At 43.1% G+C, this 556,831-nt stretch overlaps 3 protein-coding genes and 3 long non-coding RNA genes across 21 annotated transcripts; 1 reads left to right on the forward strand and 5 right to left on the reverse strand.

Moving 5' to 3' along the window:
• Positions 1-98,296: 98,296 nt before the first annotated feature.
• Positions 98,297-100,738, reverse strand: LOC128339798 (uncharacterized). Its single transcript, XR_008313218.1, has 3 exons — positions 100,514-100,738; positions 98,931-99,027; positions 98,297-98,719 (listed from the first exon to the last, which is right to left on the reverse strand). It is a non-coding gene; the product is annotated as an uncharacterized LOC128339798 (long non-coding RNA).
• A 1,069-nt stretch (positions 100,739-101,807) lies between these two features.
• LOC128339797 (uncharacterized) lies at positions 101,808-105,842 on the reverse strand. 2 transcript variants are annotated; one of them, XR_008313217.1, is made up of 3 exons: positions 105,728-105,842; positions 103,092-103,196; positions 101,808-101,984 (listed from the first exon to the last, which is right to left on the reverse strand). It is a non-coding gene; the product is annotated as an uncharacterized LOC128339797 (long non-coding RNA). The 2 variants fall into 2 exon arrangements; XR_008313216.1 differs by lacking the exon at positions 105,728-105,842 and adding an exon at positions 105,450-105,676.
• A 56,431-nt stretch (positions 105,843-162,273) lies between these two features.
• GRB14 (growth factor receptor bound protein 14) lies at positions 162,274-235,373 on the reverse strand. Of its 5 annotated transcripts, XM_053263186.1 has the most exons (14): positions 235,201-235,373; positions 231,426-231,555; positions 209,694-209,850; positions 189,827-189,948; positions 189,131-189,205; positions 182,985-183,122; positions 180,922-181,032; positions 180,617-180,712; positions 175,079-175,156; positions 172,646-172,762; positions 172,495-172,564; positions 172,312-172,399; positions 166,065-166,158; positions 162,274-162,731 (listed from the first exon to the last, which is right to left on the reverse strand). In XM_053263186.1, exons 1-14 carry the CDS (start codon positions 235,371-235,373, stop codon positions 162,585-162,587), a joined length of 1,596 nt encoding a protein of 531 aa, XP_053119161.1. In that variant the 3' UTR covers positions 162,274-162,584. The 5 variants fall into 5 exon arrangements, with proteins under 5 accessions (XP_053119161.1, XP_053119179.1, XP_053119189.1 ...); XM_053263204.1 differs by lacking the exon at positions 182,985-183,122; XM_053263214.1 differs by lacking the exons at positions 231,426-231,555; positions 235,201-235,373 and adding an exon at positions 214,829-215,041.
• LOC128330404 (uncharacterized) lies at positions 235,332-259,033 on the forward strand. The gene is made up of 3 exons (XR_008310072.1): positions 235,332-235,559; positions 236,086-236,216; positions 258,532-259,033. It is a non-coding gene; the product is annotated as an uncharacterized LOC128330404 (long non-coding RNA).
• Positions 255,341-416,153, reverse strand: COBLL1 (cordon-bleu WH2 repeat protein like 1). Of its 8 annotated transcripts, none has more exons than XM_053263119.1 (15): positions 416,007-416,153; positions 320,102-320,287; positions 298,666-298,867; positions 297,591-297,819; positions 290,697-290,735; positions 288,834-288,919; positions 287,417-287,650; positions 280,161-280,311; positions 279,667-279,741; positions 272,662-272,820; positions 271,319-271,559; positions 270,102-270,181; positions 268,095-269,671; positions 267,576-267,755; positions 255,341-257,749 (listed from the first exon to the last, which is right to left on the reverse strand). In XM_053263119.1, exons 2-15 carry the CDS (start codon positions 320,191-320,193, stop codon positions 257,660-257,662), a joined length of 3,435 nt encoding a protein of 1,144 aa, XP_053119094.1. In that variant the 5' UTR covers positions 320,194-320,287; positions 416,007-416,153; the 3' UTR covers positions 255,341-257,659. The 8 variants fall into 8 exon arrangements, with proteins under 8 accessions (XP_053119094.1, XP_053119144.1, XP_053119086.1 ...); XM_053263169.1 differs by having other exon boundaries at positions 320,102-320,210; positions 416,007-416,152; XM_053263111.1 differs by lacking the exon at positions 416,007-416,153 and adding an exon at positions 415,275-415,712.
• Positions 416,154-480,949: 64,796 nt separating this feature from the next.
• Positions 480,950-521,833, reverse strand: SLC38A11 (solute carrier family 38 member 11). 4 transcript variants are annotated; one of them, XR_008315321.1, is made up of 13 exons: positions 521,529-521,831; positions 514,238-514,358; positions 509,374-509,448; positions 506,887-507,021; positions 506,313-506,378; positions 504,253-504,359; positions 500,540-500,619; positions 489,546-489,616; positions 486,588-486,749; positions 484,793-484,905; positions 484,145-484,276; positions 483,926-484,039; positions 481,795-481,907 (listed from the first exon to the last, which is right to left on the reverse strand). XR_008315321.1 is itself a non-coding variant. In XM_053291349.1 (12 exons), exons 1-12 carry the CDS (start codon positions 521,571-521,573, stop codon positions 481,641-481,643), a joined length of 1,374 nt encoding a protein of 457 aa, XP_053147324.1. In that variant the 5' UTR covers positions 521,574-521,830; the 3' UTR covers positions 480,950-481,640. The 4 variants fall into 4 exon arrangements, 3 of the variants coding, with proteins under 3 accessions (XP_053147324.1, XP_053147335.1, XP_053147339.1); XM_053291349.1 differs by lacking the exon at positions 483,926-484,039 and having other exon boundaries at positions 480,950-481,907; positions 521,529-521,830; XM_053291360.1 differs by lacking the exons at positions 483,926-484,039; positions 484,145-484,276 and having other exon boundaries at positions 480,950-481,907; positions 521,529-521,833.
• Between the last annotated feature and the right edge of the window lie 34,998 nt (positions 521,834-556,831).

The raw sequence follows: 556,831 nt of genomic DNA on the forward strand, positions 1-556,831 counted from the left end.
GGCTGAGATACTGAGTGATACAATGCCCCCTATCTGGACCCCCCTTCCCCAAGTTCTGCATCCCCTCCCTATCATCCCTAGAACCCCAGGTGCAGCACCAAAAATGGTCCAGACAGAGCACCCATTTGGCCGCCCAAGGCCTCTGCTCCCACCGCCCTACTTGGGAAGAGGAAATGGCAAATGCAAGCACTTCCTCTGGATCTGGAGGACCCAACTTAGATTCAGGGAGGGGCAGGGAGGCCAGCTACTAAAACAAGCAGTCAATGGCACACAGCCAGGGGCATAGAGAGCACTTGGGTAGTCCTGCTGGTGGCTCCACATCCGCTGTCATAGACTTGCCGAAGGCTCTCCCGCCCCATGACTGTTAAATATGCACACAAAGTGTGTGCACATTCCAAGCCCTGCCCCGGCAAGGGGTGGCGCCACTGCCCAGGAGAGGGTCTCTTTGGATCCTCTCCCATCTTCCTCCAATCGGTGTCTCAGTGAAACGCTGGCTGATGAGGGGAGGGGCGTGCCTCGTGCTTCCAGCCAATGAGCACTACTTTTGCTGGCTGGGTACAGGAAGAGGCAAGGGGGTGCCTTGGTGGCCTGCACAGACCCTGGCAGCTGGGGGACGGTCATCCTCTCTTGCTCAATGGTACCTATGGCCCTGGGGACAGATGTCCCTAAGCGAGGGAGCCTTTCTGGCTGGCTGACAGCTTGCTCTTTGCTTCCCCGCCCCCGACAGCTCTCTAAAGGAGGCGGGGGGGGAGTGGCTCATCTTCACATTTTTCATCCCATGGCCCACTCCAACCTTACTAGGCCCCAGCCTCCAGATCCCTTCCTACCAACTGCGAACAAAAATGGCTCTGAGAGGCAGCTCTTCTGGTTCTGGCCCTGCCCTCAGGACTGAGCCCCATGCTCTGGTCTCCTACATCTCAGGGTAGGGGAAACAGGCAGCAATTTCCTAAGACAGGCTATAAGTATGAGCAATGGGGGGGAAATAAGACAGCAAAGATGTTATTACTACTTAGATATAGAAGTTGCCAGGCAAAAACTGAATTCTTCCTTATCAGGCTGAAGAACAGCATGGCACATTTCTGGCTTTAATTGGTTTTTACCCAGTTTAAGCTCAGGAAAAAACCCCAATCTGTTTGTTTGTGTCTTCAGTTCCTATGGTTCCTCAAAGCAGGTGGGGCGGGGGGGCGGATAAAAAACCTAAACAGAATTACACTGAAACATGTAAACAAATAATAAAAAATGCAACCAGCAGCATTATCTTAGCAGCAACCTAAACTAGATTCCACACTTGGAGGTTAAAAACCTGCCTAAGAATCGGCCTAAAAACACAAGCCATACTCTATGATCTGGCAACTCTCAAGCAGTAATGAATTTCATAATTGCACGGTCATAATAGAAATTGCTCTATTAATTATCAAAGACAACCTAGGCTCCAGTGGAGATGGTGCCCACAGCAGAAATTTATTATTGGGCCTCAGGGAGTTGAGGATCACATATAGGAGAAATTTATCCTTCATGTCTCCCAGATCCAGATCATATAGGGCTTTAAAAATAAGAACCAGCACCTTGAAATTACAATAGTTGGTGGGGTGGGGGCATTGCCATTGGAACTCTTGCTAGACCTAGGTATGTTCATCCCCATCATTTCACTGAATTCCAGCTTTTTAAAAATGTCCAACGGGGGATACCCAGCTTAAGAGGCAACCACATCATAGTTTGTGGAGCCAACACATGCTTTAACGTCGGGGTGGGGCTTACCAAATGCAGCCACACTGCGTATTCTAGCTCGTTAACATTTTTAAAGAGCTATTTCCTATGCAAGCAGCAATGCTCAGAAGTGCTGCCTGTCTGCTGGTGGCCATTTTGCTTTCTATAGTGTGCCAGGGAAGGAAACAAAGCCGTGATATTGCGGCCTTCAGATAAGTGGCACTTTTAAGTGCTGCTGCCACTGCTTGCAGAGGAGGCAAGTTGTTGAAGTTTAAAAGCAAGAATGCACCACTCTGCACTGTTAGGCAAGGCCGCTGTCCCACCCTCAAAACCGACAGATTTTCATGTGTCCCTCCCCCCATGACAAAAGTGTAAAACAAAAATGCTGCCATTGTTGCCACCAATAATATAGCGGCAAAAACAGCAGGAAGCTGTGGTGTAGCAAGGTCAGAAGGGACCTGTGTTCAATAAATTAACCTTGCCCCCACACATATATTTTTTTAAGGTGTTGAAAAACAATACATTTTATTTTGGGGCAGCAGAAGCCTACCCCCAACACCCTTCACTCATACCAATGCTTGTTGCTGCTGCTGCCTGCCCACCCTCTGCCTCCCTCCTCTTAAACACTCAAATTCATAGTTCAAAGGTAGATGCTTTATGAAAGGTCATGCTAATGTTCCATGTGCCCGCTGCAGAATCCAGAGAAAAGAGTTGTGGTAAGCAAGGACAAGACTAGTGTTGAAGCAGGAATGTTTTGCTTTATTTATTTTCTTTATTTTTATTTAACCTATTTCTATACCCACCAAACTCTGGGTGGTTTACAACTGAAAGGTTAAGAAATTCATTAAAAAAGAATAAACGACAGAAAAACTGAAACATTAATTAAAACAAAATAAATGATAACAGCAAAGATTGACCTACTGCAATAATTTTAAAATTTTAAAATATTTTAAAAACAATTTTAAAACTACCAAAACACTATTTAATTAAAAGCCTGGGTGAACAGATGCATCTTTAAAGACTTTTTTAAAATTGTCAGAGATCGCGAGGCTCTTATTTCAGCAGAGAGCGCATTCCAAAGCTTCAGGGCAGCAGCGGAGAAGGCCCGTCCCCGAGTGGCCACCAGACGATCTGGTGGCAAATGCAGACGGACCTCTCCTGATTATCTCAATGGGCAGTGGGGTTCATAACGAAAAAGATATTATCTTAAATACCCAGGGCCCAAGCCGTTTAGGGCTTTATAGGTTATAACCAGCACCTTGTATTTTGCCCAGAAACCTATCGGCAGCCAATGTAACTCTTTCAATACAGGACTAATATGGTCTCTCTGAGATGACCTGGAGACCAACTTGGCTGCCGCATTCTGGACCAACTGTAGTTTCTGGACTACATACAAGGGCAGCCCCACGTAGAGCACATTAACTATTAACAGTTTAATAAGACAAATAATATTTACAGAGAGTCAAGTGCAATCTGTCTTTACTGCTCATGCTGCCAGCTGTTTGTTAGCTCCACCTCTATTCCAGGGCTGGAGTAAAAGTAAAGTACCATTCAAAAGCTGGCCTGGATCAATGAATAGATTAACCAAAAACACCACAAACTACCACCCCCACTCCATAAAAGACCAGTCCCATCAAAATACTAACAAAACCCGGAACACAAATTTCCAGAACACAAAATTCGGAACACAAAATTCAGAACACAAACTATGCACATAAAACAAGAACACAGATCAAAGTTAGTCCACAGATTCATGACCATCTACTGCTATGTACTATAGTTCTGCAAATAGCTTGGAGCTTGGCAATTGAGCCTTTGCGGATAATGTGAATGGCACTGTTCAGGATCACATGGAGCTGTAGACACCAGTGGATTGGGATTGCTGGATGGGATGGCATTGTCACTGGGTATGGAGTTGTCATCTGAGCTTGAAGCCTGATGTGTGTTCTGCACTGGTTTGAAGTGAGATATATTTCTTGTGACTGTGAATTAAACTGCTCTGGTGTGTTGGCTATGCACCCCTGACTGATTTCTGAGCTTGTGTGGGGATCTAGAGTGAGCAGCTCATTACATAATGTATTTGTGCAAAGCTTTGGTCTTGGAAATTACTGAAAGAGAGTTGAAGCCAAATATAATTAGGTTTATTTAGGGTTTTAGGGATACAGGGGAAAAATCTTGATTAATAAGCAACACAATGTTAACTAATAAGACTAACCACACTAATAATATCAATAATACTAAATTGAAGCTCACGAAGAGGCACTTTAGCTTGAGATCCGGATTAAAATCCATTCAAATCTGATCAGAGAAACGGCCTTAGAGAACAGCTTTAGACTTTAAAGAGAGCAAGGAGGGAGTAGATGTGTTTGGAGCAGAGGTTTGTTAGTATACCTGGATCCTTTCTGATGGTGTGTCGGACACTTGTTGCTCAGCTGGTGCTGATGGACTTCTCTCTCCAGGGACAAGCAGGAACCCTCTGCTGTTGCAATCTTGAGAACTTTCTGGAGTGTCCTCATGATTCTCAACTTCTCCACTGGCCAGCACAGAGTGATTTTTCAATGTTTGAAGCCTAGATAGCCTGAGCAAACGGACCTCTGAAAAGGCAGTCCATTGTCACTTTTGAGAACAGCTGAGATGCCATAGGATGAGAAAATCTTATCCAATTTGGGGATTACAGTATTAGCTGAAGTGCTGGTAAATATTTCCACCTCTGGAAAATGGCTATAATCATCAATGATAACCAACAGATGCCCGCCATTGGAGAGATCATAAAAATCAACACTGAGATCACAAAAATCCACCCAAGGTGAGGAAGGAAGAGGAAAAACTTGCAGTGGAGCTGAGTGGCTCTGAGGAACCACAGACTGTCACAGAGAGCAAGATTGCACATGGTTTTCAGCAAGGGCATCAATTCCAGGAAACCATACTTTCTCTCTTAATGATGCTTTGGTTTTCACCAGATCTTGGTGACCTTTATGAGCCAAATCAATGGCGCAGTTCCATAGAGCCTGTGGACTAATCCGTCGAGTGCCCTGAAAGAAGAGATCATTGTCTGTGACAGCAAATTCATTGGGCACATTGGCAAAGGATCGAATGGTGACTTGTGCCTCAGAAGTCAAATGTGCTAAAGCATTCAAAAGTGTTTTCCATTGACCACTGAGAATGGTCTTAATTACAATCTAGAGGCAAGAGTCATCATGTGTAGCAGTCTCTATCTCCTGCAAAGAGAGAGCCTTGGAAACTGCGTGGGAGAGAAGAAAGTTGACATGTGCCTCTGCCATGGTTATAGCATCGTGATCAGAAGCTGGGCTGGAGATAGGCTGTCTGGGAAAGTAATCAGCTCTATTATCTTTACCTGAGAGATAGATGACCCTATAGTTATATCCCTGCAATTTAAGTATCCAGTGTTCAATACACACTGGAGGTTGAAAGGATGGATTGTTGGACATAGGTTCCAGAGGCTAGTGATCAGTAATGGCTGTGAAAGGACAGCCATAAAACATATATGCAAAAATGAGAACATGCCCAGGCAATTACAAATGCTCCCCGCTCTGTAATTCTGTGGGTGAAAGAGCTTTGTTAGCATGTGCTACAGTAGAAATGTGGCCGTGCTGGTCTTGTGTGAGGACAGCACCCAGGCCAACAGGGCTAGCATCCACTAAAAATTCAGTCTGTTTGTTGGGGTCAAAGTATGATGACATCACTTGCAAGGGAATTCTTGAGCTCTGTGAAAGCAGTTTGATGTTTGGCCAACCATTCCCATGGTTGATCTTTTTTTGTAAGGTCAAGAGGCTGGAATATTGAGGTAAAACATGGGATGCATTGGCCACAATAATTTGCAAGGCCCAAAAGGCTATGAACTTCAGTGGGATTGGTGGGTACAGTAGCATTGTATATTGCCATTAGTTGGGGGTGGGGGGGAGGCAGCAGAGATACCATCCCTGGAAAAGATATAGCAAAAAAAAAACACCCCAACTTCCAAGGTGGGTTTTTTGAATTTGCATTTGCTCTGGTTAAGAGTCAGATTCTCCGCTTGCAGAGGCCATAAGACTGCAGTAAGATAAGAGTCATGCTCCTCTTCTGTGGTGCCAAACACCAAAATATAATCACTGACACTGAGCACACCTGGGAGTCCAGCTAGCACTTCACGAATTGTATTCTAAAACATTTCTGCAGCAGAAGAAATGCCATAACTGAGGCATTTGTGGCAGCGAAGGCCCACATGAGTTGAAAATGTCGCGACATATCTGGAGTCAGGGTGGAGTTCAAGTTGATGGTAACCAGCAGTAAGATCAAGCTTGGAGAACAATTTGCTTCCATCAAGATTAGCAGTGATGTCATCCACAGTGGGAGTAATGTGTCTCTCCCACTTGATGGCACGAATGGGGAAGCGCATGTCCACACATATCCTGATTTTGCCCTGCTGTTTAGGTTTGGGGGCAATCACTATGGGGGAGACCATGAGGTAGGGCCATCCATGTCCTCAATCATATCAAGTTCCTCCAAGCGTCTCAACTCTTCTTCAACCAGTTTCCTAATATGGAAAGGAATATGTCTGTGTGGCAGGGCAACTGGTTGAACTGTTTCATCAATGTGAAGTTTTACTTGCTTCCTTTTCAACTTTCCAACGCCTTGAAACTTGTGCTCATACTGGTAGAGGTTTAAAGGAAGTGGATCAGGGAGTATAGTCCAAAGCATTGTGATGAGTCCCTAGGTTTTGGCCGTGTCATAGGTGATCAAGGTGTCACCACTAGGTGCAAAATACATGGGATATATGTGTCCTGGAAGGTAAAATGTGCCTGGAACATGCCACACAGAGGCAGCAGAGTTGGAGTGGCATAGGGGTACACTTTCATGGTTGAGTGCACCAGCAGTGGTTTCTGAGGAAGTGCATCATAGTCACACTTGCCCATCACATTTATAATTGCACCTGCATCAATCAAAACATGAACTCTGTGTCCCTCTATGAAAACACAGTGATGAGGCAGATCCTTATGGTCAGAAGTAGTTGGGGCTGGAGAACACACAGTACAGATGTATGAGTTATCTTTCTCATGCAAGGAAGATTAGCCTGAAGAACATTTGCCTGCCCATGACCCTCCTGGAGAGGACATGAGGTAATCTGTGAGGACCTGCAGACTTTTGCATAGTGGTACCTTCCCCCCACAGGAATGGCAAATTGTGCCACTGGCAGGCAAACACCCTTGTGGGAATAAGATTCATCACAGTTGTAACAAACTCATTTGGCCATTTGCTCAGACACAAAGTGCATGGTTGAAAATTGATGGGTAGCTTGAGAAAGTGTTGGCTGCTTGCAACTAGGGTGTCTCTGAAGCTTTTGTACAGTTTCCATTTGTGGGGCATGGCTGCCTTGCTCCATCATTTGGGCATATTGTTTAGACACTTCATTTGCTCGAGCAGCGTCCAAAATTTTGGTGAGAGTCATTCTTCATAGAGATAACATACTATGTAACACAAGACTTTTGTAGTCGCCTGTTGTTGAGTGCAGCAGCCATCTTATCTACTGCATAGTCTTGTAGCTCTGCCTGAAGAAGTGGTGTGGCACCCATTTGGCACAGCATACTTTCCCAACAGTGACTGGTTCCTATTCCAGTTTTATGAGCTTCTGCCTTGTTATCAATATGCTTCCTGCTTTCCCTGAATTTGCTGTTCATGACTCCAACTCTACATTGGGACGTAGATGGGACCACTAGATTGAAAGAAAGGAAAAATCTATCCCTTGGGATAAAAGAAAATGACCCCACCACCAAGCGGGCGATGCTGCTAATGGGTCCTTTTCAGACAAAATCTCCTGTATTTGGGCTAACTTGGACTCCACTATTTCTGCAAAGTATGAAGGGGGTGTCCAGCAATCTCTTTTGCAGTATTATATTGGATCAGTTTCAATCTGTGACTCCTGAGGATGTGAACAGACTGCTTGGGGCAGTGCAGCCTCTGGATCCTTGGATGACATTTACAGGGGAATCAACAGGGGGAGTGCAACTCTGGTGGTTCTTTTGGATCTCCCAGTGGCATTTGATACCATCAACCATGGTATCCTTCTGGATCACTCAGGGGAGCTGGGGACAGGGAGCACTGCTTTGCAGTAGTACCGCTCCTATCTCTCAGGTAGATTCCAGATGATGGAGCTTGGTGACAGTTGCTCCTCAAAACAGGAACTCTTATATGGAGTCCCTCAGGGTTCCAGTCTGTCACCAATGCTTTTTAATATCTACATGAAACCACTGGGAGAGATCATCAGGAGATTTGGTTCAGGGTGTTATCAGTATGCTGATGACACCCAAATCTATTTCTCTTTGTCATCATCACCATCAGGAAAGTGATGCCTACAGGCAATAATGAGAGATAACAAATTGAAACTGAATCCAAGCAAGACAGAGGTGATCATTGTAGGGGTTCAGAATCTGAGGGATGAGTTAGACCTCCCTGTGCTAGATGGGGTTACGCTCCCCTGGAAGGAACAGGTATGCAGCTTGGGAGTATTCTTGGATCCAGGCCTCACTCTGGTATCTCAGGAGGAGGCTATGGCCGGGAGTGCTTTCCATCAGCTTTGACTGATTCGACAGCAATACCCATTCCTTGAAGAGAACGACCTCAAACAGTGATACATCTGCTGGTAACCGCCAGGCCTGATTATTGCAATGCGCTCTCCGTGGGGCTGCCTTTGTACATAGTTTGGAAACTTCAGTTAGTTCAAATGTGGCAGCCAGATTGGTCTCTGGGGTGACCCAGAGAGACCATATTATTCCTGTTTTTAAAACAGTTGCACTGGCTGCCCATATGTTTCCAGGCAAAATATAAAGTGCTAATTTAAAGCCCTGAATGGCTTAAGTCCAGGTTACCTAAGAGAGCACCTTCTTCTGTATGATCCCCACCACACATTAAGGTCATATGGGGAGGTCCGCCTCCAGTTACCACTGGTACATCTGGTGGTGACTCAGAGGCAGGCTTTCTCTGCAGCTGCTCCTGGGCTGTGAAATATGCTCCCAGCCAAAATCCATAGCATGAGTTCATTGTTGGTCTTCAAGAGAACCCTTAAAACCTATCTGTTTGGCCTGGCCTTCCAGAGTTTTTAAACTGTTTTAACTGTTAATGGTTTTAAACTGTTTTTAAGATTAGTTTGAATTGATTGTTTTTTAAATGACCGATTTGCAGGTTTTGTTTTTGTTATTGTGCACTGCCCAGAGCCGTTTGGATGGGGCAGGATATAAATGTAATAAATAAATAAATTTTAAAAATTGCCGGCAGTGAGGTTCACCACATCTCTACTAAACATACCACCCAGCACAAAATAGCTTGCCAACACAAGCAATCCTACTAAAGCATTTCAGCATTATGCTGAAACACAACATGGACCCATAGTCAGGGTCCCAGCATGGGGAGAAAAACATACATTTTACCAGGGCCTGGATGAAATAAATGTGGGTTAAATTGTTGATCATTTTTGGGGCTATTTATGCAGTCTTATTTACCTGTATCTATATGGGGTGTCTAGATCTTGAAAGACCGTGTGCAAGTTGCTGGAGCCAATCAGAAGCAGTGTTACAACAGAGTGCACTATAGAGCAGACCCAGGTCCTCCTCTACAACAAAGAAAGAGATTATACAGGACATGCTAGCACTAGTTATAAATGCAAATCAGTTATCCAAAAACTCAAGAAACCTTTTAAAAAATTTATTTAAAATATTTCTATACCGCCCAAAACTTGCTGACTGTCAAAATGGCTCAGGTAGCATGTATGTTAAACAGGGCCTTCTCAGTGGTTACTCCCAGACTGAACCGCCCTCCTGGGGATGTCCGTTCATTGACTTCCCTCAGGAATCAAGTATAGACAATTTTGTTTGCTCCCACTTTCTCCCAGGTTTCTTTCCACTTTCTTCCAGGTCAGGCTGTCTTTTGTACTGCTGCTGACTATGCTTGGTTGCATTTATTTGGTTTTTATTATCATGGTTTGTTGATTTAATGATTGTTTGTGGCTTTTTAATACACAAAACAAGTATATAAATATAACTATAATTAAAAGGAGGGATGTATATAAATACAAATATACACACAAAAAACTTGTACCGTGCCCTGAGATATTATGCTTGGGATACCATGGATTTTCCATGTCCACATGCAGCCTAGGTTGATGTTCATGGAATGAAAATAAACCCAATGTGGTCATGCACACTGGCCCATTTTTAACCAGCTCCAAACATTCAGGTTATCAAATACAGCTGCCATCTGATAAAATCACTCTTCATTTCTTATCCTTTCCCTTTATTTCTGTGTGCTCTTAGAGTCTGATATTGCTGCTAACGTACCTGAAGCCAGGTATGCTATACACGAATCCATATGGAGAATTCAGCTTGTTGCACATACACAACCAGATTCGAAAAGATCCTTCTTTTTTCAAGTTGCTTCTTGAGCATCCCCATCCTCCTGTTGCTAAAGGCATAATGTACTTCTTTTATAATGATTTAGAAAAACCCTTCCTGTTCATTGCTGGGTCCTCAGAAGAGAGGTATCAGAACAATACTCTCCTCCCTCTGCCTTGATGTTCACGCATGCTTTATCCTACCCCCTTCATGACAATGACACCAACATAAAAAGCAAGCAAGAAAGAAGCAATAGCAGCAGCAAGCATGCTGAAAAATTTAACAATGGTATAGAGATTGTTAAGACTGACAAACTGAAGAGAGCTTTCTGCAGGCAATACACAAACCCCTCAATTGGTTACTGATGTTAAGATGCAGCTGATCAGAAGAGGGGAAAATATGTGGGTTCTTTAAAACCAATGATTTTAAAAAGACAAAAAGAAAAGACCATTCTGAAGCTGCTAATTCTTAGATTAACTTTCTTCCCACTCCTGTCATTTATCCATGAAATAATATTACTGGAGTCTTTGTTCCCTCATTCTTTCTGTTGTCACGGACTGAATAATTGTTTCAAGATATAGAACTGATATCTGGTTCTATGCTTTATACAATTTTCTGCATTTGGGGCTTGGTCACAGAAGACGCCTCTTTCCCTTGCACTGTAAGATGCTGAGGCTGGGAAAAGAGCACTACAGCATTCAGCCAATCAAATTATAGAACAATGAGAAGGTCAAGTATCATCCCATATTGGCGTCCTCCATAGAATCTATTGAAGGAGGCATTTTAAAAGGTAGAAATTTAACCCCTACCTATAGTATTGTCCTCCAGTCCTTGTTATTCAAATAAATAGAGAGGATGTCCCAATAAGCTAAAGTAAGCATGAGAGGATAACACTCCAAGGGATAACACAATTAAAGGTACTGCTTGCCCCCTTATTCTGCTTTCCACAGTGCATGTGCACGCGCACACACAATGTTGCCAGGATGAAGAGCACTGATATGTCTTTTTTAATTGGAAGAAATGAACTACAGATTCAATCCCACTAGGGGTTTCTAAAGTAAATGGGGCTTTTCTTTCTTTAGGTTGACTTTAGCAGTTCTCAAACTGGCAAGATGTTTAGAACAGGAAGGAATGTAGCCTAACCAAGGAAAAAATAGAGATTCCTTCATGATGGATTCATGTTATGGTTTTTTTTAAAAAATCAAGGGGAAAAGAGCATAGGATGCATCTGAACAATACAGGATTTCATTCAAAATCTAGGTATCTATACATCCATGCCTTGCAAATATGCTAAAATGGTGCAAATAAAGATGACAAACATGCATATCTATCTATCTAGAGTTTTGATTATACTGAGCAGCCAAAATTAAACTTGTTTTAGAACTTTGATTATGTAACACACTGAGTTTTGCAAATGCAAGAGTGCACTTGTGCATAGTACATAGATATCATGGCCCAAAGGTTAAGCAAAATTAGAAGGGTGGAGCCAATCTGCCCAGGCTGCTGCAGGCTCTCAGTAAACCCACCCGCCGATAGTCAAGCAATGTGTTTTCAATCTAGGGCACAGGAGGGTTATTCAAAGTATTTGTACTCTTGTGCAAACACCCCAAACCTCTGGGACTTTCCTGCAAGCCTGTAGCACTGCGGGTGAACACTCCTAATGCTGCACAAGATGTGGGCCAGTGCCCAATATCCTGACTATCAAGCCGCTTGCTTAACAACAACAAAAAGTTGCACTAGGACAAGAAGTTTGCATACTTGCGCTAAAACCCAAAGATTTGCAGAATTGTGCTAGAGCACTCTTGTGCAAAAGTGCCCTTTGAAGCACATGAGGTGTGTGCCACAGGTTGTGCAACTGTTGCACAAGCACAGGCACTCTCGCAGTTGTGCAGTACGAGTCTGGAACACAAACTCCGGACTTAGCGCAAGTAGCCAGTGCAACAGCTTTGAGCTAGCCCTGCATCCTTCCACAAGTGCTTCATTATCCCTGCTAACTTGGCAAAAAAGCACCTTTTAACGTGGGTGATTTTCTTTATTTAGCGGCGGGGAGTAACTGACCCTATCCACCCCCAGCACAGTATCTCCAGTGACTGTTTCCGGATATCTATCTTTTTAGATTGTGAGCCCTTTGGGGACAGGGATCCATCTTATTTATTTGTTATTTCTCTGTGTAACCACCCTGAGCCATTTTTGGAAGGGCAGTATAGAAATCAGAAGAAGAAGAAGAAGAAGAAGAAGAAGAAGAAGAAGAAGAAGAAGAAGAAGCCAGTAAGTTTAGTCCGAAGCTTTGTATAAGCATTATGGACTAGTTTTGCTTGGGCTTTTGGAAAATATGGAGCAATAATAATATTACTTCTATTGTGCTGTGCTGTGCTGAAAGTGCTTCTATACAATATCTCAAAAATTCTTATTGCAGTCCTTTATGGTGGGTCAGCAGCATTATCATCCCCATATTGCAGCCGGTGGGACTGAGGCTATGAAACAGAGAGTTGCCTAATAGCAGAGCGACCCGTTATACTCGGCTCTGTGGCACTTTCTTCAGGGTTATATACAATGCAACCAGTGGGCCTGCAGTTTGAAGCAGAATACTGGCACAGAAGGGGAGAGGCTTCTTGACCCTTTCCCTTTGTGCAAGTTTCCCCCACTGCCAAGCTGCTTTTACCACCACTGGGAAAATACATGAGTAGCTGCATTTTTTCTCTCTGCAAGGATAAAAGCTTGGTTGCGGCCATTTTGAGCAGAAAAACTGCATGAAGATAAAGTGTTAAGAAGCCCTTCTCCACCCATGCCAGTTTTCTGCTTCAAATTACAGCCTCGGCTTTCATTTCAGCACCTCCATGCAGTTTTTCTTCTAAAATTGCCACACACACACACACACACACACACACACACACAGAGCCCAGCTACTTTTACCCTTGCAAAGGGAGGGGGTATAGCTCCCCATATTATTTTCCCCATGAGGGTAAAGGCAGCTGGGGTAGCACAATTTTCAGTGGGGAAATGGTACAAAGGGAAAGCAACTCCCCTCACCTCAGCAGCAGTCTTCCATTTCAAACAGCAATCTCAGCAGTTGCATTGTACAGGAAAAAGGAGCTGGGGGGTGGGACACATAGGAAAATAGGAAGCTGCTTTCTACTGAGTCAGACTCTTGGTCAATCTAGTTCAATATTGTCTACACTGGCTGGCAGCGGCTTCTCCAAGGTTGCAGGCAGGAGTCTTACCTAGCCTTACCTGGTGATGCCAGCAATTGAACCTAGGACCGTCTACATGCAAAGCAGGGGCATTATCACTCCGCTATGGCCCCATTCCCAAAAAGAAGTCTTCTTGGGTCAAGACACTTCCTCTTGTGTATGACGTAGAGAATAATAGAATAACATTACAGTAACCGAACTCTACCATAAGGCCATCTGTTGAGTTCATCACTGAAGCAAACTTTAAATAGTGTGTATCTGATCACTGCCTGTTTTAACAAATGAGCACACCTTCCACATCTCACTTAGCAGCATAATCATATTCTCAACCTTGAATCTTTCAAAACAGTGCAGTGGCTTGGCTTGGAGTGGTATTAATTCCATAAATTTTAGAATGAAGGTGGGAATCAGTAGGAGTAAAGCAAATATTTTACAGCTAGTAGGTAAGGCCCATTGTTGACCAGGCAAAGTCATTTTGCAAAGATCACACTGCTAGGAACATTCAAGAAATGAAATCCAAGAGGCACTCTAATATCACGGGGGCAGCATTTACAGAAATCACAGTACTGGAGTCCTTGACCTAACCCCCCAAATAGGGTTGGTTTCCTTAGCTAAACAATATACCTTTCCCCCAGCATATTCCAATGGATTCAGCTAATTTCTGTGGCAGGATTGTGTATGCAAAGAAGTATGACTTTATTTCACACCAACCAACTCTTCAAAATATTTAACAGACATGATGTCTGACATCCTGAGGAAATTAAACTGAAACTAAAAGGACAAGTTAGGCACTGGCTATGGGACTACTTTGTGTAACTTTCTTCAGTATGTCAGCCAGTGTGTGTGTGTGTGTGTGTGTGTGTTTAATATAGATGAGGAGGAGGATCTGGATATGGGAATCTGTCTGAAAAAGTGAAAACATTGGCTGATCAGGGACAGATGCATATAAAGAGAGAAGAATAAAATGGGACATGAAAACCCAGTTCTCGTTCATTTGCTTTAAGCTTCATCCTTCTCTTTATTCCACCCTCACAATGAAGAGAAAAATGGGTTTTCAATGACAAAAGATTCAGGCAGAGAGCTCAAGAGGAGAAAGGAGAAAGCTAACATGTTTTCATAGTGACAGCAAGACACCCATCTCATTAACATTAATAGGATATACACATCCGCATAAAAGGCGAACAGACTCACGCCGCTCCTGGCCCTTGACCAAAATGGAACTGGTCAGCAGGATTTTCAGTTCATTAGGTATATGAATGAAGGTATGCACTTCACTTCAAGAAAGATTCCAGCAATGAGACAGTGCATTCATTTTTACTACCACTTCACCAAATATGTATTGCCCGGGGTGAGTACAAAGTATGGCTAGTGTTTCATGCCATCCATTTTTAGAAGGAAGTGTTAATCGGGTGGTTTTCAGCCAGTTTGAACATGTAGGAGGAAAATTAGCTTGCTTCGATTAGAAATCATGAGTCATGTTGAGAGAATACAAAACTGATGATGTCACATTAATTTGGTATAGCCTATTGACTATTCTAATTCTATTCCAAAAGCTTAGAAGCAAAGTCTTTGAAGTATATATCTACAAATATCTAAGACCTTGTCAGCCTATCTGCAGCTAAAGAGCATGAAACAAAAAGGTACAATATAGCCACGAGGAGCAGTCCAAGTGCTCACACTCTGATGTTCCATAGCTGTGGAGCTATCTCAGAGAGGCACTCGTACAAGTTCTTCTGACTTGTCGCTCCAATTGGGTTCGTGCATGTTAGAATAAAGAAGCCATTCCTTCAGGGCTGTTCCAATCTCTCACAGCACAACGCAACGACAAGATCATCATTTGGGTATACAGACCCCAAGCCATGCTAAGCCTTCACAGGTCAATCCAGCACTCTAGATTGTGTTGGAAGCTGGCAGACAACCTGATGAACTAGTGTAATATATATGCTGTTGCCCTGGGTGTCTGCTTCTGCCTGACAGAAGACTGTGGTACTCTGCATACACTACAGTTGTTACAGAGTGGTGTGCATAAGATTGACATCCCATTCTTAACCAAAAAAAAAAACCCAGCGAAGTTGGGGGTGGGGTGGGAGTTGTTGGAGATGCAGCTCCTGATGGCATCGACTCTTAGCACCAGCAACCCTACTGACCACTAGGGGGCATTAGGGGTAGAGACAGCCAGTAAGGGCATTCCCTCTCTGACCATGCTTTCTCTACTCTGATTCCCCTTTGTTAGACTGAGAGGTCATTCACACAGTTTTAAAAAACTGTATTCTACCCAGGTTTGGGAGCTGTGTATGCTCCCAATGTTTGTTTGTGTGGAAGCAAAGTAGGAGGAAAACCTATGCAGAAGTGATTGTGTGGAAGCAAGGGAGGAGGAAAACCTGGGTTTCATTCCCTCACAAGAGAGAGGGACTTCCATCTTCTCCCCTTCCCCCACTTCCTGTATGTAAATGAGGCATGATAGGTCTTGATCTATCTCTGATGGATTTCCTAAATAAACTACTTTATTTGGAACTTTAACGCCATGTCTCCAGACAATATTGATTAGCAGTGCTCTCCTTACCTGTGCACTTCCGCTGTTGCTGGGGCAAGCAAGGAAATCTCCCCTCAAACCATTTTGCATGATGGGGGTTAACTCTCAAACCATTTTGCATGATGGGGGTTAACTCCTTCCCTGTGCTTTTGTCCTGCTGAAAATCATTCCCCAAGAGCAGCTTGGGGTGGGCAGGAGGAATATCCACGGGGGGGGGGGGGATTTCAGCAGGAAAAGTGAACTGGAGAAAGGGTTCAACCGTCCTCCCCCTTCTGCCACAATCCCAGTCCGGATCGGGGAGGAGGGGCACACTTTTTCTTAAGGAAGTGATGCTGCCAATATTAAGCACACTCTTCCACAATGGCTGCAATAAGCGCAGAACACGCCTCTAAACAATGCATTCTAGGTAATGTGTGTTTTGGCTCCAAGGTTCTCTGCATTATCATTTGAGTTCTGCACAGTTCAATGAAACTATCAACATCGTTCCCAGCACCAGCCATACTGAAGTGTCATTTGGAAATTAGCCTTTTAAAAAAAACAAGCAAGCAAGCAAAGCACACCCAGGAATAAGAGAGGATTTAAAATCTGGATGGGGGACAACAAGCAAATAAGCCACCTACAAGAAACAATAGAGTGTGAACTGAATTGCTAACCTGCCCAGTGGGAACACTGCCAGGTGGGGCAGGGCAGGGTTTGCATCCCGGCCCTGTGCAAGCAGGACAGATGTGTGTCTGCCCTCTCCATGTGATAGGGGAGGCCATGTGGCCAGCACTGGCCAACAGGGAGCGAGAGCCATGCTTTGAATGTGCAGCTTGGGCTCCCTCCTCCCCTCAGTGCTCACCAAAGAAAAGACGGCTTGGATTGGTGGTCATGTCATTCACAACCATCAGTGGCAGTTTCGTCAAAAGAAAGGGGTTGGCAATGTAGAACCTCTGTGAATGGAACTAGTTCTCCTAGTTTCACAGTGACCCATGAAAGTTTCAATGGGACATCCATCAGAACCAAAGGGCTAATATTAAAGAACATACACACATGCATCTGCAACGTGGTCATACACATGCAGAACTCATTTTACATTTCAAGAGGGAGACTAGCTTCTGGGCGAAATAATGCTTGATTCATAATACATTTTAGGATTACGAGCTGGACCAATGTGTATTCTGAACCAGATATTTAGGAACTTGGGTGACATCTCTAGTGAAAAATATTAGCTCCAACATATGCCATACCTCTTCTAAAGAGACCAAGCGTATATCTCTCTCTATATATGTATATAGTGCTTTATGATGGTTGAAGATATGGCTTACCCGTCGGATGAGTGAACATGAAGCCAAGGGAAATGGCTACTTTCTATTTAAGAACAATAATTCTCCTCCCTGATGTAACATCAGTACTGTAATAGAAAAGAAAAACTTTATTATGCCATACAATCTTGCTTTAATATTTTAGAATTAGTTTGCAGCTATTGTTATGATGAATGCCTTATAGAGAAAGGCTTGATATAGTCCAAGTGGGAATAAGAGCCTCAGCTACGCAATATTAAACACACACCATGGGAATTTTAAGCAACTCTAAGGGTCTCTTCATGTGACGGCCACTGGCATACTCAAACGGGTGTTGCTTTATTAATAATTAACTTTTGAAAAATTAAATTTGAGGTAATGTGTTTAATTGAGATACTGTTTTAATGTGCTGAACATGAGTTAATGTGTGGGTGTTCTGTTGTTTTATGGCTTGCCATTGGCTTTAGTGTGGTTTTATTGGTATTTTGCAATCCACTTTGGATACATTAAATGGGGAGACAGGCTAAACATTAAACTAAATTATTTACCTCCTGCACAAACAGTGCCCCACCATCAAAGATAATGTCAGAAGTCAGGAAAGTTTCAGAAACACTAGCCACCAATTCCTCAGTCTTCAAAGGAGGCCATTCATATAAATTCAGTAAGGACAGTCATGTGTGAATCTAATACTACCCTGACCTCAGTCCACCTTCAAAAGCAACTCAGCAATCTTAAACAGTAAAATTCGAACAAAAAAGAGACACCTCTGCTGCTGCCAAACAGATAGATAGCCTATGCCTGAACTCAATTTACAAAACAGGGACATCACTGTATGTTAGCCACTTTAATAGATTCAAGTTTATTTTCAGAATATACATCTACCATCAGCAGACTAGGGAGTGGAAGCAGAACTGAATAATGCTGACTGAGAAAAGTGAGCAGAGAGATGAACATAAAAGAAGCCAATTAACCCTTTCTGAAGACTTTTTTTAAAATCGCAAATTTAAATCACAGCTCTTCCCCCAAAAGAAAATGATCAAAACTAGACAAGGTGTAATGCTCGTAACTCTACCATTCTGACCATTCAAAATTGTGTTGGACCTGGGCATGCACAATATTTCGTGGCAAGCTGTCTGTGCTTTTGAGACAGTCACCCTTAAGTCTAATCCCATTATACAGGATGAAACAATGCAGGTTGCATGCAGGAGTCAGCCCTACACAAGTAGCGTCAAGAAAAATAGAAAGTACCTTAGATGTCTGGCCTTAAAAGTGTTACTAGAACAGTAACAAGCTGCAACCAATCTATGAATCTAGAAATGGCAGTAAATAGGATTGCTTTCAGTTTATGAGCTGGTAAGCCTCTTTCGGAGAGTAGCTCATGGTGACTGACAGTTAAAGCAGTACTTGTGCTACATGCCAAGTGGCATGAGGCCATGAAGACGGATGGCACCAGAAGCTGGTGATGGGGAGGAACCCTGCAACAAAAGCTCACCTGATGTAGGCACCTAGGAGGGAAGACAAGCAAAAGGTAGGAGAAATTCCACGGCAGATGCAGCTCTGGAAAGGAGTATCTGAAAGCTATTTTAAATACTACATTTTTTGTCCAGACTCTAGAGAATTGCCCAAACTGTGCAAACGTTTGAGACAACTGCCCACAGTTTAAAAACAATAAATTTTCCTGCTAAACAATACGAATATAGGCATATCATGAAAGGTGTTGTGGTGGCCAGAGCACAAAGAGCTGCATAAAACTATACAATGCAATTATACTAGCCCAGTGGATTTTACCTCTGTTGACTTCTATACCCTCGCACAAAGAGCCTTTGAAACACAGCACAAAACAAACAGCAAGGTGCCAGGGGTATTGAACCAGAGACCCTAGTGGCAGAACTCAGAGCCCATCTTGCTGCACCATTGAGGCAGCTCTTTGGCAGAGCGAACTATTGGCCTGACCTTTGCTGTGCCACAGTGCCACCCTGATAATGGCCAGAGAGAGTATTGCAGCTCTTCTGCCCAAACAAGTCATGTGATTTGGGCTGCCATTGGGAGCTTGGCTGGCCTTATATAACTGTTGTTTCAGGTTTGGTTCCTCTACTGACTTGTTGCTAGAGTGTTTATACAGACCAGAGTTGCCAGAACCTAAGGGGTATACTCGTGGGTCAAATGGGCCATAAGCCAGAATTTGGCTTTTTAAAAGCCAAATCTGGCCACCTAGATACAGACTGCCTTTCCTCCACTTTGACTACTGTCTTTCATAACCTGGCCATCTGCAGAACCTTGACTCCTGGCTCCACTGGCTCCTGGCTCCACTGATTTCAGTTTACAGCTCTAGACCAGAATTTACCTTGACCACGTACTTGCCTCTGGCTCCTCTGACCTTACTTTCTGCTTGACCTTGATGACACATCTGGCTCCTCCATCTCAACACTTGTAGGCCTGATTCCACAAGGTCCCTCCCAACACAAGTAGCTTACCATTCAGTGCAAGGAAAGGGGTGCTGTTTGGGGAAAAACAAGTATAAGTGTCCCTTGGGTTCACACAACTACTTCCACATGTATTATGTACATTTCCATCCCATGCTTCTTCCAGTGAGCTCAGACGACAGCCCTGTGAGGTAGGTGAATCTGAGAGGTCGTGACTGGCCCAAAGTCACCCAGTGAGTTTCATGGATGAGTCAGTTGAGCCGGGGTCTCCCCATTCCTGGTCTGAGACTCTAACTGCTATACCACACTTTGTCTCAGTGAACGTTTCATGGCTGTCTAATACACACACATACACACACCCCACTTCACCACCTTAATTTTCCCCATTTGTACCATTTCTCAATTTCTATGTATTACTGAAAATGACTTAATACTTAATTTTAAATGAGTATCTATGGAAAAACTTAAAAGGTAACCACCTGTGAAATGTCAGGGTATTCTCAGGATATCTACATGAGCCCTTTTCTGAAGCCTTTGCCAAAAACATGTATTTCAATGTGCTTGAGCATGCCTGAATCTGTGCTGGACTGTGGCTCAGGCGGATTATTTGAGCAACAGGCACATCATGGGCTAATCCCCTATCATAAGGATGTCCAAACTAGGGCAGTGCTGAATTTCTTGCAGCTAAAAGTGGCATTTGGGGGAGGGTGGCATCTCCCCAAAAAGAGCAGTGGCCCCTCCCTCAGCCAGAGAGGGAGGGTCAGTTCAGGCTTCGCATGCTCTGCAAAGTATCAGTTGGCTTGAAGGGGCTGCAGCATTTATTTTAAGGAAAGCACTTATACAGAGCCTGATCTGACCCACCTGCTCTCTTCCCATCAGTGGGGGGTCGAGCATGGTCTACATACTCTTGCTTTCTCTCATCTATCTATCTATCTATCTATCTATCTATCTATCTATCTATCTATCTATCTATCTGCATAGCACTAAGGCTATGCGTGGCACGCTGGAGGTGCCTAGAGCACAGAGCCATGCAGGTGTTGAGCCCAGACAGAGGTGGTGGTGACTCCACTGCTGCTGCGGCTGCTGCTACTGCTGCTGCTCCAGACAGCAGCGGCAGCACTGAAGTTCCAGTTGGGAGGCACTCCGGACCTGTGAGGAGGAGGGAGGAAGAGCAGGAGCAGAGGAATCTGGGGCTCAGATGAGGGTGGGGAGGTCTATGGGGTGAGGGGGCTGTGGTGGGGGGGAGGAGAGCAATACAGTACTAGCATGCAGATGCTCTGTGCTTGTCGAGCTAGTTCAGGATTAAAGTGGTTTAATTGACAACCAATTTGAGAGAAGTAAAATGCAGAGCCCTTGGCAAGGATTGGGCTGCGCCTAGTGCTGCAGATTAGGCCTGCATTTTCAATGTTGGTCAGTGCTGGACTTGCCAAAATGCAAGGGGTCTTGCCTTTTACCTGGACTTGCCTTTTTCTTTTTTCTTTTTTTCTTTTTTCTTTTTGCAAGAAGCGAAGTGCTTAGCACAGCCCACATCCAAATCCTTGAGTTCCTCACATTGAGCTCTTGCTGGGACATTTACTACTGCAAAGCGAAATGGCATGTTTCTCCTTTGGCACATTGGCCAAATCCAATCCCAAGTCCATCACAATTCTGTTGGCTCAGTATTTTGACCATCCAGCCATTGCTACTGAGAATCCTATGCTTCGGGTTCCATTCCCTGCAGTTAGTCAATATTAGTGCTGGGAATCACATGCACGTGCACAATTTTCTTCCCCCAACTTACTCCATGGCTCCTTTACATCTCCCCTTGTTGCTTCACATGCAGGCCATGGGACTAGGTGGATCAGAATGAGGCTGCACTCATTCACATCAGGAATTCCCAAGGCTGTGAATTGATTGTGTGCACAAGAATGTACTCCATCATTCTCCATGTAGACTCTTCTAGGATATACTTCTTTGCGCAAGCTCTGTTCATTCCAGGCCCTGACTAGGGAAGAAGAATCCTAGGTAGCTCCCCCAAGAAGTGAGGGCAGCAGCAATCTGGGAGGATGGGAACTCAGCACCAATGCCCACTGAGTCATCCCCACTCCAGCCCATCTTTCAACAGCATTTGAACTAGTTCTGAGCAAACAATGCTCCCATGAGCATTGTTCCATTCAACTTCCAATGTATACAAGGTTGTTACAGCAGTGTAACTTTGCTGCTGCTCTCTGTAGTTTTGTAGCACAATGGTTACATGCGATGCTGCCCCGATAATAGAAGCAGGAAGGATTTTCCAGTTATCAGGCATCAGCTGAAAGAAGATCTTGAAGAGAGCCGCAGCATGAATAGCTGGTAGGGCTTTTCATGTACTACTCCCTGAGCATGTACTGTCTCCGTCTCATGGCATTTGGTTAGAAAGCAGCAGGGTTCTAAATCAGCCACACTGAGAGTATAAACTTATTTCTTCGGTTTGGGCATAGATGTCAAAATAGAAGCAGTCCTCTAGGATAAGGCAGATCATTTCAGTGGCACATGTCCCAGCTAATTCTGATCTCTCAAATACTACCTGCATTTATGAGGCATTATCTGTAGAAATCTAACCTCTCAAGGACGTCTACACAGGGAAACAGATGGCTTGCAGCAGCATGTTTAATCCCAAATCAAATAACAGATTCAGCACTTTAGAATGACTGCTTATATAGACACTTTTGTCAGACCATGTGGCTTATAGCTGTCCGTCTTATGCAACAGGGCCCAAGCAAGTGCGCTGATGTGCTGGCTTAGATCAAATTTAAGATTTCACATTTTCAAAAGCATTTGGCCTCATCAGGTGACTCATAGATATCCATTTAAAGCCACATGCTTACCAGTGTGGATGCTTCATGTATCTTCCAGCTCACTGAGTATTTTGGGCTTATCCCTTCTGAAACAATATTCAACTGGCAGCTAATACTATCCACTTAGAGTGACACAGTTAGAAGGGACCTTGAAGGTCATCTAGTTCATCCAGGCCATCCAGTGTGGTGTAGTGGTTAAGAGTGCCGGACTGGGACTGGGGACACCCAAGTTCAAATCCCAGTTCAGCCATGAAACTCACTGGATAACTCTGAGCCAGTCACTTACCTCCCAGCCTAACCTCACAGGATTGTTGTAAGAATAAACATAACCATGTACACCACTTTGTGCTCCCTGGAGGAAAAGGCAGAATATAAAGATAACATTGATCTCTCTCTCTCTCTCTCTCTCTCTCTCTCTCTCTCTCACACACACACACACACACACACACACACACACACACACCACCTAGTACAGGATATCCACAGCTAAAGCATCCATGATTGCTTCTCTTTCCATCTCAAACATGATGCATTTTCATTACTTTTGTAATCCTGAAACCACCCCCCACTAAAGTAGGTCAGAATCATTTCCACATTTCAGAGGACAATGGAGCTGAGAGAAAGAGAAATCTGAGACTTGGGTCTACCAGTCTGGCACTGCCAACAATCTAGCTCTAAGGTACTGGTGAAGCTGGAACGGATAGAGTATAGCAGGGGTAGGTAACCTTGGCTCTCCAGCCATTGCTAAACTACAACTCCCATCATTCCTAGCTGTAGGTTATCATGGCTAGGAATGATGGGAGTTGTAGTTCAGCAACAGCTGGAGAGTCAAGGTTGTCTACACCCGTAGTATAGAATACTACTAAATCATGTTTATGTTACTTAAATAACACATCTGTTAAGGCCACATACTTAACATATGTAATTTCCTAGCATTTTGGAGCACAAGTGAATGTGGTAAGTGCTTAACATAACATATTAAACTGAAAGGTTTTTATCTAAAATTATAACAGTGTGGCAACAGTTACGGTAGAATATACAATATAAAAAATATCGTATAATATACAGTACAATTGTTCTGTAATAGTGATTCTTGGATAGGAGAGCTACAAGCTTCTGTGAAGGAGCATGCATTGGCATCTGGACCTCAGAATGCCACACAAGGGAATGCTGCCAGACCTGTGCCAAATTTTCCTTGCCAGGGCCACAAATGCCTCTTCCATAACATCGGGGGACAGGAAGAAAGGCACTTCCACTGGTTCTATCCAAATGCGATGGTTGGTGTCCAGTCCGGTGCCAGTACAGGCTATTTGTCTCTTTATACCCCCAACACAAAGCCCTTACTGCATCACACCGTGAGCTACCGAGGTCAACATGGAATGCTTTCCTATTGTATGTGGTATGCATGCAGCTGATTATTGGCAAAAGGCAATTCAAGCAGAAATGAGTTCCAGCATAGCTAGGAAAGAAGATAATTTTTGCCAGGATCAGGAAAATTAACCCCCAAGCAGAAACGTACTGAAGCAGTGTGCTTATGAAACAAAGATGACACCAAGAAATAAGAAATCTGGATGCGTTTGAAGAGCTTATGGGTTTTCCTCCTAGTGCTATTGAAACGAAGCCCTTGTCTCAAGTACTTTTCACATACCAGAGGGGCAAATTCCACAAAGCCTGCACTAATGTTATGAATTTTCCTTCCAAGTGAAATGCTCTTCAGTAAGTAAACATGAGTATTCAATTGTGCTGTGTCTGAAGACAATGGGAAAGCCTCCATTTCAGAATATATTGATAAGTAAATCATTTCAAAAGCACTGCATAATGCTGAAAAGCGCTGAAGAGTTGAATTTCCCCAACCAGAGAACAGCCCTGCCCCATTGTGGTGTTCCATTCTCGGCTTCTCATTTAGCTATTGTGTTTGACAGTACAAACAAAGATGGGTATATTATGGTGTCATATAATACTGCAGGTACTTGAATGGAACATTTGAGAACCGTCCATAATTGTACAAGCTATTGCTATGTTGAGAAATCTGGTCCAAATTCCATTTGGAACATTTCTGATTGTTTCCTCTTACAAGATCATTTGAATAACTCAGTAGTCCCTGAAATTGTTAATGGGCAGGGATTAACACAATTTTCACATTTTTGAACACAATGGCTTATTTTAGCTCTGCAAAAATGACCACTGGGTGGGTAGATGAAGAAGAATATGGACAATATCCTGAGGGTATTCCCATGATCAGGCAAAATTGGGCTAGGGGAGCCTAGCCCGATTTCGCCTAATCGCGGTAACCACCAGGCGAGCCCAGTGGCCTCCAGCCGGTTAATCCACCAAACCACCCCTCCCCTTAAACTGGGTTTTTAAAATTGTGAATAGCCGCAGCGTGGCTCTGCACCATGGCTACTCATGAGGAAACCCCTGACCAGGAGTCTCAAAAGCAGCCTCCTGGCTCGGAGGGTCTCTCCAGCATGCCCTGCGTACTCGCGCAGGGCATGCTGGATCTTCTGGAGGCTGCATGGACCCCAAACTCCCCATCCCCTTCCAGCTGCATGACTGAGCGGGCAGTCATGTGGGCGGCCGCTGCAGCTGCCCAGAGCAGACTGTCTGCTCGTCTGTGGGGAGAGTGGGCTAAGCCCGCTCTCCCCACAACCCCCCTAGAGGTTCTTCTCACGGATCGTGAGAAGAGCCTCCCTGACTAATGCTGCGCCCACACCAAACAAAGAAAGCATGTGTACAGTGCTATCATCTTCGCGTATGAAGTGCAGGTGCTTGCATACGGGTCAGTTTTCACCAATGCCCCCTTCCCCTGGAAGCACTCTGTGCAATCCAGAAATGGGTTCCCTGAAGGCTGCACAACCTCAGACATCCACTTCCAAGTTGCATGGTTCTGATTATGAAGTTGCATGGTTCTGATTATGATGTGTTTCCAGGATCAGAGGGAACCAGGGATTGCCCCCCTCCCTCCAATACACTGACATGGGTGGTACACATGCTTCCTTTGCTTGCGTGGGCACAGCGTTCGTCAGGATGGTGTTCTATACCGTCATCCCTTGCCAACCACGGTTTTACGAATTGTAGTTTTGACTGAGTATGTGCAAAAAGGAAATTGTAACAGGTCTTGCCAACCATCCGCGACCTGAGTATCCGCAGTTGGTGAGGTTTTTCTAGTGATTGGGTGAGGGGGGGGTTCAGCAATTTGGGGGAGTTCAAAGGTTCGATCTGCTCATTTATCTTGCTGACCTTGCTGTCCCTTGCCAGTTTAAAATGGCTTGGAGTGATTGGGGGGGTTTCAAAAAATTTCCAGAGGTTCCATCTGCTCATTCTTCTTGATGACTCTCAGTGATATTAATGATTTTTAATGATTTTTTTAGCATTTTGTATTTTTCCTTTATTTTAAGGTCTTTTTGTGGTCATGGTCCCCTTAACCCTGTTTCCCATAGACTTTAAAGCCCTGCCAACCGCAAATTTGCCAATGGTGAGGTTTTTCCAGAACGGAAGCCTAGCAGTTGGCGAGGGATCACTGTATTTCTAGAATAATTAGTGGTGTTGAGAGAACATGATTCACTCATCCAAAAATAACACTCAGGATCCCCCAGTTAAATTACAGATGGTGACTGACATCCCAACTAACAAAGTACACCCATAGAGGGGGACATTTTGGACATGACTGAAGCCCACGCGCAAATCCACCAGCCCCTCTGTATGCATGTTGTTGCACAAGTAAGGGAAACATTGCCTCTCTGGCTGCATTCTGGAGGGCCAGCAACATATTTCTGATCTTACAGACCACTTCTGGAGTGCAGGGTGTACTCTGAAATATAAGGACATTGGCTCAACAGCGTGCACACAGGGGGACTGGGGAAGTGACACAAGGGTGCTCAGCACAGCCTTGCAGTCCCTTAAAGTACCAGCCCTCATAAACCCATTATCTGGTTCCAGATATGGGACTGTGGCAGACTTTGTTCCTTGTACTGCTCAGGACCCCTCCAACCTGAGTGCCTGGTCCAGCTCTCAACCCCCACCAATTCTCAGAGCCTCAAATGAAGCCAGAAGCTGAGTCTCACCTATCAATCAATCAATCAGTCAATCAATCATCTTTATTACGGTCCAAGACCAGCATAAGATAGCATGGTGCAGTAATTATGAGGAGTGCATACATTAGGATAGGACAGATTATGAAGCAATAAAACCATATTACATTAAAATTACTACATTAACATTACTACAATAACCTGAGCCCATTTTTTTGGTTGAGATGATTCGCCTGCATTTTTCTTAATGACAGCGAAAGCAATGGTTTCTACTTTAAACTTCCCTGGGGGGGTGTTGTGTTTTGCAGGGTGGACATGAGGTGATGAAGGCATTCACTCAAAAAGACAAGTTCATTCTAAAAATCAGCAAAGATTTGGGTCAGATTCGGCAGGCTTGGGTTAAGCGTTCTGCTGTTTGATCCCTTGGCAACTCGTCATGCTGTTCTCCCGCAATGCTGCCAAACTAAAAAAAAGCTCTCTCACCTCCTCCTCTGCAAGGATTGGTTGGAGTAAAAACCCAGAACCAGCCGGTGGGAAGCCAAGGGGTGATTTAGAAGGCTGGCGGGGGCAGGGGGAACCTCTGAAGACACACACACACACACACACCCGCCGCCTCCAGGAACTCCCCCGAGGGGAGTAAAAGGTAAATAAAAAATATTTTTTTAAAAAAAACAACGAATTTTAAGATTGCAAAACCCCTGAACTGAACCAAACTGGGTGGGCGGTACCGCGCCAGCCGGTTTCGTGCACATCCCTACTCTCCAGGTGAGAGAATGAAACCTGAGTCAATAGGGTTGCTGGTGCCAAATTGATGCCATCAGGGTTGCATCTCCAACAACTTCAGCGTGGAACCCCTGATCTCCTCCTTTAAGATCCATTCTCTTGGCACCTTTCTCAAAATATCAGACTCTAAGGAAGGGATACAGCTGCTCTTTCTTTGTCTCCCTTTTCCTCCCTCCTTGTACTATACTTTCCCCTTTCTTTTTTGCTCGCTAGGCATGAGCTTCTCTGTATTGTGTGTATCTCCAAAAATATCATCTAAATGTTTTCTGTGATTTGCTGGGATGGAGGAAGTGTTGGTTGTGTTTTGGTTGTGTTGAGATGATGGCCTGTTGACGTATTGTGTTATGTTTGCTGATATGCATGGTGGTGAATTTGGGACACCCATTCAAGGCCTATATTTCAGCTGCCCTCCCTTTTGGCCAAGAAAGAATGCCCATATGAACCCCAGATTTCCAGCTCAATTTTAAAAAGAGATGAAAACTTAGCATTCTTTTTGAATTGTCCTGTTTCAGCCATTGCTTATTATTTATTACATTTATATACTGCCCCATCCAAACGGCTCTGGGTGGTGCAGAGAAGCAAAAACAAAACCTGCAAATCAGTCATTTTAAAAACAATCAATACAAAACCATTGTAAAAACACTTTAAAACCATTAACAATTAAAACATGTAAAACAGTTTTAAAACCCTGAAAGGCCAGGCCAAACAGGTAGGTTTTAAGGGCTCTCTTGAAGGCCAACAATGAACTCAAGCTATGGATTTCTGCCAGGAGTGCATTCCACAGCCCAGGGTCAGCTACAGAGAAGTCCTGCTTCTGAGTCACCACTGGATGTACCAGTGGTAACTGGAGGCAGACCTCCTCAAATGACCTTAATGTTCAGTGGAGATCATGAGGAAGAAGGTGACCCAGACCTAAGCCTTCCAGGGCTTTAAAGGTAATAATCAGCACTTCGTATTATGCCCAGAAACATATCATCAGCCAGTGCAACTGTTTTAATACAGACATGATATGGTCTCTCTGGGTCACCCCAGAGACCAAACTGGCTGCCGCATTTGAACTAACTGAAGTTTCTGAACTATGTACAAAGGCAGCCCCACAGAGAGAGCATTGCAATAGTCAAGCCTGGAGGTTACCAGCTGAGGTACCACTGTTTGAGGTCATTCTCTTCAAGGAATGGACACAGCTGTCAAATCAGCCAAAGCTGGTGGAAAGCACTCCTGGCCATTAGGGATGTTCATGAATCGATTTTTTTGTTTTGATTTGTACCTGAATCAAAACACCCCCGGTTTGTTTTGGGTCCAAATCTGACCCCCCGAATCACCCCAGATTCGATTTGTACCCAATTTTTCCAAATCTAAATAGATTTAGATTTTTAAAAAGGGTCCGGGGGCCAAAAGAGTGGGGGGTAGTGCACAATGGGTGGAAGCTACCACCCAAATTTCAAAGAAATTGGGCAAAGGGGTGATTTTAAAAGAATTTTTGAAGTTTACATGTCTATAAGATTTTTCCCATAGGGAATAATGGGGATTTCAACAACCTTATAGCTCCACATCAGAGGCACCAGGTGGCCAAGAGAAGGGTGTGTTGAGTGGTAGTTCCCAATGGGTGCAAAGAAGCTACCACCCAGATTTCAAAGGAATTGGGTAAAGGGCTGTATTTTAAAGGAGTTGGCATGTCTTTGGGGCAGATTTGGGGCAGAAAGGGGGGTTGGGGGCAGAAGAGTGGGTCAGACGGTAGTGCCCCAATGGGTGCCTGCTACCATCCAGATTTCAAAGGAATTGGTGAAAGGGGTGATTTTTAAAGAATTTGTGAAGTTTAAGCTTTCCCCCCATAGGGAATAATGGGGATTTCTGCAGCCTCATAACTCCACTTGGGGGGCACTGGGGTGCCCCAGAGTGAATGGTGGTGTAGTGCACATAGGGTACCAACTACCCCCATATCCACAAGCCCATTGGGGCAGGGTTTTGTTGTTTCTGAGGTGTTCTGAGACTAGATTCTCTGGTAGCAAATGAGAGTGGATTCATTTTCAATGACAAACAATGAATCCTAACCATCTACTAGTAATAGCTAATGGGGATCACTCCCACACAGAACCCCTGTTTAAACTTCTTCTAAACTAAACCACACACAACTTTCTAAATTCAATTGCAACCCAAAACCTACCTCCAAACAGGAAGAAAACCCCAAGAATACACAATTCCAGTGTGTGTGTTGGCGATTCACGAGGAGGTGTGAGCGGGAAGTCCATATTTGTTTAATGTGTTGTCAATGATTATTGTTAAAATTAATAAAAATTTAATTTTAAAAAAATTCCTCTGTGTGTGTGTGTGTGTGTGTGTGTGTGTGTGTGTGTGTGTAAATGGGTACACTCACTCAGTCTAGGGCTTCACCCACGTTGTGTGTCCAGTTGTCCAATTCTGTGGTCTTTTCTCTGAGTCTACTCTTTCTTCTTCAATCTTCTTTTCCTTCAGTCTTCAGATGGGGCTGGGGCTGGGGCAAAAGCCTGGAAAATCTGGGGGAAAGGGGGTGGCTGCCCAGGTAGCCACAGGGGCTGGGGCTGGCCGCAGGGACTGGGGCTGGTGGCTGGCACAGACACAGCAGGCACAGGCAGGCAGTGATTCTCTCAGCAGCAGGAAGGGGGTGAAAAAAGAATTCTCTTCTTATCAGGAACAAAAACGCAATGCAGCAGATAATTTATTCCCAGGCTGGCATGCAGCAGCCAGCAAGGGCAGGCAGGCTGGGTGGCAAGGCAAGCTGGGCTCAGGCTGGCAAGGCAGAAGGCAATAGGCAAGGAAAGGCAAAGAAAAGCGCTCTCTCTCGCTCGCTCGCTCTTCTCCTATGAGGCAGAAAGGCAGAATAGTGGCTGTTGCCTCTTTAAATCTCATTGAAAATCCCTCCTTGAACTCCCCCCCACACACCCTTGCCCCTTCTTCAACCCTTCCCCTGGTCAATGTGGGGTCAGGCAGGAGTGGCAAGAGCCAAAAGAGCCAATCTGGAACCAGGAGGGAATCATCAGCAGATCAGCCCATGCTCTCATTCACCAATCTGAAGCTTGGAAGGGCGGGAAATTCAAATAGACGTCAAACACAAAATGGAGACTACATGGAGATTGCCACAAAATGGAGGTCAGAAAAAACAAAACATTCGGCTCCAAAATTCGGACAATTTGTTTTGGTGCTGAATCTTTCTAGACTTGCAGAAGGACGATTTGTTTTGTGTACAAATTGCCCGAAACAGGCAGATTCAGGTACAGATCATTCTATACCCAAAACGTTTCACAAATCCCTACTGGCCATAGGCTCCACCTAAGATACCATGGTGAGGCCTGGATACAAGAGTACTCCCAAGCTGCATACCTGTTCCTCCTGGGGGAGTGTAACCCCATCCAGCACATGAAGATCTAACACATCCCTCATTCTGAACCCCTATTCTGAACCCCAATTCTGAACCCCTACAATGAGTACCTCCGTCTTGCTTGGATTCAGTTTCAATTTGTTATCCCTCACTCATCTCATTACTGCCCCTAGGCAGGCATTTAGGGAATGAATGTCATTTCCTGGTGGTGATTATGACAAAGAGAAATTGATTTGGGTGTCGTCAGCATACTGATAACACCCTACACAAAATCTCTTGATGACCTCATCCAGCAGTTTCATGTAGATATTAAAAAGCATTTTTAGACAGAATGGAGCCCTGAGGGACTCCATATAAGAGCTCCTGTTTTGAGGAGCAACTGTCACCAAACTCCACCATCTGGAATCTACCCAAGAGATAGGAGCGGAACCACTGCAAAGCAATGCCCCCTATCCCTACCCCCCACCCCCAGGCAATCCCGTAGGGTACCATGGTCGATGGTATCGAACACCACTGAGAGATCTAGAAGAACCAACAGAGTCACACTCCCTCTGTCAATTCCCCAGTAAAGATCATCCATCAGGCTGACCAAGGCTGTCTCTGTTGGAGATAGAGTTCCAGTGCATCGACCTTTTGCACTGACTAGCCCGATGACCACTAGGGGCAATGGGAGTAGAGATAGTGAGTAAGGGTCTCCCTAGCTGTTCCTATCTGTCTCTACTCTATGACTCCTGATATGACTCATCAGACATTTCCTGTGGTGAGTCAGAATCCCTTTCTTTCCTCTTGGAGAGCAGATGGAAACATATCTCTCTCTCTCTACATATTCATTATGTAACCTATACATAAGAGTAGGTCTTTCCTATTCAAAGTGTACTTCACCAATAAATCTACTTAGTATTTAAATTCTACAAGAATCTCCATGTGTCTTCCATAAACAGCTGCAACACCTAAACTCTGCATTCTACCCTGTAACTGGAGTGGGTAGCTTCTTTAGTGCTCTGCCAATTAATCACAAAACCCATCATGGATAAATTCACCCTCCAACAGTCTCAACCCGATAGCCAGCAATAAAGCCAGTATGAAATGGGTCTAGATAATCAGTTTCCTCCAAAACTGTCTTTGGTTGGCCATCACTCTCTCAATCACCTTGCCCAACCATTGGAGATTGGCCTATAACTATCCAGGAGCCAGGGAAGGCTTCTCAAAAAGTGGTCTAGCCATTGCCTCCTTCAAACAAAGAGGCACCCTACCCTCCCTCAGTGATGCATTTATGATATTAACGAGGCCACCTCCAACAATCTCTCTGCTATATAGAAGCAGCCAAGTCGGGCAAGGATCCAGAGAACAAGTGGTAGGCTGCACTGCTCCAAGCAGCTTGTCCACATCTTCAGGAATCACAGATCGGAACTGATCCAATATAATAATGCAAGCGGGATTGCTGGACACCCCCTTCGTAGACTTTGCAGAAATAGTGGAATCCATGTCAGCCCAAATACAGGAAATTTTATCTGCAAAGAACCCATTAAAAGCGTCACAGCAGAACAAGGTTTCCAGAGGCTGATAAAAAATAGAAGGAGCAGAAATTAAACTCCTCACAACCCAGGACAGCTCTGCTGAACATGAACACACAGACACAATGCGTGCAGACCAAAATTGTTTTTTTGGTGCACACACCACATGGGTCCTATGCTGTATCCTGTAAAATGGGTCCTATGCTGTATCCTGTAAAAGTCAAGCTGAATTCTCCTTCACTTGCATTCCAGTTGCCTACCCTGCTGCTTCAGCTCCCACAATTCCTCTGTATACCAAAGGGCCATTTTTGAAGCAAGTCAGAAGGCACACTTAGGAGCAATCGTGTCTGCCGCCCAGAGTTCCCTATTCCAGGTTCCCACCAGGGCATCGACAGAATCACTGACAGCACCAACATCAAAACCTTCCAAGGCTATTTGAATCTTACTGGTTCCAGCAGTCTTTTGGGGAGGACCATCCTAATAGCTCCACAGGTTGTGGCTGTGAAGCCAACCATAACCAGGTAGTGGTCCGTCCATGACAATGGGGAACCCACTGGATCCCCCACCCATGCAACACCCCCCGATCCAAACAAAAGACCAAACTGAGTGTGTGGCCAGCAACAGGAGTTAGTTCAGAAACCAACTGGGATAGGCCCATAGTTGCCATGGCCACTATGAACTCCTGAGCTGCACCAGACAAGCCAGCCCCAAAGTAGATATCCAATTCCCCCCAACACCAAAAGTCTGGGAGACTCCAACATCAACTCCGCGACCAGCTCCGTCAGCTCAGTTAGGAAGTCAGTTGGGCAGCAGAGTGGACGGTACAACAACAGAATCCCCAGTCTATCCCCAGCCTCAAAAATACACACTCAATATAAGTCAGCTGTCTCACAGGGACCCTGGTAAGGGAGATGGTATTCTTATAGACCACAGCCACTCTACCCCTCCGCCCATTTCCCCATGCCTGCTCCATAACATAGTAGCCTGGTGGGAGAAGCTGGGCCCAAACTGGACCACTTGCCTTCCCCAACCAGGTCTCAGTTATACATGCCAGGTCAGCTCCTTCATCCATGATCAAGTCACGGATGATTTCAGTCTTATTCTGAAGTGACCAGGCATTACAGAGGAACAAGGCTAGACTGTGTGAGTAGCACCTCAAGGCCTGAGAGCTGTCAGGGCATCTGGAAGTGACAACAGTAACGAAATTACTGATTTCCCTTCCCTTGTAATGGCCAGGTGCTCTGCCAGCACCAATTCTTCTATTCCCCACCACTACAGTAATAGCCGCCCCAGAACCACTGGATGTACCCCCAACACCATCCCACTCAAGAGAGCCCAAACACATACCTGCAAGAAGGCTGGTCCTCCAATAAACATAGAGGACCAGCAAACTCTAGCCCAAACACCAGCCTCACCCTAATATAACCTCCTCCCATACCTCAGGCCCAGCCCGGAGGCCTGGAACCAAAGGCTGTCCCCCATTGGTGGCCAGATTGGGTGGCCGCCTACAGGCGGTCCACTGGCTATGCCATTGGCCACACTGACAGCTGTGCCTCTAGTGTGCCCCTTCTTTTTATGCCTCCAAGAACTCAGCAGCTCCTCCTCTCCCGAGTAGCTCCTGAGCCACTGACAGGTAGAAAGTGTTATTAAAAACTAAAAGAGTTGAAAAGAGGGAATGAGCATACCCTACTTGAAGATTAGCACTTTTGACCCCAGTTTATAAAGTAATGTAATCTGGCATTTCCCAACCACTGGAGACAAGGGGAGGGAAACAAGCCCTTAGACTAGGTCAGTAGTTATAATACTCAAGCACTAACACACTTTGATATTATGATTGCATCTGATCATTTATTGCTTTTAAATATATCTAGATATAGATATAGATATATACACACACACACATTCTGCAAGCTAAAGTGCAGAAAACGTTAATTTTCAGTCATAGGCTGAATGCTCATTCCTATTATTGTTTCACTAGATTGAATGTTAGAGTTCTCTCTCTCAAAACAGACAAACTCTAAAAGTTTCACTTGTCGTAACCACCTTGCAACAAGTCTTCTTTTCCATGGCTTTTCTTTACCCTAAAAGCCCCCACTGAGTTTAATTATACCAGAGAACAAGAGCCTTGGGGCTTTACACCTACAAAGGACTAAATACATCCATTCATATTTGCAAAGCACTTAAAGGGGCAATTCTCACAATCAACAAAAATCAGGCTAGCAGAGACTAGCCCGATTTTTGTTGACCGTAAGAACCACCGGGCTCGCAGCCGAGCCCGGTGGTTCTTGAGTGGGTAACCCGCTCGAGAACCCCTGCTAAAAAGCAGGTTTGCAGAGCAAGCGCTCCAGCAAACCCGCTTTTTAGGATTGTGAGTAGCCCCCTGGTCGGGAGGCGAAAAGCTGCCTCCCGGCTCTGGGGGTCTCCCCAGTATGCCCTGTGTGCTCGCACAGGGCATACTGGGGCTTGTGGGGCCACGCAGCCCCCGCTCTCCCCACCCCCCGCCGGCTCCGTCACGGAGCCGGCAATCGTGTGGGCGGCCGATCCAGCCTCCCAGGTCTCCCTACCCACTTGTGAGCGGGGAGAGCAGGCTTAGCCCGCTCTTCCCGCTCACTGCCCCAAACCGGGTTTCACTGATTGTGAGACCCGGTCCAAAGTCTGTTATATCAGTCAATACGGGGCCATCAGACTGAACACCACGCATTACAATTGTGGTGCCTGTGCAACACTTCTGGTGTGGAAGCCACAATCCACACTGTGGACTGGCTTCAACAGCAGCCTCTAAGCCGGACTGAGAAATATTATCTGTAAACAATCTTGTAAACATGTTTCCTCTGGATGGGAAGGTGGAACATTCATGAGCCCACACATCTGTTTTTGAATACTTCTGAGGGGGGATGCTGTGCAGACACAAAGGTGGCAAGAGTGGACTTGTGAAGCCATCGACACTCATAAGGCAAACATACCAACTGGATATCCTTTTTCTCAAGGAAATGTATAACCTCAATTCATTTGACCCAGAACCTTCCACCTTTGCCTGAGGGTAAAGACCAAGAACTGAGATACCAGCTTCCACTTTGTTCCCATGATTTGCTATGATCTGAATGAAGCCTTTGTGTGTAATAGAACTTTGATTCTAACTATCTTTTCTCTCCTATTTTTCCTCTGGGACCATTCGCACAGGAAGTTGCCTTATACCAAGTCAGACCATTGGTCCACCTAGTGCAGTATTGACTGGCAGTATTGAGTGACTAGCAGCAGCTCTCCAAGGTTTCAGGCAAGTCTCTTTCCCAGCCCTACCTGGAGCTGTCCCAGACAGCAGGCTTTACTGCAGGTTTCCCGGGAAGCTTTACTGTGAGTTCAAAGTTGCTCAAAAAAACCAATGCAAAAAGTGATTTTTTTTACCCCAGATATAGATCGGGCTAGCCTCTAACAAACAATAGAAAACCTGAATTGTGTGTGAAGTGCTTCCTGATAGCTCGCAGGGACTTTGGGGTAAATTTGGCTGATGTGTGAAAGCACACCTCCATTCCAGAGAAGATGCAAACTAAAAGCCGGATGTGAAAAACTTCCTGGAGATGCCAGGGATTGAACCTGGGGCCTTCTATAAGCAAAGTAGATGCTCTACCGCTGAACGAAATTAGCAACTTCTGGGATGAATAAAGTAGGGAAAATGTCCCAAGGAGGATGCCTGGCCATGTTGATTATGCTTCTTACTATAACAAGACTGTGTGGCTGTGTGATAAGTGAAGCCCTGAAACTCTCTGATATCTTGATGTGTTTCATAAGGTGGGTAATATTGCAGGGGGAAATGTAGGAATATTTAAACTACATGGATTTCTTTCAGGTTGAAACTATTTGTTTATCCCGTTTTCCTACTCCCCTGTAATTATTGGCCTAGCGCACAGACTTCAGATGCTGTGCCTTTAGAAACAACTCTTCAACTGAAAGCAAAATAAAAACAGATCCAACGAGTAAATGCACCTTGGCAGAAAATTGTTGAGTGGATTTAACTTACAACAACAAACAATAAATAATATAGTCTCTCTGAACACTAGAGAAGCATATGTGTTCCCTCCATTGATTTTATCACTTCATCACACACAACAAATCTGAGTCAACATGAGTGGCAAGTCTCTAAGGTAAAAAACGTACAAGTCAAGGCCATGAAAGAAGATCACATGCTTAGGAATTTGTCTATTGTAACCATAATGAGGTGGCCTATTGTCTCCAAGGAGACAATTCAAGATACACAATGTGCCCAGTAAGAAGTTAGTGAAAGTCTCGTTCCCGCCCCCACTCCACCCCCCACCCCCCATCTCTTATAGTAAAACATAAGTTGAAGAAAACGTAGGCCTTTTAAAGAGACAGGCAGAAAAATGCTCAGGGATACCAAATACTAGCATAAGCTGTTTCGGATTAGTGGATGCCAGGCTCCTGGGTTCTTAATAGTTATGCAGAAGAAGGAATTTCAATATCTTTTCTCACCCACGAATAATAATAAAATTCCCTTCGCTTTACAGCTGTTAATGTACAGGAGCCAGTGTGGTGGAGTAGCTAGAGTGCTGGACTAGGCCTGGGAGATCCAAGCTCAAATCTCTGTTTAGCCATGAAGCTCACTGGGTGACTCTGGTCCAATCACGTATGGCTTTGGACCTCACAGGTTTGTTGTAAGTTAACCTACCTCACAGGTTCGTTGTAAGGATAAACAGAACCATGTACACTGGGCTCCTTGGAGGAAGTGTATGTGTTTTTACATATAAATGTCAAAAATAATTTTCAAAAGTTAATATTTTCATCTGGTCACCCTATATCTTTTTCAGAACTGTGCAATTATACACCCCAAAACACTTGCACAAGAGTAAGTATGCCCATCTTATAGCCCACCAAGCCAAATGTAACCTATCAGTCATGCATGGGCATGATCTGAAAGCACATAACGAATCAACCTGCTCATCTTGCTGAAGATGAGCAGGTCTGGATCCAGACAGTGCCTGGGTGGGAAATACCCAGGGAGTCCAACATATGCTGCCTCATGGAGAAGAGGCAGGATTTAAATGAAATACATGCATCAAAGCCTTCTCTGAAGTCCCAGGCAGGAACAAGGATGTTTATTGGCCATCTGGTGGGACACCATGAACAGCTGCTGGGCTGCGTTTTGCTCAGCAAGTCACAAGTTGCACAGCCCTGCCTTGAACTCTTCTCCCTCTAAGTTGCTTAAGGATGAAAGAAGCAAAAAAGGGGGGCATCTCTCAGGAAATCTGTAATTCCCCTCTTCATTTCTTGATGAAGGAAACACTCATTAATGAAACTATTTCTAAGAAGTCTTGAGTATGCTGGAGGACATTCATTCATCCGACAAATTTATATCCCATCCAAAATTTACATCTCTGAGCACAACAAAATACAAAGTACAACAAAATAATAAAAAAACCCAATAATTTAAAATTTAAACAATTTAAACAAACAAAATTTAAACAAACAAAATTTAAACAAAAAAAAATTTTTTTAACAAAAATTTAAACTATCAAAACAGTGAGGCTATTCCCATGATCAATGGAGCTCAGCCTGCTTTCCAGTGATCGTGGGAATCACGGCTCGCGGGTGAGCCCAGTGCTACCAAGGCAGCTAACCTGCCTAAAACACCCTTCCCATAAATGAGGTTAACAGAGTGAGCACCTCGTTTCCCTGCTTGTGTGCCACAGCAACACATGAGTAGACCCCCAACCGGGAAGCTACAAGCATCCTCCCAGTATCAGGGGTCCCCTCATCCTGGGACTTCTGGGGGCTGCATGGCCCCCAATCACTGCAGCCCCTACGGCTCCGTGATGGAGCCAGCAGTTGTGTGGGCGGCTGATCCGGCTGCCCAGGGCTAAACATTTGATCATCTGCGGGGAGATCAGGCTAAAACCACTCTCCCCACAGACCCACCAGAAGCTCTTCTCACTGATCTTGAGAAGAGCTTCAGTATATAATTAAAAGCCTGGTTGAACAAATCTATCTTGACTTTTTCAATGTTATCAGAGGTGGGGAGGCTCTTATTTTGGCAGGGAGCACATTCCAGAGCCTTGGGGCAGCAATAGAGAAGGCCCATCCCTGAGTAACCTCCAGACGTGCCTTTGGCAACTGCAGACGAACTTCCTCTGACGATCTCAATGGGTGGTGGGGTTAAGAGCAAAGAAGATGTTCTCTTAAATACCCAGGGCCTAAGCTACTTAGGACTTTATAAAGTCCTACTTAGGACTTTATTTTCACCCACAGATTCACCCACAGATTTATTTGTATTCCAATCCATAGACAGAAAGAGCGACTGACTGTCTTAAGCAGAATGTAGCAAACTTCAGTGCCTTTGCAAGTGAGCTGGTTTCATGGCTTTCTTTATCCTTTTCCCACCCCAGTAAAATTAAACATCAGGCCAAATTTTCCTCTCAATTACACTTCTGTAATGGCATTTTAGTAGCCAATGTTTTATTCCCACATAAATTCTCTTTCATCTGCAATGCATTTGAGGAGAGCAGCAAAGACAAGAGCTAACTAGTTGATTTCAGATTTACATTCTCTAAATACAAGGGCATATGGTCTGACTTGGAGATGCATATCAAGTGCTCACCTTGCCAGGCACAGTTCATGAAAAGAAGTGTAAAATAGCACATAAGTGGCTTCAACACAGTCATTTAACATCTGCTCCAGTCATGTTAATTCAGGCTGGACACCACACAGTAGTACATATTGAAAGAATCAGAAAAATCACAAGCCTTTTAATAGAAACGTACTGAATTTTCACCCACAGATTCAGGGCAAAAAGGTGAGTTCCAGGGTGTGCGTAAAAGGTTTAACCTCCGGCCCCAATATGCTTACCCTTTTTTTATTTGTTGTTCATGGCCTGTTTGCAGCTGTTTCTTTCCCTAATCTGTAGAGCTGACACCAAGATTTTAGACTACAGAGGCTTCTTGAGGTGAACTCAGCCAATGAAATGATATAATATCAGCAGACAGTCAAATCTGGTGACATTTTGGAGATCACAATTCAAAGGAAGCATTACCTTCATTCAGTATGTTTCCTAACAATACCATGTAGCAAATCAGATTACACTACCGTATGATCCCCATCGCTCATTGAGGTCATCTGGAGAGGTTCGTCTCCAGTTACTACCGGTACATCTGGTGGCGACTCTGAACTGGGCCTTTTCTGTAGCTGCTCCTGGTCTATAGAATACGCTCTCGGCAGATATCCACAGTTTAGGCTTGCTGTAGGCCTTTAAGAGAGCCCTAAAAACTGCAGGTTGCTTACCTGTAACTGGAGTTCTTCTTGTGGTCATCTGTCCAGTCACACAGATTGGCTTCCACGCAGCGCGAGAAGCATCCAGAAAGTCCTCACAAGCTAATAAACCTTCTTTCTTCATGCTTGCATAGGCAACCAGGCCCCGCCCCCTATATCATGTGACCCTCCACCTCCTCCTCAGTTCTTTAGCCAGCCAAATCAAGCTCTGCAGTGGGGCAGGCTGGGCAGGTGTGTGACTGGACAGATGACCACAAGAAGGACTCCAGTTACAGGTAAGCAACCTGCAGTTCTTCTAAGTGGTCTCTGTCCATCACACAGATGGGAGCATAGCAAGCTGCAATATTGGAGGAGGGGCAGAGCCCATGACCTTGTGATTGTTCCAGAGTATGCTGTTCTGCACGAGGAAAAGACTGAGGGAACATAGATGAAAGAAACACAACTTTATTGAACCTCAGCACAAATATGTTGCAAAACAAGGGAAATGTAGAAGAACATAAGCAGTTAATCAAATACGGCTTGCAAAACTGATTTACCAAAAGAGGCATCCTTGCTAGCTCTCACATCCAATGCATAATGCTTTCCGAAGGATGAAGGTGATGCCCAGGTAGCCACCTGACAGATGGATTCTATAGGGAGGCCTCTATCAAACACGGTGAACGTAGCTACCGCCCTGGTAGAATGAACATGTAGCGAACTCAGTGGAGTCCGTCCAGCCACCTGATAAGCCAATTTAATGGCACTCACAATCCACAAAGAGATAGATTGTGAGGAAGCCCTTTGTCCCTTATGGGGCTCTTCGTACATTACAAACAAGGATGGAGAGGTCCTGAAAGGCCTAGTCCTATCCACATAATAGGCCAGAGCTCTCCTGACATACAGTGAATGCCATTTGCGTTCTAAGTCGTTGGATGGGTTAGGAAAGAACATGGGCAAAGAAATTGTTTGAGATCTATGGAAGGAGGACACAACCTTGGGAAGAAATGATACATCAACTCTAAACACGACCTTCTCCTTTTGGAACAATAGGAAGGGGAGATCACATCATAATGCCTGAAGTTCCCCCACCCTCCTGGTTGAAGTAATGGTGACAAGGAAGACTGTCTTAAGAGTTAAAAGTCTTAGGTCACAGTTAGCCATAGGTTCAAATGGTTTACCCATGAGTGCCCTAAGCACACATTGCAAGTCTGCAAAATGTTTCCATTTTGCTGCATACGACTTCATTGTAGACGGTTTCCTGCAAGCCTCAAACACTTCTGTCAATTCCCGTGGCCAGATGGTCGGATTCTCCAGGCTGTCAGGTGCAATGTTCGGAAGTCTGCCTGGAGAATCCGACCTCCTTGCATTGTCAACAGCGATGGAAGGAAAGGAAGTCGTATGGACAGGCCCCCCGAGAAGTCTTGGAGACGTGGGAACCATGGACGACATGGCCACCAAGGGGCTATCAGAATGTAGTCTGCTGAGTCGAGATCCAGTTTCTGAAGAACTCATGGAAGAAGAGGAATCAGAGGAAACAGATACAGAAATTTCCCAGACCAAGTGGTCATGAAGGCGTCTCCTTGCGACTCCATTCCCACTCCCGCTCTAGAGTAAAAGTGTCGACATTGCCTGTTGTCCTCGCTTGCAAACAGGTTGACATCGGGGAACCCGCAGCATCTGAAGATGGTATGTAAGGCATCTGGGTCCAAACTCCATTCGTGATATGCCTGTGTGGCTTAAGGAGTCTGCCAGGGAATTGTCTAAACCCTTGACATGAATCTCCATTCATGTCAAGGACCATGCGATGGCCTAAGGCCCAATGCCAGAGGTCAAGTGACAGTGCTAGTAAGGACCGAGATCTGGTCCCCCCTTGTCTGTTTATATAGGCCTTGGTGGTGGTATTGTCTGTAACTATTTGCACATGACGGCCTTTCACTTCTGGGAGGAAACCCTTTAAGGCCTTGAATGTGGCCAGAAACTCCAGATAGTTGATATGGTGGAGGAACTCCTCCTTGGACCAGTGGCCGTTCAAGCGAAGATCTCGCAGATGCGCAACCCAACCATTTTCTGAGACATCTGTCGTCACTTGGACCTGCGAAGGAGGTCTTTGGAATGGTGTCAACTGCCTCAGGTTCCGAATATTCATCCACCACCTCAAAGAACTGTATCTGAGCTGGGGCCCACAATACCTTGGAATTGTGGTCTCTCGCCGGGCGGAACACATTGAGGAACCAGCATTGTAGTGGACGCATATGTAGTCTGGCTGTCTGTAACGTGGCTGTTGTGGAGGCCATGAGGCCTAACATTCTTTGCACATCCCTTGCCAGGTGACGACTTCAACCATATATGTGCCATGCAAACTGACATATATGGAGGATACGATCGTCTGGTAGATACGCTGTTGCCGATACGGAGTCCAACATGACGCCCAGGAACCTGATGCAGCATGTGGGTTGCATCTGCGATTTTTTGTAATTTATCGTCAAACCCAATTATTCTAGTAGACCCACAGTCATGTCGAGGTCCTTCAGCTGGCAGTCTGGAGACTTTGCCACCAGCAACCAATCATCGAGATACGGAAATATGTGCACTCCCATCTCTTGCAAATGTCCTACAATGACTACCATGCACTTTGTAAACACCCTTGGTGCCGAGGAGAGCCCGAAAGGCATGGCTCTGAACTGGTAAATGTCTTCGTTGACCTGGAAGAGGAGGTACTTTTGGTGTTGTGGACGAATGGAGATGTGATAGTACACGTCTGCTAGGTCCAGGGATACAAACCACATCCCTTCCATCAATAAAGTCATGATATCTGAAATCGTGAGCATTCTGAAGCGGTGGTACTAGACATAAGTGTTCAGGAGACGGAGATCCAAAATAAGTCTCAATCCTCCGTCCCGTTTTGGGATAGTAAAGTACCGGGAGAAGAGACTGTCTCATCGGTGGAATGGGACTCTCTCTATCGCCCCTTTGAGGAGAAGAGTGTTGATCTCCTCTTGAAGTACGGGACTTGAAGGTGTGGGCCTTATGCCTGAATCTGGAGTATGTTGTACGAACTGTATGGCGTAACCTACACTGATTATGGTCAAGACCCAAGGGTCCAACGTTATGTCCTCCCATTGACTCAGGTAAGGCCTTAGCCTTGTACCGAACCACTGGTAGTCACGCTCGTTTCTGGGAGGCCATGTGTTTGGACATCTGGTATGGCTGTTTGGCATTGTGGTACTGTCTCTTTCTATATTGCTGGTTAGACTGCGCATATCGTTGTTGGCAAAAGGAATGGTTGAAACCCTGGGGCATAACAGGACGGGACTGATAAGGTCATTGTTGACGAAAGTACCTATTATACTTGGGTGCCGACGAAGCCAAAGGGAAGCTCATAGATTTCATTGTCTTCCGTAGCTTTTGAAGGCACATACCAGGATAGAGGATCTCCCATTTGATGGTTTGACCTTATTTGGGGTGGAAACAGATGAGACAATGGAGCGTACTCCATTGTCTCATCTGTTTCCGCCCCAAATAAGGTCAAACCATCGAATGGGAGATCCTCTATCCTGGTATGTGCCTCTGTATGTAAGCCGGATGATCTAAGCCAAGCATGGTGACGCAAGGAAACTGACATGGCCAGGGATCTTGCCGCAGAGTCTGTGGTATGCTTGGAAGTATGCAGGAGTTGCTTGCTAAGCTTGCAGCCTTCCTTTTGTAAAGACAGGAGAACCTCCTGTTGTGTCGGTTGAAGGGCTCCCAGATGTTCCGTTATTTTCTCCCATAGGAGAAGGTTATACCTGGACATGCAGGCTTGATAGTTTGCAATTTTCATCTGCATCACCGAGGTGCAGTACATCCTCTTCCCAATAGAGTTCAATCGGCGGCCTTCCCTGTCCACAGGAGTAGACAGGAGCTTATTCTTTGATCATGTCTGTGCCACTTCCACTACAATTGAGTTTAATGCCAGATGTTTATGCAGGAATGCTGTGTCGTCGGTGCGTATCCTGTACAGGTTCTCAACCTTCCTTGAAACCGCCTGGACAGACGATGGTTTTTCCCAAAAACTCTGTACTATGTCCAAGAGAGCTGGATTCATAGGGATTGCTGTAACCTGAGATGAGCCCTCTTCTAGGACATCAAACAATGGGTTTGTGGATGGCTTAGTCACATCCTGAAGTTGTATCCCTAAAGCACCAGCTATTCTTGACATATAGGCTGGGAAGGACTTGCTGTCCCCAGATGGAGATAATGGTTCAATCCCATCCCCTGGAGGGTCACGCCTAGGGGCTGTAGCATCTTCTACCAAGAAGGAAGTGCCAGAGTCAGGATCAGAATCGCACGAAGAGTCAGAGGACTCCAAGATCTTTTCAGGTGGGATGGAGCAAACTGGTTCTAATGATGTTTGGACAACCTGGCACGGAGGTTGAGCGCTCGATACCCCGTGTTCCTCACCTCTGTCCATGACTAGTGCACTAGGTGCTGCACTCCTATGATGCGTACGGGCCACTGGTGTGAGTCCAAGCTGGTCACTGTTCACGGAACGGCGGTCCATTTGAGAGTGCACCTGTGAGGCGCTAAGATTTGCCCCATCAGAAGAAAGGTAGCGGTGCCTCTTACAGGATGGGGAGCCCATTTTAAAGTGCAGGATCTCCCTTTCTCCATACCGATAGGGTGAGGCAGAACCCGAACGATGACCATCATTGGGGGTTCTAGAACGCTCCCAATAACTTCACTTCTGATAGCATCTAGCCCTATATGCGTCCCAGTACCGCTCTAAATACTCCCTATCCTCAGGATCACTTTCCTCAGTGTCAACATAATCATAGGTAGGATAGTATCCAATGGAGTGGTGCGGAGAGTAAGCGCATGCTCTAGGCACATACGGATTGGGACCACTGCCGTGTATGCCAATTCCCAGCACTCAGAGCCCAACACTGAGATTTCCTCTGTAAGATCAGGAGCGTTATTGACAGGAGCACTCCGTTCCTGTCTGGGAAGTCACCCTCTAGGGCGGTCCGTGAAAAGAGGCTCCGCTGCCTGCCTTACCAAAGGCACTCTGGCCGGGGAGAGGGAAGAGATTCTCTGCGGCTCTGCAGCTAGGTGCCACTCCGTTCCTGGATGGTCCCGACCCGGTTTGATATGTTTTTCTTCTTCTTTTGCTTAGCCGGTTCTGTAGGAGGCGCTGTGGTCTTCGGAGCGGTATCGTTCTTCACCTGCGTGGCTGCCGGAATCGCTGATACCCGGTCTTTTGAAGGCAGTGACAGTTTTTTCTTCGATGTTGGAAGAGCCCCAGCCCTATCCTTCTTCTTTTTATGCTTTTTAGGGGCAGCGCGAGCACCAGCCAATCCTGCGGAGGCCGCTAATGTAGCTGGAACTGCCCCGATAGCCCTAGTTACCTCAGCGGCTTGTTGTACTGCTGCTCCTGAAACCAGCATAATGGAGGCAGAGGGAGTCCCCGAAGGAGTCCCAGGCCCTCCGGGCGGTAACACGAGCCCTTCACATTCCCATTCAGCTTGACCAAGCCCTGAACCACTGTCAGAGCACTCCATCGGTGCCACTGATAAAGCCTGTTTCCACAGATGTAAGTGTAAGCGAGATGCCCTGTTTCTCTTCACCTATCTAGAGAATTTTTGACAGTGTGCACAGGACACAGTAATGTGGGTCTGCCCCAGACAGAGTAAACATAAACTATGTCCGTCAGATGAGGGGAAGGCAGTATTACATTTCTGACAGCACTTGAAGGCTAACACACCAGCTCTACAGTGTGTTAATAACGGAGTTTGTTCCTCAGAGAAGAGGAAGAAAATAGAAGTAATACTAAACACGAACAAAATAAACATGCAAAATGTTGAAAAAAGCAGGGGAAATATAGTAAAGAAGTAGAAAGAAAGATTAAAAATAAAATTATAAATTCTGGCAGAATAAACACCCTGTGAGGTATCCTAAGATGTTTCTGCTTAGGCGGACAAAAAAGAACTGAGGAGGAGGTGGAGGGTCACATGACCAAGGTGTATAGGGGGTGGGGCCTGGCTGCCTATGCGAGCATGAAGAAAGAAAGAAGGTTTATTAGCTTGTGAGGATTTCCAGATTCTTCCTGCGCTGTGTAGAAGCCCATGTGTGTGATGGACAGAGACCACTTAGAAGAACCTATTTGTTTGGCCTGGCCTTCCAAGGCTTGTAAAGAATTGTTGTTTTTTAAAAGTATTTTAATTGGTTTTAAATTATTTTAATCGTTTTTGAATTGTTTTAATATTGTTTTTAGCACTGTGTTTGAATTGTGGGTTTTATGTCTTTTTAAAAAGTTGTTGTACACCGCCCAGAGCCTCTGGATGGGGCAGTTTAGAAATGTAATAAATAAATAAATAAATAAATAAATAAAAACAAAACATAACGATGCCATTAAGCCAAATCAGAGTGAGGGTAATACTTTTTGCACCACCTTTAAAGCCCTAAATGGCTTAGGTCCGGGTTACCTGAGATAGGACCTTGCCCCATATGTCCTGACTCAGACCTTAAAATATTCTTCAGAGCCCCTGTTCCTAGTACCCTGCCAAACGAGCTTGGGTGGGCTGGCTACTGGGGAGAGGGTCTTTTCAGTGGTTGCCTCCCAAGTGGTTTAGCCTCCCCAGTGTGGTTTGCCTGGCACAATTACTTTGTACTTTTAGACGCCAGGATCTTTCTGTTTACTCGGGCTTTTTAAAATTGATTTTTAAAATTGATTTCAAAAAAACAAGTTTTTAAATTGTTTTGTATTGTATTTTTAGTGTGTTCTGATTTGATGTGTTTTATGTATTTTCATTAGATGTTTTAATGTTGTGTTGTGGGCTGCCCAGAAAACAATTTGTTATGGGGCAGCTAACAAATGAAGTTGTTTATTAATTATATTATTATTACTTATCATTATCATTGTTGTTATTACTACTACTACTACAGAACAAAAGAATGGATACCCCAGTAATTTACTAGTTCTGTTCCTGATGTCAATATTGTAGTTCTATTGGTGCAGACAACTATTTTGGACTTTCTGAATTATTTTTGCTTTAATTTCCATTGGGGGGAAATTGTCAGCAGCTTGCACGTGCTGCTCAGAGGAAAAAAACCCAGATGTGGTTAGATGCACGACATCTTGCAGAGCTTTGTGTACAACGCCTACAATAAATTAAACAGCATTGAAACCAACAAGCTCTCCACCTCACTTCTGCAGCTAATTGTGACTTTATAGAGGGCGATAGATAAATGCGACAAATAAATAAATAAATCTCCAGAAACTCCTATACTGTAGAAGTGAAAATGAAAAGGGGTTTGAACCTCCTATTTGGTTTCAGTTCTATATGGGAGGATTTTACCCATCTCAAGCATGTTGGTGTCACCTCTGCAGGGGAGACTGAATAATTCTCCAGATTCAAGCACCATGTTGTGCATTATCTGCTCCTCACCCTGAAGGCACCCTACACAGCCCTTCACAGGACAGGTGAGACTGGCATGGGTTTCGAAATGCATGTCAGTTTCTCCTCTGCAGGGAAGGGACAATTTTTCACTTGCTGCTTGGTGAAGAGGAAATCTGTCCATTTCGGTACTATTCTTTGCAGCTTTTCAATGAGGACTAGATCATGCATAATTAGTAATAAACTATCAAAGACCAGTGTGTTGTTGGTGTGCAAACTATTGTGCAAGCAAAGGGCAGGGGGACTAACAGCTTTTTCACCATGTGAGAGCGAACACATATCCATGTGCAAAAGTTATTTGGAAGCTCTGAATGAATGAATCGCTTTATTACGATCATTGATCAGTTGGAAGTTCTGCAGATATTCGAGACACACCAAAAAATGTCAAGGATATCCAGCACTATGGGGTGGGAACCACATTAAAAACCCCACAGAGACAAAGGGACATGTTCTGCTACAAAAACCACCATTTCGGCTCTGCTATACATTTTAATGAGCAAACCGAATGCCATGTGGCTGCTCAACACACCCATGACCCGGTGGCATTACAGCCCCAACATTAGAAATGGCTTGTTTTCTGGAGGACAAAATCAATGCAATATTGCTAGGGATGGTAAAGAGAAAATAAATATAGATCTGAATAAAGGAATCAGAAGTTAAACCCTTGAAATTTCACTCAGATTGCCTGGGTGTTCCAAGTCTGTGCTTGGTTAAAACCTCTTTGCCATGCCTGATTATCTGGGAGTTAAGGTCAGCGCTGAGCTATAGGAAGCTGTGTACACTGGAGGTTGAAGAGTGAGTCCCAGCAAGGCTGGGTCCAGAATTGCCTGGTGCCCTGGGATTAGCTCCACGCAAGGGCCTCCCTGAAAGCAGAGGCAGTTGCATACTGGGCCTGAGCCAAGAAGTCAGTCCGAAGTAGGATATATGCAAACAAAAGGATGGGCAAATGGACAGAGGAGTTGGCAAGCTGGGGAGAGAGCAAGAAGATGTAGAATGAACAAGCAGGCTGTTCAGACAGGCAATTTGGAGCCAGAGTGATCTGGCTGTTGCTCAGTCAAGAGCTGAAGCATTTATAGACAGGCCAGGGTGAGCCAAAAAGCTACCTAAGGGTGGAGTTATCCTGGGACGTCAGAACTATATCTGGACATCTTAAAGTATGGTGTGTGGGTGTGTTTCAAAAAATCAAATTCAGCTCAGCATATTCGGATGTGTAAAATCTAGACCAAGGCTGCACAATTTCCTCCCTCCAGCCGATGTTGGACTACAACTCCCATCATCCCTATTGGCCACTGTCGCTGGGGGTGATGGAAACTGTCTTTCAAAAACAGCTCGAGGGCTGAATTTGTGAGGCCTTGAGCTAGATCAATCAAAAGGAAGGAAGACAGAGGCTCTTCTTTTCCTTAAATGGCAATAATTCCAGATATAAGTTGATCAATTATTGGCGGACTTCCACAATAATCAAATCACACAACATAAGCTGCCTAGTGCAGTCTTAATTGTGGAAACAGGCTATACACTTACAACATATATGAAATAAATAATAAATATCGTGAAGAGAAATGCAAGTTCTTGGTAGAGGGGGAAACATTTAGCAAACCGTGTTTATTCAGTTTGGCTCCACACAGCCTAAGTGGTTAAACAAATGTGCATACTTTCCATACACAGAGAGAGAAGTGGGATCATTTGGTTTTAGTAAGTGTTGCTCATTTGCTTCACCCTTAGCAGTAACAGTGCAATAAACAAATGAGCCCTTCGGTCTGCAAAGATGTGTTTGCAATAGTCTGGTAGACGGATGACATCGTTACTGTATGGCACTGCTATGCTCCAAAAAGGTTCTTGCCCCTTTTAATATCTATTTTATTACTGAAGTACTTTATGGTTTCTGTTCTCTTATTTTTCTCTCCAACCTCTCTGTCGTAGGCTTAACTGTGTACAATCTGCTTTATACCTAATTGCTGATATTCTCAATTCTCCGAGGACTTCACAATAATTATTATTCACATTTTACCCAAGAAAATTGTGGGCTGCTCAGTTTTGCCTGCACTCAAGGGGAATCCCATAGTTGCTCATGATAGCTGAGTGCTTCATGTCACCAAATGAACAGCCTGGTAAAATGGATACCTAAATGAGCTGGCATAGTTCACTGAGTGGAGTGCTGATCTGAAGTGGGAGAGAGGGCCTCAAATACCTGCTTGGTCATAAATGCCTAGTCAATGGCATTACAAAAGTTAATATTTAGTAATTTATTTATTACCTTTTTATCCTGCCTTTCTTCCATGATAAGGAAGCCTATATAGACTTCTCAGATGGCCTCCTATCAATGCACAATCCAGATCAAGACTTGTTTAGCTTTCACAAGGCTGCTGCATGTTGTGCCTTCAAACGAACCATAGCCATGGGGCTGGTTTTGCAGTCTATGGGGCCAAATGGTGTCTAGTGGAGTCTCTTCAGATAACATCCTGCTATGGGCTACAGAGGGGGTCACATCACAGGGTATACCATTCTGATAGACAACACAGAAGACAGGTTCTAGAAACTGACAATGGGTTAGAGTGCAGTAGCTATTCTATCGTGCAAAGAGAGATGAAGCAAGGTTCCTGGGATAGGTACACTGGGGGGGCATATAGGGACTCTGAAATGGTCACACACTGCTAGTCACATATGCCCAGCAATATTCCATACAAGTCTAGGTGGCATCCCAAGCCAGCTCAGACCACCAGCTATTTATTATGCCCCACCAGGTAATTGATAATCTTCCTGTTTTTGTAGTTCCAGGCAGGCATCCAAAAAAAGAGAAAGAAAGTGATGAGACCCTTGGGTATCACCATATATAATTTATATGTTGCATCCAGCTTACTTAGTGGGTCACAGGCACCCCCAGAAATGATCACTTTATAACTGGATTCTTCCACTTAGAAGTGATCATCTGACATTCAAATTTAGATTTATGTTTACATTTTTTAAAATATTATATATCATGATCAACTTAGTAGTCTCTCAGTCATCTCAGTGTCATGATGGTTTAAACAGGTCCCCGAAGCAATATGACAAAAGTGAACTGTATAGTCTTCCCAGCTGACAGCAAGAGATCTTGAAAATTTCTTGCAAATTGAAAGTCAACATCCAGTTTTTTTGATGGTCCTATTATTTGTCCCCTTTGAGCATTCCAACCACTTCCACAGGAAAGTACTGTACTTATTTTTCATCCCAGTCCCAGAGCTACAATGAACAAAAGCATGCATGATCTTTTTATATCATCACTGAGTAGTTTATCATTTCACGATTCCTCAATTTGCAGTTGAGATTCTCCTGTTCAATCATCCAATTACAGAACAGAAACTCTGTGAATCTGCTTCCATTAACAAATCCTCACTATGAATAATCAATAGACAATAGCTGCAGTGTAGTTATAAAACCCACTAGCAAAAAATATTATCTATCCAAGTGATGCCATTAAATTGATCACCTATATCCTGTCTTAATAAATATCCTTTCCCTGTTAAGCACTTTTATACATTTTTAGAGCTTTTTAATTGCACTGTTGTTCATCCCAGCGATTATCACGGTGCACAGGTGTTTTATAAATACAAATCATCATTAAAGCTCTTATATTTTACAGCCCAATCCTTAAAAGCAGTCTGCCAGTGTAAGCCCCATTCCATTCAACCACATATGTGTGAGCAGAATGCTTTGCCATTCAAGCTGTAAGTTATTTTTCCCCAGGGGCCCTCTCTCTTAGAAACACAGTCTTGGTATAACTGATTTTCCAATTTTCACATTACAAAGTAATGGGAAGCAAAATGAGAGCTTTCATTTTGCTTCCCCATAAATGTGGACCTACACAGTTTCAAAATTGACCGTAAGCAGGTACTCCTGTAATTAAGTTTCCATTGTAATCTCTCATTTCTTTTTCTTGTCCATATCCAGTCATCTGTATGTTCGAAAATGCTGCTGGGTTCCCTCCACCCCCACCCACCGAGGACTGGGGCAGGCAGGTTGGTGCAACTAGTAAGTCCCAAGCTAAAGACAAACCTTTTGCTGTTGTGTCATGTATTCCAGGTCACCATAGGCATCAATGGGCTGGCTCTCACAATCCTAATCAGGGGAGGAGGAGTGCCCAGCCAGGTAGGAGAGCCGAGTGCACTCCTGATTGGTTGTTGTATGAACCCAAAGATCAAGGTTGGAGGCGGGGAGAGTGATCATGAGGGAAGCAGGAGCTGGGTAGGATGACTTTTCATCCACCCTTAGTCAAATGCTGGGGGCAGAATGTGGGTCGGCAGCATCCACAACAACACTCAGCTCCAGCCCCAGCCTCCCACACAATCACTCTTCCCTCCGCCTACCTCAAACCTGGAGTTCACATGACTGCCGATTGGGAGTGTGCACAGCCCTCCTAGCCTGGCTGGGCACTCCACCTACCCGATCAGGATCATGAGTACCTGCCTAATACTTTTAAGGACTGGTGGTCTGTAGTCAAGCAAGCAAGAGAGCAAGCAAGCAAGGAAGCAAGCAGAGATGGGTAGTCCAAGAGCAGCACAGTCTGTGCCTGAGAAATGATATATACATATTTGTAAAGGAATATATTATATCATGTATTTACATTGCTTAAATTAGAAAGCCAGGCAGAGTCAGCAGCTTTATCGGACCCAGTGAAACGGTTGGCCTCTTGTGCCACCTGATCGCTGCAGGATGGAGCACTGCAATACTCCATCTGGCCCACTGCAGTGGTGGCACAGCAGAGGCAGGCCAGCACCTCCCACTTCTAGCAAGCTGCCATGGCAGGGTGGGGTGGGGTGCCTGCATCCTGCTGCTAAGGTCCACGGCTGGGGACCCCCTCGTGCTTTACAGGTGACCTTTTTGCTCTTTGCCTAGGGGCACAAAAACAGGGAGGTTGTCAAGAACTTGACAAGCCACAATACATGGCTGGCGAACAGCATTCTGGCTGGCAGGTCTGACCACAAACTGTGCACATCTGGACTGGGAGAAGTATTATTCTAGATCACCATTTCCCTCCCAAAATGTATGTAATGTGTTCACGCCCAAGGGCAGTTGAAGTACCTTGGCTGACTGGCAGGCAGGCAGCAGCAGAAGGCTAGTAACAGTGAGGGGGGGTGGGGTGGCATGCCCCAATTACATATTTTCCAGACTGAAAGAAGGTAGAGGATCTGAGAGGGGGCCATATCACTCAGATTCGCTTTCTAATGTCACAAGACTACCCAAACCAGGAGGTTTATGAGCTGTTATATAAATACCTCAACTGAAACTGCCTTTAATTTCCTCCCCTGACCTGCAGGCCTTATGGTACAAGGAACAGAAAGCCAGTTGCTGTCTGAGCCCTGCAGCACTTGACAATATATGCAGTGAGCCCTTTCTCACAACCAGCCTTAAAAAGCTTACCTTAAAACGCTTACCTCCCTGGCAGATAATCGAGGGCTCATTCCTGGGTGGGCAAGTTGCCTGCCCAGACGATTGCTGGCTACTGCCGTCAGCATAGAAGTTTGGTGGCTGGGATTCATCTTCCCAGCCCCCAAAACTCCTATAATGCACTACACAAGAGCTTGGTGCATTATAGGGATCCTCCCGGAACTGGCCAGGAGGCTACTTGAGTGCAGGTGCCGCGCAGAGCCTCACAGCATTGACACACAAGCCATTTGCCTGGGTTAAGGGTGCCCTTGTGCCCCAAATCCAGGTTAAGCGGCAGTTCACACACACCGGCAAAACTGAGCGGGGCTTCCTTAGCCCGGTTTTGCGTGCGTATATGAATAGCCCCAATATGTCCCAAACTGGAAGGTTCTGAGCCAGGTTAGCAATTTGGATGGCAAAGAAATTAATAGGCAGCGCAACACTAATGTAGGGGGAGATGTAATATCTGCCAGCTTTCGTGTTAGATTAAAAAATCCCTGCTATACTAGTTGTGGAGCAAATGTAGACCCTAACCTGTTATGAGAACCAATGTGGGCCAACAGACAGAGAGACATGGATCCAGAAGACCTGGGGTCACCACACCTCTCACGACTATAGACCTGACTGCCAATCCCTGGAGGGGAGAAGGGCGAGCTGCACTGTATTTTGAAGGAAGCGCAACTATGAAATTTCCTGAAGAAATCTTATTTCTTTAAGGCTTCAATTAAATGTTTTGCACTGGGCTGATATTATTTGTTACTATTCCCTTTTGTCTGGAGAGGGGAAAAATATTCAACTAATGTTTCCTACCTGTCAAAACATATAGCTCTGAAACATGCTTTTCTGACAACAAGCATGGCTGAGAAGCTGCAAACAGCCCCGTGTGCTTGGAAAAGATGCATGCTGAGCATCACAAATAAAAGTGGGAGGGGGGGGCGAATAAAGGTTATGCAGAAAGACAAAAGCGGGTTACGTGCTAGAAAGATTTCAGAACAAAGAACAGAATAAAGTACAAATCACATAAACGTATGATCCAAGACGAGCAGAAGCAGTAAGGATTAAACATCTACGATCCAGACGAAGCAGCAAAAACCTAAGGAGTTTGGTTTCATTTCCAACATTGTTTATTATAGTGACAAGTTAGTGCCACTTACTAACTTGCAGAGAAGGATCTCTCTGGTCAAGACCAGAAGTTAGTGGAATGCTTCCAAGAGGTTTGCACAGAAAGGAAATCAGGCCTGAGTCCCTTTTCAAGAAACAGATCACTTTCAAATTATATATACAGAAACCTCAAATTCCTACAAACCTCTACTCACTATCAACCGTTGCCTCCTTCCCCTGACTCTCATGGGATTGCCAGATGTCCTTCCAATAATAACAGCTACAAAAATCATGTATAGTTCCTGCCCCCAAAAGTTACAATCTACATTTAGCGTACTGGAGGGCACACATAATTTGAGTCTAGGATTGGCAAACCAAGCCATTCCCCGACTCCAAAACAACAACAACAAAACAAACAAACAAAAACCACCAGGTTACATTTGGGCAGGTTTTTATTTTAAAGAGTACAGAAATGAAAATATTGTGAACATAGAAACATAATAAAATATAGGGGGGGATATTTTAAAATACAGGGGGTATTTTCTTATTGTGTACTGTCAGAAAAGGTCTTAATGTGTGTTGTTTCAATAATTCTTTTTCCCCATTTCTCTTTGCTAAAGTAGCTTACTGACAGTAATAAAGAGAGTCCAAGTGTCAGCTTGAGTCTGCCAAGAAAATGAACATTTACAGAAACCATTTTCCTCCACATTTGTGTGTGTGTGTTTGTGTGTGTGTGTGTGAGAGAGAGAGAGAGAGAATATGACTCTCTCTATATATATGACTATACACACACACTATACACACACACACTATATATATATATGACTAACACGTGTGTGTGTGTGTGTGTGTGTGTGTGTGTGTGTGTGTGTGTGTAAACAAACCCTTACTGATTTCCCTACTTAGTGTCTGTTTCTCTCCCCTTTTCTCTCTTGTGCTTTCTGGGATATCTTTATAGGATCTCTCTCTCTAATTTTATTGAGACTGCTCTGCTGAAGTATGGCACTATAGTTCAGTAACTATAGGAAAGTCAACCCGAAAGAGTCAGCTTGAAACTACCACAAACTGTTTTCACTTCTTACGTTAACATTTCATCTCAAAGGGCCCTTTTCTCTTTCTGTGACTTGCAAGGCCTCTCTTTGTCTCTATTGTGCTTACTGCTCTGAGGTGTCTCATTGACTGCAGTGAAGTGGACTCGAGTGTGCCAACTGGAGGCTGGCAAACTTTTTTTTAAAAATGGTTGAACTTAATGGTGACACCTTCAGGAGCTCTCATTAGGCAGACATCTTTCCCTTTCACTTCCCTATTAAGAGAATCTCCCCTTGATAACAACCAGAATCGAATTCATTTAAAATTCAGTGACAAAGCCTAAACAGCTTAGTCCCTGGGTATTTAAGAGAACGTCTTCTTCACCATGAGCCCCACCACTCATTAAGATCATCTGGAGAGGTTCTTCTGCAGTTGCCGCCAGCTTGTCTGATGGCTACTCGGATACGGGCCTTCTCCATTGCTGCTCCTGGGCTTTAGAATGTGCTCCCTGTTGAAATAAGAGTCTTGGGCAACTTTTTAAAAGGCCCTGAAAACATATTTATTCACCCAGGCTTTTAATTAGATTTATAATTTTAATACTTTTAATGTTGGGTTTTTACTGACTTTAATGTTTAAATGATTACAATTGTTTAATTGATTTTAATTTCTAAATGATTTTAATTGTAAAGTGCCCAGAGATGCAAATTTTGGTCAGTATAGAAATATGTTAAATAAAATAAATACAAATTAAAGTCTTGAAGCCTTTTGGGTGGTCTCCTGTCACATCCACTTCTCCTAAGTCTTGGGTTCTCCGCCTCAGAAGCTGTTAGTGATGTTTTTTTCTGGTACAGAGGATTATCCACCGCTTTCATCAGCCTTCTCTGTGAAGCCAAAACTGAGGCAAGATAAAATTACTCTCCAGTTCCTCTCTTGAGATTAGACTCCCTTCCCTTTTGTCTCACAGTATGCATAGTATACATTTGTAAGCTTTCTTTCACTAATCTGTTCATTCTTTCCACTAACCTCAAGAAAATAGTCTTGTGTTTTACCCCTTGGCTATGCAAATATTGCTCCATTTTAAATGAGGTAAGCTATGTCCCACTGTCAGTCATTAGTTCTTTAGGAAGACCTTCTCTTGCAAAAACTGTAGCCGTGAACTGCATTTTGTAGTAATGCTGCCAGCAAATGAAACTTCTGGCCACCTGGAATAGTAACCCACCATCACTATAACTGTTTTGTGGGTTGGTTATCAAAAGGTCCCATTATAAAACCATAAATCTGGTGATCCATTTGGCTATGCTTGGGGTTGCTCCACTTGATCCCCGAGTAGTAAAGAAAGCAGATAGGGGTCTATGGTCTGACTCTAAAGTGAATTTTTTTGCCCCACAAGTAAGTCTTGAAGTGCCTCACTGCCCAGAAACTTGCGAGAGCTTCATTTTAAGTGACAGAATACATCTTCTCTGAAGCAGTAAGCACTCTGGAAACAAAGGCAACTGTCCCATTTTTGCTGGTTGAAGGCAGCACCCAAACCATATTCCGAAGCATCAGTGACCACAGTAGTGTGCCTGTCGGTGTCAAAAGAAGTGAGAGCAGGACTTCCAGCAACGACCAGTTTGATATTCTGAAAACTAGCCTTGCAGGGTGCATCTGAGTTAAATGCTACATTCTTTTAAAACGAAGACACAATGGAGCAACCTTTGAGACAAACTGTCTAAAGAAATTAGAGTAATACAGGAGGACCTCGATATTCTGTTCTCAGCTAATAATTTGAATTGAAACAGCCCAATTCAATTCAAAACAAATTGGCCCCAAACAGGCTGATTCGATTTGAATCAATTCAACCTATTTTGGTGCCTTTTTGGCCAAGTCAGAGCACCTGAATGGTTTAAAAAAGGTGCCAAAATGTCCCTAAACTGGCATTGAATAGATTCAAACATCTCTAATATCCAGAGAAGCCTACACTTCTATAGAGGGGGCATCTAGGATGTGATAAAGGCCCAAGAGTCACATTTCTTAAAACTGTTACTCCTCTGCCCTCCACTGCAACTATCCTCAGCAACTTCTCCTCCCGCCCCCAACTGCGTTTTGATTATCTAAAGAACAATGTGAAGTGCAGACCCATAGTGATTGGCAATTACAGAAGACATGTCAAACTAATAACAGCAAACACAGATTTCAGAACATAACAGCATCAGAAGACAAACAGAAACATTAGATCTAGTGAGGAAAAAAGACCTGCAGGAGGCTGGCTCTATAAGGTTGATAGGTTGAACTAGAAGCAAAAGAGAGCCCAGAGAAGACTGAAGAACAGAGATGGAGATCTGATTGAGAGGTGCATTGGGTGTCTTGTTGTTTGAGGAAGGGAAAATGTCAAGGAGTTCCAGTTCTCTGAAGGAGCTGAAGACTAAATGGGAAAGAAAAAAAAAACAAGCCAGTCTCTGAGAATGGTGGCACTCAAATTACTTGGGTACCATTGACCTTTTAATATTCAGGATACTCAAAAGTTCCACCTTCACAAACTCTTGAAGAAAACCTTTTAAAAAGGCAAAGCCAGAACCAAAATGCTTCAGTGGGGAAAGGTAGATCTAACTGTTCTGCCTTCACAAAGATGCAGTAAGTATGAGCTGTATGCTATTCCATTTGTCATGCTGGTCCAGAGAATGAGAAAGTTTGGGTGCCATTGTGTCTGAGGAACAAGAGGAGCACATGGCTTTAAGACTGCAGCAGCATTGTCTGAGGCTGCATACAAGAAATGACAGGCTAATAATAAGAGAGCGCCCTTGAAAATGCAACACTGAAGAGTTAAGCTTTATAGAATAATGTTATCATGTAGGTTGTATCCCGTCAGATTTTGGAGTCAATGTTGTTATCATGTTTTGTTTAGCTTGTGTTGTGCTTATGTGTATTGTAACTTATTACTCCTTTTATATTTTCATAATAAAAAGTTAATTAAAAATGCAACACTGGACTCTTCACTGTGCTTTAAAAACACAGTATGGATATTCTGCAGGATTGGATTCCCTTCTAAGTAGAGAATTGGACTGTTCTGGACTATTGGATTCTGTTCCATGATCCTAATTTTAACTGCTGTTGTTAACCACTTTGGGCATATTAATGGAAAGGCGGCTGGACATCAACCATTTTAAACAAACACCTATGTTCTTTCTCAGGTTGCTTCTCCGTGAGGTATTTCTGCCATCAAAAAAAGATCCAGCCTCAGTTCCTCAATGTCCACAGAAACAAGATTATAATAATCACCAGGTCTTCATGCAGATGTTTTGCACTCCAATCAGCACCGCATAGTCCAACTGCATAGTGAGTTAGCAGCATATTGTGGAAATGTTATTAATGTACATGCAGAGTTGTATAGGTATATGGTGTCAAGTGAAGCATAAACATTTCAGGTGGGCCTGCAACACTGTGGGGATTGTTGTAGATGCCTGCTGCAACACAAGCAGTTCACAATCGCCTGCAATACCCTGAGCAGCATGTCAGCCACTGAGGGCAAGGCTCCCTTCTCTTGTCGGGCTCCACCTGAGCTGGCCTGAGAGCCTTAACCTCCTCCACCACCTTGCACTCAATGGGATTACTGCCTGCCTGTATCAGAGAATTATTGCTCTAGATATAGATATAGATATAGATATAGATATAGATCTAGATATAGATATAGATGATATAGATTGAGCAGGCACATAAACAAGCAATACCAAGGGAAGTTTACTTACAAAAGCAACATCTGTACAGCATCCCAAATGCTGAGACTGCTCTCTTTCTGGCAAATCCAAAATCTGTTGTTTGCATATCCTCTTCCAGACTCAGATGAGCCAAACCAGTTTCAAACCCCATCAGCCAGAAGAGAGCACACTACAGCCAGGGTGCTTTCCAGATTAGACCCTGCAACGGGGTCACAATGTATCTCTGAAGTGTGCTTCCACACTTCCTGTGTTGTGACACCGCAGTCCCTACACTGACAGCAGGGTGCGGTTCATATTTCCAATGCCTTGTTTCAAATTTAATTGCTGCGATCTAGTGCTATAATGTTGTGTATTCACCGTAAAAACGTTGCTATTTTTTCAGGTTGTTAGTTTTTGTGAGACTGCTCCCCCTGCTGGGTGCTTTGCTATTTATGTTTTGAATGCGATTTGCCTGAGCGGAAGCATTTTGCCGCTGTTGAGTGGCTAATCTGGAAAGTGCTCAGCTTTCTAGGGATTGTCCAGGACCCAAAGATGTTGCATGATTTGCCTATTAATTAGTGTCAATTGTTCTCATAGATTAACTAGTTATGTTCCTGCACTGAGCAGGGGGTTGGACTAGAAGATCTCCAAGGTCCCATCTGCCTCTATGGTTCTGTGTCAAAGCCTAGAGACTAACACAACAGCATGGATCACAGCCTATAAACTACCAGCTTTCAGTGGCCAATGTTCAAATAGAGAGATATCTCCCTTTATAGTTCTGGAATAGAGAATAGACATTTCATAATATTTACAGGAACTTATTCTACCCTAACAAGTAGTTCTAGTCTCGTAGCCATACCAGGATTGTTCAGAAGTTCATAAAGTTTCTTGAAAAAGAACAGAAAGCCTATAAACTTCTGCTGCAATTCACAAAAACTTTCTATGAGATTGGAAACGTATTCATGTTGAAAATATTGAGTCACTAAGCCTTCAGACTGCATTCCAAAAGTCTACCAGAAACATTTCAATCAAGAGTGCGAGTGTGTGACAGCCAAGCCATTTGGGCTAAAAAGCACTGTGCAGAATTATGTTGGTGAATCTAGTGCCCTCTAAATGACCTCATATTATAGCCACAGTATTAAGTCATGAAGAAACCTGTAAGTAAGATGAATATTTTTTTCTTAAAAAAAAAAAAGTAGAAAAGGAAAACCTCCCGACTTCCCAGTAAGAATGCTAAATTACCCCATCTCCCAATGGAATGGTTCACTTTCATTTCCAAGTTGCAGTAAGCCTATTGACCCCCTCGGTGTTATCCTTTTCACTGCTCATGCAGTACTTTCTTTAATCTCTCGGATCAAAGATTGGTCAATAAAAATCATCCCTGCTTTTGTGGGGAGCAAACAAACTACACTTGGTCTTATGATAATTGTAAATCTACACTCAAATCTTTGAGAAAGAAAATGCTCTGTGTGCAAGTGGAAATGTACTCTTATGTAAAAGCAAATATTCCAGAAGTACTTGTTCTGAATCTTAGCAAATCTTATCTCATGCCCTATTTTTTTTTATTTTTTAATTTTTTAAGATCTGTACTAAATGTCCACAGCTTTATATTACTAGGGGGCTACATTACTCTAATTTACAGCATGTAGGCTGTGGATCTGTGCACAAGCCCATGGTATCCTTTAGGTTTTCAAATACCAAGTAAAGTCTTTGTACTAAGGTGGAAATGTAATCTGTACTGATTTGTAGGTCTGCTCTGTAACTGTAACAGTTGGGGAAGGACTGGGTCTATTTCTTTCCCTTTCCCTACAAACTACCATAAATGCCAACTGCATGCATGCTGGAATTGCATGCATATGTCTTAGGACTGCAAGGAGAAACTATATCCCATAATTTCTTCAGTAAAGTAGAAGTACTAATTACACAAACATGGGTCACTAAAAAAGGTCAATGGGCTGGGTAATCTATTAATAATGGCACCTGCATTCATCAAAAAGATACTATTTTAGGATGCCAGTGACAGCTTTGGGAGAGATATTGAGGTTAATAGGCCAATATAGTGAAGTGTCTGGTTGCAAGCGTAACAGAAATACATCTGAAATTACTGGATTGAACATAAAAGATGAGCAGATGAAAGAAGTGAAAACTTTCTATAATAAACTTTGACAAATGTGTGATAACTTGGCGTATGACTAGCCACCTGCCTGGAGAATACAGACGGACAAGAAAATGAGGTAATGCATGAAGCCTGTCGCCAAATCATTAGGCTTCAGCACACGAAGCCTGCCCCCATCAGTCCCCACTCCCCACTCCTTTTTTGGCACAGATCACCTGCATAGGGTTGCCAGGTCACAGTCCTACAGTGAGTACATAGACTTCCCTAGCAAAGCTTTCTGGCCCACAGTCCCCAACCCTCCAAATCTCCTTCGCGTGTCCCTTCCTTTCTACCAGTAGTACACTGCTTCTCCCATCTCTATAGCCTATGTATGTCTTTGTGCCAGTTCTACCTTCTTCCCAGCTCCTCCTCTATTTATCCGATGTGTTTATTGTATTTTTCCACTCTTTTTGGACAAAAATAAACCTAGATATTTCCTTCAACCCTGTAAAATCCATTGAATTAGAAATGGTAGTGCAGAAGGATCAGGCAATAGATCGACACACTTGCAATTTATCTGACTGCACTGGCCACTTCCGGCCTGACATTGACTGGGGTGGCAAGAGGGTACACTGCCACCAGTGTTCCCTCTAACAGGGATCCCCAGGTGTTGTTGACTACAGCTCCCATAATCTCCAAGCAAAAGCCATTGCAGCTGGGGATTCTGGGAGCTGTAGTCAACAACATCTGGGTATCCCTGTTAGAGGGAACACTGGCTGTCACCCCACGCCAGGAATTCTGAGCACAGCGCTGGCCGGGGAAACGTGGTGGGGGTAAGAGCATCCGATTCCTCCCTGCTCCTTAAAGGTAACACACACACCTCCCCCGCCAAACCAGCCTGACCAGTTTGGAGGTCCAGAAAAAGACCTCTCTGGACCAGTTTGTGCACATCCCTATGTTACAGCACATTATTCTGGTCTTCTTTGACCTACACTGGCTCCCAGTTGGTTGCAAGACCCAATTCAAAGTCCTAAAAGGTTTGGGTCTGGGGTACCAGAAGGACCACCTTACTCCATTTATTTACTTACTTATTTATCTTATCATATTTATATGCCACCTGATTTGTGTATCTAGGCAGTGTACACAATTTAAAACACATCTGAGCAAGGAGTAGCAATACTTAACCAACTACTGCACCCTTATGACTTCCAGCTTTGTCTCAAGACAGGAAGGTTGCAAGAAAGGCTCATCCTTCACAACAATCTTCTGTTTATTTTTGTATCAGTCCCGTGCTCACATCCTGTTCAATAAGAAATACCAGTCTTAATGGTCCTTTCAACCTGTAGTCATGCAGCTTATCTCCTGAGTTTTCCATTCAACTGACTCTGCATAAGACCCTCCTGCTGAGCAGGACCGTCAAATTTTCTTTGCATCCAAATCTTTCTCTAGGAGCTGCCACAGCATTTGTAAGAATCTATCCAAAGATTTATTCTTTGAAAGAAAACCAACAAAGTAACCATTGGTGTTTTACAATGGTGTTATACAGTACTTCTTATTGTGGAAAGAACCACTGACGAATTCCAGTTCCACAGACAAAACTGAGAAAAAGGAAGATTTTACCCCACTTTGGGAATTACTGCAGTTGATTCTAGGTGGCAGAAGGATAATTTTGTCAGAAAGGCCCCTTCTGCTCAACTTTGGATGTAAGCTGCTGATGTAAGTTACGTCATCCAGACTGAATTATAGGAGAGCATTTCAACTTCCCTAACTGAATCTAAAATGTGCATGAACAACTAATAGGTTTAGAAAGATTTCAGAGCAGGCACTGGAAGAAATGAAATATATACGTACAAGAATCCTTGTGTTGGCCCTAGATGGGATTCAGAGGCACTGCATGCAGTTTTTCCCCTTGCATGAAGGATCATAAGAATGACCCTTATTATTGATTGCATTGTCTTGTCACTTCTGCCTTTCCACCAAGAAGGCTGAGGTGCAAAATTCTTCCCTTCCCCCTCTTCATTTTATTCTCACAAGAAGTGGGTGTCACGGTCTCTCCACGGCTGTTTTACCTCTCCCTCTCACCTCCCCCAGGCAGGGCCTCAGAGTTTTTGAGGGGAGAGGGTTTGGTTCACCCGAGCCCTCCAGGCTCCTTGGGGTCACTGTGGCAGTCTGTCTCTGGAGGTCTCCACCACTCACCCTCCCACTGCCCCTCATCACTGGCCGAGCCTCTCTTAAATCCCTCCTGACAACTGATGCATCCCATGTTCCCACTAATTGGACCTCCACCCTGCCATATCAGGCTGCTCTCACCCATATCCCCCTCAGCTGTGCCTCTGTCTGCTGCTGCCTCCTCCCTCCCTCACCCCTGCCCTTCTCCTGCCCCCTCTAGCCCAGCTCCCTGATCTCGTAGCGTCTCAGCTGGCTGCTCTTCGGGCTGCCCTGCCTGGCCACCCACTCCGCCTGGGGCCTCTCTGGCCTTGGCTGCTGAATGAACCCTGTAAGGCCGGCAAGGGCCCCTGCCGGACAGTGGGTTAGGCTGAGGGAGAGTGACTGGCCCAGTGAGTTAGGGCTGCATGGGAATCTGCACCCAGATCTCTCCAACTCTGCTCCAGCATTCTAACCACTGCATCATGTCGGCCCCCTATCTGGGCCTACAGTCAGGCTGCCTATCTAAACATATTATCTCAAGGGGGGAAATGTTCCTCTCTCAGTCCAATGGAGTGGAAGGATAGCAGCTCTCATTGGGATATTAAAATATAGCACTATCTCAGGAATGGAACTGAGGGGTCCATAATATTTTCCTGCCCCATGACAGGAAAAAAATGTGGCTGGAATCTTCTGAATAACTCTCCACCCACTGTTGGAGTGTTCTGACTAGAAATCCAGATTCTAGACACATGAGTTGCAGACACACATGATGTGGCAGACTGGATAGATTAAATACCATGTAGCTTCACTACTTTCCTATATATACACATACTGTAGTCACCCAGTCAGTTCCTCTGTGTCTTTTCTCCCCATTGAGTGCAGAATGACAATGCTAACAATGTAGTGTGGATATATAGTGAGAGGACATTGCTGATGACAGCCTTTATGGATTTCTGGATGATAGAATTCTAGGAAATATCAATCTTAATGGTGTATTCTTCTCAACCTCCTCCCATTTCCAGAATTTAGTTTTATGATTGTTTAGAAGAGAAGCGGTTGTGGTTGGAGATGGCCTATCTAGAGGAAAAATATGAGAGGATGGTGCATATTGGTAGGCCAGCCAGGGGTATTTGGTTGAAGAATGCCACTTTTGTGGGGGAGAAAAATATGCTTTGGGGCTTGAAGATGTGGTTTGGGGGGTTAGGTGGGAAAAGATCGATAAAATGAGGGGGCTCCTCAAATGCTTAAGTGGGGGGTCTGCCCCTTTGAGGCTGACCATGCTTGCTTAAGCTCTCAAAAGATATAATGGTGCTGCAGATATAGATATAGATTATTGGGGGATGTACAAACACACCTCATTTCTGCTAAAGCACTCAAGACATTTTATAGCTCAAAATAATGGCTTAAAATCTACATCATCATTTTGTACAATGATACAAAAAGAAAAGGGAAATGGAGATGGAGAGGAAAATATTAAGCCATTTTAGGGACCAACTCTTGCATACGTCTATAGCATGACATGATATAATGGCCAGGTAGACTGGTCACTGCAGAAGGCTGTTCTGGAAGAGGAGATACAAATGGTGGTTGATTCCAGCCAATAAAATGAATCTTCTTGTCTTATTTCTCCCTTTGATGTAGCCAGGCAGAACAGCTGCCTGTTCTGTCTCTATTCATAGAGACAGATTCTGAGAGAGGAGGAGCCAAAGGTTGTTAGCCTCAACCAAGCCAAAGGAGGGGACCTTGCCATTTCACCCTTTCCCTCAGATACAGCTAGGACATTTTCAAATAAAAGAAATAGATAGTTCCATAGCCTGGACACTCCCCAACTTACTTATTTTCTATCCACTCTCCCTGTTCCTTGTGTCATGTACAAAATTAAATTGCAAGCTTGTGAAGGCCAGAGGCCATACGTCCCCATTTCTACCGAAAGACATCTAGCACACTTGTTGGACGTAAAAATAATAACTAAGAGAAGGATGCGACATCTGCTCCCTCCTCATAAATAAGGAAGTATGATTATTTTCCTTGCACATTTATACAGCAAGGTTAATAGGCATTTTGCTGGCATACTTATTTAAAAACAGGCTTCGGTTTCCAATGCCAGGTCAAGCACATCAAGATGCAAAGGTGGTGGGAATTTCTGCACTCTGTGAGCAACACCTCTAGATTAAGGAGCTGGTCACACAGGCTGCATATTAAGTTTTGCCATGGAGGATCAAGGGAAGCGGAGATGTGGTCATCAAGTGTATTGCACTATGTTATTCAGCTGCTTTTGCACAGCCATGTATTTTAGAGAAAGTGAAAGATTAATTCTCAAGTTCTTCTTCTGTATCAGCCAGTGGTCAACATGCACCAGCCTGCTGGACTGCTATCTTCACAAAATAAAGTTGTTCAGCATTCATAGTATGCATGAAATAACAGAGTCAAGTTTGCTATTTTTTCATAAATGTTATCAACAGTCAAAGCTTTGCCCCACACCACCCCCAGAAAATTCTTTTGCATAGGCTTCATTTAAATGAACAGAACCTGCACACTAATATGATAGTGTTCTTGTGACATTTCCATATATTTCGATGGGGTTTGTATAATCCCCACCATTATTACCAGTATTATTATCTTGTGGTGTGAATTAACCAGCAGCATAGGGAGACTGGCGGCAGCCGATGTGCAGCTGTCACGGCCCCCTGGCCCCGCCCCCACATCTGGCATCAGACACAGGGGCATGGATAGCCATGCCCCCGCATCTGATGTCAGACATGGGGGATATGGTCTCCCTCCCATATGGGGCTGTGCGGCCCCGTTTGGAAGGGAGATCAGCCTGCACTGCGTTGGGCAGCATGGGCCAGAGTGACTCTACCTGCCTTAAAGGCAGGGAGAGCCGTTCCGGACGCGCTGCCAATGCAGCGTGGGCCGATCTCGCTCATAAACGGGACCATGCGGCCCCATTTGGGAGGGTAATCAATCAGCCTGCCTGCATTGGCAGCAAGACCAGGAGTGGCTCTCCTTGCCTTAAGGCAGGGAGAGTCCCTCCAGCCACACTGCTAACACAGCGCGGGCTGATTTGGGCTCCAAACGGGGCCACATGGACCCTTTTGGAACTGAAATAATGCCCCCCGCGTCTGATGTCAGATACGGGGGGCATGTCTGAGGCCATGCTCGCAGCCCCTGAATGGTGGCGGCGTGGGTTCTTTCAACCCATTCTCCCAACGGTGGCTCCACCCCTGGGATTAACAATAAAGGCTCCCTGAATTTGGCAACTAAAGGGTGTTGTGATCTCTCCAGCCCTTTCTTAATTGGGAGTGGAGCATGCTCAGAGGGTCCTTAGAATCTTCTGGAGGTTCCAGCCCCAGCATGAAGAACTGAGAGGTGGGAAAGGAGATTCTGGAATCCCTTTGTTTGATGAACTTGCTTCCTTATTGCAGTTCCCCTTCAATCAAGTTTTGCATCAGTTTGAGACTCTGGAAAAGCCACATCAGCTTGCCACACATCTGCTTCCTTTGTTTTATCTGCACACGCACAAGACCTCTTGTAGAAGTGGTATGAACTGTGCAAACGTGCTATTGGGACAATTTTCTTAAAAGAAAGAGACTGGGAGTTTGTGTTTGGTTTGGTTTTATTTATCAAGCCACATGCTACTTTGTGGAAGAGCAGCTATCATAGAAGAGCCTTGTGAGATCATTGTATGTATGTTTTATAATATGTACCATTTTGGAAACAGGTATTTTGTATGTGCTTAAATTCATTTGTACAAAGGAACTTTAAATGTTTATAAATACTTGAGTTTGGTATTAGAATTTTTCTTTCTTGCAATCAATAGAGACTTGAACCAAAAAAACCCCCATTTGTTGAGTAAGAAGAGGGGTTACATTTGGACCCCTTTAAAAATACTTCTTACCAACACCATCTTGATCTCACAACAGATAAGATGAGATAAGATAAGATAAGATAAGATAAGATAAGATAAGATAAATCTTTATTTCGGTCATTGACCAGAAAACAAATAAGAACTATTCAAGGAAATACAATCTATATTGCTATAAAAGTTACTATATTAACTATTAGGTAAATTTAAAATGATAATAATAATAATAATAAAAGAATAAACTAAAATATCTGACCAGCCATGTTACATGAATTTGCATGCAGAAAAGTTGCTAATAATTAACTATTTGATAACCTCTAACCAAATTTTACTAGCAATAAAACAATATTTAGCAACATTATACGACCTGACTTCATTCCGATCCGCTAAAAGCATAGTCAAGTAAAATTTCTCAGTAGAGCCTGGATAAGAATTAGTTTCAGGAGAAATAAGCTTGTGTCCGATATTGCAATAGAATTGACAATACAAGAGAATGTGTGCTGTAGTTTCAATCTCCCCAGAACCACAAGGTCAAACACATTCTTCAAATGGGGTTCCATGATATCTTCCCTCTATCACTGCCGTATACAAGGCATTACAGAGGGCCAGTGTTAAGACTCTGCGATACTTCGCAACTGTTATCTGTGTCATGTAATTCGCGGGAGTATCTCACAACTGTGCACTGAGAACCCGAGGCCAACAATTGACAAAGACCAACACAGATTTGAGAGTTTGACTTATCAGGTCTCATACAGAACTCAGAAAACATTCCTGAGTTCCTCTTCTCATAGTCCCTTTTGCCTTGTATATAAAGCCTTGCAGGATTTTCCTGCAAGAAACTGAATTATCACAAACACTACAAATTAGTGATGGGCAACCCTACTACCCCAACCCCCACTCCACTCCCTAGGTCTCTTGGAATTGCATCAGAAGAAGCCAAACTATTTCACCTTCAAACAGAGCATGCCTTGGCTTATTATGATTAGATTCGGTTACATTCCCAGGTCCTGTTGGTTTCTCAGATGTTGAGAGCACTACACTGTCCAATGCTCCTGGCTCATGTATTGCTGCCATGAGCAGCACCAAATGCCAGGCACTAGAGAATGGAGTGGAGGGAAAGAAACCTCCCCCTTTACTCGATTCTCCCATCAGCGGTGGAAAATCAGTGGGTGGAAAGCAGGTGGACAGGAAGGAAGTTGGGACTTGCAGGTGAGTATGTGTGAGGGAGGAGTTCACTTCTCTGTATTGGATTAAAGTTCAAGCTGAAGAAAGATGGAGCGAGGGCTGTGATACTTCATATTTGGGACATTACTGGTCAACAGGGTTCATATTCCAAACCCAGGAACAGGAACTTTGGGTGACATCTCTCTAACTACATCTGCCCTTGGGAGTCAGATACAAAGGAGGAAAGGGTGCTTGTATCTCTAACAGAACAAGAAATTCTGGCAGGTGCAGCCTGTTGCGCAAGAATAAGAGGCAAGTTACACGTTCTAGACAACTGTTAGATGCCCTGGCTTCCATTGTATCTGCCTCTATGTTTCACAGATTCCTCTAATCTAAATAAGCTACTATCCTGAACGAAGTCCACATTCCCCAATATGTGTCAACATGGGGGTGAGTAACATGTCAATTTATAACTCTGGTGTGGGGGAAAAGAAACTAAAAAATGAGTCCACCTTCTGTTCTGATACACCAGAGTTAAACAGGCAGTGTCTGTGAGCCAAGAAAGAATCCTTGTTCAAAATATGTTTTTCCTATTAGTAATCATGATGGTGTCATGGCATAAACAGGGGAATTAACAAAAGGTAGCAATGGTGCAAGCTCTAGTAGTAGGATCAGGGCAAAGACAAGAGGCTGAGAAAATTCTAAAAGACAGCAAAAGTGAACAAAAAAGGAAGGAGTCCAATCCAATCCAACTAAAAGTCAGACAGAACAGCTGATACTTGTAGTGATAGCAGGAAATAATTTATACCAGCAGGAAAGCAATGACACGTCTTTTATTTCTTTTCATCTATACAATATATTCATCAGGAAGATCAAAGCAGCAGCACAGTCCTATGCATGTTTACTCAGAACTAAGCTCTACTGTGTTCAGTGGAGCTTAGTCTCTAGTAATTGGCCAACTTACCCCACAATATTCTGTCTGCCTTGTCACAGAACGTGTGCACAGTTGTGCATGAGCGCTCTTTCTCAAACATGGGGTGTTGCGCGAACACAGTTGTGCAAGAGCGCTTTTGCGCAATTGCATGCATGTTTCATTAGAAGATACATGGAACATTATGCAGTATGTCAGCCAGTATATTTAAGTTTGCAGGCTAATTTTTTTTTTTAATAAATGCCAATATAAAGATAAGTGTATGGTATACATTACGAAGTTTGGTGGCAATCCTGTGCACAATTAAGTACTTTAAATCCCACTGAAATGAAGGGGATTGCAGCCTTTGTCAGTTTATAATGTATCCGTGGTATATTTTACACACACACACACTCATAAATGCTGCATATATTGAACATAGCTCTTATCCTCCAACAGCTTAAAATGTTTCAGCACTGAATTTTATAAACAACAGCAAACCACTTAAAGCATTATAGAGTGCTGCCTGTTCTTTTTTCAAACAAAGCATTTGTATGGGAAAATAATATGAATACTTCAGATCTGAAACAATGTGCACCTTCTTAAAATTGTTTCTAATGTTAGAGGAATATATTAATAAAATCCATAAACCATTAGTACCATTATGGCTGCTTTGTTCTGAATTACACACAGACCTTTTATGTTTATTCCTCACTGAAAATGCATAAAAAATTGAAATTCTCTCTAATTGCACTCTCTGAAGATAGCTGGTAAAATCATTTCTAGCAGCTATAAATCAATTGCAGTATTTAAATGACCTGCCAGGTGCATCTTCTGGGTATCAGACTAATTAAGGGAATGTATTAATTGCAACTATTCATCAACACCACCAATGTTGTTAGGTAACCCTTACAATGAATCTTTTCACCATATTATCCAGCAATAAAACTGCAGTTTGGCCAAGAGGTGGGAGTAGGGAAAAAATGAATTTTAAAGAAGTAAATACACACAACAGCTTGTTCGTAATTTTTGATTGGAGCTTACTTTCCTTAATGCAATAGAATATGACCAAATACTGTTTATGGTTTACAGACATAAATAAAGCAAGTATATACAATAATTTTGCTTGCAACTAAAGAATTCACAGTTTACTAGTAGATACATAATAATAAGCGGATAAAATGAGGTCTTTGGTTTTGTTGGGAGTTTTTTTCTTTGAAGAAAAAGCTGGGCAATTGCTTTATTATATTATTTTAGCTTTGCATTCTGCCCCCCACCCCAGTTACGGATGAATAATGATAAACAGCAAGAGGAAGATTTCAAGGACATTTATGCACATATGATGATGATGATGATGATTTGATTTCTATACCACCCTTCTAAAAATTGCTCAGGGCAGTTTACATAGAGAAATAAATAAATAAATAAATACGTAGATGAAATACACAGAGAAATAATAAATAAATAAATACGTAGATGAGATCAGTGATCCCAATGAATCAGACCAACTGTAGTTGACTTCAGGAAAGTCTTAATATGATAATCTGACTTCCAAGATGGACAGAACCAATTGGTTCAAACACATGTTCTTTCTTGGAAGCCAGCTGTCCTGGAAGTAATCCTTATCAACTGAGAAGAAATAGTTGATGAAGTGAAAGTAGCAGGAACTGGAGAGAAAGTGACCACATCATGTTGGAATTGATTATATCAAGGGGATGGAAAACTGAGGGAAGTTGGGCATCTACTAAGGATTTCAGGAAAGCTGATTGATTGATTGATTAAGTGTCATCAAGTCGGTATCGACTCTTAGTGACCACATAGATTTATTTACATTTATATTCCACTCTTCCTTCAAGGAGCCCAGAGCAGTGTACTACATACTTAAATTTCTCCTCAGAACATCTAACCTGTGAAGTAGGTTAGGGTGAGAGAGACGTGACTGGCCCAGAGTCAACCAGCAAGTATCATGGCTGAATGGAGATTTGAACTCGGATCTCCCCAGTCATAGTCCAGCACTCTAACCACGACACCATGCTGGAGATTCTTTCCAGGATGATCTGTCTTCAACTTGGCCTTTAAGGTCTCTCAGTGGTGCATTCATTGCTGTTGTAATCAAGTCCATCCACCTTGCTGCTGGTCGTCCTCTTCTTCTCTTGCCTTCAACATTTCCCAGCATTATGGACTTCTCAAGGGAGCTGGCTCTTCACATAATATATCTAAAGTATGATAGTTTGAGCCTGGTCATTTGTGCTTGAGTGAAAATTCTGGATTGATTTGTTCTATGATCCATTTGTTTGTTTTCTTGGCTGTCCATGATATCCTCAAAAGTCTTCTCCATCACCAAAGTTCAAAAGCGTCAATGCTTTTTCTATCTTCCTTCTTCAAGGTCCAGCTTTCGCATCCATAGAGTGTCATTGAAAAACCATCATCTGAACGATTCTAATCTTTGTAGGTATAGACATCTAAATATCCTTTCCAAGGCCTTCATTGCAACCCTACCAAGTGCTAGTCTGTGGCGTATTTCTTGACTGCTGGATCCTTTATTGTTGATGGTTGAGTCTAAAAGGCAAAAGCTAACCTCCACTTCACTGTCTTCATTGTCAATTCTGAGGCTGGTTGCTATACCAGTTGTCATTAGTTTAGTATTCTTTACATTTAGTAGTAGTCCCATTTTTTCACTGTGCTCCTTGACTTTCATTACTAGAGCTTGCAGATCATCCACATTCTCAGCTATCAGAGTGGTGTCATCAGTGTAGTGCAGGTTATTGATGTTTCTTCCTCCAAATTTAAAACCATGCTCATCTTCTTCCAATCCAGCTTCTCTCAGTATATGTTCAGAATATAAATTGAATAAAGAAGGAGAAAGTATACAGTCTTGTCTTACTCCTTTGCCGATCTGCAACCAGTCTGTTTCACCATGTTCCGTCTGGACTGTGGCTTCCTGTTCTGTGTATAGGTTTCTCATGAGAACAATGAGATCTTCTGGGACATCCATTTTCCTAAGGATCTTCCACAACTTGACATGGTTGACACAATCGAAGGTTTTTCTGCAGTCAATAAAGCACATATTGACTTCTTTTTGGTATTCTTTGGCTTTCTCAATTATCCAGCGTGAATCAGCAACGATGGGTCTTGTTCATCGGCCTTATCTGAAACCAACTTGAACATCCAGCATTTCTCTTTCCATGTAGGATTCTAATCTGCATTGGATGATCCTAAGCATTATTTTGCTAGCATGTGAAATTAAGGATATTGTGCGGGTGTTTGCACAGGAAAGCTAATCTCTCTCTCTCTCTCTGGGTATGCCATATATATATGGCATACCCATCACTAATTCCATGCATGACAGCTCTTGTGAGAGTTTGCAAGTGAGCTGCTGGTAGGGGGAGGAAAGTGGTGGCGCTGGTGAACAGGCTTGCAGGCGAGGCAGAAAAAATGACATGGGGAAGAAGGCAGCGGCAGGCGGGCAGGGGAAGAAAGCAGTGGCAGGCCAGCAAGGAAGAAAATTGTGGCGGCTGTGAGCGAGGAAAGAAAACAGCAGCAGCAGTAGGCAGGTGGGTGGCAGGGTGGGGGAGAATTAGAGGCACAGATGCTCTGCACCCGGCCCAGCTAGTACAGTATTAATGAGCTCTGAGAAAAATTAGGTATCATCCCATAGGAAGATGTTCTAATGGAGAAAAGAATCCAGAGAAGATGGGGAATTCTGAAACATGAGATACTGAAAGCAGAGTTGCAAACGATTCTAATGAGAAGAAAAAATTGGAGTCATCTACAGAAACTAGGGTAGCTGCATATAATTCTCTGAAAAGCAAAGAAGCATAAAGGGCATGTACAGAAGGTGAAGGCTTCTAACCAAGGAACAGTATAAGGGAGATGCCTGATCCTGCAGAGATGGGGTCAGGAAAGCTAAAGTTCAGAATGACTGTGTAAGGGATGCCAAAAACCAAAATGTGGCTTTCAGATTCATCACTGGACAAGAAGAAGGTTAAGGAAGTGGTTTGTTGCTATAAAGAAGATAGTTAAATGGGAATAAGCAATAGAGAGAAAGTAGAGTTGTTTAGCTCCTATTTTGCATCCATCTTCTCCGGCAGGTGAAATGTGGCCCAGCCTAGCAACAGCTGCAGTAACGAAGAAAGGAAGGCACTGTGACTCAAAGGCAAGAAGATAAGAAAACACATAGATAACTGTTTTGAATGTATTTAAGTCTCCAAGACCAGATGAATTGCATCCCAGGGTACTGAAGGAACTTGCAGGTGTCTGTAATCTTTGAAAACTCCTGAAGAAGAGGTGAGGTGCCAGAGGGCTGGAGATATACAACTCTTATCCTTGTCTTCAAAAAGAGGGAAAGGGAGGATCTAGCAAACTACAGAACAGTGAGCTTGTTGTTGATACCTGACAAGATCTCTGAACAGATTATTAAGCAGTCATTCTGTGAGCACTTCAGTGAGTGATTAGTAGGAGTCAAGACAAGTTTGTTAAGAACAAGTAATGCCAAACAAATTTTATTTCTTTTTCTTCTTTTTTTTTAGAGTTCAGAAAACATGGTAATACCATGGACATAATGTATTGGTTTTAGTAGAGCATTTGACAAAGTCTCCCATGATATCCTTCTTGACAAATTGGTAAAATACAGGATAGATGATTGTAGAGTCACAGCAGGTTGATTCACAACTGATTGAACCATACTCAATGAGTGCTCATTAATGGTTCCATGTCATCCTGGAGGTAGGCATCAAGTACAGTGCCACAAAGTTCTCTACTGGGACCTGTGGTGCTCCATATTTTTTTAATATAAATGGCTTGATGAAGGAGTAGAGGGGATGCTTATCAAATTTGCAGATGATACAGAGCTGAGGGAATAACTAAAAGACAGAATCAAGATTGCTTTGCATCTTGACACTGGCCCCAAACCAAGAAGAAGACGTTCAATTGAGATGCATGCAAAGTTGTACATTTAATAAAATAATAAGGTAAAATAATAAACAAGTATAGAATGGGAGAAACCTTGGCTGGGAGCAGAATATGTGAAAAGGAGCTTGGTGTCCTAGTAGACCACAAGTTGAACGTGAGCCAGCAACACTGCCTGGAGTTGCCTGACATGTGCAGCAGAGTAGCAGCCTTGACAGGACAGAAATGCCCGCATTGGATTGTGCAGCATGTTGGTCATTGTGTCCAATTCTGAACCCCGCATTTTAACATTTTAAGAAAAACTTTGAGAAAGGGGAACAGGTTCAGGAAAGAGCAACAAAGATGGTGGGGGATCTGGAAATAAAGTCCTGTGAGGAATGACTGAAGGAGCTGGGCATGTTTAGCCTGGAGAAAAGACGATTAAGGAGAGACAGCCATTTTCATATAACTGAAGGAGGAGCAGACTTGTACTCTGCTGTTCCTGAGGGCAGGACTACAACTAACAAGGAAGCAAATTTAGACTAAAGATTAGAAAGAGCTGTTCACCAGTAGAATGTCTGCCTTGCCTCTGTTAGAGATGCTATACCACTTCCCTGTACTGAGCTGGGGCTTGAACCTCCAAGTTCCGTTCCAACTCTAAAAATCTATGATTCTGTAGTTTTGGGCAAAGGTTGGGGGTTTTTTATGAAGAAGTTTTCAAAATCTCTTGACAGCCTTCCAGGATTCATTTTGGATTCTGGGGATGGACCCTGGAAGCTCCAGTGAAATCTGTGGAACCATAACAGAGCCACAAAAGATTCTGGTAAGCCCCAAGTCCATGAAAGCATGGTTATACCATGGTCGGAATGTCAAGTCTAACACTAAAAGTTTCATCTGTAGCAAAAGTAGCATCTTGAAATATTATTATGCCCATGATCTGACACCCACAAGGAACCAGGTACATCACATAGTGCTGGCTCACATGGTTAGATTGCCCTACTTGACAGCTTCTACATTAGTGTGAACTGAGCCATACATGTAGCCAGCCAGAAGCTGTCTCCACAAACCCAGTTGCAGTTGCTCCAGCTCCACAATTACTGATATTACCCAAGGTTGCAATTCCTGCATTTGGAATATGAACTTTGGTGACTCAAATGGAACACGACTTTGGTGTATTGCCTTCAATACAATGTGATCATTACAACTGCTGAGATCCTTTCTGGCCTGGATATTAATCTCAGCTGGGGGAGAACTCTCTCTCCTTTACCCACCCACCCACCTGGCAGCTGTGGTTGTAGCTGGAGGGATTCTCTCTTTCTGTTCTCCTTCTCCACCTCATCTGGTCTCTCTTCCCCCTCTCTGATACCTGGCACCAGCTCTTTTATGGCACCATCTCTGGCACCAAGTATCTTGGGAAATGCAGTTTTCCAGGAAGTCCAGCAATATAGCAGTGTTCATTACAAGCACTGGGTTGTAAGGAGAGCATAAGCTCCCTCCCTCCTGTGCTGAAGGAGCAGCAACCACAATGTAAGGGAACTTGGGAACTTGCAGGGGAGATTATTTGAGGACTTGGGGGAACAATTGTGAGCAAATGTCCATCTCTCAGTGGGGAGGGGTTTTCCTGAGAGTTCTCCAATGTCCCTCATAATTGGTGGCTCCAATCTGAACTGATTCTGGGGGTGTTGCCCCATCAGCAGCCATGATTATGAGAACAATTGCAACTAGATCCATGTAAAAGCTGGTTTACACTATGTTCCTCCCACACAACCATGGGCAGCTTGTGTTACAATTAATTATACAAGAAACAGACTGGCCCATTATGGCATGCTACAGTCATGAACATGACATAAAAGCATTTCATCTGATTGATGATCTCATTAGTGTAGACTGGACAATCTAACTATGGCCTTTAGTGCAAGACCCCTCATGAATCTCAGAGGCTCTCCACTCACACTGGCCTCAGAATTGGAGCCATCACTGAAAAGGTCCTGCTCCTAATAGAGACTGAACTAGCAAATGGGGTGGAGGGAACTATTCCCCTACTGACCGTCACAAGATTTTGCCATTGCTTATATCAGAAGCAGTATTGTGAAAGATAACCATCAGAGAAAACCTGTTGAGGTCTGGGCCAAGCAACATGATTTCCTAGCATTGCTGGACTGGTTTTTGATTTAATTTATGGAATCCCTGGTACCCTGTATGTTGTTATATGCAAATGAGAACTGAAACATATTCACATATTCTCTCTCTCTCTCTCTCTCTCTCACACACACACACACACACACACACACACAAACACACACAATGCTTTCTGATATTACAAGGAAATACTTGATCTTTTTATTCCTTTTTGTTCCATTGCAAGTGTTTACTGGTAGATATATTACTGGTCTGTAGCAAGGCATGTCCACAACTATTCATTTCCTAATAAAACCAGTGGAATAAATACTAAAAGAAAATAAAAACAAGCGAGAATGGGCACATTTCTATTTGCTGAAGTACTTATGTGTCAGTATTCATAAACGGTGTTTCTTTATCACCAGTCATGCTTGATGGAGCATATGCAGAGAGTGGGGGGAGCAACAATATATGGTAGACTTCAAAAGAAATATATGTATTTTACCAGATGCAGAAAAAAAATGCCCAGTATGCTAACTGAATGGTAGATATTGCAAAGGCTCACATGTAATTCTAAAAAGCAGGACATATATATTTGAAAGCCGACAAGAAAAACAGGAAGTGCAGATGTTAATGGGAATCCGTATTGTACAGTAAACATAAAGGTACTGAGAATCGCATTATCTTCACAATCACACCACAGAAGTCAATTCATTCAAAAGCTACTACTACTATACAGAGTTTGATTCCTTCCCCTCAATAGATCTCAAATGCTCTCACAGGAGGGGAGTGAGTAGAAGAGAGCTCATTCATGCTGACCTCCTTGCTTCATCTCACCCTCCTCTCCTTCTCTTTCCAGTTACTTATAGGCACCTATCACCTTTGTATCCATGCACTAAGCACAGCTGTATTTAATTATGCCTCCCCCACTGCCATCCACAAGACAATAGCCACCATAGTCTCCTAGCTACTCTCTGCCCCAATGGAACTGAAAGGAAATTCTGAATCTCCACATAATGCCAGATCTTTCTATTGCCTAGTGGGCAAGACTGGAATTAGACACCTTATAATTCATACCATTGTGAATGGCTCATGAGTTACACTGTAAGGACTTAAAAAGCACCCAGCTGAATCAGAGAAAAGGTCCCACCAGTTCAGCATTGTGTTTCCCACAGTGGTCAGTGTCACTGTGGCCAAGTCTCTGGGGAGGCCATAGATAATAGTCCTCCCCCACTGTTTGTTTATTTATCTGTTGTTAGATTTATTTACCACCATTTACCATTTAAAAATTATCCCAAGGCAGTTTACAAAAGTTAATGCAATAAAATTCAATAAAATAGCATTAAAATATTAAAATAAATTAAAGCCATAAAAACACCAAAAGCAACAGCCTCCCAGTAACTGACATACATAGATTGATTGATTGATTGATTTACATTTATATCCCACTCTTCCTCAAGGAGTACAGTGTGATGTACATAGTTATGTTTATCTCCACAACAACCCTGCAAGGTATGTTAGACTGAGAGATAAGTGACTAGCTCAGAGTCACCTAGTGAGTCACCCAGTTATATGCCTGGATGGGGATTTCAACTTGAGTCTCCCCAGTCCTAGTCCAGCATTCTAACCACTACACCACACTGGCTGTCTCCATGCTGCCGTTGAATATGAGGGTTCCACAGAGAACTGAATAAGGATTGAATACTCCTCCATGGATTTGTCTACTTGGATTTGTCTACTAAAGGCAACTGAACTAGTGGACATCACCACGTCCCATGGAAGCAAATCCCATTGTGCTGTGTGAAATCCCCCTCCCTTTCTGCCCTGAATCTCCTGCCAATCAATTTCAGCGAATGATCTCAAGTTCTAGCATTATAATGCTATGTCCATATTCTCAGCTAACCAGGTACTGTTGTGGTCCAGTGGACAGACGGCTAGGAGTGAACCTTCGACAAATTTGTTCAAATTTGAATTCACTCACAAAGCTACTGGATGGCCTTGGGATCACAGTGCTAATTAGATGTTATAGGAGAACATGCAAGCAAACCCTGCCCACACATCAGCCTGTTCATTAGCCCTGCCCCCTTCAGCTGTACCTCCAAACAGCATGTGCCCAAGGAAATAAATGTACTTGGGGAGAGATTTTCCCAGCGATATGGAACACTGGGGTGTCAGAGTTCTTTATCGCATGGAGAATCTCTCCCCATTTGTCTCCTCAGATGAACACTGTACTTGAGTACAAGAGGGGGCAGGGCTAACAAGCAGGTTGGTGTGGGGGCAGGGCTTGCAGGTGTGCTCTCACACAACATTTGGTTAGGGCTCGTTTCATTTTTCCATATGTAAATGGGAAATAATGGTGATAAACAGAATAATGTGCTGGGAAGGCAAGAGGGATAAGACAATTGTACCATCCATTCACAATGTTGGCAAGTATAAACTAAACACTTACACTGGCGGGGCCTATTTCATAGGTCTTTCCCATCAAACTGGCACCCTTCCAGAAGAGAGTGTACTTGTCATCTGGGAAAGACCTACAATTGACTCCTCCTCCCATTATTAGAATATTTGCCCAAATAACAAGTAGTTCTGGTAAGAACTAATCTGCCTACTTTCCTTTCACCATCCCTACAACTGGACTAAATCTGGTCCAAATTGGTTAGGCACTTCACAAGTAGGGATGTGCGGACCGATCCAGTTAGGTTTGGGGGTTCAAGGATTCAGTCCGGAGGTTCCCCCTGCCCCCGTTCCGTCCAGACCAGAACCGAACCTCCAGAAAAGTCTGTGGATTTTTTAAACCTGTAGCCACTTCGGGGGGCTTCCTGTAGGCCGTGGGGGGGGGGAGGTCTGCAAAGGTTCCGCCTCCCCCGCTGGCCTCTGAAATCACCGCTGCGGCCAGGTAAAAGGCCCCTCTTTGCCTATTCTACTTCCCTTTTTTTATCATTTCTCCTAAAACCCAAACTACCTGTTTCTCTCATCAGTCTTGAGTGAACTTAATTTGGAAACTCAAGCCAAATTGCCTCCTTGTGAGCTATAACATAGTCTGTTGTAACTTAGTGGTTTTGCTAGTTAAATATTGTTGCCCATTAGCCATTATTTTCTCTTCCTGTACTCCCAAAAAACCATTCAACAAAGCTCATTAAAAAAAACAAAAAACCTTTAACCTCTCTATTCAGTTCTTTCTGTGACTGAAGCTTTGAACAAATTTATTCTGTAGGTGGGACTGCTCCATTTCAAGCTAGCTATTCCTCCCCACCACCACAAGCCTGGAACATAGCTCAGGGTCCCCGCCAATTCACTGGGAGCAGTTCTATTAACACTATGCGTCCCTACAGCTGTAGCAAATTTGGTTCAAATCAGTTAGGCGGTCTACAAATTAATAATAATAATAATAATTATTATTATTATTATTATTACTATTACTATTATTATTATTAATTCAATTTCTATACCGCCCTTCCAAAAATGGCTCAGGGTGGTTTACACAGAGAAATAATAAATAAATACTAGCTGACCCTGCACAGAGCATCTCTGCACTCTTTGGGGCCGGCGGTTACCTCTTCCCCCCCTTCTGCCCCAGTCTCCACTTCCGAGCCCAGCCGCCTCTCCTCCCCAGCGCCACTTCTGTCCCCCTTTCTTTCCCCCCTCCTGGGCCTTGCCTCCGCGGCTGGGCCAGGCCCACCACCTCTGGCCTTCACAGCAGGGCCACCACCGCAGCAACCAATCCTCCTGGGTGTACCTCAGCCAATCAGGCGCGTCTGCCACCCAGCCAATCAGCTGGCCACTGGGGCACACATTCCAAGCCACACCCAGGAGAATTATATGTATAGAAGATTGATCTCTATCCCCAAAGGGCTCACAATCTAAAAAGAAAGAGAAGATAGACACCAGCAACAGTCACTGGAGGTACTGTGCTGGGGGCGGATAGGGCCAGTTACTCTCCCTCTGCTCAATAAAGAGAATCACCACATTAAAAAGATGCCTCTTTGCCAAGTTAGCAGGGGTTAGCCAAATTGCACCTCAAATGTTCATACGATGACATCATCACAAACTACACCTGTGAGATGTCCCAGTGCATCACTCACTACAGCTGTACCAAATTTTGTTCAAATCGGTTAGGCAGTCCTCAGGTTAGTCCACTTGTGCCCCAAACGTTCATGTGTCTGCCTGTCATGCAGACACGTAACTATAGGGGGGCAGGCAGGGCACATGCCCTGGGCGCCACTTTGGTGGGTCACGTGGGGGGCGCCAAAAAGTGCCATGCCCCCCGATCCCCCCCTGGATCGCATGGCGGTGGCGGGCAGCGGCGGATTGTGTGCCCCATGGCTTGTGGCGGCGTGGAAGTGAGCGCGGCGGTGGCGGGTGACGGTGGATCGTGCGGTGGTGGCCGGCGGCAGCGGGAGTGAGCGCGGCGGCGGATCACCGAGTGCAGAGTGATGCCAAGGCCTGCCGTCTGGACCGGCGTCGCTTCCCAACTGCACAGGCGTGCCTGCGCAGTTCATAGAATGAACTGCGCAGGCGCACCTCGCAGTTGGGAAGCGACGCCGGGCCAGACGGCAGGCCTCGGCATCACTCTGCACCCGGCGATCCGCCGCCGCCCGCCACCACCGCGCTCACTCCCACGCTGCCACAAGCCATGGGGCACATGATCCGCCACCGCCCGCCACCGCCGCGCTCACTCCGGCCAGGGCGCAGGTATTTGGGGGGCGGGGGTGCAATTTCAGGGGCAGAGCTTGCCCTGGGCACCGTTTTCCATAGTTATGCCTCTGCTCTCATGAGCAGCATCTCTTCCTGTTTATCCTCCCCCTTCCTACTGACTATCCATCCAATGGGGAAGCCAGAGGGGAGATTCTGCTTCAGTGGCAGGTTGCAGAGCCATCTGACGCAGCAGCATGGGTAGGTGCAGCTTGTTTTCTTCATGTGGTAGTGGCAATGAGAATTTAGCAGTTCGCTAAATAACTTTACTCAGCAGTTAGCTAACTCACTTTACTCAATTAGCCCCTACCCTTGCTAACTGAGTAAAATGGTACCTTTTAAAGTGGTGAAGCTCTTCCATTTATCATGGGGAGAGCAATTGGCCTTATCCAACCCCAGCAAAGCAGTCCTTCAATGGCTGGTGCTTGCATTTCTTTTTAGTTTGTGAGCCCTTTGGGGACAGGGGAGCATCTTATTTATTTTTCTTTGAACACCACTGTGAAATCTTCTGTTGAAAAGCCTTATATAATTTTTTTATTTAGTCAGAGAGAACATCATGCGAGTGGGAGACCATGCCTGCATCAATGCACTAGCATACAAAGAGGCTGGCTCTGTAGTTAGCTGGGTGCCCTGCCTTGAGTCAAGAGGTGAGGTTTCTGGCCTGCTCTGGGGAGAGGAAGCTGGGTGACCCGTGGGGGAGGAGGACAGAGGACTGTGTGTGTGGTACACCTAACCAGGAGATGAATTTACAGTTAAGAAGCAGAGTTCTCAAGGCCTAGACTCTTTCACCTAGACAGCAGACTAAGCAAACACACAGCTCACCTGGTCATCAGCTTCACAGTGGTGAGCTGTATTTATTCTCAAATTATCCAATTTTTATCAAAATATGCATATATAATACCAATAAACATTTACAAATGTTATGCAAAGTGGAGATTGTGTGTGTCTGTGAGAAGCGTCCTATTTCCACTTTTTTGGTGATGAATATTGACTTTTTTCACCATCTGGCCCTAGCAACCCAACACATAACATTCCACAAGGTGAAGTGAAAATGTATCAGTGAAAATGTAAGGGGGAAATTGATGTATTTTACTGGAACGTTTTAAAGATATCCAGTAGCTTTATAAATTTGGTACATGCATAGTTACCTGTGAGTAAATTCAACTGAAATCAGTGGATTTCCTTACCAAGTAAATGTGTTTGGAATCAAGAGGTTTATCTGCTACATACGCACCAATGCTTAATATTTACCTCAGCACATATTCCAGGCTTCCAATTAATGCAATGCTTATAAGAGTTACCCTGTATACTTTTGGTATTATAGCTTATATTTATAGGGAAAGACCTCTTTCTTCAAGAATATAATGGTAGACTCCTTGGCCCATAGTTTTAAAATGGCTGTTAAGTGGTCATGGAGTAGAATACTTAACTGTTGTGTATATATTTAGTCATTCTTATTGCTATTTATTATTTGTATTGCGGGCTCAGTGCTCCTCATCAAGGGTCAGGGCTCAATTGTCTAGAGGTTAGCAGTAACAAATAACTGAAAAGACAGCAAGGCGGTCCCCTATTCTAGAAAGGTTATAGCCACATCCTTAGCAGCACTCTATGTATTCCTAAAATGCAAACTTCAGCAAAAAGGAGGAGAGAAATCTTTAAAGAAAAATCTCTAAAGGGATTAAAACCATATGCCAGGTACAAATCCACAATCCTGATCTTCTCCCATTCTTAAGGCCCCTTCAAACTGTAGCCTCCTTTTGGATCGTGTCCTCTAAGAAATTAATTGATGTGGGTGATTTCTTCTTTTTTTCCAAGTGGGTACTCCCCCCCTCCCACTCTCTTTTTTAAGCTTCTGGTATGGGTGACAGACTCAGTTATACATAGTTCATTCTTGTTTTGTTTTGCACAGGCAAACTGTTTCTTTCTGTAACATGGCTTTAAAAATATGCCTGCAACCTTCTCCATTCTTCTAGCTTTGGTTATTATGACTAACAGAAATAGTGTCATGGTCTGCAACAATTTTCATTGCCATTTTAGTTGAGATTCAGTTCCACATTATAAGCCATTTTTAAAAAACCCTCCGACCATCCTCATTACCAACTTTTGTCTTATGTGGATTGGTTTTATCCATCTGTTTGTACTATATTACAATGGATATTCTCACTGATGTTTTGGTATCTAAACCGCAGAAATAAAAGTTCACAAAGTAAGATATTGTTCTTGTCTTCCCCTCTCTTCACCTACTGCTTTATGATCTTCCTTTTGTCCTCGATCCTTCCTTTATCCTTTTCACCTTCTCTTTCTAACTTTCACACTGTCCTCTTGATCCATCAGAAACAGCCAAGCCATCTGATACGTATGCCTGAAAGTAATTTTGGACAGAATCAAAATGCCCCAGAATCCTTAGTAATCCTTCTCAGATCCCTATACTGAGCTCTGGTTAGGCCCTTATATATTCAACAAACAGCCTTTCAGTCAACCAGAGTGGAAATTGAAAACCTTTTGCAGTAACACTGGAGAGATGACAAGTCATGAAACAAAACCAGTCCACTTGAAAGCGGGCTGGAGGGAGGAGGGGAGTCTGTGCAGAATTAAAGTTGGGATGTCACAGAGAAGCAATTGAAAAGAAGGGATTCTTACCGAAGACAAAAATTCATTCTACACAGGTTTGATGCTTGTAGCCTTGTATACATTATGCAACAATTACTTCAACTGTGCTATATTACCCAGAATACCTTAAATTTTAAAACTGCACTCTAGTAATGGGATTTGTGCAATCATTTTTCACCAGCTGGGGAAGGAAGAGTAAAAAGTAAAGTGATAGCAACAGAAGTGAAACCAACAAAGCACTACTACAAGTCTGGAGGGTATGACTGAGTCTGAGAAGGAATGAGATTTTATCTATATATATAATTCTCCTGGGTGTGCCGTGGAATGTGCGTCCCAGCGCCCAGCTGATTGGCTGGGTGGTGGACAGGCCTGATTGGCTAAGGCGCACCCAGGAGGATTGGTCGCCACGGCAGCGGCAGACCTGGCCACAGAGGCCAGAGGCAGTGGTGGGCGCAGCCCAGCTGCGGAGGCAAGGCCCAGGAGCGGGGGGGAGAAAGGGGGGCAGAAGTGGTTGTGGGGAGGAGAGGCGGCTGGGCCTGGAAGTGGAGACTGGGACAGAAGGTGGGGGGAGGTAACCGCTGGCCCCAAAGAGCGCACAGATGCTCTGCGTGGAGTCAGCTAGTTATTAAAAATATTTATAAACCACTTTTTAGCCAAAGAGCTGTTCACTAAGCAGTTTACTTAGCAAAAGGAATGGCTCCTTGTCCCTTGTCCCAAAGGGACTCACAACCTAAGAAGAAGCATCCGCACCAGCCACTGGGAAGGGCGCTGTACTGTGATGAATAGAAACAGTTGCTCTCCCTCTGCTAAATACAAGAAAGCCACCACACTAACAAATGCCTCAGTCCAGCTGAGCTAGCAGATATCATAGAGCTGTAGGACAGAGAAAGAGCACAGAACTGTAAGAATGTGGAAGGCTGATCAGCCAATGGTACTGTAATAGTTGGCATTATTTGTAAAAAGCAAAGCATAATGTTGATTACAGGTAGACCTCATTATCCACGTGGGTTTCATTCCCATAGATTACCACAGATAATGAAATCATGGTTAGAGAGTCATTGAAGTCTATGGGATCGCAGGGGTTAGGTTCCCAGACTTCAAAAAATTGCTGAAAATTACATTAAAATGTGAAATGGGCCAAATAAAGTGCCCTCCCGTGTTCCACGGTAGGGGTGTGCACAGAAGCGATATGCCCAGTTTGGTTCAAGTCTGAACTGGACTCAAACTGGACCAGACATGCTCAGTTTTGTGTACACCCACCCAGTTCAGTTCAAGTTCAGGGGTTCTACTTTAAAAGATTTTTAAAAAAACTGAAACTCACCACCTTCAGGGGTGCTTTTGCAGCCAGGGAGGTTCTCCAGAGGTTCCCACTCCCCGTGCCTGCCTCCCCTGGTGTGATTTACAGCCTGGTTCGGGCAGTTTTTGGCCGATTCCGGGCCTCTGTGTAGTTGTGGTGGCCATATTGGAGGCCACCGCATGTGTGCAAAGGGCCTCTATGTGGCAGGTGACCTGCCCATGCAGAGGCCCATTTCTCATGCGTGGCAGCCTCAAAAATGGCCACCGAAACTACACAGAGGCCTGGAACAAGCTGGAAACCGCCTAAACTGGGCCATAAATGACACCAAGGGAGGCCAGTGGTTGGGAGGGGGAACCTCTGGAGACACACACACACCCCCATGGCAATGGCAGTGCCCCCAGAGGCAGTGAGTTTCAGTTTTGTTTTGCTTTTTACATTTAAGTAGAACCCCCAAAATGACCAGGAGTGTTCAGCTTGAGGTCAAGCTGAACAGGAGCAGGTTCAGTTCAAGGCTGGCTTGACGATGAACCCCCGAACTGGGCATTTTCAATGTCGAGCCGGTTTGAATTGGAACTTGTTTGCACACCCCTACTCCATGGATCTCTTGGCATCCAGCAAAGCCCTCAAAAAGTACCAAATGGGGGAGGGTGGGTCGTTGTTTTTCATGGCCACCAGAAATGACTTCCACGGTCATTTTTGGCCTTCTAGGAACCATGGATAAGTGGGTCTTAACCCTTGCGTATCTGTGGATAATGAGGTAGGGTGCCTTTTTGTGGACCACAGATACACAAAACCGCAATTAGCAGAACCACGTATAGGAGGTCCATGTGTATACAGTGTAGAAAAGAAGTATATACATTTTATATAAATAAAGAGAAATAAAGCTACATGAGCATAAAAGACTGTCTTTTAGCTAGCTAATGTATCTTGTCTTCCGTTGAAATAAAACCCAAGTATTTGTACCTGCATTGGTCATATTCCTTCCCAGTGGCCCTTGGATCTGTCTCTCTTCCTTCCCCCTGTCTCCCCCACACTTCCTTTCTAATGTCTCCCTCACTGTCAAAATGCTGACTGCAAGCACCTCAGGGCAGGAACCTGCAAGTTTTGCTGTGGTTGCAACATGTAATCAATTAATTGATTCGATTAATGAATACAACACACTTGTGATCAACGAAACAAGTTCATCCAATTAATTGTGCTGCAGGTATTTTATTTTTTTAAAATTATTTTTAAGTACTGCAGAAGGCAAGCCACATCTTAAAATAGACATTTCCTTTTCTCTCACACACGGACTAAAACTCACCCAACCCATCAATTAAGCTCTCTTCAATGGGGCCCTAATTTATGCTTCTCTATTTTCTGAATACTCAAATTTTCCCTGTTCATTCTTTTGTTTTCTGAGGGGTGGGGTTAAAGTCAATTCTGTTATCTTCTGTTTCCACTTTTGCATATATTGGGCAACATCCAGACTACTTAATCAGGCTACATATACCACTGAAACCAATGAGACAAGTTAGTCATGACTACTGTTGCTAGCACTGCTTTTCTGCTGGTTCCCAGAAGCCTCTCTGCTTATGTTTGAGACTGCAGGCATATGTGTCTCACTTTTGATATGCTCAGGAGCCCCACAGCATCGTGAGCCCTCCATTTGTTGGCATATTGGGGAACAGTCACTTAGAAGGCAGTGGGACAGTTACCCCCTGATTTAGCAGCTGCAAAAGGGCCAAATTGAAAGGGAACTAGCCTTCCGCCTTGCCCATGCTGGGACATCTAAGCAGACTCACAAAATTAAATCTGCACAATTGACCCTCCTTAGATTGACCATCCCTCCATAGATGCCTCAAATGAGCTTAAAGCCAATTACCTCTGCGGGGAGGTCAGATAAGGCTCCACGAATGCACATTCCCTCCTCATCAAAAGAAGGCTAGAGTGGGCGATAGGAACTCACAGATGCAGCCATTAAAACTCTGATTAGTTTACTAGGTATTTCCAACTGAAAAAGAGTTCCTGTGTTTGCATGTTCAATCACCCCATTTGCATGAACCTCTTCATGCATTGTGTTGTAGCACAGCGCAACAGACAAAACGGGGATCTTTTGAGATTCCCCGGAACTGCCCTAGTCCAGAAAGGAGGACAATTGGAATGTCCCCTCAGGAAATTTTTGGGGTTTTATCAGCCCCTGCGATCTTGAGCCAGTGTGTTCCTTTTGGTCTCCAGTGCCCCTCACTGGGTTTCCACATTTTGGAGTCACCCGTTACTTGCTATACCACTTGGCTGTGTTTTGCTTTGTGGGCCAGCATTGCTTCCAGGCCCTAGATCGGCTCCCTTGCTGGACCTGATCTGCACAGCCCTCCTTGCCACCACCTGGAGCTGGCTTCACAAGAACAGACACCCTTTGGATCTATCCCTGCTACCTACCTACCTTGATTCTTTGCTGCTGCTTGCTGCCCCCCAGTCCGTCCCTGAGGAAAGAGGTCCTTTAGTTGCTCCCAAGCCACGAGGATCTATCCCAGGCCTGCTCAATTTTGCCCCCCCCAGCTGTTTTTGGACTACAGCTATCATAATCCCCAGCCATAGTGGTCAATAGCCAGGGATTATGGGAGTTGTAGGCCAACCACTGCAGGAGGGCTGAAAGTTGAGCAGCTACTGAAGGAAGAAACGAGGTTGTATAACTGCTGCTCCCTCTATCCCTATCTCTTCTCTCTTGAATCAAAGAGCCTGTTTCTCTGAGCCTCATTTCTCAGGCCAGCCTAGAAGTTACTTTAATTAGGACATTAATCTAAATTTCCTTTTAACAGTTGTATGGCTAATCTTGTAACCTATTTTTTGTAATAACATTACCTTAAATGACTCTCTTACTCCATTGTACTCCATACCCTCAAATAAAACCTTCCCTGTTTTTGAACCTCTCTCTCTTTCTGTTTCTCTCCCAGACATTTTCCTGTAACCAACACTTTACACTGAATTTATTCTGATGTGGAACTGCTCCACTCTGAGCTAATTTCCCCAGACAAAGCCCGGATGCAGTTTTAGGGTGTTTGCCAATCACCCCGGGGAAGTTCCATTAACACTACTCAAGTCCCATTCACTTCAATGGGACTTAGCAATGGCATGATGACACTAGTTTTGTCTGGATGTTGCTCATTGTTTCAAATACATTTTGGGCAGGCATGATGACACAAGTTTCAAGGCCACTATTGGCTACTGACACATCATAAACGGCACTTAAAATATAGGGGAAGGGCAGTTGCAAATATGCTATTAATCCCACACAGCGAAGTTGCTATTTAACTCAGACTGAGTATTCAGCTAATTGTACAAAAATAAACTCCAGATCAGTATGGAGTGAATTCCCCATGTCAAGAATGTAAAGGTGACCATTTTGCAAAGTATCCATCTGTGCTGCACGTGCAACTATGAAAAATAATTTCTCAAGGCATCTATGACATTACTTGGATTAGAAGCTTTGTTCAAAGTAATTCCACATTTTTTTCTTCTCACATTTTATATCCTTTTAAACACTCTTTGTTTATTGATTTAGAAACCACTGAAGAGTAGAATCTTTGTCAGCTCACACAAGCAGTGAGCTTTTGCCAAATCTACTGTGAAATAGATACGCGTTATCAGATTTAGTTCAACCTTTTAATAGAATGCAATCCTAAAACATATTGTGGCAGCAAACTAATGTATACTCACTGCCTGCTGAACCAGCACAAAGTGAGAAGGTACAGCTTTATACCAGCATTGCTAGGATATTATTCTGGTAGTTCAGGCAAATACAGTGGTGCAAATATTTAGGATATTACACATACACATATTACACAGTTACACATACATTCCAGTGAAAGCAGGCAACTTACAGGCAACTAAAATGATACAGGATTGTAGTATAATGTCCAACAGGACGCTAAAGACATCAAAAGCTACAACAAGTGCACAGAACGTGCCTCTTCACTCCAAACGACTGCTCCATCACTACCACTTCTTTAAAGTGCACAGAAGGGCTCATTGTAACAAGCTGTAAGTGTTTGTGTATAAGTACCGGATTCAATTGTGAAATTATTCAAGGTCAGCTTTAAAAAAAAAATCTAATTGCCATAAAAGTTTATTACCATCACCACATATTGTTTAGGGACATTTTAATTATACTTTTATTCATTTTTATTTCAAAACAGTAGGAAAAAAATATCACTACAGAAAAGGGCACACTCTTTCACAATAGCGGCCAACATCCAGACGAAGTTCAAAGCTAAGGCTTCACTGTCGCGCGAGTGAAGAAAGGAGCAATGTTCAGCTACCTCCGCTTCCCTCTGAAGCCCACTGTGCATCAAAATAATATGTCGTGCAACTCTCAGGGACATCTTTTCAAGATATACAAGTGCATCCTGTTGTACCAATATAGCTCTAGCCTGGAACGCAAGCTCTCAACTTAGCCAAACTAGCTAGTGCAACATCCCTGCATTAGTGCAATATGTTAGCACTAGTGTAGCATTAGTCTGGGATGGCAGCCAGTGGCTGTACACAGTCCCACAGAGAAGTCTTTTCCAACCCTGCTACCAGAGACCCTATCTGAGATGCCAGGGATTTCTGCATGCAAAGCACGTGCTCCACCACTGAGATATGGCTATTCGCCAATGAATTTTTACCTATCTCCTTAAAACAAGGTGCGTCTATATATTGTTATTCCTGTATTGCAGATGGAGAAGCTGAGAAATAATGCCTTATCCTAGGTGCATGCATGGCTGAGGTGCAATCTGGACTGGAGTCTTCAGGGCTCACATTCATTTTCACCAGCTCTCATGTTATCCTAATTCTGTTTAATCTACACATGAATTTAATCTACACATGAATAATCTACTCATAAATCAGGTTCTGTACCGGAAGACTGGAAAGTAGCAAATGTAGCACCGGTTTTCAAACAGGGATCCCGGGGCGATCCGGGAAATTACAGGCCGGTTAGCTTAACATCCATTCCAGGCAAATGGATGGAAAGCATTCTCAAGGATAGAATTGTAAAGCACATAGAATAACAGGCCCTGCTGGGAGAGAACCAGCATGGCTTCTGCAAAGATAAATCTTGCCTCTCAAGCCTTTTGAAGTTCTTTGAGAGTGTCAACAAGTGTGTGGACAGGGCCGGTGCTAGGGTTTTTTGCGCCCTAGGCGAGATCACCTTCTGGCGCCGCCCCCCCCCCCCCGGCCAATCATATTTCAAACACAGATGTATTATAGGAAGAATGAAAAGCACAGAATTTGAAATCCCACCCCCCCCCCCCCGCTAGCGCTCATCAGGGCAGCAGCGTTGCCCCCTTTACCGGATGTAACTGGAAGTACTCGACACGCCTGTGTGCGTTGCACATGCACCCAACGCGCACAGATATGTTGAGTACCTCCAGTTCCATCTGATAAAGGGGGCAACAGGGCGGCACGAAGGCAGCCCAACGGACTTTTAGGAAATCGAGCGCGGGGAGGGGAGAGAAGTGCACCCTCCCCTGCCCTTAAAGTTACCCCAGGCCAGTTCCATGCACCTCCCTAATGTGGGGCCCATGGAGCAGACTTGCAGGAGCTAGGCAGCCAGGGGAGCCAATGGGATGAGAGGCAGTAGGGATGGGGGGGGACCCTTCTGGGCAGTCTCTCCCCGCAGTGAGCCAGCTGGCTGGGTCCAGGGGGGCTGGGGGGAGGTGGTGGTGTCTTGCCATGGAGCTGGTGGCCCTTTGGCTACTGCCGGCCACCAGGCACTGCCAGGCTCTCCCGGGGCTGTGGCTGCTGGTTTCTGCAGCCCTCTTGCCTGATGTCTCTGTGCCACCCACAACCCTAACCCTACCCCCCCCACCAGAGAGGGAGCAGCGGAAGCCCGCTGAGTGTGCGGGGTGGGGGGGGCAGCCTTCTTGCAGGCGGCGGCAGCAGCGGCCTCAGCCTCCTCCTTGCAGGCCTCTCCTCCGCGGCCGACCAAGCAGGCGCTGCTTTCCGCCCTCCAGCCGCTTGTGCCGGCGGCGTTGCCGTGCGCCCCGCGAGCTCCTCAGCGGGCAACTGCCAGGCTGCTGCTGGGCGGGCGCCACCACCGAGGCCCTCGACTCAGCCGCGGCAGGCTTCCCGTGCTGAGAGTCACTCAGCAGAGCCGGCCCACTGCTGACGGCGGCTCCGGGGCGCCCAATGGCTGGTCGGGTCTCCGGGGTGAGGGCAGTCGCCCTCCTCCTCCTCCTCCTGCAGCCGCAACTGGCAGGCTGGGCAAAGCAGGGCGCGGGGGCAGGCTGGGGAGCCCCGCCACGCCAGAGGCGCGGCTGGCTGGCTTGCCGGGGTTGCGGGGTGCCCAGCAGCAGCAGTAGCAGCAGCAGGCCGCTGCCCGGCAGGTGCCCCCGCTGGCTGGCCTTCGGTGGGAGCCTCCGCGCGGGGGGCTCCCTCTGGAGCGGAAGGCTAAGGCGGTCCTCGCAAGGCCTGGACTGCTCCGTCCATCAGGCGCAGCGCGGCCAGAGAGAGCGAGCTGAGTCCCACCCCGCCCCCGGAGGAGGCGGCGGCGCCTGCTTGCTGCTGCCTCGGGGGCTGGTCGGGGCCTGCTGCTGCTGCCTGCCTGGCCCCAGCTGCGCGCGGCGGGGGGAGCCCTGGGAGGGGGGCGGCAGCAGCCCCGGGTTGGGTCCCCTGCCTCGCCCCGCCGCCAGACAAAGGCAGACCGCTTGGGTGGGGGGGGGGCAGGCTGGCCAGCACAGCACCCCCTCCATTTTGGCGCCCTAGGCAACTGCCTAGTTCGCCTCAATGGACGCGCCGGCCCTGTGTGTGGATAAGGGTGATCCAGTTGACATAGTATACCTGGAATTTCAAAAGCTTTCAACAAAATTCCTCATCAAAGACTCCCGAGGAAACTTAGCTGTCATGGAATAAAGGGACAAGTACATGTGTGGATTGCTAACTGGTTGAAAGACAGGAAACACAGGGTAGGTATAAATGGAGAGTTTTCACAAGTTTTCACAGGGACCGGTGCTTTTTAATTTATTCATAAATGATCTAGAAGCAGGGGTAAGCAGCGAGATGGCCAAATTTACAGATGATACCAAACTCTTTTGGCTAGTGAAATCCAAAACAGATTGTGAGGAGCTCCAAAAGGATCGCTCCAACTGGGTGAGTGGGTGACAAAATGGCAAATGTGGTTCAGTGTTGGCAAGTGTAGAGTGATGCACATTGGGATGAAAAACCCCAACTTCAAGTATATGTTGATGGGATCTGAGCTGTCGGTGACTGACCAGGAGAGGGATCCTGGGGTCGTGGTGGAGAGCTCATTGAAAGTGTCGACCCAATGTGAGGCAGCTGTGGAAAAGGCCAATTCCATGATAGGGATAATTAGGGAGGGGACTGAAAATAAAACTGCTAATATTAATTACCACCCTGAGCCATTTTTGGAAGGGTGGTATAAAAATCGAATGAATGAATGAATATTAAAATGCCCTTATACAAAACTATGGTGTGGCCACACCTGGAGTACAGAGTACAATTCTGGTAACCACATCTAAAAAAGGACATTGTAGAACTGGAAAAGATGCAGAAGAGGACAGCTAAGATGATCAGGGGCCTAGAGCACCTTTCTTATGAGGCTAGGCTACAATAACTGGGGCTATTTGGATTAGAAAAAAGACAACTGTGGGGAGACATGATAGTGGCCTATAAAATCATGCATGGTGTGGAGAAAGTGGATAGAGAGAAATGCTTCTCCCTCTCACACAACACTAGAACCAGGGGTCATCCCATGAAATTGATTGCCAAGATATTTAGGACCAGCAAACTGAAGCATTTTTTCACACAACACAATAAACTTGTGGAATTCTCTGCCACAAGATGTGGTGACAGCCAACAATCTGGATGGCTTTAAGAGAAGTTTGGATAACTTCATGGAGGTATATCAATGGCTACTAGTTGGAGGGCTATAGGCCACCTCTAGCCTCAAAGTCAGGGTGCCTCTGAGTACCAGTTGCAGGGGAGTAACGGCAGGAGAGAGGGCATGCCCTCAACTTCGACCTGTAAGCTTCCAGCGGCCACTGTGTGAAACAGGTTGCTGCACTAGATGAGCCTTGGGCCTGATCCAGCAGGGCTGTTCTTATGTTCTTATTTACAGTATAACATGACCATGAAGCATACACAAATTCAGCTAAATACATATTTTGATGCCTCACAAATGTAAGAGATCAGCCAGTTTTTAACATGTTATTTTGAGATGCAGTTCCCTGAATGTATCTGAGTATAAGTGTCTAACACTAAGCCCAGACTTCAGTTGTCTATTTACTTAATAATCTCCTAAGTGCTCTTGCTCACTGCAAAGTAGAATAGTCCCAAGAATTTGTAGAATTGTGCCCAAGAATTTCACATGTTCCCCATTACTGGTGACTCAATAATTATGATGGAATTGGGAATGAAATGATGTTTTTTTGTTTGCATGATTATATCACCCTAAACATTCTACTCTCATGCTTCACAGTGATATGAATGAGACCATTTTCTTAGTCTTATATCTGTCCTGCTAATTTCCCCTGGATTCATTATTATTATTATTTTGGTCTGGTATCTTTGACCCCTCTTTTGCTTCTCTCATCATCTGTCTCTCTCTTTCTTCTTTTAATTAGGCCACTTCCCCCCCACCACCACCCTTTCCTTCTTCCTCCAGGCATACGTGCTACGCCTGTCCCTGCTCTCACCTCCTTTCCACATTATCTCTTTCTGAGCACAATACCAATGCAATTTTTCCCCTTTCTGAATTGTGAAAGTCTTTCTTTTCTTTATCCCTGCCCAGACGTCCTACCCCCTACCTCAGCTTTTCCTTTCTCCTCTATTACAAGGTTTGGTCTCTGTTATATTTCAAGCCCTTAAAGTTCACACGGCTTTGGGTTTGGGGTGGCATGTGGCGGGGTGGGGGGAGAGAGAGAGAGACTGAGAGAAGATGAAGATAAAGGAGAAGAAACTGCAGCCATCATAAAACAACACGGATTTGTCCGAATCTAGAGCGGTATCTTCTGAGCCCCTTTGTGTTGATAAAGGTATAGTTATTCTAACTGCCAAGAAATAATAGCCATACAGGTAGTAGCAGTAATAGTATTGCACTGATGTCAATGGAGCTGTAATTATTTGCCAAACTGACTTTTCCAAGCAGCTCAACGCAATTTGCTACATTTCCTTTTGTACACACAAGGTATTTGGAGGGAGGAGTCACGGCTCAATAGTAAAGCATATGCTTTGCAAGCACAAAATCCCAGGTTTAATACCAGTATCTCCAGGCAGGCCTAGGAAATATCCCTGCCTGAAATTCAGAAGAGCCACTGCTACTCAGGGTGGACAATACTGAACTAGAAGAACCAATGGTCTCACTCAGCAGAAGTCTGCTTCAGTTGTTTGTATGTTAAATTCCAAGATGTTAGTTTGGAAACATTACATGTGCTGATCTCAAAATTTTCATGCTCAGGTAGTCTTACTTATCCCAACATCCTCCTTCCCAAACTTCCCAAAAGCGACCCCCACCCCCAATCCGGACCACCCAGGTCCAGACCAGTCCGGGCCAATCCCTACCTAATAGAATGCCCATGCTTCATGCAACTGCAAGGATGCAGTAAAAGCCCATACACTGTTATGAATTATAAGCACAAATGCATAAGAGTGCAAGAGGGCTAATATTCTGGAACTCTCTCAAGCATTCCAGAAGTGCTATGTAGAAGCAGAAACACTGCTTCTACAAAATGCTTCCAGAGTGCGGGAGAATGCTCCAAAATATTAGTGCTCTTGCACTCGATGTGCAATCGTGGTCATAATTCATCATAAGTTGTCATAAGGTAGACAACTAGAGAGCAAATGGAGGACTCAAATTCAATAAGACACAGCATAGAGCTCATTTGAAGGCCTATGCTGTAACAATATGTGCAACAAGGAAGCAATTTTATTCTGCACTTATTGTGTTTGCAAGTTCTCATCCATCAGAGTGGTTCCGGATTGTTAGGGGTTTAACTCAAGCCCCTTCCAAATCTGTTTCCGGAAACAATGTCTCACTGTGACGCATTCAATGAGTTCTTTGCAGATAAAATTTCTCACATCCAGGCTGATCTGGACTCCAATATTTCTGCAGGGCCAGTTAGGGAGGTATCCAGCAATCCCTCTTGCTAGATTAGACTGGATCAATTTCAGTTTGTGACTCCTGAGGATGTGGACAAGCTGCTTGGAGCGATACGGCCTACCACCTGTTCTTTGCATCCTTGCTCAACATGACTGATTTCATCTTGCAGGGAGATTGCTGGAGCTGGCCTAGTAGATATCACTAAGGAAGTGGTGGTTAGACCCCTTCTTAAGAAGCTAACTCTGGATCCCCTGGTGATGAATAATTTTGGGCCAGTCTCCAGACTCCCATGGTTGGGTAAGAAGATTGAGAGGGTGGTGGCTAACCAGCTCCAAGCGGTCTTGGAGGAAACTGGAATAATAATAAATAAATTATCTAGACCAATTTCGAACTGGCTTTCGGACAGGCTATGGGATTGAGACAGCCTTGGTCGACCTAATAGATAACCTTCACCAGGGAACGGACATAGGGAGTTCTGCTGGTTCTTCTGGATCTCTCAGAGGCTTTCAATACCATTGACCATGCCAGCCACAAACTCTACAAAATTGTAACAAAGCACATGATTCATGGACTTTGCAGCATGATAAATCCATACACACCTTGCATGAAGGACGGAACATGCTCCAAAAACTATCCCAAGGACCTCTGGAACAGCACAGAGGAGAGGGAGAATGGATACGCTCTCTACAGAAGGCGGACAAGAGCCCCAGTCAGGGTCAGAAAATATGATGTCGATAATTGCTGGGTTGTCTCATATAATTCCTGGATCTTAAGAAAATAAAACACACATATCAATGTAGAAGTATGTGCCTCTGTCAAGAGCATCAAGTACCTCTACAAATATGTGTACAAAGGGCATTATGCCACATCAATCAAGCTACAACAGGAAACTCAAACTGGTGTGCTCGATCATGACAAAATTACAACATTTCTGGACGGAAGATATGTTAGTGCCCCAGAGGCAATGTGGTGAATCAGTGAGTTCACCATGAAGAGAAGTTGCACACCAATTTTGAAGAGCACCTGTCACCAAGTGCTCCCGTCCGAAATCTACCCAAGACATAGTAGTGGAACCACTGTAAAACAGTGCCTCCTATCCCCAGATCCCTCAGGTGACCCTTGCATTGCTTTTCCTATTTCTGTCCAAGTTGGGTTGCAAGTGAAGGTGACAAACAAGTCTGGACATCCAAATCTTCTGACTATGGCCATGGCATCTTGATAGTTTTGCTGCATATACCAAGGGCTGCCTTCGAAGGTTGATGGAAATATTATCATCTTCCCTGTTTTCAGGTGTTCATTTTTGGTGCAAGCTTCCAGTGCATCTAAGAGTCCATGCTATTGCTCTACGCATAAATCTCTCTGATTAAGTGGCAAGTAGTTCTATCGTGATCCTTCATTTCTGACATAAGCATCAACAATGTATTGCTAGAGCAATTTGCCACTGCTGTGTAGGAGGAGACTGAAACTTCTATGCAGAGAGAGCCGATATGCAAAGTACTGCAGCTGTGTGACTTGCACTCGCTTAGCTGAGCATCTCTCTTCTACATGTCCCGTTCCAATATGCCATCCACATTAGCCGTGTGGGAAAAGCAAAGGGTACACCATTGGGTCAGTATTGCGATTCATCAGTGAAATGGTTCGGCAAGTCTCTCCAAATGGGTAAATGCATATATCTTGGTTACCTGGTGGTTCACCATCCTCACCCACAAATATTGCTGCCACATCAGTTCTGGAACTCGGTGTGTTATATCTTCTTGAGTCTAAATTTAGATCTTCCATGAAAACTATTGGCACTTTAGCAGTTGGAGTAGTTTCAGTTAGTCTATGCATTTGTTGATATGGCTTTACAAATGGATTGATGTTTCTTAACATGGCATCTAATCTTTCCATTACAGTTCTTAAGCAGCCTTCATTGTTTTGCATGTGTTGTTTTGTTGCTTCTCTAGAATCGAATATATACAGTTGTCCATACCCTGCCTTGTTTTGTTCATTTGGGTACAGTGGAGAAACTTTATGGTATATTTGTCCATGAATACTGAAGCAGTAGGGTCCTCTGCCTGGAAGTGTGTTGATTTCAGCTCCCATTGAAGCAAAAGCCCAAGCAGCATTGTATTCTTTGATATGCTGTCAGTAATTTTTGCCTCTGGTGACTGTGTGAGTAGCAGTTCTTTGAGTAAGTCTGGGCCTCCTGTGGAATCTTTGAGTGCAACTTTTCCATCATGACAGCATTTGGTGTATTTTCTTGCGCAGTTGAGTTCATCTAACCAATACAGTGCACCACAGTAATGGCAACTTTCAGTCAGAGTTCCACAGTTATGTTCTTCAATGTTACCTTCTTTATAGAAATTTGTGGTGTTGGTTTGATGGTCTAGTAATCTACATCGTTTCGTTTGCCTTTCTCTGCTTAGTCGTCGTTCTCTGGATTCCAAACTCTCATCTGCCCGTTTCCTTTTTTGTGTTTGATTTTAGCATTGTCTTTTCTGTTCGTTGTGTGAATTTTCTTTGTTAGCCTCTTTGTCGCAGTCTGCTTGATGATGTTTAGAGCTTCTTTGATTTGCTTCCTCCCCAGCTTGCTTATCTGGTTTTGCTTTTTTCTACGCATTGTAATCAGCGTTTTGTGTTGTTTTAGAAGGCAACTCTTTTTCTGTTTTCTGTCTTTTGTTGTTATCTGCTCTTCGATTTCTGTCACGTAGATTTCTTTCAGTTTTCCTCCATTCTGCTTCTTCTGCAGATTCATTTTCTCGCTCTAGTCTTCTTTTGGTATTATAGGTGATTTTATGTTTTTGGGGGCATGTCTGTAACATGCTGTAGTTGTGTTGTTTTAGAAGGCAATTCTCTTTCTGTCCTCTGTCTGTTATTGCTCTTATCTGCTCTTTGCTTTCTGCCATGTAGATTTCTTTCAGTTTTTCTCCTTTCTGCTTCTTCTGCAAATTCATTTTCTCGTTCTTATTTGTTTGTTTGTTTGTTTTTTGCATCGTAGGCAATGTAGTATGTTCTTTTTGCCCTCTCCTTCAAATGCTGTTGATCTTGCCTGACCTACATTTGGTTGTCCAGGGGAAGAGTAAAGTTATGGTTATTCTGAGTAGAGTCTCTCTGTGGCCTTTGTCTAGGTTGCCCCTAGACACAGGCCGAAATCAATTCTGCACTACCAATCGCTCTCTGCAGTGGTTCCCTCTGTGTGTGTGTGTGTGTGTGTGTGTGTGTGTGTAGCAACTTATAGGGAGCAAGCCGCCAAAAACCCAACACGCAGCCAGAGGAGGACTGACAAAGACTTGTGTGTGCATTTTGCGGCTCCCCCCCCGCCCCGCCTCCTTTTTTTCCTTTGGCGGGAAGTCTTGCAGCTGTTCGCCCTCACAGTCCCAAGTAATTTTTTTTGGCGGGGGGGGGGAGTCTGGCAGCTGTTGGCCCTCACAGACCCAAGGTTTTTTTAATTTTTATTTTGGTGGGCAGACTGGCTGCTGTTGGCTCTCACAGTCCCAAAGCTTTTGTTTTGGTTTGGTTTGGTTTGGTTTGGTTTGGTTTGGTTTGGGTTTTTTTGGAGGGGGGAGTCTGGCAGCTGTTGGCCCTCTCAGTCCCAAGGGTTCTCCCCCTTTTTTTATGGGAAGTCTGGCACTCCCAAGCTTTGTCCCCCCGCCGCCCCTCACTGTTTCCTCCCCCCACCTGTTCTCATCCCTTGTTTTGTTTGCTATACCAAGGCCTGCTTTGTTCTCTCACTGAGCACATCCAACTGTCCATCAATCTCCATCTCTCCTGCGGCAGGTACAGTGGGCGGCCAACCGCAGAATAACAGCCGCCTCCTGTCTCGCGCCTTGCCGCCCTCGTCCGGCCAACTGCCTCCTGTGTCACGTAGCCCTTCGCAAAGTGGCCAACTGCTGCCCTCATTTGTCTCACGCCATGCCTCCCTTGCGCAGCCCTTCCCAAAGTGGCCAAACTGTTGCCTTACTGCTTGCCCACTTTCTTCTCCACTTGCCGTGGAACACCTTGGCACTTGCCTGCTTTCCTTTCCGCTTGCCGCCGAACTTCCTCAAGTGGCCCACCACCAGCCGCCCGCTTCCCACAGCGGCCAGCCGCCTTGCTGCCAAACTTCCCCAAGTGGCCCACTGCCAACTGCTCACTTCCTGAAGGGGCCATCTGCCTTGCTGCTGAACTTCCCCAAGCGGCCCAGCACCAGCCACCCACTTCCCAAAGTGGTCAGCCACTCTCGCGAGTGATGCTGACTGGTGCCCAGCCAATCTGACACCTGCGACGCCCAGCCAATCCGCTGAGTGCTGGGACACATCCCCACGCATCCAAGACAGGCACATCTATGGGTAATAATTATATAGATATGACATGACATAACATAACATAACTCAAGGTTCTGGTTTTGACCTTTAAAGCCCTTAACGGTTTGGGCCCGGGATACCTGAGGGACTGCCTGCTCCCGAGGGTTGCTGCCCACTTGATGAGGTCATCTGAGGGGGCTCTGATTAATCTAATTTTAAAAAACATAATTAGATCTGTTTTTATATTTTAGCATATTTTAATTGTGTAATTTTTATAGTCTTGTTTTAACTTTTTCTATGTGAACCACCTTGTGATTATTTTGATGAAAGGTAGTATATACATTTAGCAATAAACAAAATAAATAATATAATATAATATAATATAATATAAAAATTCAGAATGCAGTGGAGCCGTGTATGGGCTCTCTCACTGTGTCTTCACAGCCTCTTGGAGCATGGGCACTTCGTTATTTAGAATTTCAGCCACATTGAGTATAACATCTCAACCATATCATCATCCAAGCCCAAATCCAGGACACAGAGAGGACTTTCCAATGGCAACATGTTGGCCTTCCTCCACACATATCAGGTTCATTTCTTTCTGGATAACTGCCAAAGTTTGAGAAAGCATTGCAATGTGTAGCCAGTGCCAGGGATCAGCAAGGTGGGTGCCAGGACCCTGAAACAAACAGTAGGCCTACTGAGAAGGTTGGAGGAAACTGAACAAACTTTCATGTCACAGGCCAAACCAGATGAGACAACAGCATTTCCATATGTTACAGACACAGAGCTGCCCAAATCATATAAAAAGAGGGGGTTGGCTCCAGTTTTTAAAGCAAAAGAGATGAATGGCTGAGGAGTGCAGAACCCTCCACCCATTCTCAGCTTACCTCCCAACAGTCTAGATCTTCAGATTCTTTTCTCCCAGCTGAGCCTCTGATATGAGAAGTGACTTCAACGAAAAGAAAAATACATGGAGAGAGGAGTCTGGTAATGGAGAAAAGTGTTGACTCTAAAGCCTAGTTAATACCAGAGGAAAGCAGAAAACCTCTGGTGCCTCAGGGATAAACTAGATGCAACAGTGACAGTTCAGTGTGAGATGCCGCAATCACTTTAGAAAGCTGTGGATAAGGGATCTGGTGTGAAAAGCAAAAGGAGTGTGTAGGTGAGGGAAGCTGAAGCCCCTCCCCTCCTGTGGCTTGAAGGTAGGCAGTACAGTTTTGTCTTTGAACAAAAAGAATTGGCACCATTGTTTCTAGTTTAACTCCAAGACACCTCAGATCTCTGTTTTTTTCATAAGTCTCCGAGACAAGCTACACATTAAATAAATGCATAAGTTGACATAGTGAACTTGTTCTTTCCAAATTAAATAAGATCCTCAGGAGCAGGACCATGGCATAGGGAATAGGGATGTGCAAACTGATTTGCCCACAAACTGATTTGGGTCAAATTGGGGATGATTCAACTATTCAATTGAATGAAAACGAATCACCCTGAAAACAAAGAACCAGATTCAGGGTAGAACAGAATCACCCCCAATTCAGGCGGCATCTTGAGGCCCATTTTGGCTTAACATTCCGAAACAACTCTGCTGGATGAGCACTTGCAGACGCAAGACATGCAAAATAAAATCACTTCCTTGCTGCATGTATTGCCACAGCATAGGCCTTCAACTGGGCTCTATGCTGTGTCTTATCAAATTCAAGATGAGTCCTCCTCCATTTGCACTCCAGGCCCCAAATGGTGCTTCTTTCTGGGGAGAGCTGGTCTACCAGTTGGGATCATTGGATAGACCAGCTCTCTGAGGAGGGCTGGTATGCCAAGTCTGGAGCAGAGGGTGGGTCTACCTGCCTATCCCAATTGGTAGACCAGCTGTCCTGGATTTCCAGGGATAGCTGGTCCCTTGGAAAACCAGGAAGTGATGATTTTAAAAAATTACTAGCTGAACCCGCACAGAGCATCTATGTGCTAGTACTTGTTTGCTCCCCTCACCCCCTACCATAGTCCCCTCACCCCAGAGACCTCCCCACCCTCTCTCTCTCTTCTCCCCTCTTTGTTTCTTTCTCTCCCTTCTTTATTTCTCTCTCTCTCTCTCTTTTCCTTCCCCCCCTGGTCTGGTGTGCTCTTGGGCTGCCTTTGCTTTCCTGTCCAGCTCCCAGTTCCCAGCCCACCCTTTTCTGTATGCTAGTTGCTCCCCTCACCTGCCCCTGCCACAGCCCCCTCACCCCAGAGACCTCCTCTCTCTCTCTCTCTCTCTCTCTCTCTCCTCTTCTCTTCTCTCCTCTTCTCCCCTCTTCCTTTCTTCCTCTTCCTTCTTTATTTCTCTCTCCCCGCTGGTCTGGTGTTCCCCATTGTCAGCAGCCCAGCATGCAAAGAGACCACCTTTGCTTTCCTGTCTGGCTCCCTGCCCACCCTTTGCTTTACACTAGTTGTTCTCCTCACCCCACCCAACCCCCTGCCACAGCCCCCTTACCGCAGAGACCTCTCTATCCTCCAGCATGGTGGTAGTAGCAGCTTTCACTCACTCCCTCAGCTCCAGCACCGGTCTCTGATGCCCTTCTGAGGATGACGGCAAGCTGGGGCTTCGGTCCGGCCTGCATGGATGGCCCTCAGTGCACTTTCCCACCCCGGCCATCCTCCTCACGAGGAGACTCAATGGGGTGACAGAGGCTGGCGGTTAGAGCCAACCTGGGCTACTGCTGCCCCTGGACCCTCCCCCTCCCCCTCCTGCTGCCCTCCTGCTCCTCCTCGGCAGCCGCTGCCCCTCCATCTGCCATTGAGCCCTTCATGCCTTCTCTCTCACGCTGTTGTCAGAACTCTTGCAAGATGTGCCACGTATCTCCCGAAATGTGCTATGTATGGCTCAGGCTTTTATATATGGATAAATATCCTCTCCTTGCTCTTTACATTTCAACACAATTTTTAAAAGGTTCTATTTTATGCTATCACTTTAAGATAAATACTGCTGCGATTAAAGGGGGGAAAGCATTTGCACCAGCACTTTGTTCTGAAAAAGTCCTGCAGAAATTTCACAACGCTAGTGATATTTAATTGTAACATAAAAATTAAACACCATGTACTTGATATAAAATCAGGATTGTATGTAAATTAAGTAAGTTTCAACTCATGTCTTCTTACTCACATCTGTTGGCAGTTTAAATAGTTTTAGTGTCATTAATTGTTATAAAAGTGCAAGATTTGCTGTATGCTTGCCACTTAGGACCAAAGGCACAAAAGTCTAATTGAACTAAGTAATTAGTAATTTGTCATTTCCTATTGTCAGCAATTACTTTCTATTGGAAATCCGCACTGAAAATTCTAATTTGAAGTGAGGTTTGCATTTTATTGCTGTCCATCCAAATTAGTTTTAAATTGACAGCTACATTTTCATTAAAAATGTAAAGATATTAAATATACCTGCAGAGACTGAAGCACAAAGTCTGCCACATGAGTTCTTCAAATTATATTGTTGGAGGTTTAGTTGTGCCATTTCTGATTATTAGAAACAGTATTGGCAATAGCTATTGATATGCAGAGCTTTTAGTTTGACCAAACTTTAGCACAGGCCTGATTAGCAGTTACAAGATAGTAGGCCTCTTGTCCTCAAGAATGAACTTATAGATGTTTGTGAGTCAAAAGCTGTCTAAGTGGAGAAGTAACTTAGGCTGATGCTAAAAATGTTAGGAGGGTTTCGACATGGAGGCAGTAAAACAAGTAGCCACAGCTTCCAGTACATTGAAGTAGTACGTACATTCTTTGGGGCCTGGTCATGAACAATATGTGAGCAAGGATCCAATCAGAAAGCAATAAACTACTACTATCATTAAAGGGTATAAAATAATATATTTGATTGTACAGTGTTCTCTGATTTATCCAGAAGTCCAGGTACCTTCAGCCAGCTGAATATCCCAGTTTTGTGCCTACTACCCTGATGGTGGTGAGTTCTGAAATAAAACCATGCAAAGGTAAGATACTCATCTTTCTTGCTGGGTTCTGAAAAAGCATTGCTTGTCAGTAGCACTCCTGGTGACAATTAGAAAATTTTGCCTAGATTGAATCTGTTCTTCTGATTTCTAGTGTTTCACTTTGGGCATTGGCCACTGCTCAGGTGAACTATCTGATCTAATTTTGATTAAAGCACTCTTACAATATGCTTGGCAGTGAATGAGTTAAAAGTGAAATCCAAAATAACTTCTTTTTATTCCAGCTGCACAGAAGTAATAGTAAGCAGCATAAGTGAGACACTATTTTTGCCTGCCTTACCAATGAATAGTTCCATGAAAATTCCAATGATGGTACTATTCATGTAAGAACAAGCATCTCCTCATCATGAATCACAACGCTTCCTTCCACCCCACCAACCCCCAACCCAGTTTTTAAGGAACTCTGGGATATCTGGGAGTCCCACTTGCTTTTCCCAATTCTCTATTTTGTATGAATCAGTTGTTAGGATTATTGTGCTAGAGAAGAAGGGAACAGCACGGATTTAGATAGCTGGCCTTAGCAGCTTTTCCCCGTGAGGATTTTATGCATAGGCACAAGAGTAATTTTTGATGGGTTGTTTTCTGGACTCCATTAAAACTATCATTGCTCACCATTGTGAAACAATACCAGTATAACATGATACCTGTGGTGGCATGAATGTGCTTTAGGATGCTATAATACGTGAGAAGGCAACAATTTAGAAACGTGTTGTGCCAAACAAACACAAATCCTTTCCAGCAAGCTTAAAATCAGTTTCCTCCATGCAGAGATATTTTCCTTGCCTTCTGCCAAATATGAGGTGCGTACCTAACGCCTAAATGTTCAAAACTTAATGGTAGCATCCATTTTATTTTGATGTACAAATTATGCCATTCATATAAAGGCACTTACTGCAATATAGAACTATATACAGTCATAACTTCATAACAACCTTTATGAAGCTTCACCATCCTCAAAGCAGATATTGTGGAATCTCTCTTTTGATGTAAATGGAAATAGAAATATGTTGTGATAAATAATTTAGCACTAGAGTGACATAATTATTTAAACAAATTTCAGGGTATCACCTCTTTCTGCTCCTTCTTCAAAACAACTGTTCCCATTTGTAGCAATGAATGTTCTTTAAATGATGTTCAGTATGTGTATGGGGGTCTGAGAGGAAGGCACAAAATCTAAAAAAAAATTTAAAAGAAGAGTTTGTTGAGTAGTTAACATACAGCTTGATCCTATCTATGTTTATTTGGAAGTAAGTCCCACCGAGTTCAATTGGACTTTAAAATAAGTGTGCTTAGGATTGCAGTCTTCATATATGAAACACAACTATCTTTGAACTGTCCACATGAATATTTACTACTACTGTACTACAAATATTTGGGGTTGATCACCTCATCAAAAGCATGAAATAATCATATTCATGGATCTTTTCTCTCAGAAAAGAAAGTCTAATTGCTCCCACATACCCACAACAGAGGCATCATGCAAAGCAAACAGTTAAATGGAAGCCAAAGTTAAATATATAACTGGAATATTCTTGCTGAATTCAAACAAAAGGCAGCAGCTGTAGTCTAGCAGATCTGTTAGTAGAAGTTGAAAGTGTCGACTCAATGTGCGGCAGCTGTGAAAAAGGCAAATTCCATGCTAGGGATCATTAGAAAGGGGATTGAAAATAAAATGGCTAACATTATAATACCCTTATACAAAACTATGGTGCGACCACACTTGGAGTACTGCGTACAATTCTGGTCACCACATCTTAAAAAGGACATTGTTGAACTGGAGAAGGTACAGAAGAGGGCAACCAAGATTATCAGGGGCCTAGAGCACCTTTCTTATGAGGCAAGACTACAACACCTGGGGCTTTTTAGTTTAGAAAAAAGACGATTGCGGGGAGACATGATAGAGGTCTATAAAATCATGCATGGTGTGGAGAAAGTGGAGAGAGAGAGATTCTTTTCCCTCTCACACAACACTAGAACCAGGGGTCACTCCATGAAATTGATTGCCAGGAGGTCTAGGACCAACAAACAGAAGTACTTTTTCACACAATGCGTGTTCCACTTGTGGAACTCTATGCCACAGGACGTGGTGACAGCCAACAACCTGGATGGCTTTAAGAGGGGTCTGGATGACTTCATGGAGGAGAGGTCAATCAATGGCTACTAGTCGGAGGGCTGTGGGCCATCTCCAGCATCAAGGGCCTCTGAGTACCAGTTGCAGGGGAGTAATGGCAGGAGAGAGGGCACGCCCTCAACTCCTGCTGTAGGCTTCCAGTGGCATCTGGTGGGCCACTGTGCGAAACAGGATGCTGGACTATATGGGCCTTGGGCCTGATCCAGCAGGGCTGTTCTTACGTAAGTGTTGCAAAACAAAAGAAGAAACATTACTGGGAAGGGACACGGTCTTGGAGAATGTTCACCATTACATGACATTGCAGGAAAATAACTTTGAACTGGAAAGGTCTAGCAATGCCAGTAGTGAACGATCTCAATTATTAACCCACAAAATGAGGGATAAGAAAACAATGTAAATGCATAATTGTGTTCCTGATGGCTCAATAATTACTCACTATGGCATGGGATCTTAATTGCTGCAATATGATATATTAATGTGTTTTTGTTCTTAATTTAGGTGAAATTAGGATTAACTTCAGTTTAGACCATTTTTCTTCAGTTCAAACAGATCACTTCAAATTGAAGATTGTACATTGAAAGCATGTACATTTCCCACGGAAACCTATTTCACTAAGCATGATGTATCTCAGCTCACTCTATTAAGTGGATATTAATTAACACTACTTTACAATAAAATTCCTATGAAGTAACACATATTATATATAGACATTAAAACCCAAAGAGCTCAGCAAAGAGTTCCCTGTGATTAATGTTGTGACAAAGGAAAGTGAAGAATCATAATGATTTATCACTAATTAGTGACAGATGTTGTCTACAATTCTTTAAACAGATGAAATGGCCTCGATGCTATATCTCTAGCAAAAAAGACATCATGTGGTCGTGGTAAAAGCGTGGGAATCGGTGATGTTCCCATCAGGCAGTGTTTGGTGGATTCAACAATCCAAAAGGAAAGGAGTCAACTGGACTCCATTTGTTGATGTGGCTGCTAATGCTTTCTTCACATCACAATCAGTTTTACTTCTTACTGTATTAATAGGAGGCTGATTATAATTAGATGTTTGATATATACTAAAATCTTCCAATAGAGAGATGGTTGTCAAGATTTGGAGGGGAGGGGGGAAGAGACATGGCTCACATCTGGCAGTTAATTCCAAACAATAGAAATGCAGAGTGTATTTAAAAATCTCTATTCTCCCATTTATGCAATTGTGCTTAATTGCCAATAAGGCACTGAGCAAAACAGAGAATTAAATTAAAAGTTCAATAAACACAGATCAATATTCTTGTAAATACCAAGTCTATAAAATGATCTCCTCCTTAAATGTAGTTATACTGCAGGTGCTGTGCCATATCATCTCTGTTTGAATTTAGTTGATTGTTTTCCAGTCAAGCTCAATTCCTCTCTAATAAAAGCATGCTGGAAATCCAGGCACGATGCCAGCAAAGATTACCAGCCAGCCTCTCTTATTCCTCAACTATTGCCGTCTTCTGCCTCAGCATTAGCTCACAATCAGCTGAATAAAGAAGTCATCTTCCGTCCAACATGTAAATAAATCATCAGCTCCACTTACTTTACCACTGGCTGTTTGTCATTCAGGAAAATAATGGTTAATCAATGGTTAATCAATGAAGATGTGTAACGTATTAGTTTGCAGTCCTTCATCATCCTATTTTCTTCAATTGCCTGGGGGTTTGTGTTCAGTACTTACAGAATCGATTACAATTGGGAGTGATCATTCAGCTCATGTTGAGAGCTGTCAGCTGTGCTTTCTCTGTAAGGAGTTTTTACCCTTCTGTTTAAAATAAGATGGTAATACTTAGCTGCATCTGACAAGTGCTAGGAACCTATAGTTGAAACGGTGGGTGAGTGGGACACCCATGACATATATTAAGGAACTAATTGTAACGCTACATGGCACTTGGCAAAACAAAAACTTTTCCTGACTTCACAATAATCATAAGCATTACTGGCTTGCTGTAGAAAATTAAAAGAAAATAGCTGTCTGCTTGAGTCTGATCATGCCTGCAGGGAAGGTCTCAGGAAGGGAAGTGACAATCATGCCTTTGTGTATAACCAAAGTGGGGGGAACAGATAATTCTTCCATTTTTTAATGAACTGGCACTGTATTCTCTATTCATTACGTTTGGGTAGGTCTGACAAATTTTCTGCCAGTCTCAACAGAAAAGTTAAATCTAAACGCTTTAAAAACCATCTTTTTATGCCTAACACAGAGATTCGCAACAACTGAAAACCAGTTCATTGGGTAATATGCCCAGTTTTATTTATTTTTAAGGAAGTATAAACTCGGTGTTGCCAACATAAGGCTAAGACAAGCTTGGCGGGGTTCCCTTAAGCCCCTACGGAAGTTTTAATCAATGAATGGAGTTATTTGCTTTAATTATTGTTTTTATCATTTCCTTTGCAAATCTGTGCCACTGATAGTCATTGGGTGAGATGATGGAGACTAATAATCATTAATGTCTTTCATTATATATTTACAGCTCAACAGTATTGATTAAAAGTAAGTGTAGTATATAATAGTGTCATTCGTGGGAGTTTTAGCTCCAACAGTACCCTCTTGTGGCAGAACGTCTACAGACACATTCTGGTTTGAACACTATTGCCATGCAGAACTGCAAGCTCCCTTTAGAGCTACTTCTATGAAACTTTCGAAAAGCGAAAATATGATTCATGGTCAAACTGGAAGTAATAATGAAAGATCTGTCTAAACCTGGGACTGCCCTAATCACCTTTAGAGCAAAAGGACACATGGGGGAGATGAGCTGGACCTTCCTGCCCTTGTTGCCACCTCCCATCAGCCTCTTCCCCCACCCCAAAAGCACTTTTTGTCCCAACCAAGATCTCTTTTGGTTCTGGGTCTCAGCTAAATAGAACAAAGGCACATAAATATGTCCCTCTCCCTCTTCCCCGCCTGTGTGTGTGTGTAATTTTATTATTATTATTATTTAAGAGAGGAAGTGATGATATACTCCAGTACATTTGGAAGAATTCCTTAGACGTATATGCATCGCAGTGGTTGTCTCGTGCGGAAACTGGCACACTCTGGCACTGCAATTAGAGCTCTTAGCTCTCTCTCCTCTTCCTTCTCTTTTTTAATCATTTTGTTGATATTGGGATTATTTATTTGTGTATTAGATGTGGGCTTAAATTGGATGTATGAGTTGAGTGAACAGTTGTAATATGCTGGGAGAGTGAGGATAAATTGAAGCATTATGTGTTTATTATTGTTGTTGTTGCTGCAGTTTCTTCATACATTGTATTATTCTGAATGCTAAATTATGGAAATGGTGTGTGTAATAAATAACTGGTAACAAAGAGGGAGGGGGGGAAACAGCACTTGGGGAGCTGACCACCTGCAGAGAGGTAAATTGTGGGCAATGGGAGGATTTTAGCACCCAGGCATCCCTTTTGCTCTTAAAAATGGACCCTCCATCCCCAAATGTAAACAGGTGGTATATTAAGTGTCCGTGTGGAAGTGCTCCAGTTGCACTCTCTCAAGGGGCCCTTATTTTGCCCTTATCAAGGGGCAACTCTCCTCTCATTCACAGAAGGAGGTTAAGGCCCTGGTGCACTTAGGATACAACTCTACGTGGCTAGGACAGAGTTGGGTTTAAGCAAGGGGCGTAGCTATAATTGAGTGAAAGGGTTCAAAGAACACGGGCCCCCAGCTCCTGAGGGCCCTCCAGTTCCATCCCTCCCTATTTTCTTCATTGTCTCCCTCACTCTGGGGGACCGCCCGAGAGAGGGATGAACACGGGCCCCCTCTCCCCTAGCTACGCCCCTGTTTAAGCATCAAGTCTAACCTAAGAGTTCTTTGTTAGCATAAAATCTGCTGACAAGGTCCAGTGTAATCCTGCATCACTTGTGAGCCACCAAGCTGAACGCAAAACACCAGTCACCATAGCAGCTTTCTTAGGTGCTCAATAGGGGCTATATCTGTAAGCCACTGAGAGTTTTAATGAAGAACATAAATCCATCAGGTAGGGAGGGAAATAAATAGATAAAATAGACTTTCTGGTTTTTCAGCCCACCTGGGTCTCCAAGAAATGGGAGGAGTCAGGGATGTCAAGCACCTTGCAGACTGCTACACATCATTGGTAAGGCTTTCAGCTTGACAAGTTACACAAGCCTGGTCAAATGTAAAGTGGAAGTGATCTAAGTGAGACCTCCACTCATAGGCTGGATGCAGAAATGTGGCTGTGAGAATGTAATTGAACTGGATTGGTGAGGAGAAAACTGTGTTCCTGGTCACTATGAGATTATGTTTGTTAATCTTAGATTGCATCCAGTCTAAGAACCATGATCAAAGTGACACCTCCCCCCAAAAAAGTCTTTTTACGTGCAAAAAGACTACATCAGATTTATGCAATAATTCAGTTTAAAATTATATGGGTATTTTAGGTGAATATATATTGGAGAAAGGCTCTGCAAATGACAGAAGCTGTCTAAAAAAAAAAAATCTTCAGGCATTAGAGAATACAAATCAGAGATTTTTAAAGGTTTCCCAAGACACCAAAAGTAATGATATGCCTTTATTATTGTCACTTTGCTTTCTGTTTTAATCAAAATGGAGCTGAAGATGTTGCTCCTGATTTACAACAAATATGATAGGAAAGTAGTAGTAAGTTTATTGTGGTCACAGACCAGATTAACAATTAATAACAATTAATAGCATTAATAAGAAAATTCAAGAAATTTCAGAAAATTTACAAAATCACAAACTGTTCAAATTACTAATACATTCTTTACGGTGCTTCGATGCCATGAAACAGAACTTTGCTACATTAGCTGAAATTACAGGTTTATCATTGGTCAGCATAATTTCCAAATTAAAATTGGTCTGTGTGACCAGGATAAATGGCTAAAATAGGAGCAATAAATTTGGTGCGAGCGTCCTTATAAAATTGGCAATAAAGAATAACATGGGTGATAGACTCTATATCCCCTGAGTCACAGGGACAACAGCACTGATCATAAGGAAGTCGTTTGAATTTACCATCAAGTACTGCCGAAGGGAGAACATTCAATCGTGCAAGGGTCAAAAACCTTCTAAATTTTGGTACCAAGATCTGATCTAAATATTCAGACAGTTTATAGTTAAAAGTTTGAGAACCTAAGTATATTCCCTTGGGTAGCCGTGCAGACTCCTCCTGCAAATCTGTATCTCGGAGCCGTTGCTTCACAAAGCACAGCGCCTGCTCTGATCCTCGCCCAATAAGAGCTTCTTGAGACGTGCCCAAGTGATGCAATTTTAATTTCAGAGCTGATTTCCATTTGGAAATGAAACTGATGACAGGAAATAATTTGTATTTTTTTATTCATATCAAATGGTTCATTTTCCAAAACTCTCATTTCCCTATTTTGTTTAAGGTACAGGAAATGGTCACATTAAAAGAGTAGATTATCTGAAGGCAAGGGAATGGATATACATAGACTACAGGGATGAAGAAGGTCGGAAATGTCATTGTACAATTTTCAAATACAGGACAGAGACATATGTGACATAACGTAACAGCCACATTTTGCCCTAGCACAAAAGATGTAAATGAAAGCGGCCGGCAAACAAACAGATGAAGGATGCATAGAAAGTGCATGCACTGACCTTCAATCAGTCTATCATCTCCACTGCAGCTACTTCAGTGGTCAATTCAGTGTACTGTCCTGTGCCTCGTTCCACACGAGAAAAGCAGAGCAGTAGTTTAAAGGCACTATGGTACAAGGATCGGTAGCTTTCAGAGCACTATGTGTGTGGTTTAAAAAGTGGACATAACAATAAAACTCAAGATGGTAACAACATGGAATCATTGGTTCAAATGCAGACAAGGACTGCTCGGCTAAAATAATAGAAGCAAATGTCCTCATTGAAAAAATTCTCAGGAAGGATCATGTAGAGTGTGACTGTCAGTGACCCATCACATTTGTTGGATTCCAGTTCTGATGCTAATTGCTTATCAAATCGACTCAATTCAGTTCAGTTTGTTCAAAATGAACAACAGGAGCCAGGAAGGAATGCAAATGAATTATCAATAGGTTTAGGTTTTGTAACCCATGTATGACTCATTTGGCAGGCTTACCCTTCCCAGCGGCACTGGAGCGCCTCTCAGTGGTTGCCTCCTAGCACTGCCATTTTAGGGGGGACATGGTGGCTTCCATTGGGAATCACCATTTTTTGGTGGCAGCAGGCATTTTTTCCCACAGTGCCCCAGACCAACACAACATGCAGGGCATTGTGGGTAATGGGAGACAAGTGCCAAGAAGAGCTCTGCTGGCATTGCTACAGACAGCAGCAAGTGAAACAGTAAAAGTGGGGAAGAGGAAAGAAACAGAAATGAAGGGAAAGAATGAAAATGGGTGGAACTAGTTACAAAACCAATATGAGTACAACATAGCAATAACTAAATGAATGAGGTCATAATAACAAAAATGGATGGAGTAACAAAAGGGGGGGGCAGGGAACAGAACATGAAAGATACGATTCTCTTCTTTCCAGAACAGCTTAAAGCTTTGTCTCACCAAATGCTCATTACAACAATGTCAGTCATTCATTTCTTGGTGACATTGTTGCTCATGAATTCAGAACACTTCACAGGAAAGGTGCTTAGAGGACCTTAAATAATGTAACCATCTCTCATTTCTCTTATTTTCCTTTAAAATGCCTGGATAGACATAAACATCAGTCTGTGAAACAATAGTTTAGTTTTCTGAGCTAAGCCCTACCTCTGGATGGCATGTATATGGAGACACCAGTGAAAACGGGTTGATCGCTCAAACAGAGAGGATGGAGAAGCAGAGAAACTGCTCTACCATGGTCTGCTTAATGCTGACATGATGCTTAATGAAAAAGACAGTAACACCGTTTGCAAGCCTCTCTCAAACCCTGGTTTCACATACTCAATCTCAACCAATCATATATAACATTTAACCGTAATAATGGGGAGGGGAGTTGTAGTCAAGCATCCGGTCTGCATTATTTTTTACATTTCTATACCACCCAATGGGGTGGGGGGGACCTCGAGGTAGTTTAGAACTGAAAGTCAATTAAAACAATTAAGAGCAAACACCAGAAATCTGGGGTGTTGTTTTTGTTTGCTTTTTAAAAAATGTGTTTTTAAGGCCTTCTTGGAGGCTGCCAGAGATAGCAATGTAGGAAGCTGCTGTACCCTGAGTCAGACCATTGGTCTATCTAGCTCAGTATTGTCTACACAGACTGGCAGTGTCTTCTCCAAAGCTGATGTTAGGACATTGCAATGGGTGATTCTATATATATATGTAAGCATCAGTAAAGACTTTAGTGTCAGAAAGTGTTGCATCATTGATGGATAGGGGTCTGACAGGCAGGGGTCTTTCTCAGCCCTATCTTGGAGAAGCCAGAGAGGGAACTTGGAACCTTCTGCTCTTCCCAGAGCAGCTCCATCCCCTGAGGGGAATATCTTACAATGCTCACATGTGGTCTCCCATTCAAATGCAATCATGGCAGACCCTGCTTAGCTAGGGGGACAAGTCATGCTTGCTACCACAAGACCAGCTCTCCTCTCTAGGGAGAGGAGAGATGTTAAACCTCATATTTCTGCAGGGGTCACATTCCAAAGCTCAGAATGGTTGCAGAGAAGGGCCGACCCTGAGTCACTGCTAGACAAGCCAGTGGCAACTGTAGGCAGACCTCCCCAGACCAAATTACTTCCTTTGGAGAATCTAGGAGAGCAAGACCTCTTCCAACACCTTCTGTTCCCTATCATTTGATGTTTGCTGTCAGATCTAAACATCTATCTATCTATCTATCTACCTACCTACCTATCTATCTATCTATCTACAACTTCTCAACAGCAAAACTCAAAGCAGTTTACACAGAGAAAAGGAATAAGATGGTTCCTGGTCTCAAAGGGCTCAACGATCCACACTATATTAAGTTAGGCAAAGGGTGGTTTCAAAGGTTCTGTCTATCTGGATCAATCTGGTGACATTCTGTATAGTTTTACTTCCTCCACCCCACCCCCCAACTGCTGCTTTTTGATGCCCCTGCCATGGTTACAGCCCCCTACAATATTGCCGTACAACACCAGCACAGGAACATAAAAGGGACATAGGTCACAGCCTTCTACCAACTCAGATAATTGGTCCATCTAACTCAGTATCGCCTGCCCTACACTGAATGGCAGTAGCTCTCCAAGGTTTCAGGCAAGAGTCTCTCCCAGCCCTGCATGGAAATGCCAGGAAATGAACCTGGGACCTTCTGCTTGCAGATGCACTTCCTCTGAGCTATGGCTCCATCCCCTGAGGGGGATATCTGACAGTGCTCACACATCCCAATGCAAACCAAGGCAGGCCCTGCTTAGCAAAGAGGACAATTCATGCCTGCTGCCACAAGACCGGCATTCGTCCCCGCAGAGCAGCATACATAATATTTATTTATTTATTTATTTATTTATTCATTTGTTTGTTTATTTATTTATTTATTTATTTGAATTTCTATACCGCCCTTTGAAAAATGGCTCTGTGTAATAATGTATTATTACACAGAGAAATAATAAATAAATAAGATGGATCCCTGTCCCCAAAGGGCTCACAATCTAAAATGAAACATCAGACAGACACCAGCAACAGTCACTGGAGGGATGCTGTGCTGGGGATGGATAGGGTGGTTTACACAGAGAAATGATAGACAGACAGACAGACAGACAGACAGATAGATAGATAGATAGATAGATAGATAGATAGATAGATAGATAGATAGATAGATCCTTATTCCCAAAGGGCTCACAATCTGAAAAAAAATCAGATAGACACCAGCAACAGTCATTGGAGGTACTGTGCTGGGAGTGGAGAGGGCCAGTTACTTTCCCCCTGCTAAATAAAGAGACTCACCACATTAAAAGGTGCCTCTTTGACAAGTTAGCAGGGGTTCCAGGTTAGCAGGGGTTGGTGGCAATAAATAAGCAAATAAGTGGCAATAAATAAGCAAAGGGTAGTGGGTGCATGGAGATTTAGGCCGCCTTACCAGCTGAAAGCTGCTCTAGATGGTTATTACAAATTCATTTGTTCACATGAAGTTTCTAAGTTTTGTTCCTTTGAAATCAAAGTTTTATTGTCAAAACATCTAATGAATCCCCATGAATAACAAAATCTAAGTTATAATTCAATTTATAAAGACAACTGACAAAACAGAAGTAAAGGGAACGATGATACATGTTTATTGACACAAATGATGTTAAATATCATATTTATATCATCAGCAAAACAATGACAAATGAAAGACTCAGCAAAGGTTATGGCTTGACAAAGTAACATTTTTTAAAATGTGGACACCAATCAAATTGATAAAAGCATCAATGATGCAACACTTTCTGACACTAAAGTCTTTACTGATGCTTACATATATATAGAATCGCCCATTGCAATGGCCTAACGTCAGCTTTTGTCCATAAACTCTTTCATAAAACAGAAACAGGAAAAATGATTTAAAGCAGCTCAATTTGTCTGTTTACCTTAATCTTTAACTATTCCCATATGTCTTGGCTACATGATGTATGACTTCTTATAAAGCAATTTTTCAAAGATATACAAGGCAGAAAAAAGTCAGGCTACTAACCTTTTATCCACTGAACTTTTCTAGACAACTGGCAAAACAATACTTTTTCAAGCTTCCAGAAAAGCTAAGGGGTTATTTTTCTCACTCTTGTCCCTTTTAGGAAATGTTTGCACACAATCCACATTGTTCTCTTTAACCAATCAACATCCCAGGAAGATGCTGGATTGCATCCCCAGTGCTCATTATCACTAGTTTAATCAGCCTCTTATTTTCAGATTCAAAATATACGATTGCATCGCACTGCATTTTCCTGCCAAATGTGCACGAAAGTCCTACTATCAGTTGTAACATGAGGTAGAAGGTGATATATTAATAATAGTCTTAAGATTGCATATATAGGGCTGTAACAAAGTCATAGTCAATATCAACTCAGCAGGCTTAAATGGAGAACACTACAAACCACCGGTTAACTTTAAAATAAAAATCAGATCTTTCACAGCTTTCTGACATGACACAATAAGAATTGACAATTTAGAATAGGAAGCAAATGCTGCGCTATGCATTCAAGGAGGGACAAACCACACAGGAACTTCTGAGAGCTAAAATGAATTTTTCCATTCAGTTCCAAATGTTCCAGTTTGTTCAATGCTCTTCTACTTGCAGCTCAGTTACAGAAGATCAGAGCAATAGGCCTATCTGTCTATTCTCTAAGGCATACCTGTCGCTAATCCCATGTGTGGCAGCTCTCTTGAGAGTTTGCAAGCGAGTTGCTGGCAGGGGAAGACACAGCGGTGCCAGTAGACAGGCTTTGTGGGTGAGGCGGAAAACAAAATGGTGGCAGGGGAGGAGAAAATGCAACATCAAAGAAAATGGTGGCAGTGGGCGGGAAAGGAAACGGCGGCAGCGGGTGGGCAGCAAAAGAAAACGGTGGCGGCGAGGGAGGGGGGGAACTAGAGGCACAGATGCTCTGAGCCTGGCCCAGCTAGTTAAAAGAATTTCATTTGCCCTTTCATCACTTTGCCCTTTCATCACTTAGTTCAATTAAAACCAAACATATTTGCATATTACCCAAACTGCATAATAAAGGTGCCTTTCTTTGAAACAATGCTTAGAAACCTGCCTGAAACCTTGGAGAGTCACTGCCAGTCACTGTATACAATACTGAGCTAAACAAACCAATGGTCTGACTAGGTACAAGGCAATTTCCAACCCTGTACAATAAGTACCTCTGTCTTATCTGGAATCAGTCTCAGTTTGTTTTCTCTCATCCAGCCCATCACCGTCTCCAGGCAGGCATTTAGGGAGGTTATTCCTTCTCCTGATGATGCTGACATGAAGAAAAAGATTTGGATGTCATCAGCGTACTGGTAACACCCTGCACCAAATCTCCTTGTGATCTCTCCCAGCGGTTTCATGTCGATGTTGAACAACATCGGAGACAATACGGGGCCCTGAGGGACACCATACCAAAGTTCAGATTTTGAAGAACAATAGTCCCCAAGTGACGCCATCTGGAATCTGCCTGAGAGGTAGGTGTGGAGCCACTGCAAAGCAGTGGTCAGGTTGGCCAGAACCTCAGGGGTATACTTGTGAGTCAAATGGGCCGTAGCCCAAAATTTGGCTTTTAAAAAGCCAAATCTGGCAACAGAGCCTCCCACCCCCATACTCCTCAGATGTTCCAGGATACTCTGGTCGATAGTATCAAAAGCCGCTAAGAGGTTCAAAAGGACCAACAGAGTCACACTTCCTCTGTCAAGTCCCAATTGGAGATCACCCATCAGGCCGACCAAGGCAGTCTCCACCCCATAGCCCACCTAGAAACCAGTCTGAAATGGTTCTAGTTAATCAGTTTTATTCAAGACTGCCTGGAGTTGGAAGGCCACCATCATCTCAATTACCTTGCCCAACCACGGAAGGATGGAGACAGGCTTATAGTTGCTTAACTCTGAGGGATCCAACGCAGGCTTCTTCAAAAGGGGTCTAATAATTGCCTCCTTAAGGTGAAGAGGCATCCTGCCCTCCCACAGAGAAGCATTTATGATCTCTACTAGGGCTTCTACAACAACCCCCCAGCCGGATAGTATAAGACATTTTGGGCAAGGGTGAAGAGAACAGGTGGTAGGCTGCACTGTTCCAAGCAGCTTGTCCACATCCTCATGAGACACAAACTTGAATTGATCCAGCCTAACCACATAAGAGGAGTCACTGGACACCTCCCATTCAGACACTGCAGTAATCATGGGGTCTAAATCCAAGTTGGTCTGAATACGAGATATTTTATCCACAAAAAATTAATTAAACACATCACAATGGGTAATAGATGCTTCCAAGTTCTGATTCAAGGAAGGAGGGGCACTTAGTAGCCCTCTCACAACCCTGAACTCTGCTGGATGTGAACCTGCGGACACAATGCGGGCTGAAAAGAATTGCTTCTTCACCACCCATATTGCCAGAGCATAGATCTTCAAACGTGCTCTATGTTGTAATCTGTCAAATTCAAGTTGAGTCTTCCTCCACTTGCTCTCCAATCATCTACCTTGCCACTTCAGCCCTCACAGTTCTTCCATATACCAAGGGACCAGTTTTGAAGCAGGTCGGAGAGGATGCTTAGGAGTGAGCATGTATACTGCCCTGGTGAGTTTGCTGTTCCAATTCTCCACCAGGACATCAACAGGATCACTTGCAGAGCCAAGTCTTCTTGTTGGAACCCTACTGGATCCAATAACCTTCTCAGGTGGACCATTCTAATGGGTCCCTCGCCCCTACAAAGGGGTGAGGTGTGACTGTGAGTCCAACCTTAACCAGATGGTGGTCTGTCCATGACAATGGGGAAATCACAGGAGTGATTTCCTGTGCATGGAACACCATCCTCAAGGGTGTACCATCCGTTAGGCGCGGGGATACAGTTGTCTCCTGGCCTGCTGCCTCAAAGGGCCCCCCCAGAGGCCAGTCACACACGCTGATTGCAGCTGGCCACACAATGGCCGGGGGCCTGCTCAGTGTGGTGAGGACGCCGATGGTGGGGGGCATTCCCTTGCCTTCAAGGCAAGAGCTGAGCAGCTGCACCTGCATGCCCTCTTCCAGTTGGGGTGAGTCAGCAGCCACCTGCCTGCCTCGTGTGCCTGTGACTGAGCAGCAAGGAGGTGTGCAAGAAGCTTGGCAGCCCAGCCCGGTGGCATTGCAATTTGCAAACAAACAAACAAACTTGAACGAAGGACCTGAGGAGGAGACAAGGAGGAGAGAAGCTCCAGAGCAAGCAGGGTATTGACTGCTGCTGCAGCAGGCCATTACCTCCTCGTCTCCACACTTCCCACTTGAGCTACTCTTCCGTTCCCTTCCTGCGTGAGTCTGAGTTGTTAGTAACTATTAGCAAGCAGCTCCGAAGTTGCAAGACTCCTCTCCAGTGCAGGTGGGGGCCAGGGGCGGAATATGAAGAACCAATGTGTGGGCTTGCACAGCTCAAGCCTTTGAAATCAGGCTTCCCTCTCCTCTTTCTTGCTGCCCCTCCCAGACCTGTAGCTGCAGGTGGGCATGATGAACCATAATAGACCCCCCCCCAAAAAAATTCTCCTTGACAACTCAGCCCTGGCTGATCTATTCTCACAGTGCTTCTTCTTGGCTGAAAAGAAATGCCTTCTGGATCATGTTACAGCCTTCCACTCAGGCAGCAGAAGAATGCATTAACATTTGCATGCTAATTGTTTGTCAGTTAGAGAGCAACAGGGGGTCAGGCTGGCAGGGAAGTTCCTTGCTGTCCCAAAGTGAAGACAAGACAACTCTTTCTGTTTGTTTTAAAATATCATTTAAATTTTATAACAATTACTTTTCAGCTCTTTTCAGTTGCTGAACATTTTGAAAGCAAATTTTTTTTGCTTTCAAAATCTATTCATTGATTGATCAAAATGCTGCATCCTTTAGTTACTGAGAAAATGGGAGCTTTTTTGGTTGGTGAGTGCTGGCATCCGTTGTCTCATTTTGCATTTGTAAGGTGGGGGAATACCTTACAAATGCAAAATGCAAAATGCAAAATACATGCTCTGCCTTGAGTGGACATTTAAGGCAGAGCTGAAAGATTCCTGAAAAAAGGAGTCTTGGCGATTGAAATCCCAATCCTGCACAGTGTGCTTGCACTCAGAAATAAATCATATTGAATGGGCATAGTTGTAACCAAGGAAGCTTAAAAGCAGAACCAGTTTTAAGTTCAGCTTTGTTGTATTAGTAACTTGTAACTTTAGTAACTTGTAACTGTAGCAGGGATAGTTAGAGACATGGGGCCAGAAGAAGGAGAGGAACTGTTGGAGATGAACTTCCAGTGCATCGACCTTTTGCACCAACTGTCCTAATGACCACTAGGGGCATTGGGAGTAGAGACAGTGAGTTAGGGTCTCCCTATCTGTCCCTGCTCTATGACCCCTGAACTGACTCTGCAGCACTTTCTGTGCTGAGTCACAATCCTTCCTTTCTTCCTAAAGAGCAGATGGAAACATCTCTCTCTCTCTCCTTTCCTATCCATTATGTAGTCCTTTAGATTAGAGATAGGTCTTTCCTATCTAAGTGTATTTAACCAATAAATATTTAGTGTTTAGTCATTCAAGGATCTCCATGTGTTTTCTCTAAATAGCTGCAATATCCAAACCATCCTCTGCTGTAACTGGAGTGCGTGCTCATTCCTTAGTGCTCTGCTGTTTTAACTATTGTGGGTAAAAATCAACAACCTCTAACAGGAACACAGCGAGGGGCCCATTTTAAAATCTCATCTCTGGGCCCACTCCAACCTTGGTACGCCCCTGACCACCCTGATCAGAGTGAAAGTCCAGATCAAGTGTGTGACCAGCAATGTTCGCTGGTCCCGAAACCCTTTGGGATAAGTCCATAGTTGTCATGGACTCCTGCACTGCCCAGGACAGATTGGTCCCAAAGTAGACATTGAAGTCCCCAGGCACCGCAAGCCTGGGAGACTCCAATGCCAAACCCAAGACCAAGTCCATCAGCTCCATTAGAGATTTCATTGGGCAGCGGGGCGATTGGTACACCAGCAGAAGTCCCAGTCTATCCCTGATCCCCAAACTTAAGTACACACATTCAATATGGTCAGACACTTCAACAGGGATCCTGGTCAGTGAGGAATTATTCTTATAGACCAGGGATTCTCAACGTTGGGTCCCCAGATGTTATTGGACTTCAACTCCCATAATCCCCAACCAAAGGCCACTGGAGCTGGGGATTATGGGAGCTGAAGTCCAATAACATCTGGGGACCCAACATTGAGAATCCCTGTTATAGACCACAGCCACTCCACCTCCCTGCCCACGTCCCCACACCTGCTCTTCTCCTGAAGGGAGAAGCTGGGACCAGACTGGGCCACCAGCCTCCCTCAACCAAGTCTCTGTAATACATACCAGGTCTGCCCTTTTATCACGGATGGTTTCTGACTTATTCTGGACAGACCTGGTGTTACAGAGGAGCAAGGTGAGGGTCTGTGGGAGGTTGGCACTGCTCCCCAAAGTCAAGGAGCTGGCAGGATAGCTGGAAGGGGAAACGGATAATAGATTTCTGACTTCCCTTCTCCAGTAATGACTCGCTGACCTACCAACTTTACTTTTTATAATATTATCATAATTTCATATTATGCCAGTGCTTCATCAACTGCACTGGCTCATAGTCTGTTTCTGAGCCCAATTCAAAGGGCTTGTTTTTACCTTTAAAGCCCTAAATGGCTTGGTAAATGGTTACCTGAAAGAGCGCCTTGCCCCATATGTCCCAACTTGAACCTTAAGATCTTCTTCAGAGGCCCTCCTCTGGGTGCCCCTGACAAATCGAGTGAGGCCATTGGCTACCAGGGTTGCACCCCATTTATAGAATAGCATCCCCAGTGAGGTTCACCGGGCTTTATCATTTTGTTCTTTTAGATGCCAGGTTAAAAAACCTTTTTGTTCACCCAGGCATTTTAAATTCTGATTTTCAGATTTGATCTGATTTTTAACTAATTTGAAAATGAGTTTTTAAGATGATTCGTATTGTATCTTGAATTTTCTTTTCACCTTTTTTGTCTGTTGTGATTGAATGTGTTATGTGTTTTATTGTATGCTTTAATCCTGCATTGTGAGCTGCCCAGAGAACAATTTGTTATGGGGTGGATAACAAACAAAGTGTATTAATTATTATTTTCTTCTTTATATATAATTCTCTTAAATTCCTAGAACTAAAATGGCTGTTTTAAAAACTTCAAGTAAGCTTGAGAAACTGACTGTGGATCATGTATACAACACAGGGTCAATGCTGTATTGAATTTCTAGACCATTTTCAGACTACCTTCTGGCAATGGAAGCATTTTGACCACTGACACTCCCTATGGGTATATCTGACTATCCTGGTACAATGCTCCATTCCCCATTATTGAATCTACAACAAACTGCTGTAGGTTATTCATTGATTGAGTGTTTAAGTGTATTCTTTGGGAGTAAATGGAAAGTGAATTCTGTAGACAGCCACATAAAATAAAATTCTAAAAAATCAGCAGAATTCCTCACTGGCGAGATGTGCATTGGAGGCCAACGTGATTATTTTTGTACTTGTTCCACTTTCCTGCATCACTTTCTATGTACAAGATTTTTTTAAATTATTATTTTTTTGCTCTTCTATTCACAGGAGATGACTACTGTACTTGAATCTTACCAAAATAAAATTAAGCCATCACCAAGATGACTACATAAGGCTGAGGTATATATTTTTGCTAACATCTTTATCTAAATCAATTATAATAGGCAGCATCCTTGTTAAATAACCAATATACAAGCAGGCTGGTGGAGGCCCTAAAGTGTTTCTAATGGAGGCCAGAGGAAGGTTTCGAAATTGTGCATTTTGGCAACACATAAATTGTTCCATTTCACATCTAAAGGGGGAACCATCCATGAAAGAGATCTCAGGCCAGCTTTGTTCGCAACAATAGTGTGATGTTGTGAATGTGTATTTTGTTTGTTATTGGCTGGTTTTAAATTTATTGTGAGATGCCTTAAGATCCTTTGTTCTAGAAAGCAGAACAAAATGCTTTAACTTTAAGGGTGCATTTACTATTATTATAGGAAAGCTGCAAACAAAAGGGATCCTAAATATTATATAGGATGCATTAATGTGTTTGCATTTTTTTTAAAAGCCCTGCTTTTGCCATGCATAAGCAAAAATCATGGCATCAGCAAAAGTGCTTTCTTATTTTATCGGAGACTGCTGGAATTTAACAAAAGCCTCATTGTTTAAGACATGAGCATGAGAAAAATGAAAAATTAGTGAGCAATGTTGTTGGTTCCATAAATATTTCATAAAAGGAATGATGACTGTGTAACACACAATGCCTGACATCCTGACTAATGAAGCATGCGTGTAAGGAAAGCCCCACCCCCCACCCGCAGCTCCCCCAGTCTCCCTGAGCTTCACTGCACCATAGCCTTTAGAGTCTTGAGCACTCCCCATGCTCCAGAAGGGGACCTGCAAGATTGGAAACACTTTGCTGAGGGTCAGCAACATGTTTCTAATCTTGCAGAACCCACCCAGAGCACAAGGAGCACTGGACTCTAAGGGCTCTTGTGTAACCGCGCATGTGCAGAGGCACTGGAAGAGTTGCATGAGGGCATTTAAAGAGTCTCTGCAGTCCCTTCTTACTCACATGTGTAAGTCAGGATGTCAGCCAATTATAATAAGTGCAGTGGCTCAGCAACTGAACTTGGTACAGCTGCCTCCAGCATTCCTCTTTATCAGCTCCATATGACTTACAGCCTGTTTACAAATGGCAATTTTCTCTATATACTTAAATGAACAAGGAGGATCAGAGAGAGAAAGGGACAGAGAGGACTCTCAGTGCTGCCAAATTCAAGATGGTGGCTTCTATGTAAGTAAAATAGCAGCTGCAAAAATTTAAGGGGGCTGATACCCACCTTGCCCAAATAAAGGAATCACCCCTGACTAATTACATTGTGTTCTCAGGTTGCAAAGAATTACTTTGGCTCACACAAGAGATGAGCATTAGTTCAATAGCATTTTGATTTTTTAGCCTACTTTCCAGAGGCTTATGAGATCACTCGGCATTCAGTGTTTCCATGTGTGTGTGTGTCTCCCATCAACTTCGCAACGCCTGGACCAATGTGAATCAAATCGAGTACAATTGTAGGGACTCATAGGGACACCTCAATGGCATAGTTTGTGATGATATCATCCACCCTGATTCAAGATGGGGGACACATAAACTTGTGAGGTGCAAGTGGGCTAAATTGTTAACCACCTAACCAATTTGAACCAAATCTGCTAGAGCTGTAGAGACACACGGGGATGGCCCAATGGCATAGTTTGTGATGATGTCATTCACCCCAATTCAAGGTGGCTGACATGTGAACATTTGAGGTGCAAGTGTGCTAACTTGTATGGACTGTCTAACCGTTTTGAACCAAATTAGGTGCAGTCGTAGTGAGTGACACACTGGGATACCTCAATGGTGAAGTTTGTGATTATATCATCTATCCCAATTGAAGATGGCAGACTGTAAACATTTGAGGCACAAGTGGACTAACTTGTGAACCACCTAACCGATTTGAACCAAATTTGCTACATATTTAGGGGCACATGCCCCAATGGTGTAGTTTGTGATGATGTCACTCACCCCAATTCAAGATGGCAGATGCATAAACATTTGAAGCGCAAGTGGACTAACTTGTGAACCACCTAATCAATTTGAACCAAATTTGCTTCAGCTTTAGGACACATAGGGATGCCAAAATGGCATAGTTTAACCTACCTACCTCACAGGGTTGTTGTGAGGACAAACATGACCATGTACCCTGCTCTGGGCTCCTTGGAGGAAGAGCGGGATATAAATGTGAAAAATAAAATAATAAATAATAATAATAGTTTGTGATGATGTCATTCACCCCGATTCAAAATGGCACACACGTGAACATTTGATTCAAAGTCTAAGTAAACTCATGGACTGTCTAACCTATTTGAACCAAACAATGTTCAGATGTAGTGAGTGATATACAGGGACACCTCAATGGCATAGTTTGTGATGATGTCATCCACCTCAATTCAAGATGGTGGAGCATAAACATTTGAGGCACAAGTGGGCTAAATTGTGAACCACCTAACCAATTTGAACCAAATTTGCTACAGCTGTATGGACACATAGGGATGCCCCAATGGTGTAGTTTGTGATTATGGCATCCACCCCGATCCAAGATGGCAGACATGTGAACCTTTGAGGTGCAAGTGCACTAACTTGAAGACTGTCTAACCAATTTGAACCAAATTTGGTGCAGTTGTAGTGAGTGACACACAGGGACACTTCAATGGTGTAGTTTGTTATGATTTATTTATTTATTTATTTATTTGATTTGATTTGATTTGATTTGATTTGATTTGATTTGATTTGTATACCGCCCTTCCAAAATGGCTCAGGTCGGTTTACAATTAAAACACACCACTAAAACAGTAAAGAGCTAAAACAAATTAACAAACAATTTTAAAACATTTTAACACAACAATTAAACAATTACAATAATTAAAAACCCCAAAATCGGGTTTTGAATTTTAAAATAAACCAGAAATTAAAACCTCCACAATTTAGGAAGCTGAGAAAGCTTAGGTGAAAAGAAGGGTTTTCAGGTGTTTTTTGAAAATTGCCAGAGATGGGGAGGATTGTATCTGAGCAGGGAGCGCATTCCACAATCTCAGGGCAGCGACCAAGACGGCCCGTCTCTGCGTAGCCACCAAATCAGTTGGTGGTAAGTGGAGACGGACCTCCTCAGATGACCTCAATGGGCGATGGGGCTCAAAACGAAGAAGACGCTCTTTAGGTACCCAGGGCCTAAGTTATAACTAGCACTTTGTATTTTGTCCAGAAACCTATTGGCAGCCAGTGTAACTGCATCAGTAAAGGAGTAACATGGTCTCTCCGAGATGACCCACAGACCAACCTGGCTGCCGTGTTCTGAACCAACTGAAGTTTTCAGACTACGTACAAAGGCAGCCCCACGTAGAGCGCTTTACAGAAGTCCAGTCTGGAGGTTACCAACAAATGTACCACTGTTTTGAGGTCATTGATCTCGAGAAACGGACGCAGCTGGCGTATCAGCCGGAGCTGATAGAAAGCACCCCTGGCCACCGCCTCAACCTGAGAAACCAGGGAGAGGTGTGAATCCAGAAGTACTCCCAGACTGAGAACCTGTTCCTTTTGGGGAAGTATAAACATCTAGAACAGGCAGATCAAAATTGTCTCTAGAATTCTGACCCCGCACAGTAAGTACTTCCATCTTATCTGGATTCAGCTTCAGTTTATTCTCCCTCATCCAGTCCATTACTGCTTCCAGACAGGCATTTAGGGAGGATATGCCAGCTTCTGAAGAAGTTGACATGGAGAAGTAGATCTGGGTGTCATCAGCATACTGGTAACACCCATCTCCAAATCCCATGATGATCTCTCCCAGCGGTTTCATGTAGATGTTAAAAAGCACTGGAGAAAGTACGGAGCCTTGAGAGACACCATACTTAAGATCAGATTATGAAGAGCAACAGTCTCTAATCAACACCATCTGGAATCTATCCAAGAGGTAGGAGCGGAACCACTGTAAAACAGTGCCTCCCACCTCCAACCCCCTCAGACGTTCCAGAAGGATACTATGGTCAATAGTATTGATAGCCACCGAGAGATCCAAAAGGACCACGCTTTCTCTGTCAATTGCCAGTTGGAGATCATCCATCAAGCCGACCAAGGCAGTCTCCACCCCGTAGCCTGCCTGAACACCAGTTTGAAATGGTTCTAGAAACCAGTTTCCTCCAAGACCACCTGGAGCTGAGAGGCCACCTCCCTCTCAATTACCTTGCCCAGCCATGGGAGGTTGGAAACAGGCCTATAATTGCTCAACTCTGAGGGATCTAATGCAGGCTTCTTTAGAAGAGGTCTAATGATTGCCTCCTTAAGACAAGGAGGCATCCTGCCCTCCCTCAGAGAAGCATTTATGATATCCACCAGGCTGTCTACAACAACCTCCCTGCTAGATTGAACAAGCCATGTTGGACAAGGGTCAAGAGAACAAGCGGTAGGCCTCACCGATCCAAGCAGCTTGTCCACATCCTCAGGAGTCACAAACTGAAACCAATCCAGTCAAATCACATAAGAGGAGTTGTTGGGCACCTCCAGCTCAGACATCAAATTAATTGTGGAGTCTCCATCTAGGTCGGCCCGAATCCAAGAGACTTGATCTGCGAAAAACTCTTTAAATAAATCACAGCAGGTAACTGATGACTCCAAATTCTGGTTCAAGGGAGCGGGGGCATATACTAATCATCTCACAACCCTGAACAACTCTGCTGGATGTGAATTCGCAGAGGCAATACGGGCAAAAAAGAACCACCTCTTTGCCGCACGTATTGCCCGAGCATAGATCTTTAGATGTGCTCTATGTTGCAATCTGTCAGATTCGAGTCGAGTCTTCCTCCACTTGCGCTCCAGTCACCTACCTTGCCGTTTCAGCCCCCGTAGATCTTCTGTATACCAAGGGGCCAATTTTGAAGCGGGTCGGAGAGGACGCTTGGGAGCAATCATGTCTACTGCCCTGGAGAGCAAGTTGTTCCAATTCTCAACCAGGGTATCAACAGGATCACCAGCAAAGCCAACATTAAATCCCTCCAAGGTTTCTTGGAATCTTAGTGTATCCAATTACCTCTTCGGGCAGACCATTCTAATGGGCCCCTCGCCCCTGCGAAGGTGGGAAGTGGTTGTAAGTCCAACCTTAACCAGATGGTGGTCCGTCCATGACAATGGGGAAATCACAGGAGTCCCCACCCATGGAACACCACCCTGAACAGAGTAAAATACCAAATCAAGCATGTGACCTGCAATATGCGTCGGTCCAGAGACCACTTGGGATAGGCCCATTGTTGTCTTGGCCGCTATGAACTCCTGAGTTGCCCTGGACAGATTGGTCCCAAAATGAACATTGAAGTCCCCCAGCACCAAGAGTCTGGGCGACTCCAACGCAAGTTCTGCAACCAAGTCCGTGAGTTCAGTAAGGGATTCCGCTGGGCAGCAGGGTGATCAGCACACCAAAAGAAGTCCCAATCTATCCCTGGTCCCCAAAATCATGAAGTTTCCCTACCCCTCAGTTACAACACTTTCCCCACCCTGCAATCTAACACGTCACTTAGAAGCAGAAACCCCAGGCCTGATTGGTTGGTAGGCTGGCCAAAGAAGAGCACAGACCCAACTCCAGTTCACACGTGTGCACACACACACACTTTCTCACTCCACTGCTCGAATTAGCAACAACATTTCTCTCCAGTCTCTGGCCTGCAACAGCAAAAATCAAGTTTTAAAAGCAGTGGAGTTCCTTCATTCCACTGCTGGCATTTGCAGCATTCCATCTCCAGTCATCTGCTTGGAGGACCAGTACAGGTAGCAGAAGCAAACCTTGTAGAGGCAGACCTGCTGCCAGCAGTGTCTTCTCCTTCTCCTTCTCCTTCTTCTTCTTCCTCCTAGAAGACATGAAAAGTGGAGGTGTTGCTTTCCAATGATGACTCCACAGCTGTGATGGTAGGTGTAGCTACCTTTTCAAAGTAGCTGGTGGAGGTCCTTTGCTTCCCCTCACTTTGCGGAGTCCAGTAGGTGTCCTTATAGGTCTGCAAAACAGCCTCCAGCTGCCTTTGCAACTTGATGCTGCACTCCATCAGGGGATCAATTTCAAAGACTTTGTTGGCCAAGGCAGTTCTCAGCTGCAGAATCTCAGACAGCCTCTTTGTGGTGAAGCAGGACTTGGGGAACATCTCTTCCTCTTTCACCAATCCTTCTTCACTTTCAGGAACTACCTGGATGCTGTCTTCCAATTATTCCTCTGTCCACTCCTGCTAATGGGATTGGAGGAGTTCCTCCACCTCATGTGGCTCGATGACTTCCAGGCTTCCTCAATGGTGTGCACAAGGTTGGTGATCCTCTCCACTTCATCAGCAGCTGGGGAAACGGCTGCAGCAGATGAAGAGGTGACTGCCCCAGGCCACAACTTCTTCCACAGTGTGATCCATGTGTGGGATTTGATCTCTGCAAGGGATGCCGTGATATTCTCAGTTTAGCTCCTCCAGCAATAGTGACTGACAGAGATGGATCAGCTTTCATGAGATCCAGCATCGGCAAGTATAATACAACTTGAAAGTCGCAGTCAGGCCTTGGTCCATTGGTTGCATCAAGGAGGTGGTGTTGGGCTGCAGGAAGGCAAGCTCCAGGTTTGGGTTACAAACTGCAGGGTCTCAGGATGGCCAGGGGTATTGTCAAGCCCCAGGAGGACTCTGAAGGCCAGGTTATTAAAGGCCAGATATCTCTGCACCTGGTGCAGAAATCAGTTATTCACCTAGTCAGAGAAGCCGCTGCAGTCACCCATGCTCTCCTTTTGGCTCTCCAGAAGATGGGAAGCTGGCTTTTATTCTTCCCTTTCAGGGCACGAGGATTCTGTGCTCAGTATGGGAGCATGGGCTTGACCACACAGTTCCCTGCAGAATTTCCACATACCAGCAGACTGAGGTGGTCCTTGGCTTCCTTGAAACCCGGAGCAGTTCTTTCTTCTTTCCTGAGGAAGGAGCAGGATAGTATCTGCTTCCAGAACAGGCCTGTTTCATCCAGCTTTGAAGACCCTCCAGACTCAATCAGCTGCTAGAACTCTGCTGGAAATCTTTGTGCCGCCTCGTGGTCCGTTGATGCTACTTCCACTGCCAGCTTGACATTGTGGAGGCTGTAGTGGTGATTGAATCTTTCAAACCAGCCCTTGCTTGCCTGGAAACCATGCTCAGCATGTTTCTGCCACTTGACTGTCTTCCACTACAAACCGCCTGTAGAGCTGCAGTGCTTTTTCACAAATGACTGGTTCGCTCAGCAGTGGCACGTTCTTCTGGTCTTGGTTCTTTATCCACAAACGGAGAGCCTTTTCTATCCATTCCATGTGGGGATCACGTGGACGGAACACCACCCTAAGACACTGACATACCGGACACCACACTTGCATGGATACTGGCTTAGCTTTTCTTGAGGGAGCAGACAGTGGTCTCGCTGATACTATAATGTCCCCACGAGCCAACATTTCCACCAGCTCCACTTTCTCACTCAAGGGCAACAATTTGCGAGACCTTTTGCCCACTGGCAGAGGAAGCCAGCTGGTGGCTCGTGTTCCTCCCACTGGTGGCCCCGCCACCATGCCCCCTGCATCTGATATCAGATGCAGGGGGTGTGGCTTCACTCCCAAATGGGGCCTTACAGCCCCGTTTGAGAGCAAGCGCTGCATTCACAGTATGGCAAGGAGAGCATTGCAGGCCACACTGTGAATGTGACGCTGGCCGGAATATGCTCCCAAATGGGGCCGTGCAGCCCCATTTGGGAGTGAAGCCATGCCCCCGCATTTGACAACAGACTCAGGGGGCGTGGCTGGGGCACAAGGTGAAGCCCCTGATTGGCAGCGGCCTGGGTTCTTTGAACTCGTCCACTCAATGGTGGCCCTGCCCCGGCTTTTGCCACTCTCCTCAGCAGAGCTCTCCACTGTGTGCTTGCTCATTTTGGATGTGGAGGAAGGAAAAATTGTACTAAGCTGTACAGTAAAGTAATTTTGCATGACCACCACCCCACCCCACAAAATTGATACAGTACTGTGAATGAGAATTAAAATCAATTGTGAATGGATATTTAAAATCAATTTTAATGGATACAGTACATAAAATCCATTTTAATGGATACAGTACTGTACAGCACCATACTACTTGAAATCAATTTTAATGGATACAGTACTTGAAATCAATCATCAATGGATATGGTACAGTATTTGAAATCAATTTTTTATCAGTATTTAAAGGCAATTTTGATGGCTACTTAGTCAATTGAATACTATACTGTAATTAATTATCAATATTAAAATTGAATTTTTAATTTGATTTTTTAAATTAAAAAACAATACCTCATCAAAATTAAAATTAAGTTTATTAAAGTGATAATCAGCATCTTACCAGGGCTGCACAATGCTGCAAGAGGCTCCTCCCAAAAGATCCACAGGAACGGCTCTAGAACAGCTCCCAAAGGCTCTCACAGGCTTCCAAAGCCTCCACAGAAATAGCGTCAAAAAGCCCCCAAAAGCTCTACAGCAATGGCTCCTAAAGATTCCCCAAGGACACCAAAGGCTACACAAGGCTGCCAAATGCTCTTAAGCAGAGATGTATCTAGGGAAAATAACGCCTAGGGCAAACACTGAAATTGCGCCCCCTGTCCAAACATCTGACACCCATCTTTCAGATAACTTTACCATAATATCAGCTGAAAAATACAAGTCAGGCTCCTTAATCTTTTAATATTCCAAAAACTATTTTAGCAGTGGACTTAGCCAGACCAAAAAATGCTGGAAAACTACACATTTCAGTATGCTGGGGCTCATGAAATACCCGAATACTATGTGGAGGTGTACGTGGAAAACTAAACAGAAGTGCCTGTCTAATTCTCTACTATGTATTGTAGCATCACCATTACATAAGTTTTAAAAATAAATGGAGAATTTGACTTCTCCCAGATACTCTGTAAATAATTAAAGGATATGCAGAGTAAACTGAGTCACTGCTTGGAATATATTCTAGTCTTTCAGAAAGACAGTTAAAATGAGAGAAAGAGAGCAAGAAACTCCCAGTGGGCCTTACTATTAAGGATTTCACACTGATTCAAAGACAAATTCACCATTAATAGCCATATTAGCAAGACATCACATTTAACTCACTTATCACAAGAAGCAAAGTAAGAGCAAATGAATACAATCCTAGCTCATAAGCATCAGCTCAGTATTCACAAGCCCTGGTTCTCTGTACATAGTGCCAATCTGAATATGTGTACAGTGACTTATATTATATATTATTATTTTTTTACCTGTAGCCCCTTCAGGGGGCTTCCTAAAGACTGGGGGGTTTGCAAAGGTTCCTCCCTCCCCCCACACTGGCCTCTAGGGCCTCACAGGGACCATTTGAGCATGTGCAGTGGCCATTTTAAAAAATCTTTTTTAAAAAAATGGCCACTGAAAACAAAATGGCCACCGCGCATGCTCAAATGGCCTCTGCAAGGCCTGGCATGACCTAGGGCCTCACAGAGGCCATTTGAGCATGCACGGTGGCCATTTTGTTTTTGGCAGCCATTTTTTTAAAAAAATTAATTTTACAAAATGGCGCTCCCCCTTCAAGTGGCACCCAGGGCACGTGCCCTGCCTGCCCTACCCCTAGATACGCCCCTGCTCTTAAGAATGTCTTTTAGAAGCAGAAAAAAATCAAGAAACACAGACCAAAGCACTCCTCTGTCCTTCTCTCACAACCCACAAGCACATGCAGGATGAGCATGACCATATAAGGATGAAACAGCTCACCAAAAACCACAGATATGTGAAACCATCGTACCGCTGATAATGAGGCTGGGTCTATGTTTCCCGACCACGGATAACAAGGGCCACCGGTACATCTAAAACATTGCTGTTAGTATCCAAAGTCACTAGAGTCCTCATCCTAGACAGAGGTGTGGATACTATTGCACTTTTTCAATGTGTAGAGTGGGGTGATTTAGCTTCAAGAGGCGAAACTGTGGTGAAGGGAGTACTTGTGTACTCCTGTGTACTTTAAGATACTTGCATGAACAAATCTATTCTCCCAGTAATCTGACAAGCCTCCAGGAAGGAACTGTTAGGGTTTATTGAGTAAATAATGCAGGCTTTAGAAACAATTTACAAATCTCAATACACCTGGTGCAGTTCACAAACACTCCAGTCAAGTGGGCATATAAGACTAATAGTTAACAGCCAAAGGAATTTATAGAGTGAATTAAAGCCATTTTCAAACTCATTTATCCCCAAGGTTGTTGCTTCATCTAAGCAGGCTCAATGAATGTTAACAGGCATCTAGAGAAGAAATCACACCAATTGTTTACTTTTTGTTTAAGGTCATAGCAGGAAAAAAGACTAGCCAAAAAACAGAGGCTCAACCAGGAATGAATAGGAATTGGAGCTCCAAACCTGAATCAAAATTCACGGGACCCAATTTTATGAATTTGTGTTTTTCAAAGCCAGAAATGGATGAGTGTCAAACTTTTACAGTGCTGCCATTCATCCCACTTTTGTTATAGGGGTAGGCCAGAGTGTTCTAGCCTTGTGGCAAATGTGGGATTCTTGCCTCCCACCGTTGATTAGCATTGGCACTGGAAATTTATACGCCTGCTGTCTTCGCCGCACACCTGCACCTTCCATGCCTGCAGCCGTTGGGGAAGAGAGGTGATGCAGAAAGGCCACCTGGTCACTGCCTTCAGAGAAACCATGTAACCTCCTTAGTAACAGTGAGTAGCAGGGAGGAGAAAATGCAGCCCTTGTCCACAAGTCAAAGGATGAACTCAAGACACAAGAATGTCAACATCTCCTGAAAGACACCTTGACAGGAGAGAGCCCTGATGTGGAAAAAGATGTTCCACAGGAAGGAGGTTACAGAGTCATCCCTATTGTGAATGGTCCTTTTGATAAAGAATAAGTTTGACACCCTCAATACTTTGCTACTACAAAACCTAACAGTCTGATTCTTTCTCTTGATCTGTCTATAGGGGCTGTCCAGTTCTGTTCTTTTGGCACCTAATCTGTAGCAGTGGGGTGTTCTTTCATCAGCATCTGCGTGTGTCATTTAACACATGCTGGTGAATCAGGTATGAGTTTGACCTTTTGCTTCAGGTGAGAAAATGATGACCAGCAAAAGGAACAGCTCTGGCTTCTAGTCCCAGAGCCAAAGAATGAGGTCCCCTCTGTGCTAGTTCAGAGTGCCTAACACAGCTGTGTTACAACTAGGGTTGCTATCTGACCAGACATTCAACAGGTGCAACTTTTCAGCTGTAAGAGAGTGAGCACAGGTGGTGCATCCATCACTATATGGTAGATAAAGTGGCATCTAGTACATGTGTGCCTGTCATGCGGCTGTTAAAAATCTGGGGCCCTCTGGGCCCTTCAAGGAACAGCAGCCCCTTCTCCTTACAACGTACAAGGACCTAGCGGTTTTGAGAGAACATGAAGAAAAATGAAGGAAGAGGCCACTGTCAGATAGAAGGAATGAAGGGAGTGGCTACTGTCACAGTTAAGGTGCCAAAGCCTATGTGATTGAGCCTTTCCCCCAATTTACCTCAGAGACATGAGTTAAACAATTCAAGTGTAATATGGTTGCCCTTTATTTTCAAGATATTTATCTTTCACTGGGGAGAGAGGGGCAGATTTGATAAGCCTGACAGAAATTCTTCTCAGTTTTTTCTAGGGCAAAAGACATAAAGAGCAGGAAACAGGCACTATTCACCCCTGCCCCCATCTCTTCTCCATACAATGCCCCCCACCATTTTTTTTAAGGCAGAGAAAAATCAAATAAAAATATTTCCCCTTTATATTGGTATGCCATATAAGAGGGTGAGTGTGCGGGTGGGGAAAATTTTTTTGAGTTATAAAACCAGCTCTAATTCTATCCTTATGATCTTCATTTTCCTCATCTCCACTCCACAAGTCACACACAAACTCAGTCAGTCTTCCCACGGGAAACAACAGAGAGGTTGAGCTGTGCTGATGTCATAATCACCTCAGCAAACAGGAGAACATTTTTGCTGTGTCAGGGAAATGTGAATCCTTAAACAGGTGTTTGTTTGTTTTTAAACAAACTACTTCATGTGAGATGAAATTTTGGAGGGTGTAATTTACCCATGATGGGTTTTATGATTAATTAATTAGCAGAGCACTAAAGAAGCTACCCACTCCAGTTACAGAGTAGAATGCAGAGTTTAGTTGTTGCAGCTATTTATAGAAGACACATGGAGATTCTTGTAGAATCTAAATACTAAGTAGATTTATTGGTGAAGTACACTTTGGATAGGAAAGACCTAATCCTATCTGTAGGCTACATAATGAATAAGTAGGGGAAGAGAGATGTCTCAATCTGCTCTCTAAGAGGAAAGGAAAGGGTTCTGACTCATCACAGGACATGCCTGAGGAGTCAAGGCAGGCGTCACAGGGTAGAGGTAAAGCAGGGGCAGGTAAGGAGACCCTCACTAGCTACCTCTACTCCCAATGCCCCTAGTGGTCATTAGGATAGTTGGTGCAAAAGGTCAATGCACTGGAACTCCATCTCCAACATGAAAAGAATTGCAACACTACCTAAAGGTGAGCTACATAATGGAGTAATACCACTAAAAATCCTATATGAGGTTTAGAAGACATCCCCATTAATGGATGTACCAACCCTAGTTAAGGGGCCAGTGCTATACTTCCACGGTGCAGCCAAGGATGGGATAGGGCTATGACACAAAGCACTCTTCCAGACACTCTAATCTAAAGAAACTCTATTTAGAATGGGCAACTAAATAGAGGCAGAACTCTTAGGAAGAGTCGTGGATCTATAGCAGGTGGATGGAATGGAGGGAAGATATAGCAACACAGAGATACAGATCAAAATCTGCTTCATATTTGTGAGAGTCTCACTAAAATATTCATTTCCTGCCTTCCTAAAACTTGGTTCCACAACCTTGGATTTAAATACATAGCCCTTCACATTAAATGGAAAATAGCATTGATCAGGAATCACATATTAATGGCTGAATGTGCCAAGCTCAGCAAATATATAATTAGTGCAGGTTTTCTCACAGGTTACAGACCAGGAGCCAACCAATACAAATTAACGCACTATACATGCAGTGGAATTAATGGTAGAATTGTGAGGTGGTAGAATGGACCAAAAGAAAAATGCTGGATGTTCAAGCTGGTTTCAGAAAAGGCCGAGGAACAAGAGACACCATTGCCGATTCACGATGGATAATTGAGAAAGCCAAAGAATACCAGAAAGAAGTCACAATATGTGCTTCATTGACTACAGAAAAGCCTTTGATTACATCAACCATGTCAAGGTGTGGAACATCCTTAGGAAAATGAGCATCCCAGAACATCTCATTGTTCTCATGAGAAACCTATACACAGTACAGGAAGCCATAGTCCAGACGGAACATGGTGAAACGGACTGGTTCCAGATCGGCAAAGGAGTAAGACAAGGTTGTATACTTTCTACTTCTTTTTTCAGTTTATATTCTGAACATATACTGAGAGAAGCTGGATTGGAAGAAGATGAGCATGGTTTTAAATTTGGAGGAAGAAACATCAATAACCTGCACTACACTGATGACACCACTCTGATAGCTGAGAATGTGGATGATCTGCAAGCTCTAGTAATGAAAGTCAAGGAGCACAGTGAAAAAATGGGACTACGACTAAATATAAAGACTACTAAACTAAGGACAACGGGTACAGCAACCAGCCTCAGAATTGACAATGAAGACAATGAAGTGGTGGATAGCTTCTGCCTTTTAGGATCGACTGTCAACACAGTAAAGGATCCAGCAGTCAAGAAATACTCTGCAGACTTGCACTTGGTAGGGTTGCAATGAAGGCCTTGGAAAGGATATTTAGATGCCGTGACATGTCTACACCTACAAAGATTAGAATAGTTTGGACAATGGTTTTCCCCGTGATACTCTGTGGATGCGAAAGCTGGACTTTGAAGAAGCAAGACAGAAAAAGCATTCACGCTTTTGAACTTTGGTGCTGGAGAAGACTTTTGAGGATATCATGGACAGCCAAGAAAACAAACAAATAGATCATAGAACAAATCAATCCAGAATTTTCACTTGAGGCACAAATGACCAGGCTCTAACTATCATACTTCAGACACATTATGAGAAGATCCAGCTCCCTTGAGAAGTCCATAATGCTGGGAAAAGTTGAAGGAGAGAGAAGAGAAGAGGACGACCAGCAGCAAGGTGGATGGACTTCATTATGACAACAATGAATGCACCACTTAGAGACCTTAAAGGCCAAGTTGAAGACAGCTCATCCTGCAGAGAATCTATCTATGTGTCAACAGTGACTTGATGGCACTTAATCAATCAATCAATCAATCAATCAATCAAAAGAATGGACCATACTACTTCAGACTCTAAGTTGAGATGTTCCCATTTTTTAAAGTCCCTCCAAGGTAAAAATGAATTCAGTTTGGATGACACTTCATGCTATCACCTCATGATGCTACCTCCTCTTCTGTTACCTGTAGATCAGGCAGGCCTAAAGATAAAGTATGGCCAACATTATTATGTGAAAATACAATCTTTTTTGGTGGGGCATTGATTGTGTATTATGTCTCTATCCAAAAACATCTTCAGTATCTTCTCCCAAGTATTCTGTGTCATGTTATGAAAACTAAAAATTCTGACTTGACCATGGAATTCCAAACCAAATAATTACTGACTATAAATGCACAACAAAGAGTCTCCCTAGCATGTGAGAACGTGACCAGTTCAGATTTAATATGGAGGCACAATTAAATCCTGGGTTTGCATAACATCCCCAAACCTCCAGAGCATATGCTTTTTCTTCCCCTTTGCATACAAGGCTCAGAACAATTCTACTTCTGATTCTGGTTAAGAAGAAGCCAGGATAGCTTATTACATCCAAACCGAGCAAACCCAGCTTATTCTGATCAGAGTTTTGACTCTCTGGTTTGAGATTGCATTCCAGGGTTTGGATGTAATAAGCAATCAGGTTTGTTCTTAACCAGAGTTGGAAGTAAAATTCTTCTGAGCCTCTCACATGCAAAGGAAAGCAGGGGAAGTGCATGCTCTAGCAGTTTGGGGAGATTATGCAAAGCTAGAATTTAATCCTGGCTCCATGTTATGTCTGAACCAGCCCTCTGATCTGGTTTAGAATCAGTTCCCACTCGTAAAAGCTGTGTCAATAGGCCCATTCACACATTCTGTTCAACACTTGTACAAGTGTACAGTGTACACAGGTACAGTCATTCACATGATGCTGAACGCAGGTACCGATGTACACTTCCTATCTGTACCATGCATTTGAAGGGCCTGTATCCAGGTTACTTTTAAAATAAGCACAGGTTCAGTCATTCACACAAACATGTGTACAAGTGTACAGACATCTGTATACTCATACAGCATAATGTCTGAATTAGGCTAATATTACACTTATTACATCTTTTCTCCTTGGAAAACATTTCCATATCGGGGAACAGCATGAAACTCAAGTAAAGATCATCCCTTGCAGCAATCACACAGGTGCCTGTTTCATGGTATCTACCTGTGATATCTACATGTCTTGTTATATAGGGCATAAAGGGCTTTCTTTGTTGAAAAGGATAACACTTAAAGCAAGACTCAGATCATTCTTATCTTATCCAGCACTGGGATTGTACTGGAAAAGGAAACAAAATAATACTCCCTTGGCAATTTGGATTCATTATGCGACTCTCAAATCTCAGGCCCACTGTATGACTATTATGATTTCTGAAGGAATTTGCTTCCTCGCAGGTATTTATGCCTATATACTCAAACCATACCATAAAGGACACACAAGTATTTGGCTGGATTTCAATTTCTTCCAGGGTCAGCACTGCAACAATTCATTGTCTGTGACTATGGAACTTACAACATTTGCACCCCCAATCTTATGCATGCTTACTTAGAAGTAGGTCCCACTATGTTTAATAGAACTTGCTCCCAACTATGCATGCACAGGGTTGCAACCTTAATTTCTTATCCTCCATTCAATGCCCTCCCCCCTCCCCTATTTATAGTTTTCAGGAAAAAAGAATTTCACCAAATCAAACTGGATGGTAAAATGTCATGAATAACTTCACCATCACCAGAATGTTGTCAGTACTCAAAAAGCAAGATTCCCTATCTGGGTTCAAAAAGGGTACTTTTTGAGCATATTAATAAAAAGTATTTGCTAGAAAGGGGGTGTTAGAAGATGGATGGGTAAAACGACCCCATTCTTCTCCATCTGTTTCAGCCCTCTCAATGGCAGGTCAGATGATGGGATGATTTGGACAACAGTCTATATTGGGGGCTTCAATTTTAAAATGCTTTTAAAAGAATGCTTTTAAAATGCTTTTAAAAGCACTTCATTTTAAAAATGCTTTTGATTATTTTGTGTTCCTCCGCAAGATCTTACAGAACGAATTGAGGTGTTACTTTAACTGTAGCCTCCTTTCAAGAATTAAAGATTGGAAGCATGCTTCTTGCGACCATTGTGTGATATAGCACTACTTGCTAAACATTAGGACCTCCAGAAGTGTTTTAAGAAGCCACTGCTGAATGGTGCCTAGATTTCCAGAACATTTGGTTTGAAAGAACTCTTCTGGTGATGTCTTGCTAAACCGTCATGGCCTCCAGTCTGAGAACATGTGAAGACCCGTGACAAATACATTCTGTTAAAAGCAGCCATTCAAACGATACCCACTGAAGTAAAACTCTGATAACTGTTAACTCTTAATGTTTAAGATTAATGCAGGAGGAAATTGCTTTGCCCAGCCATGCCTAGTTTTATTAGGTATGGCATCTATTTTTTCAGATTAAACATGAAGCTCTAAACTCTGACCAAAAAAATCACCCATCTTCAACACAGGAAAAGTCTGCTTCAGATGGCAGGCACACAACACACCTTCCCTGCATCCCACTCTGAGGGCTGAACCAAAAAGAAATCTTATTTCTTATCTTCATGTCATACTGTCATTTTATGTGCCAAGTAGAGAAAGCCACTGGTCACATAGTTCCAGAACAGTATTCCCATATATACGTTTTCAGGTGATTTGAAGGACTTTTCAGCCCATAATACAGACTATTGCCACTTTAAATGGGAAAGGAATATGGACTGTGTTTGAGTGTGGTGTATGCATGTGAGACAGCAGTGGCTTAGACAGTGGGGGAGGGGGAGGGAGAGGGAGAGAACTAGAAAGTGTGAGGTCTGCATCCCATCTTTCTTCCAAACTACAAACCAAGGTGAATTGGGTTCCCGAGGGCAGTTTTCCATCCAGATACTGACCAGTTCCACGTCTGCTTAGTTCCACAAGGTGGCTGTGTCATGCTCCTTCAGACCTTGTCCTGGGACCTAAAGTGGGGGGGAGGTACAATCACTCCTCCACATCAGATGTGCCACAGATCTCACCAGGATTTAGAACTCTCAACCAACCTTTTTTAAAAAATCTGACCAATAAAATTGTGTTATGCAGGTACACATAGGAAGCTGCCATATACTGAGTCAGACCACTGGTCCATCCAGCTCAGTATTGTCTTCACAGACTGGCAGTGGCTTCTCCAAGGTTGCAGGCAGGAATCTCTCTCAGCCCTATCTTGGAGGTGCCAGGGAGGGAACTGGGAACCTTCTGCTCTTCCCAGAGCAGCTCCATCCCCTGAAGGGAATATCTTACAGTGCTCACACATCAAGTCTCCCATCCATATGCAGCCAGGGCAGACCTTGCTTGGCTAAAGGGACAAGTCATGCTTGCTGCCACAAGACCAGCTCTCCTCTTTTAATATGGGTGAAAGACCCAATAAACACCAACACTGCCAGGCTTTGGCCTTGGCTCTTCTCATGACTGTTAGGTGCTGTTCAGTTTCTGTTCTCAGCCCACTGCATTCCCATCACTTTTACCCACCATCTGTTAAGTTCTGTCCTGGATCTGCCTCTCCTCATCCCTGGCCACACCCAGGGTGGCAGTATGCTTGAAATGAAAAGTAGGCAACCCTACCAGAGATTTTATTTATTTATTTTGTATATTTGTATACAAAATTTGCCTCATACTCACATCCCTGAGTAGCTTACAAGAAATGTAACATAAAAATTAAAACAATTTAAAAACAGTAGCAATACACTCCCACTTCTAGCAAAAAATCTAGCCAATAGTCCTATCTAGAAGTAAGAAGGGAGAAATCCTAGTAAATCAGTACATGAGATCATATTAAAAATGCTTGCCTGTCATGCCTTTTGTACAGAAGACTGCAAGATAATTTCCAGGAGCCTCAGTGAACGTTCCTTAATGGGCCAGGAGAGGTTTCTCAATGGGAGCTACTGGATAGGAGATATAGAGCAGTGTGTCTTCACACAACTCCCCCAGTCCCACTGCGCATGCGCTGCTGTAATGTACTTTGCACTCTACAAGGGCTCTGCAAGTTTGGAAACCACATTGCTGAATTGTCCATAAGTTCTTGTCCACAGTTGCTGACTTACAGAGCTTCAAAGTTCTAATCATTCACACTTGTGTGCATAAGTATACTAAGCACAATCTTTTAGTGACCAGAATGAATATTTATGTCACTAAAAAAATTGTAATTAATACATTCATGCACGCACATTGAGATAGAATAGGGACAGTCTTGAAACTTCTCTTCCCTTCAAACTCTTAAAAGAAAAATGTTCCAAAAATCTAGCAGGGCTAACCCATAGTTTCCTTTATAGTCTATTTTGGGGTAATTCATTCTCTAATATTTTTTCCCTTGCCTGAGGTCAGACCTAAGAAAAAGGATGTGAAAGATGTGAAATAGAAGTGAAGTTTGCTGGCCTATAAAACACACACACACATACGGACACCAACAGATTCCAGAAAAATATTACTGGACTGAAGCGGTAAATCCTCCAGGGAAATCTTGTTTTTTCAAAGGATTATTATCAACAATATTTTATTATCTCAGAATGGCTGCATGGTTAAGACATTCACAAGCACAGACATTAACCCTTTGGTTAAGGCTAACCATAGCCCTCTTCAGATATTAAACAAGTTGTTCTGGTAAGAACTCATCTGCCTATTTTCACTATCCCTACAACTGGACTAAACCTGGCCCAGATCGGTTAGGCAGTTCACAAGTTAGCCCACTTGTGCCTCAGACATTAATGTATCTTGAATTGGGGTGGATGACATAATCACAAACTATGTGTTTGATGTGTCCCTACAAATGTACCAAATCTGATCCAAATTGGTTCCCACCTCAAACATTCATGTGTCCGCCACCTTGACAAACTGAGTGACACGCTCAGAAGTCCCAGCTGCCAGCTGTCTACAATCACAGCATTTGTCTGAAGTCATTGGAAGGCAGGGGAATAGCAAGGTTGGAGGCAGCCCAGAGGGGCAAGATTTGACGATGCCCCCCACCTGCCACCTCTGCTGTCTGCCTGCCTTCACCACCACCACCTACCTTCACAGCCCCACCACCACCACTACCTGCGTTCGTGGCTTCCACCTTCCTGCCTTCACCACGGAGCCAAAGGTTGGCCATGCTGGTGTGGCCTGATGATGTCAACACATTGGCTCAGTCAGGCAGGGCTCCTGCAAGAAAATGCCTGCCTGAAAGCACACACCTGTTCTTGCTGGCATCAGAACACCAGCATGGCTGTTGGAGAGAGCAACTGACCCCAGCGCCCAGTGGAGGCCTTGTGGTCCCCAGGCACCCACACTCCCATCACCATTATGGCTACACCCTGTTGGAAGGCATAAAGATATTCTTTCTGTGAGTGGAAACCTTCTGGAAATCATCTCTTCACACAGCCTACCTCTCTGTAGACAAAGGCTGTGAGCATGTTCAGCATGGGGATGAGGCTTCTCATCACATCACATCAGCACCAGGGCACGGCTCTTGGGACTCTGCACTCACGTACAGCACCACCCCTTTTCTATCATCTGAAGAGGCCTCATGATGATTTCCCTTAATCCAGGAAATATATTCACTGGCAAATTGATTAGGAATAGTTGGGGTGGGGTGCAGAATTTGCTCCAGTAAGTGGAGGGAGATACATTCTTATGGCTTGCTCTCCAGGACCAGATTTAAAGGGAGGAGGCCCAAATGACTACCTGGGATGCTGGGCTTAGTGGGTGGCAAACAGTTTGGTTATGCCTACTCTTAAAACGCTTTCACAACAGTAGAGGAAACAAACTGGGTTTGATTCGCGTATATAGGGCATGAATCAATACAGATTTGTAGATACACATACACGCGCATTTATCATTGTATATGACAGAGATAAATCATTCATGCAGATCGTGCATCAAAGTTGTGAAAAGGGGTACAAATGTTATAAAAACAAGCTATTCAGAGACGGAACAAATGCAGGGGATGCCAAAGACTGCTGGGCCTGCAGGTCCTTATTTGTTGATCATGGTAGTAGGGAGCCAGCATGTACTGCCCTGAATGAACTTTTCAAAAGTCATCTGAAATATTTAAAACTACTGCCCACAAAATGCCAATTCCAAATATCTTTTGTTCTAGTTTCTTCAGGATAGAGTTATACACAAGGGAAGTTTCCAAAAGGAAATTCTAATTCTGATACATTTCCACTGTGAAATGGTTTCAGTAAAAAAAAAAAAAAAACAACTAAAAAAACCCACTGAGTTTATCCACCTTGGGAAAGCCTGGGATGAAAAACCACAATTTCCCTCAAAGAATCATTGAATTGGAGGGTGCCATGTAGTCCACCCCCCTGCTGGATGTAGGAAATCCAGAGCTAAGGCATCCCCAACAGATGGGTGTCTAGCATCTACTTTTAAGACTCTAGCAAGGGAAAGCCCACCCATCCCCAGGTAACTGTTGACCTGCTGTTAAGAAGGTTCTCCTAATGTCCAGCTGAAATCTTCCCTCCTTCACTTAAACTTGCTTGATCTAGTCCTTGCCCTCTTCTATCCGGCAGCCCTTCTGATATTAGAAGAGTGCTGTCATGTCTCCTTACCCTCAGAGGTACTCTTACCCGGGGCCAAAGTCCAGGGCCTCTACAGCCCCTGCCCCTCACAACAAAGAATACCAATTGGTTACCATCATGTTTTCTCCTCTGAAGCTCAATATTCAGTGAGTGTAGCAATAAGCAGTGGCCATGGCAATACATAGTTATGCCCCCTCGAGTTACTTCTACTGATTGTAGTGGGGGATTTAAGCATGCAAACTGGCACTGGATTGAGGCCAATACAACATTTGAGCATGGGCATCAAAGGGTCTCTTTTCTAGCTGAAACTGCAGAGGAATTTTAGGTAGGCAGAATGTAATTACTAAAGCTTGGAATTTGGCCAGGTCACTGGTGTTAACTTCCCTACTCTAGCAAAAACTGCCATGAAGACATTAATGACCACAAATGGCCAGGACCTTGATTTGCATCTCATTGGGAAGACCTTAAGTGCGCCACACTGCTCTGCACCCAAAAAAAGAAAGAAAATTTCAAGTCGGCTAATGGGGCAATTCTTCTAGTTAAACTTAGGGTCAAGGAAGACTTAAGAGCCAACACAAAAATGATCTATAAGCCAGTCAGGAAAGACACAAGAGTAGCCCTCCAGCTGAGGTCAGAAGCCTCAAGCACAGGCCATTCTCCTTCTGGAGAGGCTCTGAGAAATTAGTAAGTTAAAACCTAATTAAAATAAACTTGCAGACAATCGCTTTTGGTGCCATTCACCAAAGATCACTTCTTTCTCCGAAATTAAGATACACCAGTTCCAGGAACCTAAACTATTTTTCATTCCCAGATTCCGAGGGCAAGCACACGGCATGAGAGAATGTGCCAAAAATGTGTCAGTGGTACATATGCTGATGAGAAAAGAAGGGGGAAGACAGATGATAGCATTTCTTGATAATTTATTTTAATACTCAGATCCACTCGCAGCAGGAAGGCAAAGGCAAAGAAGGGATTGCCCGTTGCTTTCTTCTTCGACAGCTACAAGGATGTTTAACTGAGCACAACTCATCAGCCCAGTGACTAGTCAGCCTATGGACAATAAAAAGATCTGGCTGGCTAACAAAGGTCAGTATAGGACATGAAGAGGATTTTACCATGGAAAAAGAGGATTTCAGAGTCACAACAAAGCTACTTCTCTGGACTGTGTCTATGTCAGAATTATTAATATATCCCATTGTTAACATGCTATTGTGATTTCTGCTCCTTACAAAGGAGTGTTGTGTGTTTCAACCCCCTAGATTACAACATACTACTTTAAAGTAATGTAAGAATAACAAGGAAGAATTAAATAAATGTATTGCTTGCATGGCAGCCACAGTTGAAATCTCTAATGTGACTTTCAAAGTACCTTGAAGATATCACACACTTGTTACTAGAACCTATTTAAACTGTATTTATAATTTTCAAAGCATTTCTCCCAGCTCCCTTTGTTCATTGGCTGGCTGTCCCTCAGGTCACTATGCCCTTTCTTCATAAAATACAGTAGCCCTATTTAGGTGTTATTCTTCAACTTGTGGATGCTGTATCCAAGTACGGTGTACATAAGAGCATGCTGCAAGCCCCACCCCTACACTGACATGTTCTTTAAACCTTTTAAAAGGCAAAATTCTCCATGTAATGTGGAATGCTGGGGCACCCCAGCATTGTAAGCATAGGAAGAATCTCTCCACAAGCACAGTGTTTGTCTTTTCAAATGTTGCAGACATGGAGAATGGGGTTGGTTGTGGGTTTTTAGCATGCGTCCCAGTGGGGACAAAAAAACCAATTACAGTCTTGATTAGACTCGCGTGTCCCAAACGGAACCTTTTGTCATTTTGCTTGTTTTGAGTGAGCCAATCTTCAGTTTTTGCCCCAGGACCCACTCCTATCTTGTCGCTGGTTTCTAGAGTCCAGACAGCCTCATCAGCCCTTTACCTTACTCCCACTTCCTCAGTCCAATTGGCCTCACTTCAACCTTGTATACATCGATTTGAACGCACAAATTAGTTAGTATTCCTGATTACCCATCGTAGAGCAATGTGATTAAAATAAGAGTCTGATCAGCAACTTGTTTTTAACAGGAGCCATATGGGGAGTTAAAGGCTGGCAGGCTAGCAAGACTGGATCTGCCTCCTGAATTCTTCCCATGAAAGCCAAAACGCAAAGGGCTCTCAAACCCTTACCTCCCCAATGTGAACAGTAAGCAAAGCCTTATTCAGACATGACATTGTACTTGCGTAGAGGTGTCTGTACACATGTACATGTTTCTGAGAGAATGACTGCACGTGCGTTCGTTTTAAAAAGCAAACCTGGGTACAGGCCCTCTCAGATTTATGGTACATACAGGAAGTGTACTGATGTACCTGCTCCCTAACCTGTAAAGAAATGTACATATATACAGAGCTGTACATGCATACACAGTGCACAGATGGTATGGTTAGCTGGTTTTAAATTTTTATTTTAATTATTTGGTTTTTATTTATTGTAGCTGCCTAGATCTACTGAGATGGCGAGGTATATATGTTTTTATTTATTTATTTATATCTATGTAAACCACTTTGGGAACTTTGGTTGAAAAGCAGTATATAAATATTTTTTCACCTTCATATTCGTATTACATAAAAATAAAGAAATTGAACATAACATGTGAATAGGACTAGCGGCTATAGCCCTACTCGCATGTTATGTTAAATGCACTGCTACCTGTGCACAGTGTACACAAATACAATTATTCATGATATGTTCAATGCACTTACATCAGTGCGTACGTGCATGTACTATCTGTACCTGCATTTGAGAAGGTCTGTACCCAGGTTCACTTTTAAAATGAATGTATGAACAGTTGTCATAGAAATGTTTATAGTATGTCTACTGACACACATACAATACAATGTCAGAATCAGGCTTTTAAAGCAGAATCTTGAGGCCTATTCACAGGAACATTTTTCTCAAGCAGCAGTGGCAAATTAAAAGAAAATCACACACATTTGCGAAATCAATCAAACTGAACATCTACTATGAATATTCATTTCCACTGTAATTAATATATAAGGCAGTTTAAAAGATATAAATGACAGCAGTTTCTACATTTTCACCAAGACATGATTAAAGTCTTATTTTATTTATTTATTCTACAGGTAAGACTGCACCACCTCATTTGCGCATGATCAGCCACTGCAAATAGTACTCATGCAATCTGTACTTCTGGGTTCTTTGTGGGAAAGTTGAAGCCATCTATTTGCATTTATTGATTGATTTGCAATTGCACATTCAATGGATTCAGTGGCTACAGCTATGTTACACTGGTGTTTTCTGCGGTTAAATATGTCTAGTATGGATGGCAGATAGGCAGCTCTAACTTGGTACAGCATAGACTAAGTGAGAGCAGACAAGGCTTTGGGGAATAGAGGCTCTTGGGAATAGTGACTTGTAGACAGCTTGGGGAGACTGAGCTAGCCGGCTTGTATTACATCAACAGAAGAAGGGTGTTTTTTTAATCAAACCCCCTGAATTCCCAGAAATTTTTTTCTGAGGGACAGGAGAGGAACAAGAGAGACTGCTTTGTGGGAAAAGAAACATGAGATAAATTAAAAGCAAGCCTGATCACTCAAAAAGCAAGAGTTTAAAAATAGTGCCCGATGATCAGATTTGTAGTATTGGTTGGAAAGGAATGCAGGGAGAAGTAAGCCCTAATGCCCCAAGAGCTATTTCAGATAAGGCCAAGAGCTACCAGTAGCTCCCAAGCTAGCAAATGCCCACCCCTAGATTAAGTGAGACTGAGGTACAGATCAGAACATCCCTGATTTGAATCTCACCTTTTAGAGCAATGGTCTTCACTATTTTTTAAGTGGGGGCCATCACTGCTGAGTTGCCCAGGGCAGCCCTGCCTTTTGGAGGGTGATACTTAAAATGAAGTCTGGGGGATAGCCAATAGGATCTGGGCAGTATCCAGTTCAGCAAATGAAATGTGTTACTAGGAAAGTGCTAGCCCTCCCGATCAAAGCGCTGTCAGGGACTGGGAGTTGCAGAGGAAATCAGGGGCACATCAAAGAGAAACAGAGCTGTAATAATGGGTGACTGCAATTAATCACACATAAAGGTAAAAGGTAAGTGTGCAATCAAGTCGATTTCAAGTCCTGGCGCCCACAGAGCCCTGTGGTTTTCTTTAGTAGAATGCAGGCGGGATTTACCATTGCCTCCTCCTGCGGAGTATGAGATGATGCCTTTCAGCGTCTTCCAATATTGCTGATGCCTATTTTTGGGAAACATACCAGCAGGGATTCAAACTGGCAACCTTCTGCTTGTTGATCAATCATTTCCCTTCTATGCCACTTAAGGTACAGACTGGGTAAATCCACATTTAAGTAATGACAAAGAAGCCAAATTTCCAGATATGTTGGACTGTGCCCTAAAATAGTTGGTCATGAAACCAACCAGAGAGAAGGCAACCTTGGACTTAATCCTGACTGGTGCACAGGACCTGATGCAAGATGTCAATGTCATGGAACATTTAGGGAACAGTGACCATTGTATGATCAAATTAGGCATATATGAGAGGAGAGAATTGCCAAGCAAGTCTAACACAGACACTTTGCACTTCAGAAGAGGTAACTTCTCTAAAATGAGGAGTTTGGTTTAAAGAAAACTGAAAATGAAAATCAAGAGAGTCACTTTCCTCCAGAATGCATGGAGATTATTTAAAACCACAATAACAGAAGCCCAATTAGAATGTATACCAAAGGAAAAAAAGGTACCACTACGTCCAGGAGGATGCCAGCATGGCTAACAAGTAAAGTCAAGGAAGCTATAAAGGGGAAGGAGGATTCCCTTAGAAATTGGAAGGCCTGCCCGAATGAACAGAAAGGAGCACAAACTCTGGTAAAAGAAATGCAAGAGAAAATAAGTGAGGTGAAAAGAGAGTTTAAGCAATATTTAGCTAAAAGTATCAAGGGGGATAACAAAAGCTTCTTTAAATACATCAGAAGCAGAAAACTTGCCAGGGAGGTAGTACGTCTGTTAGATGATGAGGGAGTGAAAGAGATTATTAAGGAGGATATGGAGATTGCAGAGAAGCTAAACAAGTTCTCTGCATCTGTCTTCACGACAGAGCATACTGAGCTTATACCTGAACAGAGCTTCTCAGGGACAGAGGCTAATGAACTAAGTCAAATAGGGGTGACAAGAGCGGATATTCTAAACTGCCTGGAAAAATGAAAAACTAACAGATTGCCAGGGCCAGATGGCATCCACCTGAGTACTTAAAAAACTCAAATGTGAAATTGCCGACCTCCTTGCAAAAATATGTCTACCCCTACGATCAGGCTCTGTACCAGAGGATTGGAAAGTAGCCAATATAATAACAATTTTCAAAAAGAGATCCAGATGGGGTCTGGGAAATTACAGGCCGGTTAGCCTAACAACTGCGCCGGGCAAATTGATGGAAAGCATTCTCAAAGATAAAATTGTTAAACGTATAGGAAAACAACCCCTGCTGAAGAGGAACCAGCATGGCTTCTTCAAAGGTAAATCTTGAGGGTGCCCTTTGTAGAATCCAGAGGAGAGAGTTGTGGTATGCAAAGACAGGGCAGTGGAGTTGAATCAGGAATATTAATGGATTAATGAGATTGATATTATTTACCAAGAGGCAAGTGCAGTCTGCTTTCGGTGCTTTTGTTGCTGGCTATTTGTCCAGGACTGGAATAAAAGTAACTAAAGCACCATTCAAAAGCTGGCCTGGATCAAGGAATGGATTAACCCCAAACACCACACCCTTACCGCGCAAGCAGCAGTGCATCAACTCTCTGGTGAAAATCTGGGTGTTCACACTGCCTGGAACAGTAAGGGTTTCTTCAGCCGTAGCACCGCACAAACCAGTGGGAAGTGGAGCAGAGGCAGGAAGAAGGTGAGGGGGAGCTGGGTGCATAAGTCCCTTACTACTGCTGCCCAAGCAAGATGGAGGCAGATGTACAGCCAGGGGGTAAGGGCCAGGAGAGGAGAAGGAAGGTGAGTGGCAAGCCACTGACATCTATGTGGGCCACCACTGGCCTGTGGGCCAGGCAATGAAGGACACTGTTTTATTTTTATTTATTTATTTTACATTTATATCCCACTCTTCCTCCAAGGAGCTCAGAGCAGTGTACATGGTTATTTTTATCCTCACAACAAGCCTGTGAGGTAGGTTAGACAACCAACTTTCAACCTGTTTTAGAGCTTGACTCTCACCTCTTTGAGATGAGATTGGGCAAGCTACTTGTTCTTAGTCTCAATCAGCTCCCTACCTCCCTCTCTGCCACATAAGGAAAACAATACTGCTGTACCACAAAAGGTTATTGTAAGGATTATGAGATAATGCATATGAACTGCTGTAGAAAAAAATTATATTACTTGGCAATTAGACTGAATTTTAGAATATTATAGATAAGTTAGTACTAAGAATCTTTTCCTCAAATTTAAGTTGTTTAAAGAGACTCTTTCAGATAAAATATTTGAGTTAAGGGGGCTCAGAAAAGGTGTATGTGAACATAGAAAGCAACCAATTACAATATGTATGTGTTGTAGACACATACTACCTGGAAAAATGACATTAAACTCATGTTTATATGGCAAGAAATATAACACTTGATATGGCTTTCGTGACAGAATGGAGTAAAATTTCAACCATTCTTTAACTATAATCATCTCTATGTATATGACTCAGATATGTAATATGTTTTAGATATGTGGTTCTGTTCTTTGGCTACAGTCATATAAAATGCTAATATATTTGTCATAATTTTATTATGCAATCAGTTTTTTGGCCTTATTTCCCTCCCCCTGCTCCACATTTTCCGCCGGGCAGGTATCAACATTTCCTTACATCATTTATCTCCATCATCTATCTCACAAAAACACTTCAAGATAGGTCACCATTTCTGTTTTACAGATTATATAATATTCTTTTTGCCAGGTGTTGAGCATGATAAAAGGAAAAAATAGGCACCATTTCCTGAGAAAGAAATGCCAAGAGCCATTCCTCTAAATCCCAATCACTCACAATGGTATCTATGTATATATGTTTTTCAAAGTCAGACCAAATTTAGCTTGCCACCTGTGATATCAATAGGATTTGAACCCAAGGCTTCGAAGGTGAAAAGTGGGACTGCAAAGTTCCCCCTCACCCTGTGCTTCATAGTGTTGATCATATTTTAATACTAATTAGTTGCTTGTTTGATTATTCAGTCAAAATATGCTAGACTGAAGCAAATTATATTCCTAGCACATATTTCACATACCGGATCAAGTCTTGCAAGGGGTTTCTTTTATTATTTATAAGATCATGTGATGCCTTCCTGCTAAAAATGAGAGTCTGCATGGGCGGCGGGGGGAGGTAAAAGAAATGCAGAGAAATGAAACAATCAGATATTCCCTAATGATATTTAAAAATAGGGGAAAAATTGCTACTGCTACATACAGCATGCTCGATCTTTTGAGATTTAATGGCTCTCTTGTGGTTTAATGGAGAATTACTTTCAGTAATTGATTATTAAAATTTAAAATTGCTAACCATCTTCATTATTAGACGAGTGAACATGTTATCCTTGTAATTAAAAAAAGCTTGAGATTCACTTTCATCCTGTTGACAGACTAGGCAGACGGGCTCAGCACTCCAGTGTGATGGTTTCAGGCTGGCTTCTTGTTTGACAAAAATAACCAGCACATTATTTTATGATAAAAATGCAGAACATCCACAGAGACTGAGCAGAAAAGAATGGACAAAGATAAAATAAGAACAGACATGACAAGGCCTTAGAAGCTAATTAAAGTTTTCAGGCCCAAATATTGTGTGCACTCATCTACACAATTAGAGTGTGCACACTATTTTTTTAATATAATAAAATGGATTGTGTGTCAGAAGCCTTCCCACGCAGGACAGAACTACGCATCCATATTGTCCTATTAACCATATTTTGTTCCTCTTGATTTTTTGTGAAAGGGAACATATTTTAAATATCTACCCACAGTTCTTCAGAGCTTTCCCCCAGCTATAGAGAAGTTAAATCCCTAGCAGGGGAGAATGGAGGTTCTGTGAATTTTGACTTATTAGAACTTGTGCTCTCAGCAAACACACTTGTACCATAAAAGTAAACTTTGATATCTGAGTAGGACATAGCCATGGTAGGGCTGCAGAAGCAGTTACGGTTCAAGACCACATGTAATCAGGCTTAAAGATATATTCCAGGATCAAAACATCATTTCTTTATGGAAAGAGTTAAGGTGCTTACAATACAAATTCACCCATGCATCAAAAGGCAAGGAAACGTGGCGATTCTCTTTAATTTAGCAGAGGGAGAGTAACTGGCCCTATCCACCCCCAGCACAGTTCCTCCAGTGACTGTTGCTGGTGTCTATCTTATGTTTCTTTTTAGATTGTGAGCCCTTTGGGGACAGGGAGCCATCTTATCATTTATTATTTCTCTGTGTAAACCACTCTGAGCCATTTTTTTGAAGTAGTAATAGAAATAGGTATAGAAATTGAAAGAAAGAAAGAAAGAAAGAAAGAAAGAAAGAAAGAAAGAAAGAAAGAAAGAAAGAAAGAAAGAAAGAAAGAAAAAGAATTGTAAGTTAGATGCCTGTAGGCCAGTTCAGATGAACACCTTCAACCCATAACAATTGTTCCCTGGATTGCTCACATACAAAGAGGGGGGGGGGGACCATACAATTGAAAGCACATTAAAAACAAAATGCTACAATAAAATACAAAGGGATTTTTTATTTTTTTTTAAAGATTTAAACTGGGTTTTGCAGCACATGCAGAGGGGCAATTCGAGGGGACATGTGAGTAACCAAGAGAACCAGCGGTTGTGGGTGGAGGGAGTAGGTAGGCTCTTTGCCTCCCCCCCCCATATGATAGGTGTGTGAACAACCTTTATGTGTGAATAATTGTGCTTGTGTACACTGTATACTTATTGTATGGGTGTTGAACATAATGTCTGAAAAGGGCTTATTAGGTTTCCCTGCCACAAACATGCTCTACACTCTGACTCATGGTGTTTATTTCCAACTTCTTGCACCCACACTTTTCTTTCTTTCTGCCCCAGACTTCTAACTCTACAGGCAACACTGAAGCTTGAAGGTGCATTATGTCAATCTTTAATATGCATTTAAGTGTTAAAACTCCTATTGCTGACCGCTGATCTCTTGCATAGCTTACTTTGAGATTCAGAGCATAACCCTATGCTCAGAGGTGTATCTAGGGAAAATAGCGCCTAGGGCAAGCGCTGAAATTGCGCCCCCTGTCCAAGCATCTGACACCCATCTTTCAGATAACTTTACCATAATATCAGCTCAAAAATACAAGTCAAGCTCATTATTCTTTTAATATTTCAAAAACTATTTAGCAGTGGATGTAGCTAGACCAAAAAATGCTGGGAAACTACAAATTTCAGTATGTTGGGGCTCATGAAATACCCAAATACTATGTGGAAGTATACTTGGAAAACTAAACTGAAGTGCCTGTCTAATTCTCTACTCTGCATTGTAGCATCACTATTACATAAGTTTAAAAAATCAATGGAGAATTGGACTTTTCCCAGATACTCTGAAAATAATTAAAGGATATGCAGAGTAAACTGTGTCACCACTTGGAATATATTCTAGTATTTTAGAAAGACAGTTAAAATGAGAGAAAGAGAGCAAGAAACTCCCAGTGGGCCTTATACTAAGGATTTCACACTGATTCAAAGACAAACTCACCATTGCCCCTCCCCCCACTGGCCTTTTAATTCACTGCCACAGCCCGTCCCGGGCTGATTTTCAGGCCTGTTTGGGCCTGCAAAGATCAGCTTGGTGGCCATTTTTTGAAGCTGCAATGCATGCTCAAATGGCCTCTGTGAGGCCTGGCAAGGCCTAGTGCCTCACAGGGACCATTTGAGCACATGCAGTGGCCATTTAATTTTTTTTAATGGCCTCAGAAAACAAAATGGCCACTGCACATGCTCAAATGGCCTCTGCGAGGCCTGGCATTGCCTAGGGCCTCTTAGAAGCCATCTGAGCATGCATGGTGGCCATTTTGTTTTTGGCAGCCATTTTTTAAATTTTAAGAAATGGCGCCCCCCTTCAAGTGGTGCCCGGGGCACGTGCCCTGCCTGCCCCACCCTAGATACGCCCCTGCCTATGCTTATATAATATGTTTTGGTTATGAAAAAGATCAGCAAGATCAACCATTCATCCAACCCTTAAAACATTTGTTAGAAACCACTTTCTTCCTCCTAGGGTGAAACAACCAGCAGTGTGGTGGACTGAAGTCCAGCACCACTGAAAGCCCACTACTAAGGCCCACCTCCATGCAGGCACACTTAAACTGTGTCTCCCAACTCTCATAGATACAATGATCATCTGCAGAGACAAACACTGAACTTACTGCTGATGGTGATGGGGAGCTGCCCTGTGACCGAGAACACAGAAAATATGTACTGAATCGGTGAGGGGGGGGGGGTCGTGGTTTAAAAGTGCATCAGTACAAGGGGCGTAGCTTGCAGGGATGCTTCTGCTGGTTTTATCACTTCGTTCTGAACAGGATGCTGATCTCCTGGCTGTCTCTCAGTGTCTGGGGAAACCCACCCTTAAATGTTACCACCCCTGAATGCAGAAGCTGCCAAGCTATTCCAGCCTGCCCCCAAATGCCATAATTTACTATCTTAATTAACGGCAAGCATCTGCAACATCAGTTTGTTAATGGCAACTTGTCAAAATCAACAGCCGTCACTTGGCTGTGAGATTCCTCTGTCCACTTAAGGACGAGACTTGCTTCAGGACTGAGCCAAATTGTAGCAAATGACTTTAACTTGACAAAAAGTTCCCACCTTTTTCTTCCTCAACTCTTCTTTAGCAAAACATGGGTTTGCCCCCCTTTTCTCGCCAGAGTCTGGTAATGTTATTTGCTAAATCTTTTTGTGTCAGCATGGATAGAAGCTCTCTCAGTACAATGGAAATGGCAGATTGTGAATAATTAACATCAGGCATCAAGGCATTGACATGTCATTCACTGGTAACACCATGGGACGGAATGCCAATAATACTTTCTAAATATGCCATAGAGGGAATTCCCAGATCCTTAACGGCCTGTGCCTTAATACATAATGTATAAGGAAGCATCCACCTTCCTAGGCAGCAACTGTGCCCAGATGAGAGAAGGTAACTGCATTAGCTTTAAAATATTGAGGACATTGTCTCCAAGAAACAAAACAACAACACTTTGTGGCTTAAAAAAAAAAGTGGATTAGAATTTTTAGAATAAACCTTATCCTTTTGCTGAATATGATGTTTATGTTATACATGAAAAAGCAATCCTTTTAGACTGCTTAGACATTAAATATAAAAAGTTCACATCCTGCAACACGCGAAGATAGAAACATAGGAAGTTGCCATATACTGAGTGAGACAATAGGTCCATCTTGCTCAGTATTGTCTACACAGACTGGCAGCAGCTTCTCCAAGGTTGCATGCAGGAGTCTCTCTCAGCCCTATTTTGGAGTTGCCAGGGAGAGAACCTGGAGCCTAGATGGTCTTCCCAGAGCGGCTCCATCCCCTCAGGGGAATATCTTACAGTACTCACACATCAAGCCTCCCATTCATATGCAACCAGGGTGGACCCTGCTTAGCTAAGGGGAGAAGTCATGCTTGCTACCACAAGACCAGCTCTCCAACAGCCATTTTAATAAAACACAAAATGAGTCACAGTTCCAATTCAGCAAAGGCAATCTACACACAGAAACCGATTTCTGTGCCTGGATTGCCCTCTCTGTAAATGCAAGAGATGACTGCAAGCAGCTAATCCTCTGCATTGATCCTCCTATTTAGTCTTGTATTCAATCAGTGGAGCTTGAGATACTGAAATTATGGAGCACCACCAAAGTAATATTGTGGTAATACTATGCCAAAGTGTGCACATGACCAGACCAAAGTATTTTGATGCCCAACATCAAAAAGCCAAATGGTACTTCCCCCACCCCACCACTGCATCACAAAATTGTTAGCCGCCCAGAGATGTAAGTTTGAGTCCGGTATAAATTTGATAAATAAAATAAAATAAAATAAAATAAAATAAAATATACAGTAATTAATTACTTTATTAATAATCCATTAAATCTCTTACAATTTACCAGCATTTTATGGCACCTCATATGTCACTTTAAGCAACTTTTTGCTCAGATTTCACAAGATGAGGAAGAGAAAATGTTTGAAATGGGAACATTCAGACACTAAGATAATTGACGTTCAATGGTTGTGAATAGTATTTGGTTTCCCACTAACAAACAGGTAGCATACCAGTTGCTATAAGCAGATACTTATCATTTGGGTATGACGGAATCACAATATCCATATATTATTTTTCAGGTTATGATAAATTCACTCTTTAATTAATGTGCAGTAATTGCATTAAAAAGGTCTAAAAGCTCAAGATCTTATGCTTGGCTCATGATACAGCACTGGATGGACTTACAAGAAATCTTTTCCCTTCTTTGCTTCTGACTTCTGACCAAACCCTACACACTTAACACCATCTATCCAGTGATGGATGGAATTGCTTTCTGTGACTCGGTTTATTTGCCATCCATAACGGATGACAATATTAACCTCTGTTGTCAGTGCCTAATACGTATAACGAGTTTTTAAAAGTGGGGATGGATATATTCTGGGATATGCTTTTAAAAAAAAAACAAACCAAAGAAAATTAGAGATGTAGTATATTTTTATCAGAAAAATATTTTATTATTTTATTTATTATATTTTATTATTAGAAAAATTTAGATTTAGTCATTTTACTAGTTGCTTGCTTTCAAGTGAAATGTCTTTTTATTATCTCCTTTTGAGATTGCTAGGATATTCTGTAAATCAGTCACTAGCACACAGATGTCTTCAAGTGTTAACTTTTGTTTTCACTGAATGAATGTACATTTCAGATGAGACCCTTTCATATCAAGAACATTTGGCCACTGAGAAAGGGAAACAAGGCAACACCCAGACTAGTTAATCATGAATAAGCACCATTTAAATAAGTGAGATTAGTTAGTCATAGTCAGCTTACTGCAAGTCCCATTAATTTCAATGGGACTTAGTCTGAATATTGCCCATAGACTCCTGTATAACTCCCTGTCCAATTTGCTTTCTGCAGGTTAAATATATTTCCTTGTTTAAGAACTCCATCAGAATGTACTAAAAATGATGGATTTCTGGAATATTATGAGACAAGTGGATGCCAGAGTTAGGATCTCAATGCTTGGTGGGAGAATTCGTTAATAGGCTAACAATAACAAAATAAGTCATTTTGAACAGCTCATTTTAAAGAAGGAAATAAGAAACCAGCCCGAAAGTTAAACTTGCAACAATTAGTTGTATACTACATCCTAAGTTTTATTGTTTTCCTTTCCAGTTTCTGAAAAGTGGGGGTGGGCGGGACTGTGATCCTATACCGCTGCTGCCCCATATAGGTGTTTCCCATAGTCGGAGAACATACCAGTGGAGATTCGAACTGGCACCCTCTGGCTTGCTAGTCAATTCATTTTCCCACTGTAGTCATGTACAAATTCAATTAGCAGCAAATCATTGTGCTGATGTTTGTGAAGCAACTCTAATGCCATCTGCTTCATTTTAAATGTTAAACCATGCCAGGAAATAAACCCTAATTTGGTGAGATATTCCTGGTATGGCGACCTAAACATTATGGACACAAGTGACTAAATACACAAAGATGCACTTCCTGGTGGCAGCTCCTCCACCCTGGTAATGTGTGAAGCAGGCATCCATCGCTGCTTAATTCAGGAAGCGTGCTCAGATATAAAACAAAATACTTTTTGCACCACTAATCATTTATATAGCCACCCATTTGTGTGTGTGCGCATGGGGAAAAGGGAGTTTCTGCATGCATGGCAATTTCTTCTGCTCCGTTCCCAACATGTATGAAATGTGAGCATTCTTTAGCAGGACGGATAATCAAAAAGAGCCACTGGGGATCAGAACTAATAACATTATCTAATGCCACCCGATATTTATTGAACAAATCTCTTTTGCATGTCTGCCATTTCCCCTGGTACCACTTCATTTCTGTTTTGCTTTCCCTTTAGCAGCTCAAGACCATTCAAAATGAAAAGTTGTTTTATGCCTTCTACAGTCTATTTCAGTCATATAATAAAAATACACATCTTTCTAAGCATCATCAGAGAATAGGTAGCAGAGATGTGTAGAAGACTCAAGAGCTATAGTAAATGAGCTAGATTATGGAAAATGTTCTTTTTTAGCTGTTTCTGTTGCCACTAAAACTGCAATTGTCAATGCACTGTATATCACTGCTTTTTGTTATTTATAAGGTGTTGCAATGTGACAAACTAATGCTATCCATCAGGATCCAATGTGAGATGCATCTGGCAGAAGGAAGTGGAGTGGATGGGATGATATTTCTGTTGTTTATTCAAAGTGGCAGTTTGAAGACTTTATAAGAAAAATGTTTAAAACTTGTTTATTCAATTTTTAAAGTACATGGATTAATTCACTGAGCAATATGGGGGGAGGGGAGGTCCACTTTCAAAATTCTAGAAGTCTGTGGACTCCAAACAACATATTTCTGCTCTTCTGCATTTGTTTATTTTCATTTTCATGTTTCTATTTAGATTTTTATCCTGCCTTTCCACTCAAATGAAAGTTCAAGGCAGCGTCCTTAAAATATGAAATATATACATCAAAGCACAAAATAAAAATTTAAAAAATTTAACACACAATTCTAAACAGCAGCATAAAAACCAAAACAGAAAATAAACCAAACTCAAACCACTAACTGAAGGTCTGGCAAAATCACCAGGTCTTCAACAAGCACCAGAAAACAAGTAGACTAGGAGCCCAACAGTTGTTCCAAGGCAGGGAGTTCCACAGAGAATGTCCTTCCATGCATCATCACAACAGACCCTCTGAAGATGTAGGGTCATGCAGAAAGCCCTCACAGGCTGATTTTAATGAGCAAGCAGATTCATAAGGGGGTAATAGACCAAGTACTGTAGCTCAGTGGTAGAGCATCTGTGTTGCATGCAGAAGGTCCCAGGTCCAAACCCTGGCAGCATCTCAAGGTAAGACTGGGAGAGACTCCTGCCGCTGCCAGCTTGTGTAGACAACACTGACCTAGATGGACCAAAAACCTGACTCAGTATAAGGCAGCTTCCTATGTTCTTCCTGGCAGCCAGGCACAGGAAGCAAAGAGGCAGTGGCGGGGTGGCGGGGCAGAGGGCTTGAACAAGTCTGGGCCCTGGGCCAGCTAGTTCTGCCCCTCCTGCCACCTCCCTCCTTTAAGCTCAGCCCAGTAGTGGCCAGTGAGGGCAGTGCCAGGGGAAGGTGAGAAGCACCTTTAAAAATAATTAAAAAAAAAAAAAAAAAAGCTTACCAGTGTTAAGGCACCACCTGCAAGCTGCCTCCAACATCAGCTCTCTGCCCAGGATCCTGTGCGGGGCAGTGGCATGGCCTTAGCCTGTGCACGTGTGTGGAGGCTCTGCACATGCACACAGGCCAGAGCCATGCTGCCACTCTGCAGAGATGCCAGGCAGGGCACCACCACCCCAAACAGGATCCCAGGCAGGGTGCTGCCCTAACATTGGTAAGCACCCATTAATTTGTTTTTAAAGGCACCTCTTGCCCTCGCCAGGCACCCCGCCCCCGTGCGCTGCCCTCACTGCCCACTACTGGCTCAGCCACTGCTGCAGAGCCACAAGGCAGACAGAGAGGCCTCCATTCAAGCCCCACCCACTGACTGTCAGGTGGGTGGGGAAGCAGCAGCGGCAGCCTACCTGCCAGTAGGGAAAGAGCCTCTTAATGGCCAGCCAGGCTGCTGGAGGAGGCGTTTATGGCATCTCTGGCCCACTGCCTTAAAAAGCTCAGGAGGACTTCAGGCAGCTGTGGAGGACACTTTGTAATGGAGGGCCTGAAGACAATCAAACCAGGCTGAGACCTTCAGTGCTCCAAGGCTTTGCTCCTGCACTTCCCACACACTCCTAAAAGTTTTGATAGGATCAGTTAGGGGGCAGGAGACAGGCTGCTTTCCTGTATCATAATTAATCGTGGCAGCGTCTTCTGTGGCTTGAATTTTAAATGCCCTCCCCCCCCTTTAATTCCCCTGGAGCCCTGGGAAGGGCACAGGTGCATCTCCAAATTGCCTATGGCTGCAGCCTTAGGAAATACAGTTCTCAGGAACAGTCTTCTTCAGAAGGCTGAAGAATTTAACCTGAAGCGAAAACAGGACTTTCTCAGTTGGGCCATATCAAATTGGGGATCCCCTCAAACACACCCAAGTGGTCCCTGAACTAAAGTGGGTCTGCTTCGCACAGCCCTACAAAATGCCATTTTGCCTTTTTCTGTCTCACATACTATAATGTCTTCTTTTCTACTGGGTTTCAATGAGTAGGATGTAAAGTCAATTTCCAATGGTCAATTTCCTATTTAGTGCAATGCCAGTCGTCTGTGCCAAGATAAAACAGGGTGTGATCAGTCTTTGACTTGGATAGCTACTGCATTCCCTTAGAAGTTGAATATGACCTAATAGGAATATACCCATGCCTTGATATAGGTTTCATTGTTGTGGACATATGCAGGCTGCGAGGTGTGAGAGAAACTGGAATCAGAATTTAATACATAAGAAAATTGAAATGCCTTCAGACAACAGCATAACTAATGCCAGGCAATGTACTGAGTTTAGAAATAGAATCCACTCTTCATCCTTTCTCAGTGTTCATTCATTCAGAATACATTACAAAAGAAATGGATGTCTCTTATAGGCCTTTGCCACAATGGCATTTTCTTCTGAGAAGCCTGTTTAAAAGAGCACCCCCTCCATTAAGAATGCAAAGAAAAAGTTCAACTAGCTGGGGTGAAGCACAGGAGCCACTCTCAGACTTCCATATCCCACCATCATGAGAGTCCAATCCACCCTTCTTTTGAGACGGGTAGATCACATATCCAGGGCAAACGTGCACAGGAATATTCTCTCTCTCTCTCTCTCTCTCTCTCTCACACACACACACACACACCCCACTTGTAATATTCTAGAACACGACAGAATAAGATATACAACAACAACTCCCCCCTGTATCCCACCAAGTCCCACCCCACCCCACATGCTCCAGAGAAACTGTATGACTGAGCCTTGAATCAGTAGTTATTTTCATTACACTTCATGTTCTAGAACACGTGTCAATTTAGGGAATTATGTAGACTGTGAGAATGAAATCAGAAATGTGTTTTAAGAGAACTTCTCTGGCAATTTGGCTAAAACAATCAACAGCATCCCTTTTTCAAAATCCTTATAAACTGTAAGATCTTTTCATATGCTGTAAGGCAGACAGCAAATTCAGCATAGAACCAAATGCATGGCTGAACCTACAGGAAAACACAGTAAAGGAACCATTTGGATGATAGGTCCCTAATTCAAAGTGCAGGTGGCTGAAGGTCCTTTTCAAAATCATTCCCTTGCTCCCTAACCTACTCAGCAAGTAGTCTCCTGGACTCTTGTCTTGTGGTGTCCCTTAAAAAAAAAATGACTTGCCCCATCCCCTTTCAATTGGGTTTAGATCCCCTGAAACGTTTTAGGAATTGTGGGATTTGTGCTTGTTTTAAGGGATGCAGCTATGGCTGCATCCCTTAAACTACAAATCCCACAATCCTCTGCACCTTTGGGCAACCTAAAACTAATTCAAAGATTTGAAAAAGGTTAGACACACAACCCGCAAGACAAGTGGTGAGGAGGCTGCTTGCTGAATGCCACCAACAGGGTATGAGTAGACTTGCAAAAGAATAGTCTCCTGCATTATTTAGGACAGAATATTTTGGATAATTATTCTAACCCATTCTAGTAAATGTGTTGGAGAATATTCATTTACAAGTCTAGTAAAAAGCAAAGAGGATGGTGTGAAGCCTGTTTCCTGGCCACCACCCAGGCCCAGATAAGGAGGGGAAGGAAGAGGGGGCAGGGGAAAGGGAGCTACTGTCAGGCCCAACAGGAATGCCGGGACTCTGATAGAGTTCCACACTGATGGTGTTACACCTGTGGCAGGTAAGAGTAGAAAAAAGTACAGACCACCAGGGCAATATCATTTGCATTACAGCATTTTTAAGAGCAGTTACTTGTTCTAATGAGTCTTATTTAAGATTGCTATCCCCCATTTTTTGGGTAGAATATTACAATAATATAAATATAACACTCAACGTTCTACATACTGTTATGTATGCAAGTGGGTGTCTCTCTCTCTCAAATCTGTATTTCTAGAAAATGGTCCTAGCAGTCTTCCAAACTGGAAAAACATAGCAGAACAATTAGTATTAAAGTTATAATAGGGAAAGCTTCAATTTTCCCCAACTCATCTATGAAGCATTTGGTTAAGCTATGAAAAAAAAATTTTTTTTAAAACAAAATTATGTAATTAACTAACTTTTGGGCCACCAAACGTGAATGAGCTCTTTCAATGCTTAGGATCCCTGCCTCCATAGCATTCCCTTTAATGTCCTGCCCCTCCTCTCTCTGCTTTTATAAAGACTTTCAGGGTTTTTTTTAAAATTAATTATACAAATCATTAGTATTAAAAAGGTAATATAATGGTTCCAAGAACAAGCTTCAGAGTATCTGCATATTTAATCATCTGTGTTAATAAATATTTAATCATTCATTGAATTCAGGTTCTGTCTTGAAGCTTAACTTGATAACAAACCTTGCAACTGGTAGAACTAATTGGTACAGAACAATTGAATAATTTATAAGAATAAAAAGCACTGGGTTTTCAGAAGGTGTGCAGAGACCGTAAGCCACAGCTGTTTCTGGGAGCGAACAGGAAAACAATGGCTCCTTCTCGAAGTTTTGCAGCACACTGCTGCCCTCTGGAGGCCAACATGCACTATTGTTCACATGTCTTAAAAGAGGGCTGTAAGGCCGCTACAAAGTCAGATCCATTAAGTTTTAAATATTCATGCATTTCATTAAAGCTATCATAATTGGTCTACCGTACACATTGATTATGCATAGACCATCAAGTGTTTAACCTCTGAAAGCTTGCGTGCGTATTTAAATATATCTGTTATGTCCTGTCTTGGTGACTTCAGAGAAATCTTTAGCAACATGAAGTTGAATTAGGAAGAAAAAAATTATATTGCAGCACTGAAAGAAAAAGATAGCTTTTCTGGAAAGCTGAAGAAATAAACACAATTTTTAACAGCATCTTTAGAAAATATATATAAATTATTCTTTTCCTTGTCCATTCTAAAAATATGGAATTGGGAAACATTTGGAATGATTAAAATGACAAGAGCAAGTATTCTATGGAATTCTTCAATGACTGGCTGTTCATCTGTAACCTCCTGGTTTTTTTATACACATTTAACTCTCAAAACATACATTCTGAAAAAAGAATAAGATACATTTATTATTACAGTGCGGAAGTACAAACAAACAGCATAAGCAATTGTATTTGCTCTTTAAGTATTTTAGTTTGAAGCACATGTAATATTTTAGAATCAAATGCCCCAGACCCCAATACTCATTGTGTTTTAAAATGAGACTAGATTTTGAAGAATACACTTCATGAAACAGAACTAAATGAAATCTAGGTATGTGAATCACCACTTCTGTGAATGTAGGCTTTATTTGTGTGTTTATCTGAAGGTGACAATGGCCGATATCCAAATTAAGAGTTTCATGCATGAAAGGGACGGGTGATCTCCAGCGAACTCCTTCCCCTCTGCAGCCGCTTGTGCCTCCTGAAAATATCTCCCTGAGGGACACTGGACCTGCAGGAACATATTTTGGGGAGGCACAGGCAGCTGCATAGGGAGGATGGGGATTGCAAAAAAAAAAAAAAAAAGAGTCCTTTCCTCCCTACCTGCATGGAAGTGACCTGCACACACACACGCACCTCTTAGCCTGGATGTAGGCCGGTGTCTTAGAGTGTTTGGGGAATTGATGTCTGACTGGTCTTCCTCAATTCTCTTCCCAGCAGAGATTCATGTGAATGCTGTGGAATTTATTTATTTTTAGCCATCACACTCTTGCATAATGCTAGAAAGTGGTGCCTATAATGGCAAACCTGCCAGGTCAGACCTTATTTCCTACTCATGAGAAAGTAATGTCCTACCGCAGCAGATCCCAACTGCTGGTACTCCAGAGGTTGTTGAACTACAACTCCCATCATCCCCAGCTACAATATATTGTGGCTGGGGATGATGGGAGTTGTTGTTCAGCAACATCTGGAATATTGCAGGTTGTGAACCACTGTCCTACACTAACTAGCATCTTAACAATGCTGTACATTTACCTACCACAATGATGGGGACAAGCATTAGAGTTGTTTCTCCCTTCAGGTTAAGATGTGCTTATTTAGGATGCCATCAGCAACAGGGAAACAAACATTTTTACATTTAAGTATGTGTTTTTGCAGTGGTCTTACATTGCTTTTTACTGCTGTCACCTGTTTGCACTGCTGTGACTTAACTTTAGCAACAATTCTTTCATGGTAATCTAAAAGACTGAAGGTGGAAAGAAACCATTAAAGTTGTTCTCTTCTGAATATATTTGTATGTTATAGTAAGTAAATGCACAACATTATCAAGATACTAGTTAGAATTATATTCTCTCTCTCAAGTTTATTGCATGTAACTACTGGTTATTACCAGAATACCATACAGGCACATACAAATTCTGTGTACTACATATAGAAGTCCTATTTGCATATATTTGCTCAGGATATGGAGGGGAGGAAAAGAAACAGGAAACAAGTGCAATAAGTACCATTATATGAATTATATTAATATTACTTCATCATGTTCAAAAGGATTCAGTTTGTAAGCCCTAACACAGTGTTCAAGAATACAGTGCAAAATATATTTGTTTCATATTTACCTACTGTTCAGTCTGAGTGCCCCATCACCACATTTTTGTTTCTACAGCAGCTTAACTGTGAAATAAGAATTTGTCTTTAAAATGAAGAGACACCTTGAAAAGTATAAAGGAAAATTGTGGAAAAGACATTTATTGGCATTTGAAAAATACTCCCTAAGAATGCAGCATGACATAATTACATGATTTCAGCTTGAGATTCATTTTTGGGAAGATCACTGTTAGTTACTTAATTCTAAAAACACAAAAAGTATTGGATTGTGCTTTTCTATGGCAAATACAAACTCTTATTTGCAAGCTGAAATTTACATTCAGAGGCTTTTCTTTTCAAACTCGCTTCATTTATGACACTGTTCTGTAAAATGACACATTCTGCCTTTATTTTCTACTAGCTTTTGGAGAAATGCCACTGTTTTCGTTAAAGTGCAATTCGGGCGCAATAATGTTTTAACTTGCAAGGTAGGATGCCTTTATTGAGCTGGTAGAACTCCACTAGTTGAATGAGATCAGAAAATCTGGTGTGACCATCATCCAGAGTATAAAACAGCTTGGCTTCCTCTTCCAACTACAAAAAGAGAAAAGCAACATTACAATCGCGTCAACAATGTTATTAATTTGTTTATTTGAATGTGGAACTCCCGTGTCTGAGCCAGGGCTGAATCAAAAAAGTCCCCATAATATTTGCAGATTGTATAGATGGTGCGCTCACTTTTGTTGAAACTTGAGAGAAGGCAATGAGTTGGGTAAAGTTTACCCTTTGTGCAGAGATGAGGGGAAGGATTCCATCTCCTTTGCAAGTGCCTGTGCCTCCTGAAAGCAAGAAATCCAAGGCACTCGCTTCCCCTTCATAAGCAAACCACGCTGCTCCTGTCTTGAAAACAAATGTTTCTTTTTAAGGTTTAACTGGCTAGCAGTCAATATAGGGAACTGAGTTTAGAAGGGGGTTAGGTTAAAGGAATGCCCACAAAACACACTGGGGCAAAAGGAGGGTGATTATGGAGGTGTGAAATGCTCCCTTCCCTCCTTCCAATATTATCACACAACTCTAATAGACCTTGTTGTGTCTGCAGCCATGATGTGACTTCTGCAATGTTTGCAGCAGGGATGCTCTGCCCCTCTGCTTCTCCACAACATTTTGTCTCAGTGCAAAGGAACTTCCAATGCTGAGCTGCAAGGCACAGGAAAAGGGAGGGCATGTGCTCACATTGCCTGTGCATTCAGGGGAAACAAGTCCCTCAGATTTTCTGTTTGGGTCACATCTGAAACAGGGGTTCTTTTGTATCTGTACCCACAGATGGACAGTTCACAACACGTGGATGCCGAACTGCAGGAGGAAACACAGTGTGTAGATGACAGGGGCACTTTCCAGAGTGCACGCTGCTCAGCAGTAAAATGCTTTGACTTTGCAGGATCATTTTGAAAACGTAAATAGCTTGTGCAACCCTCCCACAACAGAAAAATACAGCTTTTTTTTTTTTTTTAGCGATGCACACACAACAGTGTAGGACTAAAACGCAAGGGTAAAATCCAAAAGAAGGCATCGGAAATGTCAACGGCACCTTGTTGACAGCGCAGGGGCTGCGATGTCAAAACACAGGTAATTCGGAAACACACTTAATGGACATGTAGTGACACTGTTGTAGCATGTAATCTGGAAAGCGTCCTGCACTGTCTCCACACAGAAGTGCGAGAGTCCACTGAATCCAGGGTTGCCATATTCTGGCTTTTCAAATCTGGCTGCCTAATTTGCATATTATGTAAATTGGTTTGAAAATAATTTGGGGGGCAGAATAGTGGCTGCACGTTTTGCTCCACAATTCCGTTTCTATAAGGGTTAGAGCTTCGCTTAAAAAAAGACAGACAGACAGAAGGCTGAAATCAGGGTGAATCTGGGTGGGCTAAACAATCTGGGTGAGATGCTTACAATCCGGGTGAAGCCCGGAATTTCAGGGGGCATGGCAACTCTAGCTGAATCTCCTGCATTTTACCCCTCCATCTGGAAAAGTGCAATGTAAGCTAAGTGGCGCTTTCAAGAGGCAGAGCCAGCAGGCACAGCAGCGGCTGCTCTTTGAACTGCCACTCTCCTAATCCTACTTGCTGAGTTGGTAAGTGAGAGGGGGCGAGCAATCATGAACTCTTCATGCAAAGGGCCCGCCCCCTCCTCCTCGCTTGCCTGTGCTCTTTCTCCCCAAGCAGGAGAGCTCCGCCCCCCGCCCCCCACAGCACACAGACAGTAAGAGGAGGAAATACGTCGCACACTGCAGGAACAGCGACTGCTGCCTCTCTCGCTTGTTCACCTTCTCTCTCAAGGTAGAATGGCAGAGCGTTTGAAGAAGGAGTTGGTTGAAAGAATCTGAGAAATGGCGTGAGTATGTTAAGGAGAGCGATGCTCCCAGTTTAGATCTAAAAGAAGCCATGATGCTTGGTAAAGAGCTGACTGTGGAGGTAGAAAGAGTGACCGCTCATCTTAAAGAGACAGCAGTACTTAGAAACTTGCTTGCAAATGAAAATAGTGCTTTTAAGGAACACTTTACTGAGTTTAAAGAGTTGGATAAGGATTTAGAGACTCGATGCAGTAACCTGCAAGAGTACATCGTTCAGCTGGAAAAGGGGGAAAATTGCAAGAAAGCATGCTGTGGATTTCCTTTTTCTTTTTTTTTAAATGCCTTGCACATGAGCCCCCATGCCACCACGAGTTCCAGGCCAAAATAGCTGCCCTTCGGCTTCTGTTCGCAATTGACCAAGCAGAACCTTTGAGAGGGCAGGGGAACAGAGTGAACAAGCTGCCAGGAGCAGCCAGTGCCTTTGCTTACTTTCCTTTCCTGTTCAATGGGAAGAGCAGTGGGGAGGAGTGGGCTGGCTACAGGGCTCCACAGATGCACAGCTAAGAGGGAGAGCACTAGTGAGCAAGCCAGGAGGGCGAGGCATTGCTCCTTGGACAAGTAGTCATTTTTGCCCAATCCCCCCTTACTATCACCCGCTGGGTCTCAGAGTGCTGATGACAGAATCCCATGGAGTACACACTTCCCTGCTGCAGTACACCCAGAGAGAGATGGCAGAAACAACAGCAAGAACAAAAGTGGGCAGGCAGAAGCAACAGCTGACACACTCTCACTCCCCATGGCAGCACCATGGAGCCGAATCTCCCCCATATCGATCGATCGATCTTTATACCGCCTGATATGTACATTGCTAGGCAGTGTACACATTTTAACAGACAATATAAAAGAGTGAAAACAGTTTAAAAGTTGCAAAACACAATAAAAGCAGTCTGATAAAAACAAATGAAGCAGTTTAAAATATAGAAGTTAGTATAAATATATGTCACCCCAGAGAGAGATAGAAATCATACATCTATACTCTACCACCTCTATTACTTTGCTCACCCTTTCTCGGCAGCATAGTAGAAAGGATTGGGCTCACCAGTGAAACTAGGACGACGACAACCATGGAAGGCATGCTGACAAGAGAACCCCATAACTTGGATCTCTGAGAGTTTGTCTGCACCTGGCATATTTTTAATTCAAAACTCAGTCATTGAACAGTGTGTATTTTTAGCTGCCTACAAAATGGGGACCTTTTTCCTTATCTGTCTGAAATGTGGCAAATGCAATCCCTTAGAGGTACTAGAATGCTGGAAAATGTCATGCCATTTGTGTGGAACACACAAAGGTTAGAGGCAGCAGAAGAGCAGCTGGGTCTCCCTCTGAAGGGAATCAGAAACAAAATTGAATGGGAGTAATGAAAACAATTGAAAAATTATAATAATATACGATTAACAATGTTAACAGAAAGGGAATACAATACAAATACAATTTTAATAAATGAAGTTGTTCATAACAAGAAATAATGGGATGATTAAATTAAATTAAATTAAATCTTTCACCATTATACTTACTGGCACAATTTGGAAGTGCTTTATTTTTAATCCATCACTCAATGACAGTACAAAGCTTTTGGGATTACTTTGGCTATCCCGTACCAAAAAAACCCTAAAGGGGGAAGGAAAAAGAGATATCAAGCACTTTCAAAGTGTGGTAATGCTTGAGATACTAGCAAGCTTTCCAATGAACACTGAAACTGATTTTTAAAAACCCTACAATATTTGTGCATCCCAAAGTGACCAAATCTATCTAGCAAATATATTGCTCCAATTGTTAAGTCCCAGGCCATGCTTTGAAAGCACAAGTCTTACGGAAGCCAAGGAGGTTGGGGTCAGTATCTGGGAACCTTGTGTATTCTGCTTTGAGCTTGATCATACAAGGAAGGCAAGGGATAAATGTAATAAATAAATAAAAAGTCTAAGCTGCTCTATCCTCAGGACGACCTTAAAGAACAATAACACACAAAATAAACTGCTAACATAGCTTCTTTCTATTTAAAAGCCTTAGGACGTATGCCACACATCCCGTGGTATGTGGCCCATCTCACAAGAGTTGTGCAGAGGAGAGAGAAGGCACAGAGCAGGGCTGAGCGACGGACGGAGGAGCAGCTGCTGAGCAGGGAGGGCCGAGGAGGCGGTGGTGCTGCGGCAAAAAGGAAGAAGAGGAGACATTGAGCAGCGGCCTCCGCCACCCTGCCGAGTCTCCTCATGAGGATGACAGCCGGGGCGGGAGAGTGTGACAAGGGCCATCCGTGCAGGTCAGAAGGGAAGCCCTGGCTCAGCCATTCTGCTCGTGAGGCAAATCAGCAGGGCAATGGGAGGCTGGCCCTCGGTGCGCTTCCCCACCCAAATTGGCCACCCTCCTTGTGAGGAGCCTGAACAGTAGGAGCCGACCTAAGCTGTCGCGATGCCTAGGAAGGGGAGGCTGAGGGGTGTGGGGCGGCGGGGAGGGCAAGAGTGAATTATGGGGGGAGTGGGGAAGGGTTTGCCACCTCCGCTGACATCCCGGATGGCATGGGGAAGCAGGGCAGGAAGCCAGATTGTCCAGGGAGAGCAAGAGCGTGCGGTGGGGGGAGAGGGAGCAAGGTTTCGCCACCTCTGCTGCCATCCCTGATTAAGGAGGATGGATTAAGGAGTGGGGAGCGGGAGGCAGGGCAGGGAGCCGGATTGTCCGGGGAGAGGTGAGAAATGGAGAACTAGGGTGCAGATGTTCCATGCAGGACCAGCTAGTTGTTGTTTTTTTAAGACAGAAGGTAATTTAAAAATATAGAGTTAAAAATAATATTTTTCCCTTGTCCTCGAACCGTGAAAGCAGTTCTAGCTGAACTCTGATAAGAAAAAGGGCAGGGGCACAACTAGGGATGTGCACAAATCGATTTTTTTTATTTGATTTGTGCCCCAAACAAATCACTCCTGATTTGTTTTGTGTCCAAATCTACCCCCGCAAATCACCCCAGATTCTATTTGTATTTGTTTTTATTCGGTTTGGATCAATTTGGACCACTTAACAAGGTCCTAGGGTCACCAAATGTTGGTGGTAGGTAGGTCCCCATGGGTGCCACCTACCACCCAAATTTCAAGGCAGTGGGACACTGGGTTGATTTTTAATGAATTGTTTTAGTTTTTACTGATTTTGAACATTTCCGCCATAGGAAATAATGGGGATTCGACATCGCCATATCCTAACCCTAACATGGATCTCCAGCTTTCTTTCTTTCTTTTTTTAAAGCTAAGCGCTAGCCCTTGTAGAAGCAGAGTTATGGAGCGAAATGTGCAGTCATTATTTTTCAAGTGTTCAGATTCTTTGGTGTATAACAACTTTTCCTCATAATGAATCCCTATGAGGATTCATTGCACACCTTCATTTCTTCTGTTCATTTTGACTGTCACTGGACAGTGCCAACTTCACCCCACCCACCACCTGCAAGGCAGTGGGGTACTCATTCTAATTTTTAGGAATATTGAAATGTTTAGATTCTTTGGTGTCTCAATAACTTTTCCTGATAATGAATCCCTAAGAGGATTCATTATACACCTTCGTTTCTTTTGTTCATTTTGACTATCACTGGACAGTTCCAACTGTCAACTGCCATGTGTCAGCTACATCCCCACACACACACTGGGGTACTCAATTTATTTTTTAGGTATTTTTGAAGTGTTTAGATTCTTTGGTGTCTTCATTACACACCTTCATTTCTTCTGTTCATTTTGACCCCACTGCTTTGCAGGTGGGGGTGGGGAATTAGTGGCATCCCATGTTCCAACTACCCCCCAATCCACTGGGTAACTCAGTTTATATTTTAGGAATTTTTGAGGTGTTTAGACTCTTTGGTGTATAATGAATCCTCATAGGTATTCATTATGAGGAAAGGTTATTAGACACCAAATAGCCTAAAGACTTGGGGGGGGGGGACCTAAAACATAAACTGAGTAGTACTCCACTGCCTTGCGGGTGGGAGCGAGGTGTAGTTGGCACATGGCAGTTGACAGTTGGCACTGTCACGGGAGGGGAGCTGGTCTTGTGGTAGCAAGCATGACTTGTCCCCTTAGCTAAGCAGGGTCCTCCCTGGTTACAAATGAATGGGAGACTAGAAGTGTGAGCACTGTAAGATATTCCCCTCAGGGGATAGAGCTGCTCTGAGAAGAGCATCAGAAGGTTCCAAGTTCCCTCCCTGCCATCTCCAAGATAGGGCTGAGAGAGATTCCTGCCTGCAACCTTGGATAAGCCGCTGCCAGTCTGTGAAGACAATATTGAGTCAGAATGACCAATTGTCTGACTCAGTATATGGCAGCTTCCTATGTTCCACTGCCCAAAAGACAGTCAAAATGAATAGAAGAAATAAAGGTGTGTAATGAATCCTCATAGGGATTTATTGAGGGGAAGTTATTACACACCAAAGAATCCATACACTTGAAAATTCGTGACCACACATTCTGTTCCATAACTCCACTTCTACAAGGGCTAGAGCTTAGTTTGTTTTAAAAAATGAAAGCTGGGAATCCGGGGAAATTAATAGGAGGGATCTGAATCTCAAATTGATTCGAATCAAATCAGGCATGATTGTATTTGGATCTGAATCCAGCCAATGGACCACAGGGGTGATTTGTTTTGTCTCCAAACCACCTGAATCAGCTAGATTTGGGTACAAATAGATTTGTACCCGAATCAATTTGCACATCCCTAGCCACAACGAACATTTGTGTGCGCCCTTTGGAGGGGAGATAGCAGAGGGTCCCTCATCATGAATGTATATGTCCTTGTGATGGGGCGGTGGGGAGTGGAATCTGTAGGGCATGTCTTTCAGAATCTGTAGGGCACATCCTTTTTATTGTGCTATGCACTCAGGCTTTATTTTGTAGCCATTCTACAAAATATTCTAAGCAGGACAGAGGAGTTTTCTCTTTTCTATGATCAGAGCTCAAATTACAGAGAAAGCGGTCACGTTTTGTGCCTGTTGCAGACTGGGTTAAGTAGGCTTTTTTAATGGTTGTAATATCTTCTTATTATCACTATTATTACTACTACTACTACCACCATCATCATGTAGTATATGCGATCTGAACAGTCTTATCTTGTTCCCATTGTGTAGGCCTATGATACTAATTTGTGCATGCTACTTTTTATGTGCTGGTCTATGATCATAATAAACTCCCTATTCTTCTGTGTGCCCTTATTCTTTTATTGAGAATATGTATATACTGCTTTTCAACTCAGGATTCACAAAGTGGATTGCATAGCAAAAGGAATGAGAAAATGGTCCCCTGTCCCCAAGGGGCTCACAATCGAAAAAGAGATAGAAGGGGGGCATAAGCAACAGCCCCCTGGAAGGACACTTGTGCTGGGCTAAACAAGGACACAAATAGGAGATCTATCGCTTTGAAAAGTGCCGCTGACTTTTCAATGTAGTCCTACTAATCAGACACTGCTCTACAACCAAAATATGTTTAAGTCAAGTCTAAACATGTTCTTCCTCAATGTGATATTGTTCCTGTATTAGAGACTTAGAACTATTTGCAGGAGTTCCTTGCCAAGATGCAGAGAATGAAACCAATTCCTTGAGCACACAGAGACTTTAGACTTTTCTCAAACAGTCCCCCTCTGCTCCCCACACTCCGTGACAAACTGTGCTCGAAAATCAGTGGAAGCTGGGTGAGTATATGATAAAAATTGAACTTTTATCAAACTGCTAAAAGTTAAAAACTGCTGCAGGCAGGCAGAGTTAGACAGTGGCAAAGACTGAGAAAGATGCAGCAAAATGTGAATGGCTTGGGGTTGTTTTCTAGCTGAATGGTCTATTTTCCGTGTGTTTGGTCTGGGTCTCAATATTGGGTTTGGGGGAAGTATTACTTTGGAGAATGGGATGGGAAATTAAGTCTCTTGGCACTTGTATTTAAGAACTAAAAAATCAGCTGCCTCCATTGCTACTGAAGTTGATCTGCAGCAAAGATTAAGGCATTCGCAATCTCTCTTTACATCTCTCTATTCTACCACACCATCTAGTGGTTTAAGAATTCAACTTGAGCCCAAGTTTCTCTGACTGTCAAACCAAGGGCAGAACTGAATGTAATCTCTGCAAATGTGCAGTCTCAAACCATGTTTGCAAGGATAATGAGAATGTGTGGGTGGATGAAACTTAGGTAAAATGGAGGATGAGTGGACAAGAAGGCCACAAAACACCTCCCACATATACCAATTCTCCCCTGAAATGTGCCCCAAAGGAGGTTTTCCTCTTCTCAAACCTAAAATTTCTTGTTTGCCCCAAACCAGAGCCAAACCACTAAACACAAAAAGTGGTAACTGATTTGAAATAAGTCACTGACATACTGAGCAGAAATACTCAGTGTAGTCCCACTGACATTATAATGACACGTTAGGAATTGCTTAACTTGTCCTTTTAATTTCAAAGGGACTACACTGAATAATTTTCCTCAGTAGTCAACCAGTGTTCAGTCACTCAACTTGCAATTCTATGATTGTTTTATTTTCACATTTTGTTTGTAATTTTAAATTAAGAACTTCTTTACGATGAGAGAGAAAAATCAGTTACCACTGTATTCATTTTACAGAACTGCATTACAAGTAAGCATTTATGTATGTTTGTCTTCCTGTAATTATGAAGACGTAACCTTTCATAATTGAGTCAGTGTAAGTTGGCATTTTAGTTAATATTTGTAACAATCTACATCAAATTGTTAGTGAGCATCAGCTGTTCTCAGTGTGTTCAAACTTTGTAAATTGCAATAAGTCTATCATTTTTAAACATTCATTTTCCTCTATTTTAAGATTATATGTGTCTTTAAATTCTTGGCAGCTGAAGGTCTGCAGACTGTTAACAACAAATGTACTATTTAATTTACTATTCATTTGTATATCGATGACCGTCAACCAGAACTGAACGCAAATTTGAAATGGTTCACCTTCCTGGTTAGGTGAAATTGGGCAGGTACCTTTCCCCCAAAATATTTGTGTAGTGAATCCAGAAAGTTAGCAATATGGACGACGAACTCCATGCTAGTGGCATGCTTACAGTTACCAAAATTAGAGCTATCAAGATGTGCCTTTAAGGCATCCACCATTGTTCCATCTTCCCATTAGGTCAGATTTCACTCACTCAGAAGCCCTATTCAGTCATTATGGTGTGTGTGCATATGGATGGCAGTATAGGAGGACCTTGATGATCATGGGTCCAGCACTTGCAGTTTTGCGTATCCACGGTCAGGTAATAGGCACCATGACCCAGCAGCCTTTTTAAGTTGAGCATACATTGGGAACCATTTTATGGCTCTCTTTTTTTAAAAGCCCCCAAACCCATGGTTTTCAGCACATTTTTTTCTCTTGGGGGCATTGCTTGAACACAGGGAACCTGCGGAACACAGTAGGGTACTACTTGGCATTTTTTCATTGTTTTTAGCCCATTTACCTGCCCTTTGGAATTTAACCCCCGCAATTCCCATTGTCCCAATGCCTCGGTATTCTCAGTTCCAGTATCCGCAGCACTAGCCGAGAATGGATCCCCCACGAATATCAAGGGTTTCCTGTACACATAGTCTTCTGTGAACAATTACATGTGTGCACTTCCAAAGTGAACCTGGATACAGGTCCCATCAAATGCAGGGTACAGATAAGAACTGTACTCCTGTACATGCACTGAATAACAGTATCTGCATACACTATTGCATATATGTTGAACATAATGTGTGAATAAAGCTTGAGTGGCTAAGCATTCACCCACCCAAGGAAAACTGTAAGGAAAGACCTTACCCATCTACCAGTCCTTGTCGCAAAATGAGTTGGTGAGCCTCTTCTCTAGAGATCTTATGATGAAACCATGGCTGTGAACTGTGTATGGCTAGAAATACCATGAACAGATGAAGAATCTTATTTATACGATTTCAGTATAAGGCAATACCATTAGAGTCCTCAAGATGTCCATTTGGTACTAACCTATATTTGATGGGACATTTTGCAAAGTGTTGGGACTACCATGTGTACCAAGTCGTAAACAGCCTTTTTTCTGTATGGGAAGAATAAAACATCTAAATATTTCGGGTGAGAAAAACAATTTAGAAATGTTTTTTAAAACAGTATTTCATACCCGCCATGCTAATCCTTCTTCAACTGCAACTGAAAGGGCTTCTGTGGGGTTTTCAATAACTCTGGATTTATGTCCTGTGAAGTCCATGGCCACTAGAGAATTTTCTGAAATGCTTCTCTGCAAAAAGAAAAATTATGTTTCAATCTAAAGAAATAACTTCACAATATATTCTTGCTCTTCCCTTTAAACAGAGCATTCTCTTCCCACTTTGAGCAATAATAATCTTTGGATCTATTGATTATTATTTTTCTTTTCAAGTAACCTATTTAACACACACTGGCTTATACTTTTTTATTATTATTAGAATAACTGCATCCTAAGAGAAAATTTCCAGTTATCAATATTATATATCTATAAACACACACACACACACACACACACACACTCCATTTACAAAAGGCTTTATCATTTGCCATTAGAGAACACAGTAATTCTGCTTGGACATCTAGGAGGAAAGAACTTATAGTAATTAATATGAAAATGATAAATATGTTTCTGAGAGCAGTTAGAAGACTGACAAAGGATTGAAGAAGAATGTTTGACAAAAGCACCTAAATGATGAGGCCAAATGAGGTGGTCATCTCAAGCACAGATTTAGGAGCCATTGTGTGGCAGCAAAATGTGCTCCTCGCTCCCCATGGCAGTCTCAGCCACATGACCCACCCCCCCCCCCGCCCAATTGCCGCCCATCATCACTGAGGCTTGGTCAGATCTATGCCAAAGGTGGGTGGGTGTGGGTGAGAGAATGTGGCTTCCAGCCAGCAATGTTCTCCATTCATAAGCGTGCCCCCCCCAACTCTGATGAGAATGAATGCTATTTTATCATCATCATCATCATCATCTATTCACACAGTCAGACAGGTGTTATTGACTTGTTTGTTTTATTCAGACATCGAGTCCTTCCCAAGGACCTGGGATGGCTGAATTTTATTGTCAGTGTTGTTGCTGTTTTTATAGATATCGTCGCAGAATATAGGCTGTTCCCAGTAAAGCTGCTTTTTGTAATTGGCTGATGGTGATTTCTGTGGCCCCTATGGTGTTGAGGTGCTCTTCAAGGTCTTTTGGTACTGCACCCAGGGCGCCAATTACCACTGGGATTATTTTGGTCTGTTTCTGCCACAGCCTTTCAATTTCAATTTGTAGATCTTTGTATCTGGTGATTTTTTCTATTTCTTTTTCTTCTATTCTGCTATCCCCTGGTATTGCTATGTCAATTATTTTAACTTGTTTTTCTTTCTTCTCGACTACAGTTATATCTGGTGTATTGTGTGGCAGATGTTTGTCTGTTTGTAGTCGGAAGTCCCATAATATTTTTGCATCTTCATTTTCTTCAACTTTTTCAATTTGATGGTCCCACCAATTCTTGGCTACAGGTAGCTTGTATTTTTTGCAGATGTTCCAGTGTACCATCCCTGCTACCTTGTCATGCCTTTGTTTGTAGTCAGTCTGTGCAATCTTTTTACAACAGCTGATTAGGTGGTCCACTGTTTCATCTGCTTCTTTACAAAGGCGGCATTTGCTGTTTGTTGTTGATTTTTCTACTTTTGCTCTTGTTGCATTTCTTCTTAATGCCTGTTCTTGTGCAGCCAGTATTAAACCCTCTGTTTCTTTCTTCAACTTGCCATTCTTAAGCCATTGCCAGGTCTTGGTGATGTCTGATTTTCCACTTATATTGTGCAAATATTGACCATGCAGTGGCTTATTTTCCCATTTTTCTGCTCGGTTCTTGACTTGTTCTTTCTTGTAGGCCTGCTTTCTTTCATTGGTGTTGAATAGTTTCTCATTATTGACCATTTTAAGTGCATCTTCTTCACTGTCCTTGATATATTCTTCAAGGCCTCTTTTCTCCTCCTCTTCTGTTTGATGAACTTGCAGCATTCTTCTTCCACCTGAGCTGCGAGGGAGGTATAGCCTATCTACATCACTGCGGGGGTGCAGAGCATGATTGATGGTCATGATTTTCCTGGTCTTACGATCTAGTGTCTCTAGCTCTGCCTGGGTCCAGTCTATTATTCCTGCAGTGTATCTGATAACAGGTATAGCCCAGGTGTTTATGGCTTGTATGGTGTTCCCACCATTGAGTTTGGACTTTAGGATTTTTCTAACTCTCCTGATGTATTCATTTCCAATTTTTCTTTTAACTTCAGAGTGTGTGTGTGCAATGTTATCAGCCTGGAGAATGCCCAAGTATTTGTAATGCTTTTTCTCTTCCAGGTTTTTGATGTTGCTTCCATTGGGCAGTTCTATTCATTCTGTTTTTGTTATTTTCCCTCTGTTTATTATTAATGCAGCACACTTGTCTAGTCCAAACTCCCAATACTTATTCAAGTGTACAAAGCCAAGTGTCATACAGAGACTTATTACAGAGCTTTTATACAGCAGGGGAGGTTTTGTATGCCAAGTTTATTTTAAAGGCACTTAAGAAGTACCTACCACAGGGGTGATAAGCGAACTGAAGTCACCTCTTCCTTGAGATGGTTGCATATAATTCTGGTACAGCTGCATTCCATACTGCAAAGATAGAAAGAAGCCTTACTATCTTATGGATTCAAGAAGCACAACCTGAAAGCATTCAGGGGTGGATCTGAGCCACCACAAAGTGGGGACATTCCATGACACAAGGGGGTCCGTCCACTATAACTTCTTTTCCCTAGCACAGGCAAGCTACAGCTCATGGTATCGGCTAACTGCAGCCAGAATTGCAACTATTCAACTTCTATCAGTTAGTAATCATAATACAGAAGGACCTTGTTAATCATGGGTCCAACACTCGCAGTTTCATGTATCCGTGGTTGGGTGATAGACACACAACCTTGGTATATGTGGGGTGTGTGAAAAAAGGGTTAAATCCACATATGCACGTGTCGGAGGTGGATGGAAATGACTTCAAAGGTCATTTCCGGCTGCCATTTTGAGTTTGGCAGAGATTGGGAGCCATTGGCAGAGATTGGGAGCCACACACACCAAAAACCCAGCAATTTTCAGCCAATTTCCCACCCTTGGGGGACATTGTTGCACTGCTGGGGACCTATGGAGCAAGATCGGCCAATTCCCCCCATGTTTCTAGGGCCATTCCCCCCCACTTTTAAAAAAAATTTCCCCAAACTCTAGGAACCTAACCTGTGGATTTCCATTGCCCCAATTATTCAGTATTCACAGTTTCTGTATCCATAGTAGTACCGTGTTTCCCCGAAAGGTAAGACCTACCCCGAAAGTAAGACCTAGCAGTAATTACCGCTGTACCGCTAATATAAGCCCTCCCCCGAAAATAAGACCTACCACTAATCCACCGTTTTTTAGGGGTGTGCACGGAACCGCGGAGCTGCGGTCCGGCACTGGGGTGGGGGTTCCATTAAGGGCAGGGGGGCTTTACTTACCTCTCCCACCGCTTTCCACCTTTGGTGCCGTATTTAGTGTAGAAATCCGGCGGCAGGATACTTCCTTGCCACCCGCTTCAGTATTCAAATGACTCCTCCGTGGTTAACATTCGGGTGGCAGGATACCTCCCTGCCACCCCCTTCTGCCCCCTTCAAGCCCGCTCCGCTTGCTCTTTAGAAATGGGCGGCAGGACACCTCCCTGCCGCCCCTTTCCTTGTTGGGCTGCAAAAGTCTTTAAGAAGCCTTTTGTGCGAGCACGCGTAAAAGGCTTCTTAAAGACTTTTGCAGCCCAACAAGGAAAGGGGCGGCAGGGAGGCGTTGTAGTTTGTAGAACATGAATACCGTACATGTTGATTTGATTGTTGAACAGGCGTTAACATACCAGTAGTTTGTACCGTATAATTGTTGAACAGGAATAAACGTACTTTACTTTTTTGAACTTCAATAAAAATAAGACCTACCCGAAAATAAGCCCTAGTGCATTTTTTGGTCCCAAAATTAATATAAGACACTGTCTTATTTTCAGGGAAACACGGTAGCAGAGAACGGAATCCCTGCAAATACCAAGGTTCTCCTATACCTTTTATTCCAAGTTGACATCATAATATCCACATTACACTGATGCAATCATTCAGTTGTTGTTTTTTAAAAACTCATATGCTTGTAACATGGATCACTTTGTTAGGCCTTCCCTCTCCATTCTCTTCATTGCCACACATTGCTGAAGGCTCATTTCCTGTACACTCCACTCCTTTTTTCTGCAATAGCCTGCCCTGCATTGATTTAGAAACCAGCAGAAGTCCTATCTGCATGTTAAATTCAACATTTGTATACTGTGTAGAGTGTATGCACATGCCGATCTGTATGCATGATGCTCAATGCATATATAGTAGTACACTTCCTATTAGAGATGTGCATGAAATGGATTTTATGTTTTGTTTAAAGTTCAAAACAAAAATGCAGGTGGCCAAAATGTTTCATTGAAACTGTGGTCAAACTGGTTGTTTCGATGGAACAAACCTTGAAACATTTCAAGTGTTTCAGTTATAGGGAACAAAGGAGAAATGCTAAACACCCCATGGTTTCCCATGGGTAGCTCCTAGGGACACCAAAGTGGGTTTTGTGGTAGGGCATGATGGATGCTACCTACCACCCAACCCACAAAAGAAATGGGCAAACAGGCTATTTTAAATGAATTTTTAACCTTTCTCCAAAAAACCCCATTGGATTTTGGATCTCAGATCTTGTCAATCTGAGATCCAGCAAAACCAGATAGTTATAGCAGCAATAGCACAGCATATCATACTTCTTGTTGAGAAAACCATGAAATCAAACGTTCCTTCCATCCTGCCTGCCACAGAGAGACAGAGAAGTCATGGCCTGGGCAGCTCAGCTCTGAGCTCAGGTATATGAAGACTCTGAACAGCATGAAAGGACCAGCCAATGGGGGCACAGTTGCCCATGTCAACACTCAATTTGTATGATAACAAGCCAACCAAGAAGCAAGGAGATCGCAAGCCAATGCCAGCAAAACCAATCAGCACGGGGAAAACAGGCCATCCATGTCTTAATCATTTCATGGACTCCACAGACGAATCAGCTATTTTGTTTGCATTGCATTCAAGTTTTTTCAAAGTACAGTCGTCCCTCACCTATCGCGGTTTCCCCACTCACAAATTTGACTATCCGTGACTGGGAAATTGTGACCGCCCTCACCAGCTGCGACCTGAGTATCCGCAGCTTGGCAATTTTTTTTAAAGGGGGGGGGAGTTGGTTTTTTCTATTTTATAACTGTTTTATACTGTCTTTTTGCAACCACGATTCGCCTAACCCCTGTTTCCTATTGCTTTTGATGCCTTGTCTACCACAAATTTGCCAACCGTGAGGGTTTCCAGGAATGGAACCCTCGCAGTTGGTGAGGGACAACTGTGCTGGAAAGTATCATGCCTCCAGCACAGGGATTCCAAATGCAGCAATAGTAAGCCTCTCTCTTTAGACAAAACACAACTGAAACACATTTCTAGCCCAGTACCTAAGACAAAAATAAAGACTACCTGCCTGCCTAAGATTTGCTCTCATCCTTTGAGAAGCAGATTATAGGGAAAGAAGCAGAGCCACGTAGTTCCACAGCAAGATTCAATGTATCTGGAAGGATGCCCCTAAGGAGGCATAAAGTTTGCCAATAACGACAACTAGTGTGTTTTTCCACTGACTTCCAAACACCGACATCATCAAGAAATACACCAGAAAGGATTCAAGTGACGCTCAAGCCTTTGCTGCCACCAACTGTAAATGCACTTTGAAAACCGCAGCTCTATTGTTGCTCCAAAAACTATTTTAGATACGTGCTTACATATTACTCGCTTCTGTGGAAAAGCGAAATAGAAATGTAGGAATACCCAATCTGTGGTTCCTTCTCCTTTGGAAGACATATGAACACATAACTAGGAAGCTACTTTACATGGAGTCTAACCATTGGTCCATTTAGCCTATTATCTGTCTACAGTACACGGACTAGCACTGGCTCTCCAGCATTCCAGAGTGGGGTCGTTCCGAGATCCACTTGGAGATGCTGCCAGGGACTGGAACTGGAACCTTCTGCATGCAAAAACAGGTAGTCTTATCACTGAGCTACAGCCCCTCCCCAAAGGAAATGGATCTGAAGACAAGGGCTAGCACTCCTTTGCTCAAGGAGTTACACAAAGGCTATGTCATGGATCAAGCCAAACTGTTCATCTAGGCCAGGGGTTCCCAAACTGTGGTACTCCAGATGTTGCTGAACTACAACTCCCATCATCCCCGGGTTCAATTTATTGTGGCTGGGGATGATGGGAGTTGTAGTTCAGCAGCATCTCTACCAACAGTGGCCAGTCGCATGATCCTTGGATCTCTTCTTGGCTTATTGTAGATGTAGTTTTGGTTTGCCAAAGCTCGGACCCAAAGTTTTTTGGACAGTTATTTGTATTCTAAGGCTGCAGTCCCAAGCACACTTACATGAAAGTACATCCTGCTCATCAACACAACAGCACTTATTTCCAAGCAGACCTGCATCCGACTGCAACACATTTGAGGATCTGCATATAAACATGTACAGCTTGGGTCGGATCCAGAGATGTAAGCAGAACTCCACTCCTGTGACAGGGCTTTGGCACCTCCCTCCTCCTACTGTAGCTTCTTAACAACCTCTGGAAAGCTGCTCCTGAGGAGCAGGGGACCTTCCATATTGATACAGGATGCGGCAGGAGGGGGAACCAGCAGGCCATCTTGTGTGAGTGGCACACAAAGCGTCTTCTGGATCCCAGCCACTGTCCTTCTAGCAATGGCTAGATCTAGAAAACAGTGCACATGGGCGGAGGCGTACTTACATCACAACCTCTAAGTCATTCTGAATCAGATGCACTGCACACAATCTGGAAACAGCAGCTGGCATCCAAAACTAGTGTTGTGCTAGCATGAGAGAAGTTGTGCACATTTAAGAAGTGGAGGTGTGCAAACTTGTGGTACTCTGCAATGCAATGTTGCTAAGCCACTAGTGGAAGGCCTTCTCTGTGACATTTAGAAGGCTGTGCAACCAGTGGTGCAGTGCGCTGTGCAAACTGTGAACATCTTCTACTTCTGCAAGAACTATTCTGGTAGGGCCTCTCTTTGTGTGCCCTGCTTGCACTAGTGCAGGCCTGACTAACCTAAGAACTGGGGACTAGATCCAGCTCGCAGGGACTTTTTTGCTGGCCCACAGATAGGAATGCCCTGCAGCAGGAGGAGCCGTGAAGAGCTCTTGGCTTGTCCGGTTGACAAGCGGCAATGGCTCGATGAAGTTGGCCACATGAGACCAGATGTCTCCAGCTCCTGGGCCAAAGACCACCGACACCATCCCTCTTTCCCCTTACCTTCCCCTGCCGCCGCCCCCCTCCCCCCGACTCCAACCCTCTGATCCTCCACCTTCATTAGTATTTTTAATCATTTTAATGTAATGATTTAATGTGCTGAAAATTGACCTCGCCCCCCCCCACACCACTTCATGGCTAGTTTGGGCCCACTAGGGCATTTGAGTTACGCACCCCTGCACTAGGTCTTTGGCAATGGGGCCATAGCTCAGCAGCAGAGCCTCTGCTTTGCACGTAGAAGGCCCCAGGTTCAATCCCTGGCATCTCCAGGTAGGCTTGGGCAAGACTGCCAGTCAAGGTAGACAAGACTGAGCTAGATGGCTCAATGGTCTGACTTGGTATAAGGCAGCTTCCTCTGTTCCTTTCTGTTAGGACAACACTAGTCTGGATGTCAGTCAGCGACAGTGGAAACAGGAGTTCTTCATGCATCATTCTCCCACATCATGTGCACACAGTCACTTTTCAATTTCAAAGCTACTCTCTAAGCCCTTTTAAATATTAATCTCTGTAGGACTCCGAGTGGTTAATTTCTCAGACCATTTCATTCCAATTCTACAGGAAACAAAGCAACAGTGTGCTTTGCAAGAGGCTGCAAAGACTTCTTTTTACCCACGGGCTAGCAAGCATGCCGACGAATTTTGTACACAGTGAGAAAGTAACTGCAGATATAATTGGCGAAGACAATTAACAGGAGAGAGAAGACATTTACCTTAAGCAAGCGGATGGCTGTCACCCAGCAGGTCCTACTTTGTTCACTGTCTGCATAAAGCCGTTTCACGTCTCTGGCTCCTCCTGCTCTGTTAGGCTAGAAGGCCACAGCATAGTGTTTAACATTAAGTCATATCTTGAAGGCAAAACCTGTTGAAATAAAGGCCACTAATTCTCCTATTTCACAAAACAAATGCTGGATTTCTTTCTTTCTTTCCTTTTCTTTTTTTAAACCTTAACAAAAGCTAGTTAACCCCTGCCCCACTCAAAAAACTTTTATTCTCTGTCAACATGATAAGTATTTACCTTAAAGCAGAACCCATAGGTGACTGGTACTCCAGATATCTTTTTGCCCATCAAAGACATATATATGTCACTACTGCTGAATTCACTGAAAAGCTGCAGGTGCCTCGGCTCCTAAAAGGAAGAGCAATATCAAACAATTACACACATCTTTTTAAATGGTTAAGCCAAAGAGGGAAATGACCACTCATTTCATAATGTAAAATGGACAGAGAAGCCCATATCCAGTATCTGAATCAGGAAAAAAATGATGCCTCCAACTGTGGGGTGGCAACTTACAGCAACCAATAGCTTCGGAAGTGGGAAGGCTTTCATGGACACTATCAACATATGTCCACGCTGAGGAGGGATAGGGAACATTCCCTAAAGCAAGAGAGCGTCAGAGCCTTGCACAATAGACATTTCAGATACTAGTCGCTATATTAGCCCTCTTCACATGCTCAGGCTGATCGTTCATGTGCTGAATGGACATGCTAAGGCGGGGAAGGGGTGGGAAAACCATACCTATGTTCCATTGCTGCAATGTATAATGCATATTCTTGTACCTAGGCAGGCACCTCCATACGTGACAACTGCATGAAAAGGTGCCCACACACATTGCAACATGCTGACAAATGGGCACACAGCAGGGGAACTCCCTGCTGTACACCCATTTATCCTCCCTCCCCATATACATGTTTATTCAGTGCACTCAAAATGTTGGGGATTTGAGAATGAAGAGGGCTCACGAGGCAGAAAAAGTGAACTCCGTAGCAACCCTGATCATGCCAGGAGTGTAGGCTGTGGACAGAGTTAAAGCCGGCAGTGTCAGCATCCCAGATACCACTGTTTATTGGCAAGGCCAAAGTAAAAAAACAACAACAATAAACATCTTTGGTTCGGGGGGGGGACCCAAATCTGAGTCAAATGTAGTATTTATTATTTATCAAGTACCTAAAAGAATGAGGGACTAAATAGAGATATGGTGGTAATGACTATAGTGCACTGCTCTTCAACTGTTTCCAGGTAACAGATATCCTTCACGACATATAATCAACCTATCTTGTAGAATTCTCTGCTCCAAGATGTGGTGACAGCCAACAGCCTGGATGGCTTTAAGAGAGGTTTAGATCAATTCATGGAGGACAGGTCTATCAATGGCTACTAGTCTGAGGGCTATAGACCACCTCCAGCCTCAGAGGCAAGATGCCTCTAATTACCAGTTGCAGAGGAGCAACAACAGGAGAGAGGGCATGACCTCAGCTCCTGCCTGTGGGCTTCCCAGAGGCATCTGAGTGAAGCAGGATGCTGCTAGATGGGCCTTGGGCCTGATCTAGCAGGCTTTGCTTATGTTCTTTGAGAGGACACCACACAAGGCTGTTAGTTTGCCAGGTGTTGGCATGGGATTTCTGCAGAACTAGCACTGCCAGTCCAAAGGCTTTTGAGTATGGAAACTTGGGGCTCCCACATTCATACCATCTGGCTCAGGAACGGTCTACTGCCACTTGCAGTATTTTCCCATGGTCTCACAGAGGCCTTTCCAAATCCTGCTAGTGGAGGTCATATCTTGGAGATTCCAACTTGGAATCCCTCTTGCTTCCAAAATGTTACTGCTGAGCTACAGACTCTCTCTACTCAAAACAGAACTGATTTCAATGAAAGGAGGGCAGATGTATCTTTTGTATGCCACTCTATTTATTTAGAAATTAATAAATTTGCAAATAAATAAATGGGTAAATCTGGGCACCTCTTTAGTCCTTAATCACAAGTGCTCGCTTCTAAGGGATGCCATGTTTCAAGAGCTGTAATGTTATTGTATTTAAAAAGATATAGTAAAGAAACTCAAATTACAAGTTAAAAGATAAGAAATTCTAGCTCCTTCCATGTCTGCACCATAAGATTTGGCTCATGTCTCATCTTATTTTCTTTTTCTGCAACACAAATCTTGGAGAGGGCAGACCGGGGAGGAAAATTGTTTTTGATTTTAATCACTACAGACTCGAGAACACAAAACTATCCCTACTGCAGATGAAATATAATGTGTGCTGATCTCTACCTACTGTTTGCTTTGTATTTGCCAATCTTACCTTTGACATCCCCTTTGTGGAAAAATACAGACCAGACCTTCGCAACAAAAAGTACATCTTTTTCCAAGGTTTTTTCCCATGCTCTTTAGCATGCAAGTAGCTGTGGATTTCAGGATATGTTCTGGAACTTAAAAACATCTGAAAGAGGGGGGAAACACATTTGAAACTCACAGGTATGGATCCTTATCTTAGCAGCTTCTTATGCAAACACATACAGGACCTCTGGCAGAGTTTTAGACTGGGCTGATAGGTTAGAAGTGTGATCTTGGCAAAGCCTGTGACAATTAAACAGTTAATTTGACTGAAGCAGAACTCCATATTGAGCTTAAAACGGACAGCTCTTTCTGGAAGGACCTTCTCACCTGTACATTCTCACAACACTTAGCATGCCACTAGTGCTAAGTATATGTTTAAATAAGACTATTCTTTCTGCAACAGACTTGCATTAAATCTATTCCTTGTTTGTCATGCATTCCCTACCTCAGGAGCTAAAGTGCTACAGTCTAGATTTTTGGGTGGGGATAGGGCTCCATATGTCCTCTTCTATATTAATTGCTTTTTATACTGTACAGCAGGCCTGCTCAACTTAGGCACCCCAGCTGTATTTGGACAACTCCCATAATACTGGGAATTTTGAGTGTAGATTCTCTGGTAGCATTTGAGAATAGATTCATGGTTTGTCATTGAAAATCTCATATGCTACCAGAGAATCTATTATTATTATTATTATTAATAATAATAATAATAATAATAATAATAATAATCTACACTCAGAACACCTCAGAAACAACAAAACCCAGCACCTCATGGGTTAGCAACCCATGGGGGTGGTTGGTACCCTATGTGCACTGCACCACCACTCGCTCTGGGCCACCCCGGTGCCCCCCAAGTGGAGTTCTGGGGCTGCTGAAACTTCCATTATTCCCTATGGGGGAAAAATCTTAAAGTTGCGTAAACTTCAACAAATCACAAATAATCAGCCCTTTGCCCAATTCCTTTGGAATCTGGGTGGTGGCAGACTGGCAGGCACCCATTGGGGCACTACCACCCAACCCACTCTTCTGCCCCTGAATCCATTCCCAGGCTGTTATGCAGTAGCCCTAGCAGGCTGGGCTTAGGCTGGCAACAAGGCAGGCATAGGCAACGGCATGGCATCATGGCAACTTGAGGAATGCAATGCTGCAAACTAGTTCTCTCTCTCTTCAATGAGGCAGAAAGGCAGATTGGCGACTACTAACTTGCTGAATGAATTGAAAACCCCTCCTTGAACTCCCCCTCCCACCCTTGTCCCTTCTTCAACCCTTCCCCTGGCCAATGTGGGGTCAGTAAAGAGTAGTAAGAGGCTAAAGAGCCAATGGGGAACAAGGAGGGAATCATCAGCAGATCAGCCCATGCTTTAGGTCACCGATTGGAAAGCTGCAAGGGCAGGAAATTCAAAGAGATGTCTCTTTTTGGGAAGAGAAAAGTGAAGTTGCCAAAAGGTCTAATCTGTGCTCAAAGGACTATGACGACTCCCTTATTACTATAACTCAGACTGAGCAATCTTTTGCTTCTGTGAGTAATCTAACCTCCTCTCAAAGAGATCTAGAGAGCTGTAATAAGATGTTTAACAATAATAAAGCTGGAAGCCTGACCAATTTGGACATTTCAGTAGAAATAAGGGAGGACCATCCACACTCCCCGACATCTGCATTAACCAAAGAAAAGGATGCCAAGCCCCAGATTCAGAAGCCCAAGGACACCTATACTCAGACTCCTTGTATAGCAATTCCTCAGGATCCTCTTAAAAGTCTATTTAAATGGTCGTTTTGGACAGATCCTCATTTTGACAAGATGGATGCTTTATTATCACCTCTTCAGCTTGTGGACTCATCAATTTCTGAGGTCTTGGAAGCTTACCCTTCGCCTATACCTACATACAATATGCCAGAGAACAAGTCATTGGAACTTCTGCAGTCCCAGATAGATCAATCCTTTCAGGGAAGTTCTGTGTTATTTCAAACAACTGCAGGGCTGGATTTGATAGATCATTGCAGTGATGACAATCTTATGTCTGACGTGCTGGATTTGGGATGGCTGGCCCCTCAGGTCAATTTTATCAATTGACAATTACCTGGTAATAATCACCAGCTGCAAAAATTATCACTGCTTTCATGGAATGCAAGGTGGTCTGCGAAAAAAAATTATTTCTTCTTTTGATATAATATTTCTTCAGGAGACCTGGATGATAGCTGAATTTCAAATTGCCAATTATTGTTCTTTTATGACATCAGCTGTCTCTAGTCCTAAAGGTGGTAGTCCAATAGGGGGTCTTGGGTTATTTGTCTCTTCTTTTTTGGAGGCGCAGGTTGAGAAATTGCCTTTCTCACACAGATGGGTTGTGGCTGTGTTGATAACCAATAAGAATTTCCAATTACTCTGTGTTGATTTGTATTTGCTCCCTCATTATCTTTATGTGGAAACTGAACAACAATGGGAGGAAGTGGAAGCCTATATTTTGCAGTTGATTTCAGTTTATCCAACCGCTTCTTTGATAATCGGAGGGGACTGTAATGCGAGATTGGGGCCAGATGATGCTTCATTGTATGAAAAGTGCTCTTTATGGCCTCCCTCACGAAATACAAACTCTTGTCTCCCCGTACGTCTCTCTAGACCCAACTGGAAATTTTTCAGGGTTATGTTTTGTTCAGATGGCCCATAATTTAGATCTGATCATCCTGAATGGAGCTGCTCCTGGGGATTGCCCGGGCCAATTTACTTTCTGTTTGGGTGTTAAATTCTCTACTATTGACTATTTTGTGGTTACTTGTGACCTAGTTATGAAGATAGAGGATTTCAGGGTTATAGCTAGACCTGAAAGTGACCATTACCCACTTACTCTGATTTGCAAATTTACAGACCACTGTCTTGGAACTTCTAGCTCTTATTAAGTTATTCTGCTTGCTCTGGGCTGTTCGGAGTAAAATGGAATAGACAGTCTGAGCAAGCTGTTTGTGGATGGCTTAATTCTAAGGCTGGAATAGAGACACGTGCTAGAATTTTGTGTAATCAAGGTGTTCCTTCGATTCTCCCTGCCTATGCTTGTACAATGCTTGAAAATTTTTTTGACTAGAACATGTCATGTCTATTCTTCTCGCAGACCTAGACATCCAAAAAAATGGTTTGATCAGGATAGTATAGTAGCAAAAAGGGATCTGGTCTCTTTTTCTGTTCAGTTTAAAAATAATCTGACCCTGCTATTGAAATTGGAACCAGCTAAGAAAAAGAAAGCCTATAAGGCGCTCTTGAGGAGCAAGAAAAAAGCTGCCATGCAGGAAAATTGGCTATTGCTCCTTAATACAGTTAAGAATAAGGACTCGGTGGGGTTTTGGAGGCTAATTTCTGCCTCTGCCAATTCTTCCAGCGATAACAGGGATTCTTTAATCCCAGCAGGAATTTGGGAGTCTCACTTTGCGTGTCTATATACTGATCAGAGTGCGCATTTTTGCTTGGATCTACCTTTAGGAGATTTGCCTCAGTGGCCTGCTGTATCTCCTCAAGAGATCAAGCAACTGATTTCCCAACTTAAAGGCGAGAAAGCCCCCAGAAATGACTTTATCCTTCCTGATTTCCTGAAGGACCATGTTGATTGGTGGGCTCTTATGCTGGCTGCTTTATTCACTTATATCACTCAGACGGCCCACATCCCAGAAGACTGGGGTATGGCTATTGTTGTTTCAATTTTCAAGAAAGGGAAAAGAAAAGATCCATCTAACTACAGACCAATAAGTCTCTTAAATATAATAAGCAAATTATATGCAAAACATCTATGCATAAAATTATGTTCCTGGCTGGACCAGGAAGGCTTATTAGAAGATGAACAAGCCAAATTTAGACAGGGCAGATCAGTTATAGATCACTGCTTAATCCTGCAAAATCTTATTGAAAAGTACATTTCCTTGGGTAAACGATAGCTTTTTGCTGCATTTGTTGACTTCCGTTCAGCCTTTGATTCTATTTCTAAAAATTTATTGTAGGCAAAATTGGCTAATACATCAATTGAGGCTTTTACTGTTACTTTATAAATTACACAATTACTCTTCTATCTGTGTCCATTTGAACTCTACTGGTCACTTATCTAAAGTAATCCCAACTACAAAAGGTATGAGACAAGGGTGTATACTTTAACCTTTTTTGTTTAATTTTTATGTAAATGATTTAATTACACATTTACAGAAATTGGATACTTTTGCCCCTATATTAGCAAACAGAAGGCTGCCACTATTGATGTATGCTGACGATGCAGTGATAGATCAGGCCTTACGAGAGCTCTGGGGGCTCTGGTAACACATTGTCAGGAGGAACATCTGGTCATCAGTTATTCCAGAATGAAAATAGTTTGCTTTAACAATAAAGCTATGAGTTTTAGATGGACTGTTGGGGCACATCAAGTTGAGCAAGTAAAGCAAATCAAATATCTTGGTGTGATATTTCAATATAACAACAGGCAATATGCTCATTCTAGAATGGTTTCTGATTGGGCTCAACGAAGCGTGGTAGCTATTCTGAGATGTCACCATGCGCAGGGCGGAGGATATATCCCTGCTGCCATTTAATTGTTCCTCGCTAAAACTGTACCACAACTTTTGTATGGAGTTCAATTGGGCCCCTTTGATAGCTTTATGCCCCTAGAGTGGGTTCAGTTGGGCTTTCTAAGAAAGCTTTTTGGTACACCTAATGCACCCCTAATGTGGTGCTATGACAGGAGGCTGGGTTGTGGAGGATTGAGACCAGGGCATGGTTGCAGATTATTTTCTACTGGCTGAAGCTTCTCCTCTGGCCAGTGGGACTTGTGCCTGGGTTTCTTTCGGCTACTCCCCGGCCTATTTTGCTGGTGATGATTACAGATAAACTTTTCCATATTGGCCTGGACCCTGAATTTTTATTAGAAACTGACCTAGCGAATGCCAAAAAATTAATTTGTCAACATCTAAATGATATGGAGCTCCAGAACGAGCTGGCTTGTCTGCTGGCATTCTACAGTCAGTTTAAGGCCAGGGTGGGTTTTTTTCCAGCTTCATATTTGTCCACCATAATTGTCAGAAAGGTCTGCTGGGCTTTTTCAAGAACACGCTTTAATGCCTTTCCTTCAGCTATATTAACGGGGAGATTTCAACATCTACCCCTGGAGGCTTGCTTGTGGTTCTGGCAAACCTGAATCAATCACTCATATTTTATTACGCTGTAGATTCTACAGTAATATCAGATGTCATTTGATTCTGTCGCTTCTTTCTATGTTTTAACATCAATCGGATGATTTGCTGGTGAAATTTTTACTTGAAGATAATGCACTCTGCATCTCTCATGTTGTAACAAAATTTTGTTACATCGCAATTAGAATTCATAGTTCATTGACTGATGCTAAAGTTAATGACTGAGTTAATGTTGAATGCTGGAATAATGTTTATTGTTTGTGTTGTTGTTTTGTTTTGGCCATTGGCCATAAATTAAGTATCTATCAAAGAGATGCCAAACACAAAATGGAGACTGACTCAGAGATTGCCACAAAATGGAGGTCCGAAACAAAATGTTTTGTAGCTGAAACAGGGACGTTTTGTTTTGTAGACAAAACTTTCAGAATTGGAAAATGGGTGTTTTGTTTTGTCTACAAAACACCTGAAATGGGCTGTTTGGGGTACCAAACGTTTTGTATGCAAAAAGTTTCACACATCCCTACCTTCAGTGTCCAACACCGAGCCACTATTGTGAGGGCAGCCATATTGTGAACTGGGGGTGGAAAAATCAAACTGGGGGACAAACTGGGGATTGGTCTTCACTGGGTATTAATCAGCTCTCACTAGTACAGATCTAGTCTTGAAGATTAAAATTTTTTGCCACTGACAGAACAGAATCATCAGTCCCATTTATACAGCAAGTCATTAAGCAATGGTCAGATTTCCCAGGCAGTGCTCTAATCAACAGGAACATCAAAATTCTCACCCGAGTCACAAGGTCAGAGCCTCTGGGATACTGTAACACTTTCAAACATTTTTCAAGCTATGTGGATGGAATAATATCAACTTTAGCCAAAGAAAAACTTCTGTATTTATAAACAGAAGGGCATTTTAAAGAGGATGAGTTATCTCTTTTCACCATGAACACACTACCTGAAGTATCTGCGTATGGCTTAGTGCTCCATTAATCTCATTTGAGAAGGAAACCAGATGTCCTGGGAAAAAATTCTGTTAAAAGAAAAACCACAAAAGTAATAGTATATACAAATATTACAGCTGCTATGGTCAGATACAGACTATATTTAGCCAAACTGCCTGGCTTTGGATTTCTTTTGTGTAAAAGAGTGTCCTTTGACATTAAGCCTATCAGCAGCCATTCTGCTTCAAAAATGTGCCTTATAGCATCTGTAATGACACCAGACAGTAGCCACTAACAATTTGCCCAAAACATTTAGAACTATGATTAGCCTATTCCCCACTGATATGCCAGATGAAGGATATCTGCAATCTTTTCCTATTGGAAGAGAAAGAATACGCAAGTCATTTAATTTTCTGTCATTTCCAGAGTACTATGTAGTTGGGGTTCACTTTGTGAGATTTAAGGCTGCCACATATCCATAGTCTTTGAGCCATGCTCAAGCAGTGGCAAGTAGGTGGGACAGCAGGGGGAAACTGAGCAAATGGAAAGGGCTTGCAAGAATATTTGCAAGGCTGCTAGACTTCGTTGGAGAATGGTAAAGTTGATAATTATTGGCATGCAGTCTAAATGTCATAATTTGAGTCTCTACTCTGAATTAAGGAAGGGGTCGGCTAATCATTTAATCAAGTTAATGTACAATCACAACTTACCACAGGATTTTTGAAGAACTCATATTTGGCATAATTTTTTCTAAAATAAAGTCTATTGTCTTCTTCAATCCCCCATTTTGACTGAACTTCAATCACCATTTCATGATCTTCTATGATTCTCTCTGGAAAGAAAGAAAGAAAGATCAAGGAGCTTCCTTAACTGCATTTTCTGTGGTAGAAATACAAGAATTTCCAAGTCGCACAATAGTCATTGGAAGGCCACTTTCAGATGAGGTGACAGGCCAAGGGCCCAGTCCTCAAAGTGTCCAGCAGCTAAGTCCTGTTGCCCTACCTGCATTTCCTCTTTTTGCATCTAGCTGAGCAACTGGGAAATGAGCAACACGGTTTGGCAAGGGGAAAGAGATCTTATTTATTTCAAAAAATTATCTCTCTCCTTTCTTTTGAAAAATTCAAAGTGGCTTACATAAACTTTAAATGCAACAAGGAGAAACAAACGTCTAACAGAATTACAAAACTTTGAGAGAAGGAGCAGGGAAAAAAATCACACAAACTCCAGAAATGCAGCAGGAAAAGACGCTAGTCACTAAAACACCTCCAGAGAGGGGTCCAGCCAGTCCTCTCAAGGTACGGAGGTCCATAGGGTGGTGGCAGCCAAAGAAGGCCCTCACTTGCACAGCCACCCAGCACACCTTTTGTGCTATTGGATGTGTGAATTGCTTAAAGACCACATGCGGTTGGTTGCCATTTGTCTCTTCTCCTAGCAGGTTTTCACTCCAGTCCGGCTGGAAATAGTTCTGGATCAATGGTCATACTGTGCATTATGCGTGTGGTAGAACATAATATCTGCACTGTTACACAAGCACAGAAATTAGAGAGTTGCACAACAGTGTAGCCATTATAAATAATGGCTGGCTACACTGTCATGCAACTCCATTTGCACAATTTTTGTGCTTGCACAACAGTGCTCTTGCACAGCTACACAAATATTATGGTCCACTGCTTGTGTAACACTACACATTATGTCAGCCATTGTCCACATTAGATTTTATTTACCCCAGATACTTTATCTAGATGATGTCTTTCCACAGGTTTATCTCCCCCTATTTGTGTAGGGAGGTACATATAGTATACTGAAAATGTACAAAGCCCTGTGGATAGATCAGGTGCAGCGTTCCCTCTAAGGCATGCGCGCACTCAAGGTTTTTTTTTTAAGTCCACTCAGTAAGTTTTAGATCTCGCTCAGGTTGAATCAGGAATGCCCCACTCTGAATGCATGTTGGCACACAGCGCCTTGATAACACCACCCAGAACAAAACTCATTCCGCACACAGATTAAAAACCATTAGAAAGAACACTGATCAGGTGCCTTAAAATTGGGGACGCATGGTGTTCTAAAGTCATTCTTGATGTATTTCTGGATCACTGCTGACAAAACACATATGGGCACATACAATTAGACAAACACACCATCAAAGGAAAAATAAGTGAAGGAAAATTCAGAACTTGAACAATAAAGAGGCTTCCCTATGGATACATCAGCACAATAACTCCATTGAGTTTAACTGAACTATTCTAACTCAATTAAAGCTGTCAGGTACTCTATGGATAATATTTATCTAACTGCGATAAACCTATTACCCCCTCTTCCTCACTGGGAAAGCCATGCAAATCCTTCTGTAACAACAAGGTCTAAAGAGAAAATACACTAAATCTGTGAATAAGATAAGAAGATATGTTTTGTTTTGTGTTTTTAAAAGGTGTAACCCATACCCATCCTATTCTTGTTCAATAAATTCACTTAAACAGAACTCAGACCAGGTCAACAGAGATCACATTGCTCCAAAAGATAGCTTTAATTTTCATGGCAGTGGAGAGACTGAAAAACCACACTGAAAACTGAACCATGTCTGAAAATGTGCTTCTTTTGCTAACTTTAAAGAAAGCTTTCAAACTGGTTTGACATTTAAGCATGGTTACATGGGTGGCACTGTGACATTTATGAAAATGCTACCTTTTGGAGGTTTGGAAGGTGGAGAAAGTATGTTTTTAAAGAACGTTTCATGGTCATCTCCAACAGAAAATGTTAACTCTTTCACTGATTGCAACACATTATTTATTTATTAATAATGTAACATCTTACAATCAGAAGTTTTCCCCACCAATACTGTCTATTAACATAATGTTAAGCAAATTTTCACCTCCTGTGAAAAGCACAATGCTACATCTAATTTATGAAACTATGACAGCATTCATCCAATACATCAAAATGCTTTGCAGCTACCTGAAAAAACTGCCAGACTAAGGAAGAGTGGCAGATCATCATAAAGGACTCACAGAGCAGACTCTGTGCCAGCCCTGTAAAACTTATGACCCACCAAGTCAAACACAGCCATGTACAGGTAGCCCACCAGGGACTCATTAAAACTCTGGTGTTTGCACCCTGCCTGGGATGCAAAACAGGAAGAGTTTCAAGAACCCACCAGGTCACAATACATGGCTGATGGGCTGCATTCAGCTTGGTAGTTATGGTTGTGCAACCTGCTCTATACCATCCATTCCTAAGAGAATATTTAATACGCTCGTGTGTCAAATGTGATATAAGCTAGTTTGGCTTCCAGAACAATCTGTTGATCCAGGCTTCTTTTGAAAGTCTCCAGGAAACTAAGTATGGTATTCTTCAGATGCTCTATTGTTGCAGTTAGGCCTATTCCCTCCTTCTGCCTCCTCAAATCTAATACGTATATACATTTAAATCCTATTCTGCTCTAACTTGAATCCATTGCTTTCTAGTCATATCTCAGCGGTTCTGCCGAAACAAATTTAAAATGGGTTTTAAAAAGGGAAATGTGCAGGCCTCCTGAAGAAAAGTTTGAAGATTAGAGATGAAAGTAAATGGCATTTCGATTACTGGGACATAACACATTAAGATTAAGTGTTGTTAGGATGACAGTATTGTATTGTTTCCTGGGGAAACCAATAAAGAGTCATATACTTCTTCTGAGTCAAGAAGGAGTGGCTAGATCTTAATGAAGCACAGAGTGGGTGGGGGGGGGAGGAGAGTGTTACAAGAGATTTGGCTTGCAATGTGCTGGTTTAGTTTCATATTTGGAGCGAAGACTCCCTGATCAGTTCAGTAGCTATAAATCATAATGGACTCGTTCTTGTGTCCTAATCACCATTGACACACTTCTGTATTTGCACCGCCTGCCTGGAATTCAACTGAAATGGTCCCATGAGTGTAAATACAACTGTTGCAAGGGAATGTATCAGCAACCCCCACCCTGACCTAAAGCAAGCTGGAGCTTTTCTCTTTTCCTTTCCTTTTCCCCGTCTTCTAAAATTTCACTAGCAAATCTTAGTAACATTCAGAGATCTAGAAAAGCCTGTTGCTAGCTTCCTCAGCTCTCCTCTTGGGAGGGTGGTTTAAAAAATAATAATGATATTTTAACTGAAATTACTCATTGGATAATTTCAAACCTATCCTGGCTGAAATGTGTCTTTAAAACAGAAATACTTGTTTTTAATTTTTAAGAAATCTGACATTCTTGCCTTCTATTTATGAGCCAACCTAACAGGTACAGCTTAGAAACCAGGCAAGTCCAAAATATTTAAGTAGCTGCACCTCTCTCTATAGTCCTTAATTATACCAAGTTTTTTTGTTTGCTGTTGGCTGGTTTTTTTTTTTTTTTTAAAAACTTTGGTGATTGATAGTAGTATTGAAAGGAGAGATCTTCAGCATAAATTCTCTCTCAGGTCTGTGATCTATATGGCTTAATTTTTCAAAACTGATAAAGTAAATGTTGCATAGAATTGCAGCTGGGGTTGATAGAAAACAATGATATTTTTTAAAAAATCCAAATTTTTAAAATTAAATTGGATTTCCCCCCTAAACCTATTTATTTATTTATTTATTTATTTGTAGGTAGGTAGGTAGGTAGATAGATAGATAGATAGATAGATAGATAGATAGATAGAACATAGGTCAAAGATATCATGAACATGAGTATTAATCATAACTCCTAATTATATTCTGTGAACTTGTTGGTCCATTCACACATTATGTTCAACAATTGTACAATGAGTGTATGCACAGGTACAAATCTGTGCACACGTACAGTCATTCAAATGTTACACAGGTACAGCATTATACTTCCTATCTGTACCATGCACTTGAAGGGCCTGTATCCCGGTTTGAATTTTAAAATGAACCCAGGTACAGTAATTCACACCAACTTGTGTACACCTCCACAGAATAGTGTCTGAATCGGGATATAGAAGGCCAAGGGATGACTAGAGGATCTGGGGAGGTTGGAATAGATCTGGGCAAGCAAAATGAACATGGAGGAAAGCTTTTCCAAGTGTATCCTCCATTTTAGAAGGGGAAACACCTATCAGGGTTGCACGCTTAAAAGAGACCTCACTTGGGAATATTTTAATGAAGTTTCTGTACATGTGGGTAAGTCAGACATGTGTGCAAAAATGCAAACAGTGCAACAAAGAAATGCAAGATCTGGTTGCCCAAATGAAACAGCATTATGATCTTTGAATATGTACTAAGTTTATATTAGACAACAAGAATTTACTTTTACTAGAAAATCGTGGGTTAAATTGAGATTTAAATCATTAAAATTAAGTTCTGTGAAGTGGTTTAAATCGTAGCAGCCCAGATTGAAACCATTCTATACAGTTTATAAGTCAAAGCCTTAATGAACCCGTGGGGGGGGGGGGCTTACTCCCAGGTAACCTTTGTATGCTTAGGTTTTCAACCAAAGGATATATATCCCAGAAATGTTTATATTGTGAGACAGCGAGAGAAAAGTCTTGCTTTAAAAAAGTGTGCATGTGCGTATTTGTATTTGTATTTGCCAGAGTTTGTGTTGCTTTTCTGTTCTCTTCATTTGGGCAGGCCTTCCAATTTCTGAAAGAAGTCTTCTTCCCTTCTAAAGCTTCCTTGACTTTATTTGTTAGCCATGCTGGCAAAGTGGTGGGGACTTGTTCAGAGGCCCTGGGTGGTGAATTTTGTTCGTAGAGGGATCACTTGACCCCGTTTCAGCCAATAAAGTTACACAAAATGGCCGCCCGAGCATTATCACGCCTGTGCACACGGACCTTTCCGGGGTCTGAAACCTGTTCCCATTGGTCCAGGGTGGCTAGGCGTGTTTGTAGAGGGGTCACATGCCCACCTTCAGGACATGTCTGGACATATTCTGGGGGGTAGGAGTGGAAGGTGGGGGCCAAACTTCCGGGTTGAGAGCGTACCCCTACTTCTGACCCTTTCCGGCCACGTGGGGGTCTACTCTGACCATTTCCGCTTACGTATTTCCACTTATGCATATCCGGTGACATCAGCGCATTTTGACAGCTGCACGCCCTGCCCCCCTGTGATGTCACTATGATGTCATCCTCTAGCCACGTGCATTTGTTTGTAAACAAAAGCACATGGCTTTTGACAGCAGGTATGTCTCTATACTACTGACAAACCATGAATGCACTCTCATCTGCTAACTTTAAAGACACATAATCTTCAAAATCACTTTAAAATCAGCCCTTTGCCCAATTCCTTTCAAATAATTCTAATAGCTTCCTTGCCCCCCTTGGGCACTACCACCCACCACACTCTGCTCTAGGACACCGCTTCCCCCCAACATGAAGCTATACATTTGCTGCAGTCCTCATTATTCCCTATGAGGAATTCAAAAATACTTTAAAAATTCACCAATAATTGGAGTGTCCGATTGCCTTAGGGTTTTGTGGGTGGCAGGCACCCCTGGGTTCCTACCACCCACCCCACTTTTGTGCCCCTAGGTGCTCCACAATAGGGGATAATGGGCTGGTTCTGGTCCCATTATACTCTATGAGAAAATTAAAAATATTTCAAATATTCATAAAAAACCGTAGGAGTGTCTGATTGGTTTGGGTGGCTGTTGGCTCCACAAAAGGGAATAATGAGCTGGTTCAAGTTCCATTATACTCTATGAGAAAAAAATAAAAATAAAATTCAAAAATTCATTGAAAATTGTACGAATGTCCAATTGCTTTGAGGTTTGGGTGGTAGGTACCATGGGTGCCAACCACCACCCCACCCACTTGGAGGTTCAAACCAGTTCAAATTCGAACTGAACCAGGGGGAGGTTCGAGCAAAACCAAAACCGAACCTCCCCCTCCTGGTTCGAATTCGAACCGAACTGGGCAAACCGGTTTTGTGCACATCCCTAGAGACAACCACAGAGACTAAATGCCTAATCTCTTTAAGATTACCAATTCTGGCAGCTGCAGGAGTTACTGGTTGGATATACTGATGATATCCAACCAAGCAGCATACCACAGAACTCTAAATCGACTACTATTACTTATATAGCGCATTTCAACATAAGTTTCCAAGTGGTTTACATAGAAATAAATAAATAAGAGGATTTGATTGATTACTAAAGCAACACTGAGAATGCCACAAGGGAACCTGAATATACCATAGTCATGGTGTACATGACGTGGACTCCTGAAGTGGAAAACAAGATACCCAAGCATGCCTCCTCCCAGTGTTCTCTCTAATTTTTCTCATCTGTGTGCGGAATGAGTTTTGTTTTGAGTGGCAGGATCAAGGCAGTGTGTGTGCATCTGCATTCAGAGTGGGGCCTTCCCGATTCGACCTGAGTGGGATCTAAAATTAACTGAGCGGACATCAAAAACTGCGTGAGTGCATGCACAAGCGCACGCCTTAGAGGGAACACTGCCTCCTGCATCTGTTATGCCTTACAAATGGACAGAAAAAAACAGTGAATAGATCAGAAACCATAAGGTAAATGCAACATCTGAAGCAGCTCCTAATCAGGCTACTTACACCCCTTCTGCATCCAAAGCAGGGGCTGTCCTATTTGCAGGAAATAGCTCAAAGGGCTGTCACTCCAAAGAGGCAATTTGGCTTTCCTGTTCCCAGGCACACGGTTCAGAACATCCGTTGGTCCAGGACCAGTGCAACTGACTTTCAATTTGTGATGATGGACAAGAGCCATGGAACAGAACAGTAGCCCGACTATGAAAAAGCAGCTGAAGAATCAAAAGTGGGAGGCATGGCCAAACTCTTGGGGCCAGTATGACAGTGACTGGCTGACACCCTAACTACCAAAGCACACACATAAAAGAGGGATTGCAGAGTCACCACTGGGGCTCCAACACAAGTCCCTCTACATATGTCCTGTTGGGTAAGCGGGCAAAACAACCCTGCTCTGCCTGTGCTCCAGAAGCCATCTGAAAGAGAGGAAGCTTGTTGATGAAGTTCAGCAATATATTTCCTCTCTTCCAGATTATTAACAGAGCACATGCAGAGCAGGGTCATTTAGCTTGCAAAACAGCACCATAGAGGGGCCGGGGGAGTTGTGCAAAAACCGCAATTTCAACGGGTGAAATGTGCATTTCAGTAGTTGGGACGTCAGCCACTGTAGAGTCAAGCTTACCAGTTTTGCTTTATACTGTTAAGGACCAGTCAAACAGGGCACTCGGAAAACATGAGTGACTTATATGCTGCACTTGGGTTTAATACCCGTAACTGAGAAGCAACAGTGACATCCAGTGGACACTGCAAAGTCCCACACATCTGTGCTAAAAGGAGCCTTAATCTCTCTGTTTAAGTCACCATTCACCTATGCAATGAAATGTATTCATACAACCTGAACACCTTTAGCATCTGCTGTACCATGCAAACCTAAATGGGCAGGTTTAAAGAGAGTCTCAGCGATGCTCCTTCGCTTTAGATAATGTGAATCATTTTTATGTAGCTATCTACGTAAACCACTTTGAGAACTTCTGTAGATAAGCCATATATAAAGATTTGTAGTACATAAGAACAGCCCTGCTGGATCAAGCTCAAGGCCCATCTAGTCCAGCATCCTGTTTCACACAGTGGCCCACCAGATGCTGCTGGAAGCCCACAGGGAGGAGCTGAGGGCATGCCCGCTCTCCTGCTGTTGCTCCCCTGGAACTGGTATTCGGAGGCATCCTGCCCCTGAGGCAGTTATAGCAGTAGTAACAACTCCACACACTGCCCTAGCATATTTAATGCAAAATTCAGAATATATTGGTATTCCTGCCTTAGGCATCCTCCAGGAACCTCAATGCTACTGTTGCAACCAGAGCTGCAAGGACAAAACACTCCACACAAGGTGTTCAGCAGGGCACAGAGCATTCCCCCTTCTTGCCTGCAACATGGCAAAATAGTACAAACAACACAATTTACAATGTTCCCCATAAACAGAAGGTGGAAATAAGTATGTTGATTGTTGCCTTCCCTATCTAGATAGTGATTGGTGGGAAACAGTGGAGTTCTCAGGGATATGGCAAGATTGGCAGTCAATGCTGTTATATTGCTTTTGATTATACCATGATTCTTGTGCTGTTGACTTTACTGCTAGGGAAGCACAGGATTCCAAATAGGGCATATGGGCATTAGCCTTTGCATAGCGGCAGCTGGCGTACTGGGACCATAGGATTAGCATGCCCATTTCACTTAGTGCTTTGGAGGCTACAATTACATTAGAGAGAGAAACGAATCATTTCAAATAATTTTTAAAACTCATCCAATTTGAGTACTTGAACTGTTGGATTTGGAACATGCAATATGGTATCTGATTATCTGGTATCTTCCCACCCTCCCCTGCAAAAATGTAACCCACCTGAAACAGATTACCCTGATTTCCATTTCCATTTTAGAATCCAATTTATATTGTTCTGAATTTGAGTTCAGATTCCATCATTCAGTCTAGAAAAACATTTCCTGTAACTAGAGAATAAACCAAGCTATGCTGCAATCCTGAAATAGATGCCCTGGAAAACTTACAAAAGGGGATTTTTATTTATTTAATTTTTTGGCAAGGAAAAAAAAAAGGATACACAATACGAATAAGTTGCGAAGGCTGATGCTGGCTACATTACAGCTGTCCAGATTAGTGTGTTAATAGCAGCTGGTACTATATTACAAAGCCCCTGCCCAGAGACAAGAGTGATGTTCTAATAATTAACATGGTGTGTAAACACTTTACACACACATTCATTATAAAAGCTGACATGTCCTTATTTTTGTAAATAAAAAGCACCATATTCAATTTACTATGATTCATAGGTTCGGACCTTTATTCATGAGCCATTTGAACAGCTGTCGGGTGCTGGAAAAGAGTTTGCAACCATTATACTGACATGAATTATTTATTCTCTGAATTAGTAAAGCAAATTACATTTTTTCACTATTTCCTACTGGAAAAAACCTTGTTCATTGATTGAATGAGAGTGTGAAAGCAATGACAGGTGATTATCCACCCCACCATCCAACTATGGGAAATTAATGCACAGATGCAATATTTTGCATTTGGGTATTGTCCCTACTAACTGAGCAAAGAGGCACCTTTTAAAGTGGTGATATACTTATATTTAGTAGGGAAACAGCAATTGGCCCTATCCAACTCGAGCACAGCATGCCTCCAGTGGCTGTTGCTGGTACCCGCCTTATGTTTCTTTTTAGACTGTGAACCCTCTTAGGACTGGGAACTATCTCATTTATTTATTATTCTATGTAAACCACTTTGGAAGCTTTTGTTGAAAAGTTAAACGCACCATATTGATATTTATTAATTTTGTATTGTTGCTGTGTAAAGACCCTACTAGAGAGAGATTCTTCATGGAACTGTTTAGACGTCTCGACAACATTACTTCCTTGCTATATTGATAAATGTGCTACTTAGAGGGCAGCTTTGCATGTGGTAGCAGCTGGGAAAATTAGACACAACTATGTCAAATCTATGGCTATACTGTGTCACTTAGGACAGAGCTATCACATTAAATATGATGCAATGTCTTTTGGCCTACATTCTTATTTGTATTAGATATCTTGGATTTGTTGTACCAAACCGATCTTGGAACTTTGTCTTATTAATCTAAAAAGAAAGATGCTTTGACTATTGAAAAATGTATTTAGGAGTATTCTTATGTTACCAAGTTGCACAGTCCAGGTTCTCAGGCAGAGCTTGCTTCAGTTACTGCCCCAAACACAAGTTGTTCTAGTAAGAACTAATCTGCCTACTTTCCTTTCACTATCTCTACAACTGGACTAAATCCAGTTCAAATCAAGGTCCACAAGTTAAGAGCTCATGCACCTCAAATGTTCATGTGTCCACCATCTTTGATTGGGATGGATGACATCATCACAAGCTATACCATTGGGGAATCCCTATGTGTCCCTACAACTGTACCTAATTTGGTTCAAATCGGTTAGGTGGTTCATGGGTTAGCCCACTTGTGCCTCAGAAGTTTACATGACCACCACCTTGAGTCAGGGTGGATGACATCTACAACTGGACTAAATTTGGTTCAAATCATGCCTCAGTGTTCATGCATCAGCCATCTTGGATTTGGATGGATGACATCATTACAAACTACATCACTGACGTGTCCCTGTGTATTACTCACTACAACTGTATCTCATTTTGTTCAAATTGGTTAGACAATTTGGTTCAAATCAATTAGGTTGTTCACAAGTTAGCCCACTTGCGCCTCAAAAGTTTATGCATCCACCATCTTGAATTGGGGTGGATGACATCACAAACTATGCTGTTGAAGTCTCACTATGTGTCCCTACAACTATATCAAATTTGGTTCATATTGGTCCAGGCATTGCAAAGTTGAGGAGGTGGGACACACACACACAAAATGCCAGGTGATCTCATAAGCCTACTGGAAAGTAGGCTATACAAATAAAAAATAATAATAATAAGGCGGCCTAAATTCATATAGCTAGTATCACCAGTGAAAAAGAAACTGATCAAGTAGAGAGAGACACGTTAAGTACTGTATCTCTTTAGGCAATATATAGCACCATTTTTAATTCAAACAATTAACATGTCTTTATCAGAACCTCTAGTTGTAATTCTCACTACTTTGATTTGTTACTTGCAATCCCTCAATATTCCTTTATCACACTACAACAGCTGCCTAAATGACAACAAATTTTATTCATTTACAGGTGAAACTCGGAAAATTAGAATATCGTGCAAAAGTCCATTAATTTCAGTAATGCAAATTAAAAGGTGAAACTGATATATGAGACAGACGCATTACATGCAAAACGAGAAAGTATACAGTGTACTGTGCTTGATTGGCCAGCAAACTCGCCTGACCTGACCCCATAGAGAATCTATGGGGCATTGCCAAGAGAAGGATGAGAGACATGAGACCAAACAATGCAGAAGAGCTGAAGGCCGCTAATGAAGCATCCTGGTCTTCCATAATACCTCATCAGTGCCACAGGCTGATAGCATCCATGCCACGCCGCATTGAGGCAGTAATTGCTGCAAAAGGGGCCCAAACCAAGTACTGAATACATATGCATGCTTATACTTTTCAGAGGTCCGATATTGTTCTATTCTACAATCCTTGTCTTCTTGGTTCCATGTAATATTCTAATTTTCTGGGATTGTGGATTTGGGGTTTTCATGAGCTGTACACCATGATCATCACAATTATAACAAATTAAGGCTTGACTTATCTTGCTTTGCATGTAATGCGTCTGTCTCATATATCAGTTTCACCTTTTAATTTGCATTACTGAAATTAATGGACTTTTGCACGATATTCTAATTTTCTGAATTTCACCTGTATATACACAGACATAGAGAGAAAGTTGTTCTTGTTTAGGTAGCTGCTATAGCATGATAAAAGTAATGGTAAGGATGATAGTCTAATCACGTCATAAACACCATCAGTACTCAGAGATCCTTAGCTCTTCCTCAGTAGCATGTTGAGTACCACCCGACCTGAGGGGCTCATCATCCGGCACTACATCGACTATCATTCCATTTTGTCTATCCATGTGGTTTTCTTGGTAAGGTACCGATGGTGTTTCTGATGCAGTTAGACTAAAGCTTTTGGACATCTAGCAGCTGATGTTGCCGTGTGGGAAGAGAAAATCTGAAGCTGCAAAGACAGAATTACAGTGGGAATGTGGAATATAAGAAGCATGAATATGGGAAAGCTTAACACAGTGAAAGATACATATTGATGTCTTTGGGCATCAGTGAATTAAAATGGACTGGAATGGGACACTTTCAGTCATAAAACCATACCGTTTACTACTCAGGACATGAAAACCGAAGAAGGAACAGTGTTGCTTTCATAGTCAGGAAGGATATAGCAATTATAGTACTTAGGTACAATGCGGTCAGTGACCAACTAATATCAATTAGATTTCATGGACAACCCTTTAACATGACAGTTCTTCAAGTCTATGCCCCAATGACTGATGCAGAAGAAGAGGAAGTTGATGAATTTTATGCTCATGTTCAGTCTGAAATTGACAGAATACGCAAGCTAGATGTGATTCTGGTGGATGGAGACTGGAATGCCAAAGTTGGAAAAGGTAAGGAGAAAAACACAGTCAGCCTATATAGCCTAGGAAACAGAAATGAAGCAAGAGAACAACTTATCAGTTTCTGCCAAACCAATGATCTCTTCACTGCTAACACATTCTTCAAACAACTAAAGCGGTGCATGCCTATATACATGGACATCACCAGATGGAGTACATAGAAATCAAATTAATTACATTATTGATGCAACAAGGTAGAAGAACTCAGTTATAACAGCAAAGACATGACCAGGGGCCAATTGTGGAACAGATCACGATCTGCTCATGTGCAAGTTCCAAGTCAAGCTAAAGCGTAGAAACAAAGCTATCCAGCTTCCACGATATGATCTTGAGAATGTACCCACCATTTTCAAGTAGAATCATCAGGAACCGCTTTGAAGTTTTGAACCTCATTGAAAGGAAACCAGAGAAACTGTGGAAAGAAATCAAAGAAGTTGTTAAGGACAAATGTGAAAAGAGACTGCCAAAGACTAAGAAACAGAAGAAAGCAAAATGGATGTCAAAACAGATGGTGGAAACTGCCAAAACGAGGAGAGAAACCAAAGTCAAGAAAGATAAAGACCTCAGGAAGGAACTCAATAGGAAATTTCAGAAAGCTGTTAGAAGAGACAAGGAGCAGAACTACAACGACATCTGTAAAGACCTTGAGGATGGAAATAGACAAGGAAAAACAAGGCAAATTTTCCAAAAGATCTCTGAACTCAGAAGGAGGTTCCAACCTGGAATTGATATGTTAAGGGATGCCAAAGGACAGATAGTAACTGATTCAGAGAAGATCAAACAGAGATGGACGTAGTATACTGAAAATCTGTACAGCAGGGACATCAACATCCAAGATACTCTAGAAGATATTCTCTACTTGCAAGAGCCTCTAGTACGGGAAGATGAAGTTAGATCAGCATTACCAAGTCAGAAGGCTACAGGAATTGATGGAATAGCTAAAGAAATATGGCAGGCAACAGAAGAAGAATCAGTCCAGGCTCTAACCGAACTATGCCAGCAAATTTTGGAGAATACCACAGTAGCCAAGAGATTGGAAGAGGTCTGTCTACATACCCATACCAAAGAAAGGAGACTGAACAGATTGTGCAAACCATTGCACAATATCCTTAATTTCACATGCTAGCAAAATAATGCTCAGGATCATCCAACACAGAGCCCTACGTGTAAGGGAAATGCTGGATGTTCAAACTGGTTTCAGAAAAGCCCAAGAAACAAGAGACATTGCTGATGCACGCTGGATAACTGCGAAAGCCAAAGAATACCAGAAAGAAGTCAATATGTGCTTCATTGACTACTGAAAAGCCTTTGATTGTGTCGACCATGTCAAATTGTGGACTATCCTTAGGAAAATGGGTGTCCCAGAACACCTCATTGTTCTCATGAGAAACCTATACACAGGATAGGACGCCACAATCCAGATGGAACATGGTGAAATAGACTGGTTCCAGATTGGCAAAGGAGTAAAGCAAGGCTGTAAACTTATTTATTCCATTTATATGCTGAACATATACTGAGAGAAGCTGGATTGAAAGAAGATGAGTGTGGCTTTAAAGTTGGAGGAAGAAACATCAATAACCTGCGCTACGCTGATGACACCACTCTGATAGCTGAGAATGTGGATGATCTGCAGGCTCCAGTAATGAAAGTCAAGGAGCACGGTGAAAAAATGGGACTACAACTAAAGGTAAGGAAGACTAAACTAATGACAATGGGTACAGTAACCAGCCTCAGAATTGATAATGAGGAAGTGGATTGAAGTGGTGGATAGCTTCTGCCTTTTAGGATCAACCACCAACAGTAAAGGATCCAGCAGTCAAGAAATACGCCACAGACTAGCACTTGGTAGGGCTTGGAAATGAAGGCCTTGGAAAAGGCTTGGAAATGAAGGCCCATCCGGACAATGGTTTCCCCCGTGACACTATGGATGCGAAAGCTGGACTTTGAAGAAGCAAGACAGAAAAAGCATTGACGCTTTTGAACTTTGGTGCTGGAGAAGACTTTTGAGGGTACCATGGATAGCCAGGAAAACAAACAAATGGATCATAGAACAAATCAATCCAGAATTTTCACTCAAGGCACAGATGACCAGGCTCTAACTATCACACTTTGGGCACATTATGTGAAGATCCAGATCCCTTGAGAAGTCCATAATGCTGGGAAAAGTTGAAGGAAAGAGAAGAAGAGGAGGACCAGCAACAAGGTGGATGGACTCAATCACTACAGCAATGAATGCACCACTGAGAGATCTTAAAGGCCAAGTTGAAGATCATCTTGGAGAGAATCTATCTATGTGGTCGCTAAGAGTTGACACTGTCTTGACAATACTTAATCAATCAGGGGATTTTATATATATATATCAATTATATATGAAGCATGTGGGTGGTTGTGCCAGGACAGGTTCAGATGGTAGTTGATTTCATGCAAGGAAAAGGCACCAAAAGATGTCTTAGGCTTGATTCGGGGGGCGGGGGTGGGTGGGCTTAGCAAAGTGTCATCCTGTGAGGTCCTCTTATGTGGGTCGGGTCCTCTGTGTTTCAGTGGATCTATTTTTTTTCTTTCTTCAGAGCTCCTCTTGGCAGGCAGCATTTCCCCCACACATATCATGCCCCCAACGCAGCATTGTTTCATGGGCACTGTGGGAAATGCTGGTTCCCCACTGGTAGTGCTATGAGTTGCCTGAGAATGATGCTATATTAGTGGACCGTGTGTGTGTGTGTGTGTGCGTGCGTGAGAGAGAGAGAGAGAGAGAGAGAGAGAGAGAGAGAGAGAGAGAGAGAGAGAGCGCAAAATGGTGGCTACCAGTTTAATTGCAGCCAGGTCCAATCCTCCTTCAGGGAACCCAAGCTGTCTGAGGGGGTGCTGCCTACTGATGCTACGTCCAGCCTGGTCTACACTTGTAGTAGAATGAGGTGGTAGCATGCTAAGAACTGCACCTCTTCCGAGTGCACATGAGAGAAATCACATTTTTTATTGTTCCCTTATCTTAAAGACCCGCCATGCAAATGAGAAAATCAGCACTGCAGGCAAAGAGCTTGACTAGGTCCTCTCTCCCTGATGTATCAGCTTGCTCTTTGGAGGGAGAGAGAGAAAGAGGAGGAGCATTCATAAGTGGTGTTTCTCATTTTCAGTACAAAGTGGTACGATCCATTCTATCATCTTATTCTGCGGCTGGAGTAGAATCAAACCTTGGCCAGCTTCACATCATGGATGAAAAAGACCCCCATCTCCCCCAGTCTGCAAAATATGACTGGGGTCCTGCCTGGGCCCCTTATGCAACAGCTATTGTTATTCTCTTATCTGGCACTGCAAGGCACTGGAGTTCTTCGCACAGCAGGCTTTACTGCAAACTCGAAATTGTTCCAAAGAACAGATGCAAAAAGTGGATGTTTTTTACCCCGCAGTGTATAGCAGTGAAAAACCCAAAGTGTGTGTGAAGTGCTCCCCAATAGCTCGCAGGGACTTCAGGGAGAATCTGCCTGATATGGCAACCCAGAGAGATCATATTCTGCCTGTTTTGAAACTGTTGCACTGGCTGCCGATATGTTTCTGGGCAAAATACCAAGTGAGGGTTATTACCTTTAAAGCCCTGAACAGCTTAGGACCAAGTTACCTTAGAGAGTGCTTTCTTCTGCATGATCCCCACTGCACATTAAGGTCAGCTGAGGAGGTCCGTCTCCAATTACCATCAGTATGTCTGGTGGCGACTCAGAGGTGGGCCTTCTCTGCAGCTGCTCCTGGGATGTGGAATGCACTCCCAGCAGAAATCCATAATATGAATTCATTACTGGCCTTCAGGAGAGCCCTTTGGCCTGGTCTTCCAGGGATTTTAAACTCTTTTGAATGTTTTAAAATGTTCATTGTTTTGTGGTGTTTTATAGTTTCTATGGATTTTTATGGATTTTAAATTGTTTTGTTTTAATGTAAACCGCCCTGAGCCATTTTTGGAAGGGCGGTATAGAAATCACATCAAATCAAATCAAATCAAATCAATCAATAAAAATATGTGAACGCACACCCTCCATTCCGGAGGAGATGCGAGCTAAAGGGCATTAAAAAGCCCTGTGTGAAAAACACCACTGAAAATGTATGCAACCAATGAAAGCACCAATAGCTAACATTAGAGATTTGAGACATACCATGTGACTAACTCTGCACTTATCACATTGTGCATAAATGACTATACTGTTGATAATAAACAGCAGTTCCCATATGCCCAGACAAGCGTTACTGAGGTAGCACAAGTGTTAAAATTTCCCCATCTTTCATGCTTACACCCAGCATCAGAACTTTACAGCTCAAATGCAAGTATCATTTCGTCGATCGAGGCTTCTAGAAGTTCAACAGCTGTAGCTCTGGATCCGCTATTGTGTTAGTGGACTTTAAATCAAATCTCAGCAGGATAATTTATGGCCTTGTGAGAGGATGTTGACAAGTCTCCTTCAGCAGAACAAAATGTAATTTAGAAGACAGACATCTACTATCCACACAGAAATATGCAGCAGGATAACACTTCTGGCAGAGCAGCACAGTCAACAATGCCCTTGCAGAAATATTTTGGCTAGCGGTGCTGGGGCTGACACAAGAGTCAAGGTAAGTGAAGCAGCAAATAAATTAAAAGGTTCTTATACACACTTTATAAGTACTTCCAAGCAGATACTTCAGGCATTGCTTTTCAAAATAGGATCCTAGTTGCTATTGTTCTTAGACCAACTCTTTGTTTTGAATTGAAGTTTTAGTTTAAATTTGATTTCATTTTTGTGTGTTTGCCATCTTGCTTTTTGGGGATTAAAATGCTCTAGTCTCTGGAAACTTTGTATGGAGTGATATCCTGCAGTCTACTGTGAAAAGGAAGAAGACAGGATCACACTGAAAGGGCCACTTGGCTATATAGAGCGAGTCACAAATCATGTTGCCATACTGGTGCAGCAAGCAAGGACAGTGAAAATGCAGTCTGCAAGGCCTTGTACAAGTCAGAGGTGAAAAGAAGTCAGGGGGCATGGCAATAGTATGGCAGCAGAAGGGATACAATAATCCAGGCTGCATTGGGCCCCTAGTCCCTGCTCTCCAGCTTACAAGGTGGTGGTGAGTAGACAGCGAAAGCTTACCCTCTGAGGACTGGGGGGGGCGGGGGGGGAGGACTGTTGCCATTTCCCATCAGCAGAATGCCCTCCTCCTCCCACCCACCCCCAAGTTTGGGGGATGCTCCTGTTGGCTGATAGGCATTGCATGCCCAGCTCACAGTCAAGGCGGCTGTGGCAAAAGGCTGTTGGCGGACACCACAAAAATACTGACTGGACATGGGGCCTGTGCCTGATCTGTGCGTAGCCTGGCCTGCTCATGGCATTGGCCCTGCATTAATCACAATCCTAGCATTTCACGTGAACAGGACTAGAATCCTTCTTGCATCCATTCAGCACTTCCACAACAAAAAACACCCTCAAGCACTAATTAAAAAACACAGGTGGAAAATGCCACATGCCACAGTCCAAATAGCCCTCACAAAGCAAAACTCGAACCTCTCTGTATTCTAAGGTCATCTCCACCATCCAAGGCCGCGTGAGTGGGGACTGGGGAGAAGGCTCTCTCAGTTGTGGAGCACTGCCTTCGGAATACCATCTCCAGAGAGGCTCACCTGGCATCTACTCTTGTCTCTGTGCCAGGCAAAGGGCTCTTTATTTACCGAGGCCTTTTAACCTCCATTGATACTGGTTTTATGCTGCCAATAGTTTCTTGAAAGCGTCTTTTCTTTAAGACATTTTACTCATCTTTTTAATGGTTTTGCTTTATTGTTTTTTATTTGTTATTGCCCTGGAAATACAGCGGTGATGAAATGTGCATGACAACATTTCACAAAAACTTCAAAACAACCTCTTTAATGCGCAAAAAGCCGCACCTTACAAACCTACAAAAATGTAAGCAAAGAGAACGTTTGGGTTTAAAACACTATCATCAGTGCTCTTTTCAGCATCCCAGCTGGTAAAGGCCCTGGAAATGCTAATTATGAAAGAGTAGGCTATGGTGGGAGCAGTCTGAGAAGAAAAGGGCGGGGGGGGGGGAGACTACAACAAACAAGAAGCACACTCCACAAAAGCCACATACAGACACCAAAGTGCTGGCTACTACCTTTTCCTTACTGCTACATACTAGCTTGCACAAATCTTGGAAGCCAGATTTCACTCGTTCAAAGCTAGTACAGCAGCAGCCCTTCACAGGCACTAACAAGACAGGTCGTTAGGCCAATTCACTACACATCCGCCCAGCCCAATTTCTACTTTGGGAAATTTCCACGAGATAAAGCTGTGCAGCAGCTGATCTTAATTTCATACTTTGATGTTTTAAGGGGCAACTGTTCTGCCCATGTGAGCACCTGGGCAAATCTATCTTTATTCTGGCTCAGATGCTGGTGCAGGCTGCAATGCTATCACTCTGATATCCATCACAACTTTATTCCTGGCCTGAGAAGTTTTGGCTAGGCCTTTATCGAGGGCGCTTGGTCCAATGTGTCTTAAAAGTTGGAAGAGGCCACAGACACACACGTTGCTCCTTGGAATTGAAATACGTTATGGCAATACTTCAGAGGCATTTGGGGTTTCCCCTCCTTTACCACCTGGTTTGGTCCCTCTCCATTTTTCATTTCTTTCAACATGGTTGCAATACTATAATTGCATTCCATTGACTTGGAAGACATTTTAAAAAGCAGTTCCAGATGAGCACAGCATGGAACAAACTTTACAGCAGGAGTGGCCAACCTGAGACTCTCAGCTGCAATGTACGGAGGCTGGAGGTGATAGGAATTGTAGTCCACCACAGCTGGAGAGCCTCAGGTTGGCTACCCAAGCTTTACCCCATGTATAGGCTCTAAACTTACAGCAATACACACATCAGATAGAGAACGTGCAGATCAACCATTTTCCGGGTAAACCAAATGCCATCCTCTCAAATTCCCATGACTGTAGTAAAGGACACAGCACTAAATTAGCCAATGGCACCAAGTGGTATCCTGGGGTGGACATACCAGAAAGAAAGTGATGGGCAAACGGGTCCCTCTGGAATGTCTTGCATTTGTGAATCATAGATAACAAAACTGAAAAACTGAGTGCCCCTGTTTGCTCCCCCAGCTTCAACTTTATAAAATCAGCCCTATGGATCTTAGCATAGGTGTATTTGTGAGTCACATGGGTGAGAGCTGAAGTTGTTGCTAGGACTGGGACTCCACAAGGATAAGAACAGACTGGGGTCAATAACCTAATGTGAGAATGGCAACCCAGAGCCTCTGGATGGGGCAGTTTATAAATGTAATAAACAAACAAACAAACAAACCAATCAATAAACAAACCCAATCATTGCCTCTTGTCACTGAATACGGCTTACTCCCAGCCCAAATCAGCATGGATAGGATTGCTTTGTCCCCCTGACCCCAAATACAGCACACAACATACATTAATTTCTGACACGTCTGCCCCACCCCCCACCCCACCTGATGCAAGGAATACTTACCTAAACCTAAACAACCAAGATGTTCAAACAGAGTCCAGCTGTGGTCATCTACATAATGGTTCTTCAGTATTAGCAACTGACATAGATCTCTGGCTGTTATATCACTTGGTACTTCCAAAGTTCTTCTAGTTTCATCCTCACTGTACACTTTAATTACCTGTAAAAAGTCAAAGAAAATGATTGGATGCATACATACATTTAAAATGTCAGAATTCTGGTTTTATTAGCAGGCAGCATGTATTCAAATTTTGGGTTCAGGCCGCGGCGGGGGGGGGGAATGAACTTCTATTATATTAATTATCCTGGGTGTGCCAAGGAATGTGCACCCCGGCTCCCAGCTGATTGGCTGGGCATTGGCACACCCAGGAGACCAGAGGAGGCAGCAGGCATGGCCAGGGAGGCAAGCAACAGGCGGACCCGGCCACGGAGAAAAGTGGCAGTGGCGGTGGGCCCGTCCGCAGAGGCGGCAATAGGCCCGCCAGCGGAGAAGGCACTTGGCCCGGCAGCGGGCCGGAGGCGGAGGCAAGCGGCAGGCCCGGCTACAGAGGCAGGCAGTGGAGGCGGCACCCGACGTTGCCGCTTTCCTCCGCAGCCAGGGGAGGGAGGGCAGAACAGCCGGCTCCAAAGAGCACACAGATGCTCTGTGTGGGTCGGCTAGTTCATCTATAATATGAATTGCTCTGATTATCATATTCAATAAAATGAAATCAGATTTGATAGATGTCTACATAGGACAATGCAAGCATGATTAACTGTAAAATTAGTTAGGATTAGTTATGAAAGCCAATACAATTTCATATCTTCGTGTGTCCTTCCACCCTGCAACTAGAAACCAGATTCTTAAGGAGTGTAACCCCATCCAGAACTGGGTTAATACTACCTCCTGGTTTTTCATTTTCAATACTGCCTTCAAAAAATTACTATATACTACAAAAGACCTATAAGCAGCTTCTTGTGTGAAGTGTGCATACACTCTCTCTTTAACACACAAGGTTGTGTGCAATTTCTATGCTATATACTTTAATAGGCATCCACCAGGGAAGTAAATGCTTATCAAGTAAAGATTTGCTGCTCGCAGAAATAACTGTTCAGCAGGCCTCTCAATACACTCCTAGACACGATAGCAGTATGAAGGCCATGTTCTAACTAAGTGGAAGCTTAATCTAGTTAAGCGAAGGCTAAGTGAGGACAACTAAGATTTCTTCCTATTTTTTCATAGGGAGAAATCTGTTCCCTTCAAATCCAGGGATTTCTGCCAAGAAAAGAAGATTATGAGCACTGCAAGTTACTAGTCCTGCCAATTGCCTTGGTTACTATATGAAGAGTATTAAGACATTTAGAAGAAATGGGTATGGTGTGAAAGAAATGAAGAACTGAAGAGTCAGAGATCTTGTTCGGTTAAACCTCATCAAGCCATAGAGGGTAGTACACACTGAATAAACACATTAAAATATTGCTGTTTGAGGGCACATGAATTTTTTTACTGATTGTGCCAACTCCAATACACGATAATTCAATGTCCCATAATAATCATCACATAAAGCCCTGTGAAGGTCACTAAAAGTGTTGCCTTGACAATGTGGGGGAACAAAAATCAAAATAAATACATGCTGTTCTGTCTTTGGATAAGAGTAAGATTAGAAAAGGAGAGGGTAGAAACAGGCACTGTCAAATTACACAAAATAAAGTGCAACCATGCATGTGAATGTATGAAGGCCTAACCAGAGCGAAGTAGAGGGAACCAAGAAGAAAGGCAAACGATTTTAGGGCATTTTCATGTTGCTATCTAAAATTACTTTTAGGCATATGGATCAATTGGCTTTGCATATACACAGTGCAAAACAATTTCAATAACTGCAATTAAGTGAAAGTGTGACTTTTGCAGATTTTCCACACAAGTCACAAAATTCTGTCCATCATGAAGAGATTACAGTTTTGATCAGATGTCTTGACACATCTGAACAGGACCAGAATGTCTTAAGGATAGACAGTATTTTGTGGGATGAGAACACGCCACAGAAAGCTAAGAGCTTATTCTTCCTCTTCACTCCTCCGGCACACATGAAGGGGAGAAGTATAAAGCTTCCATTCACTGATTGTAAGAGACCACAATTTTCTGTTTCATAAGAATATGGGACACCATGTTTTGTACTACAAACCAGAGGGCTGGTTCAGATGATACATCTGAACTGGCCTGGTCCACCATGCAGTTAAGAACATGCACAAGCATGTCCTGCTGCCCCTTCCTATATGCCTGTTTCTCAGGATTTTGTCTTTATTTTAAAAAATTCAAGCTGATAACTTTTGGTTTAGATCCAGTATGAGTTCGCTGTTCTTGAATGTACTCAGCAGGAAAAGTGGTACATGACAAAGGTATTATCAGTGCCCACTACACATTCAAATAGGAAAGGGTCATTAGTTTAGTCTTCTTTACCTTTAATTGTAGTCCCATTTTTTCACTGCCTCCATCTTGCCCAATGTCTTATTTGAGAGAGCTGTGCAGCATAGATGGGCTACAAGGCTGAGAAGGGAACCAAAAAGTGGTTCAAAATAACCATACTACTTGGCTTGAACTTCAAACGTTGTCTCTTCCATGAACTCACCAAGTAGAATAGTTGCCAATTTTGCTTATATATTTATAAATGAATTTCCATTCTGACAAAAGACCCAAGGCAGCTAACATCCATAATTAAAACAAATTTTCACATAATTTTTCGTAATCAAGTGAAAAACAGACAGGAACACAGCAGGTAAACGTTACCAACAGTGGGTAGCCAGGCATGCGGTAATCAAACTTTTGAAGCAATCCCTGTAGTTGTGCCTTTAACAGTGGCCTAATCTGCGGCAAGCGGAAAGTGATGTTTATCTCCATGCCACAAAAATCTTCACCTGCTGATTTCGGCAGATCATGCTGCTACAGGGCTGTTGTAAAGATTACCAAGATAAAAGTACACAACCTGCTCAGAACCTTCTAAAGCACACACGCACGCACACGCGCACACACACACCTCTCTAACTATTTCTAAGACTGAAAGAGATAACATAATATGAAGAAGCATATATAATACACTTTTTACAACAGACCCCATATCTATATTGTTCTACTTGCTCTTTTTTAAGGCTTAAAGCCAATTTAGCACTTGCTTGAGCAAAATGCCCTTCTGTTCATGCATGCAGGGTTTCAGATTTCTGCCTCTTTGCGGTCTGCAACCATAGACCTCCACGGTGTATCAAATGCCGTTCTGCAGGTGCCCCAACCCTCCTAAGTGGCTTTATGGGAGGTCCAGGGGGGCTGTAGCAGGAAGGAAGGATGGGAAAGCTCCATTTCGGGAGCAGAATGCCTCTCATATTTGGGGGGTCCAAGTCAAAGACAACAGAATGAGCAGAGGACAAAATACAACCACCACTACATGTTTCCCTGAATATGACCATTCTTATTTTTTAAAATCCCTATGAAGAGTTATGAAATGTCACATTTTAAAATAGTATAAATGCATTTAGTTGAGCCACAAAAAGCATTAATCACACTACGGTGCAACCGATTTCACCAAGAAAAGCCATTTATGCACCACACTGATATTTCACTAACAATTTCTCATTTCAAGCCGTCAGGCATAGTACAGCAATCCTGGGAACAATAGGACAAGGATTTGAATAATTATCCCGAGGAAAAGTCTGATTAAAATATATCACATAACCTTATTCAAGAGATCTTGTTGATGAAAACTGACTGCTACTGTACAAATAACTTTATTCTTCAGATCTTATAAACATTCATGATTCAACAATCATGATATCTTATCCGTAAAGGTAGGATAAGAGTTTAAGATAGGAAGCTGTCTTATACAGAGTCAGACCTCTGATCCAGCAGCAGCTAAATTAGTACAGCATTGTCTACACTGCCTAGCAGCGGCACTTCAAGGTTTCAGGAATCTTTCCCAGTCCTAACCTGGAGATGCCAGGAATTGAACCTGAAATGTCCTGCAGATGCTCTACCATGAGCTACAGGTGCAGGTGTCAACTTGTGGCTGACACCATTTGCCCAAGCAGAAATCCTTGTCTTTAAAAGCTGTGTGGCAGGCATTCATTCATCGGGTATAGCTTTTCTAGGAATAGAGATGCTGTAGTGAAAAAAGCCATCTCTCTTGAATGTATGCCTGTTTTAGCAAGCTGCTAAAAACCCAGAGCTTATGGCAGGGGGGAAAGTGCAAACCTCACACAGATTACAATGTGAAATCACCCAATTTTAGCTTCATACTTGGAGACATACTATGCACACAATAAAACACCCTGTTTAATATTTTTAGCTGGTTTGTTTCTGCTCAAGCTAAGAAAAATAAGATACAGACACCATATTTTTATTATTATTTAATAAAGTAGTATAGCAATACAACGATGTGTTGGAATAGCTCATACTTCTTGTGATGGCCTTTGGATAAAAACAACAACAAAATTCATCAAATGTACAAGCAGAAAAATCAGAACTGGCTTACACAGACTCAAGCAAGAGTCAAGCTTTAAAACTCTATTACTTATTTTTATTGGGGACAATTGTTAACACAAACAAGTTAATCCAAGTTCTCAGTGCAGTTGACAGCATTAAATGAAATACCATTCCATCTAATTTAAGAGTCTCTCTCTCTCTCTCTCTCTCTCTCTCTCTCTCTCTCACACACACACACACACACACACACACAATATTTCATCATTTTATGGAAAAGGGTTTGCCACAAGCAGTCTATCATCCTGTTCCAGATCCAGTTTTTCAAAACTCCACTTGCTTATAATGATCACCTGGAACTTGTAAACTATGCCATTTACAGTGACCATCTATCTGCATATTTGAAATCATAGGAGTGGATTCAGGCACTACATTTTGTACTTGCGTACAGATATCCAGTCAAAAATATTGTGATTTGTAATGTGTGAAGAGTGCACGTGTGTAAGTCACCAGGAAGGACTGAAGCCCCCTCTTCTGAATGCTTTAAAGGAAAAATGCAAGGGGGTTCCTTTCACAAGTAATGCCATGTTGATATTTTTTAATTCAGTTACCAGCACTCCCCCCAAATGTAGCTGCCCTAAATGAGCACCCTTTTGCTCCATCTCCCCTACCCACCCACCCCAAAGCCACCTACCCGTTTCTGCAGTACTACTGGAGTAATCACCGGCAGGGTCACCCTCCTTCCATACAAGCTCATTTCTGTTCTTCACAGAAATTAGCTCAAAAACTCTGTCCAAGGCACTTGCAAACGAAAGATAACTCCTTGGAGGATTCGTTTGCATATATCCACAACTTTGTGAGAACTAGTGCAAAGAGATGACTAAGAAAGCAATAAAAGGCACACTGTTTATGTGAATCCAGTCCTTCAGAAAGCCAATTAAGGATGCCTCCAGACAGAACTAGCCAATGACAGGCCAATCAGAAGACATGGAGTGAACTCCTCCTTTGCCCTTGGAAACAGATTTAGATACTTCTGTTTATTATATTTAAAGAACAAGATTAAACAAGCATTTAAATCATTCAAAATTCTCTCTCCAGTAGTACTTTCCTCTATGAACGCGAAAGTTGCATCTTCCCTCCCTCCCCACCCCCACCTTTGAGACAAAACAAGTATTTTAGCTTGCAATGTAAAATATGCACACCTTGCATTTTAACTAACATACAGTTCCGAGAAACACCGTGGATTAGAACTGGTGACTGAAGCAAGACCATGAAGCCTCAAAGTCTATCTTTTGATCAAGCCAGACCCCTCAAAGGAAGACTTTCACAACTTGCTAAACTGGCACCTGGAAGCTTTTCACACAGGGCTTTTGAAGCCCTTTAACTCACATCTCCTCCAGAATGGAGGGAGTGCATTCACATATCGGCTAGATTTACCCTGAAGTCCCTGTGAATTATCAGGGAGTTCACACACAATTTGGGTTTTTCACTGCACATTAAAGAGTGCAGCCCGATTTAAATCTGGGGTTAAAAAATCCACTATTTGCAGCGGTTTTGGGGAATTACTTCAAGTTTGCAGTAAAGCCTCCCCATAAACTCCCGGTAAAACCTGCTGTGCATAGAAGTCCTGGGTGGTTCAGTGGAGCTAGTTATCGTCCTGTGTATCAATTGCCATATTGCTTTCTGTGCTTTTTACTACTTTTTCAGGTCACAAAAAGTAGCCCCAGGAATCTCTTTCTTCCCATTTAGGACCAATCCAAGCTAATTTCTCAACATGTAAAAGAAGATTGAGTTGAGTTGCATCATTAGCTTTCTATTGCTAGGGCTAAAAAGTAATAAGATGACCACCTACCGTACACTTCATGAAAACACACAATTATATGTTTAGTGAATACAGTATTACTTCCTTGAATAGCTTTCTTAGCACAAATGTTTAGTAGTCCATGGCAAAATAGCGATCTTGTTGTCTTGAAATCGCTGGAAGAAAGCCCATGACATGAACAGACAAGAGGGAAAACTTGACTTCAGGTCACATTAGTTAGCAATATTAAAGAATTAAATTCTAATCAGTTACAGAGAAATGGTACTACGTATAATAAATCTTACTTCAGGAGCACTAACATGTTGGGGCATGCCTGGCTAATGTTATGCCGTTTATCCCTTTTTTGTGGTAAAATCATTTGTAGAATTAGGTCCTTAGGTTTTCTAGCGGACCAGACAAAAGCATTAACCTGTGGGTCATGCTGTGATCAGTTAGTCCTTGAATTGCAACATAGCCTTAATTCCCTACCTTTTTGCTTCTGCCACCAAGAAAGGGGCAAGTTGAGATGCTCTCCCCAATGAAACTCAGTTCAGTTTTCTCCTAACACATCAGTCAACAGTAGGTTGCACAAATTCCACAGCAGAAGAAATTCAGTGCAAGTTGACAAGCACACAAGCGGTGGGAGCTTGTGGTGCTTGAGGACCTCAACTTTCTGCACTATTTATCACCACAAGCACACAGCGCTTATATCCTCTAGTTAACGGCTTTATCCCATCACAGTTAAATGTTTATGAACGTTCCATGACATCACATCCTACGACTGCCAATGACCTACGGAGAGAAGGGGGGGGGTCTCATTCAATAAATTGAAGCTAGAGCCCTGGAACTAGATCTCCAGGCTTCTGTGACATCACATCAGTTCAGCCAACAGCTAGTACAGATAATATCATAGGGATAATATCTCTAGCTTTTGCAAGGTCCAGGGCAAGCATAGTTTGCAGGGAGAGCCCCATGATGAATCAATATTGAGTCTCTGTGGCTATGCTACAGTATGGCTCCACCCCTCAGGAGTGGGGCACTGGGTGACTGCCCTTCTAGCGCCTCCTCCAGATAGCTTTGCACTACATACAGTATTTACCTTAAGACTTGTTCCTCAATACATTATTTATTTAAAAAAATGTAACCCACATACATGGTGCTTTACAGGAAAAATAAGAGAGCAGGTCCCCACTCTGAAGATCTTACAACCTAGAAATAAGGGAAGCAACAGAAAGAGAGGGAAAGAGAGGTAGGGTAAACAGGGCAATTTTTTCAGTTACACATACCTTGGTTAGTTACAGAATTGTGTGGGGACTAGCAGGGTGCGTCAGAAGCCGCACGGAGAAAGGTGAGTTCTGAGGAGGGATGTAAAGGGAAAAAAGAGACCTGACTAGGGTGTTCTGGGAGGTGGTTCCAGGGGGTGAGGGTGGGGGGTAGGCAAGATCATTCAAGGGAAAAGGAGACCTTCAGATAGCACAGAGTAGTGGAAATGGATGAGCAAAGGCTACATGTTGGAATGAATCAGGGAGATGATGAGAGCAAAGCCATGGATGCCTTTGAGCTGAGAAGCTTGTGCCAGCGCTCAGATTCCTGGCAAATTAGCATAACTATGATTCCATTTACCAGCAAATCTACATGCTTTATGCTTTAATCTGATGCTTCATTCAGACATTTAGAACCATAGCAACATCTACACTGTCACTGGAAGGGGATGAAGGAGTCAAAAAGAAAATATACATGTAAACTGCAAATGATAGAATGTAGACACTCCAATTATAGGGACTTCTCAACTCCTTTCACAAGTAGCATCCATTCGGATCAGGAAAACAGATCTGCGTTTCGTTATGCAGAGGGATTTGCTTTCCGCCACTGAGCATAGTCTCTGCACAACCACATTGGTTTTGCACTGGAGCATTTGCAAGGATCAGAGCAATTATGATGATGATTAAAAAAGATTTTTTTTAAAAAAAGGACAGACACTTTTTTCTGCAGTTTAAAAACCTATTCCCCTTGATAGCGAAAGAAGAAGGTGGGGAAATTGATTGCAAGTCCAGCAAAAGTCACAAAGGGGTCAAGCATTTGCTCCTTGTCCAGTTACCTTTAAATCACAGGCTTCTAATAAAGCCATAAAACCAGATACAATACAGGAATCGTCAGCTTGATGCCAAAGTCAGGGGATGCTTAGCTCTAACCTTGGCTTGTATTACCACTGTCAAGCAGCTGCAAACAATATAACAACTTCAGCATTAGAGTAAGCGCTCATTTGCTTTATCATCTTTGCTTATCTTGAGGCTTAGTACAGAATCTTTAGCTATTTTGATTTGGAAATTTCCAAAATACAGCTTCTGCTCTGCTGCAACCAGATCATTCCCTTCCCCTACAACAGAGATTCAATACATTTTATATTCACCTCAGCAAATTTTTATCCCAGTGCTAACCATGTTTATGCAGAAATAGATCTGATTGATTTCAAAGGAATGCACTTCTGAATAATTTTGCCTGGATTATATCATCTCCCAGCACCTGAGCTAGGTGAACTGGCACCTGAACTGGGACCCTGCCCTCAGCGACCCCACCCCCACCCCACCCTGGTGTGCTCCTATTTTCATCTGGTGCTGGAGAGTTAGCAGTGTGGGTTTTGCTACTCCAAACGGCTGCTTCACAGCAGGGGTATAGCAAGGCTGAAGTAGACAAAAAGTGCAGAGCTCTTGACCCCACCCCACACCTCCCTACCTCATTCTTCAGAGAGATGCCTCTCCCCCATTCAAACACATGTCAGGGTTCTGTGTTTGGGCAGGAACCCTAAGGATGATTCCAACCTCATGTTAATTGTTGCAGGTACAGCCTCAGAATACGAGTGCTCTGGCAACTTCCCTGGTCTGGCGCCTGTTAACTCCACAGGCCACCAAGAACTTACGTCACCCTGTTTGGGCTTCTCCCCTCTGCTTGGGGCTGCCTTCTCTTGGTCAGCCCTCAATGCTCTGGCCCTCATCACAGGCCGGGCCATTGTTATATAGCTACAAAATCTCGCAGCTGTTCTCACAAGATCACCGATTCCCGTCTGAAATCTCACAAGAGTTCACTGCGATATCTCATGGGGTGCAAATCGTGTTGCGTGAGATTTCGTCATTGTCAGGTGATGCTAGGTCACCCGACCAAGGGAGCCAGTCAGTCTTGTCAGGGCCCGACAGGGTGCTGCAACCTGTTGGAGCTAGGACCCTGGCAGCACCAGCTCTCAGCTGCAATGTCTCATAGTGTCCGGGGGGGGGCACGTTAGGGTTATGGATAAAAGTGTTGGACTCCTCCCCTCTTTGTTCTTCCAGTGTTAGTCTCCATTTTGTCTCTCAAGAGATGGATGTTTGTTTTGGTCTCTCTCTTCCGCTATGAGCTACAGCTGAAATTAAGCTGCAAGCCTTTTCACATTTGTTTGTAAACTTCTTTTAAATAAATCCTTGTAGTTCTTCAATACTAAAGAACTGTCTCAAGACCTTTTGCTTTGCTGCTTTCTCACCCAACTGGTTTTGCCCACGGTCAGGGACACGGTGATTGGCCCCAGAGGAGGCGGCGATGGTCTGGCACCAGCCTCGAGAGGCACAGAGCAAGCAGCAGCGATGACAGGATCCTGATACCCTGATTCACAGCAAGGACAGCCCTGATGTCAATACCAAACCACTGATACAAATGGTCTGGCAGCATCCTTCTAGAAAAAACATGTCAGGATTAAACAATCACAGATACTGAGAAAGAGACACTGGGCAACATCCAGACTAGTTAAGTCATGACTAAACATCACTTAAAGTAAGAAATGAGCAACTTAGTCCAGATGTTGCTCACCATACTTAACAATTTGGAAGAAAAGGGGAATCTTTTAGTCAGATTAGCAGAAATTAAACCAAAAGGTTGAAGATTAAAATTAATAAATAATCAATTAATAGAGAGATTAAAGTTAATAAAAAGTTGTTCTGGTAAGAACTAATCTGCCTACTTTCCGTTCACTATGATCTTAACTGATAATTACCATCTTTACAAAATTAGCCCACTTGTACCTTAACTGTTCACGTGTCCGCCATCTTGAATCAGGGTAGATTACATCATTACAAACTGTATGCCTGAGCTGTTCCTTCACCTGTAGCAAATTTAGTCCAAAACATTTAGGCAGTTCACGTTAGCCCATGTTCACATGTCCGCCATCTTGAATTAGGCTAGATGACATCATCACAAACTATGCCTTTGAAGTGTTCCCACTTGCGCTGTCACTGTTCACTCATTCGCCATCTTGTACTGGGGTGGATAACATCATCACAAACTATGCTGTCCCTACAGCTATAGCAAATTTGGTCCAAGTCGGTTAGGCGGTCCACAAGTTAGTCCAGTTGCACATCAAATGTTTAAGTGTCCGGCATTTTGAACCGGGATGGATATCATCATTACAAACTATACCACCGAGGTAACCCTGTGTGTCATTCATTACAACTGTAGCAAATTTGGTTCATATCAGTTAGGCGGTTCACAAGTTAGCCCACTTGCACCTCAAATGTTTACGCATCTGCCATTTTGAATTGGGGTGGATGACATCATCACAAACTACGCCATTGAGGTGTCCCTAAAACTGTATCTAATTTAGATCTTATTGGTCCAGGCACTGTGAAGTTGATGGGGGGCACCATTTCCTCTAACAGGGATTCCCAGATATTGTTGACTACAACTCCCATCATCCCCAGCTGCAGTGGCCTTTGACTGGAAATTCTGGGAGTTGTAGTCAACATCCGGGAATCCCTGTTAGAGGGAACACTGGCCAGATACACACACAGGCACACACACAGAAACAGGTGTACCCATACATTTACTTTCCTTATAGAAAGTAGGCTAAAAAAGTCTAAACTATATTATGATAATATTTTCTGAATGACAGAAATAAAACTTCAGAATATTTTTGAGATTTCCCAGCACAGATTGCAGCAATATTCACAAAGAAGCCTATAGATAAAAATACCATCAATATTACCAAATTGTTTGCTCTTATTCATACTGTTCAGACTCATTGCTGCTGTAGGAAATAGGCCCTATCTTACATGCCAACTGTTCCAATATAAATATAGACAAATGTAGCTCTTTGGGAAAACCACCATAATAACTGAAAACCTTCATTTCTTTTTAAAGACTCCAAGGGGCTCGTTGCCCTTCTGTGGAGAAGCCTTTCATGGTGCGGGGTGGCGGGGGGGGGGGATTGCTATAATCTGTAGAAAAAGGAAGCCTGCTTTGGCCTTACTTTGTGAGGCTTTGGGCCTAATTTAGCTGAAGTTTCTCAACCCTTGGAATTTTGGTCCTGGAATCCCATAAAACTTGGAATGAGTGATGGGAACAGGGGCTTCAGGCAGACAGCTCATCCTACTAACATGAGCAGAACAGAGCTTCAGCTGGCTGACCTTTTTATAGGAGCTGGGAAGGTATCAACAATAGGAATGGTTGCCTATTCGGCTTGTAAGTTTCTGGCCACCTCTGGGATATTCTTTCTCCTCCATGAGGCTTGTATGTTTTAGTCATATTTAGTTCCATTTGGCTTTTGCCAGTTTACTCTCTTCCATCACCACTTTGACAGAGGGATCAACGTATGTAACAATCAGCCAGTAACAGCATCCCCTTTCCCCTAAAGAGTGAACCGGAAGTGGACCCTATCACAACTGACAGGCTGGTGGCCTCCAGTGATCAGCCAATCAGCACCAGGTGGGTGGGACCTAGAGGGCCATAAGGCAGGAAGAGAGGGGTTTCTTTGCTCAGAAGCAGCTAGGCTGGAAGTGAGAGAGGATGGGCAGAAGGTTTAGTGAGGAGCAATGGAGTTTTGCTGCCTCATGGTCAAAAGCTAGCCTGGAGAATTCTCTCATGGAAGGACATCTGCAGATCCTTGGGAGACAGGATTGCAGGAAGCTTGACTCTCATCAGGTTTGGGGTGAGTTCACGGGAGGGCGAGAGGAAGCGTGGGCTTTTAGCTTCTGGAAGATTAGCCTAGGGAACAGTTTGTTAGTCAGTTTGCGTTATACTTTATTTTATTTTTGTGTGGTCTGTATATCTTTGCAACTGGTCTAGGACTGTGTGCTTGTAACGTAACTAAGCCAAGAAAGCAATAGCCTGTGCCCATCCAGCCAGCTAGGGCATTGAAAGAGTCTCCGTAAACTTTAAAGGTGCTTCTATATTTTCTTACAAACTTTATTCTTTGCAACTGGGTAATCACAATTTTTAAAGTGTGCCACTCCAATATCAACTGGAGTGCTTTTTGGAAGGAACATTGTAATCTACTGAGTAGTTTTACCTGTAAGTAACTAAAAGCTGAGAAAGCCTCAGACTGAAACTGTCTGTAGTATTTTGAATAAAGTTCAGTTTTCTTTTTGTTTTTTACACATTTTAACCAGCCTCTTTGAGTGGATTTTTAACTCAGGAAAGGAGTTTACTCTGGTGCAAACATGCCTCAATTTGATCGTTCAGCTACCAAGGTTTCTCACCACGTGTAAGATTGCACGTGGAAGGTTTTTGTACTTCTCCAATAGTAAGGGAAGGAGAGTCTCCCTGGAATAGCACCCAAGTCCAGGGGTGTGTGTTAAACTGTGTTAATAATTAGGTGGCGGCGGCAGCGAATAAGCTATTAAGTACAGGAAAATTTAAAGGAACAGTCCTTGTGGGTGAAAGCACAGAGAGGGGATGATTTGGCATTTTTCTTCCCCTCACATGGGCTGGCTCTAAGACAAAGGCTGGGTTAAATGTGCTTCAACATCCTTTAGGAGAGGAGAGCTGGTCTTGTGGCAGCAAGCATGACTTGTCCCCATAGCTAAGCAGGGTCTGCCCTGGTTGCATATGAATGGGAGACTTGATGTATGAGCACTGCAAGATATTCCCCTCAGGGGATGAAGCCGCTCTGGGAAGAGCAGAAGGTTTCAAGTTCCCTCCCTGGCTTCTCCAAGATAGGGCTGAGAGAGATTCCAGCCTGCAACCTTGGAGAAGCTGCCAGTCTGTGAAGACAATACTGAGCTAGACAGACCAATGGTCTGACTCAATATATGGCAGTTTCCTATGTTCCTAACATGGCTGTTGAAAATGCCACGGAGGAGGGTGGTGCACAGGAGGTCCAACTTGGCCAAGACGAGGGACAGCAGGACAATCACAAGGCTGGAGCAGGTCAAGAGTGGGGCTGCTGTCTAGTGTTGTTAAGGTACAGTAGAGCCAACCAAGCTTTAGCTAACCTACTTCACATCTTACAATTCATCAACTGTGGCTCAGGCTTGAGCTTAGTAGTACCAAGGGGGCACAGTGAAGCTGCTAGTGTCCCTGAGCAGCAATTTGGGAAGGGTTATTGACCCCACCACACTAGTCTTTGCTGATGAAGGTACGCCATGTACCTTCAATAAAGTTGTGGCCTGTTTTAATCCCAGCTAATGGTGACTGTCTCTCTTTTCCTCCCTCCCACCTGCAAGTTCCAGGAAGGTTGCTGTTGCAAGCAAATGCTATAAAGCAACACAAAAAAGCAGAGATGTGTGTGCCAAATTAGCCATAAGACAACACACACTTTTCAGGGTTCTCCCACAATATTTAAATATTTGCAACTAGAGAGAGGATAAGCTTTTAAACGCTCTCCTCCTGGCAACACTTGCTAAAATTTCTGCATCCTCATTAAACCAAATTTCAATTTTGACTGCAACATCACACATTCAAGCATATTTTATATAATCCACACATAGGTATCATCATCACTAGCTCATACGTAATTTATATACAATGCACACTTATTTACATTACTGAATTAGGATGCCTAAACATACAAAATCCTACTGAAACTATTTCCTAGCATGCAGCAACATTACTATCCATCTCGCCTTGGAGATAATGCTAATGCTAAGCATTAACAAAACTCAAGCCAATATAGCAAAGCACAACTCAGCTAAACATCACAAATTACATTCCCATTACAAAGGGCCAAAAGCAGGGATTAAATGGGATGAACATGATGTTACTGGGGAGGATATCTTTTCTCTTTTCTTCACTCTTTTCTTTGTACAATGGTCTCTTTATGCAGTAGGATGAAAAAGCTCTTTGGCTCAGTATTTCCCAATCCAGGAGCTTCACAAGCACTGAAACGATAAACTCATCTCTGAAGGCCAATATTGTGTTTTGGAGCGCATGTAGTGGGGCAATTCAGATGGACACCCCCCTCACACAATTCAAGGATGCCCCAAGAGCATGTCAGGACAATCTGCAGTGACATCAGAACAGATGCACTCTTGGGGCAGCCTCAGCCTTATCGCATCAGTGTTCATCAGACTGAATCAACTCATATTTATTTATCATATTTATATACCTCCCGATATATACATCTCTAAGCATATTGTTATGGCCTTGCTCACCAATTATTGTGAATAAAGATTTTTGCCTGCAAGCAACGCCTGTTCAGAGTCATGAATCTGACAAAAGAATATCAAGGTATCTTAATGGTGTGCCCACCCAGTGTCATATGCTCTCTCAAAGACTACCAGTCCCAGAATTGCTTAGTCCCGTCAGCATTTCCTATGCAAACGAAGGAGGAGCCAGTATGGTATGGCTTTCAATGGAAAAAGGAGAGGGACAAATACCATAATAAACCCGGGTTTGCGGTCTCAGGGACAGCAGGAGTTGGTGTTAATAGGGTTACAGGCTACTAAACATACATCAGTAAGTGGGTAAGGTCTCTGATCTCCAGAGTGCACAGAAGAACAGACACTAAATCTCAAAAATAGGGAATGGTGTTGAATGCGCATTTGTCTTTTGTGCATAATATACATATATGCCACACTACTATGTCTGGCTTCAAATAATTGAATTTAAAAGAAGCTGAAGGATACAAATAAATCCTCCAATTTTTCAAAACAAGCAAAACCTTTAGTGGGGAGGCGAGGGTCTATGTTACAAGTTTGTAGTGGCCTACAAAAGTGATGCTTGGATATCGCCTAGCATCTACCCACTGAAATTCAAAAAGCAGAATTCTATTAACATTCCAGAGAATCTGAAATCTTCCAGATAAGTCTTCTATGTTGCCCTCTGTGCAAGTTTCAGTACCTATGGTATTAGCAGTTCACCATCCCTTGCAGTTCTGTTACATGCAAATTAAAAAGTATTGGGAAAGTATTGAAATAGCTTCAGCTAGGGAAGAAATATGCTGCCACATGTATATATAACCACTACGCCAGCATATATATACACCAGCATACTGTATATATACACCAGCAAATAAATATAAATATATATAACCACCGGCTCCAGACAGTCTTGGAGGAAATCGATTATCTAGACCCATTTCAGACTGGCTTTCGGGCGGACTATGGGGTGGAGACTGCTTTGGTTGGCCTAATGGATGATCTCCAATTGGGAATTGACAGAGGGAGTGTAACTTTGTTGGTCTGTTTGGATCTCTCGGCAGTTTTCGATACTATCAACCATACTATCCTTCTGGAGCATCTGAGAGAGTTGTGAGTGGGAGGCACTGTTTTGCAGTGGTTCCACTCCTACCTCTCAGGCAGGTTCCAGATGGTGTTCCTTGGAGACTGCTGTTCTTCAAAATCTGAACTTTCTTATGCTGTCCCTTAGGGCTCCATACTGTCTCCAATGTTGTTTAACATCTACATGAAACCGATGGAAGAGATCATCAGGAGATTTAATGCAGGGTGCTATCAGTATGCTGATGACACCCAAATCTATTTCTCCATGTCAACATCATTGGGAGAGGGCATAACCTCCCTAAATGCCTGCCTGGAGGCAGCAATGGGCTGGATGAGGGATAACAAACAGAGGCTGAATCCAGGTAAGAGAGAGATACTCATTGTGTGGGTCAAAACTTGGGAGAGGAGTTTGAGCTGCCTGTTCTGGATGGGGTCACACTTCCCCAGAACAGGTACTCAGTCTGAGGGTGCTTCTGGATCGAAGCCTCTCTCTGATGTCCCAGGTTGATGCAGCTGCCATAAGTGCCTTCTATCAGCTTCAGCTGATACACCAGCTGCGTCTGTTTCTTGAGATAAATGACCTCAGAACAGTGGTACATCTGCTGGTAACCTCCAGACTGGATTACTGCAATGTGCTCTATGTGGGGCTGCCCTTGTATGTAGTCCGGAAACTGGAGTTGGTCCAGAATGCGGCAGCCAGGTTGGTCTCCTGGTCATCTCAGAGAGACCACGTTACTCCTGTTTTGAAAGAGCTACACTGGTTGTTGATATTTTCTGGGCAAAATACAAGATGCTGGATATAATCTATAAAGCCTGAGACGGCTCGGGCCCTGGTTGTTTAAGAGAACTTTTTCTTCATCATGAACCCTACCCCCCATTGAGATCATCAGGAGAGGTCCGTCTGCAGTTGCCACCATCTCGTCTGGTGGCTACTCAGGGGTAGGCCTTCTCCACTGCTGCCCCGAAGCTTTGGAACACGCTCCCTAGTGAAATAAGAGCCTACCCATCTCTTGACAACTTTTAAAAAAATCTTTAGACACGCGTCTGTTCACCCAGGCTTTTAATTAAATCTATTTTAAAAATAATTTTAACATTGTTTTAAAATATTATTTTGAAATTTTGCATTGTTGTAATGTTTTAACTTTTTCTGTTATTCTATATCAACATTTAATTATTTAGTTCCTGGCCTTCCTCCAAGGATCCCAAGGTGGCATACTCCATTCCTTTCCACACCCACACCTTTATTCCCTCAAAACTCTGTGAGGTAGTCTGAGAGAGTAACTGGCCCAAGGTAATCCAATACGCTTCGTGAATGAAGGGGAATTTTAATTCAGGTCTCCCTGGTCAAAGTAAAAGATCTTAGTAGAGGAGTTTTCAACCTCAGGTTTCCAGATGATACTGGATTAACAGACCCATCCCGGGCCATGTGGCTGGAGATGATAGGAGTTGTAGTCCAACAACATCTGAGAACCGCTGCCCTTGTAGCCACTATGATACACTGGCATGAGTTCTTTCAGTAAAGTTTAGGAACATAGGAAGCTGCCATATACTGAGTCAGACCATTGGTCCATCTCACTCAGTATTGTCTACACAGTCTGGCAGTGGCTTCTCCAAGGATGCAGGCAGTTTCTATCACGTAGTTACATTCCACCCTTCAGTCAGTAAAAAACTATGCCGAAGTTCACTTAACGGTTGTCCTAAAATAAATTGCGGAGTTTATTTGGTCTAACATGACCAAGTTATCTACATGTTCCGAACATCTACAGTGAGATAAACATACAGCGAGAACATTTTCAAGGAATAAACAGTTCCTTCATTTTAACTATCCTTGAGTTTTGTTATGGCACTTCTCATCATTTTCCAGGAAGCCCCCAGCTAATTTACCTTGAACTTTTATGACAAGGAAGTCATTTCTAGCTCATCTTTGGCCAAAACAAGAGTAGTAGTTGTTGTTGTTTATTCAATTTCTATACCGCCCTTCCAAAAATGGCTCAGGGTGGATTACATAGAGAAATAATAAATAACTAAGATGGATCTCTGTACCCAAAGGGCTCACAATCTAAATGACACATAAGATAGACACCAGCAACAGTCCCTGGAGATACTGTGCTGGGGAATGGATAGGGCCAGTTACTCTCCCCTGCTAAAGAGAATCACCACGTTAAAAGGTGCCTCTTTGCCAAGTTAGCAGGGGTTATCACTCCACAGCATATTTCACCTCCACATAACCACTGATCTGTTTTGGGTTTTTTGTGCTCAAACAATAAAATGTGTCCAAAAGAAATGATAATTTACCCCTGGGGGTAAAGTAGGTACTGACTACTTGTAGATGCCCAAGACTGAACCAGGGACCTTCTAATTGTAAAGCTTGAGCTCTACCACTGAGCAAGAGCACCTTTCCAACCCTCATTATGTTTGCCTATGCCAAATGCTAAACAATTAAGGATATCACTTTACGAAAGTAATAACAGTTTAGAAAGGGATATTAGCCCTATTCAGATGTTAAGTTCAATGCACATACAATGTGTGTGTGTTCAGTGTATACATGTACAGATCTGTATGCACAGTTATGTTCAATGCATGCACAGCTGTAAACTGGGTAGTTTTTTAAGTTCAGTCTGAATTCGGACCGGACCACAGGTCCGCAAACTGGTTCGGTCGAACCAAGTGGCTGACCCAGTCCCTTCGACTGAGACAGCCCGAACAGGTTCAGTGGTGGAAGGGCTATGCTTGTAATGGGGGATCCAGTGACCGTGCAAGCAAAAGGGGATCCCTGAAAAGGCTTCTAAAGGGCAGTCAGGGGTGGGGTGGGAAGGGGAAAGAGCATCTTTAAAAGTAGATGTAAAGGGCTTACCAGTCTGGGGGTGGCCACGGTAGCAGTACCACTGCTCCTTGAAGACCTTCCTGGCCCAGACCCAAGGCACACACGGCACTCCCCCCAACAATTTTCTATTGATACTAGAAGACATGAACTCTTCTCAGACATTATTCAATCTGGGCACAATGTATCCAGGTGAAAGAAATGCACCAGCTAACCATGGCCCCCAGCACCAGTGCAGTTTGTAACCAATCCCTGCCCCCCACTCTCCTCGAGTTCTATTTATTTATTTATTACATTTTCTATGCCGCACTTCCTCCAAGGAGCCCAGAGGGGTATACTACATACTTAAGTTTCTCTTTCACAGCAACCCTGTGAAGTAGGTTAGGCTGAGAGAGAAGTGACTGGCCCAGAGTCACCCAGCTAGTATCATGGCTGAATGGAAATTTGAACTCGGGTCTCCCCGGTCCTAGTCCAGCACTCTAACCACTACACCACATTGGCTCCTTCTACACTTCTCTGCAGAAGAAAACACTGTACCTAGAGATTATTTCTTTCCATGGACAATTTATTTCCATGATTTGCAATGTTGGCTGCTAGCATTCCAAATCTCAGGAAGAAACTCTCCCTGGATATATCGTCCTCGGCAGATAAATGCTGGACACACAGGCTGCCATCTTGTCTAAATGACTCAACGGAAGTCCTCTTGAAATTTAGTCGGCCTTTAGAATAACTCCTGAGTGGTACTGTTGAGTAACTTAGTCTGGATGTCAGCTGCTGAAAGCAGGGGCACAGCAATGGAGTGTGCCAACTCAGGGGGGCATTTGCTCTAGAACTGGGTGGACTGTACCCGGTTTGTTTGTTTGTTTATTTAGTCAGATTTATATGTCGCCCTACTCCCATAGGACTCAGGGAGGCTTACAAGCAAACATACACAACAACAACAACAGTTTGAGGAAATGGAGCTTGGCCGGCCCCAATTCTTAATACAATTATATTTCAGGAAATTAAACCATGCAGCAGAAAGGATCTGGCATGATTTTTAATGAGATTTCTCCCATAATAGCAAATGCTAAGACTAGCATCTTTTTTTCTTTTGCAATTTCAAACATTGTCTATTCTCTTGAAGATACTGTGGGAAGGCTCTTTAGATTACATCACAAGGACATATGCATTATCTGTTTGCGGTTACAGCTTGAACTAATAAATCTGACATGCTGGCAATCAAGAAAAGACCTAAGAATGAGAAATCATTCTGTTTGCAACAACATCAGTATATATTGGCCGGGGTGGGGGTGGGGACGGGACATACGAGGGTCACAGCTGGGTCAGAGAGAATTATTTACCAACAGAGGCCTAGTTCAGAGTACAGCCTCAGCCAAGTTTTAGGTAATAGAAACTAGCAGCAGGTATTATGCAGACCTCCCCTCCATGCATAATTTCCCTTCTAACCATCTTCACCATTAGATGCGATCACTGCCATCCTGAACTGAAATTACATTGGGTACAATCACACACCCCCAAAGTGTGTGGCTGGGCTTCATTAAGCTTCTCAAAGACAAATTTAAGAATGTACCCAGGTTCATCATCACATGGGCTGGCTATGGTCATGTCCAACACTGAACCTGAGTGGTGGAGGGGATACATGCGTGTGGAGGCAGGGAAATGATGTGTGCAGGGCAACAGCCTATTCCTGATCCCTGGAATCATACTGGACTGATATGTTAAGTGCTTCATGGAATACCCAAGTGAAACAAGTCCTGATCAGATGTTGTATGTGGACACAGGTACCTGTACACATGACATGTTTTGGTGTGAACACATTCATTATAAAAGTATTGTACCTCAAATGCAGTGTAGAGATAAAGAGTGTACTACTATGTGTGTGTTGAATGTAATGTGTGAGTAACTGTAGATGCTTACACTGTACACATATTCCATCAACACTGAACACAGTGTGCAAATAGGGATATGGTCTCTGCCTAGAGCATGCACAATATGTAAGGCCAATTCGCACAACGATTTCCTCAACACGAGATCATTTTTTGGAAGTCACCTTGTGGTGGAGGCTCACATTGGAATCGATTCTTGTGAATGGGTTCACCACGAGAGGAGAGCTGGTCTTGTGGAAGCAAGCATGAATTGTCCTCTTGGCTAAGCAGGGTTCACCTTGGTTTGCCTTTGAATGGAAAACTACATGTGAGTACAGTAAGATATTCCCCTTAGGGGATGGGGCCGCTCTGGGAAGAACATCACATGTGCGAATAACTGTACGTGCATACAGAACTGAATGTACACACACAGAGATTGTATGTGCAGAACATAATGCATGAATAGGGTTTTTCTCTCTCCCTCTGCTGTGGTGTACCCATGGACAAGTGTCATTCCGCATGGGTATCTAACCCAAAGATAGATGATGCATCCATCACCTTTTGGAGGAAACAGCTGTGTGAATCAGCTCTAAGTTGGATGGGCTGGGGCAAAAGAGCTGGATAAGAAGTGAGGATGGGGAAGGAGAAGGTTATACCTACAACTGATAGAGGAAAGACAAGGTGGTTCAAGGAAAGCTATACTGAAGACATGTACGGTGAGTATTTAGGGGGAAAGAGGAAGACTGTTCCAGGCCTGGGATGCCCCAAGGAGTGGGAGATTTGCATGGGAGCAGGAAAAGAATACAAGGACGACGGATATTTATATACTGCTTTTCAACCAAAGTTCCCAAAGCGGTTTACATAGATATAAATGGCTCCCTGTCCCTAAAGGGCTCACAGCCTAAAAAAGAAACACAAGATGAACACCAGCAACAGCCACTGGAGGGATGCTGTGCTGGGGATGGAAGTCTGATATCTAATTAAATAAAGTTTACGTTAAATGTGAACTTTGATTTAATAGACTGTTAGAACAGATAAATAAAACAATCTTATATTATTATGGTGTTTTATATTATCACAACCCAGGGCCACGCCATAAAAATATATTACTACTACTACAAATACATTCTAACAGAATATTAATTGATTATGACGACTAAAACTTCCAAATGTATGCTGCACAAACAAAGAAATGACTTTGAGCACTGAAATATTAAAAAAAAATCACTCCAAATTTTGAAAGTGTCATTTTCATACAGTGGAGGATTTGCCCCTCTAGAGATTTAAGAAAAAAGCATCCTTTTCTTTCATAGTTTTCCTGTCAGAACTGGGGAAAGGCTTACCTGTTTGATCCTGGGATTCACCTTGGGTAACAGGCTGGCTGACAAAACCGATGTAAACTGAGAGCAGCAAAGCTCAGGGAAGGGATTTGGTATGGGGACCTCCAGCATGCCAAGTTCCATCTTTAGTCTCCTACATTGAAAGAAGATAATGTGTAATATGAAGATAAGCATATTTGTGGAAAAAAATATGAAGTGTTGAGAGATTCAGAGATTTTGTTAGGCATACTGAAAAAAGGAGTTCCATTGTGCCTGATTAACAGTTCTGTGTTCCTTAAAAGCTTTCATAGCCACTTACAGAACTTGATTCAATAAAAGATCTCCCATGCTCAAAAAAAAACCACCTTTCTATAAAAACAAACAATAGTTTATGTTAGGAAAACAAGATTAGATTATTTACCACAATGTTTGTGGCCCTCAGTTACAGAGAAAGACTACCATCTTCAATCAGTCAAGAACCTTTACAGTCAAAATTTTACAGGTGGGACCCTAACTCTAAGCACATGTACACGGAGCTATTTCCCAATGAATCCTTTGGTTTTGGTAGGATGTATTTTCAATCAAATGTGCTTGAAGTCACAACCTTCCTCCTGACGAGGAAGAAATGCCACACATTTAAAAGTTACACAGAAATCAATGGACCTTGCTTCCAGAAAAATGGCTTACTGGATCACAGCCATGATACTTGACCCCATGAATTTTGCTCTAAAGTAAGCCCCACAGTGCTCAATTGGACTTGCTCCGAAATAAGTGTATGTTTTAAAAAGGCAAGATTTAGATTTTTATCCCACCTTGCTTGCAAAGAGCTCAGGCTGATGTACATGCCCTCCCCATTTTAACCTCACAACACCCCTGTAAGATAGGCTCGGCTGAGAGAGACTGGCCGGCCCACGGTCATCCAGTAACTTTCATGGCTGAGTGGGGATTTGGACCTGATTCTGGGCACACTTACTTGAGAGTAAATCATTTCAATTCAGCAGGATTTCCCTCCAGGATGATATGAACAGAAGCCAGGGCTAGGGATCTGCACGGAACCGGTGGCGGGGAGGGGGGGTTGGCTCCAAAGCAGGGGAGCATTCCTTTAAGGGCGAGGGAGGGTGCCCTTACCCCTCCCGCCGCGTTTCCCCCACCGGTGCTCAATTTTAAAAGTCTCCATTGGGGCAGCAGTGTACCTCCCTATAGCCCTGTGTCCTCTTCGGCTGGAAGTAACAGAAAGTACCCAGCGTGTGCACACACGTCATGCTTGCTCCATGGGGGAAACGTGGCGGGAGGCATAAGGGCACCCTCCCCCGCCCTTAAAGGTATGCCCCCCACCCCCCATACGAACTGGCCAAACAGCCGGTTGTTTGAAAAGGTTGGGAGGCCCTTAAAAGGGCCTCCAATCAGGTTCGTGCACATCTCTAGCCAGAGCTGGCCCTAATATTCATTCAAATGAGGCAGCTCATTTATAGAGGAAGACTTCATGAAAAGCAGATGTTGGCACCATCTAGACTGCCTGTTTCTTAGATTTCTTTCTAAGATGTCATAGGCCAGGCTTGATAGGAATGCGCTGCATATCTAAACAAGCACTTTGGGTAGTCTCAGATGCAAACATTTAAGCTCTTTTTTCTACACACTAGACCTTTTATTTGCTAGCTCCTACACTGAGAACGTTTATGGACCATAAGGGAAGTTCCATAAGAGCAACAGAAATGGTTTACATTCCCTGAAACACTAGATTATAGAGAATAGTCCTATAAGGAGATATTCAAAGTTTAGCAGAAATATGGGCCCAGTACAGGGGTGCAGACAGAGGGAAGACCTAAGGAGCAGCTCCTCACTTAATTTTTTGAGGGCAGGAGGAAACACACTCTTGAGGGGAGAGAAAAATATGTTTGGGGGATTGATCCAGCTTCTTAGATTTGGCAGGGGGCACTTAGGGGAAAATCTGCACCCCTAGCCCAATAAGAGGTCTGGGAGCATCTGAAAAATCTAAGTACTGTAGTACATAATCAGCTGCCACCAAGAACCTTATATAAAGGCAGTCCTATGCATACGTATTTAGCAGTAAGCCTAGCCACCTAAAGGTGTAGCAGGAAAGTAACTTGCCTAGGGAGCAAGAGGCTGCTGGTTCAAATCCCCACAGGTATGTTTCCCAGACTATGGGAAACACCTATATTAGGTAGCAGCGATATAGGAAGATGCTGAAAGGCATCACCTCATACATGGGTGATGGCAATGGTAAACCCCTCCTGTATTCTACCAAAGAAAACCACAGGGCTCTGTGGTCCCCTAGAGTCGACACTGACTCAAAGGCACAACTTTACCCATTGATTTCAGTGGATTTTCCTTCCAAATATACATGCATAGACTTGCATTGCTAGCATAAGTAGTTAAGGGTTAAAAAAATTGGGAGAAATATACCGCAGTATCCATAATTCATCTGACACTTTACAAGAATACACGTGTAAAGACATCCTGAAGCAAGTTTTTTTAAAAAAACGTAGTACAGTACTAAGTTAATAATGTGCACATGTTCTGGTAGAAATGTGTTTCTGGATAAGCCTGCTACTTTAAACTGCCAAAATATGTGTCCAAATATGAGCCAGTCTCCTAAGTAACGATAAGGTGAACACAAGACAGACAATGATGCTTCAGTTCTCCTGAAGACTTATCATTTATAACCCCTGCCTATTGTTCCTTTTCAGAAAGTGCTTTTGTTACCGACATGATGGTAAATTGAACACCCACATCACAGTGTCACAAGTTAATAGTCTTTATTCCCCAGGCAAGCCTCAATGACAACGCTTCCCCAACCCACATGTGTGTAAAATGTGGTTGGAATAAAAGAATGCATATTATTGTTTTAAAAGTTATTGAAAAAAAATAACTTTTAAAATCCTACAATGTGACAGTCTGAAACCCCCTCCATTCTACAGAATATCTTCAACCTATTTTTACTTTCAAAGACAGATTTGCATGAATATTGATATATCTCACAGGCCTCTAAAATGTTCTGCAACTTATGCTGACTTAAAAAAAAATTGAGTCCTGCTTTGCACTATCTCCTCTCAGTCGCACCAGAGTCCTTTGAAGTTACTTTTCTCTAGTTTGAAATATGCAGGCAGTAAATGAAACACACTGGACATGCACAATAACACAGAGCTGGGCAACAGAGAGACCATCTCTGTCAACCCACTAAGAACCCATGGTTTAATCCCCTCTGAAACCTTGGCTTTAAGGAGCTCAAGGGAGGGAGGAAGCTCACTATATATTTAGTAAGTATTTATCCCGTCCTTCCTCCATCCAGCTCAGGGAAATGTGAGAAGTGGTGGAGGAGAGCCATGCACAACATTCCTGTGAGGTAGGTTAGGCTGAGAGATGCTGACTGGCCCTGGCTACCTCTGGAGCATCATAACATTTTATCATTCTATGCCTGAATGGGGTTCTGAACCCAGACCTCCCTGGTCCCAGTCCAGCACTCTAACAGCTACACCGCACTGGCTTCAATAAAGTTTTCCCTGCAAAGAGAGACGCATCCCAATAACTCCCCTGCTTGCGCCGACCACTGACGTTTTTCGTCCCCCGTGCCTCTGCGAAGTTTACAAACAGAATATGAACGGCAACAGCGCTTTATCCGAAGCAGGATCCATCTCCGAGAGGTATCGTGCCTCTGAACATGGAGGTTTCATCTAGCTAGCGCGGCTAACAGCCATCATTCACCCTGCAGCATATTATTAAGCCTAGGGAAAGCAACCTTCTTGACCTTCTCCTCCCAGCCCCAACCGGCCAGACTTACCGCTCTTCCCTGAGCGGAACCGAGACGAGCGGAGCCCTGGGGGACATCCAGGAGGAGAAGGCGATCATCTCCCCCATGCTGCTCGCTCCGCCGCGCCTCTGGGCGAGTGCTCGGCGCTCTGCTGCAACTCTCCTCCCCGCACTGCTCTGCAAGCCTGGCAGGGGAGCAGCCATCACGGCGGCGGGCTCCCCTCCGCGTCTAAAGGAGCATCTTCCGCGAGCAGCAGCCGGTCACGCGCCCGGTGAGAAAGTCAGGGGCTTGTAGGCAGATGCAGCCGGCGGACACACCTTCCTGCGCCCGGCCAGCCCCGCGCGCGGCGCTCAGAGGGAAAGGGCGGAGCAGCAGGGGAAAGCATCAAGGTAACTCCAGGCATTTTCTCCAGAAGAAGGCAGGCAGGCAGCAGGCAGGCTTCGATTGGTTTCCCTTCGATTAGCAAGCATGCACACCCTACACATTTGGTGTTTCTTCCGACTTTCTTTTTTAATTTTTTTTTTGGCATGTGTTTGTTTAAACGCTTAATATGCATTGCTGCCTTCCTTTTGAACAAACATTGGTCTCCCGAGATTGCTTATGGATACTATTTCAAACATAGATAGATAGATATGCAGAGGTTCACCTCGCTAATTCTGGAGCATGAACCTAAAGGCCTTTGGAGGCCTTCTCCCCGGCGGCACCACCCGCCTCCACTGCAAGTTAGGCACTATCCCCCAAGCAGACACACACGCGGGTTCTTAAGGGCACAAACAGCAACTGAACTCACAAGAACGTAAGAACACAAAGCAGGTACATTTATGCAAGTATGCATTAGCAGAAACGTTTCAACATACAACCTAACATATTCTCATCCACATCTTTGTTTCCCCACTCCTGCCTCTGTCTCTAAAGCAGCAGCCATGCTCGGCCGCCTGGCGCAAGATACAGACATGCCCAGCACCACACCACCTGGGACAGACTGAAGAGGATTGGGGGGGCCTCAGGATGTGTGGGGGCCCTGGATGTCTGCCCTGCGGTTCTGGGTAAGAGCACCTCTTTGTGTATGTGAGTACCCAGAATGTTGGGGGCAATATGCTAAATCATTGTAAACCGCTTAGAGAGCTCTGGCTATAGAGCGGTATATAAATGTAAGTGCTATTGCTATTGCTATTGCTATGTATATAAGTCACGCCTGTTAAAACAGCATGAGAGAATAAAACCAATACATTTTGCAGTGGCAATTACCAAATTTAAAAGATACTAATACTCTGGTTTCTCTTCAGATCATATAAAAGATATTAAAAGCCCAAACCACCCCAGAAGTTGCGTTCTACTGAATCAGGCCATTGGTCCAATCTGGTTTAATATTGTCTACTCTTAACTGGTAGCAGCTCTTTACGGTTTCAGGCAGGAAGTCTTTTCACAGTTGTACCTGGAGATGCCAGGGGTTGAACCTAAGGGCTTTTACAAACAAAAAAGTTGCACTGCCACTTACAGCCCCGTGCCCTGTACAAGAAAAGTGCACGCAAGACAGCAAGAATGGAGCCTGGTAAATGTTCCTTTTGAAGAGCATTCTAAAAACTAGGGGCCACCACAGAGAAGGCCCTGGTTGCTTCCGCTCTAGCTTATTTTTCTAGCATTGCCATCCTTCCTTCACTCACTTTTTATGGAACATCCAAACAACAAGTGGGAACACCTAGAGAGAAGGGCACCCAGAGAAGGGCCTCTTTTGACTATTGTAATAAACAAGCAGATGCATATTTGAGTAAAGCCCTATTCAGATTTTCCAGAACACACACAAACACCAAACCAGGCCTGAACACATCTACTGTGCTGAAAGCAAGTGGGAAGGCCTGCCTCAGTCACTCCCTCCCTCCACCATGCTGCTCACAGTTACAGCATTTGTCTTTATTTAAGAGAGTGTCCTTCTTCATGAATGCCCCTGCCTATTAAGATCATCAGGGGAGGTCCAGTTGCAGTTGCCACCAACTCATTGGTTGCGGCCACCCAAAACCAGGCCATCTCTAGGGCTGCCCCTAGGCTCTGGAACACAATCCCAAATGAAATCAGAATCTCCTTTTTTTAAATGACATTTGAAAACACCCCTGTTTTATCAGGCTTTTAGTGCATGATGTTTTAAAGCTTTATTTATTTAAAGTTCCATTTTATATTATTTTTGTGGTTTAGCTGCTTTAGACCATAAACCACCTTCAGATTTTTTATAGGAGTTATAAATGTGTTAAATATATAAAATAAAAATTAAAAAAACGCCATAACCGTGATGGTGGGTACTTCCATTATGGCAGCCTGGGGCAATCCAGGTTGGCAATAATGGAAGGTTCATCCACATAGGACCAAGTGATCCTCCTATGTAACGGGAGTAATAAAGGTAAAGTGTGCCGTCAAGTTGATTTTGACTCCTGGTGACCACAGAGCTCTGTGGTTGTCTTTGGTAGAATACAGAAGGGCTTTACCATTGCCTCCTCCCACGCAGTATGAGATTATGCCTTTCAGCATCTTCCTATATCGCTGCTGCCTGATATACATAGTCTGGGAAACATAACAGCAGGGATTCGAATCTGCAAACTTCTGCTTGTTAGTCAAGCATTAGGCTTGAACCTGAAATGTTTCAGATGCCGTTATAGAGGCCTCTGCAACATTTCAGCTCCGGGGCCATTTCAGTGCTGACGGAGGGCAGTCCTTTAAGGGCAGGGGAGGGTGCACTTACCCCTCCCGCCACTTTCCCCCCTCCAGCACTCTGTTTGTACTAAAATCCATGGGGCGGCAGAATACCTCCCTGCTGCCCCTCCCCCCTTTCGTCGGCCAAAGTTGCCAAAAGTACCAGCCGCACATGCGCCCATCGCATGCATGCGCCTGCCCATCTGCCGTGCACGCGCATGCATGTGATGGGCTCACGCGCAGCCGGTAGTTCCGGCGACTTTTGGCAACGAAAGGGGGAAGGGGCGGCAGGGAGGTCCGCTGCCGCCCCATGGATTTCGGTACAAACGGAGCGCTGGTGGGGGAAAGTGACGGGAGGGGTAAGTGCACCCTCCCCCGCCCTTAAGGAGTCACCCCCGCCGCTGCCGAGAAACATGGCTGAGCCGTTTCAGGCTCAAGCCTATCAAGTATTTCCCCCGAGTGCCACTTAAGGGGACACAGAGTAATAGCACAAGTGAAATACTCCCATTGGGGTTAGTGAAGAGCCGCAGACTGCAGCTCCTCCCCCTTTCCAACCACATCAGAGTTCAGGATTTGGGTTAGCTTAGTAGGCGGCAGTCATGGCCCAGATTCAGGACTGTGCCAGGCAATACAGTAATGCATGGTTCATTTCCCCCCCGATTGGTGGATAAGATGTGCCAGCTCATTGCCACTTGAAATGAATGCACCAAGGCCCCTACCCTGCCCCTGCTTGCTGGCTCCATCCCTTAGGCCACAGCCCAGCCCTCCTTTCCTCACCAGCCCTACCCCCTGGGCTGGAGTTGGCATGGATGCTGCCCCACTCCCTGCCCCACTGGCCCTGAGGCTGCCCTACTTCTTCTTCTTCTTCTTCTTCTTAGCATTTATATCCCGCTCTTCCTCCAAGGAGCCCAGAGCAGTGCACTACATACTTAAGTTTCTCCTCACAACAACCCTGTGAAGTAGGTTAGGCTAAGAGAGAAGTGACTGGCCCAGAGTCACCCAGCTAGTTTCATGGCTGAATGGGGATTTGAACTCGGGTCTCCCTGGTCCTAGTCTGGCACTCTAACCACTACACCACGCTGGCTCATAGTTGTGAGTTCTTCCCACTCACTCACCTGCTGGCCTGTGCCCTTGCATCCAGCAGCAGCTTCACCCGCTGGCCTCTCCTTCCTGCCGCAGCTGCAAAGAGGACATCCTTGGTGCTGGAGAGACAGCACAAGAGGGGGCAGGGTGCTGCGAGTGGGGGCAGCGTGCCCACACTTGCCACCCCATGGAGTAGTCACCTCCTGAGGCCATCGCCTCGTGTGGTCTAGTGGGAGAGCCACCATCTGTGGGTAAGTAATAGACTGCTGAAGTTGAATTGGTATCGAAGTGTTGCCACTCTGCCTGTACAGTACCCAGATTGGAGGGCAGGGGAATTGCTCAGATTATGGGGGAATAGGGTGGACTTCTTAATGAAACCCACTTTTAACCTTCTAGAAACAATAGCTACAGGGACCAGAAGAAAACGTAAGGGAGCTGGTCCCTACCTCCACCTCCTTTTAGGCCCTGATATTAGCTGGCTTGCTGCTACGACGTTTCTTGATAATCCATGAAAAACAATTGCATATTTAAGAGCTGCTGTGCCAGATTGTACATGTTTCCACAGAAACTATAGCAATTCATAGAGAGCGACTGAAACCCTGTTTCCCCTTCCTGACCCAGTATAGCAGGGTGGTGGAGGTGGTGGTGACCAGTTCATAATGGTACAAATGAACTTGAATGCCCAGGACTCGTTACTGGTTTCTGAAGCAGAAGCAGCAAAAATAGAAAGTTCTTTTAAAAGGGAGCTTGTGGGGGGGGGGAGTGTAGGCAGATGATTATTCCCAGCAAAAAAGGAAGGCTTTAATGTGAAGCTATCAGTGGCCTTTGTTTGAAGAGGAGCAGTCTGCATGTGGTTGAGAAGCTGCTAAAAACAGAACAATCAAGAGACCAAAGGATTCCTCCCTAAGGCTTCCCCTTTCATGACAGCGCTTGCTTCAGAATGCTGCATGATGGGCCCGGAGTGCAATTTCCTTTGTGTCACCTACTCAGATTGCCTTTCTACTTTTCTGTCATGCAGATTTGTATGTATCCAGCTGTTACTTGCCACTTTTTAAAGGGAATTCCAAAGAAGACTAGAAATCATTTTTAAATGTTCTAGTTTTGTAGGCATACTTTGTGAGTTTTGCAGAGTTTTATTGTAACAACAAAACTTGTACTATACTCATCAGCTCCATGGTGGAAAGGATGGCACCATTTTCATGGTTTGGAGTGTCTGATTCACAGCTTGACTCTGACTCCGGTAACCCCCAATGGCAAAAGTAGGGACAGTGGCTGACATATAGACTATATTACTCATGAGTAAAGTTGTGCCGTCGAGTTGGTGTTGACTCCTGGCGCCCACAGAGCCCTGTGGTTTTCCTTGGTAGAATACAGGAGGGGTTTACCATTGCCTTGTCCCACACAGTATGAAATGATGCCTTTCAGCATCTTCCTATATCACTACTGCCCGATATAGGTGTTTTCCCATAGTCTGGGAAACATACCAGCAGGGATTCGAACCAGCAAGCTCTTGCTCCCTAGGCAAGTTACTTCCCCATTGTGCCATTAACAAGTTAGTTATGACTATGACTGACATTAATCTCAGTGGGATTACTCATGAATAATTTAATCTGGATGTTAACCAGTGGTTTACCAGGGACAGATTCCTGAAAATAGGGACAATTGGAGCCTTTGCCTTTTTATATAGAGGAACATTCAAAAATATGATCACCCTCCCACCCACTCACACTTTCTTCTGTCAGAAGTGGTACGGAATCCCACATAGCCCCACACATTTCAGTCTTCCACTTAATTATGCTTCATGTGTTAATTGATTCTCCATAGACAATATTAAACATTTTAATCAACCACTGTCTCTAGGGAGCAAAAATCTATACAGGTGCTCTCCCTCTGACAAACATACATAGTGGAGATCCACATTTGAGAATAGGTTTCTCCAAATACACTCAAGAATTGGCATAAACCTCAGAAAATCCCCATCTAGTCTCCCTCCACTACCCACCCAGGTTAGAGGTAAATCGGGAGCTTAGCCTTCTCATGTTCATTTTCTTGCAAGGTCAGGCCTTCCCCTATATGCTTTCTGCACTCTGTGCAGCAGCCACTGATTTAAGCCACCTGATTTACCTGAAATGCAGCTGCATTGCATTAATGTATTCTGCCTGTCTTCTCCTTTTCTAATTTGTCCGTTTCTCTGATTTGATGTTCCCTGTGTCAATTAATTCCGCACCCATCTCAGAAACCATCCCCCACATAGTGTTGCCGTGTTAAGCAGCTAGGGTAATACCAAGGAGCCTAGGAATCACGTCTTTTAAAACTCTATGGTTACTGCATTCATTTCAGTGAACACTATTGAATGTATTGCTTTTCTGCAAGCAAGTTTAGTATGTTGAATTTCCCATGTTAACGATTTGGTTAGCTAGCATTACAGTTAGGTACCTATTCTATTGATTCCCCAAATGAGAATGTATATTTTGATTGTGATTCAATAAATGTTCAGTATTTTGCATTAGAAGCTTGGTGCCTCCCATTTGTAGCATCCTGACATCTATGCCCAGGTTAACCCTCACTGCAAAGACCCGACAGTGTACATGTGTTGTGCCCTATGTGTCATAACTACATATAAACACATACACACGAAAGGACTTTCAGTTTGCAAGCTCATGAATGTCTTACCTATCTGTGACTCTAGGCTTTCTCTAGCTCTTTAAGGTCTCTTTCCCTATGCTTTCCAATGGGACAATTTCCCCACATTTTCCAGGATAATAATGTGGGGTTTTTTTTGTTTGTTTGTTTTTAGATTTTGGATTTTTATTTTATTTTTATGGTCTGGGCAAGGTCTGGAACCTGTCTGCGAAAATGGCATGTTTCTGTCTTTTGTGGTTTGGTCTGGGAGTTTCATGTCAGTCAGTTTGTGAGTCAGTGAGGGCTTGCAGTTTGCAAACATATTAATATCTTATTTCTCTGTGTCTCCAGTCTTTTCCTAGCACTGTGAGGTCTGATTCCCCATGCTTTTCAATGGGAGAGTTTTCCTGCATTTTCCAGGAAAGTAATGAATTTTTCCAGAGTTTTGGATTTTTAGTAATCTGGGTGAAGTCTACCAACCTGCAAAAATGAGACATTTCTATCTTTTGTGGTGTGGTCTGGGTGTTTCATGTCAGTAAGTGAGTGAGTTGGTCAAGTGAGGCTAAAGCAAACTATATTTATATATGTACTAGTATCTTTCAGCCCGTTAAAATAACGGGTGCTAGTAGCCTCTTCCCCGCACCTTCCGCCCCAGTATCCAGGGCCGCCACCGCCTCAGTGGCCGTTCCTGGACCCCCGCCACCACCGGCCTCACCTTTCCGGGCTGGTCCGGCCGCTTCCGCCTGTGGCTTCTGCGGCCGGGCCCGCCGCTGCCTTTGTCCCCCCTCCCCAGTCTCCAGCCGGGCCGTCTCCGGCCAGGCCGCTGCTGGCCTCCGCAGCCGGGCCGGACCCTTCACCATCGGCCTCCGTGCCGCCTCCGCTCTGCCACCGGTCTCCCCGGCTGGGCCTGGGCCCCCCGCCACCGCCCGCCTCCCCTTTCCAGCTTCTTCCGCTGCCTTCTTCCCTTCACCCAGCGGCGGCGGCGCCTCGCTCGGCTTCCCCCACGCCGCCTCCTAGCGGCCGCGGCCATGGCTCCACCGCTGCCTCGCCCAGCTTCTTCCGCTGCCTCCTCCCTTGCCTCACCCGGCTTCCCCCGCCGCCTCCCCCGTCCATCAGTGGCGGCCGCAGCGGCGGCTCTGCCGTCGCCTAGGCCGGCTTATTCCGCTGCCTCCTCACCCCGTCTGGCGGCGACAGCGCCGTCGCCGTCTCTCCCCTCCCCACCTCTGCCCTCCCCGTGGCTGGGCCGGACCTGCCCCCGCCGCCTCTGCCCTCCCCGCCGCCGGCCTGGGGCATGGCCACCAACATGGCTGCCTGGTGCCTGCGGCCATGTCTCCCTCGGCTGTGTCTATCTTTTGTGATTTGGTCCAGGAATTTCATGTCAGTGAGTTAGTGAGGCCAAAGAAACTGTATACTGTCTGTGTGTGTGTATGTAGTATTTGAGTTGGCTTAAGTGTTAAGCTCATTGTTCATTGCTAAGCTAGAAGGGTGTAGAATCTTCACCGTTTGTTACACTATTTCCATTTTTAATTTGTTTATTTATTATGCAAATAATTTAAAAAACTGGATAAATCCAAGCAGAAGCTGGAATTGTCAATAAGTACACTTCTTCCCAACAGTCCAGTTCTGAACTTTTGGGATATGCACGGTGTTTCTTTCTTCCCTTTGTCAAAAACTAAATTTTATAGAATGAAGTTATAAATGTGCTGATATTGTCATGTAAATCTGTGCAAAAGGCAAATACCATTCTGCATTAAACAACAAAACCTACCCTGACAACTCAGCCTAAAAAGCAATTATTTAAAGCTAGAACAGACACAAAAGCCACCATTGCTAGTATATGCCTTGTCTTTTACCAGCAGAGATTTGCTGTACTACTTGTTACTTTGTGATAAATTTGAGAGCATGATAAGCTAGTCAATATGTAAAATTGGCTAATTGTTGAACAGTACAGATGGCCTTATTATGGTAAAAGTAATTAAGCAACGTATGGCGCACACGTATCTAAATGTCTCGTTTTAGAAAGTGGAAAGCAACCTGACCATACAGTTCCAGGGGCTGTTCCCAAAGATTTCAAAACATTAGAGCGCTGTGTTTGGCATACCACCATAACCATACATGGTCAAATTTTGTACATTTCTTTGCCACCAATGGCTGTCATGATGGGAAAGCAGTAGTTCCCAAATTCAGCCACCCTTCCAGGAAGAACCCTGGATAATAAACCTCCCTGTAAATGCAGCCACTGACATAAGTTGAATCTGCTGGTTATTTCAGTCTTGAAAAATATCTGAAAGCAGCCCGTCTGGAAGATAAATTACAATGGAGGATATAAATACATAACCTTTATATCCATGTGACCTCTCCTATTTGGCAAACAACTTGGTAGAGAGCAAACAGCTGAGATTTCTTATTTCATGCGTTCATGTGTGTGTCACGCTCCTGCTTATAAGAACGAACACTTGAAAGCTATTTGTGCCAAGTTACTTAGCTGTTGAAAAAAAGGCATGTCCTGGAAAGAACTGGCGAGAGGTGAAAGAAGTGTAGAGAAGTGTGTGTTAGTCAAGCAGAAGGTGACATGGGTCTAGGACGGGGTGGCAAAGAAAGCCAAGGCAACCGCTGACATCCAAGCTTGTAAATGCCCACTTGTCTAGTCACCTAGGGTGAGTAAGAATCACATCCAGGTAACCAGACAGGGGCTTTTTGTAAAGTGGTCATCATCAACAACTTCATTCCATCTCAGACCAGCAAACCAAACCAAATACATGACAGTACAATACAATACAGCCATAAATTCCAGCTTTGTAACCTTCTCTCTTAACGACAGTAGATACAATTGTCTTGTTTAGTTCTATTAGCAATAGCAATAGCAATAGCACTGACATTTATATACCGCTCTATAGCCGGAGCTCTCTAAGCGGTTTACAGTGATTTAGCATATTGCCCCCCAACATTCTGGGTACTCATTTTACTGACCTCGGAAGGATGGAAGGCTGAGTCAACCTTGAGCCCCTTGGTCAGGATCGAACTTGTAACCTTCTGGTTACAGGGCGGCAGTTTTACCACTGTGCCACCAGGGGCTGTTAGCTACCACACAGAACTTTGCCACATAATGGAGCTATTCTCACGATCAGTGGAAAGTGGGCAAAGGGTGCCTGCTCGTGGCTAAGCCCGGTCTCCCTGCTAACCCTCCCCAGGCTCTTCTCACTGATCATGAGAAGAGCCTCAATGAGTAACATCAGAAACCTGGTCTGAAATCAAGTAAATATAGAAATCATCTGAACGGCCTGGAAAGTTACATAAATGTGGAGCAATAAGTGAAATTCAAAAATCATTATGAAATATGCAGTATAATAAAACATGAGAGATTGACTTGACCATTCCATCGCCACATGGGCATAAACACTCTGCATAAGGAACCTTTTTAAACCTATCCTCCAAAACTACAGACGGAAACACATTAAAGCGTGCCAATGGAAACGTTCTATATTTATGAACTGTAAGCAAACTAAGATATCTTGCAGATGTAATATTAGACAAATAATTCTCATAAATAATTTTATTAGAGATGCAGCTTAGGTCTCCTTGCAGTGCACTATCCAAAATCCTATGCTTGAGGGTAGGGATGTGTGAACCAGCTAAAGGTTGAGCTGGTTCTCCATCGAACTGGCCTTATTTGGTTTGCCCTCGAGCTGAAACCCCCACCCCATAGCCAGCTCGGGGGCCTGTTCGGGGATTCTAAACCTTTTTTAAAAATTGCCCAGGGAGCATGCATGGCGGCCTCCAAAATGGCCATCACCACTGGGAAAAGAGCTGGAACAGCCCGAAAATTGGGCAAATGGGGGAGGCTGGAGAGAGGAGAGGGAGACTGAGATCCCCCCACAGCTGTGCCAGCACTCCCGAGTCTGCCAGACCCACAGCAGTGCGGCAGTGAATTAAAAAAATGTTTTTAAGTTTAGAACCCCGAACCTGCTCGAATTCAAGCTGGGCTGCGTGGTGGTGGTGGGGGAGTATTCAGTGCCACAAAACCAAACATGCCCAAACTGGGCAAACCGGTTTTGTATACACCCCTACTTGAGGACTTTCTTGGCCTGATCGTAACTCCCCTCAAATATCCATGTGGAAATCCATATCTGTGTAAGGTCCTTTCAATTTGAGCTCTCCAGCTAGACAGGAAACCATCTGCCATAACCAAAGGGATCAATCCCTTTGAGGGGTGGGGGAGATCTACTTAGCCAGAAGTTACACATCAACAGCCAGGCGCTAGTTTTCACCTAGTTTGGTACTAGAGGGGAGAGAGAACAGGAGAGACAGAGTGAGTGCTGGTAGTGCTACACAGTAGGCTTGTGCCCTAAACGTTTCGGAGGCCTTTATGGAGGCCTCCGAAACGTTTCGGTTCCGGGGGCCATTTCGGTGCTTCAGTACCGGCGGGGGTAGTCCTTTAAGGGCGGGGGAGGGTGCACTCACCCCTCCCACCGCATATCCCCCGCCGGTGCTCCGTCACTTTCAAGCCCCTCGGGGCGGCAGTGTTCCTCCCTGCCACCCCGTTTTCGTCATCAGCCGGAAGTGGCCGGAAGAAGTAACCGTGCGTGCGCCTGTTGTGGGCGTGCACGCACCCGTCTGCCATGCGGGTGCGTGCGCGCGACGGGCGCACGCGCGGTTACTTCTTCCGGCTGATGACGAAAACGGGGCGGCAGGGAGGAACACTGCCGCCCCGAGGGGCTTGAAAGTGACGGAGCGCCGGTGGGGGATATGCGGCGGGAGGGGTGAGTACACCCTCCCCCGCCCTTAAAGGACTACCCCCGCCAGTGCCGAAAGAACTTCGTGCACATCCCTACTACACAGCAGTGGCGACAGGGAGAAGCTAGTGGACTAAGCTGTCACTACTGGATGCATGCGGCCCAGCACCTCGCTGGCCTACAACAGCCTTGCCTGGGAAAGTGAAGCCAGCATTGGGGTTGAGGAGGCAGAGTGCAGGCCAGTTCTTTGCCATTCCTCTTAAGTGGCAAAAGACAACAAGCTGGCACTGTCTATCACTCAAACGGAGCATGTGAAAACAAGTCTGGACCAGTTACCCCTATAATAGGGATTCCCAGATATTTTTGGGCCACCTATTGGCACAGTGGGGAAGTAACTTGCCTAGGGAGCAAGAGGTTACCGGTTCGAATCCCCATTGGTATGTTTCCCAGACTATGGGAAACACCCATATCGGGCAACAGCGATATAGGAAGATGCTGAAAGGCATTGTCTCGTACTGTGCGGGAGGAGGCAATGGTAAACTGTATTCTACCAAAGACAACCACAGGGCTCTGTGGGCACCAGGAGTCAACACTGACTTGACCACACAACTTTACCTTTAATTTAGAAATTGTTGACTACAACTCCCAACATCCCCAGCCAAAGGCCATTGCAGGCATGATGGGAGTGGTAGTCAACAATATCTGGGAATCCCTGCTATATGGGACACTGGTCAAGATCCCACTTCACGTCTCCAACGTTCCTGTGTACCCCACAGAGCTTTCGTGCAAGGAGCTCAGAAAGGTATACATGGTTCTTCCTGCCCCATTCTATGCTGCAAGGCAGGTTATGCTGATAGGTTGGCTTGGCTGACCCGAGTTCACCCAGTGAGCATTGTGGTTGAGTGAGGATTTGAACCTGGGTCTCCCTTCAGTTCTAAACTGATACCCCAACCCAAGTGGAGGCAACCTTGCCTCTCCAGCTGTTGTTGAACTACAACTCCTATAACCCCTAGCCAAAATATGTGGCTGGAGATGATGGGAGTTGTAGTTCAACAGCTGGAGAGCCAAGGCTGCCCATCTCTGCTCTAACCACTACTGTCTCCTGACTCTCAATGCACTAATTAGCAGCTTATGCCCTCAAAATGTGTCTTTCTGCCTTACTTAATGCTGGCAGTAGTTGTATCTGAAGAGGACAAGGCGTGTTGGTGGCACTTTGAAGGTTAACTGCAGCACAAGCTTTTGCAAACAAGTCTGACTTCATGAGCATCATGACAACTGGAGAGTCACAAAAGCTACCAGCCAATATTTGTTTCCAGCCAATGTTCTGGGATATTATACAATATGTTTTCATTTATGCTTTGTACATTATGTTTGTCTCCTGTGGTCAGCAGCATTTAATTGATGGATAAAGCAATTAGATAAGATGCATATAATTAGAAACTGTAAATCATTGGGGGAACTTCACACTTCAAAGTGATTAAGCATCCTTTGAATGTGCTGTCATTGTTTAGTCTTTAATTCAGTGTGAGATTCATATGCGAAAAGAAGATCCAAATTTAGGTCCTAAGAACTCTAGGAGTGTTTCTTCCTGCTGAGCTGCTTTCCCTGATTATGTCAAAAAGAAGTAGAATTCTGTGCTTTTGTTGTTGTTGCATTTTAGTTCAAACAGAGAGAATTTTTAAAAAGCCATTCTCAGCATCTTACACATCCAGCAAGAGTGTATATTTATAACATTCTTCTACTGACATTCGGTGCCTACCAGCTTGGGCCCTGACAACCTCAGGGAATGCCTTCTATCTGAGTTTATAACATTGTGCATGGTGCAGAAAAAGTGGATAGGGAGAAGTTCTTCTTCCTCTCTCTCAACACTAGAAGCAGGGATTATCTGATGAGACTGATTGTCAGGAAATTTAGGCCTGACAAAAGGAAGCAATATTTCACTCAGTGCATCTTTAATCTATGGAATTATCAGTAGGAATGTGCGAAACGATTTGGGTACAAAACTATTTGTACCCGAATCTGGCCAATTCGGGTGATTTGTAGACAAGTGGAGAGTGGTCTCATTTCCTACCAGAGAATCTACTCTCAGAACACCTCAGAAATAACAAAACCCAGTGCCCCATGGGCTTGGGGTTGGTTGGCACCCCATGTGGACTACACCACCACTCTCACTGGGCCACTCTGGTACCCCCTGAGTGGAGTTATGGGGCTGCTGAAATCCCCATTATTCATTATGGGGGGAAAGTTTAAAGATGCACAAAATCCAGAAATTCTTTAAAAATCACCCCTTTCACCAATTTATTTGAAATCTGGATGGTAACAGGCACCCATTAGGGCACTACCACCTGACCCGCTCTTCTGCACGTGAAACCCCTTTTCTGCCCCAAAGACATGCCAACTTCAAAAATTCTTTAAAAATCACCCCTTTGCCCAATTCCTTTGAAATCTGGGTGGTAGCTTCCTTGCACCCATTGGGCACTACCACCCACCACAACCCACTCAAGGCCACCCTGCCCCTCCCCCGGAGTTATAATTAAGGCTGCTGAAATCCCCATTATTCCCTATGGGAAAAACTTAAAGACGCATACACTTCAGAAATCATTTAAAGACGCATACACTTCAGAAATCATTTAAAAACCAGCCCTTTGCCCAATTTCTTTGAAATCTGGGTGGTAGCTTCCTTGCACCCATTGGGCACAACCACCCACCACAACCCGTTCTGGGCCACCCTGGTGTCCTCCACATGGAGCTAGAAGGCCGCTGAAATCCCCATTATTCCCTATGGGAAAAAGCTTAAAGATGTGCCAACTTCAAAAATTCTTTAAAAATCACCTTTGTCCAATTTCTTTGAAATTTGGGTGGTAGCTTCCACCCACTGGGAACTACTACCCACGCCACTCTTTTGTCCCCAGGACCCCTTTTTTAACCCCAAATCGATTGGATTTGGAAAATACAGGTACAAATCTGATTTGGGGGGGGGGAGTTGAACCCAAAACAAATCAGGGGTGAGTCAATTGGAGTACAAATCAAAACAAAAAAATCAATTTGTGCACATCCCTAATTATCAGCCAATGGATGTGGTGTTGTCGACCAGCTCGGATGGCTTTAAGTGGGATTTAGATACATTCATTGAGGATCAGTCTATCGGTGGCTATCAGCCATCTCCAGCAGGTAGCAATGGTAGGAAAGGGGCATGCTTTTATCTCCTGGTTGTGGGCTTCGCAGAAGCTCTGGCGGGCCACTGTGTGGAACAGGATACTGGACTAGATAGGCCTTAGGCCTGATCCAGCAAGGCTTTTCTTTGTTCTTATGTTCCATATAAATGAAGGTGCTGCTCATTGCTAGAACACATCCTTTGCATGCTGAAGGTTGCAGGTTCAGTCCCTGGCATCTCTAGGTAGATCTTAGAAATACCGTCTGTATTCTTGAAGAGCTGCTGCTACTCAGTGTTGACAAAACTGGCTTAGATGGATCAATAATTTGACAGCTGCCTATGAACCATGTGAGCACACCCGCCTCACCATTTCCCTATAAGATCCACAGTGCCTCTTTTTGAGAACAGAGATTGGTTTCTCCCAAGAGCAAGGCACTTTGTGTTGTGGCTCTCACTTAAAAGGTTTTGTTGTAGTTGCTGCTGCTTTTGTCCTACCCTTTGGGGCTCTTTTCAGAAACATGTATAGTAAACACCTTTTTCTTTTCTTTTTTTTTAACCCTTCTAGGCCTTCAGGAACAAACTGAACATATTTATGTTTAGATTGGCATACTGGCTTTTACCAATTGGTCCCAAAGCAGTGCACATTTAAAAAAAAATCAAATATTTATCATCAAAACATTAAGCAATGCACGGCAAACAAGCAAGCCAGTAAAACTGATCCAAAGCCCAGCCTCTGAGACATTCTCTTACTGTCCAAAGACCTGCAAGTTTTTAAATACCTGCAGAAGGCGGAGAGGGGGGAGGTAGTGAACCTCCCCAGGAAGAGCTTTCCACATTCTAGGGTCAGTCACCGAGAAGGCCCCTCTCTCACTTGCATGACAACTAAGCTTCAGCTGGGCTGCCTTAGGAGGGTGGGGAGGTTCCCTTGAAAGTAGGTGGTCCTTTTGCTATGTAGGACCCAAGTCATTTGGGGATTGAAAAGGCAACCAGCAGCAGCTGAAATTGGTCCTCGAAACCAATCAGCAATCAGTGCAGTTCTTTCCCAAGTGGGATGATGTTCACTATGGACAGCTCCATTAATCTGGCTGCCACATTCTGCACTTGCTGAAGTTTCCAAATAGGCTCTGTGGCAGTCCCGCCTAAAGTGCCTTGCAGTGGTCCAAGTAGAAGGATGAAGGCTGCTGCTTTTGCTCAAAAAATGGTTTTCAGCAATCTCACACTGTTCCCCCCCCCTCCAAATGTTTTTTGTGAAGCTGCATGCTGACAACGCTTTTTAATTTAAGAAGCACTATATAGAAGGCTGAGCTAAAGTTTTAACCTGAGAATATTTAGCTTGAATTGAGAGAGTGAAAGGGGGAGTCAAAGCTGTCTCCGCCTTACTTTGTTTGTTGCAGTTACCTGTTTCATGGGGCAGACACTATTTCCCCCCTCAGAAGCCACCATGAATGATACCATGTGATGATGTAGAGTGTGTTGGGATAGGCAACAGCTGCAGCTATACACTTAATGTGTATAGTTTGCATGTAATCTGCTATGAAACCAGAGGGGGCACTGTAGCTTCCTCAGTACTGGTTGGGCTAGCTAGGCGTTCCTGTCTGTTTGTTCCTGTTCCTGGGTCAGCAAATTAATCTGTACTGACCTCTAAGCGTTTGTCCCACAAGTAAAGTGGTTTTAAACCTTGCACTGGTGTTTGTTCTGAAAACCACACAGACAGCTCACATTCTGCAACAATGTGGCACGCTGATGGGTGTTTCTGGGGAACAATGGTGCTCTCCACCTCAGGTCTATTGCTGGGAGCTGTTATCCCCTGCCCCGCCCCGCCCATCAGCTTCATCACGTAATGTTATTCTCGGGGGCTTTGGGATAAATAAGACAACTGCCATAATGTGCACTATTAGCAGTGAGGCTTTATCCACACCCCAGTTTTCACCCCTGACTCCAAATACCCCTAAGTTCCCCATGTTGCTACCTGTGAATGCAGTGGCAAAATTGGGAGACATATTGTATTAGCACTGATACTGGAAATCAGCCTGAGGCTATTAACCAGTAGCATTGCGCAGATCTTACTTTAAGCAATTAAGTGCATTGTTTATGCAATTTAAAGGATACCTAGCCATACAGTTTTCCAGTTCATTAGTGCCTACATTATTATTATTTTTTAAGCAAAGTAAGAAACTACAGGACATTAGATTTTCTTTCTCCAGTCAAAAGTTAACTCCACAGGAATCACATTGCAAAAGGTCAAACTATGCCTCACCAAAGAAAAGTGAACTATAATCATATGAGGGATTGGGTTTTGTTTTTTTGTTTTTTGGTCAGAATACAAGTAAAGTTCCATTACTTGAAAGACACATTACTTACCCTTTAGAGCACAGTGGGACTTACTTTTGAGTAAATGTGCATATGATTATGCCGAAAAGCTGCAATTCTATGTACACTTACTGGAAAGTAAGCCTGACTGGGACTTGCTCTGTGGGGTCAAGTAGCACATGATAGAATTGAATTGGGCTCTATAAGTATGCAGGGTTACTACAACTCATGCTGAGAGTTCACCTCCAGCCTGAAACCTCACTTTCATTTTATTAGGGAGGGAATCCTTAAACAAAATCCCAAACTAAAAAAACCCGTAATTGAGTTACCTGGTTAAAGTATTTTGCATATATTTTCCTAATTTTGTTTTGAAAATATGTCTTAGCCTTCTCTTAAGAAAAGGTATACAAGAACATTACACTTGTTGCAATTACAAACCCTTTTCTAGTTGTGATGTTTTAACTACACTGTTCTCTTCTTCATAAGTTAATCACACAAATGTATTTATAGCAGGTAATAAATGCTATACATCTCTCTCTCTCTCTCTCTCTCTCTCTATATATATATATATTTCTCCTGGGTGTACCCAGGAAAAATGCGTCCCGGCAGCCCAGCTGATTGGCTGGGCTGCGGGGGCACCTGATTGGTCCTGGCGCACACCCAGGAGAATTATGCAAGGCGGCGGCGGCCATGGCCGGGGAACCAGGTGGGCCCGGCCGTGGAGGCGAGGCGGTGGGCCCGGCGGCGGCACTCTGGGGCTGGCCGCTGCGGCCCAGTGATGGTGGTGTGGCGGGGGCGGCCCAGCCCGGCAGCATGGGTGGTGGTGGTGGCCGGCCCGGCCGCGGCGGGACTCAGCCAGAGACTGGGGCAGGTGTGGTGGGGGGAGAGGTAGCTGGCCCCAAAGAGCACAGAGATGCTCTGTGTGGGGGTCGGCTAGTTTACTTATATGTAAACTAGCTGATCCAGCACAGAGCATCTGCACTCCTAGTTCTCCCTGTCTCTCCCTGCCCATCTTCATTTCGTCTTCAGCCCCAGTCCGTTCTCCTCCTCCCAGTCCGCTTTCTCTCACCACCCTCCAGTGGCACTTTTTGCTTTCCCTCACCACCCACTGGCCGGCCAGCCGGTCTGGCCGCTGTTTTCCTTCACCACCTGCTGGCGAGTCTGGCCACCATTCCCCCATCCCCACTGCTATCCAGCAGCTGCTAGCGAATTCTCACAAGAGCTGCCACACATGGGAATAGCGAAGGTATGCTAGAGAGAGAGAGAGAGAGAGATTATAGACTGACTCCTTTTGACTTCACTAAACAAACCTAGTTCTTTTCACCTCTACTCACAGGGCCAGTTACACTCTCTCTCGTTTCTTCTTGTTCTTACTTCAGTTTATCATTGTTGACTGCAGGTAGCCAAAACTGGATACAGGTGGCCTTTGTTATCTGCAGTCCCAGCCCTGCTATTTTTGTGTGTGGAAAATCGGCAGGATTGGGGGTTTGGCAGGGGGGTGGTATTGCTGGAAACCTGGAGAGCATAGCACCGTATTGTTATTGCTCTTATTTCTGCCTTTTAAAGAAAACTTCTCTAGGAAACTAACCCACCCATGATCATTCACACACTCAAAAGCATTGTTCTACTTAGGTTTGGGAGCTGTGTGGGCTCACAATTTTTGGTTGTGTGGAAGCACGTTTAGAGGAAAGCCTGAGTAGAAGTGATTGTGTGAAAGCAAGGTAGAAGAAAAATCTAGGCAGCTTTCTCTCCTACGTACCTTGCTTCCACCCAGTCAGTTCTACCCAGGTTTTCCTCTAAACTTGCTTCCACATAACCAAAAATTGCAAGCACACAAAGCTCCCAAACCTGGGTAGAACACAATGAGACCATTCACACACACATACAAAAGTGGGCTAAGAGAGCCCAGCCCAGTTTTGCACACACATTGAACCGCTAGGATCAGGCCCGATGCAACCCTGCCTAAACAGCCACCCTTTAAAATGAGGTTAAGGGAGCAAGTACTCCCTTAACTTCATTTTTTAGGTTGTTTGACAGCCATGGCTGTTTCGTGAGCTGCTCATGGGAGGCACAGAGAATGGGAGATTTTCTCCATGCCCTTGCAGATCCACACTCAGCAAATGAAGAAGCACTTTTTTTTTTAAAAGGCTGGATAATTCCCACCAACCTTCTGCAGTTGCTCAGATCTGTCAGTAGCAGGAGAGTGATACTGGACTTACATAACTAAGTGACAGACTGCTTCCTGTTGTTAACGCTTCTAGGAGTGGCTACCCCATGGCTCCTGGTCATCTGAATTTATACCATGACCTAGTTTACATGCATCTTTACTGGCATGGTGGTTTCTGCCTCCACCAGTCTGGGTATACAGTGGTCCCTCTACTTACGAAATTAATCCGTTCCGAATGCACATTTGTAAGTCAAAAAGTTCGTAAGTCGAAAAGCGGTTTCCCATAGGAATGCATTGGGAACGGATTAATGCGTTCCGGAGCCTAGAAAAAAGACCCAGACCCCCAGTAAGGCTTGCAAACTGCACAGGAACGTTTCTTTTCAAGAATAAACAGGCAGTAAACAGGCAGGCAAGTCAAGGAAACCGCATGTAAAATTCGTAAGTTGAGGAAACCCCATCTAAAAATTTGTAAGTCGAAAAAACCGCATCTAAAACCGGATCTAAAACTGCCGTTTGTAACTCGAAAAATACTTATGTCGAGTAGTTCGTAAGTCGAGGGACCACTGTATATAGATTTATACCCATGTAGTTCACCTTTCTGAAATGCTTATATAGGAACATAGGAAGCTGCCATATACCCAGATGGACCATTGGTCCATCTAGCTCAGTATTGTCTATCCAGACTGTCAGCTGCTTCTCCAAGGTTGCATAAAGGCGTCTCAACCTAGCTGGCCAGATTTGGCTTTAAAAAAGCCAAATTCTGGCTTACGGCCCATTTGACCCACGAGTACCCTTAGGTTCTGGCAACTCTGGCCTCTCAACCCTATCTTGGAGATGCCAGGGAGGGAACTTGGAATCTTCTGCATGCAAACATGCAGGTGCTCTTCCCAGTTCAGTCCCATCCCCTAAGGGGAATTATCTTACTGTGCTCAAATGTAGTCCCATTCAAATAGAAACCAGGACAGACCCTGCTTAGCAAAGAGGATAATTCATGCTTGCTACCACAAGACCAGCTCTCCTCCCTGGAAATGATGAACCTCCCTAGGGGCTGAGTACTGTTGGATGATGAGTGAGCATGGCTGGCAGCCTAATTACATGGGCAGAAATCTTTACATATAACCCAGACTACTGTGAGAACCACCACAGAAGGAGCTGCAGTTATGCTGATTAAGGAACCTAGAAAAAGGGGACGGAAGAGTTTGAATGCATTCTTTCTATCCAAAAGTGCACTCCCATACACGAAACAATGTATCTTGATGCAAGTTACTACAAAGAATATTTGGGAAATCCCATTGCTAAAATTTATCCTTTTAGAGAAGACAAAGATGACAAAAGTCTTAGCGGTTATTTGAATCAGTCTTTTAAAAATGGACTAGAGTGTTTCAAAACTGTGTAGTTCAACATAATTAAGAATAAAACTAAATACCATTACTTTTATTTAACAAAACCAAACACAAATTATTTTAGAACATGACAAATATTCCAGTATTTGCAGCATATATCTACATTTGTTACTTGATCAGAGCTAGGATCACAAATAGATTTTGTCTTAAAAATGCAACAGTAGCTTGACAGGGAAAGATAATGCAGAGAAGAAGCGCCACATCTATTACGGAGGATGTTGCTGTCTGTGCATTGCTGCTCAACCTTATGTCTATTTCAGTAGCAATTTTTAAATTCTATAGCTGTAGAATTGCATATACTGATAAAACTACTTCATTGACATGGTGGGTATTTTCAAGTGTTATTAAAACTCATTTTATTACGTAGATATCGTCACCACTTCTTTTCCTAGTTACAGAAAGTGGAGATATTTTTCAGTCCCCTACTTCTAATTTCCTGAAACTCAAAAGGTATTTTAAAAAGTCATCTGACACATAAAATCAGCTATTGCTTTTCCAAGGGCAGGCCTATATTGAATTGTGCATTCAGCTTCTTTCACTCCAGCTACTTCCAGCCTAGTTCAAATAAATTTTGGCTGCTTTATGCCAATGCAGTTTTGAGGAGTGTTCTCCAGCTGAACTGATCCACGGCCCTTCTTCATATTCTAGAATTTATATCAGCTTCCAAATAAGGTTCTAGAGTCTTCACTGCAGCTCAAAGCTACATTAACTATTGCTGTGTCAGCTAATGCTGATTCCCACATGCTTAAGCACACACAGTGACCCAGTTAAGATACAATCCAAAATCATGGTTCAGCGTTACATGAAGCCTAGGTTTTATTAGGCCCCTGGGGGATGGGTTCACATGCTGCCCTTTCTCCTCTTCTTATCCCTGCATGCTTGTGAAGGAGAAAGAACACTTTTGCTTTCACGAACACATTGTAGCTTCTCATTACACATGAACTCAGGAAACTGGTTTGTTCACCAACCAGAACAAGCTAGGATATCAAACCATGGTTAAATAATCTAGCTATACTTAACAAATCATGCTTTCACAAGTTTAGATAATGGAAAGCTTCATTTGTTCTTCAAGTGAAACAAAATATTTCACTCCCCTCAGGTCTGTGTGAGAGAGGGAGAAACATGTGAACCTGAAGCTCCCTTAAGCTTGGTTTATGATGTAGAATCAGAACATGGTTTAGATTATGTCTGAACTAGACCTGTGTGTCCCTGTCCTAGCTTGCAAACCCTTTTCCTCAGCAGCTTGGCTGCCATCAAAGTTACAGTAGGATACTGCAAGTCAGCACTTTGAGCAAATTAAGGCAGCATGAGACACCAAGACCCATGTTAAACTCTGGATGAGACTGTAATGAGCACTAAATTCACACACCCATTTTCTAGGCTTATTTTTCAGGTTGTATGAATTTGTCCTCTGCTTTTTGTCTGGAGCAGATGTTTCCATAGCACTATTGATAGGCTAGTCAGATTTTTCTGTATTGCTCATCAGAGGAGTGCTGACCTAGCTGCTGCTTTTGGAAAACGGCTGTTATGTCACAGTGCTGCTATTGCAATGGTAAGGCACTTTTGTGGTGTACATCGAGGCTGCTTATGTCACATACAATGCTCATCAACTAAAGGAAGTCGCAAATAGTGTTCATAAACTAATTGCTGAATTACTTTTTTATTCCTTGCTTCGCTGATAGAAAATACTTAACAGCAAGCAATGCTAATCCCAAATGGGCACGATCCCACCAAAATTGAGCAAATTAAGTTCCATCTATTTCAATGACAGTAAGTTATCAATGGACTTAGAAGTACATAACTCTGGCTGGATCATGCCCTATGTTTTTAGTAAAATAAAACGTTTCCAATTGCAGTGCTACACCATGCTCTGCTAGCTACAGTAATTAGTTTCCAACATAACAATCAAGGCAACAAGTGCAGACTACATTTAGACATACATTTGTGATCATAATTATCAGAGTTATAAACATTAAGAACTTCATACATCAGCATTATACAGCATGTTGCTACAGATCATTCGTTATGGATAGAGTGGAAATCAACATGTCCAATTATCATGGCAGCAAAAAATGAAACTCTTCTGCACCATGTTTTAAGTTCTGAAGCAGCATTTTCAGCTTTAAAGAAAAAGGCAAAAACATATTGCTATAAATTATATATTCTAAGAAACTCTTTCCTAGCCATTGAGGCTCCGTGTGAAGTTTCTATACTTCACTGGACAATATATACCAACACAACCCTGCATTTACACATATTCTTCAGCAATATGCAATTAACTATGAAGTTCATCTGTGCGGTGGAGATTAAAGTGCAAAGTATTTGGTATGAAGTCCTAGTGATTGTTGTATCTCGCTTCTACAGACACTGAGGAACTGAGACTGGATCTTCCATTGATAGCGACAGTATTTGATGGAGGGCCAACCTAGAAGAGAAAAAACATGTAGAAAGGGTCATTGCTCAGACTAAAAGCCACCCACCAGGCTTACAACAGTTCTACAAGTTCTCACTAATCAACATTGGTTGGAAATTATACATATTAGATACCTATCACAACTACTGAAGAAATGTATATTTTTATGTTTCATCCATCTCTACATTTAGACATGACCTACACCTACACATGAGGTGACTTAAATTAAAAGCACATTACCACAAGTGTCAAACTGCTGAAAATACGATTATCACTTGCATACATCCATAGGTTTTTTATTGTCTTGTCCAATTTTCACATTGCTCAGGAAGCATGGTACATCAGAAATGAAGAAGGCTCCATTGCTGTACCACAAAGTAAACACATACTTCTTTCTTGAGATACCATGGCAGCCACTAGATAACTGCTTTCCTTTGGGTCAGTTCCATATTGCTTAAATCATAATGTGCTGAACTACATAGGCTGGTACTGAAAATGTTCATCTTCCCACACTAACATCAGAAGTTGGATTGAGATAATAGGTATGGGAAGCAAAATGTGTTTGTTCAGTGTGACCCCACATAATTCAGAGTTTCATATACTTGATGATATAACACAGAACAAATGGGTGTTGTTGTTGAGTAGTAGTAGTATTCATAGTATGTTTTCTAATAATTACCATGCCTCCTCAGTAGCATGAAAAATTTGGTCTTAGAAAAATAATTCCAAAGAGGACCACCTCTGAAGAACCATACACCAACACTGTTGTCAGATTGCTTTTTTTTTTTTTTAAGGAACCATCTCCTGGAGCCAACAGACAGATCTGCTGCCATTTTGGAAATATAAATACAAAGTGGGCTAAGAAGTACAGATGTGACAAGACCTTTAGATCTTTTCCCACAAAGCCATATTCCACACTAACCTGTTTCATTCTAAGCATCCCTTTACATGGTCCTCTCTTATACTCCTGTTTGCAGAGTTTTCAAAATCCGTACAGTGCTGATTGCTGTAATGATGTCAACACACACACACACCCCTTGCCAGTCTGCTTAATCAGACTGGTCAAACATATGTACAGCAGCATAAAACCACATTAATCAATCTGTAAAACTGGATATATTGCGAGCAGGGGTGTTGTTCAGGAAGGGATCCCATGTTTCAAACCACCTGTAGTTATTCCTCAGGAGAATATCTAGTCAAATCAGCTACAAACTGAACAACAAACTGTTACGGTAGTTAATACTGTATACATTGGATATGCATTTTATAAGTTTAATCAGAGACAGGGAGGGAGGGAGGGAGAGAGAGATTGGTCATATGGTGGAAATATTCTGAAGAATCAAGTAGTTTCACAGCCCAGCCTCATTTGACCCATTGGTTAGCAATTACTGCAGGCTTTATTCAGCAGGAATAAAATTGCAGCACAAAAGGCCACAGAGTTTGGCTCTGTACCCTAGCAAGTTATTAAAGTGGGGGGGGGATCCTTGGCTGGGTGTAGTAGAAATTTTTGCCTTGCTTCTTTAATGCTTGGCAGGTGCTGAAAGCACCTGACAGACCTTTTACCCAATTTAATAGCACAATGCATTAGCCCAACTTTGCCATTTAAAATAGGGAGTTAAATGTCTTTTCAGTTGAATACAGACATGAAGGTGGTAACTTCTTGTCTGCTGGGATTAGTATTTAATTCTCTCCCTGGGAATGTGTCTTGTTTTAAAAGTTAGAGCAACATTTTAAAAACATTGCCTGACTTCATCTTCACCACAGGCTTAAAAATAAAATTTGATATCACACTTCTCACTCCAGCTTCATTTTCTCATATTTGTTAGTGAATAAGCACAGTCATCATCGTTACTGTGGTAATAGTTGTATATAGTTCAGGGCCACTAGGTGGCACTGTTTGGGGAAAGGGGAAAGGTTTAGAAGGGGAAACCCAAAGCTAGTTTCTGTTTCAGCTCACTGTGGTATCCAGGCTCTTTGTTATCACTGCATGGTGTCAGAATGGGGAAGAACTGTTTGCAAGATACTGCAAACTTCATTAAGGAAACAGGAGACATAGAATTTGTAGGGCAGCCAGCTACTAGAGATGTGAACGGAACCGCAGAGCTGCGGTCCGGCACTGGGGTAGAGGTTCTTTTAAGGGTGGGGGAGGGTGTACTTACCCCTCCCACCACTTTCCCCCTTCTGGCGCGCCTTTTTCATTAGCAATTGGGGCAGCAGGATAACTCCCTGCCGCCCCTTCCCCCTCTCAGCTGCAAAAGGCTTCAGGAAAGCCTTTTGCGCGTGCGCATGTTGCACACGCACGAGACATACACCCTCCCCCCCACCATTAAAGGAACCCCTACCCAAGTTCGCTCGAACCACCCATGCTTGGACCAGTCTGGAAGCCTGTAGAATGGCCTCTGGACCGGTCCGTGCACATCACTACCAGCTACTCCTGTTTATGCATAGCAAAGCTCCAGCCACCTGAGAACAGAGGCCTATAGCTGAGTGCAATCTAGCTTCAGCTACTCTGTGCTGCAGTCAACACCCTGCTTCTAAGCAACCTCCCCACCCCCACTTGAAGAATTTGATTTTAAGTACCCCAAAGTCTGGCCTCTTTGGATAAATAGATTTCAGAGGTTTGCCCCAACCTCTGACCTGGATAAACCGCCTGAAGCGAAACAAGTGAATACCATTTTGTATACGATGGGCCCAGCTGCAGAGGACAATCTTTTCTAGGGGACTCAGAGATGCCCAGACGAAACAATTCAATACAGTAAAAGGGGAACTGAACAATCACTTCTTACCCCATCGTAATATTATTTTTGAATGGGACCACTTTCATTCACACTAGCAAGAGCCTGGGGAATCTGTATCTGATTTTATCACAGCAAAGTATGTCCTGATCCAACATTGTGGATATGGAGCAATATGTGAACAACTCGTCAGGGACAGGTAGGCCCTAGAGACAGCTACCTGTCAGACACATGAAAGAATGCCCAGATCTCACCTCAGAGACACCCAAAGCTAAGGCCATCCAGACTTCCTGCATAAAAGACCAACACAGTCTCCTCCAGAATGATTTCAAACAGTTGAAGCCACAGGGGGTAGAAGAAAGTCACACCAGATGCCACATGCAAATAACAAACCCAAATGCCAGCAAATAAGTTCCCAGACGCCAGCTAGGACTGGACTTGAAGGATATCTGCAAGCCAGAGACACAAAAGACTGCCCATGGCGTGGCAAGTCACCCCACCGGAGAAGAGTGTGTCCTGCTCACAATACACTATACAGGAACTGTAGAAAAATTGAGCATTATGCTGCAGTATGCCACTCCAAATCTATGCTTGCAACAGTATCACAAGAAGAGGACTTGAGTGATCTGGAAACAGACTTCCTAAGCTCCATTTACAGAGACACTTTGAACCACCATAGTTACTAAAGGAGGCCTCCAAGTAGAGTTATACGTGGCAGATATAACAGTGATTCCCATCTCAATATATAGGAAGTTGCAGGCACCAACAATTCAAGAATCCCCCCAAGATACTGAAAGGACCAGAACAGTTTCTGCTAGATGTAAAAGGGAAATTTTACACTACCCTCAAGCATGTAGAGAAATTATATCCCAAGATATATATGTAGTGGATGGCCTCCGCATGCCTCTCCTGCTATCCAGCAGTCAAGGCTGTACTTCTGCTGAAGAGGGTAGAGGTTACAACTGATCCAGCTACAGTCATCAAGAGAAGATTCCCTAAAATGTTCCAGGGCCTGTGCAAACCGAAGGGCGATGATAAGATTGAACTTAAACACAATGCAAAGCCATTTGCCTTAGCAACACCACGCAGAGTTTCTCTGCCCTTATTACCCAGAGTAAAGGATGTACTGGAATGCATACAAGTGATGTGTATCCTTTCAAGAGTAGGCATCCCATTTGACTGGTGTGCAGGCATGGTGGGTGGTACCAAAACCAAATGGGCAAGAATAGATCTGTGTTGATCTTACTAGACTCAACAAAAGTGTCTGCCAAAAACAGCAAGTCCTCCCTTGTGTATAACACACCTTAGGACAACTTGGTGATGCAACGTTTTTCTCCAAACTGGATGCCCAGTCAGGATTTTGGCAGATTCCATTGGTTCCCAAATCTGCTTTAACAACTACATTTATCACACTATTTGTATGCATTTGCTTTAATTGATTGCCATTTGGCATTTCTTCAGCACCTGAGCACTTCTAGAAACGGATGTCCCATCTCCTGGAAAGCCTTGAAGCTGTCCTGTGCCAGATGGATTATATCCTCGTTTGTGGATCCACACAAAGACAACATGATCAACATGCCCTGAAATGGCTGAAGATATCTGGAATGGGGTCCTATGCCAGATGGATGATAAATGTGAGTTTTCAAAAACAGAAATCAAGTTCCTGGGCCAGATTATTGATAGCACAGGGGTCTGGCCAGATCCAGAAAAAGTCGTGCAACTGCCTAGATGTCTGAACCTCAAAAACATCAGTGACATCTGCAGGTTTTTGGGTATTGTCACTCATCTGGGTAAATTTCTCCCTCACTTAGCAGAGAAATCAAAACCACTAAGAGATCTCTTAACCCCCAAGAATCATAGTATTGGGGTGAGGAACAAAGAATAGCTTTTGAAGAAATAAATAATGCCCTCCCCCATGCACACCCCCACTTTTGGACTTCTATAATCCAAACAAAGACATCAGTGGCTTAGCTGATACCTTCTCTTACAGCTTAGGGGGAGTCCTCCTCCAGAAACAGTCTCCAACTTGCTGGCAACCTATAGGTTTCCACAACAAGATCACTCACACCCACCAAACAGCGATATGCTCAAATAGAAAAAGAGGTCCTGAGCATTACATGGGCTTGTGAGCAATTTAATGACTACCTGTTAGGACTAACCTTTCAAGTAGAAACTGACCATAAACCCCTTCTTACATTGCTGGGGTGCTAAATCCTGAACAAGCTAAAACTGAGGATCCAATGCTTCCACATGTGACTCATGAGATTTCATTTTACAATCTCCCATGTACCGGGAAAGAACATCATGGCAGTATATACCCTCTCCAGGACTCCACTTCTTGATATGTTACCAGAGGAGCACGCCCAAGAGCAACTTTCAACTGTGGAGTTTGTTGTCTCTGTCCTAAAATCTCTGCCTGTAACAGATAGACCCCTGCATGAGTTGAAACTCAAGCAAGAGACAGATGATGTTTTCCGCCATGTCATCATCCGCTGCCAAGAAGGCTGGCCAGAAAAAGCTAAATCAGATACCTCCCTGCACCCATATTGGGCAGTCTCTGGAGATCTCACAGTAAACCAGGACCTGTTATTGAAAGACTCCAGACTGGTAATCCCCGACTTCTTGCATCATCACATCTTGCACAAACCTTATGAGGGACATCAAGGAATCACAAAATGTAGAACATGAGCCAAAATGTGTGGTGGCCAGGGCTGAGAATGCAGCTTCAGATATGGGTTGAAAACTGTGATGTCTGTGCCAGCATGCAAACCAATCTGCCAGCATCACTTATGCCTTCTGTCCTCCCAAGTCGACCTTGGCAAAAGGTTGGAACTGACCTTTTTTTACCTTGTTTACAGCTCTTATCTTGTTCTGATAGACTACTTTTCTAAATTTATTGAAGTTGCTCAGCTACCCAGCACTACTTCTCAAGTGGTCATCAGTAAAATGAAGCCCATTTCCCCCGTTTTGGAATGCCTGAGCAGGTCATTTCTGATAATGCACTTCAATTTTCGTCAGACCTTTTCCAACCATTTGCAACAGATTATAGATTCCAACATATCACCTCCAGCCCTCTTGTTTCCTCAGAGCAATGGCAAAGCTGAAAGGGCAGCTCAGTCAGTAAAACACCTATTTTCTGAGCTCCTGGCCCCTACCTTACCTTGCTGGTATATCAATCAGTGTCCTTGACTAATGGTTTCAGTCCTGTGGAGCTGCTTATGGGCCGGAAACTTCATTCCACAGTCCCCACTTTTGCTTCTCAGCTAACTCCAAGATGGCCCGATTTTCACAACCTCCAGGAACAAGATGAACAAGATTCCCCAAAAGAGCCCATGACAAATGCCACAAAGCTAAATGCCTGCCAACACTGAACCCAGGGGGTTTAGTATGGGTGAACAGCTCCCACGAAAAAGGGATAGTACAAGGAAATGCAAAGACACCTCAATCCTATCTGGTTGCAGTTCCAACTGGTATTATTCATCGCAACAGAGCACACCTTGTCATGGCAAGAGATTCAACAGTGTCTCCAGAAGATATCACTGAAGCACAATCTGCAGAACATACCCCTGGCTGATGCTTCAGTCCCTTCCACTGTGAGGAGGTTTCTAAACAAGAAGAGACAACCTCCAGGTTTTCTAAGAGACTGGAAGCCCACAGCATACTCCGGCTTAGTGGCTAACTGTCAATCGGGCAGAATAATCCGACAGGAAGCCAAGGTTTCAGGTAGTCTACCCTATTCTCACAGGACTTTACAGTATTTTGTATTTTCATTTAAAGGGAAGGGGGGAGTAGTTTGGGGATGTTATCCCATCTTCTTAGAAAGGGGTATATGCTAAAATAGTTGTGGCACTAGGGGGCACTGTGTGGGGAGAGGTTTGGAAATGGAAATAAAGGTTAGTTTCAAAGTTTAGCATGGTGTCCAGATTCGTTGTTATCTCCACAGTTACATAAAAACCAGCTGTCTTAAATTGAACAGAACTAAAGAAGATCTAAAATATAAAACACAGTGGAACTGTGGAATGTCAGCTTTGGGGTCCTTTTGCACATCTCTGTCTGAACTGTGATTAGTGTCCAAGATGAATTGTTTAATTGGTTTTATTCTGTTTTTATCGTTTTGATTTTAACTGCTAACTTGTTTTAATTGTTTTTATCTTGTTGTAAACTGCCCTGAGCCATTTTGGAAGGGCGGTATATATGAATGAATAAATGCATGCATACATACATACAGTACTGCTTGCCTTATTTGGAGTTGAGTCTAAACAGTCTGTCTAGTTTCATTTTCACTTTTGTTACTCATAACAAACAACCTCTATTTTGGTACACTTTTGAGTGATCCCTCAGATTTCATCTATTGTCCTGGAAACTAGAAGCACAGATGGAGAGCTGGTCTTGTGACTTGTCCCCTTAGCTAAGCAGGGTCTGCCCTGGTTGCATATGAAAGGGAGACTAGAAGTGTGAGCACTGGAAGATATTCCCTTCAGGGGATGGAGCCGCTCTGGGAAGAGCAGAAGGTTTCAAGTTCCCTCCCTGGCTTCTCCAAGATAGGGCTGAGAAAGAGTCCTGCCTGCAACCTTGGAGAAGCCACTGCCAGTCTGTGAAGACAATACTGAGCTAGATAGACCAATGGTCTGACTCAGTATATGGCAGCTTCCTATGTTCCTATGCACAATACTCCAGACCTTATGCAGCCCAGAGTTATTGGTTCACTTGCCACAGCACAGGGAAGCTTCTGAGGAACAAAGAGACTATGCAGCCCCTAGGCTTGTCTGAGAAAGGTCTGAACCCAACTGAGCTAAATTTTAGGAAAATTCCATTTATAAGCTCTTGTCCAGCTTATGTGACTCATCATAGGCTGGCCATGACCAGTAACATGGGCTAGGGAAGGCTTATATAAAGGGACTCTGCATACACTTTAACTGAGTTGGGTTAGGGGCCTCCTCAGGATTGGTCAGACAAGCTCGGGGCCTGCAAAATTCCCTGGAGACGTCATAAAGGTAAGCTTTGGGGTCCTTTTGCACATCTCTCTCTGAACTGTGATTAGTGTCCAAGACGAATGAAATTACAGAAAAAAGCTTATGTCTTTTAGATCTTGTCACAGACCATAATAAAGGATCAACTTACATCTTTTTATGCAATTTGCTGAGCTGTTTAATGAAAGGTTTCACCTCATCAAACATGCAAGAGAAAGCAACAAGAACAAGAAGAAAGCAATACTTCTCAATTTTTTTTTTTTTGCTTCCATGCAGCTAACCCACAAATCACTTACTCAGTGACTGTCCTCTCTCTCTCTCCCTCCCTCTCCCACCCACACCATTGCAACCAACTAAAGCATCCCCATTTTTCTCCTTCCTGCTACCATCTGGGAAGCACCACTGACTTGAAGGACTCAGAATGTGGAGCCTGCAGAGCTGAGAGGGAGCCACAATATCCGCATCTTATCAATCAGTTGGTTTTCAAGGAGGACACTTGGTTGACCAACAGGACAGGATGGTGGGGAGAACAGGAAATGACACATCACTAGCAGGGATGAAGGGGGCAGGTTAGCCGAGACCAGAATGGTTTAGGAAAGGACTTATCTAAAGCAGTGGATATTGGGGAAAGAACTTGGGGAGAAAGAGAAAAAGATTAATATATTGAAGGCAAAGGTAATGGTATCTGGTATATGTAACAGCTTAGCAGAAAGCATTGAGGCAGAATGAAGAGGCAAAGTGTGCACAGCAGAGGAAGAGAAAGTAAGACAAGAAGAAAGAATACACTTGTATTTAGAGACACACAGTTTTGGCTGGAGAGCTTTAAAAGTACAGATGGCCCTCGTTATTCGCGGGGGTTCCATTCTCACCTATAGGTGCAAATACAGAAACCATGAATAAAGAAACCTTACCCCTAATCTAGGGGTTACGTTCCTACACACATACACACACACGGCTAAAAATCGGGGATGGGGGAGCATAAATAAGAGGGAAAGTATTCTACCCTGTTCTCCAGGTCTCTTGCTCTCCAGCAATCCCCACCCTCAAGCCCCCAATTTTAGCAAAAAAAATCATGGGAATTTTTTTTTTTTAAGAGAGCAACAAAATAGCTCCGCACTGCCTCCAGACCAGAAAGGACACTGGAAATCATTTCCAGTGGCCCCCAAACTGTGGATAGGCAAAAAATCACCTATTTTTGTACCTGCTGACATGGAAACCAGGTCTCTATGACCTCACTGCAGATACACAAAACCACAGTTGCCAGAACTGCGGATGATGACCGCCACCTGTACTGCTCATTACCAAGTTCTAGTCGCAGACAATTCAGGACATGATAATATTAACACGAGGATGTACTGTGGGAAGATTCAAACGCTCACCTTCATGCCATAAATTCAATGATGCATCTCTGAACAAAACAGTTGTGGACATCCTGACTAATGTTGGATGAGCTTGTTGCACTAATTCTGGAGCTTGCATTCAAAACTAGTGTTGGGCTCGCTTGTTTGTGCTTGAGCAACATGGTGAACAACCTGTGCCATGCCTCATATTTACAGCTCTTACCTTTTGTGCAAGAACACAATTCCAAGAATCTCTATGATTTAGCATAGCTACACAATCATCTTGCACGTGCACAACCTGCTGCGCAAGTGCAGCATTGGTCAGGATGTCAGTCACTCTTAAAATGCTCTATTCATCATATGTTTATCTCCTCTTACCAAAAAAAAAAAAGTATCAAAAACAAAAGAGTATCAGCAAAGAAATTTCAAATATGGAGACAGGTAAAATAAGGATACTGCCCCAATTCCATAGGAAATTGAGCTCTACCACTTTTTCATAAGCTCTGTTAACTCAGGATTCTAAAACCTTAGGTTAATGTGCCCTAACTCCACACATGCATTCCATACTAAATATAAACATAAGAGATGTGGTGTTTGCACTCTTTCCTCCAGTCAAATCAAGGACAGTACAGTTTACTTCCCATTCACTAACCTCCTATTGGCACAATTTAAAAATCACACTTGCACAAGACTCCCTCATCATGTTTAATGCCAATGCTGACTGCTATGGTGATTTTGAAATAAGTACTGTAAATCCATTGTTATTGATTTAATGAGAAAAAACCCTCCTCACCCTTCTCAACTTGGCAGCAGCTTCCCCGGAGCGGATTGCAGCCAGCAAGCTCTGATGGATCTGTTCTGGGTCAGGGCGTTGGAGTGCTACAGCAGTGCCTCTCTCACAGACAGCAGTTGTTGGGTGGCCAGATAAAGAGGGCACCTGCCTGTTTTGCTCAATGCTTGAATAATTGTTTTTCTGTCAAAGGGGGAACAAAACACACAGAAAATTGCCCCAAGTGAGGTCATGGTGCTACACCAGCATGCCATGCAGACATTTAGCAAGCAATCCATCTTATTTATTTATTATTTCTCTGTGTGAACTGCCCTAAGCCGTTTTTGGAAGGGCAGTATAGAAATCGAATGAATGAATGAATGAATGAATGAATGAATGAATGAATGAATAAAATAACTTGTGCATTTCTATTTCATTTTGCAAGTAATCTGGACTACATGACTTATCCAACAACAGCAATATCTAAAACAGAGTTGTTAAGCGAGACACTTTTTATTTCAAAAATTATATTCTAAGTCTTACCTTGTCTGCCATGCTCTGTTGTGGCCCTCCTGTTGGGCTCTGTAAAGGAGCATGGTTCTTTACCTCTGTGCTGGACACCGAGGAGGAAAGGTCAAGAGAGGACTGCTCTTTTAGCGGCCTGCTTGTAGTGGGACATGTTTTACTAAATGACTGTGACCTCCTAACTGCTGATGATACAGCAAGAGCAAAAGGTGAGGGCCTGGAACTTGAATATGGTTGTGGCACAACAAAAGTCCTCAGAATTTTCAGATTTAATGGAGGAGGCTGGGAGGGGGGTGAATTCAGAGGTTTAGGCATTTTTACAGGAGGAGAAGTGGAGACCTCTGCTTTTTTCTCACTGTCACCATTTTCAGTATTTTCCTCTACCAACTGGGAAGGAACACTAATTGTTCTTGGAAATGGAAAAGAAGTCTGATCTGGTGATGCCAGCTTTTTCTCCATCGCTACACTCTTTGCTTCATTTTGAGTAGGGCTATTAACGGAACCACTTCTTGCAATTGCTGAAGTTACATAATGACCAGAAGCCCTCCTTTGCATCTGCAAATAAAAATTGCTTGGCTTGGCTGTAGGGCTTAAGATGCTTGGTTTTTCTGGCACTGCAGGAGGTGAACAACTTTTGTTTTCTGTGCTTAGCACCAGTGGAGTTATTAAGTGGTCTGGATTAGAGTTGGAATGTTTTGCTTCCACTTTCTTGCCTTTGGCATTATTAAGAGAAATGGTGGAACTGGAAGCAGCACTGTGTGTTTTCTGTGCGGGATCATTCCCTGGAAACAAAACTTCATGCCTAAAAGCAGGCCCTGTTTGACTGGGGCTATTAAGAATTTCTGTTTGTGTACTAAATTCCTGCAAATTCTTATTGTGTGGAGATGTATGCAAACAGGTTGTTTCCTGATCCTCCACGGCATCAGATTCCCAATTCTTCAATGTTTCCAAAGATTTTGGAGGCACTATTTTATAGGTAGTCATTCCAACTTTGGGTATGTAGTCTCTTGTAATCTCATTGGAAGGTTTAGGCTTAGGCTTTGAATCTTGTCGATAAAGTGGGTAACCTTTGGTAGGAGGGCTAACAGGACTTCTGACAACTCTCTGTGCCAGAACATGGTTCTCTTTTTCACATGTATTATTCTGGTTGTCACTGAGATACCCTCTGTCATGTGCTGCTTGTTGCCCTTGATGGTCGAACTCTGTCATGGTTCCTACGCTCTCATGTACCCTGTTAAGGAACTCAGAAGGTCGATTCTCCAAAGCTGAGTTGTGCATGTGAACTGAACCCTTGGGGCTTTCCAGCTTGCACTCCTGAGTATTTCTACTCTTACTTAATGCAGTCTCATCAGTTAGAGTTGCCTGAATGGCAACATCCTGAGTCTTTACTGGCTCCAAGTTGGACTGATCCCATTTCTGATCACTCTCCCCTAGATGTGCTTCAAGCTGGTGCTGCTGACTTAGACAAATGTCAACATGATAGATTTTGCAGTTTGATGGTCTTTCTCCTTCAAGTGTGTTACTTTCTCTCCTTTTTGCTGCATCTATTTTTCTTTCTTCTGTCATTGGCAGAAAATCTTTTGCATCACTGTGATCTTAAAAAACATAATTTTGAAATCAAAATTAAGACCAGTCCTTTTTTTTTTTTTAAAGTGGCTTGAATCACAAATCATCTCTCATTTTTATTAAAAACCACTTTTAGCATTAAATAGAACTGAATTTTTCCTTGGAGCATTGCCACTCAGTGCACTTGGTGTATAGCTTTTGCAGTCTATATAATAAGACAGAATCATGAATGGTTCTTTAAATATTTAAAATACATAAATGGTCTCAGGGTTCTCTGTGTCGAGAATGTACAGCCATGAGACCTCATAGATTGTGGGCACTCACATGGACTCCCTTAGGTAAGCCATTCACACAATATGTACTTAGACATCAGAAACATTTCAGGCATTGTCCAGTGACTAAGAAGATAGGTTACTTGAGTAATGCACTGCAGTTTACTCTAAAGGAAAGGAAACTCACCATTGTTAGTGTCTGGCTGAAATGCTTCAGGTGGCTTGCCATCAAGTGCAACTTTCGCACTTTCCTGACTCTGTTGAGCTCTGCAAAACAAAAACTATGGCTGATATTTTCATTAACACAATGTGTGTGTGTGCCAAACACCAGCACACATGTAGTGCTAGCCACTGTACTTCTGAAGCATGGGCACTCTTGCACAAGAATACAAATGTTCTGGATTCTCCCAGTGCTCCAGAAACACTATGTTGCAGCAGAAACATGTCCCTGACCCTCAAGCAGATGTTTCTGCTGTTATAATAGAGAGCTTCTGGAGCCCTAAAGTATTTGCACTCTTGCACAAGAGCACCCACACTTTGGAAGCGGGGGCTAGCTTGTGGGGCTAGTACTGCATGCACACTAATGTTTGGAGCACACACACATTAGTTCAGAGGCTAGCCAGTACTGTCAGTGAGAGAAAGGCCAAGCTCCTTCCAAAAAAAGATGGGCAAACATAATGCAAGCCATACCCCAAAACTAGAACAAGAGATAGTTAAATCTGTTTTAAGAACTCAAAAAGAAACATGGCTCTGAAACAGTACACACACTGAACACAGGGCTTTGTTCCTAAGAGCACTGATGCATTCTATTTGGGCAGTTCCTCCCCTGCTAACTGGGAAAAGGGGCACTTTTGAAAGAAGTGTTTCTCTACATATTTAGCAAGTGCAACTGGCCCTATCTAACCCCAGCACAGTATCCCTCCAGCAACTGTTGCTGGATTCTACTTTGAGTTTCTTTTTAGATTGTCAGCCTTTTGAAGACAGGGAACCATCTTATTCTCACTCTCTTTTTTTAATGTAAACTGCTTTGAGATCTTTTGGATTGAAAAGCAGTATATAAATAGTAGAGTAGCAGTAGGCGGCTCTTCACTTTTCAAACAGCAATCTGTCAGAAATGCTGTAGCAATTTCCTCACTAGGCAGGGGTTGGGCGAAAAGACCTCCAAGAAGGTCCCTTTCAACTTTAATGATCAATGCTCTCAACCCTTTCTGGGACATTAATACACAGAGATGCCACTGCAGCAGCTAAGACAAGACAACACAGGGTCAGTCTGTTCTTCTCCTTCCAACCATTACTACAGTAAACAGAATGATGTGATCAGGAAGAATAAGTTTCTGGGTTCTCTTTCACATTTCAGGTTCTCTGGTTCCTGCCACCCCTAAAATTAAAATTTAACATACTTACTTGTTGACTGCAGTCATACTTTCTGCTTTCCCTTCACTGAAGTCTTTCACATTATGTTCAGCACCAATGCTGGGACCTGAAGCCAATGAAACAGGCTCTCTTCTTCCATTCTCAAGTGGATCATCAGGAGCACTGAAGGAGGTAGAAACCTCTTGCATCTTGAGAGAGGCATCTTCACTTTCTTCATGCATCTCTTCCTTTTCATCTATCTCCTCAAGGCTGTATTCAGAACCTCTGTCAGCTGCAGTCCCAAGCACAAGATGCAGCATTAAGAGAGAACATGAAAGCATGTTCCAAAAGAGCAAAGGATATCAATTATTTTATTGATGAGTTCAAGGGGCAAATCCCTTAATCCTATAGGCTTGAAATTCTGATGTGAATATGTCAGTATAGATCAGCTCGCCAGAATGCAAAACAAGGTGACAGGGTTGTTCTTATGGGGTAAAAGCATGGGGGTCTCCATGAGGTTCATGAACAGTGGAAGACATCTTGGCAACAACAATTGGAAACACCTGTACCAATGTTCTAATTAAATTAAATTAATGTTCTAATTTAATTCTACAAGAATTCATCAATAGTTCTCATTGTATTTTTGCTTTCTATAACATTTCACATTTATAATTACTTAGTGAAGTAATTAGATAATTTTTATATTATCTCTCTAGCTGCATGACTATAATTTGGGGGAAAGACAGCTTCTCCCCCCAAATCTTTCTGTGGGATCTTTGCTCCCTAATAAATCATTACAATACAAGCTCAGCATAAAATGACATACTCAATTTAAGATCAGATTATTACCACATACACACACACACCCCAATGTAATCTTTGAAAACTCTATAGTGAAATTAGACATTAAATTGAATGGAACTTTATAATCTCAGTCCATTCTCATAACCATATATGGCCACAACACCTGGGAGCTGGGCAAAGAAACACCTTTTAAATGGTGGTTCTTTTCTATTTAGTAGTCAGCAATCGTCCCTATGCAGTCCAGCATAGTGGTCCTACTAGCTGTTTCTGGTGTTGCCGTGTGTGTATTTAGATTGTGAGCCCCTTTAGGAGGGGCTCTGTAAACCCATGAGAACTTTTTTTGTTGTTTAAAGTCATATATAACCAACATTACATGGCATGTGAAACACAACAGAATGAAAAAACTAGCTTCTCCTAAAGACATTATATATTGCTATATCCTTCCAAATACACACACACACACACACACACACACACACACACACACACACAGAGATATGTTTATTGCCCCAAATTAGTGATATAATGACAGCTTAGGCCATGTAATTGAGGCAAATTAATCCTAAATACAAGCTATAACAACCACCTACATTTAAGAGACACTTCAGATTCATCTGGAGTAGAAGTATTAGCCAAAAGATTAGTTTCATCCAAGACTTGCTGGATATTGTTTGGATCATGATTGGTTGACCCAAAGCAGCAGGAGGCACATGATGGCACTGTGGTGTCCGTTAGATCAACTACATTGCCTAAGAAGCAGGTTAGGAAACAATACAATGAATTAACTTACATTAATCCGAAAACAAAATGAGAGAGAGAGAGAGAGAGAGAGAGAGAGAGAGAGAGAGCGCACAAGCAGCAATGGCGTAGCAAGTTAATTATGCTTAAAGGAGACTGTATTTTTGTTACATCAAGTTAGTAGTGCTGCAAGGTTTAGTCATTTAATTGATTTTAAAACTTCTGATTACAAAGGTGTCTCTATTAATTTGGAAGACATTATTTTTCACAGCAAATCAATTATTTTTAATACAAGCCCTTACAAAACCACATGTGGCTGGCACGATCTCTGAAGAGGCATTCCTTTTTCCCACACACAGGAGGAAACATCATGTTGCTTACCTGTAACTGAGGTTCTTCTGGTGGTCATTTGTCCATCCACACTATTGGGACTTCGTGCCTACATGAAGGCACAATCAGGAACTTTCCAAACTTTCTTTCTCCCTTATATTTTTGACAGTAGCTCTGCCCCCTCTCTTCCCTAGAATTACGAGTCCACTCCTCTACTCCTCAGTTTAGGAGTCTGCTGTAGCCAGTAGCTCTGCAGAGTGAGTGTGTGTGTGTGTGTGTGTGTGTGTGTGTGTGTGTGTGTGTGAGAGAGAGAGAGAGAGAGAGAGAGAGAGAGAGAGAGAGAGAGCACCAGAAGAACCCCAGTTAAAGGCAAGCAACCTGATGTTCTTCTGAGTGGTCTCTGTCCCTCACACTACTGGGTACATCGCAAGCTGAATCATCATCAGAGGAGGGTAACAGAGCATCTGGTGCAACAGAAAAGGAGGCAGAGCTTCAGCAAAAAATGGATTACTACACTGCACATCTGAAGTCTGTGTCTCTTTTCGCTTTTACATCTAGAGTGTAGTGTCTAATAAATGAAATGGGCAAGGCCCACATGGCAGCTTTGCAGATAGATTCTAGGGATATACCCCTGTCCAAGCTAGATGAAATGGCCAAGGCCCTGATGGAATGTGCTTTTATCATAGGAGATGGTTTATGCCCCACTAGTAGGGGTATGCACAAAACTGGTTTGCCCAGTCCGGTTCGAGTCCCACAAACAGACCCCCTTGGTTCAGCTCAAATTTGAGCCAGTTCAAGGGTTCTACAGTTTTTTAAAAACACGTTTTTTTAAACAACTCACCACCTCTGGTGGGGGTCATCTCTGGCAGTTACCCCTCCACCCACCGACCTCCCTTGGGCCATTTTGCCCCATTTCCGGGGCGTTCCGGCCCTTTCTGATGTGGTGGCCATTTTGGAGGCTGCTGCGCATGCGCCCTGGCCATTTGCATCATCCAGCCACACAAATGGCCAGGTTGTATGCATGGTGGCCTCCACAATGGCCGCCACCATGTCAGAAAGGGCCAGAATGGCCCGGAAATGGGCCCAAATGGCCTGTGGGGGAGGTCAGCAGTGGGAGAAGGAACTGCTGGAGACCCCGTGGCCACAGCAGCACCCCCTGAAGGCAGTGAGTTGTTTAAAAATTGTTTTAACTGTAGAACCCCGAAACCAGCACGGGGTTCAGGGTTAGGCTCGACCTTGAGCTGAAACAAGCCTGGACCATTTCGATGTGTGATTTCGATGTGTGACTTGATGTGTGAGCACTGCAAGATATTCCCCTCAGGGGATGAAGCCACTCTGGGAACAGCAGAAGGTTTCAAGTTCCCTCCCTGACTTCTCCAAGATAGGGCTGAGAGAGATTCCTGCCTGCAACCTTGGAGAAGCCGCTGCCAGTCTGTGAAGACAATACTGAGCTAGATAGACCAATGGTCTGACTCAGTATATGGCAGTTTCCTATGATGGTGAACCAGCTCGGGATCGAGCCAGTTCACACATCCTTACCAACTAGTTGATATCCTAGTTGTATTATATGGACAATCCAACTGGATATTGATTGTGAAGAGGCCTGGTGACCCCCACATGGTTGTCCATATGTTACAAATAAGGAGGTGGGGTCTCTGAAGAAGGCAGTCTTAGTCACACAGAAAGCAAAGGCTTGATGAACATCGAGGGTATGCCAACAACCTTCTTCAGATGTGAGATTTGGAAAAGAAGACCTGTTAAGGAAATGTTCTGGGATCTGTGGAAGGTGGAGACTACCTTTGGGGGGAAATGAAATATCTGTCCTAATTGTCACCTCCTCTGGTTGAAAGAGCAGGTACCAAGGGTCATATCTCAAAGCTCTCTGCAAACAGAAGTTATGGCTACTATTAACACTGTCTGGAGAGTTAATAAACGTATATCACAAGTAGTCGTAGGTTCAAAAGGTTTGCACATTAGGCATGACAAAACCAGAGGCAAATCCCATGGAGACGACATTGATCGAGTGTCAGGATGCAAGTAGGCCAGGCCCTTTAAAAACTAACTTCACGGATGTGAAAGATAGATAGGGATTTTGGAGTTGTCAATGTGCCGCAATCACTGCGAGATGCATGCTAATGGAGGACATGGAAAGACCGGTCTTTTTCAAGTGATACAGTATCAATGGTAGCTGATTTCTGATCCTGTACATGCTGACCGTGCATATGAGCAAAATCTCTTCCATTCTGCATCATAGAAAGAGATTGCTGAAGGCTTTTGAGATGCTGACAAAATTGTTAAGAGTTCAAGTGTACAGAGAGGTGAATTGTCCATACTTTTAGTCATAGCTGTGAGACATCTTGGTGCAGGACCTCGCCCTGCTGCTGAGACAGAAGTGTTGGAAGGCATGGTAAGTGAACAAGCCTCTGTGAAAGTCTCAGAAGATGCGGAAACCAGCAACGTCATGGCCACCATGGTGTTATGAGAATGCAATGAGCCTTGTCTCTTTCTATCTTTTGCAGGATACATGGGAGGACTGGTATAGGAGGGAACAGCTAAGTATAATATTTGCTCCAGCTGACAGTAGGGAACCCTGTCTGAGGTCTGCTCAAGTGCAGAACTTCAGGCATTGATTATTTTCCCAGCTCAAAAGAGGTCAATCGGCAGTTGATCCCACATTCTGAATGCACTCTGTCTGAATGTTCCCACCTGCTAGCAGGTGTGAAGCCCCAATAGTGTGAAGGACAGAGACCTCTCAGAAGAACGCCTCTTTTCCAAAGTAGACCTGCTATGAGATGTCCGTACATAATCTAAGAATGCTTTCCCCCATCACACACTTGTTTTAATTATAGGCAAGTTCATGCAGATTTAATTGCTAAATCAATTAAAACTCACAGAATCAATCCACTAATTATGCAATCCTATGCACATTCACTCAGAAGCAAATCCCACTGAGTTTGATGCACCTTGCCCTCTGGTAAGTATGTGTAGGATTGGAGCCTAATATTTCTTCATTTGGGTAATAATCCTCACTTTGTGTTGGACTGTACATATTTGAGGATTGGAGACATTGTAGTAGACAGAGATTGGCACTTTTAACTTGGGCATGGTGGCTGGGAAAATGAAGAGAAAAGAACGTTCCTTCATTCCCCACTGAAAAGGGAGAGTATTAAGTAAAAGCCCAACTGGCTGGGATGCAAAGGCTAACTGTGACTGTAGAGGGAGCTACATGCAAAGCTGTTCCAATTTACTTCTGTTAATGTTTCCAAGGAGAGGCTTCCCTCAACATACAGCTTTTGCTTCAGCAATCCTCAGAGTCCCCTGCCCCCTCCGCCTTTCAGTGTGTAAACCCCCACTAGTCCTTGTAATTCGTTTATATGACACACAGCTATCCGCACCAATTGACTCTCTACCTGGGACTGCAAAAGGAATGTGAGCAAATGTTTAGCAATTTATCTCCTATAAGCACTAGAAGAGATCCCTTCTCCAAATGCAAGAAGTCCAATGCCAAGCAGAGCCAAACACAAAGTTAAAAGTATATACAAATTCTTGATATGTGTATGGTTGGGCAGGAAGGAAATGGAAAGGAGGCAAAAGGCAGCAGAAATGAGGGAAGGGAGACAAGGAGAGAAGCAGAGGAAAGAAGAACATACCAGGCAAAAGGGGAACATATGGAGACAAGGGGAAAGGGAACTGAATGAAGCAAATGAATGAAAGGGGAGGAAGCTATAGTGAGCATTACCATTATGTTTAAGTATAGGAAGAGGGCTAAGTATACAGGTGAAACTCGAAAAATTAGAATATTGTGCAAAAGTCCATTAATTTCAGTAATGCAAATTAAAAGGTGAAACTGATATATGAGATAGACGCATTACATGCAAAGCGAGATAAGTCAAGCCTTAATTTGTTATAATTGTGATGATCATGGCGTACAGCTCATGAGAACCCCAAATCCACAATCCCAGAAAATTAGAATATTACATGAAACCAATAAAACAAGGATTGTAAATAGAACAATATCGGACCTCTGAAAAGTTTAAGCATGCATATGTATTCAGTACTTGGTTTGGGCCCCTTTTGCAGCAATTACTGCCTCAATGCGGCGTGGCATGGATGCTATCAGCCTGTGGCACTGCTGAGGTGTTATGGAAGACCAGGATGCTTCAATAGCGGCCGTCAGCTTTTCTGCATTGTTTGGTCTCATGTCTCTCATCCTTCTCTTTGCAGTGCCCCATAGATTCTCTATGGGGTTCAGGTCAGGCGAGTTTGCTGGCCAATCAAGCACAGTAATCCCATGGTCATTGAACCAGGTTTTGGTACTTTTGGCAGTGTGGGCAGGTGCCAAGTCCTGCTGGAAAATGAAGTCAGCATCCCCATACAGCTCATCTGTGGAAGGAAGCATGAAGTGCTCCAAAATCTCCTGATAGACGGCCGCGTTGACCCTGGACTTAATGAAGCACAGTGGACCAACACCAGCAGATGACATGGCTCCCCAAATCAACACAGACTGTGGAAACTTCACACTGGACTTCAAGCATCTTGCATTGTGTGCCTCTCCATTCTTCCTCCAGACTCTGGGTCCTTGGTTTCCAAATGAGATGCAAAAGTTACTCTCATCAGAAAAGAGGACTTTGGACCACTGAGCAACAGACCAGTTCTTTTTTTCTTGAGCCCAGGTAAGACGCTTCTGACATTGTTTGTTGTTCAGGAGCAGCTTGACAAGAGGAATACGACATTTGAAGCCCATGTCCAGGATCCGTCTGTGTGTGGTGGCTCTTGATGCACTAACTCCAGCCTCAGTCCACTCCTTGTGAAAGTCCCCAACACTTTTGAATGGCCTTTTCCTAACAATCCTCTCCAGGCTGCGGTCATCCCTGCTGCTTGTGCACCTTTTTCTTCCACACTTTTCCCTTCCACATAACTTTCTATTAATGTGCTTTGATACAGCACTTTGGGAACATCCAACTTCTTTTGCAATTACCTTTTGAGGCTTTCCCTCCTTATGGAGGATGTCAATGATGGTTTTCTGCACAACTGTCAAGTCAGCAGTCTTTCCCATGATTGTGATTCCTAATGAACCAGACTGAGAGACCATTTAAAGGCTCAGGAACCCTTTGCAGGTGTTATGGATTGATTAGCTGATTGGAGTGGGACACCTGGAGCCTAGACTGTTGAACCTTTTCACAATATTCTAATTTTCTGGGATTGTGGATTTGGGGTTCTCATGAGCTGTACGCCATGATCATCACAATTATAACAAATTAAGGCTTGACTTATCTCGCTTCGCATGTAATTTATCTATCTCATATATCAGTTTCACCTTTTAATTTGCATTACTGAAATTAATGAACTTTTGCACGATACTCTAATTTTTTGAATTTCACCTGTATGGATGCTACTCTCCTGTGGGAAACAGGGTGCTAGATGAGATAGCCCTTGGGCCAGAGTCGCCAAGCTCTTCTTATGTTCTTGTTCTAGCCATTATTCCTTATATAGTAATTTTAATTTACAAGGTGCTTTGCAATTTTCATTGTGTTTGTGCTTAAAGAATTCTGTGAAGCAAGCCTTGATTATTCTGCTTTTACAGGTGGCTAACTGAACAGAACACTGTAGCTCCAAGTTGAAGGCAGAACTTGAACCTAGAGCTTCCAGTTTCAAGCACAAGTATCTATACTCAGATGGGGCTGAGGCCTACATTTCTCTCCTTGGGAATTTCAAATGTGGGCAGGTATGGAGAATCATACACCAGTATGCCTAACAGTAGAAAAAAGAATGAGGCTAAAGGGACATTCCAACTCCAACGCTTAGAAAATAATGCTAAAATTGCCAAGGTTTGCAAACCGTTTTGTACTCTTGCTACTTGGATGGTAATTTGTTAATAAGTACTATGGGTTACATCCAGATGAGTCTTGCAGTAGCACAATATCTTGCAAATGCTGCACGACTTCTTGCACAAGCCCATATATACACAAAACCCTCTATGTGCAAATGGGGAACTCCTTGTACAGCATGCATTTGGGTGGTTCTTCTTCTGCTAGAGAAAGCACAACTTCGTGGAGCACCAGAATTGAAGAAGTCCTTCAATAAGTGCTTTTGTGAAAGATAACAGTTATTGGTATCCTTACTTCCAAATCACCTTAAAGTAGACTACCGACTTATAAGAATAAAGCAGTTACCTGCATCTACTTAGATCTGTAGATCTCACACCAGCCTAAAAGGTGTGCTAGACAGAGTCCTACATTTTGACTTCACAACTTAAAATGCTCAACAAAAACAAGTCTTTCCCAAAGTAAGCCTTTCTTACACTCAGTTGACAAGACTAGATTATATAATGTATATGTTTGCAACATATAAATCCATAGCCATTTAAACAAAAACAAAAAAAACCATTTGAGATTGATTTAGAATGGTGGGAAATGGTACAAAAGCCAGGGGCGGGGGGTGGGGGGGGACTTCAGAACCTGAGAGGCAGAAATTTAATTTTGTGACAATGGTGGCAGATAGAATTGAAACACGATATTAAAAAATACCTGTTGGAGACAGTACTTCTGAGTGTCTTCCTTTCACAGTGCCTTCTTTATGAATTGATTCTGCTGACTCTGATTCTGAAATATTGACAGAGTAATATTAACAGGAAATGTTTTCCTTCAATTCCACAATATTTCCAAGTCAAACGATCTTCATAAACATGAGCTAATACCTTTTCTTTTTCTTTTTTATTTTAGAGTTTTTACATTTCCTCTCTGAACACATTCTTGAATGAATCTCTTTTAAAATGTACATTTTTACTTAAAAGTCATTATTTCCCAACAGGGCAAATTGCCTCAAAATTAAAGGAGTAAACTCTAAATTAAAGGAGTAAACTCTTTTTAGAATGTGAGCTCTTTGGGGACAGGGATCCAGCTTATTTATTTATTCTTTCTCTATATAAACCACCCTGAGCCATTTTTGGAAGGGTGCTATAGAAATCAAATCAAATAAATAAATAAAATATTTATAACCTAACAATATTTATAGCCATTACCTGTCTCAATACTGTTGTCACTTTGGCCTTGAAGTTTTCTAGGAGGTGGTGACGGTGCTTTGCGCTTTGCCCGCCTCAAAGAAGAATTGACTGAAGATGTGCCACGGAGCTGAAGTGAACCTGTTCTCACTATTCCTACTTCTGAAAATCCCTGGGAAAGAGGAAAGGTGAGAAGAAAAAGAATACGAACACTCAAGAACACAGCAAAGATATTAATATTTTACCTGAGAAGAAAAAAGATTATAGACAATTATAGGTTTTTAATACAAAAAACAGCAGTAACTGCATAACAAACATTTTGAAGAGGTTATGAAAAATCATAACTGATGCATTTTCTACTTGGATAGGCAAAGTTCTACTTCATATTACAACATATGCTTTAGAATATAAAGGTGGGCCTCGTAATATGCAGTACTGCTATCCGTGGTTCTGTGTATCCGCGTTTCGAAAATAGGCACCCGACCTTGGCATACATGGGTACAGAAAGGGTTAATATCCAAGTATTCACAGTTCCTAGGTGGCTGGACCTCCGAGGTCTTTTCCAGCCACCATTTTGTTTAAAGGAGCCATTCTGTGGTTCCGTGATTGGGGAAGGGGGGAGACTTTCCATGGAAAATTGGCCAATTTGACATTGAGGGAGGAGCCTTGCTGGACAGATGGAGACCAGAGGAGCATAGTATAGTACGTCTGTTCCATTATTTTCACCATTTCGGGGACCTTCCCCCCAGCCATGCAGGAACCTATCGCCGATACCCATTGCCGCAATGCCTTGTTATCGACGGTTTCATTACCCACGGAAATCTGTGCGAATGAAACCGCCATGGAAAACTGTTACACCTGTAATACCATATTCTTTAAACCTATGGTGTTTCATTTAGAAAGAGCGCATTAAAAACATAATTTTATGTGTTAAGCATGCAAGTATATATAATTTTATTAAATGAAGCCATACAGAAATGTTTTTCTCTCTCTCTCCCCAACATAAACACTTTAATGTAGTTAGAAAGCTACATATGTAGTTCATTATCTTGATGGTGTCATAACCAGACTGCTCCTGATGTGTAAAAAAACCAAATTCATAGTATTTTAGTGCCTTTTTCATGACATTTTACTGGAAGTTAAATTTGGGGAGCAGACTTATTGCAGCAGTTACTGTTCCATTACTACAAGAAAAGAAAATATATAGATGCGCAGCAATCAGAATTCTGAATGGTAATGTACTATTCATCATAATTGTATTTTTTTGGACGAAAAAACCTACCCACATTTTCTTCAACAAAATAACACTTCAAATATTGTAGACAGCTTCATAAAACTGAGAGAACCTAAATGCAAATCATGTCTCTTTGTTTAATAGCAAAGTCAACTGCAGAAGTGGCTAGAATATCCAGATACTAGAGGTAGTAAAATTCTAGTTGTCATTCTGATTGTTTTATTTATCAAATTTGTATGCCGCCCCAAATTTTCATCTCTGATCTGGTTACACAACAAACTGCTATGTTACAAAATATCAAATGTTAAAGTTGAATGAAATATTACCAATATCGTTAGTGCTGCCCCAAGATATGTTGCGGTTTGTGGCGAAGTACCAAATGCTGCCCTTTTCCTTTCTCTTTTTCCCTATTAGAATCTCACATTTTCCACCCTCCTCTCTATTAAATCACGCTCCCTTCCTTTACACCTCCCTAGGCAGGGGCGTAGCAAGGTTGGAGTGAGCCCAGAGACAAGATTTTAAAATGCCCCCCCACACACACTGAAGCTCAGCTCAGGAAGTAAAGAAATCATCCTAAATTATTTTTTTAAAGGTTTTGTAAATTGTGGACGATGCAAGTCATTTAATGTTACTAGAGAAAGACATGCTGTTCTGGTAGCTCCAGGTCTTAACACTCACATCAATTTTGGAGAATGAATACAACTGAAGGAAGCCCGGGCGGGTGCGCGCCTGGGGAAGTCAGTCATGTGACTTGCCTCTGGGGGGCCCCCAAGGCAGTGGGCCCCCAGACAACTGTCTCCCCTTGCCCTATTATAGTTACGCCCGTCCCTAGGGGAGCAACTGTGAAGTTAAGGATTTTAATTTGGTTCTCTCTGTATACACATGTAAAAACTTGCAAGTTCATTTACAAGTCAGTAAGCAAGCAAGTGTGACAATTGTCCCCAAATCTGCTGCCTGAAGCAATCTGTTTTGTTACAGGCCCCAAGGATCATATGTGGGAAAGAATAATTCTCAATCTCCAGTGTCATGCAACAAGTGTTCTTATACATCTAATATCTAGTTATTGTCCTCACAAACAGCGGAGAGAATGGTAAATCTCCTTTAAATAACAATCTCCATATTGTCTCCGACGTTGTTTAACATCTACATGAAACCGCTTGGAGAGATCATCAGGAGATTTGGTGCAGGGTGTTAGTATGCTGATGACACCCAAATCTATTTCTCCATGTCAACATCATCGGGAGAAGGTATAAACTCTCAAAATGCCTGCCTGGAGGCAGTAATGGGCTGGATGAGGGATAACAAGCTGAGACTGAATCCAGATAAGACAGAGGCACTTATTGTGCGGGGTCGGAACTCGGGAGATGATTTTGATCAGCCTGTTCTGGACAGGGTCACACTTCTCCAGAAAGAACAGGTGCGCAGTCTGGGAGTGCTTCTGGATCCGAGCCTCTCCCTGGTGTCCAAGGTTGAGGCAGTGGCCAGAGGTGCCTTTTATCAGCTGCGGCTGATACGCCAGGTGCATCCATTTCTTGAGATGAACTACCTCAGAACAGTGGTACATATGCTGGTAACCTCCAGACTGGATTACTGTAATGCACTCTATGTGGGGCTGCCTTTGTATGTAGTCCATAAACTGCAGTTAGTCCAGAATGCGGCAGCCAGATTGGTCTCTGGGTCATCTCGGAGAGACCATATCACTCCTATCTTGAAAGATCTACACTGGCTGCCGGTAAGTTTCTGGGCAGAGTACAAGGTTTTGGTTATAACCTATAAAGCCCTAAACAGCTTGGGGCCTGGGTATTTAAGAGAACGTCTTCTTCACTATGAACCACACCACCCATTGAGATCATCTGGAGAGGTTCGTCTGCAGTTGCCACCGGCTCGTCTGGTGGCTACTCGGGACGGGCCTTCAAAATTGCTGCCCCGGGGCTTTGAAACACACTTCCTGCTGAAATAAGAGCCTCCCCATCTCTTACTACTTTTAAAAGGGCAGTCAAGACGCATTTGTTTACCCAGGCTTTTAATTAGATACTGTTTTAATTGTATTTTAATAGTTTTAACTTTTTAATTTTAATTGTTGAAATGTTTTAATCTTTTATTGGCTGTTTTTATTGTTTGTAAACCACCCAGAGAACTCGCGTTTTGGGCGGTATAGAAATGCATTAAACAAACAAACAAGCAAACAAACAAAAAATCTTTCACACACAAAAACTGGCATGTCAGTCAGAAGACAACGAAGCTGTCCTCTCTGATATCTAGAGTTTATCACTATATGTAGGAATTTTTATTTTGCATGGAAGATTTTTCAGTCTGAATTTTTTCAAGTCCAGACATCATTGCCTCTTCATTTGCTGTTGGGGAGAACTAGGACTGCATTCCACCTGTGGAGCATGTTTTCTGTTTTGCAACTTTAATTCTGGAGCCTACCAGCAACTGATTACTCCTATATTGACTATATTGCCAAGTAGATCCATCACATTTTAGGTTAAATATCTGTTGATAGAAATTCCCAGGGTGACCTTAGGAGTGACTAATTTTTTTGTCAGTTGCTATAAGAATTAGGAAGCAATTTGTCAACTGATGTAGATGGATGAATTGTTGTTGCGTTGTGGTAGGGGTACCTTGGTTTATTTTATGATCTGCATATATGTAATTAAACTGTTGACACTGTGTTTATATATCTCACACTGTACTTATGGTTGTTTGTCTTTTATTCTGGGCTATAGACCACAACAAATCTATTGTACAGTACTGTTAGTGTGAAGACAACACTTTACCTCAGTCAAAATGTGAACAATTCTCAATATCATTAAGCAATTTTACTTTTACTTGCTGCTTCTGCTTAGTCGAATAGGGATGAGAGAACAACCAAAGCAGGTAACTGAAGTCTTGTAATTAAAACAGAGAAATAATTTAGCAAGTAAACAATTAATGTTTTGTTTTTTTAAGCTGGCTCCTCTTGCTGTTGTCCGATATTACTACTTTGGCATGGATAATTGCCTTGTTTTATCAAAACTGAGCAAGTCACTCATTTGGGACAATGAGATTTCAGTTTAATCTACTATAAAGGCAATGCAGCAACAGAGGGGTTTTTTGTTTGTCTTTTTCATTTTTTCCTAAGGCTCTAGCACTAGATTATTATGAGGCACTGCAAAGACAGAACACACTGTCAAAGCTTTTAGAAGCAACTGAATTCCAAACTATGTTAGAATTGTTTATATTCAAAGAAAAAGGAAAGCATTTGAAGATGTTCCAGCCTCAGTAGTAGTAGTAGCTGTTTTTATCATACCTAATGAATTCTAAGATGGCAGTTTTGACTGAAATCAGCTTTCATCTCTAATAAAGTCTGGAAGTGAACAAATACCCAGGTTCATATAAATGTACTTAAGAATGGATTAATTGTGGTTCTTTCCTGCCCTAGGGTGAGCCTGGTTTCCTCTCAATGCCTCTGATAGGTGTAAATACTTTGATTATAGTTTATTTAAAAAGTGGGATATAAGTACAGTAAATAATACTACGTGCATAATAATAAACTAACAACAACAAACTTAGCAGCAATGCTGCTGTTGATTCTGTCATCATTCTCACCACTCTCCCCTTCTTTGAGTAGGTGGTCCACCTTTATTTTTAATGCTTAATTTGTACATTTAAGCAATCAATAGTTTATTCAGCACCTGAGTTTAGAAGAAAATCAGTTTTTAAAATGCTGCAAAACTGCTCTGGGAATGGAGAGATGATGCTTTGTGATGTCACAAGTACCAGCCAATCAGTGTTGCTCACAGACAGCTTCACAGACAGAACTTGTTTTCCCTGAACTTGATCCTAAAGAGGATAAAGTTTGTCTGACGAATATGTGATGCACTTCCAGAGCACAGCAATGCCTCTCCTTTTCAAATCTATGTTTGTACTCATACCTATTGACAACTATTTATGTATACTATTGATAACAGACTAGAGAACAGGAAGGACAGCAAGAAGGTTTTTTTAAAAAATGAAATCATAAGCTTAAATTTTAAAAATCCCCTCATCTCCCTTAATGCACCAAAATATGGGGAGATTTTTAAAAGGCAAAAGAGTGCTATTTCCAGATGGTTTTAGTCTCCCAAAACACCAAGGCCAAAATTCAACCGAGTGAGGCACTCATACAAATGGTTTTGGGTGCCTTTAACTCTATTTTGGACTGGGGCCCAAATCTGCAAGCCTCTTCATATTTATTAACTGAAAATGGAGAAGAGCCTTGAATTTTCTTTTTGGTCACTCTGAGATGGCCAATAACATTTCCTGAAATGCGGATCTTCTCATGCAGAAACAAAATCCCAAACCTCTGTTAAACAGCACACTCTGGTGGTAACGATTTATTGAAAAAGAAAAAGAAACTGCTATGTTATGCTTGATGTAAGTAAAAAGAGTATTCGCTGATGGGCCTTACATCCAATTCATCTCTTGGGCCTGGTTCTTTCTCTTCTCCCCCCCCCCCACTCCATTTAGTTCTGTACTTCATCTTTCTAGCATGCTCATAGCCTAGTGTATTAGCAAATATGCCTTTCATTCCAGATTCAAAGTGATGTCTGAAACACAAATATGCAGTGCTCCAATTTACACTGACACATTTAGCTTTGAACTTTAATTGGAATTCACAACTGACAATCTGTGCTTTACCAAGATATTACCCACTGCATTAATTTTCCCCAAAACTGTGCTGGAATAAGTTCAGCACATATTGGGATTTATAGATAGATATGACCTGGCAGTCTGCTTCATAACTTCATTAAAATGCATTATTACACAAGCAGGCCATTTTATTAAGATAAAAATGTTAGTTTTAACAATCCACGCTCTTCCAGTAAGCAAAATTTAATTCTCAAGGCTCTCACTTGTTCCTAAAACCACAAAGGTTTGAACTCTTTAAGAGACCTTTTCTCAGTAACTTATTTAACAGCATTTTTAAAAAAAAATAAAGGGCTACGAAAGGCAATTTGGAAGCGACACAAAATGCCAAATCCTTCTCTAATTCCTGGACATATTAATGAAAATCATAATGTTTCTATATTTAATGCAAGTATAAAGGCTATCAGCCAATACAGAAAGGTGGGTTCTAATTCCATTTTTTTGTATTAACTTGTTTTAGAAGTAGCATTTTTTTTAAACACCAGAAGAGCATGCACTCTTGAAAGCACTGACGTTAAACATGCTTCAGATTATCTTAACAGCACAAGACTTCTCAGGATTTAACATTAACAGACAATATCTGACTTTCAGCTAAAGTTGTATATTAATTTCTAAAGTCAAAGCTAAAATAATTGGCCAACCATAAAATGGAGCAAAAATCATACATACTATGTCTTATTCTTCTTTAAGCAAAGTTATTAGAAGTTCTCATCTGTTTCAATTGAACCCATTTCCAAGGAAGCTTGATTGAGATCACCATCTCAAGCCAAATTTACACATTACCAATGCAGCAGCAACTGCTTTTCCATGATTCTTCATGTATTGTTGTAAACTGCCCGGAGACTTGCGTTTTGGGCGGGATACAAATATGTTAAATAAAAATGAATGTTCTGTTGACAGAGAACTGATGGGGGGGGGGGCCTCCATATCATGTCTAACTCCAATGCCAGCAGAGCACATTCATCAGGATTGCTGACCCTGGCATATCAAATGCCCAAGTGATCTGGATAGCCCATGTCATCAGTGTTCGTAGACATTCCCAATAGAACATGGTATCTGATCATAGAGCCACCTAACAGCACAGCAGGGAAGCAACCTGCCTAGAGAGCAGGAGGCTGTTGGTTTGAATGCCTGCTGGTATGTTTCTCAGAATATGGGAAACTCCTGTACCGGGCAGCAGAGATATAGGAAGGTGCTGAAAGGCATCATCTCATACTGATTTTGAAGCCACAAGCATGCCAAATGCATATTGGTCAAAAATGGTCTAGACACTGAAGTTTCTCACTGATCCGTTTCACCACTATCCAGAAATTACTCTAATATTTTTCTCACAGTAAAACATTAGGTGAAGGAGGAGATGTTGATAACCAACCTTATTAGTTTCATCCACACTGCTGGATTTCACAACACAAGGTCGGTCCTGGGTTTGCGCAAGATCTTGGGGCACACTTTGAGAAGCAGGCATCGGAGGCAGGGGTGCTCGTCGCTTCTTTGGCATTTCAGATGGCAGGGTATTAGAGTCATATTGTTTGGAAACGGTGTTTGATCTTATGACAAAGGCTGGCCTTGGCTTGCTTATTAATGGAGTTGCAGGAGCACTGGCAGTCTTATGAGGAAGGAAAAAAACCACACAAAAAAGAAAAAACCCACAAGCAATCAGAACAGATTTTAGCAAAGAAGAAACCTCTTTACACCAGAGGTTCTCAAGCTTTATTATAGGATCTCATCCATTCTCACCACTAGCAGCTTAGAAGTTGCTTTCCAAGCAATCCTAGATCATCACAGTGCCTGGATATAGCAGGGCTGCACAACTTCAGCCATCCAGCTGTTTTTGGACTGTAACTCCCGTCACCTCCAGCCACAATAGTAAGAGATTATGGAAGTTGTAGTCCAACACCTGCAGGAGGGGCGAAGTTCTGCAGCACTGGAATAGAAGAACCATTTGGGCAGAGGTCTATCAGTGCATCTTTCCCACTCAAACATCAGCTAGCCAGGAGAATACAGGTTCCTTTATTGAGACATTTATTGCAACTGTATGGTATCTCAGCTTGGGCAAATAGCTACTATACTCCTGGTGGCAACTGTGTAAGGTCACAGTGAGCCTTGGTAAATTAAGAAAAACAAAAATCACAAACCTCCATACCCATTTAAAAAACCCAAAGATAATGAGCTTAGTGCTCATTCATCTCAGATCTGGAGTAAGCAGATCAAAAAGACGAAAGGTCTTTGTAAGCCAACAGTGTCCTTAATCTCAAGAGGTATCTCATGGAAGCAAAATGCTCACGAGAAACACTAAGTCCTCACTAAGGATCACACACCTGTCGTCATGGCAAAAAACTGGAAAAAGTCATAAGGTAAAGATAAGTTGGCACTCCATTCTTCTGACTAGTGCAGTTGACCAATACAGCAGGGATATTGTTAGATTGCCTCCCTTAACAACTGCAGGAAACCTCTGCTAACATAAACATTTTGTTTCTATACAGTGCAGTTCCAAATACAGGCTGACATCCTGTCTAATGAAGCACTTCATGCATGAGGCTTCTGCCTTCTATACTAGGACATGGCTTGCTCACGTGGGGGTGCATTTTAAGCTAATCTACCCTACCCCCAGAAGCACTCCCTACATGCGATGTTGGTCCCCAAGGGTCACACAGCCCTCAGGAGTGCATCTGTGTGTCACAGGGAATGCTTCTGAGGACAGTGGAGATTGGAAGGAATCCTACTCCCCACACAACCAGAGGAGCACTGCACTTTGTTTTTCAGTATGTCAGCAGCTATGGGTTACTTACTTGCTCTCGTTTCTTCTTGTTTCGTTGAAAAAAGCTGAGGAAGCCTTTATTTTCTTTCTCCAAATTTTGCGAGTTTTGAGAAGAGTCTAAAAATAAAATAAATCCTTGGTGTTACAATTTCTAGATTATTTCTTTTCCGCTTCTTCATTTCCATTACAAAATAATCCTTCAAAAATACTATGCAACTCTTTTCACAAATTTTATATTATATTATTTTTTTAATTTATTTTTTATTTATTTACAGTCAGACAGGTGTTATTGACTGGTTTGTTTTATCCAGACATCGAGTCCTTCCCAAGGACCTGGGATGGCTGAATTTTATCAATAATACTGTTGGTTATTATAGATATCGTCGCAAAATATAGGCTGTTCCCAGTAAAGCTGCTTTTTGTAATTGGCTGATGGTGATTTCTGTGGCCCCTATGGTGTTGAGGTGCTCTTCAAGGCCTTTGGGGACTGCACCCAGGGCGCCAATTACCGCTGGGATTATTTTGGTCTTTTTCTGCCACATCATCATTATTATTATTATTATTATTATTATTATTATTAATTCAATTTCTATACCGCCCTTCCAAAAATGGCTCAGGGCAGTTTTTACAGAGAAATAATAAATAAATAAGATGGATCCTTGTCCCCAAAGGGCTCACATTCTAAAAAGAAACACAAGATAGACACCAGCAACAGTCACTGGAGGAACTGTGCTGGGGGTGGACAGGGCCAGTTAATCTTCCCCTGCTAAATAAAGAGAATCACTACAGTAAAAGGTACCTCTTTGCTCAGTTAGCAGGGGATATATGAAAAAAATTGCTAATACTACTGTGTTCTCCTCTTTCAAGGGGCTTTTGTCTGATTGGGGGGCATTCCCCCTCCCCACCTCATCCCACTCCAGTCCCAAGGCTCCTCCCAGCCTTCAAGAGTTGCTTTTCAGGAGGCTGCTGCAAGCGAGGAGGAGACAGGAAAGCTTGCTTCCTTCTGCACACAGTTGCTGGAATACAGCCCATTGGCTGAGATCCAGATAATAACGCAACCTTCTTGCATGTGTGCATATTTTTCATTGCACTAGCACAGCATTAGTCTGGAAAAACCATTGATGAAGATGATGATAAACAGGAAAAATTACTTTCTAGTCTCAAATATGGTACTGGGCAAATTTCTATCAGTGTAATTTTTTGCACAGTTACCTCTTAACAAGTGGAGTAACATCCAGATTAAGTCAGTCATAACTAAGTCTCACTGCAATTAATGGGTGTTAAATTAGCCATGGACTAACTTGTCTCATCGGATTTCAGTGGTGCTTAGTCATGACTAACTATTCTGGATGGTATGATTTATTTTGAAAACATATATAGGGTTGGGGTGTATATCTTTCCAAAAGCCTTCCAGCTCATCACATACTTGATACTCTGATCTGAACTATCCAAATGATCGGAGTCACACTGAGATTTTGCAGACACACTGAAGTGTACATAAAACAATCTGATTCTACCGTCCTTATCATTAGTACCATGGTACAAGGGGAATAACTGACAAACAGTTTAGCAACATTAAGACAACATTAACTTGCATGACCTTGACTGTTCAGGCTCTAACTCCTCTTAGGTATTTTTCTCCACTCTCTGATGCTACACGCAGGAGCTCCTCTAAAATGGGAGCATTAATGTATCATATATATATATATATATATATATATATATATATATATATATATATATCCATAATCTACTTTTTGGATGATAATTTAGGCAAATGCCATAACATATTAAAAGACACTTGTTTGATTTGACTTCAATACACAATTCCAGTGCATGGCAATGCTCCATTCACTGCTGCTTATATTCATTATCCAAGATCATCACAACTCACCTTGTAAAGAAGACAAATTGAATTCAGCAGTTGGTGTGGCTAGAGAAAGAGAAACTGAAAATTAATTATAAGAACAATGCTTCCTGAATAAATTCTTAATCCAAGTTTCAGCAGAGAAGCTGCAGGCTGTACTGGCCAGTTTTCAAGAGTATAAAGTTACACTTTCTATCACATTTCATGCAAAATAAAAGAACACATTAAACAAACGGCAGTCAACTGGTGGACTGTGGAACAGATATGGCCAAAACGAAAATAGGGGGGGAAAGGGGGGGGATGATGCAGCACCCAAAACAAAACATAGAAGGGAGGAAAGGAAACCCAAAGGTGCTGAGCAAGTTGATACTGTATTTATTTCAAGCCTGACACATTTCGAGCATTGCTGTTTTTCAGAGGCAAATGTACTGCATCTTTGTTCATTTATTAGAAAGTATATCACACAATAGTTTTAGAGATTTTACTATTATATGATAGCACAATAGTACTAGTAACATGTGAACAACGAAGAGCAATGCTCAAAACATGTCAGGCCTAAAATAAAGACAATATCAATTTGCTTAGCACCTTTGAAAGCTTTCTTCCCTCCTTTTTGTGTCTGGAACAGATATGGCCCGAGAAGTATCTTTACCTGGCCCCTGGAAATGATGAAAACCAGGATTCTAAAAATTCTACCACCACCACCCCTTTGCAGTGGCTGGCATTCCATGAAGCACTACAACAAAGGAAGAGGCCTTGAGCGGGTTCAAAGAGTTTGGAAATCATCATCATCATCATCATCATCATTAATTCAATTTCTATACCGCCCTTCCAAAAATGGCTCAGGGCGGTTTACACAGAGAAATAACAAATAAATAAAATGGATCCCTGTCCCCAAAGGGCTCACGATCTAAAAAGAAACATAAGATAGACACCAGCAACAGTCACTGGAGGTACTGTGCTGGGGGTGGAGAGGGCCTTAGCTGCTCTTCTTCCGCAACCCAGTAGCACGGCAGGGCGGGGAGCAATTTTGCTGCTTTCCCATCCCTCCTATTCACCCACAGGAATATGTCACCGAGGGTCATGCAGCCCACAGAGAAATATTCCTGAAAATGAATAGTCCTTTACGAGGGAGGAGAGAGCAGCAAAAATCACTCCAATAATACTGGGCTTTGGAAGGAAGAAGAAGCACAGTTATTTTCTAACCTCTGTGCATCCCCTCATGGCTTCTTCTGTTGCTGTAGCACTGTGGGGAGTGTCAGTCAGTGTCTTAAGGGCTGCCTGGATTTTGTTGCCCATTCATGAGCTGCATAAAAGAAGTAATTACTGAGTAACAATTGTGTTTACTTAGAATAAAATCTCACATATTCAATATATATTTGAGCATGGTATCAGATCTAACATGCTCTATGGAAATAAATACACGTCATATCTCAGATCTGGTTTTTTAAAAAGGGCAACAGTCCAATTCATCAGATTTGTTTATTGCAGGCCAATTGTGAATGCAACTCACTACTGTTATGGACTAAAAATAACACTAAAAATGATATAATACACTATGAACATAGCCAAGTAATATGAACAGAAAATAGGCTGTAACTAACTGCTAATTTATTCCAGTTGTTTAAGAGTCAGTTAACATAAGCTCTATTTTTTTAGATAGTTTTGCCCTATCTGAAATTATCCAATATACCAGTCTAGCACTCATGGCGTCAAGTCGATTTCGACTCCTGGCACCCACAAAGTACTATGGTTTTCTTTGGTAGAATACAAGAGGGGTTTACCATTGCCTCCTCCCACGCAGTATGAGATGATGCCTTTCAGCATCTTCCTATATTGCTGCTGCCCAATATAGGTGTTTCCCACAGCCCGGAAAACATACCAGTGGGGATTCGAACCAGCAACCTTCTTGTTAGTCAAGCATTTCCCCACTGCGCCACTTAAGGTGATTCTAGCACTCATATCATGACCAAAATAACTTTGAAGACAAACTTACTAAGGTAACTTAGTGCTTAACTGTGGGAGCTGTTTATGGTTTTTAAACTAATTTCTTATGAATGACTGTATTTTGTTTTATAGTGTTTTAGTATTGTTGTATTGAATATGTTATTTCTATTTCTGCTGGCCAATGGCTGTAATAAAATTGATGATGTACTAAGGTAAATTAAATGCCTTTCTTGTCCCCAGCAGTAAATAAAAATGGATGCTTACCATTCAATTAATAGCTTATATTTATTTCTTATTTTACATTTTATATCCAGCTCTTCCTCCAAGGAGCCCAGAGCAGTGTACTACATACTTAAGTTTCTTCTCACAACAACCCTGTAAAGTAGGTTAGGCTGAGAGAGAAGTGACTGGCCCAGAGTCACCCAGCAAGTATCATGGGTGAATGGGGATTTGAACTCGGGTCTCCCCAGTCCTAGTCCAGCATTCTAATCACTACACCATGCTGGCTCTTTGATATGATGGAAAGCATATCCACAGTAACAGCTGAATTCCTGTAAGAATGCTCCAAGGGGCCCACACATTTCTGCCTGAAGCAAGCTAGTAATATTCGCCGGGAGAGAGTGGTGGTGGGGATGTGGTATTGGGAGGTATGTAAAGCAGAGTGGAATCTGCCCAGATTCTGCAATGTGGTCTTGGCAAAAAGGAAAAGCCTAACAGCAATGAAGAGCCTACTCATCTGCAGGTTATTTATAAAGTCACTATACACTCTTAAACCTGAAAATAGCAACATCCCTATTAATACCAACAGAGAATTCTTTCCAGTGGCTGTTGTTGGAGTATCCTTTGTGATTCCCCACCCCCCAGCCAAGACTGTGAGTCCCTTTGAGACAGGGAATAATCTTCTCATTTCTTTTGCTTTATGAACCCCTGTAAGAACTTTTTATTGAAAAGTGATATATCAATATGCTAAACAAACCTTATTTATAAAAGTTCCTGCTTCAATTACTGTCAACAGTAAGGTGTTCCGGGAAACACATTTCCCCCCTTGAAATAGGGGATTTTCGACATGCTCGTTGAATCAATGGATTTATACCTGCAGGATACAACTTGTAATATTCCTGAAAATCTAAGCTTCAACCTGGGAAACTGATATTATTCAAAATGCTTGGTATACCACTGATTTGGATTTGAACTTAAAAATTATTCACCTTTCACTCTCCATTTAATTAATGGAGGTTTTGAACATTATATTGTGATATAAAAACCAACTGATCTTGGTTTATTCTGACCAAGATGCTTAAAATAAACTGAGATCTGAACCCAAGGTTTGGGGTGGGGTTCAGCTCCCACTCTACTTCAAGTGCTTGGGTAGAATAAACCAAGATTGGTTAGTGCAGACCTCTTTGGTTATGAGGTTTGTTCTTAATCACAATTGGACGCGACATTCTTCCCAAGTGCAGGCAGGGGAGAGAAAGTTTAAGGCTGAGAGATCTCAATTCTGTACATTTAACCTTGGTTCCGCATGATACCTGAACCTGCCCAATAGCTAAAGTCCATCAACAAACTGGGAAGTGAAACCACAGTTTGAAATTAATTTGTAAAATATTATTAAATGATACATTTGCAACAAGCAAACCTTCCTCTCCAGCCTTTGTTTGTACACTGACAAGTGGGTTTTCACTGTGTTTTTCCTTGCACATACCATTAGGGGCTGGATTTAGCCTGGCAAACTAACCCATGGCTTCACCGAACATTTGGGATCTTAACTAGGGGTAAAGTGACAAACTAGGATAGGAGTTAACCATGATTAAGCATTATACCTGCAGTAAGCCAACAGTTAGGACAGGACTTCAACTTCAGCCCTCCTGAAAATGTTGGCCTACAATTCCCATAGTCCCTGACTACTGGCTACTGTGGCTGTGGATTTAGGGAGTTGTAGTAAAAAAAAAAAAAAACAACCTGTGGGGCCAGAGTTGAGCAGGCCTCAAAGAGAAAGATCAACCTTGATAGTCCTAGTCCAACCCCCACCCCCGTCCCACCCACCCACCCCACCCTTCTCTTAGTAGAGTTTTTCTTTATACCCCATCAAGTCATCCAGTGACCACTTAAGTTAGTTTACAAAAGAATTGTAATACAGTCTAGGGATGTGCAAAACCAGTCCACGGTCCAACGGTTTGGTCCGGGGGTTCATGATTGAACAGACACACGCCCCCCCCGGTTCCGTACCGTCCAGTCCAGCAGGTCCGCGAACATTTTTTAAAAAAATTAAATTAAAAGTAACTACCTGTAGCCCTTTTGGGGGGCTTGCTGTAGCTGTGGGGGTAGGGTATCCGTGAGGGTTCCCTCTCCCCCCGCCAGCCTCCCTCATCACCACCGCAGCTGGGTAAATGTAGTCTTTTTGGCCCTTTTGGGCCTCCCTAAAGGTGAGCGGTGATCATTTTGGCTGCTGCCAAGCATGCGCAAATGCCCTCTGCGAGGCCTCCTTTATGGAGGTGAGCCAAAATGGCCAAAAAGTGATGGCCTTTACAGACAAAATGGCTACTGCTCGCCTTTATGGAGGCCCAAAAGGGCCAAAAAGATGACGTTTACCCAGCCGCGGTAGTGATGAGGGAGGCTGGTGGGGAGAGAGTGAACCCTCGTGAACCCGCCCCCCCTCCCGGCTGCAGCAAGCCCCCCGAAGGGGCTACAGGTAGTTACTTTTTTAAAAAAAAAATTTTAATTAAAGTTCGCGGACCGGACGGGGGTGGGGTTTCGATGGGGGCCGGACCAAACTGGCCCGGTTCCGTTCCAGACTGGTTCGGCCTCAAACCGAACTGGGCCAGACGGTTCCATGCACACACCTAATAAAGTCAAGCCAGACACAATATCAAAGATGAACTGTTAAAATAAAAATCAATTCACAAAATGTGACTCCAAATCACTTTTTAAAATAACCATAACACAGCAACAAAAATAACCCTGGCTTAGTTTTTTGTCTTCTTGTTTTAAGTCAGCAATCAGTCTTACCCACCAAATGCCTGTCGAAATAAAAAACATTTCTACTAATCTGCAGAAGGTGAAGTGGTGCTTTCAGTCCAGAAAACTGCATGAAGAAAAAATGTTAAAAAGGCCTCTCGCAAGTATTGCTGCCCCAATCCAATTTGTTCTTCCTGAAGCTGCTTTTAAGATATTTTAAACAAATAATTACAAAATTTCCTATCCTTATAATATACCAAAATAAATAATAAAAAACTACATCTCTCACAAAATTTGACAATACTACACCAAAAAGGGGGAGTGATAAATCAAGCCTGATATGATTATGAAATGTATTATTCAAGAACATCCCAGAGATTAGCTCTCAGCAAATGCATGTATTCATTTTTTCACAGATCAAATTTTCTATAATAAACTTGTAGTGGATTAAAGCCTTTATCTCAGAGCAACCTCACATGACGGAAAGAAATGCTGAAGTATCCCTGCTGAGCTGCCTGGCTAAGCTTCTCCAAAAACTATTCTGTATTATTGGAAGATTCAAAATTCTTCCTCTACCTCCCCTCTTTACTGACAGAGCTTGAACCTCCATGGGCTTGGGGTGGAATCCCAGGGGAAACTCTCTTTATTTTGCTATCTGATAAGTACAAAAAAAACCCTTCCATGTGCAAGCCTACACGTGGTGAGAAAACCGATAGCTGCTGAACATTTGAGGATGTGTTTGACCAGAGAAAATCCCCCTTGGCCCCCACTTTTCATGAGTTAAAAACAAACTCGACAAGGCTTGTAAAAAGAAAAGAACTAAAAAAACCACCAGTTTTATTCAATTACTACAGACTGCTTCCATCTGAGGCTTTCTCAGCTTTTAGAAACAGTTAAGAATACTTAGTAGAGTTACAAAAATAGGTTGCCTTAATGCATGCTTAAATGTTTATAGGGTCTTTTGCAATGCCCTAGGTAGGATGGGTGTAGGACAGTGTTTCTTATTTTAATTACAGGTAAACAATAATTGACGAGAAACAGGAATATGCAAATGCACACATAGAAAGATATATAAGTTTCTAACACAAAGTCTGACTAAGCAAACTTTTCCCTTATTAATCATCCCAAAGCCAAAGCCCAGGCTTCTTTTCCTTGAACTCACCAAATGCCGGATGAGAATTCAAACTTCCTGACCTCCTAATCTTTCAAGGACCTGCAGAGTCATTCTCCTGCAGCCAAACTCAATGGCCACATGTCCTCCTGAGCACCTCCAGCTTAGCTTCTTCTCTAACAAAGAACTCCCTTCTTCCTGGCAACAGCTCTCTAGGTCCCACCCACCTGGTGTGCTGATTGGCTGAGCCCTGGAGTTCACCAGCTTGTATGTTAAAACAGGATTCACTCCCAGTTAGCTCTTTAGAGAGAGGGGAGGCTGGTCACTACAACCAGAGGCGTAACTAGGGAAAATGGCGCCCGGGGCAAGCACTGAAATCACGCCCCCCGCGCGCCCCCCCCCCCACGCCACAACATACTACATTATACTTAGGTTTTTCCTCACAAGCGCCCGCCGCCAAGCCAGGCCACTGACTGGCCACCAGGCGCCAGCAAAGCAATTGGGGGGGGCGCGGGCGGCGCGGAAGGGACCGCTCGTGGGGGATGGGCTGCCTACGCGCTCCCTTGACTGCTGCAGCGCTGCTGCACTGAGCAGGAAACATTTGTATTAACAAAAAAAATTTAAAAAATTAAAAAAAATTGTCATGTCGGCGCCCCCCATGTGACCAGAAAAGATGGCGCCCGGGGCACGTGCCCCCCCTGCCCCCCCTATAGTTACGCCTCTGACTACAACACTGCTTTTCAGTTTTTATAAAAGCATTGGAAGATCTGATCATAGATCTCCTACACCACAACTGTTCTGGCCCTTAAAATGAAGATGCAAAGTCAAAGCTACACTGCATTACCAAATATATTTACAGAATATATGTGACTAACAACTTTAATGAATGACAAATGCATAAGTCTTACCTTTGCTGACATTCATGGCATATAATTCTCTGAGTCCAAGTTCATTAAGTGATTTGGTCCAGTCAAGAACCTCTTGAGACTGATAACTCTTCAGTAACAGAGTTTGTAAGGGATCAAAGTCACATTTGCTACAGATAGTGTGTATGAGCTCTTCAAGTGGTGCATGTGGGCTAACTCGGACAATAGTCTTCTGTGTCTTCTTGTAATTTATTACGACTCTCACAGTTTGCTGAAACAATAGCAAATGCATCCATTGACTAAATATTCAAAGTCCGAGCTTTCAGTGAAAAAGAGGTTCATCCCACTAAACCTGTGGCTAAACAGACTATTACAGCAAATACCTTCAGAATTCTAATTTATATTTCGAGCCAAGCTGAATGTTATCCATGGAACTTACAGCTCAGATTGGGTTGCTGAAATGCCCCCATTTCACTACATGCAAATGAAGGCAGTGAAATCCATTACAGCCCTTTTTATATGCTATACTCTTACACCTCCTTGCAGTACAGCACAATGATTTGGCTGACATCACCTAGAGGTTAGGTGAAGTTACCTACTTGGTGACACGGTAAGAGTTATGAACATGGACCTCCATTGTAGACAAATACTCTTTCCTGAAGATCAGCAACTGTGGACAGAATCTAGTTCATGGAACAGTACTGTTGTGCCCTAAGCCATCAACACTTCCTCTATTCTTTCAGAGAGTGGAATGGGCAGAGACTCGAATGTAAGAGCAAGGAAGTTTTGCTCCTGCCTAAGCACTCGTCCTTGGAGCAGCTTACAGTAGCTAGGAGCCTATAGAAGGAACAGCTATTCTTTTTTCCCCTGGCAATAAAAGGTCAAAGCAAGCAATTATGACACATAGCGACCTGTCTACACAGCAATCTGTTAGGTCACAAGATATGTTATGCCCAAGATGGATTCTATGACAAAAATAACACTATTTCCAACAAATTTCAATTCCATAAACAAATTTTAAAATTGTTACCTGCAGAGTCTTGATGTAGACATAATTAAAACAAACAAGGTTTGATTCATATTCAGAATAGAGAGAGAAGTGGTAAAATTATCTCACCTCTGGGATGGTAGGAGTTGGCTTCTTCTTATCCATCTGTTTTGGCTTTAAAATCACTTTGTCTACTTCAAGCATTCCAATAGGTGTGTTTGGTTTAAATTTGATCTGTTTTTTCTCTGCTGATATCACATCTATAGCGTAGCTTGCAGGATTTAAACGGTATTGTGCACAAAGGTATACCAGTAAGTCCATCATTGGTTTGCTGAAATACAACATTGTCACACAGTCATTAAGCAAGACTTGTGTTTGTAGCTCTTCAGACTGTGGAGGAAAGTTTTCAGGACATTGGTGCCTTGTTGCTATATAGGCTTGTAGAAACATGTATGTCATAAAATGCAATTGCAACATCAGTATGGTCAGACAAAGCACCATTGAGAGTTTTCTGTCTTTAACAAAACACTTCCTGTTTGCATATTCAGCCCATTTTATTTCTATTAGTATTTCAAAAACCTTCAGTTTACAATGAGAATTAAGCTGCTTTACATTTTCACTCGTACTCCCAAAATAATGGAAACTGCAAGATAAAGTGCCTAACGCCTGTGCCATATAAGCTGTAAAGACTTTGTACAGTCTGGTATAAGATCATGGCTTTAGAAGTGAGGCTTCATGCACTCACACTCTGCCTTGGTCTTTTAGCTGGACATTGTGCTCGGGAGGGATGCATCCAGGCAGACGTTCAACAGGTGCACTTTCCCTAATCACTTCCTAGAGAGGCCCCTGCTGAATTTCTGCCTGATTATTTATTTATTACATTTTTATACTGCCCAAAATGTACGTCTCTGAGCGGTGAATAAATGCATCTTCAATGCCTTTTTAAAAGTTGCCAGAGATGGGGAGGCTTTTCTCTCAACAGGTAGCACATTCCAAAGTCCAGGGGCTGCAACAGAGAAGGCCCGTTCCCGGGTAGCCGCCAGATGAGTTGGAGGCACCTGCAGACAAACCACTCCAGATGATCTTAACAGGCGGTGGGGCTCATGGTGAAGAAGACATTCTCTTAAATATCCAGGGCCTAAGCTGTTTAGGGCTTTATAGGTTATAACCAGCACTTTGTATTTTGCCTGGAAACATATTGGCAGCCAGTAAAGTTATTTCAACATAGGAGTAATATGGTCTCTCCTAGATGACCCAGAGACCAACCTGGCTGCCACATTCTGAACCAACTGCAGTTTCCGGACTACGTACAAAGGCAGCCCCACATACAGCACATTACAGTAATTCAGCCTAGAGCTTGCCAGCATACGTACTACCATTTTGAGTTAGTTCATCTCAAGAAATTGACACAGCAGGTGTATGAGCCAAAGCCGATAAAAAGCATCTTTGGCCACTGCCTCAACCTAGGATACCAGGGAGAGGTTCAGATCCAGAAGCAGCCCCAGACTGCGTACCTGTTCCTTCGGGGGAGTGTGACCCCATCCAGAACTGGCAGATCAAAATCATCTCCCGAGTTCCGAACCCACACACTAAGTACCTCTGTCTTATCTGGATTCAGTCTCAATTTGTTATCCCTCATCCAGCCCATTACTGCCTCCAGGCAGGCATTTTAGGGAGGTTATGCCTTCTCCTGATGATGTTGACATGGAGAAATATACTGATAACACATACTGATAACACCCTGCACCAAATCTCCTGATTATCTCTCCCAGTGGTTTCATGTAGATGTTAAACAACATTGGAGACAATACAGAGACCTGAGGGACACCATACAAAAGTTCAGATTTTAAAGAACAACAGTCTTCAAGAGACACCATCTGGAATCTGCTCATGAGGTAGGAACGGAACCACTACAAAGCAGTGCCTCCCACCCCCAGTCCCCTTAGACGTTCAAGAAGGATACTATGGTCAATATTATCGAAAGCCGCCGAGAGATCCAAAAGGACCAACAGTCACACTCCCGCTGTCAATTCCCAATTGGAGATCATCCATCAGGCCGACCAAGGCAGTCTCCACCCCATAGCGCACCCAAAAGCCAGTTTGAAATGGGTCTAGATCAGGCCTGCTCAACTTCGGCCCTTCTGCAGATGCTGGCCTACAACTCCCATAATCCCTGGCTATTGGCTACAGTGGCTGGGAATTATGGGAGTTGTAGTCCAAAAACAGCTGGGGGGCCTAAGTTGAGCAGGCCTGGTCTAGATGATCAGTTTCCTCCAAGACCGCCTGGAGCTGGGAGGCCACCATCTTCTCAATCACCTTGCCCAGCAATGAAAGATTGGAGACAGGCCTGTAATTGCTTAACTCTGAGGGATCCAAGGTAGGCTTCTTCAGAAGTGGTCTAATGATTTGTCTCCTTAGGACAAGGAGGCATCCTGCCCTCCCTCAAAGGAGCATTTATGATCTCTAACAAACCCCTACAACAGCTTCCTTGCCAGATTTTATAAATCATGTTGGGCAAGGATCAAGAGGGCAGGTGGTAGGCCGCACCATTCCAAGCAACTTGTTTACATCCTCAGGGGTCACAAACTGAAATTGATCCAGGGTCATCACATAAGGGGAGCTGCTGGACAACTCGACACCAGATTCCGTAACAATTGTGGAGTTGAATCTAAGTATGCCCGAATACGAGAGATTTTGTCCACACACAAAAGCTCATTTAAAAGGTCACAGTGAGTAACAGTTGGTTCCAAGTACTGATTCAAGGGAGAAGGGGTACACATTAGCCCCTTCACGACCCTGAAGTCCTCTGCTGGACGTGAACGTGTGGACGTGATAGGGAGGAAAAGAATCGCTTCTTTGCTGCACGTATCGCCTGCGCATAGATCTTCAAATGCTCTCTATGTAATAATCTGTCCGATTTGAGTCACATCTTCCTTCATTTGCACTCTAGTCATCTGCCTCACCGCTTCAGCCCCTGTAGTTCTTCTATATACCAAGGGGCCAATTGCAAAGTGGGTTAGAGAAGATGCTTAGGAGCGATTGTATCGACTGCCCTGATGAGCTGATTATTCCAATTCTCCGCCACAGTGTCGACAGGGTCACCAGCAGAGCTAACACTAAATCCATCCAAGGCTTCCTGGAATCCTATAGGATCCAGTAATCTTCTCGGGTGGAGCATCCTAATGAGCACTCCACCCCTGCAGAAGTGGGACGTGGTTGTGAGTCCAACCTTAACCAGATGGTGGTCCATCCATGATAATGGGGAAATCACCAGAGTCGCCACCCATGGAACACCACCCTGTTCAGAGTGAAAGACCAGATCAAGCGTGTGACCAGCAATATGCATTGGTCCTGAGACCACTTGAGATAGGCCCATAGTTGTCATTTCTGCTCAAGGCAAAGTGTGGGCCTCTTAAACCCAACTTTGAGGATCAATTGTAAAACAAGGGTCCCAGGAGGATATACAAAAGGCACTTTTCTAGCATGCAGTCTAGAGGCTGAAACTATGCAAATGGACTACAAAATTATTTAAATAGCACTTCCTCAGTCCAAAAAAAATGTTGCCAACCTTTTAAACCCCTGTTCAAAAGAGAAAAACTTTAAACTGCTCTACATAAGCCATTTCCCAATGTATCTTCAGCAAATCTGCAGGGGAGGTGTCTCTTGTTGCCTACTGAATGTGTGCCGATGGCAAATGGATTAGAGGAATGGTTTTGATTCTATAAGCAATAGAATTTTTAGGGCTTATAATGGTGAACATTGAAAATTGAAAATACTTTCATTTCATTTCAGAACATTGAAAATACTTTCCAGCTTAACTATACTGCTGCTATTGTGCCAGTATAATTAATCCCAGCTGGAGGATTAGTGATGAGCAGCCTCTCTGAATTGCTCCAATACAGGTTTCTATTCCCACAGGAAGGGGATACTGTATTCTTTCCAGTCTTTATTTTCTTTATTTGTGAAACAGCACTACTTCTCCATTAAAAAAAAACACTATTAAAATAATGAGAGAGAAATCAGTAATTAAAGCCTCCCCATTGCAGGAAAAGAAAATCGGGGCAGGTTGGAGTGGCTGTTCATCACTAGTTCCTCAGCAGGGATGAACTGGAAACAACAAAACAGATTGAACCTGCAAGCAATAAACTTTTAATTGAAAGAGACCTTTGTTGAATGAGTTTTATTTGTAAGTAAATTTATTAATAAATAAATTTTAATAAATGAGATTTATTTGTAAGTAGGAGGATCTTGGCCATGGGGAGAGACACTGCTGTATTAAAGTGCTATGTAGAACCTCCATTTTAATTCCACTTCCAGCTAAGTGAGAAAAAGCAAGACTTCAACAGCACCAAAAAGTATGAAAGTAGCCTGAACTTCCTCCCTCCACTCTCAATCCCTCCCATTTTCTAGCCATTCTGGTACTTTGGAGGCTGATACAGGTTGTCGGAACTTTGTAGCTTTAAATATTGACCATACCAACAACTTACAACATGGCATGCCAACAGACAGCCTTTTTTCTTCATCTTTCAAACAAAGTGAGAGATAAATTCAGGAGTGACCAAAAAAAAAAATGGCTACAATGAACTCAAAGAAAAATGAATCTAGTAACAGACGTATTTGCCAGGAGAAATTTCAGATCTCTGCCTTTTCCACTGTCATTCAAACCATTCTAACAATAGCCAACATTGTGTCCAGCAAAATGCCAGCGTTACAGACCCACTTGGCTCCACTTGCACATGTGTAAGGCAGCCCTGGGGTGGCGCAACAACTTAAACCACTGTCTACATAGTTGCACAGTGTTACTTCCATTGGAAACAAATCAAGTAGAGCTGTGCAACTGCATGGATCCTTTTTAGTAAGTCGTTTTGATACTGCCATGTTACACAACATCACTGGAGCTGCCTTACAAATGCACAGCAGCCCCTGTGGGTCCATCACACCACATTCCTCTGTGTAAAATGTCAGCCTATGAAATTAGTTCCAAGCACACAAAGCAATTTACAAGAGGGCTCAAGACATTCTTGTCACCAGCTCATCATGGCACCTGACGCAGGGGTTGCAGCCCCCTCCACTTCCCTCTCTTCCTAGGGCTCATTCTGCCCATTGACTTGCTGTGCTGTGGCAACAACCAGCTTCTGCTGTCTTGTCTCCTCCCTGATGCTTGCTGTGCTAGAGACCTGGCAGATGCTCTGTCCTCCAGCACAGGACTTGTCTCCTCCAGTTTCCCTTTGAGAAGGAGAGGAAAGGCCAGAAGCCAGTGACTGCTGGTGAAGCAAGAGCAGCAAGTGGACAAGCAGGAAAGAGTAGCCTTGCTAAGCTGCCAAGAGGTCTCCCACCATTGCCATCGCCTATAGGCTGGCCAGTGTTACCTCTTCACAAAGCAGGTGCTGAGAGAGCAGTGCTGCTTCTCCCCTTTCCCTTGCCTGGGATCAGAACAGAGCAGCCTGCTTCTCTTCGGCACTGACCTCCTTCACTGCCTCTTCAGGAGTTGGGAGAAAGAGGAAATAACTCTGCTAAGAGTCATTAACAGGGACTTTAACTCTCTTAAGGAGTTAAAAGAGAGGCCACTCCTCCAGCTGCCCCTCTGTAGGTTACCCCTCCCCTTTACTTGTAAAGAGGAATCTTCACCGGATTCCTCTAACTTTAACTCTCAAGATTATTCCTGCAACTTTCAGAGGAAAAGACAGATGAAATCCTAGTTATTAAGTTTAAAGAGCGTCCTTTCCCACCACCACTCCTTGCGGTCACAGCAAACTGCTAATTTTCTGTAGGAGTTAAATGTGATCTAGCTTTGCCTTGGTGGACATGGATGCTTTTAATATGCATTGACTATGACAAGGATTATGACGATGAAGTTACCGTCAGTGTAGCTTCATCTCAAGTCTGATTTTCATGTTCAGTTTATATGGCTGGGCATATGACATTGCCTTATACTTAATTAGACTATTGATCCATCTAGTTTTGTCTACATATGCTCCGACAACTGCTCTCTAGGGATTCAGACAGACAATCTTTCTTTCCCAGCCCAATGAACTCCTGAAACTTTGAGGAATGAGTCTGGCTCTTAAATTTTGGGGCTGGCTCCTAGATCCACAGAAAATTTGTCAAGAACTGATATACAGTAACTCAGAGCTTGACAAATCCCAATTGCCAGGGAGCCATGGTGCCTATAAATATCATTGCGATACCTAGACTAGGATATTCAGAGCAGAGTTAATAAAATCTTTATATTTCCCAGGCAGTCCTGTTTCTGTTCTGTTACTTGTAAAGTGGTTAAAGAGAAATCCATCTCCTCTCCTCCTCTACAATGCCTGTCACTAAGTTTGGTAATTTTTGGACTGGCTCCTAGATCTAAACAAAAGTTGCCGAGGCCTTCAATAATTAATAACAATTTGACATAAAAAATTAGCCACATTATAGCCATAGTTGCAAATTATTGCAAACCGTTTTTTAAAATCAGGGAATTCCATAATGTTTTAAAGCATTCAGAATAAATGGATGGTGTAGTCCACCAAGCACCACTGCTATGCAAACTCCATTCAAGTTAGATGTTTTAATTCTTCTAATTACTTGAATTATTCCAGTTGTAGAAAGATGTCAGGGTAGTCGTTCATTAAAAATAACATATTTTTATGTTGCTTTTAATCATTCATAAACTGACTAACCAGCTGAAATCACATTTTGGCTATATAACACCTATAGTTAAATTATTCTCAAATGTCAGGACTAAGTCTGTTTTAAAATTATATACCAATTCAGAGGAAGCCAAAACAGGCAGCCAAATCACAGAATCCATAAGTATACATAAATTACTCTGGCTAAAGAACTACATTTGCAAGATGATACTTAACAGTAATTTTTAACAGCTGCTGCCTCCTAAACATTGTTTGTTCATAGCAATTTGCCTCAGAACATATAATAAAACTAACACGTCATCTTGTTTTGCTTATGCTCGCATTAACCAGACTGTTGTTCTATTTATTTGCAAGCATAAGTCCCAACCTGTTTAAATTAAGCAGTTAGACACACACAATTTTAAATTCTGGGTAGCATCCAGACAACATTCATTAGGTGTGTGCATGAACCATTTGATGCTGAACCAGTTCGCCTCCAAATGGTCCAGTTTTGTGGCTTGACTGTAAACCAAACTGGGGGTGGGGGTGGTTTGGTCTGTCATTCAACATAAACAAGCTCAGTTTGGCATTGAAGGAAACTAGGCAGGATGTTGAGAAAAGTAATGTAAAGTTACTTCATCTAGACCCATTTCAAACTGGCTCTAGAGCTGGCTACAGGGTTGAGGCAGCCTTGGTCAGGCTGATGGATGACCTTTACTGGGGAATCAACAGAGGGAGTGTGACTCTGCTGGTTCTTTTGGATCTCTCAGCAGCGTTCGATACCATGAAATATGGTATCCTTCTGGATCGCCTGGGGAAGTTGGAGGCACTGGTTTGCAGTGGTTCTGCTCCTACCTCTTGGGTAGATTCCAGATGATAGAGCTTGGTGACAGCTGCTCCTCAAAACGGGAGCTGTTATATGGAGTCCCTCAGGGCTCCATTCTGTCACCAATGCTTTTTAATATCTACATGAAACTGCTATGTGAGGTCATCAGGAGATTTGGTGCTGGGTGTTAACAGTATGCTGATGACACCCAAATCTACATCTCCTTTTCATCTTCATCATCAGGAAATGGCATCTATTCCCTAAATGCCAGCCTATAGGCAGTAATGGGCTGGATGAGGGATAACAAATTGAAGCTGAAACCAAGCAAGACGGAGGTGCTCATTTGTAGGGGCTCAGAAGCTGAGGGATGAGTTAGATCTTCCTGCACTGAATGGGGTTGCACTGCCTTGGAAGGAGCAGGTACACAGCTTGGGAGTACTACTGGACTCAGGCCTCACCCTGGTATGTCAGGAGGAGGCTGTGGCCAGGAGTGCTTTCTATCAGCTTTGGCTGATTCAACAGCTGTGGCCATTCCTTGAAGAACATGACCATAAAACAGTGGTGCACCAGCTGGAAACCTCCCGGCTTGACTACTGCAATGTGCTCTACGTGGGGCTGCCTTTGTACGTAGTTCAGAAACTTCAGTAAGTTCAAAATGTGGCAGCCAGACTGGTCTCCAGGGCAACTCGGAGAGAACATATTATGCCCATTTTGAAACAGCTGCACTGGATGCTGATATGTTTCCAGGCAAAATACAAAGTGCTAGTCATTACCTTTAAAGCCCTGAACAGCTTAGGTCCAAGTTATCTTAGAGAGCCCCTTCTTCAGTACAATCCCCACCACACATTAATGTCATCTGAGGAGGTCCATCTTCAGTTGCCACCAACACATCTGGTGGCAACTCAGAGGCGGGCCTTCTCTGTAGCTGCTCCTGGGCTGTGGAATGCACTCCCGGCAGAAATCCGTAATCTGAGTTCATTATTGGCCTTCTGGAGTGCCTTTAAGACCTATCTGTTTGGCCTGACCTTCCAGGGTTTTTCAGCTGTAAAGGTTTGGCCTGGTTTTCCAGGGTTTTAAAAACTGTTTTAATTGTTTTAATAATGGTTTTATGTTGTTTTTACAGTTAATTGATTTTAACAGTTAATTGATTTTAGTGTTGTTTGTAATGTAAACCACCCTGAGCCATTTTTGGAAGGGCGGTATAGAAATCAAATCAACAAATAAGTAATAATAAATAAATAAGTGCTGCTAGCACCACAGCTTGCATGCCCACCGCCCCACCCCTGGTGCTACCCAAGCATGCAGCAATCCATGTTTACCAAGCCGCCCATGCTGTGGGGCCACAACCGTGCTGCTGGCGCATGGGTAGCTTTGTAAACATGGATCACCATATGTTTGGGCAGTGCTGGAGCAGCACAAGCTGTGGGACTGACAGCCACAGTGGCCGGTTAGCACTTTATATTACTTTTCTTGCTGCCTCCCGGCTGCTCCTTTGTAGATCTCCCCACCCCTGTACTTGTGAAGGAAAATCTTCACCGGATTTTCCTTCACAAGTATAGCCAAACCAGTTCAGTCAAATGGAGTGGACTGGCCAGTCGGTTCAACCCTATCAGTTCAGGGGCACATGGTTTGGTTCACATTCTGTTCTAATTAAAACCAAACCGTGAGTTCTGGTTCGTGCACACCCTTAACATTAGTTATGACTAAGCACAACTGAAATCAATGAAACTAGTCAGTAATAACTACCTTAAGTCCAACTAACTTCAATGGGACTTAGCCATGACTAACTTTGCCTGGAACCTATTCTCTGTTTCAGAAATATTTCAGAGTGTATGCAAGAGTCACTCGCACTTCCTCTTACCAAGCCCCAAAATGCCCATTCTACCCACAGATTCCAGTATGCTGCGAGATGTTTCTTAGTCCTTTCAAGTAGTCTCCAAAGTAAAATTATATTTCTTTCAATATTTGTAAGATACTATGCTGAACAATTGCATACACAATAGAAATCAAGCTTCTTTTCATTTTTTCTTGAAACTCTCCAGATCTGAAACATACTTATTTATTTTATTATTCATTTAAAATATTTATACCCTGCCCCTCCAGTACACTACTGCTCGGGGTGGCTCACAACAATAAAATAGTAATAAAAACCACAATCAGTATCGAGTTCAAATTAAAAGTTATTTTAAAAGCTACAAACTGAAAATTATAAAATCTAAAAACTAAAGAACCTACCAGACATAACCAAAGATGGAGCATTTAAAAGCCTCCTTAAAATGGTGTGTCCTTAGTTGTAACATACATTACTAGACTGCAAGGCATCTATGATATGGAAGTTGTTCAGTGTTCATTTCTTTCAGTGGCACAGGACTTAAGAGCTCTCATTGCATATGCACCTCAAGAATATTAAGAAAAATAGATCTGTGGCCATATCGTGTGTGTGCATGTGCACACACACGTATATATAAAATGACTACCGCCAGCATGAAGAGGCCCAGAACAGCTACACAGGGACTAAAATGGCCCAAACTGGGCTGACTGGAGTCTGGGGAGTATGGCGGGGGAGGGGGAAATGCCGGAGAACCCCCCTCCCGTGGCAGCAGCAGCACCCCCTGGAGTTGTTTTAAAAATATGGAGTATTATTATTTTGTTAGAACCCCCAGACCAGTCGGGGTGATTTGGCTCGAGTTCGAGCTGAACCGAGTCTAGTTTGGCTCAAGGGCGAGGGGTGCGAGCCCTCAAGCAGACAAAGTTCAAACTCAAGCCAGTTTGCACATCCCTACTGCCCTGTCCCACTCAGGATGTCATAGTAGTTTACCACAAGCTTCTGTTTCACAGAACAGTTCCTGTTTCCAATAAGGCTATAAATCAAATTAATGTGATTTCATTTAAACTATGCATTTTGCGGATTGTATTTTATTCATTCATTCATTCTATTCCTAATGAATGAGAAAAGTCACTTCTTAAAGCCACTTCCTAAAGTGGCTCAGGGCAGTTAACATCAAAATCAAATACACATAACACAATTTAAAAGACATTTAAACCAGATTAAAATTAAAACTAGTTATCATTAAAAGCCAGGCTAAAAAAATTATCTTTAAGACTCTCTTGATGGCCTCCAAGGAAGATAATCCTCATGTACACGGGGAGCATGTTCCACAACCCAGGGCCGATCCCAAGTCACCACCAAATAAACCGAAGATCGACCCGAAGATAGATCGTCCTGATTATCTCAATGAGCTGTGGGGATTTGTAGAGCAAGGTGCTCTCACTTCTTTCTAACTAGGACCTAAGCCATCCAGGGCTTTAAAGAGGAGGTACTTTTAACCAGCACTTTGCCCGGAAACATATCGGCAGCTAGTGCAACAGTTTAAGAACACGCATACTATGGTCTCTCCAGGATACGCGAGAGACCAATCTTGCTGCCGCATTTTGGACTAACTGAAGTTTCCAGACTACATAAGAAGGCAGCACTACATAGAGTGCATTGCAGTAATCCAACCTGGAGGTTACCAGCTGGTGTATCACTGTTTTCAGGTCATTCTCCTCAAGGAACAGGCAGAATTATAGAATCAGTCATAGCTGGTAAAAAGTGCTCCTGGCCACCACCTAAGCCTGAGGCACCAAATGAGACCCGGGTCCAAGAGCACTCCCAAGTTACGAACCTGTTCTTTCTGGGGAAGTGTAACCTCTTTCTGGGGGAGTATATTCCGTCTTGCAGATTATGACCCCCAACAAGGAGCACTTCCATCTTTCTTGGATTCAGCTTCAGTTTATTATCTCTCATCCAGCCCGTTACTGCCTGTAGGCAGACATTTAAGGGGCTCACACCATTTCCTGATATTGATGACAAGGAGAAATAGATTTGGGTGTCATCAGCATATTTATAATACCCAGCACCAAATCACCTCACCCAGCAGTTTCATGCAGATGTTAAAAAGCATTGGTGACAGAAGCACAAAGTCCTCCAAAAGAGCAAAGATAACCCTCATTGCATTTGAATGGGAGATCACATGTAAGCACTGTAAGATATTCCCCTTAGAGAATGGGGCCACTCTAGGAAGAGCACCTGCATGCAGAAGGTTCCATGTTCCCTCTCTGGCATCTCCAAGATAGGGCTGAGAGAAACTCCTGCCTGCAAACTTGGAGAACCCGCTGCCAGTCTGTGTAGACAATACTGAGCTAGATGGACCAGTGGTCTGACTCAGTATATGGCAGCTCCCTATGTTCCGAAATAGGGAGTTTATCTCTACTTCAATTGCCACAACACTATCACAATGCATACTTTCAAAAAGGTAGGAGGTACTTTAAAAGATACTTTTGTAGAAATCAGTGATCAGAGTGATTCTGTTATTAGAGTCTTTTTCTTAGTTTTTTTGTTTTGTTCTTTATTGTTTTGTATTGATATTTGGTTTTTATTTTGTTTGTTTATCCAAAAGGGGCGACTTTGGAGAAATGGGATGTCCATTTATACATTATCTATATCTTGTGGTATATAAATCAAATAAATAAATTAAGCTGAGAGAGAGAAATATTACATTATGCTGAAACGCATAATTATTTTTATCAGTGATGTTTCTTATCTTGACTTATGCACGTCCTGTCTGAAAAATTAATTAAAAAATGGAACATTATATGAAATCTAATCTAGCTCATTATTAAAAGCAACCTGCAGAAACTACTTTCCTAAACAAATAATTCAGTCAAATACTTCTAGCCATCTTTATTCCCTCTGCCACAAAAATACTAACAGCTGATACCTCAAAGCAAAGTATCAGCAGGATAGGCCTTAAACTTAGATTCATATGCTTCATTTGTTCTGTATCAACAATTTGGGATGAAATTTTAGCCACACTGCAGACAATGGGTTGGATCCCAGCCTTTGTCAAGGCAACACTCTATCATCAGACATTCCTTCCAGAGTCAGCGTGGTGTAGTGGTTAGAGTGCTGGACTAGGACCGGGGAGACCCGAGTTCAAATCCCCATTCAGCCATGAAACTAGCTGGGTGACTCTGGGCCAGTCACTTCTCTCTCAGCCTAACCTACTTCACAGGGTTGTTGTGAAAGAGAAACTTAAGTATGTAGTACACCACTCTGGGCTCCTTGGAGGAATAGCGGGATATAAATGTAATAATAATAATAATAATAATAATAATAATAATAAGAAGAAGAAGAAGAAGAAGAAGAAGAAGAAGTAGTGGTGGTGGTGGTGGTGGTGGAGGGGACAAGTGTGCTGCATTGATAATGAACAGAGGAAAAATAAGAAAAACAGAAGGAATACAACTGCCCAATGGAAGCAACATCAAGAACCTGGAAGAGAAAGAACAGTACAAATACTTGGGCATTCTCCAGGCTGATAACATCGCACACACTGAAGTTAAAAGAAAAATTGGAAGTGAATACATCTGGAGAGTTAGAAAAATCCTAAAGTCCAAACTCAATGGCAGGAACACCATAAAAGCCATAAACACCTGGGCTATACCTGTTATCAGATACACTGCAGGAATAATAGACTGGACCCAGGCAGAGCTAGAGACGCTAGATTGTAAGACCAGGAAAATTATGACCATCAATCATGCTCTGCACCCCCGCAGTGATGTAGATAGGCTATACATCCCTCGCGGCTCAGGTGGAAGAGGAATGCTGCAAGTCCATCAAACAGCAGAGTAGGAGAAAAGAGGCCTTGAAGAATATATAAAGGACAGTGAAGAAGATGCACTTCAAATGGTCAATAACGAGAAACTATTCAACACCAATGAAACAAAGCAGGCCTACAAGAGAGAACAAGTCAAGAACTGAGCAGGAAAATGGAAAAATAAGCCACTGCATGGTCAATATTTGCACAATATAACTGGAAAATCAGACATCACCAAGACCTGGCAATGGCTTATGAATGGCAACTTGAAGAAAGAAACAGAGGGTTTAATATTGGCTGCACAAGAACAGGCACTAAGAACAAATGCAATTAGAGCAAAAGTCGAGAAGTCAACAACAAACAGCAAGTGCCGTCTTTGTAAAGAAGCAGCTGAAACCGTGGACCACCTAATCAGCTGTTGTAAAAAGATCACACAGACTGACTACAAACAAAGGCAGGACAAGGTAGCAGGGATGATACACTGGAACATCTGCAAAAAATACAAGCCACCTGTAGCCAAAAATTGGTGGGACCATACAATTGAAAAAGTTGAAGAAAATGAAGACGTAAAAATATCGGACTTCCGACTACAAACAGACAAACATCTGCCACATGACACACCAGATATAACTGTAGTCAAGTCAGTCAGTCTTTATTGTTACAGTCACTGACCAGAACCAGAAATCAGCAAATAAAAATAAAAATTAGTTAAGATGCAATGTATCAATAACAATAAAATAGATATTATAAATTAAATTAAAACAATAAAATTCCCTTATTAATCATCCGCCGACGAGTATTAATGGCAGCAGCACAGTATCTAGCAACTCTAGATGTAACAGCAGACTCCGCGTCGGAGAGCAACAAAGAGCAATAATATTGATCCTGTTGACCTGGAAATTTACATAATAGAGGTGTGATAAAAAGTTCACAAATATCCTTATAAAACAAGCAAAATAGTAAAACGTGTTCAGTGGTTTCAACCTGATCCAGCCCACAAGGGCAAAGCCTCTCTGAAAATGGAACTCCTTTATAGCGACCTTCAAGTACTGCTGAAGGTAAACTGTGACAGCGAGCTAAAGTAAAAGCTTTTCTATACCTCGGGATTTCTAGCCTAATGAAATAACTCATTGCAGAAACTATAGATCTACGCTCCTCTGCAATATAAAAGTTAAGACACCTTACTGAGATCATTTTGCCGCTCAGAATCTAAAACTCGCTGTCTAATCAGCGACTTCGCATGGTCATAACCCACAGTGGACAAGATTGTAGCAGAGAGGCCGAGTGTAGCTATTTTAGCCTCAATATTCTGAGACCATCTAGATCGATGGTCATCTTGTGAAATTAAAGGGGCTAGGCCAACTGGCTGGTAAATTAATCTAAGCCAATAGCATAATATGGTAATCCAAACATTTGCTTCAACCTTAATCAGGCCTGCCTCCAGACGGATGACAGTATTGGAAGCAGATCTTGGAACACAAAGTGCAGTTCTCAAAAAATTTGACTGCACACGTTCTAGGGTCTCCATATTTGGAAAAAGGCCCAGCTGTGCACCATAAAGCAGTTGGGCCAATGGCTTGGCTTTAAACAATTTGAGAGCCGCCGGTAAGTAAGAGCCACCCTTTAATCGCAAATATTGTAAAACAGCAAGCGAGCTTTTCTGAGTTTCAGAGGCTACGTAGTTCCCATGAGCTTTTCTGGCACCCCCAGCATGGAAAACTATTCCCAAATATTTTAAAAAATTCACTTGCTCAATTGGGTGTCCCTCGATCCTCCAAGCACGGATCTTAGGCTAGCAATATAGCAATACCAGGGGATAGCAGAATAGAAGAAAAAGAAATAGAAAAAATCACCAAATACAAAGATCTACGAATTGAAATGGAAAGGCTGTGGCAGAAGAAGACCAAAATAATCCCAGTGGTAATTGGCGCCCTGGGTGCAGTCCCAAAAGACCTTGAAGAGCACCTCAACACCATAGGGGCCACAGAAATCACCATCAGCCAATTACAAAAAGCAGCTTTACTGGGAACAGCCTATATTCTACGACGATATCTATAACAACAACAACATTGACAATAAAATTCAACCATCCCAGGTCCTTGGAAAGGACTCGATGTCTGGATAAAACAAACCAGTCAATAACACCTGTCTGACTGTGTAAATAAATAAATAATAGACAAGTGGAGGGGATCCTTGTATGAGTGCAGCTCTCTTTCTGTACATGAAAGGAGCTTTCAATTATGGAGCACTCCTCTGCCATACATTTCAAATCCAATCCATAGTGTTTAACCACATTCAGTACTAACAATGGTTTATGATTTAACCCTAGTTAAAAATCTTAAATGTACAGTGAAATGATGGCTTATTGAACTCTGCTACTGGAGAGCATTGATTTATTTATCAAATTTCTACACTGCCCCAAACTTTCATCTCTGGGTGGTTAACAACAACATAAAACAAGTTAAAAACCATACACAAAACTTAAAACAATTTAAACAATTTTAAAGTCAAACACAGATCAAAACCTAAAGATTTAAAAAGCTGAAAAAGCTTGGGTGAAGAGGTGGGTTTTCAAATGCTTTTTAAAAACTGTCAGAGATTGGGAGGATCGTATTTCAGTAGGTAGCGCATTCCACAATCTCAGGGCAGCAACCGAGAAGGTCCATCCCCTTGCGGCCACCAATCGAGCTGGCAGCAACTGGAGATGGACCTCTCCAGATGACCCCAATGGGCGGTGGGGCTCATAATGAAGAAAACGTTCTCTTAAATACCCAGGGCCCGAGCCATTTAGGGCTTTATCCATTATAACCAGCACTTTGTATTTTGCCCGGAAACCTATTGGCAGCCAGTGTAGCTCTATCAGCAAAAGGAGAAATATGGTATCTCCAAGATGACCCAGAGACCAACCTGGCCGCTGCATTCTGTACCAACTGGAGTTTCCAAACTACTTACATGTGGAATACCAATGAGACCTGCCTTTTGCTTTGCAAGCAAAGAGGCTGGAGCTTCAGGAACAACACTGTCCTAGCCATGGTTGTAACACTTAACAGCGGCTAAGGCAAACCATGGGAACAAAACCAGTTTAAATCACAATTTTATATTCTTGTTTGTAGCTAATACTTAATCATAGGTTAAGTATTCATACCAAATAGTAAAGCACTATCTCCACAGGACCTTAGGGAGGGAGCAGTTTTCAGAAGCATGAGACTGGTGCAGATACTCTTATGGAAAACACGTTCCTAACTAGCTCATATTGATCGTGTGCCACAGGAAACACAGAACTTCTTATTTTTATTATTATTATTATTATATTTATATCCCGCTCTTCCTCCAAGGAGCCCAGAGCGGTGTACTACATACTTGAGTTACTCCTCACAAGTAGGCTAGGCTGAGAGAGAAGTGACTGGCCCAGAGTCACTCAGCTAGTACCATGGCTGAATGGGGATTTGAACTTGGGTCTCCCCAGTCCTAGTCCAGCACTCTAACCACTACACCACGTGAAGCTGTCCTAGATCAAAAAAGACCATTGATCTGGTTAGCTCAGTACCGACTACACTGATTGGCAGCAGCTCTCCAAGTTTTAAGACAGGGGTCTTCCCCAATCTGTATGAACTCCTGAAAGCTGAAAAATGAGTCTGGCTCCTGCTGGAGATACGAGTGATTGAACTTGGCACCTTCTACATGCAAAGCAGATGGTCTTCCACTTAGCTACAGCCCCATCCGTAGTCACATGAAAATTAATCTCTCTCTATATATATTTCAGTATTTTTTATTTCCCACAAATATAATACATGATAAAACATACCTAGAGGCAGTGTTCCCTGTAAGAGGGATTCCCAGATGTTGTTGATTACAATTCCCATAATCCCCAGCCAAAGGTCATTACAGCTGGGAATGCTGGGAGTTGTAGACCACAACTTCTGAGAAACCCTCTTACAGGGAACACTGCCTAGAGGGCATATTAAAATGCTTCTACTATACATTGTAGTCTTTTTGTCTAAGTATCTCCATTCAATCTGTTCAGATAAAATCCAAACCATTCATGGTATCTGTTCCAATCAAGGTAAAGCTTTATTCCAAATAGTGCATACGTGCAAACTGGTAGCACTGCTGTCACAAAACACTTTTGCACAGAGCTTTCTGAACAACTAAACTAGATAAAAGTGGTAGAATGTCTCAACAATTGTAAAAACAACATTCCTACTTAGTTTAATCTTCTGTACAGAAGCTTACACTGTAGCTCTTAAGTTCCTCTGGGTCAACTCCGATAATGAATAACAGAGATTATGATGAAATAAGTTTTCCACCCCTAATTGGAGTCACTTACACAACTTCTCCCTGAATTATAAAAGGGCCTTGTTGAATTCAAGACTCAACAAAAAGTTTGACTGAGGACTATCATAAAAGCCAAATATTGCTTTTAAAATTACATCCCATATTTATCTCCCCAGGCCTACTTCTCCTGGTCAACTGCGGTGTCTGGTAGCTGCCTAGCAGGTCTCTTCAGTACATTCCTGAAGGTAGAGGGAGAGGGGGTTATGGTTCATTTGACATTGCACAGCAAGGCTGTTAATTGGTCTTCCTGAAATACATGTACAAGTAAGCCTTATTTTTTGACACTGGTATACAGAATAAATCATTATAAAATGATTTACCTACTAAAATAGCTTCTCAACAAATTTAAAGCAAGCAGACATCCCATTCAGTAGTTCATAGAATGACTGCTGCTTACTTGGTTAAAATTTAGGACACACTTCTAATTCTTGGTGGCTAAAAAAAATGGGTGGGGACCACCCTGATGCAACTGAAGACTAGCAAAATATACATATGGCGTCTTTGTATCTACTAGACAAACTGTAAAACAGCACAGTAGTACTTAAACCATTGCAAACCCCACATCACTTCTTAGAAGTCTTACTATGTTGAAGTTAGATTACGTGTATTCAGGAGCCACTTTATTTTAAAATGTTACCGTCTATGGTACTACTGAATCAATGTTTAAAATTCACTCAACCAAAAAGTCTAACACTGCAAAAAGACCAAAACCAATCACAGATTAATTCAATTTTTTAAAAAATAGAATTCATATTATTTTCTTCCCACTGCTTGACTGAATTTTCATTTTAATTACAAGTAGAATAGTCTAAAGTGAAAACCTGAAAATATCAAAACTACTAATAAACAAACGTTGAACTCTGGAGAAGATCTTTGGTTTCAGCACTTGTTCCAGAGTAAGAAATCTGTAGCCTGTATCCAGAGAGATCACCCTGATGCAAGAAAGCAAGGTAAAATGACGCAGTCCTACCCAGCTCCTATCTTCCACACAGTCACATATCCCTCCTCTCACCTAGTTGTTTGTTCCCACACAACTAAAAATTGGGAGCGTGCAGGGCTCCCAAACCTGGGTAAGACACTGGTCCTACCCAGTTTTCATTTGTGTGAACAGTCGCACTAAGTTATGACCTACACAATGCAAGGCAGGGCTGGGTGAGAGGGCTAGAAACCATCTCTCAGCTATGAAAAGGGCAATGGCCTTTCAGGCCTGAACAAATGTCCCCACATATTAGTCATACACTGCTTAGATATGAAAGCAGCAATGAGCAACCCCATCTATGATTCAAGGGCTCAGTAAGGCATGGAGTGTGTCTTTTTCTCCCCGCAAAAGAAAGCAGGGTATGAAAGCAAATTTCAGGATACATTATGGACCATAAGACAGTATTACTCAGCAGGAGACCAAGACCACAAAGCTTCAATGGCTTCAAATAGAGTTTGAGCATTTGGTAATCTAATAAATATGAGGATGAATTCTCAAGCCAGATCTTGTCCTCAAAGATGGACAATACTGTAGTTAATTTACAAACCTTAATGACAATGGCAAGAAAGTTTCTGAAGGCTTTTATAAGATTTCTTATCCTAGAAGAATTTCTTTCAACACACACTACATTCATAGACTGCATTATATTTTAAAATTATTTCACAGATTAAATGAAGTTTCATCCACAGGTCAAAACATGGGTTAATAGCAGCTTCTTTTCAAAAAGCTTTGTTCAGTATGTTCTTATTTAATCAGCCACATAAATCACTATTAAGTGTTATGCCTTAGCTTAGCTCAGCATCTAGAATGGGACTAGTCCTGCCACACTGTGGCTGTATAGCCTTTTTGCAAACTGGTTTGGAAATTCCCAAGTAGTTCATTTAAGTCACATACAATATGATGTACAGTATAGGAATAGTCTCACTCATTACAAAAATGGACTAAACACTCAGACTAATAATCGATAAAAGTAAATTGCGAGACTTACTCTTACTCACTCATTCTATCAAATATATTTCTAAGTTAAATTAATGTATATTCCAAGGTGTACTCCTTTAATGAAGGCCTGTTCAGCTTTTCATTCTATACGATAGATAGATAGACAGATAGATAGACAGACAAGACAGAAGGTATCATGAAGACATACAATAAAGGATGCTAATGTCACTCTGCATCATTATTTTTCAAAGTAAACCTTTAAAATATGAAAAAAGAACATTTTGAAAAAAGTTATCAAAACATACAAGCAAACAGGTCACAATGCTTGAAACTTATTTATTCGCTTAAATTGCTTTTTAAACCTCAACCCACACCTTGAGTTCAGAAAGCAGTTAGGAAATCTGGCACAATTCAATTTCAAAAACAGGAAATATAATTTGGAGGGTCCTGGAAGGGACACTCCCTGAAAGGAAGCTCTTGGGGGCGGGCGGGGATGCAGCCGAGTCAAAACATTATTTATAATTTCATATTTGCTTCAATGGAAAAGTGCTTCTATTCCAGAATGCTTTGGACTGCCTCCTTAACAATGTGGAGGATAAGGAGGAAAAGGAGGGATATCTGCTTTTGTTCAAGTCCTGGACAAGAAAGGGTGCAAAATCTCCCAAAGGTTTATTTTTAAGGCCCCAGAGAACTGAGCAGTCCTTGAACACCTTGCGCAGGGAAGCTCCCATCAAAGCTCCAGTCCTCGACCAGATTGAGATCAAGTTTTGGCAGACTCCCTCTGAAAGTCATCTCTCAATAATGAATTGGTCTTTGTAACAAGGATAGATACTTTTACAATTGACTCATATATGAGAGCAGCTACTTTCAATTATATAGACGATTTGGAAGGTTACATGCCTATATCATAACTGGAGACATATTTGTTATTTTTGTTGTCAAATCCTCATTGTATTTCATTAGCCATACCTCCCAGCCCACGTGACTGGTAATGTCCACAAGCCCAACTCCAACCTCAGTCCTGCCTATCATCATACTGGAAGGCGGGCTTACAAAGAGTATTTAAAAAGGGACTCTACCTACGCTTTAGCTCAGTCTGGCCAGGGAACTGCTTGGAGTTTTATCAGACAAGCTTAGCTCACTTGCTCCAACATTTGAATTTTACTTGAGCTGTGTGATGTGGCTTATCTCAAGGATTGCTCAGCCCACCCAAAGAGAGAGTGCAAGGCGCTGAGAGGGACGGTTGCATGCCGAGCCGAGCCGAGACTAGTGAGGAGGAGGGAAAGCATTGGAAAGCCAAGCAAAACCTGCAGCGGGGCCCCAGTGCTTGATCTCTCTTAAGCTCCAGCCTGGAGCCTCCAGGTGAGTGGGGCAGGGGGTGCAGCTGGGCCATGGGAGCTGCACTGCCACCAGGTGTGAGTAAGGGGTATTGTGTCCACTGACCCCACTCCCTTGCCAAGGGGTGGGGGTGGGGCTAGGAAGTACCCAGGAGGAGAGCTCCAGAGTGGTAATGGTGGGGGTAGTGGAATAGCAGCAAACTGCCCCGCCCCCTTGCATCTGATATCAGATACAGTGGGTGTGGCTTGGGGCACATGCGATGGAAAAACAAGGGGGCCCCTGTCTGCACTTTGTCTCCCAGCCGGCTGTAAGCTCGCTATGCCACTGATTTAAGAACAACTTTTGGAGAATTTTGTACAAATCTGTTGGAGTTATCAGAGTCCAGAAGTTGGACAAAAAACCAGCGGTCTGGTTTTCATATGTTAATGTGCCTGTTTTTAACCTGAGCTGATATTCCTTTGCATGAGTTCTAACACTTAGAACTCATGTAAAGAAATCACAGCTCAAACAAAAAAACAGCCACAGTCAGATTAACATATGAAGTTACATTGAGTCAGACCACTGGTTCAACCAATCACAGGATTGTCTACATTGACTGGCAGCAGCTCTTCAGTGTTTCAGAAGGTTCTTTCCCAGCCCTGTCTAGAGATACCAGGGATTAGACCCAAAACCTTCTGCATAGGAACCATGTATTCTGTCACTGAGCTAGGGCCACTCACAAATGCATGCACAAGTGCAGAACATCTGGATCACAGCCTTTATACATTTGGATTTCCAACACATCACTGACAATTAATCAAAATCCCCAATTTGGCAGTCCTCTTTGGCAGTCCAGGCTAGAATTAGTACTGAAGCACAAGTGCAAACCTGAACAATCTAGTATCTTTCTTCAACATACCTGCCATTAACAGTAGTAGACTTGATTACATCACCTGGGAGAATCACCGACAACTCAATGTCTCTGTCAATTATATTCTCTTCTTGATCCATGGTAAACTTTGTTAGTTCTGAATCATCGAAAGAAGAAAATTCAGTGATCTTTGTCCCAGACGGAGGACAAGGAGCTTTTGGCTTGGCTTTTCGTCTGAAAGAGAACAAGAATTGCAAAATTTAAAAATACGTAAAATGTAAATGGACAGAACAGTCCTGGCAAGAGAAGAAAGTATGCAAAAGGCTGATACTTAAGGCTCTACAGAAGCCTCATAAGATCTCTGAGCTAGCCTGTTGTGCATGTGTTATCCTGAGAGAGGAGAGCTGGTCTTGTGGTAGCAAGCATGACTTGTCCCCTTAGCTAAGCAGGGTCTGCCCTGGTTGCATATGAATGGGAGACTTGATGTGTGAGCACTGCAAGATATTCCCCTCAGGGGATGAAGCCGCTCTGGGAAGAGTAGAAGGTTCCAAGTTCCCTCCCTGGCTTCTCCAAGATAGGGCTGAGAGAGATTCCAGCCTGCAACCTTGGAGAAGCTGCTGCCAGTCTGTGAAGACAATACTGAGCTAGATAGACCAATGGTCTGACTCAGTATATGGCAGTTTCCTACGTTCCTGCAAAGCACAACTTAGGGAAGCTCTTGAGTAAAAAGCCATGCAATCCTGAGCTTGTCTGACAAAATTTAGCAAGACTCCCTGACCAGACTGAGCTAATAGTACAGAGGTCAAGTAATTCAAGGACTATTATGCAAACCACCCCAAGGGAAACGTTTTCTGAGCGACACTGAAATTTTTTCACTGTTAATCACATTAGCTTTTTTCCTTGCTAAACACAATTGCCTTTCCTTACCATAATACAATTTAACATTGTCTAAATAGAGTTTATCAAATTGCCCAAAACCTTATTTATTGTATTTGGGAGTTTACATCTGAATTTACTGAGTTGTCGTAGATGTAACAGATACTGGGTTTTTGTTGTTGTTTTACAGGTCAGATATTGAATAATAGTATAAGAATAAGTCGATATGTTGGCGATGTATAAGTAACATCTACAGGTAACGTAAGATCTCTCTTGCTTTTAAATATGTGCTTTTTACAAACTTTAAACAATGGCAAAATGACACCACCATACACATTTTCTTGTCAGAGCGGTAAACTACAGCAGTAAGCCTCAAAACTATTGAAATCTTATATCTATTTCTGAAAGAGCTGGAAACATTATGATTGTCACTAATGTACAACTGGAGCAACTGCAGGTGAGTGGGAGATACTTGCAGACTCTGGGTGACCCGCAGATATGGCAGCATTCAAAAAAAAATCTAAAGAAAAAACCTAAGGGGGCAAAACAACCACCACCCCACACTTCCCATGTAAGTAAATGGGACAGAACATTCATGGGCTCAAAGTGCAGTTGACAGACAAGCAGGTGAATGAGGAGCAGGGAAGGAGGACTTGAACAAAAGAAGTGGGGAGCTTCTCACTTGGAAGAATACGCCCTCAAAACAGTAACAACCCTTTCTGCTTCTGATGGGAAAGTGTGTATAAAACTCTTATTTTTCACCAGCCATTTCACAGTTTTGTGTTTCTGAGGGGGAAAGGGTTTGAAAAGGAGTTCGGACTGAGCAGCCCCTGCCCGGAATAAAACATCCACAAAATAGAGAAAAACAAAATCTGCATATGAAGTAAAACCCAAGTTACAGCAGGGATTCCTGTCTTTGCAGGCACAGGCTCAGATAACACATACACAACAGGAATATGCTATAATTTCTAAACTCCAGTAGCTATCAAGGGCTCACTACTACTTCTTGCTTTCTTGAAACGCTACCGTTTCAGAAAGGTATCATCAACATTCTCTGCTTGATGTGGCAGTCAGTGGTAGACTCCAATTACAATGTTGTCTTATTTTCTTCTCCATTTATTTTTACCCTGATACTCTCCCACTGCCCTACAAAAGTGCTCAGTGTTCGAGAAGCAGCTTACCAATGGAGGAGAGCCTGCTGCAAGCTTAAAAAAAAAAAACCCACTAAAAGATGGCTCTGTCTTTGTGGGCAGTGGCTACTGTAATGCTTCAGCTTCCCAGAGGCTGCCAGATAACACTTTTGCTCACCAGATGTTTCCTGTAGCGCTATGCAGTCATGACAGTCCAACAGGCTTGTCAGACCTGATATGCCCACTGTCATATGAGTTCCACAACGTGTTCCGCAACAATAGGATGGACCACTGACAGTCGGAACGCCAACAAAATTCCCTCCTAGCATTGTCGAACTGTCAAAGTTCTGACGTGCTTGCTGGACCCACCACTGCCCTAACCAGCAAAATGCTGAAACACTACAGCCGAATAAAACACTGCTGCTGCTGCCTGCAGACAGTGTCATTTTTAAGTACAAAAGAGCGGTGGGGTTACTGCTATTCACAATGAAGTGCTTCTGGAAACCACAAAATGTTAGTTGCTTTTGTGTTGGTCCCCTGCAAAAGTGATAAACCTCCCCCATTTTCAATGGTTGAGAAAGTGACAGTCAAAAATAGAGATGGAGTCTCAGCCCAACATTAGTCTTATTGGCTGCATTGTCCTAGGTTTACATTTGCTGAAACATAGAGGAGTTGCATCATACATTATCAAGCAACATCAATGAAATTGTTATGTGACAACAGATTGACTGTGCAGACCAATGTGTTTCTGTTTATAGAAAACACTGCACACTATGGAGGAGAGATAAATGAACACCTGGATCTGGAAATATTACCAGTCCTCCATTGAAAAGGACTGCATCTGATACAATGTGAGGTGTGATGTTTGTGTCTAATCTGTGATGGCTACATCACATACCCAAGTTACCAAATGATGACTTTAATGAAGTTATCAGTTTACAGAGGAGTAGCTGTGTTCATCTGTTGGGGCAAAAAGGACAAAGGGTTGGGGTACTTTTGTAGATTTATTTTAGCATATTTATTTAAAATATTTCTATACCGCCCAAAACCTACGTCTCTGGGTGGTTTACAATTGTACAGAGAATTCTCTTGATTAGAGAATTCAGCTTTCATTTAAGAACACTCAGTGGATACCTGAGCTGAAGGTTTTTGACAGCAGGGGAACACATATTAAAAACAGCTGGGAAATTCCTATCTATCTCAGTCTTGTCCACCCTGACTGGCAGCAGCTTCTCCAAGATCACAGGCCAGAGTTTCTCCCAGCCCCACCTGGAGCTGTCGCTGCCAGGAAGTGAACCCGGGACCCCCCGCATGCAAAGCAGATGCTCTGCCACCAAATATGTCCCCAGGATGCCGGAGGGCAGATGGACCGTGGCTGGCCCTTACAGAGGAAAGAGGGCAATGGTTGCCAGGTTGCATATGCTTTCATGGACTAGAGCCATCTTCATCAGATGCAAGTTGATGCTGCAGCCATCCAATGACAGCCATGTGCTTGTGAACTGTTCCTTATCCAACAAAAATCTTTTCACCTTCAGAAGTCCACATATGGAATCGAGGTCCATGAAATGTTAGGACAGTTGTATGAAACAATGCTCAACTTGAGCCTTGTCCCTTTTATTTTGAAACAAATCTCTTATCCTGAGGAGAATAGACTATTACAGTATTAAAATGAGTATGCCAATATTCACTAAAAATACACATCAGAAATGGAGAGGAAAAGCTTCACCTTCAGATATAGTCAGTATGAATAACCATGTTTATGGACAGCGATTAGTAACAAAACTGACCACACAAAATAGCGCCTGGTTATTTTAAATGCCTGTGCATCGACCTAAAACAATTTACTTTTCATGCAACCTCAAACACTTAGCACAAAACACACACAGGTTAAGCAAACAGGTAAGAACAAACAAATTTAAAAAAATCTTCCCTGAAAACACAAATATGAAGCAATTTAGCCCTGAAATCAAACAGCATGATTTACTTAACAGGAATGACCACGTAACTACTGAATTGTGAGAGACTGCCATGAGTTGTATCCTAAGGGGAAAAGTCATGACTAATTTAATTAAACCCCATTCAGTTCAATGAGACTTCATCATTACTTTCTCTGGATGCAACCCCATGTGTCAAATCTGTTTTGAAAAGTATAGAAAGGTTTAAAATGCTAACTCTTCATGCAGAGTAAACAACTCCTGAATTCCCTGTAAAAATCCAGTTTTCATGATACGTTTCGAACTCCATGGATTGTGATAAAACGTGATGATAATACATCTATGGGAAGAGAGTAGGTTCCTCCCTGGCATCTTCAGATAGGGCTGAGAGAGACTCCTGCCTGTAACCTTGGAGAAGCCGCTGCCAGTCTGTGTAGACCACCCTGCTCAACTTTGGCCCCCACAGCTGTTTTTGGACTACAACTCCCATAATCCCCAGCCAAAGTGGCCAATAGCTAGGGATTATGGGAGCTGTAGGCCAACATCTGCAGGAGGGCAGAAGTTGAGCAGGCCTGCTGTAGACAATACTGAGCTGGATGAATCAATGGCCTGACTCCTTATAAGGCAGATTCCTAAGTTCCTGTTTGCATGATAATGTGACTACTGCTGGATCACAACAAAGATTGATATAATTCTTCCTCATTTAAAAAAAAGTTCATTTAAACTTGTGTCTGAAGACAAATTATTAGGAACATAGGAAGCTGGCTGCCATATACTGAGTCAGACTATAGGTCCATCTAGCTCAGTATTGTCTACACAGACTGGCAGCAGCTTCTCCAAGGTTGTAGGCAGGAATCTCTCTCAGCCCTATCTTGTATGCTTTGTTAGTTTGTTGGTTCAATAAAAAAATCTTGTCCTAAAAAAAATATATTTTCCTATCTTGGAGATGCCAGGGAGGGAACCTGGAACCTTCTGCTCTTCCCAGAGAGGCTCCAACCCCTAAGGGGAATATCTTACAGTACTCACACATCAAGTCTCCCATTCATAAGCAACCCAGGCAGACCCTGCTTAACTAAGGGGACTAGTCATGCTTCCTACCACAAGACCAATGCTATTGTTTGCATTTACAAGATGACACTCACAGGTATCACACAAAACATATTTTAAAAGGTTAAATAAATGATTGTTTGATAGTAGGATTATATTCAAATACAGCCAAATTAAAATATTTAGCACTAGTAGATGAGGGACCATAGTTGACAGAGAGAAGTCATTTTGTGTAGATTACACTTATAGGAGAGTTCAAGAAATTAAATACATGTAATAGAATTTTTTATTAATGACATGCAAAAGAGAGAACAGTTTCAAATTTGTAGGGTTTCAACTTCAAACATTATTCATTTTATGAATTACTGACATAAATGGTAAATTTCAATCATCGTAAATTTGAATCTGAGAAACAGCTTCTGCTTCTCTTGGGCATGATGTCTTGGAATTATTGAATTATTATTGAGTGTTAAAAATCTGTTGAGAACTCCCACTCCCCCCTCCCCACACACACAATATCTTGCCTGCAGGACAAACCAGGTGTCGCACCAAATGGACTCCCCAGTTAGATCAAACTATGAAGGAGCTAATGGCCGAGGAAACCCTACAGAGTTACCAGCTAGACCTAACACCAGCAGATCCCTCACGTGACCCCCTGGAGACTTACAAAACCCTAGTCCATGTGCTACAAAAGCATCTGAGCCATAAGGCCGATCCCCCTGCAAAGCTTCCTGTACACCCATCAAAAACATGGTTTGACAAGGACTGTGTTGACGCCAGGAAAGCTCTTGTTTCTGCCTACTTGTATCCACAAATCCAGTACGGGAATCAACCCTGCAATAGCCCTCCCATGCCTCCTCAGCCTTAAGAAGCAATATAAACACCTACTGATACTCAACAGAGAGGCAATGAAGGCCACTTTGTCATGGCTCATTCTGGCGAGCAGAGCAAAGGACTCAGCTCTATTCTGGCGCATCATGACCAAGCATGTTGGCAATGCCTCGACCCAGTTATTCACCCATATCCCATCAAAGATCTGAGAAATGCACTTTAAGAAGTTGTACGACGACCCCACTGCATAAGGTGGCTCCCCTCTACCAGATGTGGAGGACTTGCCCAGGTGACCACCGGTCCCTACGGCCGAAATCGAGTCTCTCATCTCCCTAACCAGAGCGGGGAAAGGCCCCGGGGAAGATCTCATCCACCCAGAGCTTTTAAAGAATAATACATTTATTTATTTACATTTTATACCCTGCTCTTCCTCCAAAGAGGCCAGAGCAGTGTACTACGTACTTAAGTTCCTCCTCATAACAACCCTGTGAAGTAGGTTAGGCTGAGAGAGAAGTGACTGGCCCAGAGTCACCCAGCAAGAATCATGGCTGAATGGGGATTTGAACTCGGGTCTCCCTGGTCCTAGTCCAGTACTCTAACCATTACACCAAGCTAAAGAGTAGTGGACTCCAGTCTTGGCCTCACTTTTCACCTAAATTGACACCCAAAAAGGGGAGAAAGGATGACCCCGCCAACTACAGGCCCGTCAGCTTGCTCAACACCAACAGCAAGCTTTATGTTAGACATCTGCATGAAAAACTTAAGGACTGGCTAGACCAAGAAAATCTGATTGCAGAGGAACAAGCCGGCTTCAGAGAGGATAGATCCACGACTGATCAATGCCTGGTACTTCAGCACTGCATTGAAAAATATTCTTCTAACAACTCTGCCTCTCTTTACGCTGCCTTTATTGATCTCAAGGCTGCCTTCAATTCCATCTCCGGAGTCAAACTATGGGAGAAGTTGGAAGCCTCCTTGATCAACCTACGCCTACTTTACCTGATCCATACCCTTCATGCAGATACAACCCTCAAGGTAAGGTGCAACCCACAAGGGCACCTCACAAACCCTGTCCTGACACAGAAGGGAGTTAAACAAGGATGCATCCTGGCCCTGCTCCTTTTCAACTTTTTCATCAATGACATGGTGAGACATCCTAGTAGCCCAGACCTCCCCACCCCCACCAAAGCTGGTGGATAAGAGTATCTCTTCCCTGTTCTATTCCAACAATGCCACAATTCTATCTAGGACACCGATAGGCCTCAGAAGAGGGGTGGCGGTCCTAGCTCACTACTGCATACTCAATCAACTAGAAATCAATGATAAAAAAACCCAAAGTTATGAACTTCATCAGGAGACCCAAGACTCGCCCCTGGAGTATAAATGGCCACAAGATCGAGCAGGTTACCTGTTTCATATATCTGGGAGTGGTCCTGCAAACCTCCTGCTCAAGAAAGGCCCACTGAAAACTTGTTTCCCTCATTGCACAGAGGACTTCCCCTACCATACTAAAATTCCTACGGACCAGAAGTGGACAATACATACCAGCTGCGCTAAATTATTTGAGGCCAAGAGGCTGGCGCAACCTATCTATGGGGCCCACTCTGGGGGGCCCCTCTAAGCTTGACCCTTTGGAGCAGGTGTGATCAAATTTCTAAGAGCGGCCCTTCAAATCCCTCGTTGAGTCTTCAATACCTCCCTATGCTTGGAAACGGGCATGATTAAGGTTAAGGCCAGAGTGTGGCTGTCCATTCTTAACCTCTGGCTTAAGCTATCACTCAAAACTCAGGGTTTGGCCCCTCTGGCCCCTTACAGGACAGTTTTCAATCTTCTTGAAAAGGGCCGTGTGGTCTAAACTGCCACTCCTGGGCTTTTCTTCCCCTCTCCTACTTGCTATGGGCCATGATCAGGCAAAAACAGCCATCAAACAGAGGATAATGGACATTGAGCACCAGCCTGAAGTAGGTAAGGTTCCAGCCTTCCTAACCCCAGAAAGCCTCAGATACTTTGCCTCCCCCACCGCGTACCTGTCACAGCTAGAAACCCCAAGCCACAGAATAATTTTTTCCCTCCCCTCCACTGTACTGGAAGGCAAATACAGAATGATCCCAATGGCAGAAAGGCTTTGCTCCAGTAACCCTGGAGAGGTAGAAACCATAGAACAAGTACTTCTCCTTTGCCCCTTTTATAGAGATGTTCAGGCCAAGCTTATTTCTCCACTGCTTTGCAAGTACCCTGGCCGTCCAAACCATACCTATACCCAGTTGCTGCTTTCAGATAAAGTCCCAGCCTTCACATTTAATACCACCCAGTTCTGTGTGGCAGCGTGTAAGATCCGTGGGACCATGATGACCAGGCCTTTCCCTCGCATCAGCAATGTATAGTTTTGAACTACGATCTATGCCACTATTTTCTAGCGCTCCTATCATATATACTCTGTTCTAGTCACCGCTTCTTCATTATATATATGAGAATTTTAATAATCTCATAGCTCCCTGCAAGGGTAGCATAATATTTAAGTATCATAATATAATAGCTTTTAATATTAGAGTAATAATTCTAAAGTAGCATAGTTTTATAGTTCTATGTGTAGTGTCTTATTATGATTTATAATACTGTATCAGAGCTTAGTAGTAGTTTTATTTACAATTTTAGAGTAGCTTTTTTTAGTAATTAGGGCTTACAATATTAATATTTTCTAGTAATTTTATAGAATATTTATAGTACTTATCATGCAGCAATTATAGTTAATAGTAATTTTAATGTAACATGATTTCATAATTTTTCTTATGACCATACTGTTTCATAATTGCTTTTAGTCATGCTCTAATGTACTATCTTATGCTGGCCTTGGACTATAATAAAGATGATTGATTGATTGACTGTCGAGAACCATAACACTTTAAATATGATTATTATATTCAGAATTTCTTCTTTAAAATGAAAACAAAATTATTCAAACCTTTCCCCAAGCATATTCTGGTGTAAAACATAGTGCATTCAGCTAAGTGAAGTGGCATGTCTGTTCATGCAAAATTTGGTATCCATAGGTAGTCAGGAAGTATGATATTTAAAATTTCTTCTTAAAAATACATAGTCATACTTCAAAATATAATAGATGTGGTCTATAAAAACAAGTTATTACGCACACGTGTGTGTGTGCATGCGCGCACACACACACACACACAATTTTTTCACTTGATCAAAGCTTTCAATTGCCCGGAACTGTGGACACAATTATTGTCTGAAGTGCATTTTGAATTATCCTGGTATGTTGATCATAAGCAATATGCAGGTTCATACAATACTGTCTCCCCCGCTTGATTTGCCAACTATAGTCTACTGTCTGAATGGGGCAAACTATGATTTTGACAACATCCAAACTGGAAAAACTATGATGATGTGCTAGGTGATGGTGGACCTAAAGATGATAGGCTAGGTGCATGTAGAGCAGAGGCCTGTATATTCCCTTTATTGATGAATGGCAGCCATTAACATGTAATGCAGAAAATAAAGAGCAGACTCAATACCATCACTGGGGTAAGGGCTAAATATGTCTAAAATGCGGGTCAGATTTTATTTTCTCTCAGCTGCATTCCAGATTGCAGTCCACAGAAGTCAATGGGAGCCATCAAGAACTGACCCAACTCTTAACTGCACAGCACTCATCCTTACTGCCAGATGGCCCAGCTTCTCCCAACAGGGACCCATTTTGGGATACAGAGCACTCCAGTCCCCTTATGCCAAGCTTGACACCTGGCTGACACTGGCAGAACCAACAACAGAAGTAATTAAGTTCCTACTGAACTCAATTCCTATCAACCAGCATATCCAACAAAATGGTACAGAGCTCTACAAAGGAATAAAAATGCAGGAGCGGGGTGGTGGTGTGGTTTAAAAGTGACTTCCATGGTTGCAGTGCAGGCCTCCACAAAGGAAGTTGCTGCATGCTGCTACAATTTTCAAGTTAACAGAAGAAAAGGAAAAGCAAGTATTATTACTTGGGGATGCAGCTATTTTGCTGTACAAACAGAGCAACAACATCTAGGTTCTTAATGAAACTGGATGGTGGGAGAATGGACACAAAAATAAGGCGGGGTGGGGGAGAATACAATAAGTGAGTGTGATTGTGTGTGCATATGTATGTTGACACTTTTCATCTGTATTGTCATCCCCAACTTAGAAGCTGATCCTGTCGTCCGAACTGTGTCTTGCCTAAACTACATAATTGACATGTAACACAAGGATCATCTTGATTACACTAAAGCAATTCAGTGGCACTCTAAAAGGAAAGCTTTCAAACTACAGGACGCTGAGTTATGTGAAACTGCAAAGTCCATATTTAGAACTGCCATGTTCAAAGCGTGTGGGAAAGTGAGTGAACAGCACATGGAAAATTAAGCACACAATCCACAACATTCTGAGCTTTTTCCAACTCCAGTCAGTGTTTTACCTTAAAAATAATATGCCATTTTATTAAAACAATGAGTCATTTATTGCTTTCATAATTGTTCAGTGCAATCTATGTCCTGAATTGTCACGACAGATCATGGGTATTATAATCTCACAGCTACAGCAAGAATTCCATTAGCAAGGGATACCTAAGAGTAGCCCCACTGGATCAGATCCATTTGGTCCAGCATCCTGCTTCCCACAGTAGTAGGCAGCCAGATACTGGGGAAGAACCATAGCTCAGTGCAATAATAGCACATGCTTTGCATACAGAATTTCCCAGGTTCAGTCCCCAGCACTTCCAGTTAACACTTGGAAAGACCCCTGTCTGACACCCTGGAGAGCCACTGCCAGTCAGAATAGAAAATACTGGCTAAGATGGACCAAGATACAGTATATGGCAGTTTTATACAAGATACAGTTTTATATGTTCATGCAGGATAAGCCTGAAAGCAATGGCCCTCCCTTATTATTGCCCCTTCGCAACAGTGCCTCTAAACAAGGAGAATCTATTGAATGGTAACAGCTAATACCCACTGATAGATTTGTCCTCCATCAATTTGTCCCCTCCTGCTGCTTTCCTCCCGCCAGCGCACACGTCTGATGTACACATGCACGCAACGCACAGACATGACATGCACACGTGCAGTCAGGCACTCTGAAGCCTTTTGGCGAGGAACGGGGAAGGGGCGGCAGGGAGGTGCCCCGCCGCCCCAAATGCTTTACAAAACAGGTGTGCCGGTGGAGGGAAAGCGGTGGGAGGGATAAGTACACCCTCCCCGGCCCTTAAAGGTCCACCACCCCCCGGCACCAAACCGCCCACATGTCCCGACCGATCCAGAGGCCTTTAGAATGACCTCCAGACTGGTCCATAAACATCCCTAGCAGAAGTGAGAGAAAGGACAATTTGGCCCAGCCACCACCTAGAGCAGTGTTTCTCAACCACCGGTCCATGGACCAGTGCTGGTCCGTGAAGCACTGGGTACTGGGCCGTGAGGCATCACTAATAAATATCACACACCCCCGCCCAAAAAACCCCCCCAATTTTGGGCTGGCGGGGGCCACCACCGGGAGCTCTCTGAAGCTCATTTCCAGGCAGCCCTCGCTGCTGGATAATGTTCATTCTGAGGAAGCCCAGCAGCGAGGGCTGCCTGCCTAGAAATGAGCTCTGGAGCGCTCGCCTGGGCTCCATGAACCCTGGGCCCTGCCCCCTTTGTGCATGACATCACTGGGGATAGGGGTGGCAGTGAGGGGGGAGACCCCATTACTAACTGCTGGTCTGTGAAACTGCGCATGAAGACTGTACCGGTCCATGAGTCCAAAATTATTGAGTAACACCGGCCTAGAGGACCAATGGCTATAGGAAATATGTGCGCCTTCTCTTCTAGAGGGTGCTGCATCACCTATAACCTATAAAGCCCTAAACAGCTTAGGTCTAAGGTATTTAAAAGAATGCCTTCTTCATTATGAGCCCTGCTGCCTACTAGATGAGCCCAGAGATCATCTGGGGAGGCCCATCTGCAGTTGCCACCACCTCATCTGGTGACTACTCAGGGACAGGCCTTCTCCATTGTTGCCCTAAGGCTTTAGAATGCACTCCCTGTTGAAATTAGAGTCTCCCCATCTCTAATAACTTTTAAGAAGGTTGTTAAGACATTTGTTCATCCAAGCTTTTAATTAAACTTATAACACTGTGTTAAGTTTTAAATTATTTTAATATTTTAATTTGTGTTTGATCGTAAACCAACCAGAAACATGTGTTTTGGGAAGAATATAAATATGTTAAATAAAATAAAACATAAATTACAACTCCCAGCTGCTTTAAGTAAAGCTGCCAAATAGCAATAACTATTTTGAGGGCATTCATGGAATATTGTGGTGGGGGGAAGGGTTTCCCCATGTCTTTGCTCCTTTTCCAGAAACTTCTAAAAATGAAAACAGTGTAAACAGTCCAAACCCTTAGAGATAACACACAACTACAGGATTATTCCTAGGCAGGTCAATGAGTCTGCAGTACCTCAAGAGTCCTTTATTCTTCAGACCTAGAATGCAATAGTTATTTAACTGTACCAAATTCTCTAAACATGTGAAATAATCTTTGCATAATATAACTGTGACAACCATGAAAAATTTCCTGGTCAAGGGTGAACATGCAGTGAAACCACTGAAAGTGTGATAGGCAATGGCCACCAAATTCTCATAGCATACGTATGAGCACAGGGGGTTATGCCCATTCCCTCCTTTCACTGCTGCCCCCTGAACCCACTGAAATGTGGGGGTCCCTGAGAACAGCGAGAACACATGGGGCTGGCATGAGGGAAAATCCGCAGGTATCAGGCAGAGGCACCTTCTGCCAGCAGATCCCTTAAAGGAGCACCCTGGCACTGGGCAAAATGCAGTACTACACAGCAAGAATGATCGTCTCCACATGGTGCCAGGGGACCGTGCAGAATAGTCCACTTCAGCAGAGTTTTGGGCAATATACAAATATGTTAGATAGATAGATAGATAGATAGATAGATAGATAGATAGATAGATAGATAGATAGATAGATAGATTTTCAGAGCGATCAATGGCTGCAGTGGGGAGGAGGAACAGGAAAGACCCCCTGCAAAAACATTGTTAGGCTCATGCAGACTGGGAAACAATCCAGCATACTTTAAGCAACTACAACAAAAGATTTAAATTCTGATTCAGCGAACCAAATTTCTGCAATATAGCAGTGTAATGGACAGTATCTGGAAAAAGCTCCAATGTAAGACATATCTTCTAGTGGTCCGAGAATAAGGTTGCAGTACTTTGTACACCCACTTAACATTACCCCTTTCCTCACTATTCTCTGCACCATGTCTTTATACCCTACATACAAACTCCACACTATTTCCTCACTGACATCCCAGTGATGGCCATGGCACTCTATAATCCAGGATAATGCTTTAAGATTTCTGAGTGAGTGAGTGACTGAGTGCACGTACATTTACACGTACACACGCACCCGGTTAGAAAATCTTAAGATTTCTTTCATTTAGATCTTTTGCAGAGGCATGGAAATACACACTTTATTGTTCAAAGAACCGGTGTAATTGGCAATACACTAACTGACCAAAGATAATACAAAATGGATCAAAATATTAATTATCCTGATGATGAATGAAACACTCTACCAAGTGGGTTGTTTCCTCAGCACGTTTCCATGACTATAAACATTTCTATGACTCCTTCCCTTTATGTTCTGTAAATTATTTTCTTTGTATCAGTTTGTTCTATATTCCCTCTGGTTCTATAAAGTTCTGCAGGGGTTAAAAGGTTGCAAACTCTTATTGACAGCTAGGTCTGAGATTTTAAAAAAAGAAGAAGTTGTGCTGCTGCTAGGGATGTGCACGGAAACGGCTGGCCCAGTACAGTTCAAGTCTGGACCAGAATCGAACCTGATCAGACCAGTTTGGACCAGCACCCCTTAGAATACCCCCGCGGTTCAGTCCAGGGTCAGTTCGCGACTAAAAAAAAATGTAACTTTAACCTTTAGCCCCTTAGGGGGGCTTCCTCTAGGGCACGGGAGGGGAGGTCCTGTGAAGGTTTCCCCTTCCCCCCAATGGCCTCGGTCATCACCTCCGCAGCCTGTTTTGTCTGATTTGTAAGCCCGTTCAGGCTTCCGTATTTTGGTGCGGCGGCCATTTTGTCCACCAACACGCATGCGCAAATGGCCTCTGTGAGGCCTGGCATGGCCCAAGGCCTCACAGAGGCCATTTGCACATGTACAGCAGCCATTTTAATTTTTTTTTTTTTTTGCTTTAAATTTTTATTGATTTTAACAATGTCTTGAACATCTTATTACATCTAATTAAACAAAAATTGACTTCCAGCTCACCAATCAGCGCGAATCACTAACTATACAATTAACCCCAGCCAATCTTCTTTTGAGGGCAGTTCATTGTCCTTCCATTTCTATGCATATACTATTCTGGCCTCCATGGCTGCATACATGAAGAATGTTAAATTGCTTGTGGAAAACTCTCCTTGCGTTATTCCCAACAGGAAGGATTCTGGGCTCTTGGGAAATGTCATTTTAAAAAAAAAATTTAACTCATTATATATCATGTCCCAAAAGGCCTTTGCCTTCCTACAAGACCACCACATGTGAAAAAAAGTTCCTTCACAATGTCCACATTTCCAACATTTGTTTGAAACATTTTTATACATTATCGCCAATTTTTTAGGCGTCAAATACCACCTGTACATCATCTTATAATAATTTTCTTTTAGAGTGTAACATGCAGTGAACTTTAAATCAGTTTTCCATAATTTTTCCCAGGCTGCCATATCTATATTATGACCCACATCTTGAGCCCATTTTATCATAGTCGTTTTAGCCACTTCATCTCTTGTCTCTTCCAAAAGCAACAGCCTATACATCTTAGACACTAATTTTTCATCATTTTCACATAGCTCCTTCTCAAATCTTGACATTTGATCCTCAAATCCAAATTTGAGATCCTTCTTAAAAACTTCATTTAACTGATGGTACTGAAACCAATTACTAACCAGATTTTGTACTTCAATTAAATTTTTTAACTTACATCCCTTTTCTTGAAAACACAACAGATCCCTATAGGTACCCCATTGTGGTTGCATATTTATCTCTTTACGTACTAAAGCTTCAATCGGGGATAACCATAACGGAGTTTTAGGTTCCAGCCATTTTTTATATTTTACCCACACCCTATTACATAGTGATTCAGAAAATCTTTATGTATTTTACTTTTGTCATACCACAAATATGAATGCCATCCGAACCTTCTATCAAATCCTTCCAAATCAAGTATTCTAGGATTTCTTAATGTTATCCATTCTTTTAACCACATCAAACAGACAGCATCAAAATACAACCTTAAGTCTGGCAGGGTAAGACCACCTCTTTCTTTAGCATCTGTTAAATTTTTAAAGTTAATTCTTGGTCTTTTACCCTGCCAAACAAATGCAGCCATTTTAAATTAAAAAATGGCCACTGTGCACAAATGGCCTCTGCGAGGCCCTGTGCCCCCGCAGCCTAGAGAAAGCCCCCCAAAGGGGCTAAAGGTTAAAAAAGACCCTTTAAATTTTTAAAAAATCATGAACTCCCCAAACCATTGGGCGAATTTCGTCCAAGGTCTGACCAAACCGGGGGGGGGGGAGAGTTGCTCAGTTCTACCCTGGAACTATCGAACCGAACCGGTTCGATGTAGAACCGAACCCCCCTAGAACTGTTGCTGGGTTTTGGAGAGAATGTACCACTGCTGCTGGGTTTTGGAGAGAATGTATCAATATGATCTGAATGGTTGTTTTGGGCAGAGAGGAGGTTCTGGATCCCTGAAGGAAGAATCACCCTGATTGGCTTGAGTATACCTTGGGTGGAGAGGGCAGGGGGGAGAAATGAATAAGACAACAGAGCTGGAGAGGAGAAAGGAGGCAGAAGACTGCTGTGATGGTTGAGAGGTTGGAAGACTGAGCAGATTTCGGACTGAAGCTGCTGAGAACATGGCTGTGAGGGAGCTGGGCCTACTGGAACCTGGTAGGCCTTAGTTTAGAAGGCTAGCAAGCATGATTGTTTTCTAGTTTTAAATTGTACTCTTGCCTAATGGAATTTTTTTGTTTCTTCCTCTACTTTTTTTCTTGGATTTTTGAAAAATGTATTACAGTAGACTTATTCTTGTTTTTTCACTATTTTACCATTGTCTCTGTCTTGTGGTTTTGTTCTCACCTTATGCCCTATTGATATACCACACTACTGAGTTTGGTATTTTTGAGACAGAGGTTTCAGTGGCTAGAAGTGAGTGGAACTAGTCAAAAAAGATAGAAATCCTAAACTGGTGGCAGCGGCTGTTTAAACTGAGGGCCAGCTTAAGCCAAGCCCTAACAAATATCCTTTGGCCCTATGATGTGTCAAGCGTTATTCCAATCCTAAAAATGGCCCATAAGGTCTATCTGCTAAGAGGTGATACAAGTTCTTTGATTTCCAGCCAGAGAAAAGAAATACTTCCCCCTAATCCTGAAGGGTGTATACATATTCCCCTTAAAACAGCCTTTGTGCCTCTGAAAGGAAGAGCAATTGGTCCCATCATACAAGAATAAATCACCCAACTGGGCACATAACCATGACAATTACGCAAAGAGTTTGATGGAATCTTGGAAAACATTTTTGCATCTCCAAGTCGCTCCCTGTTTTCCTCTAAGTAGTTGGCACTGACCCCCTTTTTAGATCTGATAATCTGACCTTTGGACAGCAGCAGTCCTAGGAACAGAAACCCTTCTCAGCTATCTCCAAGTTCAAATGACATTTTCTTACTTTAAAAGGCCAAAAAGTATACTTTGAGCAGCAGGTTAAAGCCAAATTGGTTACAGATATGCATGCTTTTAGCCAGAGTTGTTATGGCATCAGGAATTTATCTAAGGAAAGTGTCTCAGACCCTAGCACAACTCGAAAAATCACTGTGAGAGCCTTTGTTTTATTATTTCATTGCTGAAGTGAATTCTTAACAATGAGCCTCTAGTTGCAACATCTTGATAATTTAGTTAAAATGATTTCTGTTTTAGAGAACACCCAAACTTACTTCTTAAATGCTCTAGGAATTCAGATCTAACATATCATGTAATTTGTCACCTGACGAAGAAGAAGACCTCTAGAATTCATTCTTATCATTCAATATCTATGAATCCCAAGAGAAGAATGGAAAAATTGGGGAGAAGACCTCATAGTAGATTCATAATAACCTAACAGCTGTTATTCTGTATTAATGCACTGATTACTTTCAGGCCTTCGATGAATGTACGCACAAAAGGCTGATTACAAATGGATGGGCATGTCAAACTACAGTAAGTTTAAGGAATTACCATCTAGGCAGTTTTTCACCAAGTTACCTGGAAGCAACGTTATCCTATAGCTTTATATGAAGCTGGCTGAAAAAATGTGTTTAATCCTGGACCTTAGCCAGAGGCCACTGTTAAAATACTGTCTTTAGTGCTGGTATGACGAAAGGCAGACAGGAGGCAAGCCAGAGACAGACAACTTTTTCCATTGTGCTGACTGTTTACCGGTGTGAAAAAGACCCCCAGCATAAGACTGCATGTTGCTGTGCTTGCTCTCTTGGGCTATATATTTTTAGCAACAGTACTAACTGTGGCTGACTGGTTTCCAACTGCTCACAGCTGTATGAGCTTTGCCAGAGGGGATTGGCTGGCTGGAATCCTTCCCTCCTCCTTTCTTTAGAGAGGTTGCTGTCAAAGACACAACCAGTAGGCGGCCATTAAAAAGTGGGCCTTGGGGCAGATTATGCTATGAGGGTCCACTGCACTGTTCCCTCTAAGGCATGCGCACATGCACGTGCTCACAAGTTTTTGCAAGTGTCTAAAGTGGTTTACACACACACACACACACAAATAAATAAATATAAGTAAGTAAGTAAGTAAGTAAGTAAGTAAGACAACTGTGGGTCTATCCCAAGTGGTCTTGGGACTTTTAGTCTTTTGCTCTAATCAAAGTTGTGATTTCTCCATTATCATGAACGGACCACTCCCTGGTTAAGGTATGATTTGCAGCCACAACCCACCTCTGCAGGGGTGGAATCAAACAGGATTCCAATAAGTTTTGGAGGGTTTTAAGGTTCGTTCTGCTGGTGATTCTGTCGATGCCCTGGTGAAGCTTTGGAACAACATATTCACTAGGGCAGTAGACAATTGCTCCTAAGCATCCTCTCCATCCTGCTTCAAAACTGGCCCCATGGTATACAGAAGAACTATGGGAGCTGAAGCAACAAGCTAGGCAACAAGCTAGACAACAAGAGTGCAAGTGGAGAAAGAGTCAACTCATATCCAACAGCAAGAAGTAAAACTGGTTTGTTACCAGGAGAGAGAAAGAACTCAACTGGGGCAGCACTGAGAAACTTCCTTTCGATTTTAAATCCTTAAATGAGTTTGATAGATTTTGTTTTGTTGGATCAGCTGCACCATCCAAATAAGTGTAGATGGATTTATTTATTTTTGAGAAAAATGTTCAGGCTGACATGCACCCTTTTGTTCCACTCTCAGGGAGAAGAAAAAGGGAAACTTCATGCATACATTTATGTTTTACAAAGATTTTGGGATAATGATTTAATAAGCATTGGTTGAAGTAGATTACATGCCATTGTATGGGAAGTGTTACAGTGAGACAACAACCTTGGCCCCTTCACAGGAGCCAGTCAGTGGAGGACACTAAAAAGATTAACTGAAGTGGCATGTCGGAGACAAGAAATCTCAAAGACAGACTTGAACACTCTCACAAAGAATGCATCCAAGTGGCTGGAAATTTAAGGATTGTGCATGCTGTTTCAGCTTCTCTGATGCTTGCAGGGCAGACATTGTGACAGTTAGGGGTGTGCATGGAACTGGCAGGGCAGTTCTATTCAAATTTGAGCCAAATTGCTGGTTCTACACGCCAGTTCATTAGAACCAGCAGTGGTTTGGTTTGAGTTGTTGAACTGGTTTGGCCCAGTTTGATTGCCTTGCTTGAAAAGGGGAATCCGGTAAAGATTCCCCTTTAGAAGCACAGGGGGCTTGCTGATGTAAAAATGGGTTTGGGGCAGGTGGGCGAAAAGGTACCTTGCTGGTTCTCTCATAGCGGCGGCTCCCTGGTGGTGTGGTTACATAAAATGGTAAAACATTAAAATTTGCCTGGTGACGTAAATGGCCTCCATCCATGCGTGGAGGCCAGAACTGGGCTAGCCACCAGCCTGTAGAATGGGGGGCACCAGCAGGGCCGAGAGGGATAGGCGCTGCAGAGCTACCGCCGCAAGATCCGGTGAGGTACATTCTTACCAACCCCTCAAACCCATAGCCCTACATGGCGCAGAGCGGAAATGCTTGACTAACAAGCAGAAGGTTGCCGGTTCAAATTCCCACTGATACTATATTGGGCAGCAGTGATATAGGAAGATGCTGAAAGGCATCATCTCATACTGTGCAGGAGATGTCAATGGTAAACCCCTCCTATATTCTACCAAAGAAAACCACAGGGCTCTGTGGTCGCCAGGAGTCGAAATCGACTCGATGGCACATTTGAGCTTTACTATAGGGAAGGTTCTTGAACACAAGGATCAACTGAAGCAAAGATTGAACAGCAGGGAGCTATGAAAAGAAAACTGGCTAATTTTACATCTGAAATTTAATACCAGATCCTCGATCAAGAGACAGTGGGCATTATCCACTTTGAATGTCCCCACTGAAGTTAGTGAGAGTTGCACAATGGTTGCCAGTTTCTCTTTTTACATAGAGGGTTCCAGTAAATTACGCAGTCTAGGGGTGCTTCTGGATCCAAGCCTCTCCTTGGGCTCCCAGGTTGAGGTGGTGGCCAGAAGTGCCTTCTATCAGCTTTGGCTGATACACCAGCTGCATCCGTTTCTTGAGAGGAATAACCCCAAAACTGTGGTACATCTGCTGGTAACCTCCAGACTGGATTACTGTAATGTGCTGTATGTGGGGCTGCTCTTGTATGTAGTCCGGAAACTACAGTTGGTTCAGAATGCTGCAGCCAGGTTGGTCTCTGGGTCAACTCAGAGAGACCATGTTACTCCTGTATTGAAGGAGCTACACTGGCTGCCGACGTGTTTCCAGGCAAAATACAAGGTGTTGGTTATAACCTATAAAGCCCTAACCAGCTTGGGCCCTGGGTATTTAATAAAAAGTCTTCTTCGTCATGAACCCCACCGCCCACTGAGATCATCTGGAGAGGTCCGTCTGCATTTGCCACTGGCTCATATGGTGGCCACTCAGGGACAAGCCTTATCCGCTGCTGCCCCGAGGCTTTGGAATGTGCTCCCTAGTGAAATAAGAGCCTCCCCATCTCTGATAGTTTTTTAAAAGTCTTTAAAGACGCATCTGTTCACCCAGGCTTTTAATTAATATTGTTTTAATGGTTTTAATGCTGTTTTAAAGTATTGTTTTAAAAATTTTAAATTGTTGTAATGTTTTAAACTTTTGGGGGTTTTTTTAAACTAATGTTTTACTTTGTTTTTATTTTGTTGTAAACTGCCCAGACACGCAAGTTTTGGGTGGTATAAAAATATGTTAAATAAAAAAATAGACAGATAAAGGGCATGTCAGGCCTTAGGAAGAAAAGAGATCTTCCAGAATGTTTAAATAATATAAGAACTCAGATCCTGGAATTCATTTTGGCCTTTTTAAACCCAGGTCTCAGAATGCTGCACACATAAAGTCCCAGAGATAGAGGGATGCTGTTTTTTATTTTACAAGACTGATGCAGATCAACACACACAAAAACCTGCCCAGGGGAAAGAACGTTCTCGAGAATGCTGTTAACTAGTAGTAAAGCTGCAAAAGTACACACTGTACACCTATTCCACCACAAAGGACTATGCACAGCAGCAGAACTACGGGAGTGTGGTATGTTTAGCATAAAAGCAACAGACCAAATGTGGCTTCCCAGAATCGTCTCTGCACTGTGCAGGTGTGGGAAATCTAGTTTATTTCCTTAGGCTGGCTAAGAAGGGAAACTTTAAAACATACACAGCTGTGGGAATTACTACTACCAAGGAAAATATGCAGCTTTTGATTTTATATGTAGCTTGCCTATCAGACAAACTATCACTACCTAATTCAGGTAGCATAACTAGATTAGCTAAATGTTTTATGCTATATATTCAGCGTACCTCCACTACAACCCTTAAAACGCCCCTTCTTAAGGTTGTGGTTTTCAAACAACATTTAACAGAAGTTAATCTCCAGATCAATAATGGCAGGCTGAGGCCCACAGGAGGGCCTCTACTTTGGTGTGCTGCCACGCCCTTCTGTTAGAGGTGTGCACGGAACCGCAGAGCTGCGGTCTGGCACTGTGTGGGGGGTTCCTTTAAGGGCGGGGGAGGGTTTACTTACCCCTTCCGCCGCTTTCCCCCCTCCAGCGCGCATATTCTATGTAGTAATTGGGGCGGCAGGATACCTCCCTGCCGCCCCTTCTCCCACTTGAGTGCAAAAGGCTGCACGGAGCCTTTTGAGCACGCGCACATCACGCGCGCGCTTCACGTCTCCCTGACGTGCACGCACGTGTGGCCACACACACACACACACACACGCACGGGAGACGTGAAACTCTCACGCGACGTGTGCGTGCGCAAAAGGCTCCGTGCAGCCTTTTGCACTCAAGTGGGAGAATGGGCAGCAGGGAGGCATCCTGCCGCCCCAATTACTACATAGAATACGCGCGCTGGAGGGGGGGAAGCGGTGGGAGGGGTAAGTAAACCCTCCCCCGCCCTTAAAGGAACCCCCCACCCGAACCGGCCAGGTCCGGACCGGTCCGGACCAGTCCTGAGGCCTTTAGAATGGCCTCCAGTCCGGTCCGGGCCCATCCCTACCTTCCGTCAGTCGTTCTAGAAGGCAGGTTGAGGAAGATCCCACTTGCAGAGAGACTATGTCCTTGAGGCACAGGGCAGGTTGAAACCACAGCACATAGTCTCCTCTTCTGCCCCTTCTATAGAGATAGCCATGCCAACCTCATCTCACCAGTACTCCACAGACTTCCTGGTCACTCTAGTAATTTTTATACCTTCCTGCTGCTCTCAGATGAAGACCCCGTCATCGCGCACAACACTGCAAAGTTATGTGCTGCAGCGTGCAGAATTTACAAGACCCTGACAGCTTCCACCTAGAGGGACTGCAGGCTAAGCTTACATAAATCCACTCCACCTCTGCTCTCACATAAGTTATTGTAACCTCCTTTTAGTTGCTTACTTTTAATCTCTTCTATGTACTTTTAAACACCCATAATTATTTTTAACTATTTTTAAAGTACTTTTATATGTTGAACCCTTCTAGCCTACTGCTTACTAGGCTCTAGACTTTTCTCTCATAGATATATTTCAAATTTTTAAATTTACATCCACCTCACCACCACCCTACGTTTATATAGCTCCATAACAGTAGTTTTATATTGTATTTCCTACCCCTTGCCTGTATCTTATGTCTTTCCCCCCATCTTTTTAAAATTGTTCTTATGTTGGTCTAAGACTGAAATAAAGATTGATTGATTGATTGATTGGGCAAGCAATTTTTCTCAAAGGTCAGCTTGCTCACCACTATAATTTTGAATACTTTCCCCCACTTTTCAGCAACAAAAAGTTCGCAAAGTGGTTTACACAACAAAAGGAATGAGAAGTCGGTCCCAAAGGAACTCGCAAACTAAAAGCAAGCAAAGTGAGACACAAACAACAGCCACAGGGAGGGATGAATAGGGAGAGTTATTCTCCCCCGCTAAACGTAAGAGAGCTGCCTTTTAAAAAGCTGTCCCTCTGCCCAGTTAGCAGGGGTCATCATTACCAATATTCTCATGTGATGTGCAGCTGTAGGGAAGAACTGTCTCTCTTCTAGGCTGTACTCTAAATTGGGTGAGTCCCAAAAGGCTTGGGCAGTACCCCACAAGAACATGGTGCAGAATCCTTTCTATTGTGCTCTATTCCATGACATTGTTCAGGGTTCCAAGGCAGAAGCATCAATGTGCAGAGCATTCCCTGAAGAATGTTTAGAAAATACTCCCTAAGCATATTGACTAACATCCTGATTAATAAAGCGTACATGTTAGGAGAGTATGCTGGATATTCCAGGAGCTCTCAGACATGTATCCCCAGTCCTCTTGTGCTGCTAGGCAAGGGAGCTAATAACTTCTGAGTGCTTAAAGTGTTCTGCAAGTCCTCTGGAAGTTCTGGACAGCAACATATTTTCAATCTTACAAAGTATTTCCAGAGTGCAAACAATGCTTGGAACTACTAGCTCCCTTGAGCAACAGTGCACATGCCAGCGAACTGAAGGAGTTGTTCCACACATGTCCCTTCAGACTCTCCTAACCCGTGTGCTTTGTTTGTCAAGATTTCAGTCAATGTCCCACATAGACTTGGAACATTTTATATGCTCTGTGCACTTCCACTGTGGTTTTATTATAGTGTATACTATTTTAAATGTTTTTTTAAAGAGCTTCCTATATTGTAACCCTGGGAAGAGTTTATAAAGGCATCTCATATGTGATAATTGCATTGTTTCTGTGGTGATGGTAATGCAAGTTTAATTTTCCTTTAAAAAGAATTAGAATAGCTGCACAGAGATATACACCTCTGGTGTATGCTGTTAAGCATGCAAGTACTCACAAAATCTGAAAAGTAAACCAAGTGAACATTGAATGTGTTAACATGCTATTGGGTGCAAAATTAGTGGGAAGTTGAGAAGACATCTATTAGTGGTGGTGAAGGGATTGCATATACAGGTGAAACTCGGAAAATTAGAATATCGTGCAAAAGTCCATTAATTTCAGTAATGCATATTAAAAGGTGAAACTGATATATGAGACAGACGCATTACATGCAAAGCGAGATAAGTCAAGCCTTAATTGGTTATAATTGTGATGATCATGGCGTACAGCTCATGAAAACCCCAAATCCACAATCTCAGAAAATTAGAATATTACATGGAACCAAGAAGACAAGGATTGAAGAATAGAACAATATTGGACCTCTGAAAAGTATACAGTGTACTGTGCTTGATTGGCCAGCAAACTCGCCTGACCTGACCCCATAGAGAATCTATGGGGCATTGCCAAGAGAAGGATGAGAGACATGAGACCAAACAATGCAGAATTGCTGAAGGCCACTAATGAAGCATCCTGGTCTTCCATAATACCTCATCAGTGCCACAGGCTGATAGCATCCATGCCACGCCACATTGAGGCAGTAATTGCTGCAAAAGGGGCCCAAACCAAGTACTGAATACATATGCATGCTTATACTTTTCAGAGGTCCGATATTGTTCTATTCTTCAATCCTTGTCTTACTGGTTCCATGTAATATTCTAATTTTCTGAGATTGTGGATTTGGGGTTTTCATGAGCTGTATGCCATGATCATCACAATTATAACAAATTAAGGCTTGACTTATCTCGCTTTGCATGTAATGCGTCTGTCTCATATATCAGTTTCACCTTTTAATTTGCATTACTGAAATTAATGGACTTTTGCACGATATTCTAATTTTCCGAGTTTCACCTGTATAATCAGACTTTTTAAGATAGACACATTTTTATTTCAGTAATATATCCCAGCTAGTACTCATGCAGCTAAATATCTAAACTGATTAAATTAACATTATTAGTTGGCATCAGATAGTAGACCAGCTCGTGTAATTTGGGGTTTATTTGTTATGCTGAGATATTATACTACTACTGTAAGCACTGTTGATTCTTATTTGTATTTCTGGTCTTTGACTGTAAATAAACTTGACTTGACATTATTTATTTCATTATTAAATCAACATTATTTGTTCAAGAGTTTGGAGACTCTTGAAGGGTTCTGTATGGGTCAAAGTGTCTCTGAGGATCAGCGCCATATTTCCAACCTTGCAGTGTATACTGTAGGCATGTGCAGACCATGTGTACAGTATATGTATGAACAATTATTCACATTTTATGTTCAATACACATTCAGTAGTATACTTCCTATCTGACTGCACCCTATATTTGATGGGGTCAGAATCCAGGTTCATGTTTAAAAATGTACACATGGCAGTCATTCACTCAGGAATGTACCGACACCAGAACACACATACAACATACTGTCTGCATAGGGCCAGTGTTTCCTCTCATCCTACTTTAAGACAGTGTGTTGTATATAACAAAGAGTGAACCAGAAGCTTATGTTGTGCTTTGATGGCCACAGATTTTGACAGGAGCTTGATCAACCTTTTCCTGCACTGTATTTTATGTGCTCTACCCTGTTGCACAAAAGAAAAGGTAATCATAGCAAGTGATGTGAACCAGTATGCAAGTCAGACACAAGATTTAGCACTTCTATACTAAAGTTAAGGAATGCCACTGTTGCCATGGAGAGGTCCAATGAAATTCTGGCACTGGTTCCATAAGTGTCCATAAATTCAAGGGCAAACATGTTGGCCTTGGCCCTCCTTATACATTACAGATGTGACATGTCAGCCAGTTTTCCACCCTGAACTAGGTTTGCCAATCTTCTAGTATTGAAGCTTTAACTGTCAAGGGAGAGAAAACTTGTTGTAGAAGGATAGCTCTCTGACAGAAAATTCCAGGCTACAATGGAATATGATCTTTGGTGTTTAAGACAAGGCAGTAACCCATATACCACTGACAAACAGGAAGGTATTCCTCCTCCACTTACGGTGACTGGAGAAGCAAATGTTCCTTATGGAGGAGACTTGGCCCAACTGCTATTTCCTCACTTTACTTACTTCTCAATGAGGTAGTTGCCTATGTCTGGTCTGCACTGCTTCAGACTGCAGGTGAGGTTCACACGATTGAATGCTCCTTCATTTAAAAAAAAATTAAAAAAATCCTTGGATAATGATGATTTTAAAAATACACGTCTGGGAGGCTGCTAGCCTGGAACCCTCTTCTCCGATATTCTAACTTTCTAAGTGCAGTGATATAGATATATAGATATGGGCATTCAGTTATGCAAGTTTCTACATGCAGTCTGAACTATAGAGCCCAGACACAGGTTTACCCTGTCCAGGAGAACTAGGCTGTGGACAGGATTTAGGATTTGGTTTGAGCAACTGATATAATAGTTCTGAAATGAAATTCTCAAAGGTTGTCTCCTGCCTCTTAGCAGTAAAGAGTTGCCCTATATACTATGCAAGGACTAACACATGTTGCTTAATCAAGAAAGAAAAATGTAACAAACAAGTTACATTGCTGAGTTGCCATGTTTGTACTTCGGATTCTACAGTGCTATGATGTTATTGGTATGGAAACATATACCAAGAACCACCCATTCACTGGCATATGTTATTACTCTACTTGACTGCCGTTATAAATTGGGTTAAAGATTTTGTCCATTCCATTGGCTATCGGGTATCCAAGAAGAAACATCCATATTTCTTATGAAGTCAAGAGGTTCTCAAAGAACTGTAGTTTCAAATAAGTAACATGCCAGAAAATATAAAAATACTGGGATTTTTTTTGCTAATGAATTCACATTTATAAAATAAAGCTATTTTAATACATTTATCAGAAGCAAAATATTCCCACCCAACCCCAGCAGTAATAATTTTGCAGAGGCTAGAGAGAATACAGAACAGAGGGAAAGAAACATCCGAAGTTATTAGAAAAAGAAATCTGTGAACAACAATCAAATTTATAATAGGCAAAAGGAAAAACACAACAAAATACACAACAAAATACAATGCATGTGGAAATACCTTTCATTGTGTTCAGTGGGGCTTAGGTACATAGGTTTGCAGTCTTGATATGACAAATCTACACAAAATTCAGGTAATATTTTTCTGTTCTAAAATCCCCTAACTGGGCAAAAATGCACTTTTTTACGTGGTGATTCTCTTTATTTGGCAGCGGGAGAGTCATTGGCCCTATCCACTCCCAGCACAGTACCTCCAGAGACTGTTGCTGGTATCTATCTTATGTTTCTTTTTAGACTGGGAGCATTTTAGGGACGGGATCCATTTTATTTATGCATTTATTATTTTTCTATGTAAACTGCTTTGGAAACTTTTATTGAAAAGCGGTATATAAATATTATTTGGTGTTCTAATTACTGGTTTCAGAAAGGTAGTATCAGAAAGATACTGTGTAAAAACCTTCTCAAATCTCTAAAGTTTACCATTTTACTTGTTATGGTTTTATGATTTGGAAAATTAGGAACTAATATACATCAAAAAACTAAACAGTCAATGAAACTAACAGACAAGTACACAAACGCAAACCACCTTAGATTTCCCCTTTTTATGCCCCTAGCTGCAAGCTCCATATAAGCCAATCTAACTAGTCTTACCTTAGGTATTTTCTGAGAGCAGACACTTCACCAGCAGCAGTTCTAATATATGGCTCTAAATTCTGCTTCAAGCATGGAATACAAAGATCACTTTTACTCTTCTGTTAATACACGAAGGGGGTGGGAGAAAGAACACAGTTCAAAGTCCTATTTAAACTAAACTCTACAAGCCGCTTTCCAAACCTGTAGCTGCCCTTATCCCAATCATTTTCCTCTTTGTTGCTACGCTTGTGGACTACTCCATGAAAATGCCTGGAAAAGAGACACACAGTCGTTTCCCAAATTCTATTTTGCTTCTCTGTGGAGATAAAGAAATGTTTCCCCTTTAACAGCAAGCCAAGTATATAAGCTGTCAGCATTTATTTCCTGTCTCTGATTAGGCACTACCATACCACTCCCACTCCTTGCTGAATTCCTGTTGTAAGAGGCAGGCAAAGAGAAACCAACACCATCAGAGGCAGAAAGCCATGCAGGTGTAAGAAGCCTATCCCAGTAAGAGAGGAGACCCTTCCAGCCGATTCTAAAATTTAAATCAAGACAAGAGAGATCGTTAATAAACTGGATTTTACAATGTCAAAAAGATAAGATCCCACTATAATTTTTAGTTTATTATCCTGGTAAAACTACCATGTCGCATGCCACACAAAAAATCCTGCCAGGGCCAAATATTGCTCATTATTTTTTTACCCAAATGAACACTGTTTGACTCATGGGGGAGGAGGGTGGAGAGAAAACAAGAAAACTTTTTGTCCCATCCTTCTGAAAATTTCCCCTCTGTGCTATAAAGCATGAAATGTTCAGATTTCAGGTTGATGGATACATAGTGAGGAGCGGAGGTTTCTGGAAAGCCGAAAATGGAAAATTGGTCCTTTCCTCCTCCTTAAAATAGCAATAGCAATAGCAATAGCACTTACATTTATATACCGCTCTATAGCCGGAGCTCTTTTACAATGATTTAGCATATTGCCCCCAATATTCTGGGTACTCATTTTACCGACCTCGGAAGGATGGAAGGCTGAGTCAACCTTGAGCCCCTGGTCAGGATCAAACTTGTAACCTTCTGGTTACAGGGCGGCAGTTTTACCACTGCGCCACCAGGGGCTCTTTGTCCCTATATATCATCTGGAGGCAGATGATATATATGATATGATATATATGATATATAAAATGTCCCTATATATCATCTGGAGGCAAGTTATCTATCTTGGCAATCTCCTCAAAATACTGGCTGACATACTGAGGAAAATTACACAAAGTAGTCCCACTGACATTAAAAGGACAGATTAGGCATTACCTAATGTTCCTTTTAAATTAAATGGGACAACTTTGAGTAATTTTCCTCATTCTTTCAGCCAGTACAAATTGTTAGGGGCTCAATCATGACAATTCTTCCATACCTCCTGAACACAATTTTCCTTTAAATAAAAAAATAAAGCCGATTCCCCAATATTCCTCAGGTGCCATCAACATTCTTTAGGTCTTTGTTGTGTCATTTTGAAGGTTTTCTTTTCTTTTTTAATTAATAAAATAAAATTTCTGTATGTGTTACTCTGGGCCAGTTATGTATCTCTCAGACTAACCTACCTCACAGGGTTGTTGTGAGTATAAGAATAACCATGTACCTCAGAGGAAGAGCAGGATATAAATGTAATAAAATAAAATGTCTGAAGTACCTATTAAGTATGCAGAAACCACTACAGTAAGTTGCTTCTGCCATACATCAGTACTAAGTAACACTAAGCCACCCAAGTTCAGTACCGGAAGAATTGAAACTTAATCGGGCGGGGGGCGGGGGGATCAGCTATTAAGATTTCATTTTTTAAAATTCAACATTTTGGTCATACATAATTCTTCATCCTGCTTCTGCTTAAACTTTAAGATAATTTGATTTTCATTCATATTAATTTTATTTAGAAGATAAAGATACTGGGTCTTTATACATGAAATACACAGTGCTGCTTGCTCATTTCTAAAGCCAGCATGATATACAAGACTGCACACAGTCTTTACAGCTGCTATGATGCGGAAGTTATGATGGGAACCTTAACTTGGAATTTCCATGCTTTTTAAAGCACGAGTGAAAATGTAAGCCAATCTTAACTCTCTTAAACTGGAGGTTTTTTATTACTAGATCTTAACTATACTGGCAGAACTGAGCCAGTATAATACTTGGGGGCTCAAGGCAGTTCAAGAAACCTCATCCTTCCTCCTGCTAATCAGCTGTTCATCAAGGGGAAAGGGGGCTCCACAACTACTGCTGGACTTTTAGATCTCTGCTTGGTATAACTATATGTACAGCAAGACTGGTGCAAAGAATACACAAATGCCCTCCAGGTACTGAAATACAACATTTCATCATCATATACTTTACTAGGAAAGGTACAAAGAAAAGCAACTTGCCCTACCATTTTCCCCCAAGTCTTCTGAAACAGACACATACACACACTTAAATAGGTTGTAATTTGGATTTAATATAATATATATCCAAAGTTTCAGCAATGTTTATAACTAAATTAAACAGCAGCTTTGCAGCTTGGGACACTACTAATCGGTGTGCAAAATTAGCAATTTCAACTTATATATCCCACCCACCCCATCCACTTTTGGGGAGGGGGGCTGCCAATCAGTAGAAGGGAGTGGTTTGAAACAGATACTGACATTATACTGAGTACTAACTATCCCTGGGGAAATCTATCAGCTTTCTAACAAAGGCACATGCATGATACAAAAGTAGTCTAATTGTACAGAACTCTACACCCAAGTTATTTTAAGAATTAGTCTTTGTTAAAATTGTAGAGACTTGGGTGTTTCTTTGGCAAAGTCATTTTCTCATATTATGGTGAGGCTTTTGATAAATAATGACATCAGTGTGGAAAGCTTTGAAAATTACAGTGTAGCTGAATTACACAATTCTGTATATTTATATTTAGACTGAAAATACTTCATTATTAAGATCCTTAGTTTAGTCCATCGTTTATTTATATTTTTTGTGCATATCACACCTATATTTTAAAAATGCTATTTCTCCACACCTATGGATACAAAGTAATGCTGAACTGTAAATCACAATCACAGACATGAGCAAGGTGGAAATTCAAGGTTGTCTGTCATGAAACTTTTTTATACTAAAGTTTCAACTCAAAATACCTATCAATAATTAGTCACATTAATTACTGTTCACCATCTGTTCATTGTGGTTAGGTAGAACAACATTTTAAAATATGTTTCTCAGCCTATTCTGTTTTTTAAAAAACCTTTTAAAAATCAATCCTATGCACCTCAAAGCCACGAAGTAGTACTTAAGAGCCAACATTCAAAGGAATGTGTAGCGAATTCCTCAGTTGCCTTTAATGAACATTTATACCGTATGTACCCTTATATGTGTAAAGATACATATGACAGAGTTTGCATCTGGTTTGTTTTTCCAATAGTAAATAATTTAAAAAGAAACTTCACAAATAAGTACACAATCAAACACACCTTCCAAAGCTGTCTCAAAAAGTTAAATTCTTTTAAAATCTAAAATTAGCAGATCAACTAAGATAGGAGAATATTAGAAGACATTTATTTGTATGTCATGTATCTATAAATCCCACAGATGAATCAAGGACTGCAGCCATGTCTGAGACGTATGGAGTAAATATCTGTAAATATGCACAGCCTGTAAAGATTGGCTGTGTTTTTAGTGGAGCTTCAAAAGCTTACAAGATAAATAATGCAAAAGGCAGCCAATAGTTTGGAAAACAAAACAATTTTCATTTGTCATGTAAACAGAACCCCTCCCCAAATACAGTTAAGACAGCATTAAGTCATAATAACCAACAGGTTCAATACAGACACTCCACTGTTATTGTACTGAACCATTGCTACATAAACTTTACAGTGTTACTAGAGTTATCAACTTGCTAGGACATACAGTACAGGAAAATAAATCCTATATATGCCCTTTATTATCAATAACACAATACTTTTAAAATATTTTAGTATAATAAATAGTTCATCTTAATATATAATAGCTTTTTCTATCAGTTGTCTGTATTTAACAAGGTGCAATCAAATCATTCAGATTACCCTCAAGCTGATATATGCTGCTGCTTCTCCACCATTACTCAATCCATGCTTATTTTTCCCTCCTGCAGCATACATATAGACAGGTTGTACATCTCAACTCCTCCATTGCTCTTCCAACTAACAACGTCATTAAGCCTTCCTATTTATAATCCCACTGCCTGACCAAACAACCTAGATAGCACATTTACAGATTTGTATTAATCCTGACCAGATATATCTGCTTCAACTAATTCAAGACGCTGCATTAACCCACTTTAAGATCTTTTGGTAGCTTGTAGGTTGCTTGTGAAGAATCAGAATAACTCAATATGTTATGCTTAGAAGTTTAATCTATAAAGGAGCTACTGGTAATGGGAATCTTTCTTTCCTCCCTGTGCTCTCTTTCTTACATGAGGTTTAGTATACAGATTAATCCAGTTTTGAACAAGATTTGGGGAGAGCCAAGTTCCAATCCCCACTCATCCACAAAACTCACTAGGTGACTCTGGGCCTAACCTATCTCACAGGGTTGTTGTGAGGATCAACATAACCATGTACACTGCTGTGGTCTCTTTGGAGGAAGAGCAAGATAGAAATATAGTAAGCAAGTAAATAAATATATGACAGTAAAGTAGTAGCCTATTTATCTCCACATCTCAAAGGAGTTGAAGGATTCAATGTACTACTTCTACTACTATTTTATATTCTCTTAGCACCAAGTAGAGACATTAACAAAAGAATATTAGGGGGGGGGCCCTAACTGGAAGCACAAAGCACCAAAAATATTATGGCAGTCTAGAAAAGGGCTTGTAAAATAAATGCATTCCAATCACGTGTTTACTCTGGGGAGACCATAGCTCAGCAGCAGCACTCATGCATCTGCATATACACAGTCGCAGCTTCAATTCTGGGTATTTCCAGTTTTTAAAAGTAGCAGAGATAGGGAAGACTAGATGGATTAATAGTTTGGAATCTGTAAATTCATAGGATTATTAAAAAGTCAATCTCACTTGTTTCAATGGAATGTACAGTCAACTCAAATATTTGTTGGTGAGGTGGCACACTCCTGCACTGCTTCACTTTCCGGGGAGGGGGGGTCCTTTGAAAGTATTCCCACCTTCAAACAAACGCCCCCCCATTAAAAAAAAAAGGAAGATGGTGCTGTCTCAGAGGGATGTCCCATTTTAGCCAGTGAATGTTTGTGTCAGTCCTTACATAGCTTGAGCAGGCATTCAGCCAAAGAGAATTTAAAGGCGGACAGGGAGTTGGCTTGATGGACAGACAGAGGGATGCTGTTCCAGACTCATGGACCAAAATGCTGGAAAGTGGGAGTGGGAGTAAAGGACAGAGAAGACCAAAGCAGATGAGCTTACATAGAGAAGACAAGACAGGAAACAGGAGAAAGACAAAGTCAAGTATAGAAAGATGAAAGCCTTGAAGAGTAGAGCTTAAGATTAGGCAGAAAACAATACAGAGCCAAGTACAGACACTTACGGGAGAAGATAACTTTGTTACGGCAAAAAAAGAAAAAAGACTATTTTGGCAAAGGCACTTGACTCTGACAGGAAGAGGGGGGAAGGCAAAAAGAAAAGCCAACAACGAGGAGTTTGCAATAGTCTAGATAGCAGCACACAAAAGAGCTAGCTGTGGTGAGCTTATTCTAAGTTGTCCTTTCTTTGCTGTCAACAAGACAACCAACAGGCTAAAAACCAGATAAAAACAAGATAATGCTTGTAGGATAGCCAAAAAACATCTAGCACTCTATTCTCATGCAGTAGAGGCTCAAAATCACAGCAATGGGCAATGTTTGCTTTGACCCTCATAAACCCAGAGTGTATAACGTATACACACATGAACTTGGGCTCCCTGAGTTAGTGGTACAACAGGTTATGGATTGTCATGCAATTATATTCAGCAGGAGCTTCCGTTTATAGAGAGATTTTGATGATCTCTTAGAACCATAAATGAAAGAGACTCGCTGGGCAAGGAATAAATATACTGGTGGAGCTCATCTTATGTCATAACAGAGCTCCCAGAAGTCATAATATGTCTAGGGTAAATTGTGATAATTACTAATTAGTTCCTTTCAAAAAATCTGGAAAGGAGCCAACTCTTTGCAGAACGGAAGATTTTACAAACTGTACAGGCTCTTGAATGATTCCGTGAAGAGTGTGTTTGTTCAACACTTAACCCAAATCTAACAATTTTTCTAAATAGAATTCAATACCAAAAATATCAGAAAACCTGGACAGTTAGCTCTTCAACAGAGAAAATGGTCATGATGTATAATATTCAAGCTTCAAAATCTACAAAGACTATCATTTAGAACTTAGTCTGTGTACTCAAGATTGTAAAACAATGATTTTTTCAGGGCATGAAAATTCCAAGGGGAGCACACAGAACTGCGCCATCTTCAGGAATGTCTCCCTTTGCTTCAGTGCAGCTGTGTGTGCAAAATGTATATACACGCAAAACTGACACAAAATGCTGAGGGCAACTGGGATGGAAGGCAGAATGGGAGAATGTTTCTATTTTATTTTATTTTATTTTATTTAGTTATTTAGTTACACACTCTCCCCCCCCCGGTCAGGCTGCCCCCTCTGGCAACTACCTGACATATGTCTTCAAGTCCTTCACATTTTCATGAGTATTCCTCCTGACTGCTACAACTGAAGTGTTTTCTTGTATTTGTGTTGCCTGAAAAAGCTACCCCTGCTAACTTGGCAAAGAGGTACCTTTTTTATCATGGTGACTCTCTTTATTTAGCAGAGGGAGAGTAACTGGCTGGCTCTATCCACCCCCAGCACAGTACCTCCAGTGACTGTTGCTGGTGTCTATCTTATGTTTCTTTTTAGATTGTGAGCTCTTTGGGGAGAGGGATCCATCTTATTTATTTGTTGTTTCTCTGTGTAAACCGCCCCAAGCCATTTTTGGAAGGGCGGTACAGAAATAGAATAAATAAATAAAAGCAACAACATAAGACACTTTCCATAACCGGATTTACGATAACAATTCTGAATTTAAGGTGACCACCTTAAAATGGAGAGGTTAAAGTACAGGTTATACCTGCATTTACCCAAAAGGAACAGGAATTTGACTGTAAGGTGGCCTCTTGATTTCTAATATCAACAAACCTGGAAAAAAACCTAATCTTGGATTCAAGTAAATACAGTATTTATTTTACCCATTTTTATGCTCAAAAGGCTGACTTCAAATCCTCATTAAATAAATACAAGGATATACTTGAAGGGGAAATTTACAGTTTGTGTATTGTGATCCAATCTTCTGTTACATCCCCACCTCTTTTGCCTTTTTATTATAAATCAAAACCAACGTTCATTGACTATAAATAGCATTTCCACTTTTACCAGTTTACTCCAGGAGTTCCCAAACTTTTTAAATAAGAGTGAGTGAGTGTTATACTTAAAGGTTACAGTTATGGGACAGACTACTCCAGTCACTGGCTTAATTTCAAGCTAAATGGTTTTAATGGGACAAGTTTACTTGTCCTATTAATTTCAAAGGGACTATTCAGTGCTAATTTTCTGAAGCCTGTCAGTCAGGTAAGGGCAGAGATACGCAGACAGACAGGCACACAGACAGCCAATCAGGAGCAGAGGAAAAAGGACTTCATCTTCTTCCTTGCCTTTCTGCAGTGGACACATCACTGGGGAAATGTTAACTTCAGGCGGGTGATCCTCAGATGAAGAACAAATAGAAGCTGCAGCATAGGGAGGCAGGAGGGCTCTGAGTATCCTCTGTGAGCCCTTCAAGTTCCCCTAGACTAGAGGTACTATTACCCCCTGTTGGGAACCCCTTCATTACCAAGGGGTTGATGACCCCTTAGTTATCAAGCCTTCTTTATATTAGAAATTTTCTTTTTGTTACCAATTTAGATCCTTTTAAAAGAGATTTATTTATAACATATTGGATTTGTCAGTATGTTCAGTGGGGAGAACTTTATTTCAGAAGTAAATGCACAGCCCAAGTCCCATTGAAATGAGTGGGACTAAAATTATTAATGGTTTGTTTTTTTAATCAATGGTGCTTAGTCTTGACCAATTTTCTTTGGATACTACCCATTAATTACCATTGCATATCCTTTACATTGCTCGTAACCCAGCTCATGTGTTGGACACTCTCTTTCCCCAGTCCTCCTAGCTCCATTTTCACCGACATGCGACTGGTTCTCAGGAGAATGCAAGGGCTTGTAGCCTGGCTGGATGCTCCTCCCACCCAGCTCTTGGTCATGGAAATGAGCTTAATTTCTGCTAGTCTTCACAAATAGCCTTTCAAGTGATAATTGTAAACCGCCCTGAGCCATTTTGGAAGGGTGGTATAAAAATCGAATGAATGAATGAATGAATGAATGAATGAATGAATAAGTGGTTCTAGAGACCGTACAAAGGGTTGCGGGAAGAAGAAAATTGCTTGTGCTAACTCTTCCTTCTGACAGGGCTGCTGGATGCCCTCCACTATTTATTATCTAATTGACAGTGAGTTTTATTTCTTCTCTTTTTCACTGAAGCGTGTCATGTTTCCATGTGTATTTTTTGTGATTTATTTCCACTCCCTCCCCTGAGTTTGCATGATTTTTTTTCTCCCCCTTTTTGTCTGTTTTTTCTCATACCACTATGCTACACAACTTTTTCTCCCGCAGTCTCAGAAATTCATCTCTGATTCAGTCATTAGCCATCTGTTCTAGCATTAAGACTACTGCAAAGCCATTAACTGTGAAATAATTAGCTATGTTTTTTAATGCATATGCCTGTCTTACCAACTGTCATTAGAATGTTGGATAATTTTTGCCCAAACCTCTCTGCCCTCATTGTATTTCTGCACATGTCCACACACATCCTTCAATATTCCCTGTTTTATGAACTTAATTTAACCTTCCCACATGTCTAATTCTCCACCTCACTTTTTAAAAAGGCAAGCTCTGGGAAGTGTTCTCGAATGCCACCCTGAATTACACGGACTTATGTGTCCCACAGTTAGTTGAGTGGAAAACATGATCTGCTCACTTGCCACTCAGCCTCTTTTCATTCCCAAATCCCAACACTCAGGATTTCCTAGTCTCCTACCCACACTGTGCCTGCAACTCCTTTTGCAACTTGCAAGAATACATTTACACTCAAATTACTGTTGTTCATTGGAAGATCTGGGGGAAAATTTCCAAAACCAAAATAATCCTGTAGACCTCAGGGGGGGCCCTCATAAACAGGAACTCACACTTACCCTCTCCTTGGGACCATTCTGACATCTACTTTATCCTTAGGGGAGTAATATGTGGTTTTATATTTACACAGTTAAAAGCAACAGTAATGACATTTTTTAGTATCGGATTTCCTAGTAGTTAATTATTAGCTAGATTAAGAGCCTAAGAAATGCTGAGTCCAACATTCCCTTATTCCTTAATTATGTGATTAGCCTATTCATTTTTTTTTCTGGTAATACGCTGAAAATCACTATAATACAGATTTACTGTTATATAAAGGCAATAAATTCCTTTCTCCCCATGTCCCCTCACTTATTCACACATTCTAACAAATGTATATATACAAAAACACAATCACCAATCTAGGTAAGCTGAATACAGAACGTGTGTCTAGATTATAGTTGGTTATTTAGATACATTTTAGTGATACCAGCTTATACTAAAAACTACCTCTGAATAGGTATTTTCAATAATACTAATAATAGCACTATGATAATACTGGCACAAAAATATTCAAACAGGAATACTCACTCTGTGTGTACGAACCAGACAAAAAGGTTAATTAAAAATAGAGATAATAGTACAAAAGAACATAAGAACAGCCCTGCTGGATCCGGCCCAAGGCCCATCTAGTCCAGCATCCTGTTTCACATACTGACCCACCAGATGCTGCTGGAAGCCACAGGCAGGAGCTGAGGGCATGCTCTCTCTCTCCTGCTGTTACTCCCCTGCAACTGGTACTCAGAGGCATCCTGCCTTTGAGGCTGGAGGTGGCCCACAGCCCTCTGACTAGTAGCTGTTGACAGACCTCTCCTCCATGAAGTTATCCAAACCCTTCTTAAAGCCATCCAGGTTGTTGGCTGTCACCACATCTTGTGGCAGAGAATTCCACAAGTTGATTATGCATTGTGTGAAAAAGTTCTTCCGTTTGTTGATCCTAGATTTCCCGGCAATCAATTTCATGGCATGACCCCTGGTTCTAGTGTTTTGTGAGAGGGAAAAGAATCTCTCTCTCTCCACTTTCTCCACACCATGCATGATTTTATAGACCTCTATCATGTCTTCCCGCAGTCGTCTTTTTTCTAAACTAAAAAGCCCCAGGTGTTGTAGTCTTGCCTCATAAATACAGTATAATAGTATAATAGCAACAGTATAATAGCAACAACTGAGATAAAGAAAATAGCAATCAAAAATCTACCAAGCTTAGGGAAAGTACCAACATAATTTAACCATGTAAATAAAATTATAGACAGTTAAACATTAAGGCTATTTACACAAGCAGCCCTACCAGGCTTGAGCAACCCTACCGGGGTAGGGATACTTGTGTGAAGCACCACAACCGAGGTAGGTCCCGGACAGGCACTGCCCCACTGGGGAGCCTGGGAATTCCCCCGGGCTGTTACCCAGTAGAAGGGCATAAGTGCACCCTTCTACCCAGGTACCCACTCGTGAGTGTTTGTGGGCTGCAAGAGCACTTGGATGATGAAGGAGAATTCCTCAATGCACTACACTCCTAGCTCCCTGCTCTGGCACTCTCCGAGGGACAGCTCGTGTGCCATGCAAGCACCAGAGCCTTGGAAATAAATTTGATCATGTGCGGGAAGGCCTTCCTCCCTGCCAGCCCTCCCCCCCCCATGCCATCGTTACTTGTCATGTGAAACAACCTTTATTGTCTAATGATAATATTATAGTACCCCTGCTAACTGGGCAAAGAGGCACCTTTTACTGTGGTGATTCTCTTTTATTTAGCAGGCGGGAGAGTAACTGGCCCTATCCAAGCCCAGCACGGTACCTCCAGTGACTGTTGCTGGTGTCTATCTTATGTTTCTTTTTAGATTGTGAGCCCTTTGGGGACAGGGAGCTATCTTTTTTATTTATTATTTCTGTGTAAACCGCCCTGAGCCATTTTTAGAAGGGCGGTATAGAAATCGAATAAATAATAAATAGTATCACAAAGCTCTTGTACAGTGGCAATAAATGGTTAATCTTACAAAAATGACTGAAGGGCATCCAATTCCTCATGAATTTGTCTTGTTTAGCCATCACAAAAATTTGTCCGCTCAGCCACTACTGCAAATTCCCACGTTTTTCTAGCCTTTCTCTTGGTATAATCAAAAGCCTCTAATGTTTTGTGTAGAGAATTCTGGAAGCTTTGCCATATATAATGCTAATTCTTCAAATATATTCCCAGTGATCTTTTTCACAAACATGAAAGAAAAGAAACAAAAGATAAATAAATAAGCCTTAGATTAATAACATTTGCTGGAATGCTCTCCAGGTGGCTATTCCCTCCTCGGCCTCCATCACAGTTTTTAGAAAGTTTGTGAAATCCTGGCTTTTTACCCAAGCCTTTATATGACTAAAGCCACCTAATGGTGCAGTGGGGAAATGACTTGACTAGCCAGAGGTTGCCAGTTTGAATCCCCAAACACCTATATCAGGCGGCAGCGATATAGGAAGATGCTGAAAGGCATCATCTCATACTGCGTGGGAGGAGTCAATGGTAAACCCCTCCTGTATTCTACCAAAGACAACCACAGGGCTCTGTGGTCCCAGGAGTTGACATCAACCCGACACACACTTTACCTTTAATGATTAACTCTACTGCTACTGCTTTGTACTTTGTCTTGTTATATAGTACTTGTATTTTAAATCCTTTTAAATCCTTTTAGTCAGATATATGTTTTTATATTTTAACTTAATATTTTAATTGTGTAATGTTTATAGTCTTGTTTTAATTTTTTGCTACGAACTGCCTTGGGATTGTTTTAATGAAAGGCAGTATACAAATTTAACAATAAATAAATAAAACTTAGTTTGTTTCAAAGATCAATAAGATTCTTCAAAAAAGAAGAATCTTATTGATCCTTAGTAATCCAAAGTACAGTAATCCAAAATGCATCGGGACATACAAAAGGGGTTTTTTTAGAGCTAGTTTGAGATGTTCCCTCTGGTTTGCTTCTTATGTGTTTAGTATCTCCCATCTAATTTCTCTTGTGCCCACTTCAAATAAGCCTGGCAGGCCAAGTTCACAGATCATAGTTCAATCACTCATTTGAAATGACCCTCAAGACTGACTCCAGCTCCTTTGATATTAAGGCTGAAACTTTGATCAGTTAATCATTTAGATTACATTGATTAAAACCACTTAATCATCTGAAAAAATGTCCCCAATTAACTGGCAAGCAATTTTAATTTTTCTTAAATTAACTGGGACAGACTATTGATGGGACAACTGGGACAGACTACTGATGATAAACTGGCTTACAGTGTAATGCCTCAACACATGTATCATCCAATAACAAAGAGCAAGATTTTCTTTAAAACTATTGCTGGTATTGACAGCGGCGCAGGTGCAGGTCAGAATTAGTGCACAAACTCTTCTTCACATCCACTGGCCTTGCTCCCAAACTCCATGCATTCCCTAAAGCTTCTGAACAGAGCATGTGTTTACAACTTGTACCAAAAAAGCAGGTTACAGATCACTCAGGCCACAGCAATGGGTGTATAGCTGTTATGCATGTTGACAGAGGTGCACCTAGGGAATTTTGGAGCCTGGGCCTAAAGGCCTTTGGAGGACCCCCTCCCCTTCACATTATTTATTTATTTAACACATTTTTATACCGCCCAAAACGCAAGTTCTCTGGTCGCCTGATGTCGTCCACCAGGCGACCACACCAACTGGGACAGACTATTGATGATGATGACTAAAGAGGATTTCAGGGCCCCCAGGGGCTGTGGAGGCCCAGGATTTGGGCCCCATAGTCCAGGGGTAAGAGCACCTCTGCATGTCAGCTCCATTTAGTAGTTCCAATGAATACATGAAGGTTGGGGCAGAGCCCACAGAAACAACCCTGATCCCGCAATTGCACTCATTGTACTACTGCTGTATGAACAAGACTGTATGACCTCTGCTAATTGAGCAAAGGCACCTTTCAAAGTAGCAAATGTCTTCTATTTAGCAGGGGTAGAGCAAATGGCCCTATCCAACCCCAGCACAGCTTCCCTCCAGTGATGGCTGTTGCTGTTTATCTTATATTTTGTTTTTTAGACTGTGAGCCCTTTGGAGACAGGGAACCATCTTATTTATTTATCCTTTATTTTTCTATATAAATCTCTTTGAAAACTTTGTTGAAAAGTAGTAGTAGTAGTAGTAGTAGTAATAATAATAATAGATGACATATTTCCACTGTTCCATTCAGAACATTAATTTTTCAGTGTTCAGCTCAGAACATAAAAGGAGAAAACCTTTTGCAAGAACCCCTACCGAGCCTTGTAAATGGTTAAATAAGGCAGGTAACACTACCCGGGTCAATCTATCAGATTTTAATGCTCAAGAGAAAAATGTTCTGCAGTATGTGCAAAAGCTGTAGCTTGAAACTCAGTGTCTTGTTGTAAAACTAATCCTTCACTCACTTCTCATACATCCACCAACACTCCCAATGCAGAAACACATTCTTAACATTCCATTAGGAAGCTACCAAGTTGAGAAAGATGGTGCATGCACGAGTGATTGTTCATGATATAACTATGTTTTAAGAAGTTATGGAATATTATGAAAGTTATGGGAGAACTACCACCCAAGGTTCTCTGTTCTCATCGTATTAAATACTGCCTCCACTGCCAGGGCTAGTGGTCTGGAAACAAATCAGAAAGTAGGCAGATCATCATATCTTTAGAGATTACAATCAATTTGTAATCTAATCTCAACAGATGCTGTACCAGGCCAGGCCAGAGCCATACAAAGAAATCATCACCCTAGCAACCACACAAAACTGTGTGCTCGTGATTCATACATGATTAGTGGCATCATGCCGTGACTGATGCTTTATTTTCCATTAATGTGGTATTAAACTGCAGAAAGAATAGATGGGCAAAGTTCTAATCCCTCAACATGACAAAAAAGAATTTGGTAGGATAGACACCATTTGATTGCATCACGATTAATATTCTTCTCCCCACTTCAATGGTCATGTCTACCCTTCCCCATCTAAACTAGCGTCTTATTTCTGCCTCCCCATATAACCACTGGATGGTGCCATTTCTTCCTCTCTTGGGATTCCTCATTTCCCAACGGAAAGGGGAGAAAGCGACAGCAGCAGTGACAGGGCAGGTGAGCAAGCAGGGAGTGGCAAAGACTGTTGTATCAGCACTCAATTCACGCTGATGCTAGAAACATACATTAATATTCATTCATTGTTAGATTCATATATAAAAATCTAAAAAGAAAGCTGGCAGCATCTTATAGCTATCTGTCTTCAGCCTGAGTCACTGACCCAGTCATACAATATTTTTCAGGATACTAACAATTAAATCGATTTAATCAATTTAATCAATCAATCGGTCTAAACATCAAATAAATAAAAAAATGCAATTCACACTAACTTGAAACAGAACCCAGCTCTTCTAGAAACCATCGTAAAGCAATTATTGCCGGGTTTTAGAAGATCAAAGTAATGTTGTGGTTAGAGTGCTGGACTAGGACCGGGAAGACCTGAGTTCAAATCCCCATTCAGCCATGATACTAGCTGGGTGACTCTGGGCCAGTCACTTCTCTCTCAGCCCAACCTACTTCACAGGGTTGTTGTGAGGAGAAACTCAAGAATGTAGTACACCGCTCTGGACTCCGTGGAGGAAGACTGAGATACAAATGTAAAAAATAAATAAATAATACATTGACCTGATTCCATTTAGCAGAAAGAGATAATTTTCTATCTGGACAAACACCTTTTATTTGCCTTAAGTATGGGTAAGATACAGTCCATCTCTTTCATCTAGTTTGGCCCTCATGCTTATGAAGGAAACCTGGTGGCAACACAAACTTTTAAAAGGCAAGCTCTGGTGAATACTGCTCCCTTACTTCTGTCTCTAATGGCCAACATTTCTGGTACTCAGTTTGGGAGAACTGATCACCTGAAGACACCTCAAGAAGGATTCCTTCAAACCCAAAGAAACGGTTTTGATTACTTCACTGGTTACATATACGGTATTCCACACATAGTACATGCTAAGATTAAAAAGAAAATTTATATACTGCTTTTCAACTAAAGTTTCCACACTGTTTACACAGAGAAATAAAAAATAAAGAAGATGAATCGTCATAGCAGGACATGCTGCTTTGATTCTTGTCAAGAGAAGTTACATACGAAGCTGCCGTATACCAAGTCAGACCATTGGTCTACCTAGCTCAGTATTGTCTACACAGACTGGCAGCGGCTTCTCTGTGGTTGCAGGCAGGAATCTCTCTCAACCCTATCTTGGAGAAACTAGAGAGGGAACTTAAAACCTTCTGCTCTTCCCAGAGCGGCTCCATCCCCTGAGGGGAATATCTTACAGTGCTCACATGTGGTCTCTCATTCAAATGCAACCAGGGCAGACCTTGCTTAGCTAGGGGGACAAGTCATGCTTGCTACCACAAGAATATTAGCAATTTTGCTGCTCTCAATCCATGTAGGCCTAAATGGGTGAAAAAGTTGTCAAACATGTGGTGGCCATGAAGCTGATCACAACTAGCAAGTAACCACAAGTGACTTCCACCAATCCCATCTGTGTGACTTACCTATCGATATATTTAATTCTCTTAGCCGGCATGTGTGCCCAGGATTTGGCGTCGGAACTCTCGCGATAGTTCCAGGCATTGGGCGAGAGTTCAGGGGGGGGAGGATGGTGGTGGCGGGCCACAAAACAGGAGGAGGCGGCAGGATGGCCTGGCCTGGCCAGGCTGTCCCGGGTAAGGGGGAGGAGGTGGCAGCAGCAAAGCCAGGCCTGACCGCCAGGGGCGGGAGGCGGGAGGCAGAGGCTGGCTGGTGAGACGAGAACGTGGCAGGGAAGCAGCGGAGATACTGGAAAGGCGGGTGAGTGGGAAAGAGAGTGGGGCAGGAGGGAGGGGGGAGGGAAAGTGGGGCGGGAGGGAGTGGGAACAGCTGGCCCCAAAGAGCGTGCAGATGCTCTGTGCAGGTCAGCCAGTTTTGAATAAATTCACTAAGATGGAAAAAAGGGGAGAACCCTCTTTGCAAAAGAGGGTTTACTGCAAAGGAATGGGGGAAGCTTGTTCCTGACTTCCTGTGCTGCTTTTGCCTGCCTCGTCTTTACTCTGTTCCATCACAGCTTAGTTAGAAGGGACACAAATGTGTGCTGTTGAAATATATGCATATTTTATGATATGCCTGAATGTTCACACATGAAAGCTGGTGTGGTACAGTGGTCTGAGTGCTGGACTAAGATCTTGGCGACCTAGTTCGATTCCTCACTCAACTAATTGGGCTAGGCATGATATCTCAGCCTAATCTACCTCAAAGGATGTTTGGATAATAGAGGAGAAGAACCATGTGTGACACCCTGAGCTCCCAAGATAGAAATGCTCCCAGGATATAAATAAAATTAAGATAAAATGTGCGAACATTGACCAATTTCAAAATTGCTATGTGGCCCCCAGAGCAGATTATTTTTATCATCATATCACCTATCCTAGATGCTACACATCTTATTAGCAAGAATTTTGTGACTATTTTTAAAGCATTCAGTTCACAAATGTTGCACTGATGCCCTTCATGATTACTGAAATCAGTTCTCCCAAGATGAAGTAGAACTGTGGAAAAAAATCTTGTAAAATAAAGAGTCCACCAGGTGGCAGTATAGCAAGATGCTTGTTTGTAATAACTTTCTTCCTTTTATATAAATAAAAGTTTATCTAGTTTCATTTACATATGGACTTGCAATAGCCATCAGTATCTTACAGAATTATAGATAGTACCTGAAGTGAACATACTTTTCACATGCTAAAAAAATCTGTATAAGCCTAGCTGTTTGAACAAAAGATAAAAGTCACTAACAATGCTTTATCATCCAAATACCAAAACACATTTTAATATGGTATAAAAGGGCACTTCTTTTTACCCTATTAAGATCAGTATCAAGGGGGGAAGTATGCAACATTTGTAGTCTCTCATAAATACCTTTTCTTATTTATTTTTCCCATGGTGCTGCTTCCGGACCAGTCCGGACATGGGTGGTTTGGGTGGACTGGGGTTGGGGTTCCTTTAAGGGTGGGGGGAGGGTGTACTTAACCCTCTCGCCACTTTCCCCCCTCCGGCGCATGTATTTTAGTCAGCAATTGGGGCAGCAGGATACCTCCCTGCCGCCCCTTCCTCCACTCGGCTGCAAAAGGCTTCCCCCACTCGGCTGCAAAATCGCATGCGTACGTCACGTCTCCACGACGTGCGCGCGCATGCACAAAAGGCTTCCTGAAGCCTTTTGCCACCGAGCGGGGTAAGGGGCGGCAGGGAGGTATCCTGCTGCCCCAATTGCTGACTAAAATACATGCGCCGGAGGGGGCGAAGTGGTGGGAGGAGTAAGTACACCTTCCCCCCACCCTTAAAGGAACCCCCACCCCAGTGCCAGACCGCAGCTTTGCGGTTCCGTGCATACCTCCAGTGCTTTACCAATCGGAGGTAACTGATTCAGCAGTGGGGATCCCATATGCAGATAAGGAGGAGGAGCCTGTGATGGTTAAGGTCAGTTGGAATGCAACTGTTACTGGTCAGAAGATATGTTTGATTGTAGAGGAGAGAAGAATCTATATATAGAGACGGATAGTGGGCAGGAGTTTGCGAAGAGAGGGGTCGTGAGGGAGGAAAGAGCCCCTTCAGGAGAAGGAGGCTGCCGTCGTGTGAATTAGATGAGGAAACAAGATGAACAAGATCTGTTAACTCAGGGGTGGGGGAGAGAGAGAGGGAGAGAAAGTGAAAAAAATAAGATAGGGAGAAAAAGAAAGAAGGAAGGGCTCAGGCCAGGCCCGGGCCTGTCAGCATCTTGAGTGGAATGAGTGACCATGGCGGCGGCAGCAAGGAAGGGCCTGGTCAACTATTGCTGCTGCTGCCACTCCTGCGGGGAGGAGCAGAAGGGGGCTAGGGTGAGGAAGTCTCTGGAGTGAGGGGACTCTGGCGGGCAGTGAGGGAAGCAATCAAGTACTAGTATGCAGATGTTCTGCGCAAGAGGGGTGTGTGTGTGTGTGTGTGTGTGTGTGTGGATATATATATATATATATATATATATATACACACACACACACACACACACACACACACACACATATATATATACACACACACAAATGGTTTAGGTGGTCTGTGGCAAATGGTGTGGGGCAAGTACAGCCCACACAGTGCTTTATCAATTGGAGGTAACAGAGCAGGAGCACCATGGTGATTGGGCAGTGGGAATTCCATATGCAGATAGGGCGGAGGAGCCTGTGATGGTTAAGGTCAGCAGGAATGCAACTGTTACTGGTCGGAAGATGTTCTTGATTGCAGAGGAGAGGAATATCTCGATATATAAAATGATATTGGGCAGGGGACTGCAAAGAGAGGGTTTGTGAGGGAGGAAAGAGCCCCTTCAGAAGGAGGCTGCCACTGTTCGAATTAGATGAGGAAACATAATGAACAAGATATGTTAATTCAGGAAGTAAGAAAGGAAGAGAAAGAGAGAGAGAAAGACGGGAGGGGAAGAGAGAAAGAAGGAAGGGCGAGGGACAGGCCTGAGGCTGTCAGCAGCCCAAGGGGAATGAATGGCCATGGCGGCAGCAAGGAAGGGTCCGGTCAACCATCCTGTAGCTGCTCGGAGCTACAGAGGTCATTGGAGGAGGGAGGCAGGCAGGCTAGGGACAGGCCTGAGCTTGTCAGTGTCCTGAGGGGAACGAGCAGCCATCACGGCGGTGGCAGTGAGGAAGGGTCCAGTCAACTGCTTCTGCTACTTCTCCAAGGAGAAGCAGGAGTGAGGTGAGGGTGGGGAGGTCTCTGGGATCAGGGGGTTGCGGCTTGGCTAGTCGGCGTTGGCAACGCTGCAGCTGTGACCAAGGGGGTAAGGGGATGGTAGTGATGTGTGCGGTCCGGAGCAGTCCGGACCGGCACCGAAGGGGGGCCTTTCTTTTAGGGCGGGGAGGGCTTGCTTACCCCTCCCGCCTCTTTGCTCCCTCCAGCGCCCGTATTCCACAGTGTAATTGGGGCGCTGGAAACCAGCCGCCCCCGCCGACCCCCCCGCGAGCGGATTAGGGCTACCAGGCGGGTAGACCGGGCCTCCGATCGCCGGAAGTTCCATCCGGCGTCCTATCACGCGCACACACGCCCAAGGCCCCAGTTGGGCCAGGACTTTGCTGAGAGAGGAGCTCTGTTCACGAGCTCCTCTCTTTTTAAGAAAACAATGTGGTGAGCACTCGGGGGGGCGGGGGGGGAGGGAGGGGGGCGGGACGGCGGCAGTACTTAACTTTTAGCCCTAATCCGCTCGCGGGGGGGTGGCGGGGGCGGCTGGTTTCCAGCGCCCCAATTACACTGTGGAATACGGGCGCTGGAGGGGGCAAAGAGGCGGGAGGGGTAAGCAAGCCCTCCCGCCCTTAAAGGAAGGCCCCCCCACCCGGACCCGGACCGGCCAGGCAGTTCGGAGGCCTTCAGAATGGCCTCCGGACTGGTTCGGACACACCCCTAGGGGATGGAGCAGGAGGATGGGGGAGCAACCAAGAGGGGTGAGGGGATGAGGGTTGGAGGAGCAGGAGCACAGTTCAGGTGAAGGTGGAGAGAACTCTGGGGTGAGGGGGCCATGGCAGGGGGTTAGGGGAGCAATCAAGTACTAGCGCACAGATGCTCTGTGCGGGTTAAGCTAGTTTAAAAGGATTTGCTGAATAGAAAGGTTTCCAACCTCTATTTAAAAACTGTCAAGGATGGAACCAACCAAATTTTAGTGCGGATCGTGTTCCAAAGTTGGGTTACTGCTATGAAGAAGACAATGGCTGACATGCAGAGCAGTATTCCAAGGATCCAGTAGGAGCTGCGTCCTTGCAAAAAACAGCTGCTCTTAAGTCTGTCAGAGGCTTCCCGATTGTCTGTGTAATCTATTAGAAGGGGAATTGTTTTCACTGATCTCCCCTGCCTCCATAAGCGCTCTTTGCCTTCCAGAAATATGTAATATGTACCTGAGGGCTGTGCAACCCTCAGGAACATATTTCTGGAATGCAATGAGCACTTACAGTGGCAGGAAAGATCAGTGAAAATTGCTCCCCGCTCCCCTTGTGTGTACACTCTGCTGTTTAGCAAGCCCCTGGCTGCAAGCTCTGCATGTCAGCCCATCTCTGGTACCCAGCAGGTTTCCCCTAAAAATGGGTCCAAGAGCAGGGCCTCAGATGCCAATCTCAGGCCTCTGCTAACTCCTTAAAATAATCTTGTCCCAGGTCATTAATGCTTTAAAGGCCAAAGTCAGCACTTTAAATGGAGCCCAGAAGCAAAACTGGGATGACATGGGTCATACTGTACCTCCTGTACCCACCAATACCTTGACAGCAACATTTTGCATTAGCTGTAACATACAAACTGTATCAAAGATAACCCCACATAGAGAACACTGCAATAGTCTAGCCTGAATGTAACCAGTGCATGAGTTACAGAAGCTGGTCCAATCTTTCTAGACAGGGCTACAGCCAGCAAACCATCGAAAGCTGGACAAAGGCACTTCTGGCTACAATGGACACCTCAATATCCAGGGTCAGCCCTGGATCCAGCAATCCCCTTAAACTGCATTCTTGATCTTTCAGCAGGAGTACAAACCTATCCAAGACAGGTCTTGTACCAGCCACCAGATCAGCAGAACCTTGCATAAACCAGAGTCCACAGAGTGGAGCAGAAGTCCCCCAGCACCTCCTTCTGTGACCAAGCCACTGCAAAGGAGTGCCTCTCAGACCTAACCCAGCCAGGCAGCCCAGAAGGATATCACAGCTAATATTAAAGCCACTGAGAGGTCAAGGAAAATCAACAGGGTGTCACTTTCCCTGTCTATCTCTTGACAAAGATCATTTGCTAGGGATGGCAGTTTCAGTTCTATAGTTAGGCTGGAAACCAGGTTGGAATGGATCCAAGCCTCATCCCCAAGTTGACACCAAAATGCACTCTATAAAGCCAAAAAAGGTGGGTCAGACTTTGTGTGTTAGTTATTAAACTCACTCAGGTTCAGGGTTCATTTTTTTCAAGAACAGGAGTTTTGGGAGATGCTGATCAATTTTTGGTAGATATCCTAGCATGTTGATAGCCTTACAGTTTTCAGTGTTTCTTTCATTGGGATCCACAATCAAAGCCTGCAGCCATTGGTAGCATGAGGGACTGATGAGCTTATATCCAAGGGATGTTGAGGTGATGGTAGGGCTTCGGGGAGGACTAGGCCTCACTCAGAGCAACTGCTGGCAGGCTAGGCCTTTAATAAGGCAAAATGCCCGGGCAATTCAAAGCAGAAGGACCAATCCAAAGGACGGGATGAGAACTACACACACAGAGAAGAGAAAGCTTTGCTCTGCTGGTTAGTCTGTCCTAAGAGGGCCCTGAAGAAGCTGCGGGCTGAGAGCTACTAGGCAAATGTGAAAGCTACAGACAATGTGTAACAAGTTAGGACCAGTTCAGGTACACGTGTGAGAGAACGCATATTTTTCTTTTCTGTATTGCTTGAGAGCTGAGTTGTCAAGTTAATGAAAATGCTCTCTTACAATCTGCTTTATGGAAAGACAATTGTTCTTATTGCAAACCTTTTTCTTTTAAACCTAATAATAAATCCTCGTTGCTGAAGTGTGCTACTCTTCATTTCGGGTCTGCCTTAGTCACATGCCTTTGGAGGCCTAGGACTGCTCAGCCTTTTGAGGGAGGATTTTGCCACTTTAACCTCCCCCCCACCCCCAGGAATCTCATGTGCAAAGACTGATTTGTCCTACATTAGAATAAAATGGATAATGGCAGCCTACTGTGAGTCCCTTACAGACAAGGATTCAACCCCAGTGAACTCCCCCCTCCTCCTCCGGCTCTGGTAGGAGTTGTGACAGATGTTCACATGGAGTCCCAGTTTGGATAAACTTTAATGAGCATGTGGTTGCACATGCAGCCACTATGACTATGCTGCTGCTGCATTGCCATCTTGGACACATCCTTTATTAATATACATAATTAAGAGTACCATTTCGTCTCCTAAGGAGACATGTATAATCTCCTAGACTAACCTGCACAAACCTCCTTGAGCCCTTTAATAATCCACAAAGGACATGGATATAAGGCACACTTGGTAGGTCTCATAGTCCCAAGTATCCTGTCCACATCCACAAGTGAAACAAACTGAAGAGCATTCATCAATTTGGACCAGTCAGTGCTATGGATTGGTTGTCTTAGCACAACACTAACCGGTGCTAAGACAACAGAATCCAAGTTGGAGCAGATACAAGCGATTTTGACTGCAAGACATGTTGCAAACTGGTCACAACAGGCTGCCGAGTGCTCTCCTCTGGGTCAAACTGTAAAAAGACCCTTCTTCATCAAGGACAATCCACTGGCTAACACAGAGCAGATACAATGATGATGGTGAAGCCTGTCCTCTTTGAGACAAGACAGAGCAGACCTTAACATGGGCTCCAGACTATGTTTGGTCAGACTCAGTTTTTGCCACCTGTGCTCTAGTAATTGATCCAACGATTTCATCACAATCAGCTCCTCAATGTACCAAGGAACAGAATGTATTTTGGCACAACTTAGGCCCTTCAGCTGGTTTTAGACTACAACTTCCATTAGCCCCAGTGGCCAAGAGTCAGGTATGATGGGAGCTGTAGCTCAACATCCACAAGAGGGCCAAAATTGTCCAGCCTTGATCCAGAGACTGCCACTTTTCCTTTCAACACAAAAATGCAAAAAGCAACAAGAAAGAATCAGGCCTCTATTTAAATATAATTAATTAATACAGATTGCAAAATAATAATACCTATACATGCACTTTAAATGGACTTTTACGGAAATGCTCCCTTTAAAACTGACACATAGTATCCATAACAAAAGCTCTTACAAAATGCCATGTAATGTAAACCTTGGCCCTAAGAAAAATTTATCTCTCTCCACTCCACACTTTGTTTTATAAGCCTCTATCATGTTGCCCCTCAGTTGTTTTTTCTAAACTAAAAAGCCCCTGTTGTTGTAGCCTTAGCTCGGAAGAAAGGTGCTCTAGGCCGCTGGTCATCTTGGTTACTCTCTTCTGCAACTTCTCCAGTTCTACAATGTCTGTTCTGAGGTATGGTGACCAGAACTGTACACAGTACTCCAATATGGCCACACCAAAGTTTTGTATGAGGACATAATCATATTAGCAGTTTTATTTTCAATGCCCTTCATAATAATTCCAAGCATGAAATTGGCCTATTTCACAGCTGCCACACATTGTGTTGACACTTTCAATGAGCTGTCCACCACGACCCCAAGATCTCTCAGCTGGTCAGTCACCGATAGCTCATATCCCATCACTGGATTAACTTAATCCACACGTCTGTTTATTTATCATATTTTTATACCACCTGATATGTACATCTCTGTTGACACTCAAAGAACTCCAAAAAGGTTGATGTGATGACTCCCATGGTGGTCATGGAGGAGGATTCCTCAGATGAAGACCCAGAGCAGGGGGAACAGGCTGATACTTTGGTCGACTCAACAGAGCCAGAGCTGAGCGGCTTGCAGGCTTCTCTGCCTCCTTCCCTCCCTCCTCCTGATGAAGCCTCTGAGGCCACTGAAGTCAGAGTGCCTGCCCCAGATCCCCGACAGTGACGCTTGGCCAGAGTAGAGGCTCAGAGGGAGGAACACTGTAGGTTGGAGAGGCTGGCCAGAAGGAACAGGTGTTCCAGCTCTGGCCTGGCTGCATCTCCCTGACAAGGCCCAGCTACAGTGATGGGCAGGGCGCTTGGCACACTGCCTATTTAGAGCAGCCTGAAAGCTGGGTCTGTGCTGGAAACAACGTCCACGGTAACCAGCCCTGACTGTGAGCAACCTTGACCTAGAAATCTGGGCCTGTTTGTTATTGTCGGACCCTGTTTCATGTTTATCCCTGATCCTGTGGAATTCTCATGTATACACCTTGCATTGTTTATGACTCTCCCTTTGTCCGTTCTCCGGAGTTGACTTCTGCCTATGTCTGACTTTCTGTCCCTGTCTGTCAGCTCTCCCTTCCCCCCTGAAAAGAGTGGTTTTCGCAGCTGCTGGTCAGTCGGCCAAGGCAGGTCATTACAATTGGTGAGGGAAAATTACTTTTGCAGAAGCCGTTCTGGTTCTCCTTCAGCAGGGCCTGTTCTATTTGCTCAACAACTTTATCCTTGAGAATGTTTTCTATCAATTTACCCAGCATAGACATTAAGCTAATGGTCTGTATTTTCCCAGAACCCTCCTGGATCCCTTTTTGAAAATAGGTGTTACACTGACTACTTTCAAGTCCTCTGGTTACCTAATTGTAGGGATAAATTATATATTTTTGCAAGAAGGCCGGCAATTTCACATTTCAGTTCTTTAAGGACTCTCAGGTGGATGCCATCTGGTGCTGGTGATTTGTTAATTTTTCCGGACAGTTTAGAATGTCACCTCTTGTCACCCCTATTTGACTCAGTTCTTTAGCCCCACTGTCCCTGAGAAACTCAGTTCAGGCACAGGTGCTCAGTATCCTCTGCCATGAAGACAGATGCAAGTACTCGTTAAAGGTAAAGTGTGCCGTTGAGTCGGTGTCAACTCTTGGTGACCACAGAGCCCTGTAGTTGTCTTTGGTAGAATACAGGAGCGGTTTACCATTGCCTCATCCCGCGGAGTCTGAGATGATGCCTTTCAGCATCTTCCTATATTGCTGCTGCCCGATATAGGTGTTTCTCATAGTCTGGGAAACGTACCAGTGGGGATTCGAATTGGCAATCTCTGGCTTGCTAGACAATTCATTTCCCCACTGCACCATTAGGTGGGTAAGAACTCATTTAGCTTCTCTGAAATCTCCAGATCTTCCTTAATAATCCATTTCACTCCCTCATCATCTAATGGACCTACTGCTTCCCTGGCAGGTTTCTGTCTCTGATATATTTAAACTACATTTTTGTTTTTCCTCTTGATGCTTTTAGCTAAATGTTCCTCAGACGCTCTTTTTGCCTCCCTTATTGTCTCCTTGTATTTCTTTTGTCAGAGTTTGTGTTCCTTTCTGTTCTCTCCACTTAGGCAGGCCTTCCAATTACTGAAGCAATTCTTCTTCCCCTTTATAGCTTCCTTGACTTTACCTGTTAGCCAGGCTGGCATCCTCCTAGACGTGGTGGTACTTTTTCTCCTTTTTGGTATACATTCTAACTGGACTTCTATTGTTGTGGTTTTATATAAAACACATGTATTCTGGAGCAAAGTGACTCTCTTGATTTTCCCTTTCAGTTTTCTTTTCACCAAAATCCTCATTTTAGAGAAGTTTCCTCTTCTGAAGTTGAAAGTATCTGTGTTAGACTTGCTTGGCAATCCTCTCCTCCCTCGCATATATGCTGAAAACTTCATTTTCCCTCCCTGAAGAACAGTGGCAGCTCTGCTCTCTGGGAAACACAGTGTCCGTGCAGGCCTCACCAACTTCTCTTTCTCTTTTTGAGCTACAGCCCACAAACAGGTCACAATAGTTGCCTTAGGCCACTAACTAATGCTGGGCCATGCAATGTTGTAAGTACAAAATTGAGTCTCCACTGCAAACTACTGACTTTGACTCTGCAGATAGTCATCAAAAGAAATGTTTTATTTGTTAAACTAATGTGCTAATAAGGTTTTTAACTGGCCAGGACAAAAACATTTTATAATATCAAGTAACTTCAAGGGGGAAGCCCAAGTTATTACTTAAAGGAGTTATAAGTATGTAATCTTAAATTGTAACAACGTTCTTTCAACTTAAGTTGGGGGGGGCTTTTTTATTTTTTTAACTGCAGTTCTAGGATTTTTTGCCAAAATATTTCAAAAAAATAAAAAGGATCTCAACTGCTTCAAGCAACCCTCCCCCACCCTCCACCCACAGATCCTGCTTGCTTTAATGTATGGCTATGCACATTACTTAAACTGTTAAAGCTTCATAAAATGAGGTAATTGGGCTAAAATGTGTCAGTGTCTCAACTAAGCTACAAACTATTTCTAGTTTTTCCTACCCGAGGGGACAGTCGTTCTGAGAAGCAAAATCCACTCTGTCAAACAAAAAATTCCAAAGCACAATGCTAACAGTGGCGTCTGCCAATTCCAAATTATACTTCAGTGTCTCAAACAAGAATTCTTTAAACCAGCTGCTTCACTTGGGCAAAGATAAACCCTACAGGATTACTTTGTGACCAGACTGCACAATCAACTACTAATTGAGGTCTTTTAAAGAAAATTTTAAGTAGGTAAAGATCAACTGGTAAATTAATAACAGGAGTTCCTAACTGCTAGCGCCAGAATTTCAAAGGTCTGATTCAAATCTAAGTGAGGTCAAGAGAAAAAACCAACTAGCTTCACAGGTGTTGTATCAGCCTAATTCCATTTCTACGTAAGCTAAAGGAGAAGGACATCTTACCCTTTTTTGAGGAGAAACAGTTTATAGAATGGGCCTGGAAAATATTTCGGGGGGGGGGCTTAAGTATTGTAAACATATAAATAAGGATAATGAAAGAAAAATCTACAAGGATTGATCCTAAAGACTGGTGCATTTATAGAATTCACTAATGTCAGGGATGTGTACATATGCCTTCTCTTAACTATACACCTCCTCTCTGCCGGCAAATTCCCCCAGCCCACCATCTCTACATGGTTCAGTTGTTGTGTCTGAACATCACTAACTGGGATGAGAGTCAGCGTGGGAATGCTCCATCTGATGCAGAAGTAATCTTCTGCATACAATACTTCAGGAAGGCAGAATACAAACTTCACAGCACCTCTTCCTCCTACTATGCTATTAACTAGCACCACTTTGGTTTCAGTTTAAGTAAGTTACTTGTTCATGCCTACATCAGGATAAATTTTTTATGTAAGATTGTACATTTCAGAAAAAACTAAGCTACTTTAACCAACAGTGGCTTTTTTTCTCTAGAAAACAAACACATTTGTACTATAATAGATGACAGAAACCATGAGAGTCACTCTCATATCCCCTGGGGACTATAAATCTAAATATCCAACCACATAGTTTTATCTGCGTCATGCCCAATTGAAATACTGGACAGTACACAAATTTTGATCTTCATCACATGCAGACACACAAACAATCATGGGAATGAATGTTCATGGGGTCATTTGGTTACTTAACTGTACGTCTGCTCTTTGTTTATTGTTTTTGGAAAAGAAACATCTTTCTTTAAAAACACTTTCAGTTTGTACTAGATCAGATAAAACCCACACAAGTACAAAACATTTGGGTTGCTATTGTGAATAGGTATTTGGTACCTCTGAAATACAGTGGCCTATACAGGTATCTCTGCATATCCCCCGAAGACGAAAGCAGGTCTCTTGAGACACCTCTTACTAGAATCAGAACTCAATGGCCAGCTTGTAGTTGCTCATGAGCAGTCCCTCTGAAATTAATGTGACAACTTTAGCATAACTTCTCCCATTAATTTCAGAGGAACTACTCATGAGTAATTTAGTCTGGATGTCAGCCAATAAAACTATGACATATTCTCCAATTGTGAGGGATCATCCTAGGAAAATGAAATTGCACACAAGTGAAAGAAAAACACAAAGATGAGAAGTAATTTCTCATGTGTGACCCTAGGGAACATTTTCAACTTTATTTATATTATTATGTTGTTGTTGTTTACACAGTCAGACAGGTATTATTGACTGGTTTGTTTTATCCAGACATCGAGTCCTTCCCAAGGACTTGGGATGGCTGAATTTTATTATCAATGTTGTTGCTGTTATTATAGATATTTTCACAGAATATAGGCTGTTCTCAGTAATGTTACTTTTTGTAATTGGCCGATGGTGATTTCTGTGGCCCCTATGGTGTTGAGTGTTGTTTCGGAATTGCACCTAGGGCACCTATTATTATTATTATTATTTCATTTTATATCCCATTTTTCCTCCAAGGAGCCCAGAGCGGTGTACTACATACTTAAGTTTCTCCTCACAACAACCCTGTGAAGTAGGTTAGACTGAAAGAGAAGTGACTGGCCCAGAGTCACCCAGCAAGTATCATAGCTGAATGGGGATTTGAACTCAGGTCTCCCCGGTCCTAGTCCAGCACTCTAACCACTACACTACGCTGGCTCTCTTGGTGGACATCAAGGGGGACAGATGGCCCTTTGGCCTCCCCAGCCCCAATGACTAAATGAAGTTTATTTGACAATTCAGCGACTCAATAGCAATCACATTGGTGTATATGCTCAGTAAGATCGGTTTTTGTCTAGCAACAAATTTGTGTTTGTTCACAGTGTAAAGAGAATAGATTATCATTACAGTAGAATAATTCAGTGGTGGTTCGGAAAGGAATGGTATGGCATGAGTAGTCATGTGTTAGGTCTCCTTTATCATGCTTCCATTCCTCATGTCAAGGTAAAATGAATGTGCAAATAAAGAAGTGGTGTAGATAAAGCCCAAGGTTTCATATACTATTTTGAAGGGACACCACTCAAAGTCATCAATGGCTAGGTCAGGGCTCAACAATTCCCAGGTAGCTCACCATGGTGTGTGAAAGTTTTAAGGTATGGCACCTGATCCAGGCACTGGACAGGTACAACCAGGAGGGCAAGTGAACAAGCAACATGGGAGTCTGCCTCCCCCAATGAAGCAGAGGGCTGTCTGACTCCTAAATCTTTGGGCTAATACTGAATCAAAGAAAATCTGTTAAGGCCTGGGCCAGGCTAAATGCCACCTACCATTTGAAAGGTCATTTAGAGTTTCTCCTTCAAGAGTAAATCCAGTAAGGTCAGCCCTAATGCCAGACAATCTTATGACATTAAGAAATAGTACTAAGCACTATTATCTCTGCTAAAATATTGCCATTGGATGACAACTATAACTGTACCAAGCCTTTCCCCCATTATTCACCAATTAATTATTCTATATTAGAGATTTCAAAATGAGGATTTTCCATTCTTTCCCAAGAGCTGTGTTATCCTTCTTTCAAAACAGATGGGTATGGGCATTTCTTTTCCAGAAGAGAAGCACACACAAAAAAGTAAGAGCATGCAATAGAATGGAAGGTACAGTAAGTGTGTGTCATATTTGCTTGTCAACCATATGGAATTTCCAGCAGGCTTTAAGTGCTCTTGTGGGTGCAACAAGCAGAATTTCCTGGTAAGCTTTCTTATTTACTTTCTAAGTATTTTCCCATGATAAGTGAATTTAAAAATGTTTTAAAGGCTAAAGAGAGGTTGCTCCCATACAGCCCTCAACTCCATCTATGTGATATGGCAAAGGTCATGAGAAAGCTGGTCAGTGCATAAAAACAAGTAACTAGAGGGAGAAAAGATTGCTATTCCTCATGTCATCATTGTGCAATACCTTGAGTACTTCCCTTTGTTTCTCTCTGCCTCAGTAAAGAACCCATACCATGGTCTGAGCTTCCAGATTAACAACTGGAAACCATGGTTCAAACCTACTTGTCTGCTCTCCCCTCATCTGTTCAGGACTTAGCTTCATAAGCCCATTCCTATCTCCACGGGGCAGTAGCCTCTTGAAGCAGAACAGCTCCTCCTTCTGTAGTGCAGCAGCTCTATCATAGTGGAGCAATGGCCCATGAATTCAAAAATAATAACAGAAAACCACAGTTAGCAAAAAGTGCAATTTGCAAACCAGACTGAAACCATTATTTCAGATTCTGGCTTTTTGGCCTCAGTTCAAAAGCCAACACATCCTCACCCTGCCCATGATATGCATATGCCAACCCACACTCTACTGCTTTCACTTCCTCACCTATATCAGCCTTCTGAAGGCTTGTGGAGGCAACAAGGAAGAACTGGAAATCTTTTCAGCATAGCAACTTATAATACATGGAGCACTATTTTAATACTAGCCAAAGTGCTCATCAGAAATCAGCAAGTTGTACTTCCCAGACAATCTCAGGCTTCTTCTATGCATCTACTCTGGAGTAAGGCAATTTGAGAGGAAATCTCACCCCACTCCTAGCCTGGTTCTGCCCTGCCTTGCTTTTCTGCCGCACCCTTGTTGTGTAGCGCTCTCTGTATTCAATGATGGCAACAATCTGAGAGTTAATGTGTAGGGAATGTGCTGAGGTGCTGATTAAAAATCTATCTACAGTACAGTAATTGTCAGAGGTTTCTGAATTTCATGGAGGGTATATTTAATTTTTAATTATTTCATCACAACAGGGATTGGGTAGTGTGCTGGCAATACTGAGAACATGTGTTGGTAATAATTGTTGGCTTTGTATGTCATGGATATATAGATATATAGAGATATAGATATAGATATAGATATAGATATAGATATAGATATAGATATAGATATAGATATAGATATAGATATAGATATAGATATAGATATATAGTGGACAGCTATATTTTTAACTGTGGTTTGGAGCATTTCTGGTGCAGCTTCTAGGATGGCCAGCAGATGTCACCGGTCAGCCTAAGTGTTGTGAAAAGAAAGTAGGCAGAGACCTGAAAAACTGAACAGCAGAATGTTGCTGGCTGCTTGCCTTTCCGGAGGACCAGCTTTCCTCTGAAAACAATGACACTTATATGGGCAATTAAAAGTAATTAAGCTTCTGCAGTGGCAGTTTTCTGCCAGTGAATGCAGTGTACATCAGGACTGAATTTTCTAAGCTTGTCAACATTCATACAAAGATGAAGTATGGATTTTGAACCAACCAATAGCACACACATGGAAATCAGATGTTAAGATTTTCTATTTACAATCTAAATCCCCTCAGATTTTTGATTGCGTACATTTTATTTTGCTTCCTTATGACTTATCCATCCTAGGTATACCTAGTCACACCAATGTTCCATCTAAACTAATAACAGACTGTCTATTCTAACTGGCTACAGTTCCTCAAGGCTACAGTTGTCCATCCCAGCCATGCAAACTGATCATAATTAACTAATATCACCAACTGAATCTGGAACATAATTCATTTTTTTTAAAAAAAAACACCATATGGTCTACTGACTATAGGCTCTCTCAATTTTATTATAAAAAATAAGGGAACAACTAGTAGACAAACAGCATTACAATCTCCTTTGGCCTAGGATATGTATATCCTTCAGGCATTCAGTGAATTGCAAAGAGACACAGCACTGGCAGATGTTGTACAATTCTTAACAGGAAAGGGCAGATGGATTAGAAGGGAGGAAGAGGAATATAGAATTCCAATTTTTCAATCTTGTGTTCTTTTGGAGGACACTATGCACTTATTCTGCAACCAGAACTAAGCAAGATATTCTACAGAATTACCAGCTGGTAGCTGTTCAAGACCCAGATTTGGGTCAGGAGCTAACAACTTTTCTAAAAAAAATAGGAATGCCTATTAATTTCCTATGAAGAGAAAAATATTTGAAAACTGGTTCTGAATGTCAGTTTATGTTGACATATGGTTTTATTTTTTAAAATACCATGGTGAATGGTTATTCAAGCCATATTATTCAGAAATTTAATATGCAATATGCTACTGTCCTGCTGAGTCAGTATTCTAAAGCAGATGATGGTTCTGCAGATGAACAGCAGATAAATGCAAACCAAATGTCTGACAAGAAGCAACTTCAAATTATGCAAATACAAAGTGATCATAAGATGAATAAGAATGCTCCCTATTTAAAACTGACTCACACATATGTTTCAAATGGAAAACTCTGTCCACTGCATGTCCATGCCAATAGGGTGTTTCCCACAGCGTATTTGCCTGTAGCAAACACAGTTTTAGATTTTGAAAATTAAAAAGAGACCGAGGAGGACATTAAATTTTCAACTAGGGCTTCTTACTGCCAGGCTCTTTCATTTTGCCATCACAAGATCTTCCTAACAGCCTGGTTCAGTTGCATATGCTAGTTTACTTTCTAGAGGGTAGAAGGCTTACTTGTTCACCATGACCATGTGTGGTGTCGTTCTCTAATAAATTTTGTGTTTACAGTCAGATACAAATCAAATTCATAGCACATGGGATGAGGTACTAGGGGACCCGACAAAAGTATTTCTCACTAATTCACCATGTTGATTCAAGATAGCAGCCACTCAAGTACAGGCAATAGCCCTTTGTAACCCTTGTGCCAACAGCACGATACAACCAAATTCACAGAATATGGGAGGGGGTCTAAGTAAGGGTTACTGTGTTAAAAGAAGCAGAAAGTAGGTTCTACTAGTTCTACTTAGAACTATTTGTTATTGAATATTATTGGTTGGCCCAGTGAATTAATTAAAAAGATGCTTTAAACAACTTCCACCACTAAACAACTCTCTTCTCCACCACTAAACACTCTCTCTTCCACCACTAAACATGACACTGAAATGACAAACCATTGGTCTTCAGCCAAGGCTTGCTATCCATGATTTAGTCTGTTGCTGCAGAAGCAACTTCTCCACAGCATGCACCTCTCACTGGAAAGGAGGCAGATTGGGCAGATGAAATGAGGCAGATTAGGAGCTTTCGCTAGATAAGTGGTGACAAGGATCACTTTGACAACTGGTGGGAAGAGAATGCCACTGCTTCATGAGAGCAGGGGAGCAGGGTCACTACCTGCCCCCAGCAATGCCCTCTGCTCCATGGGAAAAAGAAACATTGCCTTGCTGCCCATGCCTTACTCTCTCCTCCTTCTGGGCATGTTCGATTGCCTATTTGAACCAGGTGGATGCAACCAAGAGGAAAAGCAAGCCTGCAAGGTAGGGCGGGTTTCTTCCTCCTCTTCCTCGTCACATCCATCTGGCTCATGCAGACAATGGACTGACATGGCCAGGAGGAGGGGGCAGAAACTGCTCTGCTTTGCTTGTTTATGCCTCCTGGTCACGGCAGTCCAGAGTTACTGCCAGAGTTATTGCTACATGTTGTCCTCAGTGTTGTCTCCCCGGCCTCCATCTTCTTTTTTCTTTCTTTCTTTCTTTCTTTTTTTTAAGCCTTTTACCTGAGATTTTTAAATGTTTTTAATTTTTATTATAAATCACCCAGAGCATTTTTAGTACAAGACATACACATTCCTAAAAAGAAAAATTTAGAAGTCCTATTCCAGGGGAGAATTCTTTGATCCTGGAAGGTAATATATAGTAAAATCCTAGTGCATCAGGCAGATCTTGTAATTCATAATTTAGGAATTACATAATTCATCCTTCATTACATGTCTTTTAAAAAAACACTTTAGACAGATGGAACACACTACACTTGAGAAGCAAGGAGCAGTCATGTCCTTGATTATGGTAATTACTATTACTCAGTGCAAGACACTAAAGGAGGTCTAACACTTTGTTCTATAAATAGATTCATATCCTTTCATTTATACTGTAATATTTTTGCAAACCAACCAGCATCCTGTTTTTCCTCTGCAAATGCAGCTATGTAATTAGTATGCAAGCTTTGGTGTATCACAGTTTCCACAAATCCTTTCCAGTCTGCACCTTCCCAATGTTGCAAGCATTTTATTTTGGGGAGTGTTTGTTGCTCAGCTGCTAATTCCAGTTTTCCTTATGTGGAATGTACTCCTCTCTCTTACACACATACCCTTAGTTCAGAAGTATGTCCATATAAAGTTTCATAAGATCTATGGAATTGGTGTGACTCATTTCACAACTCAAGAGCTGCTTGCCTTCCTTTGGTTTTCCCCTGTCCCTGCCCCACAAACAAAGAATGAATATCTCACTGAGGAAATACAAATATTTCTGTGACTAACAGACAAATGTCATCCTTTTAGTTTGTAGTTTTAAAATTTTAGGTTTTAGAGTTTTTAATCTGTGTTTCAACAGTTTTAATTGTGTGGATGTTTTAATTGTTGTGTTTTTAGATTGTGAGCCGCCCAGGGACTTGCATATGGGGCAGTATAAAAATGTGTTAAATAAATTTTTAAAAATTAAGAAGTGCTATCCCCCATTTCAACATATCCTGCCGCCATCTTCTCCATTACTAGAGTTTATTTTCAGCTCCCACCCCCACCCCCCGCCACCTTCACAATTCTATCGCATCATCCTCAACCCTTTGGGGATAGGAAAACAATGAAATCCACCATCACACAACAAAGTAGCAGCATATATGTATAGAAACAAAGATCAGCGAGACAGCATGAGAAACTGAAACAAACATGGCTTCAGAAAACAGAGTTGTTCAGCTGTCCACTCAGACTAAAGGTCACGGGACTATCTCACGGGACTATCTCACAGGGGATGGGGCCAGTAGAGCTGGGAAAAGCACTTCCCTGCCATCACTATTACTATGAAGAATATATTCAATAAAAGTTCTCAAAGTGGTTTACACAGACGCATGAATAAGATGGTTCCCTGTCCCAAAAGAGCTCACAATCTAAGAAGAATCACCACCTTAAACTCCGGAGAACTGCTGCCAGTCAGTACAGACAACACTGAGTTATATGGACTGATAGTCTGACTCAGTATGCTCCATTCCTTCATACATATGCAACAGATTATTAACTAACTAAGCATTTAGAAAACTGTACACTGAAAATACCACAGTTAAAAATATTTTTTCCCATACTCTGATATGAAATACTAATTGCATCAGACATAAGCGTGCTCCTTACAAATAAAAGGAATTACAGTTTTCACTAATAAAAGCAAGCACCTTATTAAAATGGTAGGCAGTGAGACGGATCCAAGCAATTTTCTTCCAAGTACATGAAGAAAACATACACTCCGCCTGCTGTTGCCCTCTTTCTTGGATCTCTCCACCCAGAATTCCACTTCCAAGAGTTTATTTTAAGTCTAACTCCCACACACACTCAGCAAACACAAAGCCAAATAGTAGCTCATCTGTACATAGTACTATTACATATGTCACTGCACAATAAGTTATTAAGACATGCCATTCATATGCACACTGGTTTTAAGGAACAGAATTAGCAAAAAAAAGCCTGATCCACAAAGCACTCTTGCATCCAAAAGCTCAATGGAATAATAGCTAAGTACCAAAATAGCAATTTAGGTTTCCAACAGTCCAATTAGCCACACAATGGTTAGTACTTAGCATTTGTTCTTTTTAAATTGTTTAATACATAATTACCAAAAAGAGAAACCAGTATTGATACAAATAAAAAATACTATCCAAAAAAACACTTTCAAAAAGTTTACCCCTTAAATACTATATGGGACTCAACCATTCAAAACCATCCTGTATATCTGATAAGACATTTCTCACAAGAATCATCAGATTCTAAATTTCTTTCATTTCTACGAATGCATATGAGACCCTAACAAAACACTTGAGGAAGGACGCTGCACTAGCACAAAGCAGTTGTGCTAGCTACCTGCACTAAATCTGGAGCTTGTATCCCAGACTAGCTTTGCGCTACCGCAAGCATGCTTGCACCAGCACAACAGTTGCACAACCTGCCACATGCTTCATTTGTTCTAAGGGGAACTTTTACACAAGATCACAAACCCCCATTTCTAAGGACAACTATTCAACCTTCTTGTGCTAACACAACTGTGTTTGTTACACAGGTGCTTCATCAGTCAGGATGTCAGCCACTGTTTTTTGTTTCCAATGTCTCTCAAGAACCTTCCTTGAAATAGTGAAAGCATACACCACCACCAAATACTAGTTCATTGAAATGGCATTAGGGATATAATTCAACAGATAATGGGTTCAATGGTACTGCAGCGTTAATATATTAAACCTCATTGATCATCTTCCAAAAAAACTGCTTGGCGTACTTAGAAAACCATCACATCGGGTACAAAATTGGCATTTTCTCCAGCACAATACCAACAGGTGGCAGCAGTGGCACAGCTAGGCAATTTGGGCACCCAGACCGCCCAGCTGTGAGCCACCCCCCCGTATGAGGCCCCCGAAACCTCCTTTGGGGGTCCATCTCCAAACAGCCATGCCCACAGCACGTGCGCCCCACAAAATCTCCATGCTTTTAAAAAAAATTATCATTACCACAGACCGAGGAGTGGCTGCAATCCTCACCTCTCCCCCGCTTCCCCGGCAGGGGAGGGGGCCAGAGTGATGCTGGGCCCATATTCAGGCCAGCATCTTTTTCCAACTGTAAGGCATACCTGCACAGTTAAGACATCATCACAAGGCCATGACATCATGGGCTTGTAACGATCTCAACTGCGCAAGCGTGCTTCTCAGTTGGAAAAAGAAGCTGGCCCGAACTGATAGGCCCAGCATTGCTCCGGCCCCACCCCCACCGGCTAAGGGGGCAGAAGGACTGCTCCACTCCCCTCGCAGGGCCACCCCTCAGCCACGCTAATGATTTTTTTTTTTTTAAGCATGAAGGTTTCATGGAGTGGGGGTGGGGTGGCTGCCGGAGGCCCACGCCCCGGAACTTAGAGGACCGGACCAGGTACCCAAGGTCCAGGGGTTAGAGCGCCTCAGGGTGGCAGTTCTGGCTTCCTAATTTTTTGTTATGTTTAGGAGGATTAAAAATGCTACTAAGTTGCATTTATAAATGCAACTTTTTATAAAATCTTTTTATAAAATTCTCGTCACAATGCGCTCATATTGAGTTGTAAGCCATCTTCAAACAAGAAACTCCATAATTTCATGTAGCACTACATGGTGAATATCTTTTTTTCTGCTTTTTGCATAATTCTTATGCAAGGACGTAGGATGATGTAATAAATCTGGGGGAAACATAATTGCTCCCCGTGTAAAAACAAACTGTTACAGTAAGAACTAAACTGCCTACTTTCCTTTCACTATCTACAACTGTACTAAATTTGGTTCAAATCGAGGTCCACAACTTAGATCTCTTGCACCTCAAATCTGCCATCACACATCTACCATCTTGGATTGGGGTAGATGACATCATTACAAGCTACACCATTGAGATGTCCCTGTGTGTCACTCACTACAACTGTACCAAATTTGGTTCAAACTGGTTAGACAGTCCTCAAGCTAGCCAGCATAACGTAGTGGTAGGACCGGGAAAACCCGAGTTCAAATCCCCATTCAGCCATGAAACTCACTGGATGACTCTGGGCCAGTCATGTATCTCTCAGCCTAACCTACCTCACAGGGTTGTTGTGAGGATTTTAAAAAACAAACAAACCACCATGTACACCACTCTGAGCTCCTTGGAAGAAGGATATAAAAGTGGGATATTAATGTGTGTTTTTTTAAAAAATGAAAACACATTAGTGCCTCAAAAGTTCTCAAATCTGCCATCTTGGATTGGGATGGATGACATCATCACAAATGACACCATTGGGACATCCCTATGTGTCCATAAAGTTGTAGCAAGTTTGATTCAAATCGATTAGGCTGTTCACAAGTTAGCTCACTTGTGCCTCAAAAGTTTACGCGTCCGCTATCTTGAACTGGGGTACGTGACATCACAACATCACCACCACTGAGGTGTCCCTTTGTGTCACTCACAACAACTGTACCTAATTAGTATAAACATACCTCCCACCAATAGCTTTCTTTCAGATCAGACTGAGACTGGGAGCTGAGTTCAATCTCTGCCTTGAGAGCAAACTACCGTTAGCATGAACTGCAGTTATGCAGTTGAGATGTCATACTAAATCATTGTTCTTGCTAAATGGGGGAGAGAGAGAGAAGCATGCAAGCTGAAGGAAAGAGGAGGAAGGGAAGAAGGGCACAAGCCCATAATGTGCTCCTAGTTGTTACCAAACAAGTGACAATCTGCCTGGCATGACAACTGAAGTAGAATGGAGGCTTCTCCTAAATTTTAGAAGTACTCCATAGTTTTCACTGAAACACATGTCCCATGACACAGTCTTAACTGTGATATGACATATTTCCAAAATAGATTCTTAAATTTCCTACATCATCCTGTGGATAACTCCACAGACCACTCACACAATGAGAAATAAAACCACAAAGCAATATCAGTATCGATTAGATAACTGAAAATATTTCAAACTGCAGATGTGGTTGCTTCAATATTTTGCATCACTTAGCATTGCAACACTTAGTTTTGCGAATATATGTGCAAAACCAACATTTTGTTGGAATGGGACATCCAGAGTCACACAAAAAAATTGTGTTAATCCAACTTCGTGGAGTCATCTCTCAATCTCTTTTGTGGAAGGGCTTTTCACATGTAAAACCATTTTCTCATATATACACGAGGGGTGTGCACAAACCATTCGACACTGAACCTGTTCGCCTAGAACCAGGCCAGTTTGGAAGCTTGATCATGAACCAAACTGGGGCTGGTTTGGTCTGCAATTGAACCAAACCAAGACTGGTTCAGGCAGACCAGTTTGGCATCGAATGGGCAGCAATGAGAGAGGTATTTAAGGGGTCTTACCCAACCAGCATGGCTGTCAGCGCAGCCAACCGTCCACCCCCCAGTGCACCCCACAGTCCCAAGTGCACGCTGTGATGGCCCTTTTAGCACACCACCTGCATGGGCTGCATGCTAGAAGGGGCAGTGCAGCACATGCGCAGGCTACAGGCTGCATGGGGGCGGGGGGAGGTGAGCACAGGCAGTCGCACCAGCTGGGTAAGGCCCTTTAATTAATTCTTGTTTACACAGTCAGACAGGTGTTATTGACTGGTTTGTTTTATCCAGACATCGAGTCCTTCCCAAGGACATAGCATGGCTGGATTTTATTGTCAATTGTTATAGATATCGTCGCAGAATATAGGCTGTTCCCAGTAAAGCTGCTTTTTGTAATTGGCTGATGGTGATTTCTGTGGCCCCTATGGTGTTGAGGTGCTCTTCAAGGTCTTTTGGAACTGCACCCAGGGCGCCAATGACCACTGGGATTATTTTGGTCTTCTTCTGCCACAGCCTTTCAATTTCAATTTGTAGATCTTTGTATCTGGTGATTTTTTCTATTTCTTTTTCTTCTATTCTGCTATCCTCTGGTATTGCTATGTCGATTATTTTGACTTTTTTTTTTCTTCTCGACTACAGTTATATCTGGTGTATCGTGTGGCAGATGTTTGTCTGTTTGTAGTCGGAAGTCCCATAATATTTTTGCATCTTCATTTTCTTCAACTTTTTCAATTTGATGGTCCCACCAATGTTTGGCTACAGGTAGCTTGTATTTTTTGCAGATGTTCCAGTGTATCATCCCTGCTACCTTGTCATGCCTTTGTTTGTAGTCAGTCTGTGCGATCTTCTTACAACAGCTGATCAGGTGGTCCACTGTTTCATCTGCTTCTTTACAAATGCGGCACTTGCTGTTTGTTGTGGATTTTTCTACTTTGGCTCTTATTGCATTTGTTCTTAGTGCCTGTTCTTGCGCAGCCAGTATTAAACCTTCTGTTTCTTTCTTCAAGTAACCATTCTTAAGCCATTGCCAGGTCTTGGTGATGTCTGATTTTCCACTTATATTGTGCAAATATTGACCATGCAGGGGCATCTTTTTCCATTTTTCTGCTCGGTTCTTGACTTGTTCTTTCTTGCAGGCCTGCTTTGTTTCATTGGTGTTGAATAGTTTCGCGTTATTGACCATTTGAAGTGCATCTTCTTCACTGTCCTTGATATATTCTTCAAAGCCTCTTTTCTCCTCCTCTACTGCAGGGGTGATTGATGGTCATGATTTTCCTGGTCTTACGATCTAACGTCTCTAGCTCTGCCTGGGTCCAGTCTATTATTCCTGCAGTGTATCTGATAACAGGTATAGCCCAGGTGTTTATGGCTTGTATGGTGTTCCCGCCATTGAGTTTGGACTTTAGGATTTTTCTAACTCTCCTGATGTATTCACTTCCAATTTTTGTTTTAACTTCAGTGTGTGTGCGATGTTATCAGCCTGGAGAATGCCCAAGTATTTGTAAGGTTCTTTCTCTTGCAGGTTCTTGATGTTGCTTCCATTGGGCAGTTCTATTCCTTCTGTTTTTCTTATTTTCCCTCTGTTCATTATTAATGCAGCACACTTGTCTACTCCAAACTCCATTGCTATATCGCTACTGAATATACGGACAGTGTTTAGAAGTGATTCAATTTCTGACTGGGACTTTCTATACAACTTCAGATCGTCCATTTGCAGCAGATGGTTGATTTTACTTGATGTTTTAGATGTTTAGTATCCGAGGCCTGTTTTGTTTCGTATTTGTGAAAGTGGAGTCATGGCGATTACAAACAGAGGGGACAGTGAGTCCCCTTGGAAAATACCTCTTCTAATGCTAACCTGTCCAAGTGTCTCGCCACTGATTGTTAACTGTGTACTCCACATGCTCCTTGCTTTTTTAAAATAAATATCTGATAAATAATAAATATCTGAATGTTTTTGCTGACACCAGTTGTTTCTAAACATTTTAGTATCCATGTGTGAGGCAATGAATCGAAGGCTTTCTTGTAGTCAATCCATGCAACACTTAGATTGGTTTTTCTTCTCTTACAGTTTTCTAAAATCATTTTGCCAATCAGCAGCTGTGCCTCTGGTGTTTGGGCAATTTCCTTTCTGTTCAACTGGAAGCTGTTTGTTAGTTAATAAGTGTTGCATCACTTCATCTGCTATTATTCCAGTTAATAATTTGAACATGGTTGGCAGACAGGTTATCGGTCTATAATTACTTGGAACTGCACCTTTTGCTGGGTCTTTCATTATGAGATGAGTTTTCCCAGTTCTTAGCCATTGTTCAATATCACCTCCTTGCAAAATGTGATTGAACTGTTTTGATAGTTGTTTATGAAGGCTTGTTAGGTGTTTAAGCCAAAAGCCATGCAGTTCATCGTCGCCTGGAACAGTTGTTAGCCATTAATTAATTTATTATTATTATTATTATTATTAATTTATTCAATTTCTATACTGCCCTTCCAAAAATGGCTCAGGACAGTTTACACAGAGAAATAATAATACACCTCTCTCCTTGCCCCCTGCCTTACAGCTTCTCAGGACCCCTACCCCTTTACTTGTAAAGGGTTATCCTTACTGGATTCACCTTTACACGTATCAGCCACTTGAACCACCAAACTGGTTCGGTCAAATGGAGTGGAGCGGACTGGCCAGTCAGTTTGACCAAACCGGTTTAAATTCTATTCTAATTCAAAGTATGATTTTTTGGTTCAAGAACTCCCCTAGTATACACAACCATAGGAATCATTTGAAAAGACACCCAAATGGGTGTTTGCAAATAAAACAATTGGAGTAGAGTGTGCAAGTCAACATTCTTCATCGTCCTTTTGCTGGTCCAAAACCTCTAGGTCGTGCCCATCTGCCACATTATTTCCAATACATCAAACCCAAAAGCTGGGCTGCTGTAAAACTCCTATGAAGTGCCAGTTTCATAAACAGCCAGAAGTATTTTATCTATGAAGCATCTGGATCTTATCTGCATTCTTTTGCAGAAAATAAAGACATAGCTAAAAGCTGAAGATATCAAGACATAGCTAAAAGCCGAATAGACACAATGCAACACAAAGTATCACAATAAGGCCATCTGTTTCCCATCAGAAATTCCAATGTTTGAATTTTTAAAAAGTAAACATATTATCCACTTTAAACTTTTTAAAATTAAACATATCCATGCATGCAGAGAAATCAAGTAATATCTTCATGAATATTGTGTACACATGTTGACATATCAGAAACCTGGTTGCTGTGTGTGGTAATAGCTGAGGAACTAGTACTACAAGTATAATCAGAAATCTAGTTTCTGACACTATCAAAAATGTGTTTTGGCCACTGAGGTTGTTAACAGAATAGCATAGAGAGTTATTAGTTTTACTAATGTGTTTTCAGTTGTTTCAATGTCTTCTTTTCTTTTAATTAGTTAAAGAAATTCATTGTGAAAGGTATCTAGAAGAGGTTAAAGGAACAATAAAATTAATGAAAATATTAAACTATTGCTTAGCCAGCAATCTTTTCACAAGCATTCACTTCTATTTGTAATCACTAAATATGCTAAACAACTATCCTATTGATCACTGAAATGCATTGGGGCATTATGCTTGAACAATGCTGCTATTAAATTTCCTCACTTACAAGCTCCATGTGGACAACCAAGAGGCCTATATCATTAAGGAATAACCATACCTATTCATATTTATAAATCAACACTTGAAATCTTGAGATTAGATTTTTAAAAATCATACCGCCTGAGAAAACAACATTGAATGAATTTCGTCTTATCGCTTTAACTTTAAGGAATCTATGCTGTCAGGTTTTCACAAATTTCAACTGCAGTCATATGGATGAATCATTTTAAAATGAGAAGGAGATAAAAGAAAATAAGCTTGAGAAGAATTTTGTAGTACCTTTAAAACTAACAAATTTATGTAGCATAAGCTTTCATGGATTAAAGAGCCCATTTCATCAAATGCATGAAGAGTTATAATTATTAAGTTAGAAAGAAAGCAGAAAGGTTTAGATTATCACAAATAAGCCTGGGGGAGCTGTGGGCTCTCCAGCTTTCTCCTTCCATGCACTGGACAGATGCCTGAATGCTTTTGCATTTAAACTTATCATAACTTCACGTCATCCAAATTCAAGGAACTATAGTTTGTTCAAACAAACCAGGATCAAACTGTGGTTTCAGATCCTGATTTGTGAACAAGTCATGGTTAGGTGAGCATCTGAACTCACTTATTATTGCTGATGATGATGCAGTTGTAAATGGGCAATTCTAAAGTGTATACATTCATCTTGCATACATTTGCCTCTGCATAAGAAATGTCACATAATTCATTCTTGTACTTCATTCCCTTTTGCCTCTGTTTATGTATCTATTTTTATGTGTGTGTGCATGTGTGAATGCACTATATGTAATATGTCTATCTGAAGGTAACATCTTGCACATCTGACAAAGTGGGCTTTTCTAGTCCACGAAATCAAATGCCACAATAACTATTTAAGGAACCCAAGAATGTTTTGCTGAAAATTTCAAGATTCTCATGACATCAAGGAATAAAGAAATGGCTTTGATCTACATTATTTCCCTCACATGAATAATTCCTGGAAGCAGGGGAAATGTCACAGCAGAATCAATCCAAAGAAGCACCTTATTTGACACTTCTTCACCACCTAGTGCTACATACACACAGGATGCACATGATACAATGGTATTAGGTAATTATAAGTTTCGGGGGGGGGTGGAATTTAAAAACCATTCCTAACATTCCAACCTTCTGTTATCAAAATCTCTACTTTATCTCCATAATTACAATCTGCTAAGGAAAAAAGTGGGATTCTTGTAACTAAGTTACATTAAAAACTTAACACAAAATGAAAGGGAATGCATTAGAAACAAAACTAGAACTCAAAGTTCATTAGCATTTCATTATGAAATAAAATGAAATTAAAAGCATTGATGTGTTTTTATTGTTCATACTGAGATTATAGCATTATGCCAGCAAAATCCCAGCTCCTTACCTTCCAAAAGCAAGCAGAGTTTTTGTGAGTGTACCAGGTAAAAGCTACTTGCTTAATGAAAGAGAGGGGGTGGGGAGAGAGAGGGGGAAGGAGGAAGAGGGGGAGAGAGAAGGAGCATCAGAGCTGTCACAACAAAAGCATACTTTAATCAGGAAGCCCAACCTATAGGTGTTGGGTAAACTGTTCAAGCCCTGCCCATACGCCACACAAAGCCTATCCTTTATCAGCCTGTAATACTGCAAACTGTGATGCTTCAGTAGTTCCATGATTTCCACAAGTTTACAACTATGCCGTAAACAAATTTGCTCTGGTTTATGTGGCAAGCTAGGGTCTTCGCCACCACCATGTTCAGTTTTTGTTGGCTGCTTCTCAGTATGCTGCAGAAAGAAGAGTTGGCTGTTTGGTAGGTGGAAAAGAACTAAAAACAAAGACCACACGATTTATAAATTTAGGAGACCAGAGCGTATTTCTATGCCAGGTAGTTTTAGGTGTGTTCGTTTTTTAACTCAAGAGAGAGTCATGTTTCCCAAGCTTGCAGTGCCCTAATGATTCACTATATTTATTCACAGGCAAGGAGGTGCAATAAGACATCTGTGTCGGTATGGTGGGAAAAGCAGGAACGGGAGCATGGTTTCCAATACTTGCACAACTGTGCGGGAAGGGAAGCATTTCTTAACACATTGATAAGTATCAAGGCTTCATAATGTTTACTCAACCAGATAAGCAGAGAATGGAATTTAGAATGGCAATAGTACACTTAGGAGAAGGAATCTTGGTGGGTTGTTTTTTTTTAATTAACTCTGGTGGCATATTCTTAGAACAGAAATGAGCAGTATGTTACAGTTAGAAGGATTAGTGATGCAATATAGTCATCCTTGCAGGGCAAGAAAGAGAATCTGAGTCACAGGAAAAGTTGAAAAGATTGAAATATGACTCAAAGGACCAGTCTGGAAACCCAAAAGGGCCTTCATGAAACAGAGCTGTGTTTGTACATGCAAAGTGAAAGCTTGAGCTGCACTGCAAGTGAACTTGACTCCAAGTTGTCCTTAGAAGCAGAATTGCATTTTTACCTCCATATTGTGGGGATCTAATGTGACCCTGAAGATGCTTGATGTTATTTCTACCGTATCACCCTCTGACCCCACCCATCCCTTTTATTAAAAATTCTCCTTGGCAAAAATTACTAATTGCACATTCTTCCAGCTTTTGTATTTTATTATCTTCATGAACCAGGGCTTCACAACTTTGGCCCTCCAACTGTTGTACTACAACTCCTACCATCCCTAACTACTGGCTTTTGTAGCTGGGAATGATGAGAGTTGTAATCCAACAACAGCTGGAGGGCCCCCATGTTGTGCCTGCCAAACAATATCAGCACTATATTTCTGCAGTTGTTCACATCTGGGGAATAAATACAACATGGTGTGGATCTTAATTATTCTACTTATGTATTCTCAAGCCCTAGAACACATATCTGCAGCTGCACACTGCCACTGGACCACACTGGTTAGTGATGCCCAAACTATCTTTCCAGGAAATTTGCCTACTATTACTAATTTTCTCATTGACCTTCCAAGAAACTCCAGGGACAATTTGTTACAATTGTAACAATTTGAAAACCATTACTAGGAGCAAGAAGACCTTTAGGGATGCTGTGTGGAACCAGGACTAAACCATGGTTCCTTGTTGTGTCTGAACTGGGCCACGATGCATTCAGTTTTCATATATTCCCAAGGCTACAAATGTTAACCTATTAATTCTTAAAAGATGACACACTTTTTCATACTTCTATTATCATGCATCATAGTTAAGCAAAGGCACAATTCTGTTCTGCAGACTTTGCACCCTGCTGCAAATACCATCTTTGTTCTGCCAGTGCACCTACACAGTAAACTTCCTGAGCAGCTTTTATAAATAGGCTGTTGAACACACTGTTTGCTAAACACAGAAGAGTTACCTTTGTTTTTCATTTACCTTTCTGATTTAACATTGTGTTTTTAAAATATGTGTGGACGAACAGAATTTAAACTGAGAATGTATGCAAGTCAGTAGCACTGACAACCAACTAAAACAATGTTCAGCCTCTACTTATGCAACAGAATGAGCTTGAAACCAATAATGAAAGCTTCCTCTCACTGTCCAGATAAGCTGCCAATTCCTGAATGATCTGTGACAGCAAATAATTCCCCATGCTTTAAGTAAACGTCCTGGTTTACTTAATGGGTTTGCAAATAAGAAGAATGTTTTCAAGGAGTTTTGAAAGAAGCGCTTTACATGTGTTTTTCAAAGATGATTCAATTTCTATGTAGGGAAAAGAATGGACATTAATGAGCTTTATCCTGTGTAGTAGAATACCATGTGCAAACTTGAAGCGTTTATCATGAGGCCATGTGCATGCTTTCTTCCGAAACAGAAGTTATATCCATACAGAAAAACTGGCGTGTATGAGGCATCCTTCAGTATGGAATAAGAAGCATTATAAAGTCAAGAGAGGGAAGAGATACTTAATGGAAGCTGCTCAACAAATTCCAGGTAGTAAAAGCAGCTTTGTTCAGCAAACTGCTCTCACACTGAAGCAACAGTAGAAGCACTCTATCCAGAGAGTCCCATACTATCTCCTCTTTTGCACCTGCCAATTTTATAGGCCACTCCAACAACATGACAAGGGCATTTGTATAGCCTGTTTCACAATCTCTTTCTCACTAACAAAAAATATATATCACACAAAGATATATAATGTAATTTATATCCAATCCAATCTTTATTACAGTCATTGACCAGAATACAAAGAAAAACTATACATAAAGAAAAATGTATTAATAATAATAATTATTATTATTACAAAAAGCAGCTTTACTGGGAACAGCCTATATTCTGCGACGATATCTATAACAATGGACAATAAAATTCAGCCATCCCAGGTCCTTGGGAAGGACTCGATGTCTGGATAAAACAAACCAATAACACCTGTCTGACTGTGTAAATAAATAAATAATAATAGAAAACAACATACAAAGCAGATTAAGCAAAGCAAAAATATAAAACAGGTTAATCGGAACATAAATATTACTAAGAATCTGAATGGAATTTACAGATTATATAGCAGTACCTAGATACTGTATTGATAACATCTTCATCTGGACTGGATAGTAAAAACTTCAAATAAAAATCATCAGAGTGCCCTATAAATTTAGCCAACAAAGAGGTAATTAAACTAAGATGAGCATCCTTATAAAAATCACAATTCAAAATAGAATGTGTGATAGTCTCCACTTGACCTGCGCCACAAGGGCATAGACGGGCAGAGAAAGGAATACCCTCCAGAACAGCAGAGGGGAGGGCCTTAGGAACATAGGAACATAGGAAACTGCCATATGCTGAGTCAGACCCTTGGTCCATCTAGCTCAGTATTGTCTTCACAGACTGGCAGCGGCTTCTCCAAGGTTGCAGGCAGGAATCTCTCTCAGCCCTATCTTGGAGAAGCCGGAGAGGGAACTTGGAACCTTCTGCTCTTCCCAGAGCGGCTCCATCCCCTGAGGGGAATATCTTACAGTGCTCACATGTGGTCTCCCATTCAAATGCAAGCAGGGCAGACCCTGCTTCGCTAGGGGGACAAGTCATGCTTGCGACCACAAGACCGGCTCTCCTCTCCCAAGCCTTCAATCTAGCTAATGTCAGGGCATGCCTAAATTTGGAGATTATAACAGAATACAAGTAGCCTGCAGGTTTAGAACTGAGCGGTTGCTCCCCCAGGTAAATATTCTTAGGCAAAGAAGCAGCCGCCTCCTGCAATTCTACATCGATGATACGCTGCTTGACCTCTCTCCGAGCCCGTTCATAACCCATTTTTAAAATTACCTCTGGTGAGAACCCATAATGTGCTAATTTATCAATGATCAAAGTGGTCCACCTGAACTTAAACTGGTCAATCTTTATAAAAGAGACCAGACCCACCTGGGAGAAGACGAATTTTATCCAGAATAAAATAATGGTTCTCCAGTAGCAAGTTTCCATTCTAAACAAACCCACGTCTCCTCAACACCGAGGGGACACAGTGAGGAACTGCTAGTAAAGATCTCAAAAATTTAGATTGAAGGTCTTCTAAAGACACAACATTTCTAACTGGTCCTAGTTGAGCACCGTAAAACAACTGAGAATAAACTTTGGTGGCAAACAATTGGACCGCGGCAGGAATATAAGATGCTCCCCTTGAGTAATAAAAGGAAGTATAAGATTAATAATGGATTAGGCCATCAACAAAGAGGAATTTAAATTATTATTATTATTATTATTAAAACTTTTATACCGCCCTTCCAAAAGGCTCAGGGCGGTTTACATTAAAACACCATTAAAATCAGTTAATAATTAAAATAAAAGTTATAAAACATAAAACAATGATTAACAATTAAAAACATCATAAAACAACAATTAAACAATCAGAACAATTTAAAAACAAGTTTTAAAAACCTGAGAAAGCCTGGCTGAAGAGATGTGTTTTCAGGTGTTTTCTGAAAATTGCCAGAGATGGGGAGGGTCGTATCTCAGCAGGGAGCACATTCCACAATCTCAGGGCAGCAGCCGAGAAGGCCCGTCTCTGTGTAGCCACCAAATGAGTTGGTGGCAACTGGAGACGGACCTCCTCAAATGACCTCAGTGGCAGGTGGGGCTCATAGCGAAGAAGACGCTCTCTTAGATACTCTTAGAGCCCTAAGTGAGCCTGAAGAGTGGAAAACCACTCCTAAGTATTTAAAGGAATTGACTTGAGCTATCCTATACGCGTTCAAAAACCAGGCATACTGCCTGGGACGTTTAGCAAAAACCATGATTTTGTTTTTCTGGTAGTTGATCTAGATAGCTTCTTGTGTACAAAATTTAGATAGAAGACCAAGAGCACATTTCAGGCCAATTGGGGTCTGAGATAAAATTGCCATGTCATCAGTGTATAACAAGACAGAGATACCTGTCCGCAATCTTCTGGGGGAATGAATGGAAGGGCAAGAAACGAAAGAAATACAGGGTTAAGATACAAGTTAAATAGCATAGGAGCTAATATGCAGCCCTGTCACACACCCCTACAAGAGGGTATCACTGATAACAAGCCCCCCGATGCATTGCAGAGGACTTTCAATGAAGTACCCTCATACAAGGAAATTATCAGTAATAGCAGCCTTCTATCTATTCCAAGTTCCAACAGTTCTTGCCAAAGCCACTCGCGGGATATTAGATCGAAAGCTGGCTTAAGATCAATAAAAGCAACGTACAGTCCACGAGATGGCTTGGTGGAATATTTTTCAGATAAAAATTGAACAGTAAGGGCATGTAATTTATATACACAGACCTCAACAGAGACATGCATGATGCCACCCATTATCCACCACACAGAGAGAACTAGTATATTTACATGCTTTCAAATCTTGCACCACCTTGTACATAAGTCTCCTTTGGCTAGGACTGAGAAAGATATCCAGTCCTATGGCATAAAGAAAAGCACTGCTCTCAAGGACACTGCTAGCTGGAGTGCGGCGCGTGTGAGCAGCCCTCAACAGTGAAGGTCATCAAGGATAAGAGAGGGGCAGATCTCTGATGAATCTCTGGTGTCATTCTGAGCCTATTCACACGAGCATGAATCAGGATTGATCCTGGTGGCTACACAGTAGCAAACCCGCCTATGAAGCCTCCTAGTAAAACAAGAAGGGAGCGAGCGTTCCTTTGACCTCATTTTTGCGATAGTGTGTCTGCCACGGCTGTTTGCAGCCACAGCGGGCATACTTGGAGGAAGTGGGGATCCCAGTAATGCACTGCACACCTGCGCAGTGCATTATATGGGGGCTCCAGGGAGCAGGGCACCGTGCGGTGGTGCTTCCCTGCACCCGGCCCCCAGAGCTGCCAGGTGAGCCACTAGGGAAGCCGCCACTCATCTGGGCGGACGATCTGCCCGCCCAGGGAAGGGTGAGTGATCGTCTGCAGGGAGGATAAGGCAAACCTGCTCTCCCTGCAGACCTCGAAGGAGCTCTTCTCACTGATCGCGAGAAGAGCTCCATTCTCTGAGCAAATATCCATGTGGGTTATGTTTCATATAAAGCGTTCACTATAAAAAGACAGATTTTCATCCAAAAGCAAGAAAGCTGAACCCTCTCTCTCACCTTGTCTTGTGTATCATATCAGCCTCAGAAGATGCTGAATTTTGAAGCTGTCCCTATAAGTGAAGGCAGATGTCATGGTTAAATGGAATGGCAAAGGGGGAATTCAAGAAGTTGTGGTACATATGATAAATACTGAAGGGACTCGTATACAGATTCCCAAGGGAGGGCAAAGCTGTCCATACTATGTATTGAAATATTCAACCATTAATCCAAGGAAGTATATCAAAAACATCTACATTATTTGGCAAGTCACTACATAATACCAGATAAGAATGCTTTGTTATGTCACAATGGGCAGCTTCACGCCTAACGCACAAGTAAATAGGAAGAAATCAACCCCTTCTAACTCGGCAAAGAGGCATCTTTTAAAACTTGTGATTCTTTTATCTTTAAGCAAGGGGAGAGCAACTGCCCCTATCCAGCCCCAGCACATCATCCCTCCAGTAGTTTTTGCTGGAGTTTGCCTTATTTTCTTTTTTTATCATCAGCCCTTTGAGGACAGAGAACAATATTTTCTATCCAGGGATGTAGCTATAACTGGATAAATCCATGGTTATTATGTCATGTAATGAGTACTGTATGGGGTTGTGGTTATGTTGTTATGTATGATGTATTTTATAGAACTGTGTTGCTTTGTATATTATTGCGTATAAGCTACCCTGAGTCCTATGGGAGTAGGGTGACATATAAATCTAACTAAGTAACTAAATGGGTTCAAAGAACTCGGGGGCCCCAGCTCCTGAGGGCACCCCAGATCCAACCCTCCCTATTTTCTTCATTATCTCCCTCACTCTGAGGGGCCACTGGAGAGAGGGACAAACACGGCCCGCTCTCTTCTAGCTATGCCCCTGTTTCTATCTAAACCACTTTGAAGACTTTTTGATGTTGTTGAAAAGCAGTATATAAATATTCATAGTAGTCATAGATCAATGTGCTCCAGGCACAAACTGGTACTTCCATCTCATTCCATGCTGTCCAAACCCAGAAATATTGGGTTGCCAATTTCAGAGTCCTTCAACCACCTGATATCTGTAACCAACCTTTGAGTTGGATGGCGAATGTCAAGTGGCAGAGAGAACCCGACATTGGCAACCCAACATGGGGGGTTCGGATGACATGGAAAGTTGGTGGGGAGTACAGTCTCTCACTGGGAAGTAGCAGTTCCCTCCTACCTACTTGCATTAAGTGTGAAGCTACCCATATATTTCTATTCACCATTTCTTTAAACAATACACAACCCTGCATTTTAATAACTATTGCCTTTCATGGATTTTCACAGAATGAGCAGCTAAGTGTTCCCCGCAAAAGGCTGAAGAATAAAGGCTGCATCACAGACTAATGTTATGGGCACATACAAAATACTGTGTATACAACACAGACATTAAATAAGCACATGTCAAATACAGATTCTAAAAACACAGAACAAACAGCTGAGACTGGACAGACACAGTAGCAAGAATTCATTTGCTGGCATGTAATGTCTAAACTAGCTCAGAGATTTTAGAAATTCGTGCCACAGCATGATTCGAGCTGACTTGCACTCCAACTCTACAGAACTGCCAAGTAATTGATAACATTCAAATTCTAAACTTGGTTGCTATGCTACTTTTGAATTAATGCAGGCTGCAGCCAACTTGTAGGTGTCAGTCAGAGCATGACACAATTACAGCAGTGTTGCCTTCCCCAGGACACTGGTCCCTGTACAAAATGCACATGTGTGTTTTCAGTGTCAGAGTGAGCAAAAACATTCTTTTTATTTACCAAGTTATTTTAACTTCGTTCTGGTAGTATTAATGTTTACTTTTTCACCAAGTTTAATATCCCTGTTTCTGCTCTCACTTCACCCTGGCCTCTCCTCCTCAGCTCAGTCCTTGGAGAAGGGGAATTTGTTGTCCAAAGAATCAATCAATCTCTCTCTCTCTCTCTCTCTCTCACACACACACACACCAAGGCATTTACTACCTTTATTGCTTCAGCAGGACCCGTCTCCCTCACTGAAACTATCACAGATCTGATGCCCAGATGCACGATTTAAGCTGCAGCCAAGCCTGATTGCTGAGGTCACTACAGAACCACTGAGAAATGATATAAATATAAATGAATGAATGAATGTCCTTTGGTATAAAGGACAACCAGATTAAAGGACGAAAGAATGGGGTGGGAGATTTTACATGGCCCTAGAGAGGAGAGAGACACACTGAAGAATATTGCTTAAACTAAGCAACAGAACCATTTAAATTGACATCGCACATAAAAGAAACTGGGATACATTTTCATGCTCATTATCCAATTTGTTTTTGGGCAACATTTGTGAGCCAATTCACACATGCATGTGCACTGCTCATTCCATAAAACACAGTGGCCTTGGGCTCATGTGCATTTTCCTCCCTTTCTTAACACTTGTGGGGAAAGAGTTCAAAGCGTCCATTTGCAGTTTGCAACAAACCACAGTTTCCTATTACATCTGAATACAGGAAACTATGGTTTCTACAAATCACTGTTAATAAACCAGGATATCACAACAAGATCTATCATTACATCTTAACTGGGTCAGTAACTCATAGCTGAATGTGTGAACTGCCTCTTTTGAAAAATGTTATGTTGGGAAGCAACCTGAAATGGAAACCCTGTCTGCAGTTATGGTCTGCATTGGCTAGTTTATGCTTTCAAACCATCAAGTGATGCATGTGTGAATTCAGCACAGGTTTTGTCATCTTATTTTACAAGGTGAGCTAATCTTTCACTTTATAGGAAGAAAAAATTAGAAGTAAAACCTGCCTTTATTTAGCTGAAAGAAAGCTGAAGCCTGGAATGATGGAGTAGAAATCAGAATGTTCTCTGTCCTTTTATTACTATTTTGTTTAAGTGATCTGAAGAATGCAGTACTGCTACCAAAAAGTCACTGTGTCTCTCTCATAAGTATACAAACAAAACAAAATTACTTCTTAAAGTGACATTGTTCAAGTTTCTAATTTAATCAAGACAGAATTTGGTTAAGACCATCAGGCAAGAGAAAAAATTCTTTAATCACTAGTATTTTAAAGAATGTGAAAGCATGACTTCTCTTAGCCTAACACAGAGCAGGCATTGTTCACATGGCTCTGGGGGCTGTTCAAAGGAGTCTTTTTAAATAAGACTAAGCCACGTTTCCCATACTAACATGAAGTAATTATAATCTCAGGGCTGCAGTGGGCAAAAATAATTCTCTCTCTTAACATCCGCAGCAATATTTGTCCCTTTCCTCCATCAAGAGGCATGTGGCATTCAGTCACTGAGGAGCAGGAGAAAGGGGTGAAAGAGGGACAGAGAACACAGTAGCAGGGACAACCCAAGGCAGTACTGCAGTGTTCAAGACTGGGACTGGATATACTGCTGTGGGAGGCAAAGCTGCACAGCACAAGCAGGACTCCTGTCAAAAGCCTCGCTTTCTGCCAGATTTCACCCTCCTTCGCAAAGCCACAAATCCCTAACCAGTTCCTACTCACAAGAGCCAATTGCATTACCTCATTATTCACAACTGCTATATGCTTCATTTTAATTTGGTTTATGAAGAAAAAAAATTATGAGGAATAGCTTCAGTCCTTGGCAGGCCTTAAGAATCTGCTGAAGAAGTGCTCCCTCGTAGTTCTGAACAGAAGTGTTCAACAGGGTCCTGCTGCAGTCAGCTAAATTTTAAAAAGCAAACAATTTTGTCCAGCAGCTAACACACAGTCAGACTCCCTGGAGCAACAGGCAAATGATAGGCCTTCCATTAATCTTTAAAACTCTTTAGATTGTTCACAAGGCAAGAGTATATAGATTTTATATGGGGTGGTATAGAAATGTGATAAATCTAGTAGCATCTGTTAGTGCCATCACTAGGTCTGTGTGGGCCCTCAGCCAAAGGCCACTGTGGGCCCCCTAGTAGCATGGTGGGGCAGCCACAATGGCAGCTGCCATCTTTATTTACCAATAATTCAGTGTGCTTGTCCCCATCACTGCATCTAGTAGCACAACAGTGGAAGCAAACAGTGCATTATAGGTGAACAAAGATGGCAGGCGGCAGCAGCACATTTGCCATTGCAGTAAGGTGCCAAAAGGGTTTGGAGGAAGCTTGCCTTGATCATAGCAACAGCATGGTGTGCTTCTTGGTGGAAGCACCACCTCTTTTCACCACAGCTCTTTATGTACCCTTGATGGCCCTGGGCCAGTACCCGAACTAGCTGGCCCCTGACATCAGCCCTGGCGTTCATATACAAACAGCTGGCATGTATCTGTTAAATTCATACCATAACTTTACTTACAAACACTTAACCCTCATCTCCCACTGGGCGTGAATTCTGCTGATTTACTTTGCTTTTCAAGAAAAGTTATACTAATACATGTTATGAAACAGATCTTCAAGATTCAGATGCATGCTCCAAATGTCTAACACCTTTTAGAGCAGGAAAATCCTAGGCACTAGGGAGCCATGGCACCTAGACATTTAACTGTGGCAGCTAGACGAGGACAGGGGTAGTAGAGTCATTTAATAAAATATATATATTTGCCCCAGACAGCTCTGTTACTGTTCTAAGTAGGTTATTTGCCTTCCCCTCCACAACTTGCGTCACTAAGTCTGATAATTTTGTCACATGTCCATTGTCTTGCACCTAAGTTTTTGGACTGGCTCCAAAACAGCCAGCGTGGTGTAGTGGTTAGAGTGCTGGGCTCGGACTGAGGAGACCTGAGTTCAAATCCCCATTTAGCCATGATACTTGCTGGGTGACTCTGGACCAGTCACTCCTCTCTCAGCCTAACCTACCTTCACAGGCTTGTTGTGAGGAGACACTTAAGTATGTAGTATACACTCTGGGCTCCTTGGAGGAAGAGCGGGATATAAAATGAAGATGATGATGATGATGATGATGATGATGATAAGAATAAAAATAAGAATAAGAATAGAAGATCCAAGTAACATTTGTCAAGGCCCAATTTACATCTCACTATATTATATCAGTAAAATCATGAGTGTACCTTTCACAGGAAACTTTGATTTGAGACCAGCTGTAGTAGTGTATTTTCAATGAGACGGTTTCAACCAAAACCTTCACAGCTTTAGAATCTCCAGGAGGAAACTCAAAACAATGATTCTTCTTCATGTTTCCACTGCTGCTTGTGGTACAACCAAAGAGATTTTCACTCCCTTACACTAACTCTAGGTAGGAGTCACAGAACTCTGCAGGAATCTAGGAGTCAATAAGAGTTCCTCTTCATCTGGATATGGTTTCAACATCAGATAGAAAGATCCCCTACGATTTTTATCAGAGTGCATGCAATAGTAGCAGGTTCTAAAGTGAAAAGAAATATCGGCACCCGGCAGCAGAGGGGGAAAGACCAGTCTGCAGTTTGGAAAGCCAGCCAGAGAAAGAATAGCAGACACAGCTAGAGAGAGTGTGAGTGTGTGTTTATGCGTAGGGAAGTAATAAAAAAGGGAATAGAAGTTAACTTTGTGTTTAGCAGACACTGCATTTCCCACTAGACCTAATTAAATTATCCCTTTCCTTAAAGGATTTATCTTTCTGCTCACTTTCAATATAACTGTGCAAATCATTAAGAGCTTTACAGTAGAAGTGTGTACGATGAAACAAAAGGGTGGTTGCCTTCTTTGGTGCCCTGGTTGAATTCTTAAGCTCTTATATCTGAAAGCCTTTTTTTGCACTTAAACACACACTTTAGCAGCACAGTCCTATGCACAATTATTTGGAAGTAAATCCCAGTGCAGCAGTCTTTGGAGTTTACTCCCAGGTAATTGTGCACAGGAAAGGTTTTTCAGGTATAAGAAGCTTAGGAATCAATAAAGAGGTGTTTTAAAACTTAAAAGACCACTACCATACTAAGAAGCTACCAATACACACACACACACACACACACACTCTAAGCATTCAGTAACATTCCCTAATTCTAGGTCTCTTGTATGTCAAATAAATCTTTAACATATAGTAATCCATAACCCTTATTTGTTTCAACTGACAAGACAGCATTCATTGGACAAAGTTCTGAATTGCTCATCCTGTTCTTCTGTATGCACACATTATCCTCCCACACATTTTTCACCCTAGTAGCCCCAAATTTCCCAAACTCTAAGCTTCCTTGATATGCTTCCCACAGCAACACTCTCCAGTGGTGAAAGGCTGTAACCATCAGCACTGAAGATATTTCAAACATGCAATAATTATTTCTGGCAAGTTTTACAAGGAACCTGACCAATTCCTGGACGCAGCAGGATTAAAAGCATTGCAGTACTGTGTTGTTTGACTACTTGGTGCTAGCTTAGTTTTAGAAGCAATATGAGGCACTACAAGAGGCACTTGTTGCACTGCTACTGTGTAATCGTCTCAACATCCTCCGTAATAGCTGAAGAGGGGAAAAACATTGCACAGGATTTTCAAATGGCCAACTTGGAATAATTAGCTGATTTCTACAGAGAGATACATTCATAGCAATTGCTACACCACTACACCATGTGCATGTAGTCAGTTTTTAGTTTAACAAGATGTTAGTAACAATTTTTAAAGCAGTCAATAAAACTGTTTAATCTTGAAATATAGACAGTGGTTTTTTTTAGGAACCAGCTTACAAGGGGTTTGCACTGTACTCTCAAGTGGATGTTTGCACTTTGCATTCAGACTTTATTATGTTCTCCTGCTTCTCTCTTGGTAAAGAGAGAGGTAAATTGAGGGCTGGGTGCAGCAATAACCAGGCCAACCTCTCCTGAGATGATGCAGAAACAGTTTTAGGACAAAGGTTTTAGTATAAATTAACTCCAGTAGAAAGGATCTAGTTACAGACTCTCAAACCATTCTCTGTCACCCTGCCTTTCAACTCCATTCACAATATTAGTTACACACAATTTTCTTTTTCTTTCTATCATGTCACATATCCCAATTCCTTCTCTTTGTTAAGCTCTTGGAGCAAGGACTGGGTCTCTGAGCAGCATTCAGATAGAAAGGGCACCTAGAGATAAATTATTGGTGTTGTCCCAAATCTATTCAATTGCCTTCCCCAGGGGACAAGCCAGCTCAAGCAAATTTCAAAAGCCTTTTGTCTCTTTTTTTAAATTTGGATTAGCTTTTTGTGACCTGGGTTAAGTCCGTAGCAGTGAAGATTTATTTAGATATTTATAGTCTGTCCCATTCGCAAAACTCAGGTTGGGTAAGAATTAAAAACACAAGCCCCAAAGCCTAGAAACCTAGAATAAAATACCAACATGTTACAATAACATCTAAAATTTGTCATTTTATTGTGACATAACCCTGAGCCCCACAGGCCAGCTCAACAGGTACATCTACAAATGCTTCACAAAGGTGCTTAGGTTTGGACTTTGGCACATCTCCAGGGGGCATTCCTTAATGGATGGTCATGTGATCTGCTATCCATCCTCCCCCTTTAAGATACCAGTCTTGTTTGCAAGGTTAACTGCTTTAATTAATTAATTAATTACCCCCTCTATCAAATTTGTATACTGTCCCAAACATCTGTCTCTGGGCAGTTGACAGTTGTGCCCTCGAGTTGGTGTTGACTCCTGGCGGTCACAGAGCCCTGTGGTTGTCTTTGGTAGAATACAGGAGGGGTTTACCATTGCCTCCACCCACAAAGTGTGAGATGATGCCTTTCAGCACCTTCCTATATTGCTGCTGCCCAATATAATAGCAATAGCAATAGCACTTACATTTATATACCGCTTTATAGCTGGAAGCTCTCTAAGCGGTTTACAATGATTTAGCATATTGCCCCCCAACATTCTGGGTACTCATTTTACCGACCTTGGAAGGCTGGAAAGGCTGAGTCAACCTTGAGCCCCTGGTCAGGATCGAACTGTAACCTTCTGGTTACAGGGTGGCAGTTTTACCACTGCGCCACCAGGGGCTCCCTTAATACCAGAAGGGATTTGAACTGGAAACCTTCTTGTTGTTAGTCAAGCATTTCCCTGCTGCACCACTTAAGGTGGCTCTAGTCTGGTATATATAAATAATAAAAATTAAAAATACAGTCTGGTATATGATGATGACTTCAGAAATGAGCCTTCATGAACCCACACTTTGCCTTGATCTTTCAGCTGGACATTGGGGCTGGGGAGGGATGCATCCAGGTAGACATTTAACAGGTGCAGCTTCCCTAATCACTGCCTAGAGATGCCCCTGATGAATTTCTGCCTGATGCATCTCTGATCAAGATGTTCAAAAGCAGTCTACATCACAATGGTGGTTTTGTGATAGGTGGGAATGTTTTTTAGGATTTCCTTGAGGTCCCTTCTTCAGAACGCCCTGGCACAGGGTAATTGGTCCCAATACTATACATTTTAACTCATAAGTAAGCCCCATAGAAATAAATGGGGCTCCCCCCTGAGAAAGACTCCCCTCTTATGCTTTGCTGAGGAGCTTGGAGAAGGGAGGGGGAAGACATCCCACATACTTGCCTAGGATCTCTGCTGGTCCCGATCGCCATGTGCATTTACTCAGAAGTAAGTTCCAGTAGAATTAATGGACTTACTTTCTAGTAATTTATTCCAAGATTTGCTTCCCCTCTTTGGTGGGGGTGAGAGGAAGTGGGCAGAGGGGGAAAACAAATGCCTTTGAAAGGAAAGAGAGGGGGAGGGATGGTTGTTTAATTCTACATGTGCCAGAGTGCTCATAAAGGTAAAGTATGCCATCAAGTTGATTCCAACTCCTGGCGCCCACAGAGCCCTGTGGTTTTCTTTGGTAGAATACAGGAGGGGTTTACCATTGCCTCTTCCCGCGCAGTATGAGATGATGCCTTTCAGCATCTTCCTATATCACTTCACTGCTGCCCAGATTCGAACTGGCAACTTTCTGCTCGTTAGTTAAGCATTTCCCTGCTGTGCCACTTAAGGTGAGAGTACTCATAGACTGTCTTTATCAGGGACCTATGTTCAGAACAGGAAGTCACTCGCTAGAAATTGCCAGGCCTGCATTATTTTCCCTATTATGGGGATTTCAAACAATAATTACTCAAAAATCACTAGACTGATGTTTTTCAAGCCAGCAAAGGCACCAGTACAGTATGGACCTGAATTTTGGGGGAATGCTAAAACACACACACAATTAAAAAAATATACATTATATGTGGTGAAAAAATGTCACCAACACTTTGAACCCTCTTTTTAGGGGTTAAAAACAAACTGCTATCTCTTAGACATTTTGCAGTGGATATGCACCAAATTTGGAGGAGTGATGTCTCTTGTCCCGTGGGTGATGTGGGCACAATTTCATGGTGATTAGATGGATACTTTTGATTAATAATAATAATAATAATAATTTTATATTTATTATTTATTTATTATTTTTAAGTAATAATTTAAAAAACGGGTCTACCACTAAGACTGGGTCTCCCCAACTAGGCAGTGTGGCAGGAAGAGAATGGGCCAGCCATGGGAGTTTGCTGGGGCTTAGTGGAGTAGGAGAAGGCAGGCAAAAATAATAATAATTTTATAAGCATCAGAATGTTCAGGACTTTAAGATGAGAACACTCCTCATCTTAACTATACTGGCACGACTGTGCCACTATAATCACACTTGCAGATAAACATACTTTTGCCTGTGAGTACATTTCTGTGTATTTCCTTCTACTTAGGGTATGCTTGTGATCATCTCTATAACATTATCTTCACCAGATAAAGATATGGCTACTTGCATAGATTTGCCTCTCAAGGAATAACTGAGAAACCTAATCAAAATTTTGTTTTAATTGAAAAATCTCTACAGATTAAAGTCACACAAACATGTTATCTGAAGCACAACACATTAGTGTCCAAAGAGTGATTAATACATTCGTGTGGGGGGGGGGTGTACCTAGTTTCTCACATTTCTCAGTCCAGTCCTAGGAGGAGTTGTTCCAATTAATAAAAACTCACGGTGGGGTGTATGAACTGCTACAAAATATGAAAATTATGCTAGCTGTGCAGGGAATTTATTTCAGCAAAATAAGCTTTAACTCTAGTTATAAGGAGGATCATTTGCTTACTACTCAAGGCAGCACCCTGAGTAGCCTTCCCCATCCCCCCCCCGCCCAGTTACATCCAATCAACAACAATGTGCAACATGATTTCATCCCACAGTGATTTCCCTACCCCCCGCAAAGAAGCAGCCAATGAAGTGCAGCAGGAAAACTCGCAATGTGATGAAATCATATCACTCATTTCCGTTCACTAGACATCAGGGAGAGCAGAAGAGGAAAGGATCCAGGTCTGTTGCTTTTGTCAGCAGCCTTATGAACTCCATAATGTCTAATTTCAGCCTCAGTAGATGTTTACTCTCACAGCATTTAAAATGTATTACAGTTAAATAATGCGCCTTCATATTTTATTCAAAGAGAATTGCTTTCAGCTAGTGTAGGATTTAACAGCCACATCTGCTCTAAAAAAAAAAATCTGAACATCAGAGCAGAGCCTGCCTTTGCCTATTAATTCATCTAGAGGAACTTACTATCATACACACTGTCCCTTTTTGGGATTGCACAATCTTTCCAATAACCTCATTCAGATAGGGAGGCGTGGGAACTGTTGTGCTGCAATAAAATGTTTAAGTGGATCATGTTTACTAGTTAAATCCCTAACATATTCCACCACACACACCCCAAAAAAAAGTTTTTTAAAAAAGATTAGAGGACAGCAATTTAGTATAAACGGAGACTAAAATGATTGCCAGCAAGTTGATATGAGACCAGAACAACTGATACATTACTCATTTATGATTTAACAAGACAGTGCTGAGTCACTCCATCTTACATACCAATGCCCTGTTTTGTCTATACTATATGCACAATATTTTTTACAGTCACTATGACAGCCATATACATTAAAGGGGGGGGGACACTGATGTTTGTTGAAGTTAACAAATGTTTCCTTTTCAGCATACTTTAAAGGAAGGAAGGAACACAACTATTTTTTAAAACTATAATCACTGCAGGCCAATAGGGGCATTCAGTGGGGGTTTTCAGGCTTTGTCAAAGCAGGTCCCTCCCTAAGGGTATATCAGCAAGAGCACTAATTTAGGAGACTGAATGTACTCACTGTACTGTACCTAAGGGACACTCATAACCAGAGGCTGCCTCAGCTCACAGTGCTTTCCTACCCAGTCTGCACAGCTGCCAGGGCACTGGCATGAGACAAGAATGAACTGCACAGCTCAGAGGGCTGAATGCTTGGCACCTGCACCTTTTCCCAAGTCAATAGTCGCACGACATCACAGATCCAGAACTGCAGGAAGCTGTTACTTGGTCATGTCCTGAGTCCATTCAAGTAAGACAACAGTTTAATTCCTCCACCACCTAAAATATAACTGGAGCTCTACACTGAAAGTTTCAAACTTTGTTGGCAGTTGTCTAGAGCCCAGTGTCTCTCACCGTTGTGCCCAGAAGCTCATTTCTGAAGGATGAATTTTAGGCTCCTATGAAAAATGAGGTGGCACCACTTGATCTCCCAAGCACATTCAACCAAGAAGCACACTTCATTATATTTAAATGCCTCCTTTTCCTCAAAGACTTCAGGTCAGTTACCAACACCACCACAACATAAAAACTTCAAAAATTACAAGGTTTTAAATTGAAATTTCTTCAAATTACAATTTTGTAAATTTTAAATTACAAAATTCACCAGACAAAAACAGAGCTACTGTGATACATCAAATTGAACATCCTAGGAAGGCCCTCACAGAAAGTAAAACAGTTGATCAACTTAGTTCTCCCCATCACATTACAAAAGCCTGAATAAACAAAACAATTTTCAGCTGTCTGCAGAAGCATAGAAAGGATGGGCAGCACAAAACCCCACCCGAAGGGCATCCCATAATCTGGGGGCAATTATCAAGAAGGCCCTGTCTCACATACAAGAAGCATTGGCCTTTGGAGCAGAAGCGCACCCCAGAAAATTTTATAAGGCAGGCACATAGTGCACTTCACGTAAAGGTGAGCTCATCCCACAAGCTGAATAAATTCATTCAGCTCACAGAATTCAAAAAGACTTTGTTCCTAGTAAGCATTCCTATGCATCCTTACTCAGAAGTAAATTCCACTAAGTTCAATGAAATGTAGTTGTTTTTTTTAAATACACACACGTTTGGAGTGTCTAGCTTGCAACTTTACTGGACAAATTAAAACAACAAGGAGGAGGTCCAGATAACCCCTTGCAGCTGCACAAACCTCCAAGGAGCTGGTGCCATTAACATATCTGATGAAGGGGCGAAATTATAAGAAATCACTACATTTAAATACCATTCAAAGCCTGTGAACCAAATTTTTTAGGACTGTGCATGAGAGTGTTCAATAACGATGAATCTGCAGCCCTTCCCTAATGCCCCACAGAGATAGCCACTCACACCATGACCATCTTTGAGCAGTTCCTCACATTTCCAGCATCCTGTGTGCGTGTGCGGGGGGGTTCCCAGACATTGCTGGACTACAGCTCCCATCTTCCCCAGCCACAAAAGTGATGCCGGGGATGATGGGAGTTGTAGACCCACATAATCTGGAGACCCTTGCTATAGAGTAAAGCATGCCTTCTTGTTATCCATGAAGATGCACAGTAAGTAAGTGACTGGAGGCTCTTCTACAAGAAGGAGAACCTGCAGTTCCAACTGAGAAGGTGCCTGGGCACTTTAGGAAGTCATGTGCAGGCATATGGGAACTGTATTTTCTCCCAGAGTTATCCCCTGTGGGATAGTGCTGGGGAAAACAACATTTCCCAGATACCTGGAAATTACACCAATATAGGTGATACATACCAGTGGGGATTCAAACCAGCAACCTCTTGTTCCCTAGGCAAGTTATTTCCCCACTGTGCCATTACCGTCTGCTTAAATCAAGTGGTGCAACAAAACTAAGCCTTTACTTCAGGTCATTTTCTTTTACATAGCCAATTCTTTTCACTAAACATAGAGCCACATTACAATTTTTTCCCTGCACAGGATCATTTCTGTCAGAACTCATTCTCCATGCATTTCCCAAGCATATTAGATCTCTGGCCAAGAAGTATTTATAGCTCCTGATTTTTAAAGACTTCTGACTTTGAGTTGCCCACTGATATGAATGTGTGTTAAACCATTAGCAAGAGGAGGTATGTAGATGTCCATCAAAAGGTGGTAGAAAATGGTGATGCTCTATACACATAGTACCATGAGAACATGTAAAATAGGTATACTCTTAATTTTGTGATCCTTCTTTTCCTTTTTCTGTGAGGTGACACAATTACAGCATTGTGCATACAAATATATGCAAGTGTTCAATCCACCTAACTGCAAAGCGGGGAAATGACTTGTCTATAGAGCAAGAGGTTCCTGGTTCAAATCCCCACTGGTGTATTTCCCAGAATATGGAAAACACCTATATCGGGCAGCAATGATACAGGAAGATGCTGAAAGGCATCATCTCACACTTTGCAGGAGGAGGCAGTGGTAAACCCCTCCTGTATTCTACCAAAAACAACCACAGGGTTCTGTGGTCGCCAGGAGTCGACACCAACTCAATGGCACACTTTACTTGACAGGTAATTAAGTTACTCCTTACGTTTGGTGGTAAGGTTACTAGAGCCCTCACTCCACTGCACAAAGAGAATGTTTATATTTTTAACTGTGTGAATTGGACCTCTTCCAAGTAAATGTGTTAGAATTAAGGTGCAAGTCTGTGATCCTAAGCATACTGCTTCAGCAATAAATTATACAGAAAGCAAAGAGATTTCCACATGCAGGTTTGAGGCAACAGACATACAAGTAGGGTGACTGAAGTGATTTATGGATTATATATATATCTTATACTGTATTTATAGCCTGTTTTTCCTCCAGAGAGCAGAGAGTGACTTACACAGAGTTCACTGGGGGTCTGCTTTCCAGCCCCACTTAGCATCACAGCTGAAACACACCATGAGTACTCCTCAAGCCATCCATTATACTCTCTAGCCCAGATCCTGAAGCCAAAGTATGTGCATTTTTGTCATCAGTTTATTTCTGTGTAGCCATCATTGTTCTTCTAATTTTAAAAAAGCAGCACTTGACGTTTAACTTCTTTTTCCTCTGTTCCTGTCACTTACTTACTGTGCATCTGCCTGGATAACAAGAAGGCATGCTTTACTCTATATCAGGCCTGCTCAACTTAGGCCCCCCAGCTGTTTTTGGACTACAACTCCCATAATTCTCAGCCACAGCAGCCAATAGCCAGAGATTATGGGAATTGTAGGCCAACATCTGCAGGAGGGCCGAAGTTGAGCAGGCCTGCTCTATAGCAAGGGTCCCCAGATTATGTGGGTCTACATCTCCCATCATCCCCAGCATCACTATTGTGGCTGGGGAAGATGGGAGTTGTAGTCCAGCAACATCTGGGAACCCACAGCTGGTAACCTCTGCTGTAAAGCTTCTCTTTTTTGCTCTCACACATTACTAATACATCAGTACTTCAACTAATTCAGACTACAGAGAAATATTTCTTCTGCATAATTAAACTTTTAAAATAGGACATCAAGAACCTGATGGTTTTTCCGCCTATTACCAAGACATATTAACACACAGTAGTATGAACGAACAAGTTCTAGCCTGTTCCTAAAGAAAATTCCTATCATAATTTACAAGAAAGTGAAATCTACAACCACAACTTTTTAAAAAAATGCTCCGGGCACATTCACACACATACACACCCCTGGTTAGCTGATTTCCAGAAACACCATGTTGTTTATATCTGTACAAAATTGCTTTTTGAACAAAAGTGTGTGTGTGTGTGTGTGTGTGTGTGTGTGTGTGTGCGTGCGTGTGTGTGTGTGTGTAGGAAAGGTGGAGGCTGCTTAACCTGGTTACACTGTACCTAGTTTCTTGGGTTCTGAACTACAAGTAACAAGGCCAGCACCTGAGTAAGTCAAACACTGTTTTCAGATTGTATGGCTGTCATGTCCTGTACTACCTGTTCTTTATTTTATGTACACAAACGCTTAGTACAGTCAGCATACTGGTTAACTCTTCAGACACAGCTCCTGAGAAGGAAGTGAGAGGGACCTGAAGGAACAGGGCTTCTCCAGACAATCAAATCATGCTCCAACTGCATTTTAGCCACTGTGGCAAAATCCCAATCCAATCTCAAAAGCGATACCTCATCCCCACATAGTACAAGTCAGAGGAAGCACCCTTGTTGCAAGGGGAAGGGGACAGACTTGCTGTGAAGAGATGCCATGGGTGGTATTTGACTTTTTAAAGAAGAGGGAGGGAAGGAGATTTTGGAAAACACACAGCAGCTTCAGAAGCCTAATGAACTAGTGGGGCTAGGGATCCACAAACATGTTTACCAGGCCGCCATTGGCAACTATATCTTTTAACCTAACAAATGCATCTGTGGCACTTGCTCCGGCATAAAATAAAAGACAATCAGGAGCTCATTAAGCACTGGGCTTCAGAGAACAGCAAGAAATCTCATTTTGAAGTGCCTCTGCAGCTCAGTGTTGAATACAAAGACAGAAACAAGTAGCTGCCCTTCTCCCAAGCACAGAAGGCAGACGGCTTATCCCTGACCTTGTGTTGGGCTTCACAGGCACTTCAAAGCAGAAAGTCTTCTCACTGCTTCTGTGTGTGTCTCCAAAGTCCAGCATGAGGTCTGAGACAAAGTCCCACTCCCTCCCTCAATCAAGGGGAGCAGCGAGCAGGGCTGGTGGCAAGCCGCAAGCACAAATTCTGGATGGCTACTAAGGTCACCAAAACATGTAGGATCCTGAGTGGGGGCATTGCTATAAAGGTATTTTTTAAAAAATAAATAAATAAAAATAAAGTATCGTGTACATGTTTCCTCATTATATAACAGTGAGTATTTGCCCTTTCTGTTATTAAGGATAATAAAACAGTACAAAAACCCTCAAAATTGTGCAGTGAGCAGCAGCTGAGACAACACTATTGATGAGACACACGATCTGTCGGTACCTGTGACACATCTGCAAACATGTTGCCTGTAGTATTCACTATTATAGTGGACCAGCAGGGCAGGTGTGGGGGTGGGGGAGAGTGAAAATCACATTCCACACCGACAAATGACTGCAAGTTTAAGTACTGAAAAATGCAACCCAGCTGGCATTTGCAACTATAGATTATCTAAAGGAAAGATTACTGTATCCCCCACAGATGAATAACTACTGTACTTGTACTGCACACACACACATCACAAATTGTCTACAAAGGCTCACAGCTAAAGTAATCTGATCTCGATCTCTCTTTTTTCTTTTTTTTTCTTTTTGCATTATGATTCTTTAGTAATTTCACCATGGCTCTTGAGGTCTACTAAGACAAGGCTGCAGAACTTCATCCTTCCAGCTTCTCTTGGACTACAGCTCCCATCATCCCTAACAACTAGCCATTGTGGCTGGGGATGATGGGAGTTGTAGACAAAGAACAGCTGGGGACCCGTTTGAAAACCTAGACTATAGGAAAACTTGGACTCAGAGGCAATGCAAAGGTTTGGCTTGGTTTTTTTAAATTTAGAAGTTTGCTGTTTGTTTTGCTTTCGGTAGCCAAGGAATGATAAAAGAAAATGTAAAGATTTTCCCATGGAACTGATTGCCAAGAAATTTAGAAATGACAAAAGGAAGTACTTTTTCACACAATGTATAATCAACCAATGGAATTTTCTGCCACAATATGTGGTGACAGCCAACAGCCTGGGTGGCTTTATGAGGGTTTTAGATAAATTCATTGAGGACAGGAGGCTTTCCAGACTAGCTACTCATCAGCAGCAAAATGCCTCCATTTGGGCCATAAACAGTAACGGAGCAGTCTCACAGCAACCCAATAAAACAGCAACTTTTTCATGCCCGATATGTGACACCCTTGCTCTATATCACAGCGATTAAATTCACAAGGCATTGGAAATGTGAATGGCACCCTGTTGTCTGCATAGGGACTGAGGTGTCACGACACAGGAAGTGTGGAAGCACACTTCCGAGATTCATCCTGACCCCATTGCAGAGTCTAGTCTGGAAAGCGCCCTGGTCTATCAGTGGCTACTAGAATGAAGGCTATAAGGCCACCTCCAGCCTCAGAAACAAGATGCCTTTAAATATCAGCTGCAGAAAAGCAGCAGTAGGAGAGAGGGCAGGGTATGCCCTTACCTCTTGCCTGTGGCCTCCCAGAGGTATCTGGTGGGCCGCTGTGTGAAACAGGATGCTGAACTGGATGGGAAACACACTGATATATTCTTGTGCACTGCCTTGCAACACTAGGTTGTCATCATCAGGCAAACTTTTGAAGAAAAATAGGCTTTGTTATTGGAAGTACAGTTCTTCTCCTCATCCTGCACCCTATATATTTTCCTGTCCATAGAGAAAGACTGATGTCCTCCTAACCTCACATATCACATCTATACACAGGCAAAACGACATTCTCAATACAGCCAAGATGGTTCTCAATGTCTGTGAAGAAACATTTCCAGGTGTAACCTCTCAAATGCGCCAACTCAACAATTGCCTTTTATCAAGCTGAGCTGACCTCCCTTTCCCAAACATGGTGAAGTTATTGACGTTATTGAAGTGAACAGGAGGTTTTGCAAGGTGCCTTTACTAGCACATTCCAGTAAAAGCGGGGGGGAGGGGTGAGCTGGGGACGAATTACTCTTACTTTAAATACTACCTTTTTATTTAAAAAGGAGCCTTGCTCCAAAAACACACACACCCCACACACACACACAGACGGGGCACCCATTATTTCACAACCCACAAAATGCCAAAAAAGCAAACGACCTCGCAGAAGACGGCCTAATGCAACTTGGAAACGGAACTTACTTTCAAGCATACATGCATCCAGGTTTTATATGTTGTTATTCTTACTATGGATATGTATGAACAGCTGTTCTGCAAAAAAGTTAAACTAATTTACACAGCAACAAATTAGAAAGTGGGTGTCATGATGATATTTTTGTGACCCGTGCACCTCAGTGTTAGGCATGTACTCAGAAATATGCCTTTCCGCATTGAACCGGCTTTACTTAATCCTAGTCCCAAGCAAGTGTGTACAGGATAACAGTGCAACCTTTTAAAAGGCTGCATGTTCCCTCTTACAGCGCGATCCTAATCCTGTGTTCTCAGAAGTATGCCCCACTGGCTTGAGTTCAATGGGTCTTACTCCCTTGTTGGATCGCAGCAGCCTCCAATCAGAACATCCGTTTCGCCACACCATGCAAATAGGTGTCCCTGATGTAAGAGCTGCTGCAGCAGCAGCAGCTCTATAGACACCGCCACACCGAGCATTTCAGCAGCGTCGTTCCTCACTATTGTCTGTCTCCGGCTCAACTCAAGCACGCTGCCCTCATTCAAACACTCGTCCTCTTTAGAACCCAGGTATCGGTTTCCTTCAAGAAGGGAGGGCGGCGCTGCAGTCCAGCCTGCCCACGGAAACAGAGCAGCAACTTGTTGCAACTTGGACGAGTTTCTAGAGACGTTCAAACCGAGTTGCTGAGTGGGACACACACACACACACACGTACAGCCAACCAGCCCCACACACACTCCACTTACCCGGAGGGAGGCAAGCGGCTCTGTGCTGTGCAGGTTTGGCCGTCCATCCCCCCTGGGAGACTCCAGGGGGAACCTCTCGCTGAAAGAGGGCTCCTCCAAACCGACTCTCTGCCTGTGGCGGGTAGGAAACCGCCTCGGGCACAGCTCCCAGGCGGCCGTCCAACTTCTTCACCTGCCTGAAGCCCCTGGAGGTGGCGGGCTCAAGCCTAGTGCTGCTGCTCACTTCCTTCCCGCCGCCTGAGCGGCCCCTGCGGGAGGCGCTGCATCCCTCCCCCAGAGCCGTAGGGTGCCTCTTCGCTCCGGCTTACCCGTGCCCAGGCGCCCTCCCGCGTGCACGCAAGCACAGCTACCCACTCAGCTGCCTCCTCCTTTCCCTGGGTGGGCGGTGGGCGCTGCGGGAGACGGGCACGGAGGAGCGCCGGAGGGATGGGAGGCTGCTGAAACCACACCTTGGAAAACTTCGCCAGGAGAAAGAAACTGGCAACGGGGAGCCTTCCCGGCCGCAAACGCCAGATGGAAACAGAGCTTCCCTGTTCTCCCTCCTCCTCCTCCTCCTCCTCTCCTTCCCCGCCCAACGGCAGCCGCCGCGGCTTCCCCACTTCCCGCGCGCTGCCTGCTCTCAAGTCCAGACGCGACTAGCGAGGCGGGAGGAGCAGCCAGAGCCGTCGCGCCCAGGCTCTCTCGACACCCCCTTCCCCGTTTTCCCCGCGGGAACCCACTCAACTCCCTCACCCTCAGGCTCGCCTAAGCTGGCGCGGGAGCTCTTTCGCTTAGGCTACAGACTGCTCGAGCAGCTGTTCCCGTTACGGACTCCTCCAAGCTGCTGCGCTCTCCCATTCCCGCCGCTAGGGTGTGAAAGCAGGCCGGGCAGGAAGCCGTACAGGTGGGGGTGAAGGAGGAGAAAGCGAAGCCTGCCACGTCCTGCACCTTCCAAGGCCACCTCTCATCGCCGGGCGCGCTGCGCAGCCAGCCTCTTCTCCCTTTCTCTCGTGGCCCTTTCTGTTTTCTAAGGGCCTGCTTTGCTAGGGTGTTAGTCTGCGGGCAGAGTTTGTTCTTTCTTTCAAAAGCGTAAACATAAAAGGTCCCTTGGTGGCACCCTAAAGGTGAACAGTTTTATTGAGGCATAATAAGCTGTTCTGTCTTCAAGGTGCCACAAAGTGTTGAGGCATGTGACAAATGATGAGGATTATTGTTTGCTCTTGTTTTCAATTCCAGGCAGGCTGTTCTCTTGGAGTGGAAATATGTTTCAAAACTCCGATTTGACTTGGGTCACCTACATTTCACCCCTTACCCTTGCACTTTTAAACTGTATGTGTTTCAGTCTGAATAAGCGGGGTGAGAGTATGTTTCAGTCTGAGTATTTGGACAGCTAGGTTCTGTGTTCTCTTTGCAGCTGTCCAAAATATTTTAGCTGCCTGGCACAAACAGGAGTCTTATAATTTCAGTAAACCTACTGTGGAGCAATCAGTGTACAGTACTTGTAGCACCAGTGTGGTGTAATAATGGAAAGACCTGCATTCAAATCTTTGCTCAACCATAATGCTCACTGGGTGGCCTTGGACTAATCGCTCTCTGCCTTGGTCCAGTCACACTCTGCCAACAAATAATCACAAGGTTCCGGATGGGTTGCCATATTTTGATTTTAAAAATTCTGATGCCTGTGGAGGAGCAAAAGCTTTCTGTTCATTCCAGTGGCTGATGCTAACAGGAAGATCAGGCCAAACTAATCTTCAGAATCACTCAAGGCTCAGCATTTGCCCCACCTACTACTTCCTACATGATTCCTGAACTACATACAAAATTCCAAACACTAGCTCAGCCTAATCTTCCTTTTAGCATCCGCCTGGTTGAGCCAGAGTTTTTGCTGGTTGATTGGCATCCCTCAGGTGTTCTGAAGATAAAATGAAGAATGGCGGAGCCCCTTGGCCTGGTCTCTACTCAGGCCAAGAAAGAAATTTAACAATAGTGCACAATCCACAGGATGTTACTTCTGATCACTAGATGCACTGACAGTTCCAACAATCTGCAAACTGTATGCTGCTGGAGGCCAACACTGCTTTCCCTCCATGCAGTACACACCCCTGACAAATCCCTGTAATGCTGAGGTGTAGTCATGGTGCACTACAGTGTCAGTACAGGGCTGCTTCAGTAGGAAAAATGTGTCTTGTGGCTCAGTGAGGGCTCCCTACACTTTTGTTGTGTTCGCTTAGATCATCCTGTGAGGCCTCGTTCCATTTGCCCTAGCCTTAAAGGTGAATAGGGCAGAGCCTTTTCTATGGTGGCACCCTGTCTTTGGAGCACTCCGAATAACTCTCCTTGGAGCCTGTAGACTCTATCTAAAGACATCTCGCTGAAGGAGGGCTCCAAGCTTACTTTCTGCCTATGGCACATTGTCATTGAAATTAATACGATTTCTGTCCTATCAATAAGATATTTATTTCAGTGGGGGCTTAGTCAGGACTAATTTGCCTTGGATATAACTGTAATCTTAGTTAGGGACCAAGGGAAGTCAATTTTATTTATAAGCTTTTGCTTTTATGGCATCATGACTTTGCTTCTATGGTTTTTGATGCTGTTCTTGATTTCATTTTGTTTCTTTTATTGGCTTTCTGGTTTTGTTTACAATGATAGTTGAGCACATGTGGAAGGAAGGGCAAGCATATTTTAAATAAGTAGTGTGCCAAAGATCTGGTTCACATCTGCAAGCAGGCCAGTTGATTTCTCTAGACTTGAATGTATGAACAAACATCACTGAAAAACTCAATATGTCCAGCTGATTTTGACATAACATCCATCTAAGTGGTGCACTGTAAACAAACTCCCACATTGCCAGGGGGGTGGGGGAACCACTGAACAGAATTAGGGGACACAAAGCCAAAACATATTAAAAGAAAATATCTCTTTTAAGGGAGCCAGTGTGATGTACTGGTTAGAGTGCTGGACTAGGACCAGAGAGACCCGAGTTCAGCCATGATACTTGCTGGGTGACTCTGGGCCAGTCACTTCTCTCTCAGCCTAACCTACTTCACAGGGTTGTTGTGAGGAGCAACATAACTATGTGCATTGCTCTGGGCCAGGGGTGTAACAACCATTAGGCAAGGGGAGGCAGTCGTCTCGGGGCCCCACTGCCTTGAGGGCCCCCCAGAGACACCTCACATGACTCCCCATTGCCCCCTGCCCAGCCCCAAGGCCCCTCAGCCACTTGCCCTGTTTGCCCTCTCTCCTACTTGTCCTCCTGGCCGGCAATCAAAGCAGCAGGCAAGCTGCTTTTCTGCCCGCCTCTCAGCTGATCGGTGGGTGGGCGGGGCTCCCAGGGAGGCCTCCATGTAGGCCTCAGTGAAGCCTGAACTCCAGTAGGCCGGCAAGCCCCAGGAAGAAGGCTGGCAGTCAGAGTGGCCACTGGCCACCACGGTTCTCTGCAGCAGACCCTCTGCCCAGGCCAGACAGCTGAGCCTTTGCCAGGTAGAATGTGAATTCCTTTTTGTGGTTACACCCCCCCACCCCCTATGTAGGGATCTGCTTGCCATAGGGCTTTGAGGTGGGGGGGGGGGAGACTGAGAAGTCTCTGAATATTTAATTTAAAACTGATTGGAAAATTTGCTGGCTTAAAAAAAACTATCTAAAAAGTCCTATAAGTGGCTTGTTTCATGGCAGAAAATTACAAAAACTTCTGGAACAAATTTATTTATGTATTCATTCATTCATTCATAAATACACTTATGTTCAAGTTGTTTTGCAACCCAGAAGGTCTGAGTGAGAACTGTGACATGAGTGAGAACTGTGACGCATGTATTGTGCTTTTATTTTTTTCTCCTTAGGGTAAATCTGGCCAACATGTGAATGCAGCACCTCCATTCCAGAGGAGAGGTGTGTTAAAGGGCTTTAAAAGCCTCGTGTGAAAAACCTCCTGGAATCAAACTTTACTGAATCTGTTCAGAATTCTGAGAAGACATACATAGGCTCACACTGCATGGTTGAAAGTCTCCTTTGCTAATCTGCAGTGAGGGGCCCATTTTAATAATTAGTGTTTCTAGTGTGTTCTAGGCATTAAAAGTAGCACAGATGTATAGTACTCAATGTATATCACTATATATTGTGAAGTGTGTGTGTGTGTATTCAGTGAAATATATTTCCAGGCAGCATACCTAATTTGAAATACCAGACTTAAATCCTTGGGAGCCTGGTGTGTGTGGAGGCCCTGGACTGGGGGCGGGGGTGTGATTTTAAAATCTCGTCTCTGGGCCCACTCCAACCTTGCTACGCCCCTGCTCTGGGCTGCTTGGAGGAAGAGAGGAATATAAATGCTAAAAAAATAATATGGACCTCAGCAGTCCAGCCTCAGCTACATGTGCAGGAGATCAGACTTGCAATGCTTTTTGAAGGTTCACTCAACCAGGACTCTGAGGAACCAGAGAACGCAAGGACATATTGGATACCCCTTGCGGGGGGGGGGCAGGGGTGGCAGCAGATATGCTTATATCATCTTCATTACTACTAGTACTATTGAATTGCTATCTCCTACATGGTTGCAATTTATTTGACAAAGTAGGTCTCACAGCCAGTGGTTTTTGTATTGGTCTGTCCAATTATTTGCCCCAACAAGAATATCATGAATTTAAATTGTTGTTTGTCTGTGTATTACATAACTGTCCTTTCAAGAGATCTTAACAGTACCTAATCTCACATCAAAAGCACAGCACATTACATATATGGATAAGTAAGTCTTTGTTCAAGTTAGATTTGCAGTGTGTGCCACATAATGAAAGTTGCATAATAAAAGGAAATTGGCAAACAATGGTTTTTATATCTTAACTTTTGTTGATTTTCCAGCCAATTCTTTGAGTAATACACATGAAAGTGCACACACAGACACACACCGGAATCTTCCACTGTGCAGAATATTACATACTGTTATGTTTTCCCTTTTAAATTGTACTTTCTTTGGTGTATTTGGTTAAAGATTATTTAGTATTGATGCTCCCTGTTTTGCTTTCTGCTTGCTCACAGGTGCCTGTGAGTATCAACATCCTGATCACATGCTGCCACTTGGCACACCCAGCTAAGCTGTCCCAGTTCCCAGAATGACACAAAAACTTCTGGTGAATCAGGTAGATTTCATTTGGTGCTCTGTTGCTTGATGTCCCAAGAGGAAAGAAAGCAGGTCTCTGTGTGAGGTGAACGGTCCTGGATGTTATTGGTGTGCTGGTGGGGGGCAGGGGCAGCAGAATAAACTGGCTGTACTGAAATCAAAAGGATGTGACATTGAACAGAATAATATGAGTACCTGTTTGGAAACTTATCTTCCAGGGATGGATTAAGCACAAGGTCAGAGTATAAGTGGAGGAGGAGCCCACAGGGAAGTTTCGTGAATGAACCTGTCCTTCTCTTTAAGCTTCTTTAACATTCCTAGCAATACAGAATGCATTGGCTTTATTCCCTTATCACGGGATAATGGAGCAGTGCCCACGTTCCCAGCTGTGAGGAAATCCTAAATGCATATAGGACACAGCTGCTGGAACCAGGACAGTATCATCCTTAAAAAAAGAGAGTAAAAACTCCTTATATATACAAATGGCTCGTTCTTTCCCAGAGCTGACAATGAGACTCCGTGTGCTTGAAGTCCTCTGGATTGCAGCATCAGAGCATTTCAATACATTAAGTTTTCCTAAAGTGTACTTGAACTCTTTCTTCTGGTCCCTATCCAACCTCAGCACAGCATCTCTCCCATGGCTGTTGCTGTTTTATTTTTAAGCTTGTGAGCCCTTTTGGATCAAGGAACCATCTTATTTCTATGTAAATTACTTTGAGAACCATTTTTTGTTTAGAAGCAGTATTTAAAGAGACGTGTTTTGGGCGGTATATAAATATGTTAAATATAATAAAATAAATATGAATAATAAATTCAGTTTTCAGAGATTGGTTGACATCTAGATAATTTATCAGATTTAATTTCAGTGGGACTACTTATTAGTAATTTAATCTGGATGTCAGTCAGTATGTATACATTAAATTCAGATATCATTTTAAAGCTGATTTTTAAAAAAAAAGAAATTACAGTTGACACTAAAAATGATTTTAAAAATCACCCAAATCATCTATATAAATATTTGTCATAGTTGTGTCTGTATGCACGTACTGTATGTCCAATTAGTTAAGAAGGGACAGAAAAAGGAAGAGATCCAACGTTAAACTATATGTACACTCTCAGCACTGTAAGTTTTGTATTGAAGTTACAGATGTGGGAATACAAAAAATGACTCGAGTGCCATGTGTGAAAGTGGTCATAGACTAATCACTATGAAGAACACAATTGCTGTGCATGCTCCTTATACTGTGGCATATTCCAGTACAGAGTGAAAGTATTTCCTATACTATAGGCCGCTTCATGCAATTACTGGCAAGTCAGTAAGCTGGAAACATGTCAGGAACCAGGAGCCCATGATCCTGGTGGACATGATATCTGAACCCGCCCGAGTCCAGTTCCCATGCCAGATTTCTGAGATGCACACTACATTCTCCTGAGATTCGTTGCCCAGCTTACAATGTATGTTACGGGTGGGAGGAGAATGTTGAGTGAATCTTGGGAATCTGGCGCAGGAGCGGATGTGAGTGGGTTAAGCTGTCACAACCACCAGGAGTGAGCGCTTCCAGTTCCTGATTTTCTCCCAACATATTCCCCATAGACTCAGTTGCCAGTGGTTGTGTGAAGCAGCCCTACATACGTTTGGCTGTGTATGCACATTAGAAAATGGCCAGACACGTTTGGGACTCAAAATATAATCCTGCATAAGTCACTGCCCAACAATGACTTCTTCAGTTGCCTCCTCTGATAATTCATCACTTTCTTCAGAACCTACATTTAACTCCTTAATTTTTGTTCTGTTTTAGTCTCATTGTTCTTTGCCATTATTAAGCTCTAGCAGTTCATACCTGCTGATTACCCATTAAATATTGCTGTTAACTGCACTGCCTATGACCCTGGTTTTTTGCTTTAAAAACCCCATGCTTGGAAAAAACCCACTGATCCACAAGTGTAGTTAAAGGTCCACCGTCCTGGTAAAGGCACCACCTTCTGTTTCAGTGGAGCAAAACTAACATCAAATGTCAAATATCTGCTCTTGGGTGTATTCAAAATTAAACTGTGAAAAAAACTACACAACAATCCTGAAATGCATTATTAGAGCATTATTCTCATATTAATCAGCTATAAAGGTGCTCCTGTGGAATAGTCACATGTGGTCTGAAAAACAGGATGAAGTTCAACTACCCCCTAAATAGCACCTCTATTAATAATAATAATAATAATAATAATAATAATAATAATAATTAATACGATTTCTATACTGCCCTTCCAAAAATGTCTCAGGGCCATTGTTGCTTTATGCAACAATGTTAAATGTTGCTTTATGCAACACTGTTTATTCATTTATTTTATTGTATTTATTTAACACATTTGTATACCGCCCGAAATGGCATACAAATTCAGTTATACAAATTTGTATACAAAAACTGTATACAAATTCAGTTTTTACATTCAGTTATACAGAAACCTAAATGTGCTGTGCAGTCCTTTCAACACTTACATAGTGAAGAAAAGGTACTTATTTGAATACAGCATATTGCATTTTCAGGTTAAAAGGCAAACTTTTTGCCCAATCTGTTTTAATTTAAAGTACATTCTTATGGGACACTATTAATATCTCTGCTGTTATGAAAACGTATCCCATGATCTCTGTAGTTCCAGTAAGTCACAGGATTTCAAGAGAACAGAACACTTTGCTCATAGTTATCTTTTCAGACTGTGTGCTTCCCATAACATTTTGGTAGGTTTCTGCTGCAGACTGATTCATTGTGTAAAGTGCCACCACCTAGTGAGTTATTCATTAATGCCTATTATAGACACTTCGTGGAAGTAGCCACATTAAGGGCCACATGGGCCAACAGAAATAAGTAGTAGTTCATAGTTTTGCCTCATGGGTTATATATGGATACTCCTCTCTTTGGATATTGATTCGATTCAGGAAATGTATGGAATAGGATTCTCCGCTTGTGCTCTGTGTTCATTAATTGTAGATGACACCAACCTTTACTCTTAACTATGACAGGTTTGTCGCCTGAATACAAACAGATCAGAAAGAGAAGGTTCAATTTCTAATTGCCCTGTGAGAGGGGGAGCCCAGGCACTGCTTGTATTCTGGATGTGCATGAAAGACCCATGGAGACATATACCAAACCCCACAGTTAATGTAGCCGAGTTGTGGGGGAGGGGTTCCTGTATTTCCAGAGTCATGAAGACAGGTGACAGACTGTGTTCACTGCAGAAATGTGTGTGCACAATAACACTGCATACTTTATTAAATAAAATAGCTCCTAGACTACCAACCTAAGTCATCATATTAATTTAAATACCATATCAGCAATTCTGGGATTGGTCCTGCCCTTATCCCGAAGTAAGGAAAGAGAATTTTGTTTTCAGTGCAGTCAAGGAACCACCATTCCTAAATGACGTTTACATCATGGATGTCTTGGGGGAGGCCCCTTAACCTTTGACAATGAATATTGGGTAGAGTTTGTCATGAAGGGTTGAGAAATGCATTATTTAGGATCAGAGGATATGTGGCTGGCAGGTTGAACCCTCCACTAGTCATTTCTCTTAGAAAGAATATTGTGGATCACTAAGTTAAAAAGGATAAAATGAAAACTTCCTCTCAGTTTTCAGTATTGTTTAGGAAGCTGTCATTTTATTCTTGCCATTAGTATATGCACACATTATTCTCGAAAAAATTAATCAAGTTTTACGTAAAACTGGAGCTTTTCCAGGCACATTTATTTATTTATTTAACACTTCTGTACCATGTACCAAAACTCACATCTCTGGGCAGTTTACAACAAGCAAACAAAAAATTAAAACATTAGTTAAAATAAATGACGACAACAACAACAAAACTTTAAACAGTAGTTAAAACAAAATAAATAACATAGTAAAAGTTAAAACATTACAACAATTTAAATTTTTAAAACATTTTAAAACAATGATAAAACTGTTAGAACAATATTTAATTAAAAGCCTGGGTGAATAGGTGCCTCTTTAAAGACTTTTAAAAAGTTGTCAGAGATGGGAAGGCTCTTATTTCAGCAGGGAGCGTGTTCCAAAGCTCTGGGGTAGCAGTGGAGAAGGCCCATCCCCGTAGCCACCAGATGAGCCGGTGGAAACTGCAGATGGACCTCTCCTTTGAGATGATCTCCACTGAGATTATCTCAATGGATGGCGGGATTTATAACAAAGAAGACATTCTCTTAAATACCCAGGGCCCAAGCCATTTATAGGTTATAAACAGCACCTTGTATTTTTCCCGGAAACTTATCAGCAGCCAGTGTAGATCTTTCAATACAGGAGTAATATGGTCTCTCTGAGATGACCCAGAGACCAACCTGGCTGCAGCATTCTGAACCAGCTGTAGTTTCCGGACTACACGCAAGGGCAGCCCCACATAGAGCGCATTGCAGTAATCCAGTCTGGAGGTTACCAACATACCATTGTTCTGAGGTCATTTATTTCAAGAAACGGACGCAGCTGGCATATCAGCCAAAGCTAACAGAAGGCACTTCTGGCCACCACCTCAACCTGAGAGACCAGGGAGAGGCTCAGATCCAGAAGCACCGCCAGACTGCGTACCTGTTCTTTCTGTGGAAGTGTGACCCCATCCAGATCAGGGAGATCGAACTCATCTCCCGAGTTTCGACCCCACACAATGAGTACCTCCATCTTATCTGGATTCAGTCTCCGTTTGTTATGCCTCATACAGCCCATTACCTCCTCCAGACAGATATTTAGGGAGGTTATGCCCCCTCCTGATGATGTTGACATGGAGAAATAGATTTGGGTGTCATCAGCATACTGATAACACGCTGCACCGAATCTTCTGATGATCTCTCCCAGTGGTTTCATGTAGATGTTAAACAACATTGGAGACAATATGGAGCCCTGAGGGACACCATACAAAAGTTCAGATTTTGAAGAACAACAGTCTCCAAGAAACACTATCTGGAACCTGCCCAAGAGGTAGAAGCAGAACCACCGCAAAGCAGTGCCTCCCACTCCCAACCCCCTCAGACGCTCCAGAAGGATGCTATGGTCAATAGTATTGAAAGCCGCTGAGAGGTCCAAAAGGACCAACAGAGTCACACTCCCTCTATCAATTCCCAATTGGGAGATCATCCATCAGGCCGACCAAGGCAGTCGATACCCCATAGCCCGCCCAAAAGCCAATTTGAATTGGGTCTAGATAATCAACTGGATTGACCCCAACTCCACTACACTTGGGGGGGGGGTTCATATGGCAATCATTTACAGTGACATCAGGATGGTGACCGAAGGTTCCATTCATACAGCCAATGGCATTATTCAGCTTTGTTCCTGACAATTCGCACTTACTGCACATTATATGCGTCCTTTAACTGTAGGTGCTCCCTGCTGTAGTAAAGCTGCCCAATAATCACGCTGGATTATATCTTCTTCAGTTATACTTTCAAAGGCAATGCAGTCAATCATTTACCCCAATTTACTTTACCCATGGTATGTGTCTTGGCCCACTGTGCTTAGTTAATGTGCTTTTTGGCATTTTGTATATCATTGTGGTGAGCAATGGGTTATCAAGCTTGTGGGTTATCAAGTTTTACCCTTTCTTAGCATAACTTATATGTACCTGTTTGCTACATATATATATGAATCAAGTATTAATCAAATTCCAGAAGACTTGCCATGTTAGTCTTTTGTAGCAAAACCAACAAGTTCCAAGATGTTTTTTTGAAGATTAAAAATGGCATGTGTGTGCATGCGCACACACATGCAACTAATAACTATGTCTTTTTAACATTGTTTGTATCTCAAAATTCAGTACAATAAACTTTTTAATAGCATTGTGCAAGGTGGGTGTGGATTATGAAAGAGAGAAGGGTGTTTTCTTTGTTAGATTCATTTTATGACTCACTCTGTTAATTAGGAGGCAAATTGAGGTGCTTTATTTTATTAATAAAGTATGGATGGACAGCATTACCATTTTGCTGTTCTATCACAATGATGATGAAACACAGAACAATAAACTGGGATCTCCTTTCTCAAACAACTTTGTTACTTTTTTACGGAGTTTATTTAGCATTCTATTCAAATCATGGCTTTCTATCATGTTTGCCTCCTAGTATCTCTCCCAGGGAACATGCAGAGGCAGATACCTGCCACAGGAAGTATTGCTATGAGCCAATAGCTGGTTTTGGTGGAGCACTTTCTTCATTTTAATCATGCAACCATTTATAACCAGCCCATTTAATTAAGCCTCAAAGGACTTCTTCATAGTGGTGGGGCACTCCTGCTGATTATTTCATCTACTCTTATTGAAGATGCAGTCTGGAAAGGAAAGGCTGATGAAAACGAACAAGCAGAGCCACGGAGACCATATATAATTGCTCCCTCATAGCTGCTAACCTTTGTACTCTGAGACACTTTTTTTGCAGTGTTTCACCATACCATTAAGTCTTTTCTATTCTATCCCATTCCAATAGCTGTGCTGTAGTGTGGCTTTTTCATGTGACAAACCGCTAGAAACCTCTTAATTTGTACCAACATCTGATGCCATAGAGAGCAATTTAAACTAGCTTTCATGTCATGACTGCATGTATTGGCCCAGGAGGGAAAGCAGGATTCAACCTACCTTCTCCCGGGAGCAGCACAGATCACTATCCATGATGATCCCAGCAGAGCAGATCATCAGAGGCCAGGACTAGTTTTCCTGGTCTCTGGGTATCCTACAATGTACTGTGCAATGAGCGCAGCACCTTGGGAGATCCCCCTGCCAGTTGGGTGCTATATGCACCCATCTCTGTGTCTCCTCAGGCTACATGCAGACTGAGAAGACCCACATTCCGGCAGCAAGATTACAGGCGCACTCACTCCCTTAATCTCGGCTAAGAACCAGGCTTAGGAGCAGGGTTAGGATGGGTGGGAGCACAAGGATTTGAGCAGATCTGCACTCCACACAAACAGCCTAGCCCAGACTAGGCTGCTTGTTAGAACAGCTTCATTGTCATGTCATTGTTGCCAGTGCCTAGGAATATGAAACAGGGACATGATTCCTTATGGCATGATGAGGGCACTCCACAAAGTATAGAATTCTCCAAAGGGAGCAGGATGAAGAAGTTGCCACGATAATGCCATTTTGTGCAGCATTTCCATGGCAAAGTGTGCAGCTACTTTTATTTCCAAATAAATGTGTTCAGGATTAAGGCATGTAACATGTTACATTAATGTAACATTCTTTTTCTTTTATCATTCCTTCTTCCCAATAGTCAACGTTGTTCCCAAATTAATATGCGTTTTCTTTAAGGGGCTACATCTGAGATACTTTATCTGCATTGGCTGTTTATTACCTTGTTGGGACATGGTCAGAATCAGTGTAGTAAATTCCATGATGATTAATGCAGGGTTTGTTAACTATAAAATTATAATTGCTACCACTGCACTCCCGTTTCTATAGCTGCAATAATCCAAGATCATTATTTTTGTGTGAAAACATGAAATAAATTCCACTGCTCAGATTATCTGTAGGTTTAAACATGTGCTAAAAAGCTGTTGAAGAGATGTTACAGAAAAAAGGCTTGCCTGAGGAACATTAGAAAACTTTGGTTACTTGTAAGTGGTGAGTAATTTTATAAATCAATAAAGGATATGCCCTGAAGTAACCAACAGTGATGATAATTGTTTCTTTAACTGTCTGGTCTGTGCTTCAAAAGTGTAATGTTGCAACTGCTTGTATTTAAAAGGCATCCTTATCCTATTTTGAAAGATACACCTTTGTGAAGATCTCCATTCTATAAACACAAACACCATATTTTCCATGGTGGATGAGTTTCATGGACCTGGATGCACATATAATCACTGGCATAAACGCAACTCAATTTTTGTCAAATACAGAAATAAATTATATATTTCAAGTGTTACATGTCTGAGTTGAAAAACAGGCTTCCCACTAGGCTGTACAATGCCCCGGTCTGTTAGGCAATGGTTTTTATTATACACAAGCTTTTCCTGTCATCATTTCTTTTCAAGTGCTACACCCTATGCCAGGAACAGCTACTACCTCATGCAGGTTACTCCCCAAAACTCACTTGTTCGACTGAGCTATTCTCAGTCAAATAATTGTTTGTTCATTATCCCTCCTCTGTGCTTGGAGCATATAGCTCACATTCAGGGCAACATACAGTGGCAGCTGGTGAGGATGGCGGGGTGGGAGGCAGTGAGAGGTACCTTTAGAAGTACTTACCGGTGATATTGCTGTCAACTGCATCCGGGGGGGGGCACCGCAAACTGCAGTGGCTGCCCCACCTGCGGCATTTTCCTGGCCTATGCACATGAGAGATGGCTATCTATATAGTCAGCATTATTATTATATTATTATTATAATTTATTCGATTTCTATACCGCCCTTCCAAAAATGGTTCAGGGTGGTTTACACAGAGAAATAATAAATAAATAAGATGGATCCCTATCCCCAAGTGGCTCACAATCTAAAAATAAACATCAGATAGATACCAGCAACAGTCACTGGAGGTACTGTGCTGGGGGTGGATAGGGCTAGTTACTCTCCCCCTGCTAAATAAAGAGATTCACCACGTTAAAAGATGCCTCTTTGTCAAGTTAGCAGGGGTTAAGTTAGCATGGTGTTGCTAACCACACAAATGGCTGCCGCACATGTGCAGAGGCCAGGTGAGTGCTGCAAGTAGGGCAGCCACCATGCAGGATGCTGGGTGGAGCACTTCTGTTCCCTACAGTTTGCAGGTGCCAGCAGCATCATTGGTAAGGACTTCCAAAGGTACCTCTTGCTGCCCCCACCCCCCACTGGCAACATATATGGATGCATGTCCATCCATCCACCCCCCCCTCCACTTTTATTCTTACAATAAGATTCCTAGAGGCATCTGGTTGATCACTGTGGGAAACAGGATGCTGGACTAGAAGAACCTTTGGTTTGATCCAACATGGCTGCTCTTAAGTTCTTATGATAACTAAATGGAACTTCTAAGTTCGGAACCAATCTACCTTTGAGTTCCAGGTTCTGGAAACAAAGGGCTGTTAACGACATGCCCCACTTCTGGGCTTTCCAAATGCATCTGGTTGGTCACTGTGTGAAATATTGAGCTAGATGAACCTTTGGTTGGAGGGCTGGGCTGCTCTTACCTGTTCTCTTCACAACAGGCTGAGAAACAATGAGGCTATTCACACGCACATGCAAAACCGGGCTAAGGAAGCCCAGCCCGGTTTTGCACACATATGTACCCCCAGGATCGGGCCCAATCCCAGCAGCACCACAGCAACAAACCCACTTATGGAGCCTGCCTCTAAAATGAGGATAAGGGAGCAAGCACTCCCTTAACCTCAACTTTTTTGGTCATCTGTCAGCTGTGGCTGCAAGTAGCCATGGCTAGCAGACCCTAAAGCTCTCAGGGAAAGGAGGGAGAATCCCCATAATACACCACATACTCGCATGGTACATTATTGCTGGAGTGATACATCCCGGCATCCCAATCCTCGGAGCTCCTGGCAGCAGCCAGTGCTCGTCTGGGTGGGTGATCCGCCAGCCCAAAAAAGGGGAACTGCTCATGTGCAGAGAGGTAAGCTCTTCAGGGCTTCCTCCCCACAAACACTGTTGCCCTGTCTCAATGGTCATGAGAAAGGGCTCAGTAACTAGTCCAAGCCTACCCAGCAAGCTTTGCAGTAGAATGGAGGCCAGTACAGTGTAGTGGTTAGAGTGTTGGACTAGGACTGGGAAGAACTGAGTGCAAATCCCCATTCAACTATGAAACTAACTGGGTGACTCTGGGCCAGTCACTTACCTCTCAACCTAACTTACCTCACAGGGTTGTTGTGAGGATAAACATATTCATGTCCACTGCTCTGAGCTCCTCGGAGGAAGAGTGGGATATAAGTGTAAAAATGAATAAATGGGGGATATGGACCTAGGTCTCCCTAGTGTATACCCAGCATTCTAGCCTTTACATCACCTTGGCTTTCACACAGTGGAGGCTGACTCCTCATTTCAGGGATGTCTTTTCCAGTAAGGAGTTTGTGCCCATTCCTCCTTTACGGTTATTCTGATCTGTCACAGGATAACTGATAAAGGAGGAATGTTTTTTATAATTTGCTGAGCAAACGGAGGCCTTGTGGAAGCAGCCCCACCAACTGATGGAGGTCTCAAGGCAGCAATATCAACAGCTGATGTGGAGCCTGAAGTCGCAGAGTGAGGCATGACAGCCCAACGGGTTAAGCAGCTGCAAGAGGTCAGGCCTGACCCAGAAGCCCAGTTTAGCCCGGATCCAGGATCCCCTCACACTTTGACAAGTCAGACTGTTCAGGGGATGAGACAGAGTTAGAAGAACCTATGGCCCAGACCCCAGCTGGCCCTATGCGATAAGACCCCACACACCAGTAGAACTGGTGGGGGAACCTGAGTTCTGGCATAATGTGCTACCTTCATCTTCCAAATTGGGAGTCTCTTGAGGGCCAACAGTATTAGCAGAGGCCCCCCTGTGCTTTACAAATTTGGGCAAGACCCTTTTAAGAAAAAGATCCTTCCCCATGGAACCAATTCATTCTACCTGGGTAGCAGCTTTAACAGCTTGCAGGATGCCCTAAAAAGACACTGGAGCACCATTCTGTTAATGTTGCCATTGTCAGCTCTCGTGATCCTGCTCGGCACAGTAACCAAGGTTCTGACCAGGGCTGTGACCTTCAGGCAGGGCAAGCAGGTTGACCGTCCTGGGCCCCACTCTTTTAATCCCAATTAAAACCACCTGGAAGGGGCCTCTGCACTGCCTAATTTGTCCCAGGTTTCACACCCTGCTAGGGCTTTCTAAGGACAGCCCTGGTTCTGATTCCTAGTCCTCAGAGCTCTCCAAGGTCAGAGGAAAATATGTCATTTACTGTTGAGCTGTGTCAAAGCAGTTTGGAATTCCTAGGAGTGGCACATGACTTCTTTGTGTAATGATTTAAACCCACATCAGCCTGCTTAAATTTAGTTCCCAAGCTTTTTTGTTTGATTCTCATTTTCCATCTTGAATGTCCATGCAGATCTGCTGCCTACAGTGAAATTCATGGGTTGTACGTTGAAGCGGATTTGTCCAAAAGAAACTGCTGGATGAGGGTGCATAAATCAGTTTTAGTCCAGCTGAGCTTATTCACGATTGCAACCCTAACAAAATATTTAGTGCTGAGAATGCCAATGCAAGAGGTTGGCAACATTTTTCTGTCGCTTTGGTTGCTTTATTTTTATTCAGTAATAGACTGTGCTACAGAACTGAAATCCCAGGCTACATCCAATTTTCACTTATTCAGTGCTATCCCAATTATGAACTAATATAATAAAACATTGCACTATAATCCAAAAGTGGTAAGTGCTTTTATCCAAATAATAAAGACTCTGGGGTGGGTGGGGGTTGGAACATGTTAAATAATCCAACTACTTCTTTTGATCTGTTTACTATGATGCAGCAATGTTCTTTAATGAAGTAAAACAGTACTAATATGCTAATTATTCTGTTTCCTTTCATAAGGAACAAAGTTTACCTTGTTCTTGTTGCTATTAAATTCAATTATTTATCCTGCCTCATTAGACAATATGCACTAATTTGAAGATAGAAGTTTGCATGGAATTGTTGAGACACTGCAGTTAGAAATCAAAAGAATTAAAATGTAAGAACTAGGTTAACGTATCAGATGCCCAACTGCAGCTGATACACAAAGAACTGTGTAAGGATTAACACTGACTCTTTGTCCTGAATTGAACATACTCAGAATGGGAGTTGGATTTGTTGTCACTTTGGCGACTGATTTTGCTTCCTGTATAATCACTTGTGATCAAGTTATTATGATCACCAAACTACTAGCCATGTTTGGGGGCCCAGCAAGGGCTTGGTAAACCTCTCAGTTTTTCTGCCTTTATCAAGTGAGTCAAGTGAGTCCCGCCTTGGCAAGTCACTACACAAGTTGCACAAGAGCACAAGTTGTACAGGTCTGTCCTAACCAATCTGCTGAATATTGGCCGAGGATGCTTTCATTTAATGTATTTATTTATTACATTTCTATACCACCCTATCCATCCAAAGGCTCTTTGTTACTTATTTTGGGGGCAACCCAAGGTCTTTGAGCTCCTGAGGAGAGGTGTGAAATGTCACTCCACCCCACCCCTGAAGGTTTTGCAGAGAGCAGGAGCAAGGCTGCTAACAGCCCCTTCTTCTTGATCCATGACCCTTTCAAAGCCTGAAAGGTTCAGATTAGGAGTTAGCAGTTCCCAATCCAACCTCTGCAACCTTTAAAAGAGGGTGAACCAAGGAGGCAGTATGTGCCCCTTTCTGTCGAAGCCTGCAAGGATCAGATTGGAAGCTCGCAGCTTCTCATCGGACCCCTGCAGTCAAAGCCCAAGATATTTTCCCTTCACCACCGCCAGTCTCCCAAACAGTCCTTCCCACCATATTTGCCAAAGTGGCAGCAGTCCCTGTTCATACTCCTCCTCTAGGGGGCTAAGCTCATCCCACTCTCTATGCCTTTCAAAGAGGCAGGAAATGGGGACTTGTCCACTTGTTCTCCTTCCTGCCATTCTGTTCTCTGCCTTTTGAAGAGCCAGGGAAAGTAGGATCAGCTTACTGCTCAAAGGAGGAGCTGGAGCAAAGTCAGATGGGGGGGCGGGGCAGCTGAGTAAGGGTGTTAGTGAGGTGGAGGTGGCCTGTCAGCCACCTCTGTCAGGGTCGGGGTGTCACTGCTGCTGCCACCTCCACCAATCTGCTGCTTGAGGCCACTTTCTCAGCTGACCTCGTTCATGGGCTGGCCCTGAGAAATTTCTCATTGATGAAGAACTATGGGACTGTGTCTGCTGCATCATGATGATATTGCTATAACACTGATATTGCTATATATTTTATGTATTTATTTAAAATATTTAGAACCTGACTTTCAAACCGCAGCCTCACAATGTGGCTAACAAACAAGCGCGTGAAGCAGTAACAACAACAGCAACAGCAGACACACTGATAAAGCAGCAGTTGCTGCTTCTGCATTTAAAAAGAGCTAAAACAGTTTCAGTTAAAAATTTTGTGAGCAAAAGGGCCTTGACAGCCTGCTCAGAAGCAGCAAGAGTAGAGCCATATTCACATACCATCTTCAACATTCATAAAATCCATGTGCAGTGTATGTAAGTACAGATCTGTACACCAGTATGGTTATCCACATTTATACTGAAAGTAGGTAGGTACAGCAGTGCACTTCCTATCTGTACCATGCATTTGAGGGACCTGCACCCAGGCTCACTTTTAAAATGAACGCAGGTACAGTCATTCACACAAAAGCATGTACCAGTTTACAGATGTCTGAATGCAGGTACAACATAATGTCTATAATTCATAATGTCTGAATTACAGACAACACTATGTCTGTAATTATGTTAAATACAGCATAATTAGCCTGAAGATAATGTCTCCAGGCTTCTGAAGTCTGGTGAACTTCCCGAGGGAGATGGTTTCAGAGCAGGGGGACCACCACAGAAACCCACCAACCGAATTTGTGTCAACAGCTAGCAGGACTAGTGAGGCCAATAGTAAAGCCTGAGTAGTCTCACGGGTAAAAGCAGTCTTTACAATTACCCAGTAGTAGCTCATGGTTCCTGGGACTGGGTTGGGAGTGGGGTGGCATTAGGCAGGGTAGGTGATGGGTGGAGCCACAGGTAGTGAGAGGTGGAGCCAACTTTGGGCAACTGCGGAGGTGGAGCCAGGACTAGGTTATTGCCTTAGCAATAACTGGCAAAGAGTAGATTTGTAGCTAACAAGTGGGATCAAAATAAATATGCACACACAAGCGCACAAATCTCAATTGCTCATCAGCAGAGAAACAAAAATATGGAAAACATCAGTTGCTTTATAGTGCTTAACAGGATTACAGTAGTGTGTAGACTTGTTATCTAACACAGCAGTATCAAAACACAAGCACACACACGCACAGAAAAAGAACTGTACAAGCCACAAGTAAATCACAGACCAGCTACAAACAAAAGGCTGCTTCTGTGGACAGTAAATGCATTCTGAAGTCACCAGGGCAGCTCTATCTACACAATTATTTAAAAAATGAATACTACTAATAACAAACAACCAGAAAGAACTCTGAGCCAGAGTGGTACAGTGGTTAGTGTGCTGGACTAGTTTGGGGAAATTCAAGTTCAAATCCCCATTCAGCCATGAAACTCACTGGGTCACTCTGGGACAGACACTTATCTCTCAGCATAACCTACCTCATAGGGTTGTTGGGAGGATAAATGTAACCATGTTCACCACTCTGGGCTTCTTGGAGGAAGCACAGACTATACATGTAAATGAGTCTATATAAGCCGTAAGTAAAGCAGAGACCAGTTACAAAATTGGAGAACAAATGCATTCTGGACAGCTCTGGAAATGCAAGGACAGCTCTGCCTGCCTATTTCAAAAACACATACATAATTGACAAATCACAGGTTTTTCCATGATGCTTGCTGCAGTTCTAAACCATTTCTTGTAACTTCGAGAACACCATGGGAAGCAGAGATGCATGGGGACACCCCCTCCCTACTCCATGCCTGCTGAAAAGCTGCCTGCCTTGGGTGCCCACCACATAGGCTGGGTGCCCATCCTAACAAACACATATTTTTAATAGAGATCACTTCCTTAACCCTTACCCAATAAACCATAACCCCCAGTAGACATATTAATGTTACAGATACTGGCCACAATCCAGAGAAAAACCAGTTAGCTCTCTGCATAGCAAATTTATTTTTTAAATTAATTGCCTTCCAACCAGAATCCATTCCTTTTCTGCATACACCACACCCACATGGAAAGTCACCTCTCCAATTATCTGAAAAGCAGTTTGGTCTCAGAAATCCATGCATATGCCCTTTTTGGCTTCTTATGCCAGTTTCTAATCTAATTAGTCCAGTCTTACAGTTTGCAGTTCCTTCCAAGGTTTTATGGCATGCCATTTTGGGAATGGGTCACAATGCTTTGCATATAGAGCAGATCAGAGAACAAGGAAGAGAAAAAAGAGGTTAGGGATGTGTGTAGGGATGTGTGAGTCACCAGTTTTGCCAGTTTGGTTCAAATCCAAACTGGTTTCACCCAGCCCGGCCTGGGGTCTGGCTGAACTGGGTGCAGTCCAACCACTGAACTGGGCCACAGCAGGCCTGGCCTATCATTCGGGAACCCAGAGGGGGGCTCATAGGAGTCTCCGCCCATGCTGGCCCCCGCTGCCAATGTCTCCGCCACCTCAGCCATGGCCTGGAATAAGGTACCTTTATCTTGCCCTCCCCCTAGCCTTAGGATTAGGGAATGCCCCTCTTGTAAAGGGTAATCCTCACTGGATCCCCCTTTACAAGTATATACCTGAACTGGTTCAGATGGGCTTGTTTAGAAGAGGGCCGGCCTGGCTCGAACTCACACTGGCCAAACCAAGCTGGTTCAATTAGAAGGGCAGTTTGAATTGAGCCGGCTTGCACATCCCTAGCAGAGGTTGCATTCCTCTCCTCCAAACACAAACCAATAAGCCAGGAAAAGATCAGACTTGCCAACAGCCAGCCAGCCTACCTGCTCTCTAACCAAAATGGTGATTGGATTCTTCTGAGTAGATACAAGGGGGGGGGACTTCCCCCACCCTCTGTCTACTCTGATTGGCTGCCAGAGGAGTCAATCAGCTTAGGCTCTCTTCAATTGGTTTATAGGGCAGTCCTAGGACTGCCCACTTTGCAAAAACAAATGTGAGCATATTTATTGGCTCCTGCCTTATTAATATCAACATTTTAAAAGATCTGGGGCTTTTCATTTGTTTCATGCTACTGTGGCCCACCCTCACAACTCTTAAAGCAGCAGGCTGCAGGCAAGAGCAATAGGAAACACAGAGAAACAGTAGGCACACAGAATGGAGGCAGAGACAACATGGCTGACTAAGAAATTTAAGGAGGCTGCCACTCTATTTGCCCTTAGATAAGATCTGCCCCTGAAATCCCACCTAATCCTAGGTGGTTTATGGATTTAAAGGTTCACACCAGCACTTTAAATTAGACCTGGAAATGAATACGTAACCAGTGCAGTTCAATGCAGTTAGTCCAGTGACACCAGAGAAGAGAGAAGAACCCTTTCTCTCACAACATTTACACAAAGAAAACACACACACACACCCCGAAGATACCAGTAGGGGAATTCACATGACTGCATGGGCAAACAGGGTGGAAGGCTGGGCCAAGTCACCTTCCCCCCAGACGAGTAGCCAAACGTTGCTAGGAGAGCAGACTGCACTCCAGATGATCCACACTGCACTACACAGCGTGAGGTCTGGAAGTTGTGACCATATGTCCCAGCCTCCGGATAGCCCACCATGCACCATGTGACATGCACAGTGCATTGGGGGATTCTTCAAGGAGACAGTGCTCTAGGTGCCCATCTCGGTGTCTGCTTGGATGCAACGCAACCCAAGAAACATACGATCCCAGAGCTCGGGTTAAGGGTGCGCTCAGACTTTTAAACCCAAGTAAAAACCAGGTTAAAAAGCTGGGCTAGGTGGCAGTGCCCCACCAGAATCAGGCTCGCTCCAGGTGGTTCTCACTCACAGCCTAACCCAGGCTGAGCTTCCCTAGGCTGGGTTAGGCTGAGTGTCAGAACAGGCTTGTATTGCTTTTATCTTCAGCAAAGTTTTTTTCTGCTGGGAAAACAGCATAGGGTTCCTGCAGGCTCTTTATTGGTTTTATAGATCACTGTATGGAACATTGTTTTTATTTTTTGGTGTGTTTAAAACTTTTATTATTGTTTTAGATTTGATTTTAATGGGTTTTTTCTTCTTGATTGTAAACTGCCCCAAGGGCATTTGTCACTTGGACAGTATACACATTTAATCAATAAAATAAACACATAAAATAGGAGAATGCGTTAAAAGAAGTTCTCACTTGCCCATGCCATTGACCTGATACAATCCCCCCCTCCCCAGTGGCTGCTTTTAAGTGTTTTCTTTTTCAGATTTTTTAAAAAGACTGCATGAGATCTAAATACAGATCCCGTGCAGTTTGACTGACACACACACACACACACAAAGAGAGAGAGAGAGAGAGAGAAATATCTGACTGGTGGTAGTGTCTGCTACTATCACATAGTAGTAGACACAAAAGAACAGTTATTCAAGCAAAACAAGATATTGGGTAAATGTGAATTTGGCCTCATTTGAAAGTGGCGGCTATTTTCCAATCTGGTTGCTGGATTTAGAATAATTTGTTGTGGCAACTGCCAAAAGTGTAAGTGAGAAAGAAAGTGAGCAATTCTAATGCGATGTCAACAGCCTTAGCAGCTGCATTATTTACAGAAGCAGACATATGCATACTATTTATTTATTTGAATGACTGCATAATATACCATAATTTCGTCAGTCATATTGACACATATATGAACACAGATGAGGAAATTGTAATTCATTCTTAGGAGGGGAACAGCATCTGAAGCAAGCTGTTTTGCATCTAGTTAATCAGTTCATGTCAAGCATCCGAAACTGTGCAAGAGGAACCCAGTGTGGTTTCCACCTCACGTTACTCTGATTCTAACCCCGTGCTGATTGAGTTCCAAGTATCTGATTCTTCATGGCAGTTGAGCCCACACATCAACAGTCTTATGATCTGCTCTTGCAAGGCCTCTCTGCTGCCAGTGGAATGTGTTCATTTTATCTACCTTGTGAGAACAAGAACACTGCTTTCTCTTGCTGCACTGACATGCATTCCCTCTGGGGTTGGATGGACATCAGCATAGGCAACCTGTGGATGTTGCCTAAACACAGCTCAGGCTCCCTGTCTTTCAACACAGTGTTTGTTGATGGTGTCTCTGAAGTCTAGGGAAGCTAACCACTGGCTAGTTCACACAATCGAGAACCAGGTACGGCAAGCATCCTACCCAACTTTGGGAGCTGTGTTTACTCCCAATTTTTGATCGAATGCAAGCCATCAGCTGGGTAGGAGGAGGGAGCAGTGATAGCGTGTGAGGCACAAGATGGGTAGGACATCATGGGCCCACTGTCTGTTGGTACATGGGGACAGGTCACTTAACAGGACATGGGACAACCTCCTCCAGGTTCACCAGCTATCATGTGAACCAAAAGGGGATTAACCTCATGCTTTTCTCTCTGTTGGGAATGTCTAAGCAGACCCAAGTTAGCTTCCAAGTTAACTTCATGGTCTCTCTGCCAAGAGACTGACCCCATTACCTCCCCTCTTTGGTTTCCTCAAACAAGCTAAACTAATCACCTCAGCAGAAGAGCAGATAAGGTATGGCAAAGCTGCTCCCCTCCCTAACAACAGAGGTTGATGGGCCATAGGAACTCAGGAGATGCACTCATTAAAAACACTGATTGGTTTACTGGGTTTTTCTGACTTGACAGATAAATCATTGCATGTCCATTCAGTCTATTTAGATACAGGTTGTTCTGGACCTTTTCATGCCATTGTGCTTATGCACACCCAACAAAGACAATGGATTCTTTTGAGATCCACAGGAATCCCCCTCCTCAGGAAGAAGGAGGAATCAGCAATTTCCCCTGGGCACATTTTGGGCTATAACTGGCCCTGGTTTCATGAACCAGTATGCTTCCCTTGGTCTCTACACCTTGAAGTCACCCCATTTGGGCGATTGACCTGAAACCCGCCATAAAAACAGGCTATGTCTTGCTTGTTGTGCCATTCCTGCTCCCAGCCTCCAGATCGACCTTCCTCATTGGCCCAATCTGCCCAGCACGCCTTACTGCTACGAGAAGCTGGCCGCATGTGATCAGACCCCTTTTGGATTTATCCCTGCTGCCTAACCCCCGAATGGCGTTTGGTTCCCTGCTGCTGCCTCCCGGACCATTCCTGAGGGAAGAGGTCTTTTAGTTGCATCTGAGCCACAAGGGTCCAAGTGCCACTAAAAGGAAGGAGTGAGTTAGTATAATAACCACTGTGCCCCTCTGGGCTCTCCCTATCCCTGTTCTTTCCTAAATCCCAAAACCTGTTTCTCTGAAGCCGTCTTTCTCTAGCCAGCCTGGAGTTCATTTAATCTGAACACCAAGCTAAACTACCTCTTTGTAAGCTACCTGATTAATCTATGTGAAATATTTTAGTAATAATATTGCCTTTTAATCAACTCTTTTCCCCCATTGTAGCCCTAAACCCTTCAATAAACTGGTTGTATTCGTGAATCTCAACCTACTCTGTCAGTTCATTTCCCAGGACCAGAACTTTGCACAAATTTATTCTGGCATGGGACTGATCCATTCTAGTTTGCTAATTCCCCCACACAAGCCCGAACGTATTTAGGGGTGTTTCGCCAGTGACTCTGGAGCAGTTCCATTAACAGCACCACAGTTGCTTTTGTTTGATTTAATGTGCCTGGATTTACAAATGATTCTGCACAAGCACCCATCCTATACTTCAGATGCCTGCAGAAAAAACAAATTGCACATGGTACAGAAAGGTATACAGAGCAACCAGTCTGGTCGCTAATCCATCCATGAGTGAGGCTCACAGGGACTCACTTGAGCACCAGGAACCCCCTTCAAAACATTAATTGATAGATGCTTTGATCATCAGTCTGAGGCACTTCTCTGGATGGGAAGCCTCATTTGCAGTCAGCTTCAGGCATGGGAAGAACAAAGATACAATGAATCAGATTTGCTAAGTGGCTACTGCTTTGTTCTAAATTTAAAGCCCCAAGCAAAGACAGAAGCCAGATACTGAAACAGAGGTATATTAAATCAACTGTAACTCATTTCCAATGAAGCTGCAGAAAATAACCCAAAGCCATTTCCCCACTAAATTCCAATTCTCTGAAATAGCCATTTTCATTAAATGACTACATTAGACATAACAAGATGACTTGTCCATATATGAAGACTATATATGAAGGCTAAAGAGCCATTAGAAGTAACGTTCTACAGAATGAGGTAAATTTCCAGTCTCTCTCCATGTGTGGTGGTTGGTGGGGAGGCAAACTGTATTTTTAAAAACTGTTACAGTATGTCAGGTAAGAGTTGAATCCTGCACAAAATCAGCCAGAAATGTTGGAAAGGGGCCTAGATATTAGTGTAAACATGCTTCACTTAGAACAAGCAACCATATGCAATTCAGGCCCTTTCTCACAGAATATATATGCATTGTCTTAAAAATGGGAGGGAGGGGGAGGATGAATATGGAAAGCATTTCTCCCAGGGCCAATTCAGACAAACAGCAGAAATAGAATGTACAGGTTACACAGGTGTTCTCAACCTGTTCTTAGAAGTCCTGAACACCTACAGATCAGAGGCAGACCGAATCATTTTCTAGGTGGTATTAATGATTGTTGTATTTTAATAGTTAACAGGACACATAATTTAAAAAGAAACGATGTAGCCTGCTATTAAGCATCTCTCATGCAATTAGCTTCATTTTGCAAAATGAAGGCATTCCCAGGGGCGTAACTATAATAGGGCAAGGGGAGACAGTTGTCTGAGGGCCCACTGCCTTGGGGGCCCCCGCAGAGGCAAGTGACATGACTGACTCCCCCAGCCACACACCTGCCCAGGCTTCCCTCAGTTGCATTCATCCTCCGAAATTGATGTGAGTGTTAAGACCTGGAGCTACTAGAAAAACATGTCTTTCTCTAGTACCATTAAATGACTTGCATCATCCACAATTTACAAAACCTTTAAAAAAATAATTTAGGATGGTGTTCTATTGTGGCACGTGTGTGTGTGTGTGTGTGTGTGTGTGTGTGTGTGTGTGTGTGTGTAAAACTATGCTTTTTGTTACGACTACTCAGCCTCATTTAAGATTTCTTTTACTTCATGAGCTGAGCTTCAGTGAGGGGGGTGCATTTCAAAATCTTGTCTCTGGGCCCACTCCAACCTTGCTATGTCCCTGGGCATTCCTGTTTAAAGTATAATCCAAGAATGGCTGAAGGCATTGCTGAATACAATACTGGAGTGAGACGACAGCAGTGACTTGTGGACATTTGCCACTTTAGACGAATGGCAACAAGCCACCTCTGTCCCCTTGCTGGCCCCTTCCCCTTGGAGGGGGATTTAGTTGCCATTCTGCTGAAAAGCCAGCAGTAGGCCTGTCCCCCCGCTGCTGTCTCTACCCTCCAGCAGTCGTGAGAAAGCGGGTGTACACACACTGGTACTGACTCAGTCCTGCAGTGGCAACAAAGAAAGGCCAGCCAGCCCTGCTGGAGGTACACTCCTTGCTGCCTCACATCAGTGTGTAAAGAGCAAGTGGTGACAGCATGCCCTAGGAGCTGAGGCTGGTAATGGGGGTACAGATAGGCAGAGTTTGGGGTTGCGAGACAGGATGGCCTGGTAAGAGAGGCAAGAGAAAAAGCTGAGACAGGAGTGTTAGTGGCAGCCACACAAATGAGGTGGGGTGGCAGCAACAGGAAAGGCTGGCGACACTCACAGCGGGAAAGCCACACTTGTCCCCTGGTGGCATACATGCTGCCTGAGGCAGTCGTCTCACATGGCCTCATGAGAGAGCGGACCCTGCACAGCAATAAAGCTGTAAGGACCAGATTAAAATAACCAGCAGTCATCCTCTTATTTATTTATTTATTTATTTATTTATTTATTTATTTATTTATTACATTTATATCCCGCTCTTCCTCCAAGGAGCCCAGAGTACTTGAGTACTACATACTTGAGTTTCTCTTTCACAACAACCCTGTGAAGTAGGTTAGGCTGAGAGAGAAGTGACTGGCCCAGAGTCACCCAGCAAGTATCATGGCTGAATGGGGATTTGAACTCGGGTCTCCTCAGTCCTAGTCCAGCACTCTAACCACTACACCACACTGGCTCACGTGTGTACACACACACACACACACACACACACACACACACACACACACACACACATCGTTTTTCAACAAGAAGTTCACAAAGCAGAAGGAATGAGAACAAAAATGAGAAAGTGGTCCCCTATCTCCAAAGGGCTCAAACACAGTCCAAAAAGAAACAGAAAGGAAATGCCAGCAACAGCCACTGGAGGGATGCTGTGCTGGGTTGGACTAGTAGAATGGCTCGAGCTCTGCTAAAACAAGGGAGCCACCCCTCTAAAAGGTATCTATTTATCCAGGTAGCAGAGGTTGCCTGCTCCAACTATCAGAGGAGTATTTTTTAAAAAAAAAATACTTTTATTGGCAGTGTGAATAACCAGTCAGTCCCCTGTGTATCGGTGGGATGCACTCAAATATGTATTGTGCTCAGTTCTCCCAAGGAGTCAACAAGCTTTTGTCAGGCAATTGCCTGGAGTTCAGCAGAGAAAATGATCTGTCAAGCAATTAGTGACAGCTCTGAGAGAACACAGAGGACAAAAAATGTATCTGTAGCGGGTAGCTGTCAGGCATTTGGTAGGTGGAATGCAGAACTCTGCCACTCCCACAATATGCGTGATTATATGCACAAGAATGTAACAGATGGCTGGCTCTTGCATTTCAACTCTTCTCCCCTCCCTTCCCTGACATGCACAAATGTGGTGTCTCGGTGAACTTCTGTGAATGTTTTAAATTCCAGCTTTAAAACTGGCAGAATTCACTTTTCAGATACAGTGTAAAGCAGTGACAAGCAGTTTTGGTTGTTTTATTTAATTTAAATTTATTTATTTATTTATTTAATATACCGTCTGACTCCAAAGGCTCTAGGCAGTTCACAAAAACATACACAATAAAAACAATTTAATACATTCAAAGATTTCTGAAAGCCTGGCTTGGAAAAAAGAAGTGCCTTAAGAGCTCTTTTAAAGGCTGGTAAAGATGTTAAACCACGAACGTCTATAGGGAGCACATTCCATAGCCCAGGAGAGACTACAGAGAATACCTGTTCCCAAGTCACCACCAGACGAGCTGGCAACATCCGGAGGTGGGCCTTAATGTGCAGTGGGGATCTTGCAGAAGAAGGCGTTCTCCCAGGCAAGAGAGTGCCTTCCATTTTAGCCATTTAGGGCTTTAAAGGTAATTACCAGCACTTTGTATTTTGCCTGGAAACCTATTGGCAGCTAATGCAATTGTTTTAAGACTGGCATAATATGGTCTCTTTGAGAAACTCCGGAGACCAATCTAGCCACTGAATTTTGGACAAACTGAAGTTTCTGAACCATATACAAAGGCAGACCCCTGTAGAGCACATTGCAGTAGTCAAGGACAAAGGTTACCAGAGAGTGCACCACAGTTCTGAGATCATTATCTTCAAGGAACAGATGCAGCTCTCGTATCAACTGAAGTTGCTAGTAGGGATGAGCGAAACATTTCGGGTACAAAATGTTTTGTACCTGAATGTGGCAATTTTGGAGGTTTTGTAATCAAAATGAAATCAAAAATTTAACAAAGGTAGATTTTTGTTTCCAAATCGCAATGACCCTGTTTCAGAACCAAATGTTTAATTCTTGGGGAAAATTTTGGGCCTCCGTTTCAGCATTGCATGAAATTGTCCTTTTGGTCTCCACTCCAGCAACCAGCCTACATGAGGCACTGAGTGTTTGTCAAAAGGACTGGCAGAAGATAAGATATGCAAAAAGCGGGCACAGCTTCCCTGAGGCCAGACATTTCCTTGGGTATGAATGGTTTAGTTAAGAATGTGTTGTATTGTAATGCAATTCTGTACTAAGAAATTCTGATTAACCTGAAGAGTAGCCATTGCCAACTCCAACAATACCCTGACTTCCACTCTGGGCTGCTTGCTTTGAGAATGTCAAAGAAGTGGCAAGGGGGGGGTTCAAGGAGGGGGTTTGGTTCAATTCATTCAACAAGTTAGTTACTCAGTTGCCTTTCTGCCTCATTCAAAAGAGAAAGAACTAGTTTGCACTGCATGCCTCAACTCAAGCTTCCATGATGCCATGCCTGCCTTGTTGCCAGGCTGCTAGTCTGAGCCCAGCCTGCCAGCCTCGGAATGGATTTATCTGCTGCATTGCCTTTTTTGTTCATGAGAAGATTTTTTTTTACCCCCTTGAGAGAATTGCTGCCTGCCTGTGCCTGCTGCTGTGTTTGTTAATAAGGAAAGGTGCAGAACAGCATTCTGCCAGTTGAACAGTGAGGTTTGGCTCCTCCTCCCACCTACACAAGTAAAAGAGTGATGCTGATGATGAATGATGGCACACAATTTTTGGCACATCTCTTTTACATTTCTACAACAAATGCCTATGGCACCAGCAGCACAACCGAGTAGATGCAAGCAAATTGCAGTCCAGTTGCCCACTCAAAGCCTGTAGGCTGCTGGGCAGAGAATGGTAATTTTTAAAAAGCAAAAATAAATAAATAAAATCTTTGGAATGGGGAAAAAAGACAGAATTGTTTTTTAAAACCATGAGGCTACACTAACCACCTACTAGTACTAGCTAACAGGGATCCCTCCCACAGAACCCCTGTTTAAACTTCATCTAAACTTAACAACACACAACTTTGTAAATTCAATTAACTCAAGAATCCAGAATTCCAGAGGGAGGGAGGGAGGGAGGGTGTGTGTGTGTGTGTGTGTGTGTGTGTGTGTGTGTGTGTGTGTGTGTGTGTAAATGGATGTACATTCACTCAGTCTAGGGCTGGATTAAAAAAAATTCTCTGTTCTTTTAAAATCTTCCTGCTGCTGAGAGAATTATATCACTGCTGCTGCCTGCCCATGCTTGCAGCCACAGTGGTGCAGCCCCCATGTGCATGGACAGACAGCCAGAAGCCCCTCCCTAGATTTTTTTTACTGTTTATTTATTGTTAAGTTTATATACCACTTTTCATTAAAAACAACCTCAAGGCGGTTTTCCAAGGCTGTGTTGGAGGCTTCCTTCTGCCCCATCCTGAGAAGAGGAGCCTGCCTCTTTGCATTTTCATCCTTTAAAAAAAAAAAGGCTTGGGAGAGAAGAGGATTGTTTACTTTTATTTTTTAAACACATTTCTTCCTTGCTGACCTGCCAGCCTGCTGCCTGCCCGAGCAGCCTCTACCTGTGGCATTTCCCCCCTGCATTATTTTTTTCAAATCTGTTTAGCTTGCAAAAGTAGCATTGATGTCGCGATGAAGATGACGAATGCCAAATGTTTTTTTAAAAAGGGTGCTGCAGCTGTTGCTGATGATGTGGTGGTGATGGCAATGAGTTGCAATAATGTTTGCTGTTTGATACTTTGCTTTGTTTTCCAGCCAAGAAGTAAGGACTCAGTGACTGACTGGCGCAGCAGCACAGACAGACACACATGCACCCACCTACCCCAACCCGCCCCCAGCTGTGGCCACTGATGAGCTTGATACTACTGGTGCCCCCTCACAAATGTCTGTCACGCAGACTTAGAGAGCAGCACATAGCATTCTGAGGCCACAGCACAAATCTTTACCCTAAACCCCCTCTAACCCTTGCACAGGGCACGCAGCCACGCATACACAGGTATAAGATGCTAATCCCCACCCCCCGTCTAGCCGACAGTAATATATAATGAAGATTGGGTCATATAGTGATTGGGTCATATCGTTGCATCTTCAGCGTTGTTATTGACAGTTTGCTTGAATCCACAAATGGGTTGTGCTGCTATGCTGGTGCCACAGGCTCCGACCCACTGCAAAATTCTCAAATAACTATGCCAGAAACAAAGATGAGTGCCATTGTTGTAGATCATTCTTCACTCTTTTAACTTGTTTATGTGGGAGTATGTTGTTTTGCATCCTTGTCATTCCCTGCTTCACCCGTGTCACAGGTTCCAGAAGTCTCAGTTCCTGTCTGTGGATGACAAATGCTTGGGGAGGGAGGGAGGGCAAGGCGCACTTGATGCTACTGACGGCTAGTCTGCTGCGCATATGGTGTTTGTTTTGGAAACCTGGCTCTTTCCAAAGCTCTGCTGTTGTCGCCGATGTGTGTGCTGCCTGGTGATGTTCATCTTCATCAGTGGGTTTTCCATGGCTGGGGGATTGGGTGGCAGGGGGGTGCCTGCCACAACCCAGATTCCGTAGGAATTGGCCTAAGGGCTGATTTTTTTTTTTAGTAATTGTTGAAGTTTTCGTGTCTTTGGGGTAGATTCAGGGCAGAAAGGGGGCTGCAGGGGCAAAACAGTGGGTGCCTGCCACAACCCAGATTCCAAAGGAATAGGGCAAAGGGCTGATTTCTTAGGAATTGTTGAAGTTTACATGTCTTTAAGGTTTTTCCCCATAGGGAATAATGGAGGTTTCAGCAGACCCATCACTCCACCCAGGGGGAACTGGGGTGGCCGGGAGAGAGTGATGGTATAGTGCACATAGGGTGCCAACCACCCCATGGGTTGCTAACCCATGGGGTGCTGGGTTCTGTTGTTTCTGAGGTGTTCTGAGTGTAGATTCTCTGGTAGCATATGAGATTTTCAATGACAAACCAGGAATCCACTCTCATATGCTACCAGAGAGAGATTTAATGCATAAACTCCACTAAATCTTTAAAAACCAGCCCTCTGCCCAATTCCTTTGAAATAATTCTGGCAGCTTCCTTGCCCCCACTGGGCACTTCCACCCACCAAACTCCACTCTGGGCCACCCCTCCACCCCTGACATGAAGCTATACTTTTGCTAAAACCTCCATTATTCCCTATGGGGAAAATCTTAAAGACATGCAAACTTCAAAAATTCACCAAAAATCAGCCCTTTGCACAATTTCTCTGAAATTTGGGTGGTAGCTTCCACCCATTGGGCACTACTACCCCCACCCACTCATTTTGCCCTGGGGCAATTTTTTAAAATCTGAAACATTTCAGATTCAGATTTCAAAATTTCAGATCAAAAACAAAATTGGCGTGTTTCGCATAGGTTGATTTTGAACAAAGAACAAATTGGGGGTGTTTTGGATTTGGTCCAAATCGAAACAGAAAAAAAAAAACACCCCTAGTTGATAGAAGCTGCTCTTGGCCATAGCTTCAGCCTGAAAAACCAGAGTGAGGCCTGGGTCCAGAAATACTCCCAAGCTATGCACCTGATCCTTTAGGGGGAGTGAAACACCATCCAGAACAGGATGATCTATCATGTCCCTCGAAGGATGACCCCTTACCATGAGTACCTCCATCTTGCTTGGATTCAGTTTCAATTTATTATCCCTCATCAAGTCCATTGTTGTGATTATGCCACATCCTGATGATGATATCATGAAGAAATAGATTTGGGTGTCATCAGCATAATGATAACACCCTGCTCCAAACCTACTGATGATCTCACCCAGGGGTTTCATGTAGATGTTAAAAAGCATCGGAGATAGAATGGAGCCCTGAGGGACACCATACAATAGCTCTCATTTCAGATAGCAGCTATCTCTGAGCAACTTAATTTATGTTTTGATTCTGTACACCACCTTGGGATTTTTATACTAGGCGGTATATAAATTCAATAAATAAATAAATAAATAAATAAAATGATCTGGCATCTACCAGAGAGAGAGAAACAGAGCTACTGCAGAGCAGTATCACTTATTCCCAAATCCCCCAAATGATCCAGAATGATACCATGGTAAATAGTATTGAAAGCCATAGAGAGATACAAAAGAACCAACAGAGTCACACTCCTTCCATCATTCTTTGGTAGAGATCATCCATCAGCCCAACTAAGGTTGTCTCTACGCGATAGCCTGCTCTAAAGCCAAATGGATGCAGATAATCAGTATCTTCCAAAATTGACAGTTGTTGATCAGCTACCACTCTCTCAATTACCTTGCCCACCAAAGGGAGGTTGGAGAATGGCCTATAATTATCCATCACTGAGGGCTCGGGGGCAAGCTTATTAAGTAAAGGTCTCACAATTGCTTCCTTCAAACATGGAGGACGCCTCCGTGCCTCAGTGAGGCATTTATAATATCAACTAGGCCATCTGCCTCCCTGCTAGATGTTATAAGCCATGTTGGGCATGGCTCCAAAGGACAAGTGGTAGGCTGAAAACTTCCAAGGAGCTTGTCCACATCCTCAGGAGTCACAAATTGAAACTGATCCAATCTAATTGAGCCAAAGGAGTTACTGGACACTTCTACAATCTACCCTGCCATAACTATGGAGTCCAAGCCGGCTTCAAAAAGAGAGATTTTATCCACAAAAAAGGTTGTTAAAAGCATCACAGTAGGATGATGAAAGGTTGGGGTTCTGTACCCCTAAGAGCCATGTGAGTCAGTAAAAGGATTGAGAACCACTGCTCTCTCTATATACATCTTGGCCCCATTATCCACGGGGGTTCTGTTCTCGGCTGAAGCCACCAATAGCTAAAACATGGATACCAAAGCACTGAGGCAAAGGGAAATGGGGAGTAGATTCCTGGAGGGGAAAATGGGTTAAGGGGGCTGAAAACTGAAGAAATGAATGAAAGAAAGTGTTGTACCATGCCCTACAGGTATCCAGGTGTCCAGCAATGCTCCATAAAAGCCGCAATCCCGCCCCCCCCCTGCAGTTTTTCAGGAAAAAATTGTGGGGGGGGGGAATTCCCCCTCCCCAAAGAAGACCCACAAAATGGCTCTGTGCCACAAAATGACCTTGTCATTTCTGGCCACCTAGGAACCACAGATATGTGGTTTTTAAAAACCTTTTTATTTACCATGTATACAGAGGTTGGGTGTCAATTGCCCCACCACAGATACGGAAAACCGTGGATGTCAGGACCACACGTAACAAGAACCACCTGTGGGTTTTTTTAAATGCTAGTACAGCATCAAGAATTGGATCAATGAAGTTCTGATGGTGGTTCAGTTAATAAAAAAAATTTTTGTTGTTGGTTTGGGAAATGTAAGTTGAAGGAGAATCTAGTTCATCTGCACTCTCCTTCCCTATTCTCAGCTCATATGCAGAGCTGTGATGCGAGGAATCTTGGCTTCCTAAACCACCCCTCCTGAGTTTGGATGGCACGTGGAGAGTCAGTTTAGAAAAATCAAATTATTTTGCCCATGAAGTGACAAGGAAAGGGAAGGTGGAGGAGAGATCATGCAGCCTTGGTGCTTTGATTCATTTCACAAACTAAGAAACCATGGTTTGTTGATCATTTGAACTGGCCCTCTGTGTCAGATGACGAAGCTAGCAAGTTCAAATTGTGAGCAGACTTTGAAGATCTAGTCCAAGATATTTTCAGAGTTAAGCAAGACATCTGGTGGAATCACATTCATGCCAGACTTGGGAAGAGGAGCAAAACAAGACTGCAGAGGGTGCATTGCAGGCCATTTCAAGGGCCACAGTGTCAGGCAGGCTGAAGGATAACTTTTTGAAAAGTCTGGTTATATTTTTCAAGAATGGCCTGTTGGCCAGTCAAAGTGGCAGCCAGCTGGGATGCAGAAAGAGGGAATGCTTGAGGAGCAACTCCTCACTTAAAGTTCTTGGGATGAGAAGAAAGGCACTTGGGTGGGTGGGTGGAGAAAAATATGTTTTGGCCAGAAAGAAAAACAACTTTAACATGGGGAGAATAAGACACTGGGGCCATTTTATTTTATTTATTTTTACATTTATATCCCACTCTTCCTCCAAGGAGCCCAAAGCGGTGTACTACATACTTGAGTTTCTCCTCACAACAACCCTGTGAAGTAGGTTAGGCTAAGAGAGAAGTGACTGGCCCAGAGTCACCCAGCAAGTCTCATGGCTGAATGGGGATTTGAACTCAGGGCTCCCCTGTCCTAGTCCAGCACTCTAACCACTACACCATGCTGGCTCTCACGACCATTCACACGACCTACTGGGTGAGCAGGTGGAAGGGAGGCTTCCCAAACCTTGCCTTCCTCCCAGATAATCGTTGAACAGAGCACCCGTCTCTGTGTACGGACAAGCTGGAAGCAGCCCAGCTCTCACACAAGCAAGTAGCCCAGGTTCAGGGATCACTCGCTCCCTAAACCTTGGCTAGCCGCTGGGCTGAAAAGCCAGGTTAGGTGGCACTGGCTCACTGGGTTGGGGCCCAATCCCGGTGGTTCTCACACGCAGCCTAAACCAGGTTGGGCGTCCATAGCCTGGGTCAGGCTGTGCGTGAGAACAGCCCCACTATTTAACAATTAGGTGAGGAAAACAAAACATTTTGTGGGGAGGGGAAAGGTAACACTTTGGAGGGGGAGAGTTCAGTAAAATGAGGGGAAGGGTTCTTCAAATGCTTCAGGAGGGGGATCTGCATCCCTGGCAGCCAGGGCTGTCTCTAGCTACTGCAGGGCCCAAGGCAGCCACTCTTCTTCCTTTGGCAGGAGTGGCTGGGAAGCTTTAGCCAATCAGAACACAGCAGGGCCCTGGGCCTGCTGTGGCTACCTCCATTCTAGCAGCAGCTGAACAGAGCTCCATTTGGAATGTTTGTCTCAAGATGCTTAGCAAAAAAAAAAAAAAACAACCCACCTACTTAAGACCAAACTTTAAGTGCTTGACTAACAAGCAGAAGGTTGCTGGTTCGAATCCCCACTGGTATGTTTCCCAGACTATGGGAAGCACCTATATCGGGCAACAGTGATATAGGAAGATCAGGCGCGTAACACCGATCAGGCAAGGGGAGACAGTTGTCTAGGGGCCCCACTGCCTGGAGGGGCCCCCCAGAGGCACCTCATGTGACTCCCCATTGCCCCCTGCCCAGCCCCAAGGCCCCTCAGCCACTTGCCCTGTTCGCCGTCTCTCCTGCTTGTTCTCCTGGCCGGCAATCCAGGCAGCAGGCAAGCTGCAAAGAGCTCCTTTTCTCCCGCCTCTCAGCTGATCGGCGGGTGGGCGGGGCTTCCACGGAGGCCTCCGTGTAGGCCTCTGTGAAGCCTGAACTCGAGTAGGGCCCAAGCCAGCCAGGAAGGAGGAGGCAGCCAGAGTGGCCACCACTGGTCTCTGCAGCAGAAGACTCCTTGTTGCCAGGTAGAGTGTGAACTCCTTTTTGTGGTTACCTTCCCCCCCCCCCGCCCATATATAGGGATCTGTTTGCCATAGGGCTTTGATATGGGGGGGGGGAGGGACTGAGAAGTCTCTGAATATTTATTTTTAAACAGCTTGGAAAATTTGCTGGCTTAAAAAAAAACTATCTAAAAAGTCCTATAAGTGGCTTGTTTCATGGCAGAAAATTACAAAAACTTCTGGAAGAAACAGTATTATATTTATTTTATTCATTCATTCATTCATTTATAAATGCACTTATGTTCAAGTTGTTTTGCAACCCAGAAGGTCTGAGTGAGAACTGTGAAGCATGTGTGGTGCTTTTATTTTATTTTATTTTTCTTGTGTGTGAACTGCTCCCCAATAACTTGCAGGGACTTCAGGGTAAATCTGGCCAACATGTGAATGCAGCACCTCCATTCCAGAGGAGATGTGTGTTAAAGGGCTTTAAAAGCCTCCTGTGAAAAACCTCCTGGAATCGAACTTGACTGAATTTGTTCAGAATTCTGAGAAAACAAACATAGGCTCACCCTGCATGGTTGAAAGTCTCCTTTGCTAATCTGCAGCGAGGGGGCCATTTTAATCATTAGCGTTGCTAGTGTGTTCTAGGCATTAAAAGTAAAACAAATGTATAGTACTCAATGTATATCACTATATATTGTGACGTGTGCGTGTGTGTATTCAGTGAAATTTATTTCCAGGCAGCATACTTATTTTGAAATATCAGACTTAAATCCTTGGGGGCCTGGGGTGTGCGGAGGCCCTGGACTTTGAGTGGGGGGGGGGCATTTTAAAATCTCGTCTCTGGGCCCACTCCAACCTTGCTACGCCCCTGAGGAAGATGCTGAAAGGCATCATCTCATACTGTGCGGGAGGAGGCAATGGTAAACCCCTTCTGTATTCTACCAAAAGAAAACCACAGGGTTCTGTGGGTGCCAGGAGTCAAAATTGACTTGATGGCACACTTTACCTTTACCCATGCATGCAAACACATGCTATAGAGGTGTACTTTCTTTTTCAAAAGGGAAAAAAACCTGCATGCAAATAGGGAGGAGAAAAAATTTACTCTTTTTCCCCCAAATTCCCAGTGAAATTCACCTCCCTGAATCAGTGATTCGACCTTGAAGTAGAAAGCACTGCTTCAGGGGCAGTTCATTGCTTCGGGGGGATGGTTTTAAGAGGGAAAATGGCACACAGGGAAAGAGTGAACATCCCCCTCTTCATCTGCCCGGTACCAACCAGGTCGCCCACATAGCAGAGCTGTTGTTGTTGTTTTTTAAACAAACAAACAAACATTAAAACAGGCACTTACCATTGAAAGGACAACTTTATTGCACATGTTTGCATGTATGTGTCATTTGACCCCAAGACTAATAATAGATAAGTGGGTGTGTTTTTAAAATGCATTCTAATGCGTCATGGGTGATTTGCAAAACAGTCATGAAGAAATATGAAGGCAGGCCCACCAAGGACCAACATTCTTATATCATGCTGGTCATCCTGGAGTCCTAAGTCTCCGACAGCAGTGTTGTAAGCACAAGAGTCAGATAAGGACAAGTTGTTGTTTTTAGCCTAATGCTGGAAGAACTGTCTTTTGACCAAGTTTCCTGTTTTTAAAGAGAAAGAGTCTTTAGGGCTGCCCACTGTACACATAGCTGCACATCTCTCCCATTATTTCTAGCTTCCCCTTTCAAGTTGCTTTTTCCAGATACCTTTTTTTTAGAACAGCTTATTGAAAAACAAAACAAAAGGCTGTTTAGATGGCTGTTGACTTAAACTGTAGTATACTGAAGAAAACAAAGTATATAGAATCCATTATTATGCTTGAGTTTACACATTAAACCAGCAAAGTTTTGTGTTTTTTTAATGCATCCAGTAGAAGGTACTGCTTAATTGGGCAGCAGATTTTTAAAAAAAAGATATTGTTAGTACAAGTACTTTTAAAAGAGCAGAATGAACACACCATCTCAGGAAGCAATCTCTCCTTCTCTTTCACACAGAGAGAATCCCTCTTCTAAGACATGGGTGTGTCATCTAAAGACGAAGAAGGGATGTTTCTTGCTTCAGAACAATTGGGCTGGATGCTAACCTACCACTCTATGAATGGAGCTCCTTCTAGAAGCTGCTCCATTTACAGAGTTGCCTGTTAAAATCCTGTCTGATATTTTAACTCCTATACGAACAAATATGATTAATCAATGAAGATGTCTTTAATTGGGTGACAGTCCTAGAATGCAAGAGGCTGTTAGTTCAAATCCCCGCCGGTGTGCTTCCCAGACTCTGGAGAGGTCCGGTTACAGTAGCTGCCTATTTGTACGGTGGCGACTCAGGACTGGGCTTTCTCTGTAGCTGCCCCGGGCCTTTGGAATATGCTTCCAGTTGAAATAAGAGTATCCCCTTCTCCATTTGTTTCCAGGAAGACCCTCAAGATGCACCTGTTCTCTCAGGCTTTTAAATGGAATTAATTTTAATAATTTGTTGTAATAACTTGTTTTATGAGATTGTTTATTGTGTTTTGTGGAATTTTTAATCTATGTTTTGTGGAATTTTTAATCTATGCTTTGTGGAATTTTTGATCTGTTTTTACTTTTTTATATTGTTTTAAGCTTTGTACACTGCCTAGAGAAGTACATATAGGAAGTATAAAAATATGATAAACAAACACAAAAAACAAAGCCAACAACACACTAGGGGTGTGCAAAACCAATTCGAATTGAACCCGATTCAATCCGGCCTGGTTCAACCAGTTCGAGCTTTAATCGGACCGGCTCCGCAAAAGAGGGGGCCAGCAAGTTTGAAAAAACTGGGCCCAGTTCGGATTGAATTGGTTCAGCCCAGTTAGATTGCATTGCTTGCAAATCCAGTAAGGATTCCCCTTAATAAGCAATGAGGGATAGCCTCTGTAAAAAGGGGTTCAGGGGGGCAGGCAAGAGGGCCTCTTACCAGCCATCATGGTGATGCTCCTGCAGCTGTGGCAGCAGCCCTTCTCAGTCTTGCCAGCATTCCCCACCACACACACCAGGCAGCGGGACAGCCTGGTTCTAACCTCCACACATGCACAGAGGCTGCCTGCTGGCCCACGGTGCAGGGGGTGCCAGTGGGGCCAAGAGTGGCTGCAGCTGCCGCAGAGCCACCGCCACGACAGCCAGTAAAGTGCCCTCTCACCTGCCTCCAACCGCTTTTTAAATAGGCAACCCCCACCCCCGCTTTGCTTTTAAAGGGCCATCCTTACTGGATTCCCCTTGACAAGCAATACAATCAAACCAGGTTGAACCAGTTCAACCCAGTTTGATAGCATGAACCAAACAGCTCCCAGTTCTAACAAACCGGTTTATTATGGACCAGGCAGTTCAGTTCAAATTTTGATTCCTATTTGAACTGAACTACCCATGCCGGTTCCAAGCACACCCCTATAAAACACCATCATGAAAACTCCTGACATTTAGATTTTATGTTTTAATTACATTAGAATGGCTCTTGAGGGCAGGCTGAAATTAAAGGAAGCAGATTTAGGCTAAACATTAGGAGGCATTTCCTGACGGTAAGAGCTGTTCAACCGTGGTACAGTCTGCCTCATGCAACAGTTGGTGGGGATGTGCATGGAACCGTGCAGGAGAGGCTCGAAGGTGGGGGGGGTGCCACTTTAAGAGCGGGGGAGGGTGCACTTACCCCTCCCATCACTTTCCCCCCACCGGCATCCTTTTTTTTTCCAAAGCCCATCAGGGCGGCAGCATACCTCCCTACTGCCCCGTTGCCTCCTTTGTCTGGATATGACCGGAAGTATCTGGCACACCTGCCGGATACCATAAAGGGCCTCCGAACCAGTTCCATGCACATCCCTAGTGGTTGGCTTTCCTTTGCTGGTGGTTTTCAGGCAGAGGCTGGGCAGCCATCTATCAGGGATGCTGTAGCCGTTTCCCCATACTGAGTAGAGGGCTTGGAATGGAAGACCTCAAGGTCCCTTCCAACCCTTAAAGTTCTATTATCCGAGATTCTACCAAAAAGCTTGGGCGAACATAGGCAGTTTTTCAACTGGTGCCTAAAGCAACTTACATGGGCACCTGGCAGATGTTTCATAATTCATTTGCTGTATCAGGAAAGGTCCATCCCTGGCAGCCATCTGCCTCCCCACTCAGAAGGTGAGGGGACCTGGAACAGGCCATCAGCTGAAAAACATAACAAATGGGCAGATTCATATGAGAGGTCCTTCAGCTCATTTAGGTCAAAACCAGCCACAGTTACTTCTTTGGCAAGTAGCCATTTTGGAGGGATGCTTTTTGGCAGGAAAATGACACAAAGTGTCTGCCCAAGATGTACCATAGTCTCAAACCAGATCCCTCACATACTTTTTTACCAAAAAAAAGGACACTTCCAGGACACTTCCTGTTTGAAGCCCATTTCTTAACAATAACCTTAGTGAAATATCCAGTTTGGCCCTAGATAGCTACTGAATTACCTGTATCATGGAAAGATTTGCTGGGATGGAGGTGAGAAACTCAAGTTTTTTTCAAAGACTAAAAAAGTTAGTGGACAGAGTATGCAGACATGGGTGCTGGCCTCCCACACACCATATCATATAGCAGACTCCAGTGAAGCAGCTGTGCAGAAATCTACTCCTCAATGCTGTTGTATTTAGGTGGTTTACAATAAAATAAAAATAAGGACATCATGAATGCTATTTCCAAATCTGAAGTAACAAGGAATCAAGCAAGTAGAATAAACACCCAAATCTTCATTAGAACAACAAAAATTGGCATGCAGTGTGAAAAGAGATATTTTCAAAATAACTATATGAGCTACAACAGCCTTGCAAAACAAGGAAAGTACTTCTTTTGGTGTTGCTGAACTTTTAGATAGCACATTCTTTGCAGCTGTTTATTTACCTTGTGATTAAGTATAGAGCGCCATCTGGTGGCTGGTTTCTGTCCCAGGGGTCTACTACATTTCCAAGCTGGAGTTCATTTCAAGATGATTCAAAGTGAAAAGGTCATCAGAGTCAACCTTTTCCCTGCCCCTCTCAGATAGTCAACATTTTCCACATTTATTAATTTGGCTCATCACTTCATAAATTCAATACCACGCTGTTAAAGAAATTAAACATACAGCCCCTCAAGGCTGTATAATACATCAAACCGCTAATATGCTGAATATCTAAAACACGATTCCCACTAATGTATTGCTTTCAAGTCACATGCCCTGTCAACAGAATGAAATCTAAGCAAGCACATTTCATCCAGTTTAATTCCTCAATAAATTGGTACATTACGGTCCCTGGAAGATCTTGGCTTCCTTTTGGCTTCAAAGTTATTTTACTGAGATGAGTGGGCCCATGAGGTCATTTGCTTAAAGTACATATATGTGTGTGCTTTTCAGGCCTGAAGACCTTAGAACAGAACCTTGTCCACAGAGATCTGGCTAAAGTAAGGATTTCCTGTGAGGTAGCTTAGGCTGTGAAAGAGCAACTTGGCTCACTTAGTGAGCTTCATGGCGGAGCTGGAATTGGCCCTGAATTGGCCTTTTAGGCCAACATCAGGGATTGGCATTGTTGGGCAGCTGATAAGAGCCTAGCAGAGAAAAGGGCCTGCTGTTGATCCCCACAACTACTTCTGTGCCCACCACCTTTGTGCAGTGCTGGCCCACCCAAGCAAGAAGAGAACCACAAAGAGCCATCTGCCAAGAGCGCTCTGAATCCTGGAGTCAGTCTTGCAACACTCTCTCTTTTAGAGATGTGCACAATTTTTTTTCTTTTTCTTTTTTCTTTTTCTCTTTCTTTTCTTTTTCTTTTTTTTCCTTTTTTTTTCTTTTTTGGTGTGTGTAATCTGATTCAGCCTCAAGTTGAAATGCAAAAAATTCATGGCCAGTACAACAAATTGAATCAGAACTTCATGAAAAAATTGTGAATTGCCCCAAGGGAACACTTGGGAGCTCAAATCACCCCATTATTCCCCATGGGTAGGTCCAAGGGACACCAATGTGGATTGGGTGTTAGAGTATGACCCAATCTAACACCCAACCCACAAAACAACCAGGCAATCAGGCATTTTTATATAAAATTTTGAATTATCTGGGTCAGTAGGTCATTGATTGCAGAATGCAGATTGCACAGCAGACCAGACCAGTAAGTGAAGGATAAGTTATTCTAAAGGCCAGACATGGAGCTCATCACAGCAATCACCAAGAAATAGTACACACACAGAGATCTTAGCTGCCACTGTCCATTTCTTGCCACAATACAATATCACAAACACACCAAACCAAAACCACAACTCGATGAAGGAAGGAAGGAAGGAAGGCACTCAAGTTCTGTCTTTATTAATCTGAGATCCAGCAAAACCAGATAGTTACAGCAGCAAGCAATAGCACAGCATTATACTCAGTGCTGGGAAAAGAAATCAAAATGTGCTTGATTTCTTCCTTCTCTCCTGATGTAAGGGCTCTCTCTGCCTCCGAGTCCCTTTGAATACATTTTGAAATTCCCTTCTTTTTTGTCTCCTTGTCAATCTGAGATCCAGCAAAACAGTTATAGCAGCAATAGCACAGTATATACTCAGTGCTGGAGAAGGAAAACCACAAAATCACGCCTCCCTCCCTCCTGTGTGACTCCTAATGTGTCTTCTTCTTAATAAGGTCTCTTTCTGCCTCCCAGTCCCTTTGAATATACATTTTGAAATTTTCTCCAAAAGTGTCCCCTCTCCCTCCTTCCTCACCCCCAGCCAATTGGGACACAGTTGCCTATGCCAACACTTGATTTGTATGATAACAAGCCAACCAAGAATCAAGGAGAACGCAAGCCAATTGGAAGCCAGTGCCAGAAAACCAATCAGGAAAGGGGTGGGGAGCCCACCAAAATGGTCACTCAGATCGTGCAAATTGATTCAAATCAAATTGGGGCTGATTCGGTTCTACCTCAGATCAGCCCTTTCATTTAAGGGGCAATTTGATTTGTGGTTGAATCTGTGAATCACCCTCGATTCAGCACTAATAGATTTGCGCATGAATCGAATTGCACACCCCTACTCTCTTTTTGAGCCCTACTGACTCTGCTAAGCGATATACCCAAACAGGGATGCAGATTTACACACACTCTCTCCTTCATTTAAAGAGTTCCCACCCATTTTACTGAACCACACCAAATCTAATAACTCATATCCCCGTCACCAAATTGTTCTTCCTCCCACCACCACAATAATAATAATAATAATAATAAGGCATTGCTTCTTACGCTTTTCTGCTCTCTGCACCCCTGAACACAATACAGATAAGCTTCTTTCTCCAGCTGTTTCATCATTCAAAGCCCAGGTTACAGTGGTGGCCAGGGGAGAAGGCTACACCCCATGGTTTGCCTGATAGAAACACCATCAACTGTCACTGTATTAAGTCCTTTTTTTAGAATACAAACTTGTAATTCATATTTATGGAGTCTGCCATACAAGCCAAATGGAGTATTTTAAAAACTAGTCCAAATCCACCCATTGCAGAGGTGTGGTTGAAGCATACCCATTCCTGTGGTAAATGGAAGAATGATGCACCTATCAACTAAGTGTTAGATTCATAAGAAGCTGTTGAAGAAACTTTCACTAAAGTCAGACAGGCATAGACTGGCATCTGAGGACATTCAACTGTCTGTACTTGAGTCTGGTACAGCAGCAGCTAGAGACAAAGCTTGAAGAAAAAGCAGTTGAACCAGCAAAGGCTGGCTACGAATGGAAGGGTTATGTAGGAACCAGAAGCCCCATCACTTCCTGGAGTGAAGCTGGCCCTGATGTAAAGCAGGTGCCTTGTGAAGGAATGAGGCCTGAAGTTGAACCTCCTCTTTTGTATTGCAGATTTCTATACAGCATATGTATTTGCTTGCTCCCTATATTCTGTGTTAAGAAAACTGTGAAGGAGTCAAAAGTTTACCACTCCTGTTCTACCTTTAGTTTGGGAGAGAAAAGAGTTTTACTGGATACCCTTTGGAGGGAAGAGAGGGTTTGATTTGACCGGGTAAGTTTTAAGACAAAAGTCTGGGCAGTATATAAATGTGATTGGTAAATATATAAATAAATGGAGGAAACTTGAGTGGACCTGATTGGTTTGTTTAGAAAGCTTGGAGGCAGGATGGAAGAAACAGAAGGCGGTTTGCCTGCAGCAGAGAGTTAGCAGAAATTAAGAGCTGAGAAATCACTGGGAAAATTAAGCTGAGAACCATCTTGAGATCTGAATCACCCTCAAAAGCAGCTGAAGGAACAGTCTGGAACTGAACCTACAGTCCTGGAAAAGAAGAGCCAAGCCGAGCAAGGGAACAAGCCAGGCTCACTGCAGCAGAAGCGGATTATAGGTGATTATAAGAAAACTCCTGGTAAGGACTCTGGGTTAAGCCACAGTATTAGGTGCAGGTTAGATTGGATGTGTTTTTCTCCTGTTTTATTTGTTCCTTTATGCTCATGTGGCGGCTGTTTCTTTGTACTAAATTTTCCAAAAGAACTACTGTTTTGAATTAGTTCAATTCAAAAAGAGATTTTTATTCTATCTGTAGATTCTGTCTGTTTTCTCCACTCCATGCTTAGATGCCTTTCCAAACTACAAAAGAAGTTTGTTGCAGTACACTCAGCCAGAGAAAAATATAAAAGTCTACATGGTGGCAGTGGTGATGCTTCAGATCACAGGACTGGTTGAGACTGGGCTGTGAAATGCCTGAACTTGCCTCCCCCTCCTCTTGAGTAGGCCTTTCGGGAGGCCCCAAGAAGTCAGGCAAGGACTTCATCTCTGGCTATGCAGTTTAGCCTTAGCATGGTGCTCCGGGGGCCCTGAGGCAATGGAGGGGGCTCTAGGGAAAGGACAGCAGTCTTGGGGTCGGGTATCAGGTTCCCAGAGCTCGAGGCCTCCCCTAGGAGGGATGACAAGTTCTATCTGCTCGGGATCTGTCAGACCTATGGGACTTTCATCAGGGTCCGGGTCTCAGTTGGGCCACCGCTGCCTCCTCCTCCTCCAGGTTGGAATCTGGGTGGGTCCTGACATCAATAAACCAGATCAATAGGGAGTTCAAGGCAGACAAAAGGAAGCGCACACAGGGCATAATTAACTTAAGGAATGGATCACCACAGGATCAAAGAATTAGACAGATTCATGGAGGACAGTCCTATCAATGGCTTTAGCCCTGATAGTTAAACATGTTGGAAGTGAAGGACTCTGCGCTGTCTCATGCCTCAGTGACAGAGGGGACAGACTAGTGAGTCAGAGGGCTAGAAGGGTCAAGACACTGGTCATTCCTCCTCTCTACTGCTCTGCCACTATCCCTTTGATATATAGATTGCTACTCCCAGGGACTTCCTGCCAGCCTGCCTCCCTCCCTCCCTCTCCCTATCACACATGCTCGCCTCTCTCTCTGCACCATGTGTGCACAGAGATGCAGACAGCATCTGTCTGCATCCAGCTAGCTAGCTAGATTAGAGATACTATCTCTCCACTTTCCTATCTAGAATGGAGTTCTCCAATAAAGACTCCTCATATTGATTTGAAACTATGAACTGGCTCCAAGTTTCTTTTGGCTCTTAGCAGACACGCATGCCTGGTCAGACTCCACTGTGTTTCGCCTCTGTGCACTCTGCTGTAATAGAAGGGTATCTCTTACCAGGGAGAATTCCCAACAAAACACAGAACCTTCCTGTTCAGAGGCAAAATGCCTCTGATTTCCAGGCGCTGACACAAGCAGCAAGTGATGGATAGAATCATCCTGTTTTGAATGTGAGATTATTAGAAGCTCACACATCTTCAGTATTTGGATAGCCACCTATGGAGACAAAATGCTGACTAGAGCCCTATTCAGAGATAATACGGGTGTACAGATGTCAGTACACAGGTACATGTTGTGTAAATGACACATGTTCACTTTCAAAGTAAACCTGGGTACAGGCCCCCTCAAATTCAGGGTACAGATAAGTGTATGTGTATTCAACATAATGTGTGAATAACTGTGCATGTGTACAGATCTGTGCATGCATACAATGTATACAGATAGTACATGTGTTGAACATAATGTGGGAATAGGGCTATTATCTTGATCTGATCCTTAAAGGCAAATCTTGTGTTCTGAAAAAGAAAGGGATAAACTGCAAAGTGTTCTTTTGAGTAAAGAACATTTTTGTGTAAAGCATTTGTATCTAAATGTATCTTAACACAATAAACTTTTCTTTGGCTAACTTGAAATTGATGTCACTTTAATCCTGTCTATCGAAGCTGAACTCCCACAAAGAAAATAAAATGAACCTTTACAGCTAGTAGCACCATATCAATCTATCCTTTCCACTTCAGATTTTCACAAACAAGTAAAATGGTTCACCCAACCATTACCATTCTTTCTTTCTTTTTAATTTTTCTTGTATGGTTTGTCTGAAAGCTCATAACCTGCACCTTTACATATTTGTTAGATAGGCCAGAAAGAGTCTATAATAACTGGATCAAAATGAAGCACCATACCTCTCTGCTTCATATTCCCCCCTTCTCTGCTCCTAAAATGTAATTGTTGCAAAAAAACCCACAAAAAAACCCTTACTTTTCAGTCACCCCTTAAAAACAGTCCAGTGTAGATGTGTTTGTAGAAGTGTAAGCGCCAAGGTCCTCTTACTATGGAGCTTATCATTATTTGCAGAATCATTCAGAAATGGTTGCGTAATATGGTTTGCTGTTAGAACATATGGCCAGTTATGTTTTAACATAATAAGCTTTTCTGTGGCTAACTTGAAACTGATGTTGCTTTAATGCCGTTTATCTAAACTGAATTCACACAAGGAAAAAAAGAAAAACAAATGCTTTCAGCTAGCATCATATAAATGTGGCCTGATTTTACAGACCAGTTGATCAGATCTACATTTATAGCTGAGTGGATAGCAGTAGGTCAGAAGGTATGATATCACAGGAGACTCAAACAATATGAAAAGCTGTTTCAAAGTTCCCCATGTCCTTGGCCACTTGCAGTGTGTTTGGTGGAGATCTGTAATTAACATGGAAAGGTTTGTTCTAATAAGCTGATGTATATTTCAAAGACCTATTACATAACTCTATCATTGAACTTTAAAAAAAAATCATTCTAAGAGTGGTGAGTAAATTCAACAAACACCCCAAACCTGAGACTCCTGCCAAGAAAGACATGTTTATGATCTAAGCTAAACATATTAATATTGTCTCTTTAACCAAATGATTTAAATGGATTATAATGGAAAAAAATCTATTGGCAGTGTTTTCCGAGGCAAAGAGAACTGTAATGTAGAAATGTATTAATTGAATCTTCTATAGAAGACTTAAAAGTGATAGGTAGGAGGCAGACTAAATTACTCATGAGCAATCCTATTGAAACTGAATAGTTCTGTGGAGTAACTCACTCAGTAGTATTATTGAATAACTGAGACTGGATGCTGCTCAATAAAAGTAGCTAATCAAAATTCTAAGGCTCCAACTTACTTGGGAGGAAAACTTGTTGAACTCAGCAGGATTTACTTACAAGAAACCCTGCCAAGGATTGTGCTGAAAGTGTGATGACCCTTCTGCATAACCTGTTTTAGGATTCTAACGGTTGGTCATTAAGAAAATTGCTCTTGTTTCTACTTGCCTCCTGTTCCCCTGCCCAGCATATTATAAATGTGGAGATTGGAGAGTTAGTTGCCGGAAGCAAGAGTGGGATTGCAATTGTAGTGTTTTCTGCCAGACAACAATGGCAAGCAAAAAGCAGCAGCTTCCTTTAAATTCATCTTATGTCCCTTTTTAGAAATATGGGGCATTCTATATCAGTCAAAGATTGTGCCTTAGCAATTCCTTACTAAAAAGGCACTGTAGGGAGTGGGGGAGTGTGAAGCAACAGATTCCTCCATACAATCATGCACATGACAGAGGCTCAGTTACTTGTGGGGGACGGGGAATACCCTTATTTCTGCAGTTCCTATCAAGTCTGTATTGTCCTGCCAAGTGGTGAGGAGAGTTTTATCACCACTCTGTCTCTCATTGGAGATCTGGAGCACCCCAAGAGCAATCAAGTATTCCTTGCCAGGATGACCTAGATCAAGGGTTCCCAACGTTGGACCTCCAGATGTTGTTGGGTGACAACTCTCATCATTCCCAGCTTCACAGCCATTGGAGCCTGGGATGTTGGGAGTTGCAGTCCAACAACATCTGGAGACCCAAGGCTGGGAACCCCAATATGGATCATTGGCTTTCTAAGTGGTTGCATGTGCACTGCAGTTAATTACCACTTGGGTAATGGTTGTCTGTATTCAGTCTCTGAATGGAGGAGCTTCAGGACTCTCCCTCCTGTGCCCTGAGTACTGAGGGTTTGTGCTCACACAATGCTTTCTGCTGGCATGAGAGTGACACACATATGCTGTCCTTGGCCCCTACCAATTGTGAGGGAGGCATCTTGATCCCTATCTTCTTTCTAGGGTAAGAAATTTCTATTTCTCCTACCCGGGTTGTCCACTTAGATTCCAAGGTACCATATGCTCAGTAACAGATGGACTGATTATAAAATAGTATAATAGTAGTAGGATAGTACTAGAGTAGTACCATAAGAGCATATGAAGAGTAGTTCATAAGAAGGGGTCAGAGAGTAGTTCACAAAAACAGAAGAGCCTTGCTGGATCAGACCAAAGGTCCACCTAAAGTCCAGCTTCCTGTTTCCATCTATAGCTAGCCAGATGCTTTTGGGAAGACCACAACAGGAAGCCCCCAGAACCTTGGAAAGAGGAAATACTTTAATTACAGGAAGTAATTATAGTACACTGGGCCACAGAGACACATTTCTGGACAAATAAGAATATTAACGACAGCCACGCTTAGATCAGAATAGGATCGTGACCACAGCACTTTTAAAAATGATGACTGAACGCACTAATTTATCAATAGCTCAACTTCAGTGGGTACATAGCTAAGTAGGGATCTTCCTACACAGACATGAAAAATGTCTTCCCATACTGACTTCAGTATGAATGTCTAGTAAAAAGTTAAGCACCTAAAGCTTAAGCGTTAGATGTATTGTGCAACACTGAAAAGATCTGAAATATGTTTGCTGCTGACCATTTGAGAGTCTCCCCCCCCCCATTGAAGCCATTTTTAATTTTTTAAATCCCATCTCAGTCTGTAAGCTTTAGCTCATGGTGACTGGAGCTATGTGCCAGTTTGTCAGGGAAAATTATAGTTTTGCGTGAACTGGTGTGTGATGAGCAAGGCAGCCAGAAATCAGGGAGCCCTCTTTTCATCAAGCACCATATGGTCCACAGACATGCCTTTTTAAATTAACTAATTAGGTCTCTGGAGATCATTAGTGTCAATGCAGCATGTGAGTGCATCCTGTATCCTTCACATGCATTATAATATCCAGTGCTTACACTATTGCTCCAAGGGTGTTCCATCCCCCCCACCCCCACCCCAAAGAACTCTTATACAGGGATATGAAAATGGGGAAATGCTGCTTCATTGTGTACTAACCCAAAAAAACTTGTGTGCCTGTTTCGTTGGCAGTAATGCTAAGAAGCTTCTTTTCAAAATGGTTTGCACCATGGTTATTTAAAATAATCAGAACAAAATACTTTTCACCAAAAAAGGCAGCATATTTTAAAGAACATTTGTAGGCCCTGTTCATACATTGAGCCTTTTCACATGAGCATTTGAGGGTGGTTTGCAGTGGGAAGTTCTATCATATTTCCCACAGACAAGCAGAACCTCCATTTGGGTCTGCAAACTCTGCACACAGAAAATGCAAGTAGCTGTGGTTTCTATGTTTGAAACTGGGAGCTGGATTCTTCAAGAATCCAAATAACTATCCCAGCATGCACTGTGCTACCAGTAGACTGGGAACCCTCATACCTTCAGCTGCACCCTGATTGACCTTAAAGGGGCAGGAGATAGGACCAGCCCTACTGTCTGTATTGGAAGCATAGGACTATTGTGTACTTTGCAGAATGGCACATACACGGATGGCAGCCCCTCTAGCCACAGTGCTCTATCACAAAGACAGCTGCTTGCTGCCAGAAACAGCAAGCACACCCAGATGATAAACATTCTATGGCAGGACAGTTCCTCTGATTGTTCTGCCTTGGTAAAAACTGAGGCACAAAAATTGGGCTCTTACTGATGGTTGTGTGAATGGGGCTACTGTGTTGTACGTGCACAGAGGTGTCTGTACATATGTACATGTTTTTGTCTGACTGAATGACTGTAGTGTACATGCATTCATTTAAAAAGTGAAATGCAGGGTTCATATAGGAAGTGTACTGCTGTATGTGCATTGAACATAGTGTGTGAATAACTGTACATGTGTATAGATCTGTATGTGCATACATTTTAGACAGATAGTACATGCATTGGACATAACTCCTAATCAGACATTATGTATAACACTTGTTCAACAGGTGTACAGTGTACACAGATACAGATCTGTATACAGATACACTGATTCACATGTTATGCTGCATATAGGTACAGCAGTATGCTTCCTATTTCAGGGGGCTTGTACTCAGGTTGACTTTTTAAATGAATGCAAGTACAGTCATTCACACACAAGGTTGATTTGATTTAAATCATGATTTAAAGCACTTCACAGAAGAACTCAATTTTAATGATTTAAATCACAATAAATTAATTAAAATGATTAATTAATTCATAATTTAAATTAATTAAAATGATTTAATTAGATTAAATCATGAAGATTCTATTAATCATCATATAAAAGTGAATTATGTTGTCTAATATAACCTTAATATAACCTTAGAGATATAGATTTCATTTTTAGAAAGTAGGTACGCACTAAACTAGGTATACACTTCTCATAATGCTGTTTCATTCAGGCAGCCAAGCCTAGCATTTTGTTGTTGCACTGTTTGCATTTTTCATGCATGCCTTTCTTACCTAAAGGTGCAGGAATGTCATTAAAATATTCCCAAATCAGATCACTTTTATGGCCTGCTCCACGATCGGTGTTCCCCTTCTACAATTGAGGATACACACACACCCGGAAACGGCTTCCTCAGGACTGCAGGAATATGTTCTGTCCACTTTTGATTTCACTTTCTATTCTCCTCCCCTCCCCATCCTGTGCATTTATATCCAGACTTCTCCTCCTTGTTCAGATCTACTCCATCCCCCAAGTCCTCTATTCAATCATTGACCATCTTTGTCTTCTCACTTGGAGGTGTGTGTGTGTGATGCATGTACACCACCTGCAGAATAGGATCGATCAGGTCTGTTATCTCTCATATACTGCTGTTAACATCTGGCTTGTCACTGCTGGAGAGGGAGTCTTGGATTAGATGGATTCTACTCTTGGATTAGACCAGCTCTCAGTGAGACCTGGTCTTGTGGTAGCAAGCATGACTTGTCCCCTTAGCTAAGCAAGGTCCTCCCTGGTTGCATTTGAATGGGATACTTGATGTGTGAGCACTGGAAAATATTCCCCTTAGGGGATGGAGCCACTCTCGGAAGAGCAGAAGGTTCCAAGTTCCCTCCCTGGCATCTCCAAGATAGGGCTGAAAGAGGCTACTCCCTGCAACCTTGGAGAAGCCGCTGCCAGTCTGGGTAGACAATACTGAGCTAGATGGACCTATGTTCTGACTTATTGTATGGCAGCTTCCTATGTTCCTATGGATTTTTTCTCTGATCTTTCAAGGGAGTTCTTAGTGTCTTAATGTCTTGTCCCATGTACTTTCCTTATTCTTAAAATATGCGGCAACTGTAAAAGAATATTTTGGATCTACATGAAAGGTTAACCGCACTGGGTTTATTCTTTTTTTTAAGTGTCATTCAGTTATTATGCTTAGTTAATCCATATTAATTACTTTTCTGAGCACTTTTCACAGACTAAGTAGGCTAGTTTCAAACAGCGTTAATCCTCCAAATCTCTCCTAATGGCTACTTTTTTAAAAAAAACCCACACAAAAAACTTTAAAAACTTACTCCAGATATTAATACTGTAAATGAATCACTCCTAAGTGGAGAGCAGTCAACAGCTGTCACCCAGTATTTAAGGGCTGTGTCTCCCATATGCTACACCTGTGACGAAAATAGTAAAATGGGTGGGAGTTGCAGCATGGGAAGAGGGCTTTCCTCCACATATCTGCTCACACAAAAAAAAAGGGGGGGGAGGGGGAGATGCTGGGCCCCTCCTTGCAGGCAGGGCTGTCTTCTAAAGGCAATGCATGCAATTCCAGTCCCATGATTTTAAGCAAAGGAATAAGCACTAGGCGAAGCATGTTTAAATGCAAAGATTTGTGCAAAGACCCTTTAACTCTCATCAGCTCTCATCAGTGTGTGTGTGTGTGTATTTTTAAAGCACCTTGTGATATATGAAGGCCAAAGACTGCCCCAGCTGGTGGAGGAATTATATAGCACTGTACAGTACAAGCAGAATCCCATACAACTTCATAACAAGGTAAATTATAGCAGTAAGTGCTAGGAATAAATGTGCTTCATTGCCAACAATGTGAATTGATGCACACCTACCCTTAAACCTTCCTTCCTTTCCTCAGAATCCTCTCAAAGATCTCCTTTTGCTGCAGCTAGGATACTAGTCTGCAACAGAATACTCTGCTCTTGGCACTATCTGTGAGTTTCTCACCAATGCTGGCAGCCAGATAGGCGAGTGACCCCAGCACAGCATCCCTCCAGTGGCTGTTGCTGGTGTCTACCTTAGATTTCTTTGTAGATTGTGAGCCCTTTGGGGTCAGGGGATCATTCATTTATGTATTATTTATTTTTCTATGTAAACTGCTTTGAGGTTGACGAGCAGTATATAAATATTTGTTGTAGTAGTAGTAGTAGTAGTAGAAATAAAATAAAATACTAGAAGTCTTATTTAACACAAACATTTAAAACACAGCAATAACACCCAAAGGGACTGTGCAATTTGTATGCATCTATAGTCATCTGCAATTCTATTAAATAGATTGCCAACATATCTATCCCGCTCCTTGCCTGGCAATCTTTATTCCTTTCCCAGTACTGGGAAATCATCTGTACCTGCAATCATATTCTCCCTAATTAGAGTATTAGGGAGTAAGTGTTAGTGTAATTATTCTTATAACAGAGTATATTATTACAGAGTACTTATTAGGGAGTAAGTATTCTAACACCAGCTTTAGCACTGTCTAGCATTTGATTTCCTGCTGCACAATCAATGGTCAGTCTTTTGTTTCTACCCTTGGACTATCAAGATGCTTCTTTGTACTATAAGATAACAGACCACTGCTACCTGTTGCCATGACTCCGCTTTAAATACGTTTTCTCGCTTTCTATGAACATGCCTGAACAGTATTCACTGAAATGTTTCCTACACTGAAGAATTTCCACTGTGATTTTTAAAAACTGTGCCTGATCTTAGCTCCTATAATTATTTTAGTAGCTTTCATTTAATAGTGCAGTGTGGGCTGCTTACATTTTAGGAAGATGCCTAGCCACAATTACAAAAAAGGAGGAAAAACCTAGAGAGGTGCTGTCGGCTTTGCAGCCCTAAATATAGTATATTGCTTTGAATGTCAGTTCAGAAAATGCAAAAGGAGGCAGCTGAGGTCTGTAGGAGTTGAGGCCATATGGAACATTGAATAAAGCCTTAGTTTGTATGGTTCTGGAAAGGCATTATTCAGCACTGGTAGTGGAAAGACTCTTATAATTCAGCTGTTTCTGGAATGGTGTAGGACCAGACCATGGGGAAACAGCTCCTGCACTATGCTAACATATACACTGGGTGTGAATTTTCAGAGTGATAGGAAAAACATGGACAGATAGACTACGTTTGTAATGGGAAACATAGCAATTTGGCTTGAAGACTTGCCAAAATGTTTCCTCAGAGGGATTTCCAATTTGTATTCCATAGACTATCAACAGTCTCCAGATCATTTGCTGGTGGTCTCCAAGGAGAGGTCTGGCCATTTCATCTTGGCTTCTCTTCCTTGTTTCCATCTGTTAAATCCCATTACATGCAACAGAAATGTGTTCTGTATTTCCTTAATCACTCTTTGTGGTACAGAGAAGCTGCCTCACAGACTTTTATTTGATTGCCTTGCCAGTGTGATAGAGACAGCCATTTCAGCAACAAACGGGAAAGGGTTCCACACATTTTTGTTACAAATATATTTTTTAAATTCAGTCACACTCTGGGAAAAGAGAACATTAGAAGCACTTGGTTTAGACATACATTAACTCCAACACAAACTTAAACGTGTTTAGCATATGATTCCAATTTATGATATAAAGTTGTTCCCTGGAATACTTAACATTTGGCTTGAGTTTTGAGGCTCACTAAAAATATTTATAGCATTTCAGGCTAAATTTCCTGTGTTTGGTTCTTACTATTGCTATGTAATACTGCCAGCTTCTGCTTCTGTATTAAATGAACTTAGATATATTACTCTATTAAGTATTTTAGAATGTCTCCTTGTCATGATCCCTGAGCTCAGTCATTGACTGACTGGGACAGAACCAGAGGACTCCAAAGGAGGAACAGAATTCAAGCCCCCACAATGTCAGGATTCAGGGGACCCCATATCCCCAGAATTCCTGTCTGAAGATGCTCTCTTGACCTCTTCATCTGTTCAGAGGATGAGGCTGCAGTTAGGGATGTGCACAAAATGCCCGTGCACTCCCTGGGGCAGGGCGGGGGGTGCCTTTAAGTGAGCAGGTAAGGCACACTCCTTATCTGTTTGCCCTTTCACCATTCCCCCCACACTGGCTCTCAATTTTGAAAGAGATGTGTGGGGCTGCAATGTTCCTTCCTGCAGCCCCAATCGGTGTTGGCTGGCCATGTGCGTACTGACACTGATCGGGGCTGCAGGAAGGAAAGCTGCAGCCCTACACATCTCTTTCAAAATCAAGCACCAGTGGGGTGGGGTGGGGGAAGCAGAAGGGAGGGGCAAATAGGTAAGGAGTGCCTTACCTGTTTTTTTGAAAGCACCTCACTGCCACCCATCGGACCAGCTCAAATGCCAGCATTCAAACAAGTTTAGTGCTCCAGAAAGGGAGCACCAAACCTATTTGTGCACATCCCTAGCTGCAGTCACACCAGCCCAGCATTCAGTAGCCCAGCATCTGCCAAACAAGGCATGCTTCCACAGCACTTCTGGACAGGGGTGTGGCCAAGCTTCCCTTTAGTGTGGAGGCTTAACATCAGAGCGTGCCAAAATATTCACTTCTGGCTACCACTGCAGACAGATAGGTGTTGTATGCATATGCCAGCGTGGTGTAGTGGCTAGAGTGCTAGACTAGGACCGAGGAGACCCGAGTTCAAATCCCCATTCAGCCATGATACTAGCTGGGTGACTCTGGGCCAGTCACTTCTCTCTCAGCCTAGCCTACTTCACAGGGTTGTTGTGAGGAGAAATTTAAGTATGTAGTATACCGCTCTGGGCTCCTTGGAGGAAGAGCGGAATATAAATGTAAAATCATCACCATCATCATCATCATCATCATGAAAATCAATTGGGAGACAGACTGGCACATGCTTTCAGTGGCCTGTAAAAAGCGCTTTCCAAACTGGCCCCACAGTGTCATTGTGGAAGCTCATCAGTAGGCTGTAGAACTTAAATGCTATAAATGTTCCTCTCTTCAGCCTCCCTGCATGGTTACTAATAATCCCCCAAAGTTTTTTTCTTCCATAGGATTCCATAAAATCCTTTCACCATGAAGGATTTTTAATGGCATTTATGTGGCAAAACAGCATTCATTGCTGTTGTAATTGTGTCCATCCACCTTGCTGCTGGTCGTCCTTTCCTTCTCTTTCCTTCAGCTTTTCCCAGCATTATGGGAAAATCTCCCATAGATGGGTTTTCACATAATCTGTCCAAAGTATGATAGTTTGAGCCTGGTCATTTGTGCCTCGAGTGAAAATTCTTATTTGTTCTATGATCCATTTGTTTTTTCCCCCATCTGTCCATGGCATCCTCAAAAGGCTTCTCCAGCACCAAAGATCAAAAGTGTCAATACTTTTTCTGTCTTGCTTCTTCAAAGTCCAGCTTTCACATCCATAGAGTGTCATGGGAAAAACCATTGTCCGAACAATTCTAATCGTTGTAGGTATAGACATGTCACAGCATCTAAATATCCTTTCCAAGGCCTTCATTGCAACCCTACCAAGTGCTAGTCTGCAGCGTATTTCTTGAGTGCTGTATCTTTTACTGAAGATGGTCGATCCTAAAAGGCAGAAGCTATATACATCTATATAGAACCACGTATATAGCAAAATATATATCAGCAGGCTACAAGACAAGCTGCAATTTTAATCTTTTTAAAAGTATATTTATCATATGGAAGCAGTTTGGAAGCAAGGCTCAGATCAGGGGAGACAGCAAACTTTTGTAATCTTCCCTAAAGGAGCAAGCAAGCAAGCAAACAGATAAATAAATAAACAAAACAATGGGATAACAAGGGGAAAGGACAAGGAAAGTTTGTTAGGACTATTTTTTTTCTAGGGTTTGATTTCTGGCTGGCTAGGGTTTTGCTTTTGACAGGGCAGTTTCAGTTTCAGATGTGCCTAGAGAGATTGTGGGTGGGGATTTGCTGCAGGTAAATCACAAAGCTTGTGCAAGGGGACACATTCCTGAGGCAATTAATATCTGAAGCAGCTCTTGAGAAACAAGGCTCCAACCAGAAGAACTTTGCTACCTGGAGCTTTGTGATCAGGAGTTTGCTAACAGATATCAAATGAGTTTTGTGTAGAGTTTTACGGGCAAGTGTGCAGGGAGGTGCTCCAGCAGTCCCCCTTTATCACAAAGGAAAGGAGACACCCAGCATGAGGAGAATCTATTACCCCACTTGTGTAGTTTTCTTGGAGGACAGAGCTTTAAACCTTTAATTAGCTGTTAACTGCAGCGAAGACTTAGCTTTCAAGTTAACAAGCTCTCTACATTCTAAATAGCCAATAAAACTAGTTATGAAGGTAGAATGACAGTAGACGCGGGGATGCTTCTAAGTGTATTGCATGGAGTGCTGCATGTATGACTGCTTGAGGGGCAAGAGTTGTGAGTGGGTGCTTGGTGCAAAGAGCTCCTGGCTCTCAGGCAGCAAGTTTGTTCCCTCAAAGCCAAGGTGGCTGACCTGGAGAAGCTCAGGGAAGCAGAGAGGTGTGTGGATGAGACCCTCAGAGATGTGGTAGAGGCATCCCACACCCAAGTTGACAGCTTCTCTGTTGTAATAGAGAATTAAGGTCTCAGGGAAGGAGGACATCAGTTTGAGGAAGAGGGAATGTTCCCTTAGAATGGAGCCCTTCCTTGGGTGCTGCACCCATATCCTCTTGCACAAAGGATACTCCCCCTGGGGGTGGGGTAGTAGGGGTGATTTGATTGTTAGGGGCATAGAGAGATGGATTCATGATGCACGTGTGGACCACATGGTGACTTGCCTGCCTGATGTGAAGTTTGCGGATATCATGCAGCATCAAGATAGGTTGTTGGGCAGTGCTGGGGAGGAGTCGGCTGTCGTGGTGCATGTCGGCACCAACGATGTTGGGAAATGCAGTAGGGAAGTCCTGGAAGCCAAATTTAGGCTGCTAGGTAGCATATTGAAGTCCAGGATGCCCAGGGTAGCATTCTCTAAAGTACTACCTGTTCCATACACAGGACCAGCAAGATAGGTGGAACTGAGGGGTCTCAATGTGCGTGGTGGTGCTGGAAGGAGGGGTTTATATTATTAATTATTATTTATTATTATTATTATTTATTTACACAGTCAGCAACGACCTGGGATGGCTGAATTTTATTATCAATGTTGTTGCTGTTATTATAGATATCATCGCAGAATATAGGCTGTTCCCAGTAAAGCTGCTTTTTGTAATTGGCTGATGGTGATTTCTGTGGCCCCTATGGTGTTGAGGTGCTCTTCAAGTTGTTTTGGAACTGCACCCAGGGCGCCAATTACCACTGGGATTATTTTGGTCTTCTTCTGCCACAGCCTTTCAATTTCAATTTGTAGATCTTTGTATTTGGTGATTTTTTTCTATTTCTTTTTCTTCTATTCTATCCCCTCGTATTGCTATGTCGATTATTTTAACTTGTTTTTCTTTCTTCTTGACTACAGTCATATCTGGTGTATTGTGTGGCAGATGTTTGTCTGTTTGTAGTCGGAAGTCCCATAATATTTTTGCCTCTTCATTTTCTACAACCTTTTCAATTTTATGGTCCCACCAATTTTTGGCTTGTATTTTTTGCAGATGTTCCAGTGTATCATCCCTGCTACCTTGTCATGCCTTTGTTTGTAGTCAGTCTGTGCGATCTTTTTACAACAGCTGATTAGGTGGTCCACTGTTTCATCTGCTTCTTTACAAAAGGGGCACTTGCTGTTTGTTGTTGACTTTTCGACTTTTGCTCTTATTGCATTTGTTCTTAGTGCCTGTTGTTGTGCAACCAGTATTAAACCTCTGTTTCTTTCTTCAAGTTGCCATTCTTAAGCCATTGCCAGCTCTTGGTGATGTTTGATTTTCCACTTATATTGTGCAAATATTGACCATGCAGTGGCTTCTTTTTCCATTTTTCTGCTCGGTTCTTGACTTGTTCTCTCTTGTAGGCCTGCTTTGTTTCATTGGTGTTTAATAGTTTCTCATTATTGACCATTTTAAGTGCATCTTCTTCACTGTCCTTGATATATTCTTCAAGGCCTCTTTTCTTCTCCTCTACTGTTTGATGGACTTGCAGCATTCCTCTTCCACCTGAGCTGTGAGGGAGGTATAGCCTATCTACATCACTGCAGGGGTGCAGAGCATGATTGATGGTCATGATTTTCCTGGTCTTACGATCTAGTGTCTCTAGCTCTGCCTGGGTCCAGTCTATTACTCCTTCAGTGTATCTGATAACAAGTATAGCCCAGGTGTTTATGGCTTGTATGGTGTTTGTGCCATTGAGTTTGGACTTGAGGATTTTTCTAACTCTCCTGATGTATTCACTTCCAATTTTTCTTTTAACTTCAGTGTGTGTGCGATGTTATCAGCCTGGAGAATGCCCAAGTATTTGTAATGTTTTTTCTCTTGCAGGTTCTTGATGTTGCTTCCATTGGGCAGTTCTATTCCTTCTGTTATTCTTATTTTTCCTCTGTTCATTATTAATGCAGCACACTTGTCTAGTCCAAACTCCATTGCTATATTGCTACTGAATATACGGACAGTGTTTAGCAGTGATTCAATTTCTGACTGGGACTTTCCATAACTTCAGATCGTCCATGTACAGCAGATGGCTGATTTTACTGGATGTTTTAGATGTTTAGTATCTGAGGCCTGTTTTGTTTAGTATTTGTGAAAGTGGAGTCATGGCGATTACAAACAGAGGGGACAGTGAGTCCCCTTGGAAAATACCTCTTCTAATGCTAACCTGTCCAAGTGTCTCGCCATTGATTGTTAACTGTGTACTCCACATGCTCATTGCTTTTTAAAAATAAATATCTGAATGTTTTTGCTGACACCAGTTGTTCTAAACATTTTAGTATCCATGTGTGAGGCAATGAGTCGAAGGCCTTCTTGTAGTCAATCCATGCAACACTTAGATGTGTTTTTCTTCTCTTGCAATTCTCTAAAATCATTTTGTCAATCAGCAGCTGGTCTTTTGTGCCTCTGGTGTTCGGGCAATTTCCTTTCTGTTCAACTGGAAGCTGCTTATTAGTTAATAAGTGTTGCATTACTTCATCTGCTATTATTCCAGTTAATAATTTGAACATGGTTGGCAGGCAGGTTATCAGTCTATAATTACTTGGAACTGCACCTTTTGCTGGGTCTTTCATTATGAGATGAGTTTTGCCAGTTGTTAGCCATTGTTCAATATCACTTCCTTGCAAAATGTGATTGAACTGTATTGATAGTTGTTTATGGAGGCTTGTTAGGTGTTTAAGCCAAAAGCCATGCAGTTCATCGTCGCCTGGTGCAGTCCAATTTTTAATTTTCTTTGCTCTTTCACTTATTAATTCTGGTGTTATTATTAGATCTTGCATTTGTTGGTTACATTTTTTGACCTCTTTCACCTAATAGGTGCTGCATTACTTCATCTGCTACTATTCCAGTTAATAATTTGAACATGGTTGGCAGGCAGGTTATCGGTCTATAATTACTTGGAACTGCACCTTTTGCTGGGTCTTTCATTATGAGATGAGATGATGATGATGATGATGATGATGATGATGATGATTAATTCAATTTCTATGCCACCCTTCCAAAAATGGCTCAGGGCAGTTTACATAGATAAATAACAAATAAGAAAGATGGAAAAGGCAGAACACATTCTTTTTTATTTTAAGTGCCAACAGTTTGTTTCCATCTTGGTTCAAGTGGAGCCCATCCCTATTGTACAGGCATTGCTTGCCCCAAAATGTATCCCAGTGCCTAAGAACACAGTTTTTGATTGTGTGAATGAGCTTATAGTATACTTGGACTTCCAAAAAGCTTGAGACAAAGTTGCCCACCAAAGGCTCTTGAGTAAAATTAGCAGTCATGGGATAAGGGGAAAGGTTCATGTGTGGATTGCTAACTGGTTGAAGTACAGGAAACAGCGGGTAGGAATAAATAGACAGTCTTCACAAGGGAGGGAAGTAAGAAGTGGAGTCCCCCAGGGATATGTAATGGGACCAGTGCTCTTTAATTTGTTCATAAATGAAGTTTATGAAGTTGGGGTAAGCAGTCAAGTGGCCAAATTTGCAGATGACATGAAACTATTTAGAGTAGTGAAATCCACAACAGATTGTGAGGAGCTCCAGAAGGATCTCCCCAAACTGGGTGAGTTGGCAACAAAATAGCAAATTGATTAAATATAAGCAAGTGTAGAGTGATGCATATTGGAGCAAAAAAACCCTAACTTCACATATGCACTGACGGGGTCTGAGCTGTCAATGACTGACCAGGATAAAGATCTTGGGGTCGTGATGGAAGGCTTGTTGAAAGTGTCAACTTAGTGGGTGGCAGCTGTGAAAAAGGCCAATTCCATGCTAGGGGTAATTAGGAAGGGGATTGAAAATAAAAATGCTAATATCATAATGCCCTTATACAAACCTATGGTGTGGCCACATTTGGAGTACTGCTTGGAGTTCTGGTCACCATATCTTAAGAAGGATACTATAGAACTGGAAAAGGTGCAGAAGAGCGCAACCTAGATGATCAGGGGTGGAACACCATCCTTATGATGCAAGGCTACAGCATCTGGGGCTTTTAGTTTAGAAAAGAAGAAACTACAGGGAGACGTGCTAGAGGTATATAAAATTATGCATTGGGGACAGAGAGTGGACGGAGAGAAATTTTTCTCCCTGTCTCATAACACTAGAACCAGTGTCATCCCATGAAACTGAAGGCAGGAAAATTTAGGACCAACAAAAGGAAGTGCTTCTTCACACAGTGCATAATTAATCTATGGAATTCTCTGCCACGGGATGTGGTTATGGTCACTAGCTTGGATGGCTTTAAAAGAGGCTTAGACAAATTCATGGAGGACAGGTCTTTCAATGGCTACAAGTCTGGTGGCTATAGGCCACCTCCAGCCTCAGAGGCAAGATGCCTCTAAATACCAGTTGCAGGGGAGCAACAGCAAGAGAGAGGCCATGTCCTCACCTCTTGCTTGTGGGCTTTCCAGAAGCATCTGGTGGGCCACTGTGTGAAACAGGATGCTAGACTAAATGGGCCTTGAGCCTGATCCAGCAAGGCCATTCTTATATTCATATACGCCCTGCTATGTGTATCTCTAAGCGGTGTACACAATTAAAAAACACAACAAATATAGAACGGGAAAACAAATTAAAATAACTTCACAGAATAAAAAGTTAAAACAAATTACTGGGTTGAAAACAAACAATTTAAAACTTTAAAAGCCTGAGAAAACAAGTGTGTCTTGAGCATCTTCCTAAAAGAAATCAGAGAGGGAGATGCTCTTTTTTTGACAGGGAGCATATTCCAAAGTTCCAGGGCAGCCACAGAGAAGACTTGGTCCCAAGCCGGTGGTAACCGTAACCATATCTCCCCATATGATCTTAATAGGCAATAGGGTTCATGACAAAGAAGGCACATTCTTAAGTACCCTGGACCCAAGTCACTGAGGGCTTTTATAGGTAATAACCAGCACTTTGTATTTCACTCGGAAACACAGCAGCAGCCAGTGCAGTTCTTTTTATACAGTCCCTTCGGGTTGTCCCAAAGACCAGCCTGGCTGCCACATTCTGTACCAATTGTAGTTTCTGGACTATATGTAAAGGCAGCCCCACGTAAAGTGCATTACAGTAGTTGAGCCTTGAGGTCACCAGCATATGCACCACTGTTTTAAGGTCAGTTACCTCCAGAAATGGGCATAGCTGACGTATCAACCAAAGTTACTAAAAAGCACTTCTGGCCCCTGTCTCAACCTGAGAAACCAGGGAGAATTTTGGATCTAGGAGCACTCCCAAGCTACATACCTGATCTTTCAGTCAGAGTATAACCCCATCCAGAACAGGCAGATCTAAACCATTTCTTGAGTCTCTACCCCCGCCTCCCCAGTCAGTACCTCCATCTTATTTGGATTTCACTAGGTTACATCCAGCCCATTACCACCTCCAGGTTTTTCACACATGGCTGTATGCCTCAGGGTATCTGAAGAGCGTCTGCTTCGCAGCAGATTTTAGGCACTTTAATTCAAGGGATTAAACAGACCATTCACATAGCCATCAGCACCCCCTTCGCATAGCCATCAGCACCTCCATCAACACCTTCAGAGAAAGCAGATGCCCAGGAGGTTTTCCCCCCCAAAAGCTGCTGGAAAGAGGATTTTTTTAACCCCAGACATAACTCGGGCTAAGCCAGAATCCGCAGCCTCCCTTTGGAGAAAAACAAAGCCCTGTCTGTCCTGGTCCCTGATAGCTCACAGGGAAGTTGGATTAAATCCAGAGAATATGTGGACTGGCACATTCCAATCAGGAGTGAATTTGGGGGGAAAGCCCTGTCTATAAAACCTCCAGGCAGGCATTTAGGGATATTATGCCATTTCCTGATGAAGTCGATATGGAGAAATATATGTGGGTTTCGTCAGCATATTACACCCTGAACGAAATCTCCTAATGATCCCTCCCAGTAGTTTCATGTAGATACATTTGCTACATAAATTTGTCAATAAATTTGCTAAATACATAAATAAATATTAGCACGGGAGACAGTATGGAGCCTTGTGGAACTCCATGCTTTATTTCTCACTTTGCAGAGCAGCAGTCTCCAAGTGACACCATCTAGGGATGTGCAAACCGGTTCGAATTTGAACCGATTCGGTTCAGAGGTTCAAACTCAGACCAAACAGGACATTGCATTGGCAACACTGGTCTGAGTTCGAATTGATCGAGCCAGGTTCGGTACGAGCTGGTTCGAAGGTTCTAGAGGCCATTTCAGATGTTGTCTTCCATTTTGTGTGACTTGTGTTGCTTCATTGGCTGAGCTCTTGCTTCCCTGATTGGCCAGATGAGTCTGGCTCTCTGGTAGGTTCTGCACTGTGCCAGTCCTTGAGAACTGGCACCCTATTGACCAGGGGGAGGGCAAAGGTGGAGGATCCCAAATGAGGGAGTTTCAAATCCTATTTAAAGCCAAGCCTCTGACCTAACAAAATCACTCTGGCTGCAGTTGCTGCTTGGCTTCCTTCTGGCCTGCTGTTGCTGGTGCTGTTGGTGTGGTGAGTGTCTTATGCCTGTTTCTATTCCCTTCTGCCTGTTTCTCTCCCTCCCCCCCCCCGTCATCTCTCCCCTGCTTTAAACCATTTTTGCCCTGGTGTGTGTCTGTTGTTCTGCTGTGTGTTTGTTCTGCTGCTTTTATTTTTTTCCCCTGAGTGAGGGTCTGTCTCTCGCTCTCTCCCTTTTCCCCTGGCCCAGGCCCTTTGGCCTGAGGCCTCTCTCTGGCCTATTTCTCTAACCCAGTCTCCACTTTCCCCCACCTTTTTTGCTTTTGGTGGCTGCTGCTTTTAAATCTGTTGGCTGAGTTGAGATAGAGAGAGTCCTCCTCCTCAGCTCAGCAGCCACTGCCAGTTGTTTTTACTTTATTCTGGGTTCTTTGGTGGGGTTTTTCCTTGTTTTCTTTGGAGCAGCTGCTTTTCTTTGTTAATCCTTTTCTTGCTGTGCTTAGCACACTGTCTGCTCCGGAGTCCAGCACCTCTCTGTCCTCCCCTTTCCTTTCCTCCCCCCGCCCCACCACTTCCTCAACCCCATCCCCACAGCCTTTTTTCCCACCAGCCTTTTATTTATTTTCTCAGTGATTTTATTTTTGTTTGGGGGGCAGGTCAAAAAGCCCTACCCCCGCCCTGGCTGTGCCTGCCCACCCGCGCTGTGCCAGCCTGCCACTGGTCTGGAATTCCTTCTTTTTTCTCCTGACCAGTGTGTGGGGCAGAAGATCTCCAGGACGAGGGGGTATGTGATTACTTTTTGTTGTCCCCTTTCCCCCCTTTAGTGTTCCTTAAATAGGGCCTCCTTTCGTGTTTGGATGTGGGTAGGTATATTGTCTTTGTTTTTTCTTTACAGGTTGTTTCTTGTTTTCATAGGTTCTTTCTTGTTTTCACAGTTTTCCCCTTAGTCCCCCCCCCCCATTGTGTATTGTATTGTATTGTATTGTATTGGGTGGAGTGGATGGGTAGGCTTGTTTTAAAAGGGGTTTTCTTCAAATAGGGTTTATTAAAAAAAAAAAAAGGTTTCCCCCAATAGGTTTTTTTTAAAATCCCCCCGAATAGGCTTTTTTAAAAAGGGGGGTTTCCCCCCCCCAATAGGTTTTTTTAAAAATCCATTTTTTAAAAAAAACATATTTCCATTTTTTTTTTAAAAGCCCTTGGGTCTTCAGGAATGTCTGAGCGCCATGTGGCAAGCAAAGCTCTCAGCAGGGTGGCAGGCAGAGCTGGGGGGGTCTCTAATCTGGTGTGGGAGGCTGGGGTGGGGGCAGAGAAGATGCTGTCCTGTGGTCCCACAGGTCCCCATCGGTGAATTCTTTGGCCCAGGTGAGGTGGTGGCGCGAGGGCTCTCCTATCTGGAGGTGCCTGCTACCGCCAAGGGCCAGTGGTGGGTCCATCGGGTGGTGCACCACTGGGGCTGGTTCCTGGTGCAGAGCCTGGTGGTGCGAGGGGCTCGCCTGCCAGGGAAGCTTCTTCCATGGTGGGAGTGGAGGGCAGGACGGAGGATGGAGGGCTTGATGGCTGGCAGTACAGCCAGATTTTCCCTCCCTCTTGTGGCCCTTCCAACGCTCCTCTCACCACTCAGTGGGGGGCCCCCGGTGATGCCCAGGTTGTGGGGGAGTCCAGTGCTGGGTCCTCCCAGTCTGGCTCCAAGGGGGAAGGGTCTGCTTCTGATGTGGAGGGGGTGGCCCCTCCTCCAGTGAAACCGGGCCCTTCTTCTTCCACGCAGGGTGGAAGGGGGGTGGGTGACGGTGGTGGGTGAGCACCAGTTCAAAGCAGTTCGAACTGGGTTTGAATTTGAACTGAACGGGGGGGGGGGCGCGTTTCCAAGCAAAACCAAATCTACTGACCCTGGTTCGAAGCAGGTTCGAATTCGAACCAAACAGGCCAAGCCGGTTTTGTGCACATCCCTAACACCATCTGAAATCTACCAGAGAGGTAAAACAGTGCCATCCAATCCCACCTCCCTCAGGCAACCCACAAAGATACCATGGTTGACGGTACTGGAAGCCACCCAGATATCCAAAAGGATCAGCAGAGTCATACTCCCTGTCAGCAACAAAGAGATCATCAACAAAGAAGAGAACATCCATCAGGCCAACCAAGGCAGTCTCAACCCCATAGCCTGCTCAAAAGCTGATTTGAAATGGGTCTACAAAAAATCTTTAACCTCCACCCCCCACCCCAAGTATAACAAAGTCAACAGTGCTAACAAAAACACTGTCCTTTTTACTACTGTTCAGGACAAAAAATACAGAGAAAGAACTATCTATTTCAATAAAAATATAGCTCAGTATCTAGTTTGTAAGGAGCAAAAGTTAATTACACAGATATACTCTTATTTGGTTAATAGCCTGCTGTACAGAACATAATACAATGAATATCTGTTTTATAGAATAGAAATAGAACTTAATCTTGCTGGTCTTTTGTGGAGAGATTTAGCAGTCAACACTTCATTTTTCAGTAATGTATTTGTATATGAGAAGTTGAAAGCTTATTTGATTTGTCAAGAGATCTTATCCATTACTGGGATTTCTCAGATTTATCAAAGCTACCTCTAATATGGGGTGGCTTTTTACACCTCCATAGTGAAGATATCTGAAATATGGCAGCTATTAATAAACGAATAATCAGATCTCTCATTATGCCAGGAATTAGGACTTGATCTAGGCATCCCAATAATATAGCAACCAAATCGAAAGGAATAGAATACCTGGTTATGGACTTTTTATACTGAAGAATACAAAGCTATTATATTCTAATTTTAGGGTGAGTCTACAATCCAAAAAACTAGAGTTGTGACAAAGGATATACCTTTTAAAATTTCTTGCCCCAAAGCATTTTTCAAAACCCCAAATGTATAACAGGCTTTGTTAAAACCCATGTTTACAATTGCACCGTGCTGCCTTGGGAGACATTTCCTACATTAAGGTTGGCGAGTTGGCTGAGAATATGGAAATGTATTATTGTAGAGGGAGGAGTTTCCAAGGAAGCAGTACGGCATTTCTTTTCCATGGCTACATTCCTGGGGATGCAGGACAGTCATAACAAAGCCAACTATCATCACAAGCATCCCAACTCCCAGAATCAGTCCAGAAAGAAGATTATCGGGATGGGCCCATCGCTCTTCAGACAGCTTCAGATAACAGGCTGCTGGCAGAATGAAGACCAGAGGAGTAGCACTCAGCACGCCCTGGAAACAGGAAGCGAAACATGAAATAAAGTGATTGTTACAGACGTCTGCAACATTCTTAGAAACATCTTAGAATGGGGGCAGTGAATTATTAATGTTGCCAGAACAAAACAAAAAGTTACCTAACAAGTATGCAAATGCTCCAGAAGTATCTAAACTCAGAAAGCTTCACTATAGTTGCAAATAACAATCTATGAACATTGGTTGATGGGAATTCATCAAGTTCAGAATTAGAGGCTGTTCACATGATGCCCTCCCCGCCTGACATGAAGGTCATGTGAACAACCTCTTAGACTAGCTAACAGTGAAACAGGAAGTTTCTGATTCAAATCTTGCTTCTGCCAATCTCTGCTTTCTCTCAGCATTAACCCCCTCCCTGATTGGCAAAATAGGGACAACAATATAGACCTACTTCACATCACCAAGAGAATGTACGTGAAGTGTTTGGTACATGTCAGTATGTCCTTCATAAGTGCTAAGTGGCATTTCATCTTTATCTTGCCCTTCTTCTAAGGAGCTCAAGGTGGACTAAATCTTCTCATATGCACCACCCTGTCCTTCAGAAGAACTTTCTGAGGCCCTGCACTGGATATCTTTACTCTTAGAGATCTGGTGAATGGTGACCAGCAACAGAGCCTTGTGCCACCAAGTTACAATTTTGTGATTTTTATTGCAGTTTAGGTAGGTCTTTTTTAAAGTTATGGTTCTTTCTAGTGGGTAGCATTCAGATTAGTTTCATCCTTGTGCAACGGCATTTAAGCTAGTACAAAGACATAATGCACAGTAGTTGCTCAAATAAATCCACCTCTGTTCCGCACTAGTTCTTGTACTAGCACATCCACTTGCACAAGCCCATCTATTACCAAATGGGAAACTCCTTGCACAACTCTTGCACAAGCCTGTATTATGAGCAAATGGGAGAATCTCTTGCACAAGATGAGTTCAGCTGGTTCTCCTTCTGCTAGTGGTAGTGCAACTTTGCAGAGCACCACCACAACAACAACCACCACCACCGGTCCTTCTGCAAGTACCCCTATGATTGCTACCCAATGTTTGTATGCAGCCTTGAAGACTTGACAGCAAAACAATGGGATGATGGTCTTAATTAAGCAATCAAATATTCTTGTGAGGAAGGTTAGGCTGTGATATAATGGGCTGGATCCCAAGGACATCTTAAGGCTGTTCTCACGGGCAGACAAAACCGGGCTAACAAAGCCAAGGGTGGTTCTACTCGTGTGAGTGAAACGCCAGGATCGGGCCTGATCCTAGTGGCGCCTCGGCAGCAAACTCACCAACCACTCTCTTAATCCTGCTTTTGCAATCATCTGCCAGCCCCGACTGCTTGCAGTCAGGGCTGGCAGACTGCAGGACTCCAGGCTGGCTGCAGGGAGGGGAGAGAGGAATCCGCATGTAAATCGCCCCGAGCCATTTTTGGAAGGGCAGTATATAAATAAAATAAAATAAATGCACACTCACGGAGTGCATTATGGGAGTTCCAGGGGGCGGAGCAAGACCTCCTGGCACCCTGATCTCCATGTTGCCTGAGGAGGGAGCTGCGTGGCTGGGCAGAAAATCTCTGCATCCAGGCTCTCTACGAGGATGCTCTTCAGGGAAGTAAGCTTTTTAAAGCTTCCTCCCTGCTGACCCTGTAGAACTTTCTCTCAGACTGTGAGAAAGGGCTCCACTGTTTCTCCCATTTCACCTTCTGGTCGACCTGGGTTCAAATCCTTGCTCTGCTATGCAGTGCACTTGGTGATCTTGGGCCAATTATGATTTCTCAGCCTAACTGACCTCACAAAGTTGAGATCAACAACTCCCAGATCAATCTATTTCATAACAGGGTTGTTATGGGGGCAACATGGAGGTGCAAATACATCAGAATGAGCAACCTGGACAAAGGGCAGGCATAAAAATATAATCTGAAAACAGGGCAAGCAAAATGCAAAACCTATTCATTCTGTTATTATAGCTGAGTATCAATACAACACCCACTGGGATTTCCTGAATAGCATCCTCACCAGTGGGGAGATTTCAAGACTGACAGCATAGCATTTCCTTCTGCAGCTTCAGACAACTGGTCTATTATCTGGCCATCAAGGAGGGCAGCACCTAATGTCTCCCCAATGCAGATTCTGCTAACACAATAAAATATTGAAGGAGCAATCCATTTTATCAGTCACTCTTTTAAATTGTGTGCGCTTTTTTTTTTTACAGTGAATGTATTTAGATGTACTTACATTGAGTTCTAATACTATTCCCAAGCAATCATACACTAAAGATATGCTTGTAGCTACAGCAACGATAACCACTGTCAAAGCAACATGGCAAATGGCTGTAAGGTTCCCGTTGAAAAATACATTGGCAATTACCTGCAACAGAAGCACAGTTTTAAGCACTGCTGTGATGGGCTGCTTTTTTTTTTTAGTGAATGGCAGGTTTTAAATTTCACATGCTAGGTTTTGCAAACAAGCCAAAAGAAGCCAAGGTGTAAGATCAGACTTCATTTAAATGTCCTTTCCCAATAAGTGTTTCATACAGGCCTGGTCCACACAATTGCTTGAGTTTAGTTTTAAAGTTAGTAACTGACATTAATATGATCATATGATTCTATGCCAAAATCATTGATGCCAGTTTGTGTCCAGAGATGAATCGGAGATGCCCACTTTGGTACTGGTTCACACAATCATGGTAATGTTGGTTACTGACTTTAAACCTAAATTTGAATGATTGTGTGAATGAGGCCATAGTCTTTAATGGTTCCAGGATTTCAACCTTTGAATTTTAAACTTTAAACCAGAATAGAACATCAAGAATTTATCACAATGCAATTTATACTGAAGCTTCAGAAATTAGCTTTGTCTCACTAAAGTCATGATAATACTCACCTCTCTGGTAACAAAACATTCTAATGGAAAAGTTAGGATGACAGTGATTCCATAACAAAACCTTCCAAATGTAGCAAGGTCATCATCTCTGCAAAAATTTTCAAATATATCTCCTGGGGAGGTGGGTGGAGAATTAAATTAATTTCACATCCATAAGATGATATATGCAATTTGATATATTAATAAAAGCATCCATGGGAACTGCTGCATCTAAATAAAATTTTAGTGGTTCAAAGTAAGAAGCCTGTCATTAGATTGCCACCAATAGGGAGGAAACGGTTCAGAATTTGCTATCAGCAGGGCATGCTGGGAAAACATTTTTCTGCTATTGTTCATCTTTGGAAAATCATTTCCACAATCTATGTCCCCACGCTGTGTTTTGCATTCTTCATGCTAAGATAGCTTTGTAGAAGGATTTCTGGTATCTGATATAAGTCAGGCTGTGAGACAGTTTTAAAAAGAAAAACACACGGCTGAAACAAACAGGTTTCCTTTTTAACTGTTATTCTTTGGACAAATACAATCACTTAAGGAAAAATAGAGGGAGACATCAGGAGAAACACACTTCCCACACGGCAGGATCAAAGCTGGAAAGCTGGACTGGAAAACTTCAGGTAAACATGAACCCTGGAAGTCTTTGTATGCACATAGCTGCATAATGCCTCATTATCTTTACCTCTGAATAGTCCTACGGGAATTATTGCACTTGTCATATCGAAATGTGTAGTGAATATAGCAAACAACCTGGAGCACTGTGCAAGCTAAACAGAGCATTCTGTCACAGCACTATGCACAAGCTTTCTTGAGGGGCATACAGCTCAGCACCAAACTACATGTTACATTAAAAACAGAATTTGCCCTCAAGTACAATTGTTTTCTCTTTAAAGTAGCACCCACGCATCGGGATTGGGAATGTGGTGTGTGAGGTGGAGGTGCTAACCCTTTCCTCCATTTCACACCCCGGACAAAAATTCACCCTGGTATTCATTCTGGGAGGGAAACTGCTATTAGTGGCCATTGCAGCTTCTCTCCTAGGGAGAGACTTCTCTCAACTGCAGCTTCTCTCAACTGTGGGGAGCAATTTTAGTTAGCACCATGGTAGGGTGGAAAGGCTTAAGTCCTTGAACACCACGCACCTGATCCTGATCGGTCACCATCACCACCACTACTGGCAACCACTATTTTAACAGAACACACACATACACATACATGTTCAACAAAACATGTAGTTTGGCTTGCAGTGATAGATCATGTGCAACGAGTCTGAGGCTCCATTCCCAGCATCCCCAGTTAGAAGGAACTCGGGTAGCAGCCTGGGAAAGTTGTGTCTCTGCTCAAGATTTTGGAGGGCTTCTGCCAGTCTGGGCAGACAAAACTGGTCAAAATATATCAGTGATTTGATTCACTATAAGAGAGCAGCTTCATATCTTCATGTTTGCCCATGTGTACGTTTTCCAAGTGAACCACACCTCGATGAAGCCTCATGCAAGATTCTTAGAAGATATGGAAATAACTGGACTAAGGAGGACTGGGTGAGTCTTCAAATGGAAAGGTGGGCTATAAATATTTACATACATACATATATACAGGCTAGAAACGTTTCCTTCTTTAAAAAGAAAAGAAAGCTTTGATTCTCAAGAAGCTGAAACTTCTTGAAATCCTACACAGAACACACAATCCAGATTACAGGGCAAAAATACAGAATCCAGGATAACGGATTAGCAAGAGCAATTTTGGTGGGAACTGTCAGGAGGCCAAGTAAGCAATAAACAGAATCCAAGATGGAGTACATTACCTTCTGTATATCCTCTAAATGTCACATATCCACATGTTGCAAACACCAAGCTGACAAACACAGCAAATGAAACAGACACATGTGTGATGCGAGTCCAGTTGCTTAGTGTGGGTTCTTTCAGAGAGTCATATATTAAAAAACTGTTGTGGTGGCAAATGAATGCTGAAAGAAACATAGCGCTTACAAATCAAGTGCATGTAATACATGTTTCAATTTTTTATTTTTTATTTTTTAAAAATACAGTATTAATAATTTTTAATAATTACAGAATATTAAGTATTACAGTATTAATAATGCAGAAATTACAGTATTTCACAGTACTGGAAATGTGAGAGACTAAAAATGATGGGCACTGTTACTCCGGCCTATATTTCTGGACTAAGCTGGACTATGGAAGCTCATACTGAAAAGGAAATAAAGGACTGGAAATGGAACTAAATAGAAAATCTAAGCTCTGAAAAGACTCTAGAGGGGATGCCAAACTCAGGCTAACTTTGCTTGAAGAAAAGGGCCTCCGAACAAGAGAGGCAGGCACAGCCTGGCACCATATAGCCAAAGAGAGTACGGGGAGATAAGGCAGCAGATAAATTGTTGGGGGTTATAGGTCTTCGAATGTATGGGGAGACTGGAAGATCTCTTTCATCGGCACCTTGTCAAAAACGGTATAAGGAATCGAGATGAAGAAAATCTGCTATCTTCCTATTAACTCGACTTTTATAGCCCAAATGTCACACTTCTTTGTCAGTCTTTTCAGACTCTTGATTGGTTTTCACCGATTGCTCCCAAATTTCTCATTGGCTCTTTAGGCTCCTCATCTCCATAGTCATTAGAAATCTAATATTCTGTGTTGACCATGGTAACCTGGATTCCATCAAAATTCTAATTCCCACTTTTTGAGAGGGCTTGTCTACTCCCAGTTCACTGCCACCATCAGACTTTCTCTCTCTTCCTTCCTTCCTACATATACTATCCATTTCCCCTTCTTGTACCTTCTCTCCCTTTTGATATTCAAGATGCCTTCTCTCCCAAAACCAATTTTCCTCTCTCTTCCTTTTCCTTCATCATAACAGTTGCCTCAGGTAGTCTATCCGCTTCTACGTCTCTCTCTCTCAAAACCTATTTTTCTTTCCCCTTTTTCTCCCTCATTAGATTAGCCTCAAATTTTCTATCCTCTTTTAAATGTACCAATTCTAGCTATACAACTTATTATAGTCCTATAGACTTCTCTATTCACTAAATAGTTTATTTACTTAGTTTCTTATTTTTAAGGTGTTTTATTTTTTAATATTTTTTTTTAAAGAAAACTGAAAATACTTCAAGTTGCCAAAAGGGTAAATATAACTTTTAATTGGGGGGTGGGGGGGGAGAATTCTAGATCCATTTAGTGGGTAGGGTTTATTAACTCACATCACTCTTGATATTAGTTTCAAATGCCACATATTTTGCATATTTTGCTTATGCTTGTATTTTGATATATATTTTATCATGTATTTACATTTTGTGTGTCTTTTGCTACATTTTCCCATCCTATATGCCTTAATAATAATAATAATAATAATAATAATAATAATAAATAATTTGATTTCTATACCGCCCTTCCAAAAATGGCTCAGGGTGGTTTACACAGAGAAACAACCAACAAATAAGATGGATCCCTGTCCCCAAAGGGCTCACAATCTAAAAGAAACATAAGATAGACACCAGCAACAGTCACTGGAGGTCCTGTGCTGGGGGTGGAGAGGACCAGTTACTCTCCCCCTGCTAAACTTTTAAACTTTAAAAGGTGTGGTCATTGGGCTCTGGGGTTTCAAACATAAAAAAGCCTACTGAGGTAATATAAGAACCGGATCATTTCAGCAAATTTTCAGGCACAATCCAGTATTAAGCATTGTTGACCAGTTGACTTGAGAACTGCATTCATGTTTAACCTGTTCCCAATGAAATCAATGAGCTAAGTGCACTTAAGTTGCACAAGTGCACCTAAGTTGCACAAGGAGAAACAGGCTTGTGAAATAAAACTTCCCTGACCCCTCCACCCTGAGGACTGCCCCCATCCTCAGTTCATCCTGTTGAAGGAAGGCAGGGAAATGCAAAATCTGATACCAGGCCATGGGTACATTGTACTAGTTGTTAGTACAGGTTGGAGCTAAACATGAGGCAGCCGACTATTACAGTAATGTCTAGTTTGGGCCTAACTCTAGATTGCTTCCATGCACCCTAACAAGGTGATGACACAAGTGAGGAACAAACCACATGAAACAGAGGTTATATCTCTCTCTAAATTCCTGACATGCAACTTATTCCACAAGAGCCCCAGCTTCTGCTGCCACCTTCATCCCCTTTCCCTCTTCAACGATCTATTTTCTAGCCTTCACCTCCATGGACAGCAATAGCATCTCTCTTCTTCTTGAGGCAGAATAAAACTGAGAATTCTATGTAATTTGTTTGTTCGCTGACAAATACAAGTTGCACTGCAACAAATACAAGTTGCACTGGTGAAAAGGTCCGTAGGATGCGGCCCTTTTTCCTATCTGGATCCTCCCGTTATAGAAATAGTGCAAAATGTAAAGGAACTGATATAAAAATACATTTGCAAGGACTTCCTTAAGACTTAGTTGGAATAGAAGTACAGTGGGCGGTAAAGCCTGAAGGACTTGCAAAGCAGGCCTGGTCAGTTACAAAAGGAGCATAATCATGTGCTTCCATTTCAGCCAGACTAAAAAGGAAATATCACAATACTTTGTGTTTTTCAAACCTATCATGAGATCAGGTTGTTCCAATATAGGTGATCAGGTGGGCAGCTCTACATGTTCCTCAAATATACAAATAAAATGCTTCACACAAAAATATAAACAAACCCAGAAGAACAAAGGATCAGAGAGATGCCAAAGGAATCTCAGAATGTTTTGTGCATTGTGAAGTCCAAAAAAATAAGGTGGTAAAATATTTGGCACATACCAAATGACATCACTCCAATGGCTTGTACAGCATTTGGCTTTGCAAATACCCAGGCATTTTCAGTTTCTGGTCTGGAAAAAGAAAACAGTGTTGAGAAGCTGCCACTTTCCCCATGCTTTGTTCTTAGAGCTCTTTGAATGCTGTAAACGAATAGCAATGGCAGTCATACCATTAGGAAGAGAAATGTTATGAGTATATAGTAATCCTTATACAATGGAGAGTGAAAATATTTTACTTCTGGCCTTGAAGTCATTCAGGTGTTTTGTAGCTAATTAAAGCTATATCTCATTAGCTCCAGTAAACCTTGTCCATTCACTTTCCTAGCCTACCTATAGGCTTCGATACTTATCTATTAACATATTGCTGACCGCCAGCGTGGTGTAGTGGTTAGAGTGCTGGACTAGGACTGGGGAGACCCGAGTTCAAATCCCCATTCAGCCATGAAACTAGCTGGGTGACTCTGGGCCAGTCACTTCTCTCTCAGCCTAGCCTACTTCACAGGGTTGTTGTGAAAGAGAAACTCAAGTATGTAGTACACCGCTCTGGGCTCTTTGGAGGAAGAGCGAGATATAAATGTAATAATAATAATAATAATCAATGCCCCATTCTATCCCTTCCTCGCCAATATAACACATGAGATTTCAAACCTGGTGTGACATTGTTGTCATGAGTTCCACTTGTCTTAGCATTCACTAAAGTAGTATGACCCTACTTTATTTTATTTATTGCTTTTCTATACTGCCTAGTATAGAAATCTCTAGGCAGTGTACAGATTAAAACATAATATAAAGCATTTAAAATTCATAAAAACAGATTAAAAATCACAAAAGATAAAAACACACATTAAAATTTAAATTTCAGTTAAAAGCCTGGGGAAACAGGTACGTCTTCAAGGTCCTCCTAGAAGCAAACAAAGAGGGAGATGCTCTTATTTCAGCAGGAAGCGTGTTCCAAAGCCCTGGGGCAGCCACAGTCCGAGTTGCCACCAAATGAGCTGGCGGCAACCATTATCAGACCTCTCCAGATGATCTTAGCAGGCGACAGCGTTCATGACGGAGAAGGCGCTCTCTCAAATACCCTGGACCTATGCCATTAAGAGCCTTATAGGTAATAACCAGCACTTTGTATTTCATTTGGAAACATAGCAGCAGCCAGTGCAGTTCTTTTAGAATCAGTGTTATATGGTCCTTTTGGGTAAACCCAGAGACCAATCTGGCTGCCGCATTCTGTACCAATTGTAGTTTCCGAACTACGTAAAAGGCAGCCCCACAGTGCATTACAGTAGTCAAGCCTAGAGGTTACCAGCATAGGTATCACATTTTAAGGTCATTTGTTTCCAGAAATGGACGTATCTGGCGAATCAGCCGAAGCCAATAAAAAGCACTCCTGGCCACAGCCTCAACCTGAGAAACCAAAGAGAGTTTGATATCCAGGAGCACTCCCAAACGACGAACCTGATCTTTTAGGGGGAGTGTAACCCCATCCAAAACAGGCAGATCTAGACCATCTCTTGGATCCCAAGCCCCCTACAGACAATCCGTCTTGTTAGGATTCAACATCAGCTTGTTATCTCTCATCCAGCCCAATATCGCCTCCAGGCACGCATTTAGGGGGGTCATGCCATTTCCTGATTAAGCTGGTATGGGGAAATAGATCTGGGTGTCATTAGCATATTGATAGCATCCCAGACCAAACTTCCTGATGATCTCTCCCAGTGGTTTCATGTAAATGTTTAGCTCTCATTCTTCAGAACAACAGTCTCCAAGTGACACCATCTGGAATCTGCCAGAGGAGTAGGAGCGGAACCACTGTAAGACAGTGCCACCCAATCCAACCTCCTTCAAGCGACCTGGCAGGATGCCATGGTCAATGGTATCGAAAGCTGCTCAGAGATCCAAAAGGATCCACAGAGTCATACTCCCTCTGTCTATCGCCAGTTGGAGATCATCTATCAGGCCAACCAAGTCAGACTCAACCCCATAGCTCACCTAAAAGCCAGTCTGGAAAGGATCTAAATATTCTGTGTCAGCCAAAACTGCCTGGAGCTGAGAAGCAACCACTAGCTCACTCACCTTGCCCAACCAAGGAAGATTAGAGACAGGTATGTAATTAGCTAATTCTGAGGGATCCAATGCAGGTTTCTTCAAATAAGGTCTAATAATAGCCTCCTTAAGACAAGGAGGCATCCTACCCTCCCCCAGAAAAGTATTTATGATATTTACCAGACCCTCTCTGATAATATGATTGCCAGATGAAATAAGCCAAGCTGGGCAAGGGTCAAGAGAGCAGGTGGTAGGGTGTACTGTCCGAAGCAGTTTGTCCACACTGTCAGAAGTAACAAACTGAAAGTGATCCAATTCAATCCCACATGAAGGGTTGCTGGGTACCTCTACAATAGACTCTGCAGTAATTGTGGAGTCTAGTTCAGTACAAGATATTTTATCTTCAAAAAAGTTGTTCAACACATTACAGTGAGTAAAAGATGGTTCCAAGTTCAAATTCAAGGCAGAGCAGGCACGAACTGGCCCCCTCACAACCCTACACAACTCAGGGTTGTCTTAATATATACTTCTACTCTAAATATTCATTTATTACTGGGGGAACATGTGTATAGGAGAAGTAATTAATGTTCCCCAAAACCCAGCATCACAGTTAAAAGTTTATTTCTTGCTACTATAATTACAATGCAATAGAAACAAAATATTTGGCATAGTGCGTAGCTTGTGCATGATTCCCAAGTCTTGGAGGGGGGGATGCTATTGGTATTACACTTTGAATATAGCCAACGGCTGCAGTTCATGAGAATTTATAGAATTTATTATGTTGGCAAATATAAGAGGTTTAACTTAAAACAAACTAACAAAACCACTCTGCCAAAGGATTCAAATAGCTCCCCTCAATTGATTACACAGAAAGCGTCTGGAAAAATAAATCAGGAAATAACTCTTCCTCCTCTACCCCATTTTCTAATGTGCAGTCTGTTCAAGCAGTCAAGTGCTTAATGCCAATGTGCTTGTTTCTTTAAAACTAAACAACCAGATCGGGGGCTCTGTGGATTCAGACCACAGTGAGGAGGCGGCAGGTTTTAATCCTGCAGGGAAGAGAGCTGGTCTTGTGGTAGCAAGCATGACTTGTCCCCTTAAGCTAAGCAGGATCCACCCTGGTTGCATACGAAAGGGAGACTAGAAGTGTGAGCGCTGTAAGATATTCCCCTCAGGGGATGGAGCCGCTCTGGGAAGAGCATCTAGGCTCCAAGTTCCTTCCCTGGCATCTCCAAGAGAGGGCTGAGAGAGACTCCTGCCTGCAACCTTGGAGAAGCTGCTGCCAGTCTGTGTAGACAGTACTGAGCGAGATGGACCTATGGTCTGACTCAGTATATGGCAGCTTCCTATGTTCCTAACCCTTTCCCCCACCCCGGCTTCAATTCATTTGGAGCTTTTGTTTTATGGCAAATAATTGCTACGTGGGCTTGATCCAGACTAGGACCACTGTAAGGTTAAAATTACCCCTTTCTTCCCACACTACAGTCCCATTCTATGCCCCCCCCCAATCCAGTCAGCATGTAGTTTGAAAGCGAGCATATCGCATTAAGCACATGCTTCACGTAGCATGTTGTTTGGCCCTTAGTGGATGCATCAGGTATAAAATTGCATTTAATGGTTATGTAGTGAAAGGAGATCAAATAGCACTGGAGAGCAGAATGCTGATCACCAGCCAGCAATAGTAAGCCCGAAGGCTCCTGTTGGTTTTCTTCTTCCGAGGGGAAGCTGCTGCCATCTGCTGTCCATCTGCTGCTGCACTCTTGGTGAACTGAAAAGCAGCAGGACACAAATATGTAGGGCCACTCACTGCTAACCAGAGAAAAGTTGCCTTACTTGATCTCTGCAACTGACAACTTTCCTAAGCCCCATTTACCTTGGTTGATGCTGCTTAAGGTTTTATTCTTCTTGCCAATTCTTTCAAGTCTTTCTAAGCAAGAACTTATTCCCTTCTTTTCACATTTATGACCTACTCAAATCTGAGAAACGACAACATTCTATAGGAACAGCTTTGTATGATTATTATTGTATGATTATATTAAAAACGGATCCACTCTGCCTAGGAGAAAATGCTCGTATAATTTATAGTTCAATTTTTTGCACTGATGATAAGCCTTTAAAATGTGTGACAAAAAACCCCAGAAGAAACGTGTGCAGTTTACAAGATCCAGCCATATTTTTGACTTGGACAGGGAGCATCCCATTCTGCTCAAGACAACACTCTAGAGTCATATCCTTCAACTTGTATTCATTTCCTCTTGAAAGACAATGGAAGTGTAAACAAAGAGAGTACCATCAAGTGCTTGAATATAGCTAGAATTAAGTGCCTGCTTAAGTGCATTTCTAAATCAGGAGTTACATGAATACCTTATTAATTGTAACTCCAGCTGGAATCTTGATTTCAATCAGTTTCACTGCATTTATTACAACTGACTACAATTATTCGTCCAGTTATCCATGTGCAAGCCGCATCCTAAACACATTTATTTGGAAGTCCCACCAAGTTCAAGAGATAGGACTGGAGCATTAACTTCTGAGTAACTATGCTTAGAACTGCAACATAACTGTTTGCACGATATCAGCCAGATTGGGCATGTAGGCTTCATGACTGTGTTACCATTATTGTATAATACAAATTTCATCAGTGTTATGGTACAATCTTCCACTTTTTAAAAACAGAGAATGGAGAAGCATTAAACCCAGAGCTGGAGCCAGAATGTTCTGGGCCCTGGAGCAAGACTGGGCTCTGCCCACTTCCCCCACCACCACACAGACTTTGGACAATTCCCAAATGTGTTCAGGTGCTGCCCATAGTTCACTGAGAAGTAGCAAGAGCAGTCTTTCCCCAGCCCTTTAGCAATGACCAGCTCCTCCCCCACTCACCACACAGTAGCTTTGTCTCAAAGGGTCTTGCATTATTGCAAGGGGAAATCCCACTGGTAACAGGAAGGACAGAACAAGAAGGGGCTGCTATGCAGGTCACATATGAAAATAAGACAATATATAGAGTTGTATGAAAACTATATATGCAACTCTAGTGGCAGCTCCTTCTCTGTGAAGGATTGGCTTGATCCCAAATGAGCCTTTGTGTGGGCATGCCCAACTTGCCCCACTTGTGATGCCAGTTCTGGTTAAACCCTTAAATCTCTTGGTTACTGAAGAGCATATGTGGGGGTGGGGGGAGACTAGTGAAACTCCTAAGATCAGGTTAGGTGAGTAGGATACACTCCCAAACTACTATCCCCTTTCCATGGAGTCTGATCTATAGATTCCTTCATAGTCCCTTTCAGTACCCTGCTTATGCAAATAAATCACTTTCATGAGCTCTTTAGAGAACTGGGGGGTATAATTGAGGGTTTCATGGCCAGGAAGTTACAAAAGCCGGGAACACTAGACCTGTGCAAAGTTTTGGCCAAAGACTTTTCATCACCCCTCAGATACTACACAGAGGCAAGCATTCCCAAAGCTCACCTTTGAGCACTGCTTGAGGCGTCATCTGAAGCTTTGGAGAAAGCTTCACACAGGCCCAATGGACACTATTTAAAATGGAGTTGGAACCAGCAGAACATTTTTCATGTCACAAAGAACATTTGGGATTTTAAATGTCTTCAGAAACATTTAGGTTCCCATTGTGTCTCACTGCCTTCAGTTATTTTCTAAATAACATTGGTGAAATCTCCTATGGCCTGACTGTATTATTTTCATGTCACAGTTACTCTATGATGTAGAGTGAGTGTGTGTGTGCATGTGTGAGAAAGAGTGCTTAACAGCCATTTGGCAGTTTTATCACACCCATTTGCCCATTTTATTGTAAATGCCAATCAGGATGGAATTTGTGAAGACTGAAAAATCAAAGGAGGACTTTGGGCCCTTCAAATCACTAATGGTAATTGATGTGGTCCAGCACTGGTGCAAGTGTAATTCAAAGTCATATCACAGTGTTGCAACATGCCTCCAATTCGGGTCTGCTACCACAAGAGGTCTGCTTTAATGTCAGTACAGAATTTAAAAAGAAAGAAGAGCTTTGCATGGATTCCATGTTCAGTTCACTGCTGGAACTGCATTTTCAGAAATAAATATATGGAATTTGCCTAGCCAAAGATATATTATGAAATGCATTGTTACACAGACATTTAGGAGAAGGTAAGTGTGGCCACTATCTAACAAAGGCCATACACACTTGTGGGAGAACTGCATGTGCAGCCAGAACTCAGATATTTTTGCAGCAGCTATTCCAAATGCCAATAAGGCAGGCCACTGTTCTGCTGAAAATGTGGCCCATCTCTGGCAGGGAATCCCAAAGAGGAAGGAAACCCCCTCCCTCAGTGATATTCTGGAGCTCTGGAAATGCACGTGCTATTCCTCCTTCAGTTCTGAGAACAGAAGCAGGAAAAGAAGCAGGTGCACAAGTTGCTGTGGATTCACTCTGTAATGTCCAAAGCTGCTCTAATTTATGCTTCTGGACACTGATGCAATGTCCAAAGCAGGGGTGCTCACATCTCACTTGCATTCCGCTCCACGAATGGTCATGAGAGAGGAGATCTAGGAATCACCACCTTGAAATATAAATTCAAAATGCCTCCACTTGGGTAAAACACCATCTAGACCAGTGTTTCTCAACCACCGGTCCCTGGACCGCTGCCGGTCCCCGAAGGCTTGAGTGCCGGTCCCTGACTGGGAGTCAACTCCCCCCCAAACTGAAATCAAGGCATTCACTTCCTCAATTTTGCACATGGCACGGAAGAGGAAGAGTATCACGGAGGCATGGGACCCTTCTTGTGCCTTGCCTCCATGTGCTGCTGAGATCTTCCTACATCTATCTTATTCCCTATCTTTACAGCTTCAAACTGTATGCGGTGCGGGGGCATGGAGGAAAAAGTATGGCAGTGGGCACCACTTGAAGGGCTGCTGGTTCTTGCATGCTCATTATTTGCAGCCAAAGGTTGGTTGATTGAAACCCAGCTGCCTGTTGTGGTCGAGGTGCCTTGAGAGGGAACGCTGTTTCCCTCTTGCATCAGTGGGGCTTGCTTGTATGTTGTTTTCATTGGCCCCATGTAGCTTTTGAATTTTTCTAATGGCCCAACATACCCTCTCCACTGAGTAATCAGAAGCACCTCCACCCCCACCCCGCACATACTGAAGACATACTGGAGACAAATTTGTTCACCCAGGCTTTTAGATTCAGGGGTTCTCAACCTTGGGTACCCAGACACTGGTGGACTTCTACTCCCATAATCCCCAGCCATAATGGCCAAATGCCATTGTTGTTTGGGGTTATGGGAGTTTAACTGAGGGACCCAAGGTTAAGAACCCCTAATATTCCATGTTTGCAAAAGATTCCAAATTTAATTATTTTAATGCTTATATTATTTTCATTCTAAACTGCCCAGAGATGCATGTTTGGGGCAGTATAGAAGTCTGATAGATAGATAGATAGATAGATAGATAGATAGATAGATAGATAGATAGATAGATAGACTTGAAACCCCTTTACTAACTGCTGGTCCGGGAAACTGCGCATGAAGAATGTAGCGGTCCTTGAAACTCTGCACGAAGAATTTAGCGGTCCTTGACTCCAAAAAGTTTGAGAAACACTGATCTAGACTGAAGGAAGCAATAGCAAGACCACTGCTGAATAAACCTTCTCTGGAGCCCTCTAGGGATGTGCACGAACTTGTTCGGAGGCCGTTTTATGGGCCTCCAAACAAGTTCAAACACCAGGCGGTTTGGAGGCTTGAAGGCGGGGAGGATAACTTTAAGGGCGGGGGAGGATGCACTTTCCCCTCCCTCTGCTTTCCCCCCACTGGCGCTCCGTTTGTAAAGTCTCCATTGGGGTGGCAGCATACCTCCCTGCCGCCCCATCCCCTCCTTGGCCGGAAGTGCATGCACGCAAGCATGACTTGCAGGCCCAGCGTGTGCATGTGCAGACTTCCAGCCAAGGAGGAAACAGGGCGGCAGGGAGGTATGCTGCCACCCTGACAGACTCTTTACAAATGGAGCAACAGTGTGTGGGGGGGGGAAGCAGAGGGAGGGGGTAAGTGCACCCTCCCCACTCTTAAAGTTGTCCCCACCTTCAAACTGCCCCCTGCCGGTTCCATTCACATCCCTAGAGCCCTCCACCCTGGGCAGTTAAAGGCTAGTTTCAAATCTCCTCTTTGGGGGCAAGGTCCTCAAGAGCATGGTGGCATCCCAACCAAATAATCTTGGATGAACCTGATTATCTGCATCCATATCAGTTGGGATTCTGACCTGGCTTTGGGACTGAAACTCTCTTGGTTACCTTGGTTGGTGATCTATGCTGGCAGCTACAAAGGGGAAGTGTGTTTTTGTTGGTTCTTCTGGACCTCTCACCGGCTTTTGATACCATTGACCGCTATATCCTTCTGCACTATCTGGCCACATTGAGACTGGGTGGCACAGAAATGTGTTGGTTCTGATCCTAACCGCGAGAGAGATTTCAGAAGATGGTGCCAAGGGACTGTTGTGCAGCTCCTTGATCACTGAGTCCCCACAAGGTCTCAGAGCATCTCTGGATTGTGTATCTGATCCTTCAGAAGGTGTGCATCCCCATCCATAACAGGTTGCGTTACCACCCCAATGCTGTTAAATATCAACATGAAACTGCTGGAAGAGTTTGTCAGGAGGTTTAGGTTGCGATGTCATCAAGAGATGGATGACACCCAGCTCCATTTCTGTTTTTTGTTTGATCACAAGGAGGCAGAGGATACCTAAGCTAGCATCTAGAACAAGGTTTTCCAATTTTTATTTTTATTTTTTGCAAGTACCATTTTTGTAAATACGCCTTTCCTGCATTTACAAGTAACATGATTGCCAGAGATGCCTGCTGTGTACAGGGAGGGAGAGGGAGAGGCTTTTCCAGTTGCTGCCGTCTCCTGATCTCTTCTTCTCTCTGCCACCTCCTTTCACAATCTGTGCCTCTTTTGAAGGGCTGGGCTGTTCTACAGTCCTGTCTTGGCACCATCAACCCAGCTGTTGCCACTTTCAGTTGGACTGGGCCAGGCAGAGCAGTGCCATGACGTCACTATGGTGTTGGGGCCATGTACTACCTTCCATAGTATGTATCACCATCAGTGGTACTCCTACTAGTGATTGAAAAGCACTGGTCTGAAACGGTTATGGACAGGAGATGGGCTAGTTACTTCAGATTTAATCCAGAGGTGTTGCTTCTAAATAGGAAAGCTTCAGGTTTGAATATGCAACCTGTTATGGATAGGGATGCACACCTTCTGAAGGATCAGATACACAATCCAGAGATGCTCTGAGACCTGGCTTTGCTCTTGGAGGCCCAATCAACGGCCATGGCCCACAGGACCTTTGCACAGCTTAGGCTTGTATGACAGCTTGCCGGACAAAGCAGATCTAGCCATGGTAACACATGCCTTGGTGACATCCAGACTTGATCACTGCAAGGTGCTCTGTGTGAGGCTGCTCTTGCAGAGAGTTCAGAATGCAGCCGGAAAAGCATGCTATGTGAGAACATTTTGCACAGCACATGCATACTCCAATCTTCTGTGAACGACACAAGCCCCTGATTTGCTTCCAGGCTCTGGCTTCCATCACTAGCAGATGTGAGACTGGCTGGGACCCAGGTCAGGGCCTGTGGTCATGCTCAGTTTATGGAACTCCCTGGCTGACAGCAGGATCACTCAAATGATCATCTTGCACCAAACCTAGGGTCTAGTATAATGGCTGCTCGGGTAGGGGCAGCAGGTTCCTGCTGTTTTATTCTGCTCAATTTTAATACCTGTTGGTTTTGTTCAGCTTCTTGTTGAGGTTGTTTTAATTGGCGGTTTTTGTTAGAGTTCTTTTTTTGTGGTTATCTGCCCTGATAACGGACAGAAGGACGGTATATGAATCTGACTGTTCCTGAAGGAAGGAAAAAGCATTTTTTTCCAGCAATATGGGATAGTGTAGGGTACAGTGCTCACTTGAGACTGTAAAACGAAAAGCTACCTTCAGGTGTAACTCATAAGAAACAAGACATTAGAGTGACATTGCCAAGAGTTTAAAGGAAAGACACACACACACACATCAAGAATAGTATTTCATTTCAAGTGAACTGCACTGTAGTGAACTGCACTGGCTCCCAGCCTGTTTCCGGGCCCAATTTAAAGTGCTGGTTTTACCCTTTAAAGCCCTAAATGGCTTGGTACCAGGTTACCTGAGAGAGCACCTTGCCCCATATGATGCTACCCAAACCTTAAGATCTTCTTCAGAGGCCCTCCTCTGGGTGCCCCTGCCAAACGAGGTGAGGTGGGTCGCTACCAGGGAGAGGCTCTTTTTGGTGGTTGTACCTGTTTATGGAATAGCCTCACCAATGAGGTTTGCTTGGCTTCATCACTTTGTTCTTTTAGACACCAGGTAAAGACCTTTTTGTTCACCCAGGCCTTTTAAGTTCTGGCTTTCAGATTTGATCTGATTTTAAACTAATTTTAAAATGCATTTTTAAGCTGCTTTGTCTTGTATTTTCTTTTCACTTTCTTTGTCTGTTATGATTTAATGTGTTTTTTTTAATTGTATGTTTTAATCCTCTGTTGTGACCCACCCATAGAACAATTTGTTCTGGGGCAGCTAACAAACAAAAGTTTTTCATCATCACATCATCCTCATCATCATCTACAAACAGAGGTTGGAGACTACCAATATTTCTCAAAGAGTTGAAGGCAATTTCAGAAGGATCACTGTTTGCAATGTGTATTCTTGTCTTGATTTTGCCTCTGCTAAACAAAGTTTCCAGGTTTTTCTACCGTTTCAAAAACTTGAAACACCTGTATGACCAGAGGTGGCAATAGGGCAAAATATATAGGTGTGTTCACTGTATGAAAACAGGTCCCTCTCAAATCACTTTTAGCACTGTCTACAGTCAAAGTTTTTGATCGTCACAGTCACAGCTTTTACTCGTATAGAAGAACCAGAAATGACAAAATTACTTACACCTGTGAACTAAATGTAATTGCCCTTATAATCCCAACAACCACGATGACGACTGTTAAAATCAAAGAGATAAATGATACCTGTGAATTAAAAAAAAAATTATCTGATTTTATCAGCTAGTGGACAGACTTTCTGTACATATTTCCAAAAGCATTATCATTATTATTTTTAAAGAGAATATATTGTTTATATTCAACATCTTAATCTGCATCTGCTGCTATAAGTGACATGGAAAGAAACTGGTTGGTATTCTAATTGTATTGTAAAAATGATGAATAATTATATGTGTATGTATCTCAACTTAAAAGGGAGAGGGAGAAAAAGAATGTATGCAGGGGTAATAGGGAAACATGGGAGGGGGCAACTACAGTTCTGCTCAAGGTTATATACACTTTAAGCCCTATTATGGTGACAATCCTAAGCATGCTTCTCAGGATGTAAGCCTTGTAGAACTTTTTTTCTTCAAAAACATGCATGGGATTGCATTGCACTTCACATCTGTGGATACTGAACACTAGGAGTGTGCATGTAAAAAAATTTGCAATTTGATTCAACCACAAATCGAATCACAAAAACTGGAATTGATTTGTTGAACCAGGCAGCCATTTCTGGATGGTTTGAAAAATCAAATCAAAAATTTGTCCTCAAATTGTGGTTGTCCCCATAGGGAACACTGGGGAACTCAAATCACCCCATCCTTTCCCATGGGTAAGTCCTGGGGCACCAAAGTGGGTTGGGTGGTAGAGCATGATGGGTGCAAAACAAGCAGAGTGCACAAAACCTGAAACCCTGCCTTGAAAAACAACAACACTGCAGAACAGAAGCACACAGTCCCTCCCAACACAGAACACCACATTGTGCCAAACACACAGTCCAAAAATTGGGGCGGGGGGGAGTATAACTGACCCAGAATCCACTGCCAGCCACAGTGCCTGTGCTCCAGTGACATCATTGGCACTGGTTGCTCTCTCACATACAGTTATTACTCTGTCCTACCTGCAACAGCTGCCACAGCACAGCATGACCCTTAACAGCCAGCAAGCATAGCCCTAAGCACAACTACAACAACGTCTCTTCAGCCACATTTTTTGACTGAGCAGACCTTGCAATGCAGATTGCAGAGCAGACCAGAGCAGTGAGTTAAGCACAAGTTAGTCTCAAGGCCAGACATGGAGCTAAAGTCACACCAATTAGCAAGAAAATATTACATGCACCCATACCCCTCAGAGTTGAGCTGTCATTGTCCATTTGCACCAAATCAGATTAGACTTCGAATCAGCCCCTTCATTTAAAGGGTGATTCAATTCGCAGTCAAATCGGCAAATTGTCCTTGATTCAGGCATGAATCAAATTGCACATTCCTACTGAATATAATTCGACAATCCTGTTTTTGCAGAAAATCAGTTCCGAGCAACAAAACCACAACAAGCAGAAACAATACAATGCCATTTTAAAAATATGATCACTTAAAAACAGAAAAATACAAAATATTTTGTATTTTTTAAAATATACTTAAATAAATAAATGAAAAAGAAAAATATTTATCCCCCTCCTCCTTCAAAGACACACTTATTGTTTTCCCCTGCTGTCTAAAAGAAATAAGAGAGAGCCAAAGAGACTTTCTTGGGGTGCCAAGGTCTAGACACTAGCACAGAAAAGGTAGTATCCAATTTCCAAAGGGCACAGCATTTATATACAGAAGGATTGCCATAAGGTTCAACAGGGTCATGTTTCATTTCATCCTCCCGCTACCTCAACCCAGTGCACACCAGGCCATCAGAGGGGAGTGGGGGATCTGTGTGTTTCTTCCTCGCCCTGCCCAGACTTCCCTCTTGCCTGGATACAAATTACTTGAGCTCCGATTATAAGTCCTTACTATGTCCAGGTAAATCAGTCAAGGGCTGAGGCCCAAGTATAAAATGGCAGTAGGAACTCTAGATAATTGCCACCAACTTTTTAAAAAAAGGAATTATATGTGGCATATTAGGGTGATCATTTTCCTTGTCTGGCACATTCGAGTCTTGGGGTCGAATCTCCATTTAGCCATGAAGCTCACTGAATGACCTTGGACCAGTCATAATTTTTCAGTCTCAAAGAGCTGTTGTGAGAATAAAAAGAGATAACCCATGTAGCCCAACCTGAGCACCTTGAAGGATGGGACCTAAATGTGAGCAATAATCCTGTTTGCCAAAAGCACTCAGATCCTAGCTCAGATCCTAACTAGCATATGTGGAATTCTACTTGCAGAACGGGGCTTTTCTGCCCCCTCATCCCCACTGCAGCCCCCTGAACCCTCTGAAAAGTTACTCTTGAGGGTTAGACCTTGGGAATGGCATGTGCTATGGCAGGGCTTCTCAACTTCAGCCCTCCAGCTGTTTTTGGACTACAACTCCCATAATCCCCAGCCTCAATGGCCCATAGCCCGGGATTATGGGAGCTGTAGGCCAAAATTTGCAGGAGGGTCAAAGTTGAGCAGCCCTGTGCTATGGCATGGGGAGTCTACAGGGCACCTTTGGATCCAAGCATTGATGCCCCTTTTCTTGGTCTAGCTCTTCCTCATCACCACTCGGGTACTTTTATCACTTTGTGGCATAGCTCAGAACCTGGATGCTAGCCTCACAGAGTTTCATGTCAGTCCCTGGAGTTGGGCAATGGTATCCATTTGCACTGTGTGCTAGCACAAGGGAGGCAGAGCAAGATCCCTCTGCCCCACTTGTCATGCAATAGAATGCCACTTTGGCACTTGGGAAGGAAGCTATTGCTTCTGTTGTAGCAGTTAAAAGAAGGTGGGACTTAGCAATCGATTGTAATGGAAGTTGTATATCATGCTAAATACCCTGCACACCATGTTTTGCTTAGGTACAAGAGATATAACTTCCACAGCAATCAAGAGAAGTGCATGTGTTTTACTCAGCTTCCAAGCCTTACCTTAAGTATGAAGCAGGCACGGAGGGAGGCCAGCTGCGGCCAGGGTTCAGCCCGCCACTGCAGCCCCCTAGCCCCACCCCCTATGTCACGTCTGACGCAGGGAACGGTTAGCCACACTCCCACATCTGATATCAGATGCAGGGGGCATGTCAAGGGCGTGAGACGCAGCCCCTGAGGGATGGCGGCTTGGGTTCTTTGAACTTGTTCACTTAAGGGCGGGGGAGGATGCACTTAACACCCCCCCCCCCCCGCATTTCCTCCGTCGGCTCTTGATTTCCTAAAAGTCTGTTGCGGTGGCAGTGTACCTCCCTGCCGCCCCGTTGCCCCCTTTACCAGATGTAACTGGAAGTACTTGATGCGCTTGCGTGCACCCGACGCGCACAGGTGTGTCGAATACTTCCGGTTACATCTGGTAAAGGGCGCAACGGGGTGGCAGGGAGGTACACTGCCGCCACAACAGACTTTTAGGAAACCAAGAGCCGACGGGGGAAATGCGGGGTGGGTGGGTTAAGTGCATCCTCCCCACCCTTAAAGTTATCCTCCCCCCCACCGTCTAACCAGCCCCCGCCGGTTCCGTGCAAATGGCTAATATGTACACCACCCTGAGTTGTACGATGGATGCAACACAGAAAAGATCTATTCAATTTCTGAGACTCCTATGTGTATATTAAAGATCTGACCTGAACATCCTTTAAGTTTGGGATGGATAATATACTAAATATACTAAATAAATTAATAGATGGGCTAATAACCAATGTTAAAAAGATCATTTCTACAATGTTTACCTTCCCCAGTTTTGATATATTCCGATAAAGAGAAAGAGGAAGGGTGAAGATGATGGTAACACACAAAATAATGACATGGCGACCAATAAGTAAATTATCTTGATCAACTGTTAAAAAAAAAAAAAAGGAGAGTGAAAATTAATACATATATCGAACAGATATTGGATTGTTCACTAAAAATGAAACTTCAAGTATTGCTCAGTGTGTGAATATTCAGGGCTCCATTCATGAAAGAAGAACTGGGCAGAGAGAGAGAGAGAGAGAGAGAGAGAGAGAGAGAGTGAGACTCCCACATCAACATAAAAGCATTCAGCATAAAAACGTGCAAAGAAAAACTATGTTGAACATTTTTTACTTTTTCACATATTACTCTTTTAAAAAGCTAAGAGAACATTTAAATCATTTGAAAAACATTGGTATTGCATAAGGAAGCTATTGATGTGCTAATATGAAACATGTTTAATATATATATTTAAAAACAGTGCAGCAGAGAAAATTCTTCATCAAGAAGACTGAAATTCAGTACCCAGAAATAATGTATGCATGTTTATTTTGCCCAAATAATAAATTTTTATGCTTTAATCCGAACCAAAAAAAATCCACATGAATAAACATGGATTTTAAAATTTTCTCTTTTTTTCTGGTGCAAAGAACATTTTGGTGGCCAAGCAAGGGTAACATGTGGTGAGGCATTGAACAATAAGGCACTGCCTTTATGTTTTAAAATATTATTCCCATGTATTGTAAGGATTTGCCCTTTTAAAAAACAAAACCTTAGATGCTCAGGATTCTACAAGAATCAAAAGCCAAGCACACCAAAGAATACCAGTTCTATGTAAGAACAGCCCTACTTGATCCGGTCCAAGGCCTGCCTATTCCAGCATCCTGTTTCCCAGTGGCCCACCAGAAGCCTCTGGGAAGCCTACAACCAGGAGATGAAAGCATGCTGCTTCTCCTGCTGTTTTTCTCTGCAACCTGCTTCTAAGTCTAGAGGCAGCCCCTCTGCATTAAAAGCCTGTTAGTAGGTGTTCTAGCTCTTTGAATAGCTTATTAATTAATACTAGCTGAACCCGCACAGAGCATCTGTACAGTAGTGTACTGAGCCTGTATCATCCTCCTCCTCCCACAACTCACTCTCTCCCCCTCCCACAACCCTCTCTCCCCCCAACTCTCTCGCTCGCTCTCTCCCCCCAACTCTCTCACTTGCGCTCTCCCCTCAACTCTCTCACTCGTTCTCTCCCCGCACAACTCTCTCGTTCGCTCTGTCCCCCCAACTCCCTTGCTTGCTTTCTCCCCCCTCTCGCTCACCTTCTCCCCCCCAACTCTCTCGCTTGCTCTCTCCCCCCACAACTCGCTTCTCGCGCTCTCCCCCTACAACTCAGCCCTCACCTTCGGCCCGCCAGCAGCTGCTTTCCTTCTGCCTGCCGGTGCCTACTCCCCACCCCCACCCCCACAACTCGGCCCTCCTCCTTGGCCCACCGGTGGCCACTTTCCCTGGGCCCGCCAGCGGCCACGTCCTTTTCCTGACAGCCCAGCCACCACCTCACGCCACCAACGCCTCCTCACCCAGCTGCTGCCACCTCACCCGGCTAACACCACTTCCCCACCGCGGCCGGGTCTGCCGCCACCACCGCCTCACCACCGCGGCCGGGCCTTGGTTCTCCCCCTAGCCCCAGTCTCCTCTCTCTCTGCCAGCTTCACCCTTCCTCCTCCTCAGGGTGGCAGAGCTTCGCCCACTGCCCATCCTCGTCTGTTTCCCCTTATTTCCTCTTCTCTTTCTCCTTTTTCCGCTGTCCCCGGCATTTTCCCCTTATTTCCTCTCCCCTTTCCCCACAGTCCCAGCTCTGCTGAAACACCCCAACCACTCTCCCTGTCTGCTCCCCTCTTTCTCTCACATGGCTTATCTCCCTCTCATTGGCTGGAACTTGGCTGGAATGCTGACCAGCATGCATCCCCAGCCACTAAGCGAATTATGTATATAGATATTTTTGACCAACATTCTAAGCAGTTATGCAAAAAGATTGATGAAGAGAAATAACCAAAATTTAGACTAGACTCACCTCCAGGGATTCTTTGAAAAACTTTAGTCAAAGTGTCTCCTGTTATAATGTTGTAGCTAATCATGGCTTTCAAAAGAAAGAAAGTGAATGTAAATAGTGCTGGTTTTATTTTTTACAAGATCCAAAATGCAAAAAAGGTCATCGGAGCAGTCAGATGATCAGTGCTGCTGAACTATGTGACTGCTGCTTTAGAACATTAAAAAATGCTTTAAAGTTTTGTATCCCTTTGAAACCATCACGAACATTTAAACTTTTAAAACAGATCCCAAGAGTTTAGCCCCTGCTGAGAAAAAAGCTGAACTTCATCACTGTAACAATAACTATATTCTAAGACAGTTGTAAACAGCATTGAGACTTTGATAGTGGGTAGTATATATATATTTATATATTTATATAAATAAATATAAATATAAATATTTATATATTAAATAGTGGGTGGTGTTAAATAAATAAGACTAGCAGTTTCCTTACCAAAAAAGGCATTTCTAAAACATAACTAGTTTCAGGTCGCAGTTTTCTTTTTTTATATCATCCAAAAGGCATTGTTAATTAAGCATTTGCAATGTGTCCCTACCAATAAAAGGATATAAAAACTGAAGAACTGAGAGAATCAGGTATCCTATATAACCATATGTCTTGTTAACCAGTGCTTGATAGCTGTTAGTACCAGCCAGGTTCCCTCCTTTAATCAACAGGATAATAGAATAATCTGTTGTGAAGATAAAATACAAAAGTTTCTATTAAAAACAATCTCATTTGGCCTCTATTCTTGTGAGTGGAAAACTAAGACAGATGAGCATGGATAAGGCCTGCAAACATGAAATAGCTAGGGGTGATTGTTTTTTTCTGCAGAAATCCTGTATGAAGTTACAAGGAGCAATGATATCTCATGACACAACCATCTGTGTCCATTTTGTAGGGGAAGAATGGCAGTTCAGTTCCCAAATAGCAGACCAAAACCAGTTTGGGGAGAATTCAGCCAAGCAAGAGGTCTGGAGACAGTTCTTTAAGTTTGAAGAACAAGGATTTATTCTGAAGTTATAACAGGATAGGAAAGCTGAGCTTAAGGCTGAAAAGGGAGAGAGACCAAAACAAACAGCCATCTCTGGAGAGAAAAAATTGAGACTAGCACTGAAATAACAAAGAGGGGAGGAGTCCAGCACTTTTATCCATAACCTAACCTCCGCCCACCCCACCAGTGGTCACTATGAGACATTGCAGCAGAGAGCTGATGCTGCCAGGGTCCTAGCTCCAACACATTCAAGGTCCATTAGAGGCAACAAGGTTGAAGAACTCTGTTGCAGTCTTTCTAGAGAACTGATCTACTTATTCTGAAGGTCAGAAATGAAGTAGCTCCACTAGGAGGGTCATTCTCTTAGACTACATCTGCCCCATATAAAGGAAAACTAACTATGTTTGGCAATTTAAGATTAGAAAAAAGGTGACTGGTGGTGGAAATGCACGATTAAGGCTTATGATTAAGGGTGTGGACAAAGTGAATATAGATAAGTTTTTCTTCCTCTCTCACAACACTAGAACAAGGGGCCAGCCCATGAAACTAACTGGCAGGAAATTTAGGTCAGACAAAAGAAAGCACTTCACACTGTGGAATTCACCACCGCAACATGTGATGATGACCAATAGCTCAGATGACTTTAAAAGGGGATTGGACACATTCATTCAGGACAAGTCTATCAATGCCTACTAATCTTCATGGATGGTTACTAGGCCTGTTTGCTGGAAAATGTCAGATTCAATCCAACACAACACGGAAATTCTCAGGAGTGATGACATGCCTCCCCCACCGCAAACTGTCAGTCTAGTCGGAACTCCAATATTTTCCTGACATTGTGTTGGACCCTGCTCCCTGCCCCAATTTCCAGGATGGAGCCCCTGAAAACAAGTTTGGCAGATAAGCTTGTTATGGAATGGGTTCAGGTAATGTCCGACAGAGAGAATGTCAGGTTCAACACGCTTGTCAGATATGACACGACACACAGGAATAATGGTCACATGCTACCACCAGGTTCAGAGGCACAATGCCTTTGAATACCAGTTGTAGGAGAACAATGGCGGAAGAGTAAGGCATACCTTCCTTTTCTACTTGTGGGCTTCCCAGAGGCATCTTATAGTCTATTGTGGGAAATAGGGTGTTAGTCTAGGTCGGCCTTTGGCCTGATTCAGCTGGGCTCTTATTTCGTCCTTAAGCTATTATGCCCCACAGGGGTAGGAGTGCAGTTTGTGTCCATATACACTGCCTTATTCTGGAGCAACCTAGCTGACCTGGGGGATACTAGTGTGGCTAGTGTTGGAATTGGATATCAGAAACCCTGGTTCAATTCTTGCTCATGCATTAAGTTCAGCAGGCTTTAGTACAATTATTCTAAAATTCTACATTCCTGAAAGGCATTAAGTGTATACAAACAGCAGTTTGGCATTTCATATTGGAATATAAGTCGTGCATGTAATCCAAGAAGTTTCACATGGCTTTATACTTTGGGTTACAATGATTAAAAAGGGAGTTCTTCACAGTATGCTAAATCCCCCAAGTACATGGAATTTGCTCATGGTAGATAGGCATTTTCATTATAATTGGCAGCAAAGAGAAGCCTTTCAGAAATGAGAAGTCAATTGCTCAACATTTAATTATGTTGTACCCTTAACTGACCTTCTACATGAAATGTATATTTTAATGTTCAACTGTAAAATAAAACATTACTATTTAATTGTATTATTCATTGTATTTAAAATAGTGAGCAAGTGATGTGAAAGTTAATGCTTTACCTGACACAAAAACTAATGTGATTTGCAAAAAAACCTCCCCTATAGTGTTACTTATTATGGTTTCTTCATCTTGCATAGGAAACATCGTTCAGTATGGCACAGTGCTCTATTATTCCTAATCACTCCAAAAGATCAGCATAAATGAATACATTTTACTTATTGCACTAATCTCAATTTGTGGGTCTATTTCTTTGGTTATCATCAGGTTTTGACAATACAGATTGTTGAAAATCTTATTATATTTGCCACTTGGTGATAGCAATAGCTTTTAAGGTACCTGTAATATAGCCAACAAATAATAACAGCAATATTCCTAATGGAAAACCAGCTTGCCTCAAAGCATAAGGAAGGCCTGTAAACACAAAGCAAACAAAAAGTCAGATTGGAGCTTTTCCAAATAATTTCTATTATTTTCCTCTTTTCATAACAAGTTTTTTTTTTAAATATCCCAAAGCCATACAGTGATGTCCAGAGCAGAAGATGACATCTCATAGCACTACACATGTTCCAGTACCAGACCTCTCAGCACCAGTAGCAGGTTGGAGGCCCTGGGGAAAATCCCTGTACAGGGCTTTCTAATGGCATGTCCTTACTGGCAAATGGGAAATGGGACTCAGCAGGGGGCAGGCAACTCCTCCTCCACTCTAACCCTTTAGCAAATGAGAGATGCTGCTCCTCCTCCTCACACTCAGAAGGTGGGAGATGGAATAGGAGTCATCACCATATCCCCCCACTTCACTGAGAGGCAGAGTGGGAGAGGAAGGAGCTGCCACAGCCCAATTTCTTGACGTTTTTTCAGCTCCCAAGTTTTGTAAGCTCCCCTCCCCCTCAGCATACAGGCCTTCATTCAGAGACCCTTGTGTCATTGCAGGGGGCCCTGGGAGGAGGTCCATTCATCAAGGGAGGAGGCAACAGCAGTGCTGCAAGATAGATACTTTATTTACGGCCAATGGCCAAAACACAGTGCAACAAGTAGGGTCACCAACTCTCACTGACATCCAGACTTATTTATTTTTCCCTTTTCTTTTCTTTTCTGTTCATATTCTCAACCCACTACAGTCTTCAGGGCTGCTTTCAGTAGACACCTGGAGATTGATGCTGATTCATAGAAGCTACAGGCCAACCCTGGAAGGCTGGCAACCCTAACTGCAAGTCTCTTGTGCTGCTGCTGCCTTCTTCAACAGCAGATGGGGATGTCCCCCAATTTGAACTCTGAAATTTCAAGGATCAGCTGTAAAGGAGGAAGGAGACAGAGGCTCTTTTCTTGCTGACACTGCTAGGTAAGTGACTCAAGGGGGCTGGAGAAAGTATTCAGACCCTACTGCACATTTAAATTGGAAACATGACAAAATTTGATTTTGGTCCATAATTTACTTGGAAGAAACTGAACTATTTTCTGAATGAATTGCAGAGGGCAGGGTTCCACTACTTCTCCAGGAATGTACTTCCAGCCGAGAGCTGGTGTTGAGGTAGCAAGCATGACTTGTCTCCTTAGCTAAGCAGGGTCCACCCTGGTTGCATTTGAAAGTGAGAATGTAAGATATTTCCTTTAAGGGATGGAGCCGCTCTGGAAATGGCATCTTGGTTCCAAGTTCCCTGCCTGGCATCTCCAAGACAGGGCTGAGAGAGATTCCTGCCTGCAATCTTGGAGAAGCCACTGCCAGTCTGTGTAGAAAATACTGAGCAAGATGGACCTATGGTCTGACTTAGTGGGGCGCTTCCCACGATCAACAAAAATCGGGCTAGCAGAGGCTAGCCCGATTTTTGTTGACCGTAAGAACCACTGAGTAACCCGCTCAAGAGAACCACCGAGTAACCCGCTCCAGAACTCCTGGTAAAAAGCAGGTTTGCGGAGCGAGCGCTCCAGCAAACCTGCTTTTTATTATTGTGAGTAGCCCCCAGCCGGGAGGCGAAAAGCCGCCTCCCGGCTCCGGGGGTCTCCCCAGTATGCTCTGCGCACTCGCGCAGGGCATACCGGGGCTAGTCGGGGCCGCGCAGCCCCCGCTCCACCCACCCCCTGCCAGCTCCATCACGGAACCAGCCATTGTGTGGGCGGCCGATCCGGCCGCACAGGGCTCCCTGCCTGCTTGTGAGCGGGGAGAGCAGACTTAGCCCGCTCTTCTGCTCACCCGAGGAAACCAGATCTCACTGATCGTGAGACCCGGTCCAGTATGTGGCAGCTTCCTATGTTCCTATGTTAATATATAGAGTTTGTCCTCTATGCTGGTCTTTAAGAAATCATTAAAAAGGCACATTTTTATCCAGGCTTTTTGATCACTATTTTAATTCTTTTAATTGTTCAACTGTTGTAATTGTTTTTTAATTTCTTTGTTTTAATTTTGGTATTGTTACATGTTTTGTTTTTTGTAAACGATCTAGCGATCTTTTTGTTAAGCAGCACAGAAATTCAATAAAATAAAATAAAATAAAAAATAATATAGGCGGGTGGCCCTTAGCTATCGGAAGCTGATTTCTTTCCAGTAAAGTACTACTAAATGTTTTAATTTTTATATTGTCATTTCTAATGTTCAAAACCATATATTAAAAGCTGTATCCAGTTTAGAGCCACAATTCAGACTCTGCCACACTTTGCTGTCCACAATTATTGCTCTTCTGCTATTGTGCCTACTGCAATAAAAGCCTCACAGCTCTTGCTGTCACCTTTTGTCCCCAGCCCGCAGCCCCCATTTGGGATTTAAACATATATTTTGGACAAGCAATATTGTCTCATAGGATAGAATCTTGTGCCTCAAAGTTATGAGCTTGGAAAAGGAGGGAACTGCACCCAATGCTCTTACACTTTAGTACCCACTTGGTCTGCACTCCAGCTATACTGAATCTTAACCCCCAAATTCCAGGTTGTGGCACATGCTGTGCCCAAGGCCCACTTGAAATTTTTTCATTGGTTGCTCACAAAGGACAGTGTTAAAGGATGCTATTGAATTAACTTCCAAGTGACAGCCTTACTGAGGCATGGAAGTCAGATCTCCAGCCTGAGATCCAATCCTATCCTTTCGAGGTTCTCTCTTTTCAGAAGAATAGGAGAAGCATAAACTGTCTTTTCTTTCTCCTTGCCAGCCTTCCAATTCCACTTTCCTTGCTAAAGGCTTCATTTCTGTTATTCTTCGCTCCCCTTCCCTCACTAAAATAGCCTCAGATCTACTCTTTCACATCTCTTGTTATTCTCTTGAATTCCTTTTCTTTGAAGAAGTCCTGGCCTCACAACTCTTTTTGTCCCCTGTGATACTTTAAAGCAATGCTTCACTATCTGGACCTGGTCCCAAGTCACACATGAGTGATGATTTGGTGTTAGTTAATGCGAGGCCATTCTACTGGTGCGGTTAGAGCTGGCAGCAGAAAGGAAGGGTTCTCTTAGCATCCAAGCAATCCCCCCAGCTTCAAAGAGTAATTCCCCCAGAATTCACCCTCCAAACTAGGTAAACATATTATATTTAAAGAGACACAGGTCTGAGCAAGAGCGGTAACACAATCAATACTACTGCTCCTACCGTTACGCATACCCACTAATCAACACTGTCCACAATCTCTAGAAATCCCCAGAGTTTACACAACTGCCAACTTATTCTCTTTTCCTCCAAGATCCCTCTGGAAATGGTGGTTAGGGGTGTGCACAGAATTGTTCCAGGCCATTTGGTTCAAATTCAAACCAAACCACCAGTCCATGAACTCATTTCTTAGAACCAGATGGCGATTTCGTTTGTGCACTTGAACTGGGTTGAATCGGTTCAGCCCAGTTCAGGATGCTTGTAAAGGGAAATCCGGTATGAATTCCCTTTTACAGGCAAAGGGGGATCCCTAGCAAATAAATGGGGTTGAGAAGTGCAGGCAGGCAGGGTGGGTGGAAGGTCACTTTACTGTGGTGGTGTGGCAGTGGGCCGGCAGTGGCTCCCCTAGGCGCTGCCGGCACTCCCCCTGCATCAGTGCGGGTGCCTAATGTGAACTTCTGTGCTTCCATGGAGGCCATTTGCGTCACCACACAAAATGGCCTCTGCACATGTGTGGAGGTCATGCAAATAGCCTCCACGCATGTGCTTGAGGTCCAAACTGGGGCCCCGCCAGCCTGCGCCGACGGAGGGAGCACCAGCGGGCCCTAGGAGAACTGCCAGCTGCCCGCCACCACCGAGGAGCTGCCACTGCACTGCCACACATAAGGTTACCTCCCCCCACACCCCTGCCAACCCCATTTTAGTTGCTAGGGTTCCCCCCGCCCTTGCTTGTAAAGGGGAATCTTTATCGAATTCCCCTTTACAAGCATCCCAAACTGTTCGAACCAGGTCAAACTAGCTTGATCCGAACCAGGCCCAGTTTGGCTCAAACTTAGACTGCTCCCCTTTGGCGGGGGGGGCGGACCGGTTTGAGCTCGAACCAGTTGAACTGGGCCAGTTCAAATCGAACCAGTTCTGCACACTCCTGGTGGAGGTAAGAGATATGAACAGTGCCCAGACGTACATACACATGAGTGTTTTAATTTCATTTCTATCCACTTTCCAAAACTACAGTATCTAAAAACTACACTGGTAATGCCTGGAAAATGCAGATGTCAGTTTGAGCAGCAGGCCATCCTTTATAAAATGCCTATAAACAAACAGTGGCCAACCATGGCTTATACTACGGTCCAAATTAATGTAAATATTAGCATCTGTCAAACTATATTTTTATAAATGGCCTACCGAGGCCTCTGGTCATGATCAATTCAATTTTATTTCCATATCGGCCATGGACTTTCACAGTAATGCAAAATACAGAACAAAAGAAAACCCCAGAAACCATATGTTTAGAAATTATTTCAATGTACCAGAAACAAATCAAATAATTAGTTTTCATTACAGTAACATAATGGCAGCTTAAAACATATGACCTAATAAAAGTGGCGTGAGATGTTAGTGATAAAGCATAAGCTGTAGACTTAAATAACATAAAAATTCTGAAGAGCTAACCAGTTTTCTTTACCCATCAGCAGCTGAGGAAGAAACCCCACACACACACCCTGCCGCTCCCAACAGATGTGGATGGGGTTCTGGCCTTTTAAGACACTGTATTACTATAATAAAACTAGAATGGAGAAATATTAATGATGAAATTAATAAAATAATAAAATGAGTGAAGGAAGATGCACTTACCTATTATACCAGATCCTATAATAGAATTGATAATATTAAAAGCAGCTGTTGAGCGGTTGCTTGTTCCTTGTTTATTCCACACTTTATAAACTAGGCTTGCCATTTCATCTGTTTCCTCCTGCTAAGCAAAGTAATGTTGAGGTCAAAATAATGTATTGGCTGGAGAGTGGGGGCAGGACCCAATGTTTCTCATTCCGTTAATTTAAGAAGATTAAATATTATAAGATTCCAATATTGTTTCTTCCTGAAACATACCTTCATATTTACAGACTGAGTTCCAGGGAAAATCTAAAATCTTGCTAGTTGTGGGTTTATAATAATAAAAATAATAATAACTAGAATTTGAAAGTAGAGCTGTGCACTGCATCAGGCCAATTTCCGGCACCGACGCAATGCAAGCCTTACTGGACAATGTTTCATCAAATGACAAAATTGTCCGATAAAAAACCCCACACCATTTGATACAATATTGTACTGTATCATATCAAACTGTATCAGTAAGAGAGGCAGGCTTAACTGAATCCAAGCAGTGGGCTACCTTCTTTTTTCTACCTGGAAACTGGCTGTCTTCTGGGCAGCAGCAGCACTTTGAAATGCTGCCTGTCTCCCCCCCACACACACACATACACACTGCCCCCAGCAGCTGGCCCACAATGCCCTGGGGAAACAACATCATGGTGCACTATTAGGGGGAAATGGAGGCTTCCTGTAACTGCAGAGCATCTCCAGTATTCTACTGCCCTTTTCTCATTTCAATTTCTATTTCCTCCCCCCTCTCATAATTAACCCAGTGGCATACTTGGGTGGAAGGTATGTACAACATGCATCACTGACTCAAAAGAGGAGGCAGAGGTGAGGGAGGCATGTGAGGATTGCCACATGTTCAGGATTTGCCTGGACAGTCCAGGAACTGGATATTCTGTTCAGGATGTAGGGAAAGTGTTGTCCTGGATACAAAATGCCCAGGAATTTGAGTGGGAAGACATTTTACCCACGTTGCTCGTGCTTCACTCCAGATATTGACATAGTGTCCATGTTTTAAAACCCCGTATTTTTACCCCTTCTCTGGCACTGACTGGCTGGCTGGCTGACTTGACTAGGTAGGATTTCTAAATATGGCTCAGTAAACCCTTTCCTCTCCTTTCTGGCGGTAGTGAGATTCTGGGTTTGGCTGTGGTATATGGACAGAAGAAAGCTCCTTTTCTCTAGTGACATTGTTGAAGTCCACTTCTCTCTAGAACCCTAGTCTTGTGAGGACACTTCTTAACCAATGGGAAGTCTTTCCTGTGTGGAGTAACAAAATGAAATAAAAGGAGCAACAAGCTTTAAAACAAAGCTGTATTTTATTGTTAAAACAAAGAAGATTAAACTATGCAAAAGCTCCGCTGCCAGCTGTTGCTCCCAAAGCTAGTTCAGTTCCTAACCCTCTCCAGTGCAAAGAACACTATACAGAAAAATGTGTGAGACAGCCACCAAGCTCCACTGTCTCTTTCCAATCCCAGTAAAACACAAAAGTAGGCTTTTAAATTTAGGGGGGGAAACCCTTTTAAAGTTGTATCCAGGAATTCTATCCAGTGAATGTGGGAACAACCCTAGTGTGTGCACATATGGAAAAGAGGGGGAGGATGGTACACATGAGGAGGGTGGCATTTGGCACCCTGCCTCAGGCACAAAGAAGTCTTGCTGGTTGGAGCTTCTGGAATCTTAGGGCAGTGCGGCATCTTGTGCATGAAAGATTCATAACAGTGTTTCAGATGGTGGCTAAGTTTTGTTTGGTAGCTGGCAAGATTCTCCAGGAGCTCATTATGAATTCAATTTGGCTGTTCTGTTTTGAGGTTTAACTTGTCAATATTATATTACAACTTTTATGGTTTACTCTGTTGGGCTTCTGTGTGAGTGTATTATTATGTACTGGTCTGTGTCTGTAATAAAGTACAGGTGAAACTCAGAAAATTAGAATATCGTGCAAAAGTCCATTAATTTCAGTAATGCAAATTAAAAGGTGAAACTGATATATGAGACAGACGCATTACATGCAAAGCGAGATAAGTCAAGCCTTAATTTGTTATAATTGTGATGATCATGGCGTACAGCTCATGAAAACCCCAAATCCACAATCTCAGAAAATTAGAATATTACATGGAACCAAGAAGACAAGGATTGTAGAACAGAACAATATCGGACCTCTGAAAAGTATACAGTGTACTGTGCTTGACTGGCCAGCAAACTCGCCTGACCTGACCCCATAGAGAATCTATGGGGCATTGCCAAGAGAAGGATGAGAGACATGAGACCAAACAATGCAGAAGAGCTGAAGGCCGCTAATGAAGCATCCTGGTCTTCCATAATACCTCATCAGTGCCACAGGCTGATAGCATCCATGCCACGCCGCATTGAGGCAGTAATTGCTGCAAAAGGGGCCCAAACCAAGTACTGAATACATATGCATGCTTATACTTTTCAGAGGTCCGATATTGTTCTATTCTTCAATCCTTGTCTTCTTGGTTCCATGTAATATTCTAATTTTCTGAGATTGTGGATTTGGGGTTTTCAGGAGCTGTACGCCATGATCATCACAATTATAACAAATTAAGGCTTGACTTATCTCGCTTTGCATGTAATGCGTCTGTCTCATATATCACTTTCACCTTTTAATTTGCATTACTGAAATTAATGGACTTTTGCACGATATTCTAATTTTCCGAGTTTCACCTGTATTTGATTTGATGAAAACACCCCATTTATTTGACTTCTTGTACTGTACTAAAACAGTGATATCAGAGGCTTGCGACAATATATTTAAATTGCACAGATGCACCTCACAGTTTTCGAGGGCCACTGGGCTGGATGGACAGGCCCAGCAGCCGCTCCACCCACTACCACCATGCGGGGGGTGAGGGGGGGAGCCTATTCGGCTCACCCATACCCCCACGGCGGCTAAAAGTACAGAAAGCCGCGGTTCCGCACAGTGGGGGGCAGCAGAAGGGGGCAGCGGCAGAGCTTTGGAGGCCACGGACTGGGATCCCAAGGTCCTGGGGCAAGAGTGCCTCTGGGAAGTCCCACCCCAAAGGTATCACTCACTCACTCCAGCAGGCCACTCACAGTTACAGCTCTGTTGTCTGAAGGTGCAATAATCGTGATAGCCAGAACTTCTGTGAACAGCAACCTGGATTGCCTGAGGCTGCCACTCATAGAAGCATCATCCATCACGGTTACAGTGCTTTCCCTTTCAGTCAAAATGGAGCTGTAACTGTGAGCAGCTGGCTAGAGGGGTAAGTGACAGATCCAGGAGGGGACTTCCTCTCCACTTTCCAAGCTGTAACCATGAGCACTGCTGGGCTCTATAATGTCTGAGAAGGGTGTGTAAGTGTTCCTTGAAGAAACTCATATTAATGACCTAACACGCAGAGACACTTTTCATTTCTTGGAATGAAGTCCAGCTCACTGGTATATGCCCCAGTGCACCTGGTATCCTCATTCAGACAGGGGTGGGGAGAGAAAACAATGAGGTTATCAAGCACACATATGGTCTCATATGGAGTCAGACTTTAGGAACATAGGACACTGCCATATACTGAGTCAGACCATTGATCTATCAAGCTCAGTATTGTCTTCACAGACTGGCAGCGGCTTCTCCAAGGTTGCAGGCAGGAATCTCTCTCAGCCCTATCTTGGAGAAGCCAGGGAGGGAACTTGAAACATTCTGCTCTTCCCGGAGTGGCTCCATGCCCTGAGGGGAACATCTTACAGTGCTCACACATCAAGTCTCCCATTCAAATGCAACCAAGGCAGATCCTGCTTAGCTATGGGGACAAGTCATGCTTGCTACCACAAGACCAGCTCTCCTCTCCATCTAGTGCAGTACTGGTCTGCTCTGACTGGAAGAAGCTCAAAGCCTCAATCTTTCCCAGCCCCCAAACCTGAAATTAATTTAATCAGGGGTGCCGGGGATCAGACTTGGGACCTTCTGCATGCAAAACACCTGCCTCTGAGCTATGAGCCCTAAACAATTATTGACTACTCAGAGAAGAGATACTGTAGTCATGTGGATAACAAAGTGAAACAAGTGGTTCTAGTAAGAACTAATCTGCCTACTTTCCTTTCACTATCCCTACAACTGGACTACATTTGATCCAGATTGGTTAAGTAGCTCACAAGTTAGCCCACTTGTACCTCAAATGTTCTGGTGTCCACCATCTTGAATCAGGGTGGATAACATCATTACAAACTACGCCCTTGAGTCATCTCTATGTGTCCCTAAGCCTATAGCAAATTTGGTTCAAATTGGTTAGGCAGTTCACAAGTTAGCCCAATTCTGCCTCAAATGTTCACACGTCTGCCATCTTGAATTGCAGTGGATGACATCATCACAAACTATACCATTGAGGTGTCCCTATAGCTGTAGCAAATTTGGTTCAAATCAGTTAGGCAATTCACGGATTAGCCCACTTGTGTCTTAAAAGTGTATGCGTCAACCATCTTGAATTGAGGTGGATGACATCATCACAAACTACGCCATTGAGGTGTCCCTATAACTGTATCCGACTTGGTTCATATTGGTCCAGGCACTGCGAAGTATGTGGGGAGAAGGGATGGACACACAGAAAGAATGCATAAGCCTATTGGAAAGTAGGCTAACAAGTAATCAGAAGCCCGATTCATGTTCAATCTAGACCTATTCAAACATTTGTTTGAATGCTTGTACAATGAAGACCTATTCAGACATTAATTTTATATAGCTGTGTACAGTGTCTCAAACCAGGAGTCCTGGCCCGCCCCACCACTCAGCCCGCCGCTCACAATTACAGCAGCATTTGTCTGAAGAGGAGGATAACACCTCCTCTGTGCTGGCAAACACTTAACATGATTAAGAGGATGCCCCAGCCTCCTGATCATGGAAGCAGCGTTTGCCTCTTCAGACAAATGCTGCTATAATTGTGAGCAGTGAGCTGCAGCGCTGAGTGATGGGGATGGGGCAGGACTTCAGTACTGTTTATATTAATGTCTGAATTAATCAATTCAGTGTAGTGTACACAGGCATGGTTATTTACATGTTATGTTGAACATAGGTATGGCAGTACACTTCCTATCTGTACCATGCATTTGAGGGGGCCTGTACCCAGGTTCACCTTTAAAATGAACTCAGGTACAGCCATTCTAAACCACATTAAGCGGTGCAGCAGGGAAATGCTTGACTAACAAGCAGAAGGTTGCTGGTTCGAATCCCCGCTGGTATGTTTCCCAGACTATGGGAAACACCCATAGCAGGCAGCAGCAATATAGGAAGATGTTAAAAGGCATCCTCTCATACTGCGTGGGAGGAGGCAATGGTAAACCCCTCCTGTATTCTACCAAATAAAACCACAGGTCTCTGTGGGCGCCTGAAGTTGACACCAACTTGATGGCACACTTTACCATTTCAGCCATTCACACAAACACGTGTGGCTGTTTACAGACATCTGTACACCCATCTATATATTTAATTCTCTTGGGACCATGCGTGCCCAGGATTTGGCGGCGGAACTCTCGCGACATGCTGCAAGAGTACGAGACTGAGGGAAACGTTGGTTGGGGGTTGGAGGAGCCCGGAGAAGGAGGCCGAGGGGGTGCTGCTCCGGCAGCTGGGGGCAGCTAGCGAGGGGCAGCAAGAGGAGAAGAGGCGGCGGGCGGCTGAGCCGTGCTGCCAAGAGGAGCCCGTTTGGGTGGGCGGCAGGCTCCCAAAAATGGCTGGGCGGAGGCTGGCGCAGCAACTGGGCTGTTGCGGTGGGCATGGGGGCTGGGAGGGGGGAGAGCTGTGGAGGAGGCGGGGGCCCTGGCAAAGGAGGTGGCCAGTGGGAGAAAATGACTGGGAATAGATTGGGGCAGAAGGGAGGGGGGAAAGCGGCGAGGAGAGACTAGTGGCGCAGATGTTGTGGGAAAAACCTCTAGAATCTAGCCTTCCTGTTTGATTCAGCCACTGGCTTTCATCCTCCTATCGTGGGTAGGGAATGGGGCGTCTTGCCAGAACCAAAGAGGATTAGGCTCAATTCTCGCCAATATACTTGCTGTCCAACTGAATGGAGTCAAACAACAAGGGTGCGTTGCTCAAAAAAAGCTTTTATTTCATGTCACGAAAGGCACGAGTATCATCAGAGAACATCTGGATGATACTGCACGGCCGAGCCATGCAGTTGGCTCGTTTTTATAGGTCTCAAACATACAAGCATATCAACAAAGCGATTAATACACGTTATTAGTTATTAAGCTTACATATTCCAGAGGTGTCATCTAGAGCCTGAGAAGATGAGTTACTACCTGGCTTTTATGACAACTTTAATCCCTATGGTATCTCTTCGTATCAGCAAGACCCTCTTTCTGCTGACTGAGGAATTTAGCTAATGGCATGTGTTTGACCACTCCTTCTCAACCCACATTCTTGAGAGGGGGCCTCCCACTCTTGACTTTAGCCTCTGTTACCGAGAGGCTTCTCAACTCTGAATAACCTGCTGGCTCTATACTCCATTAGGGATATGAACCAAACTTTCCTGAATTATACTTTGATACATACTTTTATATACTTATTTGTAGGCCTGGTTTAAACAATTCGTTATCACAGATGCTGTGTGCCGGTTCAGCTAGTACAATATAATGCCTGCAGAGGCAATGAGAGAGCCTCTGCTATACTGCAGTGCAGGCCCCTGTAAGTGTGGAGCCTTGGGGTGAAGGCCCCTTAGCTTCTTCCCCCTCTTCAGCCATCTCTGGTTGTTAGCAAAAGAAAGAATGGAAATCAAAACAAGATGTACCACATTGTCAGGTATATGAGAATGACACAATCCCATTCAATCTGGCATCCTCATGGGAGATGGGGCATGTTTACTCTGAAGTACGTCCCTCTGAAGTTAATGGGATTTACTTCCTACTAAGTACGCCTAGCATTAAAGCCTTCCAACCCACTGTGGTAATGAAAAAACTAAGCAGGTGTGGTGGATTTCAACAATTCGTTGGACACGACGCCAGTGGACAGGTACAATTTTTTTAGTATACACACATATATATACACACATATGTATACCTTTTTAAAAAACAGTAGAATCAGGAAAACAGGAAACGCAGCAGCCGCCTTAATTCATTCATTCATTCATACATACACACATACATACACACACACTTTATGTGTGTGTGTGTATCTATATATACTACACTTTTTTTAAAAAAACGGTATAATCAGGAAAACAGGAAACGCAGCAGCAGCCTTAATTCATCATGGGGTGAAATAACTTTGCTTTCCAAAGGAGAAGCGCCGCCGGCTTACCTGGTGCTCAGAGCTTAGCACGGGCAATGGGCGCTGCTCCTCCATGGCGGAATCCTTCCCTCCTTCCCACCGCTCAAGTTCTGACTTGGCGCTTCGTTCTCAGGATCCCGCCGTCATGAGCAAGCAGGCAGCTGACTTACGACGTTTGGGGCCAGGAGAAAGGCGGGCGTCCTCCGCGGCTCCGAAATAAGAGGTGACGGAAGCAATATTCGCTCAGCAGCCCAGGGGGGAGAAGGGTTAAACTGCGGCCGCGGCTCCCCGGAGCACGTGGGCGCTGGGAACTCCGGGGGCTCACGTGGCCAGAGAAGCGGCTTGTTGTCAAGTCCCGGGGCTGCTTTCCCAAGCCAGCAGCAACGTATGTTGTAGGTTGTGTGAGACAGTCCAGAAATTCAGGGAGAGGGACGTCAAAAGACTGTAGAGAGAAATGATTGTTGCTTCCTAAAGTTGTATGATACAACTTCAGGAAGCAACAAGGCTATATTATTATGGAAATAAGTCAAAATTGAAGTCAGTTAAGCCCTTAACGGAGAGATTTTCTCCACAGTTCCCTAGTCCTGCGACATAAACAATTTGTCCTCTTGTTTTCTGCCTTGAACAACGCCAGGGATGTGTGTGATTTCTGCCCGGCATTACCATGTAGGGTTGCTAGTTTGCCCCGCCCGCGCCTAAATTCTTGTGCTGTGCGGTGTCAGGCAGAAATCCCATAGGTCTGCTGCATGTCCTTGGATTTCTAGCATCCTTATCTTATGATGACTACATGGCGGCTTATATTGACTTTTCTCTGTTTATGTTGTCCTCATCGTTTTGGAGTTCCATAAAGATTTCTAACCCGCGTGCAAATTAACCCAGACAGAGCAACGGCGTGGTGGTGCCGTGTCTAAATTAAGCCCTTGAAATCACGGGGATGAGACCACCAGAGCCAATGGAGAAAAGACACTCAGAAAATGCAGGAATTATGATGAAAGATGTAGCCTCTTTTACCCTTTACCCTTGAAGTTGCCCACAGTCATTTCTTGCCTCCTTCAAAGCATATGCTACCTTAAAAATAAATCCAGCGATTGCGAACAAAACAAGTACATGTAGTAAGAATGCAAGAGTAAGAAAAATGTGCACAAACTCCTATTTCTGAAAAGCCCTGGAATCCTTAGGCAGGCACAGAGAGTGGGGTGGTGACTCTAGAATTTACCAGAAATAGCCTTCCAGGGCCAGTCCAATTAAAATCTAGCTGGCCTTATCTTGCACAAGAATGATAAACATCACCATACAGTTTGTAATATCATTCAGAGGAATCTCTTGATCCTGATAATTAATCTGGAGTGGTTTATGAAATTAAAGTTCAAAACACTGCTATATTTACACAATTGACTTGAAAAATGAAATGAAAATTCAAAGCCAAAGACAATAGAGGTAGCATTGTTCTTAAATTTCATACAGGAGACATCATCATTTTTAATTTTCCAGATTGCAGGTTGGTTGCCAGGACAGCTTTGCATAAGAAACAAGGGTAACTCTCAGGAATCAGTTCAAAAATAACTGGGTTTTCCATCCAAATCTACCCTGAGTCAACATACAACAACAACAAAAATGGAAGGAAGATATGTGAGCTTAGCAAACAATTTGTTTTTGCTATTCACACAAAAGGTTTATTCTCTGCGAAGTATTTGAAAAGAAGATAACACAGTGTTATATCTTAACAACAGTCTGATCATTGTAGCTTATTGAGCCTGTGCATATATTTCAGTGACATTTTTCTCTTTTTTCTTTTAGTTCTGTTTTTTCCTTTCCTTTTAAAAGATCACTCTTGTCATGATCACTAGCATTCTGGCTGATGCAAGAGTTCTCGATATGATGAAATAATGTCTCTAAAGAGTTCACTAAACTGATATGATCTTAAAACGACAGAAAAAATAGTGAATGTGTATAAAATCACCGTGACTCACAGAAGCACCCATTGGAGTTCCTCTGTTTCCCTCCTCAAACAAATGCTCGAAAAATAATGCCTGGGCTTTGCCCTCACCTCCCTGACAGGAGGTGGTTCCTAAACCGAAGCAGATAGTAAGGTGTCAGATGCATAAGATATTAGGCCCTTGCTTTTTACCAATACAGAGATCAGGGGCATGGGAGGGTAGGAATGGGCCCTGGGACAAAGAGTGAAATTAACCCCTGCCCTCTGTCTCCTTCTTCAGAGAGCCATGAGAGGAACAGCAAAGAGCAAGCTGTTGTCCAACCAATGGACCCCTCCCCCTTCTTCAGGGGCCCAGGGACATAGGTCTCTCTTGTTCAACTGGACAGAGAAGATAATCTGTTTCTCTGACCAGACTGCCTCACTGCACTGAGGTCTGGAAGTAAATCATATATATTTTCCCCTTCAGGTAAGCTAACCCACATACAGCTCTGTTGTTGATGAAGCTTTAATCAGCTGGTGTGTGACCAGTCAGCTGACAGGCTCAGAAGCAAAGGAAAATCTTTTACTTGGCACAGGCGTATGGGTTTCCCCCCCCTTTTAACTTTTTCTAACTGCGTAAAGATTCCCACTGTTATTATACATGGATGGCTTATGATAGAAATGGCTTATAGTCCATGGCTGTACTGTAGATGGAATCCATAGAGATGGATGCAATTGCTTCACTCAAAACAGATGCTTTAAAGCAGTGTGTTGGATTCTGTCCAGTAATCTTTTGTGTTTCATTGTTTAGAAGTTTGTCCTAGTGGGGATCCTATAGAGAGGGTAGGGAATGGAGGCAGAAAGGAAAAGGGAAGGAGAAGGAGAAAATGGAGTTGTTTCTGAATAAACCCTTAGTTTATTCAGATTAAGGCAAAGTTGTGCCGTGGAGTCGGTGCTGACTCCTGGCGACCACAGAGCCATGTGGTTTTCTTTGGTATAATACAAGAGGGGTTTATCATTGCCATCTCCCCCACACTATGAGATGATGCCTTTCAGAATCTTCCTATGTTGCTGCTGCCTGATATAGGTGTTTCCTTCAGGGATTCAAACCAGCAATCTCTTGCTCACTAGGCAAGTTATTTCCCCGCTGCATATCTACATAAGATTATTTTGTGTTTATGAGGGAAGCAGCTATAAAACACAGCATGAGATAAAGATTCCAAAAGGTGTTTGGGAATTATCCCACAAAACAGTGATAGAGCTCATTGTAGCAACTGAAGAGCAATATTCCATTTTGTCAGAATTAAAAAGAACAACACCACCCCAATATCAATATGTTGTGCAATGATCTGCAGTACTGCAATGATTTGATGTAATTGGGAGAGTATGAACTACTCAGGGCACATCCCTCCCTCCCTTATTCTTGTACAGGCAGTGCGAGGGGCCTGTTGAGGAGAAAGGGAAGTCTGTGCACCCTTCCCATATCCCCATTCAGCCCTTCAAATCTTCACCACCCAACTACTAGATTGGAGCCTAACTGTTTGAGAAAACATCACTCAGTGGAAATGTATAGCATATAAATCAGCTTGCTATACTGGCCCAATTCAGTCATAAGGCTCTGCTGCAGGTTTATGCATCCCCTGCTTCTTCCTCATGCTCTCACCATACTCTTACTCTCTTTGTTCCTCTTTTCCTTACATGTCAATCCTCCCCTCCACTTTCTAGTTTATGGTAACTATCACTCGCCATGATATCCAAATGAGAAACTGCCTTCAAACTCTGATTTCCGATTTGATTTTGAAGGTAAGCAATGGTTAAGGTAACCATTGTTTGCCCAATCTGAACATCCTGGCAAACAACAGCTACTGCAAATCAGGAATTGGCATGAAAGACAGGAGGAGGGAGAACACTGATCTGCAGCACATTCCTGATGGCCAGCCATGGTTTGACTGTGATGTCTGAACTGAGCCACAATATGGTGGCAGGAGGTTGTTCACAATGACAAAACCATTCTCAGGGCACAATCTAGGCACAGTTAAACACTGTCTGACATATTATATAATGGTCCATGTGTCCTTACATGAAAGTTGTGTGCAGTTGTACAAGAGTGCTCTTGAGCAAACATATGAAATTGTGCAAATGGAGTTGCATGATAGACTGCCACTGGAAATAATGGCCATCCATCATGCAGCTGCATTTGTGCAATTTTGCACAGCCTACATTTCTGCAGTTTGTGCAAGAGCATTCTTGCACACCTGTGTGCATGTTTCATTAAAAGACACGCAGAACATTACACAGTATGTTAGCCACCAAGAGCACATTGGGCTGGTTGTAATGATCAATGTGCTCTTGGTGGCTGATGGGAATTGGAGTGGAGCATGTCATGAGAATCAGGGAACATGTTGGCAATCTCCAGCTAGAAGCACACCAACCTGAGACCAAGCCAACATCCGTAATAATGATCTGAAAATAGCATGTCGATCTTGAGTTGGCATGTTACCAATGAGAGATCGCCCACGTTTCCCCCAGTTTTCACAACATGCTCCATGAGAACATGCACATTGAGGGAATCTCCAATTCCTGTCAAACTAACATTAAACTGATTGTGAAAACTGGCCCATTTATTTCACTGGGAGAGTTAGGCATATGCTTAACCCTAATCTGAATTAATCTGGATTTACACACCCAGCTGTGTAAAAATGTATAAATAATCAAACCACTGCACTCCCAGCTATGCTGTTGTTGTCAAACTCTTAGCCACACTCTGGTATAGCCAAAGGTATGGCCTCTCACCAGTTATGAAATTTATGTAATTAATAAAAATATGACACAGGGTAGAAAACTACCTCCAAAATAAATGGGTTCCCTCTGGTGGAGGGGGGGTTCTATCCCATTCCCATTATAAATGAAATGTTTTAATGTAAACCACCCTGAGCCTTTTGGAAGGGCAGCATAAAAGTTTTAATAATAAAATAAATAAAAATAAAAATAAAATAAATCAATTGGGAGAAAAACTACCCCAGAAAATAATGGGGTTTCTGTTGTGGTGGGGTAGTTTCTATCCCATGCCCATGTTAAGCCATTTGTGATGGGGGAGAACACCATGTTTCTCTATGGAAACTTCAGTTTTGTTCCCCCTGATGATGATAGTGAGCCTGTTCTCATGAGCTGTTGCAGTGCATTGGGTGAGTGATAGACTGGTTGTAGGCCACCATTTCTGCTTGGTGGTCAAGGGCAGCTAGGGCAGCTAAGCCCAGGCTTGGCTGCCTGTGGGAACCGCCAGGGAACCGTTTATCTGACCATTTGTCAGTGCTGGCTGCTTTCAGCTGGCACTGAAGCACTGATGGGCACCTACCCATTGCTTGGGCGATCCCCACAATGCACCGTGCACTCACACAGTGCATTGTGGGATTTCTGGGGGCTGGCACAATGCATCCTGACCTCCGTGCCGCCCGTGGCAGCCACAGACACACACACACACACACACCAGATTGTCTGTAGTGAAGATGAGTTTCTGCTATCTTCTCTGCTGCCCACCCTCAAGCCCTCTCACGCAGTTGTGAGAAAGGGCTCAATGTCTCAAAACCAACCTGAGGCACTGCTCCTGAGCTAGGGTAGATTAAACTAGCCCCTCCCACAATGTCAGACCTAGTGTTTGGGACAAGTAAAACATTCGGAAACATCTGACCCCTCAGAAGCAGGAAGTTTAGCCAAAAGCATCAACCACAACATATCAGCTTCAGTAAGCCGGCATCAATGGATCAACCATCTGCAGCACATCTCTGGTCTTTTCCCATTTCTCCTAGTGAGCAGGGGTGTAGCCACCACTGTGCAAATGGGTTCAAAGAACCCGGGCTGCCCATGTTAGGGGCCGCTGAAGCCCCCAAGGGGGCATGGCTCAGTCTCCGGAAGAGCCCCAAGCAGACTCCCCTGCCCTTGCTGCCTGAAAGCACCTATTCTCCTTTTCTCTCCCCCTCTGGATGGAGAGAGAGGGAAATAGATGCCTTCAGGCAGCAAATGCTGCCTGAAAAGGATGGGGAAGCTGCAGGGCTTGCTCGTGGGCAGGGAGGGAATTCTCTTGGGGCTCAGCCACATCCCATGCATGTGACATCCTGCACACGGGATGTCGTTGAAGAGGCTGCCAGGTGGAGCCAGACCCAGACCGCCGCTTGGCTGGCTCCACTCCTGCTAGTGAGATTCAGCCTAGAAAAGGTGGGGGTTAGAGCTTGGCTCCAGGTGGAGAGAGCAAGATTATGTACTGTAGAGGTGGGATGTGTAGCACTGAACAGTCTGCTGAAACTTAATCACCTGCCAATGAAGGTACCAAGATAATGGGTTACATGGCAAGCAGAAATGGTAGTCTACAACCAGTCAATCACTCACCCAATGCACAGTGGTGAGGTGGCATCATGGTGCTAGAGTGAGAGGCCAGACCAAGAGAAGTTTAGTCCAGCAGGAGGAGGCAGTGAGTGAAGCAACTCCTTCAGAATGAGAGAGGGGGGCAGGGATCATCACGAACCCTGAGGGAGGAATCCAAATCTGCCTGAACTTCTGGAGTGCCACTGCCAGTCAGAGTAGACAATGCTGCTTTTGATGGACCAAAAATCTGACTCAGTAGGCAGCAGCTTCCTATGTTCCACTGGAATCACCTTGACCTGAAAGCATATCTTGGCCTGCTAGTCCTGGCTGGTGTGTTTCATGCCAATTATGAAGTGCTGCGAGGACTGTGGGCAATACATTTGGGGACCTATTTGTGTGCTGTGATGCAGCTGGGATTATTTGAGGACATCACAAGTAATTTAAGTTTTGATGACAAAGCCACATGGAAAGAAGAGAGAGGAGTGATTGTCAAGCTGGCAACCATTACAGGTATCTGGACTTTGTTTGTGCAGGAGCTGCAACACAGCTACATTCCTGGGTCTGACCAGCAGTTGGCAACAGCTGATAGGTTTACAAGATGCTATCCCTTCTGGCAACACATGCCAGGCAAGTAAAAGAAGAACAGACGGAAAATATGATGGTGCTGTGATGCAACAACATCCTACCCACTGACAGGGAAGCAGGGCTGGATTAAGCTAGTGTGGGGCCTGTAGCATATGTTATGAAGGGGCCCCAAATTTTAAAAATGCACATAAATATTGAAACATAAATTATTTACTTGCATAGTAAAGTAATTCAATCATTTCATTTGCCTAGTGCGCCCCCACCAACCGCCCCATGCCTCCACTCAGCTGAGCCAGCCAGTCAACAAACTTTGCAAAACACCCCCCCCCCGACACACACACACACTTTTGTGACTCCTGATCGTGGGTTCTCCTTTGGAGTTATTCTCACAAAGAGAAAGGGGGTGGGGAACAAAACTGAATGTTTAAATTAAAAGGTTCTCAGGAATTCTGTACTTTGAGAAATTTGAACCTATTAGCAATTTTGGCACACAACAGTGGATGTTTGATTCCAATGTGTGCAGAACATATTGGATTCCAGCAGCCATCACATTAAAAGGGCCATTTGACAATATTAAGAATATATGTTTAACCTCTTGTGCAAGCCTGACAGGAAAGCAGATGTATATTTAAAATAGTTGATGCATTGCAAATGAATGTGATTATGATGAGGTGCATTAGCAACTTCCATGAAAACAGAAGTATCCAAAAGACAATCTTTTGGCAGGAGGCACAGCCTCTTTCAATCTAAATTACACTAACACGCTTAATATTAAAAGGAGGTAATGCACAAATCATTCAGTGCAACCCTAAGCATGTTTACTCAGAAGTAAGTCCCACTGAACTCAATGAGCCTTACTCTCTAGTAAGTGTGTTTAGGTTTGCAGCCTCCGTTTATCTTTGGACAATTTCAACGGGCATCCCAAAGTAAAGCTAATGAAGTTGGCAACGCAGCAGTAGTTATTTCAGTTCTAGAGGAGAGGAAAGGAGCTCACCTTAAATTTGGCAGTTCCTTGAAAAGCAATGATCACAAATTCCCTCCCAACAGCACTAGATACTAAAGGAGGATATAAGTGACCTTACCCAACAAGACCATAATATAATCTCCCTTCAAGCTCCCCTCAATTGAGCCACTAAACTTTGAGACTCCTCTTGTCGTGCATCTGAGTTACTTCCGGCTTTCTTTTTCCTCTTAAAGGTACACATTCTCATTGTTTATCTTTACCCTCTCCCAGTCAGTCAGAAAACGCTGGCAACATTCAACTAGCATCTTCTTTAGCTTCCTTCCTTCATTAATAGTTGGTTGTTTTTTAATCTAAACTGCTTTTATTTCTTTTACTCTCTCTGTGTATGTTTTTAAAAACTTTTACAGTTTAAACAAATAAATTAAACAAATAAGGACCAACTCTCTGGCGATTAAGTTATCTTTGAGACCCCTTTGCAAGCTATCTGTTCCTATTGTTGTTCTTACTACTCCCCTCCCGTGCTGCTTAACATAGTAGATAACCCAATCAACACCATGATGCCAGGAAGGCCTTGCTTAAACGCCCTCCAGCGAGGCGAGCGATGCCGGAGATGAAAATGGGCAGCAGCAGGCACTGAGGAGAGTCAGTAGAGAGCACCAAATAGAGAGCAGAAAGAAGGGGCAGACGTTCAAGCCAGGCGTGCGGGGCCCTAGAAAACGCGGGGCCCGTAGCAAATGCTACATTTGCTACTATGTTAATCCGGCCCTGCAGGGAAGCAAGCTGGAGGACTTCAAAGACAAGTAGGCCTGCAAGTTGTGCAGCAGTGTGTACAGCCATGGAACACTTGGGGCCACTTGTTGACGTGTGTGTAGAGGGGTGATTCAGGTGAGCATCCCTCTCACTCGATTAAAGGATGTGCCAAGACTGCATTGGTGCATCCAACAGTGACATCAGGGCACGTGTGTTGTTGCCAGACCTGATGCTCTTGTGTGTGCAGGGTAATGTTACTCTGAATCTGCCATCAGATAACAGTGGTGAGGGATAACTTTTTTGCCCAGTGTACAGATGTTGCCCAGTGTACAGATACACCAGTTTTCTGATATCATATCCCTCTAGTTGCAGGTGTGGAGGCTGAATGCTTGAGAAGTCCCCCATTTAGTGCGGGATGCCATCAGCTTGCCTAGTGGCAAGGGACAGGCCTTCTCTGTAGTCATTCCTGGGCTGTGGAATGTGCTCCCTATAGACATTCAGATGGGCTCCCTATAGACATAAAGATGGCTTAACATATTTATCCGCCCTTAAAAGAGCCCTTAAGACACATTTCTTTTAGCCTGGCTTTGTAATCTTTGATTGTTTTAAATCGTTGTTGTTTTAACAGTTCTTTATTTTGTCTTTATTGTATGTGAACCACCTAAAGCCCTGGAGTCCGGAGGTATATAAAATAAATAAATAAATAAAATTAGTGCTCAAAAACTAGCATGCCAGGTAGAGGGGTTGACCCATGAAATACACTTAAATGTACGTAGGAAATAGGAAGCTGACTGGCAGCAGCTCTCCAAGGTTGCAGGCAGGAGTCTCTCTCAGCCCTACCTAGAGATGCCTTCTGCATGTAACCTGGAACCTTCTGCATGTAAAACAGATGCTCTGTCACCTAGTTACATCCCCATCAGTATCCTTATCCCTTCAATACTTCTTTGTGGGTCACAGATTTATATTAGGAAAATGTTACCTCATCAGGTAGAACTGTGGGAGCTGCTATAGATGGCCACCCTCTGTTACATATTGCAGACTCCCAAAGACTCTTGTTTGTTTCTAAGCTACCGCTTACCACATTAGTCATTTCTGCCAGCTGCCCAGTATATTAATATTTTTATTTCATATATATATATATATATATATATATATATATATATATATATATATATTCCTTTCTATTGTTCTCCTTTGGCTCCATTTCTGATTCTGGGAAAGAAATGCAGTACTCCAAGAACACCAAGAACGGCTGCCCACACAACAATCATAAATATTGTACTTTTCTGATTATATCTGTTCTATTTTACAGTGTCTTTGGCCTCATATATGGCACTTTTGCCTGTGGATATTTTGAGCACACTGTAAAATTAGGTGGCTTGTTGTGGCTGAAGATCAGAAATGAAATGCTTAGAAAATTCAGAGTTTGCATTCATGTAACCAATCTAATTTGCATAGAACACACAGCCTTTTAAAGGGCAGCATTCTGCCTGGTGGTAAACAGAGACAGCTAGGGAGCTGTTTACTTTTATTCAAGAGTAGCTGAACAGTGTCAAGGACAAACGAATGATTGTCCAAGTTATCCTAGGACAATCTGTTATCACAGAAATCTCGGCCGGAGCAGGGGGGATGCAATGAGTGGCTGACATGATCCACAGCCCTTCCATGACAGAAGGAGATCTGCAGGTCTGCAAGAAGCCTTCTGCATCCCTACACTGTGTAAAGGATTATTTACACAGTGGGCTGAGTATGTGTGTGTGGGGGGGGTGTCATTCATACACACACACACACACACACACACACACACACACACACACACACACACATATATATATACACATACAGTGAGGGAAATAAGTATTTGATCCCCTGCTGATTTTGTCCGTTTGCCCTCTGACACAGAAATGACCAGGCTATAATTGGAAAGGTAGGTTTATTGTAGCTGTGAGAGACAGAATAACAACAAACAAACCCTCAAAAGCCCAGTGCCCAAAAGTCAGCGATGGATTTGCATTGTAGTGAGGGAAATAAGTATTCGATCCCTTCACAAAAGATGTCTTAGTACTTGGTGGCAAAACCCTTGTTGGCAATCACAGAGGTCAGACGTTTCTTGTAGTTGGCCACCAGGTTTGCACACAACCCAGGAGGGATGTTGTCCCACTCCTCTTTGCAGATCCTCTCCAAGTCAGAAAGGTTTCGAGGCTGATGTTTGGCAACCCGAACCTTCAGCTCCCTTCACAGGTTTTCTATGGGATTAAGGTCTGGAGACTGGCTGGGCCACTCCAGGACCTTCATGTGCTTCTTCTTGAGCCACTCCTTTGTTGCCTTGGCTGTGTGTTTTGGGTCATTGTCATGCTGGAATACCCATCCACGACCCATTCTCAATGCCCTGGCTGAGGGAAGGAGGTGCTCACCCAAGATCTGACGGTACATGGTCCTGTCCATCACCCCTTCGATGCGGTGAAGGTGTCCTGTCCCCTTAGCAGAAAAACACCCCCAAAGCATAATGTGTCCACCTCCATGTTTGACGGTGGGGAAGGTGTTCTTGGGCTCATAGGCAGCATTCCTCCTCCTCCACACACGGCGAGTTGAGTTGATGCCAAAGGGCTCGATTTTGGTTTCATCTGACCACAACACTTTCACCCAGTTCTCCTCTGGATCATTCAGATGTGCATTGGCAAACTGCAGACGGGCCTGTACATGTGCTGCCTTGAGCAGGGGGACCTTGCAGGCACTGCAAGATTTCAGTCCTTCACGGCGTAGTGTGTTACCAATTGTTTTCTTGGTGACTATGGTTTCAGCTGTCCTGAGATCATTGACAAGTTCCCCCCATGTAGTTCTGGGCTGCTTTGTCACTGTTCTCATGATCATTGCAACTCCACAAGGTGAGATCTTGCATGGAGCCCCAGACCGAGGGAGATTGACAGTTATTTTGTGTTTCTTCCATTTGCGAGTTATCGTGCCAACTGTAGTCACCTTCTCACCAAGCTGCTTAGAGATAGTCTTGTAGCCCAGTCCAGCCTTGTGCAGGTCTACAACCTTGTCCCTGACATCCTTCGACAGCTCTTTGGTCTTGGGCATGGTGGTGAGTTTGGAAGCTGAGTGATTGCTTGCTCCTATGGACAGGTATCTTTTATACAGGTACTGTAACAAGCTGGGATTAGGAGCACTCCCTTACAGAGGGTGTTCCTCATCTCAGCTCGTTACCTGCATATAGTGAAAAGACACCTGGGAGCCTGAAATCTTGCTGGTTGATAGGGGATCGAATACTTATTTCCCTCACTACAATGCAAATCCATTGCTGACTTTTGGGCACTGGGCTTTTGAGGGTTTGTTTGTTGTTATTCTGTCTCTCACAGCTACAATAAACCTACCATTCCAATTATAGCCTGAAGAAGAGATTGACATGGAAAGGGTTTTTGGAGGAAGAAGGGAGACAGAAAAACTGTCCTCCCTCCACACCTGGTCTGCTGCACAAAGAAACCTTCAGCACAGGAACTTTGAAGACTTCTTGAAGACCAGGAGCTCTCCTTTTATCATTGGAGGGCTGCAGATCATATCAGGCAATGTTTATATGAAACGGAGCATTACAGGAAACACGTTGAACACAGGTCATGAAAGATTCTTTTTAAAAATTATTATTATTATTATTATTATTATTATTATTATTATTATTATTAAAACTTTTATACTGCCCTTCCAAAAGGCTCAGGGCGGTTTACATTATATTATACGCTATGCAGTTGTGTGTTCAGATAGGAACAGAGGAAGCTGCCATATACTAGCTCAGTATTGTCTTCACAGACTGGCAGGGGCTTCTCCAAGGTTGCAGGCAGGAGTCTCTCTCAGCCCTATCTTGGAGATGCTGCCAGGGAGGGAACTTGGAACCTACTGCATGCAAGCAGACAGGTGCTCTTCCCAGAGCGGCTCCATCCCCTACGGGAAATATCTTACAGGGCTCACGCATGTAGTCTCCCATTCATATGCAACCAGGGTGGACCCTGCTGAACAAAGGGGACAATGTATGCTGTTACCACAAGACCAGCAATGAGTGAATCCTCTTGTAAAGTTTAGGTCTAACAGAAAAGTGAGTGGACTCTTTTCATCCCATGCATCATCCCTCCTCCACACACGTTTTTGAGGTTTAAAACAATCCAAACAACAGTGTTGCACATTAAAAAAATTATATTGAGCATTGCCAGGTCTAAGGTAGATAGCACTAACTTAGTTAAATGAACATTCTTTTACGCACATATTATCTAAGCCAGGGGTTCTCAATCTTGGGTCCCCAGACATTGGACTACCATTTCTAACATCTCCGGGGAATTATAGTCCAACAATGTCTGGGGACCCAGGACTGAGAAACTCTGTTCATTTACTGTGTACCTCTATTCCAGTTTTGTGTATGTTTTCAATGCATACTGAATCTAGTATGGAGGCTTACCTTTGTTGGCTAGCACAATACTACTCTCACTGATTTACTGGTATATACTGAACTGGAACTATGTCATGCTGAGTCATGTTTTTTTTAAAAAACAAGCCAACCTTTTAAGGGCACAATCCTTCAAGCATATTATTATATGTATTATATTATTATATTATCTTCACGACAATGAAGATGCAGCTCAGCTAACTTTCAGCTTGGTTAATGCTATAAAGCCGATGTGTTGGTATCCTTGGCAAAAAGGTCTCAGTGGCACTTGATGGGCTCAAACAGTAGCCCTTTAAATCCTTTAAATAGATCCCAACAGTAGCCCTTTAAATCCATTTACTATATAAGGAGCTTTGCAATCTCATCCTAAGCAATCTTCACCAGGTCTGGGTATTTTTCAGTCAAGGTGACCTGTTCAGGAATCAGGACTTACCCCCAAAGTCATGCAATAATGACATAAGCGAAGTAAAACTGCTAATTGTTTCGGTGTCATGCAGTCACTTCCAAAAGCGGGTCAGAGAGAAAAGGAGATCTCTCTTTTCTTTCTCTTTGAGTTGCACTGAGGTTTCTCATGCCTTGTGTTCAGATGTGGCTCATGTCTTCTCATCTCCCTTGTTACATCTCTTTTATCTCACTCACATCTCCAGACTTTCAGATCTTCAGAGCAATGTTATACAAACAACTCCATTATTGATTTTAACCCATTTTTAGATTCCTTCCTCTGAAATCCTGCTGACTGGTCTAGGTTAACAAACCCATTGATTGTGATATGGGACTCTTTGTGATATAACAAATCCATTGCTTGTGTTATGCCTTTCTGACACTTGAATGCCCTGAGCATAGATGGAAGTAAAAACGTCCCAGTTACCACAAGGTATTTATTTACTCCTTCAATTTTTATGTTTTCCTACAGCAGTGCTCAAAGAAGTGTGGTCAGTAAAAGGATAGCATTTGTTAACATACAATTTAAAACCAATAATACTAATAAAACATGCAACAGTCCCAGAGAAAAAACACATAGGTGGTCATTCGTGAACTGTAAAATCAAAGCCCTATTCACACATTGAAGCTCTTCTCACGATCCATGTTTTATCGTGCCACAGCAACACACGAGCAAACAAATGAGGTTAACGGAGCGCTCGCTCCGTTAACCTCATTTAAGGGGAGGGGGAATAAGGCAGGCTAGCCACCTTGGAAGCACCAGGTTCGCCTGCAAGCCAAGTGGTTCCCACGATCCCTGGAAAGCAGGCTAAGCTCCCTTAGCTCGCTTTCCAGTGATCGTAAGAATAGCCTCATTATGTTCAACACTCATACAAACTGTTTGCAGTGTACACTGGGACAGTTCTGTACCAAGGTACAGCTATTCACATGTTATGCTGAATGTATAGCAGTGCACTTAGGAACATAGGAATATACTGAGTCAGACCATTGGTCTATCTAGCGAGGAGTCCATTGGTGGGGACTCCTGTTATTTCCCCATTGTCATAGACGGACCACCATCTGGTTAAGGTTGGACTTACGACCACTTCCCACCTCTGCAGGGGCGAGGGGCCTATTACAATGGTCCAATGAAGAGGTTATTGGAGTCAGTAAGATTCCAAGAAGCCTTGGAGGGATTCAGTGTTGGCTTTGCTGGTGATCCTGTTGATGCCCTGGTTGAGAATTGGAACACCTTGCTCACCAAGGCAGTAGACACGATTGCTCCCGAGCGTCCCCTCTGACCTGCTTCAAAATTGGCCCCATGGTATACGGAAGATCTACAGAGGCTGAAGTGGCAAGGCAGGCGACTGGAGCTCAAGTGGAGAAAGACTCGACTCGAATCTGACAGATTGTGACAAAGAGCACATTTCAAGATCTATGCTCAGGCAATACGTGCAGCAAAGAGGTGGTTCTTTTCTGCCCATATTGCCTCGGAGAGTTCACGTCCAGCGGAGTTGTTCAGGGTTGTGAGGGGACTAGTATCTGCTCCCCCTCCCTCAAACCAGAATTTGGAGTCAGTTACCCGCTGTGATGTGTTTAAAGAGTTTTTCACAGATAAAATCTCTCAGATTCGGGCCGACCTAGATGGAGACTCCACAATTATTTTGATGTCTGAACTGGAGGTGCCTAACAACTCCTCTTATGTGATTCGACTGGATCGATTTCAGTTTGGGACTCCTGAGGATGTAGACAAGCTGCTTGGATTGGTGAGGCCTACCACTTGTCCTCTTGACCCTTGTCCCACATGGCTTGTTCTATCTAGCAGGGAGGCTGTTGTAAAGGGCCTGGTGGAAATCATAAATGCTTCCCTGAGGGAGGGCAGGATGCCTCCTTGTCTTAAGGAGGCAATCATTAGACCTCTTCTAAAGAAGCCAGCATTAGATCCCTCAGAGTTGAGCAATTATAGGTCTGTTTCCAACCTCCCATGGCTGGGCAAGGTAATTGAGAGGGTGGTGGCCAATCAGCTCCAGGTGGTCTTGGAGGAAACTGATTATCTAGACCCATTTCAAACTGGTTTTCAGGCGCGCTATGGGGTGGAGACTGCCTTGGTCGGCCTGATGGATGATCTCCAATTGGGAATTGACAGAGGAAGTGTGACTCTGTTGGTCCTTTTGGATCTCAGCAGCTTTCGATACTATCAACCATAGTATCCTTCTGGAACGTCTGAGGGTGGGAGGCACTGTTTTGCAGTGGTTCCGCTCCTACCTCTCGGATAGATTCCAGATGGTGTTGATTGGAGACTCTTCGAAATCTGAGCTTAAGTATGGTGTCCCTCAAGGCTCCATACTTTCTCCAATGCTTTTTAACATCTACATGAAACCACTGGGAGAAATCAATAGGGGATTTGGAGCTGGGTTTTACCAGTATGCTGATGACACCCAGATCTACTTCTCCATGCCAACTCCTTCAGGAGCTGGCATATCCTCCCTAAATGCCTGCCTGGAAGCAGTAATGGGCAGGATGAGGGAGAACAAACTGAAGCTGAATCCAGATAAGATGGAGGTACTGTGCGGGGTCAGAACTCTAGAGACAATGTCGATTTACCTGTTCTAGATGGGGGTCACACTTCCCCAAAAGGAACAGGTTCGCAGTCTGGGAGTACTTCTGGATTCACACCTCTCCCTGGTTTCTCAGGTTGAGGCGGTGGCCAGGAGTGCTTTCTATCAGCTCCGGCTGATATGCCAGTTGCACCCATTTCTTAAGATCAATGGCCTCAAAACAGTGGTACATTTGTTGGTAACCTCCAGATTTGACTTCTGTAATGCGCTCTACATGGGGCTGCCTTTGTATGTAGTCTGGAAACTTCAGCTGGTTCAGAATGCGGCAGCCAGGTTGGTCTCTGGGTCATTTCGAAGAGACCACATTACTCCTTTACTGATGGAGCTACACTAGCTGCCAATAGGCTACCGGACAAAATACAAAGTGCTAGTTATCTATCTATCTATATTTTTTTCTCCTGGGTGCACCTTTGAATGTGCGTCCCGGCGGTCCCGCCCACCACCTGGTAAAGTAAAATAAAATGCAGGGAGATGAGAGCGTGGGGGAGGGGGGAGGGGGGAGGGGAGGGCAAGAGAGCATGGGTGGGGAGGGGGAGGGCAAGAGTGTGGGGCAGGGGGGAGGGGAAAAACTGCCAGCCCCAAAGACCACACAGATGCTCTGTGTGGGTTGGCTAGTAACTTATAAAGCCCTAAACGGCTTTGGCCCTGCGTATTTAAGAGAGCGTCTTCTTCACTACAAGCTCCACCGCCCATTGAGGTCATCTGAGGAGGTCCGTCTCCAGTTACTGCCAACTCGTTTGGTGGCTACACAGAGGCCTTCTTAGTCTCGGTTGCTGCCCCGAAATTGTGGAATGTGCTCTCTGCTGAGATACGATCCTCCCCATCTCTGGCAATTTTCAAAAAACACTTGAAAACCCATCTTTTCGCCCAAGCTCTCTCAGTTTCCTAAATTTTTAGGTTTTAATTTCTGGTTTATTTTAAAATTTTTAAATTGTTTTTAGTTTTTGTATATGTTTTTAACTTGTTTTATGCTATTGTTAATCACCTAGAGATGAAAGTTTGGGGCGGTGTACAAATTAGATAGATAGATAGATAGATAGATAGATAGATAGATAGATAGATCAGTATTGTCTTCATAGACTGGCAGCAGCTTCTCCAAGGTTGCAGGCAGGAATCTCTCTCAGCCCTATTTTGGAAAAGCCAGGGAGGGAACTTGAAACTAGGGATATGCAAATTGATTTGGGTACAAATCAATTTGTACCCGAATCTGGGTGATTTGGAGACAAAACAAATCACCCCTGTGCTCCATTGGCTAGATTCGGATCCAAATCGAATTGTGCCTGATTCGATTCGGATCGATTCAAGATTCGGATTGCTCCTATTAATTCCCCTAGATTCCCATCTTTCATTTGAAAAAAACAAAACTAAACTCTAGCCCTTGTAGAAGTGGAGTTTTTGAGCAAAATGTGTGGTCACTATTTTTCAAGTGTTTGGATTCTTTGGTGTATAGTAACTTCCCCTCAATGAACCCCTATGAGGATTCATTACACACATTCATTTTGTCTGTCTCTTTGACAGTTCCAATTGTTAACTGCCATGTGCCAACAACACCGAACTCCCACCCGCAAGGCAGTGGGGTACTACTCAGTTTATGTTCGAGGATTTTTTAAGTATTTAGGCTCTTTGCTGTCTAATAACCTTTCCTCATAATGAATCCCTATGAGGATTCATTACACACCAAAGAGTCTAAACACCTCAAAATTCCTAAAATAAAAACTGAGTACCCAGTGGCTTGTCGGTTGGGGTTGTTGGAACATGGGATGCCACTAATTCCCACCCCCACCTGCGAAGCAGTGGGGTCAAAATGAACAGAAGAAATGAAGGTGTGTAATGAAGACACCAAATAATCTAAACACTTCAAAAATACCTTAAAAATAAACTGAGTACTGCAGTGTGTGGGGGGTTGTAGTGCAGTTGACACATGGCAGTTGACAGCTGGAACTGTCAAAGAGACAGTCAAAATGAATAGAATATATGAAGGTGTGTAATGAATCCTCATAGGGATTCATTATGAGAAAAAGTTTTTGTTCCATAACTCCACCTCTATAAGGGCTAGAGCTTAGCTGCTTCTTCTTCTTCTTCTTCTTCTTCTTCTTCTTCTTCTTCTTCTTCTTCTTCTTCTTCTTCTTCTTCTTCTTGTTTTAAGAAAGCTGGGGATCCATGTTAGGGTTAGGATATGGCAATTTCGAATCCCCATTTTTTCCTATGGTGGAAATGTTCAAAATCAGTAAAAACTTTTAAAAATATATTAAATATCAACCAAGTGTCTCACTGCCTTGAAATCTGGGTGGTAGGTGGCACCCATGGGGACCTACCTAACAACCAAATTTGGTGCCCCTAGGACTTTGTTAAGTGGTCCTAAAGAGTCCAAATCAAATTGAAGTAAATACAAATCGAATCTGGGGTGATTTGTGGGGGTACATAGGAACATAGGAAACTGCCATATACTGAGTCAGACCATTGGTCTATCTAGCTCAGTATTGTTTTCACAGACTGGCAGTGGCTTCTCCAAGGTTGTAGGCAGGAATCTCTCTCAGCCCTATCTTGGAGAAGCCAGGGAGGGAACTTGAAACCTTCTGCTCTTCCCAGAGCGGCTTCATCTCCTGAGGGGAATATCTTGCAGTGCTCACACATCAAGTCTCCCATTCATATGCAACCAGGGCAGACCCTGCTTAGCTATGGGGACAAGTCATGCTTGCTACCACAAGACCAGCTCTCCTCTCCTGTGATTTGTTTGGGGCCCAAATCAAATTTAAAAAATCAATTTGTGCACAACCCTACTTGAAACCTTCTGCTCTTCCCAGAGCAGCAGCTCCATCCCTTAAAGGGAATATCTTACAGTGCTCACACTTCTAGTCTCCTATTCATATGCAACTAGGGCAGATCCTGCTTAGCTAAGGGGACAAGTCATGCTTGCTACCACAAGACCAGCTCTTCACTTCCTCTCTGTGCCATGCACTTGGAGAGGCCTGTACCCAGGTTCACTTTTATAGACATAGGAACATTGGACGCTGCCTTCTACCTAGTCAGACCATTTGCTCCATCTAGCTCAGTATTGTCTACAAAGACTGGCTGAGGCTTCTCCAAGACTGCAGGCAGGAGTCTCTCTCAGCCCTATCTTGGAGATGCCAGGGAGGGAACTTGGGACCTTCTGCACGTAAGCATGCAGATGCTTTTCCCACAGCAGCTGCATCCCCTAAGGGGAATATCCATCTTATTAATTTATTCTTATTTTCTCTATGTAAATAGCTTTGAGAACTTTTATTGAAAAACGGTATATAAATATCCATCATATTCACCCTATCCAACCCCAGCACAGTACCTCCAGTGACTGTTGTTGGTATCTATCTTATGTTTCTTTTTAGATTGTGAGCCCTTTGGGGATAGGGTTCCATCTTATTTGTTTGTTATTTCACTGTGTAAACCACCCTGAGCCATTTTTGGAAGGGCAGTATAGAAACAGAATAAATAAATAAATAAATAAATAAATGATCATATCTTATTGTGCTCACATGTAGTCTCTCATTCAAATGCAAACCAGGGCAGACCCTGCTGAGCAAAGGGACAATTCACGCTTGCTATCCACAAAACCAGCTCTCCTAATCAGTTGGCAGCCTTAAGGACTGCACATCATGTTTGCTGACAGCTTACGTTTAATGAAAATATATTGCAAGTGTATTATCATAAAGCCAAATAGCTAACATGAGAGAGCTGTTTCCCCCCCCGCCGCCCACTGGCATCTCCAATCTTTTGCCTATAATTTCTTCCACACAATATTTTTTATTGGAACTAGAGTTCCTACCATTGTAATGCCTTTGATCATAGGATGTTAGAGCTAGAAGGACTCTTAGAGACCCTCTAGTACAGGCCTGCTCAACTTAGGCCCTCCCCCTCAACTGTTTTTGGACTACAACTCCCATAATCCCCAGCCACAGTGGCCAATAGCCAGGGATTATGGGAGTTGTAGGCCAACATCTTGGCCTACAAAGAGCCCCTGGTGGCGCAGTGGTAAAACTGCCGCCCTGTAACCAGAAGGTTACAAGTTCGATCCTGACCAGGGGCTCAAGGTTGACTCAGCCTTCCATCCTTCCGAGGTCGGTAAAATGAGTACCCAGAATGTTGGGGGCAATATGCTAAAATCATTGTAAACCACTTAGAGAGCTCCGGCTATAGAGCGGTATATAAATGTAAGTGCTATTGCTATTGCTAACATCTTCAGGAGGGCCGAAGTTGAGCAGCCCTGCTCTAGTGTAACCCCCTTCCCTTCCAGCACAAGAAACTACTACATCTCTGACAGATGGCTGTCTATTTGAAAACCTCTGGCAAAGGAGAGTTTCTCACCGCATGAACCAGACTGTTCCACTGCCAAACAGTTCTTACTTAGTCAGGAAATGATTACTAATGTCTAGCTTAAATCTGATTCCCTTGTGATTTCAACCCATTGGTTCTAGTCCTGCCCTCAGCAGCAATAGAGAACCCATCCGCTCCTTCTGTCTTCGGATAGATGGAAGATCTTCTGCAGCCCTTCATATCTCCCCTTAATTGGCTGTTCTCCACCTTAATCATACAACAGCTCCTTGTTGTATGATTCCTCAAAGGACTTGGTTTCCAGATCCTTCACCACCTTTGTCACCTCCCTCTGAACTCATCCCAGTTTAACAGTATCCTTAAAATGTGGTGCCCAGAACTGGACACAACATTGCAAGTGAATCTAACCATCACAGATTGAGATCTGTACAATGGGCAGAAATTCAACAGGTTTCCCCACAATGTAGTTTCATGCTTATGTTAAAGGTACAGAAGCCCTGCCAACAAAATAAGCGATAACCTTAGCTGATACATGCTACTATGTTGACTTGCAGTGTCATACACATTGTTCTCAGTGAAAAACTTGTTCTTCACTTTTTATTTATTTTATTTTTTTCAGAAAGAAAAGAAAGAAATTACCCCACACACACACGCCCAAAAGCGCAGCAATACATAGAGCTCAGGAGCAAACAAAAATTTTTGGCAGCGGGATTATTACTTGAATTTAATCATTCAGAATGCTTTTTAATACAATTATAAAATAAAAATCTTTTTAAATCTTTCAGGTCTAGTATATGCAGGGTTTGGGGCATCAATAAAAAAACTTGACTGATACATGTACAACAAAATTAGGTTTTCCAGGTTGCAGCTTGGATATAGAGCAACCCGGCTCTAAATTTGCTACTGGTTTCGGAGATGAGGCAGTGGAGAGTTCTCCCACCTGTTCTCCTCCCTTCAGTCTTGCCTTCTCCTCTTCTTGCTGTAATGTGAGACTCCAGACAGAGGTGCTCCTAGACATAAAGCCTAGACCTAAAGGCCTTTGGAGGCTCATCCCTGCTTTGAAGGCCCCACCACCACATACACACACCATGACACACGCAGTATTTTTAACACATGAGTTCTTGAGGGCACAAACAGCAACTGAACTCCCAAGAATGTAAAAATATAAAACAGGTATATTTATGCAAATATTCATTAGTAGAAGCATTTCAACAGGCAACTTAACATATTCCCATCCCACACATTTCTTTCCATACTCCCCCCTCTGTTTCTAAAGCAGAAGTCACGCTCGGCCACCTGGCGCAGGAGGTCACAATCATTCTCGGCCGCCCAGCACAGTGCAAACCGCTGGTTAGACGACCACAGCACCCAAGACAGTCTAAAGAGATTTGGGGGGCCCCAGGGGGTCTGGAGGCCCTGGACTTCAGCCCGGAAGTCCAGGGTTAAGAGCACCTCTGACTTCAGATGTGCTATACAACAAGCGAAAGTGACTGACCGAATGGAGGGGGAAATGGGTTGGAGCAGCCACAGCTGAGCTGCTTCATCTGCCGAGTCAACTCTGAACTCTTTAAGTGACCACTTGAAACACAGCCATGTAGGGCCTGGGTTCCCAACCTGTAGTTCTCCAGATGTTGCTGAACTACAACTCCCATCATGCCCAGCCACAATTTATTTGGAACCCCTGATGCGGGGAGGGGCTGTGGAGGTGTGGTGGAAGTGGTGGAAGTATTATACAGACCAGGATGGCACTCAAGACTCTTCAAATGGTGACGGGGTATTATAGTAGTTGTGGCCCAATGACAGCTGGCAGGCCTCAAGTTGGCCACCCCTCATAGAGAGCATGGTACACCCTCCAGGTGGTTGTGTTTCAAGCAGTCAGCCTGCAGTTCTTTGCCTGTGTGAATTAGACCTGAACGTGACACTGCAATGTAAGCACGGTTCACACAATACCACAGTAAGTCACAAACGTTGCCTGTCTTTTAAAAATAATATGCCCTTAGCCTGTGGAGTGAGGCATTATAGCAAAAAAAAATTGAGATCAGTGTTTAGACCCAGCCTCTAGCTTCATTTTTGCTTGCAGTAGATTAACGTATTCATTCAAGTCTCTACTGCAAGTTCCAGCAAAAATATTAGCAATAGCTCTCTCTCTCTCTCTCTCTCTCTCCTTTTCTGCTGCATAGTGATAATAATCCTAGACATGTCAGAGGAGCTCAGGTAACTGATCTATACTTTTTTCCTTAATCACTAGAGGGCAACATTTACTTTCTCTTTTGATTCAGTAGCACCTTCATGTTAACAGAACTCTGCTTCCAAAATCAGCTTTATTTTTTATTTTGTTTAATCTCCATTCAAAGCCCGCAAAAAGATTTCTGTATGCATAATTCTTTCTTGAGCAGATCAGTACAGATGTAAATGAAAACAGGAATTAAAAGGGGATCTGAGAAACAAATCTCATGTTGTTTTACCTATTGATATTGACAAAGGTTTAATATTCAATGTACATCTATTATATTGATTTTAATTGAATCTGTGCCCATATTTACTATCTCTCCAAAAGTTATATACATCTAGTTATCTGATCCTGCAGTTCTTTATGGAAGAAGCCCCCCTTCCTTCCTCTGAGACTAGGTGCAAGGGTATTGCAGATTCTGGTGCTGCACCAGTGGCACTTTAGAATATTCTGCTCAAAAGATTTCTCCTTAACTAATGCAAACCCCAGAAAACTGAGCAAAGAGACACCTTTTAAAGTGGTGATTTTCTTATATTTAGCAGGGGGAGAGCAACTGGCCCTATCCAACCCCAGCACAGCATCTCTCAAGTGGCTGTTGCTGGTATCCGCCTTATGTTTGTTTTTAGATTGTGAGACCTTTGAGGACAGGGGACAGGGATAAATGTATTATCTTTCTATATAAACCGCTTTGGGAACTTTGGGTAAAGAACGGTGTGTGTATGTGTGTGTGTGTATATATATATATATATATATATATATATATATATATATATATATATATATATTATTTTTTTTCATAGTAGTCGTCATCATAGTAGTTTAATGTTCCCCTTGTCTCCAAGGGACAAGTGTCAATCTCTCCCACTCAATAAGTTCTCCCACTCAATAAGTTCTGCCTCTTTCTGTGTAGTTATTTTCTGGCTCAGTTCCTGCCCCAGATTTCGAAAAACCCCTGAAATGCATCTGAAATGAACAAAATCTGTTTGTTCTTGTTCTGTTTCAGTTAAATCACACTGCCTGACTGTAAAAGGCACTCTTCACAATTATAGAAGGCACTTTTTATAATTATGAGGCCACCCAGTCCTATTTGAGAGCTTTCGATGACATGCTTTTCAAAAGCTTCATTTCCCCTGTTACTTTTTGCAGTCCTATCAGAATGATGAAAGCACTGTCTAGGGATGGCTTTGATTAGTTAATCATTTTATGTCAGCTGGCAGCAGTGTAGGCCATTAATGGTTATTGCACAGCTGTTGTGCTAGGGTTGTGCTTCTGCTGTACGTAGGCAGCTTGCATTCAAACTGAAGCAAATAAAACAAAGAGGCAGGAAATATGGTTGTGTTGTCAATTTGTCCCAAGAGGATGCATAATTTTATTGTACTTTTGTGCAGTTTCAGTGTTTATGGTGGCAGAAAGGATGATATTGATAGGGAGCTATTAATTATTTGGCATTTAAAGAAGTTAGTTAGTCTAACATCTGAAGCACAAAAATGGATCTGGGGGAAAAGCAGGTATGTTAAATAGTGGAAAGCATTTAGAATTTCTTGCCGAGACATCAGTATGATAGCTGCATTGATTTTTTTTTTTTGGCACATCTGTGTGCACTGTGTAATAAAAAGAGTTACCATTGTGCTTTAACAGTATTTTGTTCTTGGAAGTCTACTTCCCACGTCCCTCCTGAAAATATATCCCTGAGGTCCTCAGGGACATATTTTCGGGAGGCACAAGTGACTGCAAAATAAAGAGGGGTCAACAAGTCACCACCCCCTTCCTGTGCCTGCATGGATGTTGTGTTCCCTATTTGCAGTTCTTAGTTTAAATGTAGTTCAGTACTGGTAGAAATACTAACAGGATCACAGACAGCATTGGCAACTGCACACACACACACACACACCGTTTCATTTCTGCTGATTTGTTAGCCAAGGGAGAAACTTATGGTTAACACAATCTGATCCATTCTCATGGAATAACTCTATGATTTCAGTTCCTTGTATAATTGATCAATGTCCTGCATTCAATCTATTGCATAGTCAGTAGCGGCTTGTCCCAAGGAGCTGGGGGGCACCAAACTAGGTGCAGCTGCCTCTAGTTCCCAGCCACTCTGGTTGCACCTCTTTCTCCCATCCTGCCCTGCCCCAGTGTCAATGAGATCCACACTGCCTGTAGGCTGGCCATTTGTTGGGTAGAACTGTGCAGATTGGTCAATGATTAACCAGGCCACAAAGCTCTTCCTGATTCCAGCCTGTAGGCAGCATGGCTCTCGTTAACGTAGGGGTGGGGAGGGGTGGGAGAGAGAGGTGCAACTGGGGCTGCCAGCAACCAGAGGCAGTTGCACCTCGTTTGGTGCCCCGCCTAGTTAGTTAGGACACACCACTACTGTGCATAGCTCCTATGGATGTAAAGACTTCACTAATTCTGATTACATATCTGAGGATCCACGATATCAAGCTACATATTAGTTCTTTTCATCAAGAGTCTTTGAAGGAGGAGGTATATAAGAAGTTTCAGTAAATAGATAAATAAATAAAATAAGTTTCAATAAATCAAAAATAGATAAATATCCAAAGAACTCTTATTAAAGTGAAACCCATTTCAATTTGAAATCATTAAGATCTTGAAACATTTGCTCATGGCAAGAGGAAGTTGTGAGTAGGGCTATTGTCAAGGGTCACCATCAATGGGCATCAGTGTTGCTGGGCATGCAGAGCTTTCCAAAGGGCTTGCTGATCTTCACTGCCCACCATGGCCTTTGTGTGGTCTTGGTGGAGCAGTTCCCTCAGGGCCAACCTATGTAGGAGAAGGTATATTGAGGGTTGCTACAACCAGGCCTCTCACAGTCATCCTGTTTCCTCTAGGGATGGGCCCGGATCGGTCTGGAGGCCATTAAAAAAAGCCTCCGGACCGGTCCGGACTGGTCCGGAGCTGGGTGGTTCGGTCCGGGGGTGGGGGGGTACCTTTAAGAGCGGCGGGAGGGTTTACTTACCCCTCCCGCCGCTTTCCTGCTTGGCGCCGTAATCTTCAAAGTAATTGGGGCGGCAGGACAACTCCCTGCCGCCCCTTCCCCGTTGCTTGCAAAAAAACCCAGCAGTCCTTTGCGTGCACGCACGTCACAGAGACAAGCGCACGCAAAGGACTGCTGAGTTTTTTTGCAAGCAATGTCGGGGAAGGGGCAGCTGGGAGTTGTCCTGCCGCCCCAATTACTTTGAAGATTACGGCGCCAAGCAGGAAAGCGGCGGGAGGGGTAAGTAAACCCTCCCGCCGCTCTTATAGGTACCCCCCCCACCCCAGTGCCGGACAGTAGTTGGCGGTTCCGTGCACACCCCTAGCAGACACACGCACAGAAAAAGAACTGTACAAGCCACAAGTAAATCACAGACCAGCTACAAACAAAAGGCTGCTTCTGTGGACAGTAAATGCATTCTGAAGTCACCAGGGCAGCTCTATCTACCTGATTATTTAAAAAATGAATACTACTAATAACAAACAACCAGAAAGAACTCTGAGCCAGAGTGGTACAGTGGTTAGTGTGCTGGACTAGACTGGGGAAATCCAAGTTCAAATCCCCATTCAGCCATGAAACTCACTGGGTCACTCTGGGACAGACACTTATCTCTCAGCATAACCTACCTCATAGGGCTGTTGGGAGGATAAATGTAACCATGTTCACCACTCTGGGCTTCTTGGAGGAAGCACAGCATATACATGTAAAAGCAAATAAATCTATATAAGCCACAGGTAAAGCAGAGACCAGCTACAAAAGTGGAGAACACATGCATTCTGAAGTTACAAGGGCACCTCTGCCTGCCTATTTCAAAAATACATACATAAAGATAGAAAAATCACAAGTTTTTCAATGAAAGCTATGAACAATCTCCTGTAACTTAGAGAACACCATGGGAAGCAGTGATGCATGGAGACACCATCTCCCTACTCCATGCCTGCTGAATAGCAAGCAACCATTTTTTTTAATGTGTCCAAAGTATGGTAGTTTGAGCCTGGTCATTTGTGCCTCGAGTGAACATTCTGAATTGATTTGTTCTATGATCCATTTGTTTGTATTCCTGGCTGTCCATGGTATCCTCAAAAGTCTTCTCCAGCATCAAAGTTCAAAGTGTCAATACTGTTTCTGTCTTGCTTCTTCAAAGTCCAGCTTTCACATCCATAGAGTATCACGGGAAAAACATATTGTCCGAACTATTCAAATCTTTGTTGGTGTAGACACATCAGGGCATATAAATATCCTTTCCAAGGCCTTCATTGCAACCCTACCAAGTGCTAGTCTGCAGCATATTTCTTGTCTGCTAGATCTTTTACTTTTGACAATCGATCCTAAAAGGCAGAAGCTACCCACCACTTCAATGTCTTCATTGTCAGTTCTGAGTCAGGTTGCTGTACCCATTGTCACTAGTTTAGTCTTCTTTACATTTAGTTGTAGTCCCATTTTTTTCACTGTGCTCCTTGACTTTCATTAGTAGAGCTTGCAGATCATCCGCATTCTCTCAGCTATCATAGTGGTGCCATCAGCGTAACGCAGTTATTGATATTTCTTCCTCCAACTTTAAAACCACACTTATCTTCTTCCAATCCAGCTTCTCTCAGTATATGTTCAGCATATAAATTGAACAGAGAAGGAGAAAGCATGCAGCCTTTGCCAATCTGGAACCATTCTGTTTCACCATGTTCCGTCTGGACTGTGACTTCCTGTCCTGTGTATAGGTTTCTCATGAGAACAATGAGGTGTTCTGGGATGCCCATTTTCCTAAGGATATTCCACAACTTGACATTGTCGACACAACTGAAGGCTTTTCTGTAGTCAATAAAGCACGTATTGACTTATTTTGGGTGTTCTTTGGCTTTCTCAATTATCCAGCGTGCATCAGCAATGATGTCTCTTGTTCCTTGGCCTTTTCTGAAACCAGCTTGAACATCCAGCATTTTCCTTTCCACGTAGGGCTCTAATCTGCATTGGATGATCCTGAGCATTATTTTGCTAGCATGTGACACAAGGAAATCTTAAATAGATTTAATTAAAGGTTTATTCAGCAACAACTCCATTTTCTCCTTTTCTTTCCTTCCTTTTCTCTCTTGACTCCTCCCCCACACTCTCTACAGGATCCCCCTTGGGACAAATGTCCAAACAAACAAATTGTAAATGATTACTGAAGAGAATACAAGAAGTAATTAAAACAAGTTGTTCTAGTAAGAACTAATCAGCCTTCTTTCCTTTCACTGTCTTTAAAACTGGACTAAATTTGGTTAAAATCGAGGTTCACAAGTTTGATCTCTTGCACCTCAAATGTTCATGTGTCCACCATCTTGAATCGGTGTGGATGACATTATCACTAGACTATCGTTGAGGTGTCCCTGTGTGCCACTCACTGCAACTGTACCTAATTTGGTTTATATTGGTTAGACAGTCCACAAATTAGCCCACTTGGGCCTCAGATGTTCATGCGGCTGCCATCTTGAATTGGAGTGGATGACATCATCACACACCATGCCATTTGGGCATCTCTATGTGTCCCTACAGCTGTAGCAAATTTGATTCAAATTGGTTGCATCAGTGGTCCATAAGTTAGCCCACTTGCGTCCACATGTCTGACATCTTGAATCTGGGTGGATTACATAATAACAAACTATGCTGTTGAAGTGTCCCTATGTGTCCTACTCCCTACAACTGTACCCAATTTCGTCCATATTGGTCCAGATGTTTCAAAGTTGATAGGAGGACACACACACGGACACACACAGAATGCCAGGTGATCTCATAAGCCTACTGGAAAGTAGGCTAATAAAAAAGACTTCCCCACCCTCTGGGCACTCTGTTTGGCTGCCTTGGGAGTCAATCAGCATGATGCCTTCTGATTGGTGCTCAGGCTGTTTTAAGCTCCACCCACCTTCTGAAAACAAAGGAAAGCCTTGTAATTGGCTCTTGCCTCATTAATATTCAAATCTGAACAACTCTGTGTGTTCCTATTCGTGTTTGCAACATTCTGGTACTGTAGCCCACCCATCGTAAACACTGGGGCCAGGCTGCAGTCAGGGAAGAGGCACAGACACAGAAGCAGTCAGAGAAATTGTTACAGAAGACACACAGAGGAGGTTAAATGTCTGACAAATATTTTTAGGTTTTTTCAGGTGGGCATCACCTACTCTGCCCTCAGGTAAGAGCCATCACTGGTTCTAGACTAATGTGGCACCGGTGCTAGCATGTGTGTAGTGGGGAGTAAAATTTCAATGACTTCTCCTTCCCGCAGAAGTCTTCTGTGTCATCCAAAATATGTCCCTGAAGGCTACATGACCTTCTGGGACATTCCTGCAGGTGGCACTGAATTTATTTTATTTTATGTAAAATATTTATACTCTATTCCTCCTGTGCACTACAGCTTGAGGCAGCTAACAGAATTAAAACAGATAAAAATATAACAATATGAAATTAATAAATTAATAGAAATTAACTACAAGAAGATCCAGATTAAAACCAAATCTAAAAGGTACAAATTAGAAAGTTAAAACCTAACATATATGAGCTGCAAATAAACATTAACAAGCCTCTCTAAAAAGATGAGCTTTTAGCTGTTTTTAAAAAAACCCTGAGGAATGCTTCCTGGGGAAGGAAAGGTTGTCAAAATTTGCTCCCCTGCTGGGCCAGCTGTGAAGCTGAGTTAGTTGAACTTTTAAGAAGAATCAGTGCATCTCCTGTTGCACCAGCACTTCGTTAGTCAGGATGTCGGCTGGCCCAGGATCCTACATAATCTTGCCAATCTGTAATACCTCACGTATACGTAGGACTGAGATGCCATTGAACAAGAAATGTATTATTTGACAATGGTCAAATATCCCATGAATCCAACCATGTGCTGGTGGCAGCTTATACACAAAGGCATTTAAGAGCAGCCATTGCCAACATTCACTGAAACAACTACATTTCAGAACTGATGCATACCTTGTAGTTGCTATAGGCACAATCCAGGCAAAGTCGAGCACTTTAGGTCCCACTGATTTCAATGGAAGACTTAAGCCTATACGTTTGACATGTCAAAAAGCCAGATCTGGAGCTAAGCTTAAAAAACAACAATACAACAACCAGATTCTTGTCTGTTGATCACTGTCTGGGATATTTATATGCAAAGACAAAGCAGTCCTGCCTTATGGGGAAAACAAAATGTATTTTCAACACCGGATTGTATAATAGATTCCTCATTTGTTTTTAATAGCACTTTCCATTTCATTTTAGTCCAGATCCATTGGGAGAAAGCCTTGCGTGGGAAACAATCAGAGCAAAGTTAGAACTTGTTAATGCAGGGCCTGGATATAGCTGTTAAAAAAGAATGCTATGTAGGAAGAGCCTATAATTTTCAGTGCTATTTTTGGTTTTGGAGGAATGCCCAGGCTAGTGACAAGCATAATTTTCACTAGCATAAATTCAGAATCAGCTTCACTAGCAATCATGATGATTACATGTGTATTGTTTTTGATAGCTACATTAAAATTCTTGTATGCATGTTGTTGTTACTGGTTCTCTAAGATTTCCCCCCCTTACCTCCAAATACAAAATGGGGACTTTTTTCCTTTGATGGAAGTAAATATTAAGTATTAAGTATTTGAAACCTGTTAATCAGCTACTGACATGTGTAGTCTTTCTCCCCTTTAATCGGGAGAGGAAATCCCTTATGGAATGACAAAAGGGATGCCACTCCTGCATAAAATTTTCCATTCACAGTCCTGTCCATCGTCACCCCTGCTTGGGGGCACCATGGGGAGGTTTTCAAGAAGGAGCACCTCTGGAGGGTTGCCCAGCTGATCGTCAATGACAGCAGCAAGCTGACAAGGAATTTCTTCAACTGCTTGTCCCAATGGGCAGGCCTTGCTGTGCCCCTTTTATGCAAGCCCAAATGTCCCCTAGAACTGCCAAGATGACTGCATGCACTGACAGCAGCTTCAAAATCCCACCCCCATGACCGTTGCAATGACCCCTATTCTGTTAGAGAGCTGAGGAGGGGAGATCTTTATCTGCCCCACTACAGTGGAAGTGCACAGGTAAGGGAACCCTGCTAATTAATATTGTCTGAAGACATAGAGTTAAGGTTCCAAATAAAGGAGTTTATTTAGGAAATCCATCAGGGAGATAGATCAGGCTTACATGCCTTCCTGCTAGCTACATACAGGAAGAGGGAAGAGAGAAGAAGGAAGTCTCACTCTCAGGTGAGAGAATGAAACCCCGAGATTGTCAGTCTAACAAAGGGGAAGTAGAATAGAGAAAGCATGATCAGAGAGGGAATGCCCTTACTGGCTGTCTCTACTAGTAATGCCCCTAGTGGTCAACAGAGTTGCTGGTGCTAAGAGTCGATGCCATCAGGAGCTGCATCTCCAACATATTCAAGCATGGCTAAGATACTACAAGAGGATTTAAGGAGAGAGTTATATCTACCCACTACCTACTGTAATTGCAGATATTGTTCTTGGAAAATACATCTTTAGATTTGGATATAATTTCTTTTTCTGAGTGGGAGGTACAGCCATGGGTAGCTTCTTGGTGCCCAATCTAGCTAATATTGTTAAGATGTCTGGAGACATTATCATAAATACTTTCGGAGAACATCCTTAATTTGGTTAATATTCCCTATAAAGTGGATATTTTGTGTACTATAGGCATGTCGATACCTTATTTTTAATATTTTGGGCGAGTTCTTTTATAACAGCATTTGCGGGAAGCAGGGTCTTTTAGAGATGTGTCAGACAGAAATGCATTAGCTACCTCACTATCATAGGAACATAGGCAGCTGCCTTACCCCGAGTCAGACCATTGGTCCATCTATCCAGCTCAGTGTTGTCTACACTGACTGGCAGCAACTGTCCAAGGTTTCAAGCAGGAGTCTTTCTCAGTCCTAACTAGAGATGCCAGGGATTGAACCTGGGACCATCTGCAGGCAAGCATGCAGATGCTCTTCCACTGAGCTATGGCCCCAGGGAGAATATCTTACAACACACATATGTAGCCACCCATCCAAATACAAACGAAGGTGGACCCTACTAAGCAAAGGGACAGTTCATGCTTGCTACCACAAGGCCAGTTCTCCCAAGAGGAGCAGGAAATATGTTGAATTTCTGCCTCAATGTACCCTCCCCAGCCCAATGTTAAGCTGAAAGACCATGGCAACGTATGTGAACATGGAGTCCAGTTTGTTAGCCAGCATAATATACAAAACTGTACAATGTCTTATGCTTCCACAGCCACAGTGCAAAAGTTAAGATTAGTTGGCACTGTCCGGTCTTTTTAGAGCAGGAGTGACTATTTTTAGTACCTGAATGATAAACTGAAGTTTTGTTTTGTTTTAAACTTAATTTTGATGATCTTGGTTGTCTATGTACTGTGGACAGTATACACCTTCTCAGCTGCTCAGCACATGGTTTGTACTTTCATCAGTGACAGCACTGTCCACCCTGTTTGGATGAATTGGCTACACATTCCACAAATTCTTTTCATCCAAACAGGGTGGGCAGTGCTGTCACTGATGAAAGTACAAACCATGTGCTGAGCAGCTGAGAAGGTGCATACTGTCCGCAGTACATAGACAGCCCATTGTTGCATAACCCTGGATCAGGCCCTGTATTATTAGCATATATCATTCACACTGTGCCAGTGTGTTGCATTTAAAAGATATTTTAAAAACAAGTATTTACAGGATTCTGTGCCATCCCCGGGTTTTATATTAGAAGTAATATTCCACGCTCCATGCCCTCCACACGGATATCAAGAGGTTCAATTTTCATCAGTAAGGGCAACTGGGTGCTTTCCAGATTACATGCTGATCAGCAGTAAAATGCTTCGGCCTGGCAGGATCGTTTTGAAAACATAAATAGTTTGCACAACGCTCTTACCATGGGAAAATACAGCTATTTATTTGTGAAGCACATGCAATGTTGTACGACAAAACGCAAGGATAAAATCCAAAAGAAGGCCTCAGGAAAGTGAATGGCACCTTGCTGACAGCGCAGGGGACTGTGATGTTGAAACACAGGCAGCACAGAAGCACGGAAGTGGGCAGTAGTGACACTGTTGGAAGCATGTGATCTGGAAAGCGCCCTGCTGACTCATGATGGCCAGAGCAGAATGGCCTGTGATAAAAGAATGGCCTATGGTGCTTAGGTCAACCTGCCACCCACACAGATGCCTGGACTGCTAGAAACCTGACAAGTTTTTCTGGTGATGCAAGGCAATTCGTAATCGTATGGCAGAACATTGGTTTGAAGTGTATGCTGAAATGAGCTGACATGATTCGCTGGAATTTTCAAAGCCCCAGATTCCATTTTGAGGGCCAATATTAAATGTGCCAAATTAGTCTGCTCTGTTTGATATACAAATACTTTGGGGGTGGGAAAGAATGGAGCTACTGCCATCATTTTTGTAGAAAGGTTTAGCATGCTGAAATGTTGTGAAATGGTTTCCTTTGTGGGCGTGGGTGTGTCCTTTTGCCATGATATTGGTTAGTCAGTAGCCCTCTTCAGATGTTATGAGCTCCAGCTACACTCATGCATGCGGCTGCAAAAGCGGGGAGGAAATCCTGCCCCATGCTGTCACTCACCCCCTCCAGCCACCCACTCACACTTAAAATCCCATTTGTTTGAATGGGGAGTTGCCGTCAGCTTGATGCCTGGTGCTTCCATGAGCTGCAACCTTGGGCGAGCCAGATTGCAGCTCACGGAAGCACTGGACAGCACGCTTATGGCACCTCCCCCTTCAGACAAATGGGACCATAAGCCTGGATGGGTGGCTGGAGGGGTGAGTGACTGCTCAAGGCAGAACTTCCTCCCCACTTTTGCAGTTGTAAACGTGAGTGCAGCTTGCACTCATACTGTCTGAAGAGGGCTAATTTCAGGCTGAAAACAACCAGTCACTCAGCTGATCACTTAGTAGGAGGTTCAAAAGATCAGTGTGGGAAGTGTAAGCTTGAGTTGGTGGTTAAAACAGAAAGTACTGCTCTTCTGATTAGCCCAGTGCTGGAGGGGGAGTTGGTCAAGCTATTTATAACAGAATGAATGAGAAGATAGGAAAAGCAAAGAATCAGAAGAGCCAGGATAGGTAATGCTGAACCAGAGGCTTCTGGGGGAGAAACCCAAGGCACTGGGAGAGTAAGAAAGGAGCACATATGAGCTGGGGGGAAATGGCTGTGTTTGGGGGGTTGTATTCCATGGCCTTCATGGGATCATAACCACAAGGCCCTCTGGGTTTTTCTCAATGAGGCTATTCTCACATGCAGCCTAAACTGGGCTAGGGACGCCCAACCTGGGTTAGGCTGTGCGTGAGAATTGCCAAGATCCCAGCGGGCCAGCACCTGCCACCTTACCCCATCGTGAAACCCACTTCCTATGAGAGGTTAAGGGAGTGAGTGCTCCCTTAGCCCCGTTTTTTAAACTGTGTGCAGCACCAGCTGCTTTTAGGTAGTGCTGTAGCAGTGCCGGGCACCCGCCCATTTCTGCAGGGACCCTCCCCAATGCACCACACACTTGTGTGGTGCATTGTGGGATTTCGGGGGGCCAGCCCGGGGGTCACATCCCAGCCCCTGACCATCTATGCTGCCTGAGTTAGTCGAGGATCATCTGGGTGCGCAGTGAGCATGCCCAACAATGGAGGACCAGTCGTCTTTGGGGAAGGCAAGTTTAAGCAGCCTTCCACTGCCTGCCTGGTAGCCCTCTCACTCAGTCATGGGAATGGGCTCAAAGTGTCATAGGTTGACATGTTTTAAGATATCTGCGAATTAAATGAAATGGAATGGAATGGAATGGAATGGAATGGAATGACATACATACATACATACATACATTTCTGCATAGTCACTGGAACAACACAGAAACAATACAGTTCAATAGCAGGCACATTCTTTTCATAGGTAAGGTATTGCAAAAAAATATTTTGACAAAATAAGTTTTTCCTCCAGAAAAGATTTCTAACAAGTCAGCCTGTTTGTGAGAAGAACATTTCAGACAGAGAAAAAGAATACTAACCAGTTTTACATTTATTGCTGCAAAACATTTGCTATGCATATCGAAGAGAGAATCAAACGCGCATGAAGCCAGACACAGCAAAACCCTTTCATCTTTTCTTGTGAAGTTTGTTTTGAAATATTGTTTCTGAAAACTGTTTATGAAATGGCAGGGCCCTCCTAAGCTCTCAGGCCTTGGGATCTTTTCATCATTTGAAAGTGTTACGCTATACATCTTCCAGCCACTGGTTTGAGTTCTCTGTGCAATGACAAGGCCACAGCAGGATCCATAATTGCCCTGCAATTTTATTTCACCGAGTGCTTTAGAATCCCTTGTCACAATCCTGGTTCCTAACCACTCCAGGAACCATAGATGTGTCATTTCCACATCACCTATAAGTAATTGAGGGTGGGCTTGGCTCTTTTGTGAGGCATGGTGAAACTGTTGCCTCAGGCGGGGTGGCGGATGCCTGTGAATAACTTCCTGTGCCCCCAGACCCTGCAAAGCTGAGAGCTCCTGATCTCACTGTAGCAGGCTTTGAAAGAGGGGCACAAAGAAGAGGATGCCACCAGTCTCTTTTCCTCAACCCTGCCCTCTTCAAAAACCTGCAGGGGGCAGGGCAGGCTGAGGCAGCATTTGGCAGCATTTCTATATCCTCAGGTACACAAAAATCTTGGACTGTCCCTAACTGAGGGGCAGGCGCGGCTCGTGAATGCGCCTCCGGCGGGGGGGCCTTCTTTAAGGTAAACGGAGCCGGTGCTCTGTGCCGC

Source organism: Hemicordylus capensis, chromosome 1, assembly GCF_027244095.1.
Source record: "Hemicordylus capensis ecotype Gifberg chromosome 1, rHemCap1.1.pri, whole genome shotgun sequence".
NCBI classification, from domain to species: Eukaryota; Metazoa; Chordata; class Lepidosauria; order Squamata; family Cordylidae; genus Hemicordylus; species Hemicordylus capensis.

Coding starts and splice junctions, on each gene's coding strand:
- COBLL1 (XM_053263111.1), bottom strand. CDS start 415,321: ATGGACGGCCAAACCTGCACAGCACAGAGCCGCTTGCCTCCCTCCGG. Junction 288,920..290,696: donor CAATTTGTCTTCTTTACAAG/GTGAGTTGTGAT, acceptor TTTTATTTTTAG/ACTCTTCTCAAAACTCGCAA. Junction 267,756..268,094: donor AACAGAGCATGGCAGACAAG/GTAAGACTTAGA, acceptor CCCCTTTGACAG/AAAAACAATTATTCAAGCAT.
- SLC38A11 (XM_053291349.1), bottom strand. CDS start 521,573: ATGGAGGAGCAGCGCCCATTGCCCGTGCTAAGCTCTGAGCACCAG. Junction 504,360..506,312: donor TTTTCAAAGAATCCCTGGAG/GTGAGTCTAGTC, acceptor TTTTTTTAACAG/TTGATCAAGATAATTTACTT. Junction 500,620..504,252: donor ATATATCAAAACTGGGGAAG/GTAAACATTGTA, acceptor TTTAATTCACAG/GTATCATTTATCTCTTTGAT.
- GRB14 (XM_053263186.1), bottom strand. CDS start 235,373: ATGGCTGCTCCCCTGCCAGGCTTGCAGAGCAGTGCGGGGAGGAGAGTT. Junction 231,556..235,200: donor GTTCCGCTCAGGGAAGAGCG/GTAAGTCTGGCC, acceptor CTTTCAATGTAG/GAGACTAAAGATGGAACTTG. Junction 189,206..189,826: donor AGTTCTTCAAAAATCCTGTG/GTAAGTTGTGAT, acceptor TTCTTTTAACAG/AATTTTTTCCCAGGACATCT.